Genomic DNA, 576716 nt, shown 5'->3' on the forward strand with positions numbered 1-576716 from the left:
AAATGCCTTCTGTGACTACCGAAAGCCTTAAAATTAGGATTTTTCTCAATTTAGTAGTCCTAAGTTTATGACTCCTAACTTTAGGACTCCTAAATGCCTTCTGTGACTACCGAAAGCCTTAAAATTAGGATTTTTCTCAGTTTAGTAGTAGTATAGTTAGGACTCCTAACTTTAGGACTCCTAAATGCCTTCTGTGAATACCGAAAGTCTTAAAATTAGGATTTTTCTCAATTTAGTAGTCCTAAGTCTAAACTTAGGACTACTAAATTGAGAAAAATCCTAATTTTAAGACTTTCGGTATTCACAGGAGGCATTTAGGAGTCCTAAAGTTAGGAGTCCTAACTATACTACTACTAAACTGCGAAAAATTCTAATTTTAAGACTTTCGGTATTCACAGAAGACATTTAGGAGTCCTAAAGTTAGGACTCCTAACTTCTGTGAATACCGAAATGAGTAAGTGCCTTCTGTGAATACCAAAATGAGTAAGTGCCTTCTGTGAATACCAAAATGGTAGTAAGTTTAGGATTTTGTCTTAAGTTAGTTCTGTGAATCGGGCCCTTAATCTCCCCGTGCCTAACAAAAATTAATGTGTGTCCTCATGTAATGTAACTGGTGCTATGTAAAGCACTCTGATACCCGATTCGGGTCAAGTTCGCGCTATTTAAAACTCTGCAAAAAATAAGGCCGGGACTGGAGAAACATTGATGCTACCTCCTTACAAGCAAACCTCGCTAGAACTCAGGTTGCCCTCACCACTGATGCCAATTCAGGTGCGCACAGGTTCCCTACCTGGATTAAATCTGCAGTAGAAACCCTGGCCCCGGTTAAGACTTTTTCTAATAAGCGGAATAATCCATCAGAACCCTGGTTGTCTGACAAATTAAGAACCCAGAAGCAAATTTGTAGAAGGAAGGAGAGGCGGTGGAGATTGAATTATGACCCAATATATAAAACACGCAATTTCTGGCAGTTTACAAGAAATTAATTCTGGAAGAAAAAAGCAAATATTTTACAAACAAAATTTTGTAGGCAAAGAACTCGATTAAGGAACTGTTTTTAACAGTTAAAAGCCTAGCTAAACTGCCAGAGCCCCCTAGGACGGAAAGCAGTGATGAGTTCTGTAACATACTGACACAGTTCTTTAGGAAAAAGTGGAGGCTGTTTTCAAATCATTTAGTAACTATGGCAGTACCACGACAGTGGAGCCTCCAGTAGGTACTATACCCCCTCCTCCAATTTTGCTCACATCATTTCTCCCCCCCACACTGAGCAGATCACCCAAGCAGTTAAGACCTCCAAATATGGTCCACCACTCGACCCATGTCCTCCGAAAACACTGCACCTGGTTCCTGAAATTGTCAGTGAAGAACTGGGGGTCGTTTTTAATGAAATTATCCACTCAGGCATCTTTCCTGATGCCTGGAAAAAAGCCTCTATTCTTCCACTTCTGTAGCAGCTAGACTGTTGCTGGATATCCCAAAATGTCAGCCAGTTTCTCACAAACTGAGAACTTTGCACTGACTACTAGTGGCCAAGAGGATTAAGTTCAAATCTCAATGCCTAGCGTTTAAGGCACCGCATGGTCTTGGTCCTCACTACCTGAGGAATCATTTGAAGTGGTATATACCATCCAGAAACTTAAGATACGCTCACTGCTAGCTCTTACAAACTCCCAGATATAAAAGAGTGAACTGGGGTGGAAGAAGTGTCCTGGTAGGTACTGTTAAAACTTGGAACATGCTTCCATTTGGCACACAAAACAGCTCAAATCTGCAAGCCTTCAGAAAGGCATTAGAAACCGGGCTCTTTAGCAATTAACTTCGGAGTCACATGTCGTGGACCTTGCCGAACCGCCTGTTACTTACTCCTAGATGCCCATGGGCAGTTGTGCGCTTTATAAATGTACAAATCAAATCAAATTACAGCCGCTAGAGGAACAAGTACAGAAAGGATGCTGTTGGTGTTAGTACGAGGCTAAGCTAAAGATAGACATCCTGCAGGCTCACGAAATAAACTTTGTTGAAGTTTTTCTATAAAGTAGACAGAAACGTTAGGATGCAAGCAACAAAGTTTTAATCACAGTTGCGTGGTGTCAGGGTATCCGGGTACGGCTGACCTGAGACACTCTGAGATGAAATATGGCAGGGTTTTAATACACTTCTCCAGCAACAGTCCAACAGCCTTCTAAACATATTTTGATAACAAGAACATTCCCAAGGGCCATGACCCTTGTCATAAAAATGTTCCCTTGGTCACGTAGTGATCACGCACATCACGCGCTGCTCAAGTATCACATAAGTTGGAAACAGCCAATAGGGGCATTCGCTGGAGTACCTTCAGGGGCGTAACAAACACCCCTACAGCCCCCGCGGTGCGGGGGGGCCCCCCAGTCTTCGGTAGGTGAAGGGGGCCCCCTCAGCTCTTCAGTAAAGAGCTGTGAGTGAAATGCTTGCTCTAGATAGCAGGTGCAGTCTGCAGCCTGCTCTGAGCTCCTCGCGCTGACCCAGGGCAGGACTGAACTGAAGAGAAACAAAGTAACAAGTTACATTGTTTCTCTTCAGTCAGAGCCCGGACGGAAAAAGGATGGGGGCCCTGTACTCTTCAGAAACACGCTTTCAGAGAGAGAGGTTAGACATGTAAAGAGCAGGACAGATAACATTCTGCAGCTTTGTCGGTAAGTCTAGCAGTTTTAATTGTGAGTTTTAATTGTGTGCTCCTTCAAAAAACATGCTATGTTGTGGGTTGATAACAAATGCCCAATATGTTTTACAATGCAGCATTTATATTTCTACAGATAGTTAGGTTATCTGGGACTTTAATTAGTCCCAGATGTAAATATCCTCCTGTCGCTGACACTTTTCTCTGTCTCACAACACTAACAAGTGCACGATATGTTACCTCCTGCCCCCAATTTTACCATTCCCCGTCCCACCCTTCGTGTTAGTTGGCACTAGCTTGGTTTTATTTTACCTTTGCCAATGCTTGATTACTTGCTTCACAAGCATTGGCTGCCGTTGTATGGCTCCCACGTGCTGGCCTCGCACTTCGGAGCTGAGGAGACCCTTCCCCTGTTGCTGTAGACGCCTCGGTGCTGTTGCTCCACCCTGGTATAGGCTGCCATCTCCTCACTCTGCTCTGCCCCTAAACCTCTTACTCATCAGCTCACAGCTTCACATCTACCGGGGCACATGAGCTGAGCTACCGGGAGCTGTTTGTGTTGGTTTTGGCACTGTTCTGTGGTATTGCTTGCTGTGCTGGAAGGTGAGCGGGCTCGTTCCTGTCCACCTCTAAACAGGTGCCAGGGACTACAGAGAAAGGGGGGCATGTGACAATAAATTACCTAGTATTACATTCTCTCTTTAATGGTGAGTTCAAGTCAGAACATGCCAAATGTGGCCTTCGGGCTAAACGCACTGCTACTGGGCACCAGAGACACATAAAAATCACTATTCGGCTCCCGGGAATCAGCTAAGCTTTATCCAAACTGTTCTGAAGTGCTGCTCACGTGGTATTAAGAAGTCTTTTTCTGCACTTTTTCGTCGAACAGTCCATCACAGAGGCCGGTCTGTGTGCAACCCATTAATAAAACAAATGGTACCTCTGCCAGTGGCATAGCGATAACTTTTGTTGAAATAGTGCCAAGAAACACGCTTATGCTGTTTGTGAGCACTATAAAACACATAAATTGTACCTATTTCAGCTGCACGCAAGTTACCAACTGAAGCGTGTTACAATAGTGCTTAATGAAAGGTCCTTGCTCTTCATCTGATGTGTGCATAAAATGAAAAGCATGTCATGCTTTGTGAGCACTGGAGTCCTAGAAGAATATGGAAGGATTTGCTGTCTTCGTCTTTCTTTTCTCATCTTGGTCTCTTTCAATCTTACTTTCATTAATCTTGCACTTAATTTACTAGCACCAACTTTTCCTACTTATGCCTACTGCTGATTTTTGATCTACTTCCTCTTACTGTGCTACATAACCTCTTAATTTTACCTTTCTCTTACACCTCATATTTGTTCCCATTCTTACATTTTATTATTCCAACATACTCTTGCTTCCACTTACAACTTATTATGCCTATTTCCTCCTGCTCTTACTCATTTCTCCTCTTACTCCCTATTGCTATTCTCACTTTTGCTACCGTATTTGCCAATGCCCTTATTACCATTAACTTAGTCCTACCTACTCCTACCTGCATACTCCTACTTGAACCTACCTTCCACTACTTTTACATCTACATACTTCAGCTCTTCTGCTTAGCCCTTCGTATGCCTATTCTTACTCATACATATGGAGAAGTGTGGCTCAATGATTAGAGCGGCAGACCCTGATGCAGAGGTCTAGCCAGGGACCAGGGTTCAATTCCCCGCCTCGGCGGGTCTTGGGCTCAAAAATTCCACGGACCTGATAATTATCGCCTCGGTGCCATTCCAATCATGGAGTCCCACTCTGCAACTCTGGGCAATAGCTTGCTTAATCTCCACAACGGCCCCCACAACGCTAAGGATACTTGCTCTCCACCTTGGGGGTGCCCAGGAGTGGTCGCCTCACAGGGAAAGCCAGGATGGGTTCCACAGCGGTATTCGTACAAGCGCCTTGTGACCCTTGCGGGTGAGTAGTGCGCTATACAAGTATCAATTTACAATTTATACTTGGTAGAGGAGTTGGCCTAACGGCTAGGGCGGTCGACCTCGAATCTGGGGAACTGGGTTCGAGTCTCAGCAATGACACTGAACATCCTGTGATTCTGGGCAAATCACTTAATCTCCCCGTGCCTAACAAATATGAATGTGTCCTCATGTAACGTAACTGGTGCTCATGTAAAGCGCTATGATACCCGATACGGGTCAAGTTCGCGCTATATAAAACTCCATAAAATAAATAAAAAAATAAAAAATGAACAGGATCTGTTCGGTCGCATTGGAAGGTAAACAAGCATTTGCAATGCAATTGGTCTCACATTTGTGAGAGTTAGAGCTATTGACATTGTAAAGGACAGTGTATTTTACCTATGTGTTTTCTGCTGGGATTGGAGTGAATGTGTGTGGTGTCAAGTGGACATATGTGGTTTGGATTGGAATTGTTAGTTGTGGAATTGTGTTGTGTGGATTGGATCTGTGTAGCGAAATAATGTAATTATGTGGATAGTAATTATGTGGTATTGAGTGTACTGGAATTATGTGGAGTGGGATTGTGTGTCATGGAGTGGGATTGTGTGTCTTGGAGTGAGATTATCTGGAATTGTATTTTGGGTTGTGGAGTGGTATGTAGTGGAGTTTACTTATTTGATGTGCTGTTAAATATTATAGCATGATGTGGAATTTTGTGGTGTAGATTGGATGTATGTGGTGTGTTATGTAATTCTGTTGTTGGTTTGAATTATGTAGTTTGTTGTTGAATTATGTGGTGTGGAATGGAAATGTGTAGCGTTGAAATGTGTGACGTGGAAGTGTGCGCTGCTGTGTGAAAATTATGTTGAGTGGTATTATGAGGCATGGTGTGAAGTGTAGTTATGTGGAATGTTGCTACGTGGCATAGACTGGATTTATGTGGAGTGTATTTATGCAATATGAATGAGAGCATAATTATGTGGAGGTTAATTATGTGGTGCTGAGTGGGATTATGTGGAGTAATTATGTCTGATGAATTGTGTGGGGATGAATTGTGGAATTGTGTGACGTGTGGAATTATGTGGCATGGTGTGGTGTATAATTGTGCGGAGTGGAATTATGTAACATGTTGCAGAGTTGTATTTTGTGGAGGGTAATTCTGTGTTTTGGAGTTGAGTGTAAATATGTTGTGTGACGTATAATTATATAGGTTGAAGTGGAATTATGTGTACTTGAATTGTGTTGTGTGGAGGGTAAATTATGTGGTTTGGAGTGCTATTAAGTTGTGTGGAATGTTATGTGATGTGTAATTATGTGGTATGGAGTGAAGTAGAAATATATGTTTTTTCATTTTTAGGATTGTAATTATGTGGTATGGAATGTAGGGTTAAATTATTTATAGTTGAATAGTGTGACATGGAATTATGAGATGTTCAAATGTGAGTTTGGTAGAAATAGGTAGCGTGGATTTGAGCAAGCTGTGCACGCTAAGGCTTTTATGTCATGGGGTATAAAGTTGACGATTGTCTATTTTACTTTGTAAAAATAATTTGGGCTGTTTCTTTACCTTCCGGTACATTTCTGAACAATTTGTTAAGATAAATTGTAATGTTGCTTTGTGTGCGCATGCAGGGAAGAACGAGTGTATGCAAAAAATCATCCTATAACTCAGTATTAACTTCCACACCTCTAAACAGTAATCCCAATCCTAGAATGAGTTACCCGTTTGCTTTACAACAACAGTTAGTAAAACAAGTAAGTGCTTTGCATGCCTGTGTAAGTAGCAAAGGTTTTAAAGGGACTTGTTTTTGTGCAAAGTATTGCTTTTCCCAGTTCAAGGAAGGGATAAAAAATACCTCCAGATAATAATAGGGGTGACAGGATGGTGCGATAGCAGAATATTGATTTGTGTGGATCTGGTGAGGACTGCGGGCAGCAAGTGCTTGATACGCTATTTGCATAAGAAAATACTATATATTTTTTTCGTTATCCTCCATTAGTTATTAGTAAGGAAGGGGGAAGAGAAGCGTTCACCGACAGCATTCGGTTAGTTTTAGGGAGACAAAGAATGCTGTGGTCTGTGGTAGATGGCGCCCAGAAGGCATAAGTATATGTATCAGGAGCTGCCAATGAAAGGAAGTGGAAATGCGCTTTAGACGTTGCTGGTATTGATGGCTACTGTGCGGTTACAGACTTTGCTGGGCTGACAGTTGGTGGGGAAATGCTACGTTGTCATTGTAGGTTTAATTCATGAAACGCATATTCTCTCTGGTGTTTGTCCTTGGGGTACTTGTTGACTGGTGCTACATATGGGACCTGGTTTGCTTTTGACAGCAGGTATGGTTTAGTGGGGTACATAATGTAAATTAATGTTGGCGTGAGGAAACAAAAAACTGACCCTTTGTACATTTGATATTATTGTGTGCATCATGCAGAGGATGAAAAGTAGCAGGAACGGCTTTGATGCCGTATAGGCTAGCAGGAAGAAGTGTGTTGAGATGGTCAGTTGAAGAGATTGTTTAACATTTTTTAAACTTCCATAGTGGCATTGGGGAGGCCAGCAGCTGAAAGGCTCTGTCTTTACTGGTAGGCAGTGGTTAGATGGTGACCGGTCATCAGTCTTTCTGTGGGTGATGGACAGGGGAGCAGTAGGCGGCGGTCACAGGTTTGCAGTGACATCCGAGGGGTGGTTTTAAAGGCGGGCAGAAAAGCATTATTGCGGGTTTCATAGGGGTGAGGGTAGAGTGTAATGGATGCGTTAGTAGCAGGCACGACGGAAGTGATCTGCGTTTGGAGGTGGTTAACTGAGCGGGCTTCGCTTGAAGGTGGGTCATCAAGTAGAAGGATGTGGTTGGTGGGCCGGCTGGAGACAGTGTTATGTAACTTTGCTGGAGGGCGCAGCAGCAGTATTTACTGATGTATGTAAATCGCCCGATGAGAGGGCGGATGTGACCAATAGAGGAACCAGAATCCTTTTTGTATGGCTGGGGTGAGCCCCGGCAGTATGGCGGGTCGCTGTCCTGAGAGCTTTTGACTGGCAAGGAGAATGGGGAGCCCCCTCCATGTACTTTGCAGGGGGGCCCCCTCAAGTTTCGTTACGCCACTGAGTACCTTGGTAACCAATAACAAAACATTCTTTTTTTATCCATTTTTATTAGCTTGGCACAGCATCCACAAAGACTGTCTTGTTTACACAATGAAAAGGCAGTTAGTATTACAGCATTTGTCGCAAGTCTCTAAAGCGTCAATAAGCACACAGGTTAGCCTTTCTGTATTTTTCATTTAAAAAACGAAACACCGACTTTTCTAAAAACTCTCCCCCTCCTACCGCCTTTTCTAATGAGAACAGTAAATCAACCAGTCTGTTCTTGGTATGTCATGCAGTGGCATATGATACATAATTATAACAGTATTATCACATACACCCCAAATGACAAATTGACTCATAAATGGTATATTGAATCATTTCAAGAAATGTGCAGAAGCTAGTATATGATAACAAGTCAAATTAGTCAATGTGTATGTTGGGAAGTCTATGAAAGGCACCAGTCATCTTAAGAGAGCGCCTTCAAGGTTTCAAGCTTTCATTCCATCTATGTGCACTATATATATGTTTTAATCCTGCCCATTCTTCTCTATGTAAGTGCTTACTTTCTGCCTCCAGCCAATTGATGGATACATTAAATCATTTCCTAAATGAGAAATTCATTTTTTTCCAGATCATTGTGACAATGTGTTTTGCAAATATCTACAAATCTCCCTGCTGCTCTATCCGTTTTGGGCATGGGAAAAGACCCAGTATACAGGCCTCAAGAGAGCTGAGATCCCTGCAGTAGGTGACTTGTATCAATACAGCAGTAACCCCATCCCAATAGGCTGCCAGAATACTGCAAGCTCATATCATGTGAACAAAGTCAACATCGCAGCAGCTAGGACAATGTGAGGGGGCCTCAAGGTAAATTCATCTGACGTTGCTTGGGGCCAGGTAGGCTCTATTAAGAATATTATATTGTACATATTTAAATCACGCATTGCACAATACATTGCTGTGGTAGATGAGGATCTTCCCCCATATAGAGTCATTCAGCACTCTAGTTATGTCAGTTTTCCATTGTGTGCGACGCTTGACCCTTAGAAGAGTTCTGTGGAGCCATCTAACTTATCTCCTACTGCTACTCATAGTGTGCAGTGTTTCTCTGACTTTGTATACAGGTGGTTCCCATGCTCCAGTCTGCAACAGCTTACAAAGATATGTCACAGGTATGAAACTGCCCCCTAGGAATGTTGATGTTGGGACAGAATGTCCTATGCATGGTAATGGATGTGTATCCCTGCCCTAAGTGCCCAACTGTACCGATGTCTAGATCCCTAATTTTGGTTTTTGTTGTCATATGCAAACACTGATCATGCGCCATAAAATAGGCCTGTTTCACGGATCATGGTCCTGTTTGACAACGAGGGGCACCCTAAGAGCTAACCTCATAGTGGTGGGATGTTGCTGCCTTCACCAGGAATTAAGCAGCACGAGTGTGGTGGGGGCAGCATAGCGTGTAGTGATCAGTAGGACTGAACAGGTATTTTTTTTAGGTCGAGTGTAGGCAGCTTATGCGCTATCTCTCAACATGCTAAATTCAGTCAGGGGGCTTAAAGGCCGCCTCCATCTTCTGACAGTATTTTGTCAGTGTGCTTCAAAAAAACGTTGCTTCTAATTAAATAAGGGTTCCTGCTTGTCCCAGCTCTTTTCTCAATTGTTGATTCCGATGGATTACCCCAGGACTTGTCCTCTTTCACTTGTTTCTGTTTACTTTCTGCTCAGGGGCTTATTTAAAAAATCTGAACAGCTCTTCAGAGCTCTTCACGCATGAACGTTTCTATTCATCAGCTTGGCCCCCGCTTCACAGCTGCCTGCAACATCTTTAACCATGGTGGCTGCCGGCCTTTCTTTTTTACTGCAAGAGCCCGCATAATACCGAAAAGAGCATGCCATCCAATGCACTAAATTTCCAGACACCTAAGACAATGTTTAGCAGCAGAGTGGACGCTTTCCCTGGCTGGTGAGCGTTGGTGCCCCCGGGGGCAGGCAGTGGCTCGGGCAGTGCAGGCTGGGGGTGCTGGGGCAAGGGGCAGGGGCTGCTCCTGTGTCAGGCGCTGTCGCTGCTGTTGTCTTGGTGCTAAGGCTGTGTTGCTGTTGCCATCTGTCCCTCTACAAAGCCTGGCATCGGCTGCCCTCCATGCCCACTCTCAGAGGGTACTGCAGGTGAGCATACCTCGGGAGCAGCTCTGGTGTCATCTGCGCAGGCTGCGCCTAGATCGCCAGATGCCTTAAGAACTCAAGGTCGGGTTCACTGCAGGGATAGGCGATAACATGCCAGGGAACAGGCAGTGGAGGAGGAGGCGAGCAGCATGTGAATAGGGAGAGCTTCCTAAAGGTCTTTGTGGTTTTACGCAGAGCTATTTGTTATTTTAGACGAGGTCCCAGTTTCACTTTCTCGTACTTATGCAGCACACACGCTACTACCCTTGTGGTCATACTGTTACACAGTGCCTATTTCTTTGCAGCTACATCATCACCCTGCTTCTCTGCAGTGAACACTAATGCTTCACCAACTATTGCCCCTTTAAAGGCAGCCTGATGTACCCAGTGCTTAACCTCCTCATGTACACATCTCCCCTATGAACAGCCCTAATCTACCATGGCATCTCTGGTCCCCATGTTCACTCTCTTCCCGCCCTCATGCCCTCTCTTCTTGTTTTAAATTCATTTTGCCTCAGCCGCTTGTTCACTCTGCTTAGCTGACTTTTGTACTTCGCAGCTCATGACAGATCATCTTACTCCTGGACCTATTCTGTCTAGCCGACTCTGGTGTCCCTATGTCCAGTTTCACCTGGCCCCAGCCTGCCCACCCTGCTTCTATATTTCACTACCTCTCCTGCAGTTACATTGTCCCCCAATCTTGAGTTCCTCAATGTTAAACTGACACTTGTATCTATCTACCTATATGACATCTGTCCATTCAAATCATGTTCTCCTGTGCCCAGCTGATTCCCGTTCCTCTTGGATTACAAACTACATGCCAGACCAATATCCCCAGCCCTTCTGCTGATCGCAGCACAGCCACATATCGCCAGTCATCTCACATTTCTGTACTAAGCCACTTCACAGCCCTCTGCATTTCTGTTCTGTCTCTTTCAACACACTTTCGGATTTGCTCTACCACACTACCTTCTCATGTCCCCCTCTGCCCAGTCTCCTGCCTGTCCCACATTGCTCAGCCTAGGCGCTGCCCATTCGTCTGTTCTTCAACACCGTCTATCCTTCGAAAATAATCTGGTTGGCTCCAACTCCTAGCCCAGAAGTTCGACCACTTCCCAAGAACTGATTGTTGTTACCTGTGGGTTGAACTAATCATTGAGGATTGCCCTCGACTTGCCCTATGGACTGAGGAGGACACCGTTAATGCATCGCCAAATAACTGGGACCAGATCAGGAGTGTCAAGATCTACCCCCCTTCCCTGTTGGTGAGCGCTCAACTTACTGTGCAGGAGGAAGCACCAGAGCACCACCGATTGCTGCTGAAACTGTCCACGTAAGCTCACAGAGCGCCTGCACCTGTCAGGTGCTGCCACGCCTCCTTTGTGCAGACTGTGACTTATACAAACAGGACTGTAGTATCTGGTGTGCCCGCAGTCGGGGCAACCGCTGAGACGCTGAAAGCTTCCTTGCTGCTGGAATGGGCAAAAGTTCTTACAGGCCTACTGGACCACTGCGGACTCACTGCTAAAGGTGCTATGGGACCATCAACAATTTTGACTATTTTTAAATAAGGCCTACTAGTGAGCATTCCCTGGATGCGACCACTAGTGAATGGTAAATAACCTCAACTACATTAGGAGGAGCGGCGTGGGGCAGAGATTTGCCAGTGAAACACTCAAGCCTTCATATCAATAGGATTGGGTTATTGCTTATGAATTTCGCAATACGTCTTTGAATGTGTAGAGTTAGAAATAAAGTAATTACTTTATATGAAAAGTATTTGACTGAACATTGATTTTTTTTACATTGCTGTGCCCTCTTTGAGTTATGAGTCGTGTTCATTAGCATGTGTCTATACCCCCCTGAAGGAGCCTTAGACTGCTCGTCCACCACAGCTCCCACTAAGAGTCAAGTACAGAAGGGCTGTTTGCCCCAGCTGCTCAGAATCCATGATAATGCAAACAACAAAAGAGTGTGCCTTCTTTCAGGAATAGCGAGCATGAAGAATCTTACTAGATTCTTTAGAAAGCCCTCACTCACCAACCTAGTTGGTGACATGCTTCACCATCGGGCCCCACCAGGAGAGGCCGAGTGCCTCCCCGGTGTGCTTCAACGCCAGAATTACTGCGGAGCAGGTTTTGTTTGTGGTGACAAGTGAAAGTGTGAATGTGGTGGTTAAAAATGTCTAGAATGTCTCCCAAGAAAATTGTATTAAATGGCCAATCAGACACTCTAAAAACAGGGTGTGGGATGGAAGGGCTGGATCGATTGTTCAGCTAAATACCATTATGTGGGGTCGACATGTTTCTGCCCAGGTGGTATTATTTACCGGGCATTCGTCAGGACCAAAGCTCTGTACCTCGGCGGTATGGGCACTCTAAGGCCCACCCTAACCAGAGGACGTGAAATCTGAAAAAGTGAATAAAAAATGCAATCAGAAAAATAGTTGGTGGTTGCTCTATTTAGAGAAACCAGATTGCACCTGTAAATGGAAAAAGGACAGTAACAAACATATAAAGAAAAGACATATAATTATTCACTATGTTGCGCGTTTGTTTGTCAGAGAATTATCATGCTCTGGTGCTCTATATAGTGTGTTTACACTCAGGGTACTCTAGTTTCCTGAGGTGATTGGTAACATGCACTAAGATTCAAGGTTATCAATATAGCCAGCTCGAATTTACAAGGTACCTCCATAATAGCGCTATTTCACCTGCATGCCTACTAGGGCGTTTAGCGGTATCAGTCATATAGTGAGAAGAGCTATACGAGATATAGCAAGTGAGCCTCCACGGCTTGGTAAGTGTCCCGCACAGCACATGCAGAAATAAAACAAAATATACAAAATGTCTCACGTAAAGTGTGAAAATTTATCACACCATGGGTCTCGGGAGGGGGGTGGTGATGAATATGGCACACCCTGTGGGTAAAGAAAGGACAGGGGAGTGAGTATTGGACCCACATGGTGCTCAAGTTACTTATCTCATTTGGGCTCGAGCAAGACTCACGCCGTCGTCGCCAGGCACCCGCTCGGTACCTGTGTCTTCCCTCGTATACCGGACCCTGTCGATGGTTGGTCCGGGTCCCTCACGGTCTTTTAAATGAGTGTGTGAGCAGACTAGTCAGACGCGGTCCTGGGGAGGCCGTGGGCGTGTCTGTTACTGCGTGGGTCATCGCGCTAGATGTTGCAGCAGACGTGGCCAATCCCGGGACCCGTATGGGGAAATCAGTGTCTTCGACCCGGGTCCAAGCTCTGCAAGTACTAAAGAAGACTAGACTGTTAACCTCCTCGGTCTGAATTGAAGGAAACTTTATTGGTGCTAGTTGTCAAGCAGACAACGATGGTTATATTGAATCCCCCATGAAATAGTATTTTCCCAAGTGAAGGAGTCTCTGTCCTTCTGCTTCAGTAGGCAGCTTTAGGGTCAAGATAGCAACTTTGGGGGATATTCACAAGGATCCATTGCCGAGTTAATGGCACTCTATCGCAGCCAAAGTTGCGATAAACTTATTGTCCCAATCACAAGCTGGTGTTAACAGCCCACAGCACCAGTTTACCTGCGATAGCAGTCGCAAAAAACAGCGCCACAGTTGACCCCCGCAACTATCGCTAATGAGATGCAGAGTAGGCGTTCCCGTGCCAAAAGCAACGACAATACCATAACATTCACAACTACCAGCCAGATCAGCGATAAGAACTCAAAACATGCGATAAGGCACGTTAGCAGCATGAAAATAACACCTGCTCAGACCTGGTGCAAAGTCAGACCACAGCCTGCACCACAAAAGGGAGCACAGCCCACAGCCACATCGGAAGGGCAACAGATGCCATGGAGCCACTGGTCATGCGGCCCGGACACCCAAGAGGGCCACAACACCCACCGCCACCACCCCAGGATCCCAACACCCACCCGGAACCCCCCCCCCCCCCCGGACCACCACAGAGGCTGCGCAGACAAAGACACTACCCTCACAAACCCAACACCTGACAATGTCATTGCCGACTACAGGCACAAAAGTACAACCATTCTATGCATCCTGATCAACATCGCCCAACAGGCCGACGGCAACAACACAGCGGACAACCAACATCCCACCCCACACAAAGCTGCTGGCTGTGATGCACCTCTCGGCCCCTGGTACCCCCAACCAACATCCGCCAGAGTCGGCGGAGTCTCACAGCCAGCCACATCCAAGTCTCTCACACCTGTCCTGGACATCACCATCAGACTGGGACCCCAGTCCCAATACGTCCAACAAAATGCACAGGATCCACTGGAGACCAAGCAAGGACCATATGCCATAGCTGAATGCACGCACATGTTGGGGACAATCCACAGCACACATGTCATACCTGTGCCCCTTGGTGACACAATCACTGCAACAGAAAGCACACATCTCACATCAATGTGCAGGCAACATCCGAACACCGTGGAAACTCCACCAATTTTGCCTCCAAATACCCAGCCAGTGTGTATGGTCCCTTCATCCTCCGACAGTCCAGCAGCAATCAGCGCTCCCAGGATGGCACCAAGGGAAATGCACAGCCGCTTGGCAAGTTCCAAATGAACACCCCACTCACCTCAACTCCACAACCATGCAACTCACAACCCTGGCAATGCACACATCACAAAATCACAAACAACATGCAAAACAACATGACCACCCACCAGACACGACAGAACAACTCACAATGGTAACCTGTGCAAGCTGTGAACATGAGCCATCAACGGCATGGTACCTCAGCCACACACTAGCCAAATGTGGGGAGAGGTGGCAACCAGGCATGTGTGAAGGATGCAGGAGAACCCTGATTGGGAAAGTACACAATGCCAAGAGTGGCAGAGATGTGCTGGACAGACCGCAGTATGCCGAACACACCCATATCCATGGCAACATACACCGATGGTGTATGCAGTGTAGTGGACAGTGGACGCAACCATGTCACCCCAGCCAGTGGGGGAGTTTGTGGCAATGTTGCCTGTTACGTCGGCCCCCGTAAGCATGAGCGGAGTGGGATGGGCCGGCATACGCCAAGCCAACATAGGGGTGTGACTATAAAGCACGTAGCCCTGGGCGTGGTCCTCTTCCGGAAAGCCCAACATCTCTTCCAGGGCTGCCCCTCTCACAACGCCATGAGGCCGACGCCATATATGTGAGCGGAGTTACCTGCGATCCTGTGCACCTGCCTTACCCCGGCCCGCTGGACCCCGAACCCATCAGGCCTGCCCCTTCGCAGCCAGGTCACACTGATCACCTTCCGACACCGGCGTGTGTCAAGGAGGGCCCACCACGTGCCGGCGCAAGCTCCAAGCCCGAGGGCCGCAAGCTTTGGAAGCCACTCACTGCCTCCACGACACAGGCCCGCTTTAGTCCTTTCTCGTTGACGTACTCTACTGCCGCCTCCGGTCTACACTACAGTCAAGTAGGTCACACATTTGGAACTGAGTCTTGATTATACAATGGCAGAGTACATATGTTCATTGCAGAGTTGACATCAGTGTACTCCCGTTCGTCTTGAGTCTTGATTACACCATGCCAGTGAACATTATTTAAGGCAGAATTCATGTCACTACACTCCCTTCTCTGTGGTGCCACCAGGTCTGTGCATAGCATCACAACCACACGTGTCTGTTGGTCTACGCGGACTACTGCCCTCGGCCTACGCTGCGCACGAGTAGGTCACAGAACTGGAACTGGAACTGAACATCGATCATTCAAAGGCATAATACATTTCATCGCACGCAAGGAGAGGCTTAAGAGGATGACGAGAAGCAGTCTGGAGTGAATAGGATCATCGTTGCGGAGGTGATCGAACACTACCGACAACTGCCCTGGTGTCACTAACTCTGTGCATCGCGAGCCAACAACAGGTGGGTATTGTCGGTCGCTGACTACTGCCTTCGGCCCACACTACAGACAAGTAGGTCTCACATTTGGAACTGAGTCTTGATCATACATTGTCCGTGTACGCATAAAAATGAAGATTCTACTTCACTGTACTCCCTTTGGTCAGGTTGCAGCAACCACATGCATAGCATCCCAATGACACGTGGCTGTGGGCCCTTGCTGACCGCTGCCCTGGCCTACACTGCGGTCGAATAGGTCACACACACTTTCAAATTCAGCCTGGATTTATTTATGGCAGACTTGATATCATTGTACAGGCCTCATCGCAGACTGCATCCCCTTTTAGCCCCGGTGCCACTATGTCTATTCCCTGCTGTGGAGACTTAGCGCTTCAATGTCACCTCAAGCAGTGTGGGAGACCTTGTACGTTGATGAGGAAGATGATGCAGGTCTGACACACCCCACTGCATCTGCATCAGGAATGTCTTGAAGGGACACGATCCAAGATTTTTTCTTCACATGGGAGCGCTCAGCTGTAGTGCCCCAACCTCAGTGCACTGCAACTCACGGACGCTTCTGTTTGCTCATTGTGTGCCCTCTGGACTTGCTCAGGCTACCTCCATGATGCTCCGCAGTTGTCCCCATGATCAGGTGTTGTCTGTTTACATATTCATTGTGTTAACTGTTGTATTTGTTGCCAGCACCAACAACTCCCTGAGGGCTGGCTTACACCTACCCCACACACATCCAGCACAGGCGTCACTGTACATGTGACCCTGCCAATAAATGGGCCGGGCGCACGTCCCTGTAGCCAGTTCAACATAATATCTGCATGTGTCCCTGTGGTCTTGTTGTATGCATGAGCGCCCAGGGCCCTACGACATTACATTGTGCTGTGTACAGCGGATGTAGGCGCAGGCATCGGGTTTGAGCGTGGACATGTAGCTTTGTCATCACCCACTCAATTCATAAGGGGAGTGGCCTGGGCCATCGTACGCAGGGCCACCGTTGGTGTGTGACTGATATGTGCGAGCCTCTGGGGGTGGTTGTGTACTGTGAATGTGCATCTGCATGTGTCTCTATGGCAGTGTGGGTCTCCTTTGTGGGGTGGAGGTGGTCCCTGAAGGGCAATAGACACCAACATATGTGATCTAGTTCACCTTCCATGGGTTGGGACCCCACCCACACCTGTTCGGTCACCTCCTTCTGGCGTGCTGACACATGGCGTTGGGGTGCCATGTGCGGGTGGGTGAAGTGTCATGAGCCAGCTGTGCTTGTAGCTGCTTCCTGCTGTGTGGTCTGTTGCAGGCTCTGTGTTCTCCTCTAAGTGGCTTGGCTGGCCAGGTCCTGGTGGTGGGTTGCGTGGGATGTCCATGGGCCATGGTAGGGAGTCGGTGTGGAAGGTGTGGTGGTCCTCTCCGGCATCACCGATGTGTTGTCTTTTGTGCTCTGCTGGAGGTGTTGTGTGCCCCTCTGCAGTGGGAAGGGGAGATGCATGCTGACATTGTGTTGACATGTATGCTGGCACATTGTTCTGGTCTACATGCAGACTGTATGACAATGTACAATGTGACTGTTTGGGAGGTGCTGAGTACTGCTGCGGGACAGTGTACATTTGGACTACATGACGGATGTGAGGTCGTACGTGCATATTTCCATTTCACAGTTTGCTGCTCTGTCAGATGTAGTAGGCATGTTTCTGTGCATGTGCGGAGCCAGTTGTGTCCTCTGTTCTGCAGTGTCGGCTTTGCACATTGTACCACGTTGTCATCAATGCAGGTGTGCTGTTCTTGCTATTGTGTGTGTGCTGCAGTGTGCCAAGGGGGTGAGGGACACGATCCAGGGTAATTGTGGATGTGCAGTGTGCTACAACTCATTGTGCATGTGTGCCATTGTGCCCATCTCCCCCCGTCCCCGCAGTCCCTGGTCGTTACTCACCCTGTTGATGTTGTGTTAGGTCCTCTCGAGCTGTGTCTGTAGTCCCTACTCCATGCACTCTCTCCACAATGATGACTGTGGCCTTGGTTTCCTCCAGCTCCTCCTGTGGCGCAGGACTGCCACCTCCTGTCGCCGTTGCAGCCTTCCTGTTGGCAGCGGGTTTGTGCCTGGTTTAGGTTGTCACATCATTTCAGCGCCTCTTGGCCACCTCGATTGGCCTCCTTGGCACTCCGACTGTATTCCAGGTGGTCTACTTGTGGGTCAGTTGCTGATAGTGTTCTGTCACCTCCGTGACGCTGATCTGGTTTTGCTGCGGACTGCACCCCGTCTTCCTCTCCCTCTTCTCCTCGGCCGTCCCCATTGTTCGTTGCTGGTGGTCTGTGGGGGTTGTTGGGTTCGCGTTGGCCTCTGCACTGGGTCAGGGTGCATCCATGTTGCTACGTGCTTTGGCTTGTTTCTGGTGTGTTGTTTCTGTGGTTTTAATGGTGCATTTTCCCGCTAGACGCGTGGGATTTGCAAGCCTGTGGCTGGTTTTCACTTCTTTTTGTACCGTGATTGGCCTCATCGCATGATTTTTTGCGTTCGCATTTCACATTTTTGCGGCAAGGCGTTCATATTTGTGCGGCCATTTGACTTGTTATCTGGTGACTATCACATACTACCGCCGCATTGTGAATACTTTGTTGGCACGGCGTAATTTTCCCGCGATAGGCTGCGATGTTGAGAGTTGCGTTAAGCTACTCTTGCGGTAGTTATCACACGTTCTTGTGAATGTACCCCTTTGTGTCAACCTCCCACCCACACCAATCCACCAAGTTTTTGATTTAGATTATTGAAAAAGTATCAGGCTGCAGAAGGTTCCATTTTATTGAGCGCAACGCGACTCATGAGAACAAAGTCCAAAACAGAATCTGTGACCTAAGATTTCACAGATTTGGCCAAATTAGCTTTGCAGATATCATCCGTAGTATGGTAAGTGTTAATTCAGAAATAACAAAATGGAAATGACTCCCAGGCTAACCTGCTATCCAGCACAGTTCAATCTGATGGGAGAAATCCTGCGTTCCAGCACAATCTGACCTGATGGATTATACCCTGGGTTTAAATGAAAAATATAGGATTTTATCCAGCTGACGTGAAGGCCAGAAATGGCCCAAAGTTCATCAAGGGTCTGCCTTATGACAGTGAGAACAGCTGCTGCATCCTTAACGTAAATCAAGATATTATCAGTGTCAGACCTGTCTTCACCCACACGTTTTGCCTTCACTCCTCACGTTTTGTTGAATTAATTATTTTTGGCCTTAGGACTCTCCCCATTTTACCACTGCTAACCAGTGCTAAAGTGTTTGATTGGCCTACATCAAATTGGCACATTTAATTTAATTGTAAGCCTCTAGTAAGGAGGTACAACTTGTACCCAGGGAATGTTCATTAAATGTTACTAGTGGGCCTGCAGCACTTATTGTGCCACCCACTTAAGGAGCCCCTTAAAAACACGTCTCAGGCCTGCCATTGCAGCCTGTGTGTGCTGCTTTAAACTGTCATTTTGACCTGGCAAAATAAACCTTTTGCCAGGCCCAAAATTCCAATTTAATATATGTTACCCCAAGGGTAGGCCCCAAAAAGCTCATAGGCCCAGGGTGCTAGTATTTAAAAGGTTGTAAATATACTTTTACGTGTTACAAGTCCTGGTAGTGAAAAACTCTCACAATTGTTTTTCACTACAGCAAGGCCTACCTCACCCATTGGATAACATTGGGTTACTTTGTTACATTTATGAAGTGATAACTTTTGATTGGGAACAGGTCGAAAAGTTATGTTTGGTGTCTAAAGAATTGTAATAAAAAAATATAGTTCATGGTAAAGTCAGATTTTAAGTCAAAATTTTAAAAATGCCACTTTTAGAAAGTTGACATTTTCTTGTCCTAATCATTTGGTGCCTGCAGCCGGTTCCTGGGTTGCATGACTAGGTGTAGTTCACAGTATCACAATAGAGGGTCTGGGAGTTGGCAGGATGGGCCATTCAAAGGCACTGGCCCAAATTACACAGAAAGGACTGCACACTAGCCCATTTATTGTGCCCCAAGACAGACTAGGGGGAAAACCTCCAGAAGCTCCTACCACTTCAAAGTGGGCACCAGGAATATAAACGAGACCCTCATGCCTACACTTCAGCGCAGTCCTGGACCTGTGGATACTACAGAAGGATGCCCTGCTGCTAGAAGTAGGCCCTGCCGGCTGAGGAGGAAGACTGGACCTGCACCCTTCATCCCACGCTGACATGACTCCAAGGTTCGGCTGACTGGCATCCTGTTCAAAACTACAGGGACACAACAAGCTCCAGAGACCTCTCTGCAACAGCCCCACTGATCTGCGGCAACTGGACCTGCCTCAACCTGCTTGAGCCCTGCTGGCCTCTGCTGGAGTGAGTTTCTGATCCCCAAGGGGTGCCTCCCAGGTCCTGGACCCTTAATGTGGCATCAGTTGAGCTTCTCTTCAAAGAAAATAAGAAACCCTGAAACATAAGATCTGCACTTCATGCTGCAGAATCGACAGTTCACGGTGACCACCAATGGGAATCTCCAGCAATGAATATCCATGTTGCCCGACATGACCTTCACGCTACAACAATGATAGTCTGCAAAGCTCAGCCTACTCTTAATGCTACAGCGACAATCATCAGCAATGCACGCGGATTCCTCTACTCTGAACGTAACTCTTTGCGCTGGACTTAACCCTGTCCCTGTACCCAGCCAGCACTATATCACAATCTGCATGTATTTGCGGCTTTCACCCTGGTTATGTACAACTAGGAAACAACGAAAGACGCTTTGTGCTTTTAGGGGCTATACTTACATAAAATTGAATATCCCTGGTTCTACAGATTGGATTTTTGTTGTTCTGGTGTTAAATAAATGATTAATATGTATGCTTCTTTTCTATAATTGGTGTGTGATTTTTCTTGCATTGTATTTTCAGTTTGTTGCTGTTTGTATGCTGCATTAATACTTTACACAGTCCCTTCAAGTTAAGCACAGGTTAATTTAGTGACTTTTTATTGTTCACCCAAAGAAGGATTGTTGGTGCTGCTTTGGTAGGGAATAACCTCCCTTGACCAACAACTATGGATGGGAGATAAATTCCGCTCTGTCAGCGGAGTTTGTAGAGTTTTCCCACTCAGTATTGTGCTTGTAACTCAGAGTTCTTGCAAAACTCCACCAACTGCCATGGTGAATAGTTTTTTCTCATGCGCAACTCGCCAACATTAAGTTGGTGAGAACGAATTGGCATCCCCGGTTTTTGGGTACTAGGACAGCACACAGCGAGATTTTCTCAACAAGGGCAGTCGCAACCATTCGCGGTGAGAAAGCTGACATTCGAGTAGAAAATCTACTCGAGCTGCAGCAAAGAAGCAGCACCCTCTGGAGCACTACGTTTCGCCATTAGTGTTGATTTTGCTGCACTGAACAAGTTCCAAGCACTAAAATTCAGTGCGATGTGCCGATTCTGCTAGCGTGCAGAATCTCTGGAAGTTTATATGTAACTCCGCAAGTTCCTCCCGCCCCTACCAACAAACCAATTCTTCACAATCAGCATATAGGGCAGGGGCAGTCTTATACAGTACACCTGCCAATGGTGTAAAATTCTGAGATACGCTTTCTAGTTTTAATTCTAGCAGCTGGGCAGTTATAGATAAAGTGTATCCAATGGTGCTTGTATGAGCCTATACCAAATATTTCAGGTACTCTGTGCATATTTACTCATGTTAAGGAATCAAATGCCTTCTCCAAGGCCAAGGGCTAAGCAAACTGCTCGTGGCTATGCATTGCAGAACTCCTCATTATGTCCCATGCCTTATTGTGGCTTGGCACAAGGCCGGTCTGTACAGGGTGAATTAAGTTGGGAAGCTCAGGCGCAAAAAGCAGGCAAACATCTTAGCTAATATTTTATAGTCTGAGTTTAAATAGATAGCAGCCGTTAAGAGGCCATATCTCGAGAGTCCTGCATGCTTTAAGGAACAGAGATAACCAATACTTCTCTGGTGGAGGGAGGCAGCTTGACAGCCTCAAAACCGCCTTCTAGACTTTTGCCAGTTTTGGGGCAAGTTGGACAGGGAATATGGTGTAAAACTCAAATGGAAGGCCATCCAAGAACCTAACATGAAGTGGATAATGCAGGGCCACTTTTATTTCCTATTCTACAATGAGGCAGGCCAAAAGGTGACTAAACTTTCATGTTATATTCTAGTTTGAAAAATAATCCTGGCAGGGTATGATTTCAAGGTTATCATAGTATTTGGTCTTCTGTTGACAAAGTTCTTCACAGTGCTTCAAGTGAAGTATGCTCTTCTTCTCCAAAGCATAGTATTTTCCAGGTTTAGAATTAGCCTAGTAGCTGTCTGATTTACCTCAGCTGTGGGGTCTGGTAGTGACCTTTTTTTTTTTATATAGCACGAAAGTGACCCGAAACAGGTATCAGAGCGCATTACATGAGCATCAGTTTCATTACATGAGGACACATTCATTTTTGTTAGGCACGGGGAGATTAAGTGATCTGCCCACAATCACAGATTGTTCAGTGTCATTGCCGAGATGCGAACCCAGTACCCCAGATTCGAGGTCGACCGCCCTAGACGCTAGGGCAACTCCTCTCCTCCTTCAAAGTGTTCATTCAATTAATGGCAAAGACGCTGTCTATTCCTTTTCTTTGAAGAAATTGGTGATATGTTCTGTTAGTGTATTTTTCGAAATACTGCAACCTCAAGCATTGTGACCAGCATATGTAATCTTGGGTTATGTGTTACACCTTACCCCAGACTATTACTGCCTGGAAGTGATTGTAGTCAGAATACATTTTTAGGGGATATATGTTATGGAGGAAATAGGCGTGTTCGGCCCTTGTGTGCAGTCCTTTCTGTCTAGGTGGGAGAGTATATCATGTACAACAGAATAAACAAGCATCTGCAACCTGAGCTACTGGCATTGTAAATGACAATGCCTTTTATTTATGTTTTGTTTTTTAAAACATAAACAAAAGGCATTGTCATTTACAATGGCAATAGCTCAGACTCTGTGAATGCGAGACCTATTGCATTCCAAATGCTTGAAGGCATCGCCGAGTTGCCCTCTTCTGTCTCCCGTCGCCTCTAAAGAGCTTCCCATTTGCTAACAGTTAAATAAACAAGCTTCCCAGACTCAACCTAAAAACAAGCATTTGCAATGCAATAGGTCTCGCATTTGCGAGAGTTTGAGCTGTTGGCATTGTAAATGACAATGCCTTTTATTTACGTGTTGGTTTTTAATACATAAATGAAAGGAATTGCCATTTACAATGCCAATAGCTTAAACTCTCGCAAATGCGAGACCTATTGCATTGCAAATGCTTGTTTAGAAAGGTGATATGGTGTTGGCTGAGTGTAAGTGTACAAATGCTCTGGCCTCAGATTGATTATTTATGTATTGTTTATTTATTTTGCAGTTTTAGCGCAAACACAACCCAAAGGTTTGAGCGCTTTACATGAGCATCAGGCACATTACAGAAGTACACATTGATTTTTGTGTGTGTGTGGGGGTGGGTTAGGCATCGGGGAGAATAAGTGATTTGCCCAGAATCACAGGATGTTGAGCCAAGTCGGCAAAGTCGGCAGCTCTGGCCGCTTGAGGCGTGGAGCACTTTCACTGAAAACATGTTGCCATTCCATCAGTGGCGCGCACCTCGGCATCGTCTTACACCTTTCTGGACACATATGTTAAAAGAAAATGCAGTTCAACCGAATTAAACACCATTATTATTACCTCTTTGTGTTCTCGACCCGGGGCACGCTATTATCTTGGAAAAAAAAGCTTGAGTTCCGGTTCTGCTGCAATAACTGCCAAAGCCGACCGTTCCCTCTAGTACATTAAAATACCACCACTACGGCCAGTCTGTCGGAAGCATTCCACCTTTAATCTGGATGCGCGCGTGCACAGAAAGGTTAAGAGCAGAGGCACGGCCGTCCACTTCACTGAAAGATCATTCCTTGATAACTCCGGCACACCCGCTTGTAACATAACACGTCTCCACCGAACAATTTAAAAGACGAGAGCGGTCTATGTCTGTTTTCCATGCAGGGAAATATAAACACCAGCAAATGAAAATGAAAGACAAGTGGTGTAAAAAAATCCGTCTCTGGTGTTTCCAAATAACAATTTAGGAAGCTAAATTAAACCTCTTTAAAATAAGAATAAAACAAGAGGCGACGCTAGGACCGAAAGGCTCTGCGCATGCTCACATCGCACAAGCGCTCGCCATGACGTACTTGTTCGGCTTCTGCCTAAAGGTTTCTTGTCTTTATGGGGCCATGTGTTTGGCCCAATGAAGATAAGAAACCTTTTGCGACCAACACAAAGCAAGCGAGTCCGTCCAAATGGGACAGCTCGAAAAGCCAAGCAAAAACGTCATCCGACACCTCTGTTCCAATGGCTAGCCACTGTTTAGCATAAACGATGAGGCCAGCCAATGGAACAGAGGGGGGGGGGCTTAAAGCCCCTTACAGAAAATACCGTTAACACTAAATCTCGCCAGCGAGACTGCACATGCGCGCAGCCTACGCCAGGCGAGACCTAATGAAACCCCTTCACCTCAATACAATCCCCAGACGATTTGAAGTGCCAAGCAGCAGCAAGCTTAAAAGCAGCTTTACGACAGCAAACGGCTTTACAAACAGTATAGCATGTGTGATTTAAAAGAAAAAAAAGTTGTGCAGCGTGAGAAGCACTTTTACCTGCTTTGCTTGTTTTATTTATTTTATTTTTTTTATTTTAAAAGTATTATTTAGCGCTAGATTTACCCGTAAGTATCAGAGCGCTTTACATAGATACTGTAAAGAAAAACAGACGGAAATTGCATTACGTAGTAGGCAGGCAGTAAGGAAGCAAAACCAGGGATAAAAAAAATACAGCATGGAAGATAAGGTGGTTAACACAGTCCGGTCACCAACTATCCTTGAATGTCAAGAGAGAGGAGTAAACTCGAATATTGAAGTCTAGGTTAGTTGACGTTGGTCAGGAAAGTATTTCTTAAGGAGATGGATTTTCAGGTCCCTTTTGAAACAGGAGAAGGAGGGGTTGCATCTGAGGACTCTAGGGAGAGCATTCCACATCCTGGGAGCGTTGCCAAAGAACGATCGGTATTGTGTGGTTGTCTTTTTCAGTTTCAGAGGAACAAGAAGGAGTGAGTTGGAGCTTCTCAGCGTTCTGGATTGACCTGCTCTTACCAGTTTTATGTTCAGGTAGTTAGGGGCCAGAGAGTGAAGGGTTTTGTGTGTGATGCAGGCCAGTTTGTAACTACACCTCCCTTCCATGGGAAGCCAGTTGAGGGAGTTGAGAGGTGGAGTGATGTGATCAAATCTTTTTACTCCAGATACGAGTCGAACGGCCATGTTCAACACTGCCCTTAGAGGGGCTTGGTGAGCTTTTGGAGTCCCTGTTAGGATGGCGTTCCCGTGGTCGATTTTAGAGAGCTTGTTGTATGCAGCTCGGGAGGAAGCGCTATTGCGCTGACTTCCAAAATAGATGTTCAACCAGAAAGTGGGGCAGAATAAAGCAAAACCTTTCCCTTTCTGCTCAAACAGCTCCACTAGAGCTACAGAAGACCGAACGGTAGGTAAGGAGCAGTAGATATAAAACATGTGTGTGGCACTCCGTGTTCTCACATAACAATAGAGCATGGAAAATTATAACTCGGACACATTAATCAGTGATACACGTACACTGAAATAAATAAATTAACGGCGAGAAAGCTTCCTGAAAAGCGCACAGATAAACACCATCATCCAATTAAAAGATAACTGCACAATGATTAAGCAACCATGGGACATGTTAACTGCTGCGAGTTTTCAGTTCTAATATGATAATTCACTACAAACAGGGCAACAAGTAAAACAAATATGTTGCGGGCAGTAGCACAAACATATGTATGTACACACATGCCTATAACTTTAGCCATATGGCTATGAAGCATAGCAACCCGTATACAGATACATTGAAGGACTGCAATATGGTGCTACCAAGTAAAATTAATGAGTGCTTCTGGTATACTGCATTAATATTGTGTACTAAATGTTCAGCGAAATTATGTACGAAAGTTTTACACCTTCAACTTACCTTTTCTGGTGAAGGTTCTTAAAAATCCGGTTGCTTGTCTGCCTTGTTTTCAACTCGTTTACTCCTTCATCAAGCATTAAAAAAGAAACCGCGTGTCTGCCGCTTGTTTATATATGCATCGCGCTTTCACCTTAAGTGTAAGCGCGATGCATATATAAACATGCGTGTCTGGAAGAGATGATGTGCACGAGCGCGCGCGAGCGAAATCTCCAGTCCGGGTGGGTGGGGCCTAATGCCGACAGGGCGGACACCAACCCCGCTTCCAGAAAAGCCAGACACAAAAGCGGCAACAATACATCTCGCCATGGTGAATCAGCGCTTGCTCGCTGCAACGCAGGCGAGACCTAAAAATTAGAACTCTTGTTAGCTTGGGTTGTGAAGTCACTAAGTGTCCCGGATTTTCCAACCACCCAGCCGGTGTTGCAGCCCTTTAGCATTGTGTACTGGTGGAGACAGGTGTAGAGGCAGTACAGAATGATCTAACACTGTGTTAACAAGCATTTGCAATGCAACAGGTCTCGCATTAGGTTGAGTTAGAGTTATTGGATGGGCTATTTTAAAACATTTGTCAGTACTGCAACTAGTGTAAAGATGGCTGTATGTTTAGTGACAGGACAGCCGGTATAAATGTGAGCATTGTTGTAGTAAGGACTTTAAATTGGTACAGTGCATGCGTATAGTTATGATCACTATTGACTAGTGAGATGTGATATTAGGAGGAAGGCTGGAGGGGGGAGGGTGAGGCAAGCGAGGAAGCGATGGGCGGCCTTTATTTTGAGTAGTATGTGTTACAAATGTTCCTAGGAATTAGTGTGGAAAGTGATGAAAAACACGTTTGTAACTTGTGCAAAGGGTGGAAGAAATAATTAGTATTTAAAGGCAAAATGAAAGGTGCATTACCGTATTAGCATAAGGCTAGTGCTGCCGTGCAGGGTAATGTCCGGTGACAAGATTGTCATTGTAGCTTTGTGACTAGTTTAAGATGGCTGTTGCTACAGTAATAGAATGCATTTTAAGATTATTTATTGTATTGTTTTGCCACTGATGTAAACGTTTCAAAAGATTTGTGGAAATGTAAAACAGGAAATGTAACTGGTAGATGCGCCAAAGGCACCTTTTAGTCTGGCTATTTGCTGTTTGTAATTGTCATGGAAGCTTTAAGGGAGGGGTAAAGGCGCAGCTTAAGGTATAGGAACCAAAACAAGTGTGATTTAGTGGCTAATTGAGAACACACAATAGATGGTGTGACAGATTAGGAAAAAGAATGTTTCTCACAGACAGTAAACAGTGCTGTAGGGCATGAGTTTGCTATATAACAACCAGAGGCAGAGCGTGTGCATATGTTTTGTCCTGTGTGTGCGCAGACACGGAAAAAGAGAGATTAGTGTGAACATGAGGATAGGTGGCAGGACAGAGTGCGGAGCAGAGGGAAAGGCACGGTGAGGCAATAACATGAGGATAGGTGGCCGGACAGAGTGCGGGGCAAAGGGAAAGGCACGGCGAGGCAAGAACATGAGGATAGGTGGCAGGACAGAGTGGGGGCAGAAGGACAGGTACGGCGAGTCAAAAAGATGAGGATAGGTGGCAGGACAGAGTGTAAGGCAGAGGGACAGGCATAGTGAGTTAAAAACATGAGGATAGGTGGCAGGACAGAGTGTGGGGCAGAGGGTCAGGCACGTGGAGGCAAGAACATGAGGATATGTGGTAGGACAAAGTATGGGATTGAGTGAAAGGCACAGGGAGGCAAGAACATGAGGATAGGTGCCAGGATAGAGTGCAAGGCAGAGTGAAAGGCACGGTGAGGTCAGAATATAAGGATAGGTGGCAAGACAGAGTGCAGGGCAGAGGGGCAGGTAGGCCGAGTGAAAAAACATGAGGATAGATGGCGGGAGAGAGTGCGGGGCACAGAGACAGGCACGGTGATTTAAGAACATGAGGATAAGTGGCAAGTCAGAGTGTGGGAGGAGAAAGTGCGGGATAGAGTGAAAGGCACGGGGAGGCAAGAACATGAGGATAGGTGCCAGGATAGAGTGCAAGGCAGAGTGAAAGGCACAGTGAGGCCAGAATATAAGGATAGGTGGCAGGACAGAGTGCAGGCCAGAGGGACAGGTAGGGCGAGTGAAAAAAACATGAGGATAGGTGGCAGGAGAGAGTGCGGGGCACTGAGACAGGCATGGTGATTGAAGAACATGAGGATAAGTGGCAAGCCAGAGTGCGGGGCAGAGGGAACAGAATACGGCACTGTTGTGTGTTGAGGCCAGAAAAGCAAAGAAAAGCAAAGTAAATACCATGTGGCACAAAATAAAACACGAGGGACTTAATAAAGCCAAAAAGGGAGCGAGCAACCAGGTGCAAGCAAAGGTAGAGCGCGTGCATATGTTTAGGTGGCAGGACAGAGTGCGGGGCAGAGGGATAAGCACGGCGAGTTTTGAACATGAGGATAAGTGTTAGGACAGAGTGCGGGTCATAGGGACAAGCACGGTGACTGAAGAACATGAGGATAAGTGTTAGGACAGAGTGCGGGGCAGAGGGACAAGCACGGTGAGTTAAAAGTATGAGGATAAGTGGCAGGACAGAGTGCGGGAGCAGAGGGACAAGCACGGTGACTGAAGAACATGAGGATAAGTGTTAGGACAGAGTGCCGGGCAGAGGGACAGGCATGGTGAGTTAAAAATATGAGGAAGAGTGGCAGGACAGAGTGCGTGGGCAGAGGGAACAGAATACGCCACTGTTGCGTGTTCAGGCAACATAAGCAAAGTAAATACCATGTGGCACACAATAAGACACAAGGGACTTAATAAAGACAAAAACAAAGGGAGCAACCAGGCGCAAGCAAAGGTAAAGCGTGTGCATATGTTTCAGAGGCAGGAGAGAGTGCGGGGCAGAGTGAAAGGCAGGGCCTGGGAATAACATGAGGATAGGTGGCAGGACAGAGTGCGGGGTACACGAACAGCACGGGGAGGCAAAAATATAAGGATAAGTGGCAGGACAGAGTGCGGGGTAGAGGGAACAGAATATGGCACTGTTGTGTGTTGAGGCAACAAAAGCAAAGAAAAGCAAAGTAAATACTATGCGGCACATAATAAAACATGGGGGAGTTAATAAAGACAAAAAGGGAGTGAGCAACCAGGTGCAAGCAAAGGTAGAGCGCGTGCATATGTTTAAGTGGGAGGACAGAGTGCGGGACAGAGGGACAGGGATGGTGAGTGAAGAACATGAGGATAAGTGTCAGGACATAGTGCAGGGCAGAGGGAGAAGCACGGCGAGTCAAAAACACAAGCAAAGAAAGCATGTCTACAGAAAAAAGATCTTGATATGCTTAAGCTCTGAAATGTATATGTCTGCCTTGTATAGTTGCAGCGTGCAGTTAAACTAAAAGCTAAATCAAGCGCGCGAATCTACAGAAAAAAGATGTTGATATGCTTGAGCTCTTAAATGTTTGTGTCTGCCTTGTATAGTTGCAGCGCGCAGTGAAACTGAAAGCTAAATCAAGCGCTCGGTGGGAGGGTGTGAAAGCTAACATCGCTAGAGGGGAGAAGCCATGCGCGTGCACATCGCCTGTCCAGGCACGCACATGTCCTGTCTCCCTTCAGCCAATAAACCAACAACAATAGATCTCGCCAAGGAGAGCAGCACATGCGATGCGTCGCTAGGCGAGACCTAAAATCACAATTGAAGTCTGCCCCAATTATGCAGGGTAGATTCGGCTAGTCGTCTATCTAAGTCAATTATCTGGGCCAGACAGTGAAGTGATCAGTTGAAGGAGCATAAATACATCCTATTGCCCACGGTATCCCATGAAACCTGCCCTATATACAGCGATCCTCATCATCAATACATGGTATCTCCACTTCAAATGGGATATCTGCTTAAGCCAAATCAAGGCCCCCTTTACAAATGCGAAGTACTTTGTATGGAAAATTTGCTCTCACTGCTGCAATCTGGGTACCTCATCACTCACAAGTTGGGTGTCTTGCAGCAAGGCAATCTAGAATTTTCCTCATCACTACTGCAAAACGGGACAGATTCCCAAACTAATGCATCCAAAAACGACTTTGCATGAAAACTCTCGCATATCCCTGGCGTTGTACAGTGCGAGGAATGGGGTGAAGTGTGGCGATGGCAAATCACCAATTTTGCTGGGGTCCAACTTGTGTTCACATATAATGAAAGCTAAAAAAGCTTTTGTTATTGATATTTGATTCAGCTACAATCAAGGTAGGTTAAAAAAGAATTCATAAATAAAAGATTCACTACACACCACATGACCAACCATCTTGTTACAACAGTCAAGAAAAGTTTGTAATTGGATGATTTGAGACCAGTTCTCTGAATTAGGGATTGGGGTGGCTGTTCCCTTTAACTCCTGCACATGTACCAGCACACTTTATAGTTTTGATTACTGTTGGTGATAGTAGTATGTGTGGTTTCTCTTAGCGTCACTTCTGCATTGTATTCAGAGGCTTTTTGTGCTGACCCATCTGATTTTTTCTAAATAAAAATAAAACAAATCTCCACTAAATAACATTCTCCTCCCCATGGTATCTATAGTAAACTAGATAGATGTCAGACCCTGATAGAACAATTTGACAAACATAAACTAAAATACATCACATCGGGTTCTCCTCTGGATACATGCAACATGCATGCCATAACATTCAACCCTACTGTTCTTGCGTCTAACCACACCCAGACTGAGGATGGCTGGGATTTCTCAAAGTTGAAAAAAAGAAAAACAGTAATTACATTTTTAAGTAACCTGGTGCAGATCCCTCAAAGAAGGTTAACTGTAATTCCATCTTCCTCCTCTAATTTGCCATCAAAGCTTCATGATGTTCTCTACATCTTTTGATGCTGGACAATTGATGTAATGGGCTTTTTTCAACGTATTCACCGTCTAATATTTTTCTAATTTAATACGTATTCATACATTACAGGATGTTGAGCAGAAGAGCAGTCAGTAAAGTGGTTTGCTGTATTCTTGAAGGAGCACTACCAGTCACTTGCCGGTGGTTCTTATGGTTTCTAGATTAAATACCTGAACTGTATGGTCCCTCAGGGTTCATCACTTAGTTCCACTTTATTTGAAATATATAGAAAACCACTTGCAAGATCAATTTGTTACTTGAGCTTCGCCTCATAAGGATATTTAGTATCTGGGGGATCATTTGGAAACTTTACCAGAACACTAAATGAAGATGACTGAGAGTTGTTTTTACAGAAGAGGTTTCAGAAGTAAGGGCCTCATAAACAAAGCAATTTTGCTATCACAAAGGCTTTCATTATCAAAATCAGAGCATTTGCGGTAGCCAAATAGCTTTGGGATATGTATGAAACCTAAACAGTAATTCGTTCGATTGGAGGTTTCAAATTACATAACAAACTTTAAATTTGGAGAGGGTGTGTTTAGGGCATCTCTTCCAATTTGCAATTCTTGAAGGTATGCATCATTGGTTTGCAGTGGCAAACCATTGACAAGATATTGACAGCTCAAAGGAGGTGGTAACCCATTTGCAAATGGGAAAGGGTCCCTAATGGATCCCTTCCTCTTCGTGAATGATTAGGCAGTAGTCTATTGGACCACTGCTTACTCCCCAAAAAAAGTTTGTGAATCTTTTCCTTTTGTTTCTAAACACATCACGTTTTCCTCTAAGGAAAATGGGCTTCATTTGAAACAAGCACTGGCAATGCCAATAGGTCTGACTTTCAAGGAATGTTGTATGGTAATGCAAAGCATTACAAGTAAATTTCATGGGAATGGATGTGTATTTGTATGGAAACAAAGAACTGTAGAATGATATTGGTGCAGGTTAACCCCTTCAGTGCCCGCCCCTTTCCCCGCCCAGTGCCGGCCGTTGCATTAGCGGGCGGGGTCTATGACGAGCTGGACTCGTCATGGGCACAGCGCCACCGCGGCCCATGACGAGTCCAGCTCGTCATGGGCACTGAAGGGGTTAAACCTTGAGGTGACAGTTCCAATGTCAAGCCAGACCTAAAAATCCATGTCGGTTAATGACTGACCTCTTCCCATCTGTGCTGCTGCCAGAAAAAACTCTATACTTTATCTTGTCATCTAAGGCACTTCATTAGCATTACAAACTCATGTGTGTGCCCCTGAAAGTTCCAAGCTCAAGCAGCTGGATAAATAAATAAATAGGGTGACTAGATTTTGAGAAGCAAAAACAGGGACAGGTCAGACATAAAAGTAGGACTAAAGCCTTTAGTCTTACTTCTATATCTGGCCTGTCACGTTTCTTGCATAACCCTGTAAATATGTGCACACACATACATATACAAGTGTTTGTGTGTGTGTATATACAGGTGCTGGGCTTGTAACTGTGTGTGTATAGATTAACATTTACCTATGATAAGACCCCTCCGCCCTGAGCTCCCCTGGCCCTCCTCCCCACCTGTCTCTGCTGGTGAAGGCAGCCACCCCTCTCCTGTGCTGCCTTACAGAAACAGATACATTGCTTAAAACATTTCAGTCTTCAGAGGCAGCTGTAAATGGAGAGTGCAAAATGACCTGCCCTTTGTCCCAAAAACTGCGACATTTACCTAAAATTATGAAAAGTGTCAAGACACCAAGACAGTCCTCTCCAAACCGGGACTGTCCGGGAAAATCCAGGACGTCTGCTCACACTATAAATAACCCAAAATATCAGAGTAGTGAGGCTGTCAAGCCGTTAGGTCTGGTGGCTTAGTGGACTAATGCGTCCACTTGGGTCCTGTGTTCGATCTCATTGTCACAGATTCAAATTCCATCGGGTCCACTCAGACTTTCATCCTTCTGAGGTCAATAAAATGAGTACCATAGAGTTGGGTAACAATAAACTTCTGGTATTCAGTGCCCAGATACCCTTAGGTGTGCGTTACAAATGCACATGTTTTGTGGTGCTAAATCAAAGAATGTACTCCTATGTCCCAACATGGGGGCGGAGCCAAAGTTCCTCTCTAATTATCTGGCGGCAGCTGCACTGTCAAGCCAGACCATATGTTTGCTCCATTTAACAGCATTCCCAGAACCTTGGTTCTACCTGCAGCGTCCGGTTGCCCTTTGGGGTTGCCCTGCCCCATACATACCTGTAAATCAAACACGCGCCAGTAGCCGGGAGGATGGCTCGGTGAATCGAATGTTGACTACCGAAATACTTTGTGATCTTTAGGTCACGAGCTTGAATCCCGGCTCCCCTTCCAATGGAGGGGAATGTAATTGCCACTAAATTTAGTAATTGTAACATCTGTTTTGGAAAGTGCTAATGAACTGCAGACGTGTTGTATGAGGCACTAAATAAAACAAGCTATCAATATGCACACAATTAGTTCGAAAATATTGCCTAGCTGCTAGGTTGCATTCTTCCGAACCAGTTACTTTGGGGTATAGAGCCCGTCATCGCCATTTGGCAAACTGTGTGATCCTTCGCAAATCCATTCGTCTGCATGTAACTCGGGCCCATTGCTTTTTTTTTGTAAAAACGTGTAAGCGACTGGAGTGATGTGATTTGGAGGTTTGCACGGAACATTCTCTTTCCTACCACCCGCTTGATTCCTTTTCAACACCTGACCCACCCAGGCAGCTGGGATGAAAGAGAGCGCCAGCTGTTGGGGATCATAATACTGCTTGCATTAAATAGATGCATGTTACCAGCACAGAGGCACGACTCAGCTCCTTAACTGCAAGTCCACCTGGTGCATAACAACAAAGAGACCCCACACGACCCAACAAACTGATGTGGGAGTGACTAGGCTGACACTGTAATGAGACGCGTGGGGCGTGACATGGGTGAATGTCATTCACACGTGGGCAAAAAATGCATTTGTATTTCTCAGTGGAAAGAAAAGCAATTACTGAGGAACCTTTCCATGCAGGCTTCCGACTGCTGACTCACTCTGTGCAGATCTTCAAACTCCACCCAGCAGGAAGGTCTGGTCGTTTCCTGAGTCATTTCTCACTTGTCTCACAAGAAGCGTTTTAGTGAGGATGTCAGCCATCGTCCAGCCATCACAAACGACTCATTGTATCTTAAGTGCAAAAGCTGTACAAGTCACATTTCCCATATTTAAGCTGGGCTGCGGCTGCTGGCGGACGAACAGTTGTGAAGACAAATTACTTTAAACTGACATCTATTCCTCCGAAGCAACACGCATTAGCTACATCTTCACGAAGGCCACAAACTGAAATGGAGTAGGAACAGTGCTTTAAGTGGGAAAAAAAAACTGGGGGTGCTCTAAAAGGGGCGTGGTTAATGTCTTGAAGGGGCGTGGCCTATCCGACTAGGGGCGTGGTCTAAATCAAAATAACTAGCACTGTGTGCTTAAGAAAATCATGAAGTCGCATCCAGCAAAGGATAATAAAATAGGCAAAAAGGTATATTTATTAAGTATAACCCATAAAAATACCAAACACTTTAAAAAACATGTAAAGAATATTTATATTACTTAGAAATCTATTGCAGGATTCCCCAAAACCCTCGAAGATATTCAGTGTGTTTGTTCCCTAATAGTATAGAAAGGCTGTATTATTTTGTTTTTGTTTTTTAGAGTTTTATATAGCGCGAACTTGAACCGAATAGGTTATCAGAGCGCTTTACATAGCACCGGTTACGTTACATAAGGACACACATTCATTTTTGTTACGCACGGGGAGATTAAGTGATTTGCCCAGAATCACAGGATGTTTTAGCGACATTACCGAGACTCGAACCCAGTTCCCCAGGTCCGAGGTCGAGCGCCCTAGCCGTTAGGCCAACACCTCTCCCCTTAAATCCTCCATCTGCATATCTCACATCATCCAACTATTCCCATAGGCATATATGAGACTGTCACTCCGTGTGGCCTACAAAGAGGCCACGGATAGGATGTGCATGCAGTCTGCACGCCTCTATGACCTACTGACCTCGCTTTTCGCCAGATCTCTTAAAGGCCTGATTTGTGCTCGAATGCTCTGTGAAGTGCTGCTGTACAGTCGCAGAGGCTGATATTTTTAACCATAGCAAATATCTGACAAAGTTCACATGGAAAGCAAAGGACTTCAGGATCAATAAGGCTGGGGAACCACCATAGCCGAAAAGTGTATTTGAATATAATAAACAGGAATCCACAATATTGTTATAAATAAAAGACATGACAAAATCTATACTGCGTTTGCTGCATTCAGAATATAATCAATTAAAGAGCATGCATATAAATATTTTCTAATAATCCAGGGAGTAGTAGTATGAGAGCTCAGTGGGTAGAACAGTGCTAAGGGGAGCAGGAGGCCTCCAGATAAACTGCAAGCAAACCATGAAACTGGGGCGCCACGCACCCCTCCTAGTTTTCATGAATTTGACACATTGCTAGACTATGCCACAGGTGTCTAGTTGACCTTTATGGACGTGTCCCACTTGGCTGAGCCAAGTATCAATAAGTATTGCACGCTTACACTATTTCTAACACTATCACCAGTAGATGGCATAGACTAGAATGTGCATCAGGTTGCTGAATTCCAGAAGGTGAACGACTTTAGAGTACACTTCGGAGGTAGCATGCAATAATTCTATAACTTAACCCATATATACCTTGCCTGGCTCCCCTGGCAAGAAAAGTCTGTACTAAAGCCACTGGAAAGACCAAAATACCCTTGAAGATGCCCTCTCCGTGCCTCAAAGGCTGGATGGTAAGGTGGGGGGGCTCATAGTGGTGGGGTTAAAGACATAAATTGTTAATTCTACAGGATCTGCTCGCAGCTAAATGGAAACGCTTGACAAAGGAGTCAAAGGGATTGGTGGTCAGGTTTCATCTTTGCTTCTTCCATCCTTCCTCCCTACAACTGATAACTCTCTTTGGGCTATCCATTAATCAATTTTCATTTTCCATACTAAGGATTTTAAATTAAAATAATTTGCCTACAGAGGTTGTGTATTTGCAGCCTCTAGATTTTCAGCTGAGTGATGTGGTGTAATGGTAGCAAAATCCTTCTACGAAAACCTATAACAAAAATAACCCGTAAGTATTCCTCGGAGGGTGATTTCAGACCCTAATCTGAATACCCAGCTCTCCAATAGATCAAAGAAACTAAGCAATGTCACGTAAATGTAGAGACGGTAAATGACTCGAAGTAAAAATCTGAGTCGTTCCTGACACTACAATCTCAAGCTGGAATGAGAAAATCATCAGCTTTCAATAAAATCTAAAAACCACGCTGCAGAAGACACCCCCACCTAAATCTTTAGTCTACATTACTCCACGCAATCCAAGCACTAAATGAGCAGAAGAAATCTACGAAATTACTGAATTTAAAGTGACCTAAATGTAGAACCTGCATGAGACCTACTGGAAGATCGCCAGTTAAGACCTTCGTGATCAGGCGGGCAACTAGAGCCAAATTTCGGGGCGGGGCTGAAAAAGATTTCGGGGGGGGCTAAGTCTTCCAGCCATAGGCGGAGTGGCTGTAAGAAGGGGTGAAAACACAACAAAAGCCTCATTAACGAGTAAATGGTCTTTAAAGACCTGTGAAGTACTCGGGTGCGGCTTCAATGAGACGGACGCCAGCCCGCGAGGCTGTCTCAGCCGGGCTGACAAACATGACGGGGGGGGGGGGGGCTGAAGCCCGGTGAGCCCAATGGGTGTTGCACGCCTGCTCGTGATTGTTGGTCAATTTACAATTGTTAATCTCTTCACTGGTTGCTCCAAAAGCCGGAACAGTAAGGCGCTGCCGGAAGCATGCCCAGATTCTCGAGCTGAGCTATTCTGCATAGTCCCGAGGGAACACACAAAGCTGGTGATTTGATCGCAGTTTGTGATCGCTGGTTATAAAATCCAATCCTATGCGTTGGGCAGAGTCTGAGCACCGGCAGTTTTTTTTTGGGCCCTCAAAACGGGTCCGAAAAAAAAAAAAATAAAGAACGGACTACCTTTAGTAGCCACGAAAATAGAGCCCGATAGAGACCCGTTTCGAGGGCCCCAAAAAAAAACTGCCGGTGCTCAGACCCGGACAGACCCGGCCCACTTAAAGCCCTGAGTAGGAACACACTAATCATTTGCGGGGCTATTGCAAAGGTAGGATATGCACATGCAAGTTTATTCTTACAGTTTTGAGTAACTTTACTTCTTTTGGCTAATCACAAAATCATAGTGTAAAGTTACTCTAAAGTGTAGATTAACATGTTTCATCCCTTAAAAAGAGGGTGGAGCCTAGCGTACAAGAGTAAATTACTCCTAAAACAACAGTAGTAGTCTAGTACCACACATGGCCAACAGCCGCCATTAGAAAAGAATGGAGGCATGGACTTGAAAGTAAACCCCACAGAAAATCATGAAAACTTAAACTAAATTATTTCAAACAGTTAAAAATATAAATAGTTATATATAATTTAATGCTGAAAATATATACAAAGTACATATTTTTATTTATAAAATATTTAATATTTTTTGCATTTAAAAATGAATGTAACCATACATTTTATCATATAGCATTTAACTACTTTAAATTAATTAATTAATTGTATACATCACTTCTAATCATTAATGCATTATAAAAAAATATGTTATATATATTATTTAACCTTGAGAAAAGTAATTTTATTGTAATTTGATATACGTTAAATAAATACATTTTTAAGAACAAATGTAGTTAATAGTGCTGTAGCATTGTTTCTCCTTTAGTTCTACAATTAAGCCAACCACAGGGGCCAGAACATTGACTTCCTAGGCATATGATCACTTCAAATAGTTTTATTATTGATGGCTAATATCTATTGCACCTTACTCATAGGCCTCTTGCACCTTACTCATACATAGCGTGGGCTGTTGCACTGCTACCTTTTCAAATTTGCTATAAATGTGAAGTAATTATTGAAATGATGGTATGTTATAGTTAGGATTGAGAACAACAAAGAGAGAGCAAGGAAAAACAAGAGGTACGTCCTTCTCCCCAAATTCAATAGATAAACAACAAAGTGGACAGACCCGGTAAGGAATCCAAATACAAGGATGACTCAATATCAAACACAGGTACGGAGAAAAACCATTAGATTTTTAAGAAGAACCCTCACCCACCAACCTAGTTGGTGGCATGCTTCATCATCGGGTTCCCAGCTGGGCTGCTGAATGCAACCCACCTACGCTGCGATGCCTGAATTGCAGCAGAGCGGGTTGGTTTTTTTGTGTGAGAGGAGTGTTTTAAATGTGGTTTAAAAGTACCTCTAGGATCCTCAATCGCTATTTTTATTCCAGAGGTCCTCGGGCAGGGTTAAAAACAGAACAGGGATATTGCAAAAATAAAATTGGTCTTCATTGTCCTCATAAAATCGTTGACATGTTTCTGCCTCATCAGATGTACTGAGGCTTTCTTCAGGACCAAGGCAAGTGAAGTGTGTCAAGAAAATAAGTGGCCGAGTGAATTTTTCAGCACACTTGCTAAGGTATGGTGTAAGTGTAGTGGTGTGGCCGTACTTATGGTTCCCACCGTCAGGATTAAATTCTGGAAAAAGAAAGCACAACATAAAAGACATACAAAACAAATGCATTTACAATGGAAATGACTGCAGCTGTGCAGCCACCTCATTCGATTTGTGAAAAAGTGCTTGCAATTCTATGTCAGGACCGGAGGCTCCGATTATGCTTCTCATTTTCTATACTGAAAATCTCAGCAGCCAATCAGAAAGTAGAAAAAACACAATATGTACTACAATACCCATAAACCTAGTGGGTATCACGTAACAACCATAGAGTAGTCCCCTATAAATAGAGCACAAGAGAATACTACACCCTATAGTTTTTGCTGCTCCGCAGCCAGTTAAGTACTTTCACCTTTTTCCTATTATGGATGTTTAAAGTTGTTTGCTTACTTATGATTGCTTTGTAGTTGCGGCACGCGCTGCTCGCATTGCTGTCTTTTCTGTATATGTTTCTTCGGCGGTGACGCCTGCCTGACGCCGCGCACTTTCGCGCTTTCTGCCGGCAAGTGTGGGAGCTTTCCGCTTTGCTGCACGTTGAGGCCGCTTCGTTTTTCGTTGCCCTGGGAGCGCGTTTCGCCTCCCGCTTACGGGCGCTTCACGCCCGTTTAGCTCACAGTGGAGCGGGAGCAGGGGGAGTGAGGACGCGCGCGCTTAGAGAGCGTTGTCCTTTTTCTGGCTTGTTAGCATACCGGCATTTCTCCTCAACTGGTACCGGTGTATTTGAACGCAGGAGCAGCGTTTTTCTTTTTGCTCTATACCCACAAGCTTGCCAGTCTCCCCAGTGACGTCCAAGTCTACCAGAGGGCTTGGGCTGTATAATTAGCATAGGCTCTGCCTAGAGTGGCATTGTTTGGCAAGCCCTCCCTCCACATTTAAATATTTGCATATTTTCTCATTTGGAATTACCACATTCCTTTGTTGTTTGGCTTGCCTGGGGTTTGGCCACTCCCCTTATTTATCACTGTCATTATCTTTTCAGCTTGATACATCTCTGACAGTGCATTTTGATATTGTCACTTTTAAGTGCCTATAATGTCTGAATTCTATTATGATGAGGCAGACTATTTTGAGGAGGAACCCTCTGGGTCTTTGGAGTATGAGCTCGTCGAAGCTCTTGATGTGGGAGTTCAGCACTCCGTTAACAAAGCTATGGTCAGGGCTATTGAACCCTTGAAGCGCCATTTATGTAACTATGCCTTACAGTAGGGCTGGCTTCCAGCCTCAACGTCCCGGACTTCTTCTGGGGTGAAACGCAAAAACCCACACTCTTCAGATTTTGTGAAACTCGCAAAAACCATGGCTTCGGACCATTCTTATGGATCTACGTCCAAGGATACTCCTTCTAGCTCTCCTCCCGGAGATGATGGTAATACCTCCTCTGGTACTTAGTCGGAGTCGGAGCCTTCTCCTCCTCCTGCAAAGAAATCACGTAAGGAGCGGTTTGTGGACGCCCCCTCACATCCCTCTTTATTGACCTTTGAGCCTTCTACAATTGTCCATCCTAATTCTTCTTTATGGCTCCCCTCAACTGAAGTTACGACCTACGTCCATTCCCACTTATGTCAACCTTTTGACAAGGATGTTAGAGCGCGTTTGCGTTCTGAATGCCCACACCCAGACCTAGCGGACAAGGTGGCGGATACTCCTGATGTGGATCCTTCCATGTTTACATATCTTAAAAAATATACGAAGGAACCCGAAGAAGGGTCTCCACATCCGTTGATATCATCAGGTCAACTATGGCTGGTCGCTTGGCGAATTTCGGGGATCGTTGGAAAGTCCCTGGCCTTTCGGGAGACGCTACCAGATTTATCAATGAGGCTTGGTCGCCCAACACACACAAACGTTATGCTACAGCATGGAAACGATGGTGTTATTGGTGCTCTTCACGGGATGTGGATCCCTCTGCATCAGATGTCTCCTTGGTAGTGAACTTCTTAGCGTCCTTAGCCGCTTCAGGTCTTGCTTATCGTACTGTTAATAATTTTCGATCAGCCATCTCGGCAGGTCACGTGGCCCTTGAGGGCAAACCACTTGGTGACCATCCTTTAGTGTGTAAATTACTTAGGGGTATCCGGTTGGTAAAACCTCCGTGTCCTAAATATTCCGAGCTCTGGGATGTCTCCATTATCCTACGCTTCTTGGATTCCTGGCCTGTCAATCAGGGTTTGTCCCGCAAACAGCTTTCTGCCAAACTAGCGATGCTACTTTGTTTGGTATCATGTAAACGCGTATCTGATATTCGCGCCCTCGATCTAGCGGGTCGCAGATTTTCTCCTGAGGGTGTTACTTTTTTGGTCACCAGACGCAGTAAAAGTAACACCACATCTGTCACATATCCTGCGTTTCCTGACAATCCAAAACTGTGTGTGGTACAATGTATCCAGGATTATGAGGTAAGTACTGCAGGTTTTCGCCAAGATATGGCAGGTCAATTGTTGATTGCTCTACAGAAACCTTTTCGTCCAGTGACCCCAGCTACACTGGCACGATGGGTACGTTGGCTCATGAGCGAAGCTGGTATTGATGTTTCCAAATTTGGTGCTCATTCTGCTCGTGGTGCTATGGAATCCAAGGCTTTTTCTATGGGAGTCAGTTTATTGGACATTATGAATGCAGCTGATTGGTCCTCTGCATCTACATTTAAAACTTTTTATTATAAACCTATTGTAAATGTTGCATCTGTTGTGGTGGCACAGCTTTGAACAAGCATAATCGGAGCCTCCAGTCCTGACATAGAATTAAAATTTGCAAACATTCGTGACAAGAATTTTCAATTCTATTAAGGACACGGAGGCGAGGATTATCCCACCCATAATCAGTACTGTACTGTCTGATTTGAAATGTTTTATAATGAAATGTATATTTATGCTCATGTTTTTTCCCCTCCCTTTTGCTTAATCTCTCCCTGGGAGTGTGGTATTACGGCTTTATATTTCTATTTCAGGTTCTGATCTCAAGTGAGCTTTGCTGCCTTTTCACCTTTAAGGAAGGATCTTTCGTTGTCCTCCAGGACATGCTGTTCCTTTGAAGCTGACTTCAAGTTCTCTTGTTGCTGCCGTTGGCCTTTGGATTCCTTTGGTTGAATGGACTCTTCCAGTTGTTTCTCGGATTCCAGACTGTGACTATATTTTGACTTAACTTTTTCACACAAAGAAAGAGGATGTAGTATTCTCTTGTGCTCCATTTATAGGGGACTACTCTATGGTTGTTACGTGATACCCACTAGGTTTATGGGTATTGTAGTACATATTGTGTTTTTTCTACTTTCGGATTGGCTGCTGAGATTTTCAGTAAAGAAAATGAGAAGCATAATCCTCGCCTCTGTGTCCTTAATAGAATTGAAAATTCTTGTCACGAATGTTTGCAAATTTTTAATTACACTCGAGTGCAGCCATTGAGTCGGACCGTGGATTCTCTAGTAAACCGCTTCACACTAGGGCATGCACAATACGCGTGTGTATAAGAAAATCACGCATAGTGAGAAGTGCACGTAAACATGCCTTAAAGTGAAAGGAGCACACGTGATGGCATCTAAACCACAAATTAGGGTGAGGCCATAATGCCATTGAACAGCCTGTTGCTAAATTTAGGTGGTGTGTAGGTGTGGATGGTCAAATTAGGCGAGCCTGCAGAACCGAAGTATAGAGGTAGAAGCAATCAGAGCCCTATATCATTAAGAACTCGTGGCTAGTGCCAAAGTTGGTATATGCAAATAAAATGGCAGAAGGGAAAGGAGAAACGGTCAACAGAAGCCATGTGGAATAGGCTGCTAATGATGATCTCAGAGGGGGCGGACTCCTGTAGTCACACACTCTGATATGGGAGAAAATGAGTCCTGGAGATCGTTTAACCAAAAAACAAAGCAGGTAAGGGATCCGAGTGAATCTCAACCTGTCCCGCCCCCCCAAAAAAATTGCCTTCGTCAAGGAGGTCCGTCCGCCATCGATACCTACTGTGATCCTGCACGAGATCCCGATGGTATCGAGGCGAGGCAGCGTCCCTGTTTATGAACAGCTCGAAAGAGGCTGGGGGCATGGTGACGCCACCAGCCGTTGCAGATGACACAGTTGCGTCAGAGGCGTGGTTCGGCTATGAACCACTAGAGCGAGTGGAGATTCCTTACAAAGGAAGGCAGAAGTGAGTCAGGATTGACTCATTTCGAGTGAAAGGTGCTGGCTACTATGGAGATGATGAACCCGATAGCAGCACGGAGCAGAAGGGAGAAAAAAATAAATTATTCCAACACTTGTAGGTTACATTGGAGACAGTGCATTAAAAGGGGGGGTTAATTTATTGGAACCTAAGCACAGAAAATGAAAAAAGGGGAGAAAACTTACAAAAGACGGGTATCGAATAAGAACCCCCAAAATGCGGAAGGTGTGGCAAGGTTACCTGAAACACCAATCTATGGTCACATAAAGGGTATCCATTAAGAGAGGCCGTGACTGACGGCTAATGTATGAAAATCCGATGTAGAGGAAAATACAATGGCTCTTTCACATAATAAACAGTGGGATGGATTAGCCCTAAGAGGGAGCAGACTTATTCACGGAATTGCGGGTATGGTTGTGATACTCAAAAGATCTAAAAGCCAGCAACCAACGTAAGGGAAGTGAGGTGGATCACGTTCAGTGTCGCCTTATCATAGGAACAAATCAATGAGTACATGATTTACAATGAGGGCTGGGGCCAAATAAATCAGACAGATGTGTAGTCTCAATGCATAATTAGGAGGATGTTAAGCTTATGTTTGGATGTGTAAGCTATGGTCTAAGTGGATCAGATAGAAGTGCCAGAGAGGGGAGCCATTTAAGGAACGTCAATGGCCTACTTTCATGGATTATTCAGTGAGTTCCAAGGAATGTTGTCATTTAGGCCATTTTTATTGGTTGACAGGTGGTAAATCCACCGTTGCTCTTTCTCAAAGAGGCAGCTCTGGCGGTTAGTGAAATTTGTGTCCAATTGATCAATGACCTTTGGTCGTTGGTTGTGTGTCCCGTCTCCAGATAGTGATCCGTCATCCTGGTGGTGTTCCGTTTGCATCTGATATTGCTTCAGTGTTCGCAAATGTGAACTTTGATTTTCCGACTGGTCTTTCGGAGATAGCGGAGGCCACAGGGGCAAGTGATCAGAAAGATCACATTGCAAGAATTGCAATTGGTATCTTTTGTGATCTGCCATGCTAGGATTGACATACCAGTGGAACTTCACATCAGAGGCATCAGTATACTGCCTTCTCCATGATAAAGACAAAACGTTCTTGTGAAATTAATGATCTACAAAAACTCAATACGTTGCCACCACATCTTTCTGTGTTTCACCCATGGCATGGACATTAGTCTTATACTCTCTGTGAGGGCTCAATTTGGGTGCCCCTTTGGGCATCCCTAGAGGTTACACAACAGGTTCAGGAGCTCTTCTTACCAGGGACAGGCCTATGCCTTTGTGTACACTTAGTTAGCAGGATGCCAGGACTAAATAAAAAGTGAGGATACCAGATTCACAAACAGTCAGGTACCCAAGGTTGGGTGAAAGAAGCATTCACCATACATGGGACATTCCGTCTCAACAGACTGTCTTCTAGAAACATTGTTACTAAAACTTTTTTTTCTCCAGAAGATTACAGATCTTTGGAATTTAACAAGTTCACTTCTTTGTAGGTAAATCATTTTACTACTTTATATAGTTATCAAACTGATCAGTATGTCTCCAATGTCAGTTCTAATGATCACTTAGTTTTCACTCTCAATCAGTTGAAGAAATACATGGAAGGCCATCAAATAAAGCTCTGGTTCCGGATACGGTACCCTACTTATGAATATTCTCAAGTGCAAATTCAAACTGTAGCACCCCTTTCTAAGAGTCGTGTTAAATACAGCTGTATGGCCATCATTAAACTCTTAGTGGCAGCCCTTTATAGGAGGATTTTTTTCATAAGGTGACAGAGGAGCTCCAAACTTCTTTTGTTCAAAAACTCTTGGCAAATTTTTTGTCAAGCTGTTAGGATAAATATTATTACATTGGACAACATGGAATTGTGAGGTGCAGGCTTTACGCGTGGATGAAGGTGAGGGGAGTTTTAACTGGAACAATAGTTAACACTTTGGATGATTGGCATGGTATACTTTCTATACCTTCTATATTGGGGATCTTACAATTAGTCTTTTGCATTTGTAATTTTAGGGATCTTACCTCAAAATTTGTGATTGTTACGGAAATTTGAACACTGAGGGAAGTTAAATGAGAATATTTCGAGGTAAGCTCTACAAGGACGTTAGCGGTTAAATAATTAAGTGACTGATTAGCGTATGCCTCATGTGTTCTGCAGTTGCTAACACCTGTATAATTTTTTGCAATATTTTAGAAAATACATTTTGGACCAAAGATTAAGGTACTGATTTATTAATACCTATGGATTTCACTAAGCATGCCTCTCACTAGATCAGATGATATCATTTTACACTATGAATGGACACTGTATTTAGTGGGATTTAATAGGACCTATGGGTTATATTTACCAATAATTCAATTCAATTAGCTTTATTCGGCAATTAAGTCATAAAAGCACATTTACAAACATTACATATAAATACATATAAATTATCTAAAATGTTAAAATTACAATTAAATATGTAAATAGCCGTCAAGCTTGATTACTTTTTTAAAAAAAAAAAGGTAAATAAAAAGCAAGACGTGAAAATGAGGCCAACCCATATCAACTTATAATATACAGGCGGCTGCTAGACATAACTTTATTGGCCCGGTACTTTAGCTGTATACGTGAGGTAGTTACTGCAAGAAGTATTTACAATGCTATTCCACGGGGGGGGAAATTGGCGATTTACCTCAGAGCTTTTGTTCTTATACTCCAAGCCCACCCCAGAAACTTAGCCACTGCTATACATATTGGGGGAGCAGGATCTGTGCACAGAATGCGAAGGGCAATAGCATATCTTCTGATGCCCAAAGGATTACAAATAGGTTGTAGCCATTTTTTCCGGGGTACCACGTACATTGGGCAAAAGAATAATACGTGTCCGATGTTCTCACATACTTCAACACATCTATATTTACCAATAATATAAAAATATGTTTTTTATGGACCACTGCATGCTATAAAACACTATAGAAATGAGTTAATAGTGAGTTTAAAAACTAAGCACTCTTAAAAGGGGCAGCTTTGTTTATTTTGTACGTTTTTGATTTTTACTTCACTCTACACCAGTTTGTACTTTGGGCTTTTTACGTTTATTTGGCATACAGACATTGTAGATTCTATTTTGTTATTTGTATTACTTCCAGCCCTGAGGAAGTCGTCTGGGTTAATCCCTACAGCGATGAAACGCGTTGGGAGTGGAAGATCTTATTGAAAATTTAAGAAGATTTGAAGCCCGAATTAATATTGTTCTTCTCTAACTACTGTTATATTGTCTTTAAAAATAGCGTGTGCATCGACAACAGTAATAAGTAGCCCTGTACACCTGTCTCAGCCCTGACATTGCAATGTCTGTGAGTGCAGTTTTAAACTGCCATGTCGACATGGCAAGTGCACATACTTGCCAGGCACTAACCTTCCCTTTTACTACATGTTAGGTACCCCTAAGGTAGGCCCAAGGTACTCCAATGCGCAGGGTGCAGTGTATTTTAAAGTGAGAACATATACTGTTGTGTTTTACATGTCCTGATAGTGAAATACTGCCAATTTCATGTTTCACTATTGCAAGGACTAGCTCTCCCATAGGAGCTACCTTGTAACATTTAGCAAGTGCAACTTTCAATTGGGAACTACTAGAGATTTGGAGTTTGGGCGCTATGAGCTCAGAATTTAAAAACACATCTTTTAGTAAAGGTGGTTTTAAAATTGTGTGTTTGAAAATGCCCACTTTTAGAAAGTGGGCATTTTTTTGTTCAGCCATCCTGTGCCTCTCCCTGCCTGTTGAATCAACGTCTGGTTTATACTGACAGGGGCCTGATTGTGCATGCCCTCGAGACAGTCACACAAAGGGAGTTCAGGTGTGCCCTTCATATGCTGATGGCCCATCACCAGGCTGATGGGCCTTCCTGAGCTGGAGTGGTGGGCTGAATAGGGCTGTGCCTGTCCTCTCACAATGCTGTCTTCACCTCTCTGGAATGTGCTAGAACCAAGGCCAGGTAAGGCAGGAACTTGTCAAACTACATAGACTTCAAAGGCCAAAAGGGATATAAGTATTGGACTTTTAGAATACTTCTGGGTCAATGGGACACTGTCAAAAAGAAGAGCTGAAGAGCTGTCAGGAGGAGTAGTGTCCCTTTGCTGTGTGAGCTTTCCTGGGTTGGCCTTCAGTTGATTCTTCTGTCTGTGGGCAGTGGAAAGGGCTGGACTTGTACTTTGGCATATAGCTTGATGCCTGTTAAAAAGTCTCAGGGACACAAATACTTCATCTGCAGCATCCCTGAATTCCACTGCTGGGAGTTCTGCCCTGCCTTTGAGGTTCCGTGCGAGACGGAACGACACTTTTTGGGTGTTGTCGAATATGGATGAGTTTGGTATCTACGAACCGCAAATGACGAGTTTAGTGGGTGTACGCGTTTTCGCTACGCAACCACGCATGGTTCGTCTCATTTTTGGGTTTGTCCATCCGAACCCTCGGGTTCCATTTTAGATGCGGCATCCATCTTGTCTCTTGCCCTTAAGTAGCCAGCGAACGGACTTTGTCCGCTCTGTGACCCTGGGACTCCCAAGCTTACACGAAGGACACGTGTTTCTTTGAGGGTGACTTTTATGATAGGGGAAATGACACGGCAAAGGCAGATGGCCCCGCTCGAGGCTCATCTTACCGTGCTGGTCTATTGTTTCAGTCGTGCATGCATTGAGCACGAGGTCTTTGATCCTGTAATCAAGTTCCCGTTATTACTCCCAACACTCTTTTCCAATCTGTCGTGCATCCTTGTTCTTTCTTTGCATCTGTTTCTGTCCTTTCTCTTAATGTGTTTACAGTCAGAATGGAATGTGTTTAACTGTGGGGATGATATGTTTTTACAGTTGGGAACCGGCAATGCTGCTGTAATTATGTTCCGGCCTCCTGAAACATGAATGCGACTCTTTTGAAGTTTATTGTGGGAACTGAGTTGTAACCTTTGTTTGCCATGTTGTGCAATGGCAAAAACGTGTATAAAAGGAGCGATCCACTTTTGCAATTTGAAGCAGTCTCCGAGAACCTACATGTTGTGTACTTCTTGCGATTTCTGTATCCCTGCAGTAAATAAACGCTGATCTTTGACGTCGCTGGAAGTGTCCCGTGTCTCTGTGTTTTGTACGCCAGAACAGGTAACCCACGAAGGTTTCAGGTGTTGTCCCCTGGCACCGCTGGGTCTTAGAATAACCCAGTCCTTCAGTTGGCGCCCAACGTAGGGCGACATCAGCGGTACCGGTCCAAAGCCCGACGATCGTGAGGAACTTCGTGTGAAATCTCCGAGGGAAGGTGCACCCCGCTTCATCGATCCAGTTGTCGAAATAAGTGGCACGAAGTCTTTTCCCGCGAAGAGTCCCGCTTCCGGATGGCTGCGACGGACTGATGCCCTGACTGTCGACCTGTTTTGGCGCCTGGCGTAGTCCTTTGTACGGCGAGACGATAGACAGGCCTTCCTGGTGACGCCATTGCTCTTTCAGTTAAGTATTGTTGGTCGCTCCCAGAGTTACCTTGTTGTTTGCATGGTTCCATTGCATTTGTGGTTCTTAGTCGTTGGTTCTTAGTTGTTGGGTTTTATTTGACGATTGCAATTGCCAAAAACTGAGGGTCTTGCATTTTTTGTGCGAGGACATCGTAATTCGATAGCCCTCGAAGTTTGTAAACTCGGTTAGTGTGCACGATGCCTGGCCGTAGTACTTTGTTTGGTTTCCTTAAATGTTGCAGCACGGATTCCCGGCTGGAGGATTCATGTCCGATACCTCCGGTTGGAACTCCAATTTATGAGCTCTATAGTCGCCATGGCGTAGGTCCTATCGTATATAATGAATATTGGGTTTGTTACACTAAAAATGATGGTGTTCTTAGTTGGCCATCACATGGTAGTTTCGAAACTGCCGTCTTAGATAATCTTGAAGCTAAATTGTTTAAAAAGAAGGCTAGGCCGGCCATGTTTGATTCCTTCCGGTTATGGCGCAAAGAGGCCAAGCAGAAAGCAATCAAACAGATTAAGAAAATTAAGAGAGATGGTGTTATTACGGTGATGCGAAATGCAGAACAGTATCAGCGAGACAAAGATGAGAAGGAGCAGGAAGTCAGTGCTCGACTTCATCACATGGCGGTGGATAAGTGTTATCCGGCGTTACCGTCTAATTCTGATAAGACGGGGGAGGAAGTGATAGAAGATTAGTTATTGTCTTATCTCTTGAAATCACCACTTCCCTATGCTCCAGATACCGTGGGTCCTATGATTCTCCCTATTCCTCAACCTGCTGTTCTGGCGGCTGCTGGTCAGCCCGTCGTTCCTCCTGCTCTCCCGAATCCTCTTGTGCCGCAGATTGTTCATCCTCCTTTACCAGTTCTTCTTCCTACTGCTCCTTTGCCAGTCCCTTATCAGCCTACTGTTACCACTACTCCTGTTATCCCATCCACTGCTACCGTCTCTACTCCCACTGTTGTTGCTCCTGTACCTCCTTCTTCTTCTCCTTCTGTTCGTAGCCGTCTCTTTAACGCTGTTGCTACTCTCTATTCTCCGCTTTTTGGGCCAATACTCGGATCGACTCTTTCTGATGTTGCTCAGAGGCGCAGTCAGATTCCTGATGGTAGGGAACGTGAGTCGTTGGTAAAAATGGCGCGTAGATGGATTCGCCATCCTGTGAAGTACACCTCGCGTATAGTGTTTGAGACATTTTCCCAGTTTAATGCGCCCACACAGCGATTCGTGTTCGAGGAAATGTGTAAATCTCTGAGAGAAAAGTGGGATAATGATGCGGTTGATGATGTACCGCCCGAGGTCTCTGAGCTCCAGAATCAATTTACGACTGGTGTGATTGTAGGTGATAATGTTCGATGTGCTCTAGAGCGTCTGCTATCTTTTCGATGTACAGTGCAACCTCGAGCATTGTTTAAGGACGAGACTGAAGAGTGGATGGCAAAACCTGGTCAGTATCCTATGCGGGAAGTTCCCCCAGTATGGATGCCAGGTGATCCTAATGCTAATCCCGCTATTCCAGCACGTTTTCAGAGAGTTTGGATACACCTCCCTTGGAAGCGATCGGAAGTTTTGCAGGTAAAGCAAACCTTGCCCGACCCCCGTAAAAATCCTGCAGGTTATTATAAGGAGTTGTCCCAACTAGTGGATGCTACCGTTATGAACCTTGCCGATATTGACATGTTGTTTGGCAATATAGTGCCTCAGCCGATTTGGGCGAAAATCCGTCATGAGAATCACGCGGCCGAGTTAGGCGGCGACTGGGCTGCTCTAGCGGCGGCAGACGCCCAGCAAGTTGGTGTGGCTAAACCTGAACAGCTTATTGCGGATTTGCCCCAGAGGATAATTACCCTTATGAAGACACTTATGCCAGCAATACGCGTTAATTGGGACAAGTTGTCTGCGTGCAAACAAAAGAGGGATGAAAGTGTCTCCGATTTCTTTACGAGATTTGAGGAGGCATTTATTGATCATAGTGGTCAGGACATGAGCTCTGAGGGTGGTCAGCGGTTGTTCGTTGATAAATTCGTATCGAATTTGTTGCCTGAACTCAGCAACAAGCTGAAGAATTCTGAAAGTTCGTGGGCTGTTTCTACCACCGCTCAGATATTAGCCACGGCCCAGTACTATGAAAACAGAGAGAAGGAAGAAAGCGAACGCGCAGACAAGAAAACGAAGGATCTTAAAACTAAGGTCTTATTGCAGCAAGCGTATCCTCCGCGCTCGAATTACAATGACTCGCAACAGCCAAATCGATCGCAATCGCAGTTTTCTAGATCACAGTTGCGTAATGACTCTTCTGCACCTCGTTTTGTGTTGGGGTATAATCAATGCGCGTATTGTCGGGGTGAGGGCCATTTGAAGTTTAATTGTCCAGTTTTACGTGACAGGAACAATGGTGTTTCGGCTCGAGGAGGTCGTAGTGGTCCTCAACAAGCTTCACGTGGTAGAGGTCGCGGTGTTACTCAGAATCAGACCGAGCGTCTTGCCACTTCCTCAGACTCGCAAAATTGTTTCGAATGACGCGATCTCTCATCTGGTAGATCTGCACAGTATCATGTGGATGACTATTATGTCGAGCATGATGTTGATGCGGATGGTATCTACTAGGACAGCCGTAGACAGAGGAAGGGAGAAGTATCAGTTCCGGTTGATCAGAGAGGGCCTTATGTTGCAGTTGCCACATTGGGCGTAGTCGAGCCTTTTCTGTTGGACACTGGTGCATCATGCATTCGAAACTCCCTGGCGCGCCTTTGTCTGGCTTAACAAATGTTTCCGTTGGATTCTCTGGCGCCCCCGTTAGCAATCCAGTTTCTAGCCCTTTGCCCCTTACAATTGGGTCTTCTGAGTTAGAAGCTCTGTTGATTTTGACTACTGGTTGTGGTGAGAATCTTTTGGGCTTGGATTTGTTGAAACGGTTACATGCGACTTTGTATTGCTCTCCCGCGGGAGTGGAGCTTACATTGGGTCAGAGAGTGATCTCCCCTATGTATTTGTCGATTGATAAGCTCCCACCGGAATTGAGTTCTCTTCCGGCTTCTTTGTGGGCGACAGGTCCCAATGATGTGGGCCTGCTGGATATACCACCTTATGTTGTTCAATTGAAATTCAACGCGCGACTGCCGCGCATACCTCAGTATCGTATCTCCCTTGATGGTGAACGAGCACTATTAGCGATCATTTACGATTTGATCGATAAAGATGTCATTGAGGAAACACGAGGTAACGTGTGTAATAGTCCTGTGTTGCCTATTTTGAAGCGAACTGATCCCTCCAAGTCTCCTGTGTACCGTCTAGTTATTGATTTAAGGGAGGTCAATAAAATTGTTGTTCCACAGTTTCCTGTGGTACCTGACATTACAGCTTTGCTGACTCTGATTCCAGCCTCTGCATCATGGTTCTCGGTAATTGATCTGAAGAATGCATTCTTTAGCATTCCGATTGCTGAGGAAAGCAGAGATTTATTCGGTTTCTCATTAGGTGGTCGTAGCTTCAGGTTCAAACGTGCACCTCAGGGCTACTGTGAAAGTCCATCGATCTACAGCCAAGCTCTTAAGAGTCAACTTGATGCGTTCGTGCTGCCAACTGGCGCGGCCTTGATTCAGTACGTTGACGATCTGTTGGTAGCTGCAGACACTGAACAGATTTGCAAGACTGCTACAGTGTCACTGTTACAGCATCTTTGTGACTTACATCACAAAGTGTCACCTTCTAAACTGCAATATTGTTGTCAAGAAGTAACCTATCTAGGTCACTTATTGTCAACGGCGGGAAGAAGGTTGACCCCTGAAAGAATTGCAGCAATTGCTCGAATGACTGTGCCAACAACTCAGAGAGATGTGCGTGCCTTTCAAGGTATCACGTCATACTGCAGACAGTGGATTCCAAATTTTTCACTGTTAGCGAAGCCATTGATAGCTCTCACATGCAAGGATGTTTCGACTCCTTTGCCATGGACGGAAGAATGTCAGAAAAGTTTTTCTGAACTGCGTGATGCGTTGTGTTCGGCTCCTGTGTTAGGTACTCCTGATTACAGTAAGCCATTTACACTATATGTCCACGAGAGGGAAGGTTGTGCGTTGAGCGTTTTAACGCAACAATTTGGTGGCAAGCAGCGTCCGTGTGCATATTTTTCCTCGACCTTAGACCCGGTAGCTAGAGCGTTGCCGAGTTGCTTGAGGGCGACGGCGGCAGCTGCGGCGTCTATTCGACAATCCGCAGGTTTGGTCATGGATAATATGCTCATTGTGATGGTTCCGCATGCAGTTGACACTCTCTTGAATCGGACAAAAACTCAACATCTGACGAGTGCAAGATTGTCTGGGTATGAGCTGACCCTTTTGGCAAGTCATATACAGATCAAGCGTTGTAATGTATTGAATCCGGCGACATTGTTGCCGACTAATATGGAATCAGATGATGTACCACCACATGATTGTTATTTACGAACTGAGGAAGAAACAAAGGGTCGTGTGGACCTGAAAAACACTCCATTGACAGATCCCGATGGTACTTTGTATGTTGATGGTTCCTGTTTTAAATTGCCGAATGGCGATGTGACGACTGCGTACGCTGTAGTGACGTTGAGCACGGTTGTGGAGACCGCGAGATTGAGTCAGAATTCAGCGCAAGCGGCAGAGTTGATTGCATTGACAAGAGCATGTGTTTTGTCTAAGGGAAAGCGAGTGAATGTGTTTACCGACAGTCAGTATGCATTCGGCGTTTCGCACAGTTTTGGACGATTGTGGAGAGAAAGAGGATTTCTGACATCGCATGGCACGAAGATCCAATACGGGCAGCTCGTGAATGATCTTTTGGATGCACTTACACTGCCTAAACAGGTGGCGATCGTTAAATGTAGTGCACATCGGAAAGTGACGGATGATGTAGGTCGTGGGAATGCATTTGCGGATGAGATTGCTAAGAAAACGGCTAAGAATCTTGCTACCCGAATGTATGTGACAAGGTTCAGCGAGATGGTCGACGGAAACTGGTATGTGTGAAGACACTGTTGAGAGTGTAAAGGCAATTCAGAACGAGGCCACTGAAGCTGAAAAGACCAAGTGGAAAGAAAGTACGGGAAAGTTGGATATGCATGGATGTTGGGTTGACTTGTCGGAACGTCAGAGGTGGATGTTACCGGATGCGTATGTATTAGCTGTCGTGACGATGGCTCATGGATTGTCACATATTAGTGCGAAAGGGATATGCAAGTTCTTGTCCCCTGTATGGAAGAATGATGGTATTACTAAATGTGCTGAGAGAGTGGTTAAGAATTGCATGGTGTGTTTGATGCATAATCCTGGCAAGGGCACCCCCACTCCACCTGGTCATTTTGCTCCTCCTGTTTGTCCCTTTGAGGTTATCCAACTGGACTTCATCCATATGGAGAGATGCAATAATCTAAAATATGTTTTGGTTGTGGTTTGTGCGTTCTCCAGATGGATTGAGGCCTATCCTCTTAAGGATAACACTGCCCTGTCCACAGCGAAAATCCTACTGAAGGAATACTTTCCTCGGTATGGAATGCCACGGATCGTGTGGTCAGATAATGGAAGTGAGTTCGTGGGAAGTGTGATGCAGAGTGTATGTAAGGGCCTTGGAATTCGGCAGAAATTCCATAGCGCTAATCATCCTCAGGCAGCGGGTTTAGTTGAAGGGTACAATGGTACCCTGAAGCTGAAACTTGCAAAGATACAAGCTACGACTGGTCTATCATGGCCTGATGCCTTGCCTCTGGCTCTCCCATCAACCAGAGCGACTGTACACTCTCGAGTAGGGCTCAGCCCATATGATTTTGTGTTCGGCCGCCCTGCGAACATTTGGGGAGTCCCGAGACCTAAGGCCTTTGATAGTCTTGAGTATCCAATGCTAATTGATTATCTTCATGATTTGACCACTAAACTGAGGTTAATTCACCAACAGGTCTATGAAGCTCTACCGGCGCAGACAGAGGGTCCTGGACATCAGCTCCGACCAGGCGATTGGGTCGTTACCCGAAATTTTGGCCGAAAACGTAACTTGGAGCCAAGATTCGTGGGACCCTTTCAAGTCTTATTGACAACGAGGACTGCAGTTCGATTGGAAGGCAGAAAGAACTGGGTTCACGCCGGCCACACGAAAAAAGTACCGATCCCCTCACCAACAGATGGTTGGGTGAGAACTGGGATTGCGGCAACGGAAACTGAGACCCCTTTAAGCTTTGTGCCGTTTAGTGATGCTCAACCTGTAGGAGACAATTTGTCGCTGCTAGACACACCTGTGGAGTCATCAGTCGTAGAGAACTCAAGGTCTGAATTGTCGTCCACTCCACCGAACACTGTTTCACCAGCTGAACAATTGTTTGTAGAGCAGACTCGACCTGGAAGAAATCGATACTTTCTTCGTTCACGTAGCAAGGACTAATAAAGTTTAGTTTTATATTTTTTTTCTTTACTGGTGCTACGGACATTATGAACGATTACATCCTTTCCTTTTGAGTTTTTATGTGCTTTTCACTGCTAAGAGATTTGTATTAAAACTGAACGTTTTGAGAAAACCTATCATCCGGGTTACCGTAGGGCCGTGCGGGTACTCCTTTCTGTTTAGCAGGTTTCTGACACTAGGTCGGTTACTTTTGTCGACTCCTGGGAACTCCTGGGAATTGATAATCGCTACTCAGAACGAAGTGCGTCAAGTACGTCACGGACGGTTTGTAGAGGATGGCATTCTCTAAGCTGTTGGAAGTAGAAAGGATGTCGGCGCAAAGATCAAAATTGCATAAGATTGTACGAACAAAATGTTTTCTGTTTCAGATGTTCCTACTGTTTCTGACTGTGTCTATGTTATTGGTGGGCAGAGTGTATTTTGGAATACAGTTGTTATTACCTTCTGTTTCACCTACTCTTTCTCCTAAACCAAGCTCCATTACCACTGTTTCTCCACATTCTTTTCATCCCCTGCCTCAACACGAACAGGTTAGACGTGCAGAATTCATGAATAACTCCTTCGTTCAACTCCTACATCAGCATCAGTTGGTGATGAATACTACCAACTGTTGGGTGTGTGGGTTAATGCCACATACCATGGATAGGGGTATTCCGTATCTGGTTCTTCCTTATAGCTCCGAAGGGTCAGCTCGAGCATTCCAAATTATGTTTCTTAGTGCACTAGATTCCTACCCCAGTCGAGAGCCACGCTCTGCAAACTTTGGTCCTGGTCCGTACCACAAGCCTTTGGCGATAGCGATTGCTGATCTAGATAGAGATGTTTTTGATGCATCGCTTATTCCAGATGAAGAGGTGCAAGCCTATAAGGATCTGAGTGAGGCTGAGTATAGTACGTCAGTGGGTGATAGACAGCTCAAGAGTTCGTCCCCAATATGGATTGTACCCCACCTCGGTAATTTCTGCTTGAAGGGTTTGGGTCGAAATCCGAGAGCACAACTTGGGAACAGTGCTTGTACTGACACGTATGTCCTACCGATGCTCTCTTCCCCTGTTTTTCTGACTGCTAAGGGCACTTATTTCGTATGTTATGAACGAGCATATACATGGTTACCCCGTGATTTCTCGGGTACCTGTTATATTGCGAATCTTTTACCACCGACTTTTACTGTTGCCTCAGACTATCACAAGACTAGAATTGTGAGAGGTGTCATTAGCAAAGAGGACACTGCCGGTCAAGAAGCAGGAGACTTCTTTAAGGGTTTCTTGCCGTTTTGGGGACCTATGGTTAATAGTAGGAACCTAAGACAGTTGACCCGTGTAGTCGAGTCGACTGCTAATATAACTGCGAGTGCCTTTGGTAATTTAACAGCTGAACTTCAGGCGGATAGACTCATGACGTTGCAGAACCGTATGGTTCTAGACGTTGTTCTCGCAGATAGAGGTGGTGTGTGTAAAGTTATCCATTCGAGCTGTTGCATTTTCATTCCTGACAACGCTCCAACTGTCTACCAAGCCATCTCGAAGTTGCACAAGATCTCCGAGTCCATACACGTGGACGAAGGTAATTGGACACTTCTAGGATGGTTTTGGAGCTTGATATCCACTTGGGGTTGGAAAATTCTGATGATCGTAGGGGTTGTTGTAACGTTTCTATTCACGTGTTGTCTTTGTGTACAGTGTGGTCCTGCCTTATGTGGCCTTTGTGCTACAACGTGTATAAGACGGCCATCTGTTACCAAGGAGACATTGATGGATAGAATGATGTTTCAGCAACAGCTGAACGATCTGATGAATATCGAAATTGATTCTGATATTGACTAGTGCTTGCCTACATGAGGGCAAAAGGAGCGTCTGAGGTTCTGTGCGAGACGGAACGACACTTTTTGGGTGTTGTCGAATATGGATGAGTTTGGTATCTACGAACCGCAAATGACGAGTTTAGTGGGTGTACGCGTTTTCGCTACGCAACCACGCATGGTTTGTCTCATTTTTGGGTTTGTCCATCCGAACCCTCGGGTTCCATTTTAGATGCGGCATCCATCTTGTCTCTTGCCCTCAAGTAGCCAGCGAACGGACTTTGTCCGCTCTGTTACCCTGGGACTCCCAAGCTTACACGAAGGACACGTGTTTCTTTGAGGGTGACTTTTATGATAGGGGAAATAACACGGCAAAGGCAGATGGCCCCGCTCGAGGCTCATCTTACCGTGCTGGTCTATTGTTTCAGTCGTGCATGCATTGAGCACGAGGTCTTTGATCCTGTAATCAAATTCCCGTTATTACTCCCAACACTCTTTTCCAATCTGTCGTGCATCCTTGTTCTTTCTTTGCATCTGTTTCTGTCCTTTCTCTTAATGTGTTTACAGTCAGAATGGAATGTGTTTAACTGTGGGGATGATATGTTTTTAGAGTTGGGAACCGGCAATGCTGCTGTAATTATGTTCCGGCCTCCTGAAACATGAACGCGACTCTTTTGAAGTTTATTGTGGGAACTGAGTTGTAACCTTTGTTTGCCATGTTGTGCAATGGCAAAAACGTGTATAAAAGGAGCGATCCACTTTTGCAATTTGAAGCAGTCTCCGAGAACCTACACGTTGTGTACTTCTTGCGATTTCTGTATCCCTGCAGTAAATAAACGCTGATCTTTGACGTCGCTGGAAGTGTCCCATGTCTCTGTGTTTTGTACGCCAGAACAGGTAACCCACGAAGGTTTCAGGTGTTGTCCCCTGGCACCGCTGGGTCTTAGAATAACCCAGTCCTTCACCTTGTGGTGGCAATTCCAGTCTGGTGCCTTGGAGGTTGCTCAGCTGCTTGAAACCATCAAAACTGATGCATCGTCCTTGCAGCACCTGTTTTTCCGATGCAACACTGCAGTGCTGGAGAAATTATCATGCACCACCGCCATGGGGCCGAAGAAATCAACACTGTGCCTGTTAGCGGGCAAATAAACCACCATAGCTCAAGTTCAGTGCACTGTGTCTCCAAAGTCCAAGACACCTGAACTGGCTCCAACACTGGCCCTGCTGTGTGGCTGAAAGAATTGATGCATCGTGGGACCGCTGCTGAAGAAACCGATGCAGCACCTGCTTGCCACCGCATCAATCTCCAGAGCATCCAAATTTCCATGCATCGCACCTGTGCAACAGTTTTTCCGACTTATCTCTTGCAGACCAGAACAGTCTCAGATTTTGATGCATCACTTCCTCCTACAGTCCGGATTCGGACCAGAACCGTCTCGGATTTTGACGCATCACTTCCTCCTACAGTCCTGATTCGACGCAACACTTCTCCTGCATGCAGAAGAACTGATTCATCGTCTACCCGTGGACTCAGGAACTGAGGCATCACTATGTTTTTCAACACTTCCCTTCTCTGTAGTTGTTTTGATTTGTGAATTTTGATGCATCTGAAGGAAGTCTGTGTTGGATCACCGTATCAATAGTTTCCTATGGACAAAATTGCTTAAACCCTTAATAAGTTATCTTTTGAGTTGTGTATGCTGGATTTTTGTTGTTTTGGTCTTGTTTTGTTTAGATAAATATTGGCTGTTTTTCTAAACTGGGGTAGTGCCCATTTTGTAGTGTTTTCACTGTATTGTGTGGGTTTTGTACAAATAAATTACACATTGCCTCTGAGATAAGCCTGACTGCTTATGCCAAGCTACCAAGGAGGTGAGCAGGGATTATTTTAGGTTTGTAATCCCCTTATCCTGACTAGAAGGAAGGGTCCCTATTTGGACAGAGTGCAAGCAACGGCAACTAGACCCCCACTAACAGGCACCTCATAAAAACACACTGAGCCTCATGACACACACTTTTTCATTTGCTTTCTGGTACTGATAAACCTGTTTTCTCATTATAATAAGGAACTACGTTTCCCCCAGAATGCAAAGGAAACTGGAATGAATCACCATGAGATGCCAATGTTGTCCTTAGATAGTCAAAACATTTTGAAATGGGACAATGTCCAGATCCCCTGACCTGCTAATATTCTTTTGTCTTTCTGAGTATTCCTTTTATAGGTCTGTGGGATGTGGTAGTCTAGTCCTATATTGGTTGGTGCTGTATTGTTACCCCCCCCCCTCAGCGCCTATGAGCAGTGCCAGCGTTTAATCCTACTATATCTGTGGCCTTCCCGCCTTTTGGTTCCAAAACTATTGTCACTCTATGTAGAGCTAACCTCTATTCCATCCAAAACCCATATTATGGCTGTGTAGCAAGAAAGCGTAAAATCTAAAAAAAGATATGTCAATGACACTCCACTTTAATATGTGAAGGCCTTTCAGTATTTAGGTGTCACCTTCCAGTTACTATTAAATTGTAAGTTTCTCCTTTCTACTTGAACACCACATTTCATGCAGACTCAAGGTTGGTATTCAGTTTTGTCTCTTGGCTCGGGCTAAAGTTCTTGTCCTATATGCAGACAGTTCTTAAAGCCAAATGGGTCTGGCATGTGAACATGATTAGCATGACCTCAGTGATTTCTTGTGTTGACCTCAAGCAATGCTCTCTTTTTTGGTCCATGAGAAGTTGGGCTTGAATTTCTTAGGGGATCATTTGACACTTGCACCTATGCTGCTATGGTGCAACCTAAAGGTGTTCTTGACCAGGGAAATTTTCAATGACACAACTTCAATAGGATATATCAATGACAAATGCATCGAATTTGGTCATCCTAAATTATTTTGTTATAAAAATAAGTTTAAGAAGAATGGCTGTTTAAATTATTTTCAGCGAGGCATATCATTAGGAGAGAATCGGCTGTGTTAAGCAAAGAGCTTACTTTTCCATTACACCAGTGGTCCGAATGGAGAGATGCCTAACTCATAATGAAGTTATAGTAGTATAATCGGTTCATAAAATTCAATTTTTGCACTATTTGTAATATGCTATCTCTCACGAAGATCTGGGACCAGCAGATTTGAGTGAACCCTGTCCTTTTGACAAAGTATCTAGTCAGACTAATATGCACTTTACAAGTTGATTTCTGATCTGCAAAATAAGCATATTGGACATGTTTTAAGGCACAACCAATTTGGGGCTGTTGTCCAACCTTCTTATAAATGTCGTTATGGTCACCTTTTGTTTGGTTTGCTGTGGTGAGGAGTTGCATCTAGCCAAAAAACTGAGAAAGAAGTTACCACATCAAGACTGTAGTATTACTTTAGTCAAATTACCAATGCAATAATGTGCCAGGCTAGATTTTGTTATACATTGATACGCCTATATTGTAAAACATCCCTATATAATTTTAAAACTATTACATTGTATTTTATGTATGAGAGTGGTTATATATGTACAACAAATGCTTTTATATCTGATTGATTTATGGTTTCTTATCATGAAATGAACTATATTATATATGATGATCACGTGAGAAAGGTGGCACTACACTTCTCAGAATACAAAGTAACGGACAAAAAATATGGGATTGATCAGATGCATCATATACGACTTGGCACATTATAGCAGCATTTTAGGAAAGAAAAAGTGAAACAGGTTAAGAAACACCTACTGCACAGGGACATTTTACTCTACAAATAAATCCAGATCTGAAACCCTGGAGCTCTGGTTCAGCTGAAGTAACACTCTGTGGTGTAACTACAGGCCTTGGAAAGTTGGGATTATACTTATAATGAGAGCTGATTGAATACTATCCATTTCTTGAATATGTATGTAAGAAAATTAGTTACTGGTGAAGGGGGTGAAGACCTACTCAAGCAGGAACCACAGTCCTTGTGAGGGTGAAGTCGCAAGCAAACGCTTAATTAACGTGTGCTCAACCCTTGGGTAGCCCGGCACAGAGCAGTTAGACTTAACTCAGAGGCAATGTGTAAAGTATTTGTGCAACACTTCAAACAGAAACACAGTAAAAACACACCACAAAAGGATCCCACACCAGTTTAGAAAAACAGAGTAATTTTTAATAAGTAGAACAAAACCAAAAACGACAAAAATCCAATCAGTAGAACCGGAGATATGCAGAATTTAAGATGTCAGTAAAAATAGTGCCAAAAACCACAAAGTGCCAACTGTGACCACGATGCAGTATGGGCCAGCTACAGGGACCCAGTTAGGCCTGCGGAAAAAAGTACCTTAGATCCTAGTTGCAAAATGTTGCGAGGTCCTGTTGAGGATGCAACGCACAGTCGGGGAGATGCTTTGGTTCCAAGGAACTGTGGGCTGCAAAGCAGGGTCCTGCGTCATAGTCGAGGATCCAGTAGATGGGGGTTTGCAATGCGAAGTTCGTGTTGGGTATGCATCATGTAGTCGAGGAGATGCGTCCATTCTGAGAACCGGTAAGGTTGCGATGAGAAAACCTTTGTTGACAATGAGGTGGCCATCGAAAAGAGATGCGATGGCCTGCGTTGGGAAAGCTTCACACATGCAGCAGCTCTGATGTGGGCTTAAGAGGTCAATGTGGAGTCCTTTGAGTTGAGAGAACCCTCTCAGAGGAGGAGATGTGTTGGTTCTGCTGGCAAAGCACCTGCAGGCCCACTTCCAAGGGTCCAGAACTGGGGTGGCACTATTCTGCAGGGTAGGACTCACAGATGGCAGAGACCAGGTGCTGGGTTCAAGGTTGTTGGAGTCTTATGTCCCTGAGGTTCTAGTCAGGAAGTCATCCAACTAGCCCTAGTAGTCACTTTTGAGTCCTGGATTCAATAGACGCAGGTCCAGCTCTTCTCACCCAGGCAAGAGGGCAGCAGGCAGCCAGTCAGCACAGCAAGGTAGCAGTTCAGCAGGACAGTAATCCAGCAGAGTGGTAGTCCTGTCACTAGCACAGAAGTCTTTCTGTCTGGCAGAGTAGTGTACTGAAGAGGTGGTAACTGAGATCCAATATTTATACATTGTGCCCTTCTACTGGAAGGTGGGAGAAGCTTCTAGAGGTTTCCCTTGGAAGTTCCCAGGCCTCCTGCATTCTCTTTCCTGGCTACAGACTAACTACAGGGGGTATGCAGCTCTTTGTATGGAGGTAGGGCACAGCTTATTCAAGTATAAGTACGGCTGTACCCAGCTCTACCTTCCCATCCTGCCAGTGATGGCCCGTTCAGGCACACCTAAGCTCTCTATTGAGTGTGGCTGTCTAGGAGGAATACACAAAGCCCAATTGTCAGCTACACCCTGTCATTTGACCTAGAGACAGGCTACAGGCACTAAATGGCTAAGACAGCAGAATGCCAACTTTATAAATCCATCCATCATCCCCTTTGGTATCGCTTTGCTTGCCCTAAATTGGCAGGGTATGCCCAGACGTGGGTCCCTTGCTCACTTTGCCACTTGATTCAAGATAGCCTGGCTGATGAGGGTTATGAACCCAAAACCGGTCCCAGGATGCTTGTTTCTGGTCCAGGGAAGACATGGCTTGGCAGTTCGGGCTGGACTGTTCCCATGAGGCACAGGGTCAGACTGATTTGCATATGGCCATGTCTGAACTGGGGTGGTGGAGTGAGCTAAAGAATGATGATGGATTAAACCCAGATCAGTTGACTGGGGGTGAGTGTTTGATTTGCTCAAACGCTCTGTCCATCATCCCCTTTGGTATCGCTTTGTTCGCCCTAAGTTGGCAGGGTATGCCCAGACTTGGGTCCCTTGCTCACTTTGCCACTGGATTCAAGATAGCCTGGCTGATGAGGGTTATGAGCCCGAAACCGGTCCCAGGATGCTTATTTCCGGTCCAGGCAAGACATGGCTTGGTAGTTCGGGCTGGACTGTTCCCATGAGGCACAGGGTCAGACTTATTTGCATATGGCCATGTCTGAACTGGGGTGGTGGAGTGAGCTAAAGAATGATGATGGATTAAACCCAGATCAGTTGACTGGGGGTGAGTGTTTGATTTGCTCAAACTCTCCGTCCATCATCCCCTTTGGTATAACTTTATAAATGTGGCATTTTCAAAATTGTAATTTAAAATCCGACTTTATCTTGAGAGAGAATTTTTCATTATAATTCCAAAGATACCAAACCTTAACTGGTTTCCTACTCCTATTTGGAAATTACAACTTGCTAAATGTAATAAGATAACTGCAAGGATTTCTTACTGGAGAGGTAGGCCTTGCACTAGTGAAAAACAAACGTGAGAGTTTTTCATTACCAAGAGATGTAAAACTTGAAATTACATGTCCTACTTTTTAAATAGATTGCACCCTGCCCTATATGTATTAAAAAGGAAGCTTTGGGTCTGGCCAGAGGTTTATTTTGTCAGGTCAAAATGGCAGTTTAAACCTGAATGCACAGGCTGCATTGGCAAGCCTGAGACATGTTTAAAGGGCTACTTAAGTAAGAGGCACAATCAGTGCTATAGACCTCCTAGTAGTATTTAAATTACAAGCCCCGGGCACAGGTAAAGCTACTTTAATAGGGACTTACAAGGAAATTAAATATGCCAATTGGGTACAAGACAATGTTACCATGTTTTAAGGGGTGAGCACATGCACTTTAGCACTGATTAGTAGTGGGAAAGTGCATAGAAACCTATGGCCAGCAATAACCAAATCAGAAAAAATAGAGAAGGAAGGCAAATGGTTAGGGGGAAGACCACCCTAAGGCTGTGAAGTAGAAAATGCACTACCTCTAGAGCTAGAAGGCTTAGCTATCTCATCAAAATTAACATCTGTTCCAACAAGGCTATGTAACCTGCTGTGCTCTGGTTGTTGATGTAGGCCTGTTTTACTATCTATCCTGAAGTGAAACAATCACCACTCCACCTGGGGTATAGGAGAAACACAGGCCTTAGATCCATAACCTTGGTTGGAGTAGGAATCCAAGTAGATATCCACCCCCATTTCTCAGATTGAAAGTCACATGTGAAGGAGGAATCAAGGGAATACCTTCAGCCAGGTTGCTATGTATCAACCACAGTTCCAGGTTTGCATTCACTACCTTTCCAAACAAAATAAAGATTTTGAAATCATATGAGTTTAACACTGAGAGAGCGTGGAGATGTATGACTAGTGGTTAGTGACATAGCCTCGCCCACAGCATCTTGAAAATACATGATGCCTTGAGTAATCATGGTGTAGGAGTCTCCAGGAGAAGCTTTGGCAAAAGGGCTCAAATAGCTGTTGTCCTGCTCCCTGGTAGAATAATGGGTCCTATATATGGACACAGTGTAGGTGCAGTCTTGTAATTCTTTCAAACGAGGTGTTTCTGAAGTGATCAGAACCCTAAAACTTGGTCCTGAATATACAGCCTTTACTGTTTGGATTCTCTTAGTCAATAATGGATTATGAAGATATCAAGCTTTGCTATATGGGAAAATGGAGATCTTCTCCTAATAAAAAAGGTAAACAACTAATTGTGTAAATTGAGCCAAAATAGGAGGCACCTGGACTGATATGGTGTCCTAAACTGCAAATAAAAGTTACAGATTGAGACATTTACTGACCTGCACTTGAAGTGTCTATTCAGCACGTTCACTTCAAGAGTTTCTATTTTGAAGTGGGTGATTCTGATCAATTTCGTTGGTTTTCAGATCAAGCACTTATCTTTTGTGGTCTTATATTCTAGGAAAGTATTTGAGTGAGCTCTTTTGTCTTATTGTTCCACTGGGAGTAGGAAGTTGGCATCTTCAATGACATTCTTTGACATTCCTATAAAAATTCTTACCCAAATGCTTTCATAAGTGTATCCTGAGGAAGAAAGGATCTCTTATAAACCGCGATGTTGCTAGTTCAGCATGTAGTTTTTGCATGTATTTCTGTAAGGTCTTTTAGACTAATTGATGTTTGGAGATCGTCTTACGTCTATATATATTTTTAAATATACATATATATTTTTTCATAATGTGTATTCTCCTTTTTCCAACTGAGATGACTGTGATCGGTGCACAATAGGCAATTGAAAGAAATATCACTTCTCATCTGGAACGCACATTTCCTTTTTGGTGAAGTTTTCTTATGATGGTTGGCGGTCCTGTCCAGTCATACACATTGAGAATTGTCCCTCATGATATGAGGTAAATTATACAACATTTACAGATATTTAATTTTCATAGTAAATCCATATATTTGTTTATATTCAATTCAATTCAATTATCTTTATTCGGATATAGTATATATCCATAAAAGTACAACATCATTGCTAATGTACATGTGACATACAGTCTTCTCTCAGACATAAAAATAATTAAAAATAAGATCAAATGATGAACTTGTCAAATTGAATATCATAAAAACCTGTACAAACAACTTGTGAATACAGTTTAACAATAAATAAATTAACCAATGATTCATACAGAGACCAGCAGCCTTACTGTGCAAAAAAAAAACGCAGGATGTAAACTTTAAGCACTGTGCAAAATAGGCAATTTGTAAACATCCGACTATGTGGAAAACAGGTTTATCACATATGTTGCAGTCTGTTGGGTACCAAAAGACCCTATAGGTACCAATGTTGATAAAGTGCAAATAAGCAATAATTTTGCCTAGTATAGTCCCTACAAGTGACGCCAGCATTACTGTGCAAAAGTCGCAAGAATGTAAACATTAATCATAATACAAATAAACAATTTATGACAACCGACTTTGTGCAAAATAGGCATATCATGAATGGACATGATCAGATATTTGTTTATAGATACTCCTGATGAACGGCTACTGTTATAGCCCGAAATGCATTGAGATATACCACACAGCTAATCTCAAAAGAATGTCAAGACTAGCCTCCATGAAAAAAACTATTCTGACAAGAATCATATCTTAAATTAAATCAATTAAATCAACTTGATTAAAGACAGCGTCCATGCGTGTTATAATGTACAGAATTTCTGTTTGTTGTACAATAATGTTGATGCATGATTGATATTCTGTTTAATTGTTGAAGTTCACCTATTTATGTTATAATCATTGTTTACCCCTATCATGCGAAACAGTAGTGCACAGTGTCTAGAGCATTTGTTATAGGTATTTTCCACTTTTTTTTTTTTTTTTAGTCCTCATTCTGCCAATTTACTTGTTGGCAATACTCCCTTTCTGTTGCCGGGGGCCAGCCAGGAACGGAGTCATTCCACTCAAGAAATCTAGCTGCTTCCACTCCCACCCTTCTCTGGTATGCCGTACAGAAGAAGAGGAACAGGACCGACAGCTATTTATTGGCTTAATCATTGGACCCTAGTTTATTTACTCCAATCGACCAACATAGCCCATATCTTTTCCCGATTACTGGGGTCACATGCCATATCCTGTTGACTTATAGATATAATGATTCAGAGAAAGGGGGTAGAACACCTGATTTCCAAGCTCTACAAATCTCATGTCTCCCCAGTAAGATCACATAGAAGATAAGTCTTGCAGCCTTTTTGTTTGTAGCGTAGATACTATCTTGGCATCTTCCGAAAAATATAAGTAGAGGACTTACCCTCACCTGTACTCCTGTAACATCCAACGAAAATTTACAGAGATCCGTCCAAAATTTGGTAATCTCTGGGCAAGTTAAAAACATATGACAGTCGTCTGCTCAGGGATCTCGACATCTTGGACAGACATACTGTGCTCCGGAAAGGTTTGCTAATTTTGCTGGGGTCCAATATACCCTGTAGAGAGTAAAAAGGTGGTTGTGTTTAAGAAAGGCAGGTTTAACTATCTCCTGGAGCAATGCAAATGAAGCCATCCAGGCCTCACTCGGATTCATGTTAGCTAATTCATCACCCCAGAGCTTTTGAATATCCTGCTCCGGATCATCCTCTACTTCCACCAAAATTCGATACCACTGAGCAACCTCTTTCTTAATGATACCAACTTTCATTGCTTGGTTTAACCAGGAATCATCCCTCTGCTCCTCCCAATCTTGACTAGCCCACCAGGTATAAAGTTGATAAAATTTGAATCTGGTTAATTGACCCCGTGTACATAGGGTCAAAATTTCCCAACTGACCAAGTCAGTACCCATCCTCAAATCGCCCCAACGTGAAATTCCTGCATGCTTCAATGGTAGGCTGAGCTGATCATTTAAACAATCTGGGGTTCCTGAAGAGCCCCAAATTGGTGCGTTAGCAGAATGATAAGATACTCCTAGTTTTTTCCATATATGGACCCTAGTTTTCACTGCCTGCAACAAGATCTTCAGTCTTACTTTCTTAAAAAAATTTGGATCACCAAACTTAAAAAGGAAATGCTCTTGTCCATCCCTCAGTTCGCTGAGCATTGCCCCATAAAGGGTACCTATTGCAGAGTCGTCCGGTTTATTTAACAACTTCCGAGAATTCTTGAAGTGGAAAGCATGACCATATGCCAACCCCCCCTTCTCCAGCCTTCTCCATAGTCTTTTCCACGATATACGGGGGCCCTTCGAGGCCCAAATAAAACTACCAATCTTACCCTATAGTTTTGCTTCCTCACCTTTATCAAATGATAGGGGTATAGTATGAAAGAGAAAAGTGACATTTGGCAGAACGACCATCTTAATCAGATTGACCCTACCATACAGATTAAGGGGACGATGTGCCCACCACACCAACAGTCTCCCTACCTCCTGGCTAGTCTTCCTCCAATTAACGGTGGTCACATCTGCTAGTTTCTGCATGATTGTGATACCCAGATAGCGCATTTGATGTTTTGCCCCTAGAGTCCAAGGGGCATATTAACAAGGCCCACATAGCGGTAGAAATATTATCGCCGGCTAGCGCTAAAATTTATTATTGCCATGATAACGCTGCATTAACAATACATAGCGCTATGGCGATAATATTTCAGCGATAGCTGTGTTTACCATGGAACATCGCTGGTTTTCCAGCGATGTTCCATGGAAAACAGCGATAACATTGCTAATACGACCCTGTGATCGTATCAGCATAATCCACCTTCCATTATTAGTATGCCTTAGTCTGGAATTTAACAGACGTTAAATTCCAGCGTTCAGGCCGAGGTAGTGCGATTTTTCTATCGCTGCACCTCCTTGTTAATATCGCGAAGCTACCTTTGCGATATTTTCATGTGTTGTTTTCACAGCCACGCCTTCTTTGCATCTCATTAGTGATGCGAGGCGAGCCTGTGAAAAAACAGGCTCTATATCAAAGAAACACGCGCTAGCATGTCCTTGATGATATTGCGATATAATTATCGCCGCTTATCGCCCGAAAACCAACGCTAAAGCGGCGATAATTATATCGCCAGCCCTTGCTAATATGCCCCTAAGTTGGTTGGTTCCACTCCATGATTTCAGTTTTATCTCTATTTACTCTATACCCTGATACCTTTCCAAAAAGCTCTGCTTTAGCCATCAATATGGGAATAGCCTTTTCGGGGTTCAGGGTGTACAAAATAAGGTCATCTGTGTAGAGGACTAATTTAACCTTGAAATCTCCATATCTAAATGGGGCGAGAAAAACTGTCTTGTCTGATTGATGCTGCAAACGGTTCGATATAGACATTAAATAGAATGGGGACAGGGGACACCCCTGTCTTGTTCCTCGCATAATACTGAACCAGTCCGTTAACTCCCCATTTACTAAGACCCTAGCTCCAGGTAAGCGATATAGAAGTTGAACAGCTTTTGTTAACTTGTTGGGGAATCTGAAGATCCTTAGTATTTCCTCTTCTGACGTTAGACAGGACTAGAAGAAGGAGCGGTGGGCTAGCACTGGGATTCAAACAATATCAACATCTTAAGCGCACTAGCTCAAAGGTCTGCTCATCCAAGGATCTTGAGGCCATGTTGTTTAAGTGTCTCTACAAGGATCATTGTTCCTTTAATGGACTGTTAATATATCGCCCCCCAGGACCGAGAGCTTATTTTACAGAAATTATAGGACATGCTTTGGAAATTAAGGTTAATTTCAGGGACTTTACATAAATTGGAGCCTTTAATTTCCACTTGGAAAATATTGAAGACAGAGACACTGTTAAATTGGCTGATATGATGAATAGCCTTGGTCTGGCCCAAAAGGCCAGACCAAGGCTATTCATCATATCAGCCAATTTAACAGTGTCTCTGTCTTCCTCTCATACGGCTGGCCACACATTAGACGGGATATTCACCAATAACCCTGTTATAATCTTTGCAGAATCAGTACCAGTGACATGGTCTGACCATGCTGTTGTATTTTTGCATCTGAATATCGATGCAAAGCCAGTTAATAGTTCCAACTCTAGGGCGGCCTATGTCCATCATCAGTGGCCTAAACTCGATACCACTCAGTTAAAAAGTATTTTGAAAGATTCTGCCCCAAAATGTATGAGTGAGTTAGACCAGGATTCAATGCCTGGCTTACTTTAGCTGCAGACCAACTAGCCCTCCCTAAAGTTTTCATAATAATAAATCATCCCCTTCACAACATTGGTTTCACTGATTTCAAGGGAGTTGAAGCAGTCCTGCAGACTTAAAGACAGTGACGGCCCGTGTAGGGCGTTTTACCGGGGCGGTGACGTGGCGCAGAGGAGGGGCAGGGTGGGGGGTTGTAAAATGCGGCATACGGCCGAGTTCAGGTAAGTTTCGAAAAAAATTAATAAAACGAATTTCGTTGCGCGGGCTGCATCGCCAAATGCGATGCAGCGCGCGCAACGAAATTTGGTTTATTAATTTTTTTCGTAACTTACCTCAAATCGTCCGTTTGCCGCATTTTGCAACCCTCCACCCTGCCCATCCTCTGCGCCACGTCACCGCCCCGGTAAAACGCCCTACACGGGCCGTCACTGCTTAAAGAGCGTCTTTGGAGACTTAATTATGAATCACCGGAAAAAGAAAAATACAAACTAAAAATCGCAGAATATAAGGCTCAGACCTTGAAGGAAAAATCTGTTTATTTTTCTCTGTGATAATATTGCATTAGCTTTCTAGACAAAAGTTCTTGATATTTTTAATACCTTCTCCAGCTCACGGAATGGATCTTTGATTCCTGCTCACGCGATTAGGACAGTAGCTTTAGAGCAGGAGCTTCCTCAGAACATACTGCAAAATATTTCTAAGGCCTTTCTTCCATCCCTCTCTTCATTTTCACCACTATCAACACATCAAGTGCAAGAATTAATCCTCACAATGCGTTCTGGGTCTCTCTTCGATCCTTGCCCCCCAGAAATTCTTCATTCGGTATCCGGAACTATAGCCAGTGTATTAACGCCAATCATGAATGAATCTTTGAGCTTAATAGTGTCAATGTATTTTGTGGTCTCTACGCCTCACTCATATTGAGGTTAAAGCTGTCACCCTCCAAGTCGACTTGGTCATTTATGGCAGCGGGGATTGAAGGGTAATCAGGGGGATCAGCCCCACCTGTCTCTTGAAGATAGGATACCAGGGGAGCCCAAATGCCATGTGGTCTGCTCGCTAGGGACATTAAGTTCCAGTACTCACCCAAGTGTGATTGGCAGTGTGCCGCGTCCGCCAGCCAGGCCTTTCAGGATGGTGCCAGTTTACAGCCCCAGTGGATCGCCACCCTACGCCTAGCCAGCACCAGCAGCACCACAACCAATCTGCGACTAGCGTCTGAATGTCCTTGACATATCCCAGGAGGTATGTGAGGGGGTCGGGTGAAAGGGTGTCAGCTGTGATGTCACCTATAATGTGGCATATATCTTGCTAAGAGGTAGCAATCCTTGGGCATCCCCAGGTAAGATGCACGAATGATGCGTTGGGAGCCAAGTATCTTACGCAGTTGGCATCTTCTGCCAGGCCCATTTTGAAGAGTGCCGCAGGCGTGTGATACAACCTATTTAAGTATTTGAAATGTATCAGGCTTAGTCAATAATTGGGGGAGAGTTTTGGGGATTGATAACAGCAATATTGCCACTGCTCTGGCATGGGCTTGTCTGCTAAGTCCATGATCCATGAGAGGCTTGCCCGTCCTGTGTCAACCGGGGATGCTGCAAGGGGCAGCGCATACATCCTGGTTACCAGTTTACGGGGGTAGGTCGTTGTATGAATGAATTCAAGTGCAGCGTTTAGTGGTGGAGGGCTGGGAAATGTGTTGTTTGTGTTTTTGCAAGTTGATCTTTTCTGATAAAACAGCAACTTATCTAACAGAGTTGCGTTTTCTGGGGTAGGTAGAATTTGGCCGTTGGGGTATAGGTCGGCATTGGTGCGTATGCCCAGTGCTGCGGTGTGTCATGCCATGCCACTAGTCTGCAATGGGGGGAAAGAGAGATTATTCGCCAACTGCATCGCCTGGGTGTTTAAAGTCTTGGCACCTGTGTGTCTATGAATCCCCTCCCAGGCCCAGCGTATCCATTCTACGACATTTATTTTGCCCCTCGAAGCTGTGTATGTTAAGAAACGTGCCGTTTGAAGTGACCACAGTGAAGTGTGGTCTGTTTCGACTGCAGTGTGCGGCTGGAACGGAGTGAGATGTAGCCAAAAATGAAGGAAACTGGCCTGGGCAGAGTATGCATAAAGCTTAAAGGTAGGGGCGCCCATCGCGCCGTGCGCGAAAGGTAGCGTGAGTGTTTCATATGCAATGCGCGGTTGGCGGCCTGCCCATAGTAGCGTAATCATATTGGAGCGCAGTCTCTTGAAGACATGAGATGTGAGAGGCAGCGGAATATTTAAAAACAAATAGAGGAACTTAGGCAGGATCACCATTTGGTGATTGCGATGCGTCCTGCAAGGGAGAGTGGAAGATTTTTCCAGGTGAGGATTTTGGATTCAAGCCAGTCCATGGCCTTGCCATAGTTCACTCTCCACAGCTCTTCCGTATCCTTAGTTAAACAGATGCCCAGGTATTGGGTCGGGCTAGTTGCCCAATTTATCGGGTACCCTGTAATAAAGGGACGGGCCACGTCTGTTAAAGGAAATAGGATAGATTTAGCCCAATTGACTTGTATGCCAGAATAGCCTCCAAACCTAATGACCTCTCGGCTCATGAGTCAGGTTTTCTTGAGGTTCACGGATGTAGAGCGCCACATCGTCTGCGTACATGGAAGTCACCAAGCCTCGGGGCAAGAAGCCAATATCGCGCTGCGTATGATGTTGTCGCAGCCGCACAGCCAGGGGCTCCATTGCTATGGCAAAAAACATTGGTGATAAGGTACAGCCCTGCCTAGTGCCTTTAGTGATGCGTATTGGCTCGTGATTTGTCCATTTATACGGATACGTGCAGCGGGTAATGTGTATAGCAACTTGACTTTGCTAATGTAGGCTGGGCTGAAACCCAAGCGGTTGAGCAAGGCAAAGAGAAAAGGGCATTCTAAAGAATCAAATGCTGTGGTGGCGTCCAGCAGGGCCACCACCGCCGGCAGGTCGGGGCTTATCTGACGCATGATGGAGAAAATGGTGCGTAAATTATGAGATGTGGCACAGCCTGGGATAAAACCAGATTGGTCCAGTCAAGCAATAAGAGACATGACGGGAATAAGTTGGGTGGCTAATAATTTGGCAAAAATGTTGTTATCAGTATTAATTAATGATAATGGGCGATACGAGTCGCACAACTCTGGTGGTTTATCAGGTTTGAAGAGAAGAGTGATCACTGCCTCGCGGAGAGTGGCATGGAATTGACCGATCGTGACAGACTCATTGTACATTTCAGGCAGATGGAGAATGAGGATAGACGTATATTCTTTATAGAAGGCGGCCGTCAACCCATCTGGCATGGGTGCCTTATCACCGGGGAGGCCCGAAATCACCTGCACGATCTCCTCAGGAGTGAAGGGTTCATCTAAATATTCACGAAGGGCATTGATGAGCCATAAGAGCTTAATAGTGTCAAAGTATTTTTCGAAGACCTCACAAGGCGTCTCAACCTCGGCAGTGTATAAGTTAGCATAGAATGTGGAGATTCTGTCTGATATCACAGGGGAAAGTGATTCTGCCCGCAGTTTCATTATGTAATTCTGTTATATAGGAGGAGGCGTGTGGCTTCCTCAGTAGATTTGCCAAGATCCTGCCAGGGCGGTCTCCCTCACCATAGCGGCACACTTGCGCTTCACGGGCTAGGTGTGTGACCTCGCGCTCAGCTTCTGTCTGGTACTCAGTCATCTTTAAACGTATATCTGCTAGAGTAGCAGGGGAGGGATTATTAAGTAGCTATGGTCAAGATGCTTGAGTTATGTTTCCAGTCCCTCCAGGGTGCCCTAAATACATTTAAGTGCGCCTGCCTTTCTCGCGATGCATTCTCCCAACTACCACTTTAAAAGTCTCCCAGAGGGTGGATGGAGAGTCCACCAAGCCAGTGTTCAGTTCAAAGGATTCCACAATGGCTCTGCGGAGCTCCTCCCTAAACGCAGTGTCCTGAAGCACTTGGGGGGGAGGTGCCAGGAAAACATGCGTTGAGGGGTCCAAGGGAGTCAGATGGCCAGGCCCACTGGTGAATGATTTGATAAGGTGTGTGCTAGGTGTGTAATGGAGGTGGTCCAACCAAATATGTCCCGAATGACTATCCACAGGTCAATGCGGGACCAAGAACTGTGCGTATTAGAAATGCAGGTGCACTCGCCCTTGTCAAGGTGGAAGTGCCTCCAGCCATCCACCAAGCAGTTGTCCTGCATGATGGTATGAAATGTGGCTGTAGCCTGTGGATGCAGTACGCGCGTGCTTGAGCAGCCCAAGGTGTTTTGTGGGGCGATATTGAAATCGTCACCCCATATCAATGGAAGTGGGACGAGGGAAGAGATGAGTTTCCAGATTTGAGCATAAAAATCTGGGTTGTCCGTGTTCGGACCATAAACTGCTGTTAAGATCACGGGTTGAACATAGAGGGTGCCCGTGAGGATCACGTACCTCCCTTCAGTGTCTATAGGGTGTTAATGGAGCACCATGGCAAGCCTTTTTGAAATAGAATTGTGACTTCACTCACGTAATTTGAATAAAAGGAAGAGTAAGTGTCTCCCCAGGGTTTTGAGCAGAGTCTGGTGGTAGTGTGAGCTGTCAGGTGAGTCTCTTGGAGAAAACAAACATCAGTCTTGTGTCTAGCCAGATATGCGTGTATGATGCGGGCTTAGCGAAAGTCGTTCATGCCTCTAATATTTCACATCATAAATGATGTCTCAGTCATGGGGTCATTTCAGGTGTGAGCTGAGTTCCTGTCTGTGGTTATCCATCCTGTTATCGAACCTTGGTGCAACATAAAACACAGAAACAGTGCAATTAAATGCTGTCTCATTTGGATTTGTCTTTAAACGTGCAATTCTGAAACATAGCCATGGGATGCGAATCTGCAGCAATGCCCATTTCAGGAACAACCTCCACCTCCCCCCCTCCCCCTCCAACCACCCAACATGGTTGAGAATCAAATCTCCGCTCCCCCCAGGGAACCCTAACTTGGCAGGTGTCAACAAATTATAGGGTTTATCCCAATGGGGTACGTGGGCTCAACCAGGCATCCACGTGCAGTGAGGCAGGGTGGGCGAGCGCGGCAGGTCGCAGCAAGGAGAAACAATGAGAATAGTAAATCACAACAATTAGAGAGAGTTGTAATGTAATGAGGAGACTGGCAATTGAACTCGAGCCATGGCGGCCTATTGCCAAAAGGGTCATGTCTTGATACAAGCTACAGACTCCTGACTGTTAAACTGTATTTTAAAATGACCCACATGACTCCATTTTGTGTTGCCATGCTCTCGGCAACCTGATGAAGAATTGCTTTCCACGTCCCTGTTGAAACTTGCCCAACCCTCCCTGCTCCTTGTGGTCGAGCCGATTCAGAGAAGCTGCATGTGTGCCTCACCTCCCAGTTGTACCAGAGACTCAGCCACATCCTGTCCATTGTTGGTAACTCAACCTGTCACGACCAGCTGCCCTGTGACCACACCAACTGATAGAGGAAGCACAAGGCTGTGCCCTGTGAACACACCAACTGATAGAGGAAGCACGAGGCTGTGCACTGTGACCACACCAACTAATAAAGGAAGCACGAAGCTGTGCCCCATGACCACACCAGTTGGGCAAGGAAGCACGGGGCTGTGGACATTGTGCAATCAGAGAACAGATGTCTCTTGACCATGATTGCACCACAAGACTGACGAAGAACTTGTCAGAATGAGGAACTTATCAAAATGTGGAACTGTGTATTGTACAAATGGGCGTGGCTAGCGCTATAAATATGTGTAAGCTGTGGGGTAAAACAGCAGTCTCCGTAGAATTGTCTTTGTACCATTCTGGGACCTCTGTCCTTAGCTCGAGCTAATAAATAACTTACTTCCCTCCATGGCTGGTTGTCCTGGTCTCTTTGGTAATGTATGATTTGGGCAAGAAGAACCCATAGATTTTAAGGTTTCCCCTGCACCACTGGCTTTGACTCTCCTAGTGGGGGGGGTCTCCAAAAAGCCGGTTCTTTAATCTGGCGCCCAACGTGGGGCGTCTTCAGTGGTCGTCATCAAGCCTGGTGGTCGTGAGGGGTCCGTGATCGAATTCCAAGGGAGGCTCGCCACTACATTGGCTGAAAATTGTCTTTGTGGGCCCGAGGTCTCCGATTGCGTGATTCCTCCCTTCAGTGGGCTACCTGACTGCGGCCCCGACTGACGCCCCAGTTCCGGTGCCTAGTCTTTGGAGATCAAGACCTTTGTGACTATTGCCGTGTGACTGAAGATTTACGGTCAGGTAAGAGTGGGAGTGGCCCACTTCTTTGGTGAATTGTATTTTGGTTTTGGTATTTGAATCGACTTTTGCAAAAGCCGAAGCCAAGGGGTAAGCACAGTTATAGGCTGTAATTATTCGATTGTACCCTTTGACGTTTGGATCCAGGATTCACATCTAGAGATGCCTGGAAATGGTGTTGTTGTTATTGTACACAAGACTCCGCATTGGAGGAACCTTGTCCGATTCCTCCTTTGGGGACCCCTAATCAGGAAGTCTATGCTAAACATGGTGTTGGCCCGATTATGTTTTCTTCACTTTGGCACAAGTATACAAAGGGTAATACTGAATTGCAATGGCCAATATATGGTAGTTTTGAAGCCTCCTGTATTAGATAATTTAGAGGAGAAATTGTTTCAGAGAAAGGTTAGGCCTGCAATGCTAGATTCCTTTCGGGTTTGGCGCAAGGAGTCCAAACAGAAAGAAATCAAACTCAAAAAGAACGAAGCTAAAATAATGCGTATGGGTGTGATTCAGAAAGCCCAGAATCATGATAATCAGAGAGTAGAAGAGGGTATAGTAATACATGAAAGATTAAATAGAATGCAGATAGATGGATGTTACGTTACAAAAAAGGTTCCGGAAAAGGCCCAAGACAAGGCCTCCATGTTGAACAACCCTCCCCCTTATACTCCCGCCATGTATCCGGCCCTTGATCCCGCCCAATTGACCCCCACTACTGCTCCAGTTGTTGCCCCTGCCCATGCCTCGGTCCATCCGATACCTCAGCCACTCGTTCCCAACACCCGACTGTTCAGGCCACCGCACCAATGCAAGTCCACCCTTCCTTTCCCCTTGTTGCACCTTCCACTAGTCCCGTACCTGTCCAACCTAATGTGTCTTTAACTCCCGTTGCAACCAACCCATTTCTTGTTGACAGTCATCTGACGCCTTCCCCCAGTGCAGGGCTATTAACGAATGCATGGTCAGTGATCCGTGATTATATCCCTTATGTAACTCCGCATAGACCACCCACTCCCAGACGACGCACCTTGCGCAGACTGATAGGTAGTACACAGGAACAACTCGCAATGAGTCAACAAGCTCATGTATGGATGGAAAATAACACTATGTACACTGCTCAGGATATATGGATGACAATGGATCAGTGGACACGCATTCAACAGATTTACATTTTTTGTGAAATGTGTGACATACTGATCCAAATGTGGGAGGATTTTGTAGAATCAGGTCCATCCCCAGGTCTCTCTGACCTTCGCCATAAGGTTGAAAAAGGGGACATACAGGGCCCAGCACTATTATGCGATCTAATCACGTTAGTAGCCTACAGAGACTCCTTATCTGGTGTTTTGTTAAATAAGGGTTTCCCAATGAGGGAGGTACAGCCTGTTTGGAGAGACCGCGTTGCTGGCGCAGATGGCAACCCTGAAATACCGGCAGGTTTTAGGCAGATGTGGGTCCATGTCCCTTGGAAAAGGTCTGAAGTCCTCCAACTTAAAAAATCAATTGCCTGACTCGCGTAAAAATCCAGCAGGTTATTATAAGGAATTGACTCAGACACTCCAATCTTGTGTAATGACTTTAGCAGATATAGATATGTTAATGGGACAAGTAGTACTGACTGAAGTATGGTCCAAAATACGCCATAGTGATCAAACATTATTTGGCCATACGTGGAAGGAATTTGAGGAAGCTGACAGAGCTCGAACTGGCGGTGAGAAACCCGATCCCATGATCTTGGCCCTTCCGGCCCAAATACTTACTGCCATGAAAAAGATGTTGACACCCCACTGTATTAATTGGGACAGATTAGCTGCTTACAAACAAAAGAAAGATGAAAGTGTCTCTGACTTTTTCACACGATTCGAAAGCACATTCAATGACTATAGTGGACAGGTCATGACTACAGAAGGGGGACAGCGACTGTTTGTGGATAAATTTGTGTCTAATCTGTTGCCAGAACTTGGGACTAAGCTCAAAATGTCAGAAAGTACATGGCCCATTTCCACCCCGTCTGGTATTTTGACAATGACCCAGTACTATGAGAATAGGGAGAATGAAGAGCGAGATGGAACGGATAAAAAGACTAAAGACTTAAAGACAAAGGTCTTACTCCAACAAGCATACCCGACCCAGACCCAAAACAGAGGTGCCCCTAAGTTTCAATGAATAGCTCAGAGACCTGCCCCGTGACTCCTCGCCCGCCGCTGGGACCCAACCAGTGCACTTATTGTCGCCAAGAGGGTCATTGGCGCGACGAGTGTCCCTTGTTGGCCCAGAACAACTCTGCCCCCGCTGACCGCCTCACAGGACAACGTACCCAGAGAGGACGAGGCCGAGGCGGACCTAGAACACAGTTACAGGACAGGCGCTCCCTTATGCAAGAGAATAGATTTGATACCGCTAATTATGAGGACTGCAATTACTTTACTGAGGATTATGAGCCTGAAGAAGGGACTGGGTTTTTGTCCCACTAGGATTGCCAAGGACAAGAGAAGGGACCCGTGTCTATTCCTGTTGACCAGAAGGGACCGTATGTTCATGTTACAACTCTGGGCTCTATGGAAAAATTCTTGGTCGACACTGGTGCAACCAAAAGTTCTATTGCTAGGTCCAAAGTCCCTGGGGCCCCCTTGTCTGGCGCGAATAACATTTCTGTAGGGTTTTCTGGCACCCCAGTATCTAGCCCCATTTCACAACCACTGAAACTAACGATAGGACCCTACACAGTTGATTCCCCTTTGGTTTTGACTTCTACATGTGGCGAAAATTTGTTGGGTTTAGATCTATTAAAAAGATTACATGCAACAATATACTGTTCTCCTGATGGGGTTTACATCACTATGGGTACCCCCACCACACACCCAGTATATTTAGCCTCCTCAGATCCAATTCCCCAGGAACTTCAGAATGTCCCTCCTGATCTTTGGGTCCAAGGTGATACTGATGTCGGCCTTTTGTCCATACCCCCTTTTCTGTTACCCTGAAGGAAAATGCTCGCCCTCCCCGACTTCCCCAATACAAAATACCCAAAGAAGGGGAAAGGGCATTACTCCAGATCATTTCTGAAATTGTTGACAAGGGTGTAGTTGAAGAGACAAGAGGAGATGTGTGCAATAGCCCAATTTTGCCTGCCCTAAAACGCACCGATCCTTCCAAGCCCCCTGTTTATCGTTTTGTCATTGATTTGCGCGAGATAAACAAAATAGTAGTTCCCCAGTTTCCTGCGGTCCCAGATATCACCACCCTACTGACTATGGTTCCCCCGTCTGCATGTTTTTTCTCTGTCATTGACTTAAAAAACACCTTCTTTAGTATACCCGTTGATGAACAGAGTAGGGACCTTTTTGGATTCTCATTGGCAGGACGGAGTTTCCGGTTCTGCAGAGCTCCACAAGGATATACAGAGAGCCCTTCAATTTATAGTCAGGCCCTCAAGGGCCAACTTGATTCCCTGACCCTACCCCAAGGTACAGCATTACTCCAGTACGTTGATGATTTGCTTATAGCAGCAGACACCGAGGCGTTGTGTAAAGAAGCTACAATGAAATTGCTCCTACATCTGGCCCAGTTCAATCACAAAGTTTCTTTATCCAAACTCCAATATTGTCGACATGAGGTGACCTAATTAGGTCATCTCCTGTCGAAGGAGGGACGCCGCCTCACCCCTGAACGAATACAAACAATCAATAAAATGCCCCCACCAAAGACGCAGAAGGAGGTCCATGCTTTCATTGGTATCACCTCCTACTGCCGCCAGTGGATACCCAATTTTTCTTTACTCATTAAACCTTTATTGACCCTCACACTTAAAGATGTTCCTCACCGACTCCCTTGGACAAATGAGTGCCAGCATGCATTTGAAGAACTGAAAATAGCTTTGTGTTCGGCCCCGGTGTTAGGCAACCCTAGTTATCAGAAGCCCTTCACTCTTTTTGTACACGAGCATGATGGTTGCGCATTGTCAGTGCTAACACAGCGTTTTGGTGACAGACAACGCCCCTGTGCATATTTTTCTGCAGTCTTAGATCCCGTGGCCCGTGCACTACCCAGTTGCTTGAGGGCAGCAGTTGCTGCTACCATATCCATTCGCCAATCTGCTGGTCTGGTCCTTGATACTGCACTTACAGTTATGGTCCCTCATGCAGTTGACACTTTATTAAATAGGACAAAAACCCAACACCTTACTAGTGCACGTTTGTCCGGATATGAATTGACTCTCTTAGCCAGTCATATCACCATCTGCCGCTGCACTACGCTCAATCCAGCCACATGTTAATGATGACACTAATTCTGATCTGCGCAATTGTGTCCTCCGCACGGAGGAAGAGACTAAAGGCCATGTGGATTTGACTGACACACCCCTAAGTGACCCTGATGGTACCCTGTATGTGGATGGTTCTTGCTTCAAACTCCCTGATGGTAGCACAACTGCTGCCTACGCCATCACCACGTTACAGACAGTAGTGGAGATTGAGAGAATACCTTATCAATCAGTGCAGGCTGCTGAGTTAGTAGCACTGATCAGAGCTTGTGAACTAAGTACAGGGATGGCCGTCAACATCTACACTGACAGCCAGTACGCCTTTGGCGTGGCCCATAATTTTGGGCAACTATGGGCTGAGAGGTGATTTTTTACCCCTCACGGTACTAAGATACAACATGGTCATCTGGCCAGCAGGCTGTTAGAAGCATTGACTCTTCCTTCAAAGATAGCTGTGATCAAATGTAGCGCCCACAAGAAAGTAACTGATGACATAGGAAGGGGTAATGCATTTGCTGACCAGACTGCAAAGATGACAGCTAAAGATGTCTTTGCTCGTATGTAAGTAGCTGGGCCCTCAAACTGGGTACCGGAGAAAGGGATGCACGAGGACACTATTGAGAATGTGAAGGAAATACAGGCAGAGGCGACTAGAGAGGAAAAGGCTCTCTGAGAAGAGCAAACAGACCTATTGAATGAGAATGGCTGTTGGACTGATCTGTCTGAACAACAGCGATGGTTGTTACCCGATGGCTATGTTTTGCCAGTGGTCACTATGGCTCATGGCCCAGCTCACAATAGTGCAAAAGGTATTTCCAAATTGCTAGCTCCGGTATGGCAAAACAAACACATCCCAAAATATGCTGTGAGGTTAGTCATATTTAAATTGAGGGGTAACACCCAATATACCCTTGAGGGCTTGGGCAGATAGAATGTAATAGTAGAAGGCCAACAAGGGATTTTGTTTTAGCAAAATTCAATTCAATTATACTGTACAGAGTAACCATTACATAAGTACTAGATGGAAATTCGACCAAACGTAATTCAATTGAATACAGTAAATGATATAAAACAGCACACACGGGGTATTTTTTTAAGTGAAAGAATCACTGATTTTTATCTAGAAACAATTCATAAAAAGGAGTACACAAAACAAATAAATGTATAATGTAACATGAAGGGAAAGACAGCTCAATATTATCCACAAATCATGACATTACAAAAAATCCAATCCAATAACTTTAACAGAGATCTATCTCGTGTTTAGAGAACAATCAGCTGTGCAGCTATGCTGTGGAAATGGAAAATATAGTCGACGTTTCGGTCTGTTGAGGCGTCAGTCGGTCAGACCATCTTCAGGACAGATGAACAATCGAGTTCCTATCGACGGATGGTACTCTGACCTTTCCTCGGCTCTGTGAGATCAAAATCATTTCCTTGAATGAAAAATCTATCAACGAAGGACCATCTGGCCTTCTGAATCATACGATACCAGAATAGTCAACATTCTGAAGCCCATTGTTGTCCTGCTGCAGGCCTCGCATGGTATACACCTATTCAAATAAAATCGGATGAAGCACAATCTATTCCTAATGAGGAAGTGATTACTCCTCTAAAATACTACAACAAACTACGAGAGTCTTTTTGTATTGTTCATCTGTCCTGAAGATGGTCTGACCGACTGACGCCTCAACAGACCGAAACGTCGACTATATTTTCCATTTCCACAGCATAGCTGCACAGCTGATTGTTCTCTAAACACGAGATAGATCTCTGTTAAAGTTATTGGATTGGATTTTTTGTAATGTCATGATTTGTGGATAATATTGAGCTGTCTTTCCCTTCATGTTACATTATACATTTATTTGTTTTGTGTACTCCTTTTTATGAATTGTTTCTAGATAAAAATCAGTGATTCTTTCACTTAAAAAAATACCCCGTGTGTGCTGTTTTATATCATTTACTGTATTCAATTGAATTACGTTTGGTCGAATTTCCATCTAGTACTTATGTAATGGTTACTCTGTACAGTATAATTGAATTGAATTTTGCTAAAACAAAATCCCTTGTGAGGTTAGTCAGGCATTGCATGATTTGTTTGATGCATAACCCCGGAAAAGGCACACCGACACCTGCTGGGAATTTTGCACCCCCATCTTACCCCTTCGAAGTGCTCCAAATAGATTACATACAGATGGAAAGATGCAACAATCTTCGATATGTCCTGGTAGTTGTGTGTGCCTTTAGTAAGTGGATCGAAGACTACCCCCTTAAAGACAACACTGCTATAAGCACTGCCAAAATACTGTTTAAAGAATTTTTTCCCAGATTTGGGATGCCCAGAATTATCTGGAGCGACAACGGAAGCCACTTTACAGGGGAAATAATGAAGAAAGTGTGTGTAGGGATGGGGATCAGACAGAAATTCCATGCCGCCAATTACCCCCAGTCAGCAGGTTTGGTTGAGCGCCACAATGGAACACTAAAATGAAAAATGGCAAAGATCCAGGCTGACACAGGACTGTCTTGGCCGGACGTCCTGCCCCTTGCCCTCCTATCAACTAGAGCCACGGCACATTCTCGTACCGGACTTTCTCCGTACAAAATAGTGTTTGGTTGGCCAGCAAATGTTTGGGGAGTACCCCGCCCCAAGAAGTACTCTGACATTGAATACCCATTGTTGATTGATTATTTACATGAATTGACCACTATCCTACATCTCATTCATCGTCAGGTACAAGATATCCTGCCACCCAAACCAGAGGGCCCTGGTCACACCATCCAGCCCGGTGACTGGGTCTGCATCCGGAACTTCCAGAGAACAAAGAACTTGGAGCCGAGGTGGGAGCCGCCCCAGCAAGTGTTGCTGGCTACCAGGTCTGCAGTGAAGGTGGCAGGAAGAAAAAACTGGGTCCACAGAGTGCATTGCAAGAAGGTGCCTCTACCACTACCATACGACTGGTGGGTCAAGGAAGGCCTGGGAGACGATGAATGTGAAAGAGTCCCGCACTTTGTACCCTTCAGTGACGCCAACATTGCCTGGGCTTCATCTGAACGAGAGGACGACGACATCCTGCAATCTGCCGTTCCTCCGCATCTGAGGTTGCGGCACACTCAACAGCCAGAGCCTTTGTTTCCTGATCAGACAACGCCCAGGTCCACCCTGTACAACCTCCGACCAAGAAAAAAGGACTGAAGAGACAAGGGTCTCTGCCCTCTGCTTGAAATGGTCCGACAAACCGCTGCAGGGCTGTGATACACCGACGCATTTTTATTTTATTTTTCTCTTTTGGCCGGAGCCGGTACAGCGGACCGGAACGTGCCAATAGGGCCACCGGAATCACTGATCGGTGATGCAACCACCAATCACAGGCAGCAACTAGGGAAGACCAAGTGAAGCAGACGATGAACAAAATGAACACTGAAAGCTTGAAGAGCAAACAAATAAAGAAACAAGAGTACATGAAGACAATACGTGGCCGGTACTCGATCTGTCTAATCGTATTAATGACTATTTCACTTGGACTGGCCTGCCTCGGATGGGTAATACACGCTACCCTTGCAGCATCTGAGCCTCCTACCACTACAGAATCGCCTCATCAACATGTGTCATTACCCACCCATGAGAGAAACAGAAGGAAAGGTTTCTTTAACAACACTTTCATTCAAATGCTACACCAGCACCAGCTTGTGGTGAACACGACAAACTGTTGGGTATGTGGGTTGCTGCCCCATACTGCAAGTACTGGGATGTCCCAGATTCCTGCTCCTTTTTCTCGAGCTGGCTCGGCCTACGGCTGGTACACTGTGTTCTTTGATGCATTCTATTCAGGTGACACATCTACACGATCCCTGGGAAAGATCAGTAGCAGACAAGCATTCCGCCACATCATGGCTGCGGAGTGGCCAAGCATGAATAAAGATTCAGCAGAAAAGAATGAATATGAGGACAATCATGGGTCTTTCTATCCATCGAACATCTACAATGATGGGGGAAAGAAAAGACTGCCACCTATCAGAGATCTCCCTGTCTACCCACATCCTGGGAAATACTGCACGAAGAGCAGTGGAACAGTATGGGTTGGAGAAAGTGACTGTGCCTACACACTCCAGCTCAATGGTTCGACTCTCCCAGCTCTGGTGTCCTCACTGAAAACGTACTTTGTGTGTGGGAACAAGGCATACACCTGGATGCCCAAGTCTTGGGCAGGCACCTGTTACATTGCTTGGTTGCTCCCCCCCACCTACACAGCCGATGCAAAACACCACATCCAGAAGAGAGGTGTGGTTGATACTGAAGACACAGCTGGCCAAGAGTTTGGTGACTTTGCTAAAGGGTTCCTCCCTTTTGGGGCCCTATGGTCAATAGTCGCAATCTCCGACATCTCACCAGGGTGGTAGAAGCCACCATCAATGCAACTGCCGGTGCCCTCAGTAACATCACGGCTGAACTTCAAGCGGACCGCCTCATGCTTTTACAGAACAGAATGGCGCTTGACATAGTACTGGCAGACCGTGGAGGAGTCTACACATTGATCGAAACAAGTTGCTGCATTTACATCCCCGACAATGCACCATCAGTTTATCAAGCAATCCAGAAGCTCCACAAGATTGCTTCTGACATTCATCAGGATGAGGGATCATGGTCCCTAACAGGCTGGTTTTGGAGCATTGTATCTCGGTGGGGATGGAAGATAATGATTTTCATTGCAATCCTTGCAGCCGCATTGTTCTCTTGCTGCCTCTGCGTTCAATGCGTGCCCGCGCTGTGTGGGCTCTGTGCCACCTCTTTGGCACACAAACAAGTAAATTCACACCATCACAATGCCATGATGATGATCGAGATAGAGGTCCAGGAGATGATGGACATTGACCTGCATGACGACTGATTGTTGCCTCGGCATGGCAAAAGGAGGGACTGTTGAACAGTATTTTAAAATGACCCACATAACTCCATTTTGTGGTGCCATGCTCTCGGCAACCTGATGAAGAATTGCTTTCCACGTCCCTGTTGAAACTTGCCCAACCCTCCCTGCTCCTTGTGGTCGAGCCGATTCCGAGAAGCTGCCTGTGTGCCTCACCCCCCAGTTGTGCCAGAGACTCAGCCACATCCTGTCCATTGTTGATAACTCAACCTGTCACGACCAGCTGCCCTGTGACCACACCAACTGATAGAGGAAGTACTAGGCTGTGCCCTGTAACCACACCAACTGATAGAGGAAGCACGAGTCTGTGCACTGTGACCACACCAACTAATAGAGGAAGCACAAGGCTGTGCCCCATGACCACACCAGTTGGGCAAGGAAGCACGGGGCTGTGGACATTGTGCAATCAGAGAACTTGTCAGAATGAGGAACTTATCAAAATGTGGAACTGTGTATTGTACAAATGGGCGTGGCTAGCGCTATAAATATGTGTAAGCTGTGGAGTAAAACAGCAGTCTCCGTAGAATTGTCTTTGTACCATTCTGGGACCTCTGTCCTTAGCTCGAGCTAATAAATAACTTACTTCCCTCCACGGCTGTTTGTCCTGGTCTCTTTGGTAATGTATGATTTGAGCAAGAAGAACCCGTAGATTTGAAGGTGTCCCCTGCACCACTGGCTTTGACTCTCTTAGTGGGGGGGTCTCCAAAAAGCCAGTTCTACATGTCTTTCCCTCTTTGATCATCTCTTCCACTCCCTTCGTCCAAACCTTACAACTATGATTTCCCCGGATTCTCCTTAGAGCTCATCTCCTTTCTCCCTTTCTCCCCCCCTGACTCGATCAGTTCGCGTTCTTGGGAGTCACAGGCCTACCCTTTGTTCCCCCCACCTTTGCTCCCTCCCCTCCCACCCCTCCCCCTTCCCAATTGGTTCCTCCCCCTAGCTCTTCTAACATGCCTCCGGCATCCACTCCCCCTCCCCACCCTGCACCTGCCCGATTCTCCTACGCTTTCTCTTCCCCCCTAATCCAACCAACCTCCCCCCTTATTATTCCACCTGTCTTACAACCTGGTCTACCGATCAACTTTCCTTACCTTCCCCCTTCCCTCCCCCTGTCACCTCATCCCTTTCCGCTCTTCCCCGTCCCTCGCCCCCTTAATTCTTCTCTTCCACCTCCCTTCTCTCTTCAACCTCCCCTCCCTCTTCCCGTGCTTCCTAACCATGTCTCCTTCCTTGACAATTCCTTCCTCGTCTCCCCTCACTCCACCTGTTGCCTGTGCCCCTTCAATCACCGTTCATAACTTACAGTACTTGTCCAGCTCCTTCCTCTCTTTTCTCCCCATACTTCTGGCCTTCCTTGGATTCCCCTCCCCCCTTGTACAGCACCCTCTCCTCTCTTTTCCACGTACCTTTGGCATTCATCTAACCCCCTGTCCTTCCCTCCCTGTTCAGCCTCTTCTCCTCTCTTCTCCCCTTACCTTTGGCCTTCATTTGACCCCCCTCCGACTCCTCAACCTTCTCCTCCTATTTATGATCTCTACTCTTCCCCTCTGTTTAACACCAGTAAAAATATTTCTCTTCCCACCTCTGTTTTATCATCCTCTCCTATCGCCCACCATTCTTCCCCACCTTCTACTCTTGCTCCCCAACTCCCCACCCATTCCACCACCCCTCCCCTCCATACTTCTCCCACTGTGCTTCCTCCCTTTTCCCCCTCCCCCTCCTTTCCCCGTCCCTCCTCACTCCCTCCCATTTCCCGCTCATCCATATCTCCCCGTATTCAATCACCCTCTGCTCCACCTCCTTTATCCCGTTCCCCCACCCGTCCCCCCTCACCCTCCACACTCCCACCCTTTTCCATCAAACCACCCAACACTCCGTGCTCAGCTCTCCTCTCCCTAGAAAATAAACTTGATTCTCTCATCTCTTCCATTTCCCAGCTTGTAGCGGCCATCTCACTTTTAAGCGCTAAGATGTCCCCCTTCCCTAATACCCGCCCGAGGTGTTCCGAGCTCCCGCACCCCAATAAAGCAAACCACAGTCTGTCCTCTACAGACATCTCCAACTTACTAGCCAGCTACAAGACCACCAGTGTCACTCCCCCTCTACCTTCATCTCCCATTAACTCTACGCAGTGCACTATTCAGACCATCTCCTCTGTCAGAACCTACCAGCCTCCCTCTTACCGGGCACCCTCATTCAAGAATCTTATCCCTATCTCCCTTAACAGCCCTAACATCCCCATCACTAAAACAGTTGTGTCAGAGCTGCACTGCTTGCTACACAACTGCAGATCTGCAATCAAACACAAATTGGAAATTTCTGACATTATCACCCTCCAGAATCTTGACATGTTCTTCCTCACTGAGACCTGGTTTAATGACTCCTCTCATACTTTGTTTGATCTTCTGGTATCCACTGACTACTCTATCCTCAGAAATGACAGATCAGACAAAATTGGGGGTGGTGTCGCTATCATCTTCAGGAATTCTCTTCAAATGAAAGCACTCCAAAGCAAAAGGAAAAGACACACCTCCTCAGCACCTTGGTTCAATAAAGCTCTCTACAATGAAAGGAAAAACCTTAGAATCCTGGAGAAACATTGGAGAAAATCTCCTTCTACCTTCAATCTCTCTCTGCTACGTTCAGAAAGATCCAAATACCACAACCACATCTTCCATGAAAAAGCATCCCATTTCAGATCCCTCCTTGACTCAGCCAAAATCAGACCCAAAAAACTATTTGACCTCATCAAAAACCCAAACTGTTCTCCCCTAACTACTAAGCCAGAGGTCTCCACAAAGAAAGCAGCCGACTTCGCCATTTTCTTTGATGAAAAGGTCAAAGCACCGCCCACCCCACCCCCTTTGAGGAGCGGAAATCCTTAGTCACCTGGCAATACTTTGAGGTCATCTCGGAAGATGACCTCCTCAAATGCATCCTTGAAACCAAACCATCCAACCACTCCTCTGACCCCATCCCTAGCATCATCGCCATCGATTTCTACACCCATACTCTCTCTTACTGGACCGGGCTAGTTAATCTCTTCCTCAGTCAAGGCTCCCTCCCTGTTGCCCTTAAATGAGGACAGGTTACCCCTCTTCTAAAAAAAAACCTCCGCTGATGTAACCGACCTCAACAACTTCCGCCCTATCACCAACCTCCCTTTTCTTTCGAAAATCACTGAAAAATGTGTTGCGAAACAACTTTCCCTACATATTATGGACAATAATCTCCTCGATGTTTTCCAATCTGGCTTCATCCAAAATTGCAGCACTGAAACAGCCCTGCTGCAAGTGATTGATGATGCATTGCATATACTCGACTCCGGGGAATCCTGTCTTCTGATTCTTCTTGACCTCTCTGCAGCCTTTGACACTGTTAATCACAGCACCCTCCTCAACACTCTACAACAGAGAATGGGATTGGATGGCACAGTGCTTAAATGGTTTGCCTCTTTCCTCTCAGACAGATCCCAAATGATCAAGATAGCGAACAGTCTTTCATCTCCATTGGCTGTAGGTCAAGGTGTCCCTCAAGGCTCTATCCTGGCACCCACTCTGTTTAATCTCCACCTGGAACCATTAGGGAACCTCCTAAGCAAATCTGGGATCCTTTACCATCTTTATGCGGATGACACTCAAATCTACCTCAAGGTGTCTTCCGCACACGATCTCTCTTTACTCGACTCTACTCTCAACTCCATCCACAACTGGATGTTAGCTCACCAACTCATTCTAAATCCCGCCAAAACTGAATTCCTCCTCCTTTCGACCTCTCTCTCACCTCCTCCTGTTCAATCGTGGATGGATCAGCTGAACCTGCTCAACAACAAACCCATCATTGTCGACAGCGCTAAATCTCTAGGTGTCATTCTTGACAAAAGACTCAACTTAATCTCCCACATCAACTCTATTGCCAAGAACGCACGGTACCAGTTGCGCCTTCTATGGGGGATCCATCGGTTCTTCCCGGAGAATGACTTAAAAACCTTGGTACAATCGCTGGTTCTCTCAAGACTGGATTATTGCAATTCTCTTCTGACGGGCCTACCCAAATCCCACCTCTCCCCTCTCAAATCCATCCTCCATTCAGCAGCTCGCTTCATTTCAGGGTCTAAACGAAGCGACCACATCCCTCCTATCCTGTCCTCTCTTCAATGACTTCCGATTGAGGCAAGATCTATTTACAAAACTGCCTGCATCACACACAAAGCCTTGCACATGTCCTCCCCTCGTTACCTGGCAAATAAATTGAAATTTTCCGGAGGCTCTCGACCCTCTCGTAATGCGGAAAAGCTTCTGCTTGAGCCCCCCGTCTTCAAAAGGGAAAGATCGATGGCGCAATCCTTCTCAGGCAATGCGGTGAGAATATAGAACTCACTTCCCCCATTGCTCTGTGCCACCTCCTCTACCCAGATCTTCAAAGCTGAACTCAAAACTCTTCTCTTCCAAAGACACTTTCAGAACTAATACTTTCATTCTCCGGCCCCTCTTGGAAATTCGCTCTTCATTGTAAATTTGTATTTATTCCTGTACATCCCTCACCCCTGCGTGCTGTGTTGGATTTTGTGTTTGTGTACCCTTTATTCTCAGGCCCCTCTTGGAAGTTCGCTCTTCGTTGTAAATTTGTATTTTTTCCTGTACATTCCTCACCCCTTTGTGCTGTGTTGGATTTTGTGTTTGTGTACCCTTCATTTTTAGTCTGTGTAATGTTATATTCTGTACCACTTTTCTCTTGTAACGTAACTAGCTCTATTGTACAGCGCTCTGACACCTTTGGGTAATGTCCGCGCTTTATAAAAATGCACTAAATAAAATAAATAAATAAATAAAAAATGTCAAAGCCGCTAACTATTCTGAACAGGTTCAATCATTGTTGATTGCATGGCTTTCCTCGGTGGGCAACTGGCGATCTCGGGGAGTGATTTCTGCAAATGCTTTGCGAAAGACTGGGCAGCCTTGGGGTCGGTGAAGGAACCAGGTTTGTTTCCAGAGTCTATGCGCAGCTTAGCAGTGTACATGAGCGCATATGTGATGTGGGGTTGCTGGAGTATACGCTTAATTAGGAGAAAGTCTTTAAGGGCAGCTTGTACAGTTATTGTAAAGTCAGTGTAGAAGGACAAGGTGTTACCTTTATGCCTGACCTCCCCCATCTCTCTTGCCTTCCGAAGTATTGCATCGCGGTTGCAGTATTGAATAGGCGAGCTATTATTGGCCTTGCGGGGATCCTGGGGGGGACGCGGGCCCAGTGATCTGTGTGCCCGCTCAACGATGAAAAGGTCTGACAGGGCCTCATCGAACAGTTCGCGCAGCAATGATTGTAGGTAGGGTTCCATTTTATAAATGGCAGTAGGCTCCAGAAGTGCCACAATACGTATATTATTCCTGCGGGAGCGGGATTCAAGGTCCTCATTTTTTGCACTGATAATTTCCAGCACCTTGTTCATTTTTAGGAGTCTCTGCCTGTTCTCCACTCGGGTGTCGCCTGCGTCCGAAACCCTTGCCTCTAATTGCGTGATACAGGCATTATGAGTGTCGACCCGTTGATTGAGCTGGTCGAGGCGTGAAGTGAAAATTTTCAAGCTAGATTTCACTTCAAGGAGCAAAGAGCGTAAGCTGTTGTCCTGAACTTCTGAGGCCTCTGTCTGTATGGCCCGCTCACCAGCCTCCTGAGGCATCTCCTCGACCCTACCTGCCCTGCGGTTCTCAAATGTAAGCCTGGATTGTTTTACATCGGCCTTACCCATCTCCAGCGGCCCACAGGGGGTCAAACCCCCCCAGAAGCAGCGAAGAAGACGGGTGCGCGTCTGCACCAGGCAAGCGTCAGATATGAGTGTCCGCTTGACCCGGTTGCCAACATGATCTGCAAACGCTGAGTTAGTAGTGAAGGGGTGGGCCAGAGCAGCACATGTTCAGTCCTATGTTCTTAGGGGGGCAGCGGGTGCAACCAGGTATGTCACCAAGCAGAGGGGGTCACCACAATCACAACACCATGGATAAATCCCGGTCAAGGCATGAACCAAGGGCAGCTCCTGCAAGGGCCCTACAAAGCCCGGTTGTCAGCGACTATAAACACCAAGTGTCCGATGGCTGAATCAGTCAGATTCAAGGGGTGCCAACCCGGCAGGAGGACCGATAAACCGCTGCCACACCAGCGGAAGGCAACTATGGAGACAGTGGATTGCGGGGGGCAGGTCTAAAGAGTCTAAGATACATGGCCACGCATGTGCAGGTGTTGGCCTCCCCCCGCCTTAGCTCCTTACCCCACACTCGGTGAACCGCACCGCAACTTCAGATGGACTCCCACACAGCACTGCCAAATCCTCCTGCAGCAGACTGATCTCTCAGGGCGGGGCCGGGGCCAGGTCCAGGACTGCTCACACCGCTCAAGCCCCTCTGTCATGGGAGCCGGGATCCAGCCGAGCCCCGATCCGCATGCAGCTGTGTCCTCGTGGCGGCGGTGCCTCCAGCCAGGCAGCGATATCCCCCACCGAGGAGATGGGTCAAAGGAACCGAGGATCACGCCAGCCGCCTCCCAGCTGAGAGGCAAAGTCTGCCAATGCCAGGTAGGCCGCCGTGCAGTCGCGGGTAAAATGGCATTTCACACGGCTCCAGCGGGTGTATTTTCTGGCGACACCAGCAACCTGGCTTAAAAAACGGCAGCGATTTCGATGCCTGTACTGTTGAGCCTGCATGCTGTGCGAGTCAGCCACTTCGCAGGTGTCGGATGATGAAGGATTCTTTCGCTCAGCCGACAGAGCTCACCTAAAGCGCAGCCATCTTGCCGCTGGCGAAACCACACCCCTCACAGTTATGTTACCCTTATCTAAGAAGTCAGTGGTCAGGCTGAACCTATCAGCAAGTGAGTGTAATGCATAACCCAATGACTTTGCTCTCAGCATTTGAAACTGTCCACTTACATAGCTGTCAACTAGAAATAAGGTGACCTTCGGCCAGCCCTGGATTTTCAGCCATCCACACTAGACATGATGGAAGATATTGTGTGAATGTCTCCCCTTGTACCTATGATTTCCTGATTGCTTAGTGCCACTGCCTTTAAAAACAGCAATAGATTTTTAAAAAATCACCTTTATGACATAAAGCTAGTTGACTGGGAAGCTTGCCTTCCTGTACTCCACTCCAGTTTCCACTCAGCTAGAAAATTGGCCAGTGACCTCTGCCATAGTAGGAAACTCCTACAGCTTCTCCCCTTTACCACCCTTGACTTCAGGATACCAATGGGTGCATGGTCTCATATTGATCTTATCCCACTAACCAATATAATAAGCCTGCTGATCGCTGGCATCAACTCCCTGCATGGATCTATTAACAGCTATGTGGTTCGAAGTAGAACACACCAGCATATAACGGAAGTAAATGTCGGAGCCTCCCAAGGTTTCCCGCTCCATGCTTATTTACGTTTTCATCCCAGGATTTTGCTTTGCATTATGGGACTTGTAGTCATGGTTTTCTATTGGTACAGAGCGCTACTGATCCTACACTGCAAAATTAAAATCTGAACGCAGCGAGCCACTCACGCATGGACCTAGGAAACTTGAGAACTCTGCATAGAGAAATGTACTGGAAATTGTATTTTTCAATAGAATGACTTACATGCCAATACAGAAAACACATATTTTCTTGTATAGACAAACTAAAGCTGAGGGTGCACTGTTGGCCCAGGGCTGCTGTTGTAAAAGGTGCACCAAAACTCTGTCCCAGTTGTTCTCTTTCTTAGGTCGAGCCTAGAGCAGCGCATGCGCTGCACTAGTAAAACGACCTCTTGGAATCGCTCTGGACTTTTTACACGCTCGTGCGTGTGAAAAGGCCTAGGGCTTGCGGTTACCAGCAGCAGGGCGCAGTGAGCAGTCTGCCCAATTTCACACGCGCGTGCAGCTGCTTTCACTTCACGGTCACTTTAACTTTTCTCCCGCTGACTCTGATTTATAGGATTTGTTTGGCTAAACTAATCTGCCCCGGGTCACTGCTTTTTGCACTCACAGACATTTAAGGGTTTGTGCCAAGCATACAAGGGTGTCTTGCCATTTTGGCAGGTAAACCTATTTATCCTCCTGTTTGGAGTTCTTGTTCAATCTGTACACTCAATCTACGTTTGTTTTTAAAATCCCAATGCCTATTATTTTACCCATGTATTGGACGATTTTAAATGTATTTATTTTCCAGAGTAATTGACTTTAAATATGCTCTGTTTTAACTGTAGAAGATACCCGGGGTACTTGTCTTTCTAGGCTTCCCCAAAAACCATACACGCATAAATGAAATAAGGACGGGATAACTTGGGAATGTCCTCAAATCTTGGGGGGCAGAGATTAATGGCAACCGGAAAGGGCATACAATCATGTTTCTGCCTGTCTGTGCCCTGGATGTCTGCCCCTTTGTCTAACGCTCCCCGTCCCATAAAACAATATTTCAAACTCAGTTTGCCCCTCAAACTCATTTTCTCTGTCTCATGCGCAGTCCCCTTAAACCCCGCATCCTTCCGTGCACCCCAAAACTCTCTGTCTCTCTTCTTTAAACTCCCTCTCCCTCACATGCACGCTTCCCTCACCTATATTCCCACCCAAAACTATGTCCGTCTCTTTCTTCTAGTTTCTCGTCTCCCTCACTCATCTCTGCTTATCTCTTTTAAACTAACTGCTATCCTCCAAACTCTCTGTTGGTCTCTATCTATGTTATCCCAGTGTCCCCCACTTTCCGTCCTTCTGCAAAACTCTCTCTCTCTGTGACACTGCCCCAAACACTGTCCACTGTCCACCTGTCTCTCTCTGCGACCACCTCTTCCCTTTCCTACTTTCCTCCCCTGCGACTGGGTTCTCCCCTGACTCTTCTTCTATCTCCACCCATTACTCCCTAGCTCCTCCCCTGACACCCCTACACTCCGATAGGTTGCACTCTCGGGAGGCACAGGTCAACCCTCTTCCCCGTCCCCTGTTCCCTTCTCTCCCATTCTTCATCCTCCACAGTGTACCCCCCTCATCACATCAGCCTCTCCTTTAGCTAATATGCTCCGCGTCCAATCTGCACTGTCCTGGTACTACAATTTTACCTCCTACCCCCCAACCTTACCTGCCACCCCCTACTTAGTCCACCTCTCCTCCAACCTACTCCCCAAGTTAACTTCCTTACGTTCCCCCTATTCCCTTCTCTTCTCCTCTTTTCTACCCCCTCCTCCCCTTGCCGTGTACCCTGAATTCTTCGTAAACCCCTTGCATCTCTCTTCTTCCCCCACTCCTCCAGTAATGTTGTGCTACCCCCTAGCCCCCCTAACCCCCCTTGGTAACCCCTTCCCTTTCCCTCCCTTGGACCTAGCAGAACCCCTCTCTTTCTTCAACCACCCTATCTCCCAACACCCGTCACTTTAACAGGTGCCCGTACCCTCACATCCACCTCACCTAGCTTACAGGACCTCTCCAACCCCCACCCCTCTCTTCCTCCCAAACCTCCTCCGTTTCTACGACTCCACATATTCCCCTCCTCTCTCTCTCTACCCCACCGCCTCGTCCCTCTCCTATCTCCCCCTAATGATGTCCTCAATTCCTATCCTCCTTGTAACTTCAACAAAGACAACTCTCCTTGCACCTCTGATGCACCAACACCCGCTCTCTACCACCACCTTTCCCCACCCCTGAACCTTGTACCCCAACTCCCCACCCATACCTCCACCACTGGGGCCTACTCCCTCTGCACCTTGGTTCAACAAACCCCTTTATGAAGAAAGGAAGTACCTAAGAATCCTGGAGAAACAATGGAGACAAGCGCCCTCCACCAATAATCTTGCTACACTTCGCTCAGCAAGATCCAAGTACCACAAGCACATCTTTCTTGAAAAAGCATCACACTTCAGAACCCTCCTCGACTCAGCCAAAAATAGATCCAAAAAACGATTCGACCTCATCAACAATCCAAACTGCTCTTCCCCAACCCCCAAGTTGGAGGACTCTACAAAGAAAGCAGCGGAATTCGCTATATTCTTTGACGGAAAAGTGAAATCCCTTGTGGAGCAGGTCATTCATCCTACCCCTCCAGAGGAGCGCAAATCCTTAGCCATTTGGCAGAACTTTGACACCATCTCTAAAGATGCCCTCCTCAAATGCATCCTTGAAACAAAGCCCTCCAACCATTCTCTTAACCCCATCCCTAGTGACATTGTCATTGACTTCTACACCCATTCTCTTTCCTATTGGACCACTCTGGTTAACCTCTCCCTCAGCCAAGGCTCCCTTCCTGTGTCCTTCAAAACTGGGCAGGTTACCCCTCTTCTTAAAAAACCCACCGCTGATGCGAACGACCTCAACAACTTCCGCCCCATCACTAACCTACCTTTTCTGGCGAAAATCACAGAAAGATGTGTAGCGAAACAACTCTCCCGTCATATCAAGGATAATGATCTTCTTGAGAATTTCCAGTCTGGCTTCATGCAAAACTGCAGCACTGAAACAGCCCTGCTGCAAGTGATTGATGACGCGCTGCGGATACTCGATGCAGGGGAGTCTTGTCTTCTGATTCTCATTGACCTTTCTGCAGCCTTTGATACTGTCAATCACAACACTCTCCTTAACACTCTTCAACAGAGAATGGGCGTGGAAGGCACAGTGCTTAAATGGGTTGCTTCCTTCCTCTCTGATAGATCCCAAATGATCAAAATAGCGAACAGTCTTTCATCTCCTTTGGCGGTAGGTCAAGGTGTCCCTCAAGGCACTATACTTGCACCCACTTTGTTCAATCTCTATTTGCAACCATTGGGAAATCTCCTAAGTAAATCTGGGATCCTCTATCATCTTCATGCGGACAACACCCAAATCTACCTTAAGGTGTCCTCCACACACGATCTCTCCATCCTAAATTCTACTCTCAACTCCATTCAAAACTGGATGTCAACTCATCAACTCATTCTGAATCTCTCCAAAACTGAATTCCTCCTCCTCTCCTCCTCACTCTCTCCTCCTCCGGTTCAATCATGGATGGATCAGATGAATCTACTTAACAATAAACCTATCATTGTCGACAGCGCAAAATCCCTTGGTGTCATACTCGACAAAAGACTCAATGTACTCTCCCACATCAATTCCATTGCAAAGTCTGCTCGATACCAACTGCGCCTTCTTTGGGGGATCCTACGCTTCATCCCGGCACAAGACCTAAAAACCCTGGTCCAATCGCTGGTTCTCTCTAGATTGGACTACTGCAATTCTCTTCTTACTGGCCTCCCCAAATCTCACTTGTCCCCTCTTAAATTTGTTCTCCCTTCTGCAGCTTGTTTCATATATGGGGCCAAAAAAAGAGACCACATCACACCCATTTTATCTTCCCTCTGTTGGCTTCCCATCGTGGCAAGATCTATCTACAAGACTGCCCGTATCACCTACAATATTCTAAGTAGCAAGAGCAACCCTTATGTCCCTGTGAACCGGGTAAGTACAAAGTACAAAAAACAATATTCACAAGTAACTCATTTATAAACATTGATCTGTCATTTTCAACATCAGTCATTGCTTTGAATCAATCACAAACATAAATATCAGAAATGACCTAGTAAGAAATGCAATATCAATCAAATAATAATATTCACAATAAGCCCACACAAAACCTTTTTCCTTCCGGAATATACCAAACCTCAGCCGAGGTAGGTTTATTTAATATACAATGTCTATGTCGCAGACTTCTTATCCAAATACATATACAAAAAGATATATTTATTCCTAACATTAACAGTGATTTGTGACTCCAAGTGAAAGAACCATAACCTCTTATTATGTGACAAAGTGAAAAAAGACTTAAAAAGGTTATTGGAAAATTATAAGGACATATTTTATACAATTTACAATAATTCAGTCAAAGCTGTCTCTTTATTTATTGTCGACGGCGTTTCGACCCGCTCTAGATACCGGGTCTCATCAGGACTGTATTTCTGGGGACTGAAAAGAATAAGGAAGTATAACTATACAATTATGGACTTAATAATGTAATATTAATGAAGGAAAATAGGGCTTGAGGGGCAAGGATCATAGCTTACTAGTATAACTCATACATGCGTCCATGTAGGATCCAGTATGTGGTTGATATGCTGGATGAAGGAATCTATCCAGACCTGAAAGCAGGGAGTATAATGTTTCAGTTCTTGTACTACATTCAGTTAAGAAAGGTGATCACCCAGGTGCAATTTAGGGTCACACTTACTTTGGTTTATCTTCATCCAAATTTATCAGTTTGGGATATGAATCTTCTTATTGTGAAGGAATCTTACATAATATAGATTCCCTAAGATTTAAATCACTCATGCGTCAGAATTCTGAAATATATTAGAGGCTTAAATTATTAGCGAATAGCCATATTCAGTGTGATTCATAGTTGTTCAAGGCAAATTATACCGTATTTAAATGAAGCCAGACTTACTTAATCTCGCTTGTCTGATTTCTGTTAAGAGAGAGAGGATCTTCTTATTTTAGTTGTTTCTTCGATGGTTGCCCTCTATGAGGCGCTGACCCACTGAAATTAATTAAAAGTAAATTTAGCGCGAGTTCTACGATATAGTATTATCAATTACTAGATCTCCATAAGAATATAGGGCGCTCACTTACATGATAACAGTCGCCCAGTCCACAATCAAATTGTTTCCGTGTTGGTTCTAGCTGATTAAATGCCGCTATATGACCCAGAAATGGACAATCTCTATATATGCGAGACTACGTGTATATCGCAAGTAAAAAGACGGCGAGATTGGCGGCCATCTTTTAGTGGTGATAAAGATCATAGTGGCCCTACAGGGTATCAAAGAGTGTTCTATTCTAGACCATATGGTAGGTGGTTTAACTACTTACTACTTAAGTTAATTTTCTTCCTATCAGGACTAAGGTTAGCGCGAGTTCTACAGTATATAATTTTGGAGTTTACTAGATCTCCATAGACATATTGGGCGCCAACTTACTTAATTACAGTTGCCCAGTCCGCAATCAAGTGCTACTACATGGACACATTCCGCTGTGTGACTGAGAAATGGACAATCCCTATATATGTGAAACTATTTATTTGTCGCAAATAACGAGACGGCGAGATTGGCGGCCATCTTTTAATGGTAATACTGCTTATAGTAGCCCTATAGGATATCAGATTGAGTGTTCTACACTGGGTCATATGGTAGATCATTTTACTATTTCTTACTACGTTTATCTTCTTCTCAATGTCAGTTGTATTATCACCTATATATTATGGCAATTAAATAGAAGGGCAATTTAATAGACTGCAAGAATGATGACCATCTAATAGTAGTAATATAAATCCTTATACCGCATATACGGTATGTTATACGATGGGTCATACTGTTTATACTAGCGCGGGTCTTCTTCTTAATAACAACATAATGTCTGACCCTTTCTGGTACATATAGACATGATGGCTCAATGTATAACAATAATGATAGCAGCAGCCATCTTAAAGTAATGGATGGGTTCATTGCAGTATATTCCTTCATTGAGCAACATTAGTTTATACATCTTCATCTGCAACTATAGATAATATTTCACATCACAACTCTGTAACGATCATCTATACAGTGACATATTGAATTACACAATACAACCATATTGTCATATACAGGCAGGTATGACTGACAAACACTTTTCAAGTATCTACAGTCGTTGTTATTCCTGACATTCCATAGATTTGCAAAACATTCTTCCGAGCAGACACTGTGTACAGTATTTTCTCATAGCATTATCATTGTGTATACCCATTGTGTATACCATTTTTTCTAATCTATGACAGAGCCCTGTCTAATACATGAGAGATAGCGCATAGAAGAGTTATCAGTGTAGACTTATAAATCTCCGCCACTCTTCAAGACTGTTCAAACCATCCCGAATGGATCCACACTTATCGATCCATTTACATTCCAGTGCTTGTAAAATAAGCGAGATATCAACTCCTCTGGGTGGCAATTTGGCCTTCTCTACCACCTGCCATCGCACATCATTGGCAGAGTGGCCTTTCTCGATATAATGATCCACCAATGGTGCATGTGTCACTTGACGACGAATACGGCTCCTATGTTGGCCGATCCGTGCTTTTACAGGTTGTGTAGTCTGTCCTATGTAAATCAAATCACATGGGCACCAGATACAATAGATAACGTTAGTTGTGGCACAATTGGTCAGGTCATACAGTTTCACATTAACATTTCCATGTGTGAAAAATGTGGTTTCCTTAGTAAAACTACAGGCTACACAATTACCACATTTGTAATGCCCTGTTGGAGCTGGTAATGACCATAATTCTTGTATGGTCCCGTTGTTCTGGTACATACTGGTATCCGAGTGGACCAGATGATCTCTGATGTTTTTACCTTTTTTAAAAGAAAACATAGACATTTCCCGACAGGAATCAAGGGTATTTAATGTGGACCAATGTCTTTTAATGGTCTTCTGTATTTGTGTGCTCAACGGGCAAAAAGTGGTAACACACATTGTTTTTTTCATGGTTTCTCTAGTTGTTTTCTCTAACAACACCTCCCGGGGGCTGAACCAGGCTCTATATCAGAATGAGGAGGGTACCATACCAGTTTTCAATTTGTCCGCTCATATAATGAACAATCATGAACTATCACTCTTGAGTAAGGGTCTATTGTTTGTCCTAACTGAAACAACAGATTTTTTTAAGTTGCAAACAGAACCACACACATTTTTCAGGTCCTTACGACTTAGAGTTTTCTTCAGTGATCGTGAAGAAACTCTACCTTCTTCCAGACCACAGATGCGCCCCAAATCTACCTTTATACCCACCAACAGCATGATGCCACCTGAAATGTTGGCATTCGAAAAAGGAGTACAATTAAAAGATTATTTTGAAACCAGCGGATAAAGGGTGTGGGATTGTAATCCAAGAAAGAACTAAATATGAGGCAGAAATAATGAGACAAATCAGTAACATGGACCATTATAAACAACTGCCTCGAGATCCCCTCAAGGATGTTCAGAGGTCAATACAATTAGTCACCACAAAAGGTCTAGATGAAGGCTTTCTAACAAAATTGGAATTTGACTTCTTAAATAAAAGCTGCCTGTAAGGATGGTCGATGGCAGACTAGGGGTAGGGAAGAAACCAGTCAATTTATTCTTTGCATACGGGGTACTGTTTATTCGCCACAGCAATAGGCAAGAAGTCTATGTGACCAAGTGTTTTTCAAAGGAATACGATAACAGTCTCCAAGAAATCAGGCTTCTGAATTCTGGTGATTGCGAGGAGTAGCTGTCCCGCTACCACTTTCTACTCCTGGTTATCCTGGTCCGCCCTCTTCTGGGGTCTTGGGATTCTCTCCAGGGTTCCTCACCAGGCCACCAAAAGAAAAAAAAAGAACAGAAATGCTCCGGTTAGGAATTGTCCTGATCTAGTCTTGGTTGTGCCACCTCCACCATAACGACGTGAGGGAAGGGTATGGGGTTATCAGGCAAGGAACTTTGTACAGGGGTGTGAGGGAGTAGGGGTTCCGGTAGTGTATACTTCCTAACGAATGTCCCAGCTACCCCACCAAAAAGACCCTCTGAGTGGCACTTGCCTGAGGCCCCGACCCGTGTACCGGGCCATGGCAGTCGTACCCGGGGCGTCCTCTCCTCCTCGTGAGCCGCCGGGCTTGAGCGCAGTGTATCCCTCCTCTGGGGTTGTTGTGGCCTCTGGGACTCCTACGCCTGGGTTTCCGACCTCCGTCTCTCCTCCTCCAGCGCCTTCGGTCCTCCTATCCGGTGTCTCCGCTGTCCGTTCTCCTCCGCTCCTCTCGTTCTCCGTCCTGCTCCTCTCGTCCTCCGTCCTGCTCCTCTCGTCCTCCGTCCTGCTCCTCCCGTCCTCCGTCCTGCTCCTCTCGTCCTTGTTCCGGGTTCCGCCCCTTTTGTCCGCTGCAGGCGTCCTGACGTCACCTGTTCCCAGGGTGACTAGAACGAGTCCAGTTTCCGGCGTTTCCCGCACGGCTCCGTCCGGATCTTCATACTTCCGCCGTGCCGAGTCGTCCTCCGTCCTACAGTCGTCCCCCCTTAGGAATGGACGATGGGGCCATTCACCACTCGGATGTCTGGACAGATAATCTGCACTCAGTTGCTTCATTCCCGGCATGTGGAGGGTCTGAAATGAGAAGGGTTGCAAAGCAAGAAACCATCGTAGAATGCGGGAATTGGTGTCTTTATTCCGCGCGAGCCAGGTCAAGGGAGCGTGATCAGTAAGGACCAAGAAGTGTCGGCCTAACAGATAGTACTGTAATGATTCTATAGCCCACTTAATAGCCAGACATTCCTTTTCCACTGTTGAGTAGTTCTTCTCGCGGGGAAACAGTTTTCTGCTGAGATACAACAGGGGCCTCAGTTCTCCACTTGAATCTGGTTGGGATAAGACTGCCCCTAACCCACAGTCCGAGGCGTCTGTTTGAAGGACAAAGGTACGACCAAAGTTAGGGCAGCGCAAGACTGGGGCGGTGCAAATAGCGTGTTTAAGGGCCTCAAAGCTGGCTTCCTGTGCTGCATGCCATGTCTGAATGCGTGTGGGATGTGTTTTGGACAGTAACTCGGTGAGTGGGCTGGCTACGGATGCAAAGTGGGGAATAAACCGCCTGTAATAACCTATAAATCCCAAGAAGGATCGAATGTCCTTCTTGGTTACTGGTTTGGGAAGGGTGCGAATGGCTTCAATCTTGTCAACTTGGGGCCTGATGTGTCCTTCTTGTATGGAATATCCCAAATACTGTATTTGATTAGTCCCTAAGAGGGATTTCTTTGGGTTGATTGTAAGGCCGGCGTCCTGTAAGGCTAAAAATATGGAATTGAGGTGTACTAGGTGTTCCTCCCAGGTGTGGCTGAAAACCACAATATCATCAAGATATGCGGCTGCATACTTTTGGTGTGTTTTCAGTACCTGGTCCATTAGTCTCTGAAATGTGGCTGGGGCCCCATGCAACCCAAACGGGAGTACTTTGAAGTGGTATAGGCCTGATGGTATGGAGAACGCAGTTAGTTCCTTGGAGGCATGCTCCAATGGGATCTGCCAATACCCCTTTGTTAGGTCAAGGGTTGACATATACCGGGCAGATCCCAGGCGTTCTACCATCTCGTCTATTTGGGGCATTGGATATGTGTCAAACTTTGTGATCGCATTCACCTGTCTAAAATCAATACAAAAGCGCAGACTGCCGTCTGGCTTTGGTACGAGAACGATTGGAGAGCACCAATTGCTCTGGGACGGTTCTATGATCCCTGCCTGGAGCATGTCCTCTACTTCTTTTTCCACTGCCTCCCTGCGGGCTTCTGGAATACGGTATGGTTTCTGCTTTATGACTGTCGGGTTCAGTGGTACTATTTTATGGTGGACCAGGGATGTTAAACCGGGTTTTGTGGAAAACAAGTGGGGGAAGGAGTGTGTCAAAGTGCCTATCTCCGCTTTCTGTTCAGTATTTAGTATTTCTCTGAAGGGAACGGAGGGACTCGAGGGGTTGTGCACCGATGGTAGAGGTATATCTAGCTGCGGGGAGCTGCAGGCCATCAAGGCGGGGTTCGGCCCTCCCTGTGGCTGCGGTTCCTCCCACTTTTTTAGGAGGTTTATGTGGTATATTTATTTCCCCCCTGTTCTATGCGGCAGTAGTATACTGTAGGTGACAGGGGTGATACGTTTTTCCACCACATACGGCCCTTGCCACTTCATTAACAACTTATCTTCTGTGGTCGGGAGTAGTAAAAGGACCTTATCCCCGGGTTGAAATACCCTGAGTCGACTGTTACGGTCGTAATACCTCTTTTGTGCCCCCTGTGCTTCCTGCAGATTTTCATGTACGAGTCCCCATATGTGGTTCAATGATGTCTTTAGGTCAGTAACATATTTCAGTAGGGGCTTCCCTTCCTCTTCTTCCCCCTCCCACTGTTCACTGGCCATATCCAATAAGGTTCGTGGCTGTCTCCCAAACAGCAGTTCAAACGGGGAAAACCCTGTGGATCGTTGCTCATGCGTCCGTAAGGCGAAGAGAACCAGGGGAAGCTTCAGGTCCCAGTCTCTCCCAGTGTCAGAGACGACCTTGCGGAGCAGGTTTTTGATAGTTTTGTTGTACCGCTCCACAAGGCCGTCTGTTTGGGGGTGATACACTGAAGTTCTTATTTTCTTGATTCCGAGTAGGCCACAAATCTGGCACATCATTCGTGACACAAACGGGGTGCCCTGGTCGGTCAGGATCTCAGAGGGAAAACCGACTCTGGAAAACAATGTTATCATGGCTTGTGCCACAGCTGGGGTAGTCATACCTGACAAAGGGAAAGCCTCGGGGTATCGACTGGCGTAATCGACAATAACGAGTATGTACCTGTGGCCCCGGGATGAGGGAGTTAAAGGCCCGACTAAGTCCATTCCTACCCGTTTAAAGGGGATGTCTATGACGGGGAGTGGTTGTAGGGGTGCTTTAGCAACGGGCCCTGAGCTCGTGTATTGGCAGCGCACGCAGGCAGCGCAGTGTCTGGCAACGTCCCTGTAGACCCCTGGCCAATAGAACTTTTCTAACAGATACTTCAGGGTATTCTCCTTGGCGTAGTGCCCACCCCCCATTTTGTTATGGGCTAACTGGAGCACGTGTTCCCGAAAGGATAGGGGAACAAGCAGTTGTGTCTTTTCGCCTGTGTCCTTTTGCTCAGCTCTGTATAACAATCCCCTTTTTACGAGAAAATAGGGTCCTACCTGGTTTGGAGGCTCTTCTTGGACCTGCTCCCAGGCATGTATGAGCGTGGGGTCATCCCGTTGGGCTGCCCGGTAGCTATAAGGAGGTGTCCCATCGGTATCTGCAAGGGAAAGGGGAAAGGCACTCCTTGATATTTGCGAACAATAAAACTGTTTTTTCTCATTACGCTTTTCCCTTTTACTTTTCTTTTCTCGAGTTTCTAGGGCTTTTATCTCTGCAGTATGAAAAGGAGCTTCGTCTAGCCATGTGTGGGTATTTTTCTTTGTTCCCTCTATATAGATCTCAAACTTTGGGTGGTCGGTCCCTATGATAACGGGTTCTGGTAGAGAGGGGATCACCCCCACTCTTTTAAGATGTGGGTCGTTATCGACGTCCAGGACGACTTCTGCCGTGGGATACGACTTTGTATCCCCATGAACGCAAGTTACCTTTACTTGCTCAGTGGTCTGCAACTGCTGTTCCCCAACCAGGGATCCGTCAACTACTGTGACGTGACACCCTGTATCTAACAGGGCCTGTCTTTTCTTCCCGTTTAAATAAACTTCTGTTCTGTAGCGTTGAGAGCCCCCCTGTGCTAACAAAATCCTGCCTCTGGTGTACCCTACGTCCATGGGCTCAGTGGGTGATACCCGTTGGGGGCATAGTCTGGCTATATGGCCCCATTCACCACAGCTGAAACACTGAGGGCCTTGTCCACTAGTACCCGTAGAAGTAGGGGAGGGCTTTGGACTAACTCGCAGGGGTGAAAAGGGCTTTAGCTCGGGTTTTAGGGGCGGTCTGGTAGAGGTCTGTAACTGGGGTCGTGAGATAGGAAATGGAGACTGTGTTCGTATGGTGCCTGCTCTAAAATCAGGGGCCCTATGGAAGGCGCACGCTATTTCCACTGCTGAGGCTGCAGTGAGGTGCGGGTGTTGTTTCACCCATGACTTCGTGGTGGGTGGTAGGGCATCCAGAAACTGTTCTAGGAATACTTTTTCGACGACTTCTTCCATGGTGGAAATATGCGGGGTCAGCCACCGGTTCCCTAAGTCTCTTATTCGGTAATACAAAGCCCGAGGATTATCCCCCACAGTCCATTTCTCTTTCCTGAACTTGTTCCGATAGTGATCTTGATCGAACCCTAATCTCTCTAAGATTGCCTTTTTTACGTCCACATAGGCAGTAGTCCCATCGGGATTAGCGGCTTGATAGGCGGCTTGTAACTCTCCAGAAAGGAGCGGGGCAATGTATTGGCCCCACCTTTCTTGTGGCCAGGCTGCTGTGGACGCCACTCGTTCGAAATTCAGGAAGAAGTAGTCAGGGTCTTCGCCTTCCTTATACTTCTGTAGGACCGTGCTTGGTACCGTGGGGTGGACCCGAGTATGGACTAAAGCGTCCGTGAGACGTAGGATCGTCGTGTCCTGTACTTGTTGGTTTGAGGCAGCCACTGTTGCCTGCTCCTTCAGAGCTCCCTGTAACGCCTCTCTCTCAATTCTAGCAGCCTGTAGCTGTTGTTCAAACACCAACTGTAGGTGTCTTTGTCCTTCAGCCAATTGTGTCAGCACATCCTCAATAGGCACGGGTTGTGTCATGGCGTCGACACACCGGGACGGGGACTAACTATCCCACTTCTGACACCACTTTGTAAGGATGGTCGATGGCAGACTAGGGGTAGGGAAGAAACCAGTCAATTTATTCTTTGCATACGGGGTACTGTTTATTCGCCACAGCAATAGGCAAGAAGTCTATGTGACCAAGTGTTTTTCAAAGGAATACGATAACAGTCTCCAAGAAATCAGGCTTCTGAATTCTGGTGATTGCGAGGAGTAGCTGTCCCGCTACCACTTTCTACTCCTGGTTATCCTGGTCCGCCCTCTTCTGGGGTCTTGGGATTCTCTCCAGGGTTCCTCACCAGGCCACCAAAAGAAAATAAAAGAACAGAAATGCTCCGGTTAGGAATTGTCCTGATCTAGTCTTGGTTGTGCCACCTCCACCATAACGACGTGAGGGAAGGGTATGGGGTTATCAGGCAAGGAACTTTGTACAGGGGTGTGAGGGAGTAGGGGTTCCGGTAGTGTATACTTCCTAACGAATGTCCCAGCTACCCCACCAAAAAGACCCTCTGAGTGGCACTTGCCTGAGGCCACGACCCGTGTACCGGGCCGTGGCAGTCGTACCCGGGGCGTCCTCTCCTCCTCGTGAGCCGCCGGGCTTGAGCGCAGTGTATCCCTCCTCTGGGGTTGTTGTGGCCTCTGGGACTCCTACGCCTGGGTTTCCGACCTCCGTCTCTCCTCCTCCAGCGCCTTCGGTCCTCCTATCCGGTGTCTCCGCTGTCCGTTCTCCTCCGCTCCTCTCGTTCTCCGTCCTGCTCCTCTCGTCCTCCGTCCTGCTCCTCTCGTCCTCCGTCCTGCTCCTCTCGTCCTCCGTCCTGCTCCTCTCGTCCTTGTTCCGGGTTCCGCCCCTTTTGTCCGCTGCAGGCGTCCTGACGTCACCTGTTCCCAGGGTGACTAGAACGAGTCCAGTTTCCGGCGTTTCCCGCACGGCTCCGTCCGGATCTTCATACTTCCGCCGTGCCGAGTCGTCCTCCGTCCTACACTGCCCAAGGACTCCTGTCCTATATACTTTACCGAAAGTACATAAGGACATTGATAATCCTCCAGGAAGACCAATCCTTTCAGGATGTGGGTCAGTTATGGAACCATTGGGTTACTATATCGATAGTTTCATCAAGGAATATGTCCCTGCCTTACCTACTTATGTCAGGGATAGTACCTATATGATCAACTTGGTTGAGGGTATGGAATATAATCCCATTATAGAAACTTTGGTCACTATGGATATTAATTCGTTGTATACGAATATTCCCCAACAACAAAGTATTGAGGTCATAAAATATATTCTAGATAAGCGACCGGCACCGGTTGAGGTTCCTACTGAATTTATCATTGACCTGCTGAAAATTGCATTGACAAAAAACTATTTTAAGTTTAATTCAGACTATTATCAACAATGTTCAGGAACATCTATGGGTGCAATTTTTGCCCCAAATCTGGCAAATCTTTTTGTCGGGGACCTAGAAGATTAGTACATCAACAATGCCAACAATCCCTTCCACGCAAATATAAAGTGTTGGAAGCGATATATTGATGATATTTTCTTTATCTGGGTTGGAACTGAGGAAGATTTGGATTTATTTGTCACGTACTTACATACATGTCAAACAGCACTGACTTTCACATACTGTAAACACAAAGAAATGGTACCATTTCTGGACCTGAAAATAAGATGTTGGGAAAACCGTCTGAATTTAACATTGTATCGGAAACCCACAGACAGAAACACTTTACTGCAGTATACCAGTTTTCATCCAAGGTCCCTCAAAGATGGCCTGCCATATGGCCAATTCATGAGGTTAAGGTGAAATTGCACAGACAAAGAAGATTTTTTCATGGAAGCCAATATATTGAGCTCCAGGTTACGTGAGAGAGGCAATCCGAAAAGATTAGTGAAAACCTCAATGAAGAGAGCCTGGTTCAGCCCCCGGGAGGTGTTGTTAGAGAAAACAACTAGAGAAACCATGAAAATAACAGTGTGTGTTACCACTTTTTGTCCGTTGAGCACACAAATACAGAAGACCTTTAAAAGACATTGGTCCACATTAAATACCCTTGATTCCTGTCGGGAAATGCCTATGTTTTCTTTTTATAAAGGTAAAAACATCAGAGATCATCTGGTCCACTCGGATATCAGTATGTACCAGAACAACAGGACCATACAAGAATTATGGTCATTACCAGCTCCAACAGGGCATTACAAATGTGGTAATTGTGTAGCCTGTAGTTTTACTAAGAAAACCAAATTTTTCACATATGGAAATGTTAATGTGAAACTGTATGATCTGACCAATTGTGCCACAACTAACGTTATCTATTGTATCTGGTGCCCATGTGATTTGATTTACATAGGGCAGACTACACAACCGATAAAAGCACGGATTGGCCAACATAGGAGCCGTATTCGTCGTCAAGTGACAAATGCACCCTTGGTGGATCATTATATCGAGAAAGGCCACTCTGCCAATGATGTGCAATGGCAGGTGGTAGAGAAGGCCAAATTGCCACCCAGAGGAGGTGATATCTCGCTTATTTTACAAGCACTGGAATGTAAATGGATCGATAAGTGTGGATCCATTCGGGATGGTTTGAACAGTCTTGAAGAGTGGCGGAGATTTATAAGTCTACACTCATAACTCTTCTATGCGCTATCTCTCATGTATTAGACAGGGCTCTGTCATAGATTAGGAAAAATGGTATACACAATGGGTATACACTATAATAATAATAATAATACTTTATTGCGTGATTTGAAAAAAACCATTGCAAGTACAAAGTTAAAATGTCAAGAAAAATTCATTTAAAATAAGACTAGTTTAGTCCTGTAAGCTAAAAGATGTCAAGTTGTGCCTGCCAAGACGTTATGCCGACAGAGGGTTGCTGACTGGGGATCCCTCACAAAGTTTTTTTTCAGCGTAGGCCATGAACCTTACCAGGGCACAGTTTAGTTTGGTGTTCTTGGGGTCAAAGCAAGCCGATCACTGCTTCTCTACAAGTTCTGAACTTTCTTGTGTTCCAGTGATGTTTGAGAAGGGCCCGTCTGTTGGTCAGTAGTTTTGGGCATAGACATATGATGTGTATGATGTCTTCTTTTTGGTCCCCACAGAGTCAGCAGAGAACTCGTCCACGTTCTTTTTTCCATTTAGGCAAATGAGCCAGCAAGTTAATGACTCCCAGTCTCAATTTTAGGAAACTTAGTTTTGTTCGTACAGAAAAGGGTACGATTAGGTACTGTTGTGAGGTCGACAAGGCGTATGATTGCAGCGTCAGCCACCCGTGACTTCTTTTAGCTAGACGAGCCTTGTCTTCCACTATTGAAAGATATTTTGTACTTTTTTTCGCTAGCCGTTTGAATTCCTTCTGGCTTATGTGCATATTCCAGAGATCGTTTAGACCTAAAATGGTTAGGCCTTTTGCCAAGTAGTTGTGTCCTGCTCGCCATTTGTTTGTGTCAAGACTGGCCCACAAATGGATGCCTAGACTTCCCTCCTTAGATGACCGTAGCTTGTGGCAGCACACGAAGAAAGTCATAGCTCTTGCAAGTATTTGCTGGCAGATTCCAAATTCCAGCCTGATTTGTGCCGGAGATGTTTGAGGAGGTAGCTTGAACACTGATCTGTAGATTTTTGAGATTATTTTTTCCAATTGGCAGCAGTCTAGTCCTTTGAGGTCTTCACTGCCATAGGTTAGGGTAGGAATGATTTTCGCCTGGGCGACCTGTAGTGTGGGTGCAAGAGTTTGACCTTGTAGTTTCTTTTGAATTGAGCCAATTGCGAAGGCAAGTGCAGCACCCTTCCTTTTTTGTTCTTCTAATTGAGATTTATATTTGTCATTGTTGTTGTATGTGACTCCAAGGTACTTATGGCAGTTGGATTCGACAATGCTTTCCTTATTCAGGGTCCAGGACAATTTCTTGGCTTTCCCTGGACGAACCACCAGAATTTTGGTCTTTTTGTTGTTGATCACAAGTTCGTTCTTGTTTGAGTATTCAAGAGTGGCGTCCAGCAGCCTTTGCATTCCGATCTTTGTTTTACTCAGCAGAACCACGTCGTCGGTGTATAAAAGGTTTGACAACAAGAGGCCAGTTACTTTGGGAGCGTGGGAATTGACCTTATTTAGGGCTTCTGGAAGATCGGATAAAAATAAGTTGAAGAGTGTCGGGCCAGGACACAGCCCTGTTTTAATCCTTTTCCCGTTGGAATTGGGCGGGATAATTTTGAGCCGTCCCCGACCTTGATCCTGACCCATGTATCCTGATGTAAAAGTTGTAAAGCTCTTAGGAGGTTGGCTGGAATGTTGAGACTGGACAACTTCTTCCAGAGCTTTGATCTGTTCACATTGTCGAAGGCCGCTTGTAAGTCAATGAATCCCATGTAAAGTGGGCAGGAGCTGGACTTGGCTTGGTCAATCAGACAGGAGAGGGTCATAAGGTTGACAGATGTACCTGTGTTTTTTGTGAACCCAGTCTGATTCGGTGGAATAACAAAATTGTCATCCGCCCATTCCCTAAGTGAGTTAAGCAAAACTCCCACAAAGTACTTAGCTTCATTATCGATGAGGGCAATGAGGCGATAATTCCTCGGTGATTGTTTGTCCCCACCCTTAAAGATTGGTACAAGAATGGATCCCCGCCAAGAAGGCGGTATGATGTTATTCTGCCAAATTGAATTGAATGAAGTGCTTAGCTTCCCAGCCCAAAAGGATACATCGTCCTTGAACAGGGCTTGAGGGATTCCTCCTGGACCTGGAGCCCCGTCCTTCCGTCCCTTTTTTATCAGTTTTTCAATCACTGCCTTCTGGATTGTTATAGTTTCTGTACCGCTTTGAGGCGGAAGGCTCTCTTTTATTGTTTTCATTTTGGATTCATCGTTCCGGCATACTCTCATTTGCGAATTAGTGATGTTCGAAACAAGTGCCCAATCGGCTTCTTCGTTTGCCACTTTGTGTTTGACTTGGGGCCTCTGATTTAGGATGATAGCATCCTGATTGTTGAAGTGGAGATGGAGAAACGCTGCCCATTCGGATTCCAAGATGCCTGATGAAGCAACTTTCGATGCACGCCCAGAAGCGTTATTGATTGTCCTCCAAAACCTTGCGGAGGTATTCGTTTTAATGTCATGCTGCAATTTCACCCAGAACGAGTTCCATTGATTTCTGCGTAGCTCTCTTTTAGCTTTCTTTAAGTAGCTGCAGGCCACTCTCAATTTTGTTAGTTTTGTGAGGTCCATTGGATCACTTTTTAGCGCCCGCCAGATTTGGTTCATGGATCTTGTTGCAGCTTGTATTTCCTGATTCGAGTTGGGCGTCTGCTTCAGCCCAGCCTGGATCGCGTGTTTCACTGGTTGAGCATATTTTTCGGAGAGATCAGTTGCAAATGTTGACCAGTTGGAGATTGTGTCATCCGGGCGTCTATAGTGGTGCTCGATAAGTCCTTTGGCCTCTGTTGCTACTTGTTGCAGATTATTGAAGGAACATTTGATTCGTTTTAGGTTGATTGTAAAACTCTCAGATGGCAATGCCCTTCCTTCTTCAAGTTGCATGACCCTGGTCTTCAACGATATTACTTGGGGGCAGTGGTCACTTTCAGTTCTGCTCCCTAGACTGAAATCTGTTATTTGTTGGAAAAGAGAGAGGGTAGCGAATGTATAATCTATTAATGAGGTGCTTTTTTTCGATATGTAGGAGAAGCGAGGAGGCTTGTCTTAGGGAAAACGACCATTAAGTGTTCTGAGGCCCAAATTTTCGAGATACCCTTGGAGGGATCGTCCCTTTGGATCGTTCTTGTGTCTTCCTGGATGGACCAACAGTGGTATCTCCCAAATGCTGTTGTGTGATTTGGTGACCTCATTTTTCTCTAAATCTGACATTAGCCACATATTAAAATCACCTGTTAATAAGATTTCTGGATCAGAGGGTCCTGTTTTCACTCTAACTATTGTCGCAATCACTTCATCTATGAAGGAGTGCCTTGATGCTGTAGTTGGATGGACGTAGGCGTTCATTAAGATCAAGATCCGGCGTTGGCCATTTCTAGGGATATAAGAAATTCCCACGCATTGGAGACCATGTGATGAGCCCGGAAGATCCCAAGAGGTAACTGTATTTTTTATTGATATGTAGATTGCAAGGCCGCCGCTTCCTCTTCCCAACCGATTCAGTTTTTGGGCTGCAATGTGGTGAGTTTTGAAACCCTCTATGTGCTGCGGTTCGAAAAGCCATGTCTCTTGTAATAATAGTATGTCAAATTCCTGAAAATAGGAAATTGTGGCGTTGTCCTCAAGTTTGCTTGTTAGACCATTGATGTTCCATGAACAAATTCTTAGGGAGGGCGTTTCGTGGCGGTATTCCCTGTTGGTTTGTCATCGTAAAAGATGAGTTGTGTTCAGTGTACCAGCCAACCATGACCATGTTGCGGCCTCTTCTGGATCCCTGAGTGGTGTGGAGCCGTCATCTCTTTGTTCCCTCTGTTTGTGAGCAAGGGTGGGAGTTTTGTTACGGGCACCCCTGAGGACCGAATATACTGCGCCCCTCCCTGGGCGTGTGTGTTCCTCGCCGTGGCTTGCCTGCAGGATGTGTGGGTAACCCGTTACCCTGCCCGGTTTTATCTGTATGCCCCATTGCTTGAAGGTGTCAATTTGCCCTAGGATGTTATTCGTTACCTCTGCTGAGCTCCAGGTGACCTTTGTTGTTTCATTTGTTTGGCCCGGACTCGGTGCAATGAATTCTATCGATGTTATGTCGTGAGTGGTTGTTTGTTTTGACAGACCTGATGCTTGGATCAGCTTCATGATGTTGCCACGATTTAAAACGTCATGGCTACCTTTTGACTGGTATTCAGGATAGAAATAAGTAAAGCAGGCATCCCCCCTCGCTGCTGTCGTTAGCGTCCTTGGGGTTGCCTCTATGCTTTGTGCACTAGACGTGTAATCTACTTTTCGCAGAGGGCCCATGGCTTGGTCTTCATATGGTGCTCCTGCGACCTTTTCTTTTAGCCGTTGACCATCAGCCCCTTTGTTGCTAGCTGGAAATGCGCCCTGTTGGTGGTTGGCGTGGCTGATTGTAGATACTTGGTATGAGGACATGGTATAACCGGGAGAATTTGTCGTAGGGCAGGCTGTTTGGCTACGGTTCGAGGTGTTCTGCTTAATAGGTATGTTTGGGGAAGCCGGGTGGATGTTTGTGGATTGCTCTTCTGTCCCACTGTGCGCCCTTTTACCTGCGGGTACCATTACTGGGTCCTTTTCCATTGATGGTGGACCGGTGCCCCTCTTCCTTTTTTTACTGTCTGGCGAAATTGGTTGTTCTTCCCTTATAATTGATGACATGGCAGGGTGTTTTGGAATGTCAACCCCTGTGGCAACCGGCCGTCTAAGAGAATTGAACATAGGGTAGAGGCTTAGCTCTTGTTTCCCCCTACTCATTTTATTTCGTCCTTTCCGCTTCCTTTGTTTTTTCCCCTTCCCCAATAGTTCTCCCTGCTCTTGTTCTGTTGAAGTAAGGCAGGAAGAATTTGCTTTGGTATTAACCGGAGATGATTGTTGTGCCCTCTTACGGCTCACAAGCCCAGGGGAATCTTGGGGTTGGGGGAAATTGGTCCGTTCAGCCCCACTTAGTCTTGAGTTGGGAGCTGTTGTTACTTGTGGATCTTCGCAAGGGTCTCCTAAGTCAGCGTCACTGCCTATTCCGGGTATGGATTTGGCTTTTGTTATTTCTTTAAGATCTTCCACTAGCTTTTCCATTATCCCTGAGAGTGAGCTGAGTTTCTCTACTATTGGTATACAGTCACATCCTTGTTGCGGGCGGTCTGCCGCTTCTTGGGCGCGTCTTATCAGGCTGTTTAAGTTTGAGATCCTATCGTCAATTTTGACTAGGTACACGGCTAGAGTGTTTAGAAGGCTGATTTGGATGTCCATTTTGTTCGCCTGATATGTCATGGCATCGGCTGACTTTTGAAGAATTTCAAGGGCGGTGGCCCATGCCTTTTCTTGTGAGGGGCCCGCGCATTTGTAATGCCTTGGTGATACTGGTAGCGGCGGGTGCCCGAAGGTGGTGTTCCCATATGAATGCAGCATATTTTCCCATTCTTTTGACTCGAAGTAGGAGAGTTCTTTGGTGCTGCCATCTACCTCGAATACATCCTCTATAATTCCAGTGGGATCTGGTTTCCTCTCTCTGTATTGATCCTGGTTGGCTGAGTCTGTTGCCCCGTCCCCGGGGGTGGTAAGTACTCCCTCCGACCTCAAAGCCGTGGGACTCGCCATTTTAAGGTGGTTTGAAGATTCGTCGTTTTTGCTACGCGAAATACTGAACTTAACTTTGTTTTGCGAATAGCTAAGTTTGTTTGAATCATCCAAATTACTTTTTTTTCATCCATTTGTTCTACTTGTCGGTCCAGTGACTTGTATGCAACGTTAGACTTGGTAGCGTGAGAAGGTGCTGAATTTTGTTGACACACTTGCTTAATTGGAGAGGATTTGTTTGCTTCCTCTTCATCTTCTCGTTCTTCAGTTGGTTCTATTTGTAAGTCCGGTGACTTATGTGCAGCGTTGGGTTTGGCGACGTTAAAAGGTGCTAAGTTATATTGACACACTTGCTCAATTGGGGAGGACTTAAGTGCTTCCTCTGGTGGATTAGTAGTGACGCTAGGTGACGTATAACTGCTTCGCAAAATCCTAGACCCCACATTTGCCACTGAGCTTCCCTTGATGACTGTCACTAAGGGACTTAGGGGGGTTGGGAGGCCAGCGATGTCTATGTTACTTGAAAAGATCGCTGAACCAGCATCTTTTAAGAAAGTAAATTTTGACGTTATCTTGGGCTGTTTGCTGAAGGTTTTACAGGCCATCCTATCAGGGTCCTTACAGGTGGATTGGGGGGTGCTGTCAGTTGTGGGTTCTGGATCACACAACAACAGATTAGATACAGGCTCAAGGTCTGTGTTAACAGTGGTTTGTTTTCCTCTGCTTTTCTTTTTCTTTTGTGGGTCCAGAGCCCTCACTTTGCCAGATCTCATCTTGGGTGGGCCAGGTGTGGCAGGAAAGTGTAGCAGGAGGGTGGGCGAAGCGCAGGGCCCCCTACCCACACTGCAGATCGACTTCAACTTCAACTTCCTTTTTACTGCCTTTCTGCCACTTCCTGCTTGTTACAGGTCACTGGTCACAGGTCAAAGGTCGCAGGTGCCTGCTAAGCCGGCAACACACAGGGCAACAGGGCTGTGGGGAGCAGTACTGGTAGATAAAACACCCCTCGCCCTGTTCGTTTCCCTCGCCTTTTCCAGTCTTTTCCAGTCTCGTCTCTCCTCTCCACTCTCCGCTCTCCACCTGCTAATGGTAGAGAGCACCAGGGTTGCTGCTCAGCCTTGTGCAATCGAGTGCAGACACAATGGGTATACACAATGATAATGCTATGAGAAAATACTGTACACAGTGTCTCCTCGGAAGAATGTTTTGCAAATCTATGGAATGTCAGGAATAACAACGACTGTAGATACTTGAAAAGTGTTTGTCAGTCATACTTGCTTGTATATGACAATATGGTTGTATTGTGTAATTCAATATGTCACTGTATAGATGATCGTTACAGAGTTGTGATGTGAAATATTGTCTATAGTTGCAGATGAAGATGTATAAACTAATGTTGCTCAATGAAGGAATAGACTGCAATGAACCCATCCATTACTTTAAGATGGCTGCTGCTATCATTATTGTTATACATGGAGCCATCGTGTCTATATGTACCTGAAAGGGTCAGAAATTATGTTGTTATTAAGAAGAAGACCAGCGCTAGCATAAACAGTAATACCCATCGTATAACATACCGTATATGCGGTATAAGGATTTATATTACTACTATTAGATGGTCGTCATTCTTGCAGTCAATTTAATTGCCATTCTATTTAATTGCCATAATATATAGGTGATAATACAACTGACATTGAGAAGAAGATAAACGTAGTAAGAAATAGTAAAATGATCTACCATATGACCCAGTGTAGAACACTTCATCTGATATCCTGTAGGGCTACTATAAGCAGTATTACTAAGATGGCCGCCAATCTCGCCGTCTCGTTATTTGCGACAAATAAATAGTTTCACATATATAGGGATTGTCCATTTCTCAGTCACACAGCGGAATGTGTCCATGTAGTAGCACTTGATTGCGGACTGGGCAACTGTAATTAAGTAAGTTGGCACCCAATATGTCTATGGAGATCTAGTAAACTCCAAAATTATATACTGTAGAACTCGCGCTAACCTTAGTCCTGATAGGAAGAAAATTAACTTAAGTAGTAAATAGTTAAACCATCTACCATACGGTCTAGAATAGAACACTCTTTGATACCCTGTAGGGCCACTATGATCTTTATCACCACTAAAAGATGGCCGCCAATCTCGCCGTCTTTTTACTTGCGATATACACGTAGTCTCGCATATATAGAGATTGTCAAATTCCGGGTTATATAGCGGGATTTAGTCAGCTAGAACCAACACGGAAACAATTTGATTGTGGACTGGGCGACTGTTATCAAGTAAGTGAGCGCCCTATATTCTTATAGAGATCTAGTAATTGATAATACTATATCGTAGAACTCGCGCTAAATTTACTTTTAATTAATTTCAGTGGGTCAGCGCCTCATAGAGGGCAACCATCGAAGAAACAACTAAAATAAGAAGATCCTCTCTCTTAACAGAGGTCAGACAAGCGAGATTAAGTAAGTCTGGCTTCATTTAAATACGGTATAATTTGCCTTGAACAACTATGAATCACACTGAATATGGCTATTCGCTAATAATTTAAGCCTCTAATATATTTCAGAATTCCGACGCATGAGTGATTTAAATCTTAGGGAATCTATATTATGTAAGATTCCTTCACAATAAGAAGATTCATATCCCAAACTGATAAATTTGGATGAAGATAAACCAAAGTAAGTGTGACCCTCAATTGCACCAGGGTGATCACCTTTCTTAACTGAATGTAGTACAAGAACTGAAACATTATACTCCCTGCTTTCAGGTCTGGATAGATTCCTTCATCCAGCATATCAACCACATACTGGATCCTACATGGACGCATGTATGAGTTACACTAGTAAGCTATGATCCTTGCCCCTCAAGCCCTATTTTCCTTCATTAATATTACATTATTAAGTCCATAATTGTATAGTTATACTTCCTTATTCTTTTTAGTCCCCAGAAATACAGTCCTGATGAGACCCGGTATCTAGAGCGGGTCGAAACGCCGTCGACAATAAATAAAGAGACAGCTTTGACTGAATTATTGTAAATTGTATAAAATCTGTCCGTATAATTTTCCAATAACCTTTTTAAGTCTTTTTTCACTTTGTCACATAATAAGAGGTTATGGTTCTTTCACTTGGGGTCACAAATCACTGTTAATGTTAGGAATAAATGTATCTTTTTGTATATGTATTTGGATAAGAAGTCTGCGACATAGACATTGTATATTAAATAAACCTACCTCGGCTGAGGTTTGGTATATTCCGGAAGGAAAAAGGTTTTGTGTGGGCTTATTGTGAATATTATTATTTGATTGATATTGCATTTCTTACGAGGTCAATTCTGATATTTATGTTTGTGATTGATTCAAAGCAACGACTGATGTTGCAAATGATAGATCAATGTTTATAAATGAGTTCCTTGTGAATATTGTTTTTTGTACTTTGTATCACCTACAAAGCCTTGCACTCCTCCTCTCCTTGCTACTTGGCGAATAAACTGAAACTCTCTGGAGGCTCTAGACCATCACGCAATGCGAAAAATGTATTGCTTGAACCTCCCACTTTCAAAAGGGAAAGATCGATGGCCCAATCCTTTACAGGCAACGCGGTGAAAATCTGGAACTCACTTCCGCCTCAGCTCCGGACCACCACCTCCCCCCGGTCCTTCAAAACTGACCTCAAACTTCTCCTCCTTCAAAGACACTTCCAAACCTAATTCACGCCATAGCTATTCCCTCAAGGAAGTTCTATCACTATAGGAAATTCTGTACTCTGTGCCTATAGAAGTGCCTTCCCAGTGTGTTCTTGTGTTTGGAGTGACTGACACTTATTGCAGTATTATACCTCTATTTGTATCTAGTATGCTTATGTAACATGCACACTTGTCACTCTTTCCTCTTGAATCGTATCCTTTGCTACCTCATCTTGTATCTTGTTTACTGTTGTTACTTGCACAATTGTCTCTTTTTCCACATGTGACGTAACGTTTGCTCTTGTACTATGCACACTTGTAATTTTCTCATGTAACGTTGCTGTTCCTATTGTGAATCGCTCTGACACCTTCGGGTAAAGTCCGCGCTATATAAAAACGCATAAATAAATAAATACATTTGTCTAGCCAAATTGTGTTAGATTTTTATTCAACACAGCTGGTCTCCCCATTTCATGCCCATACCCTAAATATGCTGAATCGCTAAATACGTATAAGGTCCCAAAGGCGAGACCGATTTGCATTGCAAATGCTTGTTTTCCTATAGATTTTATTTCACCGCTGACCGGTTTGTTGCTGGCATGTTTTAATGTTATTTCTTTACTCGCTGCACTAAGAAAACATTTTCCTTTGCACCTTAGGAGGCGTCCGGAACAGATGGCCTCGCGGAGAATACATTACAGCAACGCTCGGGTCTGCTGGAGGTACAGCATGAATGTGCTTAACACAAAACATCTGGTTGTAAATTGAGAAGGTCTGTAAACCCAGCTTTGTTCTGAGAGCTCTCAGAACGATATGCGCTGCTTCACAGACGCGCCGGTGCTCTGCTCTCCGAGCCTTTTTGGCTGCTGGCGTTTTTTTTTAGACTGACAAAGAAACCTTGTGTGTTTTCCAGAACGATTCATTCCCAAAGAAGACGTAACTTCCGTAAAACGTCCCGTGCGTGTTTCCCATTACGTCTTTCTCAAGGGGTCAGGGGGTTAACCACTAATTGGAGGAAACTCGCTTTTCAAAAACGTAGTAAACATATTGGACTTCGTAAGCAATAAGACATCAATGTTTGTGTTGGAGAACTTAAAAAAAAGTCCATACACGTGTTAAAATTTGACATCGCTTAGGAAATCACGGTGCATAGATCTTATAGAAAAGTGTATATGTATATTTTAAAGCAGGGTAATTCATTACATGATTATTAACACACATTTGAGATGTTTTCGTTGTTTTTGTGCCATGTTGCATGCCCACAGACTGTCCTCTTTCTGAGTGCTGGCATTCATTTCCACTAAAAAATACTCTTATTGTGTTAACCGCAGTCCTGTTTTATCATACAGGCTCAGTCGGGTTTATCAGTTGAACTCCATCTCTTGACAGCTGGACCCTGTGATCCTTTGCAGAGCCCACATTAAACGCAGCTGTTGGAGGTCAGAGGTGGGAGTGCTCGCTCTGCTGCCTCGTGCTGGGTCAGGAAGTTTCCAGACACGGAGGAACAGTAATAAATTCAAGACAACCAGTCCCTCCAAACCTCTACTCCTGCTAAATCTCACTCCTGATTTGGCAACGGGGCAGCAGTTATTGAAAACGTGGACTGAATGTTTGTTTGCTTCCTGTCAGACCGAGCTGCAACCTTGTGCACTTGAATGTCCATTTCAGTTTTCAATCCTCGATTATTTATTTACATGTAACAGTTTGCAACTTTGCAAAAATAAATCATTCTCGAATTGTGTACTCTCACAATTGTAAACTGCACTCTCAGCTCATAAATTTAGGGATGGGGTGTTTCCAGGTGGGTCACCAGAAATAAGTGGACACCCACATGTCTGACAAATTGGTGGTAGGTGGTCACATAACCACTGAAAGTCATTGACTACCACAAAGCTTGGATTTGTCGTACTTAAACTCAATTCCAAGTTGACATGATTTACATGTGGCGTGTGGCCGGTATCCATCAAAATGAGGCCAGCTATTATGAGTATTGGTCCCCAGACATGGGGAACACATGCAGATTTGGGGTTAGTGGCTCCATATCTGCATGATGTGTCCCCATTCTGAGGTCAAATCAGCTTCCTTTTACCAACTACAGTGGCCTGGTAATAAAAGGGAGGGGGTATGTAGGAGGTGGGGGAACTGAAAGCCCCTCGGGGGACAGTCGTGGTTATAGTAAGGCAGGGGCGAGTTTTTGGTACAATCCCTGTTTCCTGAGAAGTGAGCAGGCGTGGCCAGGGGCTAAGGCCAGGCTGAATTTACAGCCCGAGCCTCGTCTGGTTTTACCAGTCCAATAACATTACATTGGACCAGTGTTCCCCTCAGTTGGAAAATCAGGGTGACCGAACCCCGGTCCGGTTCTAGTTGAGCAGAGCAGAACTCCACACTGGAAGGAATTTCACTGAATAGCTTATAATCAGGACCCTACTGCGTAAGGCAGGAGTAAGTGCCTTTCCATTGCTGAAATGGGATGCAACACTCATGTTCAATTAGCCTGTCACAAGGAATATGCTTTATTTGTAAGCAAAGTTAAGTTAAAAAATACACAATTCTGCATGACTTACACTTGCACATTGTCCATCTAGAAGAGATTTCAAAGGTATCAGAAATTCAATAGTGTTTGGCACATATGTAGACCCTCCTGGGGCAACAGGGAACTGATGCTATTCAAGGGATTCTCCCACTCCTTCAGAGTCTTGTGGTCTGCCTTATTCTGGTAAGGAGTTACACACTCTTTTTGAAGATGCTGTCTCTGCTTCCAAGTCCAAAGACCATCATCACAGGGTTTCATGCACTTTGACCATTTCAGAGGCTGCAGAGAGAGATGCAGCGCCTGCTTCCAGATTCAAGTCCAAATATTGTGTGAAGTATGTCTTGGCTCTTGTTTGCACCAATGCTGGCTTTCCTCCTGTGCCTTGCCTTCTGTTGGAGGTGAACAATGTTTTGGCAAATATAATGTATCCTGTGCCTCACAGTGTTTGGTGCATTGAGCCACTAAGATGCTGAGTTGAGGGAATGGAAAGTTATGGAAAGGATGTCCCTTCCCAAAATCATGTCAAAGTTGTATTCTGAGCTTGATTATGATCGGGGTCACTCTGAGTTGGTCCCTGAGGATACTGAGGCCATACTCTTGTGGGGGGCTGCCCTTATCTTTAGGTGATATCACTCAACATCCTGTTAACTCTAAGGAGGCAGTGACATCTTAAGGATTTGTGAGGCCCCGGGGAAAAACCTAATTTGGGTCCCCCTGTCCGAAATAACTTTCAATCTATTACACATTGTGAACTGATTCAAGCCCTTGTGATGCCAAACAACATTGAGTAATATATCAAACTTTGAGAAGTGGGGGCCTAAAATCCCAGCCTAAAGCTGACTCTGCCCCATGTCCAGCAGACAGATAGCGCCAAAAGACAGCATAAAAAGCATCCATTCGGCCTAGACTTTTAGGTCATGCAAAAACATTGTACATGTAATGTAGTATCTTAGCAACCTGTTGCTCGCATTGTAGAAATCATACCCTAGGGGTGGCTTGGGGGATGTTTAATTTATTCACGCATATTGTTGAAATACAACATATACACAATGTGCTTAAAGTTGTAAATTCAATCACTGGAAACTCCAAATCACAAATGAATCTCCCTTCACAACAACTCCATGGATCTTCACAATTCCGTTACATGAAATCTTTTCATGTTCCTATTAATTCTATTCAGTGCTTAATTTGAGCCACGCTGGTTGCCAGTGGGGGAGCCTGCACTTATTTTTCCCATCAGATATTTACCAAGAGCAAAAGAAGGAAAAATACACAAAAAAGACGGAGGAAGATAAAGGCGGTAACCCTGTCATAAATGGAGAAAGCAGAAACCTGCAAGAGTGAAATAAAATGCGCAGGGATCTACTGGTAGCGAATTAAAGAGGCATGAGGTGGATTTAAGACCACAAGACTTGGCATTCCATGTATCAACACTTAATGGCACCGGCTGTGGCTTCTGAGCAGACCTTCGGCACCAGCACTCTTTTCTTGACAAATTAAGCACTAGTTATCTTTTTGCAGTTTTATGCACTTCCGCTAGCAGGACATTGCGACTGCGCGCGTTAGAAGACTGTTTCTCATGCCTTGCTGCAGTGGTTGAGTTGCTCGTGTGTGGCTCTGCAGCGACATATGTCAGATTTATATCCGTAATTACCCTAAGTGTGCTTAACGCAGAAGGTAACACAATGAACAGTCAAAATGTTAAAGGAGCAGCGACCTGGGACTATTGCAAAATGTCAACTGTCCCCTGGTTTTAGGCTCGAGGGCAGGAAAGGTGACAGGAGGAGCCATCAAAATTCAAGAGTAGAGTTCAAGCAAACTCGTCTTTCAGGGAGTAGCAGAGAGTTATGTGTGACAAAGTCCAACCTTAGATGTTGTGTGGGCGTCCATCATCTGCAGTCTTTCAAACCCTAGATGTTGTGTGGGCGTCCATCATCTGCAGTCTTTCAAACCTTAGATGCTGTGTGGGCGTCCACCATCTGCAGTCTTTCAAACCTTAGATGCTGTGTGGGCGTCCATCATCTGCAGTCTTTCAAACCTTAGATGCTGTGTGGGCGTCCATCATCTGCAGTCTTTCAAACCTTAGATGTTGTGTGGGGGTCCATCATCTGCAGTCTTTCAAACCTTAGATGTTGTGTGGGCGCCCATCATCTGCAGTCTTGCAAACCTTAGATGCTGTGTGGGCGTCCACCATCTGCAGTCTTTCAAACCTTAGATGCTGTGTGGGCGTCCATCATCTGCAGTCTTTCAAACCTTAGATGCTGTGTGGGCGTCCATCATCTGCAGTCTTTCAAACTTTAGATGTTGTGTGGGGGTCCATCATCTGCAGTCTTTCAAACCTTAGATGTTGTGTGGGCGTCCATCATCTGCAGTCTTTCAAACCTTACATGTTGTGTTGGCGTCCATCATCTGCAGTCTTTCAAACCTTACATGTTGTGTTGGCGTCCATCATCTGCAGGCTTTCAAACCTTACATGTTGTGTGGACACCCATCATCTGCAGTCTTGCAAACCTGACATGTTGTGTGGGCGCCCATCATCTGCAGTCTTGCAAACATTACATGTTGTGTGGGTGCCCATCATGTACAGTCTTCTCCATCCAGGTTAGAGGTGGGGAGTGAAACATTCCCAATAACAGCTCCAGCATCACTGCTATATTTTGTGTGCATTTTCTGACCTTACAGTTTGGGACTTTAGATATTTTTTAAAAAGGCGAAAGAGTAATATGGATGACTCTGCCTTAAACAATTCTCCTCAAATTCAGAAGAAATTACAAATGCAAGACAAAAGAAATCTTCAGAATTCATAGCTCAAGGTGGAAAATTCCCAAGAATTTTGCATGGCATAAAATGATGCTGAGAGACATATGTACACTGCCAAAAACGGAGAGAAGTGTGTGACATGTCACAAAAACGGAGAAGAGAAGTAAAAGAGAACTCTAATCCCATGATACAGGGAGATTCCACAGAAAAGGCCTACAGCCAGCTACTGGGAAATACATACAGCACAAAACTAGCGAAAATCATCCATAAGTAGCACACAGCCAAACACTGTTAATCCTGAGTGATCTGACCAGCCCTATAACATCCAAGCTATACTGCAAAATGTGACTCCAGACATGAAAACATCCCTGAAGTCAAATTAAATAGCCATTCTTCTTAGCTCCATCGCTCTGGAGCAATTGCAATCCAAAACAAATGCCAGGGTCAGAATTCTTAAAATTCCCAAATGATCAAATAATGATATCTTGCTCACCAGGATTTTTCTGTATCTTTTATGCTATTACATGTTTTCAGATGATAAAATACCTAACTCTCATTTTAAATACTAGTGTTTAGCCAGTTTTCTGCATAAAACACAGATGTATTAACTCCACCTTGATTTTTTAAATGGGAGATATTTCTCTGTTTTTTTTAGCAAGTTGTAAATTATACATTTAATTTGTATTTCAGCCCGAATATCCAAGCATAGAGAACGCATGCAGACGCATCAAAATTGTATGTAAAATGACTGGGCTGATATACTGTTACATAAGGCACAGATCAACATAGGCTAACAACACTATTTACACTGAATGAGGTACTGAATGCTTGTGATATTCTTTTTCACTGTAAGATTTTTAAGGTTTCCTCACAGATTTTACTTATTTTCATGCAAGAAAGGTAAACATATGCCTGTAGGATTACATATTTTCCTGAGGTTTTGACTGTGTCTACCTATATATTTTTTAAGTTCAAAAAAGATTTTATTGAGAAAAATATGAGTCATATAATAAAATACAGTAGAATAAAAGAAAAAGAGTCACATGAATAAACAATAAACCAAGGAACAAAAATAAATAAAAATTTAAATACATAAGCAGCTTATCTTGCCTGACAAGGGAAAGCAAGAAGGAAATACAAATTAATCCTAATAAATAGAGAAGGGTTACAAATTGTATCTGGAAGTGAAGCAGATCACAAAATTCAGAATGATCATGCACTGGTAATAACAACAAAAAGGAAAGTCAAGGAGGTTTGGAAACCCCTTGTTGTACAGGAGTCAAAGCAAAGGAACATCTGGCACTGGCATCGAGAAATAATGTAACAGGTAGCCATAAATTCAAGCGTTTCGTTGCCATATTGACAGGGTATACAAAAGTCGTGTCCAATCGGTGATTGTAACATACAGCATACCACCAAGCTTGATATGATAATTTAGTAAAATCCTTCCAGTTTTTGGTGATTTGCTGAAAAGCTACTGCTAGCAATGTTAATTATTGTTGTATTAGAGTCACAATGTGTCCATATAGGAGACAGGCTATCTAAAAATATACAAGGAATGGAAAAGGGATGGGTAGAAACAAAAATGTAATTGATTTGAGACCATACCCGTTTCCAAAAGGTAAGAACAAGGGGGCATGTGAAAAGTAAATGGTGAAGGTCAGCATGCAGTGAAGAGCAGGACCAGCAAACATTGGACAGATTGGCGTGTCGTGTATGTAAAGCAACTGGAGTCAGTAATAATCAATTGTAAACAAAAATTAATGTTTGCGTAGTGCTCGCCGATCTGGAGGACTTCCTGATCTTATTCCAAAGTTCAGTCCATGTAGCTGTAGGCCAGTTAACATTTAAATCAGTTTCCCAAGAGAGTTCCACCTTGGTTTTTCCATGAAGAGTGCAGGAGCCTCTACCTTTATATGATTTTAAAATATGCTATTCCATGACTACGTAAGCACACTATCATTATGGGGTTATTGTTTTCAATTAATATCTTAAAAGTTGTTGACATGTTTTTTTTCAACATCTGTCTAGATGTATTCTTTGTAATGAGTATGGCATTAGGCCACTGTGGCTATCCCTATTTGGCTGAAGAAATGCATGGCTTTCCAAATATCAAGATGTCTTGTGTGAAAGATCAAACGGTATTCAATTGCATTGCACAGAAACATTCTGACGGCATTTTAAATGTTTTAAAACAAATATTTTTACTCAATTTTTAGATTTTCCACCTGTTCCTTAATGAATTTTTTCAAAAATGTGATTCTTATTTTCCCATAACTTATTAAGAAAAATTCATGAACATTTGCAGGTTTTAAAAATAATTTCTTTCTTCCCCCGAAAACAACAGTGCTACTAATTTGTGAAGCCTGAGGGGAACTTTATGGTGTTTCAAAGCAGTTGTGGGAGGTTCGAAGATTCAAATAAAAGTTAAAAGGGAGGAAAACCACCAGAATGGAGAAGGACACAGTGTGAAGGGATAGGCGGCGAGAGGGGCTTGGCAAGTGGAAAATAGTATTATACAGGTTAGCCAAATAAGAAAGCATATTAAATTCTCCAGTAAGATTTCTCAGTGGCTTTGTACACATGATTCAGTGAGCTATCATAGGACTGGATGTAGTAAAAGGCAGTTCAACATTTCCAAATTTGGAAGTCAAGAAAATAAGTTAGGTACCACTAAAGTAGTTAATTGAACGCTATCATGTGGATTATGACGGGACTGTACATTAATGGCAGAGGTTTATTTGCAAACCATGTATTTATGATACACTCTGTCATTCGTCTTAGATTGCTAAATGAGTGCCACTGAGATGTTAATATCACAGTAGAGGTGAATGTTGGTCTGAAACAGGATACATGACAGTGATGAGCTGCTGGACATTTAAAAACCCAATACCCCCTCAAAAATATTAATTGAATTGATAAAATGTTGTGATGCAAATGGTACAGGCTCAGGCCTCTCAGAGAAGGGCAATCTCTCGGTTTAGATGGATCTTGTAGGAGTTTACGGTTAGGTGGCATAGCAATATGTCAAGTTTCACAAATCTTACAGTCTAATGAACCACATGACAGAGCCCCCTCTGTCCCCACAGAACTATCTGTCATATGCCAGAAATGACAAGCTCAGGTCCCAGATGTGGTGCTATCTTTCAGGTAACACAGCTCTGTCATTTTCTACCTTATGCAGTGCAGCTACAGCTCAGGCTTTACTGCTTCTATTACATGATCACATCAAGCTTGAGCAACAAGCAAGATCGCATCACTTAAGGCCCAACCTCTGTATTTCTTACTCACTCTTTATGCTGCCCATTTATTGATGGAATTGCACTTTGTCTTTTTTGATTTCTTATATTTCCCAGCTCATATGTATTTTCTAGATTGTATGCATGCTAAGCCTTTAAGTTATGCAGACAATTGCTAGTCATGCTTTTCCTTTACTTTGTGTTAACCCATTAACACTCTCAGTTTCAAGCCATGGAATTTACCCTCAGAAGTGCAGGTCTTGACCGCATATGTTGAATGATTTCTTGCCATATATAAGTTTCTGTTTATATTCTATTGGGGTGAGTCAGGTGCATACCAGGCATGCACGTCTGCATCTGTGCACAGCCAGCAGTAACAAAGGGGGACCTGTCCAGCTTCTTATTGAATCAGTATTAGAAAAAGAAGAGTTGAGCAATGCATATCTTTCACTTAGAAAAACTGTTTGCATATCATCTTCAAGCATATGGGGAACCCACTGTTCACTCAAGGGTTAAAATGCCATACCTATTTATGCACAGGCACTAAAACACAATACTAGTAAGTCTGCTGCAGACACACTAGGCAATCAAGAAGATGGTACTCAGTCTCAAGTGGAGATGATCACTCCATCTCCACGCTCCTGTACAACTTTGCTGATAAATGCATACTCAGAGGACAAAGACCTATCTGCTATGTATAGAATTTTTAAACAAAGGTCACACTATCACTAAAATGGCTAACCAAGGTCACGCTCCCTTGTGGACAATGCTATACCACCAGGATATGTTACACTTCATCTTGATAGATCAGGCCCCACCTGGGCCGTGGAGTAGCCTTGGCAATTAAACAATTCCATTATGATAAAATATCTCATGAATGAGCACATCTACAGTTTGAAAGTTGTAATTTTGGTGGCCCATTCTATCTGTCTCTCCAGAACTCATCTACTGTGCTACCATCATACGCGCTATAATGACATGCTCCGTAGCTGAGTGATGGATCAAACCATACAATCGTCCTCAAATTATCAAAACATAGTAGTTATGGCTGCCTTCATTCTGTAGGTTAAGAAGACAACTTTTTGCATCTTCTCTGATTGAAGGTCCTTACGCTGCATCCTCACCTGAGCTATGTGGAAGACTGAATGGATTAATTGACCTTGAACTGTAAAACATTATAAGTCTTGCTGGTATATCGAAGACATCAGATCCCTCAACTTAACTCTACAGGAACCCCAAAATTGGCTGGCATGCCATCACCTCAAACTAAATACTCGAAAAAAAAAATTCTCCGGATCGCCCCACCCACCCAGTCATCTGTCATTGAAGAACGGTTGAAACAACTAACAGTCCTCAACTTCTCGCCACAAGGTATTGACTCAGTGAGATCACTAGGATTTACTCTTGACATGAACCTTAACATGCAGAAGCACACCTGGGCTGCTACCAAAGGAGCAAATCTCCAAAGGAACGTTTTAAGAAAACTACCCCCCCTCACCCCCCATGACTGCAAGTTTGCAGTGTAAGCGCCAGTGATTCCCAGGTTGGACTAAAGAAGGGCAACACTCTGCAGCTTTCCCATATCCAAGTTGGCTCTTCTATGGGCCTCTCTCAACTCTGCTGCTAAGCACATCACAGGATCAAAAAGAAACAACCAAATCACCCTCAATTTGAAATCCTTCACCTGGCTCCCTTACGAAGCAAGAATTCAGCAAAAGATGCTGAGCTTTCTGGTGGCGGCAGATCGTCCAGAAGCTCTAACACCTTACTGCTGAAACTTCAGAGATTCCTCAAAAAGAAAACCTACAACTAAGCTTTCTCTGGGATTGACCCAAGAATTTGGATGGCCCTGCCCCCTATCTGAATCCCTTAACTGCATCTTTCAAGAAAGAAGTCAAAGTACTCCTTATGAACACATTTTTGCCCTAAATCCTATAATTTTCTCTCTTCTTACTTGTTCTAATACTCAATCACACTCATCACTACTGCCCTCCTGCTATTTTATTGTTTTTGAATTATCAGTCCTGAATCTGTGTCGTACCCTCCCTTATCTGTGTACTGCCCTATTCTGTATTTTTGTTGAATATGATAATATTGTTTTATTTGTCTCTGCTCTCGACACAATTGTAAATCGCTCTGATACCCACAAGGGTCATGTTCGCACTATATAAAACGTTCCGATAAATAAATAAATATCTGTCCGTTCAGCTAGACCTGCCTAATCCTGCTATGGTCTCCTTATTCCTGATTCTTTTATTCATTTAAACTGTGTCAGCACAGAGATTAATAATTTGGCAAAACCCTTACCAGAGTAATAAATATACCCCTGTTAGATTTCAACAGAGTTCACAGTGACACTCTGGTCTGTGGCACAGGCAACAGCTAATTCCCCAGAGAAACTCATGTTAAGTTCAAGCAATACAATCCATTTGGAAGTCAAGAAAACAACACACAATTCCTAAATCCATTTAGTAAAATAGAGAGAAATGTGAAAAGTAAGAAAACACCAAAACATTCAAATCAGATAAAGGGAACCATAGGTATGATTTTAAAAAAAAAGTAATTTCGGACAAAAAGTTCTACAAAAATTAAAGCACAAATGAAAAATATCAGTTCATGGTTGGCCAGGATCTAGGTGTGAATTCAGGCTGAACGCAATGGAACAGGGTGTGGCCCAGTCAAAGTTATCACCTAGAAATGTTATACTTTTAGAGCTCAAAGTGAAGGTACAAGGCTGAAACCAGTAAGGGTCCTTCAAAATCAGATACGTTATTGACAAGGTACCACTGAAGATATTGGTTTTGCTGCCAAAAGCTGTAAGTGGGACAAAGATGGATTTTGTAGGCATTGAGTTTGCATTGCTGCTGGAATAGATTTGCTGCCTCACCCTGTCTAAGGGGTTACCTTTGAAATCAGTTACTTTGGTTCTCAATATCCACAAGCTACAAAACGCTGATATCTGTAGCTAGGAAGGACTCCCCAAGGCCCTAATTTCAAAGCAGCAAAAAGACACAAGTAGGATGAGCCTTGTTGTCTATCTGTGGAAGGCTTATCAGCATGTGCCAGTTGCCTGGAGGTGAAAAAATTATTCAGTCTAACCTTTCTCCATCTGCTGTGTTCCTCCTGGACATTTGTGCATGCCTCAGAGCCTCAGGACAGGGTTATTGACACCAGGTCTCTCTCCAGTCACGGTGCAGGAAAGGTTTAGGCTGCAACGGTCAGCTGGGCCTTGTTGGATTCAGGGGTGATTTTGATTTTTGTGTTCCTTGAGTAGTTAAATTGGAGGCCAACTACCTGAACTCAGGAGTCTTTGGTCTTGTTCCTTCCACCTTTCAACTTTAAGACTTCTTTCTTCTTGGGTCCCAGAGTGTTCTCAGAAGGTGGAGAGAGGTGCCACTATTATCCTGTGCACTAGCCAGTGACTGGAGAATTTCCTGCACCCAAGCCTGACTATTCGCTCACACATTCCTCACCTCCTTTTTAAGCACATCTACTTTAGTTTATTGCAAACATTTCCAGAAGCCCTAAATCCAAAATGGTGCTTTTACTCCCTTATTTGTAGAAGCTTTAGTCCATCTATGGCCACTCCGCTATCTACATTAGGTGGCATTCCCTATGACATGAGACATGAGCACTGGTTCTCGATTCTGCTGGGATTGAGCTGGAAGGCTCTGAGAAGGCTCGGGGAATGAATTGGAGCAGATCTTGTCAACCCCATTGGGATCAGCAAAGCAAAAGAAGGAGTATTATGGTTGTCATATGTTCTGCCAACTGTCCTGTTCACCTCCCAGTTGGCTACTTCCTGTTAAATGGCCAGCTGATGACAAAACTCTTTCTGTGCCCAGAGGACAAGCCATCATCCCCTGGGAGCGGGGCTTTAATTCTCAGCCAATAATGTGCATTAGGCCTCTGGAGTAGGGCAGAGAGGCCAATTAACAATTTACATGCTGATATATGAGGTTCTGTAGAAATAGTGTCAGTGTTGGCACTGCAGCAGATCAATCATTCAATCAATTAGGTGTTTGTTAAGCGCGACTACTCACCCGTAAGCGTCTCAAGGCGCTGGGGGGAGGGGGAGGGTTAACCGGCTCCAGTCCATCAAAGGGGGGGTCTGTCAAAGAGCCAGGTTTTGAGGTTTCTTGCAAAGATGGGGAGCGATGTTGTCTGTCTGAGGTGGAGCGGCAGGGCGTTCCAGGCTCGGGCTGCAAGGAAGGAGAAGGAGCGGCCTCAAAATCTGGTCTTTCTGGTGTGGGGGACCACAGCGTAGGAGAGCTGGGCAGATCGTAGTGTCCTCTAGGGTGCGTGGAATTTGAGTAGGCTGTTCAGGTATGCTGGTCTGGTGTTGTGGAGGGCCTTGTGGGTGTGGGTGAGCATCTTGAAGGTGACTCTTGCTTCGATGTGGAGCCAGTGGAGTGTGTGCAGGTGCTGGGGTATGTGGCAGTGTCTTGGCAGGTCAAGGACCAGTCTTGCGGTGGCGTTCTGGATGTTCTGTAGCTTGCGGGTGAGGTTTTTGTTTATTTCAGCGTAGAGTGCGTTGCCGTAGTCGAGTCTGCTGGTGACCAGGGCGTGAGTGACAGTCTTTCTGTGTTTGAGGGGGATCCATTTGAAGGTCTTACATAGGAGGCGGAGGGTGTGGAAGCAGGAGGACGAGATGGAGTTGATCTGGTGGTCCATTTTGAGCTCAGAGTCCAGGATGATTTGCAGGTTGCGTGCGTGGTCCGTGGGGGTGGGTGGGCTTCCGAGGGCCGGGGGCCACCAGGTGCTGTTCTATGCATCGAGGTTTGGGCCCATGATGAGTATTTCTGTTTTGTTGGTATTTAGTTGTAGGCAGCTGTTTTTCATCCATTTGGCGACAGCTTCCATGCCTTCTCGAAAATTGTGTCTGGCGGTATTGGGTTCGTTGGATAGGGAGAGGATGAGTTGGGTGTCGTCTGCGTATGACACAATGTTGAGACCGTAGGTTCTGACGATGGGGGTGAGCGGAGCCATGTAGACGTTGAAGAGTGTAGGGCTGAGCGAGGACCCCTGGGGGACTCCGCAGGTGGTAGGTGTAGGGTCAGAGAGGAAAGAGGGGAGTCTGACCATTGTGTTCGCTGGAGAGGAAGGAGTCGATCCAGTTGAGGGCCTTGTCTTGGATCCCTGTGTCGTGGAGTCTGCGTATTAGGGTGCGGTGAGACTGTGTCGAACGTCGCTGAGAGGTCGAGGAGGATGAGGGCTGCTGTTTCTCCTTTGTCCAGTAGGGTGCGAATGTTGTCTGTTGCAGCGAGGAGGGCGGTTTCCGTACTGTGTTTTTTTCTGAAGCCGTATTGGGAGGAGTTGAGGATGTTGTGCTCTTCGATGAATGTGGCGAGTTGGGTGTTGATGGCTTTCTTGATGACTTTCGCTGGGAATGGGAGCAGGGAGATGGGTCTGTAGTTTCTGAGGTCAGTGGGGTCAGACGAGGGTTTCTTTAGGAGGGGGTTGACCTCGGCGTATTTACAGTCGTCGGGGAACGTGGCGGTTGCCAGGGAGCGGTTGATGGTGTGGCAGAGCATGGGTACGATGGTGTCGGCGGCTCTGTTGAAAATTTGGTGGGGGCAGGGGTCCGTGGGGACCCCGGAGTGGATTGACTTCATCGTCTTCAGTGTGTCTTCGGTGGTGAGGGCTGTCCAGTTGTCGATCGCTGGCTGCAGGGTGTCGGGGTGGTTGGTGAGGGTTCAGTGTGTTGGTTGTCTTCGTCGAAGTTGTCATAGATGCTCTTGATTTTGTGCTGGAAAAAGGTGAGTTTGTCGCAGAGGTCTTGTGAGGGATGTATGTCTGTGGACTCGCTGGTGGGTTGGGCGAACTCCTTGATGATGTTGAAGAGTTCTTTGCTGTTGTGTGCGTGAGTGGAGACTCTGTCTTCAATAGCTTTTTTCCTAATTTTTTTGATGAGTTGGTGGTGGTCTCTGAAGTTGTTGTAGGCTTCTGTGAATTTGGTGTTCCTCCAGGCCTTTTCGAGGTGGCGGCAAGTGCGTCTGGACTCTCGAAGTTCGGTGGTAAACCATCTGGCTTTCTTGGAGTGGGTTTTGTTGTTTTTCTTGAGGAGGGCTATGGTGTTGGCGCTGTCGGAGATCCATCTGTGCAGGGTTTGGGCTGCGGTGCAGGGGTCGTCGTTTTCCGCGATGGTTGGGGTGGAGTTGCTGATTGATGAGGTTAGCTGGTCTTCGGTGATTCTGGCCCAGTTTCTTTGTGGGAGCAGGTACAGGTGTCTGTGGATGGTGGGTGTTCTGAGGGTGGAGTGGACGCATCTATGGTCAGTCCATGGGAGTTCGGTGGTGTGGCTGAAGGTGATGGAGTTACCTGTTGTGAAGAGGGGGTCGAGGGTGTGACATGCTGAGTGCGTGGGTTCGGTCACGATCTGGCAGAGTCCAATGTTGTGGAGGTTGTCCAGGAGGGATGTGGTGCTGGGGTCCAGTTGGTTGTCGAGGTGGAAGTTGAGGTCTCCCAGTAGTGGGTGTGGGCAGTGTTTGTCTGCCAGGTCCCATGAGATGCCAACTCTTTTTTATGTTGATGTATTCTTTTTTCTTTTCTGTTTTTGTCTTTTCCTTCCTTTATTCTAGTTTTCTATTCCCTTTGCTACATATATGGTTGTAGAATGCCATTTCGTACACACTTAAATAACCCTATATTCACTAGTACACCAAGGCCCTTATAGACACATTCAAACAATCACATATCACATAAACAGAAGCAGTAATTTAGTAAAACATTTACATACACATGGAATCACAATCCCAGATAGGAACTGAAACACTCATTGAGATGTCTGCTAAACAACTGATACTTTCAAGTTTACTTTGCTGAGAAATAGTCCTTGCTTTATGCCTGACGCCTGGAATACATGAGATTGGGCATGTAGTTTTCTTGGTAGAGGTGTCTTTTCACTTATAAGTGGCATACTATGCGTAAACTGTTTATGTACCAGATATAAGTAAACACTGAACTAGTCTGCAGCTAGGCCATAGCGCAGGGAGCTACTCGCTTAACAATGAAAAGATGCAGTTTGATGTTTCAGATGTCTTTATGCACTCATAGAAACCTATGTGCACAATTATGCATCCAGCCTACACCCAGACTTAAACCCGAGATTGCTAAGTAGAAAAGCAAACAGATGCTGAAACACCTAGTGAGGTAGTTAGAGAAGCATGCAAAGATTCACTCACACAGACAGGCACAACTTATATGTATATTGTGCTGATAAAGGCAGTTCACACACTTAAGCAACCCAATATTTTACGGACATATTTAGAGAACAATAGATATCACATAGACACACAATCATTTACAAACAAAGTTACATACTCATAGAATATCTGGTCCTGATAGGTACACACACAGTTATTCACATATAAGTGAAAAAAATCTAAAATGTAATGCTCATGTCAAGTTTTAAGCTGCTCTTCTACAACATATGCCTATTCCCTGAGGTAGGTTGTAGTTAGTGAAGAGGGTATGCTCCTTTAAGTTGATGTCGGTGTAAGTAGGTATACAGGTGAGTGACAGGGTGTGTGAATAACTCTATGGGTGAGTAAGTGTGTCTGTGAGCAGCTGTATGAGCAAACTCTCAGTCACCCATACATATAATTGAGTGATAAATCTGGGTGTCTGTTTTTAATAGGCTGGGTGCTACGTACTTAAAAGTGAACACATGTAGTCTGAAGATTGCCTAAGTTATATATCCACATGTAAACTATATGTTTAAATAGTTAAAATATATAATGTGACACTATATAATCATGTGATGAATGTACTTTTTTATTTTTGTTTTCAGACATCAATATCTAATTATCTACATAGAATTACCATGCCAATAAAAATTCAGTGAATAAAGAAGCGGGCAGCAAATAGAGCGTCTACTTAGAACAAAAAGGAGCATGAGAAAAGATGGCGAAAGAGAAAAGGCTTTTTGGTATGAGGACCAAGACGTTTCTTAAAATTATTTGCATACAACTGGAAAAAGTAAAAAAGAATTAAAGAAAAATAAAACTTTTACACCGAGTACTAAAACACAAAAAGTCTCTGATGTAAAAAGTAAGAAGTAATTTAAAAAAGCGAAGACTTTAAGCAGAAAGCAGAGGCAGTTTAAAGAAGGTAGGATGTTCCGCACTAGAGTAATTCGCAACTTGTTAGCATCTATGAAGAAGTATAAAAGAAGAACACAGGCAATCAGACAAAAGGAATATGTTGAAGGTGTAGTTGATAAGGCAGGTGCTCTGAAGAGGAAACTTAGTTTTAAACCAAATGAAAACACTGGACAAAATAGAGTTATCTATGAGGAGACAGAGCCAAAAGAAAAGACTTGTTAATACAAGTAACTCTTGCAAAGGTTTTAGCGGTGAATGGATACAAGAACTGACCTTTCTTTAATGAAGAAGGTTATTTCCAAGACAACAAATTAGTGCATGCAGTTGATGAATCTGGACGATGTTATTAGATGAAAAATGGCATTCCTGTTCCAAAAGAAGTAATGGTACCTAGAAATGTTAAGGAAGAGATTGCTGAAGAGATGTATGGAAGGCCTAGACTGACCCCTGTGTACAAACTGTGTTGTATTAGTGTTTGCAGTATTCTTCAACAATCAATTGATATATTGAGAAATTTCCTCTGTGTGTTTGCTATCAGAAGTTTAAAACAGAAAATACGTACTCTGCAAGGATTAGATCCATGCAAAGTAAGAAAGTGTACTAATTTACAAGGCTACTCAGTAGCTTGTCTGTCAAAAAAAGAGTGTGAAAGCAGCTTTCATCATTTTAGAATGTTTGATGTTCACCATTCAAAAATGAGAACTTTTTAGAAGGTTTTATTATGCAACAACTTCTGCTCTTTGTTTAGGAGAAATTAATAGAGCTCTTTTGCATGGTACTATAGTAGAAGCACAAAAGGATTGTGATGATTTTGAAGTTCGTTTTTTGGGACCAGAACAGCAGTGTAGGGAAAATGAAGAGTTGGTAACAACAGGAGTTGTGGAACAGAACAGATGTATTAGTGTTAGTAATTTTGTAAAAAAGATGAGAAAGTTTAACGCAGTTTCTTCAGAACAACCAAACTGTGTTTGTATGTGTTGTTGATGCACTCACTACAAAAATCAAACTCGTAATGTTGATTTGTACATTAAAATTGAAAAGAAGAATAATATTAAGTGGCAAGAACTTGCTTTTTATTTTTTGGTATAGGGACAATTTAACTTGTTTACCTGACAAGTTATATGTAAGTACTTCTATAGTAAGTTAGAGGAAAACAAAATTACTGCTAGAGCAGCACACAACAATTTAGAAATAGTACCTGTACAGAAGTACTTAAAGATTTGAAAGTTTATGAATCTATATTAATACAGTCTATACATTCATTTCAAGCTGTAGTTCGCATGGAACCAAAGACAGGGAAATTACCTCCAACTGAGCTCCAGAAAGGTCTCAAAGGTAGCATTGTTTACTTAAGAACAAATATCAAGTTGGAGAGAGAGGAAAAGAACTGAGGCCAGTTCACTTCCCTGCGTATGTATGTATATATCAAGGAGAACTAGCTATAAGGTAAATGCTCCTAGTGTATGTTTGTACAGGGGAAACACATTTCTGTTTTTATAGAAGACCCTCACTAACCTGGTTGGTGAAATGCTTCATCATCGGGTTCCACTCAAGGTGCCGAGTGCACCTTGAGTGTGCTTCTATGCCTGAATACAGCGGAGCTGGTTTTTTGGAATGAGTGTGCAGTGAAAGTGATTGAGTGAGAATTAAAAAACTGTCTGAAGGGTCCCAGGTAAATAAGGGACTATTTTAATGCTTTTGGGCCCCTGACTAATTTTTAGACCACCACGTTAATATTCACTCACATAAGGTCCTGATGAAAGCCAGCCCAATATAGAGAGCCTGGCTGAAACATGTTGACCGATAAGGATATCAGAGTTACTAAAGACCTCCACTGATCACCCAGGCACTACCTTTGCACTCACCCAACCAACCAGGCAGTGCACTCGCTCGTAACCATTAATATAGGTACTGCACTTGCACTCATGCAATCACTCAGGCATTACCCATGCAGTCATGCAATCACCCAGGCACTGTACCTGAAATCATCCATTCAATCACACATTGCAGTTGCACTCATGCAATCACTCAGGCACTACCAATGCACTCATTCTGTCACTCAGGCACTACCCATGCACTCATTCAATCTCACCGGCACTACCCTTGCACTCATCCATTTACTCAGGCACTACCCATGCACTCATGCAATCACACAGGCACTACCCATACAGAAATGAAATCACTCAGGCACTACTCTTACACTCTTATAATCTTATAATCTCCCAGTCACTACTCATGCACTCATACAAGAACCCAGGCACTACTCATATACTCATGCAACCAGCCAGGCACTATTCATATACTTATCCAATCACCCTGGCACTACCCACACACTCATCAAATCACCCAGACAGTACTTATGCATTCATACAATTACCCAGGCACTATCCATCCAGTCATACAATCATCCTGACAATACCCTTGCACTCATCCAACTAACCAGGCAGTGCACTTGCATGTATCCATTCATCCAGGCACTGCACTTGCACTCATGCAGTCACTTAGGCATTACCCATGCAGTCATACAATCACCCAGGCACTCTACTTGAACTCATCCATTCAACCAAACATTGCAGTTGCACTCATCCATTCACTCAGGCACTACCATGTACTCATTCACTCACTCAGGCACTACCCATGCACTCATGAAATCAAGCAGGCACTACCCATACACACACTCAATCACCCAGGCACTACCTATGCACTTATGGGATCACCCAGACACTACCCATGCATTCACCCAATCACGCACACACTACCCATGCACTCATCCAGTCATGCAGGCACTAACCATACACACATCCAATCACTCAGGCACTATGATGTACTTGTCCAGTCAACCTGGCACTCCCCATGCACTCATCCATTCACCCAGGTCCAATCTATGCACTCATCCAGACACCCATGCACTCATTCATTCACCCAGCCACTATCCATGCACTCATGGAATCACCCAGACACTACCCATGCATTCATCCTATCACACAGGCAGTTCCCATGCACCCAATCAGTCATGCAGGCACTATCCATTCACTCATCTAGTCACCCAGGTATAACTCATCCAATCACCCAGGCACTACCCATGGACTCATCCAATCTCCTAGGCACTACCCTTGCACTCATCCATTCACCCAGCCACTATCCATGCACTCATGGAATCACCCAGGCACTACCCATGCACTCATTCAATTAACCAGGCAATACCCATTCACTTATCCAATCACCCAGGCACTACCCTTGCACTCATCAATTCACTCAGGCACTACGCATACACACATGCAATCACCTGGCACTACCCTTGCAGCCAGCCATTCTCTCAGCCGTGACCCATGAACTCACGCAATCAAGCAGGCACAACCCCTACAGAAATCAAATCACTCAGGCATTATCCATGCAGTCATGCAATCAACCAGGCACTAATCATGCACTCATCCAATCACCCAGGCACTACTCTTACACTCTTACAATCACCCAGGCACTACTCATACACTCATACATTCATCCTGGCACTATTCATGCACTCATCCAATCAACCTGGCACTACCCATATGCTCATCCAATTACTCAGGCACTACACCTGCACTCATCTATTCACCCAGGCAGTGTACTTGCACTTACCTATTTATATAGACCCTGCACTTGGACTCATGCAATCACTCAGGTATTACCCATGCAGTCATGCAATCAACCAGGCACTAAACTTGTACTCATCCATTCACCCAGACAGTGCAGTTGCAGTTGCACTCACCCAATCACCCAGGCAGTACACTTGCAGTCATTCATTCATCCAGCTACTATACTTGCACTCATCCATTCACTCAGGCACTACTCATGCACTTATCCAACCACCCAGGCACAGCCCATGCACTCATCCAAATACCCAGGCACTACCCATGTACTCATTCAATCACCCAGCCACTATTGTTATGTTTCATATAGTTACCCCAATATAGGCTCAGGCAGTCACCTACCTTTTCACCTATATTCTCTCCTACCCTTACACTACATAACGGTTCTTGAGACTGACCGAGTTACGGTACTGCTTACAAGACATGGGGTTTTCCCTGAAAACTAGCTTCATCCATTATGCAAGAGGATTCTTGGAAACTCAGCAGGAATACCACCTCCTGCAGAATAACTATGTATAAGGGCCATTCCTTCCGTCATCCTAAGTCTGACATGACATGACACAGCAAGGTAGAACCCTTGAGGGTACCACCATATGTTTGCTGAGGCTGGGAGAGGAGAAAAGGACTTCCATGCTGACACACTGACACAAGACTCTGAGGTTCCTGCACGCAGTGGTCTGACATCTTTTGCGGGGTGTCCATCTCGAGACCAAGACGGGGTCCCACAGTCTCTAACTTCAGTTAATGGGGTTAACTTTATCCTAGAGAGATTCTTGGCCTTACACCCACATACATGCTAGGTACACTTAGGTACATCTACATTATACCTGCCTGTATTCATTGTTTTAGCACTATGGTAGAAATCTACCATCCTTTTACTCTGTTGGTGCTTATAATCATTTATATCTGTTTCTGTCTAATGGTTGTTTCAGCACACCTACTTTACGCTAGAGTGACGCTGGTTAAATAAATGCTTATTGAAAACGTCCCCACCGTTTATTCTGTGTATCTCTCTGAGACAAAGTGAGCATGAGTGACTGAGCAAAAAGTATCGTACTGTTTCCACGATCCCTGATGGGACAGAGTTGTCATGTTTGATAGTTGCGGAGAACTATTCTCTCTTTGGTAAGAGGGGTTTCTAGTGGCACTGTGAGCTAGCTGGTATACAGGTGAACATACATGGTAGGGGTGTCTAGAATCAGTCTGATCACCAATCCTACAGTCTATGTTGTCTAAACATGCAGATCCTATATAGGTTTATAGGAACTACACAACACTATCCATGCACTCATGGATTCACCCAGGCACTAACCAAGCATTCATACAATCAATTAGCCGCTACCCATATACACATCCAATCACCCCGGCACTACCCTTGCCCTTATCCATTCACTCAAGCACTACTCATGCACTCATCCAATCTCCCAGGCACTACCCATGCACTCATTCAATCACCCAAGCACTACGCTGTCCTCATCCAGTCGCGCAGGTGCTACACATGCACACATCCAATCACCCAGGCACTACCTATGTACTCATTGAATCACCCTGGCACTACCCATGCACTCATGCAATCAACCAGGCACTACCTATACACACATCCAATCACTAAGGTACTACCCTTGTACTCATCCAATCACCCAGGCACTCCCCAAGCACTCATCTAGTCACCCAGGCACTACCCATGCGCTCATCCAATCACCCAGGCACTGTCCATGCACGCATCCATATACCCAGCCACTATATATGCACTCATGAATTCACCCAGGCACTACCCATGCACTCATCAAATCACACAGGCACTACCCATGCACTCATCCAATCAAACAGGTACTACCAATGCACTCATCCAATGACCCAGGCACTATCCATGCACTCATCCAGTCACCCAGGCACCACCCATACACACATCCAATCACCCAAGCATGACCCATACACTCTTCCATTCACTCAGCCGCTACCCATGCACTCATGCATTCACCCAGCCACTATTGATGCACTCATGGAATGACCCAGGCACTACCCATGTACTCATGCTATTAACCAGGAAGTACCCATGCACACATTTAATCACCCAGCCAATACCCTTGCACTCATCCATTCACTGAGACACTACCCATGCACTCATGCAATCACCCAGACACTACCCATGCACTCATCTAATCACTCAGGCAGTCATCCAATCACCTGGTACTACTCGTGCACTCATACAATCACCTAGGCACGACCCATACACTCAAACAGTCAACCAGGCACTAAATATGCACTCATCCAATCACCCAGATACTACCAATGCACTCATTTAATCACCCACACACTACTGATGCTCTCATCCAATCACCAAGGCACTACCCTTGCACTTATCTATTCACTCAGGCACTACTCATGCACTCATCCAATCACCCAGGCACTACCCATGCACTCATCCAATCACCCACACACTACTGTTGCACTCATACAATCACCCAGACACTCAACATGCAGTTACCCAACCACTCATGCACTCATTTAATCATTCATGCCACACAATGAAACATGCACCGGTCATACACTCATTCAATCAACAATGCACTACTCATGCACGCATTCAGTCACCATATACATGTTCATACACTGATTCATTCAGCTTATCTATTTTTAAATGAATAGATGTTATTTTTACTAAGTGTTTTTTTTACTAAGTGTTTTGTGAATTTTAAAGTTTTACATTTTTACTTTCTTTTATTTCTTGAGGGAAACAAAAATGGCAACTGGGAGTGCAGTAACTTCAATACACATTCAAAAATGTAGAAAATGTATGAAGGGCCAAAAGAAAAATCAACATTTGTGATTCTTTGCAGCATTGCAAAGGGCTACTATGGACTGCTCTTCAACATTCACTACAACTCCACAATCCATGCAGTATGATACAATGCGGGAAAACTCTGGAGCCAAATCTTGAACATGTGATTGGGCCTCTGAAGGGACTCTCTGCCCTGGTGTTTTTGCAGCTGCTACCGACGTTGAGGGTCCTTCAGCCTCGCGTTGTCTTCTTTCAGACGTTTGTCGTGGTATGTTTTTAAATGGTAAACGATTGACATTGTCCCGCAAGAATATTTCTTATTTGTACCCCTTGACAATGTCTTCTCACATATTGTGCATTGCACAAATTTGGTGACTTTTTGATTCTCCTAATGGAATTCTGAAGAAATCCCAGGAAATGCTTGATTTCTTCTGGGGAGTCCCCTCATCTCCAGAGTCACCAGAATACACTTCTTGGACTTCCTGGTCCACCTGCTGTTGCACCTGATCTCCCTTTTCTGGCTGAGTTGCCATTTTTTGCAAAAATATGCAATCAAATACTCCCAAAAATGTAAGTGAGCTGCTTACAATGAACTTCTCTTAAAGAATGTTCAAGATTGATAAACGGGTGGGTTCTTCCTATTTTTATAGTTGAAAAGTGTATCATCCAATCTTATTCCTTTTTTTCCCGGTCACATGAAATTGAACCGAATAATATTTTATTTGAAAATAAGTACTCAAATATAAATGTTAATCGACTGTTTTTAAACCACAAATGTGTATCATACAATGTAATATGTATAAATATGTGTCATACACTTTACCAAAAACGTGCGTTTAACGTGGTTACCGACACCATCGCGACTTCCGGCATCACCGCAATCCCCCAAAACCCAAATAATAAGCTTTTAATTGAAAAAAATTCTTCCAAAAGTTTGTTTTAGTGAGTATATCAATGAACAACTTGTGTCAAATAATAATTAAAACGTCTAAATATGTGTCCCCGAGTTTTAAAAAAACACGCAATGTGTGCGACTACCGACGATGCCCCGGTCTACAGAGTCATTGCAAATATATAAAACACCACATTGAAGAGGTTTTTTCACAAAACTATCACACAAACTCAAATATAAACTCTACATTAGTAAACAACTAGTGTCTGCTATTAAGTAAAATCTGTCTATATATATATAAGACTTCCTTAAAAACATGCGCCTTTCATGACATCACCGCAGGCATTGTCACGAATATAAAAAAAGTAAAGAAAAAAAAACAACGCTCATTAATCCACTGAAGAAACTACAAGCTTATAAAAATACTCCTTATAGAGCCATTCCAGAAAGAAAATACAATTTAAAAACCTTAAAAATATTATTAAAAAATTATAGGTTACATTAACATTATAGTTGATAGAATTTGAAAACCCTTAAAAAATCACCAAAAAAAAGCAAAGGTTACAGGAACATTATAGTTAGGAAATAGACTTTAAAAAATCCTATAAATTCACTGACAAAAATAAAGGTTGCAGGAGCAAGGTTCTAGTTAGGAAATAAAATTACTAAAAATCAAAGGTCACCGAAAAGTTATAGTTAGGCTCAAGTTTCCTCGTACAAAACCAGAGAAATTCATCAGTTATAGTTAGCTAAGCTATCTATAACTTGCACACCCATAATGTACTGCTTAAGACCTCACAAATTACATCACTCGTGATATGGCCAGTGACATCACTGATGACATCACTGATGGCATCTCAAATGGCATCACTGATGACATCACTGATTACATCATCCACAGAATGTCAGACACACCCACTCACACCCCAATATAACCTTTCATACACCAACCTCCAGCTTCCACACTACCATTCTCAAAGTCCTTGACACACCCATACCAGTACTTACACACCCACTTACTAATTCATAGGTCTACACACACATCCACTCATACACACATGAAGCTACTCATACACCAACTCATTCACTAATACAGTCACTGACATATATACCCATACAGCCACTCACACTATTAGTCACCCATAGAGCTACTCACACACTTACTCACCATAGAGTCCATCACACAGCCACTTACTCACCTATGCAGTTATACACACACCCACTCACTTATTCATACAGATACTAACACGTACTTACCCACCTATACAGTCACTGACACAAGCACACACTCACCCATATAGCCACTCTCACACTCACTCACCTACACATAACACCACTCATATACCCCAACTCTCACCTATGCTGCTTTTCACATATGGAGTTACTCACCAATATACCACTGACATATCCATTCACTCACAGACACAGCCATACTCACACTCAGTCACCCATACAGCATCTCACAGTTGCAGTCACTAACCCATACAGGCACTGACTCACCCACTCACTCATCCATGCACGCAGTCACACACACACTCACCCACCCACACAGGTACTCAGACAACCAATCAATCACCATTACAGCCACTCACGTACCCACTCACCAACCCATACAGACACTTAGATACCAACTGACAGACTGATTAACTCAGTAAAAGGGCTACTCCTACAGTGGATGCACCCTAAACACCCTAAATGTAATTATGTAAACATATGTACATTTTTAATATATCATTGGAATACATTAAAGAGAGTGTAAGAGATCTCAGGTAATGATCACAATAAATAGTCAATTTTAAACTATTATGTTGACCCTATTAACTCTTTGTGTTTTTTTAACTCTGAATTTAATCACTTCTCAAATAACCATTCCAGAAAATTGTCACTTCATCAGAGCAGTTCTTATTGTCTATGAAAGAGTGAGCGAACCTATGCAGGAAGTGTGTTCCGGATTTCAATTTTGTAAACTGGTATCTGTCCTATGTGGCCGGATGAGACGAGAAGATTTATTTTTAGTTTATGTTGTAAATTATATTACGCGAGATACTGAACTATGTATATACACAAGTATATACATATATTAACATATATATGCTGCTTCTAATAATTATGTTTCTAATTTTATTTGCGTAATTCTTTTATAGTTTTAATTTAATTAGAATTGGTACGTTTCCATTGCTCAATTGAAGGTAATGTCTGTTACAATTGTTTTGTTTTTACAATTATTAAAATGATTGACATACTTCACTTTAACTTAAACGAGAATTTCAGATGTGAGCTGCACTGCTAGGGCCAATTATGGACTGCCTGCATTTTTGTGACGGATTGTGCTTATGGTCTGTTCATGTAGGAGTTGTATTTGGTGACTATGACTGCCTTACGTTGTATATTTGTCATAGTTGTGTTTGTAGCTCGTTTCAGGAATCCATCAGCGCAGGTTTCCGGGCTTCTTTATTTGCTTTCAAAAAACCCAGGTGGCATTCATACAATATACGTTTCCTTCAAATAGATTCGGTACTAGATTACATATGTTAATCAGACAAAGAATGATATGCAAATTGTCTTAAATCGAATCGAGGCAGCTTGTATACATATTCCTTTGGAGCAGAAAAAAGATGTCAAACACATTTACTAGCAATTAAACACGTGCTCTAACATTATGTTCAAAATATCCTTTTTTGGAGAGCAAAGCCAACACGTATTGCCTTCCACACATCTCAACAAACCCATCGATACATTGCTACAGATAGTAGGTAGTTTTGTGGTTGATTTCTTTTCTACGCTTACTGTGCTCCACTGAGTTTTTCAGGACATTCAGTTCTTAAACTTTAAAACACATGCCTTCTAAATATCTGTCAGGGGCCAGACACAACAGTATCCACGGCTTGCAATATGCACTCAAAAGAAGCTACAAACAGTTGTATGTGGAATGGGGAACAGTTCACCAGTGCAGCTTGCAGGCAGGGAAGCAATTCAACAAGCAGTGAGTGATTTATTGAAAACACTGTCATAAAATGATTGACACTGACAGCTGCATCCGTGTTAAGCAGGAAGTCAGGGAACGAGCAGCAGGCTCGACATGCATATACTAAGAAGGGTACATAAACTAAAGTATGACACCTAAAACCCCAACCTAAATTAAAATACTAACTCCACATTAGTGGCAGAATCTGAAACTGCAGTCCATCGGTTACTGGCTAGAACACAACAAAGGGTGCACGAATCCATGTGAGGGAGAGTGAGTGGATCAGCCTCACCTTCAACAAATACAAGTGAATTGCTGACTTTAATGTTGGAAAGTCAGAGAGAATGAGAACATAATGCCAGGTATGGCTGTGCATGCATATACTAGATAGACATGCTGTGGACTGTTGAGGGTGGATGCAGTGAGAATGTGATAATGTGGGGAGTTTTGTTGTGTGTCTGCTGGGCAATTAATTACAAGTGGAGAAGTATGGAGCCCTGCTTAGAGCTACGATGATGGTTCTGCAGCGAGAACTAGGCCCTAACATAAAGTAAATGTCTTATAACCTTCTCCCTAAATGACTCCAGACTCTTCTTTGAAGACCATGCCTCTCCTACTACATAAGAAAACCTAGCCAGAATTAAAGGCCATAGAGAACTGTTTTTATAAAATACATACCAATCATTAATAACAGAAATGAAAGAAATGTCAAAGAACCAAGCTCCAAATTACTCAGTAGGTACAGCTACTAACAGAAATCCTGTCCATGCTAGCAGATATCCTGGTTGCCAGAAAATGAGTTATTAATTTAGGAGAGTGGAACCCATACCAACTCAATAAACACAGGCTAGGTAGGTTCAAACACAGTTTAGAGAGCATCTCTGCGCAGTCCCTGGTGTCTGTGGCACAAGCAGTAGGTAATGCCCAGAGAAATGTGTATTGAGTTCAAACAGTACCAATAATTTCTAAGTTAAGAACACAACACAATAACATTTAGAAAAATTGAGAAAAAGTTAACGAGTAAAAAAACACCAAGCTTTTCAAAATAGAATAAGGATAACCTATTGAAAAATAAAATTTCATGTTTGATTGGAACAAAGGTTTGATTTCAGGCTGACCATGATCAACAGGAGGCCAGATATATCAAGCGGGTCATCCCATTCAATGTTTTTACCTTCTGACTCTGAAATCAAAGTCAAAATCTTCCTCGGGGTCAAGATACAAAGCTGTAAACAGTGGCGGTTCCTTGGAATTGTATACATTACTGTTGAGCTCTTGTTGAAGATGTTGGTTTCGGTGCCAAAAGATCAGAGAGGGACAGTGTTGGACTTTATGTCCACCAAGAGTGCTTTGTTGGTCGGATATATTTTCCACCTTGACCCAGTCAAGGTTTTACCTTCAAACCTAGTAAACATGTTTGACAGTCTAAAACCTCCAGGAGGACATGGCTGGAAATTGCATTCGGACGGCTATCCACAAAGCTGGACACCTTTATGGTGAAGTATCGATGGACCGGTTTTCAGCATGGCAAAAAGCTCCAAGTAGGACAACCTGCTTTCCTGGTCAAGTCTTAGTCTTTTTTACCACTTCTAGAGGACATGGATAAGGTGCTAAGTGCCACTTTTCTTCAACTGCTGGGAAAGTGCCTTCTGAACAGTCCTGTAGTCTCTAGCTATTCAGAGCAGGGGTGTAAGCACCAGGTATCTCCTGAAGGTTGAGTCATCTGTGATCATGTAGGCCCTCTTGGAGTTCGAAATCATTCTGGTTATTGTGCCCATAAAGAAGGTAAACAGGAGGTCAACCACTTGAACCTTGGAGAGCAATTCTAGTTCATGGATACCAGCACCTGTCAGAAGCCATTCCTTAAGTTAGTACTCTTTTTCTCAAGAGTGTTCTGCTATCAGGGCCTTCTTGTTCAAATGGAGGCTTCTGGGGTCATGGAATGTTCGAGGAGGTAGTGGTCAAAATGCCAGACCTATCCTGTGCACTAGCCAAGGACTGGGAAAAAAAAGTTGACACTCAATCCTAACTATCTACATAGTCACACAGCTACACATAGCTTTTAGACCTTCAGTCACTATGAGAGCACACTTTATTTAAAATAGAGTGTCCCACTTTTTATGTATGAGACACCCTGCCTTGTGATCATATAAGGCAGACTTTAGAGGTGACCTATTAATATATAAAAATAGTTTCCTACATTGTGAAGCTCTTTTGCTTGCCATGTGTTACTAGAAAGCATTTAAACCGCAGGCCAGCCAGAGCACAGGGGTGGTTCTGTCTGACATATATTTTTCTCAATGAAAATGACTTGACCTGCACACTTGTTGCTTGTATAATGAACACATTAAAAATGTTTTAATCAAAAGCATAATCAATGTGTGCTGCTTTGAGCAAGGACCTGCTCACGTCCAAGTAACTACAATGCAAAACCTGTGTGCATCAACATACACACTTTCACAAAGCGCACTACTCAAAGACCCCTAGGGTTCTGATGCAACTTGTATATTTTATCTAGACACAATGAAAGAATGTATTTAAACATAAGCCATTTCATTTAATCATTCATTTATATATTTATTTATTTGAAAAGTTTTATATAGCGCTGCAAGACCCTGGGGTAGCAGTGCGCTTTACATAAGCATTAAGATTCCAGTCGGTACAGTAGATTCCGCGGGATCAAAAAAATATACAGACATTACACATTAAAAGCACTTCTTAAATAAGCAAAAAGGCTAACCATTATGGCCCTGAGTAGAACGAGAAAGTCACAGCAGACAGTTAGCAAAGAAACATAAAAAAAGCAAGGGAGCTAAAGAAGGGCTGTTTACCCGGGACAAGGCTTTCGTTTATGCAGTTAAATGGGATATGGCTGATCATATATCCTTTTTCCGAAACATGCAGCACAGCTCACATTAGGAAAGGGTGAAAGGGAGAAATAGGGGCTGTTAAGTGAGGAAGCGAAGAAAAATCGAGTGAAATAGGGTGGGAGGGAGCAAAAGAGATGAGAAGGGAGCAATGAGTTTGGGGGAGATTGAGGAGGAGCTAGAGGTAAGGGTTAAAAAGAGGGAGGGTAGCATTAGAGTGGAGAAAAAGTGTAGGAGAGAGAGAGAGAGAGAGGGGAAGAGTCGAACAGAAAAAACTGTCAGGGGGAATAAATAACTGTGGATGAATAAAGGGTTGAATGTATATTGAATGAATATATAATATGTGTATAATCTTTACAACACAGTACATGAACTATCTGAAGTTACATCACATCATTCCACCATGTGTGTATATACATGATTCATAATCGCAAAAGAAAACATCCTTCAATGCTTCTTGAGCATTCCCAATGCATTTCCGGCTTACACAAGCCCTTCATTAGGGGAACTGTGAAATACTGATGTATAGTGCTTTTAGCGTACACCTACGGGGACAGATACAAAATGCTGAGTGAATTGGGGAGAGGAGTTGGCCTAACGGCTAGGGCGCCCGACCTCGGAACTGGGAAACTGGGTTCGAGTCTCGGTAATGAGGCTGAACATCCTGTGATTCTTGGCAAATCACTTAATCTCCCCGTGTCTAACAAAAAATGAATGTGTGTCCTCATGTAACGTAACTGGTGCTATGTAAAGCGCTCTGATACCCGATTTGGATTCGGGTCAAGTTCGCGCTAAATAAAACTCTGCAAAATAAATAAACCATAAATACACACAGGAAAAACATCTAGGGGTCGATTAGGATGTAGGGCGGATCGCCACCACCCGCATGGCGGTGGCGATCCGCCCTACATCCTTCCCTGCCCGTCACCCATTTCCCCAGCCATATTAGTATGGCGGGGGGACTCCGGCGGATGGAAAGACTGTCTGACGGTTTTCTGCCGGTCACACAGGTGACCGGGCGGAAAAGGGGCTATATATGGTGGCTGTGTCTGCTAGACACCGCCATCCATATTAGCATGGGCAGCGGCCTATGGCTTTCCATGGCGGAGACCCCCCCCCATGGAAAGCCATGCGGAGGCTGCTTTCAGGGGCCCGTTGCGGGCCCCCACGGTATTGAAGGGGTGGGGGGTACCTATGGTACCCCCTGCATTGTCATGGACATGGTGGAAAGCTCCTTGCGGTGCCTGTCACCTTGTGCATGACAATGCACACAGTGCATTCCCAGCATTTTGGCGGGCGGTGCTGTGAGCACTGCCCACCACAATGCTGGAAATAGAGGATGCCACCACCACCGTGGCATCCTAATTGCAGGTGCGGGACCGCCGCACCACTGGCGGCCGGTCCCTGGACCGCTAAGGTGAAGGGCGGACTTCCTAATCAGCCCCCTAGTATCCATTAATCTGCAAACATGGCCATCAGTGATGTGGTGTTTTAAAAAAAAAACGTGTTTCAAGGCTCCGTGTTGCCCCCATGCACTAACTGGAAAAGTGTGCCACACCTAGCTTATTACCTATCATGCATGGTGCTACGTATATTGAGTGCCCTCTACCAATAGATCGCAAAATCTATCGTGTTTATAGGTATTGTGCATACCTAAAATGTCTCAGCTTCGCTCCAATGAGTGGGGAAATGATCGAATGATACTATATATACACGCTCTACAAAAAGCCAGAAGCAACCAGTTAACCATCAATTTCCCATGAAGCGAAAAAAGCCACATGCGTAAGACTTCTTACTTAGAACAACGAGAGCTGTTGTATCCATTACACGCTCAACAATACTCCCACGTTTCTGTACCAAGAGAGTTACAATGCAATGTTATAATTGCAAAATTATAAGCCGGAAAAGATACTGCACGTATACTGCCCAGGTGCGAGCGAACACTTACTGGCAAACACAAGTACTCTGTGAAATCTGTGAGAGTTAGTCTGCCTACTCCCTAACCCGCCTATTCGAAGTCCGGTGTTAAAAGCGTAGTGATGTATGCGTATACTGAAAAGTAAAAAAAAACTTGCGTGTGGGCTAGTCCGCCCGTCAACAGTTTGTTGAAAAAACTTTATACATGATTCCGAAGGAATCAAAAATACCCATGTTAACTGAGATGTGAAAAAAATGAAAGAAATAAAGTTGCATGCGATACTAATTGTATATCATAAAACCCGAGATTCAATGCTAAACATGATAGATTCAAAATATGGTTGAAGACCTCAAAGGGGGCTATTTAATGCGTATCCACGACAGAATCAAAAGTGCATGTATCACGAGAATTGATCAAAGTTATGTGCCTAAAACCATCGTAAGTAAGGTGAATTAAAATACGACTCAAATAGCAATAGATGTTTGCACATAATGGATTAATAAATATCTAAAAATGTATTACAATGTGATATACATGGCAACGAAGGTGAACTCATGCATATCAATCTGTATCTCAAAGACGTGCTGAATAAGCTAACTGTATTGACAATTGACAGAAATCGGAAGCAAGAGCATAAAATTGTATATTTAGCTTTATAAGAAACATAATATTTCTAATTTATCATTAAGTCCCTTTGGCACTAACGTTTCAAGAAATGTAATCCAGAATTTCTCTCTACGAGCCAAAGGTTTATGTATGTCTCTATCTGCTGCCTGTGCTACTTTTTCCAAAACTGTGAAACGAAGTTGAAGTATGGTATGTTGTGTGTCTAGCCAATGTGCTGCCAGACATGAATTCCTATTATTTGTCCGAATCATACTCTTATGTTCTGTTACTCTCACTTTAATCTTACGTGATGTTCGTCCAACATATGTTAAACCACAAGGACACTTGATTTCATAGATTATCGACTCTGAATTGCAATCAGATGAATGTTTCAGACTGATGGTTTTACCTGTCTCTTGATGTGTGAATGTATGTCCTCATATGACCTTACTGCAATGAGTGCGGTTCCAACATTTCTTCATGCCTGTCTGTGTCTTTTTCTCTGATATTGGTGATGCCTTAAGCATTTCTCGGAAATTCTTAAACGAGAGTGCGCAAATATGGGTTTGGCTAGAAGTAAGGTGTTGAAGTCTGGTTCCTGTTCAAGAACTTCCCACCTATGGGAAATAATCCTTTTGATGGATGCAGCTTTAGTTGAAAATTTCAACACACAAACTTCTCTTTTGGTAGATGATTTGTTTGTCGATGCGAGTAAAGTCTCTCTTGGCAGGAGTGATGCTTTTCTTTTGGCGAACTGTAGGAGGGTAACCTCTATTGATATAAAATCCCTATTCTTCTCAAAAGGCTGCATGAGAATATTCTTGACCTGACGAAGTGCGTTTAATCCTGATGAATTGTGAAAAGGGTAGGTGTTTTTCGAGTGACGGTAGATGAAAACTCGAATAATGTAACGCATTATTCTTATCTGTATTTTTTTTGTAAACTACTGTCTGTAAACCCTCTTCAGTGATCATGATCTGGATGTCCAAGGAATGTATAGTTTGTTGATGCATCTGGTGAGTGAACTGAATCCTTGGGTTGTGGTGGTTAAGCCCCGCCCTTTTCCCGCCCTGTGCCGGCCCTTTCATTAGCGGGCGGGGTTCATGACGAGATAGTCTCATCATGGGCACAGCGCAACCGCGGCCCATGACGAGACCATCTCGTCATGGGCACTCAAGAGGTTAAGAATCTGAATGTTTGTTTCTAATTCTTTTCAAGTACCTTTCCATAGGATCCAGATGTCGTCAAAGTATCCCATGAAAATGATGATGTTCCTTGTCAAAGACTCATTATGTAAGATGTCAGTGTCTTCAAATTTAGCTATGAAGATAATGACGTAAGATGGTGCCCCATTGAAGTGCCTGTTCTTTGTAGAAAGAAGTCATTATTCCAAACAAAATAACTGTGAAAGAGACTGAAGCGTAATAATTCCACAATAAAATGTTATTGATTCCTCCTTGATCATTGTTTAACAGCACCCATTCAACGGCTTCTAACCCTTCACTATGAGGGATTGATGTATATAATGCCACTACATCTATGGTACATAACCATGTATCCTGTGTAATCTGCTGTTGAATGCTGTTCAGTTTGTGAAGACAATCAGTTGTGTCTTTAACATATGTGGCCCAAGATTGCACTAGAGGTTGCAGATAGTACTCTATGAGTCTACCTATTGGTTCGTGAATTGAACCACATTCTTCCACGATGGGTTGAAAAGGGGGGGTCTTTGGCATATTTATGCATTTTAGGAAGCATGTAGGTATGAGGTCTTTGTGGAAATTCCAGACTCAATTATTTCTTGGTGTTCTCCGTGATCCATCCCATCTCCTGCGCTTTATTCAATAAGGTGGACAGAACAGCAATAAAACCTTTAGTAACATCTGCTTCCAAACGGATATAGGTGTCCTCATTAAAAACATGTGAATTTACTTTTTGTTCATAAAATGATCTGTCCATCACAAGCAGCGCTCCTCCTTTATCCGCTGGTTGAAACATAAGTTTCCTGTCTTGTTGCTGCAGTATCCTTTGTTCTCTAATGGATAGATTTGGGTGTCTGGAGGTCTGATATTTTAGTTGTTGAAGATCTTTTTTAACTAACATCTCATACGTATCCAAGGATTGTGGGAAAAGGGTGCCATAAACGTACTCTTTGGTTTGAATACTTCAGGGTCATTCTCATTGGGTGCTTTTCCACATCAACTTGAAAAAAGCAACCACAGGTGCCAGTGCATTCTAATTATATGTCGGTACAAATGACATTCCCCTGTTTAAGACTACCAGTTCTTCATGATTGAGTTGCCTCTGTGATATATTCATCACTTGGTTCTTTTGGGATTCCTGAGGTTCCGTGAGTGCTCTGCAATTTTTCTTTTGCCCCTCATTGTTCATTTCTTTTTGCCATTTCCCCTTCTTCTGGTGGATGATTGGACGTATGGCCCTGGGCTAAAAAAGAATCCTTAACTGTAGTTGTCGATGTAGATGTTCTTGCCTCTGATGGTTTATCTGAATTGACACGAGTAGGTTGAATCGGACCTCTAGATGTTGTCAATTCTTGCTCTGTAACAATGTTTTCCTCAGACGATGAGGTACTTGGTTTATGAAAGGCACGTATTCGGGCATAAGCCTCTGCCCACATGTAGACCTCGTCCAATTTGTAGTCTATAGTGTCTCTTTTACATTTCTGGAGCTTGCGCTCGTGGACCTCTTTAGCAAGGTTGTCTAATTTTTCATTTATGTCATTTAATGTTTTTGTCCAGTTCTCATCATCCATTCTTTTATTTATTTCAGTTTTGAGAACTGCTATCACTGTTAATAAATCTTTCAAGATGCTGGATAATTCTTCAATGATCAAAAGGATAAGATCAAGAGAACACTTATTCAAAATGGCGTACCATTTTGTCATAAATTGTTGAATTTGAACAGCATAGGTTTCAAGGCAATTTGTAGGCCTCTCGGGATGCGTTTTACTTTATGATATTGTAGAAGAGTGGTGGCGTGCAGCCTTTTGTTAATTTCTTTTTGCGTGGTATACTCTAACTGTTTAATCATTTGATTGACCGTTCCTGGGGTGACGTTAAAAGTTCTGACTTCCTGAATGAGGGAATATATAGATTCTGCTTCCTCTGTCGTATATACCTTGGTGTCAGCTTGATTTAATGTAAGGTGTGCAATGTCCTCGAACGACATATTGAGTGGGTGCAGGTTGGGAATTTGAGAAGATACAAAGTTATCTCAATGAAAATGACTTGACCTGCACTCCAGTTGCTTGTATAATAAAACAATCAAAAGTGTTATCAATGTGTGCTGCTTTGAGCAAGGACCTGCTCACGTCTAAGTAACTACCATGCAAAACCTGTGTGCATCAACATACACAGTTTCACAAAGCGCACTCGCCAGGATACTCACACTGTGGTGCTGATTAGCAGTGCCACATGACACTGAGCCTTAATGCCATCAAAAATAGGGGAATTTACTTCACTAGATGTCTAGCATTCACGTAGATTGCTTATTGTAATAAGAGGGCTGATGTTCTTCTACCTTTAGCTATGCTCTGTCAGTTGCTGGTTGTGTATCCATCCCAATTCATACCTGGGCATCTATCTTTCAGTCTGTATCAGAGCCAAATATTTTGTTCTCCCAGTCTCATTCACATAGTCTATCTTGTCTTAGGTTGGGTGGGTGGAGTTTAAATGGATAATGTAGTTCAAGCCCCTATAAAGCATATCCACCAGGATTTTTGTTTTTCTTAAAATTAAATAGGAACCTTGAGCTACTGTGCAAGTTCAATTCCACACCACTTCCTATCTTTTGTGTAGCAGCCCATGAAGGGGCGTGCCTTTCAAAACCCTGAAGCATTATGCAAGGAATGTGGGGAATGTTAAGTATGTCTATCCCATTTGAAGGGTTAGTATAGACCTTTAGGCATCATACCTTTATTGCAGTTGTCACTGAAAATCTGGTCCTCCAGGAAGCTGAACGTTCTTGCACCTTCTCTGTACCACATTTTCAGTCTTTAATTGAGTGGGGTGTTATTCATACATACCCTATCTGAGAGGATTTCCATGGCTGTATGAAATGTAATGGGTTCAATTCCTATGCACAAGGTTATTCTGCCTTTTACCAAAATGCACTGTTTAAAAATACCTTGTCCTTTATACCTCTTGAAAGCCACCCATGGTCACTGGAAAACTAGTCAACTCATGCATGCACTGTGCCATCGACCTATATGCTGATCTGCCTGCATTTGAAATAAAAGACAGCTAAAAGCTGAAAATGCATCAGGTCCAGTCGTATTTGGAAAGAACCAGGACATCAGGCCATTGTATTTTGACAAAGCAAAACAGTTATGGGTCTGTCGGAGCCATTTCATTTGGCGAGTTCAGCAGTACTAAACCCACCTACACAGTGTTCCATTTATGTTTAACAATTAATATCTCTCTGGCAGGTAATGCAAATATGAACATGCCTGTCTAACTGGATGTGCAAAAAGTCATTGTCACAGTACCCAAAGTCACCAAAGAAGTATTTTATTTAATCAGTATGCCTGTTTCTAACTGTGTTTCTTTTTCTTTCTTTTTTTAAAGCATACATTGTAGCCCATACCACTTGTCCATTTATGACAAAAAAAGAGTTTCATGTAATCCTTCTCACCTGCCAAGAACATCTAGAACTAGTTGTTACGCAGTGTGCAGTACACAAACAAAAGAAATATAATACTAATTGCATAAACATAGCCACTCCCTAACTGCAGTCTGCAAAATAAGAAATATATGTTTTTATTCATATGTTTGTTAATGCCTTTAATTTATCATGTGTGTTCCTTTCATGGAAGGGTAAGGTGATCCTTCAATTTAGAAATTTCATAAAAATTGAAATAATTTTCCAAAGAGTAAAACAAGAACTTAATCTAAAAAGTGTAAACGATTTAGTATAATGGAGGAAAAGGAAATCTAATAAATAGATGCAAGTTACACTAAAATAAAAAATTGTGATTAAAAAAAACTTATTTGGAAAATGTGTTTGATAGTTAGAGAAAGGCAGCTGAAATCCTTGTTTTGAGATTGGAACATGACAAGTAACCCTGGGCAAACCACTGCGCTACGCTCGCGTAGCGTAGCGTAGTGCAGCGGTCATTTTTTGCTTGCCCGCGGTCCTCAACGTCAAGTTGGCAACCACGAGCAAGCAAAATGACATCCCGGCGAGACTTCTTCCTTGTTCGCGGTCAGCAACATCAAGTTGCCAATCGCGAGCGTGGAAAATAAACCTCCTGGCAAGATTCTCAACGCGAGGAGGTCAGGTTTCTCATTGCGAATGGGCACGCATGCTCGCAACCGCTCGCGATAAGAAACTACCAGTCCGCGTTGAGAAAGCTGTCGCTCGAGTAAAAATCTACTCGAGCGGCAGAACGCTACAGCTTGCACTGTGCAAGACGCAGTTTTCAATGATTGCACAGTGCCAGATGCTTGTCCGCACTGTGCAATCATTGAAAACGGCATCTTGCACAGTGCGAACAGGGTACTACGCAGTTCGCGAAGTGCTACGCGTAGCTACGTGTAGCGCTACTTCGCTAACTACGCCCAGGGTTAATGACAAGTCAAAGATTGTCCTTGCTGTTAGTGACCCTCCAGAAAAAGACAGTTTGGGTTACAGGTAGCCTGACTATTTCAAAGTAAGTGCTTACTAGGTTTCATGGCAAGCCTCAACATTAATGTAGTATTGAAGACGTGGCAACGCAGCTCAAAGAAACTGGATTAATATAGAACAGTAACCAATCATGCATTAATGAAAAGGATGTATTTGCGTGGTAAATATGAACATAAGTACCTGTAAAAAAATGAATATAAAACTGGACAGTGGCCCTTAAATTGGTGGGAAAATAAGTAAGTCTTTTCAGGGCACCTTGGTTATCAGAAGCACCCCCAGTAATTGAGATATCCATTTGTTGGGTTATCCTTGTGTATGGTATTCAAAGCTTGAATCTCAAGATATTCTGAGCTAAGTGTCATATAAGACTGGAAGCCTCATTCCTGATGCCTTTTGACTTGCCCATTTGCACTTCTCAGGTACATCATTTGTGAGAATAACTGGCAAGTGAAAGGAAGGAATTATCAGTGGGATGGGATCCAATCCCAGGAAAATATGTGTATGCACATAAACTCTGGCATTGCTGCCTTTTTGTCATGAGAGCTGTTTCTTTCTGGTCCTTTGTAGTTTTCATCAAAACAAAAAAGAAAAAAGTGGAAAAAAGAAAATTACGACAGCAGACATTCATTCTGTATTATGTAGTCAATTTTGCAGCCAATAGCCTTATTTCTTTAGCACCTAAATAGGATACCACACCCTTGCCCACTTTGCTCCAAGGGTGACTTTGCACCTAAAATTGATTTCTGCTCTGTAAGATATTGGGTTTTAGGAGCGAATTATGTGAATCCTTCATGAGTACTAAGTCTGAAAGTTTCTTTTTACTGGGAACAGATTATTGCCTAGTCATTGCTTTTTCTTGTAAAACTACTTTTATTACACTCCTACATACTAAGCATTCAAATTACTAATGTGAACAATCAGGTAGATGGAAATACCTTTGATGACCCTGATAACAGGTGACACGCCTAGCTTGGTCCAAGGTCCATGGAAGAAGATTTTAGGAAGGAGTCCCCATGCACATCCCCTCCCCATAAAAGTGAAAAAAGAAATAGGATGTGGCAACCCTGTTAGGAAGGAGTCCCCATGCATGTCCCCTCCCGATAAAAGTGAAAAAAGAAATAGGATGTGGCAACCCCCAGGGGCTTGGCCCTCCCTGGCGGTAGCACTATTTGCTTTATTTCACCCTCTTCCCACTCAAACTTCAAATGATGATATCCCCAGCCCAAAAGGCTGATTCTGCTGATTTTGGACTTGTTGTGCTCTTGGTGGCTATACCTTCAGACCTTCTGGCCTCTAAAGGGCACTTTTTATTGGAAGCTTGATTTTCTGTCTCACTGCTCCAGACCTATCCACTTCCTGCTCTAGTGATGATCTCTCCACCATGGGTGGTGTCTTTCACAGCCCCACCACAGATGTATGACATTATAATGCAAACTATTACAAAGCATACTTTTACAATTCGTTTTTTGCAACGCAACTTCCATTACAATGCATGCTATTACAATCCCCATTGCCGACTGTCTTGGACTCCCCATTGTGGCTGCGAGACTCGGACAAGAACGCGGACAGCCATTGCAGCTGCCGGTTGAACACCGGATCCAGACGTGCCTCATCTGTCTTCCCTGGAAACACGCGTGCCGTTAATATCAATTTAACCACGCCCATAATACTTCGGACAGCACAAGTAGCTGCCACCCTGATTCAACACCCAGACGCGCTCCTTCATTCCCTGAAATTAAAGCGTGTCTATTTTAAATACGATATCACAACGCGGCTGATCACTCTAACTGCATCGTCTTTCAACCAGAAGGAAATCACCTCTTTGAAGTCGCGAATACCACGAACCGCGAACTTCTTCTATTCCACCCAAGCCCCCTCCCCTAGGCGTTATAATCTAACCAGGCATTACTTTTGACAAATCCTTTAGTCCTGATGATGATCCCTGTATACTAGGAGCTAGGAATCGAAACGTCACGTCGACTTGTTCTAATAGTTCCACATTATGGCGATTGTTTAAATGTACCGTGGATACTATTGGCTAGAGCTTACTTGAAGTTGCTCATTGTATTGTAAGCCCCCATGATCGCTCCAAAATGTATTTGCCTGTTACTAATTTGTAATTGCCTCTTACTTCTTGATCTTTCTTTGCCTCTCTCTGTTGAAAACTCGGTACAGGACTGTGCCCTTGTTTCATCAGTATTCTCCACTTTTACTTACATCGCTTTGATAATTTAAGATTAAATGCTCCTCTGTCCGGCTGGACACAGGAGGAACTCACATAGGTCTCATTGAAGTCTATGTAGAATCCTTTTTTCCTTACTAAAATTAAGCTAGGGACTATTGTTAACAAAAATATTACAATACAAGCCATCACAATGCATGCACCATTACAATGTCATTTACTATTCTAACTCCACCCGGTGCTTACCTCAGGGAATGTGCTGGTCAGGGTTGTAATGGCATGCGTTGTAATAGTATGCGTTGTAATGCAACTTGTGTGTATTGGCTGCATTGCATTGTAATGACTGTTTCCCCCCCACCACAGTAAGCAAACAGAACTTCCTCCATGCTGCACTAACCAGGTTCCACACCCTCCCGGCTCCTGTGTGTCAGCGTAGTCAAGGGTCATTTCACAGATGTCCCTAGAGAAACATCTATGGTCCTCCAGATGGTCCATTTCCCCACCTGTTCATCAGGTAGCTTAAGAAGGCCAGTACCACTATCCCTGGAGACACTCATCCTAGTCCTGGGGGTCAGCTAGAGGTAAAGACTTTCAATCCAACTTTCCATTTGCATCAAGTGGATTCTCCTTTCAGCTGTGCATCCTTTCAGGGGCATTGAACCCTGGTTCCCATGTATTGTGCAGGTGGTTTTAAGTGGGAGTGAAACATCCTAGCAGCCAAGAACAAGTGACCAATCTTAGAGTGCAACATCATCACACCACCTCTGTCCCAAACCTCCTGTACAGCACTCTGGGCCATTTAAAGATGGTGACTTTAAGTGGTCATTGAAGAGATGTTCCCTGTTGTCTCAACTCTACCCCTAATTGACACAGTTGCCTAATCCCTTCCTCAAAAAAATTCAAAGGGAAACCCCTCCTGTTTTTTGTTCCAGGGGTTTGGCTTTCCTCCTTTGTTTCAGTGGGCTTTGGCTTTCCAAGCCTAGGTACAGAGTAAGGAGTTATTGTAAATCCAGGTTTCCTCTCCACCCCTTCCTTTCTCAGGAACTGGGCCAACATGTGTAATTGCTATATTGTGTGGTGAGCTATTATAGCCAATTTCTGATTGGAATTATATTTGTCTATTAAGAAGAACCTCTTGCAATTGAAACAATAATTCTGTGATGTGTAGAACTATGTTTTGCTGGTATAGGTCAAACTCTGCCTCAAATTGGCCTTGACTCCACCTTGTATTAATATGTCTGAATCCATGATATTCATTGTGTGTTTATATTTCTCATTGACAATCCACGTAGAAAAATGTGCACTGTTGTTTTGTGAGGACGTGCTTTTCTCTCTACGAACTCCAGAGCAAGCCTCGAGGTACTTTTCAAGGCTCTTCTTGTTTGCTCACTGTCGGCTATTCATTTACGAGTCTTTCCATTGTTTATGTAAGAAGATTTATTCTGACATCTCTGATGACATAAGGTTAGAAGGAACTTACTAAAATTCATTTGGGAGGATAGTACAATGTTGGTGGTAATATATGACGTTTAATAGTGCGGAATTGTGATTTGGCATTGTATTGTTGCAGTTGAACACCTCATGCTGACTGTGCGCTTTCCATTGCTTTCCATTGTAATATTTATTATAACAAACCTTAATTTTGGCTGATGAACCAGCTTTGTTTGGGTTTCTACAAGGAATGCTGCCTGTTTATCTTTATTGATTTGCTGCACACTCTGGACTAGGTTTCATTTCCAGACTTGCTAAGAGTCTATATGGCAACGGATTTTTAAGTCCTAAGAGTGATTTATTGAGACTAACTATATTTTTGCCTTCTGTATTGCACTGTATGACACTTTAATATTTTAATAAACTTTCAAGGTTTTCCAAATTACTGTGCTCAAGATCGCCTTTTTGAGTCAGTGCTGATTTATTCACTGGTATTCAATTGCTGTTCTGAATCTTTTCTTTTGGGACACATTTCCTCATCTATTCTTGATGACAACACCGTCCCGACACCACATCAGTGTTATGTCCAGTTTGTAGATTATCAGAGAGTTAGGGTCAACAGTACCTTTGATCCTCCTATTGGTCAGAAGAATAGTTAACTTGGCTGAGTAGAGGGTGGGGGGAGCCCCGGAATATGATTATGAGTTGAGCAAGGGAAAGTTCTTTAAGTGCCATAAGGAGTGTAGATATGATGAAAGGGACCACCGATTTACATTTAGGAGGCATATTCACCCTTGGATTGATACTTCACTGGACCCTGTAGGTCTAAATAGGGCGAAACTGTACTTTGATACAGGGATCACTGACAGAATATCGACGACAGGAATATCGAGGTACACAAATATTGTGTACAGAATATTGATGTCAAGTATATCGACATCCTATCTCTACAAAGGTAAGTACAAAAATATCGAAACCAAAATATTGTTTAAAATATCATTGTCCAAAATATCGTTTTTTTAAATGTCTGAAAATAATATAAAATAAATTAAATAATAAATGTAATGAATAAAAAACATGGAATTATTAAGGAATGTTAAAAATTATAAATAATAAATGTAGTATAAACAACAATTAAACATACATATATAAAAATTATTATAGATATATTTACTTAATAATATTGATAAAAAATTATTTTCTTAGATTATAAAATGTTAGAAACATAATAAAAATTATAAATACACACACACACACACACATATATATGTATATATATATATACATACACCTGTAACATAAATATAAAGTTAAAATATATATTAAAAAAATTAGAATATTAAAATAATTATTTAATTTTAAAACAACATTTTACACTACATTAACTAAAACAGTAGGGAAAATGTTGGATAGCGTGGAGGATAAAATTACTATTCCCACCAGTGGCTTCCCTCCCAATATAGGGGTCGATTCCGATCCTGTATGTTTTTTTTTCCATAGACTCGTATCCGTAATTTTTTCCGTATGAATCCTACAAGTCCCGTCCGACCCGTGAAGTACAATTCGTATGGGAAAAATACATACGGATCGGCACGATCCGTACGAATCGGATCTGGAAAAGTTGTAAGAGACGGACCTGAACACTTTTCCGTACGAATTCTAAAAATACAGTCCGACCGTACAAGTATGATCCGGACCGGCTTTCCGATTTACGAATCGTACGGCAAACGTCCCGTACACGGGGAATAACTTCACCCGCTACAAAGCAAACTTTGTACCACTGTATCCTGGGAAAAGTTGTTCCCGGGTTGCGAGTCATACAGGGGTACGAGTCGTACAGGCACCCCCATGCATATGTACGCACCTTACAACAACATCGCGTATGTATGCACCGTACATGCGCAATGTTGGTGTACGCACCGTACATACGCAATGTTGGTGTACGCACCATACATACGCAATGTTGGTGTACGCACCGCACATACGCAATGTTGGGGTACCACCGTACACACGCAATGTTGGGGTTCGCACCGTACATACACAACGCATGGGGGTGTATGCCTGTACGACTCGTACCCCTGTACGACTTGCACCCCTGGGAATGTGTCTGAGTACGACTCGTACCGCGGAGAATGTTGCGTATGACTGAGTCGGACACACCAAAAAACAGAAGCAAATACAACGAAACGAGTCGTACTGAACCATGGACACTGTAAAACAGCACAAGGAGGGTCTATTCGACTCGCACAACACCACAAAACACGTCTACAGTGCACAAAACATGACTGACCTGGCCACATCCAAACAGGCAAACAGAGGGGCAAACTCACAACCACCCCTTATAACACACCCACCAAAAATTCAAACTGAGGCCCACCCACAAATGGACCAATAAAAAGGGCCCACACACACAAACCATGAGCCTTTGCAACAGACTCACTGCAGCTAGAGAGCACACACCAACAACTGCACCCATCCACCTTAACATATACACCTTCACACAACCTCCTTCACAAATACCCCCTCTTCACATTCAGACCCACACCTTCACATTCAGACCCACACACCCACAACCATCCACACCCTCACCCCACACCATGCCCACAGACAAGAATCCAAAGTTCACAAGGGAGGAGCTGGAGATCCTTGTCAATGAAGTCATCAGAGTCGAGCCACAGCTGTTTGGAACATTGGTCAGACAGACCATCATAGGGGAAAAATCACGCCTGTGGCAGAGGATCGTCGATAGGGTGAATGCTGTTGCACCCATCAGAAGGACCAGGACTGAATGCCAAGCCAGGTGGTACGATCTGCGGACGTCAGTCAAGCGAAAAATGAATGCCGACTACGCCCAGAGCAACATCACTGGAAGTGGTGGGCCCCGCAGACCAGTACATTTCCATCCCGCCGGTGGGAATGCATGGACTTCAAGGAGTTCCAGAGCCTGGTGAGTACACAAACAACTTATGTAACATGGGGTAATGGCATCCACACCCCAACTACACAAAATGCACGCAACTACCCCCAAGCCCTCACCGGCCAGAACCACAGTCAAAAACAACGCTAATGCCACTAACATGTGTATGCCCCATTGAGAAAGCAAGGCCATGCTATGTCCCATGCTACACGAAGCACTAACCCAAGAATGGATGTCCGGTATGCTGGGAGGGTGGGTGTCACAAAACGCATTGTTGAACTCCAAATCAGACACAATTGCCCTCATCCCATATGGCCCAGGTACATACCCATGCACCATGCGCAATGCACAGGGACTGGGAAAGTACTGACAAGATAGCTGACACTTGGCTCTGGTGTAGGCAGCACAAGGCCGTCCTGTGACCAGTGCAAACACAAACACCAAGACAACGAGGTCCGATATCTAGGACAGGAACTCACACTCACTGTCATGGCAGCATGCTCCATGGGGAGACAGCTACATCACCTGGGAGCCCCAGTGCCAAATCACACTACACCCACCAGCAGGCCCTGTCACACACACCCCTTACACAAGCAGACACCCCCGGGACAGGCAATGGATTTACCCACTGTCACAATGGACATGAAACACAACAAGACCAATACAAAGCCGAAGAAGCATCCAAGCCAAAAATCTACATGTCAAAGACTCAGGAGAACATATCAATCTGTCCCCCGCAACATACCCATCCACAAGTGAACATTGAGGAGAATGCTAGGCACATACAACTACCTGGAGGAACAGTGCCAACTTGAATGTGTATGAAACATGGATGTTGCATGAAACAGCATTAACACTGTCTGCCTCTCACACACAGGGCAACGTGATGAATCTCCCCCCTACAATGGGGGTGAAGAATCACAGTCCCAGGCTCGAGAGGAATCTGATCCCACAGGCAGTGACGCCTCTCAACACTCCGCAGATGACCCCGACCGACCTGGACCCTCTGCTGTCCAAGCCCCTGCAGCACCTGGTTCAGGAACATCTGTGCCAACCACCACCCCCATTCCTGCCACATCCCAGGAGACACCGAGGAGCCGTGCCCGCAGTGAACAACTGAGCCAGTCTGACCAGGAGGGAGAAGGTGCTCCGGGCACCCAGGAGGAGGCAGACAACACCGCCACTGCCATCCCTCAGGGGTCCTGTAGACCCGATGTGCCCACAATGGCAGCCCAGGCTCGTGTGGGCAGGGGTGGTGGGAGTGTAAAGCAGGCGGAGGCGAGAACCTGACCAGCCAGCTGAAGGGACCGGTATGTCACACATACACAACATCATGGACGCATACCGGCGTGACACCAGGGAGTTCAGCCAGGTAGTGGGGACCCTCACAGAGATAAAGGGGACCATCACAGAGATGAAGAACCAGCAGGCCGAGCAACACGCCAGTCAACAAGAACACCAAGGACGGATGGAGGCAAGACTGGTTGAGCTCCTGGCGGTGCAAAGGGACATAAGCCATTCACTCCGTCGGATCGCCGACAACATGGGCAACCCTCCCTGTGCCACCAGGCGAAGACCACCACCAGCCACAGGAAGGGAGGAGGAGGAGGCATTGTCCGACGGAGCGTCCCAAGCATCGTCAAGGCCTGCATCTAAGGGTCCCCCGAGGAAGGTGGGTCGTCCATGGAAGTGAGAGGCAGTGGCCCATCCACATCTCCCAGGTCACCTGGCCTGGGACCTGGCCTTCATGTGCGACAGCATCACCTCATTGACTGACATTATCTGCCACATGGACTTGCTGGTCACAGTCTGCCCAATGATGCCAAACACTGTGGTCTGCTGACTTCAAATGCCAAGGATCCCATCTCCCCCTGTGAACTTTGGATTCTATGGTCCCTGTACTGCACCTTTTTCTTTGCACAAATCATGCATCAGACCTATAATACAAAAAAGAATAAATGAAATTTTATGTTGCAGTCATTTAGCATGAGTCCACAACATACGTGTGGGGATATGTCAAAGTATGCCATACACTGGGATCTGAGTCCGGTCGAGGCCACACATGGGTCACAATGTATCATCAAATACAGACATGGAGCCCAATACTCACCCGTGATGGCGTCAAGCTGCTGAGGGGGGGGGGTGGCTGGCAATACTGCTCGGACAGACCAATTTGGAAGAGTATCATGAAGGCGTAGAGGTCATGGGTCATGTGGAGGTGCCCGGGGAGGGAGTCCCAGGTCTGTTTGGCGAGGTGGGAGATCTATCTCCTGCATGCAGTTGTTCTGTGGATGTGATGAATGGTGGCTAGGGTGGGGTTGGCTGCATGGAGTTGGGCCATCGGGGTGTTGGATGACAGACGTCCAAGGTCGGTTTTGGGTCTGGGGTTGTGGACTGCCTCCTGAGTGTGGTTGAGGAGTCTGAAGGTGATCCTGCAGCAGACAGTGAGCCATTGTAGCTATCTCAGGTGGATGGTGATGTGGCTGGGGCGGGGGATGTTGAAGGTGAGGTGTGCGGAGGCACCCTGGATGTTGACAACTTCTCCTGCAGTTTTGCTGTTGTTTCTACATAGAGGGCGGTGCTGTAGTTGACCCGGCTGGTGTCGTGGACCTGGGGGATGGTCTGTCTTGCCTTGGAGTGGAATCATCTGTGGATCATTTGCAGCATGCGGAGGGTGTTGCAGCATGAGGTACAGATGGTGTTGAGTTGCATGGTAATTGTGAGCGATGAGTCCATGATGAACACCAGCTTGCATGCATGGCCACTGGGTGCTGGTGCGGTCCCCAGGCCGGTGGGACACAAGGAGTTGACCCAGCCATAAGGGGACAATCCTCAGATGATGACCTCAGTCCTGTCCAAGTCCAGCCTCAGGTGGCTGATGTTCAGCCATTCGTCAACGGATCTCATGCCTTCTTGAAGGTTGGATCTGGCAATGACTGGGTCTTTGGTGAGGTTGAGGAGCAGCTGGGTGTCAATGGCATACGAGATGATGATGAGGTCGTGTGCGCATGTGATGGTGGAGAGGGGGGTCATGGAGACATTGAAGATTGTCACGCTGAGAGATGAGCCCTGGGGCATGGGCCAGATGACCCCAGTGTACTACATGCACTGCACATGCACTCGCCGTCGAATCCCTGGTTTTTATCTGATTTGCACTTGCTCAAACAGGAATGTAAAAAGCTTGAGCGGATTTGGCGGTGCTGCGGCTATTGTCCTCTGGCTAAGGCTGTCTTGAGGGGTAGACAAAAAATCTATTATTCAGCCATTTTTCAGGCCAAAAAACAATATTTTACAGACCGTATCGAGCAGGCCCGCAACAATACCAAGGAGATTTTCCATTTAGTGCAGAGTTTTATGTCTCCTGTTGCTCAAACCTGTATCTGCCCGGCCACGGTTGGCTGGTGTAATACCCTTTCCAGTTTTTTCCTTGACAAAATCCATCTGATTCAGCAGACTTTTACTCTATGTGCGGACTCTCTTGTGGGTGATGGGCCCACTGTGCCACCACAGGGTACTCCTAAACACGTAAGGTCAGCTTTTTCCCCTGTGGATCTTGCCAGCTCTTTGAAATTACTTAAGGGCCTAAAGTCCGGTTCTCCCTTGGATCCCTGCTCAGCTAGATTGCTGGCAGCAGTAGCGGAGATCATCAACCCTGAGGTTAACGCTATTATTAATGACTCCCTTGGTGAGGCTCGGGTTCCGCTGCAGTGGAAACAGGTGAAAATTCTTCCTTTATTGAAGAAACCCACTCTTGACCCCTCGATTCCTGGGAACTATCGCCCAATTTCTCTTCTTCCTAGCTAAGCCAAAGTCTGTGAGAAGGTGGTGACCAGACAACTCTCTGAGTTTGTTGAAAAATCTGATGCTTTGCATCCAGTTCAGTCTGGGTTTCGGGCTTCCTACAGCACGGAGACAGCACTAGTTGAGATCTCTGAAGCAATCCGGGATTGCTTAGACGCTGGTGGCAGAGCAGCTTTGATTATGCTTGATCTTTCAGCAGCTTTTGACATGGTGCCACACTCCAGGCGGCTTACCCGCCTCTCAGAGATTGGGGTCTCCTGGTTGGCCTTGGCCTGGCTGAGGTCTTTTCTGGAGGGGCGAGTCCTGCAGGTTTGGCTGCCACCTTGCAGGAGGTCTCTACAGATGTTCCTAAGGGCTCTTCCCTTTGCCCCCTTCTCTTTAACATCTATGTCACTCCTTTGGTCTTTTTGGCTGAGGAGTTGGGGGCTAAGGTGATAGCGTATGCTGATGACACCCAGCTCCTTTTTACATGGGGCAAGGGTGAAGACTCAGTTCTGCCTGTGCAGAAGTGCTTATCTTCGGTATTTGGGTGGCTTGCTAGACCTCAACTCAAGTGCAACGAAGACAAATCTGAGATCCTTCTGTATGGCAACTTTCCCTCGGATTTTGGAAGTAGGATCTGGCCCCCTGATTTTCCACCTCCTTCATCTAATGGGAAATCCGCAAAAGACCTTGGAGTTTGGTTTGAGGCTAATCTCTCATTCTCTGTCCAGGTGAATAGGATCTCAGGGTGTTGTTTTGGTCTTCTTAAGACACTTAGGAGCTTTCTCCCTCTACTCCCAAGGTCTGCCAAAGAAACGGTTATTCAGGCGCTAGTTTTGCCTCAATTGGACTATGCTAATGCCCTTTATGCTGGCTTACCTGGCTACTCTATGAATAAACTGCAAGTTATCCAGAATGCGGCCGCAAGGCTGCTTCTTGGAATGGCCAGAAGTAGTAGTGTACGTGTTCATCTTCGCACCCTCCATTGGTTGCCCATGGTAGAGAGGGTCAAATTTAAAGCTTTGGTAATTGCCCACAGGGCCCTTTACAATCTGGGTCCCATTTATTTGCAGAGGCGGTTCTCCTTCTATGCTCCTCAGCTCTTCTGTTGGCTATAGTGCCACGCTTCTCCCGGTCTAAGTTGGGGGGCGGTTCGCTTGCTGTTAAAGCTTCCCAGGCTTGGAATGCTCTTCCATTTTTTCTGCGTAACACTCAAGACCCGCTTTGCTTCAAGAAACTACTAAAAACACATCTGTTTCCGGAGTCACTCACTTTTGTTGACTCTCCTCATGGTTCTGCGCTGGGACACTCTTTTTGAGTAGCTATTGCGCTTTATAAAATTATTTAACATAACAACATAACAGGGTGGAGGCCGACTCCCTGGGCCTTGCTGGTGAGCTACTTGTTGATTTAATCCTGGGCCCTCCTCTAGATACCAGTGTTGGAGATGTGTGAGCTGACAGTGTGGTAGCACATGGTGTAGTATGCCGTTGAGAGCTCAAGGGGGGTGGTCTCACCATTGTTGAGCAGGGCAAACTTGTCGTTGGTGGTGGCAATGATGACGGTTGCAGTGTTGTGATTACTGTGGAAGATGGTCTGGTGCCAGTTGTCTGGAGCTGTTTGCGTGGAGGAAGTTTGTCAGTTGCTCGTTGAGTGTCTTCCTGATGACATTTGCTGGGTAGGGAAGCAGGGTGATGTTCCAGGAGATCCTGCGGTACTGCCGTCTGTTGTTTAAGAAGGGCCTGGGTCTCTGCATGCCTCCAGCTCCCATGGAATGTGGCAAACTCAAAGGAGAAATTCATGACGTGGTGGACGTTGGCTTCAAGGATGGGGAATGATGTGGTTGAGAAGGGGCCTGATGGAGAGCCAGAGTGGATGGGGCACATGAGCCAGGTGGTGTATTTGCTGCTGACGGGAGTCCAGAACCTGAGGGGGGTTTGTCCCGCGGATAATAGTGCTGTTTGCCTCTGTGTGCCAAGGCTGTCGTGTATGTCCATGAGCTTGCAGTGGTAGAAAGTTGCAAGGGATTTGATCTGCCTTGCAAAGGTGGGGTGGCTTTTGGATGGAGAGCTGCTGTCAGTTCACTCACAATGCTGATGAGCTCCTTGATGTCGTGTGTGGGGTGCCTCGGCCCTATCTGAAGGATCTCCACTTGTCCTTGCTGATGATATGGTGATGGTTGAGTTTCAATGGGGGAGACCACATGAAACTACCCGACCTGGGTATTCCCATGCCGTATGAGATTCAATCTTCACATACTGCCAACCCAAGTGAATGTGTTACTACACGCCCCCCTTGCTTCAACTCAAGACAACGCTTTGGGAACTGTAACCAAATTGTCCTTTGTCTCTTCCCTCTGACTTCAGCCACATTCCTGCGCATGAGCGACTCGCCCTTTCAAAACGCACAGCAGTCATATTGCTGTTAATCCCAAGTAAGTATTAGGTACCCTTCTTTTCTAGCGTTAATCCTGCCCCCAGCTGCCTCTAATATCCACATTCTTGATTATTCGCAGGTGCTCATGATAATTTTGTCCTGATGAAGACCCTGCTGTGAGGACTGACTTACCCTCTGTGATAGGGGTCAAAACGTAGACTACTCTACTTCTACACAGACTCTAAGTCCACAATTGATAAATACACATGTACATTAGAGTGATGTGTTTACCCAGGAACTATTGACCAATGTTAGGCCGGAAAGGTCTTACTCCATGTATAAATGATGTATATATGTCACGATACCCTTTCCTTGTCCTCCACCCACTTATCCACCACTCCCTACCCATTTCACTTTTCCCAAACACCAAGAGCACTGTATTTTCTAACATACTGGAGCAACTGTGTTGCCAGAATATATAATGTTTTGAATTTGAATCGCATTCTGAATACCTGTTTGAAAATAGTATTAAACTTGACTAAGGTAGCCAAAAAATCACACATTGTGGATTGCGCTATTTTGTAAACAAATCATTCTCTTGTTCATGTTTTTACTAAATGATTGCTACTACGACCATCTTTATTCTGTACTGGATGATATGGTGATGACTGTGTGTGGCGTTTTCTAGGGCTGTAAGGTAACTGATGGTTCTTTGTGTTGCAAGGTTTGCACAAGAGTCCGGCTAGATCTGTATGAGTCCAGTAGGTCTGCCTTGTCCCAGGTGGCTTAACTGTTGTTGTGCTTCACAGGAAAGTCCGTCAATGTGGCAAGATTGTTGGATCAGTTGCTGATCCAGTGTGTGAGGTTGCAGGGTGTGGCGGTGGTGTTGGTTCGAGTGTCCCACACAGCTTGTCTGTGGTGACTTACATCAAGCATCTTTGGGGGATCGTTAGCGGGGTGTGTGGGAGTGTGTTGCTTGTCGGAGACGTGGATGCAAATGTTGATGGCCCAATGATGGATGGTGGTGTGGTTCTCCTCCAGCAAGAAGTTACTGGCCCCCAGCCACATGTAGCCTGTGGAGGTGAGGGCGTGCGTGCAGATGTACGTGTTGATGGCTTTGCGGAATTGTGGATGTAGGCCTGGAGATCTGTAGATGAGTGTTACTCTGAGGGTTGCCAGGGGGTTGGTGCGAAACCGGATTTGTGACTCTGAGGGTGTACTTGTGAATAAATTGCAATTCATCCTCCGGGATTGTTGGTGCCGTCCCTGCGGGTGATCTTGTATCCGTCAGAGATGGCAATGAATAAGTTGTGTGCTGAATATGCTTTTATCCAGGTTACTGTCATGAAGGTGATGTGTGGGGCTGTTGTGTTGAGGATGTAACAGAGTCTAATGGCGTGCTGGTGGACAGAGTGGGTGTGGAGTCGGAGGCACATGACCTTTTTTGTTCTGACAGGGTCTGGTAGGCGGGGCAGCGCTGTGTAGGCAGTTGTAGTTGCACACTCAGCATGCGAAGGTGTGTGTGCGCTTAGGGCTTGCCTGATAGCAGGCGGTTGATTGTCTGGAGGACATTGCTTGGAGGGTGGCTGCAGCATGAGCCTGTTGTGTGACGTGGGTCATGCAAGGACCAGAGGGTCGTGCATTGTGCACGTTGCAGGCGCAGACAGTCCTGCCTTTGGCACGGCGTTGGCGCAACAGTGGCACAGACAAGCTGCTGGCTGCATTAAGAATGGGTGGAGGGGGAAGGAAGGAGCATTTTGGAGGTGTGTGGGTTGCAGAATCAGGGCACTCGGTGGGGCGGTGCCGCAGGTGAGGCAGCAGCAGGCGCAAGGGGTGAGAAACTAGGCAAAAAGTAGCACACAAAGACAAGGAGGTCAGAAAGGCACAGTGTAACAGGTGTATGTAAAGGAAGGAGTGTCAGGTTACTCATGGGTCACTCCGAGAAAATGTATGAACTTTCACCAAAAATGACGGCCACAGGATCAGGCAACAAAATGCGGTGCTGCGCATAGGAGACACACCATCAGCAGGCGTTGACGTCCCATTGTGGGGAGCAACCTGCACAAATACAACCACAATCTTGTACTTCATGCACAATAGAGATTATTAGCCATGAAGAACTGCATGCATGTTACCGAAGTACACGTACACTCATATTCTCAAGCTTTGACAATTATGCCATAGATGACGCATGCAAACTGGCAAGAGATCTGCAGTGACAGAGATGAGGCACTTTGGATTGTGCTGTACACCTTTATTACACAAACTCACACAAAGGAAAATGCATCCATACGAACAGACTCACAGGTCAGTTGACAGAACATGTGGGACATACGCTGGACCCCCCTTCACAACACGGATGTTGTAAATCCCAATGAACTGGCACACAAGTTAAGGGGATGAGCCAAACACATCCTGCTGCACACGGAGAGGCTGCAATTCACCATAGAGCCTGTTGTTGTGATGTCCCACACTATGTCCACCCGTAGCATCCGCAATGTTTCACACGCAAGGTTTACGCACATTGATGCCTTCATCAGACTCCACACTCCACTACAGATGACTATCAAGAAGGGTGACTATCATGCCATGGGAGTGATGCTACATGTTATATGCTCCATGGTGAGAAGACATGTATGCATGGTACCACAACATGCACAGAAGCAGTCCCCACACAGTCCCAACCCGTACCACCACCAAAAAGCCTTGCTGCAATCCTTACCCAAACTGACATTTCCACATGTCAGTGCATGGAACGCTGATTCAGCAGACGTTGCAATCCTCATGAGGAATAGCAGGAGGACAAAGATGACACGAGCAGACAACAGGCGCAAAAACCTGGGAATGACAGACACACAAGAAGTCACCTTAAACAATTCTCACCGCACACATGGTCAGTTACGAAACATGAACAATGTTGGACACATGCAAATTTCAAAGAAAGTCTCTCCGCAAAACTGTGTGGCATGACATCATCACTCGAGTGACACATCAGTACACCCATCAAAGTCACTTTGCATTCAGTCAGCTGGACACACACATTGCAACACATGCCACTCAATGCTACAAGCTTGCACACTCATACCCAGTGACTCACCATTATGAGAAGAAGTTGCGTATGAGCTGACTCTGGATATCATCCTCCTTCTCCTCATCACTTGCCTCGTGACCAAGCCCTGGATCCTCCACGGGTGGATGTTGCTGCTCATCAGGATCAAGGATGAGTGACACTGCCTTCTCAATGGCCATGTTGTGCAGCATGCAGCACACAATGAAGATTTTGCAGACCTTCTCCAGTGCATATGGGAGGGACCCGCCTGTCTTGTCAAGGCACCGGAATCGGCTCTTCAGGAAGCCAAACGTCCTCTCAATCACTCGCCTGGTCTGCCCGTGTGCATTGTTGTACCGGTGATCTGCAGCTGTTCTTGGGTTGCGGAGAGGTGTCATTAGCCATGGCATGTTGAAATATCAGCAAATTATCCCCCGTACTGGCTGCTGCTGTGTGAAGCACAGGGGCTCACTTGGGACTTGTAGCCAAACAAACACCAGGATTTCACTGTCAGCCATCTTGCCATTGCTGTCACAACCCCTCAAAGGGAAGCAGAGTCAAGAGGAAGGAAGCATGGGCATGCTGGGAAGGGGGTGTAGCTAAGAGTATGATGGGACTCGCAGTCACACACAACCTACACCCACCCACATGGCCCAGCAAGATCAACCTGAACCATACTCACCTCACCGGGAGTGGGAAGGGACCGACAAGATGTCTGACACTGGGCTCTGTTGTGGGGAGCACAAGGCCATGCTGGGACTGCTAGCCAAACAAACACCAGGATTCCACAGTCAGCCATCTTGCCATTGCTGTCACACACCCTCACAGGGAAGCAGAGTCAAGAGGGAGGAAGCATGGGCATGCTGGGTAGGGGGTTGTAGCCAAGAGTATGATGGGACTCGCAGTCACACACAACCTACACCCACCCACATGGCCCAGCAAGATCAACCTGAACCATACTCGCCTCACAGGGAGTGGGAAGGGACCGACAAGATGTCTGACACTGGGCTCTGTTGTGGGGAGCACAAGGCCATGCTGGCAAATGGCCAACAACAAGATCAAACTCTGTCCGTGACAAGCTGGGAAAAAGCTGTGTACAGGCAGGCATCTGTTATAAAAGTACAAAATGTCATGTTTGTGAACCAACGATGCATGTAGAAACATAAATCACATTGTGTGTCTCTCCCAAACACAGGTCGTGCTGGGCACCCACTGACAAATGGACACTGAGCTCTCTGGTCTGACTCTCTCACTGTCCTCTTTGGATGACGACAACCAACCTGGCCCCTCCGGTGTGAGCCATCATGCAGCAGCAGCAACATCTGCTCCCCCTGTACCCACGCCTCCACCATCTGGACACCGACAGGGCACCCCCGCCAACACGGACAGACCAAGGACAATCAACACCCACAGCACTGGGACACAGGACCCCCCGGAAGCTACAGCCAACACCACCAGCAACACCACCCAAGGGGTCCCAGGGTCACCTGTGCGTACCGCCGCTGGTCCTGCCCGTGTGGAGAGGGGTGCTGGGAGGGGTGGGAGGCACAGGGCATGCCTTGCAGAGGGGTCTGGACTGCATGATGAACCCCAACTGGCACGCATCATAGATGCGTACCAGGATAGCACCGGAGGAGTTGGCCAGGTAGTGGGGAACCTCAAGGACATGCAACAGGAGCAGGTCTCCCACCATGCCCGCATGGGGCAAAGTGGGATGCCCTTACTGCGGTGCATCGGGACATACTACAATGCCTCCACCAGATCAACACCAACCTGTCCCCACCACCCTGTGTGCCCACAACATCTGTCGCAACACCATCTGCCAGCGCCACAGGGAGGGAGGAGGACTCTGGCGAAGAGTCCCCTGCATCGCAGAGGCCTGCACATGAGGATCCCCCCCGGAAGAAGAGGAGTCGTCCGAAGAAGGACATGTGAGAGGCAGATGTCCCAGCACATCCCCCAGGGCCTCTAAACCTGTTCTGGACAATGTTCTTTGTGCGCAACCCGTTCACCTTGTCCAATCTCACACAACTCGCCCACATGACATGGAGGGTTCATATTGGGCCAATGTATCAGATGACTGTGGACTTTACTCTGGACATTTAATCTACCAGCACGTCCAACTCAAATGTGAACTTTGGATTCCCAAACCCCTGTACAGCACCCAATATCCTGTGAACCTCACTCACACATGTTTGTAAATAAACTCACCAGTACACCATACTTGCCTCTGTTGTGATTCAAACTTGTCATGTTCAGGGCGAAGTCGATCTGCTACACAACACAGTGCATGCCAAATACTGCAACAATGTGACCAACGTAAGGTCAGTCATGGGGATGTGACACATGTGAGGGAGACACACCACTATGGCAACACAAAACATACTCACCATGGCCATGTGACTCATCACACACAATGATGTTGACCTGAAACACAATGGCATGCACAGACACAACACCAAGCACAGTCAGTGGTAACAAGTCCACAGGTGAGGTAAGCAGATATTACTCAGATGTGGGAAGACAGACAACGCACATAACAAAGCGTAGCACAGGTTCATTACACACCAGCAACACATTTATTCCACAATAGTTGCACGGTAATTCTACGGAACAGTGGACACACGCTCACAATTTTTGGAGAATGGAAGTCCAGGGATGTGTGGTACATTAGTTGATGGGAATTCTCAACTTCCACACTGGTGTTGGCTTCTGGGTGTTGGGGGTCAGTGTTGACCACACAACAGGCAAAGGACCCTGGGAAGGACAGACAAGATACAGTCAAAAGCACAGACGAACAGGAGAGAAATGCAATACACATGCACAAAACATGTTGCAAAACACCTACACAAACACTAGTTAGCAGTACTACCCTATTGTGGAGTACACACTACCTGAATGGACACATCACAGCACGCATCCAGTCAAGTGGCACACAGACACACTCAGACAGCAACAGAGCTGGCTCAACACATTCCTGGAAACTCACTTTCAGGTGAAGAAGTTGTTGATGAGCTGGGAGCGGACGTCACCATCATCTTCATCATCACTGGCATCCTGGCCCAGGCCGGGATCCTCCACAGGTGCCGGATGTTGGTCGTCGTCATCCTCATCCAGGATGAGAGGCACCTCCTGCCGCCCCGCCATGTTGTGTAGCATGCAGCAGACCAGTATTATTTTGCACACCTTTGCAGGCTCATATGGGAGGGCCCCTCCGGTCTTGTCCAGGCAGCGAAAGCGGCTTTTCAGGAGGCCGAATGTCCGCTCAATCACCCTCCTGCTCCGACCATGTGCCTCACTGTAGCGCAGCTCGGCTGGTGTCACAGGGTTCCTGAGGGGTGTCAGCAACCATGGCATGTTGGGGTATCCGGAGTCACCTACACATACAAAAATGAACAAGTAGATGAGTTTGGTAGGAGTGTGGAATACAACAATGACAAACACACACAATGAGAAACAGTCAGTACACACCGACAAGCCAGGCACGCTGAGCTGGCATCTGTGACATCAGCGTTGCAATGTAACTACTCCTCATTATGTTGGCATCGTGCGCCGAACCAGGGAACCGTGCACACACATGTGTGATCAACATGTCAGCAAGACAGACCACCAGAGCATTGATCGAATGGTAGTGCTTCCTGTTACGGTATGCCTGCTCATTTTCCTGTGGTGGTATCAGGGCAACATGTGTCCCGTCAATGGATCAAATGACGTTTGGCATCCTCCCCATTGTATAAAAGGCATCCTTAATTTCAGGGAGTTCATCTTGGCACGGGAACTTGATATACAGGTCGAGGAATTGCAACATCCCCTCCAAGACATCGCGTAGCACCCGACTAAACATCGTTTGCGACATACCACCAGCAGTAGCCACAGTGTACTGGAAGGTACCAGTAGCAAAGAAGTGCAGGGCTGCCATCACCTTCACCTCTGGAGTCTGTGCTGTAGGGTATGTCCGGCCAGGTAGCAGATGTGGCACCAACTGCTCCGCCAACTCCTCAATCAGTGGCCTGGTGAAAAGGTACCGTCTGATGCTATCGCGTTCCTGCATGGTTGCAAGGTCTGGGAACGGACGATGCACAGCTGGTGCCCTGCAGTACAGAGATGCACAAAGGAAGATTGTCAGTACATCCCCCATGTGGCCATGACCACAATCACTCTCACATGCTAGTTCATGACATTACACAATGTACTGAGGTGTGTGCTGTTGGTCATGGACACATATGTCACCTACAAGACCACCACCTCATATCTCAATTCCACATGTCCACATGAGTCCTATGTAGTGCAATGGGCTAATCATCTGGCTGTGTCACCCAACCTATGTGCTGCTGCAACGTTCAAAAAGACCCACCCCAGTGACTAATGAGGACTCATGTCTCCCAGGCATCACAGATCTTTGCCATGCAGAAACCCAGGCTCCCTGTATTGCCACATCAACACAGCAATGGACATGGCGTAGCACGTACACACCACAAGGCATGCGTAAGTCCCACAGGTAGTGGCCACTTTTGTCCATGCCTGCCCTACATGTACGTCTCTTAGACACACACCCCATCAAGGTTGATGTATATACCACATGGATGTGGAGACTGTCACCCATTGGTAACATGTGATCAGACACATCTGAGACACAACATGCACACAGACTGTGGGTGCACATCACTTTTGGGGCTACAGGTCTCACTGTGACATACATGCCATCACCCCCAGGACTCAGGGTGTATGTGACATGCCCCAAACATATCCAACCTGACACTGTGGCCTTCACTCATGCCAATTACTGTCCAATTGCACATCACAGTGCAAATGTGCACAACACACAAAGGACTCTCCCCCCATGTACAAGATAACAGCCTGGGAGTGGCGGCACAAAGTGCCAGACAAAAAAACTGCTGTGGCCCCCTCAAACACCCAGGGAATGCAGCCTCACATGCCATGGGACACTGTGTGGCCAATGCTATAGTGTGGCAGGTGTGTGCAGGTGTCCATGGCCAGTATATGTGTGTTGCATCCGTCTAATAGTCACACTAATGCGGTCCGACGCGGGTGACAATGCGTACGCATTGCACGGGTCATGTCTGAGCCGTGCGTATGCCTTGTCATTGAATGCAATGAGGTCCGACGCGGGTGACAATGCGTACGCATTGCACGGGTCATGTCCGAGCCATGCGTACGCATTGTCATTGAATGCAATGAGGTCCGACGCAGGTGACTATGCGTACGCATTGATCGGGTCATGTCCATGCCGTGCGTACGCCTTGGCCATTGAATCGTATGGAGACGGGTGCATGTGTACATTGAAAATACGTGTTGTAAAATCAGTTGAACAAGCCGGGCGCACCCATTGGCTCAGGACTGTCATGGAGACGGATGCGGATTCAAAACTTGTACGAGTTGTGCACTGGAAATTCAGTTGGATGCCTGCAACAATGTTGCAATTTCAAGTGTTCCATGAATGTGAAGATTTGATCGATGCGGAAGGCGTGTACGAGTTGTACTTTTAAATGGATTGGCCAGATTCATAGAATGCAACCGTGTTGGACCTATCACTTTGGACACATGGCACAGAGTCTGCCTCTGCAGTACAGATATAAGGCTGGCTGGACCCCAGGGAGCTCACTTACCTGCACTACATGCTACTGGATCACATCCCTGCTACCACTGCTGCAGTCTCTGCATCCTCTGGCTCCTGCTATGGCACATACACTGGAGAGGGCCCCAGCCTTCACTGAGGAGGAGAACCAGGCCCTGCTGGATGGGCTCCTTCCAGAGTACAGAAAGCTCTATGGAACACCAGGGGAGCAGGTGAGTGTGCTGTCCACTGCCTTTCTAATTAAGCATGTTGTCTGAATAGCAGTACTAGCAGTGTGTACAGCAGTGGCAAGCATTATCACTGACTACTTTCATCCCCCAAAGTGTGTAGGGACATGTACTGAATATTTTTCCTGCTGCTAAAGTGCATTTTTGCCAGCTTAAACTATCCATGCATTGTTAACATGTCAGACATGCATGTGAATTTTCATTCCCCAGGGTTGCACTACCTGTGTAATTATTTTTCCTTTGTGATGATGACATGTATATCTAATTGTGTGCTGCACAAATCTGGGGCATGTGTGTTAATGTACTTTTCACTTTGTCCTCCTCACAGGTTGATGCCCACCAGAAGCAGGAGATCTGGCTGACCATCGCCCGGGCTGTTTGTTCTGTGGGAGTCTACAAGAGCCGGATCCGCAACTGCCAGAAGAGGTGGCAGGACCTTCGGGGCTGGACCCGGAGGATAGCTAGAGTCCAGCTGAAGCTGTCACCTCCACGCAGGAGGGGCGGACACTGGACCCTGACTCCCCAAATGCTCCAGATACTGGCGGTGGTCTTCCCGGACCTAGATAGGCAGCTGAAGGCCAGATAGCAGCAGGAAGGGGGTAAGTCCATGCCTAATCTGTGTACTATGTCTGACATGCAAATAGCAGTCTTTTGTCCGGGTCACACTTCCACATTACGTAGGTCTTGTAGTCCCCAAATCAGGTCCCTCATCTGTTTGATGCACCCTCCTCATCTGCTCCACAGGTGTGGCCCCTACAGTCTTTGGATTGTGTCACTAGGGCACTGTGTCCCTGCAGTCAGCTATGTATCAGGTACCAGTCAGCATCAGTTCCTGTGACTCTGTTGTGGGTGTCATGGGTGGGTCAATTGTTTACACAATGCCTGAGATCTGACATGTGAACTGTGTGTGCCCTTGAGATGTGTACCAATTGCTGGTATGACTCGCAACATGTTTCTGAGGTATTCAATACAAAACCATGCAGCAGGGTACTCCAATTTTTGGGCATCAGGAGTAGGTATGGCAAGTATGCCACAATTGCTTAGCCACCTGACTACTGTCCGGGGCAAAACACTGTTTCACTTAGTCCTGCCCAGTCCTGCCCCCTCAAGGGCATTCAGAAACACTCTGTAATTCCACTCCTGTGTGTGAAATTGCAGGTTGTGCTTCGTGACATGTGCCCTCAGGTGTGTGCCTCTGTGTCATTAGGGTGTGGCTTGTTGCTATGTACAACTGGGGTGTCCATGATTCCGAGGGTCAGCATAACATCTGCAATGTGACTGTGGGAGACAAGACCCGTGTAACATATAGGTGTGTGAGCATCTGACAGCGCACAATGGTGTATGCAACTCTGTCCCTCATGCAGCTGGGTTATATGCATGGCAGACTGTGATGTGTTAATGTACATGGATTTGTGTTTGCTGAGACTCATATGTCTGATTTTCATGATGTGGGGTCTTCTGGATCCTGGATATGTTGTTTGCATGGGATTGGCAAGTGCGCCGGTCATCTGCAGAGTCAGATTTGCCCCTGAGCTAGGATTGTGAGTCAGTGCATATTGTTGCTGTCTGGATGCCTTGCCCCTGTGACAGGAGACAGTGTTGACTGACTTACAGGGCATCCAAGTGCCATGGCATTGAACTTGCTATGAGCGAGCCAGCGTTGTGTTCAAGTGTGCACCATGCACCCCATTGTGGCCTTGCCCATCAGGACATGAGTATATCATAGTGTGTGTTGCTGGCATGCATCCCAAGCATGTGAAATGAGTCTCTGCCCATCCCTTCATCCGGACACCTGTGCTGAGTCAGTCGCAAGAGATGTGCTGTGGGTCTAGTGACATACTCCTACATGTTCACTTGCATGTACAACTAATGTGTGGGTGGTGCATGTTGGCACATTGGGGTATTAGCATCCAACATGCAACAGACATATGTGTGCAAATCAAGGAGGGATATGTGTCCCATGGTTGATGTTGGAAATGACAATTGTCTTATTCTAAACAGTGTTGGCACTTTGAGCTGTGTTCAGCTGATGATGCCAGGGCTTGCCCTGTTATGTGATGTGCTCACTGTGGTGTGTGCAGTCGGTGCAGGTGACTGATGTTGTTCTGTTACTTCCTATTCCTATCCAGATACATCCACGGCCACAGGAGGGGACAGCTCCACGGAACAGGAGGAGCCACAGAGCCTTACAGGGAGAGGTGGAGAGGAGTCAGGTGGACCCAGTGGCACGGAGGGCTATTTCAGCCACACAGAGGAGTCGTCAGCACCATCCCCCCCAGCTGAAGGCCACAGCAGCTCTGAGGATGACCCCCCTGTGGAGGCGGGTGTCAGCAGCCACCAAAGCCCAGCTAGTGAGGCTGTCTCCACCACCACCCCCCTCCCATCGGCTCCCATCCCAGAGGTCCCTGTGGGCTCCCGTATTCGTGAGCATGTCTCCTTTGTGCCCGGCACCGCACCCCCTGCCCCTGTGTTCCCTGCTGCCCTGAGTGAGCAGTCAGTGGACTTACTTGGACAGATGCATGTGGGGCAGACGTCGATGCTGAAGGTCCTCCATGCACACACAGGTCTGTTGACACAACTGGTGTCATTCATGGAGGGCATTTCCTCTGGCATGTCTGCCCTACAGATGAACAACCAGTCCGTGGCCTCCTCCCTGATGGCATCAGTGTCCCCCCTCCAACAGTCCCACACCCCTCCTACCCCTGCAGCACCCACAATTCCTAGCACACTACCTGTCCAAAGCACAGAAACCCCAAACCAAGGGCTAGACGTGCACACAAGCAAGCGTAGGGGACTGATTCCACACTCACAGGGGCTGGTTTGCTGACACACACACAGTCATCCACAACCACTCCACAGTCCTCCGAGACCTCTCCCTCCCAGCCCCCTTCCCTTGCCTCACCTGCAACCCCATCCCCCAGAAGCTCTTCCTCTGTAACCTTGGCCTCTTCCCCACCGACCCAGCAGATCCTGATTACAAGGGGAAGAAGAAGTCCCCACACACAGAAGGGAGTGCCCCTCATACTCGGACACCCTCCCCCAGGCGCACTCAGACCGAGACGCCCACCCGCAAGTCCCCCTGGCGCAAGAAGAGCAAGGCCCCCCCACCAGCACGCAGCTCCAAGGCAACGTCTCCGTCCTGCATCCCCCAGGCTACCACTCCAGAGGTTCCCACGCCACTCCCTGTACCGGGTTCCCCCACACACAGATACACCATTCCCAAAATGCTAAGGCCATCCCCCCTAGCACTTGCTCCTCCACACCTGGTCAGAAAGTTGCTGCCACTGATGTGGGGACCATGTCACCACCCCCTGCCCTGCAGACCTCACCTGTCCCCCATTGCGCTCCCATGGATGTAGGCACTGCTTTGGAGTCCACGCCCACCCCGTCTGACTTGGGCACTGCAGTGGTGAGCCAATCCACTCCATCTGACCTGCCCACTGGAGTTGTGCCGGCACCCACCCCATCTGACTTGTGCCACACAGTTGTGACAACACCCACCACTTCAGTCATCTCCACTGCAGTTGCAAGTGTCTCGCCTGCATCCCCCACCTCTTCACTGCCTCCTTCTGCTGCACCCTGATCCTGTCCCTGCGGTGCCTGGCCTGCCCCCATGTATGCCCCTCGGAGGGGATGACACTGGTCCGTAGCAGTGCAGGCAAGCAAGGTGTGACAGTTGTCACTCTAGTTCACTCCTTGGCAATTTGACATGGACTGGCCATTGGCCTTTTGGTTGCAGAGACGTTTCGAATTTCATATACTGAATTTGTGACTCTAGTTCACTCCTTGCCCTTTGGACATGGACTGGCCATTGGCCTTTTGTTGGAACAGACGTTTCACTTTTCATATGCTGAATAAAGCTTTTTACTTTGTCCCTGTGAACTTGATTTAGCTGTACATCATGTTGAGGTTGTTTTAGATTCCCTTGCACCTGTAATGCTTGGTTTACAATGTTGCATACTGATGTGTTGATGTGAGGTACTCCCTGTGGTCTATGAGATATGTATCCTATTCTGGTGGATATCCATGTCATCCTTTGCAGCTACCTGGGTGTGTCTGGATCAACCATTTGTGTACATCTCTCTGTGAGCATTTAATTGCCGTGGTCACATCTGTGGCTTGCACCCCTGCACATATGATGTGCTTCCCAGTGTCCAAATTGTCACTTCCACATACTTCGTGCTCATCACTACTGGCCCTACAGGTGTGGGCATCATTGGTATAGGAGCAACTGGGTCCTCTGTGCAACTTGCTGTACATATGTATTGAGTATGTGCAGATGACTTAAGGGAGACTCACGTACCCAGGCTGTTGTGACCAGAGCCTTCATTGTGCGGTAACTGATGGCTGACTGACCAAGTGTTCTGCAGACATGAGTGGGACTTGCGGTGAATATGTTTGGCACAGCTGGGCTCCCACAGGAGTTATGTCCCCTCAAGTTAGTGTGTTATTGAGTGACATGGCCTGGGTCCATGGTGTGTATTATTTGTGCATGTGTGTGTGTCCACATCCCTGTTCATACACAGACAGTGTTCCCTTGATATGTTTGTGTTGTTGATGCTTGATGAGTGGTACTGGGTTAATCCCACTACTTTTCCAATGGGCTACCAGATGTGTGGGTGCATGACTCACTCCTGTTAATTGATGTGTCATCATTGTGATTTGTCAGTTCTGAGTGTTGATGATGTTGTCAGACACAGATGGGATACAGTGAGGGTTCCTCAAGGCACTTTTTTGTTTGCAATATCATGAAGTTGTCCTTAGGTGGTGGTTTTCAGTGATTGAGACATTTGTATGTGTGTGTGACTGCTCCCACTTGTCGGGTTCACGGCAGCGATGCTGGCAGGTGTCAGCATGGGTGCCTTTTGTTCCTCCTTAGCATCTGCATAGTCCTGGGACAGTGGCAGGGATTGTGAAGGTCACATGAGCTTTGAGGTCATGGCCATGTACCGCATACTGTGCAGTGTGTCTGTCATTCCCCAGGGTTGTAAACAGTCCTTGTGTGATGTGTGTGTGCACCTTAGTTCCTGCCAACATTCCTGTGTTTGTCATGTGGGCATGTGCAATGTCACCTGTCCATGTGGGCTTCACAGATACACATTGTTGCAGTTCAGGTGTGTGGTGTTGATGGTGGACTGATGTGAATGTTTGCATGGATGGTCCCTTAGCTCCCGTTTGTCCATGGATGAGGGGCCATGCTGAGTGATTTGTGTTTGTGTATGTGTGATGTACGTTTGTAGCACAGGACACATGTCTGGGTTTCCCAGTTTGTACGACATCTGCCTTTGTCATCACAGTAGAGGTGTCATGCATGCTTGTGTCACACCAATGTCTTGTCCCTGGGGATTGTGCTGTTGTGTGTCAGTCTCTTGCTGTGTTAGTTGGTGTTCATTCCAGCTAGTGTAACATGTGTCTGTTGTGCTCCCTCTCATCTCCCAATGCCTAATTGCCCACTGAGGGTGTCCCAATGATGGTTTACTTTTGTATGGCACTGTGTCCACCTCTGTGTCACTGTGGTTCAGCCCCTCTCATGTGTTGTGTAGTTGCCTGTGGATACTGTGACACATACACACACATGTTGTGTCCGATTTGCAGTGTAGGTTTGCCTGTTTGCGTTTGTGCATCGGCACCAGTGCATTGGTATTGCTGTTGTGGGCCTTTGTCTGGATGCTGTTTCTGTGATTGTGCATGCTGTCCCTGTGAGTCATTTCACATCATTGTGCACATTCATCCTGGTTGTTGGGTGCCATTGCTGGCATGGAATGTGAGTTAGTGAGCTGACACCTACAGTCTACACATGTTGTTTTGGTTGGTGTGTCTATTTTCGAGATGTGTGCATGCTTGGTGATGGTCACTTCTGCTGTTGTGTCATTGTACGCTGTGTGCATTGTCAGCCCCCATGTGTGGTGCTTGTCTGCACATGGCCGAGAGTGTTATGTTTTCACAGCACTGTTTGCCTCAAGACATCTCTGTGTGTATGGGACACAACCACTATTTTCCCCCAGAAGGGTTTGATGTGTTGGGAGCAGGGATCATACATGCTGTTAGTTATTTGCAGCTTTGACCATGAGGACACTTACCTTTTGGTCACTGTGTTGAGGGGGGTTTGGTCCCCATCACCACAATGCTCCACATCTGCTGCATTTTGTGAGCCCCCACTTGACTTCTGTTCTACACAGTGAGGGGGTGTTCTTTTTACATTGCCACAGTGCTATGGTGATGCTTGCCTTGTGTATGTCACACTCATGTGTTGGTCACACATGTGCTGTTACTTACATTGTATGCTCGTAGCCATATTCACTGTTGTGGGCATTTGTCACAGACTACACACTGTTGTCATGATGTCGTGGGGGATGTATTTTGCGGACATACCTAAAGTTTGCGTATGCTGGATGTGTTGCGCATCACCCATCCTATGGCTGGGGGTGGCAGGGGTAATGGCCAACAGGTCACCTGTGAGTGGGGGTGGCAGGGGTGATGGGAAACATAAGCCCTGTAAGTGGGGGTGGCAGGGGTGATGGGCAACAGGTCCCCTATGGCTGGGGGTGGCAGGGGTGATGGGCAACAGGTCCCCTATGGTTGGGGGTGGCAGGGGTGATGGGCAACAGGTCCCCAATGAGTGGGGGTGGCAGGGGTGATGGGCAACATAAGCCCTGTGAGTGGGGTTGGCAGGGGTGATGGGCAACATAAGCCCTGTGAGTGGGGTGGCAGGGGTGATGGGAAACAGGTCCCCTGTGAGTGGGGGTGGCAGGGGTGATGGGAAACATAAGCCCTGTGAGTGGGGGTGGCAGGGGTGATGGGCAACATAAGCCCTGTGAGTGGGGGTGGCAGGGGTGATGGGCAACAGGTCCCCTATGGCTGGGGGTGGCAGGGGTGATGGGCAACAGGTCCCCTATGAGTGGGGGTGGCAGGGGTGATGGGCAACATAAGCCCTGTGAGTGGGGGTGGCAGGGGTGATGGGCAACAGGCCCCCTATGGGTGCGGGTGTTAGTGGTGCTGGCCATGCAACCCGTATGGTGGGCTGTTGTTAGTGGCCAGGATATGTATCCCCTGTGTGTGTGTGCCATTTTGCGGGTACGTGTCGTTTGTTTATGTGGTAGGTGTCTGACTTACCGTCTGCGCCGGTCCCTGATCCGGTCATAGATGTAGAGTACTGGTATGACCTGCACGATGGGATTCATGATGTGTTCATGTCGTATACGCTGCTTGTTGGTCCGTCTCGTACCCACTGCAAGCTGTTCCGTCTCGTAGCTGTGTATTGAATTGTGGCGCGAATCGTAGCTGATATGCTTGTTTTCCGGATGCTGTGACGTGCCGTACTTGACGACCCGTCCGGCGTGTAGGAAGTACGCATCGTACTTGTCATACCGGAAACTGCTATGGATATTGCTTCCGTGCGACACGGTTCCTCTTTGGGAGTTACACCTCGGACGCAGAATGGGTCTTGATTCACAGCCTACGTGTCGGTCGTGTTTTTGGCAGTTATGCGCATCGTACTTCCTATACAGGACGGACCGGCTCCGGGTACGTGTTGGTCGCAGGGTAAGGCTACGGACAGCTGTCCGACTGGCCATCGGACTCGGCCCCTAAATGTATTTCCTTCAGCCTGTAGGTGTACCTAATTCTGATGTTATATATGATTTTGCTTCCACATTGGTTGGTGCTCCTAAATGTGATGTATCCTCCTGAAAGTGTTTATGCAAACCTGCTTTCCTTGTATGGAGCATAAGTGTGCACCTAAAAGTGATCCTACCCATAAATAATATTTCTGTTACTAAACATTTTCCACAGTAATGCTGATGTTGTGTGGGATTAATTTGGCCTTTCCATATGTGGTAAAATGTGATGTCATTGTGATGTTCTCCTTGTAGTGCTAATTAGGCATATTACTGTTGCATTTTACATATGTAATGGTTAATTTCGCTCTAAAACGAGATATCACACACCTTCTGACTTTGATATTTGCTCCTAATGTATTTTTGCACTGAAACGTGTCTGTATACTCTCTATGATGTAATGCACAAGGGGTCAGTTTGCACCAAAGGTACTTTTGCACCTGCATGGGATTATTGATTCTACGGTTGATTCTACAGCCATGTTGATGATGCACCATGGACATTTTGCACTTAAGTGTGTTCTTGTTCCCAAACGTGGCTTGTTCTCCTAAATGTTTCCACACAAAATGTGTTTATGCTATTGTAAGCACAACCAATAACCAGACATAAGAAACACGAAAATAACATTGCATAATATCTACAAACTGGGGTCTTTTCTCTGCCTTCTTCATCCTTTGACCAGTATGTACTGCTTTTGCAACATCCCACAGTGGAGTTGTCAGGTGTTGAAAACGTATGTATTTTTGCCCGTTCACCGCAGCGGATATTCGCCTGCAGTTCACCCAGACGCCTTAGTTTTTGAGACTGAAAGGCCTTATTATTACAGCAACAGTTGATTGGGGGATTTTAAGAAATATGCTAGGCACGTGCATGCAGGAAATGTGTTATGTATCATTGCATTTATGTGAAAAAGATTTCTCTATGTAGTACAGTTATTTGCGTGTATACATATTTCTCTTAGACATTGAAATATTCCAAATAAGTTGTTGGAGTTCATTGTTATGTATAACTACACATTTGTTGTATTGGAACTCTTGCGGCAGTCAATAAGCTGTATTTAACAGTTCCACTTTTACTGAGAATTGCCTACCATGTCGAGCATTATACACCGCAAGGCCTCTGTAGGACTTCATATAGCGCCAGGACACCCTTGGGTAACAGTTGCGCTCTATAAATTGCACTAACATAACATAACATAACATAACCGCTAACGTTAATGAGTTCACAAGAATTTAGGCTCAACAGTGATCATTTCTCTTTTCCCACCCTTTTGTTAATTTAGGTGTCTAAAATGAATATATATACACTGTGTCTCCAACAGTGCACTCAAGAAGCTGAACTCGGATGAGTTAACCCACATTATACTCTCAGGAAGAGCCCCACCCCCATGTTAGTGCGAAGTGATAGACCGCACCTAACACACACATGGCCCAAAAGGGTGGCTGTGATTATGACCTGCGGCAAGAATTACATTACCTCCTTATGCATCTTCCCCACTACAGTCCTTACCTGTGAGAGTTCATCTCCGACATGCAAAACCTGTTACCTAGCTGATGTCCAAAAATATCACGGCTGCCAATCCCTTGCTTGTTATGCCACTGGATTCAAGTTAGCCAGGCTGATGAATGAATGAGATTTTCTAAAGTGCACAGTTACCTCTACAAAGGGGTCCCAGCACTGAGGGTGAACTAACGCGAGGGTCAGGCAGGCAGGCAGTTATGTCTGCTTGAGGAGCCAGGCTTTTAATGCTCTCTGAAATACTATTTTTCAAATTCCAACAGGCAAGGTGAGGTGGGAGAGAGTTCCAGAGTTTTGTAGATTGTACCACGAAAGATCTGCCGCCCAATCAAGTTTTGCAGAAGAGTGGAACTTTTAAAAGTCGCAGATGGTTGGATCTCAAGACCCGATGCAACCTCTTCCGGAGGTACATAGGTCCCAAGTCTCTAGTCACTCTAAAAACAAAGATCAGTGACTTGAACTCTATCCTCCTCATTACTGGGAGCCAGTGAAGCTGTATCAGATGAGGAGAGATGTGGTGACGCAAAGGTACCCGCCTAATCAATCTTGCTGCGGCGTTTTGTATAATTTGTAGCCTACGGATCAGGTAAGCAGGTAGCCCCAAATATGGGCTGTTAGCATAATCAAGTGAGAAGTGACCATGGCATGGACCACTGTATTCCGGTGTTTCTCTGGCAGGAAATGTATGAATTTCCTTATTGCTCTCATCTTTCAAAAACACGTAGAGGAGATATGTCGTACCTGAGCTGCGAAAGAAAGATCTTTATCCAGCCTAATTCCCAAATTTCTGGCTGAATCTGCCAGGATTGGGGGCGGATTAATTTCTGACGGCCACTGGCTAAAGAACAAGACTTTCTTTATTCTGCATTCAATTTCAGGCAATTCATATTCATCCATGCCAAGATGTTTTTTAGGCATTCCTTGAAATTGTGAAAAGCAGCCACTGAGTGTTCTTTAAAAGAGAACACCAGCGGTGTACCGTCCGCATAGGAGACCACTTTCACACAGCAGGATTCAATCAATGTAGCCAATGGGGCGAGGTAGATGTTAAAAAGCAACAGGCTAAGTGCATAGCCCTACGGTACCCCGCACCTCAAAGATTTCTGCGATGAGAGAAAAGGGCTCAGAAACACCTCTTGAGAGCGATTCTCCAAGATTGAGCATAGCCAGGACAGTGCTGTGCCACACACTCCAGCCTAATTTAATCTCCTAAGCAAGATAGGGTGTGCGACTGTGTCAAAAGCTGCTGATAAAGCCAGGAGCACCAGCATGGCAGAAGCACCTTGGTCCACGGGGTCCGGTACAGAGACAGAGACTTCTAGAAGAGCTGTCTCTATGCTATGTCCAGCTCTGCAGCCTGATTTGAAAGAATGTAGGAGACCATTAGTTTCTATGAAACTTGCCAATTGCTTGTGCACCGTCCTCTCTAAAATGTTAGCGAGGGCTTGTAGCAAAGAAATAGGTGTGAAGTTACTGAGAACCCAAGGGTCAGCCTCAGGTTTCTTCAATAAAGGGAGTAGGAATGTATATTTCCATGCCTCAGGGTAAATACCTGATTTCAAGGAGGCATTCCAGATCTGATTAAGTATGGGGTTTATCCAGTGCACCAGCATACTAAAAAAGCGGGCAGGGCAGGGGTCTCCGGGGGAGCCTGATTTACATTTCAGCACCTCAGACAATGATTCCTCAATAGGAAAAGGGACACAATTTGACAATGAGGTATGGGAGTTTGGGAATGGCAGTAGAGAAGTAGATTCCACCACTGGTTGGAACATAAAATAGATATCATGAATGTTTGCTTCAAAAAAGTCGGAGCAGAGCGTCGGAGAAGGATGGAATGGGTGGTTTAAAGCAGTAGGATTCGTAAAAGATTTTGCAATCTTAAAAATGTCTTTGGCTGAGCTGTTTGCATTCTTAATGCAATTGGTAAAATAATCAATCATCTTGTGTTAATTCAGCCTATGACATCTTTTCGAGCCCTATTTATATAAGCCTTTGTCTGCCGGATTATAGGACTTTCTCCAAGTACCTTCCAACTTCTTGCAGCAACTCTCCTCCATTCTTAGTTCCTCCGAGAACCAAGGGTCAGAAAGTCTGATGAGAGGTGATACCCTGAAACCGGTCCAAGGATGCTTGTTTTCCAGTCCAGTGAGAACCTGGCCTGGCAGTTCGGGCTGAACTCTTCCATGGGAAACAGGGTCAAGACTGATTTCCACATGGCTGGGCCCAAATAAGCATGGCATGGTGAGCAATAAATGATAGATTTAGACCCAGATCTCTGTACTGGGTATGAATATTTGAGATTTTTCAATATTCCGTCCACCAATAGTTTTTTGGGAATTGTCGCCTTAAGTGGGACAAGTATGCCCAGACGTGGGTCCCGTGCTCTTAAAACATTGCATCCATCAATTATTCTTTTTGCATTTGTCGCCCTAAGCAGGATGGGTATGCCCAGATGTGGGTCCCGTTCTCTCCATGCCACTGGAGTCAAGCTAGTCTGGCTGATGAGAGATGATATCCTGAAACTGGTCCAAGGATTCTGTTTTCCAGTCCAGGGAGGTCCTGGCCTTGCAGTTCACGCTGGACTGTTCCTATAGGGAGCAGGGTCAAAACTGATTTGCATATGACTGGGTCCAAACAGGCATGGCAAGCAAAAAAGGATGGATTTAGACCCAGATGTCTGTACTGGGGGTGAATGTTTGACATTTTTTTCAATATTTCGTTCATCAATTATTCTTTTTGCATTTGTTGCCCTAAGTGGGATGCGTATGCTCAGACATGTGTCCCATGCTATCCATAGCACTTGCTGATGAGGGGTGCTACGCCAAAACCAGTGCTAGAAAGCTTGTTTCCGGATTAGGGTGGACCAAGCCTGGCAATTCGGGCAGGACTGTTCCCATGGGAAGCAGGGTCTAGACTGATTTGCATATGACTGGGTCTAAACGGGCATGGCAGGGTGAGCAAAAAACAATGGATTTAGGACCATTTTTTTAGGACAAAAGAAGAAGTGCAATTGTAGAAGTTAATGCCATTGTGATAGTTGAGGTAGTCAGTCATGTCTTTTGTTAATTTAACAAAAATACTGCTGTCTTGGTTGCATCATAAAACAGCAATTACCATGTCATAGTCAACATTTTATAGTTAAAGTCATATTTGCTTAGCAAAGATGTTACTTAAGCAAGAATTATGAGCAGGCATGTATAAAGAGTTTGGTGCTTTTTAGGTCTCGCCTAGGCAGCGCGCATGCGCTACTCTAAGTGAGGGCATTTAGCAATCGGTCTTCACTTTTCAAGCACTGCACTCGTGCTTGTGGTGGCATCCACCTTGCGGGAGCGAGCAGCGGCGCGGCTACGTTAATTACAAATATATGGCCCCTGCGCGCCGCTGCTCACTCCGGATGCCGCCACAAGCACGAGTGCTTGAAAACTGAGGACCGCTTGTTTGCAATGTAATCGCATTTATGTAGAGCTGCATGCCACTGATTAGGCGCTGAATAGATTTGATGACGGATGCATGTGATAACTGTAATACAAAAATATGTGGAAAAAATACAGTTGAATGTTTCTACTACATCGTACTTAGGCATATTTCTTTTCTCACTTGTTTTCCCGACATGACTTTAAAGATTCGAAAACTGCATTTTAGAAAGTGAAATTGGCACGCAACACTTTTTATGCAATATAATTCTCAGTATCATATTCCAGAGCCCTTGTGCTAGGCTTCCTCCACGGCTTTGGCATTTGCTTCTGAGCAACAAGAGATATGTCGGCTCAAAAAAAAACAAGCATTCTCCCTCTGCTTGCCTGAAGAGCGAGTGCTCTGCATTTTTTCTCCACGGCCGGCACTGGGGACCGGCACGCACGCACCCGGCTCAATGTGCCTTGGTGTGCACGGCTGGTAGAGAACAACTGTGCATGTACCGGCCTGTTATGTTTCGCGCCACTTCCATTTTGTTCATAAGAAAAATAACAGTGACAGACCCACAAGCACAGGGAATTGCGGTGGACACCCGAAAAGGCAGTGGCCATTGCCCGCTGTGTTTTTGTGCTTCGTCGATAAGAGCTAACTCTTTACGCAGTAGCATCTGACAACTGTAGTTTGAAGAAAACACAATTCTCTGATGGTAAAATGAAGCTAAAGATACCCCCCCCCCCTGAGTGTTTCAAGCTCGTGCAATACCTTAACCCTCTAAATTGCTGCTGCACTATGTAAGATCTCAACACAAACATAAACCTTGAGGATTTATTTGACTTATATTTTTCAATAAAATAGTCACCGTAGTGAACATCATTTTCAAGGAACTCAGACAAGACCACAATTAATTCTTTTGTGTTCTTTTTATATCTAAAATAATTATTTTTAGAATGTTTCAACACATTTCATTGATTAAGTAAAGATGTCATTCGGTGTCGCCTGCAAAGAAAGCGCCCTGGGCAGACCTAATGTTTGCCCTTTCTCATCTTTGTTCCCTCTGCTCTCTTAATGTCATCTAAGCGCTATAAATATAAGGAGCTACTTGAAAGGGAGCAACATCAATTATGCGGAGCATTGAGATAAAAAACAGGCAGCAGCGTCTGGAACAAAATAAATTATTAAAAGAACATTTGTAGGTTAGGTCAGTGTGCTCCTATGAAATTAGCTGCGCAACTCGCCCCGTGCCTCGCTCCGTAAAAAACACAAAAATACATTACTTATTGAAAGTAATGTTATCATGCATTCGAAAGATCTCTGCAGGCATGTTTCTCTCCCTGCCTACCCCTGCAGCCTGTGGGGCAGCAAGACTGTCCCAGTCCCACATGCAGCTGAGGAAAATGCCCTCATACCCATTGCTGATCAGTAAAAGGCAGTCATAATTGGATTGCATTTCACACTTCCATAGGCAACCCATTGTTGTTTTTCTGTCTTTAATGGATGGCAGGTGGGAAGAAAGCAGGTAACTGTATTGAACAGTTTAGAAGAAAGCTTGACACTGCCTTGGGTGGGATAAAGTGGCTTTTGACTGTAATCTTTTTTTGGTGCACATCCTTCAGGAGCCATTCATTCAGGGAGAACAGATCTGTACTTCTTGCAAGGAGCAACTCACAAAGTTAACTCCTTTGGGAAAGTGCTGATGTCGGCAAGCGAAAATAGCTGCTTTTTGCCGTACTGAACTCGTCTCACTCCATGAACTTTTGTCATTAGACCTGATTCAGGCCTCAGCTTGCTAGCTTCTTTTTACACAGTGAGAAAGTCTATATTAAAACTGTTTGCCATGAAGCCCAGTGCCTTTTCTACAGCAAGCATTAGTAATATTTAAGACACTTTCAGAAGTTTTCTTCTAAACTGGTCCAAACTGGTCTTCCTTGATCTATAGGTCATCCATAAGGGATGCAGCTCACAGGTCTTGAATGAAAAGATGCGCTCTTTGACTATGATTTCCAGGAAGGCCTTCTTGCGTCGAGACGCAGTTCTCCATCTCCATCTCTATCTAGGCTCTCCACTCACATTTCTGTGCACCTAAAATTTTTTGTCTCACCTACTCCCTGCCTTTCACTGTTCTCTTATAGCGAATACTGCCTATGAAACCGTTTTGTGGCTGGTGGCATTGCCCTATATTAATGCACATCATAAAAGGGTTTCAGAGGCACCGGCAGAGCAATCTCGACAGGCTGATGGAATCTTTCTAGACAAGATACCTATTGTCAAAATAACATCCAGCAGTGCTAGACCCAAGCCTCGTTTTCAAGATATTCATCAGATACATTTGCATACGATTCGCAGATGAACTCCCATATTCAGTGATTAATGTAAAAACCAGGCTTGAATTAAGACCTCCTGGATCTACTTTGTACACAACTGAGTTCATGGAACATTCAAAAACCTTTAGGGGGCATCTAACAAGAAACTCAAAGTGACAAATGCCTTTACATGGTTGAGAAGGCTGCAATCCCTGGTAGCAGTGGAATCCACTAGGTCAAAGTCAGTCACTGACCAGCTTTGAGGACTGCAGTCGACTGCAGCTACTTGTCTCAAACCTGCCTTCTCCTCATGCATGTTTTCTCTACCCCTGACAAAGTAAAAACAAGCATTGGCATAGCCAATAGGTCTCGCCTTTGGGACCTTATAAGTGTTTAGCCACGTAACAGTTGATGTTGTTGCACCAAGGATATTGTGCTGGATAACTAAACACTTATAAGGTCCCAAAGGCGAGGCCTATTGGCTATGTCAATGCTTGTTTCTTTGGGAACAGAAATTTGAATGATTCCCCGTGCACTAAGGGTTATGCAAAGACCACAAGGAACGCATTGATGTAAACAGTAACTTGTTAATTTAATCACCCTTTGACTCGCATAATAGCCTTACGTTTAGCTTGATTGTCATTTAGAATACCTTTTGAAATGTGATTTTGAAAGGAGAACTCTACAATTAGTGCAATTGTATTAAAGTAACTTGCATGTGCACAATTTGCATCATATTTGTGAAAGTTCAATAAATGACAAAAGTGAGTGAAAGACAAGAGTGTAATATACGCATGCATGTATAACATACACTCTCTCTCATTCTTTCCCACTTAAGTTTCACTTAGGTAAATTTCCAAGGGTGCGAAAAAGGAGAGATAAAAAAAAAATGCAAATACGGTGAATTTCAAACTCAGAGATATTTACGAACATTTGTAAATGCATTTCTCACACTTATTGACACAAGAAATTTGCACCTGAAATGTCCAAATGTATCCACCGAAGACAGTGTGCTCCAGGGGTTAGTCAGCCTGGTGGTTTCGGGACAGTGTCTGCACCCAATGGTTTGATGCAGTATATGAATAAGAAACCACTACAATCAAATCGAAAATCCAAGCTTAAAGGAAAGTTAATGTTTGCTTTGGTTATAACACCTTAACATGTGTTTCAAGAAAATTCAGAATTTTATTTAACTAAACTCACTTAAAGAACAGTTATGATTATGTGTTAAAACTGAAAAGCCACTGAAATTTACCAGTTATGTTTTACGTACTGACCCATAGGATAATTTTTGATGATAAATGGCATTCACCTGCCAAGCCTTCAACCTTCGTTATATGCACCTGTTGGCTGTGTGGATCAGTGCTTATCAATGGCAACCAAGAGGGGGCGTGGCCAGCAGCCACCCAAGATGGTCCCATCTTGTTGGGGCTCCATCCAACTGTCATGAAAATCCTTGCTCATGCGCACAATAATCTGGCTTCCGCACTTACAAGCTAATTGGGAAAGATATGCAATGTCTTTCTCTGACCGACGGAATCTTCACTGACCAATTGGTGAGACAAAAGTGCTGAGGCCAAAACAACACAATGTGGCCTGAGCTTGGCGTGAGTCCGTCGATGTGGAGGATTGGAGCGCCCGAGGAGCGGCCCTGAGACACCCCACCTGAAGCGAGAGACAGCTGTCATCAATGAGTGCCCAGGAGGAGGTTGAGGTGCTGCTGACCACGCATCCGGTCATGGCTGGCTGAAGTGAGGAGATTGGACCGGAGGCCGCCATGGCAGTGAGATTGGCTGGCCGACTGATGGAGCCACGTGAGTCTGGGCCGTGGCAGAGCCGTGATGGTAAGTGAGTCATGGAGGCGGGGACTGCCAGATTACGCGGCCCAATGGCGACTGCGATGCGAGGAGCTGCCTGGCTGCCCGGAGTGTCCCTCTGGGCTTGAGCAGCACCCGTGAGGTTGGGGGCTCAGAAGACATTTAGAGATGATCCAGGGGAGGCGGGCCCAGCCTTTGGCCGTGCAATGGGTTAGACGCAACCAGTCTGGCCCTGGGCCTGAACTGCAGAGAGGCGCATGTGAGGGTTAATTGAACCGGCGGGTACCTGTGAGCTCCCCGCCATACAGAATACTGCGCAGTCCACCTTGCCCCTGTGACATGGCCTACGTCATGACCAAGAGAAGATATCTGGTATTCCATCCTTAGGGTTGGCGCCAATGCAGTGGAGACTGGAAGAAAGGGAGCCCTACTTTTGGCTCTGCAATAAATAAATACGTCTGATACTGTCCCAGGCTGGGACTACAAAAAGGTGGCAAGAGGGGCCCAATTTGCCTAGTGGTGATGCAAGAGCTCCTCACGATACAGTTTGCTGCACGGTCCCGTTTGGCCCTTGGACCACGACCTCTGCTACAACCTGGTAAGAACACCTTGTCCTCTACCTATTGAATTGTTCTTCTGACTCCACCAAGGAGATCCATCGACTGCCCAGTGAAAGATAGATGGACTGGGGCTCAGCAGGCCATTGGGGGGGTCCCTGCTACTCCGGGCTGCTTTCGCTAGTGCTACGACCGCAGCAACACTCTGGGAGAGACTAGTGGTGAGCAATGTCTGGGGAAAGGGGTCCCATGTGACACACCAAACTAAGCTGGATAAATTCGCACAGCCTAAGCCAGATGTGCCAGCCATGATGGAAGAGGGAAAAAAACAGCAGCCAACAACGGTGGATGGTGACCTAACACTGCAAGATATCATGGCAGCAATTCAGGGTGTTCATGGAGCCATAGAGAGTAAATTAGACACGGTTACTTCAGAAGTTACCTTAATGCATGCAGACCTCCGAAACCGAGGCTCTCACATCAAGGTAACCGAATATTCCATAGCCACACTGCAAGTCAGCACAAAAGAGCTGAAATAGCATCTGTATTCTAGGGGTGCCAGAGTGTGCAGAAGGCCTGACAACAGATCTCCTTGTAGAGGAACTGGTCCTAAAACAGCTGCAGCCTAGTGGCCTCTCCAACTACTTCTTGGTGAAACAAACTCACTGAGTCCTAGGTGGACCACCACCCCTGGGATGTCCCCACACCCCATCGTGGCACACATGTTCAATTTTGGAGACAGTGATGTCATACTACAAATGACATGGAATGCCCACCTTTTAAACTAGAGAATGCCATTGTCAAATTTTTCCCAGAGCAGAAATTGAGGTGCTCCTTCCTCGAAGTCAAAAAATCTCTACGTGACTGGGAACTGAGACATGCAATGCTGTTCCCAGGTAAAGTCCAAGTGACAGCGGAGGGCAAGACATGGTTTTTTGAGACCTCGGAGGAAGCCGGGGATTGGCTGGATGGCTGGTGAATGACTAAAGATCAGAGGTCCCGCACATTGGGGACAGCAGCAGAACCAGGCTGCAGACGATGATGCAAGGGAATCATCCGGAACTATGACACCTTAGAAGGCCCTAGCACAGATTAGACGTGACTGACAGACAACAAGAGGAACTTCCTTGATTTATAATTAGCTCCGAAATCCACAGATGGGATGGGTGGGCCTGCTGTGAGATGTCTCCTATGCGACCAGTGGACACTCTGCTGCCAGAGTGGACTGCAACTGTGCGGTAAAGAACCAGCTCTACTATGTGGGGAGGGCACCCTGGTTAGCTTATGTGCCCCTACAATGGGTTGCAAGGGATGGGGTAAGCAGGAGCTCTGCAATGTTGGAAGGGTGGGCAGTTTTGAGTCCACTGTGCAGGGAGGCAGGGGGAAGAAGGGTTCTAACATAGGTTTCTTGTATATGTTTGTTTTAAGTATGAGTGTTGATGGCAGTGATGTCGAGATATGGCATTCGCAAAGTACAGTTGGGCAGCGTGGATCAATCCAGACCTTGCTTAGACCTACAGGTAGGCACAGATTTCCCCTGCCATCTTATGTGGTCAGAGGGTTATGGCTCCCCCGTGGGGTTTGGACCCCCGGCCCAGTTTCCCAGGTACCCCGTGACGATCCCTTATTGACACAATCACCATTTAATTTTGTAATTCTCTCCTGGAATTTGAATGGCTTAGGGGCCAAAATTTAAAGAGGAGTGGTGGTACAATATTTGAAACAACATTTGCCCAATGTGGTCCTCCTCCAGGAAACACATTTACAGGGGACAACTTATTGTTAATTGAATAGTTGGGGTCACAAACTGTTGGCCAAAGCGGGCTACTCATAAGGCTCCAGGGGAGTGGGCATCCTTCTCCACAACTCCTTTCCATTCACTATACAGCAAATTACCCATGACTCTCATGGGAGCTTTGTGGCACTCTCAAGACACTGGGAGGGCCACTTGTTTAATATTGTTTCACGTTATGTTTTCCTGAGACTTTGGGCCTCGGCTCTTGCAGACTTTGGCTCTCTCGATGTTCACCTCCCAGCAGGAGAGTGGTTGCTTGGAGGTGACTGTATTGCAGCTCTGTGCAAGGAGATGGACCGTTGGCCTTTGCATCAATGAAAATCCTCTGGTAGATCCGTGACTGACTTCCTGTTGGCACTGGGCCCGGTAGATATGTGGCGGGTCCTCAATCCTATCGCCCGTTAATATACCTTCCACTCAGGTGCGCATGGGAGTTTATCCCACATAGATTACATATTAGGTCAGGCCAATCAACTGCCAGCTTTTAAAAATATACAGCACATAGCAAGAGGGATCTCCAACCATTCCCCAATTTGTGCAACATATGGTCGACAAGCTCAACATGAGTGACGCGTGATGATGCTTAATCCTTGATATTTTAGAGTGCTGCAAATTCGGGCTGGCTTCCATTTGGCCCCTGACCATTACTTCGAAGAAAATTAAAGTACAATAGATTGGTCCCGAGGATTATGGGAGGCCTTTAAGGAGGTTGTTGGACTTGACCCTTTTTGCAGGGTTATCCCCAAATGTTTTGCTTCTTCCTTCTATTTTTTTCTGACCTGTTGTTGTTGTTTTTGGGACTCTGGGCACTTTACCACTGCTAATCAGTGTCAAAGTGCAAGTGCTCCCTGTGTAAATTGTTATTATGATTGGTACTCCCTGATTGGCATATTTTGATTTACTGGTCAGTCCCTAGTAAAGTGCACTGGGTGTGCCGGGCTGGTAAATCAAATACTACTAGTGGGCCTGCAGCACTGATTGTGCCACCCACATGAGTAGCCCTAAAAAGATGTCTCAGGCCTGCCACTGTGGGGCCTGTGCACAGTTTGCTAACTGCCATGTCGACTTGGCAAGTGCACCCACTTGCCAGACCCTAACCTTGCCTTTTCTTACATATAGGACACCCTTATGGTAGGCCCAAGGTACCCCTCTGGGCAGAGTGCAGTGTATGTGAAAGGTAGGACATGTACTGATGTGTATAACATGCCCTGATAATGAAATACTGCCAATTTCATTTTTCAGTATTGAAAGGCTATCTTGCCCCATAGGACAGAATGGGGAAGGCTTTGTAACATTTTACAAGCATGTCTTCCCATAGGGATAAGATGAAAAACTAAAGTTTAGGCTCGCTACACTCAGAATGTAATAACGCATTTTTTATTAAAGATGGTTTTGAAATTGTGTGTTTGAAAATGCCTCTTTTAGAAAGTAGACATTTTCTTGTTCAACCATTCTGTGTACCTCTGCCTGTTAGTGTATTGACTGTCTGGTTTTTCAGTGACAGGGGCTGGGGAGGTGCATTCTCTCAGACAGCCACGGGGGGTTGTGTGTCCTGCCTTTCCTGAATGAGTCAGTGCTGGGCTGAATAGACCTGGGCTGCATTCAGAGTAGGGGGAGGAGTTCTCACTAGCACCTGAATATGCCCGGTCTGCATTTAGAGTGGTGAGAAGAGATTTCCCTTGCACCTGAATAGGGCCTGTCTGCCTTAAACAATGCTGTCTCCACCTCCTGCCGGGCAGCTGCACCGAAGAGGACAGAACTGGTTTGGACTGGGCTCAGAGACCCTTGCACAAAGAGAACAAAGACATTTTGGGGTATAAGTATTAGACCTACAACCCCTGAACTTTAGACGACTTCTGGAATCAAGAGGAACCTTTGCTGAGGAAAAGAGCTGGAGAAACTGAGGAGAAGTACTTCCCTTGCTGTGTGTCTGGGGTTGGCCTGCAGTTGCTGTTTCTGAAAAAGAAAGGAGAAGGACTTTGCAGTGTGCTGTGTCCCCTGCGTGAGGAAAGTCTCCAAGGGCTCCAGTAGAGCTTGCCTACTGCAAGACTTTATGTAACTTGTCTGTGAAAACCACGGTAGACAAGGCGCAGAAATTGTTAGCCCCCCTCAGTATACCACCACCTTGAACAGGTGGACAGGGATCAACTTGAACAAAATCTCACTGACAGTGAGGTTGCGCAGGCCATTCAGTCATTAAATGCTGGGAAAGCAATGGGCCCAAACGGCCTCCTCATTGAACTGTACAAGCTGGCGGCAGCTAAAATTTCACCCTACCTGGTGAAGATGTTTCAGGAGAGTCGTGATATTGGGAGATTACCAGCGGACCAGAGACTCACTAAAATTGGAGTGATACACAGAGCCTGGAAACTGCCAGAACTCTGTACATCCTATAGGCCAATCTCGCTGCTAAATGTGGAGGTCAAAATCATAGCCAAATTATTAGTTACTCGGCTGGCACAGGTAATAGGCACATAAATCCACTTCGACCAGTCTGGCTTTATGCCTGGCAGGAATACTGCAATTAATTTGAGACGCCTACACTGAGTATTGGGATGGGTGGCCTACATTCAAGAGGACGCCATGGTGGTGTCATTAGATGCTCGAATGGCCTTCAGCATGATAGAGTGGTCTTTTAAGCATGCAGTCTTATAGAAGCTGGGGTTTTGGGCCAAAGTTTTTATTGTGGGTTCGGATTTTATATGCAGAGCCCTTGGCACAGGTGACAGAAAACGGATGTAGATCAGCAGTCTTCCAGTTACAATGAGGGATGAGACAGGGCTACTTCCTTTCCCCGCTGATTTTTGTCCTAGTGCTGGAACCATTGTCGGTTTGGATAAGGGGAGACCCGTTAACTAGAGAGCTGAGATGGTCCAAACACTGGGAGGATAGAATCTTCCTTTATGTGGATGACATCCTCATTAATGTGGCGAGCCTGTATCCCACATCACATAGAATTCTCCATATATTCAACCTGTATTGTAATTATTCGAGATACACCATAAACTGGGATAAGTCACTGGTATATCTACTCCTTGGAAAGATTCTGCAACTCCATTGGTCTTGCACAGCCCGGGCCGTGACCGAGGGGTTTCGATATTTGGGTATTTATGTCACCAGAGACCCGACTGTCTTTCATGAACATCATTTAGATCTCCCACTGAGACGCCTTCAGGAAGACATGCAGCACTGGAGAGCCTTGTCCCTATCCCTGTTAGGGAAAGCATCCTTGTACAAAATGATGGCAATGCCTCACTTTCTATATATCCTCCACAACACATCATATCTGGTTCCACTCTCATATTTTCGGGCATTCAATGCTGCTGTGCGAACACTCCTCTGGGATGAGGAACCCCCTAGAATATCTTTACAAAAATTGACAAGGAGATGGCACGAGGGAGGACTAGCACTCCTGGTCCTTCAATACGAATACTGGGCAGCCCAGTTCATAGTAATGAATCACTGGATCCATATCCCACAGGATGAATCAGCACACAGAATAGAGAGGTGAAATATACATCAAGGGGGCTTTCTCAGAGCCATCTATGAGGGGAAACACAGCACGCTGTCACTGGCTCCAACCTCATCGATAGTCATAATCTGGCATACTAAAATGGCGGCACTGGAATGGTGAGACAAGATCATCCAGGCTACACCGTTGTGGGACACAGCACAGTTGGGCCTCCCAGCTGAACACCAGGGATTTGATAAATGGGACTTAATAGGCCTATCACACATGGAGGAACTGTGAGCAAATGGGGAGGTAAAGTCCTTCGGTGACCTACAAAGGGAATATCCATTGGCACGCTCAGAGCCATTCCTCTACCTTCAGATAAGACATGCACTGAGGGGGGCAATACCAAGAGGGGAGGACCTCCCTGAGTACTCTCCGTTAGAAGAAAGGCTGCCAGACATCCACTAGTCCATGGGTACTTTTAAGTGTATTTATAGCCCTATTAACCTTTGCTTTCCTCCCCGTGTAGCTTATGTCTGCCCCGGATAGGATCCCTGTGTGAATATTAAAATCTCCGCAGAGGATTAATGGGGCCGGCCATGTAGCTAACTCTATCTCAAGTTCTTCCCAGATTTCTGGGTCATCTTGATTTGAGGCATAAATAGTCCCAATTGTTAAAACCACACTTAATGAAACAGTTGCCCATCGACCCCATTTATCTGCTAAGGTGCATTTCCCAACCCCAAGATGTTGTTTGATAAATATCACCACTCCTCTTGTCAAGGATGTCTGTGAAGAGCAGACCGCCAGATCATACCCCCGAATCTGTAAGACTGCCCGGTTATTCCATGAAATATGGGTTTCCTGTAAACAGATTACTCCTGGGCTAATATATCGCAATATTTCATAGATCTTATCTCTCTTAGCCCTGTCATTTAACCCAGCCTAATTAACTGTACATATTGTTAACTTATCCATACCCGACTACTTGGAGTAACCGACTGTATTGTTCTATGATCCTAAATCTATCTCTCTTTTTTTTACCTATTACGTGCTTTATACATCTTATCTGGCTTTTTCTCCCCCCGCCTCCGCCACCCCCCTCCATGTCCTCCCTCTCTCCTCCCTACCCCCAGTGCCCTGCATCTCCCCCTCCATCTCCCCTGTCCCCCTTCCCTTGAAAGCAGCTAGACCCAAGGTCTAGAAGGTGATGAAGCAGCGTAGCACCGTGATCCCGAACACCCCCCCATGCACCAAAATATCCCCAAGTTCAAATACAATTAAATCATTGCCTCATAATATTAAGTTTACCCCCTTGCTTCTAGTCTTGTACTTTAATAACCGCTCCTACTTCCTCCCCCTCAGTTCCTCCAAGAATTCTTTGGCCTTGAGTTACGATGAGAAAAAGCGAATACTCTCCCCATATATAATTTTCAGTTTTGCCGGATACAAGAGGTATGCTTGTGCCCCTATTGCCTGGAAGGGGTTGATCATCTGTCTGAGTCGCCAGCGGCGTTCAACCGTGACATGACAGAAGTCAGGGCGTGTAAAGAACTCAACTTCCTCAAATTTACGTTTACGATCAGGTCTAGCCTTCTCCGCAATGATCTGTCGAAGGAGAAAGTTCCCAAAATATACAAGCACTGCTCAGGGTCTACTATCTCCTCTGCTATCTCCTCCTGATGACTGTTTGATTGTCATGGGCACCCGATGTGCTCTTTGGACTTCATGAGCCCAGTTCCAGCCAACTACTTCGGGAAAAGACTTTGGCAGAAGATCGATCATATACAAACGAACATCGGTACCCCCCTTGTCTTCCGGTATACCAAGAAATCGCAGGCTGTTCCTCCACTGACGATTTTCCTGCTCCTCCAATTTCCATTGCACATCAGAGAGTCTAGCCTCATGGGCTGTCGTCTGCTCCTGCATTAAGGTCACATCCGTTTCCATATTCACAGTTCGGGTCTCAAGTTCTGTTATACGATCGGCAATCTCTGTACAAACTTTTGTGATCTTACGGACCGAACCCTGCACCTTTTGTATAGCTGCTTGAGAGTGCCTACTGTCCTGGCGGGCCTCTTCTCGGTGAGCCATAACTGATTGCAGTATAGCACCCAATGTGGAGGAGGGAGCTTCTCCTGAGCCCATGGTCACATGGACTTTATCGCCAATTAATTGATTTACTGGTAAGTAATCCCAGTTGAGTTCTTGCTCTAATGGTTTGGAATGAGTCGGTACATTGGTGGCTTTCTTGACCCTATGTAATGTTGCAATGAATTCCCACCCGTTGTGTCCTGCAGACCCTCATTTTCAGTTTCACTTATACTAGTCATGGAGAAAGAGCCTTCCACTGATTCAGTATCATCCGATAAAGAATAAAAATACTCCAACATCTCGGTGTCAAACTCCTTATCTCTATGGTTCTTGCATGCAAAGTGCTTATCCCTGGAGGGAAGAGGGCCCCGTTTCTTTATACCAGCATTTTTTATACCTATACAGAGGTCACTGTCGTGTTGTTGAGGGTCCAGCAAACCATGTCCCCCGCTACCAGGCAGTACCGTTTCAAGTTCAAGGCTAGCCGTATGATTAATCGAGGTACTGTCATTCGGCCCGCCACAGTTCTGAGTGCCTGGCTTTGATCCTGTCTTCCCACATTCACTGCCGCGGTATCATCGGAAGCCACGGGGAGATTTTCAGCGACAGTGCTTACGTGCCCGGCTGGATCTTGGCTCTCTAGTGCCATATGAACGGTGGGGTACATCAAAACGCCCTCTGAGCTCTCCTCATTTATGTCTTTTCCAGCTTCGTTGACTTCATTGTCTCCCTCCATTGATGCAATTATAGCTGGCACGCTATCACCTCTTGGACCCACCTTTACTCGACTGCCTTTACTTTTATCCGATCCCTTGGCCCCCGCAAACAGCTCGATGATCGTCGAGCCAGGTAACCGCTTCAGGCTCTGGCTAGTTGATTCACCAGGAATATTCTTCCGAGTCAGGTTCTGGCCGAGGCGGCCGGCCGGAGCTGCTGAATGATTTACTGCTGTTACTCTGGCCCCCGTTCCTCCCCCAGCTGCACCGGTCTCCATGGCGGCTGCTGCCTCCTGTGGAACCACGTCTACTACCTCGCTCGCGTGAGCCGGACCGGGAGCCGTGCCTCTCGTAGTCTTCCCCCGCACTGCTGGCAGGACTTTTGGAGCCATTTCCTCAGCGTTTCTGCCGGCCTTCCCCCGGCAGACTGCTCACTCATGTTTCGGAAGATCTCCCCGCAGCAACTGGAATAGCTGACAGCAGGTAAGGAGCACTTTGATCTGTTCCTCCAATGTATCCACCACTGTTGCGAGGATGCACGCGCTGCAATTTATCCTTGTCTGCAAATCTCCGTGTAGTGGGTATGGCGGGGAAGAAGTCATACTCCATCAGATCTGGTACATGTCAGGGAGTATGTCGACCCACGGTGCTGCTGCTGCACGACAAGCCTAGCCTGCCGCCATCTTGCTTCCGCCTCTTGCCTCCCTCAGAAGGGGAAGGAACCAGGCTATACATATTTTTCATACCCCCACCAGAAGTGTGTGCGCCTGGATTACTTTTTGGCTTCGACTCATATTCTCGGGGAGGCAGAGATTGCTAAACTGCCAAGAATGTTTTCGGATCCTAATCCGTTAATGTTGGGAATTGTATATCATGGCAGCAAGCAGAGACCCTGCTCATGGACGTTTGAGAAGAAGTTAACTGTTAACGAGGATTTTTTGAAATTTCTTAAGCACTGGGCTCAGGAATACTGGGACGCTAACCGTTTTAGTGCCTCATGCGCAGTTGTGTGGGATGCATTTAAAGCTACTCTCCGGGGCCAAGTGATAGGTTATGTAGGTCACTGCGGGAAAAACGCAAAGAGCATATTGAGGCTCTTCTGATGAAACTATCACAGCAAGAGATCGAACAGACGGAAAGGTTAGGGCAGGGGGAGCCGGATAAGAGTAAAGAAGATCAGTGAGGAGATAGCCATAACTAAAGCTGAAGTTAATAGTATATTTCAGATACAAGCTGTCCAGGCTTATCAGGCTCATTTAAAGGAGAGGTATTAATATGGGGAATGATCTGGCAGACTCCTAGCCCACAGGATTAGGTAGCGGGACTCACAGAAACTTAAAGTGGAAATAAAGAATCCCGAAGGGCAATTGGTTAACACCACGGCAGAGATTATGGGGGTATTTGAGCAGTTTTATAGGAATCTTTATCAGATGGATGATAGTGGAACAACAAACAGGGGAAATATGTGGAATTATTTAGGACCTAATAGGTTGGAACCAGAAATTTGCTTAGAATTGGAAAAGGAAATCTCAATTGAAGAAACTGTGACTGCTCTAAATGGCCTGGCTTCGGGGAAAGCACCTGGCCCCGATATGATCCCAGTAGAAATCTATAAGGCACTCCAATCCATCCTAGGCCCAATATTGCAAGATCTATTCCTCGATGTACAATATCATGGGATTCCGCCAAAATCGTGGCAAGATACTGAGATAGTAATATTCCCCAAAAAAGGGAAACCTCCGGAGTTAATCTCATTAATAAATTTGGACGCAAAAATGTATTCAAAGATTCTTTCGAATCGTCTCCAGGGGACCATAGCCAGATTAGTCTCTCCGTGGCAACATGGCTTTATACCCGGTAGAGGTACTACGGATCATATCCGGCATGTGATTTCTTTGATTGATATAGCAGAAGTCAGGGGAGACGATCTGGCTGTGATCCTCTTGGATGCCGAAAAGGCATTTGATCGATTGGTATGGCAGTCCTTATGGGAAATTCTGGCGGCACGAGGGTTTGGCCTACTGCTAATCACGGCAATACAGGCAATGTACTGCAATCCAACTGCAAGGGTTCGAGTGATGGGGAATACATCCGGGATAATACAGGTAGCACGGGGGACCAGGCATGGCTGCCCTTGTTCCCCAATCCTCTTTGCGTTATATATTGATACTCTGGTTGCCCAGCTAATTGTAAACCCGGCAATAGAACCATATCGAATTAATGGCCATGAGACAAAGGTTTTGACCTACGTGGACGATATCGCGGTGATTACATCTAAACCAGAACTGGCAATTAGAGAGCTCGAGGAGGTGGCAGAGAGGTTTGGGAGCTGGTCAGGATATCGTTTAAATAAGGGTAAGACCCAGATAATCTGCTCAGGACAATGTTCATTTCACGATCAGCAGAATACGGACATTGCCATCTATCTGGGGGTTAAAATCAGCTTTAATCTGGCTCAACTATGGGCCATTAATCTTGATCCTATGTTGACAGATATTAGTATGGAGCTTCGGCGGATTGATAAGTTACAACTGACTATTGTGGGCAGGGTTAATGTTCTAAAAATGAAGTTTTTCCCCAGAATTTTGTATCTATTTCGCTCAGTCCCCTTAGAGCTCACGTATGATATAATCCAGAGGATGGATACTATGTTTTCAAACTTTATTTGGAACTATCATAAAGTGAGACGTGCTTTGAAAACATTAACCCTCCCACGGGAGAGGGGAGTCTGGGCTGCTCCAAACCTGCTTTTTTATTATTGGGCAGCCTCCTTACAACAGATGGGCACCTTGCTGGCAGAGGACAGGGTGGGACGTGAGGACTCTCTGCCTTCTATATATCAGCTGTCTATGGGGAGGGAAGCAATAGGACTCTTCCTTAGGCAGTGGGAGTCTAGGTGTTATAAGAACATATGATTCCTTAGCATTAAACCAGCAAGATCAGTTTGGTTCAAGGCAAACAAGATTTTGAAAATCCCCAAACTTAATAGATATTCTCCACTATGGGGGTCATCACTGTTTCCTGTCGAAATAATGGATGGTATGGCCAGGGACTGGGAACAGACAGGAATATTACATGCTGCCTGTCTGTACAACAAGGGAGGTCAGATAGTTACTTTCCCGGACTTGGTTGAGAAATTTGAAATCGCAGAAAGGACCTATTTTAAATATATACAGGTTAAAGGTTGCCTTAAACATTTGGAAAGGGGGTCATTTAATCTAGGACCTATAACAATGTTGGATAAAATATATCATGGACGAGCCTTAATCAGGGATATTTATAATATATTAATGGAGACTTTAGCGAATGATCTCGGTAAAGTAGAGACTAGATGGGCGGAAAAAATAGGTGATACAGAGGTCGATCTAGATATGTCTTTGGAACTGGGGGTAAACATATTTTTGGCAGCCAATTTAAAGGCGCAGCATTATAAAACCCTGTTTAATTTGTATTTCACCCCAGCTAAGCTGTTCAAATGGGGGAAAAGAGAGTCGGATGAATGTCCAAGGTGCCGTTTGGATCCGGCTGACAGCACACATATGTTCTTCTCATTTAATTCTCTCAGTTTGTTAAAAAGGGGGATTGAGGAATTTTGGCAAGAAGTAACTAATCAAGTGATTATTATTACCGCACCCATGATGTTATTTGGATATGATAATCGGGCTAAGCTGTCAAGACGCCATCTGGATTTTATATTTATTACAACAGCAGTCACCAGGCTTTTAATAGCGTCAAGGTGGAAGGATAATGAACCTCCGTCATATATGGCCTGGCTCCATAGGCTATTATCCATCCATATGCAGGAGCTGGCTTTATATAAGTGTAAGGGGTGGCAGGCGAAAGAGAAAGGTCATCAGATCTGGGGGCTAATGACCAGTTGGATTAAAAAGGATCGCAGGGTTACCGCCAACAGGCTGGGAATCGGTTAATAATCCTTTTGATTTCAGCTACGTAGGACATCTCGCTGTTTCCTCCCATGCTTTAACCTATTAGCACAAAGGGGCCCACGACATCAGCTCAGCCGCTGCGGTAACCACAACTATAATAATTGTTGTCAAGTTGAAGGGGGGTTGGAAGAAGTTGAATAACAGATTTTTTTTGTATGCTCCTAATGTATCTTGTTTTGCTTTTCTGGCTGAAAAAGAAAAAAGAAATAAAAAAAAGAAGAAGAAAGGCTGATAGATGACTTCATGCAGACAAAGGCAATCTCTTTAACCTAGCGTAAAATTCTGTATAACTCCCATGATACCCTAGCGAGGTTGTTTGAAAAATGGATGGAAGACCTGGGACAACTGGAGGATGATGTGTGACAAGAGGCAATGGCACCTCCCAGATAAGTAGCTATCCGTTCGCATTTTAGATTAGTACAACTTAAGATTCGACACAGACCTACTACACATGAACAACACTGGTTAAGATGGGCAGGCTTGAGTCATCACACTGCCCCAGGGGCTATGGTCAAGAGGGCACATTTTTCCACATGTTGTGGGACTTCCCAGTAATCCAGGTGTACAGGACGGCAGTCATATCCTGTATGATGGCATTGTGGGCCTCCCTGCAGAGGTGCCTCTTGAATGTATGGGAGGCAACAGACTTGACCGCAGGGGATAAACTCTGGGTTACACGCAGCCTCATTGTGGCCAAATGCAATATCGCCAGAAAATGGAGAAGTGAGTCCGTCCCCAACATTGAGAGACTGGAAGGAGGATATAGACTGGTGTATGCAGGCAGAAAGGGTGGTATACTAGGGCAGGGGTTGCCCACAAAAATGGACAAAGATCTGGCGGAGATGCAATGAAAGCAGGGGAATGCTGTGCGCACCTGTTAAAAGAATTGATCCAATGGAATTGGAAAGAATGCGGCCGCATGACAAATCCTACTACTGTGAAACTATTATATATGCTGAATGCAACCGCAATATAAAGAGTTATAAAAAAATCAATGGCAACCCATCCATACGTCCCAACAGATTCTGCAGCCAACCACAGCGATGATAACTTACCCCTGATTTTTCTTTTATTTAAATTTGCTTATTTTTTTCCAAGAATGACCATCAGTTTGGCAAAATGATGGCTTATGCACTTGATTTTTTAACTATTTTTTTGGACAATTTTTCACACCTTTGTGTTTGTATCTACTTTTCAAACAATAATCATGCCTCTTCTTCTCTCTGTGACTTTTTTCTACGACTCAGAATTTGCAAATTTGCCAATGCTCACATTCCAAGATGGCGGGAAACAATTAAAATTCAGCTCTTCATCAGTTCTTCTTTCTCAACAAACTCCCTCTATCTTTATGGTATCACTTTTGGAAGATGGTTACATGAGCCAAAAGTAGAATAGGCAATGTGTCACAGAAAACGTACAGTTAATCATCTTATGGATAATTATTTCTATCAACTTATGAGGATGGGGCAAAAATGTGGAGAAAATTAGTTTCAATGTGGAACATAGATTTGGGTGAATGGAAAAAAGAGCATTTCCTTCGAAGAAAATGTCAAGGCTAAATAGTAGCAGACCCTGGGGCCAACCCCCCATGCTACGCATGGCCAAAAGCGGTGCACAGTGGGTGGTTTGGCTACCCATGGGGGTGAGGTTGGCACGGGCCTAGGCAACCCTTAATGAAATAAATGCAGTTAGAAATGTGGTAATTTATTTTACAGATAACATTGTATATCAAATTACACTTGCCACTTTGATAGATTGTAACATCAGCTCTGTCCCTATCCTAATATAGAACAGATCTGGTTTCTGCATTGCTGCTGAACCCACATTTGAGGTTGCAGCATTCTCTGAAAGAACTGTTTTTATTAACACGAGGGTCTTATTTGCATTTTGTCATCTTCCCTTAACTTTACCACTGCATCTTAATCACATTCTAAAAGAAAGCACTGCTTTCAGTAAGGTTTATATAGAAAGGTTTGGGGAAAACATCCAGTATGTTTGACGGTAAAAAGGAAACATCGAGTGGACCCCGTCAGTATCAGTGGGGGTCGAGGAGCACTGCAGCTGCGATTAATATTTGGCAGGGCTGTCATCACACAAAAATTGTGCCTAAAATTAGTTTTTGTCTTTCATGTGGTAAGTTGTTCTCTGAAGTATTGATAAGGTGCAGTCAGTAGTGGGGGCGCTGCAATTTGTGGTGTGCACGATTTATGCACAATTCCAAATTACAGATCCAAGAATTAGTGGGGAGCTGTAGGAGGTTGTGGGGGTGTGGCCTAGTGAGCACAAGCTTAGTGCTGACTGTCCTGGCCCTAAGTGTTGCCTCAGCTCCATAGAACAGTGGAGCGGTTCACAGGAAAGATTTTCTTATTGTAGTAATGTGAGATGCTGCATAGAAGAGCATGCTTGTGCAGGAGTCTGAATCACCCTCTTACAAACCAAGATGAGATGAGGACGGGGTTATGCACAGGTTGTAAAACTATGCACATTGCAGTGCATAGTATTTAAGAAGGAAGCAGTGTCTCTCTGATCCTTCGGCTGTAACCCGGACTGTCATGTAGGTGGGGTGGTGGGCCCTTCATCCTGCTTTGTGTGGGGAGGGGGGTCTCTGGTTTCGTTGCAGCACTGCCAGGAATGCATTCCTTTTCAGACTTGGAAGGGGAAGAGAACACCCCCATGTTTTATGAGGTGGTAGAAGAATATTTTTCTGTGGAGAACGAAAATATTACACATGCAAATGAATATTTCCTTATGATTTACCCATGTGCAGTTCCCACCTGGTGCATAAAAAACATTGTTAAATTATGAGCCGTAGGATTATTCCTGACCACCTTTGACTGTTATTTATACCAAAGGGCGCTCCTGGAAGTTTTGTGAATCCCCCAAAATCCCAAATGCAGTCAAAATTTAAGAAGGAAACGTGCAAACCTTGTTCAATGACATGAACCTTGAATGCTTCGAACCCCAACTTTCACCGAATATCAAGTCACTAGGATTCACCCTGGACCTCACCCGCAAGGAACACATTGCCATAATAAACAAAGACGACCTGGCACAAGCTCTCTCTTCTATCGAAAGTGAAGCCATTCATCCATAAAGTGGCTTCAGAACGACTGTTCAAGCCTTCATGCTCTCGCATCTGGATGATGGTAACACCCTGCTCAGAGGCCTCCCAGACTTGGCACTAGCGACCCTTAAAAGAATCCTACATGCTGCTGTATGTTACATCCATGGCCTGAAGAAATATGATTACATCACCCCCATTCTCACGGAATCCATTTGGGTCCCCTTGCCGGTCCAGACCATGTCTAAAACCAGCGGCATCATTTACAAAGATACAACAACAATCAGCCTATCCTCTAGACAAGTTCACTAGCTGGTTTTAGGCACACCAGCAGCAGGACATCATCACACTGCAGACTAAGAAGTGGGGGAAAAAACCAAGACAGCACGCCGTTTCTATCTATGCATGTTGCATCTGGAACAACATGCCGTATCCTAAGCGGTCCCACCACGACGCTGCTCCGAATTTGAAAAATAAAGCTGCAGTAACGCTGCTTTAAAGAACACAGCATCACAATTCATTAACCAGTCACAGCCCCTCCCCCTTCTATTCTTCCTTTTCTGCTTGAATTTGACGCTGTACAACTCTCCATTGCCTTTTGGCTAGTTTTGCCATATAGAAATATTGCAAACATACATACATACATAATTGTGTATTTTTACAGTACCTGAATAGGTAACATAAATGTGATATGAAGATTAAATTGGCAAACAGATTATCGGTAATATTTCAATAATCTTACTAAGCGTAGTAGATTACCTGCTAAATTTGAACTATTACTGCCAAACAAGGGGGTTTGAAAGCAGGGGACTCACATTAATGACGCATGATCTTTAATCAACGGGATACTTTCAACATTCACAAGGAAATTATGATTAAATTGGGGATAAGTGGCTGTACATTAAACAAGCTTTTTTGCCTCATCAGGATGTTTATTTCATAATATTGTGCTTGGCAGGTGTGGTAGTAATTTGGCCATATATGATAGGACAGATGGAACAGCTGGTCAGGCTCTGGTTTCACACACTTTATGACTTTAAGATAAATGCATTGCCTACCATCTGTTCCACACTTTTCTGCTATAGTACTCAGCAATAAAAAATCATTCCTCTGATAATCCCAGGGCGAGGTTCCTAAACTGTAACTCTCTGAATCTGACATAGTTTGTTTCAAATAACCATTTATTAAGTTGGGTGAAAACCTTTTCAATGCATATTCATACTGAAAACTTCAAATAGGAGGCTTAAAATAAGAGTTAAGCATTACTTTCAAGGAGAATAATGAGACTGTAGAAGCACCATACTGCAGAACATAAAAGTATTGTCTACAACTAGTTAGAAAAATGTTGAACATTTAAATACTTTTCTAAGCCAGCAATAGTTTGTATCAAAAGAAAAAAACATGGCACACTACATAACAGCACAAAATTGGACTCCATCTATAGCAAACGAAGAGGAGAGAATGAATGAGGGGGAAACATTCCTGTCTACTCAACTTTCACCTTATAATTCCTTAACATGTTATGATATCTCTCCCCATTTCTATCCCATGTCCATAAAACAGATTTTCTCATTTGACATCAAGAGAAATGTATAAAATCCATTTCCATCGCAGAATTTTCTTTTTACTCACAAACAGGGCAAGAATGACCCGAAAAGCTGATCACTGATTAATGTGGTTTGAATAGTGAAACAGAGATATAGGACCAACAGAGGCAAACTCCATAGTAAGCACTACCTCCATATGTTACAATACCTCACTCCAATGGGAATCACTTTCAGATAACTCTACAATGTACTTGCATAAGTACCAGAAGCTACATTTCTATTTCAGCAATTACTGCAAACTGAACCCACCTTTATCATTTAATTGGTGACCTGTATGTCCTAAAGAAAATTCTCTGTTGTAAGTTTAATTTTAGCAGTGTCTTTAAATAGGTTCTTCCACATCGCAATACTAGTTGGTAACCCAATATCTTGAATCCACCACTTCTTTAATTTCGAAACATATTCACAAAGTGCATATGGAAAGGATTTGGCAATCATATAGAATGTCAGTGCCTTTTTACATAAAAAAGTGATAATTACAGCCTTAGGCCAAATTGCAATGCTGTGCAAGAAATATGTAACCTCGAGGTAGGTAGTTAGTTTCCATTTTGTTTTTTTCTTTAAGGGACAGATGGTATGTACCTTAAAGTCTGTGTGTGTGTGTGTGTTTATATATTATACAAAATATATATATTTTGGATTGGATTTGTGCAGTAAATTATTGCCGGCAGTTTTTTTACGGATCACTCCGCTCTCAAGTTTGCTACCCGTCACCTTCACTTAAACATCCAGAAATTCAGTAACAGTCTTATCCAATGTACATGTGAATTTTAGATTAAAATTTTTATCGTTGAAGGTTTCCACAACACTTATAGCTTCAATTTCAGTAATTGTAATTACCAAACATCTGACGTGCAAATCTGAGTTTTGCGTATACGCATTGATCTGTCCGTGCTCATTAGTTTGCATTGGGAGCACAATTCACCCAGTGAAAAAACGAGTTTTAGAGCACATGAGGGCTATCACAAATGAGGATAGACAATATCCGATTGCGAGGCACTTCAAAGAATTCCACAATGCTAGGCTGTTGTAATATTGTGCCCTTGATAGAATCCTAATTTCGGAAAGAGGAGGAAATAGGATTCGTGAATTAAGACGTTTGGAATCCAGAATGATCATTAAATATGAAACCATGCATCCAGTAGGCATGAATAAAGATGAGCAATTATCTGTACACTTGGATTAATGCCATATAATTGTTCAGTTTTTGAAGTAGTTTGTCCCATCGCTATAAAATGCATGTATGCCTCTCTTGTACAATGTTTGTAATTTTAATGGTTATACGTTGATCAATACAGATCTTTGCACTTGTTTTTATTTTGTAGGAGACGGAGATATCACCTTGGAATATAGAGGAACACAAAAGAGCTACAATATGGGGTGCTAGAGAACCAATTGTAGATATAGGTTGCATATGTATGCCCACTTGGGCTGTATAGATCAGAGGTTATTGCATTTGTCCCACAGGCCAACAGTTAAAAATATATTGAGGCATCTTAATGTTTGCTTATGCACACTGGGGCAGAATTGATGAGAGACATGAGATATGATGATTTTTGAATATTAAGTTTATTCAGATATAAATGACATTTGATCATGCGCAATGAATTATGAATAACAGTTCTGGTGTAAAGTGTACACATTGAATTGTATGGTTTCAATCATGTGATGATCACCCCTTCAAAATGGATGTTTTGCAGGATATTTGAGGTGATACAGTAGTCCTACCTTTATGTTTTATATTTATGTGCACTATATGTGAATGGTGAATGCAAACAGTTTTGACCCGTGACCAAGGAGCGGCTGCTCCGAAACGCGGCGGGCGGTTTTGCTACATGATTTAATTAATAAACCACGCTGACTAAAGTAATTGGGCTAGGCAGCTTTGTTTAACTTCACAAAGGATTGTGCATATTTTGGAGGTACACGACCTCGCCGGAAGCGTGCCCGGCACACTCCCATTCTCAAGCCAGAGCCATATACAAATAAAAGTTCAGAGAAATTTGTGACCATATAACAGGTTCTTCAATGTCTCATAGTGGTACTCTCAAATGATACGTCACACATTCGTTGTAGGCTTCAACATAAGTTATCTTCTTTATTTGTGTGGCTGTAAACATTTGGATTTTTTTAAATAAAGAAGATAATGGCCCTCCTATGTGGTCCTGTGTTAGTGCTGTGAATATCTTGGGACAGTGCAATAATGAAGCCTGCTATGTCCTGCAGTACCTTGGAATGTTGGGTGTGGGACAATCCCATGGGAGTAACGCAGTACCGTTTTTTTTATTTCTTATTGAAAATATGGGGTGGATGTTTGTTGAGGGAGGAGGGAGTTGGCCAGCAACTGGACATTGGCTGGCAGTGGGGGGTTGGACACAGGTCCGGTTTATGCCCTTGAGATGTCAACAGTGATGTCATAAACAATGTAATTTGATATGCCATGAGTCAGGGGTCATGTAATATGTGAGGATAAGGTTTCTAGCTGACTTATCAAACTCCTAATAGGCATCAACAGCCCAATGAGTTTCTTTGCTAATTGGCTAAAATGAGCTAGGGTCCTGACTGACAATAGTTCATGGAAGCTATCACTGAGATACAGTGAGAGGAATCTTGTTGTGGGACTAACTCTTGTACTACCTCCCTGGATATTTCAAAGGTGGGCCTATAACTGGCAAAACATTTGCAAAATATGCATGTATTTATTTTTCTAATTGTAAATTGTATTTATAAAGAGCTTACCCCTGAGGAGTCATTGAAGTGCTTTGTAGCAAGTAGCTCGCTACTATGGAACCCAAGGTTATAGTTAAATATGCAGTAGCATTAGTAATGTGTGCATCTTTTTTACTTTTTTTGGACTAGTTGGACTTTTTGCTCTTGAGATCTCGAAGATGTGAGATGTTACTGGGTGTGGGGGACATGTGTGTTAGTTGGATGTTTTGGGGAAAGGAGGGAGGTGCTTGAAAGGATGTTTGAGGGTCCATAGTAGTCAGAAAGGTTTGGGATGAATCAGAAAGTGGACAAATGGGCAGAGGCTAAAGGTGAAAAAACTTTTTTTCCAGTAACTAAAAATTTAAATATACATGTACTGGCAGATACACCCACATCTAAATCGAGTATATCCATGTATACACACATATACATATTATGCTGATTGCATTTTCTGTATAAGGCACAAACCCTTTTATATACACCCATATATACATACATGTAGTAATATTTACATGGTCAGATATTCCCATGTGAGTTTTGCCTAAATATTCATAGAGTTTAAAAAAGTCATTGTTTTCTATATTTATGTAACTCCTTATGTTATGTGTATTTGTAAAGTGTACTATCATCCACAAGGGTATCCTGGCACTGAGCAGGTGTTTGTGCCTAGCCCTGACTATGGTGGCTTGTTTAATTGAAAAGCCAGGTCTCCAGCTTCTTGTGGAATTCACAAAGAGAGGAACAGACCATTCCACATATTCGGAGGGATGTGAGAGAACTCCTGTCCTCCTGATCCGTTTCTATTTATACCAGGGATGTCTGTGAGTAAAGATTCTGTGAAGTGGAGGTGTCTTGGTGGTTGATGGACAGAGATGCAACTGTTCAGGTAGGTGGGATCTAAGTTGTGTAGTTCCTTCATTGTGTGTTAAGAGTTTTAAATAAGCATTTGTATGTGTGCATCAGGAGCAAGTGGAGCTCCCTGAGCTGTGGCATGATGTTTGTACTGTGTGGAAGGTCGAGAATGAGTTTGGCTGCTGAGTTCTAGCTGGTGTGTAGTCTTCTAGGGAGTTGCTTGGTAATCCTGGCCTAAAGGGTGTTCCCATAGTCCGACTTGATGTGACTGGGGCATGAGTGATTGTTTTTATAGTGTTGCTTGGGAGCCATTTGAAGATCCTTCTCAGCATCTTCAGGGTCTAGAAGCAGGGTGCACTGATGGAGTTGACTTGTGTGGTCATGTCCAGTTTGTTGTTGATGTTTATTACGAGGTTCCTTGTGTGGGTATAGGATGTGAGTGTAGGGTCGAGTTCGTCTGGCCATCAGTTGGAGTCCCATGGTGAGGTGTTCTTCCTGAAGATCAAATCTTCTGTCTTGTCGGTGTTGAGCTTGAGACAGTTGACTTTCATCATAGCAACTTCGGTCATGCAGGCGATGCACTTGTTTCCTGTATTAGGGGTCTTGTCCAAAAGGGACAGTATGAGTTACAACTCAATGGCATAGGAGATGTTGATGTCATGTGCACAGATCACAATTGCCAGAGGTATAATGTGTGCGTTGAAGGGGGTGAGGCTGAGCGATGAACCTCAAGGTACTCCACAGATGAGTTTTTGGGCTTCCGAGGAGTATCTGCCAGGATGACTGCTTGGGTTCTCTTTGTGGTCCTTTGGAAAAGGTGTGGCAGGGGCAAGGGTCAGATGGCGCCCCTGAGTGGATGACCTTAATGGTAGTAGCAATTTCAACAGTGGTGACGTGGAACACAAGGTTAGGGCTAGTTCTTCGGCTGTGATGGGAAGTTGAGTTGCGAGAGTGATGAGGTCTGGTTGAGGCTCAAAGTTGGTGTATATATGGAGGTGATTTTGTTCCAGAAGAATCCTGACATATGCCCTCCCAAATAACATAACTCATGATACCTTCTGTACCACCATTGATAACATCAATGCAGTATGTGAAACAATAAAACCAATGACAACACTATGTATGGCAGTGGCGCAAGTTATAATTACTTTAGGGCATGACTTATAGTTATTTGGGATAACCAGAACTGCTGAATGTCAGTGGTTTTGTTAGTTTAAAAACAGTAACTGACATTTTCACCTAACTATAACCTCCCTTGACCTCTGTTTTTTTACGGAATTTTTAATATATGCATATATTTTTTATATATTTTTTAACAACTAAAAAGTATTTTTATATTAAAGTGGACCCACCTCCACTTTACCTTGCACCCGTCAGAAGAGTGCAGTATACGCTAAGGTGGACATTGGAGCGAAGTATATACAGCGTCTTGCACCGCCACTGGGCGCAGTAGCATCAGCGTCGTGGAAGCGCCAGCCATACAGACTGGAGGAGTATCGGGTCTATGCCGACCCCTGCACTGAGTATTCTGAAACCTGGTGGCTGACGAGGGGTGCCTTTGGATGTTTACATAATGTGGAGAGTTGCCACAGTCAGCGGTAATGGGAGATGTACCAACTGAAGGGGTACAAGGCACTGGACATTGATCGACCTATCCCGATAAATACAGGATAAATACAAAGGGACTCATTTCTCAGTGCAATACGTAAGGTCAATTACGATGTCGAGTGGAATTGCTTCTGCCTGACACTGTCTCGTAAACGGGACCGACCTACTGACCTCCGACCGCCTGATTTGGATGCGACCGAACACTTTCCAGTGGCATTCCAACTCTACATGCTAGTTCTTATTGTCTAATTGGTAAAACCTGGAAAGAGCATCTGAAATAGCATGGTCAGTCCCAAATCTGTGTTCCTCTGTAAAATCCATACTCTGTGGGGACACCTTCCTGCACAAAAACAATCACAAGAGGTGTTCTCCTCTTTCTATGTGTGCTGCAGAATACACCTCCCTAACGCCACACCTGGGTGGCCTTAGAATCTGACACCATCCTAGGTTTACGGTTCCTTGTAAATCTGGGAATACTTCAGATTCCATTGGTGTTGCGTGGGAACAACCAAAGCAACACCCATGGAACAGCCCTTTTGTGCAGTGTCCTGTGTGAAAGGGGCACATATTAAAGACCATAAAAAGCCATGTAAAGTGGCTTTGCGTGGTCTTGTAAATATGCTGCGGCACATTGCGCCACCGGAGCATCAAAAAAGTGATGCTCCGGCAGCACAAGGGTGCTGCTAGGGGCCTCGTAAATGAGGCCCAGAGTGCGTAAGTGCAATATATTCAGCTGAGTCCAGATCTCTGGCTAGGAAGGTGCTAGAGGGTTCTCATAAAGCATTCATTCATTAAAATATTCTACACGTTTTTACTGAGTTCTAAATTTCTAGTCCACAGTGCCTCCTTGAGTAAGTCTTGTACAGTTCTGCCCCCTATCCTGAAAGTGCAGTGCTTACAGTTATCACTTGATAATCCAGTTTTGCGTCCAGTGGCAAGGGGCTCCAAACGTCACAACTGGAGCTGAATAACATTTGATTGTCCTGGGATCACCAGAATTACTTATGCAGTGCAAACTATTATTCATATTGCCTATAAGTGGTACTGATAGAAACTGGACAATTTCGAATGTGCACACCAAAGTTGCAAGTATATGTCAGAAAGACCTGACCTGGTAGAATAGATCCAAGGGACCAACGCACTCTTCTGTCTCTCACCGCTCCCCTAGTGTTCACATAACAACAGGATATGATGGCCAGCAGCAGGAGTGGCAAAAGGAGAATAGGATAGGAGAGAAAACAGAGACACCACATACCACCAATCTGACTCATGTCTCTGCAGCTCACTGATGTATGCTGTATGAAGTGGTCAGCATAATGCAATAAGAGATATCATACTAATCTGCCTTGAAGTTTGCATCCATCCTCAACAGTGAAAAGGATATATCCAGGAAACCATTTCTCCATGTTCCTGGTATGAAGCTGATATTCCTGAAACTGAAACATAACGAGATATGAGTTTCCTTATACATTTTATCAACACTTCTTCTCTACTGGTAAGATAACCTCCGCAAGCTGTGTAACTATGCATTATAACTTGGATCAAGATGAGCTTTGTTTTCTACTTGATTCTTGTGCCCCTGAAATAATTAAAATGCATTCATATCCTGTGATTTTTATTGTTAGCATCCATATTGCACATGCTAAGAACTCCTGGCACTTTACACATATACATGTATATATTCACTGAAGAAACCATAGGTTTCAGGGGCGTTATAGTTAGCTGGACTTTTCACTCGTACAAAACCATTGAAATTCCCCCGTTATAGTTAGTTTAGCTAACTATAATTCGCGCGCCCGCAATGCACTGCTGATGACATCACATATTACATCACTCATGACATGGTCAGTGACATCACTGATGACATCTCAAATGACATCACTGATGACATCATCCAGTGAATGTGTGTTTTTCTGAAAATTACATATGTTTTATATATGTATATCTCAAGGTTGATGGAAGAATAAATGGGTATATAAGTGTCTAAATGGATGATTTTTTGTGTGAAAAATTGATTGTATAACTGACTGATTAAGTGTATCTTAGTGAATACATGGCTTAGTGAGTAATGTTTAAATATGTAAATATCTGTATCAGTCTCTCACTTTGTGTATAAGTGGCTGCATGGGTTAGTGAGTAGCTACATGAGTGTCTATAAAGGTTATTAGTTGGTTTTTTGAGTATCAGTATGAGTGTCTGAGTGTCTGTATGGTTCGGTGGGGGGTATTACATAGTGCATAGGTGCATGAATGAGTGACTCACTGTTTGTATGTGTTGAAGACAGCATATGTGCAGGACTGTATGGGTGGATGAGTGTGTGCATGGGTGTGTTAGTGAGTGAATGACTGTCTCAATAGTGTCTTTATGAGTAACTACATATGTTTAAACTAGTATATGTGACTATTGGTGTATATAAGTGAGTATATGTGAGAGTGAGAGATTTGAAGAGTTCCTGTATGAATAAGTATGTGTTTCTATAAGTGATTGTTTAAAAGACTAAGTATTTGTAAGTTTCTGTAGAAGTAAGTGTGGTGGTGTGTGTATAACTGTATATGCAAGTAAATGGATGTTTAATTCTTTATTAGCATGAGTGACTAAGTGTGTGAGTAACTCTATGGATGAGTGGCGTTGTGTACCAGGATGTATAGGTGTATGAGTACATATGATGAGTGAGTACATGTATGAGTGACTGTATAGGACTGTTGGTGAATGAGTGGATGTGTATGTGGATCTTAGAATTACTGAATAGGTTGTGTAACTGGTATTGGTATGTCCATTGTTTTGAAAAATTTTGAATGTGTATATCAAAGGTTATATTAGGGGGAGAGGAGGTCTGCCACTCTATCACAAGGATGATGTCATCAGTGATGTCATTTGAGATGTCATCAGTGATGTCATGAGTGATGTCACTGATCATATCATGAGTGATGTAATATGTGACGTCATCAGCAGTGCATTGCGGGCGCGCGAGTTATAATTAGCTGAACTAACTATAACGGGGGAATTTCAATGGTTTTGTACGAGTGAAAAGTCCAGCTAACTATAACGCCCCTGAAACCTATGGTTTCTTCAGTGAATTTCAAAGGTTTCTTAAATGCTAATTTCTAACTATGCCTACAGAGATAGGACATGTGAAGAAAGAAGAAAAAACGCACAGAAAGAAAAAAAAAGAAATGCAGAAAGAAGCAACGGAAGTCCTCAAAGAAGAAGAAAAGTGCAGGAAGAAGGATAACGTGCAGAAAGAACAAACAGAAGAGCAGAAAGAAGCCTTGCTGCAAAATCATCCTGTACCCTCAACTTTTTCAGACGGATACTGTTCGTAACTGAGTCTGACTAACCAGTCCTAGAGCCAGTGCTATGTTAAAAGACACTCAGAATACAGTGAAAACACCTACATACACTAGGGAACACTATGCATTGGGGTCCCCCTGTGATTAGCATGACCTCCTCTGTAAGCCCCTAGTATATAATAGGGCAGGTGATTAAAACAACCTCTTAAAACGCGCCACAGGGCGTGTTTGCACACGTCACCTCAGGCCCCGTCCCCTCCCTTCACCACTGTGTAAACGCGCCCTGTGGCCATTCTAAGTTGAGAGATTAAGTCCCCTTGAATCCTAAGGGTCCCTAGGGTCAAACTAGCCCACTAGGTACCTCCAGTAAGGGCCACAGAGCTGCGTTGCATAGAGGTGTAAAAAGGGGCGTGGCCTCAGAACACCTGTCTGCAACGCAGCTCCCTGGCGCATACTGGAGATACCTGTTGGCTAGTTAGCCCACAGGGACCCTCAGTATTGAAGGGGAATTAATTCCCCAACGTACAACTGGCCAGGGGGCGCGTTTGCAGAGTGCTGCAAGGAGGGGGCGTGGCCTCTGGCGCGATGCCGGTCTTTTATTTATTTTATTTTGTTAAAAAGGAGGGCTGTGTGGCCCCCCCTTCTTTTTCTAATTTATTGGCCCTGGGGACCCCATCCCCCAGGGCCTGCACCCTAATTCTTTAGTAGGGGTCTGCGTTGCCCCCCTCCTCAGGCCACTTATGGCCCCGGGGACCCCATCCCCCAGGGCCGGCCTTTGTTTTTTATTATTTAAAAAAAAATATATATTTATAGAAACACCTGGGACATGCTGGACAAACCGTATGTACCTATCACCATGACGATTTGCGTGATATTCATTAAAAGGCGACTATGCATACAATGAATCCACGTGGAAGGTATTTACACCGCTAGTGAAGCTCTGACGTGTCTGATGCCCTACCGTGCCTAATCCCGGTGCCCCCGCCGGTGGGTACTCTCCAAGTAGACACCCTTGTCATTTATTTATACAAACATGGGTAGCCATTGACGGGCACATTTAATACACATGCACACCAAGCCATTCAAAGGGGATTCGACAAAAATTCGACCAAACTATGCAAGAAACCCCCCTCACGGTTCATAAAACACACATCCACCGCCGGATGTGTAATACTTTTTATTTTACTCTCTGGAAAGGAGACGAACCTCACTTGAGAGTCACAGCGTGCTCCTGGCTGAGCCCAATGCTGTGTTACACCCACCAGTGCCCGCCGAGTGCCACACACTTCTGTGTTGTATTCCACCAGCTAGTGCGTATGCTATGACACTCTCTAGCCCATGTGCACTGTAACACCACCCCGTGAATATGTCATGCCACACTTGCCTTCGCACGGGTTATATTGCCCCATCTAACGTGCCTTACTCGATGCCTATGTTATAACGCACAGCGCTATGCCATACATAATACAATCTGGGATCCATATCTTTGTCACAGTGCATATGCAATGTTACACTCCCCAGCACATATTTTATATTACAACTTTAGAGACTAGTTAGGTTACACAACACTGCCCTGTGCATATTACACTCCAAGGCGCATATCGCATAGCACGAGCTAGTGCCTGTGCTATCTCGAGCTCTCCAATGAATCTGTCATTGCACACAATGTATTGCATATTATATTTCACGCCCGGTTCATCTTATATCACACTTTTTGGTGCATAGTTTACACCATATACTATATCTAGTTTTCATTTTCAATCGTGCTTTCAGGACTATGTTCTATATAACACTGCGTCCACCTACCCTTTTCACGGGCATTGCATTTTGTGATGGGGTGGAGGGTCAGGAGGTGTTTCTGCCAAGTGAGCCCGGAGTCACAGTCACAAACGTCCTCTTCTTCCTGAATAAAAGTGAGATTATGCTGCATACTTGTTCATATTTTAAGTAGTTCGCACAGACACACATTTTAAAAGCAATAAAGTTCCTACTACCCACCTTCTCTGAACAGTTAGCTTGCTGCCCCATCCACCTCCTCCCTATCCTTTGTTGTCTGAATCCATGGACTAGCCTCCTCCCTCCTGCCATGCATGGTCTGATGTGCTGCCACTGCCCTCCATTTAGCATGATGTACCAGTCCACTCCTCCTGCCCTCCATTGCCTAATTCTATGCCCCATCATTGACCTCCTGCATAGCCTCTGTGCTTAGCTTGCTGCCCCTATTCTCCTTCCCCCTGCCCTCTGATGTCTTTGTGCATGCCCCTGCTCCATCCTTTTTGCCCAACATGTTCCATGGACCTGCCACTCCTATCTACTCTTGAGTGTTCTGTTGAGCTGCCACTCCCCTCCAACCTACCTAGCATTGTCAGATGACTGTAACCTGTCCCTGCCACCTCCACCTTGCCTGTCCACATGCCATGCCCCTATCCCCTTCCTCCTGTCCTCCATGGTCCATTTTACTGCCACACCCTTCTGCCCTCCCTGGTCTGTTGTGCTGCAACTGCTCCTCCTGCCTGCCCTGCACGGTCTGTTGTGAGGCCCCTTCCCCTGAACTCTCTTGTCTGTGCCCAGGTCCTGACCCTCTCTTCTATCCTCCATGGTCCTTTGTGCATGCCCCTGCACCATCCTTCTTGCCCATCATAGCCATTGTGCTGTCACTAACCCTCCCGCTTGCCATGCATGGTCTTCTGTGCTGCCACAGCTCCTCCCACCTTCCCTGTGTGGTCAGCTAGCTGCCTCTGACCCCCTCCCACCTTCCCTTCATGGTCTGTGTGTATGCCATCATAGTCTTCCTATTGCTCTCCATGGTGTGTCTTGCTTCTAGTGCACATCCTGCCTGACCTCCATAGTCATCTTGCTGCTTCTGCCCTGCCCCCTTACCCCCAGCCCTCTGTTTCCATGTGCAGACCCCTATTCCCTCCCTCCTGGCTTGTCTGTTCCATTGTAATGCCCCTGATCCGTCCCTCCTGCCCTTTATGGTCTGTTATGCTGCAGCTTTCTCTCCTGTCTGTCCATTATGGTCAGCTAGCTACCATTGCCTCTTTCTCCTCAGTTCTCTGTTGTCCATGTGCATGGTCCTGTCCCCTCCCTATTGCTTTCTATGGATTGTTGTGCACCTCTCCATGTCCCTCCTGTCTTCTGTTATCCAAGTCCATGTCCCTACCCCAATTCCTCCTGCCTTCCATGATCCAATGTACCATACTTGCGAACATTTTGAACTTGGTAAGAGGGAGATTTTGAAAACAAACTGGGGTATTGATTTTCCCCTTTGAGTTACATTGAAAAAGAGGAGATTGTAAACAGGAGACACATCAAATAAAGCCCATTTGAGCTTAAAAACATTGGACGTTTCCTGGCTGAATCAGGTCTGTTGACATGTATGGTTGTACTACCACTGCCTCTTCCTTCTGCCCACAATGGTATATTATATTGCCAGAGCCTCTCTTGACAGTCCTGTATTGTTGGTTTGTTGCCCTTGCCCCCCTTTCCACTGCCCTCCATAGTCTGTTGTGCTGCCACAGCCCTTCCTGCCTGCCCAGTGTGGTCAAATTGTTGCCTCTGCACCATCCTACCTGCCTTCAATTTTCAGAGTCCGTGCCCTGGCCTCTGCCTCTCAACAGTATCCTAATGAACAACTAGATTGTTAACATTCTATATTTATTACAAAAGTGTAGAACGCCTGACGTCATCTTGATGTAATTAAAACTGTAATACCTAGAGCATTTCCTTTAGAAATTACATATATGAGAGGGTCTTATTTGCTTCAAAATTATGGTGCTCTAAAAAACTAAAATGAGGACATATTTTCTGAGTTTTCAAATAGCGACAAAGCACATTTAAATTATTTCTTATCTTTATGTTTTTTTATCCAGTTGACCACTTGATTAAATGTTGCACTTAGGGGAGAGGACGTGGTGTTACTTCCAGAGCTGCAGACTTTGCAACTGGGGAACCAGGTTGGAGTTTCTGCTTCAGCTGGACATTCTGTGATTCTGGTCAAATCACCTAATCTCCCCATGTCTACAATCAAAATGAATTTGTTCGTGTGTGATGTAACCAATGCTCATGTAAAGCACTCCAATACCTGACAAGTCTGCACTATATCAAACTGCAAAAACACAAAAAATAAGTGTTTTGCACACTTCTGTCATTGGGCTATACTTGGGCTACATCTGGGTGATATTTGGGCTACATTTGGGCTCTTTTGTCTCTGGTGGCCATCTTGGGAGATTTATTTGTTATGAAGTTTCCTAATTACCTCATTTACTGCAGTCTCCTCAGTAGGAAATGCTTTCAGTTTTTTACTTTGATTCCATCAAGAAGGTATTCAGATATGTCACACATTTGCCATACATTCTGAATGTTAGCACTCTAGTTGCTCATTAGATCACTACCACAGAAGTCTGCTGCTGGTATTAAAAGTGCATGTTTCAGTCTGCATGTCAGAATCTTTTAATGAAATAGAAGAGGATTTGAGAAGTCACTCAAAAATGTGCCCTACTTTTTCTTTCTTCAGCACTAATCATAATTTCTATGTCAAAATGAACCACCTCATTGTGTTCCTATTTAAATTAAATGTTTTAAGTGTTACCAGTTTATTCCAATCAAGATGGCTTCAGGTGTGCCATACCTTTGTCATAAGTAATACAGTAAGCACTCTAGTTGTTCTTAAGAACACTCTAGGACATTCTGTCACTGGGCTGTACTTGGGCTACATTTGGGTGATATTTGGGCTACATTTGGGTTCTTTTGTCTCTGGTGGCCATCTTGGGAGATTTATTTGTTATGAAGTTTCCTAATTTCCTCATTTACTGCAGTCTCCTCAGTAGGAAATGCTTCAGTTTTTTACTTTGATTCCATCAAGAAGGTATTCAGATATGTCATACATTTGCCATACATTCTGAATGTTAGCACTCTAGTTGCTCATTAGATCACTGTAGTAAAGCTACTGCTCACCAGGGAAGTCTGCTGCTGGTATCGAAAGTGCATGTTTCAGTCTGCATGTCAGAATTTTTTAATGAAATAGAAGAGGATTTGAGACGTCACTCAAAATGTGCCCTAATTTTTCTTTCCGCAGCACTAATCATACTTTCTATGGCAAAGTGAACCCCCCTCATTTTGTTCCTTTTTAAATTAAATGTTTAAAGAGTTACCACTTTATTCCAATCAAGATGGCTTCAGGTGTGCAATACGTTTGTCATAAGTAGGACTGTTAGCGCTCTAGTTGTTCTTTAGAACACTCTAGGAAGCTGCAGTAGAACACAAAGGAATCAACTGACAGTCTCTGCCCTTGTTGGATGTACATGTTTTACTGAGAATGTCAGACTTCATTCTCACATGACTGAGAAAGATAATGTGAATTTACAGAAAATATGCTCTCAGTTTAGCTTATAGATCACCTTCCAAACCTCTGTGGGAAAAGCATGAGAAAATAGTTTTCTCGCAAACATGATTCATGATATCACAGCAGAAGGCTTTTTCACATGGTAAAATCACCTTAGAACACACCACAATTCCTAAAATGAGTATGGTACCATCAACAAATGATTTATAATGTAACTAAAGTCTTAAAACCTTCTATTAACTGCAATGCTTTTTAATGAGGTGCTATCATGTATATTGGTCCCAAGATGGCTGTCAACACTTCTTAGATGAAGTACTGACAGCCAATCAGATCTCACGATGAGATGTGTGGTTAGGCTCCGCCCAGATATATCTATCTTTTTAACTCTAATTTTCTCAGGAACTACTGAACGGATTTACACCATTTAAGCAAAAGGCATGAGTCTGAACTGAGGACTACCTCTTTGCCAAATTTGGTGTAATTCCGTTCAGCAGTTCGGGCTGTAGCTGCGTCAACAGGTCCTATAGGAAAATGCATGGGGAAAATGCGTTTTGGGACCCCCCTTTTTTCTCGGCCCCCGCTTGACGAATCACGGTGAAATTTTCAGGATAGGAGCGGACCGGAGCTGGCCAAAAGTTTCGAAAATTTTGCGAAGATTCGTCAATCGGCACCAACGTTATTCCAAATAGAATGTTGCGGATTTCCTATGGAAAATAGGTCCTAACTATAACTACCTACTGGTGACTGCCAGTAGGTAATGTCATGTGTAACTCTTATCCTTCGTAGGATCAACCCCAAGATTAAAGGCAACAATTATTAAGAGCCTGTTTTAGAGTTTGATGGCTGAGTTAGTCTGTCACAAATGTGGTGGAGTTCCTGCCGTGCCACATGAGATAACATACTTGTAATAAGGTGAACAGGATATGCGCCACGTTTGTGATGGAGCAGCCCATCCTCCAAACTATAAATCAGGCCCAAAGTCTCTAGGAATACTTAAAGTCAAATAGTCAAAACAGTACAACGTTCCTTTCTCAGCATGACTTGAATAGCAGAATGCCTTTTTGTTTATCTTCCATATAGCAATGCCCTGCCTGCAACCATATTTCAGCATGATTGCATACCAAAGCTTCCTTGAGACACAAGGAAAGTTATACCCACTGCCAAACACAAAGTGAGAGTTAAAGGACTGCTAGAAAATGTAGTTCATCATCCGGGTGCAGTTGCGTAGTGCGTTCTCCACACAAATCAAGCCTCACACAAGGCAGTGATGACACTCTATGAGCACCACCAGATTTTCCAACTCTCAAAATCAGAAATAGGTTTGGGGTATTGTGCCACTATGCCCGCCAAGCCACAAACCGTAAACCATGCCTCCAGACATGCATATTGGCAGTAGGCTACTAAAAGATACAAATATATAATTTTCAAAATGCATAAAAAGGAAATACAAAAGATGACAATTATAGATTTAACAATATTTACAAAGAAATGTTAATCATGTAAAATACAGTATAAAAACATCAAGAAAAATCACTGATGTTACTCGGTGAAGATAAATGAGAAGCAAAGGAAGTTTACTGAAAGTAGCTTTTAAAAAAAGTCCGAAGAAAAAGAGAGATTTAAAAGAATTTTGATATTTAAGAATATACATGGCAGAAATTGTGGCAGCTATTAATTAAAACGACACAAAAAAATGCAGGCTTTATTGGATACATTTCATTAAATACCAAAAGGGTACTGAGATACATATTTGGAGTTTGGGAAGTTCAGATTGAAATGTTTATATGCAGACCCGAGTGCTTGAATGGAATTAGGATTGCTAGGGTTTGTGCAAAGTCTTGCTGTTACTTGTTTGGATACTTACTCTAGTGTTTGTGATCACATGCGATCATGTTGGAGGAGCCGAGTAGCCAAGTCGTGCAGGAGCAGAACGGTGTTTAGAGCACTCGTGGAGCTGCTACGCCACAGGCTGAGCGGAGCCTACCCCCTCTGAACCCAGGAGCTCAGGAGCCAGTAGCCGGAGGACAGGTGAGGTCAGGCAGGTCAATGGGCTGAGCAGCCGCAGCCACTGGCGTAACACAACTTGAGGAGGCCACCCTGCAAGGTACGTGGAGGGGCCCCCTAGGGACACAATCAGAAGCTCTCTGGCCAGAGTACTGAGCTGAGGAGGCCCCCTGAAGCTTGGCCACCTGCACTGTGTCATGCCACTGCCATACGCTGCTGTCATTCCTTACCTTGGACCTGCTGCTGCCATCACTCACTACCACCACCTGCTGCCGCCCACTACCGAGGCAGTCCTTGAGGCCCACGCCACACATTCATGCAGAGACAGGCGGATGCCCTGATTCCCGAGGCCAGAAGGAGGCCTGAAGGCAGCCGAAAGGATGCAGAGGATGCAGACGACTCCAAAGACGGCCCAAGTGAGTGTGTTTGTGTGTGGGTGGGCAGATGCTATCAGTGCGGAGTCAGGTCGTGGATCTGGCTGGCTTATCAGATGGTGCGGCTTGTATCCACCTCACTCCCCTATTTTGCCCCTCTCTCCTCCCTTTGTTCCTGTTCTGCAATCTGCAAACTGCAAACTTTTATTTGGTTAAAGCCTTCAAATTCTCCATCAGCAAGCCCATCAGGTCTCAAGTTAATTGCCGGCGAGGTAATTCAATGTCAGTTCAGTTACCTTGTCTAAATTAGGCTAAGGGCAAGTGGAAAAGGATCATTCAAAGAAAACAAAAGAAAAGATATGAATTTCAACTGTAACTGCAACTCTCTCTAGTACTTTCATTGTTTAAACCGCTCTTTGATTGCCTTTGTAATCTCTCTGGAACCAGTTCAAATATAGCCATGAATATAGTCGCAAATTATAGACTACTTTCTAGTAGTAAACTCTTAACATCTAAGAGGTCGGTTGACTGATCTCAATAAATCTCACAATGCTAGAGGATTTGCACCCTGGTAAATTGGTGCATTCCTGGCATTTCATTGCTATATTAGTAAGATCCTCACCCACAGGTACCACCAGTGGAATGCTTCATTATCAGATCCTCACCCACTACACCTAGTGCAAATGGGCGGGCTCAACGCAGTTTGTAAGCTCGTATCTTTCTAAGGAATAACAGGTGCAAATTAAAATCACCTTCAGGATCCTAAATCCAGTTTAGTAGCACGGTCCTTTGGCAAGAACAAAAACAGTTGGATGTTTAGTGGGTATGATGACCCCTAACAATAATGGATCAATAGGTCAACATGTCTCAGCCTGTATTTAGTGCCACCAAGGGTCAGCAGTCTTTCCTCAGGACAGACTGTGTACGTATAATCCCTACAAAATATAGTTGGTGGGTACCAACATACAGACCATATTGTACTTTTTCCTTTAATGGTCTCTGAAAAAAAAAAGCACACAATTGCATGTTTGTTAGGGGTAATTCTGACTTCTCTATAAGGTATTGTCTCATGCCTAGGCACGCTTAGGTTGACATGTGACAGCGCCTGCAGACACGTGAGTTTCCCTCTCCTAGGTGTCAGACATGACATATATATATATATATATATATATATATATATATATATATATATATATATATATATATATATATATATATATATATATATATATATATATATATATATATATATATATAAAGCATTTTTAAAGAACACACATAAAGTTAAACGAATGTAAAATATATTTGCAGATAGTGTCACGCATTTACACACAAGTGTTTGCATGTACACACAAGTGTTTATCAAAAGTAGAGTAACCTTAACACCTACATACCCTCTATTTAATAAGGCTTTATGAGTTAGTGGGGGTGGGCAATCCCTGTTATCTCACACTATGAGAATTAAAAAGAATCCAGGGCAGATGGTCTCCGGTTGCAGATTTAAAAAAAGAAACTCCCGGCACCCACTTTGCCCTCTCTATCACCTACTTGGCACCCCGCAGTCCTTCGATGTTGGCCGTGTCTGGGCCATGCCGCTCTTATGTAGGAATCAGGAGGAAAATGCCAGGTGAAATGTGACAGGTGTCACATGATCAGAAAGCAAAACGCATTGATGTTGATGCTTTTCATAGCCATAAAATCTTATTTGTGGATGATCTGGTCCGAAATGGTAATCCTGTTGTCCATTAGTATACAGAAAGTGAAAATTAAACTGATTACAACAATGGCTATTCTAAGGATGTGCCTGGGGGCAAGGAGAATGGGAAATGTAGTCCTGTCTCTTGCTCATACTCGCACTCTATGAAGAATGAGGCATCAGAAGTCCTCCAAGCTCTGCTATTGGTTGCAGGAGAGTCACATGCTCTTGAGAGGTTGGGAAACGTAGTCCTGTCTCCCATGTGAGAGCAGGAAAGTAATGAAACAAGTACTGTGAAAGCCAGAGACGCTCTTTGCTGGTAAGTTATTATTAAGCAAACTGGGTGCCTCAATTAAGTGCTCCTAACTACTAAAGAAGTAAAATCTTTTCTGTGGTTCTGGCAGTAAGGACTATAAAAACAGACGCAGTGAGGTAGTGATAATAGTAAAAAGATGGTTTTATGTTGTTTGTACAAAAAAAATACAACATATACAATAATACTCTATGGTGCCACCTAAAAAGGGAGGGTAATAAATGGAGAGTGCTGGTGATAAACTTGGTTTTTTGTCAATTACAGCACGTTCAACCAGGGTATGTCATCATTCCGTCCTTTTTTGTGCATGGTTAATTAACAGATCCATTGCTGTTCCTTCTCAAAAATACTTTTCTCCAGACTTCTTGTTTCTGCAATGACATGTTCCGGGATGACCAATTTAAGATCTTTCACAGAGTAACCAGTGCTTATATTATGTTCCGCCATTTTAGTGGTGTTGCGTCTGCACCGGGTGTTACAAAAAATGTGTGCTACAGTGGACAATACAAATAGCAATAACATTCATGGCATCTGAAACGAACCATTAGAAGAGAAATTTCTATTCATACTTCAGAGAATATACTGCTTTAGTTGAGTGTATGAGGGACTTTGCTTAAAGTTGAAGGGAAAGTTAAACAAACGTCTTTCCACTAAATTCAGAATATCTAATGAGTGGAAGCACAGCTGCATCCAAAAGGGTCCAGCTAACATCAGAGGACTGGAGCCTGCAGCAGACTTGGCTCGGGAGAGACATGCGGCCAGATGTATGAAGCACGGCTCACAAAATACTGTTCACAATTTGCGACCAGTATTTTTGCAACCAGTTTGGTATATTGCGAATTGACCTATGTACTGCTAGGTCGGTTAGTGAAATACCAAATCATAGTCAATAACTATTTGACCTACCTCATGAACATTAATGAAGTAATTTTTAAATTGCGGCACATATCCTTCACAGCCATCATAGGGATGGTGGCCTGCTGGGGTCAGCAGACACCCATCTATGATGGCTTTAAAATAAAGCAATACTTTTTTAATGCAGCCCTTTTTCCTTAAAGGAAAACAGGATGTGTTTAAAAACAAAATGGAAAGTTCAGGTAACATTTTTTTAGGAGTAGGCTGTTGTCATTGGGACCACAGCCTACTCTTAAAAAAATGTTGTCAACATTCACAAAGAGTAAGGAATTCCTGAAGGACTCCTTCCCTTTACTAAATGGGTTACCAGTACATTAGTCAGTAAAATATGAATGTTTTGCGGATGGATTTGGGTCAAAAACATTAATACATCCCATTACAAATCAGTATTTCGAAGTGAAGCCCTAAACATGCCCCTTCCAAATACTGATTGGGTATTTTGTCAAAAACCCAAACTGTGATTCAGTAATGTGTTGGTGTGGAGTGTGGTGGAGTGGGTTAGATCGAAGCAGAGTGGATTGGGGTAGATTGAAGGAGTAGACTGGAGTGGATTGTAGTGGAGGGGAGTAGACTAGGGTAGATTGGAGTGGAGTGGAGTGGAGTGGAGTAGATTGGAGTGTAGTGGGATAAATTGGGGTGGATTGGAGTGGAGTGAGGTAGATTGGAGTGGGCTAGATTGGAGTGGAGCAGATTGAAGTAGATTGGGTTGGAGTGGGGTAGATTGGTGTGGAGAGGTGTGGAGCGGGGTTGCTTGGGATAGATTGGAGTGGAGTGGGTAGATTGGAAGGCAGTGGGGTGGATTGGTGTAGTATGGAGTGGTGTGGGGTAGATGGGGTGGATTGAAGTGGAGTAGATTGGAGTGGAGCAGATTGGAGTGGTGTGAATGGAATTGGGGTAGATTGTAGGAGTGGTGTGGCTTAGCTTGGGGTAGATTGGAGTGGAGTGGGTGGATAGAAGTGTTTTGGAGTGGGTGAAATTAATTGGGTAAGATTGGAGTAGAGTGGATTGTGGTAGAATGGAGCATAGCAGTGGCCTCTAGGCTACATCTCATGAACCTATGTGCATATGAATATAGGGCAGCTGAAAGAGCTTTCAGTGGAATACATATGAGAATGAAAACTTAGGCACAGGTTCTATGGAGAAATGAAACACTTAAACAGACACATACTTTGTATGCGCAGAGGAGAGGTGAAATAAATATATGATTGAGGACACAGGTTTTAAGGAGAAATTGAATAGCTGTTTCACTTTAAAATGCCACTATTCCATACCATTTCTTAGGAATTATGAAAGGAAGCACTGCACACACTGCTTTGATAATCGGTGCCATTTCTTTGGTGGTGTAAAGGTAAGCGCTGTCTTCCAAAACAAATTATGGCAACAACAAACAAACCTGTAAGAGGGAGGTTAAAAGCAACTTAAAGGTGTAGTATGTAAATGCAATGATGGATAGAAAAATAAAAAAAGTACCCTGAATTACAGCATGAGCAGCAGAAGGACACTAATCAAATGAAATCAATTAGTACATTGTCCATGCTCCAGAGAGATAAAAAGAAGTGACGTAAGGCATATTGATGCCAATTAGGAGGCAGCTAAAAAGAATGACAAGCCAGAACAAGCATTTGCAATGCAATAGGTCTCGCATTTATAAGAGTTTGAGCTATTGGCATTGTAAAATTACAATGCCTTTTATTTATGTTTTGGTTTTAAAACAAATAAAAGGCATTGTCATTTACAATGTCAGTAGCATAAACTCGCATAAAAGCAGTGTGTGGAGTGCAGCAGTGTGCGGCGTGCAGCAGTGTGAGGCGTGCAGCAGTGTGCGGCGTGCAGCAGTGTGCGGCGTGCAGCAGTGTGTGGCATGCAGCAGTGTGCGGCTTGCAGCAGTGTGCGGCGTGCAGAAGTGTGTGGCATGCAGCAGTGTTTCGTGTAGCAGTGTGAGGCATGCAGCACTGTGTGGCGTGCAGCGGCGTGCAGCAGTGTGCGGCATGCAGCAGTGTGCGGCGTGCAGCAGTGTCGTGCAATGCAGCAGTGAGTAATGCAGCAGCGTGCAGCAGTGTGAGGCATGCAGCAGTGCGAGGCGTGCAGCAGTGTGAGGCGTGCAGCAGTGTGTGGCGTGTGGCATGCAGCAGTGTGTGGCGTGCAGCAGTGTGAGGCGTGCAGCAGTGTGAGGCATGCAGCAGTGTTTCGTGTAGCAGTGTGAGGTGTGCAGCAGTGTGTGGCGTGCAGCAGTGTGTAATGCAGCAGTGTGTAATGCAGCAGTGTGCGCAGCAGTGTGTGGCGTGCGGTAGTGTGCAGCGTGCAGCAGTGTGCGGCATGCAGCAGTGTGTGGCGTGCAGCAGTGTGTGGCGTGCAGCAGTGTGTGGCGTGGTTTGTAAACAACAAGAAAAACGGACATCAATGGAAGGGTGGGGGGAACGAGCATATGGGGTGTGAGTTATTACTAAAGTTAATTGTTGTAAGAGGGGATGCAGGAAGTGAGGCCAAGCGCGTGCTGGCGAAAGCAGTCTGCTGCTTTCAAGTCCGATGCCAGATGCCAGCTTCGCGCTTGAATGCCTCACATGCACTGGCCATAAACCGCATTCCTAAGGTCTTGTGCCCCTTACTAAATCTCTCTGAATGCGTGAGGCGGCGCACGCGCAGGAAGTAGCTGGTGGCAAATGGAATGCGCGTGGTTGTGCGAGTAACCGCCACCTGATCCGCCTGGGAAGCCTTTGAGAGCATTTTCTGAAGCCCCTACATAAGTCTCGCTGAGCGATCGCTTACGCGATAGCCAGTCGAGACCTAAAAAGCACGTTCTCTGAGTAAATTGCATGGGAAATTGCATTTTGGGACCCCTCCTTTTGCTCGGTCTCTGCCTGCCAGATCACCTCGAAAATTTCCAAGAAGGAGCGGAAGTGGATGTGTTTTTTCTCCAAAGTTATTATCCAATCAAAAAAAAGCTCTTCCTATGGTAACTAGGTCCTAACTATAACTACACCACTGTGTAATTATCAGGAATAGGGTTGTCATGAGGAAAACCAAGCATTTGCAATGCAACAGGTCTCACATTTGCGAGAGTTTAAACTATTGGCATTGTAAATGACAATGCCTTGTAATGATCTGTTTTAAAAATAAAAGGCATTGTCATTTACAATGCCACTTGCACAAATTCTGGTAAATGCGGGACCTATTGCATTGCAAATGCTTGTTTTCATTGCTGGGGAAGTCGAAGGATGATGGGGGAGAGGGGGAAAGAGCTTTTTACTTCACTTGAGGGACGCTTTTTCCTGCACCTTACATGGTGCTGTATGTAGGCGGACGGGCTGGGGCAAGGCATGTCAACTGCATTAGACTCCGTGTCTGGTTTATCAGATCCAGAGTGGATAATTCAGGGACCAGAGAAACCCCAAACATTGGGTGTATTTCTTTCTTGGCAACTCGTTACAAGGGCCAGAGTAAGCTGCTGTACGCAAGACATCACAGGGAGTGAAACAGTCCTAGCACACGACTCAAGAATGGTTAATGCACCCACTGTGCAGAAACTGAAAATCCCCAACTTATATAGTGCAGCTGCCAGCGCAATGTTTTTGTTTCTGACAAAAAAGAAACACTCGGGATACAAATATCTCATGAATGGGAAACAAAAAAAACTGGTGAGCAAAATCTTGAGGAGTAAATGGTTTAACAATGCTGGAGGTAACTATAGAGTAATGAAAGGGTTCAATTTAAAAGGTAAATGGAGAGCGTTGGTTTATATGAAAAGGGTTGTTGGAATCCTCCTGGGTAAATTTAAGAACAAATACTCACTTTGCATTTTAAATAACAAGCATTTGTAACACAGGGACAACGGAGAGAGGACGTGAGAGCAACCCAAATGAGTAGCCTGATAAGATTTATGGCCCGATGAGGGAGATAAACTATGCGGCCTAGGGATATTGTGAGTTCTGGCAGGGAGGGGCCCAGAAGAGAGACTCCGGAGGCGAAGCTCTGCATAATTTAAGTGAGAAAAACTACAAACAGATGATCTAAGCTAAGATTGCCCCGTTATAACCCTTGGATGGCTGTACCGAGTATTTGTAGTTTGCGGGGGGGCCGCTGCGCCTATGCATTTACTGCCAAATAAAACGACTTTCATTCTTGATGCTGATTTATGTGTGGTTGGTTGATTAAAAGATGTACCTTTTCGAAACATAGCAGCTTTTGTCTTTTGGGGACTCTCCTTATGCCATACTCTATGAAATCGGTCATAGCCCCCATGCCGTGCTGCCAGACCTCGAATCAGATTCATGGGGAAACCCAAATTAGCGTACACCTTGTGTGTCCTGCATGCAGATGAGCACGGCTTTATGTGGAACCGCGCAGAAGCGTCAGATGGCACTTAAATGTGCTTTTATTGTTGGTGCTTTGCAACGCATCTTCAGTTGAAATTGCGTGTGGGGTTTAAACAAAACGGCAACGAAGAACCTACAAAAACACTTGGGAGGAAGAAAAGCACTGCCAACAATGACTATACACTGGCGCACAGGCGGTGCTCGTGATGGGCTATTTTACAAGGGAGGGGTGGGTGGCTGGGGTCTCCTACTCTACAGAGGTCCAGTGTGTGTACGGTATGGGAAGGAAGGGCAGCTACTCGGACAAAGTGACGCAAATTGTCTAACTCTTTAATAACCCGTGTGCCTCGAAGAGTGCGCACATTCCAAGAGAAACCCCTAGTGATAGAGGCTCCGTTTACAGTCTCTTTGCAGCTGCTGAACTCGAATTAAGAGAAGGGAACTGCCCTTTTGGCGTGACAAACAGATAGGGTATGCTGCCGGTGGATTATAGTTAGGTGCACATCATACACAAACAGCCTCGATCCCCATACCGGAACCTACACAAAGTGCACTGAGGAAAAGAGACTGGCGCGCCATTGCTACAGTGCGCAGGTCCGATCACAGGGCTTGCTTTCATTTCAGGGCTGGCGGAGAAGCTGGTGTTAAGCTAGATCCCAAGCTAGCTGTGGGATTCACAAAGGGTAAAACACACATCACCGATCCCTGTCCCACTGCCACGTGTAGCCGTAGTAATGCAGAGTGCGGGAGGTGCTCTACCGACCGTCTTGCGGATTTTCTTTCCATGTGAAGCAACAAAGGAGAAGGGGGAACAGCCTCAATTAACGGTAAAGCGCGGAATGGGGCGCTCGTGGAAACAAGAAATGGGTGTTGTGTGTGATTTGCCCAATCAGAGGAGACCTACGCTAAGACAAGCATCCGTGCGGCCGCGAAAGTGAAAGTGAAAGTGATCGCGATCAAACATCAAAGCGAAAATGAAACCAAATGGTGTGCAGGCTGCCAAATGGTGTGTGCGCCCGGAGCACATGCACTGTATTTGGAGGCCTGAAAGCACTCGTTTGCACTTCCAGATCCCCCATTTACAAAAGCTCTCGCGAGAGCAGCGCTAAAGCGCTGGCTCAGGCGAGACCTAAAAAGGTAAGAAGAGGGCGGGCTTCAACCACTTTACTGTATACAATACCCCTTGCAGCAACAGTGCACACGCGCTGTTAGATGAGACCTAAAACTTGGCACCTTATAAGGTAAAATTAAAAGTGTTCCTTTTACCACACTGCACTAGTGTTTAAAAAACAAATATTTTCGATTACTCAAGCTTGAATGTTTCTGGTTGAATATTAACATAAAGCTATCATGACCAAATACAGGGACATATTATCAAGGACGGCGTTAAAATTATCGCCGCTTTGGGGGCAGGAAACTGCCGCTAAAAGTGGCAATCATGGGCTTGATAATATGCCGCAGAAAATTCCAATAGAAGCTCATGTTGACACCAGAACATGGGCTTCTATTGGAATTCTCAAGGGCATATTATCAAGCCCCTTATCGCCGCTTTTAGAGGCAGTTTCCTGCCGCCAAAGCGGCGATAATTTTAACGCCGTCCTTGATAATATACCCCACAATTTGTTGATATAAACAGTGAGACAGGAAGTTAGAAATATCTCACGTTTGGCTTCAAACCTCTGTATTTCGCCTTTGAACGCAGGTGGTATATTTAGGGCTGTTTGTTTACTATACTCATGCTGGCTGCCAATCATCCCCTGTTTTCATTAAATAAAACTCCAGAGCCGCACTGCAGGCATCTCCTTTTCATTTCGAGCATAAACTATCTTCACCATAGCAGTCGTTTTCTTGTTCTGGAGAAGAAGCCAATTACACCCATCAAACATTCTTTTTTCCTTACCTGAGCATTCTCGCGAATTATAAATGTAAGTTACTTGTTAAACTAATCTCTTCATGGCCAATGCCCTTTACAGCAATAATACATGTACTGATGGACAGGAAACTTTAGCCAGTCTGCAAGATACTATAAAAGTCATGTTGTTTGGAAAAGCCAGCCTGGCGTGCGCGCGATCGCCTTACCTGAATCCCTGCGTTCGCCGACAAGTTTTCTTGATCCGGTCGCGTTCTCCATGAGATGTTGTATTGTTTTTAGCCATTTGCGCTGTCTCGCGACAGTTCGCGCCCGCAGTGACGTCATGCGTCGCGCGATCACGTCTTTCTTCTCGCGATCATGCACCGCGAGAACAACTCAAAACAAGATGGCCGCGCCCGCAAGCAACCACATGGGTAAGTTGGCGACCCGCAACCATGCAGAAAATCTCGCGAACATGCCGGAAAAAAACTTCCGCATCTTCGCGATATTTCTGCTTGTTTGCGATAATTTTAAACATTCTCGCGATAATTTGCGAAGGTTAATTACGCAAATTCCGCCCACCCCTAATGAACACTGGGCTCAATTAGAGTAAGTGGCGTAACGGTCAGAGCTGCAGACTTTGGCCCAAATGAACTAGGGGCAGATTTACAAACCCCTTGCGTGACTTTTGCGCTGCAGTCGCGTCACTTTTTTGACACAACAGCAGCGCAAACAATACGGCCTATTTACAACGTGACGCATCTAGGGAGACACGTCACATTGTAAAGTCCTGCGTCATATTATACCTGCGTCAGGTATAATGTATGCAGGGTGGGCTTTCCCATGCAGGAAGGCCTCGTAATAGTGACTCAGTGAAATCTACAAGATTTCACTGCGCCACTTTTAGGACGCCACGGTAGTGACAGTGTAGTGGGAATAGGCCTCAACACGCATTGCTGGAGTTGCATCGTGCTTGCGACACGACTCCAGCAATGCGTGACTTTTCCACCAACAGATGCGTCAGAATTTCTGACGCATCTGTCAATCCTTGCGCCATAGTGGGCCGTATTGCAAATACGGCGCATCTATGGTGGCGCAAGGGTTTCTAAGAGTGGCGCAGGGAAACTGACGCATCTGTACAGATGCGTCACTTTCTTGTAAATCTGCCCCTAGGACTAGGCTCGAGTCTTGGCGCCAGCTCAACATCCTGTGATTCTGGGCACATCAAAACAAATGAATGCCTAATGTAACTCATGTAAAGCGCTTGAATACCTTCCTGTCGAGTTCGCACTAAAGAAAACTGCTAAAAAACAGAGTTCTAATGGTATTGAAACAGGAATTATTGTTTCAGTTAAATTCCTTTTTATTACACGAAGCTAACTGTGAGCATCTTGAAGTGTGTTATTATTTATTTCCTTCATATTTTACACGCAGAAATAAATTGCCAGTAAACCTTCATGCGTAGAAAGGAAGATATGAAAAGCCCTAAAACTAGTTTAAGATGCAAAGAGAAAAAAGTAACTATTCAGATGCAGTCTGTGCTGGGATATTAGTACGACCACTTTGACATTCACCGATTCCTGTTATTTAGCTATTTGAAGTGTATTAGGCCATAAGCAGTTCTTTCTCCATTAGTACTCTATGGACTCCCTTCACAGATTTACAAATGCGTGTCACACACATTTAGCGATTCCGAATGGGTCAATAGACTTACCTCATTAATATTCATGAGGTAGGTCGCAAGTTGCACCCAACTGGGAATCACTAAGAACATAGGGATGGTGGCCTGCTGGGGTCAGCAGACCACAATTTCTGTGACTGCTTTACAATAAAGCATTTTTTTTCATTTTAAATGTCCGTTTTCCTTAAAGGACAACGCGCTACGTTTCAAAAACAAAAATGAAAGGTTTTATTTTCATTTTTTAAGAATATCTAGTGCTCCGTTGTACCACTGCCAGCTCTGAAAAAATATTTGTACTCCCATTCACAGAGGGGAAGGGTCCCTTGGGTACCCCTTCCCGTTTGCAAAGGGTTACCACCAACTTTAAGTTGGTGGTAAAATGCGAATGTTTTGCAACCGCATTGCGGTCGCAAAACATTCTTACATACCTCTGCGATTGTGTAATAGGAAGGGATGCCCTAAAGACGCACCTTCCTAATACCGAATCGCAAACCCTATTTGTGATTCAGTAATAAGTTACCTAATCGCAAATAGGGTTTGGTACATTAGAAAATGAAAAATGCTTCCTACATCTGGCCCTATGCTCCATGTCAGACATTTTTTATGAGGTGGATGATGAAGATATTTGTGATTTTAAAGGAAATTAATCCTCATTTCAACTTTCAGTATCACTAGTTGCAATGTCCATAAAAATAATGAAAAGCAATTTTTCGAAGTGTATGCATTACATTCCATGAAGGATTCTATTATTTTGACAAGCTATATAAGCCTTAAAGGTCTTTTTATGAAGGAAAGCATGCATTGCTTTTAGACATTTTAAACAGCATGGCTTAATTCCAAGGCAAAGTGGTTTCAGTCATGAATAGCTTCCTTCATTCTCTCCATCGAGACCTCTCACTGACAGAAGAGGGACAGCAAACACAGAAACTTCATCCTAAGGGTGCAGTGGCAGGATCTAATGAGGACCTCAGCCTCTGGAAAGGCGAATTGTCAGGAAGAACAAGCAGAAACCATAGCTGGGATGAAGAGCAGTAGAAGATGCTCAGACTTCTGTAAGGTGGAGCAGTAACACCCAACACTGAAACTTTAGCCCTGGGCAGCCGCGGTCCCTGCAGGCAACAGCGGTGGAGTGGTGGGGCCAGGTAAGGGGGTATTTCGATGGACGATGCAGAAGCAAAATAAATTATTTATTTAATTTTCCTAAGGCATCGTCACTTGAAATCCCCCTTTAAGTGGCCCCACTGCTGTTACCTGCACGGACGGCAGCTGGCCCTGGATCTGCAGGGAGGGTATATGCAAAGACCCCAATCCTAGAAGAGCAGAGAGAGCAGATACAGAGACAGCCCAGTGGAAAAGTAGGGGCAGTCACTGGCAAAAACACTTCAGAATTCAGCTGCCTTAAACAAGAGCAGCGGACATAGGTGATTCCATCTCATGAAGTCTTAATGAATTCTTAAGGCAGACACTTCTAGAAGCTACTGAAACAATTATGTCTTCTGAAAACACCCAACAGAGTAAATTATTATTTTCCGTGTGTCTAACACTTTTTAGGTTAGGGTTGATGGCTCAACTGCCTGCCTTCCTATTGTTATCAGTTCTTTCAAATCTGCATAAAGTGGGCTTTGGCTGCGCTTGGAGGAGTATATGTCTCTCACTTCCTGCTCTTGGCTGGCTGTTGTATCATTCCGCCTGCTGAAGATTTCTCACATTGTAAGGCATGAGGTACTATTTTCAATTTGAGAGGTAAACAGAGTCATCACATATTACCTTCATTGTGTCAATTCCAATTCAAAACCGTTATTCGGCGCAAGGCCACATAGGAATACAAATAATACATACATGTTGGAGAGGAGTTGGCCTAACGGCTAGGGCGGTCGACCTCGAATCTGGGGAACTGGGTTCCAGTCTCGGCAATGACGCTGAACATCCTGTGATTCTGGGCACATCACTTAATCTCCCCGTGCCTAACAAAAACAAGCATTGGCATAGCCAATAGGTCTCGCATTCGGGACCTTATAAGTGTTTAGCTATGCAACAGTTGCATAACTAAATACTTATAAGGTCCCAAAAGCGAGACCTATTGGCTATGCAAAGCGGGCATGCGGCCCCGAAAGTGAAAGTGATCGGGATCATGATCACGATCAAACATCAAAGCGGCCCTGCGGCTGCGAAAGTGAAAGTAATCGCGGTAAAGCGCAGCGCGCGCGCCCGCGCACATGCACTGTAGCTCTAGGCTGGCCTGGTAGCACTTTTTGAAGCCCTCTCAATAAGTCTCGCCAGACCAGCGCATGCGCTGGGTCAGGCGAGACCTAAAAAAAAATGAATGTGTCCTCGTGTAATGCAACTGGTGCTATGTAAAGCGTTCTGATACCCGATTCGGGTCAAGTTCACGCTAAATAAAATGAATAGGACTTTATACTGAAATCTCAAGCCATTCGCAATACCATTATCAAATTCCATCAACAATATAAAGTGATAAAACATAGCATTAGTCTATAAAAGAGGTCACAGTCTTCCTGATTTAAGTGCTTGACAAATATAACCTAATTCTGACGCACAACAACGTTTAGACTCTAGCAGTTGGAGACGGAGCAAACAGACAGAAAAAGAATGAGAGCGAAAAGAGCGCAGTAATGGGCATATAAAAACGCCCTTGGCATAGAGTAAAAACTGCACTCTTTGTGTCATAGGTCCATTGAATATAGAAAAACAATCCTTTTTTATTTGCATTTGCACTGCCACAGGCTTTCTAAAACATGTTTTATTACACTTACCTCCAGGAGAATACGTTCATAAACAACAATTAGCAAACCCAATAGTTGCGCTTTAATATGCCAGAACAATTATGCACACATGCTGTTGGTATGCTGTGCAAATGCTTGTGTGCATTGTTTATCATTAATTACTTTCTTCACAAAGGTGGCACGTTGTGCTTTTAAACAAGACCTGATCTCACCTTTCCAGACTCTGGAATAAGAACACAATTCCCACCTTTTTATACAGGGCACGTGGGGGATAGTATGATGATAAAAGTGCTTTATGAAATGCACCTTTCGTATTGTGCCCTGCTAATTCTAGTCCATACGGAATGGAAATAATATACCAGAATTATGTATACAAATCCTCTGCACACGTTCAAAAGTAAATACATAAAGTTCATAAAATATCACAATGATGCTTATCTTTATATTTTCAGATGTCTTTAATTCAAGTTCTTTAAGCCTTCTTCGTCGCTGTTACAGGGCTTCAGACTGCTGATTTGCACGGCAAACACGCCACGGCCTGGAGAGCTGAAGGGTTCTACCTAATACTGCCGGATGGGGCAGCTCTTCCAAAAGAAACTCCCCTCCATTTAGAGTTATATTTAGCTTTCCGGACACAAGACTTATTAGTCTACCTCTCCAGGAGCAGAACTTATAGGAACCTCTTCTGGGTTGGAATTATCACCAGAACTAAGAGACTACTTGAAACTGACCTCAGCCCTGAAGAAGTCGCGGGGTAATCCCCTGTAACACAGACGAAACAGGTGTTATGATATTATATGTAACTTTATGTTTTTACTTTTGAACGTGTGCAGAGGATTTGTATATATAGCATAAGTGGTTTGCTGGTCACACACGTTGGGATCTGATGGTTTTTCCCTACCTTATGCACCGTGCCAGATTACCTGCCATAACTGATTTGTACTTGTGATAGACCTTAGAGCTCCATTTACCTATTGCTGACCACCGACTGCATAACTAATATACCAGATTTGTCACCAGGGATAATAGCAGTTAAGGCTACAAATAAAGCCCCACATGTTCTCATCTACAGGCTTTTATTGTTTGCATTATGACCTTGGGTACTGTCTAGTGTTGTCCCCACATGGACTTTCCTGCATGTAAAGCAGTCACGTTTGCCTGCCTGCCTGATTTCTGATTTTGGGCTCCGGTGCATACCAGTAACCATTTGCAAGCACATCAGTGCACAGTACGGAGTAAGGAGTCTCGGCTCCTGTGCAGCTGAGTGTTCCCTTTGAAAGAAGCAACATGGCCAGGGGTTGGTTCATCCTTTCGTCCTATCACCCTTCAGGTAAGCGGGTTAGGCTGTCTCTCTGGCCTCACAACCCCATGCAAAGTCTCACAGTTTCAGAGAAGTGCTGGGGGAAGTTTGGGTGTACGAAGGAGACTCCTCTGCCTGTGTTATGATTCTTTGTGTGGAGTCATACATCTCTACCAAACTGAGTAGATAAATGTTGTAAAGAGGCAAAATGCCATTGATGAATCTTCCAACATCAAATGGCTCCTTTCTGGGTTTTTCAAATATGTGTATGATACGGACAAATAAGCAATAGTTGGAGGAGGCTAACCGATAACCACTGTCTGTATATATATCTTAGTTTATATAGCATATTTGCAGAGTGCAATATGCTACCTATTACCATTATTGAGTGCCGGAAGGAGACATGACTCATCAGAGCTGAAGCCTCGATTGGGCCATGATTCGCTTCTCCCCTCAATAGCGGTGATGAATAACTTATTAGACACTGCTTATCTTCATATATGGTTTACACCTCTGCACTATTTCATGTGTATTTGTTTTAGCACAAGATATTTATACAAAAACAGGATGGAAGGCGTTATATATTTGGGAAAACCTGCATCGAAGTGGCCTTGTAAAATAAGGAGAGTTGTTTTCATGTTTTAGCTAATTGTAACATGCAATAACTGCGGAAGTAAATAACGATTTTCTCATGTGAAATTCAAATTATTGTGGTAATACATTGGAAGTTGATCTTTGAACTGTAGTAAAAATTGTTATGATTAATAATGTTTGAATGTAAGTTTATTGGTACAGTAGCTCTAGTTTCTATCTATATACTATATTTAAAGATTTCCACAAATGTTGACAAAATGCAGCCTCACCCACCTGCTTTGCATCAGTTCCTAAGAGGGGTGTACCTCTACCCCCACACCCCCACCTCCCATTCCTCCCATGCCCCCAACATATCCGAAAAATAGCAATACAATCCACAGAACAGCTCTCCATTGCAGCATAAACAGAGTTTATTTAGTGCAGAACATGATGTGTTCCAGCTCAAAATAAGCCTTTGTAAAGCAGTATGCCCCATTTCCCACAAAAACAAATAGGTAACACATTATGAACAGAAAAGACTAGTACTAGTCAGTCTCCCAGATGTGAAGGGACATCACCTGAAAAATTTTCTCCTGGAAGAGCTGAGGATCTGCTTAAGTGCCTAGATCACTGCCTGACTGCTTAAGGAGATAAGGAGTGTGCCTGGCCCTGAAGAAGAGGCTGTCCAGGAGGAGATGACCAGTATCCCAACACAGAGGCAGCTGATGAACAAAGAGAGTGAGTCAGGAGTGTCCTGAGCTACAAAGGGCCTCCACCAGTCTCTCTGTGCTGTTCCAGTGTGAATCGTGTCATGTTTGCCTCAGAGAGAAAATTCCTTTCTCGCTGAGCAGTCCACTGCTAGCTTGAAATTTTGGTATTGCCACTGACGGTGTAGCAAATAAGTCGCACTGTTGCTGAAGCGGGAAGCCAGGATTGGCCTGAAGGTTGCCACAACTGTTGAAGATTGGTGTGCCACCCAGACCTCCCCAGAGAAATGCTCTGTCAACTCTGACACAAATAAGGCTTCCACAGTGGCTCCCACAAAAAAACGGTCAGAGCGTATCAGACAGCCACCATACAGCCTGAACTGGAACACATCCAAGATCAATCAATCAATCAGGTGTCTTGCAAAGTGCAACTAGTCACTTGGAAGGGTCTCAAGGCACTGGAGGGGGGACTGCTGATCCGTCAAAGGCACTGTGGTTCAGTTGAAGAGCCAGGTCTTGAAGTCCATCTTGAATTGTGGCAGTGACGGTGATTGCCTGAGGTGGAGAGGGAGGGTGTTCCAGGTCTTTGCTGTGAGGTAGGACAAGGATCTTCCTCCAGCTGTGGTCTTGCAGATGCGTGGTATGGTGGCCAGGACCAGTTGGATGGAGCAGAGGTCTCTGGTGGGTGAGTGGAATGCAGGGAGGTGGTTGAGGTATGCAGGTCCCGTATCATGTAGGGCTTTGTAGGCGTGTGTGAGGAGCTTGAATGTGATTCTTTCGTTGACTGGGAGCCAGTGGAGGTCTTGCAGGTGGCTCATTATGTGGCTGTGGTGGGGGATGTTGAGGATGAGTCTTGCGGAGGTGTTCTGAATGTTTTGCAGTTTCTTTAGGCGTTTCTGGGTGATGCCGGCGTAGAGTGCGTTGCCGTAGTCGAGTCTGCTGATGATGAGTGTGTGGGTGACCGTCTTTCTGGAATTGGTGGAGATCCAAGAAGAGCAGGTAGATGTAGGACTTCACCTACATATGGGGACAAATGTTGTAGTTTGATGGATGAGCATTAAAATATAAGATCCAGGTTGTGAAGCACACAGAGGTAAAATACAGCTTAGGTCACAGAAGGAAAACTGGGACACAAAGGCAAGTCTTTCCTTGCTACAGAAGTACATTGATCCCTTCCACATGCCTGTACGAAAACTGACTTTGAGTGACTAGCCTTATGCAGGGAGTTCCTGGTATCTGATCTGGAAAATATTGCAGAAGATCCATTGTGACTTCACTTCAGTGTTCTCTACTGAGAAAAAATACTTTTTGAACAGCATTGAATCACTAAACTCCGTTACACCATCTATAGCTCTCCTAAACATCAGGGGGCAGATTTATGTTAGATTTGCGCCACTTTTACGCCGCCGTTGCGTCACTTTTGTGACGCAGCGGCGGCGTAAACCCTGCGCCACGTTGTGCCCTATTTACATTGTGACGCATCTATGGAGATGTGTCACGGTGTAAAGCCCTGCGCCACATCAAACCTGCATCAGGTTTAATGTATGCAGGGTGGGCGTTCCATCGGAAAAAGCCTCGGACAAGTGATGCAGTGAAATCTACAAGATTTCAATCAGTCACTTTTCCGACGCTGCTGTGTCAAAACCTTGCGCCTGCTTGAAGCAGGCGTAAGGCATGACGCAGCATGTTAGGTATGGGCAGCCCCTAAACATTGCTGGAGTTGCGTCGTGCTTGCGACACGACTCCAGCAATGCGCCGCCCTTACGCCATCAGATGCGTCACACATCTGTTTATCCTTGCGCCACGATGCGCTGCATTGTAAATGCGGCGCATCTTTGGTGGCGCAAGGGTAAACTTGCATAACGCATCTTTCCTGGCGCATCCCTGCTGATTTGCAGGGATGCGCCAGGAAACATAAATCTGCCCCCAGGTATTTATGATCCATCTGCCCCTGAATGCAATTTATGTCCCAGACAATGACAAAGGACTCCTTTCAATCACAGCCCAATTCTTCAAACTTTGCAAAAGTTTATGACTCATAATATTCACCTGAGCCTCCTGCCTTCTTAATGAATGGGAGCTGACCAGAACAGGCCATTAGTTTTATAACTTTCGCGAAGATTCGTCAACCGGCGCCAAAGTTATTGGGAATAGAATGTTATAATTTTCCTATGGATAGTAGGTCCTAACTATAACTACCTACTTGCGACCGCCAGTAGGTTTTATATATATATATACGACTCCAGCATTAAACAAAAACTATGCATGCTTCCTTACCTGATTCAAAAGAATGATTTGAAACCTTTGAAGCTGGCAGGCAGCGTTTTGCAATAACCTGCTTTGTATTCTATATGTTTGCGGCTACTTTCACAGGAGAGCACTTCTTAACAAAAACTCAAATTCAAAGGCATATGATAAAAATGTATCATGTTAAACCTTTTAAATATATAATATTCTTGGTGGATCCCTTTGTCTGATGCCAAAATAGAATAAGCATTGGAAAAGGCAAGAGGTCTGGGCTACTATAGATGAATTCATTCGTTGCTGCAATGCCTGTACATTGAATGTAATAATGAATATTGTAATGCAGATTGCACAAGACACCAGAACCTTTTCTGGTGTATGTGGTGTGCAATAGAGAAACATAATTCACAAAATTGTGTTAGTAACATCAAACAGTAAAATTAGAGAGGGCATGGCAAACTGAACGACCGAGCAAGGGAATCTAGGTGCTGCTCCTCTAAGTATGTTTAAAAAAATGCAATGTGTGCTCAATCAGGTCATTGCAGCAATTTCCAATGTCTTATTTCTGTTAGCTTTTAAAGTGGACATACTTTATTTTTCCAGTTCACTATATGTTTTTTGTACACAGTGTTTCATAACACTCACCTGTTTTTTATTCCTAATATAAATAACAGGTGTTAAAATGTGCTAATTTCATGGCCATAATTTTAACGATCTCCGAAGTATGAAAGGCAAAGCTGAATGTGTCCAAGTCAGATCTACTGAGTTATAATTAACATCAGGTGTCAGTGGCAAGCATTGTCATTGGGCTACCCTGCGAGCTGAAGCAGTGACACTTCACGTGCACCCTCAGACAGTCATGGGGAATTATTGGCTGGCTGTGTGTATGCCACATATTTCAATTAATCATGGCCACCTACAAATGCCAAAAGTGCAGTTTAATGCATGAATTATTATTAATAAAACTAGCACCTGTCTCTACTTCCACATCTTTCAAATGCACTGTGGATAGTATTTCTATTTTTGCAGATTTATATAGCGCGAACTCGACCCGGAGGTATTGGAGCGTTTTACATGAGCACTAGTTACGTTACACAAGGACACATTAATTTCTTGGTAGGTGCAGGGCGATTAAGTGATTTGCCCAGAATCACAGAAAGCTGAGCCAATGCCGAGGCTCGAACCAGGTTCCCCAACTCCACAGTTTGCAGCTCTGGCTGTAAGACTACAACCTCTCCCTACTATTGCCTGCTTCCACACAAAGCTATCCACAAGCACAGATAGGCAGAATCACTGCAGCCAGAGGCACATGCCGCTTGTATTCTACGGCACTTCCCTACCCCTTGCTGGGTCGAACGTGCTTTCCAAGTGGTGAATGCACAAGCTACTCCATTCCTTATGTATGGTAGGTAAAGTCTTTTGAGTGCTGGTTTTGGGAGGAAATGTGGTGGTGAACTTGAGGCGTGGAGGTGCAGTGTAGCTGTTCATACATGGTCCACACATGATCTAAGAAAGTCTTCAACAAGATCTGCTTGAATATAGGTCATCCTCCTAAAGAGCTTGACCCTGATTAAAGGTGCATTGCTAGAAGTCACACTAGGTGCTACAGAGCACTGAATAAAATAAATGAATAAACAAAAGAGGCCATAATTTATGGCTTCTCCATAGATTCTAGACTGTAGCCGGAGAAAGTGCTTGGCAACCTTGGCTAGAGTGATCCATGGCAATAGGATCCATTACTGTGAACTTAAGCTTTTAAGTTTTCCCAAGAAACCTTTGAACAGATTGTAGAAACTACATCGCACTGCTCTAATTAGGATCGCCATGAACATTTGACGCAATCATCTGAGTCCTACATTTCGATCAGCATTCCAGTTTGAAGCAGCAAATGAAAACTTCTAATGTGTGTGGTACCTACAGACTAAACTTGTGTACAGAAACTTTGCAACTGAACGTGAGCATAGATTATAGCACTGTTCAACTTTTAATGAAAATCCCAAATTGTAACAGTGTCGTAAGAAGCCAGAGACTACTTGCAGCAGAGCAGCAAAGCTGTATAGTGGCCTAACAATTTCAGATGGAACACAACTTTGTGGCTTACAGATAAAATACTAATATAACAAAGCTGAAAAAATCAGTCAATCAAACTTATTCAGAAAAATGACATGCACATTCTCTAAACAGAAGATTAAGGGGCGTGGTCTGGCAACAAGTAGAGATGGTCGCCTGATCCGTGAGCCCCAATCTGAGACGGGCTCCGGACGGGAGTAGCAGCCTTCCTAGTGCAATCGGGGTTGTGTCGGGCATGGCCTCCAATCCGCCTCACCTTCCCACTCCCAGCGACCCAAGACTGGATGCCGCCGGAGATCAAAGGAGGGGAGAGAGTACAGACGAGGATGTGGGGCGTAGGCACAAGCCAAATGCCCTAGCACTCACGTAGACGTCCATCACCGCCTCCCCAGCACAGATCTGCTGCGTCCTCCACCAGCAGGCAGACAATGCGCTAACTGCGTCACCGGGGGCCGAAACCCCCCATAATAAGTCAGTGTATATGAAGGGAGCCTGGATGTGTTCCCCCCGCCCTGTAACTTCGGCAGACAGGCCACACTGGGACATCACGATACTGATGAGGGTGCAGGCAGCCCTGTAAAGCGCGACCTGCGCCATCAGGCAATAGACTTTCAGGCGGAGGCCCCTCGACGGTGGGGGGGTCTGTGCACACCCACTCCACCCAGAAGCATCGGACGGGAGGTTGCAGTGGGACACCACGGCGTGAGGCACTGGCAGCCCTGTGACATGTCACCGCATCAGCTGGCAAGGAGCCCCCAAGCAAGAGCCCAACAGTAACAAGAGGGGATTGTGTGTGACACCCCCCCCCCCCCGGCTCTGAGACACCAGCCGGGCGGCTACATTGTGTCACTGCACCATTGCCTGTGATAGCGGAAGCCCGACAACATGTCAATCACGCCAGCGGATGTCCAACCTCCCCCCAACAAGAGCCTACCAACGCGGGGGAACATGAGAATGACCCCCCTGCCCTAAAGTATCAGCCGTCCAGCATCACCAGGGCACAATAGGAGGCATTTGATACACCAGTGGCCTCGCACTGCAACATGAGTGACAACGAGTGGGGGGGCAACACGTAAGACGGAGCTGGAACGTAACACGTCACTTCCACACTGGTATCCCCGTAGCACAACACAAGCCACCCCCCTCCTCCTCCCTCTGAGGCGGAATGCCCTGGGGCCCCACCGCAACTGGGCAGTGGAACTTGGACTTCATGGTAAGGCCTGCACCCGTCGACAACCGGCAATGCCCCAAAGGACCAGTTAGAGCCCCACCCGAGCGACCGAGGCAGGCTGGACCCCACGACTCCAAAGAAGCAGACCTGGGGGCATCCCTGAGCTGGCAGAGGAAGAAGAGAGTGGAAGGCTCAACCAACCAGAAGCGGAGGAGATCCACTGAACACCAACCAACCACCTCCCCGGGGAAGGAGATACCTGGAGTCTGGCTCCAGACAGATGCCCAGATGCATAGGTCTTGCAGGGTGGTCTACGGCTAAAGGCCCGAGGCACCTCCGTCACGAATAGACCGACCTCCGCCTGAAGCCGCAGCACTGAATGGGGGATACAGAGAGACCCAGGATCCCTCCCTCCTCTGCTCTGGACCCCCCACAGACCATATCTGCGGACTGGCATCTGGCAGTACACTACATACTGCCAAGACCTGGGGCCATCAGCCAGGGAGAGGGGACCCAGCGCAAACCTTACGCCACCTACATTGGACCCACCTATGGCACATACCAGCTGTGGCCCATTCCCCAGAGCTTCCCCGGCCTGGAGCTATACTTACGTGCTGGACCTTGGCGCAGCCTCCGCCATAGGAGCCTCGACTGGAGATCGAAAGTGAATGTTCACCGACAAACAAGGCAACGAGCCCACCAGGCAACTCCTTTTCACAGAAGCACTCAAACAGCAACGCAACATGTCTACAAAGGACTCCACCCCTCCCGCAGGTGACCCCCCTCAGATCACCCCACTTTCTACACAGGGGGATACTATGGACCGCATCCTATTGGAAATCTCAGCCATTAGCCGGCGTCTCGAGGGGATGGACATGAATATCTCCTCTCTGGCGGTGGAAGCCAAGTTGATAAGTGCGGACATCGCAGGGATCCACACCCGAGTGGAGGGTCTTGACAAAAGGTTGCAGGCGGTGGAGGGCCGTCTTTGATCCGTCCACAGCAGGGATCAGGAATTCTTATTTCTCTGCAGCAAGCTAGTGGACATGGAGGACCGTAGCAGGAGGGACAACGTCCACTTCTTCGGATTCCCAGAGAAAAGCGAGGGCTCAGACATAAGGGAATTCCTCATTGACACCCTTCGAACTCTGGTCGGTATTCCCTTTGACCCACCACTGGAACTGCAATGCACACATTGCATTGCCCCCTGCAAAGACTCTGCTACATGCCCACGTCCTGTCATTGCTTGTTTCCTCTGACACGAGCAGGCAAGACAGCTAATGACCGCTGCGCACACCCAAGGCACATTCATATACGATGGACACGACATACGCATGGCGGCGGACTTCTCTTTGGAAACCAACGACCAGTGCAAGGTAGTCCTCTCGATGAGGCTCCAATTTCAACAAAGGAACATCAAATACAGCCTTTTTGACCCGCCTGATTCCGAATCACCAAGGACGGAGTTTTCAAGGACTTCTACCAACTAGAAGATCTGTGCCTGTTCCTGGATCAAATGGAACCACAGAACATGAACACCCAGCACTACGATCTGGAGCAGGCAAGGTCTGACTCCTCCATGACAGCCCCGGACAATAGAAGATGCAATACCAGCTGCTCAAGGCGTGGGGGCAGAGACCTGGAATGATCTGCCCGCACCCAGGAGGACAAGGCTTCGGCCCTCCAAGCAGCAGCCGTTTTCATGCATGAACACCACAGATATAGTCCTGCTCCCCCCTGAAACCCACCTCGAACGCAGACTGAGACAGAGGAGGTCTGTTCTGGACCACCGCCTTCCACCCGTCACTGCAGAGCCAGCGCGAAAAGCGGATGCAGGACAGGGGCGAGCGTAAGCTTTCCAGACGTCGGACAGCTGAGTATCGCCTTACAAGTGTTTATGTTTGAATAGTCGAATAGTTTTATAAGCAATGCATGGCGCCTGTAGGCATGAATTCAATGCTTCTTATCTTTTGCAATTGATAGTGCTGTTATTTGCCACTGTTTTATTCAATGCCATGAATGTTATTGCTATTGACCCTGTTTGGATCCCATCAGACAGCAACACACGCTCCCCCATTTCCAGAGAGTCTGGCGACCGAAGCTCTGCCTGGGAACGTTCTTCCCCCCTTCCCCTTTCCCTTCCCCTTCCCTTTTTTATTAACATTACGAATGACCTGATCCGCCTAGCGCATTTATCACCATGTTTGACCCTAGCTCTGCCAAGCCTCCCCATGGAGCCCCCACTACGGAGGGATGCTCTAACAAGCTTTCAGGGATCCCTCTCTAGGACTGCACTCCAGCTAAAGACCGGCCTAGACAGCTCCGCTGGACTCTACCAACTTCACTGCGTGTCAGGGACCCCTCGGTTACCCGTGCCTGCCCTCCCCCCGATCTTTGTCCCCCCTCTTCTCTTCTTCTCCTCCTCTTCTCTTCCTTTCCCCTTCTCCCTCTCCCTCTCCTTCCCTGACAGCACGGGTGAGGCCCTGGGAAAATTCTCCACCCTACCTACTCCTCTCCTGCTCCAGCACCCCCTCCCCCCTTACCCCTTCTTCTTCTATCCTGGCCATACCCACCCCGCCCTAGTCTCCCACCCCCATATCTTGACCCACCGGACTAGCCCCCCCCTTATATATACACATTCGACAGGACCCTCCCCTATTGCCTTACAGCAAGTTTCCCAAACCAACAACGACACATCCGTACGCTATTTTACCGCCATCCATCACAACCAACATCCACAGTATGGCCACTGCGCACCCGCTCTGTGCAATAACGTGGAATGTCCACGGATTGACGCACTATATCAAGTGGAAGAAAATGCTTTCCTAACTCCAATCCAAATGGGTGGACATAGCGTTGCTGCAGGAAACCCCCTTGACTCCCCCAGAGCTCGATAAGCTGGGCAGAGACTGGGTGGGGAAGGCGATCCACAGCAGTGTACCGGGTAGCACTGATCAGGACTTGGGACCTATCTGCAAATGTGGGTTGGCAATCCTCATACGTAAATCCCTTCTATCCACGGTAGTGAGGACATGGACTGATCAGGAGGGGCAATATGCGTTCGACAAGCTGCGGATAGGAAACACCCACATCTGTGTGGGATCGGTTTATCTCCTGACTGACGCGAAAAGAGTGCTCCTTCTCCACTTGAACCGCCTTTTGGTGGAGATAGGCACATCATAGTACCTTATAGGTGGAGACTGGAACCTGGTGAGTGACCCAGTTCTGGATAGAATGGGGCCCGTAGACAAGGGCAATGCTGCAGATAGGCCTTTGATGGATGACGTCTTGGCAGACAATGGTTTGGTGGATCAGTGGCACCTCTGCCACCCATCCGAAACATAATTTACTTTCACGTACTTGACTCAATGGAATGACCGGGCCGTAAACCCTAGTGCAAGAATATACAGTGCCACCGGACACCTAAGGGCAAATCCCAACTATAATCACACATACAAGGATATCTCTCCGACAAACGGGGATCCGCAGAGTCGGGCAGGACTCTCTGGGCCACTGCTAAAGCCACAATTCGGGGCCAACTCATGCGGGATGCAGCGTAGGCCAACAAGCAGGTGGTTGCACGGCAACTAGACCTAGAAAAGGAGATTGCGGCTATACCCGTCTTTACACGATGCGCCCTACCCTACAGCACCGCAGAGCCCTGGAGCAGGCCTGCATGGCACAGAAAGGGCTTTTCACTTCAAAGTTAGAATATGCCCTACAGAGGATGAAAGGGAGGCATTACGAACAGGGGGAGAAGGCGGGGAGGCTGCTGGGGGCTCAGCTCCGCCAGCGGAAGGCGGGCATGGCTTTACCGGCTATTCAGACAGCCAGAGGGGAAACCCTTATGCGCTCCCAGGATATCGTGAATGAATTTGCTACATTCTATAGGTCCCTCTACACCCCAGGAACGCCGGCCGTGGGAGACATAATTGACAACTTTCTCACAGAAGCTGCTATCCCCCACCTTGCAGACAAGGGCAGAGAACTTCTTGAAGGAGAAATAAGGAAGGAGGAGATTGCAAATGCAATAGTCAACCTACCCTATCGTAAGGCCCCAGGGGAAGATGGCTTCCCAGTGGAATTCTACCGATGGGCAGGGGAGGACATGGTCGACATGTTACAGGCGGCATTCCAGGACGCGGAGCACAACTCCTCCTTAAGCCTCCTTTCTAACAGAGCAGTGATAGCCGTGCTACCCAAACCCAGAAAAGATGCCTTCCTGTGTGGCAGCTACCGCCCTATTTCCTTATTGAATTGTGTTATCAAATTCCTGGCTAGCATCCTTGCATCCTGCTTCCGCAAAGTCATCCCATCCCAGATTCACCACACCCAAGTGGGATTCATACCCGACGCTCCTTCGGAAATCACATGCGCACTCTGGCCCACATGCTCTAGGCCGCTAGAGCTCTTCAGACGGATGCACTTGCGCTCTCCCTGGATGCGGAAAAAGCATTTCATTGAATCGAGTGGAGCTACCTGTTTAAAGTAGAGCGACTGCTAAACGACAACCCTAAAGCTCAGGTAAACTGCGGAGGCTTTGTATTGGACCTGTTTTCGATCCATAGGGGAACACGTCAGGGATACCCCCTCTCCCCACTCCTTTTTAGGTCGAGCCTAGAACAGCGCATGCGCTGTTGCTCGACATTTAGTATACGGGTTTCCAAAGTGCTACCTACCAAACCTTGCTGACCTAGCGCTTGCGTTCACGCGAGCGTGCACGCCCACTGCCGCCAATCACTGCTGCGCGCACACCACTCGCGTGCTTGACACACAGCGCGTCCCATCCTCGCGATTGCGAACACTTTCGCTGTGATCGCGATTACTTTTGATTTCACGGCCGCGCGTTACTTTTACGGCCGCGCGGCCAGTGCTTGTTACAAATGTAAACACTTTCTGGGCAAAGGAGTCATCTTATTAGTAGCACTTTGACACCCAATACAGAAATAAGCAACAGAAAGGTGACCAGCCACCCTCTGCGAGGGCTGCCATCGAGCGACAACAATGTTGCCACGATATTAGTGACTTTTGATCTGTTTGAGAAAGAAACAAAATGTTTTATTGCTGAAATCTACAGACTATGTAGCAGATGATGGGTTATGTGCCAGCTGCGTCAAATCTATAATTTTGCAGAAAACCAGTCAGCAAAATCACATCATCTTGATGGTCCTGGCCAACCTGCACAAGACTTCAATACAGACTAAACAATATTTCTAGTTGGTACGCAATGCATGCATTCAAAAACATAAGCTCGTGGTTCACGCTTTCCCTTTATGCATATATTAAATACAACTTAACTCTCCTAATACAATCTATTTCACAAAGAGGTGATTGCCCCCTCTTCCATAGTTTTATAGCCTAAGAGAGGTTGTTTCGTCATAATATTTTATTTCTACGTCAGGCGGGAGCAATACTAGAAGTTGCCCACCTCGAATCAAAGACTCCCCCTAACACTGAGCCAGATCCATTTTTTTTGGGCCTTCAGTGTATTAAACAAATAAGAGGCCTTACCTTTGTCAATGCTTGTTTCGATCTGTGAGGTAAATGATGCTACATCATGATGAGAGGATTAGATCAGACAGTGGTCTGTAGGATGCAAGCTAGCCCGGTACCCTACGTCCTCCTTGTGATTTCTAGTAAGCAAAGCACTCCCTTCCTAGAGAGGATGGAACATTTCATAAATCACTCCGTTTGTGTGAACAAAAGCCATTTAATTTTTATCCTTGCTAAAAACACAATGAAGGCTTAACATAGCTGCACATTTGCACATATTTGAAATTCACTGCCATTTTGTTCTTCCGTGGTGTACATTCAACGTTTAAGTCTCGCTGTTCTATTATGAGAGGGGCCTCATTGGAACAAAGTGGGAACTGCACAAACTAGTGACGTCAGCACACAGGAGCAGCACTAGGGTCGTCTTGGTTTCTTCCCACAGAAGAGCCCGGCGTCTGTTCATCAGGGTCTAACTATAGCTTGCTTCCTCCATTCATTTGCATTGAGAGAAGATGTATAAATGTAGTGCTGAAAAATATGGATTTTAGCATTACATGTTCCAGCTGACCGGGTGGCGAAACTCTGATTGTTCAAATTACGATTTGAGCTCAGTTTATTTTCGATAGTCACTGGCTATTTCACATTAAATGTGCTATCTCGAGTGTCTGCTTTTCCTTTACACCTTTCAGTACTGATAAACATGCCAAGTACTCTGCATCCTCCCCAGTGACTACCAGTTAGCATGCCAGGCAAACTGCATCCTTCCCATTGATTACCGGTAAGCATGCCAAGCACCCTGCGCCCTCCCCGGTGATTATCACTAGGCATGCCAGGCACCCTGCATCCTCCCCAGAGATTACCAGTAAACGTACGAAGCACCCTGCGACCTCCCCGGTGATTACCAGTTAGCATGCCACGCAAACTGCATCCTTCCCATTGATTACCGGTAAGCATGCCAGGCATCCTGCGCCATCCCCGGTGATTACCAGTAAATGTGCCAATCACCCTGGGTCCTCCCTGGTGATTACGGTAAGCATACCACCAAACTGCGTCCTTCCCATTGTTTACCGGTAAGCATGCCAGGCATCCTGCGCCATCCCCGGTGATTACCAGTAAATGTGCCAAGCACCCTGGGTCCTCCCTGGTGATTACCGGTAAGCATACCACCAAACTGCGTCCTTCCCAGTGATTACTGGTAAACATACCAAACAAACTCTGTCTTTCACAGTGATTACCGGTAAGCATGCCAGGCAAACTGCGTCCTTCCCAGTGATTAGCAGTTAGCGTGGCAAGCAAACTGGTTCCTTCCCAGTGATTACTAGTAAGCAATCCTGGCATCTGCCTGCTTAATTTCCGATAAGAAATCTGGTGCCCTGCTTCCTTACTTGTGATTACTGTTAAGCAACCTAATTACCCTGCATCCTTTCCACTAATTACCGGCAAGCAATCCAGGCACACATTGTCCTTCCCACTGATGACTGGTAACCATTCCAGGTATTTTACTGGCAAGCTAGACCCCCTGTGTCTCTTCCCAGTGATCACAAGAAACAAAACTGGGATTTTGTGTCTTTCCCCAGTGAATATTGGGAAGCAGACTAGACACCCTGCATCTGTACCACTGATTTCCGGCAAGCAAGTAATTACCCTCCACCCTTTCCAGTGATTACTAGTAAGATAGCCAGACACTCTGTGACCATCCTGATTTATACCTGATAAGCAAACCAGGCATTGTACATTTTTCCCAGTGATTTACAGGAAGACACCAGCCAACTTCCATCCTTCCAATTGATTACTGGGAAGCTATCCACTTTCCCTTAGTAATTCTAAGTGATTACCTGTAACCAAGCCAGGCACCCTAAATCCTCCACTAGATTATCCAGTAACTAACTGTAAGCCCTCTAGAAATTCTGTATCCCTCCAAATGATCCCCAGGGAGCAATTCACGAAAACTGCAGCAGGGCTCGGGGTGTGTTTATTAGCCTTAATTTTTAGCTGTCTGCTCAGCAGTTTATTTCACATCAGGACTGTGAAATTTTGTTTTTTTCTCTTGCAACTGTTTAGCATTGTTATGTATTATTTGGTAAGAAGGGAATGCTGACATACAGGGTGTTGAAATGTGCTATCAGTTGAAAGTACAAATAACAGTTCATTATTAAGGGACTTATTACGAGTTTGGTGGTCCTCCTGCTTCACTAATGACATGCATATAGCTATCCAATCAATAAAAGGATAGCTTCGTGAAATCCATAAACAGCCTATGAGGAAGAGATAAGAATCTCGAAACGCGTCAGGCAAATGAAATAAAACGTGAGAAATGGAGCGGGCTGTCACTTATTAAGCCGAATGGCAGGCCAAACGTCGAGTGCAACTTTGAAGCTGAAAGGCACTTTGATGGACAACATATATATATATATATATATATATATATATAGAGAGAGAGAGAGAGAGAGAGAGAGAGAGAGAGAGAGAGATCTATATATATATATACATATGCACAAAGGAATCCTGCGATTGCTGCAGAAAGGATGAGCCACTCCAGTTTGAATTCTTCAATATTGCGGGTTTATTTGGCAGACAAACGACGCGTTTCGATCTCAGCCTAGATCTTGTTCACATATATATATATATATATATATATAACACTTTATTCTAAAAGAGAAGATACAGGAAGATGCCCTCATTAAAAGTGAACTGATGCCCTGAGCACATGCAACATTAAAGTCCAAAGAAGGAAGTACTACAGTTGTCTTCCACTTTTCAGCAAATCTTCCTTTTAATCGAGTATATACTTCAGCCTCACACAAGCCAACACGTGTTTCGTGTCCGGGTATAATCACCCTATGACTTCTTCAGGGCTGTAATTTCACGTCATTTTCTTAGGCAGTGTAGTGTGGTACCCATGTTATCCAATTCCTGTTATCAAAATTGACGACAAATTAGGTGTAAAAGTATGTAAAATCCAGCTATCCAAGATTAGAGTACCACCTCCAGAGTACGGTCAGGGGTCCATTGACACAGCGTCTGTGTGTCCAATGCTTCTTCTCATGAAAAGTGTGCACCTGCATTATTTTCGAAGTACAATCTCTTCTCATACCTTAATGTCCACAACATAGAGCATCGCAGGATGTATTCCTCATTGATGCAGTCTATAAATTTCGAAAATAGGCTTCTCTCAAACAAGGCAAAAAATCAACTTCCTATCCTAATAATATGTTCTCTGCTAGTGGAGTTTAGAGCACTTCATACTAAACATGCATGCCAAACGTTGTTCTATTTTTTTTTCATCTCCACATCAACAGTTTTCAACTGGACATTGAAACACTCACAGACATATGTGTGCAACGCGAGGGTCTCAGATTTGAATCAATGTGGCCCAACCAGTATTTTTGTCTTCTGTGCTTGAGGACATGAGCACCAGTGAGTTGGGTGGTCTGTGCGATTGTACAATTCAGCATGGATTGTGTGCTATTGAGACGTCCACAGACTAACATTTTCGAGGCTGTGGAAGACAAAATGTGAAAAAAAGAAAAGTAATACCATTGACCTAGAAATTAAACATACAAGAGTGGAGTCTAGACTATTCTTATTTCTCTAAAGAGTACTTTGATGTCAAACAGTCTTCATAAACGTTTCTTTTCTCACACCACAGCACTCCGCTGATAGCTTGATTGTTTGGAATCATCTACAGGACTTTTAGAGAAGGATGGGGTGAGGGCACTTTGTGTGGGTTTGCTGTTGTGACCAGTTAACAATAACTACTTCTTCTGGGGCAGAACAATGTCTGAGGAAGCAATACTGTACAACTGCGGCCATTAATCAGGCAATTTAGGACAAGAGCTGGACTCCTACCACTGCTTTGGGACCTCAGCGACCATCGTGCACAGCCAGGGCTCCAGTAGGCAGTCCCTGCAACTCCCTGCTCCTGTCCATAGCGCTATAAAGCGCTTCATTTCATCCCACTGTGTGGGACGCTCCCGGGCAAAGGGTAAGCCCTTTCTGAGCCCGTCAGCAGCAGGAAGAGGCAGGGCCATCCCCTTTAACCCTACCCCAGGACATTGTTTGGCCAGTAAGATTCCAATAGCACTATATTTATTAACTGTATCATTTTGCGTATATCTCCAAAGCTCAAGTCTGAAAACTATTGAAGTCCCTGAAAGGAGCTCTCTGGCCAAAGAGGTACATGTTCTGTGGCTGCCCGCGGTGCACCCCGTGGGCCCTATAAGAGGACGGCCCTCTTAGTGCCGCATTCGGCACCTCCTCATGCCCTGTTACAGGGACACCCTACCCCGGGAGTCCCTCCTATGTCCGGCACCTCCTGGTGTCATTTACAGTGTCCCATCCACTTAACCTGCGTGCAGGCGAGAGGGCTGGCTAACGAATTGAACGCATTAATTTATACATTTGTGTTGAAGGGCGATCTGGAGGCTGATTGGTATGAGGGGTACCCTTTCAGGAGCACAATAGAGGTGCATTATGCCAAAATCCCAGAAGTCTTTACGGCAGCAGCCTGGTTGGAAACAATATCTCCCCGCTAGTCCTTTGGGCGATTGTAGTCCTGAGCAACCAGGGGCTTGCCTGGAAACGTTACGCCCCTAAAAAGGCATGAGTAAAAGTGATGGACTAGGGGACCATGGTATGTAAGGGGGATAACCCACACATAAATGGTTGCACCGATTGGGTTGGCCATGGTGGGGTTTGGCTCCACAGGCAGGCAGGGCTGATTAGGTTAGTTACCGCTGCCTGCCCTTGGATCGCCCATAAGTTAACCCACCAATTTGGCATACTCCTTGTATGTAATAAACCTGCAAAAAACTGTTTTCCCAACAAATCTTCTGGGGACTGTTTATTTTGGCAGCGTCCCTATTATTTCTGAGTGAGGGGGGGTTGCTGATATCGGCACTAAGCACCCTGAATGTTTCTATAGGCAACAGCCCTTCAATGCCTGTTTTCCGATTGAGTCTGGGGAAAGGTGACCCAGCTTTAGCTTAACCGGTAGCATATGAGACATCTCATTTGAAGCAGCCCTTGTTTCTAGAATAGGTCCTTGGCATTTAACAGCTGGCAACTTTGTACCCTCGGTCAGCAGGTGACACAATACCGTTGCGTGATTTTATCAAGCGGGTCCCTTTTTAGGTCTCGCCTGACCCAGCGCATGCGCTGGTCTGGCGAGACTTATTGAGAGGGCTCCAAAAAGTGCTAACAGGCCAGCCTAGAGCTACAGTGCATGTGCGCTTTGATGTTTGATCGCGATCGCTTGTTTTTTTCTGAGACCATTCAGTATAATCTATTGTCTGCCTTCAGCGTCTTTTGAAAATGCTCTGTTTATATGAACTCTGATGTCACGCTGAACACTACCAGCAAATACGGACTGCCTAAAATCCACATAGGCCAGGGCCCTGTGCTTGCATGGTAGCTCGAGAATGTGCTTTCAGGAGGCAAGATTTAAACTTGTGCAGAAGAAGGGACAGCTAAGAACAGGTTGACTCAGCCCTTTTTGCATGTGAGCTTCCATAGCTAGTGTCTTCACCGCTCCTGTTGCCAGGCAGATCCAGGCATTCACCACATAACCTACATGCTTTTGCACCCCGTGTTGTATGCTGTTTCTTGTCCATGTTCAGTATGGGAAGCAAGCATGGCTTTCGAGAGGCGGAGTCTCTTGTGATTCATAAGGCCCTCCTTTCCCACAGCTTTGGCAGTGGATGCTATTTTCACATGGAACAGATGCATGTGTGCTTTCTGGGCAGGCAATGGTCAAAGGAAGCATAAGATTTGTACAGTCAGAACACAGAGTAAAATACATGTTCGCCACGGTAGCCTATAGGTGTCAATTGTCAGTTTATGAATTTAAAAAAAAATTGCTGGATCAGTGTTTGCTTCTCTCTTGTTTTACACGTAGCCACACTAAGGATTGATTTGGTTCACTTATAGAATATCTTTAGAAGATAAATGACTTAGGGATGTCTGAGTAAAATGTTGATGTTGATGCACTGACCGGCTATCATTTTGAATGATGGATATGCCACTTGGTATTTAATAGAATTAGATTGTTGTCTGGCAAAGACGTGCAATTTCTCAGGTTTGTGAGGCTCAACTCTGCTAACAAGGTAACTCTATGATCATTAGGCCTACGATCTATCAAGACGTTGTGGCAAACATTTAGAACAATATCCAAAAAACAACAGTGTGTTCTAAAACTGGGGAATCAAAAAAGAAAATGAACATATAAATTAAAGGAACTAACAAAAATAAAAAAGCAAAAATAGCTACTTAGAAGAAAAAGAACTCTACCTTATTAGGAATCAACAATAACAGGTGAATGCACGTGACATTTTCCTTAGCTTTAGAGCAACAATTGATTACATCAAATAAACAAGCATGTGGGGTGCCTCCTGAAACCAATAAAAATAGAAAGCGTATCTAATTCATAAAAACTATTAAGACATCCTTTAAGTCCATACTCCTTTTCGATCTATTCACACATGATGCCCTGCACAGGTCGCCGTCACAGAGTGCTCGCGCGCATCACATGCTTGGGGCTGCATGGATTCAACAAGAAGCGCCCCTGCCAATGACCCACAGCGTTCTCAGCTCTGAGGGTCTGCTGAGTGCTCGCAGCGACGCTTACTTCCGCAAGCACAGTGATGCCCTTCTGCTGAACCTTATCACGTGGACTAGGCGCCTGTAATCACGTGGACTTGGAGTTCCATGTTATTAAATTACTTTACCTGCTTTTTCATGGCCCTTGTTTGTATTTGCAGAGCCCTTTCTCATTCCTGTTGGTGTGAGGCATTAAAGTTCACAGTAAATAAATGTCAGCTAGGAGAGAGTTGGCATAGACTGCACATTCCTCCAAAATTTTTATTTTCAAGAAGCATCAAATTAAACAAGACGAACCTCCACAACTATTACTGAATATATATTCACTTTAAAAAATACAGTGAAAATGAAATTATTTTTCAGTACAAAAAGTACCGAACTTCTGTTATGGTAAGCTGCATGAACTTTTAACTCAGGCCTTCCCTACACTGCTCATGCCGTCACACCTGACAGTGCTTATGACATCTCAAATGACATCATCAATGGCAGTTTGTGAAAAAAGAACAATTTTTGATGTTGATTGTAGAATACAACAAGCATTGGCATAGCCAATAGGTCTCGCTTTTGGGACCTTTATAAGTATTTAGTTATGCAACTGTTGCAATGCCAATGCTTGTTAGAATCCTGGGACTCGTAGTCCTGGATTTATGCTGGGTTAAACTAGACTACAAGTCCCAGAATTGTAATTAAAAAAAAGATTAGCCTAACATGCCACGCATTGATATGAAAAATTTGGCAGCTAAATTACCATGCGGTTTGGTTGGTGGCATCTACTTAACAAACACACGATTTGATACTAAATCATTAAACTACATGTTCGCAGAGGACCCAGATCCCCCAAATACTCCTTCAAAATTGGCTTTGAAGCCTATCTTGCTTGGAAAAATATGTAAGGTCATTAGTGCTTTCAACGCCGCAGGCTTTTAAGAGATACATTGTCGCAGCAGTGCACAATACTTATATCAGAGGAAGGTCGGCAGAGGTTGGCTGTTCTGTTCTCAAGCACCACTAGAGGGCGTGCCTCGCAAATATTCTCGACTTATGATCTACCTACAGGGGGGTTCAAACCAAATTCAAAAGGGACAACTTTTTTCGGTAGATTTAAATGAAACAAAACACAAATAAATTGTTTTCACTTGAACGGTGATTTTCTCACGCAAGAATTCACAGAACCTTCCACGTTGAACTCTGCATAGATCAGGCAGCTTGTGCTGCGTGTTAGGGGCAGGCCCGTGGCTTATCAGCTCTTCTTAAAGTGAAAATAGTTTAATAGTTAGCTGGCCACGTTGTGTATTCTGGGGGTGCGGCCAGGGCCGTTTCTACCATTAGGCAAGACTAGGCGGCCGCCTAGGGCGGCAAAAGGGGGGATTTTTTAAAATTTGAAATCAAACGGAGAAACAATTTAGCAAATTAGGAGAAAAAGGGAGGAGGCGGCATTTTTCAATACTCGCCTAGAGCGGCAAAACACCTAGAAACGGCCCTGGGTGCGGCCGCTTCCGCATCATGAGTTCTGTCAGAAACTTAAATTCACTCTAATCGAACCTGCTCTGTGTTGACGTGTTCTACGTTTCCCAGTGTAACTTTAATTGACGAGAACTTTCCTTGAAGCAATTAACTCACACAATGTCGTTTTCTGCAAACACACGTCATGATTACACAGAGCGTCCACAGACGGTTGCACACTTCTTTTGTTCTGAATGCACAACGTTTTAAAATTGAGCGCCACATCACATTATTATTTAATACAAGTATGTAACTTTTATTGGAGAGTGTGTTGCAGTAACGCATTATACATTCGAATGGGTATAAATCACACATATTATACTACTGAGAATATAAGGTCGAAAAAAAAGCCTTATCGGCAGGGGTGTGGATGATTTTTATTCTTACGTAAAGGTGTTTGTGGGATGTCACGGATGTGTGATACCAAGGTGAACCTCGTCTGCACGAGTACAGTGTTCATTTCTAAGTGTAGACTGCGCGCGCGCACACGGTGTGAAAGTCTCATTTCTGGTTTTGCATGCCCAATAGGGGACTAGACGTCCCGGATTTGGCCGGACAGTCCCGGTTTTCCGAATACTGTTCCGGGTGTCTCGGCGGTTTTCTTAATTTTAAATGTATATCCTGGTTTTTGGGACAAGATCAACTCAACCTGTGAAACAATCCACTTAGATAATTTTTTGGATTTCAACATTGAAATTATGCCCATTTCTCTGCTCTACGGCTCAAAGCAAAAACAAACGAGGGTAAAGAGAATGTCTCTGTGAGCCTTGTGCTCGGCTGGCGCCTCGGGCATGTTTACTACGGAACACATGGGAATGCAAAGCCATTAATCAAGCAGGATGGCTCTGTCTGCCTTCACGCCCAGGGAGGAGGGAGATGGAGCAGAGCATCAAAGGGCTGGGTGAGAAGGGAGGGGGGGAATGCAAGGGTCAAAGCAGCGAAAGTGAAAGTAATGGAGCAGAGCATCAAAGGGCTGGGTGAGAAGGGAGGGGGGCATGCAATGAGCAGAGGAGCAGCTGTGCACGTGCATGTGATCTCGTGCACTCAAGGTTTAGGCCAGCCAAAAGACTGTGGGTAGCACTTTGAAAAACCCACATATAAAATGTCTCTTTGAGCCTTTGGCTCACGAGACCTAAAAAGTGATGGATGGTATGGGTGAATCAATCTCAGCCAGTGGTAGTTACTCAGATGGCATTCCAATCCATTGTTGTTTTGCACACCATGCCCCCTCAGTTGGCACCCATCATTATGCCAATGAGCCTTGTTCCTGCTCCAGTGGAAAAAGTCCTGCCTGAGCTGCTAGGACAGGTCCCCGCCCTAAACGGGAACACAGGCAACCCTGGACCGATTTCGCTCTTATTAGAGCTTATCAACGAGGTATAGCTTGGTACTAGTGGCAAAATGGGCACGGGACCCACATCTGGGCATAACAGTTTTACCCAGGCCAGTAGACTGAAATATATAAAGGTGATGGATGAAATACTTCAATTAATCTCAGCCACTGGCAAATAATAAAGTGGCATCCCAGTCCATTGTTATTTTACACACCATGCCACCTCAGTTTGGAGCCATCCATATGCAAATCATTTTTGACCCTGCTTTATTGAGAACAGTTCAGCCCAGACTGCCAGGCCAGGTCCTCTCTTAGGCTTGTTAGGGCGCGCGCAGCAAGAGCCCTTTTGTGTGGGGTTAAAAAACGGAGCCGGGAATCGCACACGCTCGTGCATGTGCTTTTCCTTTTGGCTTCCGTGATTGGCCTTTGCATGCGTGTGTTTCTGAAAAACGGCATGCAATAGGCCAAAGGCGGGCACATTGCTTCACCCATGGCCTATTGGTGTCTGTAACGCGCACCAAAGGCCATATGGTTTCAATTATCGTGCCCAGCCATAATTGCACGTGTGTTTTCGCGATAATTGAAAACGCATGCGCGCGCACCACTCGCGGGCGTTTTTTTTTTTATTTTACATTAGCCCACATGTCCACTTGTTTTATGTGCAGCTTGGTCACTTTTACTTCAGCGGCTGTGATTGTTGTTCCTGTTTCAGACCATGTTTCTAGAAACATTTGAACGGTTTAAGCTGAAGATGTTTTTGTGAAATTCTTCAAAGATGCAGCAGTGAAACCGATCTGTGAACACAGTGGCATAAAGTAAGAAGTTGATGTCACAGAATGACCTGGTCACACTCTTACAACTCCAGGAGATGATCTGGTTAGGAACTCCAGGGTCGAGTCCCAGCTCAATCCCTTGTAGTACATGATCTTGCCTAAGCCACTTTATCTCCTTCCCCTCCGGTATTTCTCAGTTCAGCTAAAAAGAAGCACAGGATGCGCTCGGATTTCAGGCCTGGATTAGAGAGAGGTTTTCTACATAGCCAATTACTTTTGATGAGTAGAAGTGACAGCACTTTTTGTCAGAGGCTGCACCCCTCCCGGAGAAACCTTTATACATCGTTAACACAAAAGACATGCAGGTCTTCCGACGTGAAACCCTCCCGCAGCCGCGAGGCGCTACACAGAATTTAGGCAGGCACTTTTAATGCGCGCTCCCTTCATCCAGAGGACCTGGGGGTGACTAGGCTGGTGCCCTCGATCCATTTAGGAGATCCATGCATGTTTTTTGTAAAAATCTTTCTGTTGAATTTCAAGTCAGGTCATTTAAACACAAATGAATCATACAGTTGTTGCCAGTATAAACACAAGATCATTTTATAGTAAGTTATAAAAATAATTCTACACAGTTATTAATATAATTCAGCCCACATGTACATAATTTTGCTCCGTGTTTTAACTAATGCTGCTGATCTATTTAAAGAATGATGTACTTTTTAAATACAACTGCAATAAAAAAAAAATGTGAGTTAATAGCATGGCAATTAGTCAGCTTGGAATGGTATTTTGCACTTGAGAGTGCTGCACCATTCCAAAATGGCCTCACATTGTATATAAACGAGGCGTCTAGATGCAGCGTAATGTGATGGCCATCAGGGAACGGTTGAATAATGAAATACATGGTGATTTCAAGGTGGCCGCCACCCACCAACATTGCCTTTCCCAATGCCTGGCTGGTAGTTATGCAAGCATTGGCAAACCCAATACTCTAAAGTGGCGGGCAGCCAGCTTTGTCGTGTTCAGGCTCCAATGGATGGTGGATCGTAAGGGAATAGACAGTGACACAACAGATAGCAACACAGTGCTAGGAAGTGTTCAAGTGACTGCAGTGAGCAACTGGAAGTGATCAGCAACGAGTTGGGAATAGGTGATGGAGACTAACAGGGCCAACTCTAGGGCGTTGCGACTGGTGCCACTGCACTGGGTACAGACTTCGGTGTGGGGGTCAATGGGGCACCATGGTTGCAAGTTTATTATGGTTTTAAAGCACCTGCTGCCACGTTCCTTGCCTCCAGCAATTTTCAGGCAACAATAAAACTGTCAAGATAACTCCTGTAATAAATGTTCTTCCTGGAGAGAGATCAGAGTTTTGTCTAGTTGAGGTTTTGACTCACTATAAGGTAGCACAGAGGGTTAATATGTCTGCTGCAGACAAAGTGTGTCATGCACAACACAAACTGCATATAATGTAAATAGCTCAGTGGTTACTGCTTTTAAAAAAAGACTTCCTTTAGTTACTTGTGATTTAGAAGTTAAAATCCGAATATAGAACAGTAAGCTATTAACTTTGATCAAAGAACTGCATGCACACTGCAAAGCATAGATTAGTGCATAGCTTAATGTCGCAAAAAAGGTTAATTTGGGTAGAACTCGGTACTTATTATCAAACAGAAACCCCACTATGGTGTTCCTTTTTAAATTCTTAGTTTGTGCTTCTCTAGACCAAGCACTCTTAAACTATACTGCTTATCAGTATGGATGACGTCACTCCCACACCTTGTAGTCCACCGACGTATGTAACATTTCCTATACACTCATCTGCAAACATATGATTGATTGTCTCTGTGTAACATATGTGGGATGCAAAGTGCTCAGACACCCTACACTGGTATGGGTGGTGCTATATAACTAATTAAATGCGTCAGAGAGAGTGTGGTTATGGAGGCTTGAGGGGCACTGTTAAAGAGTGGTGGTGAGGGAATCCGCGGTGGTGGTCCTGGGGGGTGCAAACAAACATTGTCACACCGGGCATCACTAGCACTAAATAGAGTAAAAAAACAAGCATTTGCAATAAGCCTCGCTGTTGTGAGAGTTTGGCATTGTGAATGGTAATGCCTTTTATTTACATGTTGGTTTTTTTTTATGTTTGAAAGCTTTATTAAAGAATTGATAACAAAAGGTAGATATCAGCTTACATTGCAATAATACAGAATCCAGTGAAAAAACTTAACACTGCTAATATCAATGTTAGAAACCCACAAAGCATTTTTTAAGAGAATTTTAACATTGAAGGAAACAAGAGAAGGGATAGGATAAGGGAGGAAAAGAGGGGGAAGGGGAGGGGAAGATATAAGGATAATAATACAGACCATGCATTATCTAATAATTACGGCATATATTCAAACTATATAAATCAGCGATGCAAAATTACCATCATAAACAAGCAATAGTATTAAATAAACCTATAAGGGATAACAAAAGGAGAGAGTTCAAGACATTCAAGGTGGTTTAAAATTTTCTGCATTGAGACGGATAGGTTTCTTCAGGGCCAAGCAGTCCAGATACGTGGTGAGAGGCAACCAGAAAAGATCAACATTAGGAGCAGGTTTACAAGTGGAGGCAAAGGAGACGTCCAGTCTGTGAAAATGGCATAAAGAATTCCACCAGCCTTGTAAGGAAATAGAAGCTAGAGATTTCCAGTTGGAAGAAATGTGTTGGAAGGCAAGAGCAAGCGTCAGGTCAAAGAGACCGTGTAGATGAACGGGTAGGTTCAAAGGTTCAGAAAGACTACCCAAAAAGAGAAAGGAGTTTGTGAAAGAGGAAGGGAGAGGGAAGATACGAGAGAGGCATGACCACACTTTCCCCCAGAAGGTAGAAACAACCGGGCATAGAAAAAACATGTGAAAAAGGTCAGCATCAGAAGAGCCACAAGTCCAGCATTTAGAGTCAGAGGAGGGGGTAAAACGAGATAAAGAAAGGGGAGAGAGGTAGAGTCTGTGATACAGATAAAATAAGGATTGAGTAAGAGAAGCAGAGCGAGAAATTTTTAAAGATCTGGACCACAGCTTATCCCAAAGAGCAATCGGCCAAGTACAACAAAAATCTGTTTCCCAAGAAAGCTCCACTTTAGTTTTGACACGATTAGGATTAGGAGATAGAAAAGATTTATAGATGAGAGATGCTTTGGGGAGTGTAGCAAGAATACTGAGAAGAGGAGGAGGAGGTGACGATGATGTTGTAGAGGGGAGGGAATAATAACGATCAAGGATAATTGCCATGAGGGTTGTAAATTTCCGCAGAAAGGAACGAGGGCATCGAAATAAAAGTTGAAATTGGGGAAAAGAGCAAGGGGATATGCCGTCAAAAAGTTGGTTGACCCACATTACGCCCTTTACCCTCCACGATCTCCAAAAAATGGGTCTATTTTTTAGAAGAATAAGAGAATTATACCAGATAGGGGAATTTAAAAAGGACGTACGTGTGACCATGGAGGGAAGAACCAAAGGATTTAAAAGAGAAGAGGTATATTTGAATAGGGGACAGAGAGAATAGGGATTCCTGACAGAGAATCGTACCACCTCAGCAAAGGAGAAGGGTAATAGTTAAGAGTGTTCAATGAGAAGCCAAAGGGGCGTGAAAGGAGAAAGAGTTGATGAGATCCATCTCAAGGCCTGACGTAAAGAAAAGGATCTATGATAAAGACGGAAATCAGGGAAGTTAACCCCACCATTAGATTTGGGCTTACGAAGGGTGGCAAGAGAAATTCTGGATTTCTTATCTTTCCAAAGAAATCGAGAAAGAAGAGAATCGATTTTTTTAAAGTAAAATGTAGGAATATGAACCGGCAACATAGAGAAGGTATAAATCAGAATAGGAGCAATCATCATTCTAATTGAATCCAATCGACCCCACCAGGAAAGAAAGAGAGGATTCCAGGCTGAGAGCAACTGATCAATCCTGGAAATAACTGCCGACATATTTAATTTAACCGAGGATGAGATGGAGTTGGAAAAAAAAATGCCAAGGTATTTAATCTTGGAGCTACTCCAGGCAAAACCAGTAGCAGAGAAAAGATGGGGGAGACAGGATGAGGTGAGAGGGAGAATTTCGGTTTTGTCCGAGTTGATCTTATAACCTGAAACCAAAGAGAAGGAGTTAAACTCGGATAACAAGGGGGGTATGGAGGATTCAGGATCAGAAATAATCAATAAGATATCGTCCGCATAGGCAGAAAGTTTCAATTGATTAGAACCATATGGGAAACCAGAAATGGAAGTGTTATTGCGGATGGAAACTAAAAAGGGTTCAACATATAAGACAAAAAGAAGTGGGGAGAGAGGACAACCTTGGCGAACACCCCTCTGAAGATTAAAAGATGGAGAAATTTGTCCATTCACAAGTACCGAGGCCTTGGGAGCAGAATATAGGAGAGAGATAAGGGATATAAATTTGGGACCAAAGCCATGCCACCGCAATGAAGCAAACAAAAAAGACCAGTCAACCCTATCAAAGGCCTTCTCTGCGTCAACAGAGATAGCAGCAAGAGGGGTTGAGAGTGAGGGAGCTTTATTTAGGACGTTAAGAAAAAGGCGAGAGTTGTCCGAAGTAAGTCTACCCTTAATGAAGCCACATTGCTCCTTGCCAATGAGATGAGGCATAAGGGGGTCTAGGCGCATTGCAAGTAATTTGGCAAAAATTTTGTAGTCTACATTGACTAACGAAATCGGGCGATAATTTTTACAAAATTGGTGATCGCGACCTTCTTTGGGGATCAGACAAATGGTAGCATCTTGAAAAGTGCCTTCTGTCTTGCCGGAGGATGAAAATGAATGAAAGAGGGTTAAAAGTTTAGGCAGTAAAATGTCTGAAAAGTGCAAATAAAATTCCACAGGAAAGCTGTCAGGACCAGGGGTTTTGCCTTTAGTAAGGGATGTCAAGGCTGCAGAGAGTTCATGTAGTGAGAGATCGAGGTCAAGATCCGGAAAATTAAGGTGAGAATTAGACGGTTTAGGGAGATTCTCAAAATAGCTCTGAATAAGAGAAGGAGTGGGAGGACATTCTGGGGTGTAAAGATTCTGGTAAAACAATTGAAACTGCTCAAGGATTTCTTTGTCTTTGTGAAGAAGAGTGCCAGCAGAAGAATATATAGAGTCTATAAGAGTGCGCTCCTTACGGGATTTAAGATAGTTGGCCAAGAGCTTACCAGATTTATTGCGACCTCCGTAATACCTTGCACTACTGCGAAGAAGAACCGAAGAAGCATTGCCCGTAGTTAATTTGTTGAATTCCAACTTAGCTCGCAGGAGATCTGGTGACATAAATTTATCAGAAGATGTGTAAAACTGATGCTCCAAACATTTTATATGGGCCAGGGAGGATTTCCGCTTTTGAGTAAACTGTTTCTTCTTCCGAGAAACAAAGTCAATGATGAATCCCCTCGCAGAGGCTTTAAAGGAATCCCAAAGAGTGTGGGAAGAAATATTAGGATCCGAATTAAGAGAAAAGAATTCTTCAACAAAAGAGCGAAAAGAGGAAGAAAAGTTGGGATCAGTAAGAAGTGCACTATTAAAGCGCCACCGGGAGGGTTTAGGATGTGGTGGGAGTAGGTCAAAATCTGTCACGATGGGAGCGTGGTCCGAAATGACAATAGGTTCAATGGAAGAAGACAGAACATTCTGAGATAAAGATTTAGAGAGGAAAATATAGTCAAGGCGAGAAAAAGATGAGTGAGGAGGAGAGAAAAAGGAATAGTCCAACGTGTCAGGGTGTGCAAGACGCCAAGAGTCAATAAGGTGTGATTGTGAAATAGTATTAAGAAATTGTTTGTGGGGTTTGTGCGGTGTGAAACGGACTGTGGATTTACGGTCAAGGAACGGGTCAACAATCTGGTTGCAATCACCACCAAAAATAAATGATACATCCTTATATTGAATACATTTCTTTGTAATTAAAGGCCAAAAAGAACAATCTGCTTGTACAGGCCCATAGACATTGAAAACAGTCAAAGGAATAGAGTTCAACAGTAATTTGGCTAGTATCCAACGACCTTCAGAGTCCGTCTCCTGGGACAGAACCGCACATTTAAGCCTTTTGTGACAAAGGATAGCGACTCCATTCTTTTTGTTGTCAGAGGGTGAAAATAAAACTGTACCCACCCAACTTCTTTTTAACTTCAGGGATTCAACATCATTAAGGTGGGTTTCTTGCAAGAGAGCTATATCTGGGTTATAGGAAGCCAAATGGGACAGAACTCTCTGCCGCTTAATAGGGTTAATGAAACCTTTTACATTCCAGGTAACAACTTTGAATTAACAAATAACATAGAATCAAATAGGACAGAAAAAGTGAAAAAGAGGGGGCATGCGCAAAAGACAAGCCGAAAAAGAGAAAACTTTGAGAAATATCGATAAAGTAAATTGAAAAAGGAAGGTGAGGGGTAAAGAGAAATAAAGGAGAATCGGAATTGATCAACCAGTAAAGGGGAGAGAAAAGGAGAAAGGAAGCGGGAAAAGAAAGCAAATACAAGGAGAGACAGCACATATCCCAAAGGGATGACTGAAGAAAAAATACCTGAGGGGAGTACGAAATAGGACAACGAGGAAATGGCGACACTCAACGAGACAGATCCCCCAAGACGGGAGACCAGGCCGGATCGCACCGGAACAAAGAACAAAACCGAAGAGCCAGGTGGAGAGGAAGTCGGTCCATCTAGATAAATGAATAAAGAATGGGTAACACTTGAGAATAGGAAAAGACACTATGACGATCAAAGGGTGAAAATCCAAGAGCGACACATAGAGGAAAGAACTGAGGAAGCAAGGAGCAGAGAAGTCAAAAAGGATTGTTGAAGGACAAAAACAAGATACAATTATGAAACAAAGGATAGAGGGAGATGAAAATTAGATACAAGGGAGTAAGAAAGTATATTTATAATCTAATACGAAAAGACTAATAAACGGAAACAAAGACAGGGACAAAAATGGATGACCTGTAAGGGAAGCAAAAGTTAGACATTTTCAAGTAATCTGGAAGTGTAAAACAATTAAACAATCAGCCACAAGAAGAGGAAGAGGTCTCCATAGCAGAATTAGAACGGATATGAATGAAATTTTTGAGTTCAGCAGGATCCTGGAAGGACCAAGTCTGATTCTGGTGCGTAACTTTGAAAGTGCATGGGTGGAATAAACCATATCTAGCACCAAGAGACCTCAAAGGAGCTCGTAGAGACAAAAATTCCTTCCGACGAGAGGCAGTAGCATTTGAAACATCTTGGGAAAGATACACTCTCTGACCCAACCAGGAGACTTGACGCTTGGCCCTGGACGCTGAGAGAACAGAGAGAAGATCTGTGAACTTCAAAAAAAGAATAATGACTCCCCTTGGCTTGGTTGACGTGGACGAGCGAGGACCAAGTCTATGTGCTCTCTGAATATTGAGGGAAGTAGTGGACGGCATATCCAAAAGCTTCGGGAGAAAGGAGGAGAAAAAGAGCACAGGGTCGTCCCCTTCCAAAGATTCCGGCAAACCATAAATACGAAGGTTGTTCCTCCTATTTCTGTTTTCCAATTCCTCCGTATGCTGTTGAAGCGCCAAAACAGATTTTTCCAAGGAGGAGACCCTCTGGGAAGTAGATTGAAGATCCGAAATCTGTTCTCAACAGAAGTAACTCTGTTGTCCATGGACAACCATTTCTCCTCAAGAAACTGCATCTTACTGTTGGTCTCTTCCACAAATGGCCGAAGGGCACGAATTTCCTCAAAAAGCATCTCCATGGAAATAGGGGATGGTGACTTCTCTGATGAAGAGGAATCTTGTTTGAGACGCTTAGAAGATGTTGCTAACGGAGGCGAAGATTTGTTTAAAGGCGGCTGTGCTGAGGAGGAGCGAGGAAGAGCTACTCCCACCATTGGCGCTGCCTTGGGAGGAGAGTCCGCTGTTGAATGAGGTAAAGAAGTTACCACAGGAGAGTTCCCCGAAGGAGTAAAGACAAATTTTGGGTTTCGTAACTTGCCCATAGAAGCCAATCAGAAATGACAAGCAGCAAGCAAGAGGACGGCTATAAAGTAAGACCAAAAGTTGAAGGCACTCAGTCACATATAAGGTGAAGCAGTAACCAAAGGAGATCTTGTGGAGTAAATAAAGAAATGTTCCCGAAGACAGTCCAGAATAATCACATAGAGACAAGCAAGTGCCGGACTATGCAAAAATGAAGAGCGCAGGGTCAGTGACCAACCAGGCCATGGACGCTCCCGTCAGAGGCGATGGTGAATGTAATCAAAGAGGAGGCAGAAACATAATATGGAAGCCATCATCAGAAGTTACCTCATTCCAGTAGCGTGAAGCAGCACAAGTAATAAGATATTCATGTGGCAAGGCAGTGTCCCAAAAAGAGGATGAATCAGCATTCAGGAAGCGCAGGACCCTAAAAAAGGGCAGTGTGGAGCAAATGCAGGCAAGCCAGCAGTAAGCACGAGCATCGTGCCTCAAACAAAATGGCGGCCGCTCTCTGAGGAGAGAACGAACGGGGAGAAAAAAGAGGCAGCCCGGTCCTAAAAATGAGTCAAAAAGCGCTCACCAGAAGCGCGCTGCATTCCCACATCGAAAAACGATGTCCGTGATGTTTAAATCCTCTCCGGAGGAGAACCGGCATAAAAGAAAAACTCCGGTGCGCCGGAGGTCCCGCGTCAGGCGGCCATCTTGCTCGGCGTCGTGGCCACGCCCCCCTACATGTTGGTTTTTAAAACATATATATAAGGCATTGTCATTTACAATGCCAATAGCTTAAACTCTCACAAATGCGAGACTTATTGCATTGCAAATGCTTGTTGTTTATACCTTAGATCTCAGGCTGGTTGCTTATTTAAATATTAAAAGGAACTCAAGGGACTAAATAGCACCAGCATTGTGTCCCATTAAAAAAAATAAAAAAATAAAAATAAAAAAAATGCTTGTTGTTTATACCTTAGATCTCAGGCTGGTTGCTTATTTAAATATTAAAAGGAACTCAAGGGACTAAATAGCACCAGCATTGTGTCCCATTAAAAAATTACGCCTGATCTTTGGTTCAAGGACTTATTCATTTCACCACTCTTGTGGACTTTTCTGCAGCTCCTGTGATTTAATGTTGTATATTTAAATGCACTGGACATTTAATTTACTGTTGAACTTCTTTTGATAATTGTATTTGTAATATGGGGGATACTCTTGTGTTAAGTTTGCTGCGCTTTTAGGATTTCTGTGGACATGCTTCTTCATTAAGGTGTGTGTGGATGGAAGAAAGCTGGTTGTTTTTTATGTAGAGGGTTTCGGCCTGCTTTCTTAAATATCTCCTCCCCAAGCTCTCTCACACTCCCCGAGTGCCTCCTGTTCGCCTGTTTCTTTCACTGCCTGTATAGCAGGGATCTCCAACATTTTCTGTAACAAGAGATACTTATGTTCAGCAAACATTATCCTTATCAGAGCCAGTGCTGCGCTTGGGCAGTGTGGGCCGCTGCCCAGGGCCCCATAGTCAGCCCTCCAACTTGGGCTACGCACCAATGTGACACAGTCAGGACACTGCATTGCAAAGGTGCCACCTTGCAAGAGTGCCAGACCACTTAGGGTCCCCCTCCCCTGGCCTCACTGCTATGGTGTAGCGAGTGGGGGGCATCCCTGGTTGCAAAAAGGCACATTCCTCAGTTTTGTCCTGCAATTAGGCCTCCTTCCCCCATCCACCCAGAGGCACAGCGGGAGATCTATTGCCCGGCTGTTCAGCTCAGTGGCAGTCTTAACCATCTCTGGAGATAAGTAACCCTCACACCTTCAGCCCTTGATGAGCAGTTAAGATGTGCTTGTAGGTGACTGAGAGGGAGGGGCTGTAGCTTCAGGAGCAGGGGGTATCTATTGCGATGCAGATAGCCCTGAATGGGTCAAGTTTATGCAAATTAGAGGGGCCTCGACCATTCCCCTTCTGCACAGGACTCCAAAAATCCTAGAACCGGCTCTGATCCTTAGCTACTAGTATTATTAGTGTTATAATAGTAAACACACCAGACAAGATTACATTAGTGGCCAGGCTATGCTAAGTTACCAGCAGTGATCACCTCAGTGCATCAGGAAGGGTTGTCAGTAGCACTAGGAAAAAAAGGTTTTGTATATCTTAAGCTGTAGCTGCTATTCTCGTGGCATCAAGGTAATGATATTCATAATAAGTCTCTCCATAGCTACATGATTTAGCATTCAAATTTTGGCTTTAAAAATGTTTTGGAAATCCAAGCATTATCCTCCAATTATCATATGAGTTCTGACAATGTACACATTTGCTTCTTGAATAAACACTTTTCAATTCTGTTATAAATATATTCAGCCAAGTTAAAGCTTTTTTTCGAAACATCAGCTTATGAGTTCTGAAAAATAAACGCTTTTTAGTTTTCATATGCATTTATTAACTAAGGCAAACAAAAGCTTCTCATTTAGTAGGCTGAGCAGCACACAGGAGAGCTACTCACAGGTAGCTGGAGAGCTACCATTAGCTACCATTCGTTGGAGCAGCCTGCTGTGTAGTTTATTCAAGCCCACACTTGCCGTGAACGACTGGAACCTTGCATCTTGCCCAGCGTGGGGCCCCTATCTAAAGCACATTGAGACCCATTTAAATCTGTAGCTCGACCCTGCTTAGAGTATGGGCAAGAGAAAGGCAGGTGCTGCCACGAATAGTTCACCACAGACTAATGTAAATGTCTGCATTATTGAGGAGTTTTTGTCTCAGGCAGTCACTGTGGTATCAAAAGAGACTGGCCAAGAGAAGTCTCTTCTCATCAAGGGAGGACTTCCCCCGTTTTAGTCCCTTGCCCTCAGTACAACGGAGGACCCTATCGTAGCTTTAGCCAGGCAATCCTCACGCGCAGCGAGTGAAAGTGATGCCATTTATGACAAGGCCCAGGGGGTTTTGACTCCATTATTGAGGTTTAAAACTCAAGAGGGAGGTAGCAGGATGGTCAGCCAAGCCCCTCTCTAGCCCCAGCAGTAAGCAGAGGCGACACATGGCCTCCCCAAACAGAAGGCAATTCAGTGACTATGGGGGTGCAGACAGAGCCCACTACCCAGAATATATTCCCCTTCAGGGAACAAATGGTGATGCAAACTCTAAATTGATTATTTCAAGATTAGATCAGATTGAGAACGTATCGCGCAATTAACAGCACAGCTAAAAAGTATAGGTGTGTTACAGAAGGATAAGAATCGTACAGCTGGTGCTGGGCTAACCAATGCAGCTATTAACCCTAATGTTAACACTTATACGAATCCACCCCAGACTCAGAGCCCACCAGTTTACCCTGCTGAGACAGGCCCATCACCCACAGAGCCACCCAGGAATTCTACTACTGCCCTGCATGCAACCACAACATGCCTAGCACACTTAAATGCTTCCCGCCCCAAACACTCCTCCTTGGCTTCACATCCCGTAGCCCCCATGGGCAAGTAATGTGATCCACCTAGTATAAACTGCCGCCTCAACTTCAGACCATCTCGGTTCCCTCCGTGTTCAGAAAGAAATAAAGACATGGCTTTTCAATCTCGCTTAAATATGCTTTGGTCCCCTGTGTAGTTATTACAGAAGTGCGGAACACCAGGACACTCTCCAGGGTAACAGTGTGCTACACAAATGCCCCTTCATTTATTCATTTAGACCCCCCCGCGTCAACCCAATATGTGATAGTTCTAGGGAACGTACCCCCCCCTTAACAATTCTGCGCCAGAAACATTTGAGGAATTAGAACAAGGTGGTTCACTGGTTTAAGTCAAATTCCAGCACTGGCACATAAATCTATAACTCAATTGTTATGGTGAGGAAAGTTGATTGGCTTGGCCCAGACATTAAGAGGTGGTTGGGGGATTGTGTAATAGCCAATTCTAATACCTCGATCACTGCTGCACCCCTCTCACCACTCTGCGCCCACCTAACACTTTGAGATGAACCTGCATCCAGGCATAGCCATTAGGGTATTTCTATGACCAGAGAATGTGTGCCACCCCCGTGGATTCCAGTAGGCGTTAGATTGACTCCTAGCGCCCACCTCTCTATGGCCTCACCAGCATACTCATCATTGCCTCTGGGGGAAAAAGATTCACTCCCTTGAACGACCTGGAGTCGTGTGATTCATTTATTGTCTCAGAACCCAACACCCCTTCGGCTACATTACCAACATCCTCCCGCTGCGCCCCCACCTCATAACATAACAACTGGCCTCTAGAAATCCTCAGGAAGACCCCATCATTTTTTCAACATCTCCCCACCAAATCCACCTTCCAAGCCCTACAAGTAGAGACAGGGGCATACCATGAAAGTTTTGAACTGGAATATTGCAGGTTTACAATCTAAAATGTTCCTTCCAGAGTGGCAATCATTAACACATGGCTACAAATCATGCTACAGGAAACCTGGGCCATCGGCCCGAAAATGCTTGATAGATATTCCTGCTTCAACACAGCAGCCATTCCACTTTGCTCATGTCAAGCCTTGGGGGGTTAATCACCTGGATAAATCTTTATTTAGGTGGCAATTCCGAAGCCTTAGACACCAAAGGAAGTCATTTCCAGGTCGTGCTCTATGAGGGGAATCCTTTGTTGCATTTTATCAACTTTTAAAACAACCATTTTTCAAACAGCCCAAATCACAGATTCCCAGAACTGTTTAGTTTTATCCATTCAATTGTGGAGTCTGTAACAGGTGAGGAGTGACTAGTTTACCTGTGTTTAGCTGGGGACTTTAATTCTTATCTGGCACGCCCCGATCACAGCGGCCAGTTTCTGTTTGTTGATGGGCCTGAGCAGAGGAGTGAAGAACTAGAACCATTTTTAGCATCACTTGAGTTACATAATGCTCTCAATGTGGCGGGAGTGGGAGAAGCTGGTCTGCCAATGTTTAGGGGCAGGAAGTGTCACACATTAATTGATTATATCTTTGTATCTGATAATTTATCAGATAGATTGGTGTCAGGGTCTTTTGTTCTAGCAGAATTTGGTGAAGAAAAATCTTTAGAATCTTTAGATTCTATTGGCCTTCCTCAGGCATTTACCAACACTGAATCATCTGTTACAATGAGCAGGAAGCATGTTAAAATGTGACTTAACTCTTCCCAAGCAAAAAGGTTAAGTTCTGAAACTTTAAAAATTTCCATCTCAACTTATCTGTTAGTGAACCATGATAATACTCTCAGCAATTATTTATGTACAGGAGAGGAAGGCTTCTTAATGTCCTTAAACACATCACTCACTGTACAACAAAAAACATTAAAATAAAGCACTTAGCTGCTTTCTGCCTTCTGGAGGTCTCCTAATGCAGCAGTGATGTAAGTATGGGCAGGATGGCAAGAGGGGGGGAAAGACCAAAAATGCTGGTCCGTTGCCGAGCACCACCAATGAGATTGTTGCAGCCATCCTTGTGGGGAGGTGCTGCTCTCTCAAGCAGCGCTGCGACTACTGAGCAGAAGTACTCCCTGTCAGTTCCCTGTGTCTTTCACAGTTGTGGTTGTTAATCATGGGCTCCTTTGCCTTCTCTACCTCTTGGTGCCTCCTCTTCTTAGTGCCGAATAATGTGGTAAAAGAGTGAAATTCTGTCACTTAACATGACAAATTTCCCAGTTATTGAATGGCGCATCTGAGGGTTGGACTAAAATGTGAATGACACTGTCAGCAAAGCAATGAGTGAATGGACCCTCCCCCTATACCCTGTAGCTGAATTACTTTTCAAATGGGATAGAGTCACACACCTCCTGCCCATGCTGATATTGGCCCAAGGACCCCATACCCAGGGGCCCGATACTTCATAGTGTCCCAGGGACTTACCCCCGGGACACTGTGGATCCATGCCTGGAGAGTGTGGGCATATCCTGCAAGCACTCTCCAGGATAGGGATCTTAACTGTGCTCCTGCCAGATCACAGCAGTTAAAAAAAATGCTACTCCTAGGCTGGATGGAAGCAAAGGAAAGGTGCTAGCTCCTGTTACCACCTTGTATGGTGCCGGCTGGGAAGCCGGCTGGGGTTGTGGGGTCCTTGTGGCCCCTCGCCCACAGCCCAAGTGACTTCTGGAGTGTGAGTGTTCTGTGTAGGCAATTGGGCACCCGTCAACAAATAAGGTGGCTGGCTCACACAATTGGAGCTTGCTGCTTCTCCAGGGGACCTGGGTCTCCTACTGCAGCCCTGAACACAGTACCATAGTGGGTGCCTCGGGTTGGCACTGGCAGTCCCACCAATAACAACAAAGTGTCCGGCACCTGCAAAGGGAGCCAGCTGGGGCATATGGGGCCCTGCAGCTAACCCAGCTGCCCCGAACAAAGTGCTCTTGTGGGTATTCCGGGTGGGTATCAATCAACCAAGTAAAGTGCCCAGATCCCACAAGGGGAGCCAGCTGGGGCTGCAGGGACCTTGGGGATCCACCAACAGCCCCCAAAGACTCCTGGATTGTGGGTGTCCTCAGGTGGGCACCGGAGGACCCATCAACAAAAAGAAGTGGCTGGCACAAGTTATAGTTATTTCAGGGCAGAAATTATATTTACTTGAGATAACTATAACATGCATTTCTGTGTTTTTCTTTTTTTTAGATTAAAACGTAACATTATTACTGACATTTTCACCTAATTTTAACATAACTTTAACCTTTGATTTTTTTTCTCAGTGAATATATATATATCTTCACTGAAATATTTGTGCATACATATTTGTGTGCTAAGGCTATGTATAATTATGATTTTTTTTATTATATTACAAGTTAATCATAAATGTATGTTTAATCAATAAATGTATATTTTAAATGTTTATTCAAAAATAACATTTATTTCAAAATAAATATTTGAAAGATACATTAAAGGAATACTAAATACAAAAAAGATATTGGCACATGCATCAAGCAAAATACCCCTCGCAAAAATTGCGATTCAGTAAAATAGCCGGTAACCAACCGCAAAACAACGCTTTCCAATGCATCAACCCCAATAGCGAAAATCCCAGAAAATCGCAAAAACTGCTCCAGCAAAATTAGCGATTAGCAAAATAGCGATTATATAATAGCGAAAACCAAAACTGCTCCTGCTAATAATGATTAGCTAATAATGAATCGCAAACCAATGCATCAAAACTCGCTAATAGCGATTTTCAGCAAAATCCCAATCTAGCAAGAGCAGAATAAGGGGAATCTCAACCAGGAGGTAAAGTTGAGGAATACAAAAAAAACCACAAAAAAAAACAACCATTGCATCACAGATGCAACAAATCTGAAACCCTTTCAAAATGCACCAGGAGACCCCTTAAGCCATTCACAATGGCAGCCCTCTACGTGCTTGCAAGGAGGATGAGGATAAATGCAGCATCCCAGCGCAGGTGGAGGATACAGGAGAGGGTATTCCGAGTGCGCATAACATTGCTAGGCCAAAATGAGGAAGAAATATATGATTAGTATCATCTGAATCGTGCAATGATAATGTGCCTCATAGCAGATTTGGAACCCCTACTGCAGCACCAGACCTGTACCCACGCTCTTCAGGCCTGAGTACGGGCCGTACCCCCATTGTTGGGGTGCCGTAAGGGTACGCATGGTGCGACCCGTGCCCACGCTCGGAAGGCCTGGGTACGGGCCGTACCCCTACGTCACCCCAACAATGGTGGTACGGCCCGTACCCAGGCATGAAGAGTGTGGGTACGGGTCGCACCACACGTACCCCTACGTCACCCCAACAATGGTGGTGCGACCCGTACCCATGCTCTTCACGCCATTGTTGGGGTGCCGTAGGGGTACGCGTGGTGCAACCGTACCCACGCTCTGAAGGCCTGGGTACGGTCCGTACCCCTATGACACCCCAACATTTGGGGTACGGCCCGTACCCAGGCCTGAAGAGCGTGTGGGCGGGTGGGTGGGTGTCGTGCTACGATCCACATCAGTGGACAGAGACATAGGGATGGGTGCCTATCACTCCCAGCAGGGCCCAGACATATGAGGGGTGGGTGCCTATCACTCCCAGCAGTGCCCAGACATATGAGGGGTGGGTGCCTATCACTCCCAGCAGTGCCCAGACATATGAGGGGTGGGTGCAGAGGACTCCCAGCAGTGCCCAGATATATGAGGGGTTGGTGCCTATCAATCCCAGCAGTGCCCAGACATATGAGGGGTGGGTGCCTATCACTCCCAACAGTGCCCAGACATATGAGGGGTGGGTGCAGAGGACTCCCAGCAGTGCCCAGACATATGAGGGGTGGGTGCCTATCACTCCCAGCAGTGCCCAGACATCTGAGGGGTGGGTGCAGAGGACTCCCAGCAGTGCCCAGACATCTGAGGGGTGGGTGCCTATCACTCCCAGCAGTGCCCAGACATATGAGGGGTGGGTGCAGAGGACTCCCAGCAGTGCCCAGACATCTGAGGGGTGGGTGCAGAGGACTCCCAGCAGTGCCCAGACATATGAGGGGTGGGTGCAGAGGACTTCCAGCAGTGCCCAGACATCTGAGGGGTGGGTGCAGAGGACTCCCAGCAGTGCCCAGACATATGAGGGGTGGGTTCAGAGGACTCCCAGCAGTGCCCAGACATATGAGGGGAGGGTGCAGAGGACTCCCAGCAGTGCCCAGACATATGAGGGGTGGGTGCAGAGGACTCCCAGCAGTGGACAGAGACATGGGGGTGTGTACATCATCCTCCCATGAGCAAAACTCCATGGGTGCATGAAGGCATCCACAATGTGCGACTATGTTGAGAGTGCCATGACAACACATCACTGACAGCAGTGTCCCACTCCCATGAGGATGGATGTCCTTCCCCCACTGCATGACACACCACATGTGGGTGTGATGACAAATTACACATGCATAACCACCCCTGGTGGTGGCAGCACAATACACACACTGAGATCATGCACCAAGACTGTATCCTCATGTCAAACCCCACTAAACTAAGAGAGCCTAAGGGAACACACACGGTCACCCACATTCCAGGACTGATAGGAATGTACAGGTGCTGGGGCAGCCAACAAGTTGTTGCCTCCCATGGAGGGAAAAGGGTGGAGTACCCACAGATACAATGCCCACAATTGTCAGTCAGGTGCCCACATACCCTGCAGAACAAGTAACACATGTGTGCTAGGCTGGGAGTACACACATGCATAGTGCGGAAAAGGGACCATGTCCACATGAAGCCATGGCAACATACTCCATACACAAGTACAATCACTACCAAGGATGGCACAGACGATGCAGGCGGAGACATTACTGAGCAGGCATGGGCAAAGTTGAAGGGATCCCTCACACAGTAAGGAAATGTAGACACAGGTCAGCACAACAATTGGGAAACACCCTGCAGTGCCCAGACATATGAGGGGTGGGTTCAGAGGACTCCCAGCAGTGCCCAGACATATGAGGGGTGGGTGCAGAGGACTCCCAGCAGTGCCCAGACATATGAGGGGTGGGTGCAGAGGACTCCCAGCAGTGGACAGAGACATGGGGGTGTGTACATCATCCTCCCATGAGCAAAACTCCATGGGTGCATGAAGGCATCCACAATGTGCGACTATGTTGAGAGTGCCATGACAACACATCACTGACAGCAGTGTCCCACTCCCATGAGGATGGATGTCCTTCCCCCACTGCATGACACACCACATGTGGGTGTGATGACAAATTACACATGCATAACCACCCCTGGTGGTGGCAGCACAATACACACACTGAGATCATGCACCAAGACTGTATCCTCATGTCAAACCCCACTAAACTAAGAGAGCCTAAGGGAACACACACGGTCACCCACATTCCAGGACTGATAGGAATGTACAGGTGCTGGGGCAGCCAACAAGTTGTTGCCTCCCATGGAGGGAAAAGGGTGGAGTAACCACAGATATAATGCCCACAATTGTCAGTCAGGTGCCTACATACCCTGCAGAACAAGTAACACATGTGTGCTAGGCTGGGAGTACACACATGCATAGTGCGGAAAAGGGACCATGTCCACATGAAGCCATGGCAACATGCTCCATACACAAGTACAGTCACTACCAAGGATGGCACAGACGATGCAGGCGGAGACATTGCTGAGCAGGCATGGGCAAAGTTAAAGGGATCCCTCACACAGCAAGGAAATGTAGACACAGGTCAGCACAACAATTGGGAAACACCCTGCAGGGAAGCAGTCAGGTGCCACAGAGGAAGGAACACTCCTTGGGACAATGTCACCATACAGTAAGAGCTTATATGACCAAAGATTATTTGCAGAGACCTTGTGATGGCACGCAGATACCAGGGTCCTCCCCATGAGCAGCACACTACAACATTTCCCAGACACCTAACACATTATCACCACCCCAACTCAGGGAGCAGCAGCACCAACAGCAATACCAGAAAAGCATTTGTGTGAAAATGAAAAACAAAATGCTTTATTCAGCATAAAAAATGATTGGATTTGAAATGTACACTATATACAAGGCCCATTGGCCAGTCCATATGCCAATTCCTGTGGGGGTACACATTGGGACGCGTCTCCCCTAGCTTGCCTGCACAGTTCAGAGTTCCTTTTCATCCACAGGGGGGGGCATCATGTGGGGGGGAAGGACCAGGCACCGCAGGGACAGGAGGGGCAAGGGTAGGTGTTGTGGGTGCAGGGACGGACGACTCCACCACAGGGGGTGGGGCAGCGCCAAAGGTGGTGGTTAGGATGGCGCTGCACATGGTTGCAAGGTCTCCCAGCGTCTCCCCTGCACCAGAAGGAACCACAGGCCACAAGGAGGGGGGGGGGGGGTCGGAGGGATGGGTTGCAGCGCTAATGGGGGAGGGTGTGGACAGGGGGGGGACTCAACTCCCCTGCCTGGGGACTTCCTCGACCGCTTGCGGGGTGGTGTCACACTGGGGTTGAGTGACTGACTGGCCATGAAGTACTCTCTGTCCGACTGTTGGGCAGGGGAGCTAAGGGGAGTGGTTTTGGAGGAAGTGGGTCGTGAGGACTGCGGACTCCCACTGTGGCTGCGTGGCTGCCGTTTGCCCCCCGACCCAGTGGGTGTGCCTACTTTCCCCTGTGTGTGCATGACAGGAGGTGTGTGCTTGGCCTTCCCTGTTGGTGTGCTGCCTGTGTCTGGTGGGGTGCGTGCATGGGGATGTCTGGGTGTGCTTGGGACAGGCATGGGAGTGGGAAGTGTGGATGGTGCAGGGGTAGGGGGGGACGGAGCACTGCAGGAGACCCACTGCTGCCGTCAGTGATGAGTCCATAGACCTCAGCAACATCCGTTGGTCAGACATCACTGCTGACATGCCCTCCATGTATGACACCATCTGTGTCAGCAGTCTGGTGTGGCCATGGAGGACATTAAGCAGCGATGTCTGACCAACCTGCAACTGCCGCAGGATGTCCACAGACTCAGCATTGACGGCAGCAGGGGAGACAGGGGCAGGGGGTGCGGTGCCTGGCACGAAGGAGACATGTTGTCGCCTAGCACGGACAGAAGGGACCCGAGCAAGTGGGAGGGCGGTGATGGGAATGGAGGGGGCGGCGAGAGATGTACTGCTGCTTTTAGCTGTGGGAGCAGCCTCCGCCCCCTCTGGGAGCTCAGCCTCGGACCCGTCAGCGTCATAGTCGGTGTTGGGACTGGACAAGTCGTTCCGCCTGACTCCCCTCGCCCTCCGTGCCACTTTCTGCGCCAGACTCCCCAGCACTGGTGGCACCGGTGCTGGATCCCTCCTCCACGTCCGTGCCAGTGTCTCCCACGGTGTCCCCCGACGATGCTGTGGGCAAGGTGAAGAGACAGGAAATAATCAGACACCTGTAAACATGGGACACATGAGTCCAAACTACATAGGTCACAGTGCATAGCATGAAAAGCATCATTAGTAGCATCTACAATACTACGCACATATGTAGGCCCTGCACTACACAATTGGTTGACCCACCATGCCACTTTGAAACAATGGAGAGCATGACACAACAGCAAAGAACTTGATATCGAATTATACAGAGAAGCTAGTGTCTGTGGACAGTCGAGCACAGCATCTGGACCACACACCGTTGCCAAAAATGGATGAGCAGGAACCATGTCTTTTAACTTTTGACACATGCTGCAAAGCACAAACATTAAACCCTGCACAACATGACTGGGTCAATACTTGTTGAGTGTCTGTTCCGACTATCATCACACACAGGCCAGACCTGGCAAGGAGACATAAGCTTTGGACATGTAGGCCTTGCCCTCACAAACCCCCCCCCCACCTGAGACAATGTGATTGAGACAGAGGAAGGACTTACACCTCTTAATCAGGGATCACAACAATGGGCTCCATTAAATCCTAATTGCACTCTAACTACCCCTCGTGGGGCTGACCACACATATTATTGACAAACAACCATCATCAGATAGTTGTACACAGACACACAGGCACTGGCCAGTGTGAGGATGCACAAGCCACATTGGGTCACCCTGTACAGTGTACACATGTAGCACACTTTACGTAAATACAAATGAGGCCAGGGTACAATGCCACAGAGGCCAACCTATGCTGAAGACACTGAGAATGTCCACAGTGTTGGATGACACACATGATTCCTAGGAAAAGGTGTCTCAGGGGACTGTAGTGGCCACACTGCTCCATGGTCCTGGATAGATCTGACTGCAACAGGAGCAACCGTTCCCGCACTATGCATATCTCCCCTCATGCACATCATGTCTGAGGCCACAACATCGGTCATGCATGCTGCAAGGCAGTTAATTTTAAGCCTCACACTCCTATGTTGAGACTCTGCATCAGTGCCAACATTCATGGACCCCCAAATGACTGAACTGGACAGGGCACAGGCAAGGTCCCAACACATGTCACAGACCACCCCCACACATGATGCTGCAAGCATTGGGCACTTAGATTAACTGCCAGCCTAGATTACCTTGTGCAAGAGTGACTACACACAGACCAGGGAACACATGTCAAGGAGGGGAAGGGAGGAAGAACAGGGCCGGTTGACTTTGGGGAACAGGATATGCACTGCACATATAAACCCTGGCAGTGTATCCAGGCGAATGAGCACTTCCAAAAGCTGGTGACACACAACAAACACACATGTACCTACCCCCTTCCTGCTGCTGCTTCTCCTGTAACCGCCTATCCATGTCAGGGAAGACCACCGCCAGGACACGCTTCATTTGGTGGGTCAGGCGCCGGCGCCCGCCATGTTTGCGTGGAGGTGAGTCCCCCAGCAGGACCCGGGCGATCCTCCTGGTCCAGCACCGGATATCCTGCCAGCGTTTCCTCACCTGGGCCAGGTGCCGACTGCGACCCTCTACCAACCTCACGGCCCTGACGGCCCGCTTCCATATCTCCCCCTTGGCATAGGCGGCTACCTGTGAGGATGACAAAGTGAGACGACATCAATACACCTGCTCCATGTCACAGAGACACACATTGGAACAATTGGGCTTGTTTGAACAGGGCATAGTATGCAGCCAACTCATTGCACCTTTGTCATAGGGACATTATCTTCTGGGGAAGGCCAAATGCACTACGTGGCATTTAAAGTACACAGGTGGCATGAGGGGTGTGACAGAATCAATGATCATGGCTCACACTGTGCATCACAAGCAACACCAGGATTATGGACAGCACCTCAAAGCAGTCACATGCCCCAGGCCACTGACGCAACCTCAGCGGAGTACACAGACACACACAGGCACAGGACAATCACCTGCCATTGGCAACTGCGGGAACAAACATCACTCTGAACATGTGCCACTTGACTGGGGGGAATCACAGGTGTGGGGCTAGCTCAGCACATCAGACACACAGCACGGCTCCCTGCTCACATCAGATGGGTAGGGCATATGCATCCTCCATGCAGCTGGGGTGCAACACTCCACATAGACACTCACCCACATGACAAGGAACATTCACACACATCAATGTCCAGGGGGCGTACACATCATTTGGACACTCTCACCACAGCTACACTCAACTCACACACATCTGTGGGTACAGTCACCTGTCACACCGGGGGGACCACTGAATCACATCAGGACTATAGAACAAAAATGCCCAAGAGGATTAGCCAGGCTGAATGTGCCATGCACCATGCAGTGATTGTCACAGTAAGCACAATGCAAGTGAGGAGTGCAGACATGAACTACATCATGCTCTGCATGAGAGACATAAGGCATTCTCCCCCTGGGACCCACTCTAAACAACATTGCATTTCTGTCACACCTGGACACAATGCCAGAAGTGACAGTCACAAAAAAGGTGCACAGTCAAAGCTAGTGGAGTCAGCACTCACCTGCTCCCCTGGTCTCCCATACAGGCTGGGGTACTGTGGGAGGATGACGTCCAGCAACGCCTCATTCTCCTCCTGGGTGAATGGCTGGGCCCTCTCCACAGACCTGGACAAGGTGCCAGAGGAATCACAAGCAGCAGCAGTGGTGTGGAATGAAAGGTTATGCAGGCAAGTGCTCTCTCATGGGTCCTGGCTGCCTTGTATCTACCTTGCTGGGCTGTTTCATTTACAGGAGTACAGAGTGATTGGTCAATCTCATTTGCATCCTACGTTTCCTCCAATCCCTTTACACCTACCCCAGTGAGGGCCTTTGCATGGTTCAAAATTTGAGCATGATGTCAAGTCAACAACCACTTTGCAACATAGTATATTGTCTCCAACCGACTTTTGCTGGCCACCTGATGCAAAATTTTGAACAGGAAACTCGGTCTCCATGACAACCAGCATGCATTTAGGCACTTCTACTTGTCCCTCATGTGTCCCCTATGTAATTTCACTATCCACACACAGGTACGTTGCGTTCCACACGTACCCCTAGGGCACCACTACTCCAGTGATACTGTCCGTACACGCGTGTGTAGGGCCCGTATCACTTTCGTAGTGTTGACGTAGGCGTATGCTATTGTGATACGGGCCGTACACGCATGTGTAGGGCCCGTAGCACTATGGCGTACGCCTACGGCAACACTACCCTAGTGCTACGGGCCGTACCCGCATGTGTAGGGCCCGTAGCACTAGGGTAGTGTTGCCGTAGGCGTACGCCATAGTGCTACGGGCTGTACATACGCGGGTACGGACCGTATCTCTATGGCGTACGCCTACGCCAACACTACCCTAGTGCTACGGGCCGTACCCGCGTGTGTAGGGCCCATAGCACTATGGTAGTGTTGCCGTAGGCATACGCCATAGTGCTACGGGCCATACATACGCGATGCTGGGTGAGGGTGCTGGGGTACGGTGTTGGGGTACAGTGCGTACAGGTGCGGGGCTGTGCTACGGTGTTGGGGTGCGGCGCGTACAGGTGCGGGCTGTGCTATGGTGTTGGGGTGCGGCGCGTACAGGTGCGGGCTGTGCTACGGTGTTGGGGTGCGGCGTGTACAGGTGCAGGCTGTGCTACGGTGTTGGGGTACTGTGCGTACAGGTACGGGGCTGGGGTAAGGTGTTGGGGTACGGTGCGTACAGGTGCGGGGCTGTGCTACGGTGTTGGGGTGCGGCACGTACAGGTGCGGGCTGTGCTATGGTGTTGGGGTGCGGCGCGTACAGGTGCGGGCTGTGCTACGGTGTTGGGGTACGGTGCGTACAGGTACGGGCCTGGGCTACGGTGTTGGGGTACGGTGCATACAGGTACGGGGCTGGGCTACGATGTTGGGGTATGGTGCGTACAGGTACGGGGCTGGGAGACGGGCCTGGGGTGCGGCGCGTACAGTTGGGGGGCTGGGGTACGGTCCTGGGGTACGGGGCATACATGTACGGGGCTGGGCTATGGTGTTGGGGTACGGTGCATACGGGGTTGGGCTACGGTGTTGGGGTACGGTGCGTACAGGTGCGGGGCTGGGAGACGGGCCTGGGGTGCGGCGTGTACAGGTGGGGGGCTGGGGTACGGTCCTGGGGTATGGGGCATACAGGTGCGGGGCTGGGAGACGGGCCTGGGGTGCGGCCCGTACAGGTGCGGGGCTGTGCTACGGTGTTGGGGTACGGTGCGGAGGGGGGTACGGTGCTGACATACGGGGGTACGGTGCTGACATGTGCGGGGTGAGGGGGGCTGTATGACTCGTATTCGGGCACAAGTTTACCCATGTACATGTAGGCTGCAGCGTTCGCTCCGTACGGGGCCTTTTACATGCGGTTGTGTATTCGGACGGGCGGTACGGATCGTACTTGCGCGCTCGGACTTCTGTTTTACGATTTGCACGTAAAAATGTCCGGCTCCCTATCGGACACTTTTCCCGACGCTATTCGGACGTAAATATTTACGGCTCCCTCTCGGACCATTTTCCCGACGCCATTCGTATGTATTTTTCACGTACGAATCGTACTTCGCCATTTGTACGGTACTTGTACGATTCGTACGTAAAAAAATACGGATACGAGTCGGACGGGAAATTTTTTTAATGGATCGGAATCGGCACCTCAATGTAACTTTCAGGCATGTATCCTAGACATATTTGACTGGATGAATGCAAATTCACTCAAGATGAATGGAAGCGAAACTGAGCTCCTTTGTTGCTCGTCTAATAAAATTCCGGTATCTCTATGCCCTAACTTCTGGCCACTACCCACGGAAATGCCGTCGGGCACTTCAGCTGCGGTACGAAATGTAGGTGTGATTATAGATGAAGGTCTGTCTATGGAAAAGCAAGTGAATGGACTTACCGGAACTTGGTTCACACTGATTTGGGTCCTTAGGAAGATATACCCTCTGCTCGACCTTCCAGCCAGATCTCTGATCTCTAGAGGTGTAATACTAAGTAGGCTGGACCACTGCAATGCCCTTTTATTAGGAGCTCTCAACTATCTATTAAAGAAGCTGAAACGCAGCCAGATAATTACAGCAAAGTTATCTTTAAACAGACCTCGATACTCTTCTGCCACAAAGGCTCTGAAAGACCTCCACTGGCTGCCCATCAATCAGCGGATTATATTTAAATCTCTCTGTATTGTACATAAGGCACTACACAATAAAGGACCAGAGCCCTTACTAGCCAAACTAATAACATATACTCTCGGCAGACACCTCCGATCGGTCACAGGCAACGATGACCAAAAACTCAGATTCAAAAAAGTTCGACAAGGAGGACATGCTTTTACCACAAATGCAGCTCTGATGTCGAACAAACTACCAGCTCCATTAAGATCTCACTCTGACCTATAACAACTCAGAAGATCACTGAAAACCTGGCTCTGTCCTCATTAACCCCTTTGACGCGCATGACGGAACGGTTCCGTCATGCACGTCGGTTGCGCTGTGCGCATGACGGAACCGTTCCGTCATGGCCCCGCCCGCGCACGGAACCTTCAGCGTGGCGCGGAAATCCGCACCGCGCTGAAGGGGTTAATAGCCAGTCTTAGCTTCAGACCTCCATCAGCTGATTTTCTTACATAGTGGTAATAGCTAGTGCCAGGATACCATTTTTTGTCACAGTGCGCTTTCAAAGTACTATATACAATACAATACAAGTAGCAGAGTTAATGTGCTGTCACATTTCAACTGATTAGTTCAAGATATGAAAACAAACCTTTAATCCAATCTGTATAATATTCGTATACTCCTAAGTAATGCAATGTTAATAATTGCGTATGTAACCCTGAATGTATCAATCATTTTAATCAAAAATGGATATTGTTTTACATTGGTTTAAAACTTCCTATGACACTGAATATGTTTGCAAATTTTCAGTGTCACTAGTGGGCTCAGGGTTGTAATTTGCACATTTTGAGCAGCATAACTTCATTTTCAAACCTAGCAAGGGGACGCAGGATTTTGTGAGAATACTAAGCCTAGCATTGTGCGCAACAAGTTTCTATCATTTAACAATGCTACACTTTCTTCAATTAACCCCTTCAGTGCCCCGCCCTTTCCCCCTCCTGTGCCGGGCATTGTATTAGCGGGCGGTGTCCATGACGAGATAGTCTCGTCATGGGCACAGCGCAACCGCGCTCCATGACGAGACTATCTCGTCATGGGCATAGAAGAGGTTAAGTGAAAACCCTATATATACTGGTTTACATTTCATGCATTTTACCATAAGGCTCCATCTGACTATGTTATAGTGAGATCCCTGGTTAGTTGAAATGACAGTTGCCCTTTGATTATTTGCTTTGCTGTCTGGTATTTTCTAATAAATGTAGTTGGACTGTAGGCTTTCTAACCTGTTTTGTTTTATTTTTAAAATAGGTTCATTATCATGATTGATGCCATCAGTGATATCCCTGAGCATGTCATGAGTGATGTAGCATGTGAGGCATTGCAGGAGCATAAGTTATAGTTAGCTCTGGTGACTATTACTTCTGAATTTCTATGGTTCTGTACGAGTGAAATCTGATCCCAACTATAACGTCGCTATAACCTTTTGATATTTAGGTAAAGTTTCATGGTTTTATAACTAGTAGTCGCATTTGCAGAGTGGTGGAGAAAGGGGGCAGGGCCTATGACCAGCTATCAGCATTCCTGCTGTATGGGACTTACGGGGGGTCGCAGTAGGGGTTCCTGACACCAAATGACCCTCAGCATCCAACTAGTAGTGCACCAGGAAGTGCATTTGCAGAGTAGTGGAGAAAGGGGCTGAGGCCTCCGACCAGCTCTCAGCAATGTCGCTGTGTGGGACTTACTGGAGGCAGGAGAGGTTCTTGGCCCCCAAGGACCCTCACCAGCCAAAGAGACTTCATCCCCCAACATGTTGAGCGATAAGAGGCCTCTTTGCAGAGTAGTTGAGAAAGGGGGCAAGACCTCGGGGAACTTCCCCGGGGCCGGCCTTTTTAAAATGTATTTGGGGAGAGGAGCCACATGGCCCCCCCTTTCCTGGGGGGATTTTGGTTCCGGGGACCCCAACCTCCGGGCCAGGCCTTTTTTGAATTGGGGTAGGAGAGATGCGTTGCACCCCCTCCCAGGGCCAATTTCGGCCCTTAGAACCCCTTTCCCAGGGCTCGGCCTTTTCATTAGGTTTTGCCTGCACAGCGTGAAATCTTTTGTATTAAATATATCTTAAAAGGGGCATACACCTCGCCCCCTTGCTTTCATTGCTTTTCATTGCTTTTCAGTGGTTCCTATGCTTGTCACTTACATTTCCTCCATTTCTATTGACTGTAGCACACTGTTTCCTTTATCCTCATGTGCTTCTTTTATCAGTTTCCTTCCTCTTTTGGGGCCCTATGCTTTTAATGTTTTCCCTGCACAGCACTTGCGTTGTGCTTGTTTACCTAATCTCCCCTGCACTGCTCATTTACACAATCATTTTCTCCTTGGCTTCATGCATTTCAAACGTGCATGCCGGCTCTACCCTCCACAAAGCCTCAAAGTTTATTTATTTAAGCAGGACTTAGGAAACATGGCTGCACCCTTGGTTAGCGGAGTGCTGCGGGTTGCACAGGCACCAATGGAACCTGTTTATTGCCTCCGCCTGCTGAGAATTTCTGGTAAGAGTATTGGGCTGGATGCAAGACCAATACTCTTTTCTCTAGAGAACTGCAGGCACTCTTATTCATCCTCAGAGCCCGCTTAATGGAGAATTCTTTCCCCTTTTCTGTCCCTCTGGATGGCAATCAAAGAATATATGAGCTGCCACTCACAGACAGTACGTTTCCACGAGAAGCCAGTCCTATTACAACACACCCAATCCATCAGAAAAGCATGCACAACTGAAGAGCAGCCCATCATAAAGATCCGCCCCACTCTCAAAATACCGGCTTCTTCCTCTAAGCAACTTCAAAGAAATCAGAGCAGCCTTAGAAGGACAAAACCTCAATTCCCCATATCTTAATCACTATGCCCATCATCCCGAAACATTGATGCACAAGCACATAATTCTGATTATTTCTCTACCCTGTTCCTTTTATGTACTGCACTAGCCCTCTTTCCAGGAGCGCTCTATGCCCCTGTTGAGCACCTCTCCCCTCATGCTTGTAATTTCTCAACGGGGTCATCCAACTACTATTGCTACATCAAGATGCAGGTGCCTCTGATGGCTGTTCGAGTAGAAAGAGCCAAGCTTTCATGTGGTTTCTGCTAGGCCTGGGCAGAAAATTCCGCTCCGCTCGTGGAATTTGCGGAATTTGGGTAATTTCGCGTTCTGCGGAGATCGCGGAATTTCCCAAAAATTCCGCATTCCATGGCTTCACAGAATTTTTTACTTGTTTGCGCTTTCAAAATGCGTGTTCGTGAGATATTTCTCCCCAAGCATGCAAACAGCGTTCGCAAACAGGAAAAAAGCCTCATGAACGGGTGGAACAAGCAATTCCGCTTGTTCGCAGAACTTTTGCGTGAGATTTGTTACCGTTTTGCAGAGCTTTGCGTAGCGCGACTACGCAAATTCTGCCCACCCCTAGATTCTGCCCACTGCTTCCAGCAAATACTTCACAAAATGTTGCCTTTCTAAAATAAGAAAAAGTCATAACACTTTTATGGAGTTTCTTAAACTTACATTGTGCTACTGCTCACCAGCTTACAGCTCACCAAAAAATAGGCGAAACCTAATGCCTTTTTAGTGCTTGTTTTTTATTCTTATTTTGTAATTGGGAGTGGTGCCTCATGGCCCTCCTCCCCAGACCGATTTCAGCCCCGGGTACCCCAACCCCCAGGGCCTGGCCCATTTGTAATAGAGGACAGGGACGAAGTGGCCCTGGCCAAATCGGCCCTGAGTTTCACATCCCCTGGGGCTCAGCCACTTAGAAATGGGGGAGAAGGGCTGCACGACCCCCCTCCGCAGGCCATGGCCACTAGTCCTGGGTTCCCCCAGGCCACCCAGTTGCATTGGGACCACAGGAGGAGACTGAAGGCCCTGGCTGTCCCTGCTGGCTCCCTGCCTCCTGCGAGAGCTGAAATTGCTTTCATTCATAGAGAGCTGCAAAATATGCAGCTCCCTGTGTCTGAAAGCAATACATCATTTCTCTGCTCATTTGACAGCGAGCAGGGAAACAGACGAATGCTCCACTCCCAGCAAGCAAGAGCATTAGTTAGCTCTCGCTTGCTGAAAGCACAGTGTTTGCTGTGACTTGACGGAGGCGGTATAGCTCCCACCAAGCCACAGCAAACAGCTATGTCATGGGGGTTGGCCCCCGGGACTTAGAAGGAGCAGGCCCTGGTGGGTGGTGGTCCCCAGGGCCATCTAGGGCTCCAGGAGGGGAGCCGCGGGCCCACCCTCTTTTCTTGTTGTAGGGCCTTCCACAGGGAGGTGGTGGTCCCAGGGTCAATAATGGCCAGGCAGGGCTGGGCATCCCTCCCATTACAAATGTAATAGCCCACAGGAGGATGTGGTCCCCAGGGCACAGGGAGGCAATAAAGGCCTCTCTTGCATTCATTTGATAATTAGCCCTTAGAAGGCTGCGTTCCCTGGGGCACAGAGATGTCCATGAGACCCCCATTACTTATTAATATGCCCTGGGAGGTGGTGGGCACCGGGGCACGGGGGTCTGTAAGACCTTCCCATTTGTTAAGAACATTAATGGTCACATACTTCGGGACCTAGCACACCTGAGGACTAAACAATAGAAATGCATGGGAGCAAGTGCTTCTCTTTTTTTAAAGTCTTTTTAGCCCTGGGGGGTCGAGCCCTAGAGGGTCAGGATATTTTTATCCTCCCCTTTCTCTTTTTGTTTTAGCATTTTTGGTAGGACTTGGCTTAAGCCGAGTCGCAAGATGGCTGCCAACACTTCTTGGTTTGAAGTGTTGGCAGCCAATCAGATCTCAGCACGAGAGCTGGAGGGGTCACGGATCCTTCGCATCCCTATAGCTACATATTTGAATTTCAGTTAATATCTCTAAAAGTACAGAACGGATTTACACCAAATTACAAAAAGGCACTTCCCTGGATGAATATCTAGCTCTCTGACAAAGTTCGGGCTGTAGCCGTGCCGAAAGTTCCTATGGGAATTAACATTGGAAGTGCATGATTTCTGACCCGCCCTTTTCTCAACCACCTCTTGACGGACCACCCCAAAACGTTCCTTGTGCAACAAGAATCATCAGGGCACTTTTTTAGAACATTTGTCAAACAACGCCATAGAGATAGGCAAATCAATATATATATATATATATATATATATATATATATATATATATATATATATATATATATATATATATATATGTGTGTAAACCAATGGTAACTCACTTGAGATGCACTCGAAACAAACAACAGGTTACCAGCCTTTAATTTCAGGTACAGTTGTGCAATGGATGCCGGTTCAATAAAGCAGCTTGCCAGTCAGCCTGACGCGTTTCAGGTTTCCCCTTTCTCAAAGGCTTGTGGTAAGCTCGTGCTGTGGCGTGCAGCAACTCCCAAATATATCCAATAATGTCACGCCCTCTAATTCGGCAATTTTGAGGCTTCTGGGAATTGTAGTGCACTAATATTCACTCCGTTCTTCGGCGCACTAATAACTGCATCGATAAGGCTCCCACTGAGCCCCCGCAATCCTGCACAGCTTCAATCCTTTGATGTTGCTCCATAGACGAGGATAGTGTATCCAAACCTCATGGCCTCCGTGAATAAGGAGTGGTGCTATCTCAGCGGATGAGCGTCCGCTTAAATTTGTAAACCAATGGTAACTCACTTGAGATGCACTCGAAACAAACAACAGGTTACCAGCCTTTAATTTCAGGTACAGTTGTGCAATGGATGCCGGTTCAATAAAGCAGCTTGCCAGTCAGCCTGACGCGTTTCAGGTTTCCCCTTTCTCAAAGGCTTGTGGTAAGTTCGCGCTGTGGCGTGCAGCAACTCCCAAATATATCCAATAATGTCACGCCCTCTAATTCGGCAATTTTGGGGCTTCTGGGAATTGTAGTGCACTAATATTCACTCCGTTCTTCGGCGCACTAATAACTGCATCGATAAGGCTCCCACTGAGCCCCCGCAATCCTGCACAGCTTCAATCCTTTGATGTTGCTCCATAGACGAGGATGGTGTATCCAAACCTCATGGCCTCCGTGAATAAGGAGTGGTGCTATCTCAGCGGATGAGCGTCCGCTTAAATTTGTAAACCAATGGTAACTCACTTGAGATGCACTCGAAACAAACAACAGGTTACCAGCCTTTAATTTCAGGTACAGTTGTGCAATGGATGCCGGTTCAATAAAGCAGCTTGCCAGTCAGCCTGACGCGTTTCAGGTTTCCCCTTTCTCAAAGGCTTGTGGTAAGTTCGTGCTGTGGCGTGCAGCAACTCCCAAATATATCCAATAATGTCACGCCCTCTAATTCGGCAATTTTGAGGCTTCTGGGAATTGTAGTGCACTAATATTCACTCCGTTCTTCGGCGCACTAATAACTGCATCGATAAGGCTCCCACTGAGCCCCCGCAATCCTGCACAGCTTCAATCCTTTGATGTTGCTCCATAGACGAGGATGGTGTATCCAAACCTCATGGCCTCCGTGAATAAGGAGTGGTGCTATCTCAGCGGATGAGCGTCCGCTTAAATTTGTAAACCAATGGTAACTCACTTGAGATGCACTCGAAACAAACAACAGGTTACCAGCCTTTAATTTTAGGTACAGTTGTGCAATGGATGCCGGTTCAATAAAGCAGCTTGCCAGTCAGCCTGACGCGTTTCAGGTTTCCCCTTTCTCAAAGGCTTGTGGTAAGTTCATGCTGTGGCGTGCAGCAACTCCCAAATATATCCAATAATGTCACGCCCTCTAATTCGGCAATTTTGAGGCTTCTGGGAATTGTAGTGCACTAATATTCACTCCGTTCTTCGGCGCACTAATAACTGCATCGATAAGGCTCCCACTGAGCCCCCGCAATCCTGCACAGCTTCAATCCTTTGATGTTGCTCCATAGACGAGGATGGTGTATCCAAACCTCATGTCCTCCGGGAATAAGGAGTGGTGCTATCTCAGCGGATGAGCGTCCGCTTAAATTTGTAAACCAATGGTAACTCACTTGAGATGCACTCGAAACAAACAACAGGTTACCAGCCTTTAATTTCAGGTACAGTTGTGCAATGGATGCCGGTTCAATAAAGCAGCTTGACAGTCAGCCTGACGCGTTTCAGGTTTCCCCTTTCTCAAAGGCTTGTGGTAAGTTCGTGCTGTGGCGTGCAGCAACTCCCAAATATATCCAATAATGTCACGCCCTCTAATTCGGCAATTTTGAGGCTTCTGGGAATTGTAGTGCACTAATATTCACTCCGTTCTTCGGCGCACTAATAACTGCATCGATAAGGCTCCCACTGAGCCCCCGCAATCCTGCACAGCTTCAATCCTTTGATGTTGCTCCATAGACGAGGATGGTGTATCCAAACCACATGGCCTCCGTGAATAAGGAGTGGTGCTATCTCAGCGGATGAGCGTCCGCTTAAATTTGTAAACCAATGGTAACTCACTTGAGATGCACTCGAAACAAACAACAGGTTACCAGCCTTTAATTTCAGGTACAGTTGTGCAATGGATCCCGGTTCAATAAAGCAGCTTGCCAGTCAGCCTGACGCGTTTCAGGTTTTCCCTTTCTCAAAGGCTTGTGGTAAGTTCGTGCTGTGGCGTGCAGCAACTCCCAAATATATCCAATAATGTCACGCCCTCTCATTCGGCAATTTTGAGGCTTCTGGGAATTGTAGTGCACTAATATTCACTCCGTTCTTCGGCGCACTAATAACTGCATCGATAAGGCTCCCACTGAGCCCCCGCAATCCTGCACAGCTTCAATCCTTTGATGTTGCTCCATAGACGAGGATGGTGTATCCAAACCTCATGGCCTCCGTGAATAAGGAGTGGTGCTATCTCAGCGGATGAGCGTCCGCTTAAATTTGTAAACCAATGGTAACTCACTTGAGATGCACTCGAAACAAACAACAGGTTACCAGCCTTTAATTTCAGGTACAGTTGTGCAATGGATGCCGGTTCAATAAAGCAGCTTGCCAGTCAGCCTGACGCGTTTCAGGTTTCCCCTTTCTCAAAGGCTTGTGGTAAGTTCGTGCTGTGGCGTGCAGCAACTCCCAAATATATCCAATAATGTCACGCCCTCTAATTCGGCAATTTTGAGGCTTCTGGGAATTGTAGTGCACTAATATTCACTCCGTTATTCGGCGCACTAATAACTGCATCGATAAGGCTCCCACTGAGCCCCCGCAATCCTGCACAGCTTCAATCCTTTGATGTTGCTCCATAGACGAGGATGGTGTATCCAAACCTCATGGCCTCCGTGAATAAGGAGTGGTGCTATCTCAGCGGATGAGCGTCCGCTTAAATTTGTCCATCCATTGCACAACTGTACCTGAAATTAAAGGCTGGTAACCTGTTGTTTGTTTCGAGTGCATCTCAAGTGAGTTACCATTGGTTTACATATATATATATGTATATATAATCTACTGGCGGTCGCCAGTCGATAGTTATAGTTAGGACCGTGTTTCCATAGGAAATCTGAAAATTCTATTTTGAATAACTTTGGCGCCAGTTGACGAATCCTCGCGAAATTTTCAAAACTAATGGGGCGCTCCGCTCAACTCCTACTGTGAAAGTCTCGGGGTGATTCGTCAAGCGGGGGCCGAGAAAAAAGGGGGGTCCCAAAACACGTTGTCCCCATGCTTTTTCCCATAGGACATTTAGTCGAAGGTACAGCCCGAACGGCTGAACAGAATTACTTGAAATTTGGCAGAGAGGTAGTCCTCAGGTCAGGCATGTGCCTTTTGCATGTATGGAGTCAATCTGTTCAGTATTTCCTGAGAAAATTGCAGATAAAAGAACATAAATATCTATAGCCACGCACCGTGAAGATTTAAGCACATTGAGCCCAGTCGTGGGAAGGTCGCACCGCCCTTCAGGAATATCGGAGGGGATCGTCTTGCCTGAATTGCGGGTGAAATCGACGGCGCAGCTGGTTCCTAATTAATGGGCACAGGATTCTTCTCTGAGGCCCACTGGAGGGTGAAAATGAGTCCTGAAAACATTTGTAATGCACACGAAGCCACCGGAGGCTAAAAGACTAACTGATCAAACTATATGTTCCAGTGTGCACTGCGCAAGGGAATTAACGGAAAGGCACACCTGAGGCTGGTCAAAAAAGGCTTTAAAAACGCAAGGAACTGTGGTTGCAAAGTAATGGTGGTGCAGGCAAACTTGCCTCTGAAGAAAGAGCTCGTAAGCTCTGAAATGCGTCAGGCAGCAGGACAGGAGAGATCAGAGAAGCAATGCCTGTGCTTTTGAATTAAAGGATTCTGTTGAATCACCAGCTGGAGGAGTGCGTGTCCATATGCAGGGGCATATTTTGGTGAAGATTTAAGCACGGTGAGCCCAGCCGTGGGAAGGTCGCACCGCCCTTCAGGAATATCGGAGGGGATCGTCTTGCCTGAATTGCGGGTGAAATCGACGGCGCAGCTGGTTCCTAATTAATGGGCACAGGATTCTTCTCTGAGGCCCACTGGAGGGTGAAAATGAGTCCTGAAAACATTTGTAATGCACACGAAGCAACCGGAGGCTAGAAGACTAACTGATCAAACTACATGTTCCAGTGTGCACTGCGCAAGGGAATTAACGGAAAGGCACACCTGAGGCTGGTCAAAAAAGGCTTTAAAAACGCAAGGAACTGTGGTTGCAAAGTAATGGTGGTGAAGGCAAACTTGCCTCTGAAGAAAGAGCTCGTAAGCTCTGAAACGGGTCAGGCAGCAGGACAGGAGAGATCAGAGAAGCAATGCCTGTGCTTTTGAATTAAAGGATTCTGTTGAATCACCAGCTGGAGGAGTGCGTGTCCATATGCAGGGGCATATTTTGGTGAAGATTTAAGCACGGTGAGCCCAGCCGTGGGAAGGTCGCACCACCCTTCAGGAATATCGGAGGGGATCGTCTTGCCTGAATTGCGGGTGAAATCGACGGCGCAGCTGGTTCCTAATTAATGGGCACAGGATTCTTCTCTGAGGCCCACTGGAGGGTGAAAATGAGTCCTGAAAACATTTGTAATGCACACGAAGCCACCGGAGGCTAAAAGACTAACTGATCAAACTACATGTTCCAGTGTGCACTGCGCAAGGGAATTAACGGAAAGGCACACCTGAGGCTGGTCAAAAAAGGCTTTAAAAACGCAAGGAACTGTGGTTGCAAAGTAATGGTGGTGCAGGCAAACTTGCCTCTGAAGAAAGAGCTCGTAAGCTCTGAAACGCGTCAGGCAGCAGGACAGGAGAGATCAGAGAAGCAATGCCTGTGCTTTTGAATTAAAGGATTCTGTTGAATCACCAGCTGGAGGAGTGCGTGTCCATATGCAGGGGCATATTTCGGTGAAGATTTAAGCACGGTGAGCCCAGCCGTGGGAAGGTCGCACCGCCCTTCAGGAATATCGGAGGGGATCGTCTTGCCTGAATTGCGGGTGAAATCGACGGCGCAGCTGGTTCCTAATTAATGGGCACAGGATTCTTCTCTGAGGCCCACTGGAGGGTGAAAATGAGTCCTGAAAACATTTGTAATGCACACGAAGCCACCGGAGGCTAAAAGACTAACTGATCAAACTACATGTTCCAGTGTGCACTGCGCAAGGGAATTAACGGAAAGGCACACCTGAGGCTGGTCAAAAAAGGCTTTAAAAACGCAAGGAACTGTGGTTGCAAAGTAATGGTGGTGCAGGCAAACTTGCCTCTGAAGAAAGAGCTCGTAAGCTCTGAAACGCGTCAGGCAGCAGGACAGGAGAGATCAGAGAAGCAATGCCTGTGCTTTTGAATTAAAGGATTCTGTTGAATCACCAGCTGGAGGAGTGCGTGTCCATATGCAGGGGCATATTTTGGTGAAGATTTAAGCACGGTGAGCCCAGCCGTGGGAAGGTCGCACCGCCCTTCAGGAATATCGGAGGGGATCGTCTTGCCTGAATTGCGGGTGAAATCGACGGCGCAGCTGGTTCCTAATTAATGGGCACAGGATTCTTCTCTGAGGCCCACTGGAGGGTGAAAATGAGTCCTGAAAACATTTGTAATGCACACGAAGCCACCGGAGGCTAAAAGACTAACTGATCAAACTACATGTTCCAGTGTGCACTGCGCAAGGGAATTAACGGAAAGGCACACCTGAGGCTGGTCAAAAAAGGCTTTAAAAACGCAAGGAACTGTGGTTGCAAAGTAATGGTGGTGCAGGCAAACTTGCCTCTGAAGAAAGAGCTCGTAAGCTCTGAAACGCGTCAGGCAGCAGGACAGGAGAGATCAGAGAAGCAATGCCTGTGCTTTTGAATTAAAGGATTCTGTTGAATCACCAGCTGGAGGAGTGCGTGTCCATATGCAGGGGCATATTTTGGTGAAGATTTAAGCATGGTGAGCCCAGCCGTGGGAAGGTCGCACCGCCCTTCAGGAATATCGGAGGGGATCGTCTTGCCTGAATTGCGGGTGAAATCGACGGCGCAGCTGGTTCCTAATTAATGGGCACAGGATTCTTCTCTGAGGCCCACTGGAGGGTGAAAATGAGTCCTGAAAACATTTGTAATGCACACGAAGCCACCGGAGGCTAAAAGACTAACTGATCAAACTACATGTTCCAGTGTGCACTGCGCAAGGGAATTAACGGAAAGGCACACCTGAGGCTGGTCAAAAAAGGCTTTAAAAACGCAAGGAACTGTGGTTGCAAAGTAATGGTGGTGCAGGCAAACTTGCCTCTGAAGAAAGAGCTCGTAAGCTCTGAAACGCGTCAGGCAGCAGGACAGGAGAGATCAGAGAAGCAATGCCTGTGCTTTTGAATTAAAGGATTCTGTTGAGTCACCAGCTGGAGGAGTGCGTGTCCATATGCAGGGGCATATTTTGGTGAATATATATATATATATATATATATATATATATATATATATATATATATATATATATATATATATACACTGAAAAAACCATAGGTTTCACACATGTTATAGTTAGGTGGACATTTCTCTCATACAAAACCAATGAAATTCCCCCGTTATAGTTAGTTCAGCTAACTATAACTCGCGCGCCCGCAATGCACTGCTGATGACGTCACATATTACATCACTCATGACATGGTCAGTGACATTAATCATGACATCACTGATGACATCTCAAATGGCATCACTCATGACATCACTGATGACATCATCCAGTGGATGTGTGTTTTTCTGAAAATTAAATATGTTTTATATATGTATATCTCAAGGTTGATGGAAGAATAAATGGGTATATAAGTATCTAAATGGATGATTTGTTTTTGAAAAATTGATTGTGTAACTGACTGATTAAGTGTATCATAGTGAATACATGGCTTAGTGAGTAATGTTTAAATATTTATATATCTGTATCAGTCTCTCACTTTGTGTATAAGTGGCTGCATGGGTTGGTGAGTAGCTACATGGGTGTCTATATAGGTTATTATTTGTTTTTTTGAGTATCAGTCTGAGTGTCAGCATGGTTCGGTGGGGGGTATTACGTAGTGCATAGGTGCATGAATGAGTGACTCACTGTTTGTATGTGTTGAAGACAGCATGTGTGCAGGACTGTATGGGTGGATGAGTGTGTGCATGGGTGTGTTAGTGAGTGATAGACTGTCTCAATAGTGTCTTTATGAGTAACTACATATGTTTTAGACTAGTATATGTGACTATCGGTGTATATAAGTGAGTATATGTGAGAGTGAGAGATTGAAAGAGTTCCTGTATGAATAAGTATGTGTTTCTATAAGTGATTGTTTAAAAGACTAAGTATGTGTAAGTTTCCGTAGAAGTAAGTGTGGTGGTGTGTGTATAACTGTATATGCAAGTAAATGTATGTTTGATTCTTTATTAGCATGAGTGACTATGTGTGTGAGTAACTCTATGGATGAGTGGCATTGTGTAACAGGATGTATAGGTGTATGAGTACATATGATGAGTGAGTACATGTATGAGTGACTGTATAGGACTGTTGGTGAATGAGTGGATGTGTATGTGGATCTTAGAATTACTGAATAGGTTGTTGTAACTGGTATTGGTATGTCCATTGTTTTTTAAATTTTAGTCTCTATTTTTGAATGTGTGTATCAAAGGTTATATTAGAGTGAGAGGAGGTGTCCCACTCTATCACAAGGATGATGTCATCAGTTATGTCATGAGTGATGTCATTTGAGATGTCATCAGTGATGTCATGAGTGATGTCACTGACCATGTCATGAGTGATGTAATATGTGACGTCATTAGCAGTGCATTGCGGGCGCGTGAGTTATAGTTAGCTGAACTAACTATAACGGGGGAATTTCATTGGTTTTGTATGAGAGAAATGTCCAGCTAACTATAACATGTGTGAAACCTATGGTTTTTTCAGTGAATTTGCAAGGTTTTTTAAATGCTAATTCCTAACTATAACGTGTGTGAAACCTTTGGTTTTTTCAGTGAATTTGTACGGTTTTTTAAATGCTAATTTTTGAATTATTAAATTAATTTTTTTTTTATAATAAAAATAAAATTACTATGTATTCATTTATATATTATCTGTATCCTTTTATTTGTTTTTGCTCTTTTTTTGAAATTTCAATTAGGATAAAGTTGAACAGTTTATTTAATTTTTGCAATTAATTTTTCTCCACTTTTTTTTTTATATAAATTCTTGGGGTGCGCGCTCTGAGCGCGCTCCTAGTACATTTTCATACGTTTTTTATGAATACCGTCGTACGTTATTTACGTACGCATACATACGTTATAGTGCGCGCTGGGAGCGCGCACCCAGTACGTATGCGTACGTACGTACGCATGCGTGCGTGCGTCGTACGCGCTCCCCGCGGTTCACTTCCGCATACGCTTAAATTACGCGCAATAATGTTTGCGTATACGCATGTTCAACGTATGCGCGTTACGTACGCGCATATGACGTATGTACATTCGCTCCTACGCGTTCGCGCATGCGTAATCACTAGGTGCGCGCTCGGAACTTGCACAGTGCGCGCACCTCGGGTTATATGCTTAATAAAACAACACTTCTTATTGGTTATCATTACTTTCAGTTTCTGATTGTTTCAACACCACACCCAATCCCCTCATGGCAAGTCATGTGATCATGAATCATCACTTTTGATTGGTTTGAAGTACTTTCAGTTCCAGATTCTTCCCAAACCACACCTACTCCCCTCATTATTAGTTCTGATTCCTTTGGAGAAGGAGCTATTCTGTTGTTGAGAGACAATGGCTGAACAGCAACCATCTTCAGACAGTGACCAGGACACTCTTGAGAGGCAGAGGAGCAGGAAGCAGAAAGACAGCTTTATATGGCAGTTTTTCACTTTTCCAGAGGGACAAAAAAAGGTAAATGCACCTAAAGTTACTTGTGTACTTTGTCAAAAAGTCTTGTCACGTGGGAATCCTAACAAGAAGTATTCTTTTAGCATTCACACTATGTTGAGGCATGTTGACAAAATGCATCCAGTGACTTTTCGTCGAGCTTCTGGAGCAAACCCTCCACCTGCTCAACCGACGACATCTGCAGCTGCTCAGCCGAGCACATCTTCGGCAGCTCAGGTGAGCACTTCTTCTGCAGTGGTGCCTTTGCCTTCTTCCACACCTCTTTTTGGAACACCTTGTTTTGCGAGTTTGTCCATACGCTGCACTGTTTGCGGTCGACTTATTTCTGTGGGTGAGACCAGTCTTGATCTCATTCAGAGAAAATTTGATGCGCATGAGTGCAGTAGGCCATAGATGTTTTTTCTTTTTTTTCGTTTTTCTCTTCCTGTTTCCCTCCATTAACTCAAGGGCTCTTTTAAGAATGTTTGGGGGATTTTTTTTTTTAATTTTTTTTTTGGGGTGCGCGCACCCTGCGCGCACCCAAGGATGTTTTTTAAAAAATTTAAAAAAAAAAAAAAAAATTAAATGTACAAAAAGAGGAGAAGAAATGGAAGCATGAAAAGGGAGGATTGAGAAATACAAATATATTTCACTTTTTTTAAAAAAAAAAATATTTAAAAAAAATTTTTTTTTAGTATTTTGCAAGGGAACAGAATTTCTTTTTTTTTTTTTTCTTTCTAGTTCTGCAAAAAAAGGAAAAAAGTATTAATATTCAATCATACATTACAAAAAGCATTACTTGTTTTTACATATTTTACAAAGCAATTTTTTGCCCTTTTTTTGCTGTTTTCAGAATTTTTTAATTTTCACTTAAAATAGTGAAAACAATTGTATTCATCATTTAACAGCGGGCAAAAAAAAAACAATCTGAAAGATTGTTTTAAAAAAGCCCAAAAACTATCCTCACTAAAATATACCTTGTTAGAAATATTACATATATATTACAAGTACTTTTCTAGATGAATAAACATTTTCTAGATAAACCATCTTTAAACCTTGTCGCAAAAGCACACATGCCAAAATAATTTCTGTCAAAGGACTCCACAATTGTTTTTATTACTTTTCCTTTAGGCCAAATAGTAATTTCAAAATCCTTTTAAAGTGATATCTTCAATTAAAATCCTTTAAAATTACAAAAAATGCTTTCTTCAGATGCAGTTTTTATTTTTCAAAATTTAGGTTTCAGAAAAATTAAGTAAGAATTGGGTAAATCATAAGGCAAACGTTGCTTGAAAATCAATTGGGAATCATTAGACAGTGTCCAGCCTTTTTCACATTTAAGATAAACTGTGTAATGTCCAGAAGTTACAGTAGGTCCTTCATGAAAAATTATTGCAACTGTAACAAAAGTTTTTCCAGAAATTGATAATTGTTGTCCTGTAAACTTCTTTATTAAAGTATCCAATTTTGAACCATCAGCTCTACAACGTTGCATCATTAAAATTACATACTGACCATATTTCTGTAAAAATAACGTGGAAAACATGTCAGATTTACATTCAGAACATTCCATGTTGTGATTGGCATCTTTAACTAATTTACTAAAAGTCACTGATTTACTTTGTGGTAATGGTAAAAATATGAACCTTTCTGAATCAACATTACTACTACATGTGTTCATACAGTTTTCACAGCAATGTTCCCATTTGTAACAGACACCAAATAAGTTTTCTACTTCTACTCCTTCATCTTCAAGTACACTCAAAATATATATTAAGAATTCCTGTGCATCTTGCTGGACATTTTCTTTAAACTGTGTAGAACCACAACATACATCTAAAAGATTTCTAACATCAGAAGCACTTTCTATTTCAGTTTTATCAGTACTCAGCTTCTCAAAAAGGAGACTCAGCAGAGAACACAATCTTTTTCCATGATTTACTATTATCTGTTCTAGCAACTTTTCAAGATAAAATACAACATTCAGCACTACATTTGCATAGCAGTTGACACCAGAGCTATTTTCAAAATGGCAACCAACAACCTCTTCAACACTGTCCTTTTTCTTTTTCCTTGCTATCACATCACTGTCCTTTTTTTTTTGTTCTGTTCATCCACATTACAGATATTTTCAAAATTCCTTTTCCGAGAAACAACATGTTTTTCAATCACAGCATACTGTCCTAAATGAGGAGCATAGGTTCTTCTTAATCTATTATAATCCTTTACACAGTTTGTATCAGCACTAACTTTTGAGTCATCAAAGTCTATCATAAATAAACCAGATAATGTTTTTACTCGTGACAGAGCAACATATGCCATACCTTCTTTGAACACAGTAGAACCAATGTTTACAAAAGCACTATCTACAGTCAATCCTTGAGACTTGTGAATAGTTACAGCATATGCTAGAGAAAATGGAAACTGCTTTCTACGCACATATAAGTCTTTCACAAGCATGAAACGAACTGAACAACGACAAATGTCTTTAACTTCTTCTATCTGATCAAATTTTATTTTTAAACATTCAATTCCTTCTTTTTTCTGATAATTAATGAAACCCACAACTCTTCCCATAGCTCCATTCACTAAACCTTTTTCTACATCCAAATTTCTCCTTAAAATCACTCGACAATTCATGCAAACCTATAGATTTTTTTCTAATCCAGCTGTTTTGGAAATGTTCTTCTCTAGTGAATCCAATTTATTTTTCAGTTTGCCTGTTAATGTAAAAGTAATTCTTTCATGCTGAATTTTGTCCTCTGCTTCCATTTTCTTAATCTCTTCCTTTTCCAATTTCAAAAGTTCCTCATTGAATATTGAGCACTCACGTAGTGTTGGCATTAAGCAGATTACAGTATTTTTTTCAGCAATGTTCTTGTATATTTTCTCTGCAACTATTTCTTCATTTGGAAATAAATTATGTAGCATCCTACTCTGTAATGCTTTTTTGCCAACTTCTGTGAGTAGTCCAATTCTGATATCTTTCAGCATACTTGCATAATCTTCGTCGTTTGCTTGTCTCATATTGGTAGTGAGTTCTTTGTACTCAAAGAAAGACCAAATATTCGCATTACCAATGCTTCCTAATGACTTCTTCGTGTCTTCATGTGTCACAGTATTAAACACTGGTTGTCCTTTAACTGGAGTGAGCTGTAAAAGATCTCCAAAAACTGTGACGTGTTTACCTCCAAATAACACGTCATAGTCTCTCTTAAGAATTTGTTGCATTCTTAAATGCACAAAGGCAAGCATTAAGTTTGAAACCATGCTCACCTCATCAATAATGAGTACTTGCATCTTCTTCAACACTCTTGAAACTTCGAAGCATGCTTCTCCAGTTAGTTTGTGGTATTCTATTTTGTTCTCATGCTCCACTGGTAACATTAGCAAGCGATGTAAGGTATTTCCTTTTATGTTATAGGCTGCTAACCCAGTTGGAGCAGTTACCACACAAGACAAATTTGAAGCTGTTTTTTGCTGTAGGTAGCTTCTGATGACTTTTATTAAGAAACTTTTACCAGTTCCAGCTTGTCCACTCACATACATCCTGATTGATTCAAATGATGTGCATGAGCACTGTTTTTTTTCATGTAGTAATCCATGATCAATTTTTTTGGTGACTTCTTCATAAATTTGTTTTTGTTCTTCATTCAGTTGTTGTTCCAGATTTAGTAAGTCGATTGAATCTTCCTGTGCTTGATTCATAGCCGTTTCTACTTCAGTCATGGCTACTGCAGCTTCATTTTCTACAATTGGTTGTCCTAGGGGATCTTGACTAAGTGTTCCTGAACTTTGGCTGTCTTGAGAACTGTCTCTAGCTACTTCAGCTGCAATTTTTGCTTCCTGTTCATTTTCTTCATTTAACATTTGGACATAAGTTGTGAAAGTACTGCATTCTATGCTGTCTTTGCTAGCATTAAAAGAATATTCATAGCTTTGAAATTCTCCCAGTAGTTCGTCCTCTGAACGCCATGGTTTAAACAGCTGTAAAAGAGCCAAGTAGTAAAATTCCTTTTTGTCAGTAGTGTCGCAACTCAGCTTCCTGTGATTTATCAAACTTCCTTTTGTTTGCTTCACCAAACATCCTTCCTCACCAATGACTTTATATTTTCCATTGTTGATGTCTTCTGTGGCTTTCTGTGAAAAAATGTAGTTCTGCAGCACTTCATAGAGACACATGTTCTCAAGATGATGACTTCTTTTTGGGTAATATGTGTCCAACATGTTTGTTTTCAAAATATCTGTACTTTCTGGGTCATTCTCGGCCAAATATTCAATTTCTCCAACAGATTTCAGTACCCGATTTCGCATTCCTGCAAGGCCTAAACTGACCCAAATTATTCTTCTAGATTTCGAGTAAAGACTTGCAGATGATAACCTATCTGAGCATTTGTAGGATCCAATTTCTCGATGCGATAACATCTTTAAACTAAAACTGTACAGCTTCTTACTGACAGTCTTCTTGTGAGAAATCTCTTCCCACATTTCCTTCAATTCTGTTTTCTCAGATTTAGTGATGTAAGATGTGACATACCGAGCAACAGCAATAGAATTGTCTGCCACATACTGAATATCCATGTTAGCATTCCACATGGTTAAAATGACTGGGTTGTAGTCATTTATAAATTTTGACTCTTCTTTTCTTCTTAGGTTGTATGTATTTTTGGGAGATTTTCTGGTTATAGTATGTCGCACAGCTGACATAAAACTGTTGACTCTTCCTTTTGAAAGAACAGGTCTAGGAAATCCAAATCGACACTTTGTGTAGAATTTATCTTTGGTCTTGTACTTCCGTCGACAGTATTTTCCACACCCATGACTTTGGAAACGTAAAACTTGCTCTTTTAACTTTTTCTCTTCTGTGCTTTTAGGTATAGCACATGTTGCATATTCTTCAATGAAAGATAACACTGCTTCATCAGCATCTGTTCCAAATTTTGGGGCATCCTTGATCCACAACAGCATATGAATATGAGGAGCACCTCTTGCTTGGTACTCTTTTCTCCAAAAGAAATCCACTACTTCTCCAAGAGGTGGATTTTTTTTATTGCAGATGAAGGACATCATAGCCTCAAATCTATGATTGAAATATCTGCAAACATTAACCAGATCCAATGAGCACAGTTCTCCTGCTGTCTTGTATTCAATGTTTTTAATGTTTGAATTTGCCTCTCGTAGAAAATCCAATAAATCATCCCAAGCGTACTCGGCACAGCTTAGGGTTACAAACCATGTAGGAGTTCCTAAATTCCGTAACATGCATTTCAATTCTCCATGGCGTCGGTACCAATATTCATTTGTCCCACGCTGACAAGCCATCAGATTGATCAGTTGTGTTTCCAAATGATCATCTCGGTGCTGCACTTTCTCCATAAAATCCTTAGCAGACACATTATGTAGATGTACTCCACTTTTTAAAATGTGATTTACTGCATAAGATAATGCAGACAAGTGGCTTTCAAATAAAAGATGAAACAAATAAGGAATACTTTGACGAAATCTTGAATCTTCAGCATATAGTCTTGTAGTCCGATACTCAGAAGCTGGAATCTGTTCTGGGCGTTCATCGTATCGTCCACCTTTTCCTGTAGGAAACAGCTGAGGAAAACATCGAGCTTCCAAGCTCTTCTCCCATACACTCACGGGAGTTCCTTTTGCTTTCTTCATCTGAAACAGATCAATAGTGTCTCCCATAACTTCTTTTGAATGAAGAGGATGTATGCTAAAATGTTCATAAATTTCTTCTTCCTTTGACTTGTCCACTTTTTCAATTTGTCCATTTGGTGTTTCTGTGTCTTCTTGTAAATCTTCTTCTTCTTCATCTATATAAATTGATTCATACCATTTATTATTCCTTTTCAAATATAAATTTGCTCTTTGTACTTTCCGTACATTTACCAGCTCCTGCCAAATCTTCTTATTCTTTGTAGGTACACCATTAACCAGAATAACTAATGGTTCAGTTTCCAAAGTATCTGCATCAATAGTTTCCATATTTTTTTTCAAATCCAAGGGCAAATACACCACTCTTTCTTTTAAACCTCTCAGTAAATCTGAAGGAGGTAATTTACCAGTTTTGGGCTCCATACGTACTATGGTCTGGAATGGATGAACACATTGAATGAGTATAGACTCATATGTATTTAAATCAGAAAGTTCGGCAGGAATAGCATCCAATTCTAAATTATTATGTACAGCTCTGGTCGGCATTCTATTTTCTTCTAACTTGTTATAACAGTATTTACAAATACGCTGATCTTCACCCAATTCAAAACAATTTTCCAGAAATATATATGTTGCAAAATCCTTCCACTTATAATTATCTTCATTATCACTTTTTTTATACAGATCAACATTCCTTGTTTGAATTTTATAATGGCTTCTGCGGCAACAAATACAAGTAATATTTGGTCTTTCATTAGAGATGATAGTAAATTTTGTCATTTCTTCCTCAAAATTTTTAGTAATAATGAGTTCTACATTCTGTTCCTCATTTTCCTCATTAACTGTGTCCTTTTCTGCACTTTCTTGTTCTGGACCAAAGTAACAAAACTGAATCTCATCAGTAACCTTCACTACATCTGATACAGATCCACGGAACAGAGCATTATTCAACTCATTCAACTTTACTGCTGGACTTTTAGCAAAATACAATGTTCTCACAAACTTTCTCATTTCAGTATGATGAACAGCCAGCATCCTAAAATGATGAAAAACACTTTTACACACTTTTCTAGATAGACAAGCCAGAGAATGTCCTTGCAAACCAGTATTCTCTCTCACTCTGCATGGATCTAGTGTTTGAAGCACCTTCATCTTCTGTTTTACACTCTTTTTACTATATTCTCTTAGAAAGTCATGTAATTTATCAATAGATTCCTAACGCACAGTACAAATACTACTACAGTTCCAAGTGTACACTGGGGCTTTTGGACGTCTCCCCATAGCCTCAGCAGCCATTACTTCTTCCTCATTTCTTGGGACCATTTTCTCTTTTTCCATCACACAACCATCCTTAACTTCATATGCTCTACCATTGGTGTCAACTGCATGTATAAACTATTACTTTGAAGATAACTCTCTTCATTAAAAAATGGTTCAGTACTTGAACTGTGCTTCCATTCTCCCAAGAACACTTTACAAAAGTTACTTTTTTTCACTTCTCTTTTCCTTTTGCTTTGTGACTTCATTGCATTGACTAATTTATCTAATCTACACATCCTATTCAAAATTAGAATAAAAAGTTTTCTTTTTATTTCCAAAGCCTTACTTACAATATTTTCTATCAAATTTTTTTTCTTAATACATTTTGTTTTTTTCTTATATTTTTTCACATCTTTTAGCAAATTTAACATCACTCTTCTCTGAAACATTTTTCGACGAATGTTTTTAAAATCTAATTTTCGTGTTAAATCATTTTTACATACTTCTGATTGTACATTAGCTTTTGTTTTTTGCTGTTGACTCTGTTGTTGCTTTGTACATAAAGCACTGTTTGTTTTACATTTATTTTTGGCATTTTTTTGTTTTTTGAAGATCTTTTTTAAGAAATCTCTACTCTGCTTACCAGTAGACTTTTTCTTTTTGCCATCACCAGCTTCTCCTCCTATTTTTTTTTCCCAGTTTTGTCCAGATATACTTGTTGTTGCTTTTCTTTCCTCTTTCTTGTCCTTAAAGGCATTTTTTTATTTTTTCACTGTTGCTCAGCAATACCTGCAAGAAACTTAAAAAAAAATCTTTTTTGTAATTATAATTCATTAAAATATTTTTTAAGCTTTTCATTAATTTCAAATGTTTTACCATTTGCCTCTAATTTGTGATTTACTAATTTGTGCAGAGTGCTAACCACCACAGTTGAAAAAAAACAAGCTGTCCCTTTCCTGCAAGTGCATGTTTTACAGAACAACTGCAACACAAATTACATCTCTGGCCACAATTCCTGTGCGCACACAGCCTCATGGTGTGCTTCTAAGCAGAAAACAGAATTTGATTTGCAAATTCAAAGCACATTTACTACTATGGTAGAGCAAGTGATAATTACTGTTACAGCCTGACACATTTTCCTTGTAGATCACAGAGGCAGAAAAGAGCACGTGTCCTATCAGCTACTTCATACCATGAGCATCTGCAACCTGGGTGAGTGATTAGACTAGAGCAAAGAAAATGAGGCCTTGATGATGTTTTTATGTGTTTACGTTACACACTGCTATCTGAAACATCACACAGAACTGAGTACTACACATGGGAGTGTTGGAGAAGCTGCTGCGTGTGTGTCAAGAGCGTGTTTCTTGAGACTGTGTATTCTCTGGTGCAAGAGAGATGAACAAGGAGACTTCCAGAACTGCATGAAGACTGCAGGGATGTATGTAACAGTGCATGTGTGCTAAGGGATAATTTGTGTAAAGACAACAGGCTGCCCCTTTCCTGGGACTGCAATTCTTATTGAACAACAACTTCACAAATTTAATCTCTGCCCACAATTCCTGTGCACACACAGACTCATGCCATCATTTTAGGAACATAACACAGGCTGCCCCTTTCCTGGGACTGCAATTCTTACTGAACAACAACTTCACAAATTAAATCTCTGCCCACAATTCCTGTGCGCACACAGACTCATGCCATCATTTTAGGCACTTAACACAGGCTGCCCCTTTCCTGGGACTGCAATTCTTACTGAACAACAACTTCATAAATTAAATCTCTGCCCACAATTACTGTGTGCACACAAACTCATATTGTCATTTTAGGCACATAACACAGGCTGCCCCTTTCATGGGACTGCATTTCCTTCAGAACAACAACTTCACAAATTAAATCTCTGCCCACATTTCCTGTATACACACAGACTCATGCTATGTTTTTTGGAACAAAACAGTGTTCCTGAATAGTACCAAATTACTGTTACAGCCTGACACATTTTCCTTATCATTTACAGAGGCAGAAAACAGCACATGTCCTAACAGCTCCTTGAGACCATGACCATGTGTTACAGGATGAGTGATTAGACTAGATCAATGAAAATGAGGCCTTGGTGACGTTGAATGTGTTTGCATTACACAGTGCTATCTGAAACATCACACAGAGCTGAGTACTACACATGAGAGTGTTGGAGAAGGTGCTGCGTGTGTGCCAAGAGTGTGTTTCTGGAGACTGTGTATTGTCTGGTGCAAGACAGATGAGCAAAGAGACTTCAAAACTGCATGAAGACTGCTAGGATGTAGGTAACAGTGCATGTGTGCGAAAGGTTACTTTCAGTTTTCTACATACGGCAACTACCTGTGCCTTTGCTATTTAGAAAGAGAAATCTACCCTGTTGGTTTCAAATGTTTTAGCTTTTGCCTCTCATTTGCGATTAAGTGATTTCTGCTGAGTGCTAACCACCACATTTGAAGAAAACAAGCTGTCCCTTTCCTGCAAGTGCATGTTTTACAGAACAACTGCAACACAAATTACATCTCTGGCCACAATTCCTTTATGCACACAGCCTCATAGAGTGCTTCTAAGCAGAAAACAGAATTTGATTTGCAATTTCAAAGCACATTTACTACTATGGTAGAGCAAGTGATAATTAGTGTTACAGCCTGACACATTTTCCTTGTAGATTACAGAGGCAGAAAAGAGCACATGTCCTAACAGCTACTTCATACCATGAGCATGTGCAACCTGGGTGAGTGACTACACTAGAGCAAAGGAAATGAGCCTTGGTGACGTTGAATGTGTTTGCGTTACACAGTGCTATCTGAAACAGCACACAGAGCTGAGTACTACGCATGGGAGTGTTGGAGAAGCTGCTGCGTGTGTGCCAAGAGTGTGTTTCTGGAGACTGTGTATTGTCTGGTGCAAGACAGATGAGCAAAGAGACTTCAAAACTGCATGAAGACTGCTGGGATGTATGTAACAGTGCATGTGTGCGAAAGGTTAGTTTCAGTTTTCTACATATGGCAACTACCTGTGCCTTTGCTATTTAGAAAGAGAAATCTACCCTGTTGGTTTCAAATGTTTTAGCTTTTGCCTCTCATTTGCGATTTAGTGTTTTCTGCTGAGTGCTAACCCCCACATTTGAAGAAAACAAGCTGTCCCTTTCCTGCAAGTGCATGTTTTACAGAACAACTGCAACACAAATTACATCTCTGGCCACAATTCCTATATGCACACAGCCTCATAGAGTGCTTCTAAGCAGAAAACAGAATTTGATTTGCAATTTCAAAGCACATTTACTACTATGGTAGAGCAAATGATAATTAGTGTTACAGCCTGACACATTTTCCTTGTAGATCACAGAGGCAGAAAAGAGCACATGTCCTAACAGCTCCTTGAGACCATGAGCATGTGCATTCTGGGTGAGTGACTACACTAGAGCAAAGGAAATGAGCCTTATTGACGTTGAATGTGTTTGCGTTACACAGTGCTATCTGAAACACCACACAGACCTGAGTACTACACTTGGGAGTGTGGGAGAAGCTGCTGCGTGTGTGCCAAGAGTGTGTTTCTGGAGACTGTGTATTGTCTGGTGCAAGACAGATGAGCAAAGAGACTTCCAAAACTGCATGAAGACTGCTGGGATGTATGTAACAGTGCATGTGTGCTAATGGTTATTTTCAGTTTTGACATATGGCAACTACCTGTGCCTTTGCTATTTTGAAAGGGAAATCTACCCTGTTGGTTTCAAATGTTTTAGCTTTTGCCTCTCATTTGCAATTAAGTGATTTCTGCTGACTGCTAACCACCACATTTGAAGAAAACAAGCTGTCCCTTTCCTGAAAGTGCATGTTTTATAAAACAACTGCAACACAAAATACATCTCTGGCCACAATTCCTATATTCACACAGACTCATGCTGTGTTGGTAGGCACAAAACACAGGCTGCCCCTTTCCTGGGTCTGCAATCCTTACAGAACAACAACTTCACAAATTAAATCTCAGACAACAATTCCTATATGCACACAGACTCATGCTGTGTTGGTAGGCACAAAACACAGGCTGCCCCTTTCCTGGGTCACCAATTCTTACAGAACTAATGCTAATTTCAAATGTGCTGCCATTTTCCTCTCTTTTCTTTCAAAGTGATTTCTGCTAAATCCTAACCATCACAATTAAAAACAAGCTGTCCTTTCCTTTCAACTTCAAGTTTTACTTTTCAACAGCAACGCAAATTAAATCTCTGTCAACAATTCTTCTCTGCACACAGACTCATGGTTTGATGGTAGGCACAAAACAGTATTCCTCATTCTTACCAGTACACATAAACTTGTTGTGAAAACATACTCCATAATATCTTACAAGTTCAAAACAGTTAAATATCTCGCAAACCTCAAAATGTAAAACATAACTTTTGAAGAAGATTCACAATTCTAATTTTTATCTCAAAAATCACCACATACATCCCCTCTCAAACTCATAACTCACCTTTTAAAATAGTTAGTTGAGAAAGAAATGTGCCACTCAAACAGCAGACTATCAGAGTCAGAATATCAGAGCTCCACACCTCTCTCCTCTCTCCAGAACCAGTAAATGGCAATATTTCCCTCTCTTTTTTCACACATATACATGTTAATTTCAAATCTCAGTGCTTCCCACTTTTTTTCAAATGAAATCACACATTTCTATTGGTTGAAAACTTCAACCCCTTTCCAAATGTACCCTTCCCCCAACTTATCTCCTGCCTGCTACCATAGAAACAGGTCATGGAACACTGCTGTGAGGAGAGAGGTCAGAAGTTCAGCAGACAATGTTTCATATCCAAAGAGCAAGAGTGCTTGACTTTTCAAACCTAACAGCAAATCCATAGTAATGCTCTTTGGTAACACATTTTTCTGAACCAATACAAAACATGCTTTTTAAAATTTAAACATACAGCCTAGTTTTTAGTGTAGAATGGTTTGAAACAGCCAATGAGTTCTTTTTAAAAAAAATACTATGTGTGTCTCCATTTTTCAACTGTCTTTCATTTCATATTGCCTTTCTACTGAAAGACACCTCCTGAGTGCATCCAGATCTCCTTGGAAGATGTTCACAGTGTGGATTGTAGGTCACAGCTATGTCTTCTGGAGTGAAAATATGCAGAAAAATTGAGGTATGGTGAGAGACCTTGCTTTGCCAAATGTAGACATTAAATGGATTGGTCAGAGAGGGTTAAAGTGGCACCAATTAATGCCTTTGGTGAAAACCTTTCTATATCTCCCACAGCCTAACCTTATTATTGTGCACTGTGGTGGAAATGACCTAGGCACTTTAACTGGGGTAGGTCTGGAAATGCTTATTAAGGACACCTTTGTGCAATTGATGTCGCTTTTTCCACAAACTGCCTTTGTATATTCTAACATATGCCAAAGGCAAAAGTGGAACTGGTCCAACCAATTTTGTCCGCAGATTGACAAAGCAAGGAAGCACGTCAACAAATCTATTTCTGCTTTCCTCAGAGACTATGGTATGGGTTCTATATACCACAACAACTTGCGTTACAACATGCAAGACATTTATAGAGGAGATGGTGTACACTTCACTGATGAAGGCAACAGAGTCTTCCTCTTGAACTTTAGACTCTGCATCGGTACTTACCTGTAGGTACCGAAAAACACACAATAAACACAAGGGCTCTTTTTAGAGCCACCTTATATCTTTTCACTTAATTGCGAATTTTTATTATTTTTATGTTTTAAAAAAAATTTCGGGTGCGCTCTGGGTGCGCGCACTCGGCGATATTTTTTTTCAAAATATAAATCTTTTTTCTTGCCCTACAAGGTCCTACTGTCACCCCCCTACAATGCCTAGTGGGTCAATATCTCCCCACTCTGCCCCCTTTTCACGTTCTCCCCCTTTGTTTATCACCCCCTCTTTATGCGAGAGACAAAATGGCGGCCGCCGATTCCTGATTTCCACCGATTCAAATGTTTACTGACATCTAACAACCAATCAGAAGTGCGCCTGCGCACGCCAAGGTGCACGCACAGGACTTGCTCAGTGCGCGCACGCTGCGCGCTTACAGATATATATATTGATTTAAATGCTAATTTCTCAGGAAATACTGAACAGATTTACACCAAACCTGCAAAAGGCACTTCATGGACCTTATGGCTACCTCTCTGCCAAATTTCACATAATTCTGTTCAGCCGTTCGGGCTGTAGCTGCGACTAAAGTCCCTATGGAAAAATGCATGGGGAAAATGCGTTTTGAGACCCCCCTTTTTTCTCGGCCCCCACTTGACGAATCACCCCGAAACTATCAGGGTAGGAGCTGAGCGGAGCGCCCCATTAGTTTTGAAAATTTCGCGAGGATTCGTCAACCGGCGCCAAAGTTATTCAAAATAGAATTTTGAGATTTCCTATGGAAACACGGTCCTAACTATAACTACCTACTGGCGACCGCCAGTAGGTAATATATATATATATATATATATATATATATATATATATATATATACGCTCCACACAATCTCGTCGTGACGGGAAAGAAGCTCGGACTCCAAAGTTGTATGCAGTTACGTTTATTCGCACAAGTGCAAAACGACGCGTTTCGCCATTACGGCTTGGTCACGCTTGAATACACCGGAAATCATTATGGTACATATACAAATTCATTAAAAGACGGACTACCACAACTGAAGGAACTTGATTTAACAGTCGCGGCCATCTTGTAACGATGTAATGCGTGAAATACATTAGTCTAGAACCAGTGCAGATATCTACAGTGCAGTAGGTCAATAATAATGTAAGTGCAAAAAAATTGACATCATGTTGGTACACGTTACTAATCATGAATAAATAAAATTCAAAAACAAAAAAACAACTTTTTCATTTTCAATGACACCATTTACAAGCAGTCACAGGGCACAGCCATGGGAACCTGCTTTGCCCCCAGCTACGCGAACTTGTTCATGGGCTGGTGGGAGGAGCAGGTGGTGGCTACCATGCAAGAATTTAACAACGTTGCCCTGTGGCTGCGATACATTGACGACATCTTTTTCATCTGGTGTGGGGATGAAGATTCAGTACGGATCTTTATCAATAAATTGAATATCAATATATGCAACTTACAGTTTACGGAGAATATCAGCAAGAACTCAATGGAGTTCTTAGATGTCCGCTTGGAAGTCATTGACAACCAACTTACGTCGAGATTATTCCGTAAGGAAACTGCGGGCAATAGCATCCTCAATGCCAATAGCAGTCACCCACACAATTTGGTGCGGAGTATCCCTTACGGAGAACTGCTACGGGCCAAGAGGAATTGTAGTACTGTTGCTGCATATAAGAGTGAAGAAATAACTATGTGCCAAAGATTCATTGAGAGGGGTTACAGTGTTAAAACTGTGAAAGATGCAATCTCCAGAGTAGAAACTAAAACTCGCAATGAACTCATTTACCCTAAACCCAAAGTAATCAAGGAAGAAAAAGTACGATTCATTACCACCTTCTCGGGACAAGCAACTGAGGTACGGAATATATTCCGCAAACACTGGCATGTGCTACTCACTGACGAACACCTCAAGAAAGATCTTGGCAGTAATCCCCAGATCACGTTTAGAAAGGGACGGTCTCTGGGAGATGTATTAAGCCATAATTACATCACAGATATGGCTAGTAACAGCAATTCAGATAAAGTGGGTTTCAAATGTTGCCGTAGGTGCAAGGCATGTAGGAACAGTGTGGATTGCAACAAGCTGCAGGTACCGAATTCAAGAAGGGAATTTACCATCAGGAGACAGCTGACATGCAACACGACACACTGTGTATATGTTCTTATCTGCCCATGCGCAAAATGGTATGTTGGGAGTACCAAACATACAGCCAAGAAACGTGTGTTAGAACACTTACGGGCTATACGTAATAACAACAAATTGTATCCCATAGCGAGACATTTTTCGGAACAACACTTTCAAGATGAAACAAAGGTACGCATGGTGGTAATAGACTCTGTGGATTTGGGGATAAGAGGGGGCAACAGAGAATTGTCATTAAGGAAATTAGAATCCCGTTACATTGTGGATTTTGAAAGCCTCGCCCCAAAAGGGCTTAATATGAGCGAGGAATTAGCTATTCATTTACAAGAATAATGTAAGAATATTGTCCAGTCAGTTAATTTCAAGGTTTTTATGAATTTTATATCTGTTTGTATTTCAGACGGTGTCACAACTTTATTCAACATGAATACTTTGTTTGAAGGATGATGCATTCATTACAGGGATTCTATACTCAACAAAGTATTTAGCGGGATCTGTTTATCGAGGCTGTCTTTTGTGTTTTGAACCACTATTGGGTTGTTGACCCTCAGACGTTTACCAGTAAGCCCGTAAGCCCACTTGGGCGGTATTGTAAAATGCAACTTTATGCAACTTTATTGAATTTACAAAAACACGATGGTTTCCATTCTGTGGCAGGGCCCACTTGGGCAAGTGACAATTTAACCTGCGATACACTAGTTGTATTTAATGACTGATCTAAGTACATGAATTTTATCTGTTCATGAGTATTAATGTGCACCAACATGATGTCATTTATTTGCATTATTGACCCTCAGACGTTTACCAGTTAGCTCGTAAGCCCACTTGGGCGGCATTATGTGATACAACTTTATTGAATTAACACGGTGGTTTTCACTCTGTGGCAGGGCCCACTTGGGCAAGTGACAATCTCACCTACGACACACAAGTTGTATTTAATGACTGATTTATTTTCATGAATTTTATTTGTTCATGATTAGTAACGTGTACCAACATGATGTCAATTTTTTTGCACTTACATTATTATTGACTTACTGCACTGTAGATATCTGCACTGGTTCTAGACTAATGTATTTCACGCATTACATCGTTACAAGATGGCCGCGACTGTTAAATCAAGTTCCTTCAGTTGTGGTAGTCCGTCTTTTAATGAATTTGTATATGTACCATAATGATTTCCGGTGTATTCGAGCGTGACCAAGCCGTAATGGCGAAACGCGTCGTTTTGCACTTGTGCGAATAAACGTAACTGCATACAACTTTGGAGTCCGAGCTTCTTTCCCGTCACGACGAGATTGTGTGGAGCGTGTTAATTAGGAGTTCCGGTTTCCTTGCTCGGACCGCCCGCTGACAGACCGATCTTTTACCGGAACTGGTGGTTTATATATATATATATATATATATATATATATTTTATTTATTATTTTATTTTTTTTTTTTGGAAAGAAAAACCAAAATATCTCATTGGAACAACGGCAAGCTATAAAATCTCTACAGGAAGATCTGACAATTGTGATAAAACCGTCAGATAAAGGCGGGAACATTGTTATTCAAGATAGTGTATTGTATGAACGTGAAGCCTTAAGACAATTAAATGACAATATCTGTTATGAGAAAATTACAACTAAAGACTATAACCAAAGTATCTTGGAATTTTATGGAATGATAGACTTTTGGAAAAACAAGGGGATTCTTGGTCAAGATAATTATGATTTCATCAAAACGGAACATCCAGTTACCCCCACCTTTTATCACATTCCAAAACTCCACAAAGATGATAAAAGGCCCCCAGGGAGACCAATAGTCTCATCTATGGGCAGCCTACTGGAAAACACCTCAATCCTGGTAAACAATATATTGTGCCCATTTGTATTTGATCTGGTATCCTATATAAAAGATAGTACAGATTTCATTAAGATAATTGACAATACAAATTGGGAAGACTCTTTCCTTCTTGTCACATTGGACATTACAAGTTTGTACACAAGTATCCACCATGGCCAGGGAGAAATAGCTGTAAAATCTTTTCTAAAAACAAGACCACTGAAATACACTGAACACAGTGAAATGATCTTGCAGTTTCTGTCATTTTGTCTGAATAATAACATCTTTACCTTTGGTGAACAATTATATATTCAAAAACAAGGTACTGCGATGGGCACGTGCTTCGCCCCCAGCTACGCGAATCTTTTCGTGGGCTGGTGGGAGAAGCACGTTGCCTGGGCAGGAACCAATGAGGCGTGGGCCCAGAAAATAGGAATCTGGACCCGCTTCATTGACGATATATTTTTCACATGGACAGGTAACAGACAAGAATTAGAAGAATACCTTGAAAGTCTGAATAAAAATGATATTAACCTCCAATTCACAGGAACCATCAGTGAAAGGGAAGTACCTTATTTAGATCTTTTGGTATATGCTGACAATGGTACACTTAAGACAAGATTATTCCGCAAACCAACTGCAGGAAATGCAACTCTGCACTTCACCAGCCAGCATCCACGCTGTCTGGTGAATAGTATACCATATGGTGAATGTCTTCGTCTAAAAAGGAACAACACCACTAAAGAAAACTATAAAATAGCTACTAGAGAAGCGATGGAACGCTTCAAACAGAGAGGATACCCTCAGCATATTCTCAAGGTAGCAACAAATAGGGCAGACACACGAAAACGAGAAGATCTCTTACACAAGTCCCCAAAGGCGAATAATGATGGCACCACCAGACTCATTTTCACCTTCTCCTCAGATTCTGGAGAAATTTATAAAATTCTCAAGAAACATTGTGGTATGCTCCAGGCAGATATAACCATCGGCCAAAAAATAACAAAACAACCTAGCATAACTTATAGGAAAAATGTTTCTTTAAAGGACATGCTAGTGCACAGTTATTTTTCTAAAAAGGATACGGGCCATCATAACATCAAAGGCTACTACCTTTGCCTAAAATGTAAGGCATGTAAAAACAGTGCAGTTACAAAAACTTATAAGACCCCCGGCAATGACCAACCGAAAAACATCAGCAAAATATTGAACTGCAATTCAGACTTCACAGTTTACTGTTTGGTGTGTCCGTGCAACCTTCAATATGTGGGGAGCACGATACATCAAACAAAGAAAAGAATTTTAGAGCACATGCGTGCAATGACTAAAATTGATACCAATTATCCTGTGGCCAGACATTTTGCCGAAAAACATAAAAGCAATAGCAATCTTTTAAAATTCTTCTGCCTAGATCGAGTCCCACCCCCTAAAAGAGGTGGTGACAGGATAAGAACTCTTAGACAGTTGGAATCAAAATACATCTTAGAACTTCGTACTCTGGCACCAAATGGATTAAACTGTGAGGAAGAAATGTGGATGCATGTTGGTTAAAACATTAGCCACAAGGGGAAATCTTTTCATAAACTGCTATAAATAACTGTATAGAATATCTGATGAAGAGAATTGAATATTAACAAGGTAAAAAAACATATGATGAAAAAGTGAGAAAGGATGGAACTATCATTTGAAAAGAGGTATAATGGTATTTAATGTGGTGAAACTAGAGGATCTCAATGAATTATGGGAATAGTGTTGAGAAAAACTTGATATACTTGCATATAGGTTGAAGAAAGCTTTTCCCTCCTAAAAGAAATGTTATATTTTGTAAAGGATTTGATTGACTTTAACTGTAAATATGTTCAAACCCACAAAATGATTGATAGGAAGTGTGACCCGGTCAAGACAATTGCCCATTCAGGGCCAGATCCAACATGTATGAAATATTTTAGGATGTCTGTTTGTGTAAATATATATTTTTGCCCATTCAGGGCTTAATCATGAAGAAAGGATATTCCGATAAATTCTGGAATTACCTTATCATAAGATTGTAATATGTGCTATATAAATATGTATATATTGATTTACCTTCAGAACCTATAGAAATATGAACATTTCCTTACTAGTTCAAAATGGCTGCCAATTAGATCTGCCTTTTGAAGAGTCCTTGAATGTGACAGTCCTCTTTCTATCTTAACCTGAAATGACGTAGGTTGAACAATGATTATTTATACTGTGCAAACATTGTGTGCTTTGACATTGACAAAGGCCAGCATGGCCGAAACGCGTTTGTCTGCCCTTGGAGCGGAATAAAAGAAATTTGTAAAGATAAAAAAAAAAAAAAAAAAAAGTCTGCCCTTGGAGCAGAATAAAAGAAATTTGTAAAGATTGTCGAGAGTGTGCGCCACGTTTTTGTGTCCTTGACGGGAAAACGTTTGGAAAAATATATATATATATATATATATATATATATATATTGACTTGTATATAAATTATCTACTGGTGGTGGCCAGTAGGTAGTTATAGTTAGGACCTAGTTTCCATACGAAAAGCATTTTTTGATTTGCCAATATCTTTGGCGCCGTTTGACGAATCTTCGCAACATTTTCAAAATCAATGGGGCGTTCCGGTCATCTCCTGTCTTGAAAGGTTCGGGGTGATTCGTCAAGCAGGAAAGGGAAAAAAGGGGGTCCCAAAACGCATTTTCTCCATGTTAATTTCAATAGGAAATTTTGAAAATGGCTACAGCCTGAACTGCTGAAAGGAATTACACCAAATTTGGCAAAAAGGGAGCTCTTGGTCCAAAAAGCGACCTTTTTTAAATGGTATAAATCCATTCAGTAGTTCCTGAAATATTCATATTTAAAAGTATTTATATATCTGGTGACCGAGGTGGATTCACAAACACTCCCGAGCACGAGCTTGATTCTAATTGACTGCCTACAGTCCAAACCAAAGTGTTGGCAGCCATCTTGTGACTCGGTAGAACCGAGTTACAAGAAAAAAGTAAAACACAAGATAAGGGGGCAGGGTAGAAACACCCTAGCCCTCTAGGCCTGCCCAGGGGGTCCCACAGGGACCCCTAAGGCCAAAAAAATCTTTATATATTTTTACTTTCGGTGTGATTCATATAGGGTCCGCTAATTTGGCTGAATTAATTTTTTTAAATGAAGTGCGGCCTCCCGCACTTCATTTGTTTTAAGCCCCTGGGTGGGCCAGGTCCCGGGGGCAATGCTTTATTATGTAGTGGGGGCCCGCAACCTCCCCGGGGCTTTGTTAATCATGCGCAGGGGGCTCCTTCCCCCCATGCTGCGCCGGGGACTGCCACCTCCCCGGGGCTTCAGTTTATTACCAGTGGGGAGGGACCGCCACCTCCCTGGGACTTGCGGTCCCCGGGGCATTGTTAATTATACATAGGGACATGTAGCCCCGGGGACCACCAACTCCCTGGGGCTCACTTCATTTAAACATGGAGGTCCGTTGCAGATCCCCGGGGACTACCACCTCCCTGGTGCTATGTAAAAGATGGGAGGGGGCAGAGTGGCCCCCTTCCTGGAGCCCTCCATGGCACTGGGGACCGCCACCCCCATTGGTCGGCTCCAGAAATGTCCTGGGGTGCCCACCTCCAGGACAGTACGGTTTTCAATTCCTCCAAACTTTAACATTGTAAGGCTTGACAGACAAATAAAAAAAGGGGGAGGTATTGCTTGCATCCATCGCTCTGACCTCTCCGTTACCCAGTTCTGCTCCGACCCTGTTGACTACTGTAAATATCTCCTACTCTCCTTAAGTAACGACTGTAACCAATTGTGCAAACTGCACAACTTCTACCACCCCTCAGGTAAGAATGACCCATTCATCGACTACCTCATTGAAATCATAATAGCAAATGCCTCCTCCACTCCAATGATATATTCCTAGGAGACTTTAATCTTCATGTTATGTTATGTTATGTTATCGTATTTTGTATAGCGCGCGATTACCAAATAGGTGTCCTGGCGCTGTCCATTACTCCATAAACCAAGATCCAAATTATTTAACAAACAACCAAGTCTTCAGCGCTTTCCTAAATTGAAATAAGTTTTCCATGCGATGCAGGTAAAGTGGCAAACCGTTCCACAGCTTGGCTGCGCCGTGTGAGAACCTACGGCCACCCCAATTAGCTTTCCTTATAAGAGGGACCTTAATCAAACTGGCCTCTGATGAACGGAGATGTCGGGCAGGAACATACCTTCTAAAACTGTTGGTGAGGAAGTCTGGGCCTTCTCCGTGTAGGGCCTTAAAGACCAAGCAGAGGGAATTTAACTGGACCCTATGCTTAATAGGAAGCCAGTGAAGGTTTCGAATGGCTTTTGATATAGGCGAGAATTTGGGGAGGCCGGTTAGTTGTCTGGCAGCGGCATTCTGCAAAAGCTGCAGTCTATGCAGCAGGCCTTCCTGAATGTTGAGGTATAGACTGTTGCAATAGTCCAGTCTAGATGTTATCAGGGCCACTACAACAGTCTGTCGATGCTCCTGAGGAAGCAGGAACGAAATCTTCCTCAACATTCTCAGGATGTAGCCGGTCTTTGAAGCTACAGCCTTTACCTGTAATGCCATGGACAGCTTGGCATCCACTACCATTCCAAGATTCTTGACTTTATTTACCGGAGTGGGAAGGGTCCCCAGTTCCTGCGGCCACCATGCTGGGGTCCAGAAACTAGGTTTGTTACCAAATAACATAACCTCGGTTTTGTTGGAATTCAACCGAAGGCAGTTACTAGCCATCCATTGCGCCACCTCAGACATACAGGACTGAAAGTTCTGGTCCAACCCTAGTTCATGGCCGGGTAAGAGAGACACAACAATTTGCGTATCGTCCGCATAAGAGGTAACGCTAAAACCGTGGTTTCTGATAATGGGCGCTAGGGAGGAGACGTAAATATTGAAAAGTGTGGGACTCAGAGAGGATCCCTGTGGGACCCCGCAAGGCAGCGAGAAGGGTTGAGAAGCAAAGTTTTCCAAAGAAACTATTTGGCTCCGACCGGAAAGAAAGGAGTTTAGTAGGTCCCATGCCTTATGCTGCATTCCACTTTTCCTAAGTTGGTCCATCAACAGACCATGGTGGACGGTGTCGAACGCAGCGGATAGATCTAAAAGGATCAAGGCTGCTCTTCCTCCCCGATCCACCGTGGACCTGATCTGATCTGTAGCCGCGATCAGCGCGGATTTGGTGCTGTGTCCTTCCCGGAAACCGTGCTGCGAGGGATCCAGTAGTAAGGTATTCCTCACAAAGACTGTGAGTTGGTAATTTAGCGCCCTTTCCACTAGTTTAGCCAGAAATGGGATACGAGAGATAGGCCTGAAATTATTAGGATCGGAGGGATCCAAACTAGGTTTTTTCAACAGGGGGAGGATAGATGCCTTCTTCCAGACTACTGGAAATATCCCTCCATCAAACATACCGTTAAAGATTGCTGTGAGATGGGTGGCAATCGGTACTGGCGCCAATTTGATGATTTTCAGAGGGCAGGGGTCCAATGGGGACCCGGAGTTGACCTTAGCTATTAGCTCCAAGGAGTACTGAAGGGTAAGATGTCTAAACTCCTTGAGGATGACAGGTGGTAGAGTTTCATTAGACTTTGTTTCGCACTCCTGATTCCTCTCAGTTGGGTCGTTAAGACTAGTAAAAATAGTGTTAACTTTGTTCAAAAAGAATGAAGCTATTTTTTCACAAAGCTCAGTGCTGGCCGGTACAGAAGCCGGTTTTACTGAGGACAGTTTATTGATAGTGGAAAAAATCTCTTTTGTAGGATTTTTTGCCGCTACAATCTGAGAGGCAAAGTACTTTTGTTTGGCTTCCCTTACCATACGTTTATATTTGGTCAAGCATGCCAGATATACCAGTTTATCTCCATCCGTATATGCCTTCCTCCAATTACGTTCTAATCTCTTACATACGCATTTTTGAAATTTTAATTCATGCGTATACCATGGGGCTGCCGGCATAGCTCTATTGAAAACCGACGACTTGGGTGGAGCCAGCTTTACACAAGCCTGGGTAAGCCAGTTCGTATATAACAATGCAGCCTCCTCCATATTGCTGGAAATGGGTGTGAGCGAGGTGGAAAGTACTCTGGATAAGGTCTCAGCTTCCACCCTATTCCAAGCTCTGACTACTTTGGCCACTGTAAGGGGGCGCCCGTTGGATAACTGGGGAGTGGGTGTGATATTAAACCGAACTCCCACGTAATCTGACCAGGCCAGAGGTAACAGAGCTGCAAAAGCTAATTCCGATGTATTGGAAAAGATCCCGTCAAGGGTATGACCAGCCTGGTGGGATGGACCCGTTACCCGTTGTAACAATTCTGCGGTTTCCATTATATTGAAGAGACGCGCTGTATCTGGGTCCTCTGGCCGTTCAAGGTAAAAGTTAAAGTCCCCTAATATGGTATACGAGTTCCCCAGCAAGGCATCCTCCAAAAGGGTACCCAAGGAGCGAAACAAAGGCAATTTTGTTCCCGGGGGTCTATAAATGAGGGTGCCTTTGAAGGAAAAATGACTCGTTAGTCTTAAGTTGAAGGCAAGTGCTTTGCACGCTGGCAATGCTAGTGCTTTAAACATTCCCTGCACTGAACTATGATATAAAATGGCTACCCCACCTCCCCTCTTGTTAGCTCTATGAAGAACCTCACAATAGTACCCCGGGGGAGTTGCTTGAACTAGATCTGGACCTGAAGCCTCGTCCGTCCAGGTCTCTGTAATAAATGCAATTTTAATATCTAGCTCCGACAGCAATTGAGAGCATTCCATGCTGTGTTTTACCAGAGATCTAGCATTAATTAGAACACAAGAAAAAGTCTCAGAAGCCCCATTAGTGGAGGGACCGGCATTAGTCCTGGCTTTAATGTATTCGGGGCAAATCCAAGGAAGAGGCAAAGAGCAGTTGGGGCAGGGGCCAGGGGACCAAGCCTGTCGAAGCTCTGCCGATACACGAAAGCAATCAGCGTTGCTCCCCCTCGAATTTAGCTCCATCAAGGAGGTTCTAGAGTAAACAAGACGTTTATGTTCGCCTGATTGAAATTGGACAGGGGGTAGTGCGCTGAGCGCGGCATGGGCGCGGACGGGCGCGCCAGTGCCCCTGATATAGGTGTGCTGAAAAACAACTAGACTGCCTAGACCGCCCCTGCCTCTCTAAGATGGCCACCGTTTCCTGAATCCCGATCCACAGGTGGAGCCTGCTCGGGTCTGGTGCACGCCGGAAAGGCAGAGGGAACCAAGGTAAGCGAAGGTTTCAGTCACTGCTGAATTACGATTAAAAAAGATAATTTTAAAAGTAATGTGCAAATATGCGAGCAGCCGAAACGTGCAAAGTACAAGAATTAAGAGCAGGATTAAAACAGTGTAATAACTCGCCTCCAGCAGCGAAAGTCTATTCAGCTTGCCAAGTAAAGAAAAGCGCTGAGTCTCTTACTCCCAGCTCAAGCCTCAGGAGTGATGGACAGTGCGCGGTCGCGCTAGTGCCCCTGATATAGGTGTGCTGAAAAACAACTAGACCGCCTAGACCGCCCCTGCCTCTCTAAGATGGCTGCCGTTTCCTTGGAATGACCTCAATGACGTTCTGGTCAACATCCTTAAAGGCTTCCTGGCTGACCAATCACTTACTCAAGCCTGCACTCCACCTACACATTCAAAAGGTGCCATGCTGCACTGGATCATCTCAAAGGGAATGGCGTTCAGGCAACCTCAATTGCTCCTTGTGGCTGGTCAGACCACAACGCTATTTCCTTCCAAATTCTGGGCGTACCTAAGAAAATATCAGTGCAATTAGGGAAACTGAAACCATAGATCTGGGACACTAAAAGCCTAGACTACGAGAAGCTGGCAGCACGATGCGAGATGGATCTCCCCCCAAACTATTAACTGTCAGAGAACTTACAGACTACTACAACTCAATAATGTCTGATATAATTGACTCACTAACCCCGTTAAAACTAAAAAGAACTCAGGGCAAAGACAAAAATCCTTGGTTCAATGGGTCCCTAAACACGAAAAGGAAAATCTTCGGCAACAGAAAGGAATTGGAGACAACACCCCACATTCCCCCAGTTAAAACTTCTTAGAAAAAACAGAAATGCATGCAATAAGAGCATTCTCAAATCAAAAAAAGAATTCTTTAGAGTAGAACTTGAAAACACTAAGAACAGACCTCGTAAACTCTTTCAATTGGTAAAACAACAATTGAAAAAACTGGCAAAAACCTCTAAAGAAACAACTAATTCCCTAATAAGTTGCGATGAGTTCTCCTCCTTCTTCTCCCCTAAAATCAACTCCCTGGGAAATGAGCTGAATTTCGCCGCTATCGTTTTCTCACAGCCCTCGGTGACACCTCCAAACATCGCTACACACTCCCTACAGGCGGTACCCAAAAACCAAGCCCACTGGAACACTTTCAACTTATACGAGGAACATAGCATATCGAAACTTCTATCGTCCATTAAACCGAACAACCACTTCAATGACCCACTCCCATCCAACTGCTTATCCGCAGCCAACCAATTTATCATACCCATCTAGACCGCAACAATCAATGCTTCCCAAATGCAAGGGGCCATACCGTACTCTCTAAAAGCTAGTCAAGTCATCCTCATTCTAAAAAACCCTCACCGAATCCTGCTGAATCAGACAATTTCAGACCGATATCTAATATTCATCTACTAGCCAAATTACTTGAGAAGTGTGTGCAACAACAGCTTGACCTATATATCGCCACTTTCAACCTACTAGATGAATGCTAATCTGGATTCAGGTCAAATCACAGTACTGAAACTACTATTCTCCATATAGTAGATGATGCCCTCCAAGCTCTAGACCAAGGCAAAACATGTCTCTTAATTCTTTTGGATTTATCATCGACAATCGACACAGTTAACCATGAAAAGTTACTAGAATGTCTGGAAAATAGGATGGGACTAGGGAAAGCAGTTTTCCAGCGGTTCAAATCCTTCCTACAGAACCACTCCCAGAGATTCTTAGTTAATCGTAATCTATCCTCCGCTTCCCCGATTATGATTGGTGTCCCTCAAGGTTCAACTCTCTCCCCAACTCTTTTTAAGCTCTATTTGGAACTATTAGCTGAAATTCTATGTATTGCCAACATCTCTTACCACATATACGCAGACGACACTCAGATCTACATCAAAATATCATCCCTAGAGGAGATCAAAACGATGAATGAAGCTCTGAAACTGACTATTCAATGGCTTGCTAGCAACCAGTTCAAACATAATGCGCAAAAAAATGAATTCTTATTAATTTCCCCTCCGAAAAGCTCCCCTGACATACTTGAATGGACCAAGTCGATCACTGCGCTGAACTGCACTACGACGATAGTGGATTCAGTCAAATCACTAGGAATCACACTGGACAAAAACCTGAATATGTGAGCCCACATCAACACACTGGCCAGAAATGCCAGGTTTCACCTTAGCTACCTGAGAAATCCCAAACCATTCCTAGATACATCAGACCTAAAAAAGGCAGTTCAGGCTTTAGTTATCTCTAGGATCGAATACGGATGCTCAACCTTATTTGGCCTACCCAAGATCTCAACGTCTCCCCTAAAAGCCTGTCTTAACGCAGCCGCATGACTCCTAACATGCTCAAAGAAATTCAACCACATTTCACATTTCCGTACAAAGCCAGAATCCAACTCAAACTGGCCTGTTTCACTCACAAAGGGGTACACCCTTAGTCTCCTGTGTATTTTCCTCAGAAAATTGTGGTTTCTGGAGGAAGCATGCACTCCCGGTGTGTCAAGGATTTTGTGTTGAAACCAGCCCTCTCCCAAAAGAAGATAACATACAACAGAGCTTTCTCAGTGGCTGCACTCAGAATATGGAACTCGCTGCCGCCCTACATCAAAAGAATAGCAGGTCTATCAAGATTCCAAAAGGACGCGAAGACTTTCCTACTGGGCAAATTCCTACCCTAAACTCTCTCAGTGATTCTACAGTTTCAGCAGTCCAGAGATTTACTATTGTTCTGTATTTGAACTTTACCAGCGTTGCCGACTTTGTTCGCATATATGTAAACCACATGATTCCATTCTCATTGACGTTGCTTACCACTCTGCATCTTTTTTTCCTCACTGTCATTTTAGGGACAAAGGCTGGTGTTGTGCAGTCTTCCTCTGCTCCTGCCAACGTCTTCTTGCTATCTCCCCAACTGTACTCTTGATCACCACTTCTACTCCCTGTAAAGAACCTGTTATCTCTGCACTGTTTTCTCATGACAGCCTGCTCCAATCTTGTATTTAACTTGTTAGTACTGAATCTTGTAAGTAACTTGCTATTGCTGTAAGGCACTCTGATGCCCTAACGGGTCACGTTTGCGCTATACAAAACACTAAATAAATTAATACCTATCTAACACCCCTTAAATTACCCCTATACCTATATCCCAATGCCACCACAGCTTTACATATTTCAAACACAGCATGACTGTGTCAAAATTTTGAAGCTATACTGTGTAGTGTAAGACACTCTTCTCTCATCCCGATGCCAATTATATTCTAACTACGTTAATGAACATCTCCTAAAACCATAAATCAAAAAAAGAGAAAATTAATAAATAAATCAAAGGAAGGCTAAAAAATGTGTCCGGGGATGATTTTTCAGGAGAAACCCCATGAATCTGAGGTAATTCAGTTTTCGTATTTAGCCACCATTTTGTGTCTTTCCGCCATTTTGTGTTGCCCTCACTCAGGCGGCACGGTGAACGAGGTGTTGTTTTCCCTCATCCTACTGCAACGTGTCAAATAACCTCCTGCCTCTGTTTATAGCTGGTGTCAGGGTCTGGCCGACTCCACTAATCCTCGTCTGGTTTGACTGATCCCTGTTTCAACTATCTGTTGGGTCGCACCATTCTTTCCTGACTTTATCTTATCCTCTGGCCTTCGCTATTCTTTACTCGTATTCTCTCATTTCACAACTGTCCTGCGGGGCATACAAATGTGTCCTGTCACCTGCAAGTCGACTTCTAAACACTACCACTGATTAACTTGTGGGGAAGGGTGACAAACACAGTTGGAAGGGAGGCTTATTTGAGTTACTTAATATCTTGTTTTCACATTCTTCTCATTGGTTGACCCTGTATGCATTGGGAGTGTTCTTTGTGAATATGTGTGTTATAAAAGATTGTGTGCTACGAAGTAAAGTGGTAGTCTCCTAAGAACATACCGAGTGTACTTCTGGGACAACTGTACTTAGCTGCAGCTAATAAACCAAACCTTCTACGCCTAACGGAGTGTCCCGTGTCTCTGTTCGACAAAGCAGGTGAACTCAGGAGATTAAGGCGTACCCTGCGCCGCCAGACCCATAAGGTCTAGGTTCTTCAATTTGGCGCCCAATGTGGGGCGGCTTCAGAGGTAGCAGTTCTGCCCGAGGATCGTGAGGAGCCCTGCAAGAAAATTCTGGAGGAATCGCGAACCACGTCAAGCGACCCCTGTATGTCGAAGTGGTTTGAAGGTCTTTTGCAGCGAGGTTTCTCCTTTCTGACGGCTGCTGACGACTGCTGCCCTGACTGCTGCGCTGCTTTGGTCCCTTTGATGTTTGGTATCGCGAGACATTAGACGGGCCTCTGTTGGCGTAAGAAGACACTTAAGTATTGGTGGGTAGCTCCCACTATTTCGTTTTGTTTTGATTTGGGTCTTTGATTCGGCTATTGCAAAAGCCGAAGCCGAGGGGTGAGTACGTTTGTGCTGTATTATTTGATTTAACCCCTTGATGTTTGTGAACAGTCCAGTGAAATAACGATGCCTGGTCTGAGTAAGTTTAGGAAGTTCTGTTGCCTTGGTTGTAATAGGGATTCCCGGCTGGAGGACTCTTGTCCGATTCCTCCGGTTGGAACTTCCACCTATGAGCTTTATTCAAAACATGGTGTCGGCCCCATTACCTTTATTAAGGCATGGATCCGATACACGAAGACCGATGGCGTTCTACAGTGGCCACAAAATGGTAGTTTTGAGCCTGACATATTAGACAATTTAGAAGCGATATTGTTCAAAAGACAAGCCCGGCCGGCAATGTTTGACTCTTTCCGCCTCTGGCGTAAGGAAGCCAAACAGAAAGAAATTAAGCAGGCAAAACGAGATAAGAAAGCACAAAATATGACGATTATACAGGCTGCACAGCAGTTTAAAGATAATGAGATTGATAATGCAATGGAAATTTCCGAGAGACAGCATCGTATGTCAATAGATAGATGCTATCCGGTGTTGCCTAATTCCCCTTCTGATAAAAGTAAGGATCTGGAGGAAGACCCTTTGATGTCTCACCTATTGAGATTGCCTCCACCCTATGTACAAGGTGCTAATGCACCCCCGTTGTTACAACCTGTTCAGTTGCCTGTTGTTCCCCCACCTGTTCTGGTTCTTCCACATTTGCCCCTTCCGGTATTGCCACTCCCACTTCTCGTGCCACTGATTCCTTTATCTCCATCTCCTGAACATCAATCTTCTTTGCCTTCGGCTCCCCTTATAACTGCCAGTTCCTATCCTGTATCGCCTAATACCTTGTCCCCTGTCCTTATGTCTAATTCTCCTACTGTGCGCAAACGAATAACAGATACTGTCTCTGGCTTTTTGTTCCCTTTCTTTGGGACTCTGAACATGTCTCCGGCTTTCTCTCAAAGACAGTCTCGTAGTCAACTTCCAGGTTCCGACGAACGGGTGGTATTGGACTCTCTCACTCGCAAATGGATCGAGAATGGTCCCCAGTATAGTGTGAAAGATATCATGATCACCTTTCATCAGTGGGATGCGCCCACGCAGAGATATGTATTTAATGTTATGTGTGACATTCTTGCTAAAGGATGGGAGGATATCGATTTGGGTTTACTTCCCCAGGGTCTGTTGGATGTTCAGGCTAATTTCGATAAAGGACTCATTGTGGGTTCTAAGGTTGAGGACGCCGTAAGGACGCTTGTTACTTTTAGGTCGTTATTTTCTTCACAAACTTTTCTTGATTCTGATCCTGCTGTTCGGCAGACATTGAAACATTACACAATGAGAGAGGTTCCTCCGATATGGAGGGAAGAGGTTGCGCAAGCAGGTAATAATCCAGCTATTCCCGCTCACTTCCAGCGTATATGGGTACATGTCCCCTGGAAGAGATCTGATGTTTTGGCCCTCAAACAATCTTTACCGGATCCCCGTAAAAACCCTGCTGGTTACTATAATGAATTGTTCCAGACTGTTGATGCCTGTATTGTGAATTTAGCCGATATTGACATGTTGATGGGAAATGTAGTCCCACAAGCGTTATGGGCTCGGATTCGTAGAGAGGATCACGCTCAGGAATTGGGTGGTACATGGAATGCTATAACTGCCTTGGATAGAGCACAAGTGGGTGGTGCTAAGCCTGATGTTTTGATCACAGAACTCCCTGGTAGGATTATTACTTTAATGAAAACAATGATGCCCGCCTTACGAGTTAATTGGGATAAATTAGCTGCGTGTAGACAGAAGAAAGATGAGAGTGTCTCCGACTTCTTCACTCGTTTAGAGGAGACGTTTATTGATCACAGTGGTCAGGATATGACTAAGGAGGGTGGACAGCGATTATTTGTAGATAAATTTGTATTTAGTTTGCTCCCCGAGTTGTCACATAAATTAAAAGACTCTGAAAGTTCATGGGCTGTTTCTTCTTCTGCTCAGATATTGGCTACTGCTCAATATTACGAAAACAGGGACAAAGAGGAAAAAGACAAGCAAGAGAAAAAGACTGAAGAATTAAAAACGAAGGTTCTTCTGCAACAAGCTTATCCTCCTCACTCTGCTCAGCGCCAGTTTCAACAGCCTCCCCAGTTTCAGAGGGTGTTTCAAAACCTGAGCCCTATATTCCGCGGCCTTTGTTAGGTCCTAACCAATGCGCCTATTGTAGGGAGGAAGGTCATTTTAAGAATGGCTGCCCGGTTTTATTACAGCGTAATGGAGGGCTATCTACTCCACGAGGTCGTGGTGGTTCCCAGTTAGCGCCCAGGGGTAGAGGTCGAGGTATGTCGCCCCAGACACAGCGTTCCCCTCCACCTCCACATTCCCTGAACTACTTTGATCACCAAAATACTCAGTCTACACAGTATTACAATGATGATTACTATGTTGAAGGTGAGAATGACGGTCTTCACGCTAACTAGGACAGCCATAGACAAAGTGAGGGAGCTTTATCGATTCCAGTAGATCTGAATGGGCCTTATGTTAATGTCACTACAATGGGTGTTTCAGAGCCATTTCATTTAGATACTGGTAAGATGAGAAGTTCTATTATTCACTCCAAACTCCCTGGGGCACCTTTGTCTGGCTTAACAAACGTATCCGTAGGATTTTCTGGCGCCCCAGTTCATAGCCCGGTCTCTTGTCCTCTGCCTATTTCAATTGGTTCTTATGATTTGGAAGCTCCGCTCCTTTTAACGACTGGTTACGACGAAAATCTATTGGGTTTGGATTTATTGAAAAGATTGCATGCAACGATATATTGTTCTCCTTCTGGTGCACATCTCGTTTTGGGTCGAAAACTGACTTCTCCAATGTATTTGTCTAAACATCAATTTCCACCTGAATTGCTCTCTCTCCCTGCGACACTTTGGGCTACGGGTCCAAATGATGTTGGTTGTCTTGAGATCCCACCCTATGTCGTTACCCTCAAGCCCAATGCTAAATTGCCACGCATCCCTCAATACAAAATTCCCAATGATGGTGAAAGAGCACTTTTTGCTATTATTTATGATTTGGTTCAGAAGGGTGTGGTTGAGGAGACGAGGGGAAATGTGTGCAATAGTCCTGTTCTCCCGGTTCTTAAACACACTGATCCTTCTCAGCCTCCTGTTTATCGTTTTGTTATTGATCTCCGGGAGGTTAATAAAATTGTTGTACCACAGTTTCCTGTTGGTCCAGATATCACTTCCCTATTAACTATGATACCTGCCTCGGCAGCTTGGTTTTCTGTTATTGATCTGAAAAATGCTTTCTTCAGCATCCCCATTGCTGAAGAGAGTAGGGATAGTTTTGGCTTCTCTTTAGGAGGCCGAAGTTTCCGGTTCAAGCGCGCACCCCAAGGCTATTGTGAAAGTCCCTCCATCTATAGCCAAGCTCTGAAATGCCAGCTTGATGCTTTTCCTTTGCCGCCAGGTGCTACCCTTATTCAGTATGTGGATGATTTATTGATTGCTGCTGATTCAGAGGATATTTGCAAGAACGTGACTATTGCACTATTGCGTCACTTGTCTGACCTTCACCATAACGTTTCACCTTCTAAATTACAATATGCCCGCCAAGAGGTTACCTATTTAGGTCATCTCTTGTCGAAGGAGGGAAGGCGACTGACCCCAGAACGTATTCAAGCAATTGCACAAATGTCTGTGCCATCCACACAAAGAGAAGTGCGTGCCTTTCTGGGCATTACCTCTTATTGTAGACAGTGGATTCCAAATTTTTCTTTGTTGGCTAAACCTTTGTTGGCACTCACTTTGAAAGACATACCCCAACCCCTTCCTTGGACCGACAAACGTCAGAAGAGTTTTTCTGATTTACGTGCTGCTCTGTGCTCTGCTCCTGTGTTGGGTACTCCGGATTACAGTAAACCCTTCACGCTCTATGTCCACGAAAGAGAGGGTTGTGCGTTGTCAGTCTTAACACAATGATTTGGAGACAAGCAGCGGCCATGTGCCTACTTTTCGGCTACATTAGATCCAGTAGCCAAGGCATTGCCTAGTTGTCTTAAAGCTACAGCAGCAGCAGCAATTTCTATTCGTCAATCTGCTGGAGTGGTGCTAGATAACACTCTTATTGTTATGGTACCACATGCAGTGGATACCTTGCTAAATAGGACAAAAACGCAGCATCTTACAAGTGCTCGCTTGTCTGGGTATGAGCTGACGCTCTTGGCTAGTCATGTGCACATCAAACGATGTAACACTTTAAATCCAGCCACATTGTTACCTCTTCCAGAAGAGAAAAGTATTCAGGAACAACCTGATTGTTTTCTCCGTACTGAGGAGGAGACAAAAGGTAGGATTGATTTGAAAGATACACCACTAATGGACCCGGATGGGATCCTATGGGTGGATGGTTCTTGTTTTAAACTCCCTAATGGTGAAACAACTTCAGCTTATGCTGTTACCACCTTGCATACAATCGTGGAGACAGCACGCATCAGACATAATTCAGCTCAGGCGGCTGAACTGATAGCTTTGACCAGAGCGTGTGTGTTATCTAAGGGGAAGAGAGTGAATGTATATACCGACAGACTGTATGCGTTTGGTGTGGCACATAGTTTTGGTCGTTTGTGGAAGGTAAGAGGATTCTTTACCTCCCACGGTACTAAAATACAGCATGGTCAGTTGGTAGCTGATCTTCTAGAGTCACTTGTTTTGCCTACCCAGATAGCAATCATAAAGTGCAGTGCGCATAAGAGGATTACTGATGATGTTGGTCGCGGGAATGCTTTTGCGAATGAGATAGCAAAAGAAACAGCCAGAGATGCTATGACCCGCATGTATGTTGCGGGCCCTGAAAATTGGGTCAAGGAAAAAGGAATATGTGAGGATACAATAGAAAGTGTGAGATCGATTCAAGGAGAGGCTACAGAGAAAGAGTTGAGTAAGTGGAAAGAGAGTACAGGAATGTTAGACGCGATGGGATGTTGGATAGAATTGTCAGAACATCAGTGTTGGCTGTTACCAGATGCCTATGTACTGCCTGTAATTGCTATGGCACATGGTCCACCCCACATCAGTGCGAAAGGAATATGTAAGCTTCTGGCTCCAGTGTGGATGAACAAAGGGATTCCAAAATGTGCAGATAATTTAGTGAAGCATTGTATCGTTTGCTTGATGCATAATCCAGGAAAGGGAACCCCAACTCCAGCAGGTAATTTTGCTCCCCCAACATATCCTTTTGAGGTGTTGCAAATTGATTATATCCACATGGAACGATGCAACAATCTCAAATATGTTTTGGGGGTGGTGTGTGCCTTCTCCAGATGGATAGAGGCCTACCCCCTGAAAGACAACACTGCTTTGTCCACTGCCAAAGTTCTTCTAAAAGAGTTCTTCCCTAGGTTTGGTTTGCCACGCATTGTCTGGAGTGACAATGGAAGTGAATTTGTGGGCCAAATTATGAAAAAGTGCGTGCCGGTCTTGATATTCGGCAGAAATTCCTTGCGGCAAACCATCCCCAATCAGTGGGTTTGGTAGAGTGCTATACCGGCACTCTCAAACTCAAGCTTGCAAAGGTACAGGCTAGCACGGGACTTGCCTGGCCCGATGCTTTACCTTTGGCTCTCCTATCCACTAGAACAGCTGTGCATTCTCGCTTGGGACTCAGCCCATACGAGGTTGTTTTTGGGCGCCCGGCTAATGTTTGGGGAGTCCCTCACCCTAAAAAGTATTCTGACATACAGTATCCAATGCTGATTGACTACTTACATGACCTCACCACTAAATTACGTGTTCTCCACTAACAGGTTCAAAACACTTTACCAGAGGCCTCCACAGACCCAGGTCATTCTATCCAACCGGGAGACTGGGTCTGTTTGAAAAATTTTCAGAGGACAAGGAATTTGAAACCTCGTTGGAAGGCGCCTCGACAGGTTCTTCTGGTGACACGTACAGCAGTAAAAGTCGAAGGGAAAAATAACTGGATCCATGGCGTGCACTGCAAAAAGGTGCCCTTGCCCTTGCCTTTTGACCAGTGGGTCCGTAATGGTGTAGGTGATTTTGAAGGCGAAAGGGTCCCCGGGTTTGTACCTTTCAGTAGTGCACACCTATATGGAGCTCGGTCAGAGAAAGAAGATGACGACGTTTTACAAGAAGCAGTACCACCACATCTCCGATTGAACACTACAGATCCACAGACACTATTTCAGGACCAAACTGTACTGAACAGAACTCGATATAATCTAAGGCCTAGACTGGTCAAGGACACCTGACATTCTCATCTCTTTCGTGACATGTATCATCTGTCCAGGTTGCAGGGTCATGGTAGGAGTCTTGGTTCATGACCTGTATAGTGGCTAGGCCCCCAGGACTTTCAGTGTCATAGGACGGCTAATAATCACAGCCAAGTGAGTAAGGAAGATTGCCGTGAGCAACAATTTTAGAGGATGGATGTCAAATTGGGAAAGAATAAAAAGAAGGAAGAGATGAGAAAGAAATATTGTAAATTAGTGTACAGTCAATGTGGCATAACATTGTGTGTTCTTATGTTTTTTAGTATCTTATTTGCTTGTATAGGTTGGATTGTTCATGCTATGCAGCACAAATCTGTCCCTACTTCTATTTCCTTGCCTTTTCATTCTACTATCTCCCCACATCAATTACATACGCTTCCCCAACATGAACTAATCAGGAGAACAGAATACTTGAACAATTCATTTGTCCAGTTGTTGTATCAACACCAATTGGTAGTCAACACAACCGACTGTTGGGTGTGTGGACTTATGCCTCATACTACAGACAAAGGGATGCCATATTTAGCCCTTCCATTTTCTTATGAAGGTTCCGCTTGGGCCTATTTTGTGATGTTATCAAATGCATATCAGAACCGATTTAGACGTCCAGTTGGTTCATATGGTAGTGGGCAAGATTTTAGTCATAGTTCTCTGATAAAAGGAATAGTGGCTATGGCTAGAATTGTGGAGAATAGTAGGGTTCCGGTTGATGAGAAACGGGCATACGATGGTTGGAACGTGACTCGTTACGCTACTAGCCTTACAGATAGAGTTAAACAGGGAAAATCTCCACCAATTTGGACTGTGCCTCATCGAGGTAACTTTTGTTTACAGATGAATGGCCAGACTACTGACACTGGACAAGGAAAGAATGTTTGTTCCCATACATACATTCACACATATCAGAATTCACCACCGTTAGTGCCATCTCAGGGCACGTATTTGGTCTGCCACGATAGAGCGTACTCGTGGCTACCGACGGATTTTTCAGGAACATGCTATATAGCCTTTCTTCTCCCCCCTACATACACTGCTCCTTCGGGACAGCACAGAAACAGATATGGCAGAGGGATTATTGATTCTAAAGACACGGCAGGACAAAAGGGAGGTGATTTCCTTAAAGGATTTCTTCCTTTTTGGGGCCCAATGGCCAACAGTAGAAACATGAGACAATTGGTTTGTGTTGTTGAGACTACCATAGATGTCACTGTGGGAGCCTTGAGTAATCTCACAGCTGAACTTCAAGCGGATCGTCTCATGACATTGCAGAACCCGATTGCTCTGGATGTTATTCTTGCGGATCGTGGTGGAGTCTGTAAATTGATCGGATCTAGCTGTTGCATTTATATACCTGACGATGCCCCTACGGTATACCAAGCCATCTCCAAATTACATGTGATCTCCGAGTCGATTCATCTGGATGAAGGAGATTGGTCTTTATTGGAATGTTTTTGGGGATTACTGTCCAAATGGGGATGGAAGGTATTAACATTCCTTGGAGTGATTTTGCCCATCATTTTTTCCTGTTGTCTCTCTATGCAGTGTGGCCCCGCCATCTGTGGTCTTTGTGCCACTATGTGTGTCCCAAGGCCTGTGCCACGGAAGACGGAGAGCATTAAAATAATGTTGCAGCAACAGCTTGATGACCTCATGGCCATTGACGTCGGCTCAGATTAAAATGAGTCTGTGTGTCTTGCCTGAGTAATGGCAAAAAGAGGGTCTGAGGTAATTCAGTTTTCGTATTTAGCCACCATTTTGTGTCTTTCCGCCATTTTGTGTTGCCCTCTGGCGGCATGGTGAAGGAGGTGTTGTTTTCCCTCATCCTACTGCAACGTGTCAAATAACCTCCTGCCTCTGTTTATAGCTGGTGTCAGGGTCTGGCCGACTCCACTAATCCTCGTCTGGTTTGACTGATCCCTGTTTCAACTATCTGTTGGTTCGCACCATTCTTTCTTGACTTTATCTTATCCTCTGGCCTTCGTTATTCTTTACTCGTATTCTCTCATTTCACAACTGTCCTGCGGGGCATACAAATGTGTCCTGTCACCTGCAAAGTCGACTTCTAAACACTACCACTGATTAACTTGTGGGGAAGGGTGACAAACACAGTTGGAAGGGAGGCTTATTTGAGTTACTTAATATCTTGTTTTCACATTCTTCTTATTGGTTGACCCTGTATGCATTGGGAGTGTTCTTTGTGAATATGTGTGTTATAAAAGATTGTGCGCCACGAAGTAAAGTGGCAGTCTCCTAAGAACATACCGAGTGTACTTATGGGACAACTGTACTTAGCTGCAGCTAATAAACCAAAACTTCTACGCCTAACGGAGTGTCCCGTGTCTCTGTTCAACAAAGCAGGTGAACTCAGGAGATTAAGGCGTACCCTGCGACGCCAGACCCATAAGGTCTAGGTTCTTCAATTCCCCCTACCTTTAAAATAATGTGGCTCCTCTGCTGCATTAAATTTAGGAATCCTTGTCACAACCATTCAAAAACTGAAATGGGCAGACTGCAAAAAAAAATATATATATATATATTATCTACTGGCGGTCGCCAGTAGATAGTTATAGTTAGGACCGAGTTTCCATAGGAAATCTCAAAATTCTATTTTGAATAACTCTGGCGCCAATTGACGAATCCTCGCGAAATTTTCAAAACTAATGAAGCGCTCTGCTCCGCTCCTACCCTGAAAGCCTCGGGGTGATTCATCAAGCGGGGGCCGAGAAAAAGGGGGGGTCCCAAAACGCGTTTTCCCCATGGATTTTTCCATAGGGACTTTAGTCGCATCTACAGCCCGAACGGCTGAACAGAATTACGTGAAATTTGGCAGAGAGGTAGCCATAAGGTCCATGAAGTGCCTTTTGCAGGTTTGGTGTAAATCTGTTCCATATTTCCAGAGAAAATAGCATTTAAATCAATATATATATCTGTACGCGCACAGCGTGCGCGCTGGGTGCGCGCACCTTGCCGTGCGCGAGCGCAATTCTGATTGGTTGTTAGATCTTAGTAAACATTCGAATCGGTCAAAACCAGGAAGTGTCGGCCGCCATTTTGTCTCTCGCACTATGAGGGGGTGAAAAACAAATGTGGAGAACGTGAAAAGGGGGCAGGCTGGACAGTTCCTGACCCCCTAGCCGTGGTCAGGGGGTCCCAGAAGGACCCCAAGGGCCAAAAATCATTTATTTTTTTTCGAAAAATCGCCGAGTGCGCGCACCCTGCGCGCACCACCCAAACGGAAAAAAATCTGAGAATTTCGCGCAGCGTGCGCGCACTCCGCGATTTATCAAAAAAAAAAAATGTATTTGGCCCTTTGTAAAGTGGCCGGGCGGTGCGGTGCACGGTGCGCGAAGCGCTCCGTGCGTACACGGCACGAACTGCGTAAAGTGGGCGCGCGGTGCGCGAAGTGCCCCGTGTGCCCACCGAGCTTCGCGCACCGTGCGCGCACCGTGAAAAAGTTTTGTTTAAAAAAATATATGAATAAATACATAACTTAGCATTTTAAAAAACGTACAAATTCACTGAAAAAACCATAGGTTTCACACACGTTATAGTTAGGAATTAGCTTTTAAAAAACCTTGCAAATTCACTTAAAAAACCATAGGTTTCACACATGTTATAGTTAGCTGGGCATTTCCCTCGTAAAAAACCAATGAAATTCCCCCGTTATAGTTAGTGCAGGCAACTATAACTCACGCGACCACAATCCTCTGCTGATGACGTCAGATATTACATCACTGATGACATATGTGTCTTTCTGAAAAAAAAAAAAATGTAATATATGTATAGCTAAAGATGAATGGAAGAAGACATGGGTAAATAAGTGTCTAAATACAGTGATGTAATATCTGACGTCATCAGCAGAGGATTGCGGTCGCGTGAGTTATAGTTGCCTGCACTAACTATAACGGGGGAATTTCATTGGTTTTTTACGAGGGAAATGCCCAGCTAACTATAACATGTGTGAAACCTATGGGTTTTTAAGTGAATTTGCAAGGTTTTTTAAAAGCTAATTCCTAACTATAACGTGTGTGAAACCTATAGTTTTTTCAGTGAATATATATATAAATGGAAGCAGAGATGACATTTACGGTGTTAACCATTGCGCTTCTGCATTCAGGGAGATAAAAGGGCTGTGAGTAGAATGTTGTAACAACAACTAATTTGTTCCACCAATGGGATTATCCAGAAATTGCACATGCTCCAAAATCCAACAGCCAGTGCAATTACTAGCAAGACGACAAGAAGATGGGGACAAGTCATACAACTACATTATAAACATTACGGGCTATCTGCATGTCAGAGTGAGGTTTTTCACTAATAATCATACATAAAGACCATTCATGGCCTGGCTAATAAATACCAAATATTTAATATATATAAATACATAATATACAGCCTCATGCATCAAGCCAAAATCCAGTCGGTAAAATACCGATTCGCTAATAGCTCCTGGTATTGAGTTAAAAATACCCAATCCCAATGCATCAACCCAAAAGCAAAAATCGCTATTTAAGGAATCCTTAAATAGCGATTCCTTAAATAGCGATAGCTTTTAAGGAATCCCAAATTGAGATTCCTTAATTTAAGGAATCTCAATTTGGGATTCCTTAAATGCAATGCATGAAAGTAAAAAAATTAGCGAATTCGCTAATAGGGGGAGCAAATTACCATGAAGATGAACTGCATGGTAATTTGCTAAAAGTTTGAAAAATGCACTTTTGTGCATTTTTCAAAGTTTCATGTTGCGCACACACATGCCCTTAGAGCATGTGTGTGTGCAACATATGTGCACATATCAATTTCAGGGGTGCAATAGGGTGTCATTTTGACACCCTTGCACCCTTGAAATTGCATGAGCAATTTGCGAGAACCTACTGGTACTCGCTATTTGCTCATGCAATCTCCAATTCATTCCTATGGGCCTGGAGGCCCATAGGAATAATTGGGATGGCATTCCTTAATTGCTATTCGCAATTTGCTAGTAGCAATTAAGGAAAGTTAAGGAACCGCTTTTTGAATAGCGATTCCTACATGCATAGCCTTTTGCTATTCCTTATTAGCGAATCCTTATTTTTCGCTAATAAGGAATCGCAAATGCCAATGTTGATGCAAAGTCCCTAATTTGAAAATATTCTAGAATAACAACTCCTAACTAGCAGTGGCAAAGCCAATGGGTCTGTCTTGAATTTTCAGTTATTTGTATCACCTACTTCCTTTGCCATTGCTTGTTTCATTACTGATCTCAGACTCACAAGGGTGGTGGGGGTGGTAATATTAGTGGTGGTAATAATGATGGTAGTGGTGCTGGGCATCATGGTGGTGGCGAAAGTTGTGATTGTGATGGTTCTGTTAGTGTTAATATAAATGGTAGTGTTAGTAATGGAGGTTTTGGAATGTTTTTTTTTTTTTTAAACCGTTTATTGCAATCTCAAGTATATACAAGTATGGGCCTACAACCTTCCGGCCGGCCGCTAGAGTGATAGGAGCACCTGACAAACTTACAAAAGGGCACTTGGCGTTGCAGAGAAGTAAATCAGGAGGCATCAACGGCGTGGGCCACATGACTCCAAGCCCACAATACGGTTTCATTTTATACACACACTACAACATAGAAAAACCACACCCGCAAGGCAACCCGCGATCGAAGGTAACCACACGTGCTCCTCAACTGAGGGACCCCGACCATCCACAGGAATCTGAAGAGGGGGAAGGGAAACAAGTCCAGGACTGGGGGAACTCTGTGCCCGGGGCTGGGGGAGGGGGTCAACTAGGGGGACGGGGCCGGCGAGGCAGCAGGCAGCAGTGGTGGCTCGCAGATACCCCCGCGATAGGCGTTCCAGGGGCCCCATACTTTCACCCACGCCCCAGGCTTGCCCCTCGCCACATACACCACCTTTTCTCGGAACATGCACCAGTCCATATGCTCTTTCCAGGCCGACACCGCCGGGGGCCGCTGGGATCCCCACAATTGAGCAATGTCCCGCTTAGCTATCATATATCCCAGAGTCACCCATCGCGTCTGCGGAACCGAGTAATCAGTTGGTTCCCACACATTCAGCAAGCATCTCCTCGCTTCAGGCATCAGTGCGACATGCGTAACCAGACGCAGGACCTCGTGCACACCACGCCAGAATCGCTCCACCTTCGGGCATTCCCACAAAATATGCAAAAAAGTCGCCAAAGCACCACACCCACGCTTACACAACCCATCCTCAGCATAACCCATACGCAGAAGCCTTGGCCCCGTCATGTAAACCCGGTGGAGTATCTTAAGCTGGACGAAGCGAAGGCGAGCCGGTATGGCCACCTCCTTCGGAGAGGCCACCGCGGAAATCCAATCTTCGTCGTCCAACTCCAGCCCCTCGGCAACCCAAGCCTCACGGAGGCCGGTCAGCAGGCCCGAGCGGTCATTGATCAATTTTTTGTAAATGAGGGAGATCGTGCTATCCGGAACGTGGCCATCCAGCACTCTATCCTCCAGGGGGGAAGACTCCGGGATGGAGGCGACGTCTGGGAAGACGGAGCCCAGCGCATGACGGACCTGCAAGTACCGAAAGTATTCACTGCCTTGCAGCTGAAACTCCGTCTGCAGCGTCTCAAATGTTTTAAATCCCCCTCTCGTCCAGAGGTCCCCCACTTTACTGATGCCAATCGTGTCCCACTTCTCGAAGCCCTTCGAGGTCCACAGGGAACCCAACCGCTGAGGCGCATACAACGGCAACGCCCGGGTCAAACGGTCCTTCCACCCCATAGCTGCATTGGCCGCGTGCCACACCCGCACCATGACACGCGTGGGCCCCGTCAAGCGGGGATCCGGCGCGCCGGAGTAGAGTGCTCGATTGTAGTCGCCACCGGGCAGGAGCATCTTGTCCATTTCAAATGCCGGGTTCAAGGCGGGCCCATAGAGGCCGTGATTAATTGCAGCTAGCTGGGAGGCCCAGTAATACCGCTTAATGTCCGGGAGGGCAATCCCCCCGTCATACCACGGGAGCGTCAACTTCGCCAGGGCTATACGCGGCCGCCCGTCCCAGAACAGGCGGCGCTGTAGACTCTCCACCTCACGGAAGTAGCGCGCCGGGACTAGGTCCATAGTATTCCGGAGAGCGTACAGGAAGCGCGGCAACGACATCATCTTAAACAATGCCGCCCGGCCGAGCCGCGAAAGCGGCAGGCGCCGCCAGCGCGCGACGTCCTCCTTCAAGCGCTGGAGGGGGGGAAGCAAGTTTTGCTCGTAGCGGGCCTCCGGGTCCAGCGTGATATAGACACCCAGGTACCGAAACCCCTGCGAGGCAATCTGGATCGGACATCCCCGCGGGAGGACGGGAGCCTCCCCGGAAAGCACATAGACACATGATTTAGCCCAGTTGATGACAAGGCCTGAGTTACGGCCAAAGGAGCGCAGGACATCAACCAGGACAATCAGTGATTTGCGCGGGGAGGCTAGATACAAAAGGATATCGTCAGCGTAGAGGGACACGCGGTCCTCATACTCGGGGGTCCAACGGAGACCACGGATGGAAGGGTGCCACCGCAGCCACTCCGCCAGGGGTTCCAAGGCCAATGCAAACAGGAGCGGCGACAAGGGGCAACCCTGTCGCGTGCCCCGTCCCAGCGCGAACGGGGCCGAGACTCGCCCATTCACTACCACCTGCGCTAACGGGCCCGAGTACAACAATTTGACCCAGCTGATGAATCCCGGTCCAAATCCAAATTTCGCCAGCATCGCCCAAATGTATGGCCATTCGAGCGTGTCAAACGCCATGGTGGCGTCTAAGGACGCCAAGATGGCCGGCTCCCGCACAAACGGAACACGCGCGAGCACCCCGTGCAAGCGCCGCAGATTGAGGGCCGTGTTGCGGTGGGGGATAAAGCCAGACTGGTCTTGGTGGACCAAATCGCCCACCACGCCGACCAGCCGGTTGGCGAGCACCTTGGCAAGGATTTTGGGCTCCGCATTCAAGAGCGAGATAGGCCGATAGGAGGTAACCCGGTCTCGGGGTTTCCCCTCCTTGTGGATCACCACGATTGTAGCCAGACGTTGGTCCGGCGGGAGGGAGCCCCGCGAGTGGGCCGCCAGGAACATCGCGCGGAGGTGGGGTGCCAGCATGTCCGGTCGCAGCTTATACAACTCGATAGGGATGCCGTTCGGGCCCATGGCCTTGCCAGATGCGACCGAGCGTATAGCGAGGGCAATTTCGTCCGAGGTAGGAGCAGCATCCAACGACTCCCTGTCCTCCACCGAAAGGGAGGGCAGCGCGATATCTCGAAGCAGGGCATGAGAATCCGCCTCCGAGCAGGGAGAGACCGGGGAATACACCTCGCGGAAATAATCCGCGAAGCAAGAGACAATGTCTTCTGGCTCGGTGACACGTACACCATCCGTCCTCTCAATCAGCGGAACCACACGACTCGCTCTCTCCTTTTTATCCAACCACGCAATCAATTTACCAGCCTTATCACCCACATCATACAGTCGCCCCTGCTGCTCTCTACTGAGGCCCCTGGCTGCCTCCGTGACAAGGGCCCTATAGGCCGCTTGCTTAAGGTGTAGAACATGCAGTGCAGCATCCGTCACCCCACTCCCCAAATCCCCCTCTAGTTCAGTAATTTCGGCCTCCACTCGGGTCACCTCCTCCTGCTCGCGCCTCCGGGCATGGGATATGAAAGAGAGGGCCTCCCCCCTAATAACTGTCTTGAAGGCCTCCCAAAGGGAGATAGCCGAAGGGACAGACCCCACATTCTCCTCAAAATACCGCTGCAAGGATTTAATCAGGTCAGCACGAATAGTGGGGTCGCGCAGGTACCAGGCATTGATTGGAGCTACCCTGCCCTCCCCCCTCGGGAAGACACCAAAATGCAACAGGAGCGGGGAGTGATCTGAAATACCCCGCGCCAGATGGCGCACCTCTCCCACCCTCCCAGCATAGGCCGCAGGGACAAGGATATGATCAAGCCGCGAGAGGCTACCATGGGCACCCGAATGGAAGGTGTATTGCAGCTGCGTGGGATGTTTTAAGCGCCAGCAGTCCACCAATCCCAATGTATCTAAGAGGCCGGACAGCCACGCCTGCGCCCGGGGGAGGTCCCTAGGGGGGTGACGATCCAGAGTCCCAGAAACCACCGCATTGAAATCCCCCCCAACCACCAGAAGCCCCCCCGGAAAGTCAAGGAGGAGGCGCCCCAGGTCCGCAAAAGTGGTAGACTGTAGCCCCGGTGGGACATACACTGAAACAAATACAACCACTTTGCCCTCCATTCTCCCCACCAAGGCCGTGTAGCGTCCCCTCTCATCATGGCGCACCTCATCTATTTCCAGCGGGAGCGAATTCTTAACCATGATGCACACCCCCCGCGAGCCAGACGTGAAGCCCGAGTGGGCCACCAAACGATAGCCACGCCGATTCATGGCACAAAAGGAATTACCAATAAGGTGTGTCTCCTGCAGAAAGACCACATCTGGCGAAATTCGTTTCAGATACTGCAGGACCACACCTCGCTTAATCCTATCCCCCAGTCCATTAACGTTCCAAGACAACAAAGACAAGTCCCTACCCCCCATCACATACAGAAGCCATCATTCGTCCCCCCGGGAGCACCTCAAAAACACCAATACAGTAAAGGGTTTGCCTTGCGGTAAAAACAAACAACACCCCACCCCAACCCACCCGTCCCAACAGAACTCCCCCCTCCCTGCACCCCTGCATGAGCCCAAACAGCCCCCCCAAAGTGCAGTGTGCCTGTCGCCCCATAGATGAAAACACTAACTAGTCCCCCAGAGGAGGAGGGAAAGCCCCCAAGGGACCCCGTACGACCTCCACGGGAGGGGAACTTACACAATCAGTCAGTAATGACAATAATGTTGTCCAGAGCAAGGCCTACTATTAGTCCCTCAGTCCTGATCCGGCAAGCCCTCCCCACCAACCGCGCCCCCCCCACCCCCCCGGCCCCGATCCCCGGGCAAAGTGTCCAACCAGTCCCCGGCCGCCTCGGGACGATCAAAAAAGTGCGTGCGGCCATCCACCTCTACCCTCAACTTCGCTGGAAAAAGCATCGCATACTTGAGGTTCAGGTCTCGTAGGCGACGTTTGACTCCGAGAAAACTCAGTCTCTGCTTCTGGACCGCCGGAGTAAAATCAGGATAAAAGTTTACGTCCATATTGTCGAGTCTGACCGGTCCTTGTTGCCTAGAAGTCTGCAGGATAGCGTCTCTGTCCCGAAAGTTGAAGATCCGGGCAATGAGAGGCCTCGGAGGGGCTCCGATCTTAGGTCTCCCTCCGGGGACCCTGTGGGCACGCTCCACTGCGAAGAGTTTACTCAGCCCCCGGGGCTGGAGACGGGTGAGGATCAGGTCCTCCACAAACAGATCCGCCGCCTCCTCCTCACGTCCCTCCGGCACCCCGACAATGCGAACATTGTTCCTCCGGGCCCGACCCTCGGAATCCTCCAGTCGACGATCCATCAGGGCGCTCGCCTGGCCCAGTCGGCGCACCTCCTTTTGGAGGGCCGCCACGTCCGTTGTGAGGCCCGAGGTGGTGTGGGCCAAAGAGTCGACCCGGTCATTCGTCTTGGACAGATCGGCCCTCACCAGGCCCACATCCACGAGGACCGAGTCAATCTTTTGCGCCAGAGTGTCAAAGCGCTGGTCCACTGAGGCCTTCATCTCGGCGATGGCGCCCATGACGTCCCGGAGGGTCAGATCCGCGGGCAGGGCAGGAGCATCAGTCGGGCCAACAGGGGACCTACGCGGCGCCTCTGGAGATCCCTTCTGGAGGGTGTAGCGATCCATGCTGTTAGACTGAGGGGCTGCGCCACGGCGGGTCGATTTCACCTTTGCCCGGTCGCCATCTTGTTTCGTGGACATGGCTCCAGTCCCCAAATCGTGCCAATCTCCTTGAAAGGGGCTGACAGACCAGTTCACGGGCTCCGGGGGAGGGCGACCACAGCTCCGAAGGGCGGATCACAGCTGGCGGGCCGGCAGGGCACCCCGATGAAGCCACACCACCGCACGCCGCCTCGCGACCCTACCTCGCTTGGCAGCAAGGAGGGCGCAAAAGCGAAAGTGAAAGTGCGGGGTACGCGAATCGCCCAGCCTCGCCCGCCGCTGTTGTTCACTTTGTCTCCGGATCGCCCCACAACTCCAATCCGGGGGGCCGGCGTGGAGAAGGCCGCAAACCTCAATCGATGCTCCCGCCGGTGTCCGAGGTCCGATTTGGAAACGGAAAACGGGTGGCACCTCAGCTCGGTCTCACGAACACAGTCCCCTCGTCTAGGACAGGATTTGGTCAGGATTTATGCAGGAGGTCGCGGAGGTCCTCGGGAGCCTCGCACCTACGCGGCCATCTTGGTTGCGCGCTAGGCTCCTCCCCCAGGTTTTGGAATGTTGATGCTGTTAAAGGTGGTGCTGCCAGAGGAAGTGCTGGAGATAGTAAGGGAATCGTGGACATGAGTTGGCATTAATGTTAATGGCAGATGGTAATAGTGGTGTAGTACTGGTGGTGGTAATTTTGATAAATTGGGTTGTCAATTTTAGTGGTGGTAAAGATTGTGATGGTAATGGTAATATTGCTGGTAACAGTGGTGATTAATGGTAGTCTTAAAGACGGTGGTTATGACTTTAAGGGTGGTGGTGGTGGTGGTAGTTAAGGAGTGTGCTGATAATGGTTGTGGTGGTAATGGTAAGAGTATAGATTACATGTATGAAACTAAGAATTCAATGTGTGATGACAGGGTTCTATTCACATGTAAAATAGGCCTAACTGCATGGCAATAGGAGGTGGAATCATACACCAAAAAGCTAATAGCATGTGGTGTGAGAGAAATGCTCACCTGAGACACCATCAACGCCTACTCCTTCTATACTTTAAGGAATTAACAAATGGTCAGTTTTACAGCTAAATGTGCCTGGTAGTTAAGGAGGGTGCTGATAATGATTGTGGTGGTAATGGCAAGAGTATAGATTGCATGTATGAAACTAAGAATTCAATGTGTGATGACAGGGTTGTCAAGAAAGACAACCGGGGTTGTAGGGCTGGTCTCACAACTCATACGTAGATTACTCCATGTACTTCTCTGCTTATAAAAAACCCACCCCTTTCACGTGCTCCAGCACTTCCTTACAGTGTATAGCATTGTGTTTGATGTTTGGTGTAACTTATTTGTGAATCATGCACTATGCCAAATGTTATTAGGAAAGAACTGTTGTAGTCCGTGAGTTTTTCTTTGACAATATTTGGGTGAGTAGATATTTTGCTTCATGATAACTTGAGAATGAATACAAGGTATTTAGAATTTCATTGCCTTATAGTATAACCTTTTGTTAGTTGATCTGTGCGTTTCTGTAGGACGAAACGAAAGGTTTGTCAAGCCTGATTATGCTCGCACAGTCCGTGAAGCTGTGAAGCCTGATTGAGCTCGCACCACCCGTAAAACGTAACGGAGCGTGCGAGCGTCTGAGCATATGAGCGCTTGGGTGCGGTTGACTATTTAAACCACACCCAGCATTCTGGAAGGTGCTTTGCCTTCTGTTTGTTCCCCGAGAAGGATCGCGTCTGAGAGTCCCCTGCAGGAAGATCGCAAACACTTACCTGGACATCTTCCAAGGCAGATTTCAGCAGCTCCGGTCTTCCGCTTTTGAAGTCTTCTTTTTCCTCGACGGCAGGACTTACAAAGGAAACAAAGAGAAGGAGATAAGTGTATTTTAGTATTTAAAGGCGCCCTACGCAAGAAAGGCCATTTAAATGAACAAACTAAAACAATTTTTGGAACTTTCAAAATAGAAAGGATATTTACCGCAAACAAGAAACCGGCAAATAAAACTAAAGACAATATATGTTATCAATGTAAATTGTAGTATAGCATGTTATTTGTGTTTAGTGCAGAAATCTACAAGACAGAAATAAGCGTGTGTTTATTGAAATATTTGTGAATATTATCTTTGAGATTTATAAAGAAGGGTACATACAGGGGCAGAAGTTATTAAGAGAACATTGAATCTTGCAACGCCAGATAACAATTGAGTAAGTAGAAAAAGAGGCTAAAAAAAAATTCCAGGACTATTCATTATGTTTTAGATTTAATTTAGTGCTTGTTTCTTTTAGCTCCAGCAAGACACGGTCAAGACACTATTGCAAGAGAAAATCTAACATCTCAAAAACCGCCTGATTACTATCTACTACATCATCAACGCAAAACAAGAAAATACTAGGACGTAGACCTGACAAGAGTTGTTCGCATGTAGGCTTTGTAGTTACATTAGTGTACTGGATTCTATTAAGAAAGTTTCATGACAAGTCAGTTAAAAACTCTAGCATAGCAGATTTTAGAAATTGTTGTCATTATTTTCGCAGGTCGACAACTGAACACGTCATCACGTCCAGTATCCAGCCCTCCTCCCGGATTTCTAACTTTTATCTTGTAATAAGTTAAAAAAATTACAAGTTTTAAATTAGTTATTAGGGAAGTTGGTCCCTTGCGTCTCTGCGAAATTTTCTACGTCTTCGAAAACACCTAAAGGTAAGAGACGACGTAGTGTCCCGACAAGGGTTCTATTTACAAGTAAAATAGGCCTAACTGCATGGCAATAGGAGGTGGAATCATACACCAAAAAGCTAATAGCATGTGGTGTGAGAGAAATGCTCACCTGAGACACCATCAAAGCCTACTCCTTCTATACTTTAAGGAATTACCAAATGGTCAGTTTTACAGCTAAAGGTGCCTGTAGCCAAAACAAACAAGCATTGTCAAAGCCAATAGAGCTCACCTATGCAAGAACTATTGTCTTTGAGAAATGCTTTTATCCATTTTACATAGCAATGCGGCTGCTGCAGAGCTTAATTTGAGACCTTGGTTTCACCGGCACTTAATTATCAACACCGGCACCTATGACAGTCTGACACATAGTGGTGCTGTTTGTCTAATTTAGACAAGAGCAGAACAACAGTTGTTTAATAATTCTATATCTATAAAAAATGACTAATACCTGCTGACCCAGCTATTCTCAGATTTGGGGACCTAGAAAGGTCTGGATTGTCACAATTTTAGGGGTGTGATGGATTGTAATTCTATTGGTGCTGTCTTTACCAGTGCTGTTAGGGGTAGTGGGTGGTGTAAGCTCCAATGGCCTCTAGGCAAGGGACCTGGCGCTTATATTATTACAAACTAAACACTGGACTGCTGCGCAGACAGGTAAAAGTTCGAAAAAAGCCCTATAACGTTGCCAGCGATGGGCGCATCATAGTGCTTTTTTTCTTATGGCATGTGGGCGTGTTCAACATGGACAATGAGAGGGAGAGTGGAAGGGAATGGGCAAACTGAGCAATGGGGGAAAGGAGCAAGCAACATGGACAACAGGAGTGTAAAAAAAAGCACAATGATATAACCAGTATTGGGTGCATCATAACGTTTTTTTATATTTCTTGTGGGTTAAGGGGAGCAACACAGACAACTGGAGGTTGGGAGTTGAGAGAGAAGATGCAACATGGACAATGACAGGATGGGAGGTGGGAGGGAAAGAAGCAACAGATAACGGAGTGGAAGAAAAGAAGGAACATGGGATAACAAGGGTGTGGGAGGGAAGAATAAACATGAACAACTGAGGTGTGGGAGAGAAGAAGCAACACAGGAGAAGAAAGACGGGCACAATAAACAAAAAGGGAAGAAAAAGATAGTAACTCAATCACAGTCCCCCGTGTGAGCAGTTGAAGGACACTAGCTAAAATGAAGCAATCAGTACTTGGCCCATGCTCCACCTGAAAGAAGAGGAAGTGAAACTGGCATGCGCTAGCCAATCAAAAGGCAGCAAATAAGAATGATGATGAAGCCAACAAGGTAAGCAGTGAGGGCTCCAACCCCCTTTTAGTAAACACAATCTCTCGCAATCGACAGCACATACTTGTTGTTTTGGGCTCTGCAACAGGCAGGCCTGACTATAAAGGCAAGTAAGAGTCAGATTGGGCAGGGGGTTGTGGTGTACTTGGGACACCTGGAGTGCAGTGGAAAGGTGCAACCCCTTCAGGCCAAACCATCATGGCCTGGCTACACCCTAAATACCAGACTGTGGTCAGAGCATTGTTGGGCCTCACTGGGTACTATAGGAGGTTTGACAAGGGGTATTGCATGATTGTCTTCCCTTGACTGAGCTGACGTCCAAGAAGCAGCCCATAAATGTGATTTGGACAAAGGCATGCCAAACTGCAGTTGACTCCTTTACGCAGACCATGTGCACAGCTCCTGTACTCAGAGCTCCTGACTTCTCCAAGGAGTTTATCAACAGACAGATGCCTCAGAGGAGCAGTACTATCCCAAATGACTGAGGCGGGCCTAGACCAACCTATAGCCTTCATCTCCAGAAGGTTACTCCCCAGGGAACAAAGGTGTAGTGCTTTTGAGAGAGAAGCTTTTGCTATGGTCTGAGGACAGAAGAAGTTGAGGCCATACCCACTTGGCACTCACTTCCTGATTAAGACTGACGACAAGCCCCTCAGGTTGCTCATGCAAATGAAGGGTGAGAACACAAAATGTTCGAGGTGGTACATTTCTCTACATGATATGGACTTCAGGGTGGAACGCAGACCTGGGGTAAACCACACCAATACTGATGGTCTATCTAGGTTTTTCTGCATTAGTGATGAGACCTCCCCAGAGGTTGGATAGATCTCCCCACTTACAGCTGGTGGGGACACGTGTTAGACCTGACATCCTTAGGGTGGTCTTCACCCAGACTTTTTGTGTTCACCTCCTGGTTTTTTGATGATTCTATTTGTTGGCCTTAGGACTCTGAGCACTTTACCACTGCTAACCAGTGCTAACGTGTAGGTGCTTCTCCCCTAAACATGATGACATTGCTGTATACCTGACTGGCATATTTGATATACTGGTAAGTCCTTTGCAAAGTGGTACTACCCAGGGCCTGTACTTCAAATGCTACTAGTGGGCCTGCAGCACCATGCCACCCACATAAGTAGCCTTTCAAGCCTTTCTCAGGCCTGCCACTGCAGTGCCGGTTCGTGCAGTTTACTGCCTCTTTGACTTGTCCTTTAAAACCACTTGCATGCATTAAGGTAGGCATTAACGTAGGCCATACATAACCCTAAGGGCAGGTTGCCATGTAAGTAAAAGTAAAAGGTAGGACATGTGTGTTTAACCATTACATGTCCTGGTAGCGACAAAGCCTACAGAATTATGTTCACTACTGTGAGGCCTACCCCACTCATAGGCTACCATTGGGAATTCCTTAATACACCTTTAAGCTGCAATTCCTGGTCAGAGAGGAGTAGCTTCTTCATGTTTCATGTTTCATATATTTGGAATGATAATGATAAATCCTCCTCACTGGGGAATTTGAATTTAAAATTACTGTTTTAGAAATCCCACTTTTTGAAAGTGGACATTTTGTTTGCACTTACCGCTCTGTGTGCCTAACAGCCTGTCTCCAATACACTTCTGGGGTGGTTGACAGCTACACTGTGTGCATTCCTTCTAGACAGCCACAACACAGGAAGGATAGATGTGTCTGAGTACCCATCTACAATCATCAGCATTTAGATGGCCTTGCCTCAGCAGTATGGAAGGGAGGGGCTAACTCTTCACTTGAATATGCAGTGTCCTGTCCCCACACAAAGGACTGATTACCCTGCACAGATAGTGTGGCGTGAAGGTCTGGGATGAAAGGGATACTTGTGCACTTCAGATAGCTGTTTGAAGTCAACCCCACATCAAAGACACTTTTGGGTTAAAATACTGGGTCTCTGACCCCCTAAAATCAGACAGTACTGGACTTGTAACTAAGCTCTGCCTGTGTTGCTTAAAGGACTCAACTTGACTGCTGATCTGGAAGTCCTGCTTTTCTGCGTGTTGCCCTGCTGCTTGCTGCTCTCTGACTCTGCTGAAGGAGAGCTGGACTCTGACTTCATTCCAAATGATCTCCAAAGGTTTGTTGGCCTGACTCCTGTTGCTTGAGACTCAGGGATATCAAAGTCTCCATCCTTGCTCCTGTGCCCTTCTCACTGGAAGCAGGTCAGATACTTGCAACACGGAATTTCGGCGCATCTCCTGTCTGTTGGCAGCAGAACTGGGGAATCGACCCAGTTGCAGGAGTAAAAATTGGCGCATCACCTCAGAACCTGTGCTCTGCCTTCAGAGATCGACTCATCAGAGTGTCGTTGTCGCTGAAGCTTGGTAAGAGTGACTTATCCCCTCTACTGTGTGGCAGAAACCGGCACGCCTCTCTATGCCTCTCGACTCCATCACCCATCTTAAGAACTAATGTCTCGCCTTCGCTGAGTGCAGAAGATAGACACATCTCACTGTTTGCGACCAGGAAAAGTACTTTATTCACTGGGGCCTGCATGGGTCATGTAGCCGGACGGCGCTCCACCACAGTCGGCCCAAACTCTGACTTCGCCCTGGTCCACCGTCACCTTAAGTAACCTTTTTAGTGCTGCTTGCTTCTAAGCGCTTTCCTGCATAAATTCCTTAATTCAATATCTCAACTTCTATACATTTGATTTTATCAGTTTTGGTCTTGTTTTGTTCAGAATATAATAATCTATTTTTCTAAACCTGTGTGATTTGTTTGTGGTGTATTCATTGTATTACTGTGTGTGAGTGTGTTGCACAAATAATTTACACTGTCTCCTTAAATAAGCCTGACTGATCTGTGCCAAGCTGCCAGAGGATTACCACAAGTTTTTATCTTGGAGTGTTTACTTAGCTTATACTGAGTAGAGTGGTGACTTCTGTTTGGCATAGGTGCATACCTCAACCAATCAGGAATCTCAATTCTAACAGAAGAGGGTGTGAAACTGGCATGCCCTTGCCAATTAGACACACCAAATAAGAATGATAACGAAGATAACAAATGGTAAGCAATGAGGGCTTCAACCCCCTTTTAGTAAACAGAGGGGTATAGTCACAAGAACGTGTAATAACTACCACAAGAGTAGTGTAACACAACTCCAATATCGCATCCCATCATGGGAAAATTACCCCGTGTCAACGTGGAATTCACAACAAGGCGGTACCATGCAATAGTCCGCCAATACTGCGGACAATGTCGCAATACAACCACCACCACGGAGATAACACCACAAACACCAAAAAACACGCGATGGGCCAAAGCGCGATGAGGAAATCAGCGATAAACAGCGCCAGTACTGCAACACACACCTGGTAGGCCGAATAAATCATCATAAAAGTAGAGAAAACACCCATACCCAAACTGACCCAGACCCAAGCACCATGGAGGCAACCGGAGCAGACGCAGAGGATGAGCGCTACCCCACAAGCACCCCGGACGACCATCCCGAGACATCGGGGACAGGGAAGGGCAAGGACAGGAAGACAAGGAAGACAAAGTTCAGTCCGCAGGCGAACAGGATCATAGTCACGGAGGTAATGGAACACCATTGACAACTCTTCATCACCTCCAACGTGTCATTGGGCACCAAAACTGGAATATGGCAGGACATCATTGACAAGGTGAATGCCGTCAGAGAGCACAAGCGGACAATGGACAAGGTCAAGAGGCGATAGAATGACATCAAGCGGAAGACCAAGGAGAAACTCTCCGCCAACCAGATGGCAGCAATGCAGACCGGAGGTGGGGGCCCAGCGCTACAGCTCGTGCTGGATGACATGGAGGAGCTGGTGTCGACAGTCAACAATGTGGATACTGTGGCCGGACTCGGAGGACCGGACACTCCTTGACAAGACACAACACAACCGCAACAGGGTGAGTGACCACCAGGTACTGGGGGGACGGGTGGAGATGGCTATGATTGCACACATGCACAATCAAGCAGGGCACAGTACACACCCACAATGACCATGGCGCCTCGCCCAGACCCACAGACTGTCACAATGTACAATGCCATGCTGTAAGAATGTCAACCTGTACCATGCGGCTACCTATATGTGGACACATTGTAATACATCATCTCCCCTTCACATCGCAAGGGCATCGTCAACACCTCCTGCAGAGCAGTCCCAGCCACTCTTCAATGATGACGAGGAGGACAACACCAGCATCGATGCAGAAGCCCTCCTAGACATCATTGACATCATATGTGACTCACCTCCAGGATCAGGGCAGCCTAGCTACATCGAGGAGACCCCACCCACCACCCACACCACCCAACAGGAGGCACCCACAGCCCGGCACCCTCCCAAGTATCCCCAGGAACAACAAATGGCCTTCCAACGCCGTGTGCTGGAGGGCCAGATGCAGATGGCTGAGCAGGTGCGGGTGGGGTTCAAACTCATGGCTGCAAAACTGAACACCATACTTGGGTGTCTATGTCCGCCATATGGTCTCCAACGAGCCCTGACTGACATCACTGGAGTCATTATTTGGAGAGTAGAACAGCTGTCCGCTCAGAGTGGCTCCAGCGATACCAGTCGTGAGCTGGCACACATGCAGAGGCTCATGGAGGACATGATGCGTATGGAGGCGGAAAGACTGTCAGCCACCGCTGCACATCATCGAAATGTAGCTGGGATCTATCACGCCCTTCAGACCTCCATCATGGCATTGCACCCACAAGGCGTGGCGCTGATGAATGCTGCTGCCCCCACACCATCCACATCCCGGCCCCCTGGTGTGTCAGTTCCTCGCAGTGCGGCAGACGTATTCACTCAGGCACCTGATGTGTCAGTGGCACACATCCGGGGGAGGAGGACGTGGATGGGTTTGTGATCAGGAGGCACTAGCATTCATTTCCGCCACCTGGCCTGTTTCTGCTTGGTGCCACACATGGCCTCATGACCTTCCACTGACCCCCGATACACTCTGATGCACTCACCTTGGACAGCGACATGGACTGCCACATCCTGTTTGACGACCAAAGACACGGCGGACAGACTGTGGACTGTACCCTTCCTCTTTCGCAGTACATGGACTCTGGGTGGCCCTCCACGGGCCCATATTGTGTAGTGTGCTCGGCATTGCCCTGTACCGCTCCAGCTTCAGAACTGCACTGGATGTGCAAATAAACATCCAGTGACGCACTGCTGTGTCATGTCTTACTTCATTCAGGTATGGATGTGTGGATGAATGTGGGGACAGTGCCTTCCCTTGTGTCAATGATCTTCATCCTGTGGGATGCGAGTCAGAGGGTGCGACATTGCATTTTGTGTACCTGGTCCTGTGAACACTACAACAGGGACACATGCATCCGTCACTTCCTTGTCTGGACATGGACTGGACCACGTCCAAGCCCACGAGTCATTGTGGCAAGCCCTGCGCTGGTCCGGACTATGGCAGGCCAGACCACTCTGATGACGCACCGAGGGGGGTCTATCATTGCTACCCGTCACAGGTGTACTCGCTGGTGGTGTGCAGGTCACTGGTCTAGTTGTCAGCATGTCACAGCGACTCCCTGAGGGCAGGTTTGCAAACACACCATACCCATCCGGCACAGGCATCACTGGCCATGTGACTCCGCCAACATAAGGGGCCGACGACGTCACATTCCCCTCTTCTGTGGTGGCTGGATGACGGCCGCTCCACGCTTCTCATTCATAAAGGGCCCATGAGTTGTTGCACACAGGGTTGGTGGCATCTGAGGCCTGGCGCATGGTACAGGCCTACCGCCTCGTGGAGCAGACTGGGGTTGCACAGGGTTAGTGGCATCCGAGGCCTGCGGCATGGCATGGGCCTACCACCACGTGGCACAGACTAGAGTTGCACAGGGTTAGTGGCTTCCGAGGCCTTGCAGACGGCACAGGCGCCCTGCCACAGGACGGTGACTTTGGGCGCACCTAGTCAGTGGCACCTTAAGCTGCTGAGCGGGTGTGAGGCGTGCGATGATGCCCCGTCCCGGCGGTCTGGACAGCTCAGGTTTAGTGTGTCCTGCTGGACCGCAGTGTAGGCCAGAGCCAGTGGGCAGCGGGCCTACCGCCACGTGGCATCGCTTCCGGGATCCCAGAGTTAGTGGGACCCATTGGGCTGAGCGGGTGTGCAGCCTGCGATGGTGCCGGGTGCAATGGTATGTCCTCTGCCATGGAGTAATCAAGACCCAGCACCAAACGTGAGACCTGTTGGCCTGCGGAGCGTGGCTGTATGGTGTGGAGGGTGCCATGTCTGCGGGCCCCAGGCTTGTGGCTTGCAGCGGCACATGGTGGGACCTCCTGTCTACGCGCTGGTGACGGAAGGTGAGCAGTGAGGCCTGGGTGTGCATGGGCGGGCAGGTGATCTTGTCTTGTGCAGGTGTGTGTACTGTGCCAGTCATGTATCTGGACTCTGTTTCAGCTGACGGCTCTGACTCAGATGTGTGACCTGGTGAACTGCGATACATACCGGCACGAGGCTGGAGGCACACCGGTGGCAGCAGGTGAGCAGTGTGGCCTGGGTGCGCAGGGGCGGCACTCTCTCTCTCTCACCCTCTCTTCTTCTCTCTCTCTCCCGCTCTTCTTCTCTCTCTCACTCTCTCTTCTTCTTCTCTCTCTCTCTCTCTCTCTTTCCCCCTCTCTTCTTCTCTCTCTCGCCCTCTCTTCTTCTCTCTATCTCTCTCACCCTCTCTTCCTCTCTCTCCCCTTCACTCTCTCTCTGTCCTTTGAAGTGCGCAGAACACACCTTCTCATCATGTTTTTTGTCTTGCAGGCTGGGATCTACGGATTGTCCCGAGGGGAGCGGCCATGTGTCTTCATTTCATTTCAGTGTTCATTTTAATAAGTTTCATTTGTTGCTTCGAAAGTGAATGTGTGCTGCCCATTTCTGTGTCGACACATGCATGTCACCAGTTGTGATTGTGCGACGTCAGGCGGAATATTTTGTGCATGTTTAGGTGTAGCTGATGTGGCATGTCTTTGGTCAGGGGGTGCCAGGGAGGCGTGGTCCTGGGGGTGGTGTTGGTGGGTGTTGTGGCCCTCTTGGGTGTCCGGGCCGCATGATGGGTAGCTCCACGGCATCTGTTGCCCTTTCGATGTGGCCCTGGGTTGTGCTCCCTTTTGTTGTGCAGGCTGCCGTCCGACTTTACACCAGGTCAGAGCAGGTGTAGATTTCCTGGTGCCAACACTCCTTATCGCATGTTTTGTGTTTTTATCGCAGTTTTGTCTGGTCGTTGAGAATGTTGAGGTGTGATTTTGTCGCAGCTTTTATTGGTCTCCTCTAATCTATCATAGTACTTGACACCATTATCGGGTTAGTTTTATTTTACTACTATATAATTATATGATGTTGGCTCAAAGAAATGCGTTAACCAATATCAAAGCTTGAACAGGCAGGCACAGTTCTAATACCTAATGGCACAAAAACTACATTGGCACAAACAAGCAGTGAAAACAAATTTGATCAACTTTAATATACAGACTACACTGTCAATGTAGACCATCATGGTTCATAGCTAGGCAAACAGCACCTTTACATCAACATATCAAAAAGTTGGAAACTACATCCTTCCAATCTTTTAACATGTCCCGGATTTCTCAAAAAGGCCTTTACTTGTTTTTGGTTTCTTTTCATTCCAAATGAAAACCTTCACAGGTACGTACAGCTCTATAGATAAGGCCATCTGCTTACATTCTTTCTTTGTCAGTAAACCTACGCTCCAGGATGACACCTGTAATATGAATTACATATATATCTTATTACTCCAGAAAAACAGAGGACTTATTCCAGGCTTTATTATTCCTGGGAACTTTATCAGCAGGACCTTATCTGTTTCCTCAGTGCTAATCTAAGTTTAGAAAGTGTTGTCGTCTAAAGCACTATCACTGTCTAAATTAGCAGACATAAACTTTAAAGGAGTCTTCAACGATAAGATATTGCCATGTACATCACGGTGCGTAACTGACTCTATAAGTGAGTCATTAAATGTATCTTACTGCAGACTAGTGACTAAACTGTGTGAATGTCTGTATGTGTCTGTGTGTTGGTGTATAAGTGGCTGCATGGTTTTGTGAATAGATATATGAGTGTCTATATGGGTTATTGATTGGTTGTCTGAGTATCTGTATGGGTGCCTGAGTGTTTGTGTGGGTAGGGTGTGTGTGACTCTGTGACTAGATGTGTGAGTGGGTGATTCACTGGGTGCATGGTTTTAAAAGTGCATCTGTGATGGACTGTATGGTTGGGTGAGTGTATGTATGGGTGTGTTAGTGATTGAATGTATATCTCAGTTATACATGTGTCACTAACTACATATGTGAAACGCAGTGTATATATGTGTAAGAGTATATAACTATCTATATGTGAGAGTGTGTGATTTTGGGAGTGGCTGTATGCGCCATAGTGCAAGGATATCTGTGTCATGTGCTGTTTGTTTTTTCTGCAGGAAGACACAGAATTTGTTAGTATTTTTATGAGTAAGTGAACTTGAGTGTGTTTAACTGTATAGGTGAGTAAATTGGACTGTGATTAATTATTTGCATGACTGACTAGATGGATGATTGGCGGTGTGTGAGTGTCTATATAGGTGTATAAATGCACAGAGTGACTGTAAGTATGAGTGACTGTAGAGGTGAGTGAGTGGACATGTATGTAGACCTAAAAGTCAATGAGTGGGTGAGTAGTTATTGGTATTGGAGTATCTATGGTTGTCAAAATGGCCGTCTGAAATTTTGAGTCGGTGTATCAAAGGTTATATTAGGGTGTGAGAAGATGCACTAATTTATCACATGGATGACGTCATCAGTGATGTCATCAGTGATGTCATTTGAGATGTCATCAGTGATGTCATGAGTGATGTCACTGACCATGTCATGAGTGATGTAATATGTGACGTCATCAGCAGTGCATTGCGGGGGCGCGAGTTATAGTTAGCTGAACTAACTATAACAGGGGAATTTCTAGGGTTTTGTACGAGGGAAATGTCCAGCTAACAATAATGCCCCTGAAACCTATGGTTTTTTCAGTGAATTTCTAAGGTTTTTTAAATGCCAATTCCTAACTATAACGTGCCTGAAACCTATGGTTTTTTCAGTGAATTTCAAAGGTTTTTTAAATGCCAATTCCTAACTATAACGTGCATGAAACCTATGGTTTTTCAGTGAATTTCAAAGGTTTTTTAAATGCTAATTCCTATCTATAACTTATCTCTGAAGATATCATGTTTAATGATTTTGATTGGACTTCTATATTTTTAAAATTCAGTGTGTCATTTCATTAATTACATTTTTTTTAAATACTTTTTTATCACCATTTTTAAATGTATTTTTTCAATTTATTCTTTTAAAAATTAAAAAATATTATTTGAACTTAATGGGTTTTTCAAACATATTTTTTTATATTTTTCAAAATATTTTTTTAACTATATGTGCAAAACTTTATTTTATATATATTTTTTCCATGTTTTTGGATCCGTGCACCCTAAGCGCACCGTTCTCGATCCCAATGCTATAGCATCCGCACATAGTATGCGTCGGGTACGTGGTTAGTGCACGATTCCAATGCGACCGGTACGCGACTCCCAGCCTATACGCGACACGTTCGATGTACGTAATGTGACGTTTACGCGCTTCCGCGATGCGTCATCTGCGTCTATGACGCGGTGGGTGCGCGGATCTCGCGAAGTATTTAACATTTAAAAAAACATATTTATGTATTTCATGTGAATATTAATTGAAGACAAACTCTAAACTAGTCTTAAAAGTAATATATTTTGACATCTAATCCTATATTTCTTTTTAATTCAATTTCGCGGATGCGCGCTGGGTGCGTGCTGCGTACGCGCAGGGTGCGAGGATCCCATGTGACCTGCAAAAAAAGAGATTTGATTGGTTCATTACACTTCCTGTTCTAACTACTGAAAGACCCCACCCATTTCAATCATTCTTCTTTGAGCTTCTTGGAGAACCACCTCTTTGGAGAGAAGAAGATTTTTTGGACTAAGTTTACACTTAGCTCTAACTTTTTTGGCTTTAAAAATATTAGGTAGGAATTTTGTAATTCCCTAGGCAAACGTTGTTTGACAACCAACTGGGCATCATTACAAAGTGTCCAGCCTTTGTCACATTTTAGATAGGCAGTGTAATGTCCAGATGTGGTGGAAGGACCATCATGGAAAATTATTGCAATTGCTAAAAAAGTCCTTCCTGATATTGATAGTTGAGCTGCTACAAATTGTTTTATTAAAGTATCCAATTTTCTTCCGTCAGCTGTACAACGTTGCGTCATTAAAATTATGTATTTTCCATATTTTGTTAAGAATAATGTGGATAACATTTCTGATTTACATTGGCTACACTCCATGTTTTGAATTGCACCTTTCACTAATTTATTGAAAGACACTGATTTACAGTCTGGTAATGTTAAATACAGAAATCTCTCAGTGACTTCATTGGTGCTACATGTATACATGCAATTTTCACAATAATGTTCCCATTTGTAAGAAAGGCCAAAAATATTTTCTATTTCTACACCTTCATTTTCAAAAATTGTAAGCATATACATTAAAAATTCCTGAGCATCTTGTTGGATATTTTGTGTGAATTGTGTAGAACCAGAACACACATCCAAAAGATTACGAACATCTGAAACAGATTGTATTTTACTTCTATCTGTTGTCAATTTTTCATAAACAGAATGCAACAGAGAAAAAAATCTTTTTTCCCGATTCTGCATAATTTGTGATTGCAAACCTTCCAGATAAAAAACAACATTGACCACTACATTAGCATAGCAGTTGACACCAGAACTATTTTCAAACTGATAACCAACAATCTCTTCAACAGTGTCCAATTTCTTTTTACCTGCAATCGCAACATTATCTTGTTCTTTTCCCTTCTTGACATCTTCAGTACAGATATTCTCTAACCTTCTTTTTCGACCAACCACACGCTTTTCAAATACAGGATATTGACCTAAATTTGGAGCATACACCCTTCTTAACATATTATACTCTTTTACACAGTTTGCATCTGCAGTAATCTTTGTCTCATCAAAATCAATCAAAAACAAACCAGATAATGTTCTGACTCGCGACAAGGCAACATATGCCATACACTCTTTAAATACAGTAGATCCAATGTTCACCAATGCACTGTCTACACTTAATCCTTGAGATTTATGAATAGTCACTACATATGCCAGAGAAAATGGAAATTGTTTCCTATGGACATATAAATCTTTAACAAGCAAAAAACGAACTGAACAACGACCAATTTCTTTAACTTCCTCAATCTGATCAAATTTAATTTTTAAAAATTCAATTTCTTCTTTTTTCTGATAATTCAAAAAATCCACCACTTTACCCATTGCACCATTAACTAAACCTTTCTCTACATCCAAATTACGCCTTAAAATTACCCGACAGTTTACACACACATTCAGTGTCTTTTCCAAACCAGCAGTTTTAGATATTTTTTATTCTAAACAATGTAGTTTTGATCTCAACTTACCCGTCAAAATAATAGTGATTCCTTCATGTAGTATTTTATCGATGGCTTCCATTTTAACAATTTCTTCATTTTCCAATTTTAATAATTCTTCGTTGAATATTGAACACTCACGCATTGTCGGCATTAAGCAAATCACTGACTTATTTTCAGCAATTTCCACTTACACTTTTGCAGCAACTGCATTTTCATTTGGAAAGACATTGCAAAGTAATCGACTCTCCAAAGCTTCTTTTCCTTTTTTTGAAAGAATTCCAATTCTTATATCTTGAAGAATACTTCCATATTCAACATCATTTGCCTGTCGCATATTTGTTGTCAGTTCTTTGTATTCAAAATTACTCCAAATGTTCACATTACCAACACTGCCAAGAGACTTTCTGGTATCTTCATGGGCAAGTGTTTTAAATACCGGTTGTCCTTTTACCGGTGTCAGTTGCAGTAGAGCTCCCAAAACTATGACGTGTTTTCCTCCAAACAACATGTCATACTCTGTTTTAAGAATTTGCTGCATTCTTAAATGCACAAAGGCAAGCATCAAGTTTGAAACCATGCTCACCTCATCAATAATGAGAAGTTTCATTTTCTTCAGCACTCTTGAAACTTCACAACAAGCTTCTCCAGATAGCTTGTGGTATTCCAATTTGTTCTCATGCTCTACTGGCAGCATTAGTAAATGATGTAAAGTAATTCCTTTAATGTTATGTGCTGCCAACCCAGTTGGAGCAGTGACAACACAAGACAAATGCGACTCAGTTGTTTTTTGCAGATAACTTGTAATTACTTTAATTAAGAAACTCTTTCCTGTTCCAGCTTGACCACTCACATACATTCGGATAGGTTGAAATGATGTACATGAGCACACTCTCTTTTCATGAAGTAATCCATGGTCAATCTGCTCTTTCACTTGCTGATATACTTGTTTCTGTTCAACATATAGGGGCCGATTCCGATCCTGGAAAAATATTCCCCGTACGAATCGTATCTGGATTTTTTACCGTACGAATCGTACAAGTCCCGTACAAACTGGCAAGTACGATTCGTATGTGAAAAAGTCCATACGAATCGCATTGGGTAAATTCCCCGACGCGTCCTCAGGTCGGAAAAGGTGTCCGACACGTCCCCGGACAGTTTTACGTACGAATCTGAAAACTGAAGTCCGAGCGCGCAAGTACGATTCGTACCGTCCGTCCGATTGTACAACCGTATGGTAAAAAGACCGTCCGGAGCAAACTCCTATAGCAACCATGGCGACGTCCAAACAGGTGCCCGGTACGTGCCGAACACCCACCCCAGCCCCGCGGATGTACGCACCGTACCCTCAGCCCCCCTACAGATGTACGCGCCGTACCCCCAGCCCCCCCGCGGATGGACACGCCGTACCCCCACCTCGGTGTGTATGGCGCGGACCCCCACCCGTGTATGTACGGCGCGTATCCCCACCCCCGTAGGTACGGTGCGGACCCCCAGCGCATAGCGCTGGGGGTCCGTACAGTACCTACGGGGTGGGGGTATGCGCTGTACATACACGGGTGGGGGTCCGCCCCGTACATACACGGGTGGGGGTCCGCGCCATACATACACGGGTGGGGGTCCGCACCGTACATACATGGGTGGGGGTCCACACCGTACATACACGGGTGGGGGTACGCGCCGTACATACACGGGTGGGGGTCCGCGCCGTACATACACGGGTGGGGGTCCGCACCGTACATACACGGGTGGGGGTCCACGCCGTACATACACGGGTGGGGGTACGCGCCGCACATACACGGGTGGGGGTCCGCACCGTACCTACGGGGGAGGGGGTATGCGCCGTACATACACGGGTGGGGGTCCGTGCCGTACATACACGGGTGGGGGTCCGTGCCGTACATACATGGGTGGGGGTCCGCACCATACATACACGGGTGGGGGTACGCGGCGTACATACACAGGTGGGGGTTCACCCCGTACATACACGGGTGGGGGTCCGCACCATACATACACGGGTGGGGGTCCACGCCGTACATACACGGGTGGGGGTCCGCGCCGTACATACATGGGTGGGGGTCCGCACCATACATACACGGGTGGGGGTCCGCGCCGTACATACACGGGTGGGGGTACGCACCGTACATACACGGGTGGGGGTCCATGCCGTACATACACGGGTGGGGGTCCGCGCCGTACATACACGGGTGGGGGTCCGCACCGTTCACACGGGGGTGGGGGTCCGTGCTGTACATACATGGGTGGGGGTCCGCGCCGTACCTACGTGGTGGGGGTCCACGCCGTACATACACGGGTGGGGGTCCGCACCGTACACACTGGGGTGGGGGTACGGCGCGTCCATCCACGGGGGGGCTGGGGGTACGGCGCGTAAATCCGCGGGGCTGGGGGGGGACGGCACGTACATCCGCGGGGCTGGGGGGGACGGCGCGTACATACAGGGGGCTGAGGGGGGGACGGCGCGTACCGGACCCCTATGCCGCTCGCATCGCGGCTTACTTCGCTTTTCCGGCACTTTTTGGGTGCCGTAAAAATATTTCTGTCCGGACTGCTGTCGGTACGAATCGTACTTGCTGGGACGTAAAAACATGCCTAACTCCGTCCGGACGTCACGTCCGCGGTGTCCCGGATCACATTCGTATGTATTTTGCTCTAGGTCGGTGTTTTTTCCGTCCCGTACGGAAATGATGTTGACGTACGAATCGTACTTGCAAGTTTTTATGGTGTTTTTACCGGGTACGAGTCGGACGGAGAAAACGCTCCGACTGACGGTTCGTTCCCGGTTTTTCCAGGATCGGAATCGGCCCCTTAGTTGTTCTTCCACGTTTCCTAACTGTATTGCATCTTCTTGTGCTTGATACATTGCTGTTTCCACCTCATTCATTGCAATCGCTGCTTCATTTTGAACAATTGGTTATCCTAGTGGATCTTGACTCAGTGCAGCAGAACTTTGACTGTCTTGAGAACTGTCTCTAGCAATCTCAGCTGCAATTGTAGCTTCTTGATCAATTTCATCATTCAACATTTTCACATAATTTGCGAAAGCACTGCATTGTATGCTATCTTTACAAGCATTAAATGAATCTTCATAGCTGGGAAAATCTCCATGTAATTCCAGTTCAGAACGCCATGGTTTGAACATTTGCAAAAGGGCTAAATAGTAAAATTCCCTTTTGTCAGCAGTGTCGCAACTCAGTTTTCTGTGATTAATTAAATTTCCTTTCCTTTGTTTCACCAGACATCCTTCAGAACCAATCACTCCATATTTTCCATTGTTGATGTTCTCTGTAATATTCCGTTTGAAAGTGTAGTTTTGCAGCACTTCATAGAGACACATGTTCTCAAGATGATGACTTATCTTTGGAAAGTATGTGTCCAACATATTGGTTTTCAAAATATCTGTACTTTCAGGGTCATTTTCTGCTAAATATTCAATTTTTTTAACAGATTTCAGTACCCAATTTCGCATTCCTGCAAGACCTAGACTCACCCAAATGATTCTTCTACTTTTGGAATATAGACTTGCAGATGATAACCGATCTGAACATTCATATGCTCCAATTTCACGATGCGATAACATCTTCAAACTGAAACTGTATAATTTCTTACTTAGAGTCTTCTCGTGAGAAATCTCTTCCCACATTTCTTTCAATTCAGTCTTTTCTGATTTAGTAATGTAAGACGTTACATATCGAGCAACAGCAATGGAATTGTCCGCAACATACTGAATATCCATGTTAGCGTTCCACATGGATAAAATAACTGAATTGCAGTCATTTATGTATTTTGACTCTTCGCTTCTTCTTAAGTTGTAGGTGTTTTTCGGAGACTTTCTTGTGATGGTATGTCGTACAGCTGACATAAAACTGTTCACTCTTCCTTTGGCTAATACAGGACGTGGAAATCCAAAACGACATTTGGTATAGAACTTATCCTTTGACTTGTACTTTCGTCGACAGTATTTTCCACACCTATGGCTTTGAAATCGTAAGACTTGTTGTTTTAAGTTTTTCTCTTCTCTGCTATTTGGAAGAGCACATGTAGCATAATCTTCAATGAAAGACAAAACAGTTTCATCTGAATCTGTTTCAAATTTGGGGGCGTCCTTGACCCATAACAACATAAGTATGTGAGGCGCACCTCTTGCTTGATGCTCCTTTCTCCAAAAGAAATCCACAACTTCTCCAAGAGGAGGATTCTTTTTATTGCAGATGAAAGACATCATAGCTTCAAATCTATGATTGAAATATCTGCATACATTGACAGGATCCAAAGAGCACAATTCTCCAGGTGTCTTGTATTCAATATTTTTTATATTGGAATTTGCCTCTCGAAGAAATTCAAGTAAATCATCCCAAGCATACTCAGCACAGCTTAGTGTAACAAACCATGTAGGATTTCCCAAGTTCCGTAGCATGCATTTCAGTTCTCCATGTCGACGGTACCAATATTCATTAGTCCCACGCTGACATGCCATCAGATTAATCAACTGAGATTCTAAATGATCATCTCTCTGATGCACTTTATCCATAAAATCCTTTGCAGTTACATTTTGAAGATGCATTCCAGTTTTTAAAATGTGATTTACAGCACATGAAAGTCCAGACAAGTCACTTTCAAACAGAAGATGAAACATATAAGGGATACATTGTCGAAATCTTGGATCTTCTGCATATAATCTTGTTGTCCGATATTCAGATGCAGGAATCTGCACAGGACGTTCCTCATATCGTCCACCTTTTCCTGTTGGAAACAACTGCGGGAAATAACGAGCTTCCAAGCTCTCTTCCCATACACTCATGGGACTTCCTGTTGCTTTTTTCATTTGAAACAACTCAATTATATTCCCCATCACCTCTTTGGAATGAAGTGGATGTACACTGTAATGTTCATAGATCTCTTCACATCTGGACATGTCCACTTTTTCAATTTGTCCACTTAATGTTTCACTATCTTCTGCTAAATCTATTTCTTCTTCTCCAACAAACACATTTCTATAGTACTCATTATTTTTTAACAGATACAATGATGTATTTTGCACTTTTCTAACATCCACTAACTCTTGCTAGATTTTCTTATTCTTAGTAGGAACACCATTAACTAGAATGACTAGTGGCTCATTTTCTGCATGATCTACACCAATAGTTTCCAAAAAAATTCTTAAATCTAATGGTAAATACATAACTCTTCCTTTCAATCCTCTTTGCAACTCTGATGGAGGTAATTTACTTGTTTTGGGCTCCATACGAACAATAGCCTGAAACGGGTGAACACATTGTATCAGAATAGACTCATACGTCTTTAAATCTATCAGCTCTGGAGGAATAGCAACCAACTCTAGATTATTATGAACAGCTCTAGCAGGCATTTTATTCTCATCTAATTTATTATAACAATATTTGCAAATACACTGCTCACATCCCAAATCAAAACAATCCTCTACCAACAAATAAGTTGCAAATTCCATCCACTTATCATTATCTTCTATTTCACTTTTTAAATACAGATTGACACCCCTAGTCTGATTTTTATAGTGACTTCGCCGACAACAAATACAAGAAACATTTGGTCTTTCACCTGAAATTACCTTAAACTTTGTGATTTCATCCTCAAATTTTTCTGTAATTACAGGTTCTACATTGTCTTCAACATTTTGTTCTACTAATGTGTCAGTTTCTTCACTCTCTTGCTGAGGCCCAAAGTAACAAAACTCAATATCCTCACAGACCTGCTTCACATCTGAAACTGACCCACATAAAAGAGCACTATTCAACTCACTTAACTTTAGTGCTGGACTTTTTGCATAATACAACCTTGTCACTAACTTCCGCAATTGAGTATGATGTACTGCCAGCATTCTGAAATGGTGAAAAACACTTTCACAAACTTTCCTAGAAAGACAAGCCAGAGAATGACCTTGCAAACCAGTATGTTTTCTCACTCTGCAAGGGTCTAGTCCTTGCAACAGCTTAATCTTTTGTTTTACACTTTTTTTAGTAGAGACTCGTAAAAAACTACATAATTTTTCAATAGATTCCTGTCGTACACTACAAACACTACTGCAATCCCAATTGTATACAGGGTTTTTAGCACGTCTCCCTAAAACTTCATCAGCTATCACTTCTTCTGCATTTCTTTCAACCATTTTCTCTTTCTCCATTGGACAACCATCACAAACCTCATAACCTCTACCACTGGTGTCAACTGCATACAATAATTTATTACTTAGTGAATAACTCGCTTCATTAAAAAAAGGCTCTGAACTAGAACTGTGTTTCCATTCTCCCCCAAAAAAATCACAACATTTTTTTTTTATTAATAACTCTTTTCCTCCTACTTTTGGCCTTCATTACATATATTGGTTTATCTAGTGATCGAATTCTGTTTAACAGTAAAATAAACAGTTTCCTTTTTACTTCAAAAGCCTTTTCCACAATGCTTTCAATATGCTTCTTCTTTTTATAAACTAAAGCTCTCTTTTTATATTTCTTCACATCTTTCAGCAAAATATGCACTGCTCTCTTGTAAAATATTTTTTTGCATAATTCCTTATACTGATTTTGTCTTCTTTTACCATACTTTATCTCCTTTGACTGAACATTTGCTTTTTTACTTTTCCTCTTATTTTAATTTTTTTTCTTACTTAAAATTTTTCTGAAGTTGCAGCAGTCTCTACATTCCGTTTGCTCCTACAAACATTTTTAATAAATTGCTTCGTGATCTTACCAGAATTTTTTTTCCTTTTAGCCACATTATCTTGTTCATTCAATACTTGTTGTTGATGTTTCTTCAAATAATCCTCCTGTCTCTGTTCTTTTTTTTTCTGGCATAATTTCTCGATTTTAACGTTGAAAAACAGTATCTGCAAAAAAGAATCACAAATAAATGTATATTAATAACTTTCAAATTTACAGTATTCCATTACTGTACAAACACATTTTATTTAAAAACAGACTAAGAAACTATAGCCCTGAACCACAAGTGTGTCGATGATTAAAACACTACATACATAGTAAATACTACTTTGAAGCAGTTCATGCCCTAAAGCCTACCTCACTAAAAGACTACATGCTAAGTGACTGAATGATTATAGTACTAAAAGGAGACACACTGGGTGAGTAACAGGATGTTTGCTAGAAGTATATGAATACTAACTGGGGAATTGAAGGTGCGAAAGACAACTGTGCAGCTGATTAGAGAACTGAATGCATACTGGATAGGCATTTAAAGCAGTCCATGTGCTAAGGCCCGGCTCACTGCATGAGTACTTGGGTACTGACTGAATGATTAGACTACAGCAAGGAGACTGCCTGGATGAATTTATAAGTGGTAGGCTTTTCGCACAGGGAATGGATTAGTACTTGGTACTAAATGGGTCACTAGAAGAGTGCAAAGGGAGTGACAGGATGTTTGCTGGACTATATGGATACTGACTAGGGAATTGAAAGTGTAAAAGACAAGTCTGTAGGTGGTTAGAAGACTGCATGCATAGAGCATAGGGGTTTGAAGCAGTCCATGTGCTAACGCCTGGCTCAGTGCATGAATACTTAGACAGTGACTGAATCATTAGAGTACTGTAAAGAGAGTGTCTTAGTGAATTTATAAGTGTTTGGGTTTTGGCACAGTGAATGGATTACTACATGGTGCTGAATGGGTCACTAGAATACTGCAAAGGGACTGACAGGGTGTTTCCTAGAAGTGTATGGATAATGACTAGGGAATTGAAGGTGTGAAAACAACTGTGTAAGTGGTTAGAGAACTACATGCATACTGCATAGACATTTTTTTTGTATAACTCTTTATTTATTCAGTATTCAACAAAAAGCATTGCAATCACACACTTGGTCATATGCAAATTAGACTCAATATCACCATTATCTTCGACATTTTACATCGGGTAGTACCACACACTCATATTAGCCCATCCCTGCGCTAGGCCCCAGGGCGGCAGTCCAGCTACACGAGGGTGCCATCGGATCAATCAATCCCCCGCGGTGTCCCAATCAGGAGGCGAAGGGTCCCCCGCCGCACCCAGTAGCGCAGTTCTCCAAAGTCCATGGTTGATCAAATCCATCCCCACTCCCCGCCCCCCCCAGCACCATCCCCTCAAGGGAGATCGTAATCCAACCCTCCCCAACAGTGACAGAGCTGCAGTGTTATGTTCGTACAGGGGAAACGGGGCAGAAAGGGGGACATCGCAGGCCGTGGCAGGGGACCCGCAATTGACAGGATCCAAGGGCGAGCAGCCAGTACGTCAACTATCCATGAAGGGTGCCCGTGGGACACTCTCCCCCAGTGGAACCGGCCAGTGGGGAGCTATCCCTCAGTGACAGCAGGGGGGGATATCTGATCGCCGTGTGCAGCGAGGTACCGCGTTAGGGGTCCCCATATGTCAGAGGGTCGAGAGGCGGATGGGAGCAGCTCCGAGTATAGAAGAACATTTTCCTGACAAGTGAGCATATCTCGCAGCCACTCCTTAAATTTGGGACTTCTCCCCCTTCCCCACCTACACGCTATACGATGCTTGGCAAGCAGCAGAGCGCTAGTGACAAAGTGGCGATCAGGCCTAGGTATGTCGCGAGTGTAGCCCAATAGTGCCTGCAAAGGAGAGGGTTGTATTGGGGAACCCAGCATTTCCCCCAGGGCCGTTTAGACCTGGCTCCAGTACTCGTCCACACTCTGGCACGTCCAGGCCAGATGTAGGAAGTTCGACCGGGGGGAGCAGCACCTGTCACAGCGATCATCATCACGGAGATTAAATCTATGCATCCCTACCGGGGTACAGTATAAGCGATGCAGAAACTTATAATGGATGACTCGGAACCTACTGCTAGAGGAAATCATTTCAGTTTGTAAACAACAATATTCCCATTGGTCGTCTGTGAGGGCAGTACCCATCTCAGCCTCCCAGCAACCCCACCACCCCCCTCTCAATATGATTGTATAGTCGCCGATAAAGAGAGGAAACAATGTGCGATGGGGAGGGGGAGCCAAGCATGTAGTGGAAAGGGTCCAGAACAGTAGGTTCATGCAGATATGCCGGCAGTATTTTTTGTAGCCCACAACGGAGCCGTACAAACGCGAAGACCTCCAGGGGGGTGGGGACATTGTCTCCGTAGAGGAGCGGTAGGTCGCGGAATCTGCCCTCATGAAATAGATCGCACCAGCTAGTAATTCCCATTTTTAGTTTTAGTTTCTGAAACATCCTCTCTCCTAAGAGTGGGAGAATCGGATGATGCACCAGAGGCATCAGTGGGGAGTAAAGTAGCTTTATACCCATGTGATCAGCAATGTAATTCCAGGCCTGTGTTGTAGTATGGACAGGGTTGTGTTCCGCGTGGGACGAGGGCACCCCAGCCAGGACCACCCCCTCCAGCGGGATCGGGTCTGCCAGCCAGTGTTCAACCGCAGTCTGTGGCATGAAAGGGGAAGCTCTATACCAATAATACGCAAAATGTGACTGTGCGCAGTTGTAGTAGAGTTCGAAGTCAGGAATATCAAATCCACCTTGTATGTACGGGCGCGTGAGCGCACTCCATTTTAGCTGTGGCCTTTACCCCCCCCCACACCAAACGGATAAGTTCGGACCGTAATGTCCGAAAAAAATAGCCACCCGGATGAAATGGGATATTTAGGAAGAAGTAGAGCAGTTTGGGAAGTATAGTCATCTTTATAAGTGAAGTCCGGCCTGCCATGGTCAACAGCAGGGTCAACCACCTGGTCACATTCGACCGTATAGTTTCGAGGGCCCTGCCATAATTCATACGCATCACCTCCTGTCGATCTCTGGACACCCACACTCCCAAGTACTTCACGTCAGTCTCACGCCACTCCAGCGGAAAGTCAAGAGAGACTCTGTCAATACCATCCGTCAGAGGGAAGACAGCGGACTTACCCCAATTTATGTGTATTCCGGAGTACAGTGCAAACCTCATGAATTCCCTAAGTATGGGGTTTAAATTGTCCCGGGGATGTTTGATGTATATAACGTGAGATCATCCGCGTACAGTGACAGCAAGACTTGCCGTCGCTGATACCTCAAGGACGCTACCAAATAATTCTGCCGGAGACGGGACGCCAACGGTTCTATCACCAAGGCGAAGAGGAGTGGCGACAGTGGGCACCCCTGTCTGGTGCCCCTGGTGACTAGAAAAGGATCAGACACCCGACCGTTAATGAGAACTCTCGCCAGTGGGCGATGATACAGAATGTGGATCCATCTGGAGAATGCCAACGGCATACCCATGTTCTTCAGAATCAAGTGGAGGTAATCCCACTCTACCGAGTCAAATGCCTTAGTGGCATCCAGGAACACCGCCACCAGGGCAAGGGAGGGATCGGCGTTCTGTAGGATCAAGAAAAGCGTCCGACATACTGGGTGGCAAGAAACCCGTCTCATTCGCCTCATCGAATACCTCTTTTAGAACCGCCGCTACTGGATCTATGAAAGTTTTAAAAGTACTCAACAGGAAAACCATCCAAGCCCGGCGCCTTGCCCGACGCCGTTTGCATTATGGCGTCCTTGATTTCGGCTAGTCCGATGGGAGCCGCGAGGAATTCTCGCTGGGCGTCAGAAAGCCATCCCAGCGTGAGGTCCGACAGGTATTCAGACATCTCTAACGGCGACTCTCGCCTAGACGTATATAGGGTGGAATAATGAGATATGAAGGTAGAAAGTATGGAGTATGTGTCACGAAGCAGCGTGCCATCTGGAGCTTTAACCCCCAGTATGTGGTTAGCGCAGCGCGGGGGACGAACCACTCCCGCCAAAAATATTCCGGGTCTCTCACCCTCCCCATACCCTCGTGCAGTAAAGTACTTACCGCGAAAGTGGACCTCCCTGTCTTCAGTAGCCCTATACTCTGAGTTTTGTGCTGTAGTCTAATTGTGCCTTGGGGTCATTCAGAAAATATGGGGCAGTCTCTAATACATGTAGCTCACGTTCCAGGGAGCCCGGTGTGATGCGGAGCGAGCGCAGGACCCCGAGCCTTTGGAAATGCATACTCCTCGCATAGTGACCTTAAAGGCCTCCCATACCGTCGCCACGCAATCCACCGATCCCCTATTCCGATCCAGAAATTCTGTGATCTCATCAGACATCTCAGCCTTGAAAAGCTCATCTAAAAGAATATTAGTCTGCATGCGCCAGGGGAGCGGGGCCCCGACCAGTCCAGTCCTAGCCAGAGTGATCAAAACGGGAGCATGATCCGAATGAGTTCGGGACAGGTGCCGGGCACACAGCAAAGAGGACCCCAAACTTCTGGATATCAAGATATAATCTAATCTAGCTCAAGTAGAGCGCGGCGCCGACCAGTGTGTGCCATCTTTCACACCCGGGTGAACATGGCACCAGGCGTCGAGCAGCGCGTGTTGAGTCATTAGATCAGACAGGTACGTCTGAGTGTGTATGCGGTGTGTGGTGCCTGCATTAGACCGGTCCAATGCAGGATTCAAAGTGGCATTAAAATCCCCCCCCAGATCACATGTGTGGATCCTATGTCTAGTATGACCTCCCACAGGGAGATGAAGTGTGCAGGCTCGTCTAAGTTAGGTCCAAAGGATGATGCAATGGTAATGGTAGTAGCTCCCATCCGCCCCCACACCACACAGAACCTCCCCCCCACATCCAGTCGGCTGGACCTACCCTCCCCGATCCCGATATTTCACCCACTGCACCGTCACCATGCTTGGCGAGGGTCCGAAGTGGATACTGCATAGACATTTGAAGCAGTCTATTTGGTAATGAATGGTTCACAACATAAGTACTTAGAAACTGACTAAATCATCAGAGTACTTCTAGGACAGTGCCTGGGTAAAAATTTTAAATTTTCAGTTCTGGTGCACTGAAGACAATACTACATGGTACTGCACTTTAGTGTCAAAGCATGACTCATTTTAACAATGCATAAGCAAACACTGGCTTCTAATGCTACTAAAACTTGACAACATGACAGGTTTTATAACAGTTATCTGTCAGCAAATACACGATGTTACCAAACGCTTCTCTCACAGTGGTTCCCAAATGCACACAGACTCACAGTGTGATTCTAGACAAGCACCACTATCCCTAGGAATTTACCAAAACTCATTCACTACACTGGAAGTGGTAAGGGAACTGCACACAATCTACATATTTCACGACTACACTTTACTGTCAATACCTGACTCATTTAATGAAAGCATAAGCCATAACTGTCTTCTAATGCTACTAAAACTTGACAACATGACAAGTTTTAAAACAGTTATCTGTCAGCAAATACACAATGTTACCGAACGCTTCTCTCACAGTGGTTCCCAAATGCACACAGACTCACAGTGTGATTCTAGACAATCACCACTATCCCTAGGAGTTTACCAAAACTCATTCACTACACTGGAAGTGGTAAGGGAACTGCACACAATCTACATATTTCACGACTACACTTTACTGTCAATACCTAACTCATTTAATGAAAGCATAAGCCATAACTGTCTTCTAATGCTACTAAAACTTCACAACATGACATGTTTTAAAACAGTTATCTGTCAGCAAATATACGATGTTACCAAACGCTTCTCTCACAGTGGTTCCCAAATGTACACAGACTCACAGTGTGATTCTAGACAAGCACCACTATCCCTAGGAGTTTACCAAAACTCATTCACTACAGTGGAAGAGGTAAGGGAACTGCACACAATGTAAATATTTCATGACTGCACTTTAGTGTCAATGCCTGACTCTTTTAATCAACGCATAAGCAATGACTGGCTTCTAATGCTACTAAAACTTGACAACGTGACAGGATTTAAAATAGTAATCTGTCAGCAAATAAACAATGTTACCATATGCTTCTCTCACATTGGTTCCCAAATGCACACAGACTCACAGTGTGATTCTAGACAACAACCATTATCCCTACGAGTTTACCAAACCTTATTTACTACTATGGAAGTGGTAAGAGAACTGCACACAATGTGCATATTTCAAAAGTGCACTTTTGTATCATTGCCTGACTCATTTAATCAACGCATAAGCAAACACTGGCTTCTAATGCTACTAAAACTTGACAACATGACAGGTTTTAAAAGAGTTATCAGTCAGCAAAAACAAGATATTACTAAATGCTTCTCTAACAGTGGTTTCCAAATGCACACAGGCTCTCTGTGTGATTCTAGACAAACAACACTATCCCTTGCACTATACCAAAACACATTTCTTCATCTATACAAGGAGTACTACATTTTACTGCAGAAACATAACTCATTTCACACATTCATAAACAATGACTGGTTTCTAATTCTACCAAAATATAAAAACTGCATAGTTATCTGTCTACAAACACTTAAAAAAAACAAATCCTTATCACAAAATTGTTTCTACATACACACACACAGTCAATAAGATTGTAGAGAAAAAAAAGTACTCCCTACACTTTAGCAGAAGAAATACATTAGTCTGATTAAAGTAAAAATAGTCTACATACATCCCCTCACAATTAAATAACTCACCTTTCAAGATGTTTTGTAGATTAAGAAGTATACCAGTCACACACCAGATATCAGTCACACACCAGAATCTCTGCACTGTGCACCTGTCAGCAGAACCAAAGAATGGCAAAGTTTCCCTCTCACTTTCCACACATATACATGTAAACATCAAATCACATTCCTTCCCACATAAATTCAAAAGCAAACACACATTTCTATTGGTTAAACATTTCAACCCTTTCCAAATGACATAAACTTCAACCCTTCCCCCAATCTGCCTTCTGCCTGTTACCATAGAAACAGGTCATGGAACACTGTCCTGAGCACACAGGTCACAAGTTCAGCACACACAATGTTGCTAATCAAAACAGCAAGTTTGCTTGACTTCTCAACATATCAGCTTATCATATATAATGTTCCTTTCACACAGTTTTTGTTAACCAATAAGAATCATGCGTTTAAAAAACAGAAACATGCACCCTACCTTTCAGTGTAGAAGGTTGTTAAACAACCAATGATTTCTTGTCTTTTTTCAAAATTGCATCTTAGCCACCATTTTAGAAACATCTTACTTTCCAAACTGCCATTTCATTTACAGAGACCATCTGAGTGCATCCGGACCTCCTTACAAGATGCTTACAGTGTGGATTGTGGGACACAGCTACATTTTCTGGAGCCAAAGGTATGCAGAAAACAAAGGCATTCACAAAGACCTAGGTTTGCCAAATGTAGACATTAAATGGATTGGACAGAGAGGGTTAAAGTGGCACCAATTGATGCCATTGGTGAAATCCTTCATGCAAATCCAACACCCTGACCTCATAATAGTGCACTGTGGTGGCAATGACCTATGCACTTTGACTGGGGTAGGTCTGGAAATGCTCATGAAGGACACCTTTGCAGAACTGATTTCACTTTTTCCTAAAACTGCCTTTGTGTACTCTAAAATATGCCAAAGGCAGAAATGGAACTGGTCCGATCATTTTTGTCCACAGATTGAGAAAGCTAGGAAACATGTGAATGAATCTGTTTCTGCTTTTCTCCGAGACTACAGAATGGGGTCCATTTACAATAACAATCTGCGCTTTCATATGCAAGAGATGTATAGGAGAGATGGATTACACTTTGCTGATGAAGGAAACAGAGTCTTCCTCAACAACTTTAGACTCTGTATAGGTACTTACTTATAAGTACCAAAAACTCTCAGTGAACACAACGGCTCTTTTTAGAGCCACTCAAGAACAAAACACTTAAGCTTAATCTTTATCTCCCAACAATTTAATTTTTTTTTCCCTTGGATCCGCGAACCCACCGCGAGAGGATCCGTGCATGATGCAGCACGCATAGAAAGAAGAACAAGCATAGCACTGGAAACACCATTGGTCTCGCATTTGTTTGAGTTAGAGCTTTTGCTGTTGTAGTTAGCTGTGGAGCAGCATGAAGCATGAGGAAGGAGAGTGAGGAGAAGAACAGCAGGAAGTACAAGGGTGGAGAGTGAGAAGAACATTAGGTGGTATAAGTAAGGAGAGTGAGGAGAAGAGAAGCCTGGGTCACAAGGAAGGAGAGTGAGAAGAAGAGCAGGAGGAGATCCATGGACAGAGAGTAAGGAGAAGAGCAGCCTGAGGCACAAGCACAGAGTGTGAGGGGAAGAGACGCAGGAGGTATAGGGGATGGAGAGTGAGGAGAAGAGCACTGTAAGGCACAGTGAAGGAGAGTGAGGAGAAGAGAAGCAGCAGGTATAAGAAAGGAGAGTGAGGAGAAGAGCAGCAGGATGTACAAGGACAGAGATTGAGGAGAAGAGCAGCTGGGGGTACAAGGACAGAGAGTGAAGAAAAGAGCAGCATGAGGTCACAAGGAAGGAGAGTGAGGAGAAGAGCAGTAGGAGGTACATGGACAGAAAGTGAGGAGAAGAGCAGCAGGAAGTACAAGGATGTAGAGTGAGGAGAAGAGCAGCATGAGGCACAAGGAAGGAGAGTGAGAAGAAGAGCAGGAGGCAGGAGGAGGTACATGGACAGAGAGTATGGAGAAGAGCAGCCTGAGGTACAAGCACGGAGAGTGAAGAGAAGAGCAGCAGGAGGTGTAAGGAAGGTGAGTGAGGAGAAGAGCAGCAGGAGGTACAAGGACGGAGAGTGAGGAGAAGAGAAGCGTGAGGCACAAGGAAGGAGAGTGAGTAGAAGAGCAGCAGGAAGTATAAAAAAGGAGAGTGAGGAGGAGGACAGCAGGAGATCTAAGGAAGAAGAATGAGGAGAAGAGTAGTGTGAGGTACAACGAAGGAGAGTAAGGCGAAGAGCATCGTGAGGCACAAGCATGGAGAGTGAGGAGAAGAGAAGCAGGAGACAGAAGGGCAGAGAGTGACAAGAGCAGTGTGAGGTACAAGGCAGGCAAGAGAGGAGAAGAGGGCCGTGAAATTCAAGGAAGGTGAGTGATGAGAAGAGCAATAGGAGGTACAAGCAGGAAAGTGAGGAAAAGAGCAGAATGAGGCACAAGTAAGGAAAGTTGTAGCAATGTCAGAAAAATACAAACAGGATCAGATTGGGCAGAAAACTCGGAAGGGCACCAAAATAAAAGTGCTTCCTATTAGTGGATCAGATAGTGAAAACATTAGCAAAGTTATTTTAGAAACCCACAGATCTACTAAAGAATAAGGGTGTTTGACTACATCAACAGAATCCTGTGTCAAGGGGTCTGGAGAGTGGCATGGTTATTAAAGCAAAAAATAAACTTATTAAGGCACAAAAAAACTTTAAAGGCAGAAATACAAACAGGATGGTCTACAAATGGAAGAACAAATAAACCAAAGTTATTAATAAATTTGCATGATTGTGATGCGCTGGAAAACGTTCCCGTTTGTTTTTGGGCTTGCTGTAGCGCCAAGGATTTTGTTGTAGTTATTTAGTGGCTCCCTGAGCCCCGACAGCCGACGGGCTGTAGGTTACGCACCTGCATTGCTACGAGAGGTACCAGACCTGATATGATTTTAGCAGCCTACACATGCAACCCCACACTCTTCCTACTCCCTGCTGACGAGCGGCAACTACCGCGAAACACGTGTCCAGGGATGGCTAACGCTACTCTGACTTGCACGCACCACTGAGCATAGGCGTACCCGCCGACGCTGACTACAGGGACCACAGTTCTTTGGGGTAACACGCTAGTGGGTGGAGCAGTGTGCGACCATTTTGTTGTAGTTATTTAGTGGCTCCCTGAGCCCCGACAGCCGACGGGCTGTAGGTTACGCACCTGCGTTGCTACGAGAGGTACCAGACCTGATATGATTTTAGCAGCCTACACATGCAACCCCACACTCTTCCTACTCCCTGCTGACGAGCGGCAACTACCGCGAAACACGTGTCCAGGGATGGCTAACGCTACTCTGACTTGCACGGACCACTGAGCATAGGCGTACCCGCCGACGCTGACTACAGGGACCACAGTTCTTTGGGGTAACACGCTAGTGGGTGGAGCAGTGTGCGACCATTTTGTTGTAGTTATTTAGTGGCTCCCTGAGCCCCGACAGCCGACGGGCTGTAGGTTACGCACCTGCGTTGCTACGAGAGGTACCAGACCTGATATGATTTTAGCAGCCTACACATGCAACCCCACACTCTTCCTACTCCCTGCTGACGAGCGGCAACTACCGCGAAACACGTGTCCAGGGATGGCTAACGCTACTCTGACTTGCACGCACCACTGAGCATAGGCGTACCCGCTGACGCTGACTACAGGGACCACAGTTCTTTGGGGTAACACGCTAGTGGGTGGAGCAGTGTGCGACCATTTTGTTGTAAGGATAAGGGTGTAGACTGCCACCTCCCAGCTGATATTTGGCCCACAACCCAAACTCCGCTATTACCCATACCATCTCCCACATCAGTGTGGGGGGCTTGTGGGGGAAGTCAGTAAATAGTGTGTTAATACCTTTAATTGCAGATGCTTAGTGGTGAAAGCACTAGCAGGGCTGAACATTTTCTTTGCATTAAGTGCCACCTAGACCCATTAAACAAACGCTTAATCCCTGTGAAATGTCCGAATTGGGTGGACCTGGGAATGTATTACTAAAGCCTTGGCTTCTATTATTAATGGAGCTAGTGTGGAGAAGTATACAGGCCGAACTGATTAATTTTTCCATTAAATAAAGTAAAACAGCTTTCCCAGCCTCCATCAATTGACTCACCTTATGAAATCTCACAACTTATCCAAGGCTCTTTGATGATGTATGACATGTATGACATGGAAGCATGTTGGCGGGACGTGGTGGGGGAAATGAAGGCATTCGTTCCAGCAAGATGTGGTGACAATGGATTGGGAAACACAATGGAGCCTCTATTTTAAACATGAGGGGACGGTATGGATGGGCGGGAGCCTTAAAATAAGGGGGGATTTTGGTAACTGTTACCATGCAAGGCAAGTGGCCTTAATGTCTTCATGTCCCTGGAACAGAGCTATCTCGCTACAGGAGGCAGGAGCCATCGAAAAAAGATGCCAAGCCCTACACTAAAAAATACGCCTCGTACTGAAAAGAAGCAGAGTGGCGCTCGTAAAACAGGCGCCGCAAGAGCCTTGCAAGTGCAGTGTGTCACGCTGGAAGTGCTTGGCGACACATAAAAATAATAAAAACTGGAGTCTAGAAAGAAGTGCTTGGTGACACATAAAAAACAAGCATTTGCAATGCAATAGGTCTCTCATTTACGCAAGTTTAAGCTAATGGCATTGTAAAATGGCTTTATATTTCATAAGAAAAACGTTTAGACACACAAGTTACAGATTTTATGTGGTTGTAAATAATTACCATGGCATCCAACAATTGATAAATACACAAGGTTCCACGCTTCTCGCTCTGCCTCCCACCAAAGAAACACCTACTGCTCACTCACACTGAAGGTGTGGAAGGCTCATTCGACGCTGGTCACCAGTTAGAACTTACGATGTCTACAGTGGTAGTGCAGCACATGTGGCATGTGATTTGAGTACAGCCCAAGAGCACGGAATCCCTACAAGATAGAGCTGGCATGGCTTGTGGTCTTTTCGTGCTGGACAGGTGTACCTTCGTCAGACTCTGCCATTCCAGCAGAGAAGCTTAACTAGCCGCTTAGGGAGAAGACCGGCAAATGCAAGATGCTCCTTCTTGCACTGAAGGGAAGCAACACACGTTTAGAAAGAGGACTCAATGCTTGAAGCAGCTGGACATGCCGCAATAGCATCTATTCATCCTTTTGATAGACTGCTCTAAACAAGCATGTCAGTGAATTGGGAAAAAAACTATATATAGAAAGTGTATATTCAGCGGATATATGCGTAATGGGACAAACTAAGCACACTTGTTTAATATAATGTTCAGATCGAAATATAAATATTTTATCCATTGCTATACTTAGAAAGAGAAACAGTAAAGAATCATCTCCTTTTGCGACACTATTCTGTGCTAAAATGTAAAAGATGAGCGAAGAGGGGGTGCGAGGGAAACAGAGAGCAGGAGCAGACAGCGGAAGACTGGGGAGGAAAGAGAAGAAGCCAAATAAATAAATGGAAAAATACCTTCTGTCAGCCTGTGGCGAGCGTTTTAAAAAACAAGTTCTCCCACAAAACAGATAAGTAGGGTGACCAACTGGCATTGGTGCAAATTCAGGACGGTGAGTGTAAAAATTCAGGACAAAGGGTCAAAATTCAGGACACAAATTCAGGACAGGAGGTCAAAATTCAGGACAAAACTTCAGGACAATAGGTAAGTTTTACAGACACATCAGAAGAGGTTGTGCAATAGTATATAAGTAAGCCCAGCCATATCCAAACATATTCAACCATTTGCAAACCTATCCATCATGTATCTTTCCATCTATCAATTTACTCAACCATCCCTTCATCTATTCTTTCACTCATCAATCCATTATCCATCCATCCACCCTTTCACCCTATCCATTGGTACACTCATCCATCCACTCTTCTACCCATCCATCCAGCCATTTACCCTTTCACCCATTCAGCCATCATTTCACTTACTCCTCCATCCACCCAGTCACTCATCCTTCCACCCATCCACCCTTTCAGACATCCATCCATCCTCCCTTTATCTCTCTATCGACCCTTTCACTTAGCCATCCTTCCTTCCATCCATCCACCCACCCATCCATCTACTCATCCACTCATGAATCCATCCATTGACCCTATCACTCATCCATCCTTTCTCATCCATCTATCCTTTCACTCCTTCACTCATCTATTCATCCTTTTGTCCATCTACCCTCCCTTTCACTCACTCATCCATCCTTACACCCACCTTTTCACTCATCCGTCCATCCATTCACCCTTGCACTTATCAATTCATCAATCCATCCATCATTTCACTCATCCATCCACCCACTCACTCACTCATCATCCACCTTTTCACTCATCCATCCTTTCACTCATCTATCCACCCTTTTACCCATCCAGCTACCCTTCCACCCATACATTCAGCTATTTACCTTTTCTCTCATCCATCCCTCCACTCACTCATCAATCCATCCTCTCTCATTATCCATCTATTCAATCTTTCATTTGTCCATTCACCCTTTCACTAATTCATCCAGCCATCCACCCATCCCTTCACTTACTCACTCGTCCAACTTTTCATATTAATTTTGAGCTGAGCCTTTTTGAGAAGAGGCCCATCAAGAACTTCACCCTCGCTGAAGGAGCCATTCCAGGACTGGGACAGAAGCCACCCAGGGCGGAGACGTGATCCACCACAGGGGGGGACAGGAGCCATCACAGGCAGTGGGGGGGACAGGAGCCACCACACGGGGGACAGGAGCCATCACTGGGGGTGGGCATGCAGTATTCTAGTATCATCTTGGTCTCTTCCAGGGTGGGGTAGGGATCCTCACCCCCGCCTGGACAGGACAACGAGAAGACAGGCTCTCTTTCCAAAATGTTAGTTTTGCCATCCCCCACTGTGATGTACAGTACTTAAAGGAGATACTCCAAGAGAACTGATTTAACTGATTGCCCTCCATACTTTGTTAATCAGTGCGGGTGCGATTGCGCCATTTCTTTTTTATTTATTTATTACATTATAGACTGCATGTTTGAAGAACCGAGGTTTGCTACAATTTAGTGACAGTAATTAAGCTCTGTGAAGAGAACCATGTGCTGCCTTGGTGTAATCAGGGCCCGGTTCTAGGATGATTGGGGCCCTGGGCAGAAATGGAATGTGCGAGGCCCCTCTAAATTGCAGAGACATGATACATTCAGGGCTTTGCATCTGAATAGATGCCCCTGATCCTGAAGCTGCAGCCCCTCCCTCTCAGTCACCTTCAAGCACCTCTTAACAACTCATCACGGGTGGAAGGTGTGAGGGTTGCCATCCCGCTGTGCCTCTCCAATGCTGCAGGGTATCTGTGCTTTGGTACTGCGTCGGAGTCTATTACACCCGACCTCAACAGCATGGAGTCAAGAAGAGAGGTGGGTGGAAGCCGTGCCGGCTTAGGGTGGTGCGACCGGTGCCTGGTTAAAATTACGGACAAATGGCGTCCATTAAAGAATCCTTCGCGGACAACGGACAGACGGCCGAAATTACAGACTGTCCGTGAAATTTACGGACGGTTGGTCACCCTACAGATAAGGAAGAAAAACGCAATGAAACTGTACTTTACCGGTGCGCCTCAGCCTTAAAAGGAAGTGACGTATCGGCGAACGAGTTAGGAAGCATCAAAGAAGACTGACACTGGAGATAACCAATGTTAAGTAGCAGGTAGGAAAAGAGTGGGGTTTTTTGTTACAAAAGGTCTTTCACATGCACACTGAAGCTCGACATAAAAACAGTGTGAGGAGGCGGGCAGATGGGCCTTTAGCGGGACTGTAAAGCTAGCACACTAATTTTGCCCACTCTGAGGCCAGGGGTCACAAAGGCAGTAATGGGAGTGGCAAGGAGCAAGACGGGGGTCGCAGCTGTGTTTCACATTTGTTTTACTAATGAAAAGGCAGATTTAGTTTGCTAGTTTTGAACAGAAGACTGTTGCAAAAATAAAAAAATAAAAAATTTCAGTTTGTAGTTTTAAAATAGAAATCTGCACAGGCCTATCTTACAAATTATACACAGGCAAAGAATAACAGGTCTGGTAACCTAGGATCTCACACATATTAGAGTGCAGGTGTCGCCCTGGACAGAGACTGTGTTTTACTCTAAACACACACGTTGTTGGTAAATGCTGTGAAGCGCCAAAACTTCAGATTATGTAAAAATGGGTAACACTCATGTAAGAAGGTCTGTAATGCAGCAGACAGCAATCTAATCCTTTTAGTCAAAATACATTGAGGGATATTCTCAAGAACGTGTGTTAATTATCGCAAAATTTGCCTAACGCAATGTTGCATATCACAGTCTATCGTGGGAAAATAACACCGTCTTCACGATGTATTCTCAACACGGCGGCACCATGCGATAGTCTCACAATAACGGACCAAATGACCACGTTAAAACGAACGCGAAGCAGGAAAAAAGCAAAACACGAACGCGGAAAAAGTTGCGATGTGGCCAGTCGCGTTACAAAAATCAGCGATAACCAGTGACAGGCCTGCAAATCCCATGCGTCATGCGGGAAAATGCGCTATAAAAACAACTAAAAACACAAACAAAATAATACAAACTGCGTAGCACCATGGAGGAAGCAGGAGCAAGTACAGAGGACGACCAGAATCCCACAAGCCCCGAGGAGGACCCGCCTGGGACCTCGGGATCATGGAAGGGCAAAGAGAAGAAGACGAGAAAGACGAGGTTCAATCCGCAGGAAAACAGGATCATCATCACGGAGGTGATAGAACAGCACCAACAACTGTTCGTCACCTCCAACGTGCTATTGGCAAACAAAAATGCAATATGACAGGATATCCTGGACAAGGTGAATGCAGTCGGAGGGAGGAAGAGGACAAGTGGAGAGGTCACGAGGCACTGGAATGATTCGAAGCGCAAAACCAAGATGAAACTTGCTGACAACCATCAGGCAGCAAAGCAGACTGGAGCTGGTAATCTAGCGGAACACCAGGAGCTGGATGAGATGGAGGAAATGGTCTCCACAGTCGTCAGTGGTGAGACGGTGGCAGGAGTCGGGGGTCCGGACACTGCTTGACATGGCCTGACACTACAGCACCCGGGTGAGGCCCGAACAGGGACTGGGGGATGGGGGGAGATGGGGAGATGGGCACAATGGGACACATGCACAATTAAGTAGAGCACACTGCACACCCACAATGACTCTGGACCATGTTCCTGATCCCCTTGGCACACTGCAGCACACATACAAACAGCAAGTAGGCCCACGCCCAATATGGGCATAAAGGTGTCCCCCCCACCACTGATCCCACAACCAACCCATGCACACGTGTGAAAAGCAGCAAATGTGCGTGTCTGTGGGCCACACTGACACTGCATGACAAATAGCATGGCTGCAGTCCAATTATCATGACATGCTGCATGCCACGACACTAGGGGTGGGCGGAAGTTGCGAAAGCGACTTCCGAAAATTATCGCGAAAATGTTAAAAATCTCCGCAAACAAGCGGAAATATCGCGAAGATGCGGAAGTTTTTTTCCGGCATGTTCGCGAGATTTTCTGCATGGTTGCGGGTCGCCAACTTACCCATGTGGTTGCTTGCGGGCGCGGCCATCTTGTTTTCAGTTGTCTCGCGGTGCATGATCGCGAGAAAAAAGACGTGATCGCGCGACGCATGACGTCACTGTGGACGCGAACTGTCGCGAGACAGCGCAAATGGCTAAAACAATACAACATCTCATGGAGAACGCGACCGGATCGGGAAAACTTGTCGGCGAACGTGGGGATTCAGGTAAGGCGATCGCGCGCGCGCGAGAATGTATTATTTTACAGCGCGAGCAAGAACCAAATTATCGCAAAGCTGCGGAATGCGGAAATTTTGACATTTCCGCGCTCTCCGCGGAACGCGGAAATGCCAAATTATCGCAAATTCCGCGAACGGAACGGAAATTTTGCCCAGGCCTACACGACACTGAGGTGGCCGAGTGTGGAACACACCCGGAAAGGAGCAGGTCACACCCTGACACATCCACGTGCCCACACAACCCCTGACGGCAACAACACATCTGCGGATAAACCATGCCCAAGAGCCCAAATCAGCCAAGTCTGCAACATCTCAGCACTGTAGGAGCACAGAAGTCAAAGGCACACCGCCCCAAAGGGGTATGGGGCTGCAAAATTACAGCTGCAGGGGCGACTCACTGACAATGCAGAACACACACATAGCAAGAACAGCACATCAACATTGACGACAATGTGGTACGTAGTGCAACATTTCCACTGCAGAACAGAGGACACAACTGATTCCGCATGTGCATAGAAACTGGTCAATCACATCTGTCAGAGAAGGAAACTGTGAGATGATAATGTACGTGTACAACCTCACATCCCTGATGTAGTCAAAATGTCCACTGTCCAGCATGAAATAGTCAGCTGCTCCCAAACATTCACAATGCACATTGTCATGCAGTCTGTATGTAAACATGTACAATGCGTCAACATACATGGAACACACTGTCAACCAGCATCTCCCCTTTACATTTCAGTGGGACAATCAACACCTCCTGCAGAGCAGAGCAGACATCTCTTCAGCGATGATGAAGAAGACCCCCTGGACATTTGCCCCGACACCCTCCAACAGCTCGTGGACAGCCTCTGCACCCCACCCCCAGAAGCAGGGCAGCCCAGCTGCATCCAGGAGACCACACCCCCTGCACAGACCACACAGCTGGAAGCACACACCACCACAGATGGCTCCCAGCACCTCACTCAAGAACACATGGCATTCCAAGGCCAGGTGTGAGACTGCCAGAAGGAGGTGGCTAAAGAGGTGCGGGTGGGGTCTGAACTCATGGCAGCCGAACTCGATTACATACGTGGGTGTCCAATTCCCATCAGGGACCACTTACACTCACCAACAGACACACACACTGCGACATAGCCACACGCATTTGCACATTTCCAGTACAGAACCACGCCCAGAGCCCCGACACAATCAATCACACTGCTACGTTGGACTTGCCTATGCCGGCCCAGTCCACTCCTCTTACGTATGAAGGGGAGACGACAGAGCTGCATGTACAAGGCCTTACCCACTCCACTGCCTGGGGTGACATGTTTGCATCTGCTGTACAACGCACAATGTAATGTGGTAGGGCCCAGGGCCATTATGCATATGTAATGAGCACACGGACACACTTTGATAGTGAGTTGAACTGGCTACGGGCACGTACGCCCGGCCACTCTTTCTTACCAGGGTCACCTGACCAGTGATGCCTATGCTGGACGGGTGTGGGTTGAGTGTGAACCAGCCCTCAGGGAGTGGTTGGTGCTGGCAATAACTTGAACAGTGTTCACCATTAAAGCGGAAACAGAAAATACCAACATAACCCAAACAACTGCGAGGCATCATGTTGGTAGCAGGAGCAAGTACAGAGGTCACCCAAGAATCAATTAGAAGGGTGAGCGAGTCGCAGTGCACTGAGGTAGGGGCACAATAGCTGATCATGCTCATGTGAAGAAATTCACTAAGATTGTGTCCCTTTGGGATATTCCTGCTGCAGCTGCAGTAGGGTGTGTTACACCTGCCACATCATTCCCACTATCGTCCCAGCTCTTCCCCACTGCCTGAGGCGACATAGTTGTGTGAGCTGTCCACATCAAAAAAGATCTATTGGAAAGGGTCCATGAGTTGTGGTGTACTGAGTTTGTGGCACCTGAAGAGCTCAGCAGGGCACCAAGCTGATGATGGCATCCTAGACAGGTGTGAGGAACTTTGATAGGGCTGGCTGTGAGACTCGTCCGACTCTGGCAGTTGTTGGTTGGAAGGTCCCAGAGGCCAAAAGGTGCAGCACAGCCAGCAGCTTTGTCTGTGGAGGGATGTTGGTTTTCCGCTGTGTTGGTACGGTCAGCCTGTGGGCAATGATGTTAAGGATGCATAGGATGGTTGTCCTTTTGAGCCTGTAGTGGGCAATGACATCCTCTGGTGTTGGGTGTGTGTGGTCGGTGCATTTTCTGAAGGTCCGCTGTCTTTGTCTGCACTGCCTCTGTGGTGGTCCGGGAGGAGGGGGTGGGGGGGGGTCCTGGTGGTGATTGCGGTGGGTGTTGTGGCCCTCTTGGGGCTCGGAGCTGCATGATGAGTGGCTCCATGGCATCTGTCGTTCTGCAGGTGTGGCTCTGGGATGGGCTCCGTTTATATTGCAGGGTGTCGCCTGACTTAACACCAGGTAAGAGCAGGTATTAAATCCCTGCTCTAACGCGCCTTATCGCATGTTTTGTGAACTTATCGCCGATCTGGCTGGTCGTTGAGAATGTTGCGAAGTGGTGTTGTCGCTGCTTTTTACACGGAAACGCCTACTCTGCATCTCATTAGCGTTAGTTGCCGGTGTCATCTGTGGCAATGTTTTTTGCAGCTGCTATTGCAGGAAATGTGGTGATGTCGGCTGTTAGCACCAGCGTGAGAGTGCGAAGAATTTATCGCCACTTTGGCTGCGATAAAGTGCCGCTAACTCGGCGACAGGTCCTTGAGAATATACCACATTTTTCCTCAAATAGCTGTCTTCATCTAGGTACCAAAGATATAGTGCAAAATCAACATTGAAACGGCTCCTACAGCTCGGAAATAAATTGAAGAAACACATTTTCAGTCTGCACTATCAGCCCACTCAACAGCAACGTAAGCATTACTTGCCTCTTATAAAACAAAAATATAAATTATATCCCAGGGCTTAAGCCCAGTGCCCGGGTGTCCAGTTATGGTTTTACTACATCTGGCCTTTTATCGCTTTGCGCATTTTTCCGGTGGGCCGGAGCCAGTGGAGTGGGCTAGTTTTGAAAGTCAAGGGCTCCGGCTCTTTCCCCAGTTCCTCGAATTAACTGCAACCGCTGCAGGGGACATCGAGACAGATACAAAAAGAGAAGAGAGGTATGGTGGGCGAGACCGTAGCGATCAGAGAGGGACAGAGAGACTAAAGGAGAGAGAATGGGAAAAAAATTAAAGACCAAGGAGAAGAATTTTTGCCACGTATGCTTTTGGTTTCCTGACCCTGATAAAAATAACAACTACGAACTTACACGCATACACAGGAACGGAGAATCTGCCATAATGTCAGTGAGTGGGCTGGTGTGATTGAGAAGTGGCTAGCTTCAGGTACTGCTTCAACGTGCTTAGCCCGTAACTAACGTGCAAGGTTGACCTTATAGCCACCTGTTTTTCCTGTCAGAATAGTTGCTATGGCGACTTCAGACTTTTACCATACCACCAGGGCATTACGAGTTCAGCAACGCTTTAGAGTTCTTTAATATTTCTGTCCTATCATTAACCATCGAATGCTGTGTCAGCTGAAGCAAATTGCAAAATCCGTTATTGTAATACAGTCAAGAACGAAAAGACGGTCAGCAGTCTCTGGGCGCATCCCCTTCAGCAGTATTTGTGTCACTTCTTAAAACCTGCACAAGGGAACTGTGCTTCGTCACCAAAGCTGCGGGAGTGAAATTATGTGTTTTTATAGAGTTACGGTGTATTCTGAAAGCGTCTAACTGCATTACAGAAATTAAAGTTACAAAGAAGGCCTTGCAGCCCAATGCTAAAACATTGCAGCTCTCGTAATCCAATTTCCTTATGTATATAAATGTAGCTAAACCTGCAGTGTGTTTGCTAAAAGGGGCTTAGCTTCACGTTGAAACTAAAGGCTAATTACATAAAGAAGTTCCACCGTGTTTGCACGTTTTGGGGTAACATGAAAGCGTGCGCTGTGCTGAAGTATAAACTTTATGAAACTCGATGCTGTTGCACGGCGCCTTCTTTCATATTATCAACACGGGCGCGCGCTTTATTAAAGTGTGGCGAAAAAAATTTACCCGGCACTGACATAGTTTTTAAAAAAAGAGAAAAGAGTTCTCCCACACAACTGAAGACCCAAAGCGTAACTAAACTGTACTTTACCAGTGCGTCTCAACCATGAATGGAAGTGACGTATCGGTTAAGACAAGGAATTAGGAGACGAAAAGAAGGACAGCGGCGTGAACCAATGGTAAGTAGCAGGTGGGAATTAAGTAGTTTTTTTGGTTACAAAAGATCTTGCACACAGCGCATGTGCGCTGAAGCTCAACCTAAACAAGCATTGGCATAGCCAATAGGTCTCGCCTATGGGACATTATAAGTGTTTAGCCATGCAACAGTTGCATAACTAAATACTTATAAGGTCCCAAAAGCGAGACCTACTGGCTATGCAAAGCGGCCATGCAGCCGCGAAACTAAAAGTGATCGCCATCACGATCAAACATCAAAGCGGCCGTGCGGCCGCTAAAGTGAAAGTAGCCGCGCACATGCACTGTAGCTCCTGTCTGGCCTAGTAGCCCTTTTTGGAGCCCTCTCAATAAGTCTCGCCAGACCAGCGCATGCGCTGGGTCAGGCGAGACCTAAAAATGGAGCCTCAAAAAGCACAGTGTTCTGTGCTGGTAGTGTTTAGCAGCACATGAAAAAAATAAATGAAAAATGGAGAGCAAGGGGAATGGGAGCGAGGTAGAAGAAACAGTACCTGATAAAAGCGGATGCCCACTAATAAATAGAAATCCTTCTGCAGTTTAGTGGTGCTCCTGAGCAACAAAACAGAAGTGATGTATCAGGTTGTGAACCAATTAGCAGGCTGCAAAGAAGGTCAGTGCTGGAATCAATCAATGGTAAGCAGCAGGCGGGATTACAGTCCATATAATGAATATAAAATTCCATATAATGAATATAAAATTTCTTGCACACAGCGCATGCACGACCTAAAAAACGAGGAGAAAAAAAATAGTATTCCTCCTGGTTGCGCTACTCGTACTCCTTCCATGGGGGGGCATTGGATTCTGACACATTCACAGCTTTACAAAACATTGTAACTCTGGGAATGTGTCAGGTTCAATGGATGTTGCTTGGGAGCATCCTAAGCAACACCCATGGAACTCCCCTGTCACTCAGAACAATGCGTGAAAAGCGCCCATATTTGCAAGGCCACGAAAAGTCACGCAGGGTGACTTTATGTGGCCTTGTAAAGATAGGCAGGCCCATTGCACCTCGAGTGCATCAAAAAATGTGACGCATTGGGCTTGTAAATGATGCCCTTGGAGTGGAGTCCGACATACGACGGCAATGGTGAAAGTAAATAAATAATTAAATATCTGCCATTGTATGTCGGACTCCACTACCCCCTCACCCAGCCCTGCCTCACCGCCCCACAGCGTTACCTCTGCGAGCCGCCACTGGACCTTTATCTCTCAAGGTTATTGTTCTTTAACTTTTAGAAGCACCCTAAGACAATGCCCTGAGAAAGAACAGATATCCTTGATCAAAATTAAAATCTCTGTCGGCAGGACATTTTTATTGGGATATTAATGACAGAATTGAAATCTTAATGTCTTGGGGGGTCTGGGCACTACGTAGTTTGAGGGCAGTATGGAAAAAAATCAATTGTACTGATCATTTCTTGATCATTCATGACCTCTGCAATATCAAACAATACTAAATTATATGCCAAACTATAACAGGGTCACACAACAACTGAAATATGTCTTGCCCCAAACATAGTTAAGAAGACACAGAGTAGAAAGACTGAGTGGGGCAGTGGCAGACAGAGGGGGAGAGGTTTAGTGAGAGAGAGAAATACAATAGCCAGAGGTCAAATAGAGAGAAAGTTCACTTTCAGAGGGAGCCACTTGGAGGATGGGGGCCCTGGGCAATTGCCCACTTTGCCCATGCGTTAAAACGTCTCTGATGACGTGTAATACTCTATCTAATGTCAACATTAAGACCACATGCCAGTAAGTATGACTTGATTTCTCCATCAAGCCATCCCAGAGTGTCAAATAAGTTTTAGCGCCACATTTTGTGTCTCAGGTTGAGTGCTCATCATCCTAATCATTCGGAAGTCATGAGGTTTCCCTTTTGGTAATGCTAGGCGATCACTTCTTTTTCGAGGACTTACAAGGAAACCCTTTTATACTAGCTTAAAATTCGAGATTTAATACATTTTTATTTGCTGTCTGACAAATGCCCTGCTACAATATTTTTTTCAAGTTTTTTTGATCCTATGCAAAGTTTACTTTTGTATCGATTCACATAGTGCTCAAAGTTGTGTGCAGACAGAGATAGAATTTCAAAAACGTGCATCCTGTCAATCACTCCCATATATTCCCAAAACGTGCTGCTTAATCGCAATAGGTGCAGAAAGCCCTCTCATGGTATCAGGCGATGTTCTGAATTGTTGATGACGTATAGTTACAGAACAGAAAAGCTGACCGAGAACCTTGACAGTAAAATTCAGTTGCTAGTTTTAGGAAATGTTGCTCAAAGTCATTACTGAAATATTGTGAGAGTGGTTGCTGACGTATAGTATACCCACGTGGATCAAAATAAATAATTGGATATATTGGGCGAGACCACAAGTTATAACAGAAATATATGGCTCATTTTAGAAGTCTGCAGTTTATGAAACTCATCATGATTTTCTCCATCTCTGGTCTGTAATCTTTCTCAGCGCCTTGAGCTGGCATTCGGTTAATGTGACCTACTGTATCAAATATATTTTGATATTAAAGTGATTAAGTCTTGACCTCTCCACCTCATGGACAACTAGACGCGCTCTTCATGTTGCTGCATTTTATTTAACCTCGGTTATAACTTCCTTAGGTACACTGATGACTTTTATGACAACCTGTGCAGAAGAAGTTCCCGGCTTCTTTTCAGGGTGTCATTATACCGGGCTGTGCGTGAAATGGCATGATGATGTGTGAATGCGTTGACAAACAAGCGCAGATAATCATGTTCTTGAAGATAACACCATTGTCCAGAATGCCTGTGGGGTTAGTGCTCGGAATGTGGAGTTTCCACTGTTATGTTGCTTGTTGTGTAGCTATGACAAAACATAAAATGAGGGAGGGATGCCTGTGAGAAACTGCACTTCGGTGGGGCAAGGTGAGTATTTTTGGCCAATGAATTGCACCGTGTAAAAAATAGAAAGAAAAACATTGGTTTTTGCATCTAAAAACCCACAAAAAATTAGTACTTTTCCAGGGGGAACAAGTGCGGATAATTAGCTGGTAAACTGCTTTCTACGCAGAACCCCTAGAGTAAGCACAGCTGCTGGAGTTTGAAATATTTTAAATTGAGCATCAAAAATGTGGGCAGGTCAAGGAAAAGATCATTGAAATTTACATTTAGGATCAGAGTTAAGGTTACTTATTGAGGTTAATTGCAAGTATTTTATTATTATTTTATTTAACAATATTCCATTTTTTTTGTCAGGCTTAGTGCTATCTTAGGAGTTAGGGAAAAGTTACCAATTTAATTTAATCACGCTTAATTACATTTAACTATTTAGGTTTATGATTAAGAGAATAGCTAGTCTAAAACTAGAACCGTGCTTTGCTTTGAACTACCAGTTGATTAAGGTCTGTGCAAATGGACTTTATACTATAAGAAAGATAATTGCAACATAATTGGCTCTTAGTTTATGCAAAAGTAATCTCCACATTTAACCCTCCAAAGGGTTCACAGCCAGTTATTTAATGTGCTCCAACGTAAAGCACCATACGCAAGGGTGACAGCAAACGTGGCCTAAGAGACCACCTTTAAATGGGGACAAAAGATCCCCCAAATTTCCCGTTAAAAGAGAATGAGATGTTTTTATAGATAGGTGCCCTACAATTTTTGTAGAAATTATATAAATGATAATTTTTCTGTCCAACATACTGACCAACTAGAGATATTTCTAAGCTAACTTCATCCCACTAGATTTTACAGATGCCACAAACAATGCACGTTATTTTGTTAACGTTGAATCACAAAAGAATTGCCGCACAATAATTCCACACAGCATTAGGTGTTTGTTGGAGACCTATTAAGTTATGATGAAAATTAAGTGTCTTTTCTATCCATGAAAAAAATGCAGGGATGTGTCTGTTGCTCATCTTAGCTGAATACATCCTAGTTTGATCATGTACCAGAGGAACATTTAAATATATTAATTAAACAATAGATGAGCAGAGATATGTCTTCTGATCCCTCCTCTGCAGCATATCCACCTAGTCACTACGCTCACTGAATACTCACTAAGGTGAGTTGAATGCAATAAGGCCGTCATTGACACTAATGGAGGAAGGGATCATTTTTGATACTGTTTCTGCAATAGCTCGCCAGTTCATTTCTGACAATCATATCCAATATTGCCTCAATGAATTAGAGGGGCGGATCTCTTGAAGGAACAGCCTGCCAAGGAAACCCAAGTTAGTGCATTTGAGTGGATCATGAACAACTTTAAATACCTGTTCAAGTTTTCAAATGATCCTTTCAACATCTTCCATCCCTAAAGTATATTTTAGCTATCGCACAGTAAGCATTTGTCTGTTGAGTATAAAAACGCAGTAGCTAGTTTGGTCATATAACTACACTTATTTATGACTGTGAACTAAAAACTCCTACACTGGGTGAGATGTTTATTCATCCATTCTAGTTTATCAAACCAGGACAGAGAACAAAGGAGTATGCAGACTTTGTACCGTGTTTGTTTTGCAAAAGGAACAAGCATTTGCAATGCAATAGGGCTCGCATTTATAAGAGTTTGAGCTATTGGCATTGTAAAATTACAATGCCTTTTATTTATGTTTTGGTTTTATAACAAATAAAAGGCATTGTTATTTACAATGTCAGTAGCATAAACTCGCATAAAAGCAGTGTGTGGAGTGCAGCAGTGTGCGGCGTGCAGCAGTGTGCGGCGTGCAGCAGTGTGTGGCAGTGTGTGGTGTGCAGCAGTGTGAGGCGTGCAGCAGTGTGTGGTGTGCAGCAGTGTGAGGCATGCAGCAGTGTGAGGCATGCAGCAGTGTGAGGCGTGCAGCAGTGTGAGGCGTGCAGCAGTGTGAGGCGTGCAGCAGTGTGTGGCGTGCAACAGTGTGAGGCGTGCAGCAGAGACGCGTGGAGGGTGAGGAGAGACACGTGGAGGGTGAGGAGAGACACGTGTAGGGTGAGGAGAGACACGTGTGGAGGGTGAGGAGAGACACGTGTGGAGGGTGAGGAGAGACACATGTGGAGCGTGAGGAGGAGACACCTGTGGAGGGTGAGGAGGAGACACATGTGGAGGGTGAGGAAGAGACACATGTGGAGGGTGAGGCGGAGGGTGAGGAGACACGTGTGGAGGGTGAAGAGAGACACGTGTGAAGGGTGAGGAGAGACACGTGTGGAGGGTGAGGAGAGACATGGAGGGTGAGGAGAGACACGTGTGGAGGGTGAGGAAAGACACATGTGGAGGGTGAGGAGAGACATGTGTGGAGGGTGAGGAGAGACACGTGTGGAGGGTGAGGAGAGACGTGTGGAGGGTGAGGAGAGACACGTGGAGGGTGAGGAGAGACACGTGGAGGGTGAGGAGAGACATGGAGGGTGAGGAGAGACACGTGGAGGGTGAGGAGAGACATGTGGAGGGTGAGGAGAGACACGTGGAGGGTGAGGAGAGACACGGAGGGTGAGGAGAGACACGTGTGGAGGGTGAGGTGGAGGGTGAGGAGAGAGACGTGTGGAGGGTGAGGAGAGACGTGTGGAGGGTGAGGAGAGACATGTGGAGGGTGAGGAGAGACTTGTGGAGGGTGAGGAGAGACACGTGGAGGGTGAGCAGAGACACGTGTGGAGGGTGAGGAGAGACACGTGTGGAGGGTGAGGAGAGACACGTGTGGAGGGTGAGGAGAGACACATGTGGAGGGTGAGGAGAGACACATGTGGAGGGTGAGGAGAGACGTGTGAAGGGTGAGGAGAGACGCGTGGAGGGTGAGGAGAGAAACGTGGAGGGTGAGGAGAGACACGTGGAGGGTGAGGTGGAGGGTGAGGAGAGACACGTGGAGGGTGAGGTGGAGGGTGAGGAGAAACAGAGTTGGAGGGTGAGGAGAGACGGAGGTGGAGGGTGAGGAGAGACGGAGGTGGAGGGTGAGGAGAGACGGAGGTGGAGGGTGAGGAGAGACGGAGGTGGACGGTGAGGAGAGACGGAGGTGGAGGGTGAGGAGAGACTGAGGTGGAGAGTGAGGAGAGACAGAGGGTGAGGAGAGACCGAGGTGGAGGGTAAGGTGAGACCGAGGTGGAGGGTAAGGAGAGACCGAGGTGCAGGGTAAGGAGAGACCGAGTTGGAAGGGAATCAGAAGTGGAGGAGAGAGAGAGGTGGAGGGTGAGGAGAGACAGTGGTGGAGTGGGGGGAGGGGAGGATATCACTTTTACTTCCTCTCCTAGTGTAAGGTAATGCCCCCACCCCACAGGCCCTGCCGGGGCCGAGAGCAGATCACTGTTTGCATCAGCCGTCACCCGAGACCGCTCCGTACTTGTTGGTAAATAGATGTTCACTATCTGTTGATAATGGGATTCACTTGGGGGGCTGACTTACCTCCTCCACCCCCAGGGCCAACACTGAGAAGGCATCAGAGACCTGGTGCTGCCTATGCTGCAGTACTGCAAGAGAGAGGGATGGGGGGGCAGGCAGAGGAAGAGGAGTGGGGTTAGAGAAGGGACAGGTGGGGAGAGAAAGAGGAGAGAAGGAGCAGAGACAGAAAAGGAGCAAAAAAAGAATTATAGAGAATAAAGAGGAGAGTTGGGGAAAATAAAAACATTACGAGAGAACATGTAGCAAAGAGGTGGAGGGAGAAGATGGGAGAGAGTAAGGACGCAGCCAAGAGATAGGGCAGAGACAAAAAGAATCGAAACAATACAAAAGTATTTTCCAAACTCGTAAATAACCACGGGCCAAACAACTGATCTGCAATGAAGCATCCGAATCCGGTATATCATGACGTTAACCATGCAATAAAAAATACATTTAAAAAAAATAAAAAAACACCCAAAAACACGTATACACCATGTTGACCCTTTTCCATGCAACGTATTATAAAACGCCATTCTCATTCATTCATTCACAGCAAACATGTTCACAAGAGTGACAGAAAATGTGGTGTTAGTGTTACATTTTTGTTTACATCCATACCCGCTCACTTATGCAATTAAAGGATCCATGACCACACGGTTAAACAAAACGTACTGATTGGCCTTGCCGTGAAGGAGAAACACGTGTTGACACACACTCCCGATCTGTGAAATGTTCACCCCACTTTCTCGAAATTGAAACGAGTGCATGTGTCCGGCGAACTTCCTGACGCTTATCTGAATGCACCAGGGGCAGAAGATAGTCACCATCTTGCAACAACACAATTAAAGGGAGGCATGTCTGTCTCTCCCCACCGCCACATGTCTCTGAGTCTTACTGTCTCATGCGAGATCTCCCTCTAGGAGACAGCTGACACCGACTCTTCCCCTGAGACAGTACGGGAGATGCGTGTGTGTGCATAGTGTGTGTGTCTATATGTATATATCTGTGTGTGTATGCATGTGTGTGTTTGTATGTGTATATGGTTGTGTATGCATGTGTGTGTTGGTGTGCAAGTATGGGTGTGTCATTGTGTTCATTTGTCTTCATGGATGTGTACACATATGTTTGTGTGTATACCTATGTCTGTGTATGCATGTTTGTGTGTATGTATATGTGTTTGAGTATGTTGGTGTGCGTGCTTGTTTATATGTGTATGTGGGGTTGGTGTGTTGGTGTGCATGTACATGCATATGTTTATGCATGTCTGTGTGTGTTTGTATATGTTCATATGTGTGTGTAAATGCATGTGTGTGTTTGTATGTGTGCATAGTTGTGAATGCATGTGATCAGAGTTAAGAGTGCACTTGAGGGCAAAGAGGAAAACATACAGGGAAGAGTATGTGAGGGCAGAGAGAAAAATACAGAGGGAAAAGCACGTGAGGGCAGAGAGAAAAATACAGAGGGAAGAGTCCATGTGAGGGAGGAGAGAAAAATAGAGAGGGAAGAGCACATGTGAGAGCAAAGCAAAAAATACAGAGGGTAGAGCACATGTTAGACCAGAGATAAAAACATAGAGGGAAGAGAGCATGTGAGAGCAGAGAGAAAAATATAGAGAGAAGAACACATGCGAGGGCAGCGAAAAAAATACAGAGCGAAGAGCACATGTGAGAGCATAGAGAAAAAATGCAGAGGGAAGAGTACATGTGTGGGAAGAGAGACAAATACAGAGGGAATAGCATGTGTGAGGAAAGAGAGAAAAATGGAGAGGGAAAAGCACATGTGAGGGCAGAGTGAAAATACAGAGGGAATAGCACATGTGAGACCAGAGAGAAAAACATAAAGGGAAGAGCATATGTGAGGACAAAGAGAACAAGTACAGGCTATGCCAAGCGGAAGTGATCGCGTTTGCGATCAAACATCAAAGTGGCGAAAGTGAAAGTAATCGAGCAGAGCATCAAAGGGCTGGGTGAGAAGGGAGGGGGGAATGCAAGGGTCAAAGCGGCTAAAGTGAAAGTAATCAAGCAGAGCATCAAAGGGCTGGGTGAGAAGGGAGGGGGGAATGCAAGGAGCAGAGGAGCAGCTGTGCACGTGCACACCATCGTGCACTCAAGCCCTAGGCCAGCAAAACCATGTGGGTAGCACTTTTGAAAGCCCACTTACAAAATGTCTCAAAGAGACAGCTTTTGCTGTCTCAGCGAGACCTAAAAAGGGTGGAGGTTGGGGAAAGAAGGAGTAACTAGGGAATAGTAAGGAGGTTCCCCCCGAGGTCCTAACCTTTGAACAAGCAGTCTTGAAGGAGGTGGGCAATTATCCATGGAAAAATCTGTTCTTCAGCATGTCTAAAGCAGAAACTACAGCTATTCGAACCCTGGGTACTGACACCTCCATCACCATAAAATCAGCAGATAAGGGAGGAGCCGTTGTCATCTAGACCACTGAAGACTACTACCGAAAATGCAGACGCCAGTTATCCAACAACGACCACTATACCCCCATTAAAAAGGGTGCATATGCATAGCATCAATGGTGTTTGTGGCGGAAACACAAGGGTGGATTAGCAAAAAGGAGGCAGCTTTTTTGGTCAGTGATCACCCCAGGATACCTTACTTCTAAACACTCCACAAAATTCATAAGGAAATCAGACCACCCCCAGAGAGGCCCATTGTTTTAGGAATAGAGTCCATACTAGCACCCCTGTCACAATTTTGTGATCATTTTTTGCAACCATTGGTAATGAGGACTCCATCATTCCTCAAAGACACCATTGCAGTCCTTAACCTCCTTGAGGTGCTGAGCAAGGAATCCTCTGTTGATTTACCTATCACTCTGGACGTAGAGGTCCTCTACACCAATATACCCCAGGATGCAACTTTGGAGATGGTTGAGGCCATCCTAAGAGACAAGGAGTGGACCTTACCCACCCCTGTCAGTTTCATCATAGAGTGTGCCACCCTAGCCTTAAAAGAGAACTACTTTAAATTTGAGGACCAGTTATACAACCAGACTCATGGCACCTCAATGTGTAGTACTTTCGCCCCCAGTCTAGCATGTCTCTACATGGCCAACTTTGAGAAACAACACATCGAGGGCGAAAATAATCTTAATAGAAATAGCATATTCATCTGGCGGAGGTATATCGATGATATACTGATCCTGTGGCAAGGAATCATGGATACCTGTACAGAGTTCTGCACGTGGATCAATATCCTTGACCAGTTTCTGAGCTTCAGCAAGATGGTCTCTACCATTGCAATACCCTTTCGAGACCTATCAATCTCACTCAATGAAGGCAAACTTTCAACCAAGACATGCAAAAACCCCACTGACTGTAACAGTCTACTAAGGTATGACAGCCACCATCCTAAGCACCTGCCAGACAACTTACCCTTTTGACAGTTCTTGCGTCTATGCTGCAACTATAGCGACGTTGATGACTATAAACAACAGGCCAAGTTCCTCAGCACAGACCTGGTAGCAAGAAACTATCCAAGGGAGGTGGTGCCTAGTACCACCCGATTCGCCTTCAAAAGAACATCCAACATAAAAGACCAAGCTGTGCACACTAAACCCCTACCCCAAACAGCCACACAGCAACTGCAACTTTGGGGTCTCCCACCTGTTAAAGGCCACTACCCATTTGGCACACGACCTTCGACACAGATCGATCTGGGTCCCACAGATACTTTGCTCCAGAAGACCCACACTAACTGTAACACTAAACTTGTGTGTACATGATCACATGCCCCTGCCAGAAACAGCATATAGGGATGACCACACGGGCAGTGAAAATAAGAATCACAGAACATCGCAGCAATATAAGATGCAGGAAGACTATGACGAAAATGCTGACCCACAACATGGAATTTGGTCACCCACCTGATGAGATTGACTGGACTATGCCTAAATCATATGCCAACATAACCCCTCAAGTTCTCCTGATGAGGGAACAACTGTGGGTGTTCCGCCTTGCTACACACAAATCAGGTCTAAACGATGACATACCTTGGGGTGAACTGGCAGTTAACACACCTCTGACTGCGCCTCCCCCGGCACTGGACTATCAGTCACATTGACGAAACAGCAAATGTCCATGATCTTCTTCCATGATGACAACCCGCATGTGTCCCTACACCATCCACCCTTCAGTGCTATGTCCAATTTTGGACTCATTATATTCAACACTTGCTTTCTATTCTCTGATTTTGTTTGGGGCTGAGTATCTCACCACCCCACAACTCAGAATTCTCACTCACATTTTATGAGGGTTTAAAATCCCTACTAACCCTTGTTCTCCCGATCAGCATACACAAATTGTGTCTTATTCACTTATCCTTAATAACAGCTTGACTATGTCTCCTTAGATTACACGCTAGTGGCCCAGCGATGCCCCATCTAGCAACCAGCAATTCTCCGGGACTACGTTCCAACATTTCTCCCATTTTTTAGCATAGGCCTCACAATCCAAGATGGCCGCCATACTGTCCATCTTATGACACTCGGGTTAGGTCACTAAGCACCTTCCCTGCACTCATGACCCTCTCGCCAACATGGCCCACAAGTTTGGGCTGCAGCCTTGAAATCCGAGATAGCCGCCGATTAGTCCATCTCGCAACACACAGGTCAGTCCTCTGAGCGCCAATGCTCTACCTGCACTTAAAACTGTTCTGACACGTACACAACACATCCTGTGATGGCCAGACACGGGTAGGTCCCGTACCAAGGAGATACGTAACTCAAGTAAGTACCTTTATGCTTGCTTCCCGGGCCCCGGTTTCTGTAAGCACCAGACTTTATACACTACTGGGAGGTTTTTGTAACTTGCTCTGGACACACCCGCCCACCCTACCCTCCATCTTGGGTCACATTACATTGATTTGGGGTTACACTGATGTGGATGAGAATTTGCTAATCCAACCCACTACCGGGCCAAATACAAATCCACTGCCCTTTACCGCTACCATTAAGGACCATAAGTCCAACCGCCAGCCCTCCACCGACACAAGTCACTCCACCGCCATGAGGAGACTCCTTAAGTCGGCAGCACCAGTTGACTGCTTCCCATGAGTCCCACACACACGGACCGCATCAAGGGCTAATCTACCAGCACGTGCCCCAGGGGGCCCCCTCCATCTCCCCCGCGGGCCACACTATGGGCTATTCTACCTGTACATGCCCCTGCTCCCCACCCCTCTCCTCCCCTCCCAGTCCCTTTCCCCTCCCCCCTCCCATCTGCAATCGATGGTTAGAACCAATTCATGTTGGGCCACTACCTTTCGTAAACGTCCTCCTAAGCCGCCTTGGGCTATTCTTTTTGGCTAAATTCTACCTGTAATCTTTGAGTGTTAACTTCCAGCCGCACCATGGATTCCGAACCACCTCCTCAGCACTCCAATTTACGTTGCAGGTTTTTCTCAATTGGTAAATTAGCCAGTACCCTGGCCTGACACGGGGAAAATCAATTCCTCTTCAGAGATGAGTTTTCTGATGGGGAGAATTGTATGGGACACATGCGGTGGTACACTAATGAGGGGGAACACCACCACTCCCCCGTCCTGGCAACACAGCCTACCACCACCAGATGTACCACATGATCATCGAATAAATGCATGATGTTTTGGAATATGTTATTGTACACACATGGACCCTATGTCCTATTTCTAATCTACACCAAATATGTTCATATTTTGTCCAATGCAAATGATCCCTCCTTGGCTTCCCCCACCCTCCACGGCCTCATGGTTCCTCTAACTTTGTAACTGTGGTTACTTAACCATTGTATATTTGTTTTATTCCTTCCAGGTGCCTTTTCCCAGAAGATATTTTAACCTCTTGTTTTCACCCCTAAACAGGACTACAATTCGAGTCCAGACTTTAGGGGACATGACTTCCTTTTGTTTTACATAGTCAAAGCCGTCCCTTATGAGTAGAAGAGGATATTTAGGTCTTGAAGAAATGCCTAGATCAGCTTGGACTGTATAGGGCATGAAACATGTCAACCCCCTGCACACCTTACATATATCTTTGAACTGAAGAGGGTATCATTCCTCCTCTCCAGTCCATGACTTACCAGTTGGTGTTTTGACTCATGGCACAAGAAGCCAGTGAATAAACTACCCTTGGAGATCCTTGTAGCTATTTTTAAATCACACTCACACTATCCCACTTCTACTCACTACACATAAGCCCCCTCCAATAACTCTTAGCTTCACAACGGCACCAGACAAGAGAGCCAACTGGTTCACCCCGGGACTCCTATCGTCAAAACGCACCTGCCGGAAGTTGGAGAACATATTGCACAGCGAGAAGTCGTCGGGCAGCCGCGCAGCCCACAAAGATGCCATCTGCAACCACCACCACCTCATCAGGACCGCCAAGAGGACCTCCTTCAAAGACCGCCTCGACAACAACGCACACAACAGCAAGGAGCTCTTCAACGTCTTGAAGGAACTCTCCAACCCCAGCTCCAACGCCAAAGACATCCCGCCGTCGCAAGCCCTGTGCGACTCCCTCGCTACCTTCTTCCACCGCAAGATCGCCGACATCCACGACAGCTTCAACCCACGGACGACCCTAACAGGCCCCAACACGCCGGACCCACCACACCCCACCGACCACGACCCCCTGACAACCTGGGCCAACGTGAGCATTGAAGACACAATCAAGACCATGGGCACAATCCATTCCAGCTCGCCGTCTGACCCTTTTCCTCACCACATCTTCAACAAAGCCGGCAGCTCCATCGCACCCCAGCTGCGCAACATCATCAACCTCTCCTTCAAGACCGCGACCTTCCCTGAGAGCTGGAAACACACCGAGATCAACGCCCTACTGAAGAAACCCAAGGCGGACCCGAGCAAACTCAAAAACTTACGGCCCATCTCCCTGCTTCCGTTCCCAGCTAAGGTCATCGAGAAGATATGGAGAAATGGAGGAAGGGATATTTGGACAGGGATAAGCTTGTATTAAAGTCAGCACAGAGCAGGTATAAGCTGCTTATTCTGGAAAGTAAGGCCATTTTATATGCCAAATCCATTGTGCAAGCATCAAATGGGGTTAAGGAACTTTTTAAAATCGTAAGAACTATCTCGGCTCCGAACTGCCAGGAGAACAAAGTAGTAGCCTCACAAAAGCTGTGCGACGAGATCGCCACTCACTTCAAAGATAAAGTGGCAAAGATCGTCGACCTCTTCAAGGGCAACGAAGTGGCTGCTCAGGATTCCGATAAAGAGGCGACCAGGGAGACGTCGGGCCGGCACTGTTCCCTGGCTACCTTTCCCATTCTCACGGATTTTACTTTTGATACAATGGCTTATAGTATTTCCTCTGGCTCACCCCTTGACCCCCTGCCTCAGAAAGTGTGGAAGTCATACGGCCACCAAACCTTTCCTTGGCTGCGTCAGATCTGCAACCAATCTCTGGAAGTGGGCTCAGTCCCAGAGGGTTGGAAACAGGCGGTGGTGTCCCCCCTTATTAAAAAGCCCACCCTGGATCCAACTAATCCGGCTAGTTTCCGGCCTATTTCTCTCCTCCCTTTTCCCATTGAAATCCTGGAAAAGGCCGTGAGCAGATCCCTCTCAGATTATTTAGAGGAACATCACTTGCTGGATAGGGACCAGTTCGGCTTCCGTCCCGTGGCCGGGACGGAGTCAGCCCTGGTCACCATGATGGACAACATGCGAATGCGGCCTAACAACGGGAGCACTGCCGTTTTGGTGCCCCTGGATATGTCAGCCGCATTCGACACAGTAAGTCATCCAATTCTGCTGGAGCGTTTGGAGGAAATAGAGGTAAAGGGTCGGGCACTGCAGTGGCTCCGCTCCTATTTGGCGGAAAGATATCAAGTGGTGACCCTGGGGTCGTTCTCTTCTGAAAACCCCCCCGTAGCTTTTGGAGTACCGCAGGGCTCCAGCATCAGCCCCATTCTCTTTAACATATACTTACAGCCACTATTTTCGATCATCAAGGCATTCGAGGTTGATCTAGTCAACTACGCAGACGATACGCAACTGGCTTTCTCACTGGAAGGAAAACAGGCGGTCCCCCTAGAACAATTTCAGAACTGTATGAGTCTGACCATAGACTGGCTACGGAGAAACTGTCTGCAGTTCAATGGAGAAAAAACTGAGCTACTGTATTACTCGCCGCTAAGGCAGATTTAACACCTGCCGGTGGATTTCAGGCTCGCTCCGGATGAGGTTCCACTGGCTCCAGCTAATACAATACGTAATCTCGGTTTTCTGTTTGACAGTAATCTCCAATTGGACTCGCAGGCAAGTAAGACAGCCAGCACATGTTTTGGGCTATTACTGCTTTTACGCCGAATCCTTCTGCTTCAGCCCGAAGACATGCAAGCCACGATTGTAAGGAGCACGGTACTAAGCAGAATGGATTACTGCAACTCCCTGTATTTAGGAGCCCCCCAATACATACTGCAAGGGCTACAGAGAGTTCAGTCAGCTGCAGCGAAGCTGGCGTTAAATCGTAGGCGCGACTCTTCCTCCATTCAGGCGCTGCGAGAACTTCACTGGCTGCCAGTCAGAGAAAGGGTTCTTTTTAAATCCCTCTGTCTGGTTCATAAAGCAATACATGGGATGGGACCGGTCCCTCTTCAGGAAAGATTTACACGGTATCTTCCCCCGAGACAGTTGCGTTCCTCCAACGCTAACTTGCTGGCAGAACCTAGATTCAAACGGACTAGGATGGGTGGGAGGGCTTTCAGTGTGGTGGGTGCTCGGATGTGGAACGAGCTCCCACTGAGGATTAGACAGATGGATTCTTTAATGGAATTCAGAAAGAGCCTTAAGACCTGGCTCTTTCCAGCAGCTTGATGGCCCCGATCTGCCTCCTCCCTCAGCATTAGTTATATCTGTTTTGTCAGAGCGCCAGGATACCCGTAGGGTGATAGTGCGCTATACAAATACCAATAGAATACAATACAATACAAGATAGTCAACATCTAGCTCACCTGCTACCTCGAAGACAACAGCATCCTGGACACCTTCCAGTCAGGATTCCGCAGCAACCACAGCACCAAGACTGCCCTCATCGCCGCCACAGACGACATCAGGATCCTACTGGACAACGGCGAGATGCCGGCCCTCATCCTTCTGGACCTCTCCACTGCCTTCGACACCGTCTGCCACTGCACACTACGCACACGACTCCATGACGCAGGGATCCGAGACAAGGCCCTGGACTGGACCTCCTCCTTCCTCTCCGGCAGAACCCAGAGAGTCCGCCTCCCCTCGTTCCGATCCGAAGCCTCCAAGCCTCCAAGCTGTTCAACGTCTACATGGCGCCTCTCGCACGCATCGCCCAACATTACAACCTCAACATAATCTCCTATGCCGACGACACGCAACTGATCCTCTCCCTCACCAAGGACCCCCTCACCGCCAAATCCAACCTCCATCAGGGAATGAAGGCCGTCGCCGAGTGGATGGAGGATAGCCGCCTTAAGCTGGACACAGACAAGACGGAGATCCTCATCCTCGGGCCCAACCTCTCAGCATGGGACGACTCCTGGTCGCCCGCATCGCTGAGGACAGCCCCCGCACCTACAAACCACGCACGCAACGTGGGAGTCATCCTCGACTCGAAACTCACCATGACCAAATAAGTCAACGCTGTCTCCTCCACCTGCTTCAACACCCTCCGCAACATCTACAGATAGATCCTGACAGACACAAGGAAAACAGTCACCCAGGCCCTAGTCAGCAGTAGACTCGACTACGGAAACGCCCTCTGCGCCGGAGCCCCGACCAAGCTCATCAACAGACTGCAAAGAATCCAGAATGCCTCTGCACGCCTGATCCTCGACGTCCTGCGCCGTGACCACATCACCCCTCACCAGAGGAACCTGCACTGGCTCACCATCGACAAAAGAATCTCCTTCAAGCTCCTGATCCACGCACACAAGGCACTCCACAAGACCGGCCCAGCCTATCTCAACAGTCGACTCTCCTTCTACGTACCCAACAGGAAACTCTGCTCCACAGACCTCTCCTTGGCTACCGTCCCACGCATCCATAGAACCACAGCTGGAGGCAGATCCTTCTTCTACCGCGCCTCCAAGACCTGGAACACCCTCCCCCTCAACCTACGACAAACCAAAGTCCTTCTAACCTTCAGGAGATGACTCAAGACCTGGCTGTTAAACCAGTAGCAACAGCACCCCACCCACTCCCCACCCTCAGCGCCTTGAAACCCTTGCGGGTAAGTATTGAACTTTACAAATTATTTGATTGATTGAACGGCACCCAGAGAAGACCTCCGGCAAAGAGCCCCCTGGCAGGACCCGCTGGGCATTGCAGCACTGGCCCAACGAGGAGCTGCCCTATGATGAAGCATGACAGCCTTCGGGGTCTGTGAGGGCCCTTGCTCCTTATTGGAACTAACACATTGCAATCATGCATTCTCTCTTTCTAGCACCTGGTTGTAACCTCCTTGCTATTCCCTATTTACTCCTTCTTTCCCCAACCCCACCCTTTTCCTTCTCCCGACTCCCACATAGGAACAGCACACTCTTTTTGTTTTTCCACAATTGCACGGGGCCTGTGTGCTGGACCTCCCAAGCCCTTGTCCCTCCTTGTGAGATTAGCATTTGTTTTGCAGACAGAGATTTCACTGCCTGCACTGCAGCATCTAATTAAACTGTGCCTCAGTTGCAGGTAGCGAAATGCCCATTGGCAGGATAAGGAAAGGAGTGGGGACACTAGTGGGGCACCGCCATAAAAAAAAAAGCTAGGAAAACCCCTGCTGTCAACAGTGTGCTGGTGTTTGCCCCATGGTGAAATATCTGTAAAACGACTCAGGGCCCACTTAAGTGCATTGAGACTTGTGCGGCCGCACTGGGTGCAGACCTGTGTAGGGGTTGCTGACCTCTAGTGGGGGGCACTGTGCTTAGGGTAAACATTCATTCCAATGGAGTCATTACAATGCACCTGCCTTTACATTGCATGCCATTATAACACATGCCATTACAATGCATGTCACTACAACGCATGCCATTACAACACATACCATTACAACGCATACCATTACAACGCATTATAAGGTAAGTCATGGAGATTTCTTTAGTATGAGAGTGGGTATGTGTTTTTGGGTACAAGGGAATAGTAATTCTTACCCCTACACTATCCAACACTTTCCCTACTGTTGCACTCACTGAAGTGGGAATAGTAATTTTTACCCCTACACTATCCAGCACTTAGTCATTTTGACCCCTACACTATCCAACACTTACCCTACTGTTGCACTCACTGGAGTGGGAATAGTAATGTTTACCCCTACACTTTCCAACCCTTACCCTACTGTTGCCCTAAAAGTATTATGCATTGTAATGGTATGCGTTGTAATGGAATGTATTTTGATGGTATTTTTTTAAAATGCGTTGTAATGGTATACGTTGGAAAAATAATGCAATGTAATGGTAGGTGTGTTGTAATTGCATGCGTTGTAAAGTCATATATTCATGCTTAGCAGTAACTTATGATTGGAGAGATGAGGGGCACTTTTGCCCGTGATCATGATGGAATCTGAAGAGGAGGTCATGGGGGGGGCAAAATGATTGTCGCACTGGGTGCCACCAGCGGCCTAAAACCGGCCCGAATCGACTGGAACAGATTCTGATCACCAGCTTCAAAAGACCCCTCCAGCATAACAAAGTGGGCTGAATTAGGTAAATCATCTCACATTTTGTATGTGTTTATATACGCTCTTGTAAATGATAGACACATGCACCAATCATTCTGACCACAGGTTGAATATAATCTGGTCCAAACATTCTCCTTTCTCCATTATCTAGTGTCACAATCTTTCAGACTAAATGAAATCTTTGCTATGAATATTGCCCATCAAAGTTCATATGTTTCTAGACACAAATGTGCAATTGGGAATGTGTCTTTTTTTGGCATGTATAATGACCTGCATAAGGGTTCAGGCCACTGATAAAATATGTTTAGGGCAAACCTACAGTACATTTCTGAGTTTTACTTGGTCAAATATAGAATTGCATCATATATGACATCCCTTTACACATTCTCAGATTTTTCCAATATTGTATTATAGGTGGATCAGAATATAAAAGATCTCATTGTAATTTTCTCTAATTTACAGTGTGCCACACCTAACCAAATCATTCAACCTATCAGGCCAGGTTCAAAGTATTGTTCTGTACTAATTAATAACTATTTACTACAACAATTTTCTTCCTCCATCACTAATATTCTTAGAGACACTTAGGGACTAATGACTAATTTAGAGCTTGGCGGACAAGTTTATCTATCTCTATATCAAATGTGACAGATATCCCGTCCACCTTGGTACAAATGCATTATATCCTATGGCACTTTGTTGCACTGAGTTCTGCCACTGGACTTTTTACTGTGGCTGAGCCTCAGTACCGGTGGCTCACCCCCGGAAATCACATGGCAAATAGACTGCATGAGTTTAACGCTAGTTTCTGCCTTTTAAGATAAGGCCACTCTGATGTGGTAAGGGTAAGGTGCACTTGGCTGGTTACACGTGAACACGTGTGCACACGTGTACAGGCTACATGTGGGAGACTACTGCAGTGCACAGTCTGGCAACAGCCATAGGCACCCTGGTGCAATAGGGACTCTGCAGGATTGGGTATTCACCTGGGATAGGACTCATGAGGGTAGTGTACACTATTAGGGAAACTCAGTGTGCTATACTGTTATAACTATAGTAGCACCCTTGTGTATGGTAAAATCCAAAGAGACCTAGAATGTATAAATGCAATGTTTATGTGCTTACACCCTCTAGGGGCTGCCTATAAGGTTGCAATGAGATCATTTTTTAGGTCTCCCCTGAGCCAGAGCTTTAGCGCTGCTCTGGCGAGAGCTTTAGAAAGCAGGATTTGGGAGGTCGCGCGAGCGCGCGAAACAAGATGGCCGCCGTTTAGAGAGCTCCGGCGCTTTTTCGCCCGTTTTTTGATTAAAAACGACGAATCCTGTCAGTTTTGCGGCGCAAATGAGGTCGCTTGGCTTTTGAAAGTCTTACCTGCCGATTGCTGTGATTTATTCTGGATTTGGACGGTGTTGGAGGCGTTTTTCGGTGTCCAGCCTCTGCTTCCAGTTCTACCTTCAGGTATTCCCAGCCTGGTCTGTCAGGGGGCGGAGCAAGCCTTCAGGAAAGGGCCTGGCTTGGGCTTAGCCACTCCCATAGCCAGTTATAGCTGCTGCACCAGCTTTAATAAGGATTTTCTCACTGCTGCAATATTTTTTCCTTCATCTTCTTGCTTTGTGGATATTATTTTCGCAATTTTGTTATTTTATTTTATAGTTATTATTACTATACTACATCAACATGGATAATAAAAATATTAATCCTAAAAGGAAGCAACAGGTTTCGCCTCCGCCAATTAAATCAAAGGCGGTAGAGTCTACAGAACCCTCATTAGCCTTAATTTTAGAGGAAATTCAAGCGCTTCGTGTCAACACAGATTCCATTGCCTCAGAGATTAAAAATGTTCGAAAGGAAATGGCGAGTCTGTCAATGAAAATCTCTGATAACACAATTAAAATACACGATAATAAGGCTAAGCTTGAGACTTTCGCTCCACTGATAGCTAAAATATCTCCTTTGTCTACCCGACTTCTAGAAATGGAAAATCGTAACAGACAATACAATTTACGCATTTTTAATTTACCAGCGGATGTGGAGGGTGGTAACTGTAGATTGTATCTGGAAAATTTGATTCCTGGGCTTCTACAAATTAAATTTCCAGAAAAATTTGACATTGACAAGGCCCACAGAATTCCTTCACACCGCAATCCTAAACATACAAAACCTCGTCAAATGATTTTCAAAGTCCTCAGGCATCATCATTTGGTTTTGATTCGCAAGGCAGCACGAGAGATTCCTTCTTTGATGGTTAATGGGAATAAAATTTTTATTCACCAAGACTTTGCCAAGGAAACAGTCTCAATCCGCAAGAAATTTTCTGCTCTTCGGCCTCAGCTAAGAAGTCTTGGGTTCAAATATGGTCTTTTTGACCCTTCAACAATGCGTATCTGGAAAGACAATCTGTCAAAATCTTTTCAACATCCTGATGACTTACGTCAGTTTTTGGATCAGCGTTCACAGCAGTCCATGGATACTCATGACTCTAATACTTGATTATAGCTAATTTACGTATTTTCTGACAGGTTAATGGGACAATGCTACATTGGGCTCCAACGGTTCGGTCATGCTTGTTGAGCGTATGTGCGTCTCATCTTTGATATGTTTGTACCCTGTTTTTTGTTCTCTCTTTTTTAAAAAAATTTCCACCTCTTTTTATTTGTTCTGGAGCTACTATCTTCTCTTATTATTGTTCTCCTTTTTCTCTTTTTCTCCTCTTCTTGATCCTTTTTATTCCTTCTTTCTTCATTATGGCTGATAATCACAATATTAAAGTTGTTTCACTAAATGTTAAAGGTTTACGTCATCCAGTTAAGCGTACAAAAATCTTAGACTATTTAGGCAATTGTAAGGCAGATATTTGTTTTCTTCAAGAGACTCATATAGATGACAAAACCTTAACTTATATGACGAAAAAATGGGTAGATACTATTGTTTCATCACCTGCTATTGGTAAAAAAAATGGGGTGGCTATTTTTGTTGCAAAAAAGTTACATTGCCAAGTCTTAAACAAAATTTCTGACACAGATGGAAGATATATTATAGCCAAAATTAAAATTCATGATTCAGTCATATTTTTACTCAATGTTTATGGTCCTACTGCGGATGACCCTCTTTTTTGGTCTAATATTACCACTGAGGTTCTAAAACTGGGAAAAGTTCCTTTAATTGTTGGAGGTGACTTTAATGTTATTACTGACCCATTATTGGATAGAATGTCCAGTACTAAATTTCGCCCTCCTAAGGTTTTTCATGCTTTTAAATCATTTATTCATACCACCAAGTTAGTTGACATTTGGCGTTTGCACTTCCCTACGGAAAAATGTTTTACATTTTTCTCTAATCCACATAATTCACATTCTAGAATTGAATATTTTTTAATTTCCACACAACTAGTTCAATCTGTTAAGACTCCTAAGATTGGTAATATTGACATCTCAGATCATGCCTTGATTTCGTTTGTTCTGAACTTAACTTCAACTTTTGCAAACCAAACTAGGTGGCGTATGAATACTGGAATTATTCTTAATGAACATAATAAGCCTAAAATCTTAAATGCTATTCAAGACTATTTTTTACTCAATCCTGAAGGATCCACTTCTATGGTCAATAGATGGGACGCCTTTAAAGCTTATATTAGGGGTGTAACTATCTCAATTATGGCCTATGAAAATAAAACATTCAACGCTCGTATTAGATGTTTGGAAAAACAAATTGCGAAATTTGAAAGGCTTTTTATTTCATCAAATGATCCTCAATGTAAAGTCAAGCTACAAAAACTTCGATATGAATTTAACTCAATCCTTAGTACAAGAGCTGGCATCCAAATTTCTAACTCAAAGGCTAAATTCTGTTTTAATGCCAACAGGTCTGGGAAGCTTTTAGCTAATTACTTAAGCATAAAAAAAGATAAAACGCAAATTACCTCAATTCACGGCCCTAATGGTAATATTGCAATATCTCATAATGATATTGTTAAGGAATTTTTGGATTTTTATTCTACTTTATATAATAAGCCTGATCCTCATGATCCCTCCATACTGGACTCTTTTTTAAATACATGTAATTTGCCCAAAATTTCACACTCGGACAGGCTTGGGCTAGATTTACCCATTACTACAGATGAAATTTTAGCTGCTATTAAATCTATTAAAAAAAATAAATCCCCTGGCCCAGATGGTATTCCAGCTGAGTTTGATAAAGAGTTCCAATCCCAACTTTTGCCTTATTTATTTCAACTTTTTACTTTTTTTGGTTCTTCGGGAACGGTCTCCGGTTCTTTTACTGATGCTTTAATTATTGTACTTCCAAAGCCAGATAAAGACCCCACTCTTGTTTCAAATTACCGCCCTATTTCTTTAATTAATCAAGATTGTAAATTGTATGCTAAAATACTTGCTTCCAGACTGGCTCCTGTATTGGATTCTATTATACATCTTGATCAATCCGGTTTTATGAAGAATAGATATTCTACAAATAACACAAGAACCTTATTACATGTTATTGAACAGAGTTCCACTTTAAGTTCCCCTGCAGGAATTTTGGCTTTGGATGCAGAGAAAGCTTTCGACAAAATTCACTGGCAATTTTTATTTCAAACCTTACTATCATTTAATTTTGGTACTTCGTTTATACGCATGATTTCTGCTCTGTATTATGCCCCTACTGCTCGTTTATTTATCAATGGCCAAGTATCTAGTCAGTTTTCTCTTTTTAGAGGCACGAGACAAGGCTGTCCCCTCTCTCCACTTTTATTTCTCATTGGAATTGAACCTTTCCTTACTCATATACGACAATGTGTTAATATTAAAGGTATTAAGATTAAGGAGATTAATATCAAAACTTTAGCATATGCTGATGATGTGCTGTTATTTATTAGTGAACCTATATCCTCAATGCCTGCCTTATTAGACATTATTGCTAAATATTCCATGGTTTTGGCTATAAACTTAATTTTAATAAAACTGAATTCTTCCCTTTAAACATTTTTTGTACTCCTGATATGTTACCCATGGCTGATATTGTGTGGCAAAAAGATAAATTAAAATATCTTGGGATTCTATTTGCGTCCTCCGTAAAAGCAACATTAACATTAAATAGTAACTTTATTCTGAATTATATCAAAGATAAAACATCTAAATGGTCTTCACTGCACCTCTCTTGGTGGGGTAGAATGGACTCCATTAAAATGACTATTGCTCCTAAAATTTTCTATACACTTGCTATGATTCCTATTCAATTTCCATTACAATTCTATAAAGACATTGATAGACTTCTTTCCAAATTTCTCTGGAACAATAAACCAGCTCATATTGGTTATAAGAAATTAAAAATACCTAAATGCAATGCTGGATTTGGCGTGCCTGACTTTTTTCTATATCACAAGGCCTTTATACTGAAACAAAGTTCCATATGGTTTCCTCCTTCCTCTTTAAATAACCAACCTACATGGCTTCATATAGAGCAGTCTCTTGTGGCTCCTTTTCCATTGACCGCCTTACTAACAATGTCTAATAGGTCAACATATGTGCATAAGTCGGTTATTATTAAATCCGCTAAACTCATTTTTAATGACCTGGATTCAATTTTTTTGACCCCTATGAATCATACTGAAGATCTGTCATTGTGGCATAGTAATGTGATTAAATTGAATAGAAATGTAAATTTTTGGAATGCTTGGATTAAAGCTGGTGTCTTGTATCTTAAAGATATCTATTTTGACAATGTTTTTATTTCTTTTGAAGCTTTACAAATGAAATTTAGTTTACCTCATTCTGATTTGATTAAATATGAAACTTTATGTAATTCAATTTTAGACTCTTTCCCTCATGGTATTCCGTTTAATGTTAAAGCAGATTTAGCACTATATATTCGAACTATCTCTATGTCATCGCATACTGTCTCTATTTTATATAAGAAATTATCTAATTCTATAGGAAACAATTTAAATATTATTTCAACATTCTGGAATGCTGAGCTTTCACTTTCTTTGTCCAACGATACTTGGACGGCTGTTTGGCTTAATAGTATTTCAGGATGGCTGCCTGTTTCACTTTACCAAACCAATTCTTATATTTTATTTAATTGTTTATGGACCCCAGTGCGTTTATTTCGTGCTAAATTGATGCAAGACGACCTATGTTGGCATTGTAAATTACTTCCTGGATCATTACGACATATGCTTTTGAATGTCCATTAATTTTTAAATTTTGGTCTGATGTTTGGGATATTATTCAACAAATATTTCATATTCATGATGTTATTTCTTACGAAATATTAATATGTAAATCTGTTGGCCTTTTGCATAACTTATCTGAATTAGAAGGTAAACTGTTTAATTTCCTACTGTCAGCTGCTTTAAAGTCCATTACTTTTTGCTGGAAGGATATTTCGTCTTTATCGGTTCATGCTTGGTGGTCATGGGTCATTTTTACAAGAAGAGGTGCTCAATTATCCCTGCAAGGGATCAATCATAATTCTAAGTTGCTTCACTCTTTCTGGTTACCTATAGATATATACTTATCTATATAATTGTTTATTTATACTTGATCCACCGTTTTACAGTCATTCTACTTCAAGATTTCTATGATGATTATAGCTCTTTTTTCTAAATAATTTGACATCGCAATTTTTCATGGCTCCTTCCCTTCTTTTTAGTTTGTCATCCCTCCTTTACTTGATTATTTATACTTCTTTACCTATTGTATTTAGAATTGTTTTTTGAAATTTCTTATTTTACATAGGTATTTTCGCTTATGATCAATTTTCTTTTTTCTGTATTGTCTGTATTTGTTTAATATTATGGAAAAATTTAATAAAATATTTTGAACTCAAAAAAAAAAAAGAAAGCGGGATTTGGAAGTACAAACTAGTGCTTTGTAGGCTGCCAACTACAGTGCATGTGCGCCTGGCGCGCACCATTTGTCAGCCTGCTGATCACTTTCGCGGCCGCTTTGATGTTCTCAATGAGCCGCGCGGCCTTCCCTGTGTTGCTTTAGCACTTACCGCCCCCCCCCTTCCTTGTTACCTGTGTGGCTAACTTTCTCTTTCATGGCCGTGCGGCGTTAATTTCACGGCCGCGCGGCCAATGCTTGTTATCTGATGCCATACAGGACGCAATATGAATGATGTATAGAAAGTATTTTTGGAAATATGCAGCGTTTCTCAACATCCTAAAAGTTGAAGTTCCAGCACACCTGGATTTGGAGAGAAACCCCATATCACCCACCGAACACCCGAGTTTCTTATGACTGAGGTACATGCCCCATTTTGGGGCGGGCGCTCTACTTGCAACATGAAGTCACCTCAAAGTGTGGATTATTAGCCTGTCTGTGACCGGATAGGACAGAGGTGATGTAACCTGGTGCTTTTTTTTTTTTTCCAGTTTTATATAACGCAAACAGGTATCAGCGCGCTTTACATAGCACCAGTTACATGAAGACACATGAAGACTGGTGCTTCAGCAGTTTTGAAAGTCTACGGGCCCGATTCACAGAACTAACTTAAGACAAAATCCTAAACTTACTACCATTTTGGTATTCACAGAAGGCACTTACTCATTTTGGTATTCACAGAAGGCACTTACTCATTTCGGTATTCACAGAAGTTAGGACTCCTAACTTCAGGACTCCTAAATGCCTTCGGTGAATACCGAAAGTCTTAAAATTAGGATTTTTCTCAATTTAGTAGTCCTAAATCTAAATTTAGGACTACTAAATTGAGAAAAATCCTAATTTTAAGACTTTCGGTATTCACAGAAGGCATTTAGGAGTCCTAAAGTTAGGAGTCCTAACTATACTACTACTAAACTGAGAAAAATCCTAATTTTAAGACTTTCGGTATTCACAGAAGGCATTTAAGAGTCCTAAAGTTAGGAGTCCTAAATTTAGGACTACTAAATTGAGAAAAATCCTAATTTTAAGACTTTCGGTATTCACAGAAGGCATTTAGGAGTCCTAAAGTTAGGAGTCCTAACTATACTACTACTAAACTGAGAAAAATCCTAATTTTAAGACTTTCGGTATTCACAGAAGGCATTTAGGAGTCCTAAAGTTAGGACTCCTAACTTCTGTGAATACCGAAATGAGTAAGTGCCTTCTGTGAATACCAAAATGAGTAAGTGCCTTCTGTGAATACCAAAATGGTAGTAAGTTTAGGATTTTGTCTTAAGTTAGTTCTGTGAATCGGGCCCATTGGGACTGTTGTTTTTTCTGTTTTTTTAATGAGATGCTATTATTCGTATTACCTCCGTTCATAAGTAAAACACTGCCCATTTTTAAAGCACCTTGAGGGTGGTTTTGAAACCATGGCCGTTTGGACCCGGGCCGGGGAAGGCATAGCCGGACCCAATAAAGGCAGAACGCCGGCCGGCCGGACCGTCCACATGTCGCGTTTTGCGTACAGCTTTCACGCTGTTTGTTTCAGGAGCGTCTTTCCGGTGGGTGCCAAACTGCTCTGACTGCACCAAGGCACCTGAAAGTGCTGACTTGGGACAGTTTCCAGAGATACACTTCATGGCACTTAAGCAGTTTATTCTTCGTGAATCGGGCCTGCTAATTTTTCTGTTGCTTCGGGAAACGCACATTTTTTACTTCAAAACGGGGGGGGGGGGAGAGGGGGTGTGATGGCCCAATTCTTTCTCTTGCCTTAAGGCCCGGGCACCCTTTCCCTCTAATAGGTCTCGCCTTTGGGACCTTATAAGTGTTTAGCCATGCAACAGTTAATGTTGTTGCACAAAGGATATTGTGCTGCATAACTAAATACTTATAAGGTCCCAAAAGCGAGACCTATTGGCTATGCCAATGCTTGTTTTCATTGTGATGCCCTCTCTTGGGGCTGTTTTTGCCTTTACAGTTTGATGCCTAATATATAAAACACATATACAAACACAAGGTTTATTTCTGATAAATGTTTTATTAGGTTATCATAAATATTGCACATGATTTATTAGTTCATCATTATCACACTAACGGCAATGACTCATGCAAAAGTAATATGTTTATTACAAAATGACTGTTGAAACACACATGGTGTGTTTGGGTGAGGGGGTCACCAGTGATTACACAATGTCATATATGGTACTTTCCAACTGCCATTTTACATACTTGGAAATCATTGTGTAGTATTTAGTAGTGTGCGTGTAATAAATGCACTTCTTCTTTTCTAAAGAAAAAGTACAGCCTGGACAATCATTTATTGAGTGTTATTATTGCGTGCCAGCAAATGGTGATTACTAGCCAAAACCACCTCCTTTGAATAGGCCTTGTACTTCTTCGCTTCTCTACCCTGTGAGAGTCAAGTGCTACAATAGGGTGTTTGGTTCCCACTGTGGACCTGTTACTTATGATGGCCACACAACTAATGGCTCAATTTTGAACACATTTGTAATTAGAATTTCATTCACGTTTATGACAAGATAAACTGTCCACTAAACCCAAATCAGGCCCTTAATTCACCCCAAATTCCCTGATCTAGTTTCTATATTAAAGACTTATACGTCAGTGCTCAATATGTATTGGCTCTGTTACTTATATCTATGTTTCCCAAAGCTACCTAGGAATTATTAAAACAGCATGAGAAGTTTTAATAAATGTATTTATACCTCAGGACATTTGAGATTAAAATCCCTTGATAACTGCTAGTCTATTTGTGATTATGATAAAAACAAGGGCACAATTAATGGTGGGTTTAACTCGTGTAATTCAGTGTAACATAATCACTCACGATTACCTAAAAATTCCATAAGATTACGTATAATTACACCTGAATAGCAACTCTGTGTTTAGTGCTATTTCTTAACGCAAACATGTCCCCTCTTGTCTAAAATGGGCACTAGAAAGCATTTTGTTTAATGCAACAGAGTATGTATATCAAGCAGCTCGCGCTCGCTAAATGTGATCATGGGATAGGATTATCATCCAACCTACTTCCAGGATTTACAGCTATTATCTTATTACTATATGCCTCCCTTGCATCCAAAATGGACATGGGGATGCATTTTGTGTAAGGAAATAGTGCTAAATGCAGTCAAACACAAATAGCTAGCACAAATGGCCACTCATTATGAATAAATGTGCTCTTGTGGTAGGATGGTTTCCCCCCAAATTAGTCTTAATTACACAAGCAGGAGTAGTTGTGTTATTATCGGTAATTCCATCTCAAAGTGTAACACGGAATTACTGAAATTACTCCAGTTTCTCCAGCTTAATTAAATGTATGCCCAGGCCTAATCTCAACCTGACAAGACAGACGCATAAAATCCACCTAAACTTTTGTGATTGACATGTTTAATATCAATGGCATTTAACATGGTGATGACTCCAACCTAACACGCGCTTTTGTAAGAAACTGGGTTAGTGGTTGAGGGTGATGGAAGCCCCAGTCAGGCAACAATCACAGTCCTTGTCAGGGTGAGCCACAAAAGTCATTGTGCTTAACCTTCTCATAGCTTGGCACAAAGCAGTCAGGCTTAACTTGCAATGTATGTATGTGTAATGTATTTATGCAGCACACAAACAGTAATAAAGAGAAAACACTACACAAGCAAAATCCCAAACTAATTTAGAAAAATGGAGTAAAATGTAATAAATAAAATGATACCAGAGCAATACAAATCCAATTAGTAGAACAGATGATATGCAATTTAAAGTTTTCGTGAAAATAGCGCCTCATGGCACAAAGTGCTACTTGCCGTTATCCGGTCGCTCTAGACTGGGGGAAATTCACAAGTTAAGGCCGACCACAACGGAATGTGTGTCAGATCTAGGGACCAGGTTAATCCCACTGAAAAGTTAACCTTCAAAGTCCAATGTGAAGAGCCCTGTTCACCAAGGAGGAGGCCGCGAGTTTCAGGTTGAGCGATGTGGATAGTCGTCGCTGTTGCACAAAGAGCAGGTCCTGCGTCTCGGCCAGTCACAGTAGTAGCACAAAGAGCCTGTCAAGGGTTGCGGATGTTCGTTGCTGTAGCTTCATGTTGGAGGTCGTCATAGACTGTCGCTGCTGTAGCGCAGAGTGCAGGTCTTGCATTGCTGGTCGTTGCTGATGGTCAAAGTTGACGCGAAGAGCTGGAGAGCTGGTCTCACCATAGCTTCACCTTAGTGCTCGTTGCAGTTGGCAGAGTCTTGGCACTAAAAGACCTGTGTACAGTCACAAGGTGCCCACGCTTTAGGATTTTCACCTTTTCTTGAGGAGGAGTACACTCTGATGCCCGCCAAGGTGGACTCATTGTCAGTGAAATTGCTCCCATTCCCTCGCAGCTCCACCATTAAGTGAGGCCTTCCCCTGGGCCCCTGCACTCTTGAGTGTTGTTGTTCGAGGCCCTCCTCCACCCGCAGGTTTCAACTGCACCTCATCCCTGGTGGTCCAGTGGACCTCTGTCTCTATTCTCTCGCTCCGCTTTTTCTCTCCTTTTCACTTGTTTTTTCCCTCACTCCTATCTCCCCCCTCACTCTCCTTCTGGGTCTTTCCTCCATTTTCTGTTGTTTCCCCCTCATTTCAAGCTCCCCCTTCACTCTCCTTCTGTGTCTTTCCTCCGTTTTTCACTCGTTTTTTACCCTCATCTCAATCTCCCCCTTTCACTCTCCTTCTGTGTCCTCTGTGTCTTTCCTCCACTCTTTCTTGCACTTTTGCTGCCTTATTTGCACTTTTCTCTCTCTTTTTGCCTTTTTCCTTTTGCCTTTTTCAGCCCGTTTTTCCCCGCCGCTGCTGCCCCCACAGCCCCTCCCCCCAGTACAAACAGTGCGACCGGACCAATCCAGCTCCCCTCCCGCCTCCCGCCTCCCAGCTGTCCGGCCCTCCCCAACCCCTACTTAATGGTGGCCGCTGCGAGGACAGGCGAGCAAGACGACTGACTCATTGTCAGTGAAATTGCTCTCCCTCCCTCGCAGCTTCACCATTAAGTGAGGTCTTCCCCGAGCCCTTGCACTCTCGAGTGTTGGTGTTCGAGGCCCTCCTCCACCCGCAGGTTTCATCCGCGCCTCATCCCTGGTGGTCCAGTGGACCTCTGTCTCCATTCTCTCACTCCGCTTTTTCTCTCCTTTTGAACTCATTTTTTTCCCTCACTTCTATCTCCCACTTCACTCTCCTTCTGGGTCTTTCCTCCGTTTTCTGTCATTTTCCCCTAATTTCAAGCTCCCCCTTTCACTCTCCTTCTATGTCTTTCCTCCGTTTGCACTTTTCTTTCTCTTTTTGCCTTTTTCCTTTTGCCTTTTTCAGCCCGTTTTTGCCCGCCGCTCCTGCCCCCGCAGCCCTTCCCCCACAGCACAACCAGTGCGACGGCCCCACTCCTGCTCCCCTCCCCACTCCCGCCTCCCAGCTGTCCAGCCCTCCCTGACCCCTGCTTAATGGTGCGCCAAAGATTTTACGTCACATGTGCATACTGCTGTGCATCTCCTTCGTGACACGGACATGCCGTGCCACACACAGGACTCATGCGCCAAAAAAAGCCCATCTGCGCCCGTCCGCGACCTGACTGCGACCAGTGCCAGGAACCCTGGATCTCTGCACCGCCAATGCTACGACCCAGTGGCACTCCACGCTCTCAACCCAGGCTGCAACAACAACTGCAAGCTAGCATCACCAGCCGACACCCACGGACCCTTCAGCTGTCACCACTGCTGGCACACATGCAGCACCGCGAAGACCACGGACCCAACGCAACCAGCCCGCAAGAACACAACTGAACCGAAGACCCTGCAATGCATCCTCCTCAATGTCCGATCCCTCCACAAACACGCCACCGAAATCTGGGACCTCCTCGACAGCACCACCCCGGACGTAGCATTCTTTGCCGAAACCTGGACCAACACCATCTAGGGACCGGACATCGCCATCGCCATTCCCCAAGGATACAAGATCTCCAGGAAGGACCGCCCCACTCGCCCAGGAGGAGGAATCGCCATCGTCCACAAATCCACCCTCTGCCTGAGCACACTCCCCGACGGGCCTACAGACCTGATGGAACGCCTTCACTTCAAGATACTGGCCAGCCCTACCTCCACCCTCCGAGGAACCCTCATCTACCGACCCCTGGACCCCGTGGACTTTTCGCCAACTCCATCACGGACATCATCTCCCCGCATGCCATTGTGTCCAACAGCTACTCCCTACTGGGAGACCACAACTTCTACCTCAACAACCAACTGGACCCAAGCACCACATCCCTCCTGGACAACCTCCACAACATTGGACTCCGTCAGATCGTGACTGAACCCACACACTCAGCAGGACACACCCTCGACCCCCTCTTCACAACAGGAAACTCCATCACCTTCAGCCACACCACCGAACTCCCATGGACTGACCATCAATGCGTCCACTTCACCTTCAGAACACCCACCATCCACAGACACCAGCACCTGCTCCCACAAAGAAACTGGACCAGAATCACCGACAACCAGCTAACCTCGTCACTCAGCAACTCCACCTCAACCATCGCAGAAAATGACGACCCCAACACCGCAGCCCGAACCCTGCACAGATAGATCTCTGACAGCGCCAACACCATAGCTCCCCTCAAGAAAAACAACAACACCCATGCCAAGAAAGCTAGATGGTTCACCACCGAACTTCGAGAGTCCAGACGCACTTGCTGCCGCCTCGAAAAGGCCTGGAGGAACACCAGATTCACAGAAGCACACAACAACTTCAGAGCTGCCACCAACGCCCACCACCAACTCATCAGAAAAATGAGAAAAAAAGCAATTGAAGACAGAATCTCCACACATGCACACAACAGCAAAGAACTCTTCAACATCATCAAGGAGTTCGCCCAACCCACCAGCGAGTCCACCGACATACCTCACTCACAAGACCTCTGAGACAAACTCAGCACCTTTTTCCACCACAAAATCAAGAGCATCTACGACAACTTCGACGAAGACAACCAACACACTGAACTCTCACCAACCACCCCCAACATCCTGAAGCCAGCGATCGACAACTGGACAGCCGTCACCACCGAAGACACACTGAAGACGATGAAGTCAATCCACTCCGGGGCCCCCACGGACCCCTGCCCCCACCACATTTTCAACAGAACCGCCGACACCATCGCACCCATGCTCTGCCACACCATCAACCGTTCCCTGGCAACTGCCTCATTCCCCAATGACTGGAAACAAGCTGAGATCAACCCCCTCCTGAAGAAACCCTCGGCGGACCCCACCAACCCCAAAAACTACAGACCCATCTCCCTGCTCCCGTTCCCAGCTAAAGTCATCGAGAAAGCCATCAACAACCAACTCGCCCCATTCATCGAAGAGCACAACATCCTCCACAACTCCCAATCCGGCTTCAGAAAAAAACACAGTATGGCAACCGCCCTCCTTGCCGCAACAGACTACATCCGCACCCTACTGGACAAAGGAGAAATAGCAGCCCTCATACTCCTCAACCTCTCAGCGGCGTTCGACACAGTCTCTCACGCACCCTAATACGCAGACTCCACGACGCAGGGATCCAAGACAAGGCCCTTGACTGGATCCGCTCCTTCCTCTCCTGCAGATCGCAGCGGGTCAGACTCCCCCCTTTCCTCTCGGACCCTACACTTACCTCCTGCTGAATACCCAGGGGTCCTACCTCAGCCCTACGCTCTTCAATTTCTAAATGGCTCCGCTCGCCCCCATCGTCAGAACCTACGGACTCAACATTGTGTCATACGCAGACGACGCTCAACTCAGCCTCTCCCTATCCAACGAACCCAACACTGCCAGTCACAGCTTTCGAGAAGGCATGGAAGCCGTCGCCAAATGGATGAAAAACAGCTGCCTACAACTAAACACCAACAAAACAGAAGTACTCATCATGGGCCCAAACCCCGATGCTTGGTATGACACCTGGTGGCCCCCCACCCTCGGAAGCCCACCCACCCCCAAGGACCATGCACACAACCTGGGAATCATCCTTGACTCAGAGCTCAAAATGGACCGCCAGATCAACTCCATCTCGTCCTCCTGCTTCCACACCCTCCCCTTCCTACATAAGACCATCAAATGGATCCCCCTCGAAACACAGAAAGATAATCACTCACGCCTTTGTCACCAGCAGGCTGGACGACGGTAACAAACTCTATGCCGGAATATACAAAAACCTCCCCCTAAAGCTACAGAACATGCAAAACGCCGCAAGACTGGTCCTCAACCTGCCAAGACACCGCCACACTCCACTGGCTCCCCATCGAAGCTAGAGTCACCTTCAAGATGCTAACCCACGCTCACAAGGCCCTCCACGACACCGGACCAGCTTACCTGAACAGCCGACTCAAATTCCACGCACCCCAAAGGACCCTGCGATCAGCCCAGCTCTCCTACGCTGTGGTCCCCCGCACCAGAAAGACCAGATCGGGAGGCCGCTTCTTCTCCCGCGCGGCCAGAGCCTGGAACGACCTTCCGCCCCACCTCAGACAGACAACATCGCTCCCTATCTTTGCAAGAAACCTCAAAACATGGCTCTTCGACAGACACCCTCCTTGATGGACTGCAACCTGTGACACCCCCCAGCGCCTTGAGACCCTTATGGGTGAGTAGTCACGCTTAATAAACAAACACCTGATCTAGGGAGGCACGTTTGAAGCTCAGAGACTCACTCCAGTAGAGGAAAATAGGGTTTAGGCAAGTCCAGTTGCAGGTCCAGGCAGGTCTAGTTGTAGCAGGTCAGCTGGGCAGTTGCAAGGAGGCCTTTGAAGCTTGTTGTTATGTTATGTTATACGTTTTATAAAACGCACAGCTGCCCCGGCAAAGGGGCATCCCTGTAGCTCACACAGAAGGTCATCCAACTGACCCTTGGAGTCACTCTTGTTAGCTCGGGATGAATGCAAGCAGGTCCAGTCTTCCTTTTCAGATAGCAAGGAAGTCCTTTAAGCAGCAAGGAAGTTCTTCCTCTGTAACTTCCACAGGTCAAGGAGTGTTCCTATGGGTGTGGAATGTAATTATCCTGGTGCCTCCTTTGTGCGGGGGTCTCCCTGTCGCATCCCCATATCTTGGTCTAGAAATGCCTTCCCTCTTAACCTGTGAAGACACCAAATCATCTGGGGATGACAAAAGACAGTGTAGGCTTAGTGTTAGATTCCTTTGTGTGTGTGCAGGAGTCAAAGCCCTTTGAAGTGTAAGTGTGGCTAGATACAGCTTCTCCCAATCATCAGGTCAGGGTGGATTAGCCTGTCCACACCTAACCCCCCCTTTGTTTTACTGTCTAGAAGCAGTACACAAATCAGAGTCATGTGACCCAGGACACTGGTAGAAGGCACAAATAGTTGGGACAAGGAAATTAAAACTTTCTAAAAATTTTGTTTTCAGAATTGTGACTTAAAATCTGGCATTGTTATTAAAGAGGATTTTAACCCCTTAACTGCTGGGACTTTCCTCCCAGTGCCCCAGTGTTGGGCGCTTTTTGGGCTATTTGGGGAAGTTCACGCTTAGGACTCCAGAAGTGATTTTTCCACATAAGGTATCCATACCAAATTTCTGCTTTTTTTTTTACCATCCTGGGGATTCCAAAGGTACCCAGAGTTTGTGGAATCAGCTTAAAGGACCCAAGTAAATGGCCACAATATAGCTACATTTTGTTTTTTTGGGGGAAAAATAATAAAAAAGTGCTCCGCAAAAAAGTTTCAGTTTTTTTTCCTACAAATGGCATCAACAATAGGTGTGCTGGGCTAAAGTCACCATCTTTCCAGCTTTCAGGAACATGCAGAACTGAATTAAAAAACTAATATTCTACCACAGTGTTGCGATTTTTTAAAGAGGTAGCCCATTTTTCCTATCTTTTTCTGCTTTCAACCTACTTCAAGTTTGTTGTGGAAACCAGTGTGACACCCATCGATGATCCAGAAAACCGGGACATTTTTGAAAATTATGCAAAATTCTAAATTTAGCAAAGCGTCATATGTTTAGATCCCTCGAGGATTTCCTGAGGAAACTAACTGTTGAAATAAAGAGATATTGACAATAATTTGGAAAAAACTTTCATTTTTGATGATGTTATCTTCTGTAACTTTTTGTCATGATGGCCTATTTACATTCACAATATACCACTACACAAGCTAGGCACTTCTGGTTGTGGGGATATATAGGGTTTGTATATTGTCTGAGCTACCCAGAGCCAAGAACTGATGGGCACTTTACAATGGTTTTTCATTGAGTACCGAGTATAGACCAATTCATATGGTGAAATATGTAGTGTAAAAAATGGGTATCAAGGAAAGCTATTTGTTTCTGAAATGGGCACAAAATGTGGAGTTTAGAAGCAATGATTATTTGTACATCTCAGAACTTGTGGGTACCCATACTCGCATGTGATTGAGAGGGTATTTTTAAAAATGTCATCTGTCTTACACATTCACTTACATTTGGAAGGCACTAATACAGCAAAATCAAATTGGTAATAACAAATGTTCTACTATTCTATATTCCCACATGTCTTCGAATAAAAATGGTACCTAACTTGTGTGGGTAGGTCTAGTGGTGCAACAGCAAACAGGCCTAAATACAACATGGATGCATCACATTTTTCCACTGAAAGCTACCCTTTTTTAGGTCGAGCCTAGTGCAGCGCATGCGCTGCTTGCTCGACTTTTACTAAGGGGGTTTTCAAAGTGCTACCAGAGGCTTTTTGCTGGCCTCAAGCTTACGTGCATGTGCGCATGAACGCGCACAGCCGCCATCTGTCTTTTTTCCGCCAGGTAATTAAGTGCATACCAATCGCAATCACTTTAACTTTCGGCGCCCGTGCGGCCAATGCTTTTCGCGTGCACTTGTTTGTTTGTTGAAATCAAAATCCGTCTAAACAAGTCGGCGCACATTGGGACAAATGCTGCTTACAGCCTGGTGTTTTTGCATCCTGTGTTTTTCATATGTACCATTTTATAACCCTCTGTCCAAACACACACAATGCCGTGAGTTAGAAGTACTCAGTTCAATGGTCCTCAGCTTCTAGGCACAAGAGGCTGGAAAGTTGAATGAGCATTGCTGGGTTTTTAACATGCTCATGTGAAGCACGGCTCGTGGCAGTCATTCGATTAACTATGCATTCCAAGAGTAAATTACTGTGCATTTAGCTGACCTCACCACTGCATTCTTTGGTTTGATGAGCTGTGTAACAGACACAACGTTGCTTAGTAACAGATTGACCAGGATCTGAACTGCTGGTGAAGTTTCGTGTAAATATAATGTTTCAGGTTCACTTCAAATAGCTCGAACTTAAGCTGACAGTGGTAGAAAACGGAGATGGCAAATGGTACAAAGAACAGCTTTCAAAGCTGAATATTAAATTTTTTCTCTATATCAATGTTTATACAGTGCCTTTAAGTCACAAATCTAAGTATTCTGCCTACTGCTTCATCTCAGACGTAGCTCCTCGGTCTGAACTCAATGCACCTTCCTGCGTCAAGAGCTACATGTTGGTAGAGGGTGGACAGGAAGGCACCAATTTTTCAGTCTTGGGTGTTCGTTTAAGAAATTGATGCATTTTGGGAGTTGTAGTCTTCAGTTTTGCTAACACAACTGATGGCAAAGTTTTATAAAAGCAACGCTCTGTTATTTTTGGTCAAACTTTCTATTTCTGTGATAATGTGAGTGTGCATAATTGGCCTTGATGCATGCTGTTGTATTCCATGTTTGTGTATCGAATGAACTTGAGTGGATTGTTCACTTAGCAGGAGTGTGCTAAGCCTGAATGTTAGGCCTCGGTTATCAATAGGGGTTATGCGTCATTCTGTGTCAACAGGCAGAGTGTTTGTACGTGCAAAATGATCACATATTTTTCTGATCACTTTGCTTCAGTTAGAAAAATATTTTTTTTTCTCTACTGAATATTTGCGTGAGCTTTAAGAGGGTTCTTTAGATTTAATTTGTGCAGAATCACTGCTGGCGCAATTGAAATGTGCATTACAATTGACACATACTTTCAAAATAAAAATGTGCCTCGAGCGCATGGTTGGAGTTTCAGCCAGTGCTAGAGTCGAGATTATTTTACAACCAGCACCTCGCAAATAGACAACGTATGCTGCGACACGTCCATACATTGCTGCTGCGCCCTCTGTTGGCGGGTCAGTGACTGCTTTACAGACGATAAAACTAAACTGAATAATCGGGCCATTAATCTAGCATATCGGACTGGCAATCCTTGCGTTTACAGTCCATAAACGGCCTTTTAGGAGTATCGGTATATAAGAATTTTTCTGGGGCCACATCTAGAGCCATCGCGTGCTGGAGTAGGTAAATCTTTTGGGTAAATTATCCTGTAGATACGGAATGTATATTTGATCACCATCAAATTCTGTTTTTTTTTTAAAATGTTTTTTTTTTTTACATCGGTCACTATGTTTATTATTATGCAGTTTGGCCAGACGGCAGTCTGAAATAAATAACACGCTACTACTACTCATTGCACTAGCACTTTGTGAGATAGTTTCCCCACCCTGAAGTTCGGCTTTACTTCCCAACCCCAGTGTGTTTTTAAATTGTGTTAAATGGCCCATGTGGCAGGTATTTCTGCCGTACTGTACCCATTATCCAATTAATAGATGCTCTTAACCGATTTCACATCAGCAGCTGTTTTACTGTACTTGCGTGACTTTCTGTGTTTGCTTGCCTATGTGGCTAAATGCGTTCATGTATGTGTGGGAACATATGCATGGCAGAACACTTTTGTGTGTTCATGTGGGGGTATGTGTATGCGTTTCCTTTGCTGCATGCTTGTGACTGTCTGCGGTTATCTAGCCTGCGAATGCTAACTGCAGTGTTCAGGATCTCCAAGGGAGTTTTGATCATCATCTCCATCTTTCCCTATTTCACACGCTATATCTGTGTGCTTTTCTGTATGATCTGTGTATCTATGCATGTTTTATGCACGTTTGTGTGTGCGTTCATGGGAAGCTCTCCTTGCTCTTGTGGGTTTATTTCCTTGAGTGGATTTTAGTCTGCTTCTGTGTTTGCCTGTATGTGTGCCCCTTTGTGTGTTTTTATATGTGCTCCTTTGTGTTCATGTGTATGTGTCCTCTTTCCTGTGCATCAGCCTATCTATATTTGCAGTGCTTTCAGTGGGCCAGTCCCATCCAGGGCTAAGTCTTGGCCAAGCAAACAAGCATTGGCATAGCCAATAGGTTTTGCTTTTGGGACCTTATAGGTATTTAGTTATGCAGCACAATATCCTTGGTGCAACAACAACTGTTGCATGGCTAAACACTTATAAGGTCCCAAAGGCGAGACCTATTGGCTATGCCAATGCTTGTTTGAAATGTGGGTAGTTGGAAATTTTGGGACCTATCTCAGGCAGCATGTGAAGAAATCTAGCAAATCTGTACATTTTTTAAAACTACCCACCTAGAGAAATCCAGAGTGGGGTGCCTTATGTGACTCTCACCAGCCTTTCTTAATCGAAATCCCTTACAAACATCCAACTTTGACTAAAAACAAATTCTGTGATGGAAAGTTCTGGAATCTGCATCAACTCATGAACCTACCATCTAGCATTTCCCCAAGTCTCCCAATACAAATGGTACCTTACTTTTGTACATAGGCATAATGCCGACAATAGGAAACAGGCCAAAATGCAACATAGAAACATCACATTTTTCCACAGAAAACAGACCCTGTTTTTGCAATGTAGGTAGCTGTAGGTTTTGAGCCATAACTTAGTCATTATCCAAAAGGTGTTTGCTAAGGCACTTTCTCACTGCTTTTGATTTATTTTAACTTCGGGTGTTTCTTTCTCTTTCTTGTCAGCGTCTTTAAACTTTTTCAGGTTCATTGCATTAGACCCTTCTGGACTGGTTGATTGCTTCCCTATGTCTTTACATATACTGGTTTCATAGTTCAGTGAGGATGACTCTCAATTAGAATCAATGTTGCTTTGTTTTCCTTTTTCTTAGCCGTTTGTTGTGCTTAATGACAGACTGGGAGCTTTCGGGAACTTCCAAAGAGGCGTAGTCATACTTTTTTGCCTGTTATGTAGGGTTCTCGTTTGTCTGTTCCGTGACTTTCTTGTTTGCATTTGAGTGGAAGAGGGTGCTATCTCTGAGATGTTTTTGAAATGTTATTTTCTTCAGTTTGCTTTTCTATGCATTTTGTAGGTTGAATCTGATCCAAAAGCTGGGTCTGTGGGGTGATGGTGAATGATGTGGCATAAAGACCAGAGCTGATGAATTTGGAGCTGGGGAAACAGGTTCGAGTCTTGGCATCGGCTCAACATGGGTGCACAGGAAATGAGCGGGGGGCGCTCTTTTAGGTCCCTGGCCCCAGCCCTATGGAACTCTGGGACATATCAACTAGCAACTTATCAACAACAGGGTGCTAACATGCAAATTTGCATGTTAGCACCCTTTTACTCTATGCTTCCCCTTGCATCTCTAATGAGATGCAAAGGGGGCGTTCCAGAGTAAAATAATAGGAGAAATGTCGCTAAGCGACATTTCTCCTATTATCAAGAATGTCGCTAACCCTGTTAGAGTCAAAAAAAGCAGCGCTAACCGCGGTTAACGCTGCTTTTTTACGTCTGGTATTTTTCTGACTTAGCCATGATATCCTATGGAAGGAGGATATCATGGCTAAGTTTGTCTGTCCCTATCAACAAGCTAACGTGAGATTATCGCTGGGTTTCCAGCGATAATCTCACGTTAGCCACTTAGCGTGAGGATTTTTATCGCTATTGAGATAAGCGTTGCTAATAGCACGCTATCTCAGCGATAAAAATCAACGCTAGCCGGCGATAATTATCCTAGCGCTAAGTGCGCTTAGCGATAATAATCGCCGGTTGTTGTTGATATGCCCCTCTATTCCAATCACGGCGCGCAGCACACACAAGATCATTGGGCATTCAGAAAATTGACTAAAACCTGTCTGTTTTCTTCCATCGAGCTTAGGATGCACCCGCACACTGCGCCTTGGCTTCCCGGGTCCTTAGAATCAGACTTCTCTAGGCTGTCTTTCTATCTGGCTAGCTGTCACCATCTATGGCTATCCGTCCGCACGAGCTGGGACGCCATGCACTATACCAGCAATCCTAACATAACAACATAGCATAACATCCTGTGATTCTGGAAAATCACTTCATCTCCCCGCGCCTACCAAAAATAAATATGTGCTTGTGTAATGTAACTGGTGCCTATGTAAAGCCGCCCAATACCTTCGGATCGAGTTCGTGCTATATAAAATTGCAACAAATAGGTTGACGGTATGCTGGTCATTGCATAGTCTATGACATGGGAGGAAAATATGAATTATCCCAGTACATTTTCTCGAGTAATGCCATTTTAAACCTAAGGTCCCAATGCTTTCCATAAATGTAGCAGTTTCCCTGTGATTGTATGTGGCCGCAGCCAGGGCTGATTGTTTGTTTTGAGATGTTTTGGTTGGGTTTATTCATCAGGAGGTGAGTTAATTTAAACTAAGTGAGAATGCAGTCTGTTTCTGTGCATCAAATCCAGGCTATTTTCCACCTGGTTTGGGAGAGAAAAGTCTCAGATACTGTGAAAACTCTTAATGTATTAGGGGCTGTTGACTGATGGGATGCACAATGCACGCAGATAAATGCCTGTTAACTGAAATTGCACGCCAATATTTATTTGTAGTTAGTTATTTTCTTTAAAATATATATAACATGAAATCTCTACATACGAGAAGGGATTGTCAGATATAAACATCCTGGGATTCTCTAATGCTTACTGACTAAGCACGTGGTTGTTGCTGATATTTGGCATTGATTGGAATAACACACAGCTGTGGCATGCATTGATTTACTCCATTAGGGAAGATACAAGCCATAGGAGCATAATGGTCATTACAAGAGGTCATGCAATAGTGAAATGTTTGCTTATAAACAGATCTGGTCCCAGGAGTGGACTCCTGCTGAACTTACCTCCAATAGTTCACTAATGCAGGGGCATGCAGAGAATGTGGGCCAGGAAAAACAATCTTTTGACTGTTGCTATGGTCTAACTTCCTTTTACCACTGTGTTATGAAAACAGAATTATGGAGCTGGTAATGTGTGACAAGGGCATTTTTGCACATATGCTGTGCGGTATTGTGTTGTGTTCGTAATGTCTTCTGTTGGTTTTTGTAATGCTATCTTTTCGTGCTGCATTATTGCAGTGTGATTTTTGCTTTTTGTACAGCTGTTTTTCTGTTGCTTTTGTTTTGACTTTTTTTTATTGTGATGTGCAGTGATTTGTTTTAACTGTGAAGTTATTTTGCTTTGTTTATATTGCATTAAGTTTAGTTGTTTACTTTAGATATGTGCAATATTTCCAGCCAAAGGCAGCACATTCCTGCAGTGGATTCTTGTGACAAGCAACCATTTATCACTTTCTAAGCACATACCTTAAAGATTTCTGTGAGAAGCAACGATTTACCACTTTCTATGGTGGAAGAATACCTCTGCCCCAGCTCTTCAGCCACTAAAGGCACCAGTGAGCACTGGCACCATCCAAAGCTGTTGCTCACTTTATGTGAAACAGCCCTATTTCGTATGTTGCTTGGAGAACATGGACCCATCAATATTTGCTGGATCCCCTTTAAGCAGTCGCTGTGGCTATCTTTGCGCTCCTTAGTGAGTCAATGGTGTACTTGTGCACCCATATGTCCATTCGGCTAGGATTTTGGCTCTACCAATGCCTTATTCTAGAGATTCCATTCAAGACCTGGCTCTGCCAGCAGCCGTTAACCTAGTTCAGATGCATGGCATGCTTAGCAATCGATATAAGACTATTGCTCCCTATCATGAGACTTTTGCATATCTTAAGTCTGAGATGGGCTTTCTGCAGCCATGAATGTCGACTCACCAAAACACTAAGGGTAGCGGAAGTGACCTCACACCTCACTGACAACACTGGAAGTGAAATCATTTAAATGAACTTTTACTCTGAATCCAAGGAAATAATGCCACAAGACCTTAATCCTGATGACACCAGCAAATCTAACATCACAGAAGCCTACTGCATACCTCACCAGGAAAAGTATTTCCAAATCACCTCTGAGGCCACAGGTCGCAAAAGCAGTGCTCGAGGCGGCATGGAGCAAGCTACAATCCCTGGCAACCCCTAAATCATGTTTATAACTGAGAGCCTCCATGCTAAATGTGTGGTGCTGTAACAAACACTTATTCAAGGACTGCAACCTTTGACTTGATAGCTAAGTTTATTGATGACCAAACATTGGACATATTCTTTTGACAAGAAACCTATTTAAAAAACTACTTCAATTCCTCATATTCAGCAAGCGTTTCCTTCATCCTCCAAACCTTGCTTGGTGATCCAGTAGGCATGATGGTGGTGGAGTAGCAATCAGCTATCAGGAGTGGCTGAAGGTTAAGATTATTCCACTGGGGGGGTCTTTCTCCTGGGATACACTGGCCTTTTCTCTTTCCCACTCTGCCTCTTCCACATTTTCAAGCAGTCCAGTAGATTTTGGACCCAATTTGTCTAATTATATTTTGGCCCAAGTCTTCAATTTACTGTCCTTGGTGATGTTACTCTCTGGATGGATGTGCCTTCCTCCACTCTTTCACAAAATGTACTTTCTTCTTGTGCCTGGGTTGGCCTTAAGGAGTTCATCCCTGAGCCCACCCACTCGGTGGGTCATTTATTTTTTTTAAACAAAGATATAGCCAAATTTCCGTTCAGATCATACAGCTTTAATAATTTACTTGCTGACACTTCTTTCAAACTCAGGTGTACAGGATGGTGCACCAGTAAACAGAGGTTATCGAAATTTCCGCTCACAATTTTAGCACCGTTTTAGAAAGACTGCCTTGCGGCTTTCATGACAATGTCCAGGATAATAATGCTCGTTTTAATTCCTGGATTGGTTCTGTATTGGATTAAATTGCTCTAACATTAGTTATTACTCACCAAAAGTCACCATTTGCTCCTTGGAATAAGCCGGCTTTAACAAAATCCAAAATGCTTGTAAACTACTGGAAATAGTTTGGCACAGAGAATATTATGTAAAAACCAAAGTGAAATATAAGGCTGCACTTAAGTGTAGATATCAACTCAGGCAAGTTTGCTCATAGATTTACTTCGACTGTCTTCTCTCCAAAAACAAAGCGTCTCAAGAAATGTTTAATAGTCTGAAAGAATTCACCAGTCTTGTTTCTATTTGACACGTGGTTTGACCATCACCTGGAGCAGTGTGAATCTCTATCTGTGATTTTATTGGCAGAAATTCAGACAATTTGTCAGTCTTTTTCTGCCGGCCAGCCTGGAACCCTGACTTCCTCAGTTAGGTCATTACAACCTGCACGTACTTTGAATGCAGTCCTGTATCTCAAGGGTTGACCTTAACTATTTTAAACACCATTGAATCAGAGTACCAAATGATCTCTTTCCAGCCCATATATTTCTTCCTATTACCTCACCATTGGTAGATCAGTATATCTCAAGCAACAGACACAATCCTTGTCAGGGTGAACGAAAAAAGTAACTAAATTAAATTGTGCCTAAACCTCTGGTAGCTTGGCACAAAAGCAGCCAGGCTTAATTGAGAGGTAATATAAAAAGTGTTTATGTAGCACTCAAACACAATAATGTGAAAACACAAAACAAAATAAATCTCACACCAATTTGGAAAAAAAGATTACATTTTAATAAATAAAAATTCAACACCAAAACAACAAAAATGCAATCAGTAGAACCGGAGTTATACATGTTTAAAGTTTAAAGTGAAAAATAGCACCTAAAAGATCATAACATCAACCACCGACATCTAGTCGAGCAGGACCAGGGCAGAGTCGCATGTAATAGCCGACCATGATGGAGCGCAGTTCAGATACACAAAGCAGATTGGACCTGGGCTCAGTGAAGATTTCTATGTTCAGACTTAGTCCTATTTGTTTACATCGGAAATTTCCAGTGGAATGAAGCTGCAAGCTGTAGCCAACCAGGGCTACATGAGGCCAGTTACTCCTGTTGCGAGGAGCCGCTGAACAGGATTTGCTGCTGAGGAGAAGAATATAGCAGGAGCTAAAACATAGTCAAGCTAACCAGCGATGCACCTTGGGCAGATTGGCAAGCAGGTATGTCCTTGGTCCCCTCTTGGTTCTCAGGGAACTTTCTGGCTGAACATTTTGTAGATCCCATGCTTTGGAACTGGGCTGCCTGGGCACGTTTAGCACCACTTTCAAAAGGTACAGGACTGGAGGGGCAACACTTGGAGGGTCACAGCTCACTCATGCTGGGTCCAAGTGCGGGTTCAAAATGGTTGGAGCCTTTTCTGTCCCTGAGGATCTGATCATAAGTCACTCTGGTAGTCGTTGTTTCAAGAAGAAAAGCAGGTCTCAAGTAGCAGGGCAGGCCTCTGAGGTCATAGGGCAGGCCACAGGCAGCAAGGAGTCCTATTAGAGTCCTCCCAAGGGCCAGAAGTGACCTGGAGGGTGGGTATAAATGTCCTAATTTGATACCTGGTGCCAGCTTTGAAGTGGAAGAAGCTTCTTGATTGTTTTTCCCACAGATGGTGTTGGAATTTCTTTCCTCTCTGCCCTGGTCCAAGGATGTCTAAAGTCACAAAAGGCTAGTGTGAATTTGTTTGTGGGCTGAGGCTGCTCCTTTAAAGTATAAGTGGGGATTTCCACAGCTGTGCCCGCTATCCTGCCAGGATGGCCTATCCTGCCAACACCCAGTACCCCATTGCGTGACTGTCTGGGAGGCATACACAAAGACCAACTACATGTGAGCTAGGAACAAACTGCAGGCACAAATGTTTTGGACAAGAAAATACCAACTTTTCTAAATGTGAAAAAACAAGGAGGTTGGATGGAGTGCTTTAATTATTCTCACCCACTGGCGATCGCTCGGGCCTCATCCCAAGCCATTGGTATTTTGCCCAAAATGCCACCTCAGTTTGGTCACCGCCATATGCAAATCAGTCTTGACCCTGCTCCAGTGGGAACAGCCCAGCCCGAACTGGCAGGCCAAGTTCTTTCTGAACCAGAAAACAAGCAACCGAGCACTAGTTTTGCCCTAGTTAGGGCCCATCAACCAGGTATAGCTTGGTGACAGTGGCACAGCGAGCATAGTACCCACGTCTGGGTATATCCAAGGCACTTAGGGTATCAAAAAACAAAGTGATGGATAAAATGCTTGAATTTATCTCAAGGCCGCATCCCAATCCATCGTTTGTAAATTCCCTTTTTTCCACACAGAGCATGAATTTGGAGTCATATATCATACCATAAAGCGAACGTAATTTAAAAAATAACTACGTCAAACAGCACCAATACAGATAGGTCTGGATGAGCTCTCAATTTACGCTTTAAGGTCCTGCATTATAATTTTCATAATTTTCTTGTCCAATAGCAATGAAATTTAATTTTGTGAATATGGACATTTTAATGGTCTCAGCTTCTCACATATTGATATTTGTGTACTATTTCATCTTGAAATCAAGCAACTTTCCAACACACACAGTCTGGTTGCTGTTTTAAATATCATTTAGAGACCTCCGTAGAACATTATATCTAAGTATTTCATTCCTTTTTGATACCAAGGAAATTTGGAAATGCATTCCTAATTTCCTTATGAGCCATGAAATTTGTAAGTGAAGAAACAGGTCTGCGGAACAAGATTTTTGGTACACCTCTGTGGCACTCGTGCACTTTATAAACTCATTAAATGAGTAAAATAAATTATTAAAGTAAGCATTTCACTTGGGGATCAATGCCAAAAAATGTATAACTTCAAAATACATGGATTTTAGTATTGATTCGTCATTTCGTTATTTATTTATTTCGTTCTGATTTCTTCATTTTGTTCTGCACCCTGGCTCATCGGTTATCTCTAAACACAAGTTCAAGTGTTAGCTAGTTCTATAAAAGATGAGTAGAGAGAAGTGATTAATCCCATTAAATTATCCAAATGTACCCAGTGTAATATGGTTCAATCAATCAATCAATCAGTGACACTTGTAAAGCGCGCTACATACCCGTAGGGTCTCAAGGCGCTGGGGGGGGGGAGGGGGGGGGTGCCGCTACTGCTCGAACAGCCAGGTCTTCAGCTTCTTCCTGAAGGAGAGGTGGTCTTGGGTCAGGCGCAGGTCGGTAGGGAGGGAGTTCCAGGTCTTGGCGGCCAGGTAGGAGAAGGACCTTCCTCCTGTAGTCGCTCTTCGGATGCGGGGGACGGCGGCGAGGGCGTGGTTGGCTGATCGGAGGTGGCGTTTGGGCGTTGGTTGGCAATCATTAAAGCACTCTTGCATTTGTTTATTGCCTGGCTTGAGCTGGTTTCCGAGGTGATACCTGTGTATATTTTCCAAAATTCTGATTGAAGTGCTCGGAGGTTTGAAGAGGACCAGCTTTCTATCAAGTGATACATTTCCAATATTCATAATTATCTTCAATTTCTGTATGGTTCTCATATCTAAATAGCTTTGCTTTTATACAGAATTAAAAACTGGGCCCTTCATCCAACTCTATGTAAATGTAGAGAAACGAGAACAATAGTTAGTTTCTTCTCAGCCAACATTAAAAGATAGTTATAAATAGTTGTTGTTGATGTGACACTTATCCCCTTGCCGCATTGTGGACCAGGTCCAAATTTTTGCTCATTCTTGCACCTGTTTTTTGTAGTAGCCATGTGTTGCATTTTGTTGATTGGTGGATCTAAATTGATAAATGATAGCGTTTATGTAAGGTAAACCTTTCCACAGTTACAGTAGTTTAGGACCCCATTCTTTAGAGGAAATATACTTAAATATAATCATTTATGTGTATACCTATGTTTCTTTAAATTCTCAAGAGATCAAGGAGGAATTCTGGACAACTGTGACTGTTGCACCTTTCCAGCACTGCTCACATGTAAAAGCAGTTATGCATGCTTAAATGTACATGGTGTGCATTTTAGCAATGACAATTCGTGCCAACTGTGTGTCCTGGAGTAAATCTCAGACACTATGAGGAGGAGGAATAGACTTGAGAATGTTTGCTAATACACACAGTCATGTTGGCGTTCTCATGCCTTCCATGGCAATCACTCTTTAGAATTCCCATTGTCCACCTGTGGAAGCAGATATCCTCCTAGATAGTAACAATCCATACTGTAGCATGAAATTAAATTGAGAAATGTAAATTCCATTTTTCACACACACACAACTTGAATTTGTATTCATATATCATGCCAAAAAGAGAGCATAGGTTCACAAATGGCTATGTGAAACAGGACCGACACATATGGGCCTGGATTAGTACCAAATTTACTCTATAAAGTACTTCATCATAATTTTCATAACCTTCTTGTCCAATGACAATGATAGAATTAAAAGAAATTATAATTTAATTTTGGAAATAGGGCATTTTAATGATCTCAGTTACCCACATATGGATAATTGTTTACTATTTCATCTTCAAATCAAGCAACACTCTAGCACACACAGTCTAGCTGTTGTTTTGAATATGATATAGAGATCTTTGCAGAACATCATACCTATGTATTTAATTCCTTTTTAAAACCAAATACATCTGTAAATGTATTCCTAATTTCCTTACTAGTCATAAAATGTGTAAGTGAAGAAGCTCACCTTTTCCTCTGTGAAACTTGAAGATGGAGTAGTCTAAAAAGGATTGTTTTATAGGATCCAAGATGTAATGAATAGAGGCTCTGTACATCATTAAGATATCGTCTGCCTATAAGATGACTTCAAATCTCCTATTTCAAATTTAACATTTCGTAGGGCAATAGATAGCAGTCAATGATAAGAGCAACAAGAAAGTCAGACAATAATATCTGTGGTTCATTTCTATAATAGAGGCACATGTCTAGCTAATTCCTTTTGTACCACATTTTCCATCAGTCAATTGGTTACATAACTTTAATTTCTGGTTGTATAGGAGAAATACCTCTATTTTTGGCACCCCTTTAATCTTCAAGACTTTGCTGGTGCACAGTGCCATGTTTCAGGTAGGATGAGAGTATGATGATTAATTTCAGTCTTTGTATGTTCTGTTTACCGAATGTAAAGGATGACACTTGGATATGATTCCCTCAAACAAGAGCTGTTGTTGTGAAAGTGTTATGTTATTTTATGCCTATTTGTATGAACCAAATGGTTATTTTAATCATAACTTATAATAAATCATATATAAAGAACTTTTATTAAAAAAAGTTAACTTTGTGATGGCGCAGTGGGTGTGTAATGAGAAATGTGCTCGGTGCTTTCATCAAAGTGATACAGACATGTGAACAAATACTGTGATCAAAGTTGCTTATCTTAAAAACAAGAACAACATGGCCTATTTATATATAAATGGAAATGATCTAGGGTCCACGATGTTTTGATCCCTCAAGAAGATGGGGGACCATCATCAGGACTCATAAAATAAAGAGGAGCCCAAAACAAGGAGAATGGGAGAAAATGAAGATTGAAAGCTTCTGGGGGAAAGAAAGGCAGCCGTCCCTGAATCCTGGTAGGATAAATGAGCAGGTAATAATATTATGGTGTCTGTCCCACTGGAGCATAGTTTTCAGATTGTCCAGCCTTTTTTTTATAAAAGGTGGGAATTACCACCAATTCTTTGATATCAGAGGTAATGTGGGGTTCCGAAAGCCCCCACTGTATTCTCCAGGAAGAGAGAAAGATAGCCAGCACACAGAAATTGTGCACACGGTGTCGCAGCATGCGCTTCGCTGTACTCAGAAAAATAAAAGGGAATGCTCAAAGAATGATTTGCACTCCTGACCAGATCCTCACGGACAGAAGGCTCTAACCACCTTGAATCCAGCACCAGGACTTTGCCAGCTGTGAGTCATGCCCTCCAAAGTGGTGCCATTCTAGCCCTGGAACTTTAGAAGTGGGCCTGAAAGGTGCTCTGCCAGTACAAATGTGGTCCCAACAGAACTGATGCAGTGCAGCGCATCCCCTCCAAAAATTCTGCATTCAAGCCACTGTGCGACGTATCAGTTCTAAGAACTTGCATCATAACATCTGTGGGATGCATCCCTGACTCAGGACTTTGCATTGCCACCCGCAGCCTCATTGGAATAGCAACTGTGCGACGTTTCCTCAATGCAGGACTTCACATTGCAAGCCCGTTGTCGACAGCATTCTTGACCACAATGCAGGACTTGGCATCGCAAGTTCCGCAGTTACTTCGGAATCAGCTGGTGCACGACACATCCTCGATACAGACCTTCACATCGCAAGCTCCTTGTTGATGTCCTTGATGATTCAGGGCCTCACATTGAAGCCTCATAGTCCCTCTGAACCGACTGTGTGATGCATCTCCAACCCAGGACCTCGCATCATCTCAGCTGCCCGAAGCATGCTCCATGCAAGAACTCGCAATGCTCCACAACCAGGATTTAAGGTACTTTGCTCAGCAGGCCTAACTGGATCACCTGTAGCTGGACCACGATCCTTCACATTCAGCCTGAACCTGTGACTTTGTCACAGTCTGGTGATAGCTACACGCTGTGCTTTTTTGCGCTATTTTCTCTAAACTCTTTTAAGTTGAATATTTCCGGTTCTACTGATTGGATGTTTGTCATGTTGGTCTTGCTTTATTTATTAAAGTATACTGTATTATTCTAATCTGGTGTTGAATCCTTTTTGTCTAGTGCTTTCATTTTTTTCTGTTTGAGGTATTGCACAAATACTGTACACATTGCCTTCAATTCAAGCCTGACTGCTCTGTGCCAAGCTACCAGGGGGTCAAGGCCGAGCACAGGTTAATTTAGGTTTAGCATGTACCTCACAGTGACAAGGACTGTGGTTGCTGCATGACCACGGCTCACACCCCTGTCATCCAACAAACCAATTTCTTGTAAATACATGTGTCACCCCTATGGTAGGTCCTGAACAGCCCATAGAGCACGGTGCAGTGAGGTTTAAACAGTTTTAAGTTTTACTTGTCCTGGCAGTGAAGAACTCCTAAATTTGTTTTTCAGTACTGTGAGACTTGCTTATCCCATAGGATAACATTGGGTTACCTTATTACAATTTATACGTGATAACTTTCAATTGGTCAAATAACAATAGAACCCTTGAGGATTTATTCAATTTAAATTAATTAATTAAACAGTCACAATAGTGATCTTAATTTCCAAGACCTCAAGAAAAAACTCAGAAAGTGAACTTTCAAAAAAGACCCAAATTCATCTTTTATACTTTTTATATCACAAATAATTTTATATATTTTTGATATTTTCATTCAATAAAGTAGTGAAACAATCCACTTGACATTTCATGAAAGGCAACATAAAACTACTGTCTTATTTAGAATCACATCAGCAGTTGTCAATGACACTTTTTACAAACAAATACAAGCCATCCACAAATTTGGCCATGTGTTGAACTCAATCCATACAAACAGATGAATTTTCTAACAGCATCAAATGCCTATTAGATATGTAAAAGAAGTGTCGTAGCGTCGACGTTTCGGTCTCACTATTGAAGATTAATCACAGAGACCATCCTCAGGACAAAAGTTGCACCATGAATCTATTAAAAAAATGTACATATATTTAAAAAGTATTAATACAATTATAATTAATCAATTGAGTTCACAAATTTGTATTGACTATACTCTAAAGGAAAACAGGTGTGATCTAATTTAGCCACCCGAAATCAAGTGACAGTCCAAAGACCCCACAACACCAACCAATAGTGTAGAACACCAACAAGCACTCTCCAGTGAGTAGCACACCTCACATCCAACAAATATATGTTAACTTGGGACTCACTTCATTGTGAAGTCGAAAATTTCAGCCTGTTATATGATTTAACAGCGTTCTTCAATGAGGGAAGCACTGGATTCAAAATCCAAGAAAGACCACAATTACTAATCATAAATTCAAAAACTCCATGAAATCCTCTTCAATCTACGTGTTATTCAAACACTCATACTCAACAAACCAGCCGCTACTTACAGAAAAAACGGCAATACTCGTCTCTCCCGTTTTAATCTGTGAAAGAATCACAATATAAATACTTCAGCCTCAAGCTCTAATTCGCCCGTACAGTATTGTCAGAAGGAAGGAACCGTATCACCAATAACTCACTTCTTTACGTATTATTCTGGCAGCTTCAATTTCCCGTGTCTCACTCGTCAAGTCGATCGAGCAAGAAACGCGCGCTGGCTCCGAGATTATAAACCCAGCGCCATGCCGATCTCCCAGTGGGAAACGTGTCGGCCATCTTAACACTATATTTAGACTATACAACCAGCAACATCCTGTTCGTAATTCAGATGAAAACAAGGAATGAAGTAACCTGTGTGGGATACAAATATTGTTTTATACACACTAAGTCTCAGTCCTAAATAACGAAACAAAATACGGGACTATAAAATGTGTCGGTCATCTTAAGACTGTATCGACATATATCGCAGTTAAATAGTAGGGGGAAAAAATATACCACCTCTACAGTCTCTGTTGGGCATATATGCTGCAGATTGTAGTCTCAACATTTTCAATACCATGTGTAGCCTGGAAAATAACAAAGGACAAATGTGGTTCCAATTAGACAAAAAACATCCGAATATGTCATATCTATCGTGTGTATGTCATCCACGACAGTCTAATTCTACTGTCAATACTTAGTCAGTCAAATCTTTTACTTAGTCAGATCTATTCTTTTCACATTACAGGCACAATGTACATCGTGACTTGAATATGGTGTACAGACTCCTAATATTACCTCTTGTTTAAATGTCTCACTGATTCTTTTCAGAAGACCAATATTACCGGCCAAGATTCCTTAGTGGGCCCCTCAAAGGAACCCTAAAAGTATTAGATGGCTCTAGTTCAAGTAACCTCCATCCTCCTTTTAACAATAGACCAATTGTGCACTTACACAGGGAACAATCAAATGGTTACAAATTATCTGAAGCAGAACCCACAATTATAAAGTTGACAAAGTTTGCCATTCAACAAAGGAATTTAATCCCTTTTCTACTGTTTTGGCTGACCAAATCCACCTGTTTTCCTTTAGTGCAAGTAAACGATCTATATTCTGCCTACGTTTATTCATTTTCACAATCTCCAGTACAAACCATTTCATGTCAGAGGGCATATGTTCCTTTGTTAGATAATGTTCACCCATTGGTGCAGTTGCAATCTTGCATCTAATCCGTGATTGGTGTTGGATTATTCGTTTTTTTATTTCCTGTGTGGTTTTACCAATATAAAATAATCCACATGGGCACTCTATACAATAGATGACATTTCTGGTGAGACAGTTTGAATGTTGTCGTAATGTCCACTCTTTCCCATTAAGTACACATGATTTTACTACTGATGTGGTTGGACAGGCAATACAATGTCCACACGGATAATGACCAATTATTGGTGGCAAACCCCATAAGTTTGTTAGTGTGCTAGGGGTTGGTTCTTTGTATGCCTTCACAAGGTAATCCCTTAGATTTCTAGCCCTCTTGAATGCAAAACGGGGTAGTGCCATTTGTGGTTCGGCCTTCTGAATTAAATGCCAATTTTTTGTCACTATCTTTTTGATAGAATTGGACTCAGTTCCAAATGTCGTAACACACGTGATTAACTCTTGTTTGGGTGTTGGCTCATCTTTGTTCTGTAACAGTGCCTCACGGTCATAATACCAAGCCCTTTTTAAAGAGCGTTTGACCAACCTATATGGATAGCCTCTCATGACCAATTTAGTCTGTAAGGTTTTTGCCTCTTTAAAATAATCTTCCCGTCTGGTATAGTTTCGTTTGATGCGTAAAAAATGACCAAACGGGAGATTGTCACGTAGATTACGTGGATGATGGCTTGTATACTTGAGTAGTGTGTTCCTTGCAGTAGATTTTGTAAAGAGGCTTAGCGAAAGCTGGCCACCATCATTCCAGATCCGAAGGTCTAGAAAATTAATTGATTGTACATCATACTCCATAGTGAATTGTAAATGGCTATTCTGTTGATTTAACCAAAGATGAAATTCTTTTAATCTTGTGATCGATCCCTCCCAAATAAGGAATACATCATCTATGTATCGAAGGTACTTTTTTATCTGATCTTGAAAGGGATTGTTGTTATAAATCACCTCTTCCTCAAACGCTGCCACGTAAAGGTTCGCTATATCTGGGGCAAAAATTGCTCCCATTGCGACTCCCTTTATTTGGCCATAAAAATCCCCATTGAAAAGGAAGTAATTCTGTTCAAGTGCAATTCTCGCGCACTTTGTGATAAAATCAGATGGTACCTGGTGGGGGCGTAGACTTTGTTCTAATGTATCATTGATCACTGCTAGGGCCTCCCCTTGGGGTATGCTTGTATACAAGCTTTCTATATCCATTGTAACAAGGATATTTTGTTCTTTATTGAATATTTGTCCCTCCAGTCCCACAATCACATGAGTACTATCTCTGGTATAGGATTTAGTTAACGGTACAAAAGGTTTTATGAAAAAATCAACATATTCTGCCAATGGTTGTAAAATGGATTGACAGCCTGCCACAATGGGTCTACCGGGAGGTTTTTTGTCATCTTTATGGATTTTCGGTAGCGTATAAAACGCTGGTATTGAATAGTCACTCTTGTTCAGATATTCGAATTCCTTTTAATTGAGCCATAAGCCATCACGTCCACAACTGGTAAGATCGAGGATCTCTCTTCTAATCCTATCAGTGGGATCTCTCACTAGCTTCACATAGTGGGTGGTGTTGCTCAACTGTCTTAAGGCCTCAGTATCGTAATCAATCCTATCTTGTATGATGATACTTCCACCCTTGTCAGCAGGTTTGATAACAATATCATCCCTACTGCCACCCGCAGCCTCATTGGAATAGCAACTGTGCGACGTTTCCTCGATGCAGGACTTCACATTGCAAGCCCGTTGTCGACAGCATTCTTGACCACAATGCAGGACTTGGCATCGCAAGTTCCGCAGTTACTTCGGAATCAGCTGGTGCACGACACATCCTCGATACAGACCTTCACATCGCAAGCTCCTTGTTGATGTCCTTGATGATTCAGGGCCTCACATTGAAGCCTCATAGTCCCTCTGAACCGACTGTGTGATGCATCTCCAACCCAGGACCTCGCATCATCTCGGCTGCCCGAAGCATGCTCTATGCAAGAACTCGCAATGCTCCACAACCAGGATTTAAGGTACTTTGTTCAGCAGGCCTAACTGGATCACCTGTAGCTGGACCACGATCCTTCACATTCAGCCTGAACCTGTGACTTTGTCCCAGTCTGGTGATAGCTACACGCTGTGCTTTTTAGCGCTATTTTCTTTAAACTCTTTTAAGTTGAATATTTCCGGTTCTACTGATTGGATGTTTGTCATGTTGGTCTTGCTTTATTTATTAAAGTATACTGTATTATTCTAATCTGGTGTTGAATCCTTTTTGTCTAGTGCTTTCATTTTTTTCTGTTTGAGGTATTGCACAAATACTGTACACATTGCCTTCAAGTCAAGCCTGACTGCTCTGTGCCAAGCTACCAGGGGGTCAAGGTCGAGCACAGGTTAATTTAGGTTTAGCATGTACCTCACAGTGACAAGGACTGTGGTTGCTGCATGACCAGGGCTCACACCCCTGTCATCCAACAAACCAATTTCTTGTAAATACATATGTCACCCCCATGGTAGGTCCTGAACAGCCCATAGAGCACGGTGCAGTGAGGTTTAAACAGTTTTAAGTTTTACTTGTCCTGGCAGTGAAGAACTCCTAAATTTGTTTTTCAGTACTAGAATTATTGATGCCAATCACATTCAGATGTGGAACGGAATAGGTCAGATTCTCAATCAAGCTTTAAAATCGTTGTAAATAGGCATTGATTAAATGTTTATAGATGGTGGAACGGGTCGATTATTTCGGGTGAACGGTTCACATCCAGACATATTTCTCTTGATATCAAATTATTTGCTGCACTTGTTGCAATTATGTAATCTTTAACATTACATAGGATTTGTTTATGTAAGAATACAGTTCCACAAATTCACTTTTGGTTGTCCATACCTATTTACTAGTTTTTAAAACGGAGCAAAATGTTTTGTCTTATTTTACTTTATGTAACGAGATCACTGTGGTCTAGGCGTTTATTCCAGTAAAAGGGGCTGCCCTATATAATTATATTTGACTCTTTCTAGAAGCTAGATTATGGTAACTTTAACTAGCCACTGCTATTTTCCCCTCATAAACAGTGTAATGGATGACCTAGTAAGGATCACGGGGACAAAAATCAAAGGTTAGTAAAAGATGTGACAAAAGAAGACCCTTCATTGTTTGTTTCTCGATCTCCGCCCAATTGATGGTTTCAGGAGTCGAATACTTACTAGGGGTGGGCGGAATTTGCGAAAGTGACTTTCGCAAATGATCGCGAAAATGTTACAAATCTCCGCAAACACGCGGAAATATCGCGAAGATGCAGAAGTTTTTTTCCCGCCCGTTCGCGGTATTTTCTGCATGGTCGTGGCTCGCCAACTTACCCATGCGGTTGCTTGCGGGCGCGGCCATCTTGTTTTCACTCTTCTCGCGGTGCATGATCGCGAGAAGAAAGACGTGATCGCGCGACCAATGACATTACTGCGGGCGCGAACTGTCGCGAGACAGCGCAAATGGCTACCAACAATCCAAAATCTTGTGGAGAACGCGACCGGATCGGGAAAACTTGTCGGCGAACGCGGGGATTCAGGTAAGGCGATCGCGCGCGAGAATGTATTATTTTACAGCGCGAGCAAGAAACAAATTATCGCTAAGCTGCGGAACGGAAAATGTCATATTATCGCAATTTCCGCGAGCGGAACGGAAATTTAGCCCAGGCCTAATACTTACCCAATTGCCCGTCTGCATAAACGTGAAGGCCATGCTATATCCTTGTAAGTCGAGAATCCAAATCCACTCGCTTTGAATTTAATTTTTATTTGCACAAGTGGTATTGAGAAGTGTTTTTTGGGATACCATTCACATTGTGTCACCAGAGTCTCGAGTTGCATTAAATAGTATTAATAATGGAAGTATAAACATTTTAAAGAAGTATAAACATTTTAAAGAACATACATAATCCTGGAAACAAGATAAATCGGTGGCGATTCTGGCTCCAAATTAAGACTGTCCAATGTGCAATAGACATCACTGACTTTTGGTCATTTGGCAGAAGGAGAACATATATTCTTTGTTCACTAACTGTATAGTTCCTTGCAATTTGTTTCCTTTTAGGATTTGTATGTTTGCATCCATCTCTTCAGAAGTGACAATGGCCTGACCATAAACTAAAACACCTATGGCGAGAGGCTGGACTGCTTTTCAATTACAAAGCAGATCTGTTGAGAAGTGGCAGTAATGCCCTGATAAATGCATAGTAGATTTACTGAAACGTGCTAGTCTTTTCCCTCTAACAGTTGGGGCTTCCGTTCAAAATGTAACCGCACTGCCTGGGTCATCTATTTCTGTCCCATTATCGATACAGCATCCATGCTGAGAAATGCCAGTACTCTCCCCATAGCACAGTACAATCCTACTACTTATGTTGCAACCATACTAAACATAATTTTAAACTATGAAACCTTTAGTAGTTATTCTATAAATGTGGACACTGTTCCTTTTAAAAGTGCATAAACTCTTCTGGCATGTGGAGCTGTTAAGTCATTAAATATAGAACAGGCCAATTGAGAACTGTCCATTAAAAAAGAGCTAGCTGCCAGTTCTTATAATGTAGCAACTTTGCTGGGCTGAACCTGGCCAATCCTGTTGAAAGTGAAGCAGGAGTGGTATAAATTCTAAATAAAAGAATGAGATTAGTTGAAAAAATCGAGTGCATAAATAATCGCTCACCTATACGTATAAACATGCATACGAAAGTAAGTAAAGTAGTCATAATATTTACATCTGTCCAGTAGTACTGTGTCTAGCTCTAATAGATTACTGAGTTTTCTTCATTAATTTCTTTATATTTATACCTGTATGTGCTCGGTTCAAGGTGATTGATTCTCAAACGTTAGATGTTTGACCTTATCCTCTAACATTGTCCCTCACATGTTTTACTTCAGCTCATTCATAAACATTCTTGATATCTCATCGTTCACGCACTCAGCCTTTTAGGGACGCATGTCTGGATAGTGCAGAATGCCCCGGTTACTTACCGGTAATCATCATTACTCTGAGTACAGGTCTTCCTCGCCACAGTATTTACTCAATGAGTTTTAGCCTCCCTCACAGAAAATTCCAACGTCAAAAGTTAGGATCCCATCCCTCCAATATTGCGACTTTCCTTTCCCTCATGATTATATAACAAGCATTGACATAGCCAATAGGTCTCGCCTTTGGGACATTATAAGTGTTTAGCCATGCAACAGTTGCATAACTAAATACTTATAAGGTCCCAAAAGCGAGACCTATTGGCTATGCCAAGCGGCCATGCGGCCGCGAAAGTGAAAAAAATCGCGGTAAAGCGCAGCGTGCGCACCCGCGCACATGCACTGTAGCTCTAGGCTGGCCTGGTAGCACTTTTTGGAGCCCTCTCAATAGGTCTCGCCAGACGAGCGCATGCGCTGGGTCAAGCGAGACCTAAAAAGCAGTTAACCCCACCCACATCTTGATTCCAAAAGGCTCCAACAAAACAATTAAGCTATTCACAACAGGGCAGGGAGGGATGGGAAACCATACTGTGGTGAGGAAGAACTGGACTCGAAGTAGTGAAGATTACCGGTAAGTAACTGGGACATTACCTCTGTGTCCGTTTTTCTCACCCCAGTATTTACTCAATGAGCTGATACCAAAGCTAGAATCGGCTTCACTATTAATGCAATGAAAACAGATACTGCATCATACATGTTATGATCCAAAATATCCCAATATGTTCCATCACATATACATCAAACTATACTTTAACTCAGTACAGAAGAAGAAAAATACATAAAAGCTCCTCTTCCTACTTCCAACCTATGGTGTTCCATAAAAATAAGAAGAGTCGCCCATGTGGCTGCATTTCAGATTTCATCCATTGACACACCTTTAAATGCAGCCCAGGAAGTGGATATGGACCTAGTTGATCTCCCCTGAATCTGACTCTCCGCCCCCTGATCCTGAGACTCATGAGCCAACAGAATTGCTTGCTCAATCTACTGACTCAGCGTAGCATTTTAGGGTTTCAAACTATTTCTCATCGGCCCAAAAGTCACAAAAAGACTGTCTACCTTCCTGTTCTGGAAAGGTAAACCAACGAAGCCCTTTTCACATCTAACAGGTGCAACTAATCCTCAGGCGTGGGATCGGGAAAAAATATAGGCAGCAACACCTCTGCAGACCTGTGGAAATACGAGGACACTTCAGGTATGAAAGTTGGGTGAGCTTTTAAAATCACCTTATCTGTCAAAATCCTCAAAGAAGGTTCCAACCTTAAGAAAGATCCCAACTCACCAAATCTCCTGGCTGAAGAGATTGCCATCAAAAATACCACCTTAAGGGTCAAGAATTTTAAGTCTACTGAGTCTAGAGGTTCAAAAGGCTTCCCATGTAGGACTTTAAACACCAAAGGCAAATCCCACGATGGCACTGCCACCATAGGTCTAGGCCTTTTCAAAGCAAGGCACTTCAATAATCGTGAAACCAGAATCTCGAGATGATCAAACAGAGGACTTTTAAGTGCCCTCAGTGACACCCATTGAGATGTAATAGTCGAAGGAGCCAATCCCAAAGCTAACCCATCTAATAAGAAATCAAGAACTGTAATGGTTCCTCATCATCAGAATCAAAACCCTTGCTCACCATTTCACAGAATTTGCCCAGTGCTTGGTATGTGCGTTTAACGTAAAGGGGCGTCTAGATTGCTGTATCAAATCTGCCACTACAGTTGAACAACCTCTAGCTATCAATTTCGACCTTTCAACAACCAGGCCTGACGCTGCATTGATGGTTGGATGGTGGCTGGGAGACGGGGACTCACCGGTGGATATGGGTGACACGGACTCTCCCGCTGTGGCTGAACTACTAATTCTAACAACACGGTAAACCATGCGTGCCTCTACCACCCTGGAACAACCAGGACTACATAAACCTTGTCCATTCTGATTTTCTGTAACACTTAGGGGATCAAAGGAATTAGGAGAAATGCACACAAGAGCCTGCCGGCCATGAGAACGACATTGCGTCCAATTTCCAGGCCTCCTGGCAAGGAATAATTGAGCAAAATCGTGCCAGCCTGGCATTCTACTTCGAGGCAAACAAGTCTATCCTTGGGAACCCAAACTTCTGCTGAAACTGCAGGAATATATTTTTCGTCAAAGACAATGAGCTCATTCAAGGAAAAACTCTACTGAGTTTGTCTTCCACCCAGTTCTTCTTCTCGGGTAAGTAAATCACTGTCAGAGACCAGAGCTCCTGTTCTGCCCTGCTGCACATATCCTCACTCAGTCGACTGAGGGACTGTACCATGCAACCCCCCTGGTGATTCACCTATCCCATGACTACCAATCCGGACCTGTACATGTTGATTCACCAACTGAGGGGCAAACACCAGGATACCCAACTGTACTGCATCCAATTCCCTGTAATTGGATGAGCAAGCAGATTGGACTTCGGACCATCTCTCCTGTGCTACTTCTTCCTGGGTTGTGTCCCAGCAATGCTTGCTGGTATCTGTGGTGACAAACTTGGAGGCTACTACATGGAAAAGATGCTCCTTTGACAGATTTGCATTGTCCACCTATTAGCTCAAACTCTCCTTTAACTGTGCAGTTCCCGGATTACCCTGAGTGTAAACCTGAGATTTCGGCAACCAGTGGGACTTTAAGTGATTGATCATCGGGTACGTATGTAGGCGTGCCCAAGGAAGTACCATAAGGGAAGCTGACATCAGGCCCTGGAGTCTTAACTATTATTTCACTGAGGACAATGCTGTGCTAATATCCCCTGGACTTCTGCCACCAGAGTCCAATTTCATTCCATTGGCAGTAACACTTTCCTCACCAATATCCTGAAATGTGCACCAATGAAAGTAAGTCTTGAGTTTGTGTTAGACATGATTTCTTTGGATTTACTAAGAGCCCATGATCCTGCAAAATGCTGTAGACCTCATTGATCTGATGTTCCGCCTTAGAGAAAGAAGAGTTACAACAAACAAATGATGGACGGCATGCTGACAATGCAGACATTCTCCCCCAGTCAAGAGATCTGGGTTAAATCCATCGTTCTTTTGCCCACTACACCACCCCAGTTTAGACATGGCCATATGCAAATCAGTCTTGACCCTGTGCCTCATGGGAACAGTCCAGCCCGAACTGCCAAGCCATGTCTTCCCTGGACCGGAATCAAGCATCCTAGGACCGGTTTCTGGCTATCAGCCGTCATCAGCCAGGATAGCTTGACTCCAGTGGCGTAGTGAGCACAGGTCCCACGTCTGGGAATACCCATCCCACTTAGGGCGAAAAGCGTTACAACAAACAAATGATGGACGGAATGCTGACAATGCAGACATTCGGGCAAGACTGATTTGCATATGGCCATGTCTGAACTGGGGTGGTGTGGTGAGCAAAATAACGATGGATTAAACCCAGATCTGTGACTGGGGGTGAATGTTTTGCCATTGTGCAACATTCCGTCCATCATCTTGTGTGTTTTGCTGTTCACCCTATGTGGGAAGGGTATTCCCAGACGTGGGTCCCTTGCTCACTACGCCACTGGAATTAAGCTATCCTGGCTGATGACGGCTGATAGCCAGAAACCGGTCCTAGGATGCTTGATTCCGGTCCAAGGAAGGCATGGCTTGGCAGTTCGGGCTGGACTGTTCCCATGAGGCTCAGGGTCAAGACTGATTTGCATATGGCCATGTCTGAACTGGGGTGGTGTGGTGAGCAAAATAGCGATGGATTAAACCCAGATCTGTGACTGGGGGTAAATGTTTTGCCATTGTGCAACATTCCGTCCATCATCTTGTGTGTTTTGCTGTTCACCCTATGTGGGAAGGGTATGCCCAGACGTGGGTCCCTTACTCACTACGCCACTGGAATTAAGCTATCCTTACTGATGACGGCTGATAGCCAGAAACCGGTCCTAGGATGCTTGATTCCGGTCCAAGGAAGGCATGGCTTGGCAGTTCGGGCTGGACTGTTCCCATGAGGCTCAGGGTCAAGACTGATTTGCATATGGCCATGTCTGAACTGGGGTGGTGTGGTGAGCAAAATAACGATGGATTAAACCCAGATCTGTGACTGGGGGTGAATGTTTTGCCATTGTGCAACATTCCGTCCATCATCTTGTGTGTTTTGCTGTTCACCCTATGTGGGAAGGGTATGCCCAGACGTGGGTCCCTTGCTCACTACGCCACTGGAATTAAGCTATCCTGGCTGATGACGGCTGATAGCCAGAAACCGGTCCTAGGATGCTTGATTCCGGTCCAAGGAAGGCATGGCTTGGCAGTTCGGGCTGGACTGTTCCCATGAGGCTCAGGGTCAAGACTGATTTGCATATGGCCATGTCTGAACTGGGGTGGTGTGGTGAGCAAAATAACGATGGATTAAACCCAGATCTGTGACTGGGGGTGAATGTTTTGCTATTGTGCAACATTCCGTCCATCATCTTGTGTGTTTTAGAGAAAGAAGAAGCTGAAATCAGCAAGGCATCTAGATCAGGAAAAAACGTAATCCCCTTCACATGCAGGATACTTATCAAGGGAGTCAATACTTTAGTAAAACCCCTAGGTGAAGAACTTAAACCAAATGGCATTACCTAGAACTGATAGTGCTGACCCTGCACACAGAAACAGAGAAATCTCTGAAAACTCTGATAAACTGAGACTTGCAGATATGCATCCTGTAAGTCCAAAGTTGCTAGAAAGCCCACCTTGTTGATAAAGGGGAGAATATTTTGAAGCACCATCATTTTGAACTTCACATGGAGTATGAACTGGTTCAACCATTTCAGTTCTACAATTGGTCTGAATTTGCCTGAATGTTTTCCCCAGAAAGAGAATAGAATACAAGCCCTTTCCTCTGAGAATTTGGCACAGGTACGATTGCTCCTTTTTCCAGGAGCTTTTAAATTCCTTCTTGCAGGGCCTGCCTCTTTACTCCATTCAGTAGACATGGTGGTCCCTGAAAAACATCTAGTGGAAAAGTCCAGAAACCAATCCGGAATCCTGCCTTTACCACCCATAGAACCCAATGATCTGACACTGTCCTTTCCCAAACATTGCAGAACAGAGAAATCCATCCTTCATCCAGGCTGTGTATATCAGTCATATAGTAAGGGTTTGCTGGTGGACTGAGAGGATGCAGCTCCGGCTTGAAACCAGGATGTATATGTGGAAGGGGTACCCTGGCCTCACCCTTTACCCTGAAAGGGCTGGTTGGATGGGCTTCTCCTGCCTGGCTGCACCAAACACCATTTTATTACTAAAAACATCTACTTTACCACTTTCTCCTGGGTCATCAGCTTGTGGTCCTCAGCTGATTTCTTAATCATCTTCTCCAAGGGAGGCCCTAAGAGTTTCACATGAGAAGAAGTAATTTTCATCAATTTTATTTATGTATTTATTTATTTATTTATAAAGTGCAACATTCATCCGATAGGTTATCACGGCGCAGCAAGAGCGAGATCCATGGTAGGGGTGAGGTAATGATTGATGCCACTGTATCCGGATCTAGTCCTTAGGGAACAAATGCGTTTTCAGCTTCTTTCTAAATGACATATAGTCATAAGTAGGCCATATTTCTAGTGGTAAATCATTCCATTGAGTTGCAGCCAGGTGAGAGAAGGTGCTGCTCTGGCATTCTTGATACTTTTTGTCTTGGTTCGCGCCTCGTAGCATGACCTTAGACTCCGTGTAGAGGCATAAAATTGAACTTTGTCTTGGAGAATTCTGGGACCGCAATGATGTAGGGTTTTGTGTGCATGGCTCAGGTGTTTGAATCTTAGACGCACAGTTAGCTAATGGAGCTGTCTCATGCATTCTGATGCCAAGCCATACCTACTTTTACTGCATACCAGTTTAGAGGCTGTATTCTGGATTACCTGCAGGCATGTGAAAAGATAGTCAGCCATACCCACAAACAGCGCATTCCCTTAATCCAGTTTGCTTATATGCAATAATGCCTTCTGTGCAGCATCCGCCTTCCAAGATCTCAACCATAGCTGATGTCTGGCTGCTATGGATGAACCTGCTGTAGAGGCAGCCACACCCAGGGAATCAAAGGAAATGTCTGATAACAGCCTACCTGCTGTTCCATCAAGGTCAGTGTAGGAGTAATGTCCTCCCATTGAACCATCAACTGAAAATCTTTCATCAGGAACTGAATGACATAGGATGAATATGCTGCTGCCCTAATAGCAAAATTTGCAAAAGTGTGTTTCACAGCCACAGCCCCCCTTTATCCACCTGCCATTAAAGAATTGACCTTGATGGATGCAGGAAACGTCTTAGTGAACTCTGCAATGGATACCTCTTTTGCCGAAAAATCTAGGAAAGGCATGCTTGTCTACCGGTTTCCATTCATTCTCCATCACCTTTTTAACTGAGGAATGCAGTGACAGAGATTCAGGCTTTTTTCTCTGATGTTGGGAGAGAAAAACTTCACTCTCTTCTTGTGAAACCAATTCTGGAAACTCCAGGTTTTGCCTAATGTATTACAGGGGTTCTTTCAATTCTTGTCCTTGCACATATCTCCCTTTGATTTCATCCTCCTCTGTTTCAGACTCTGTTGGGGCCACATTCCCCACACAAGGTCTCTTAGGGGAAGGAACTAGATCTCTTTCTGGTAAAAGTAGCAGCTACTGCTGCATAGATCATTTGCTAGATTACAGCCAAAAAGGGAGCCGCGTCTTGAGCTCCAGGCTCCTCCACAATGCGGGTCTTCTTAGTAGCTTTGCCTCCAGTCTCCATACTGTGACTTTCACAAGCCAGCATAAGCAGAAAAACTTTCCGCTTTCATGGTTGCTAGGAGATTCTCATGATGACTGCAGAAAGTGACATAATCTCCTAGCAATCACACAAAGATACCCCCCAAAATAGATTGTGTCCCTCTGCGAGGCGTCTGAAGCAATAAACAGTGTGCACGCTGATACGCGATTATTCTAAAATGCGTCGTTTTTTTCTGAGCGCCTTACCAGCGCAGACCGAACAACGCACTCTTACCAAGCACCCTCCTGCTGCCATGGCAACTGTTGGAATATGCTCGCTCATGCAGAGCCCTTCTCCGGGGAAGCCAGTCAGCATGCTCACTGCCAGACACTGGACAATTAATCATCGGACTTATATCTGCTCTTCAAAAGCGGTGCCAGAGAGATGCCAGCGACCCATACCTACCGTGTCCTCTCAGGATGATCTCAATTCAGCTAATGGGAGAGCCTGGAGCAAAGAATTTTGCTATGGAGGAGGTGGAACGGCTTTTGCACAGCCCCGCTAAAAAGAAATATTACTGTGTTTTCAATGATTAGTGCTGGGTCTGATAGTGCTAGACCTCAATTTGCTGGGCATAATGAATCTGTTAAAGTCAGATCTCTGCCCGAATACACTAACTTTCTACCTTGATTGAGGAACAACTTGATTCAAAGTTTCAGGGCGTAGGTGAGATTGACTTCCTTTTTGTAAAATGAAGAGGGAAGGGGAAGTCGGCCATATTGGAGGGATGCGAAGCTAGTATCCTAACTTTTGAGTTTGGAGTTTTCTGTCATGGAGGCCAAAGCTCATTGAGTAAATACTGGGTCGGACGAGGAGGTAATGCACAGTATCGTCTGATTGTTGCCATGGTGAGGACTTGAAAAAAAATAGTCTGTGCTGTCTGACAAACTGATTGACACCTTTCAAAATGTATGCAAAATGCATGACTGCTAAAAGCAAAAAAGTAACCTCTTCTCACAGCATCTGGCAATCAAAAGCCCTAATTAAAGGAAGCTGTTGCACTCATGCTATGTTAACAAATCTGATCTTGAGCGAATTTTAAAAGGTCAGCTCACCATGCTTTGTAACAAAGTTACAGCACTTTTTGCTCTCAGAATGCACATGCGTTCCTCATGTAACTCTCCTGTTTAGGGCTGTGGCAGGAGGGTGCTGCAGTGAAATGAGTAAGCCACCTCAGTGTGGTAGGCATTGAGAGTGTCAGGCAACACCATCTATGCAGACTTCACACAGCAGCTCCATGGAGTACTTCACCACCTATGCCGGCTTCACACATTGCAGCTCCGTGGAGGGCCGCACAACCTACGCAGGTGTAGTATGGTATCTTAGTCAGAGATTTTCTTCTCTATATCAGCAGGGATGTTCTAGTATAGAACTATATGTCCAGTTGGAATGTTACTTGTTGCTAGGGGAATTTAGAATGTGCTAAGAAAGTTCACAGTTGGAGTTGAGTTGTGCTTGGTGGAGCCACTGCTGTTGCTCGCTCCACAACCACGTAGCTACCGAATAACCCAGCTTAACCACACCTTGCCAGCAGCGTCTGTACTACAGCAGGCTTCACACAACAGCTCTGTGGAGGACCACACCACCTATGCAGGCTTCCCACAGCAGCTCTGTCGAGGGCTACACCATCTATGCCGGATTCATACAGCAGCTCCGTGGTTGGCCACACCACCAATGCAAGCTTCACACATCAGCTCCATGGAGGGCAGTAAGGCGAAAGACAAAACTGCTTTCCTCTCGGTGCTTCCCTTGTCATCGCCCACGCTGCCTGACAACCCACACAACTAATGGTTGCTCAGGCCAATGGCAGAAGTGGAATATCCCACTACCAGAGTGTATGTATGTATGTATGGTATCTGGACACAGAGCTAGCCAGCGAATGACACTACTACAAAGAAATGGCTACAAGGGACAGTTTTGTGTCATGTGTATATATATATATATATATACATACATACATAAACACACACACACACACACATGTGAGGACGTCATAGCCCACTAGGGCAGAATTGTTTAAATTTGCACTTTTGCACAGGTATTGGAGAATAAGGCAATTAAATTCTCCAGTAGTGGACTTGATCACTGAGATGTATTCAGGCTATAAGAGCTAATTAGACTGTTTTAGGACATGGTTTTAAAAAAATGTGCACTTTGCTTAATTATTTACCAGACTTGATCCAGTATTTATTAATGAGCTCTTTATTTTAGCATAATGTTTTATTAACTTATTTATGCATTGCTGTTTTTAAATATTTATGAAAATATTAATATTTATTGAACTTTTGCTCTTCTGCTCTGAACGTTTGAATCTATTATGGACTCAACCTACCTAATGGCTCGTGCATAATCTGTACTACTATGTATAGTATTGTTTCCATGTCTATGGTGATGTAATGCTGCCATCACGAGTTAATGAGTACTAGCACTTTAGAAAGATAAAAGTACTCCATTTGCGCATCATGTGATCAAGGCCTTTGGAAGGCCAAAATGCGTCATGGCGGAGGTGCAAGGCAATTGAATAAACATTTTGCACCAATTGTTGGGTCGGCATTCGTCGATTTTCTGTTTGGATGGTGTGGCGAAGGATGCAGAAATATATATATATATGGTACCGCGATGGGATCTTGTTTCGCTCCTAGCTTCGCTAACCTGTTCATGGGAAGCTGGGAGGAGAACATTTTCTCTGACTCCGTGTTCCAGAAAGACCTTACACATGTATCGATGCGGCTACGCTACATCGATGACCTGTTTATCATCTGGGTAGGTCAGCGACATGAGGCTCAGGCGTTTATTGACAAACTTAACATCAATGATCAGAACAATAAACTGAGTGGTAACATTAGCGATAAAGGAACAGAGTATCTGGATTTTAAGCTAGAAATCAAGCACCATCAAGTTCATACATCTCTCTATAGGAAATCGACAGCGAGCAACAGTGTGCTCCACACCCTCAGTAGCCATCCCGTAGCTCTTAAATGGAGCATTCCCTATGGGGAGCTGCTGAGGGCCAAAAGAAATTGTAACACCGAAGAGGCATACCAGCTTGAGAGTAACCTGATGTGTGAGAGATTCAGGGAGAGAGGGTACCCTAACTGGGTGCTCAAGAAAGCCAATGATAGAGCTGATGGCATGGCTAGTTCTCTGACGATTAGGGACAGAGATCTTGACACGAGTGACGAAAAAGAAAACATTAGAATGATTATGACCTACAGTTCAGATTCGAAGGGCATCAAACGCATTTTAACACAGAAGTGGAACATACTCAAAACTGACAACATCATTGGCAACATTCTGCCTGATAGACCAAACATAACCTACAGGAGAGGTAGAAGTATGAGGGACCAATTAGTACGTAGTGACATCACTATTTACCCTGACAGAAATCTACATGGTCTGCAAGGCTTTTTCCCTTGAGGACATTGCAAGGCCTGTAGAAATAGTAAATTCTGCAACCACATAGAATACAATAGTATGAGAAGGGAGATAACACAATTCCTTACCTGCAGTTCCGTCTACATCATTTATGCGATTGTATGTACCTGCAACCTCTGGTACATCGGATCTACCACTCTGATGGCCAATAAACTTATTTTAGAACACTACAGAGCTATTATACACTGTGACCAGAAATATCCTGTAGCAAGGCACTTTCAGGACAGGCATTTTTCCAATGCAACGAGTCTATGTTTCCTTATTTTGGAATAGGTGAACAAGGGGCCTCGTTGGGGAAATAGGGTCCTTATACTTAGACAAAAGGAGTCTAAACAGATCATTAATTTCCAAACGAAGGCTCCTGGAGGACTCAATCAGGATGAAGAACTAGCCATACACCTGAAGCAATGGCATTATGCCATAATGGACATCACGTTCCCACTCCCGCCCTCCGCCCCCCCCCCACTTTTCTCCCCCCTCTTCTCCTGTTACAGCGTTACATTAGTGTGTATTGATAGGCTGCTTCTTTTCCTTTTGAAGTGATTCCCTCACAACATTTGGTCATATTTATTTTATGTTCTATGAATGTAAGCTTAGTTTGAGGAGTTGGAAACGAGTATCCACCCTCTTTTTAATTGTGTGTTTTTGTTCCTTCGCAAGGGAGGAAGGAAGGGGCCCACTCACTGGTATCACCTGCACGGGCTGCCTACCCTTTCTACCCTCTGATCTCCAGCTGGGCACTTCAACACATAAGAGAGACTCTATCTGACATGAGTGAAATGGATGAGGTATAGACAGGGATCTGTCTCCATCACTGAGCACAGTAGGACCTTTGTAATGAATGGACTATCTAATTGGGGTTGCACTCTTTCCTCATGAATATTTGGGCACTGGCCCGTTATAAGATACATTTGAGCACCAGTCTCTATATTTTTGGGTAACGATTTGTGGTAACGTAAGTATTTCACCTGTGGGAACATTATTCCTGTTTCTAATGCACTTATGGTATGGCACTGCTCCATTTGGAGACGCTTAAGTGAGCCACTCATTCATTCCCATTCGCATTGATTAGTGACATCGTTCATTTGCACGCTCTGTGTCCTTTATTAGAAACTGTGACACTGATAAAGTTTTGTTGCTATTGACGAAAAACTACAAGCTGTGATTATGTACTCGTGTGATCTATCATATTATGTTTTAATTTGAGGTATGGCAGTGCATAAGGATTTACATACATGTTTCTGTTTTGTTTATATTCGGGTATTATACATTAATTGAATCAACAAATGTGCCACTACAAAATGTCTGCAATGAGTTTTCCGTTGGTCCTTTCCTGCTCTCTAGACTAGAGGATATCAGTCTCTCTGAGTGGGTGTAAATTTCACGCGATCAAGATTCTCCGGAATCGAAACGCGTTGTGAAATAAATGGTGGACTGAGAAATTCTCACAGAGTTGTGCATTTCTGAGAGCGTGCTGATTCAGGCTGGATTTAAAGAATATATATCGTGATCGAAACGCATCTGGGGCGGACACTTGTCTGCATTATTATGGTGAAAATGCATTAAAATTGGAAAACGCACGGGCCCCTGAAAAAAGGATAAAACCCTAACAGGAAAATCAACTGCTTTGGAAGAGCTATAGCACCGGGCTCAGTGCTGATTGACAATAGAGTAGCGCGCAAACTCTAGACACAAAACCACGATACACACTATAACAACCAACTTAGAAAAATATTTTTAATTTTATTAATCTTTTTGTATCTTTTTGTAGATAGAAGAAATATTTATATAAATAGATTCAATTTATACATGATTCGCTTCAAAGCATAAATAAATATACATCACAACCTATATTGCACTGATTAGAACCGCATGTTAATATCCATTATAATGTCATTTGAAAAAAGTTTGTATTTATGTACAAATCGAACCACAAACTTGTATGAGGTCGACGGTTGAACAGCATATTGTGTTTATAACATTCTATGTTGTCAGAACACAATTTACAATAAAATTGAAGTCATATATACAAAACACTGGTAGTGATTTGAAGAATACCACCAACGCGTTTCGGCAAATGCCTTCTTCAGGATTTTATTTACCAGTGGATACTAAAAATAAAAGAATATACAAATAATAATTGTCATCTAGAGTTTGAATGCACTAATTCAATATACTTTTGATATACAAACATTGAGTACATAACTGATGGTTCTGGCATGTGGTCTAAGAGGAATGAAATTGAACAGTACTGTGAATTACAAAAGTGAAGTGAATAACAATACACTCTCTCTTGAAAAAGTGATTTGTGTTGCACATTCTATTACAAAACTTTTTAGTGAAACTGTGAAACAGAGAAGGATATGGACAGGAGTTAAAAAGCTTGCTAAAATCACGCAAGTGTTACCTACCATTTGATCCTAAGAGTTTTTTCTAACTTCATTTACTCTGCATCATCATTTTATCCCAATATTATCTAATTTGTTAAAGCTCTCTCTATCTTTGAGATTTCAGGAAAACATTTATTCCTGCTTTACAAGGTTACAGTATAAGTATGGATTGCCTGTACTGGATTCTTCAATGGTATTATCAGTAACCGCCCTTCATCATTTATTAGGTTATGGACTAAAACTGGCAGCTCTGTTCGGCACTAAACCAAAAAATCTTCTCATTTATGTTGCCAGTATATCAATACTGTCTAGTATCTTGCTAGATATAAGTTTCTGTATTTCCACATGAGTTGGTCTATGGGGTACATTTATCTTAACGAAGACGTTTCTTCTGTATTGGAAATAGTATTCAGGATGCAAGGGTGAGTTCGACGTATGCGTCCTGTCTAAAAATACAAGATATAGTCTATAAGAATTCGCTGTCTAAAGCAGTTCGATAACTATACAATTTACAGGTACTACTAACCCTATTCGCTGTTACTAACTTTATATCGTCTTTTTATCCCTTTATCATCCCTTGATTGTATATCTTGACTATTTCTAATGGTCGCAGGTCTGTTGAATAAATGTATGTCTCTTATGAAACAGTGATAGATTGAAAATTAGTCTTCTAATGTTGTCTTTGCAATTAGTTTCAATCATTCTATATCTATTATACAGATTCTTGTATACCAACCTAACATTGATAGGAGCATGTTCAAAATGGCATATTCCTATTTTTATTACCCCACAGATAAATAAAACTATATGATAAAAGTTTAAGGATCCTATACATAAAAAAGAGAGAAAATAAGAAACAACCTTTGGTCATACCTGATTATTTTAAGTCTGACTCAAAGCTATTTACACTAGAATGAAAAAGAGTAAAATATAAATTCACCTAGATTTTCATGTACCGCCGTTTCCTACTTCTTTAGTTGCTCTAATGATGATATTTAATCAGTTTTCGGATCCTCCACTCAATAAAGAAAGCGTCATCTATGAATCGCGGATTCATAGAACGGGGCTATCTCATTAAAGACATATTTCTTCTCAAATTGTGACATATAGATGTTAGCTACTGTCGGTGCACATGATGCCCCCATGCTGACACACTGTTTTTGTTTGTATAACTGGTTGTTAAACTCAAAGATGTTATAACACATAGCACTATTTTAAGGCACTCTAAAATAAACAAGGATGGGCACATAATGTTATAAGTTTGGATAAAACAGTGCACCGCTGCTATGGCTCCATCAATGGGGATATTACTATAGAGAGCCTCTATCTCCATTGTGACCAGAAATTGAGTATCTGGGCAAAATGCTATGTTTTCCACAAGATTGATGATATGTCTTGTGTCTTGCACAAAGGCTGGTGACCGAGATACGTGGGCACATAAAATGGCGTCAATATATTTGGCTAAAGGCTCTGTAGCCGAGCCTATTGTGGTTACTATGGGTCTTAGTGGTGGATCCATTACATTCTTGTGCACCTTTGGTGTGCCATATATACTGGCCATCCGAGATTTCTCTACATTTAAAAAGGCCCATTCCTTTTCACAAATCTCTCCATCTTTTAATGCTCTGATAGTGTGCTTCCGTATCTTGTTAACTGTGTGCATCGTGGGATCTCTGGTAATTGGTACATAAAAGTGCGTGTCACTCAACATATTCTCCATTTTTGTCACATAAGTGGGTGTGTCATATACAACGATTCCTCCCCACTTATCACATGCTTTAATAGTCTTATCTGTACTGCCTTTTAGATCCTCCAAAGCTTTATATTCATCTCTATTCAGGTTAAATGGGGTCTTCTGAACATATTTAGTAATGTTGATAAATTTGTTATACAACACTTGTTCAAATATAGCTACCTCTGGTAACAGCGAATAGGATCAGTAGTACCTGTAAATTGTATAGTTACCGAACTGCTTTAGACAGTGAATTCTTATAGACTATATCTTGTATTTTTAGAACTCACCCTTGCATCCTGACTACTATTTCCAATACAGAAGAAACGTCTTCGTTAAGATAAAGGTACCCCATTGACCAACTCATGTGGAAATACAGAAACTTATATCTAGCAAGATACTAGACAGTTTTGAAATACTGGCAACATAAATGAGAAGCTTTTTTGGTTTAGTGCCGAACAGAGCTGCCAGTTTTAGTCCATAACCTAATAAATGATGAAGGGCGGTTACTGGTAATACCATTGAAGAATCCAGTACAGGTAATCCATACTTATACTGTAACCTTGTAAAGCAGGAATAAATGTTTTCCTGAAATATCAAAGATAGAGAGAGCTTTAACAAATTAGATAATATTGGGAAAAAATGATGATGCAGAGTAAATGAAGTTAGAAAAAACTCTTAAGATCAAATGGTAGGTAACACTTGCGTGATTTTAGCAAGCTTTTTAACTCCTGTCCATATCCTTCTCTGTTTCACAGTTTCACTAAAAAGTTTTGTGATAGAATGTGCATCACAAATCACTTTTTCAAGAGAGAGTGTATTGTTATTCACTTCACTTTTGTAATTCACAGTACTGTTCAATTCCATTCCTTTTTGCATAATTTATTTGTCACTCTATGCCTCAAAGGGTATTTCTTTTACTTATACTGGGTGCTCCCTTGTGTCTGAACAAAGCTATACCACTCTGAAGAGCTCTAATTAGAGCGAAACGCTGTGTCTGGGGTTGCTTTGCTGCAACACAAAGAACTGCATATACATGATCAGATGTTCCTGCGAGTTGGTATACATAGGCATGACTACCCGTATGGTTAAGACCAGGATAATGGAACACAAGAGCAACATACGATGTCAGAAAGTGACCACCAAACTCTACACCCATTTCAAAACAATGCAACACCAGACAGACTCTATCAGCTGGGTGGTCTTAGAAGCACATCCTCAGATCTCTCAAAACGCATTGTTCAAACTAGAACAAAGATGGGTCCTTAGGTTGTCTTCACATTTGACTGGTTTGAATGACGACATCCCATGGTCCACACTCATTGGTTAAATATGCTTCCTGGGTAGGGCTTGAGCCCCCTCTAATACACTATGTGTGTTGTACATCCCACGCGATTTCTCTGTTAGGACTTGGTATCCTTACCTACGACTACTCTTTCTGGACATTGAGGTAATTGTTGCATCCACTATAAGTAGACCAGATGCCATATAGATCTCTCTGGTATTACTTTCCATCTGTACTGCATAGATATAACAACTGTATTTTATTTTATCTTTACCTGCCACCCTCCCTTTTCTTGTTGTTTGTCTGTTTTTCCCTTGCGGATTGTTACCGCTTTGATTTTATACTCCAATTTACGGGCAACATCCCCTGAGATTCCATGTTAACTTGACACTGCATCATGGCCCCCGCGACTGCCCTCGCTATTCCAATTCCTTGGGGCGTAGGCTTGTCCACCACTTCCTTTACCCTTTGCACTTCATTACCCTGCATCGCTATGGCAACCCGTTCCTTACTAACCTCAACCTATGGGGAACCATTTCCTGTGGTCACGGGTGCATACCGGATACCAATAGTCAAATACGCTACCCGTTCCAACATGGCCGCACTTCAGGCCATTTCTCCACCAATGGGGTTGAGACACCCGGGGTCACGTGACGCCATTTGCGTCTCCCGGGTTGCTTATCTAGCTCAGACTCAGACTCTCCGGTACCCATCCCAGGTCCGGCGGCAGGGGTAGGTCTTCTAGTACGAGCGTCGCACGACGCAGGTGAGTGTATCGGGCTTTCCGCCTCTCCGACATCCGCAAGGTGAGTCTTTCTACACGGAGGGGTTGGTTGGCGCCTCTTTGACTTCAATGACACCATGGGCGACACCGTCCTGCACTGACCCATCCGCTACCAGGGGCTACGGCGGTTCCCACTATGTCTACGAGTTTTTCCATGACATTATGGATATTCAATCCTCTCACCATTTGTGCGGTGACACGCCTGAGCCCCTGAGTATGAGGGCCACCATGGCTGCACACCATACCGCCCATGGGAGTACATTATGAAATGTAAGGCTGCCTTTACCCTCCTGCACTTCACTCACCCCCTTGGATTGTTGGGATGATCGCGCCATACACGGGTTTTGATCTTTGCAGGTTTTAACATTCCCCTTCCCGGTTTTTACCCCAGGACCCACGTTGGAGTCCTTTTTACCCGCCGGAGACTGCTGCAAGATTGTCTTGCAAGTACATGAGGTGAGTTTTGCACCTCCCCCTCGTGTCTCCGCCCTTAGTCCTGTCTTTGGTTCTGTTTCGTCATTAGTGACCTTGCATTACCCTTCTGGGAGCAATTCCCCAGGAGTCTCTTGATTATCACAGATTATTTTTGTTGTATGTGTGTAATTTATCATGTGGTATACTGTCATGTGTCTTCTCTGTTTCCCATCTCTCCCTAGGTTACTACTGAGCACCTCTTTGGTATGTAGGATCCACATACCTTCGTTGTAGATAGTTTATGTTTTTTGATCCTGATGAATTGCCGTGACCAATTGCTGGCTGTATAGGCAAGAAACATGTTGATCTTCCTGAGTGTAGGGAATACACAACTAGCGTCATAATCACTAGTAGCTATACCCACCTCATTTTTTCATTTCTTTTAATTAGGCTGTTTACCACTTCATTAAATACATTTTTTCGTGGACAAACAGTACCTATTTTATCCTTTCACCACATCTACACATTCTAGGGCCCCTTACCCCCACAGCACCCTTCGGCAGGAACAGAAGATCCCCGCCAAAGAGCCCCATTAGTGGGAGCCCGTCAGGAATTGCAGCGCCGACCTGACGAGGGGCAGGCTCAAATGATGAAGCATGACACCTAGCTTGCTGGGTGTGTGAGAGCCCTAGTTCCAACAAAGGGTTTCCCCCTTCCGTGACACACGACAATCCCGCTGATACTATTACCTTTCATTCTCTGACCTGAGGAACTTTGTACTCTTTTTGTATTATTAGTCGTTAGGGTATGTACACTGGACCTCGTTAAACTTACCCATTTGTCCCTCTTTTTGTTGACATATTTGCACGGGCTTATACCCGTGGGACTTTGAGGTTACCAGCTGATTACCACTATTTGTGTTCATTGCTGGCCCACACCCTATTAGGGTTTCTTTCCCTCCCCTCCATTACACCATATCATACGCGAGACCATACTGACCCATCATGGATTTCCATCAGGGTTTGAGTTTCGGCGATGATGCAGTAACGGATATTTTAGACAGGACGCCTTCTTTACTAGGGGCCGATGGCAGTGCAGCAACAGGTTCACAGTCGGATGACTGGACAGCATTAACACACCTGAAGAGGGAATGGCTTAAGATTACCTTGCATGGGGCACTGATGACAGAATACCTGCGGGCTAACATCGCACCCGCAGGTCTTATTGTCAACAACTTTCCTAGATTATTTCTAGAGGATGCCACTTTTAAGAAGGAATGGTCCCAAGTTGCGTGGAAATGCACTAGGGACTGGTTAGTCTTGATTATCAATACCGCGAGGAGATTGGCTGACGCCATCCTCGTGAGAATTCAAATTGCTGAAGGGGCGTTAAAAACAACTCTACAGATAACGGCTTACAAAACCAGACTGGCCGAGATCAATGCCGAAATTTCTGATAACAAAGACTATCTAATGAAACAGAAAATAACCAAATTGCAAAAAGACATACAGAAATTCGACAAGGAGAGGGTTTACCCATATTTGAAAGCTGACTACACCTCGGATAAAACGAGCTACTCCTCTGACGATACTTCAGATAGGAGAGACTCCAGCGATAGCAACTCCAGCACCAATAGCTGGGGGAGTAATAACTCGAGGAAAAACCAACGGAACAATAGGTTCTACAATGGTCCTCCCTTTCAGGGCCCCCCTATGTTCCAAGGCCCACCACCACCCCTACCATTCTGGCAATTTCCCCAATACCAACATTGCCCCCCCCAGTTCTTCAATGGTAATAACCAGCCTTTTTTAGGCAGAGGCTGGGGCAGAGGAAGAGGGCGCAACAGAAGAGGCGCACAGAAACAGGTCCACTGGCAAGAACCACCAACCAGTGGCATGGACACCAGGAGCAGAACGAAAGACAAGAGGAACTAGTAGTGAATCTTTCACATAGGGTCCTCACAGCTCCCGAAAAATCACTACTACCAAAAGGCCTTGGTTTTGTCCCCACTCCAAGGGTTGACAAGTTCAGGGATCACTGTGAAATCCACAATCTATTTCGTAAGATACGCCTTAAAGCCTTCTTCCAGGACCAACCTCACAATGAGGGGAGTGATTCTGGATTGAGAAACCCTTCCACATTCACTCCACATAATAACATGGTTCCTGTGGAGATTCTCACTTTTGAAAAAGCGGTTTTGAAAGAACTGGATTCACCCCCCAGGGAGGCACCTTTCCATAATCTGACTAAATACGAAACCCTGCTCTTGAGAAACCTCTCTGAGGATACCTCTATCACCATCAAACAGGCAGACAAGGGCGGGGCTATCGTGATCCAGTCCACCACGGATTATGAGATTGAATGCAGACGCCAACTTACCAATGAGAGATATTACACTCCCATAACGTCTGACCCGACCCCCCGTCTTAAGACTACCATTTCCACCATGGTTTATGAAGCTGAAGCCAATGGTTGGATTACCCATAAAGAGGCAGAGTTTCTGGTAACTCGGGAACCGAGGACCCCCTTTTTCTATACCCTTCCAAAGATCCACAAGGGCACGACCCCGGTCCCAGGACGACCGATTGTGTCCGGCATTGGTTCGCTCCTCGAACCATTGTCCAAATTCTGCGATCACTTTTTGCAACCTTTGGTACGAGACACACCCTCTTTCATTAAAGACACCACTGACGTCCTCAAAATAATTGATGACTTTCCAGACACTGGTGTTATTGACTATCTTGTGACCTTGGACGTGGAGGCCCTCTACACTAACATCCCCCAGAGGGCTACTTTGGCAGTCATTGAGTCAACACTACGGGCACTGGACTGGTCATCACCTACACCAGTCACATTTATTATTGACTGTGCTACCTTGGCTCTAACCGAGATTTTTTTTGAATTCAATAGACAACTGTACCATCAGAGCCAAGGCACATCTATGGGTAGTACCTTTGCTCCCAGTGTAGCGTGTCTTTATATGGCTGACTTTGAGAAAAATGTGATCTTAAGTACATCAAATCCTTTCCATGACAACATCTCCCTTTGGAAACGATTTATAGACGATATACTCGTCTTTTGGCACGGTACACACACTGATTGTGTGAATTTCATACAATGGATCAATGAGCAGAACGAGTTCCTCAGATTCTCTCACACTATTTCAGAGCACTCGGTACCGTTCCTGGACCTGAATATCACTCTACTCAATGGTACCCTCACCACCACACTGTACAAGAAACCCACTGACCGCAATAGTCTACTGCGTTACGACAGCCACCATCCCAAAACACTGAGGGATAACTTGCCTTTCGGGCAATTCCTACGCATTAGACGTAATTGCACTAGGGTATCTGACTACAACACAGAAGCTAAAATACTATCAACCAACCTGATGGCCAGGGGCTACCCCTCTAGGTGTGTCCACAACTCTATGAAAAGGGCTAAGAATAACCCACGTGAGACATTATTAGAAACACATACCAAACCTGAAACTGACATCTTGACCTGTGTCACGTCCTTCACATCTGATTCAAGTAGGATTAGAAAGATCATCTTGAATAACTGGGGGATTCTAGACACGGGTAATCTCACCATACCCAAACCTAGGTTTGCCTACAGACGCACACAAAACATCAAAGACCTATTGGTTCACACTAGACCTAGATTGAGTACCATTGGCTCACAAAGGACAATGTGGGAGTTACCACCAGTCAAGGGTCATTTCCCTTGTGGCTCCTGTGTAGTGTGTAAATTGACCAGTACCTGTAAGGACATCACTTTTAAGAATGATTTCCACTGGATATTGAACAGACATACTAACTGCAACACAAAGAACTGCATATACATGATCAGATGTCCCTGCGAGTTGGTATACATAGGCATGACTACCCGTATGGTTAAGACCAGGATAATGGAACACAAGAGCAACATACGATGTCAGAAAGTGACCACCAAACTCTACACCCATTTCAAAACAATGCAACACCAGACAGACTCTATCAGCTGGGTGGTCTTAGAAGCACATCCTCAGATCTCTCAAAACGCATTGTTCAAACTAGAACAAAGATGGGTCCTTAGGTTGTCTTCACATTTGACTGGTTTGAATGACGACATCCCATGGTCCACACTCATTGGTTAAATATGCTTCCTGGGTAGGGCTTGAGCCCCCTCTAATACACTATGTGTGTTGTACATCCCACGCGATTTCTCTGTTAGGACTTGGTATCCTTACCTACGACTACTCTTTCTTGACATTGAGGTAATTGTTGCATCCACTATTAGTAGACCAGATGCCATATAGATCTCTCTGGTATTACTTTCCATCTGTACTGCATAGATATAACAACTGTATTTTATTTTATCTTTACCTGCCACCCTCCCTTTTCTTGTTGTTTGTCTGTTTTTCCCTTGCGGATTGTTACCGCTTTGGTTTTATACTCCAATTTACGGGCAACATCCCCTGAGATTCCATGTTAACTTGACACTGCATCATGGCCCCCGCGACTGCCCTCGCTATTCCAATTCCTTGGGGCGTAGGCTTGTCCACCACTTCCTTTACCCTTTGCACTTCATTACCCTGCATCGCTATGGCAACCCGTTCCTTACTAACCTCAACCTATGGGGAACCATTTCCTGTGGTCACGGGTGCATACCGGATACCAATAGTCAAATACGCTACCCGTTCCAACATGGCCGCACTTCAGGCCATTTCTCCACCAATGGGGTTGAGACACCCGGGGTCACGTGACGCCATTTGCGTCTCCCGGGTTGCTTATCTAGCTCAGACTCAGACTCTCCGGTACCCATCCCAGGTCCGGCGTCAGGGGTAGGTCTTCTAGTACGAGCGTCGCACGACGCAGGTGAGTGTATCGGGCTTTCCGCCTCTCCGACATCCGCAAGGTGAGTCTTTCTACACGGAGGGGTTGGTTGGCGCCTCTTTGACTTCAATGACACCATGGGCGACACCGTCCTGCACTGACCCATCCGCTACCAGGGGCTACGGCGGTTCCCACTATGTCTACGAGTTTTTCCATGACATTATGGATATTCAATCCTCTCACCATTTGTGCGGTGACACGCCTGAGCCCCTGAGTATGAGGGCCACCATGGCTGCACACCATACCGCCCATGGGAGTACATTAGGAAATGTAAGGCTGTCTTTACCCTCCTGCACTTCACTCACCCCCTTGGATTGTTGGGATGATCGCGCCATACACGGGTTTTGATCTTTGCAGGTTTTAACATTCCCCTTCCCGGTTTTTACCCCAGGACCCACGTTGGAGTCCTTTTTACCCGCCGGAGACTGCTGCAAGATTGTCTTGCAAGTACATGAGGTGAGTTTTGCACCTCCCCCTCGTGTCTCCGCCCTTAGTCCTGTCTTTGGTTCTGTTTCGTCATTAGTGACCTTGCATTACCCTTCTGGGAGCAATTCCCCAGGAGTCTCTTGATTATCACAGATTATTTTTGTTGTATGTGTGTAATTTATCATGTGGTATACTGTCATGTGTCTTCTCTGTTTCCCATCTCTCCCTAGGTTACTACTGAGCACCTCTTTGGTATGTAGGATCCACATACCTTCGTTGTAGATAGTTTATGTTTTTTGATCCTGATGAATTGCCGTGACCAATTGCTGGCTGTATAGGCAAGAAACATGTTGATCTTCCTGAGTGTAGGGAATACACAACTAGCGTCATAATCACTAGTAGCTATACCCACCTCATTTTTTCATTTCTTTTAATTAGGCTGTTTACCACTTCATTAAATAAATTTTTTCGTGGACAAACAGTACCTATTTTATCCTTTCACCACATCTACACATTCTAGGGCCCCTTACCCCCACAGCACCCTTCGGCAGGAACAGATGATCCCCGCCAAAGAGCCCCATTAGTGGGAGCCCGTCAGGAATTGCAGCGCTGACCTGACGAGGGGCAGGCTCAAATGATGAAGCATGACACCTAGCTTGCTGGGTGTGTGAGAGCCCTAGTTCCCTAGTGACACACGACAATACCGCTGATACTATTACCTTTCATTCTCTGACCTGAGGAACTTTGTACTCTTTTTGTATTATTAGTTGTTAGGGTATGTACACTGGACCTCGTTAAACTTACCCATTTGTCCCTCTTTTTGTTGACACCCCATTGAGCAACTCATGTGGAAATACAGAAACTTATATCTAGCAAGATACTAGACAGTTTTGAAATACTGGCAACATAAATGAGAAGCTTTTTTGGTTTAGTCCCGAACAGAGCTGCCAGTTTTAGTCCATAACCTAATAAATGATGAAGGGCGGTTACTGGTAATACCATTGAAGAATCCAGTACAGGTAATCCATACTTATACTGTAACCTTGTAAAGCAGGAATAAATGTTTTCCTGAAATATCAAAGATAGAGAGAGCTTTAACAAATTAGATAATATTGGGAAAAAATGATGATGCAGAGTAAATGAAGTTAGAAAAAACTCTTAAGATCAAATGGTAGGTAACACTTGCGTGATTTTAGCAAGCTTTTTAACTCCTGTCCATATCCTTCTCTGTTTCACAGTTTCACTAAAAAGTTTTGTGATAGAATGTGCATCACAAATCACTTTTTCAAGAGAGAGTGTATTGTTATTCACTTCACTTTTGTAATTCACAGTACTGTTCAATTCCATTCCTTTTTGCATAATTTATTTGTCACTCTATGCCTCAAAGGGTATTTCTTTTACTTATACTGGGTGCTCCCTTGTGTCTGAACAAAGCTATACCACTCTGAAGAGCTCTAATTAGAGCGAAACGCTGTGTCTGGGGTTGCTTTGCTGCAACACAAAGAACTGCATATACATGATCAGATGTTCCTGCGAGTTGGTATACATAGGCATGACTACCCGTATGGTTAAGACCAGGATAATGGAACACAAGAGCAACATACGATGTCAGAAAGTGACCACCAAACTCTACACCCATTTCAAAACAATGCAACACCAGACAGACTCTATCAGCTGGGTGGTCTTAGAAGCACATCCTCAGATCTCTCAAAACGCATTGTTCAAACTAGAACAAAGATGGGTCCTTAGGTTGTCTTCACATTTGACTGGTTTGAATGACGACATCCCATGGTCCACACTCATTGGTTAAATATGCTTCCTGGGTAGGGCTTGAGCCCCCTCTAATACACTATGTGTGTTGTACATCCCACGCGATTTCTCTGTTAGGACTTGGTATCCTTACCTACGACTACTCTTTCTGGACATTGAGGTAATTGTTGCATCCACTATTAGTAGACCAGATGCCATATAGATCTCTCTGGTATTACTTTCCATCTGTACTGCATAGATATAACAACTGTATTTTATTTTATCTTTACCTGCCACCCTCCCTTTTCTTGTTGTTTGTCTGTTTTTCCCTTGCGGATTGTTACCGCTTTGATTTTATACTCCAATTTACGGGCAACATCCCCTGAGATTCCATGTTAACTTGACACTGCATCATGGCCCCCGCGACTGCCCTCGCTATTCCAATTCCTTGGGGCGTAGGCTTGTCCACCACTTCCTTTACCCTTTGCACTTCATTACCCTGCATCGCTATGGCAACCCGTTCCTTACTAACCTCAACCTATGGGGAACCATTTCCTGTGGTCACGGGTGCATACCGTGTCTGAACAAAGCTATACCACTCTGAAGAGCTCTAATTAGAGCGAAACGCTGTGTCTGGGGTTGCTTTTACTCATTTCAGGTTGGCTTGGTTGGTATTTTACCAATTCAAAGCTGTAATGCTGTAATACTGTGCCTGGAGTGGTAAATGGCATTTGTCATTTTACAGCTCGGCAAGGACAGCACTGTGCTAGTCCTATGCTTAAAGACTTTGCTGTAGAAATGGCAAAAGACTTTGTCCATTTCTATCTGGGCGTGAATAGCACTGTGCTAATCCTATGCTTTAAGACTTTGATGGAAAAGCAGACATTTGAGGTGAGCAGATCTAGAGTGTCGCTGGTGTTGACAGTGCTCTATACAGGAGCTGCTTTCCACCTAAACTTGAGAACTACCCAGAGTCCTCTGTTTTTTTTTGCATAATTTATTCGTCACTCTATGCCTGAAAGGGTATTTTTTTTACTTATACTGGGTGCTCCCTTGTGTCTGGACAAAGCTATACCTCTCTGAAGAGCTCTAATTAGAGCAAAACACTGTGTCAGAGGTTGCATTTACTAATTTCAGGTTGGCTTGGTTGGTATTTTACCAATTCAAAGCTGTAATACTGTGCCTGGAGTGGTAAATGGCTTTTGTCATTTTACAGCTCAGCAAGGACAGCACTGTGCTAGTCCTATGCTTAAAGACTTTGCTATAGAAATGGCAAAAGAATTTGTCCATTTCTATCTCGGTGTGGATAGCACTGTGCTAATCCTATGCTTAAAGACTTTGATGGAAAAGCAGACATTTTAGGAGGGGCGTGGCTAGCAGCCAGCAAGAATGGCGGCCACCTAAGGGAGCTCCGAGACCCCGCATGTATTCCTGACTGATCCTGTGCCATCCAAGCTCCCATAGTCGCAGTAATTAGGTGGAGCTAAGTTCTAAACCAGACCTGCGGGCAGCCTCACCTGTGTGGGAGCTGAGGATCGCGATCCAGCACCCCCGAGCAATCACCCGAAGCGGCGGTGGTGGCGGCCCGGGGACCGGAGGCGGACGCCAGCGAGAAGAGGTGCTCACTGCGGCGCTGGCGAGGTTCTGTGATAATCGCGGGACTCTGCGGATGCCTCGAAGTGGAGGGGGAGACTTGGCGGCGGCATGCGTGCTGGCCGCTCAAGGCACACCAGTGGCTGTAAGGTGAGCACCGGGAGGCCTGCGCTCCCAATCGAGGTCCCGGCTTTTGGGCCTGTACGTAATGGCCTACCCCTGGCCTGCCCCCGATCGGCGCCAGAATACAAGGCGCTACAACAACTGTGTGCCCCCTCAAGGTGTGGATGCGAGGAGAGATGGGACTGAGCAATGGGCGTCCCTGCGGAGGCGAGGACACCCACGGCCGTGAATAGTGAACCTGAGGCAAGGAGGACGATCTGCGACACACTAGGGGTCTCGGCCTGAAACATCGAGTGAATCGGAGTGATCGGTCTCCTGCGGGAGGTACAGGCTAATAGTGTGCTGGACAGAGAGATGCGCCGGGAACAGATACATGTTTGATTGCTGGAGATGGAGCCTCGTGGCTGATTTGGGTCTTGCACACCATACCTTGAGCGTCTGTCGGAGAGTGGAACTTGGGAGGTTAACCAAGGCATCCCAGAGCCCGAAGCCAACAGACCACAACCTACCAAATTGACTTTGGGGATTGGCTGATCGCCCATGCGCCTCAGACGTGCGCTGACTCTGAGTCGATAGAGCTGCCTCCTGCTGTGAGTGGGGACTGTGCTTGGCGCTGAGACCCAGGAAACACCTCATACAGAGGGCTGAAGGCTGACCTGGCTATCCAAACCTGGAGCTCTGCCAGAGGGGAGATTGTATTAAAAGGCAGTGCTGCAAAGACGGGGAGATCGCCGTGGGCCCCACTTGTCAATAGGCCACGGGAGCAGGGAGGGGTGCACTGGACAGCACGGGCTGGCGGAAGCTGCCGTTGCGGTTTGAACCCTACCCCGGTTGAGGAAAGCGAAGCAGGCAAGTCCCTACTGAAACCTTCTCTGATCACCTAAAGGGACCTAGACGCCCCTGGATGGGCCTTGACTGCGGGTTACTGGACTTGGTAACATGGCAGGAGACGGCAGGTTCCCGCGGGGGGTTCTCCGAGTCCACAAGTTAGATACTACCCTACGTAAAATTGGTCTCTCTCTCGGCCCAGGAAGGGAAGCTCAGCACCAATGGCGACGGGAGGCAGAGGGACCAAGGCTAACGCACAGAAACAACTGGCTAAGTTTGCTTGGTCTAAAGCAGGCGACATGACTGAACCACTGCCAACGGAGAAAGATCTGTCACAAACCGCTCCCAAACAGGGGACAGAGCCGACACTACATGATGTTATGGCGGCGATAAATGGAGTACATGTGTCACATTAGACTCTGCAACAGTGGAAGTATCCCTAATAAGGGCGGACCTTCGGAAGATGGATGAGAAGGTTCAAGAACTTAAAATAGTGACTGGCGCTCTACGGACGGACACATCTGAGCTGCAAGCACAAATGGCCGAAATGCAAAAGAAACAGGAACGGATGGCACAGCAGCTTGATGATCATGAACGACGCACGCGCCGCAACAATGTACGCATTTTGGGAGTTCCGGAGTGAGAGGAGGGGCCAGCGGCGGACCTCTATGTTGAGGGACTAATCACTCAGCAACTTAAACCTAAGGCCTTGTCCAATTACTTCTCAATTGAGAGAGCACACAGAGTGCCATGGGGCCGGCCTAAACCTGGGGCTCCTCCGAGACCGATCATCGCTAGGGTATTTAACTACCGAGATCGAGACATCATCCTACCCCCTCTAAAAGTAGGAAACAGTGATGTGGCCTTTTTCCCGGACTTCACGGCTAAGGTACAGGCCCAGCGCCGCAGCTTTCAGGCAGTAAAACAGGAACTTCGGGACCGGAAAATCAAATATGCGATGCTATTTCCTGCAAAACTGAGAGTGGAATCAGGCGGGAAGACTTGGTTCTTTGAGTCCCCGGAGGAAGCATGGGATTGGATGGAGGGTAGGGCCAGAGCTGGGAACCAGAGACGAGATCGCAATGGTAAATCGAACCGACCAATTGGCGGCTGCCTGAAACCGCCTACAAACAACCAAGCCAGACGACGGAACAGAAGTGACTAAAGCTGGAGGGACATGAGGAGCAGGGAACCCGGCGGTCCCACAAGTGAAGTGGGGGGAAGGTAACCAGAGAACATTACCCGCCACGAGACACTGTATGTGGACACAGGTATTATGGGTTGAGTGCGGGGCCCTATGGAGGGGGACCAACTAGAGACTTGATAGTTATCATTAACGGATGGCAGAACGTATACTATTGTGATATGACCATGGGGGGGTTGGAACTGACTGACCACGCAAATTTTTCGCAACCTGGGGGGGTGAGAGGCACTGTTGGGGAGTGGGTAGTTCTAAATCCACTGGCAGGTAGGCAGGAAGGGGGGAGGGTAGGGGAGGGAGGAAACAAGGGGGGTGTCCACAGGGTTTTGGTTTTATTGATTTGCAATGTGACAATTTTTTGATCATAAGTAGTTCTGGACAGAGGAAATAGCTGTTATGCATTACCTACCAGCTTGACCCCCTCAACGGGGGGGTAACATACCTACACATGGGCAGCCGCTGTGTTTGGGGGGCTCTTGCTGGATCGACCGAGGAGGGGTACATACTGAGTCCTTCCTACACAGAGGGCTGAGAGAGAGCGCAAAAGTATTGAAGTACCAAGGCACCCGGTGCCAACCATATTATATGCACTGCTGTTGATCCGTTGTACACTGCTTTTCCACCTTTTCGACGATGGGGGGTGACAGGGATGTATCGCTTTCCATCCTTACCTGGAATGTAAATGGGATGGGTGACAAAATAAAGCGGGGAGTAGTTCAGTAGTACTTGAAACGCCAGTCTCCAGACGAGGTTGTTACTACAAGAGACACACTTAGTGGGGAATAAAAGTAAAGCTCTCACACGATGAGGATATAAACTCTTAGTGCACGCAGACTACACCATTGGCTCACGAGGAACGGGTATTCTAATCAAGAAAAACGTGGCCCTGATTGCACACATGGGCTGACCCTCAAGGTAGATTTGCTGTTTTGGAGGCTCAATGGGAGGAAAGAGCGCTGAATATTATTTCGCTATACCTGCCACCGGCACTGGGTAAAGAAGCCTTGGACGACTGTAGGAAGATACTGACTGACCTTCCTACAGGCACACTGATCCTGGGAGGGGACTATAACCTGACTCTTGACGACGCAATTAACAGACACCCACAGAGACCCGGGGTTAAACCAAATGGGCTCATGGCAGAATTTACAAAGGCAATGGGCCTCATAGATATAGGACGCAAAAGACACCTAGCCACGCCGCAGTTTACCTACTACTCTAATACACATAGGAGTTCATCACGTATTGACTACTTCTTGACCTATGCGGCCACAATAGGTGGTTTCAAACATCCTCGTGTTTTGCCGAGGGGGATCTCAGATCACTCCCCGGTATGGATCGAGTACACACACTGGGAACGACAGCCTCGAACTACGATTGTAATAGACCCATGGTTGCTGAAAATACCAGATATTAAAGAAGACCTGTGCGCACACACCAAGAATTACTTTGAAGATAATTTAGGGTCGGTTGATTCTGCCCTCACTCTCTGGGAGGCGTTTAAGGTGGTATTGAAGGGACGGGCCTTGGCATTAAAAACGGGCTATATACAAAACAAACGCCAGGTGCTACTCCAGTTGGATGCTGAGCTTAAGCACTGGGAAGATGAATATGGCAGCAGACCCGCAGATGACACACTACATCGTCTCACACTCAAACAAGAGGAGTACAAACTAAAGGCGAGGGAGCATATGATGACTAAACACTTAAATATGCAGCATAGACTATACGAGTTGGGAAATAAGGTGGGGAAGACGTTAGCGTGGTTAGAGAAAAGGGATCACGGGGATAGATAGGTGCAGAGACTAGTATTGCCTAGCGGAGAGAAGGTTACACATCCCAAAGTTATAGCAGAAGCATTTGCAAATCACTTCGAGAAAATCTATTCTCCCTCTACCACTTACAATGCAGAGGACTCCCGCCAACTCCTCACTGATAGTGACCTATCCACCCTTTCCAAACTGGAGAGAGACACCCTTGATAGAGACCTCTCTGACAGGGCCGGACTGGGAACCACAACCAGCCGTGGCAAAGTGCTCGGCCGGCCCCCTCCCTCCAGGGGGGTGGTGCCGCCGAGCTCTTTGCCAGGGCTGGTTTTCGGCCGATTTTGTTACAGGGCCGATTTTGCAGCTTTGCTGCAACAATGGCCCTGTAACAAAAATGGCCCCAAGGGGCCCGAAACCGGCCCCCACCCATGCGGCACACCGGGGGATTGCCCGGTGCCCGCTAAGGCCAGTCCGGCCCTGCTCTCTGATGAGGAAATACAGAAAGCCATTGCCCAAATCCGCTCAGGTAAGGCGATTGGACCTAACAGTACCCCAATTGAGTTTCTAAAAGTGACGGGCTCTCAGATAACCCCACATCTCCGGGCCATGTACAATGAGAGCTGTGAAACCGGCCGACTCCCACCTGATCAATGATTAGCTACCATAGTAGTAATCCGAAAACCGGGAAAACCCGGGGACCAGTGTGGGTCATATAGACCAATTTCCTTGATTAGTGTGGAAGCTAAGATATTGGCAAAAGCACTGGCTACAAGGTTGGTTACAGTTATTTCCTCCCTGGTCCACCCGGACCAATCCGGATTCATGCCAGGTAGGAACACGACACTAAATATTCGTCACCTCCATAACGTACTGGCAGGTAGGGAGTACTTAGAGGAAGACGCGGTGATCCTGTCATTAGAGGCCTCTATGGCTTTTGACTCTATAGAATGGCCATACTTATTTGAGGTCCTCGCGCGATTCGGATTTGGTCTTAAGTTTTTGAAGTGGATACAGTTTCTTTATAATTAATAATCACACGTCCCGGGTTTTCGGGCTAAGAAGGGGTACCCGACAGGGTTGCCCGCTGTCGCCACAGATATTTTCCCTCATGCTAGAGCCACTGGCGGCATGGATACGGCGGGATGTAATGTTACAGGGGTTGAAATGGACACTGGACCAGGAGGATAGAATATCACTATACGCAGATGATATCCTACTCTATCTTGCCTCCCCCTATAGGTCCATCTGGGCTGTCTTGGATATTTTCACAAACTTTGGAAAATATTCCGGTTATGCCATCAACTGGAACAAGTCTATACTGTATATGCTTCGTGGACAGGTCCCTCCCCTTCGAGCAAACTGCAAGCTGGAGGTGGTCGGAGATGGTTTTCTGTGTCTGGGGGTATACGTCACGGCAAATGTGTTCTACAGCCATAATCTGCCCCCCCACTGACCCGACTGAGATCAGATGTTGAGCACTGGAGGTCCCTGCCACTCTCCCTGGTGGGCCGGGCCGCCCTCTTTAAGATGCTTGCTTTCCAGCAGTTTTTATACATTCTCCAGAACTGCCCGAACCGAGTTCCGGATACCTATTTTGCAGCGGTGGAGGGCGAGGTTCGTACATTACTATGGGATGGCGGGGCCCCTCGGGTATTACTGAAAAAACTTACCAAGGCATGGTACGATGGAGGCATAGCCCTGCCAGACCTGAAACTATATTACTGGGCCTCGCAGTTGGTGGTGGTAAATCACTGGATTTATGGACCCCGTACTGGCCCGGCGTATGTGCTAGATAACTACCAAACGGGTCGAGCAGGGTACCTGGGTGCGCTTTACTCTAGAGTCAAAAAACATAAATTTATTGGTCCCATGCCTCACTCGATTGACATGTGGCGCCGAGCGAATTCCCAATTGGGGTGGGCAAACACCCTCACAAAAGTGACACCATTGTGGCAGACCCAGAGACTAGGTACCCTATGTTATCAACCGGGGTTTGACAAGTGGGACTTGATTGGAATTTCAAAGGTCGGCGATTTGATCAAAAAAGGTTCCATTCTTAGCTTTGGGGAACTGACAGAAACCTATCACAAGGCGCAAGGGGAACTGTTTCGCTACCTGCAGATTCGGCACGCCATTCTGAAGGCATTTACTAACTTTCAGGACATTGCAGATTCGTCGTCTCTAGAGGACCGGCTATTAGATGGACCACTACACTCGAAGGCCATTTCCCTGACATATAAGAAGTTATGTAACAACCTCCCCGATACTTTCGAGACGCTTTGATAGAAGTGGCAACGCGACATAGGACCCATAGAGGAAGAGGACTTGAGGGAGGCACTGATGTCTCCTAGCGGGGCGGCGATCACCCTCCGATACCGGCTGATCCAACTCAGGATCCTACACCGGTCCTATATTACGGGGGTCGTCCTTGCAAAGATAGGGGCTAGGAAGGATGCGCTCTGTCTTAGGGGATGCCAACATGAGGCCACTTTCTACCAGATGGTATGGGACTGCCCTGCTGTCAAATCGATATGGGAGGGGCCAAGCTTCAAACCGCATTGGGGAAAACGCTGGCCCTTACGCCTCGGATGGGCCTACTTAACATATGGGCGGATACGGACCTCATGGAGATCGAGCAACAGATGACAACGCTGGGCTTTACCTTAGTTTAACGTGAAATAGCAAGCCACTGGGGGACTGCAGATGCACCATCTATACGGGTATGGGTACAGGAGATGGATAGATGCATGATAGCAGAAAAGGAAGTGTTCATAATTCGAGAATGCCCCAAAAAGTGGGATAGGAAATGGAAAGCGTGGAATGGGTACCGGGGGAATCTATGTACATCCCCAGTGGTGGACTTGGCACTTAGGAAAAACGAACTCAGAGAAGTATTAAAATTGTAAACGCAATGCATTATACTTTACCTATGGAAAAAGTGGTTTATGATAATGCTGACACGCATCTTACTCTGTATGTGATTATTGCAAAATTAATAAAAATGTTAATTTAAAAAAAAAAGAAAGCAAAGCAGACATTTGAGGTGAGCAGATCTAGAGTGTCGCTGGTGTTGAGAGTGCTCTATACAGGAGTTGCTTTCCACCTAAACTTGAGAACTACCTGGAGTTCTCTGCTTCTTTTTTGCATATATATATATATATATATTCACTGAAAAAAACCATATGTTTTAGGGACGTTATAGTTAGTTGGACATTTGACTCATATAAAACCAGAGAAATTCACCAGTTATAGTTAGTTGAGCTAACTATAACTTGTGCACCCGCAATGCACTGCTGATGACGTTACATATTACATCACTCATGACATGGTCAGTGACATCACTGATGACATCACTGATGACATCTCAAATGACATCACTGATGACATCACTGATGACATCAGCCAGAGAATGTGTGTTTCTCTAAACTTTAAATATTTCTCGTATATGTCTATGCCAAGGTGTATTGAAGAATGAGTGGATTTACAAGTGCCTGAAGGGATTATTTAGTAGGCACATGACTGACTGTATAAGTGAGTGATTGAACGTGTCTTACTGAATGCATGGGTTAGTGACTAAACTGTGTGAAAGTCTGTATTAGTCTCTCAGCTGGTATGTAAGCGGCTGCATGCGTTGGTAAGTATCTACATAGGTGTCTATATGGGTTATTGATTTCTTGTCTGAGTATCTGTATGAGTGCCTGAGTGTCTGTGTGGGTCAGTGGAGGGGGGTGTGACTCTGTGCACAGATGTCTGAGTGGGTAATTCACTGGTTGTATGGATTCAAAAGTGCATCTGGGAAGGGCTGTATGGGTGACTTAGTGTGTGTATGGGTGTGTGGTGAGTGAATGAATGTCTCAGTGGTATATGTGTGAGTAACTACATATGTTTTAAGGCAGTATATGTGAGTGTTGGAGTATATAAATAACTATATGTCAGAGTAAGTTATTTGAAGAGTGGGTGTATAAATGAGTGTCTGCTTGTATCACTGATTGTATAAGACAATAAGTATGTCTTAGTATCTGCATAAATAAGTGTGGTGTGTGTATAAATAACTCAGTTGGTGTATATAACTGTATACATGAGTAAATGAGTATGTAATTCATTCTTTGCATGACTAACTAGGTGTGTGACTAACTCTTTGGATGAGTCGTAGAGTGTGACAATGTATAGGTGTATCAGTACATATTATAGTACTGTTTTGTTGAGTAACTGTATGTGTAAGACACTGGATGTGTGTATAGACCTAGGAAATAGTCGGTGCTATGTAGTATCTGGCATTCTTGTGTGTATGGTTTCAAAAATAGTAGTCTGTATTTTAGAGTGCGAGTATCATAGTTTATATTAGGGCATCAGTATGTTCACCAGATTATCACGTGGATGATGTCATCAGTGATGTCATCAGTGATGTCACTGACCATGTCATGAGTGATGTAATATGTGACGTCATCAGCAGTGCATTGCGGGCGTGCGAGTTCTAGTTAGCTCAACTAACTATAACTGGAGAATTTCTCTGGTTGGAGTCAAACGTCCCTGAAACCTATGTTTTTTTCAGTGAATTTCTAAGATTTTTTAAATGCTAATTCCTAACTATAACGTCTGTAAAACCTATGGTTTTTTTCAATGAATTTCAAAGGTTTTTTTAAATATTAATTTCATATTTTAATATTAACTAAACCTATAGTTTTTCTAATTGTTTTTTAATATTTTGCAACTCTATTATCCTTTTTTTAACTTTAAAAATTATATAATGTTTTATATCTTCCCCCAAAAATATGCATATCAAACTTTTTTTGTTGAGAAAACTACAGTCCCCTACTCTACCAACCTCGATCAGCACGTGAATCCTATCCACCACATTTAAATGATGCGCATTTTGTATCCAACAGGTTTGTGACACCACGTCCTGCGTAACAACATGTACGTCGTATATGAAAACTGCTTGCTTGCCTTTTCTTCACATGAGAACGGTCTGTTGTTCACATCCCTAGACGTGCACCGCGACCTTGGTCTGAACATTGTGTGCAGAAGCAGTCAGGGCCAACAAACAATGTATGCTTTTGAAACGAGGTTGATCGGCCCACGCTCTAGCCATAAAAAATATCTGAAACTCGAGCGTCTTTAATATTGCAGTTTGCATGCATGAGACAGACACTTTGGAGATGACTTTTTCCAGACACAGAGCAAAGCTGATCCAGTGATGTCATTCACCTAAGCTGATATTTACGGTATGGGGTTCCCCATTCAAACCTAGAGACCTTCTATTAGTTTAATAATACTAGCTTACTAGTGAAGGGAGGGTGGTTGTATTCCACTATCATTTGTAATATGATTTCTCCCTTCATTTTCTATGGTATTGTAACAATGCAGATGGTTTTATTCTTAATCATTTGTCTGCTTATGTTAGCCAAAGTACTGCATCTTAGGACAAGTAGTTTATAAAATAAACATTTTAAACTTTACTGTGTCTCTGATTACTCTTGTTGTGGACTGATATGAGAATAATAACGAACAGGTATTTCTAATTCCTACCATTCCTGAGAGTACTCTAAGTCGCTTGTTCTGGGTTGTCTAATCATTGGTAGCTTCGAGATGATACGGAGAACGAATGAGACACTGATGCTAGTCGGATAGGGGTTCTGGGTACTGAAGTGAGTTTTTGGTGCACCGCAATTCACTGAGGTCCTGGTTTCCTGCGCATAGTTCTGTGCATGAGCAGAATCCCTGCAACAGCGGGGTTTTTGTATTCTCCGGGGGTATTTTATGATGGCTTCTCTCTGTCTTATTTGTCGAGGGTCGAGATGGTTTTTCTGGCTCCGAAAGCGGGATACGTGGTTGTGCCCTGGAAAAGGTCACTGCCATGTCTACCGCCTGTGTGGTGGTTAGGTGTGAGTGTTATCTGAGCCACCTCTGGGTGTTATAAGGAAGTGCCTCCAAGATCTGCTCTAAGTATATGCGATCCATTATTTCTTCTTTATAGCTTTCGTGAGGATTCAGCCATTTATCCGCCGCTGCATTCAGCCTAAAAAAGAAGGTCTTCTGATTTTCTCCCGGATGACCCCTCTCTTTCCGAATCCTAAATCGGAATGCTTCCGCATCTAGGCCAAAATGGTCAAGAATGATTGCTTTTATTTCTTTGTAGGGGGTATTTCCGTCACTATTGGCGACTTGGTAGGCCACCTGGGCCTCTCCACTCAACAATGGAGCTAAGAAGAAAGGCGATTTCTCCACAGGCCATGCGCATGCCTTGGCCACCCTCTCAAAATTAAGCATGAATGCATCCGGGTCTTCCCCCGGTACATACTTCTGTAGGGCAACTCTGCTTGGATTGGGGTTAATCACAGGTCTCAACTCCTGATCCCTCTGTATGGAGTGTCCTGCTGCTAATTTCTGTATCTCTTCTAATTGGGCGGCCATGTTCTCATTAAAGATGTCCCCGTCGGCCTGAGCCGACTTCATCTGACGTTCTACGGCCCATCCCAATTTCTCCTGTCCCGTTATTAGGTGCTGGATTAGATTCCCCATTCTGCCTGTCAATGGATTGTTGCCCGCATTCTCCACCAAAAATGTAATTACGGGTAATAAGAGGAGCAGACAGAGGGTTCTAGGGGGATATATTTTATTTAATTTGTTGGTATCAGGATTTCTTTTAGTCAAATCAAATCAGCACGGGATAATTCTTCTGATCACCAATCTACTTTTAGGGATCATGGAAGGTAAGTTCTGCGACTCCTTCTTGGCTTGTAGCGTCTGTACCGGGGAAACAGGTTTTCAACACGTCCTTTGTCTTGGGAAGCCTCGCTCGAAGTAGGTTGTTGAGAGAGAAAAAAGAAAGAATAGGGTGCCGGTGAGACGCTGTCTTTATCTTTATAAATCAGGGAAGGGAGTGAGGGAGCACCAGTGCAGAGCCACACGCACTTCTAAGGGAGGTGAATGTGCAGGGAGTCCGGGGTGCTTGCGGGAAATCGGGAAGAGCGCTAAATAGCAGGCTTTCTCCCCACCCACCCCGCAACGTTCTCTCGTAGCTTGTGAAGCCACGCTCCTCCTGGAGCGTGGCCCGGCACAGCACCTTCCTGGAGGCCTCCTGGCACTCTCGGCGGTACCACTTCTGCATAGAGTGAGGGTAATGAGGTTCGGTTCCTCTCCTTCAGACCTCGGGCTGTATTTGGCTCCTCTGTGCTCCAACTCCAACTCGCTCCGATGCTTCCGGGATCTGCCTCTTCCTCCTCAGGGTCTCCCTCTAATGTCCGGCTCTCGATGATGTCATCCTGATGCACTTCCTTTCCCGCTTCCTGCTTCCAGTTAAAGGGGCCGGGTTCCAAATATTTGGTTTCTTCCTCCGGCAAGCCCCTCCTGAAACGCCGACATCTTTCGGGCAGGGGAGACATAAAGGACCCTGTCCGGTGAGTCTTTTCCCCCTCCTGTTCTCTTAGTGGGTCTCGCTTGTAGATGGCCCCGCACCAGTGCCATTTGCTTGGAATTCCTCCTGCTGTTTATTGAGAGCTTCATCAGGGGGGACGCTCAGTTGCACCAGGGTGCTGACTCTGTTGTCAGAGTCCACAGCCTGTGAATACGTTTTTGGCTGAAAGTTATGCACCATGTAACATGAGGTCTGAGTGTAATTCTCTCTTTTTGGGTCTTGCCTACGCAGCGCACATGCGTTGCATAGGGAGACCTTTAGTAATCGATTCCCTTTTTCTGCCAAAAACGTGCACACTTTGCATTGCTTTCAATGGCAACGCATACACATTTGGCGATTCCCTTGCGGGGGCGAGCTTTGAAAATATCTGTCTGTAATTAACAGATGGTTCCTGCTCGCTCCCGCAAGGGAAACAGGCACAGGCCCCCTCCTCTCTCCCCTCCCCCTGCTGCCTCCTCCTTTCCTCGCGCACTTGTTTTACTTCTAAGGCAATCTCTACGGCGTTTCCAGGCACCCCCCTCTAAATCTTTGACAACAAAAATCACATTCATCACAATCTATCAACTAGGGCTGCAGCGCCCGATTTATTACCCCCGTTAGAATCTGAGATTGATACAAATCTTTACAGCGTGACACCATTATTTCTGGATAGTTAATAGCACATTCCACGCGTGAACGCGCGATCACTCAACTTGAATTCTTTCCAGGCCAACGGAGAACACCAGCTCGATCTTGCCGTAGTCCGGGAAGCGGTCATCTGGAAGGGCAACGAGACGTGTCATGAACGTCTTAATGTGTCAGAAATCTAGCACAAACCTGGATTTTTCAAACGGATACGACCCCAGCTCACCGCCTCCCTCTGGAGTTTCAACAAAGTGCTTTTGAGAACAAGCAAGTTTGCAGTCGGCCAATTAAGGGGCCCTGTGAGCAAGGGCTTGAATGGAGCAAGCCTTGTTAGTATCCCGGGGGCGTAAGGACGCGGCTCCGTCCGGACAGGCTGCACGTTACTATCTCCAGGCAGCCGTGTTTCTGGGGGTGTATGTGAGTGCTTTTGTGGGAGGAGCAGTCCTGCATGGAGGCCTCAGCGAGAGACATGGCCAGGTCTTAAACTGGTGGGCACTGCAGCACTGGGGAGGGAGGTAGCAAGCACCTTTATTCACAAAGTGTATTTCTTTCAATTGACAATTTGCAGAAGAAGAGACGCATATGAAATTGCAATAAATAATATACCTCATAGCCATATATGTGTGGCATTTTGCTCAAGGAATGTGCAAAATTGTGGGCACGCATGTCTTCACCGTAAACTGGCCTCATCGGGTCCTGCAGGACCTAGTGCCCAATGTCTTTTGTCAATACTGTAGTTGGGCATTTCCTACTTAGCAACCCCTGCAGCAGAGCCGGGTGTGGATTTATTTGGTGCTGTTTTGGTTGGAAGGTTGCCTTTCTGTTGATGTGGTGCTCTGACTCCCATCAGGTTTTTTGCTTCCTTGGCATGTACTGTAAGCACAATCATCTGCTTGCAAAACAAGAGGTGCGTGCTGATGTGACGCCAATTGCTACTTAATCAGCCACACAGGCTTTGTTTTCTTCCTATAGAGAGGGTGGTGTAGAGCTGTCCAAAATCTGCAATATGGGTTTTCTGCTGCGGGTAGTCTGCACACACTTCAAAAGTGTAGTCTTGTAGTATTTCAAACATAATTCTGTCGGAAGTGCGAACATATTCTCTGCAAAGTATGGAAATAATCTTAGTTTGCCCTGGAAAATGAAACCATGAAAAATGAATACCGAAAGTCTTAAAGTTAGGATTTTTCTCAGTTTAGGAGTCCTAAAGTTAGGAGTCCTAACTTTACTACTCCTAAACTGAGAAAAAACTTACTTTAACACTTTCGGTATTCACATAAGGCATTTAGGAGTCCCAAAGTTAGGAGTCCTAACTTTACTACTCCTCAACTGAGAAAACCCTAATTTTAAGACTTTCATTATTCACAGAAGGCATTTAGGAGTCCTAAAGTTTGGAGTCCTAACTTTACTACTCCTAAACTGAGAAAAATCCTAACTTTAAGACTTTCGATATTCACAGAAGGTATTTAGGAGTCCTAAAGTTAGGACTCCTAACTTCTGTGAATACCGAAATGAGTCAGTGCCTTCTGTGAATACCAAAATGAGTAAGTGCCTTCTGTGAATACCAAAATGGTAGTAAGTTTAGGATTTTGTCTTAGGTTAGTTCTGTGAATCGGGCCCACACTCACTGACTGACTGAATCTCTTACTGACTGACTCTCATACCCTCTCTCTCACTGACTGACTGACTCTCTTGCTCTCTCACTGACTGACTGACTCTCTCTCTCACTACCTGACTGACTCTCTCAATTTCCCTCACTGACTGACTCTCTCACTGACTGACTGACTCTCAGACTGACTGACTGCTTCTCACTGACTCTCAGACTGACTGACACTCTCTCACTGACTGACTGACTCTCTCACTAACTGACTCACTGACTGACTCTCTCTCAATCTCTCTCTCACTGACTGACTCTCTCACTCCCTCGCTCACTGACTGACTCTCTCTCAATCTCTCTCTCACTGACTGACTCTCTCAATCTCTCTCTCACTGACTGACTCCTTCACTGACTGACTCACTAACTGACTGACTCTCACTGACTGACTCTCTCTCTCACTGACTGACTCTCTCACTGACTCTCTCAATCTCTCTCTCACTAACTGACTGACTCTCTCACTCTCTCACTGACTGACTCTCACTGACTCTGACTGACTCTCTCTCTCACTCACTGACTGACTCTCTCTCACTCTCTCACTGACTGACCGACTCTCTCACTGACCGACTCTCACTGACTGACTGACTCTCTCAGTCTCTCTCACTGACTGACTCTGACTAACTGACTCTCTCACTGACTGACTGACTCACTAACTAACTGGCTCTCTCACTAACTGACTGACTGACTCTCTCACTAACTGACTGACTGACTCTCTCACTGACTGACTGACTCTTACTCTCACTGAGTGACTCTCTCACTGTCTGACTCGCTGACTCTCTCTCTCTCACTAACTGACTCTGACTCTCTCACTGACTGACTCTCTCACTGACTGACTGACTGACTCACTCAATCTCTCTCACTGACTCACTGACTAACTGACTGACTCTCTCACTGACTGTTATACAGGTACTATTTCCCAACCTTCACCCTCCTGTTATTTATACTCCCATAACAAAAAAAACCATGACAAGCAACCATTGGGACAGGCAGATAGAAGTTGCCAGCATTGAAAGGACAGAAAAACTCAAGACATTATTTATTGTTAATACTTTTTTAATATGGTCGTTCAGTTGTACATAATGCTTTCTTGGTCATATATAAGGTAACAATAATGCTTCTGACACTTCTTTATTATAACTTTTCAGCATGCTGCAGACTTCGGTACAGCACAGCTTAAAGACATAGGCAAAGTCGATATCTCTGGCTAAACACTTATAAGGTCCCAAAGGCAAGACCTATTTGCTATGCCAATGCTTGTTTGTTGTGCCTCAGAGAGCAGGGTCAGACCAATGCTTGATGGCGTGGGAATGCTTTCGAAGAGTTTATGTTTTAATTGTCTTGTAGAGTCTGTTTGGATGGCTTGTTTGCCATGGACTTGGATGGAAGATAAAATGAATCTCCAATAGCTGCATCCCTCTATTGTTACCCTGTACCCTGCCCCTCCCATTCACGAAGATGTTTAGGTCTTGTGGTACCTCTTGGGCGCAAGAACCTGTTATCTGCAAGTTATAAATAGTCTTTGAATAGTTGTCTCTAAAACGGAAATTTGGAATGACTCCATATTACGGAACAGTGCATGAATTTGCATGATTGGGTTGAATTTCAGAGGATTTATTGAAAAGAATATTCATATGAAAATCGATACATTAACACAGCAGTCTCCGAAATACTCCTGGAAACCAATCACAGACTTTAAGCCGTACTCCTGGAAATCCTTTGTGAACTCTATTTCCATGACACATCCATTCCTGCTTTATTTACATTAAAATCCGTATGTGAGCATGTACTTTTTTGAATTAGAAATATGCTTTGCCATTCATAACTAAGGGCATTTGCACATGCATACGTCTGATTTATTTATGTCAATTGTTTCACGAGAACCTCATAGTGTAGGTGATCTCTAGTGAAGCCCATATTTTTTTTTACTCTTTCTTCACTTGACCTGTAATAATTCTAGGCATCAATACTGTTTAATATATGTTTACTTAAGGTAAGGTAAAATTTATTGTGCAGTTAATTAAAACCATTACAAACAATCTACGTTTTACACAGTTTCAAGCTAAAAAAATAGAGAGGACAACAAATTGCAATTATAGTTCAACACTAAAAGACTATTTGCTCAGAATTCGAGATAAAAACTATAAAACATGCGGTTAATAATGTATAAGCCTCAAGTATACGTGAAGGCTAGCCCAAAAAATTCCCTTATCAGAGCCTTTTCTACTGCAGGGGATGTTGGGAGGGGAATAAAGTGCTATGCGTGCAAATTATTAAGAGCCTTAGTAAGGCGACCAGGGGACAGTTGGACCAGTTTCATTATTCAGTGCCCATATGGAATTATACTGGTTTTAAGAGCAGTTAGCCAGATCCATATATACAAGGTTGCCTTGCAGATATATTAGACAAAAAAAATCAGGGCATAATTTAAGTTTGTGCTTAGATGCTTGATTTACCTATATTTCTGGGGTTGGTCGTCTTGACAATCTCGGCCCGGCGTGGGTTAAGGGATAAAGAGTGCTTGATTCCAAAATGATCCTTGATGGTGGGTGCAGTGCATCAAATATCGGAGCTTAGAGCTTGACTCGAATAGCGAAATGTACTTAAATTATGGATATTTCTAAAAACAGAGCTCCTTGCCAGAATAAGCCTGGCGAGGACTAAGAGCTGAGGAAGACTTATCACGAAGAAAGGCATAGACAGTTGTTACCAGGCAGCAAGGGTTAGGCCCCCCGGGGTGAATTAAACTTGCTGGGTCTCCCTTTCAACCTAGCCAGTTATTTGAACCTTTGGTACAAGGGGGCGGCATGAGATAACCCGCCGCGTGATCTTAAACTATCCTTCTTTCGGTCCATCAAAAGTTTGAAACAAGTGATACCAAGAAACATTCATTAAAACAGAGTAATTTTAAGGTTGTGGCCGTTGTCCCTTCAGATGAAGTGTCTTAGATCAAAAAGCTCCAATTGCCGAAGCTGTACTTCCTGTTTCTTCACTGGGGTAATCAGGAGCTTTTCTCCATGTGGGTCAAGTAGGTATGTTCTCCTCTGCATCCATACTCCTATCTCCTTAAAGTTCTTTTTGTTTTTTGAGGCGAGCTTCGGCGGCTGCTAGCAATTTTACCATTCGGAAGCTCAGTTAGATGTCGTCGCCGCAAAAGCATGCCAGCACCGCTTGCCTGCAAGACCGTATCCATTTTCTGTTGAAGAACGGTCTCAGGAGGACCCGTCGTTCTTGTAGTAGTTCCCTACATATAGTTATCAGATGCACTATATTTTCTTCACCTTCACCACAAAGACAACACTTTGCTGGTGTTGGAGCCCGTAGCCAAGGGGGTAGATGATTTGCTGACAGCAGCAGCCCTGTGCGCAATTTCAGAAATTTCTCTAGTTTTTTTTGAGAAGCCAGTCTGGAGGTATCCTTGGGGCAAGGGTTTAGTGTAGGATTGTACCGTAAGCCAGCCATGTGCACGCTCTACCAGGGACGCTTTATCCTGCCAGAGTGATTCTTTCTTGACAGTCTTGTTTACTACTTTTTTTAAGCCTGCCAGGGCCCCTGGGAGTTCCCAACGCTGTTGCAGCCCCAGCTGCTTGAGGGCGGCCTCCAAGTAAAGCCTTGCAGGGCAAGTTTCTTTGGTTTGTAGCTCCTTCCACAGGAGAGCATTTAGCGTTTTTGGTTCTCCCCTGCTTATTTTGTGCCAGCTTTTTATATATGATCCTTTGCGTGCCAGCTCTTCTCTTTGGGAGCCTGAATTCAAGTCTCATCTGTGCGGGAGATGCGTAACTTGGCAAGCCAAAGATCATGCGCAGAGCTCTTGTTACTGTGCCATCAACTGTAGCAGCGTGCCTCACTGCCATAAGTAATGGCTGGAATTAGTTTTGCTTGGATCACCTTAATAAGAGGAAGGAAGTTTGGACCATTGATCTTGTTTTTTAAGTTTCTTAAAGCTACCGCAGTCATTAGACCTCTCTTTTTTTATGGCATCGCATACATGTTTACGTAAAATGATTAAAAATGATGCATTTGTATACAGCGCTATTTCAGTAGTAGGCAGCCAGAAATAAGGCACCATCCTAAAACTCACCTGGGGCCGTCACTCCATTGTTCTAATGTCAGATGTTGATGCTGCCCCGATTGGGGTTTTGGAATGGAGAATACCTCCATTTGGAGACCCGTTAAAGTTTCCTTCTCATGAACTATGAGCCCACATTGTAAAGTTCTTTAAATTGAATCCAGTTCCTACTAATGTTATGGGTATAATGTACTTTAAAATTAGGGTGACCAACCGTCCGTAAATTTCAAGTGCTCTCTGTAATTTGGATCTCACGTCCGTTGTCCGTGACGATCCCTTTTACGGACGCCTTTTGTTCATAATTTTGGGCATTGGGGAACATCACTGTTCTCCTGCCAGAAGCCTCAGCTCCCAGATGGGGCCACCTCGCACTCCTCTGAGCACAAGAGCAGCCTCACCCCACCCATTGTCATTCTGCCTGTGGCTGATTGCCACATACAGAATGATAATGGGCCAGTCTGTGCTCTTACTGGGCCTCATCCTGCCTCTGTCTAGGGCATGATATTCAGGCAGGTGAAAGAAATGAACAAAAACGCCCATGCTGCTAGATGAGAATCCAGTTCATGAAAAGGTGGTAAAACAAGTTTTAAAAAAAGGGTTATGGGTATTTCACTGTCTCATCATTTTAAAACGGACGCATTTTTAATGTTATATTCAACAAAGCCACGGTTGCTGCTTTTTTTATTTTAAGCAACTAGTGAACATTGACAAAGCCAATATTTCTGGCTTATAGGTATAACACTACTTGTTGTGGTATATATCTGGATGTAATGACAGAAGCAGCAAATTACCAGTCGGGTGGCACACTATGCTAAGCACAGATTTTTAGCTTAGGTGTTTTAAGCCATGCCCTTTAAGTACATCGAACACTGCCTTTGGAGAGACCCCCCAGTTTTTTCATTCCACTTAAAGCCCTGATAACAACACCATGTCACAGTGGCACTGTGCATCAAACATGACTCATGACTTCCACTTTTTCGGATTGTCTATGTACAGGGGCATTTTGAGCCCTCCCCCACCCCACCCCTTGCTTTAGGAAATACAGCAGGGGTGAAGTCCTCGATGGGCCTCTTCTGTCTGCAACTCAGCAGACAAAGGCTCAGCTCAAAATTAATGTGAAAAGGTGTGTAAGTGAAGGGATGGGTGGATGGCTGGATGGATTAGTGAAAGGGTGAATGGATGAATGAAAGAGTGAATGAGAGAAAGGAAGGATGGATGAGTGAGTGAGTGAAAGGATGGATGAGAGAAAAGGTAAATAGAGGAATGTATGGGTGGAAGGGTAGATGGACAGGTAAAAGGATGGATGGATGAGTGAAAGGATGGATGGATGAGTAAAAGGGTGGTTGACAGGCGAGTGAATGGGTGATGGATGAGTGAACTGATGGATGGATTGATGAATTGATAAGTTAAAGGGTGGTTGGATGGATGGATGGATGTATAGATGAGTGAAAGGGTGGGTGTAAGGCTGGATGAGTGAGTGAAAGGGAGGGTGGATGGAAAGAAGGGGGATAGATGAGTGAAGGAGTGAAAGGGTGAATGGATGAGAGAAACGATGAATGGGTGAGTGAAGGAGTGAAAGGGTGGATGGATGAGAGAAAGGATGGATGGATGAGTGAAAGGATGGATGAGTGATAGGGTCAATGGATGGATTCATGCGCGAAAGGGTGGATGGTTGGATGGATGAGTGAATGGATGGATGAGTGGAAGAGTGGATGGATGAGTGTACGGATGGATAAGGTGAAAGGATGAATGGAGGGATGGATGAGTGAAAAGGTGGATGAAGGGATGGATGAGTGGAATGATGGAAGGATAGATTATGCATAGGTTTGCAAATGGTTGAATATTGACATGGATGGGCACACAGATGGAAGGAGAGATTGAATGGTGAAAGACTGAATGATGGATGAAAGAATCATTACACCTTGTAACCCCCATTATCTTAAGTACATTTCATAGATTGACTTTCACATTTATATGAGTCATTGTCTCTATATAATATGTGTGTGATGTATCGCACTCCGACACCCTGTCCTACTTACTTGGGATGGGTAGCACTATAAAAGAAATTAAATACACATGAGAGAGGGTCTATGGGAAAATGAGGGTCCCCATTGGAGGGTGGTAGCAAGGCCAGACTGGGCATCAGAAGTTTATCTGGGAGGCTGGAAAGGTGGGGGGCGGCAGTTTTGTTACCACAAAAAGACCTGCACATTTGCTCAAAGCTGCACGCATACAGAAAAACCATGAAGTGCACAATTATCTCAACCTAATATAAACGTCTTTTCACTTAAGTGTTTGTCTATTTACTTACTGATATACTATTGCATGACCTCTTCTGACGTGTCTGTAAAACCTACCTTTTGTCTTGAATTTTGACCTTCTGTCCTGAATTTTTATCCTGAATTTTGACCCTTTGTCCTGAATTTTTACACTCGCCATCCTGAATTTGCAACCATGCCAGTTGGTCACCCTATTTAAAATGCACATTCCCCATCACCATAATAGGCTGGGCTTGTTTTGGATTTAATTCTTTGACCGTTCGTGCTTATTTTACAGATTGTGCCCACAGTTACAGCTGTGTGGGTCACGACGAGTGAGCATAACGTCAATTATTATGCAACTTTTCCACTAGTAGATGTGAGAAAGCAGCAAATTAAGTGTCTTCTTTTGTGACCTGTCTCCAGGTAATGAAGTCAGAGAAAGAAAACAGCGTCTGGCATTTTACCTTGGTTTTTGAATGCTGACAAAAATTGATCTAGGAGTGAGCGCACACACGCACTAAAGACAGTCAAACCGTAACACAAGCAAGAAAGAAAACAATAGTCCCCCAAGCGACTGATAAACAACAAAAGCATAAAGATACAGTACTTGTCTCTGCAATGCATTTGAATTCAGTTTGATCTTTCAGCTGCCACATACAAGCCATCTGGATTAAGGGAAAGCCATGCATGTCATGAGCAATGTGTTGGTGAAAATAAAAACAGCAACATAATACCTGATTCATCCCTCAAGAAAACATCTAGTCAGATGCAAATAAGAACATGTCAAACAATTTTAAGATATGAATAGAAAACAATAACCCCAAAAATGACATTGTGCTTCCTTAATTAAGGAATAACATATTTTACAATTACCATTAGTTAAAGCCAATCAAAATCTTAGGTAAAAATGTCATATTATACAGTGATATGTTTACCTTTCTTCTAAGGAAAATATGTAGAATCTGAGGGGAGACTTAAAAAATATTACAGTGAAAATTAATATCAGAAATAATCTGTACCTCATTTAGTGTAAATAGTGTTGTTACTTCTTATCCTATGTTGATCTGTGCCAGTTTATCAGCCCAGTCATTCTATATTCTTTTCAATGTATCTTCATGCTCTCTGAATGCTTGGATATTCAGGAGGAGATACAAATTATATATTATATTTAAAAACTGCTAAAATCACTGTGAAATATCCATTATTTACAAAATACGGATGGAGTTAATACATTTGTATGTTATGCAGAAAACTGGCCAAACACTAGTATTTGAAATGAGAGTTATCAGAACCCCTTTCAAGGGCCACAGGCCAAGTAGAGGTTATTGGGCCTAACCCTGGGGGTTGAGACCTTTTACTCCTATTGTCCCGGGGCCCACCCTGCTAGGGATAATGAGCAACTGAGCAAAGTGCTACTTTTGCACTTCAATAGTAATGTGGTTAAGCAGTCCAAGGCACCCTCGGGGAAGGTGGATACAGGTGCAGGTCCCCATACAAGCTCCCCCTTGCTGCTTGGACAAGTGCCCCTTATCAAGTCTCCTCCCTCCGTGAGCCATTCAACCCTTTCTAGTGCTCGCATAGCCATTGCTAGTATTGCCCAGTATTGTTCAGCCTTTGCTAGTGCTGCAGTCTCCTGACTGCCTGGTGCTTTACTTTACTTATTTTATTTTACTTTATTATCACTATTGTTTACTTTAATTCATTTGTTTTCTCTTGCCACTTTTTTATAGCAATTTAGTTAACTCGTTTCTCTTTGGCTGCCTTGTTATGGCCATTTTTACCATCCCCTCTTCCTGCCACCTGCTTCCTGCCACCTGCTTTCCGCCACCCACTTTCCACCGCCCACCTCCTCAGTACCCCTCCCAGAGCCTACTTAACAGAGGTCGCAGCGAGGTCATGCCGCCAGCGTGCCAAATGCAAGCCCATCTGCTCCTGTTCATGCCTGGACCATGCCCAGCGCCAGGAATCCAGGATCTCCCACCATCTGCCGCTATTCCAGAGCCAAGCTCACTGCCCTGAACCCCAGACCCCACAACAAGAACTTCTGCCACACCTCCCCTCGCTCGACTGCAGGACCAAAATCTGCCTTCCGGGTGTGAAGCAGAGTTTTTTCAGTTTGCAGGCTTAAGATTTGTTTTGGCGGTTGATCGCGGGGATCATGATCCTCTCGGGCCACTAGCGCACGGGCGAGACTTCACGCTCAATTGCATGGCTACCGGCCTCAACGGCGCCAGTGTAGAGCCGATCGTGAAAACACCACATAAGTAGCTTTCGTGCTCGAGCGCCAGCTAAAGAGGTTTTCAAGTGGAATTTCTTCTCCATCAGACCGTTGGAGTTGTTTTTTGAGCAAGAAGCCTTTTTTTTTATACTGTTTTTTTGTGCCCCAGAGACTCTAACTTCATGTTCTTGTCCAGCAGGCTAATCCCAGTGCTTTGTCAATCTCCTGGTCACTTTTCATTTGGATTTGGAGATGGAAGATTCACTCTCCTTGTTTGCTGCATATATACTATTGGATTTAAGGACTTTGTATTTGAGATTTCACAAATTAGTTCAAAAGCTCTTCTATAAGCATGTTGTTTGTTTGATAGAGGTCATTCACCAGTATTTTTTTGTACTTCTATTTGATTTTTCAAAGCTATTGAGGTGGGTGGCCTGCATTTTCAGTAGGGGCCCAGTTATATTTAGCATTTTTTTTTTTCTTTGGGAAGGAACAATGTTGAACATTTCAGAACATTTTCTCCATATTTGTTACATTTGCAATATTTATTTATTTTACTATGTGGCCTAGTTTGCCAAGGGGCCACCCAGTAGGTCCAGGCCTGTACTAGTCATGGGTGCATGAAAAAACTGTTTCTGTGGTATATGTTGTTTGAAAACATCATTTAGGGCTGGGGTGGCATTAGATTAAATAAAAAATGTGCTTTTTTGTATTTCACGTTATGTTTTGTGTATAAAAAGTGTATATGTAGGCAATATTTGATGCCTTTGGAGGATGTGTGTTGTCGTAATATTTTTATAGCTCAGCTGATTTTTGTTTTTGGCATTGCTGAATTAATGGGAGTTTTTTCTTCAGTGTTACTATGCCTCCTTTGTCTGTCCAGTGTGTGTGTGTGTGTTTGCCATAGGCCACCACTGATTTGTCTTTGTTCTCCATGCCATGTGGCAGGGAGCCATTTTGTGGAGTTTGTGTCCATAGGCCTGAATGTGTTCCCTGTGTTCCCCATACCACCTTGCTTGCTGCTGTAGTTAGGTCATGTGGCTGGTGGCCGGTGGCTGGTGGCCATTTTGTGCATCCAGCCCGTGTGTATTTGCCATAGGCCTGCATGTGTTCATTGTTCCCCATGCCTCCATGCTTGCCACTGTTGTTTGGCCATGTGGCAATGGCTGGCAGCCATTTTGTGCACCCATATAGTGTACCTTTGCCATAGACATGCATGTGTTCTTTGTTCCCCATATCTCCTTGCTTGCTGCTGTTGTTTGACCATGTGGCTGGCAGGCATTTTGTGCATCCAGCCAGTGTGCATTTGTCATAGGCTTGCATGTGTTCTTTGTTCCCCATGCCTCGGTGCTTGCTGCTGTTGTTTGGCCATGTGGCTGGCAGCCATTTTGTGCATTCTTTGCTATAGGCATGCATATGTGCTTTGTTCCCCATGCTCCTTGCTTGCTGTTGTTGCTTGGCCATGTGGCTGGCAGCCATATTGTGCATCCAGCCGGTGTACCTTTGCCGTAGATTTGCATGTGTTCTTTGTTCCTCATGCCTCCTTGCTTGCGGCTGTTGTTTGACCATGTGGCTGGGTAGCCATTTTGTGCATCCAGCCAGTGTGCCTTTGTCATGCGCTTGCATGCGTTCTTTGTTCCCCATGCCTCCTTGCTTGCTGTAGTTGTTTGGCCATGTGGCACTGGCTGGTAGCCATTTTGTGCATCTAGCCAGTGTACCTTTGCCTTTGCTCATGGCAACGCAGCACTAACAGTGCTGTCTCCATTCCGAATTGAACTGGAACATCCATTGCGGAGCAGATAAAATAAAATCAGTATTCCCGCCACAATTAGCAGGACAAGCGGGAGCCCTAAAAAATGCTTCCCATCACGGAGTGTATGAAAAATGGTACAACTCCTGAAAGGTGAGCCAAACCAGAACCAATATATTTTAAAAAGTGCAGTATTCCTTTCCTATAAGACATGGTAAAGATACGATGGACAAGCTCCCCAAAATGCAGCAGGAAGTTAGTGTGGAGTAGTGTCTGTATCTCAGACGAGGATCTTGCAACCTGAAGATCATACACCTCTTTGGCTGAAGTTAAGGCCATATCTTTCTGTAAAAGCACATCTTTCAGTTTGCTCAGCAAATCAAATTTTATGTTGGAAACATTTATCGAAGGTCATTGCACTGGCTCCCTAATTGTGCGGACAGTTGGAAAAAGTACTTGTGTACAACAAGTGACTATGGAATTAACTGTCACTACATGCCCAGTTCCATTCCGCAGCAACCTTGATCATTCAGCATCAAATAGCTCACATTCGAGAGCAGCCTGAACACAGGATGAATTACGGCAGTTAGGGAACCCTTCAGATAACAAGACAAGTTCGCCATTGAAGCATTGCATGCTCCATGGAGAGAATATCCTTGCAACCCAAGGAACCGCTTAAGTCGTCTTCACAGTCGGAGCCACTAAGAAAAACTTCTATGTCCCCATCATGTAGTTCCTAAAACTCTATATAGGATCTGCCCGTTTAGACAACATAAACTAAGGGATTGATGTCCAGACTGATTCCAGACACCCCCCAAAAGATATGTTAGTCTGTAGACGAGCTAGCTCACAGTGCCACTATAAGCCCCACAACCTTACCAAGGAGCAAATAGTTTCTGGCAACTGTCGAACATGACAACTGTGACCCTTCAGGGATCGTGGACACAGTGTACTACTTTTCGCTCAGTCACTTGTGCTCTCAGAGAGATATACAGGATAAATGGAGGGGATGTTTTTTAATAAACATTTATTGAACCAGCGTCATTCTAGTATTAAATTTGTGTGCTGCAAGAACCATTAGACAGAAACAGATATATATGGTTATAAGCACCAAGAGAGTAAAAAAAAGGTAAAATTCTACCAAGGTGCTAAAACAATGAAAATATGCAGGCATATAGATACATGGCAGTAATCATGAGTAAGCCTAAGATGCAAACCCTAACTAAATGTACCTAAATGTACCTAGCATGTATGTAGGTGCATAGTGAAGAATCACCCTAGGAAAGAGCCAACCCCATTACCTGATGGGAGAGAAAGAGGGACCCAGTCTTGGTCTCGAGTTGGACACCCCGCAAGGGATGTCTGAGCACTGCATGCTGGAGTGGCTGCGTGCAGGGACCTCAGCATCTTGTATCAGCATGGAAGCTTCTCCTCTGGGCTGCCAGTAAAGATGTGGTACTTATATACCTGAAAGGTACCCTCAGAGGTTCTACCTAGAAGTGTCATGGTACTGTGGGCCTGTCATCCAAAGAGGATGATGGCAGTGACATTTGTACAGAGTTTTTATGCAGAAGGTGGTAATTCTGCTGTGATACTAAGAATTCTAATGCATAACAAATAATCTAGTATTAGAAGAAAACCACACAACAGTTATTCGGCACATTAACTAGGTAAAAGTCAGCGTCTAAGCCATTATGTAGAGCAAGGCAGGACAAATGTAGGTAAAAGGTTGTACAGCTACCTAGGCCTCAATTGGGGTACATTGCGGATCATAACTACCAAGGGCTAAGAACTAAGAGCCATTAAGAAAAACGTCTATGTCCCCATTCCTGCATCTATACCTGAACGAGAATTCCCATTAGTCATGCACATATCCTTCCCCTAGCGCTTCATATCTGCCTACCTGTTGGTGCTGGAGACAATATTTGAAATGAAAGGTCGTGACCGGTAGGGTGATGTAACCATAGATTATCCAGTCAGTGGGTGGTGTCTCAGCCAAGGTGAAAGGTAATTAGTGTAATTTTTCAATGTGCAACATGGTATAATTTGCATCTCTATGTGCCATTGTCATCTGTCTTTCTGTTAGATCGTATCCTGAAAACAGATTTGTACTGTTTATGTAACGCCAACTCACGTGGCCATAACGTAACATCTGTAACGTCCAGCTCAATATTGCTACTGACCGTAATTGTGACTGGCCATGTTGTAATATAGACATGTCTTGTTGTATTATGTCAATTGCAGAAGGCACTATGTTGCCCAGTGAATAAATTCTAGATGATCAGTGGTCATACCATTGTCATCTGCAGCCAAAGTCTTTTTGAAAGTAACCCTATCAGTCTCACACAATCTTTCAGCAGCTTCCTGTTGAGAAATCTTCCACAGTTCATTGTATATTCCGTACAAAAAGCACTTTTGACGTGGGTTCCGGGGACCTAGTAAAATCCCAGAGTTCCCTGTCATCAGAAAGAAGGGACAAGTGATGTTTCACCTGGGAGAGTGTCGAGGTCTTTAGACAATCTAGGTATAACTTCCCATCACTATATGACGTCACTACCCGAGTGTTCTGTCTGTACATATCGTTGATCAGGCCTATTAAACCTAAATCCTTCGTTGTTCCCCGGGAATTTAGATTGACACCAGTTTGTGTTTACAGGCCAAACCAACCAACCCTTCCAATTGGGGTCTGATGAATTGAAAGAACCATTACGTATCATGGTGTCTATTGTATCCTCACTAAAGAGTGTAAAGAGCTTCTAGTTCTCAAAACGTGAGAAGGAAGGAATATACGTTGTGTTCAAATCCTTTGTTTTTGCTATACCTAGACATGAAGTTTGTTGCACTGTCTTGTTCAGGAAAATTCATTTGATGTGGTTTGAGGCATGCTCTAAATAAGGCCTCAGTCCCCTGAACCTGTCAATATTTTGTCTCCCAGATAGACTTTGTGTCTATTGTGTCTTTCCAAAAGTCAAAACTTTGTTTCAGTTCGGAAATAAAGGAAGCAGAGTATATCAGTTTGGTGGCTGGGTCTGATAATTCAAAACCAGAAAAATAAGCAAACTTCTGTGCAAAAGTCTTTGAACTACCTTTTGGCGGTGTTGGGCAGTATTCCCATTGTGTGTAATTAGAAACAGCACGTGGATTACTGGCTTTATGTAAAAAATGGTGACTTTAATGCTGGTAACAGAACATGTCTCCAAAACTACTTGTACCATCATACAATTCATCATCTCAAAATGCAGCTCATTGCTCTAAATCTGAAAGCAAATTATGCACAGTTGCAATGTCCCAATCATCAGAGGAAGTACTAGAGATGATAATGTCATTTAAAGAAATTTTGGTGCGTCAGGAAGGCAAGATGGCGGCTGTGTGACTGCTGTGAGAGCCGCTCACCTCACCACTGAGAAGACAACATGAAATGAACCGAAAGATTAAAGCACCCAAGAGAGACAAGATACCGGATGAGGCTGGATCAAGGGACAGGAGCATTGCTAGCTCGCACAGTAAAATAAATTCTTCTTGGCATTTCTAGGAAGAGGAAAGTTTACCTGTGGACCTGGGGTACTTTGCGGTTACTGGCGCCAGCGTGGATGGATGCAATGGTCTTGAGGCTCACCAGAATGCCCCCCAAACTGAACTCATCGATGAAGTAAGGTGGAGTGGCTGGAGGAGCGAAGGGGATGCCCCCAGCCCGGAAAACGACTACTAAGGGGAAGAGCGTGGACGCTAATCACTCTGCCAGCCGGGAAGAGTAGACGATCAGCAGCAGGACGCTCAGTGATGAGCATCGTCCTATCGACCTGGCAAGCAAGCCCAAACAGCAGACTATGACTGGGATGTTTGCCAGCTGCGGATTCGGCGGCAACCAGACAAAAATCAACAAACAAAGACAAAATCAATCCTAAAGCTCCCAAACTGGCTAAAGAACTGGAGAGCGCTGAAGGGAAGGCAGCTGGAAAAGCACAATCGAAGGTAGGCTGCCCCTTGAGGCACTACAAAAAGAAAATATTGATGTTAAAATGACTAAATTGATTGACATGAATAACGAGATTTTTGGGCCAGATACTGAGGCTGAGATTGGAGAGGAACCAAGTCGGGGGACTCAAGTAAATGCCCCTCTGCAAGGAGAACAGGGTACTCTGAACTCCCAAGAACCAAATACCTCAGATATCACCCACGTACCTGGCAAGATTATAAGGACACCTATACACACACATAGAAGTGGGGCTTCGCAAGTTAAGTCGCTGTGATATAGAAGTGAAAAAAACACAGGTTTTTAATACTGCCCTCACCCACACTGACAAGTCGTCTCTCCCAGCGCCGTGTAGATGACTTGTTAGTGATAGCTCACCTTGACAAATGTGTGACTATATGGAGCTGTACTCGCTCACGCGCCAGTTCAAGCATTGTTGTTAATGAAACTCGGATTCCCTCTGGGAGTAAGTTACTCTACCACTATACCTGAGCATTCACTCAGATTCACTATGCTCTACTCCATGAGTAAGGTGGTATGAGTAGTATCTCATGGCTCTAGCTTTCTTAGTCCTGATGAAAGCTGGGGATATTGCATAAGCCAGCTGAAACATGTCAACAGTTTGCAGATTGGAGGGGCAGGTGGTTCATTAAAGCCCACAATACCACCATCCACTGGTCCTTAAATGACCTTTTATTCTGACCAGGGAGTCCATCATTAAAGGGTTCGCTTGGAGATCCCTGGGTCAGTTTTAATTACTTCTCAGCACTTTTCACTTGATCCCGCACTGTTTCTTTATTTGTTGTTATGTCTTCCCCTCCCTAATGCTTCACCTCCAGCGTTGGTTTGCACGGAGGTGTGTTAGCAGCCCTATCAAGAAGCATGCCACAGATTTCTGTGGGAGAGGGCAGTATTAAAAATGTGTGTGTTTTTTTCACCTCTATATCGCAGCGACTAAACTTGCGAAGCCCCACTTCTATGTGTGTGTGTATGTAGGTATCTCTAGGAGGTCGGAGTGGGGCGTTTTCCTCCTACCCCTTAACTACTGTGTGTGTTAAAAAAGATTACAGGGACTCCAGAGGGAGATACATTTTATTCTCTTACAGACGAGTCTGAACTCACCAATACAAGTGAAATTGAGGGTACAGATGAGGAAGTCACAGGAGAGGATAGTGGCAGCCCTCCTGTAAGACGTGATACACAGAGGCGCGTACCCAACCGTACAAAAAGGAGAAGCACCAGGTGCAAAGGCAAGGGCTCAGAATCTGATCACAGCCAGACAAGTCAGTTAAAGTGGGATTATTCCACCACTCACTTTGGGATCGAGACCGATGAGACAGAGGAGAATGGAGTACAACTCGATGCCTCAAAACTGTTTGCGGAACCCAAAACTAATACAGAATCCCCTCCATCCATGAGACTAATTTACTCAACACTTGAGCAGATGCAAACCGAAGCTCGTCAAGAACACAAGAGGGCTCATATGGTGATGAAGAAACTCCAAGGGGCCATCCGCAAAGTTAACAAAACTTGCTCAGAAATTGCTGAACGTACTACAGCACTAGAGGAACGAATTGTGGCGCGTGAGGATGGGGCTGAGGATACGGGACAGCAAACTGCAGCAAATTAAGCCAGAATGACGGACGTAGTATGGAAAATGGAATATTTTGAAAATCGACAATGGTGGAACAATTTGAGGCTACTGGGCATTGAAGAGAACCCAGAAGGGGATGATATACGCGGATTTGTTCTCTGACTATTTAAGGGGGCATTCCCAGAACTTGCACACTGGAATTGGGAGACAGAGGTGCAGAGGGTACAATGATTCCCTCTGATGATGAAAAAGAGAGCGGGGCAAAAATGAAAAACCTAGGGCTACCCTCATATTTTTAAAAAGCCAGACCCGGTGCTAGGCGGTCAGCTGAAGGACACTCCTTCTTTGTAAGACCGGATTTTTGGTCACACTACGGTGGAAAGGAGATGGAGGCTCCGCCAGTTAATCACCCCTTTTCGGAAATTTGGCTCTGAGGTTTTCTTAATGAACCCCACCCGACTCAAGGTCATTTTTAAAGGCACAACCAGGGTGTTTACCTCAGAGATACAAGCCCAGGAGTATATAAAGGAAATCTCACATAGATAGGATAACAATACAATGGCAACACTCTGCTCTTACTTTCTGTAGGGTGTTTGGGGTGGACATAAGGATGATATTTTTGGATATTGGTAGGGAATTTCTCTGTTCCTTTTTCTTTTTTTTTGGTGGGTTCTTTTCTTCTCTATGACCTAAATTTAGAGGGAGAGCGGCTAGTGGCACAGCAGGATACTGGAGGCATCACAAGGATTCATGGACCTTTCTTGCCTTTTTGAGTGGGTGTGGGAGGGTGGGGGGGTGATCCAAAAGAAGAGTTTTGTGGCTATCATGGTAATTATGGCAAGTGTGTGTAAAGCGATTTGGGTGCGCGATTTGGGTATGCCGTACTTCGAAAATCCAACCTTCTTAATTAATGGGCAAACTTAGAATAGCATCTATTAACATATGTGGCTTAAATAATCCCCCCAATAAACGTAGGGTTAGTGTGGATGTCCAATTCTTGAAGGCTGGCATCATCTGCTTTCAGGAGCCTCACATCAAAGCAAGTAGGAGGGAGGTCTCAGAGCTGGCAGGCTATCAATTGATTTCCAGCACTATACAAGGAACAAAGACAAGAGTGGTGGCAGTTATGGCACGGAAAGGAATAGCTAGGTTCCCACTGACTAGTTCGGATAAACTGGGAAGATGGGTAATCATTCAATGTTGCCTAGAAAATTACATGTTTACATTGTGTTCAGTTTATGGCTCGGTTCTCAATGATACGGCATTGTTCAAATGGCTTAGTGTGGAGCTAGTGGGCTGGCCACTTGCTCTCATTATTTGTGGGGACTTTTATATCAATATGAATTGTCAAACAGTTAAACAGGTGGGGTCGGTATATCAAGGTCGTAAACCCAAAGTGTTTAGGTCTCTGTCAAAACTAAGCCTTCTCCATGAGTTGTCTGATGTTTGGGCAATGCAAGAACCTAATGTCCCAGGATATACGTATTTTCCGGTACCACATCAAATACATGCTAGACTGGATTACTTTTTTGTATTGCAGGAGCTGGTGCCGTGCGGCAAAATATACAAATACCCTAGAGTCAATTCCGATCACAACCCCCTGGTGTTGGAAGTGAGCATTCACACTAAATCCTCCCCGGCTGCACACTGGACATTTTATAGGGCTTTACTTAGTGAGGAGTGTTTTGTACAGCACATGAAAGTGTGGATTGCTAGGTTTATCGAAGAGAATCTGGGGATTGCTAACATTCATGTAGTCTGGGACACCCTTAAAGCTGGTATTAGGGGGGAAACGTCTAAGTACGGCTGGGTGAGTCACAAAAGGAGAAGAAACTTCTACAAGCGCAATATGCGGAATTGGTAACGGCTGAAACACATTTGATAGAAACTATCGCCAATGGGGGAGACTTCGAGACAGCACAATCAGGGGTACTGGTCACAAAATCAGCAATTACAGAGATCTCAACCAAGAAATCCGCAGGAAGATTTATGGCCTGGCGTAGCAAGGTATATGAGAGCAATGAAAGGGTAGGCCATATCCTGGCAGTCTGCACTAGGAAAAAGGTAGTCCAGGCTCGAATTGCCGAAAGTAGGGACCCTAGCAGTGGTATAGTCACCGAACCAGCAGCAGTTTGTGCTGCGTTACAAAAAGTTTATCAGAAACTATATACAGAGGATATCCAAGTTGAGGATATAGCAGTAGAAGAATATATGAAGGGTCTGTTTGTGGAGCAGCTTTCCCCTGAGCAGAAATAAAGCCTAGAAGCACCGATAAAGGAAGAGGAAGGAAGAAAGGCGATCAAATCCACACCATCAGATAAAGCAGACGGCATGGACCTAATCCCGGGGGAATTCTATAAAAATTCACTCCATATCTATTGAAACTCATGGAAGAGATATTTTTAAGGGCGCAATCAGGGGAGGAGGCTCTCAAATCTTGGAAGTCGGCTAACATATTTGTGTTTCCAAAAAAGGGCAAACCCATCCGTGAATTGGAATCATACCGACCAATTACACTGGTCAACAGTGATACTAAGAAATATGCTAAAATCTTAGCTAGTCAACTAGCTATTGTCATTAAGAATCTGGTTTCTCCTCTCCAACATGGATTTGTCTTGGGATGGGGTACAACTGATCATGTACGCAGGACTATCGCCCTATTCGACTCTTCCAAGGTCACCCGAGACCCTATGGGCCCGATTCACAGAACTAACTTAAGACAAAATCCTAAACTTACTACCATTTTGGTATTCACAGAAGGCACTTACTCATTTTGGTATTCACAGAAGGCACTTACTCATTTCGGTATTCACAGAAGTTAGGAGTCCTAACTTTAGGACTCCTAAATGCCTTCTGTGAATACCGAAAGCCTTAAAATTAGGATTTTTCTCAGTTTAGTAGTAGTATAGTTAGGACTCCTAACTTTAGGACTCCTAAATGCCTTCTGTGAATACCGAAAGTCTTAAAATAAGGATTTTTCTCAATTTAGTAGTCCTAAAGTTGGGACTCCTAACTTTAGGACTCCTGAATGCCTTCTGTGACTCCCGAAAGCCTTAAAATTAGGATTTTCCTCAGTTTAGAAGTAGTATAGTTAGGACTACTAACTTTAGGACTCCTAAATGCCTTCTGTGAATACCGAAAGTCTTAAAATAAGGATTTTTCTCAATTTAGTAGTCCTAAAGTTAGGACTCCTAACTTTAGGACTCCTAAATGCCTTCTGTGACTCCCGAAAGCCTTAAAATTAGGATTTTTCTCAGTTTAGTAGTAGTAAAGTTAGGAGTCCTAACTTTAGGACTCCTAAACTGAGAAAAATCCTAATTTTAAGACTTTTGTTATTCACAGAAGGCATTTAGGAGTCCTAAAGCTAGGATTCCTAACTTCTGTGAATACCGAAGTGAGTAAGTGTCTTCTGTGAATACCAAAATGAGTAAGTGCCTTCTGTGAATACGAAAATGGTAGTAAGTTTAGGATTTTGTCTTAAGTTAGTTCTGTGAATCGGGCCCAAAGGCTTTACTATTATTAGATGCAGAAAAAGCTTTCGATACGGTCTCCTGGCCTTTTCTGTGGGCAATTATGGAGAGGAGAGGCTTGAGTAAAGGGTTCATTAGTGCTATTCAGATCATGTACCGGGAACCTACTGCTAGAATAGCCATGAAGGGTTGCATTTCTGATATAATTAAAGATCTCGCGTGGCACGTGACAGGGCTGTCCCTGCTCCCCCTTATTATTCGCTCCCTGCTCCCCCTTATTATTCGCCCTATACATCGATCCATTAATTAGGAAGATAGAAGGCAATGAAGGGATTCAGACTATACACACCAAAGGAGGGAACTCTAAGATCTTAGCATATGCAGATGACCTGGCCATAATTACTCCTAGCCCTGGGGATGCTCTTTTGGAAATAGAAAGGGAGGCAAGCTACTTTGGCGATATTTCTGGGTAACAGCTTAACCATAGTAAAACACAAATTGTAATGAATGATAAGGTAGATCTGGATGATGAAGGGGTAAACCCAAATGCTAGGTATCTGGGGGTTCAGATTACATCCAATGTAGAGAAAATTGTTGAACTTAATTTGGGACCATTACTGCAGAAATTCAAAACAGATGTTGCTAGAATAAATAATCTACAACTCACACTATTAGGCAGGAGCAACATTATCAAAATGGTGTTCTTACCAAACTTTTTATATTTATTAAGAGCTATCCCTGTCGAAATTGAATAATCTTGGTTTCAAGATTTAAACCAGCTGATTTCTAGACTTTTATGAGCTGGTCAACGCCCTCGATAAGTCTTAAAATATATGAATCTTCCAAGAGACCGGAGGGGTGGGCGGTTCCAGACTTTCAACTGTATTACTGGGCCGCAACTATCCAGCAGATGGCCGGACTGCTGGAAAGGGATAAGAGTGAGTTGATGGAGGAGCAAACTGTCTTTATATATGAGTTACTATATGGGGCTGATATTCGAGGCTGTCTTATGCGCCATATTGATTTCATTTATTTCAAGAGGGTTACATTTAAGATCTTGTTGGGTGCTTTTAGGGTTTGGACTGCACTTCAAAAGAAACTGAGTCTTAAAAGAGTCCACGGATACTCCCCCTTGGCTAACAACAGTCTACTCCCTGCTATATTTCAAGACGGCTATATGAAATACTGGGATGAGAGGGGAGTGAGGAAAATAGGGGATTTAATGGAGGATAGGATGATGTATTCGTTTGATACAATCAAGAAAAAATACGGGCTGGGGATCAATCACTTTTTAAAATATTTACAAATAAGGGACTTCCTGGTTAAAAAATCAGGGGGAACAGTTGGCTTTTCTAAGGTCCCTCTGCTGGAAACTTTGTTGGGAGGCCAACCAACATTGGCTAAAGAAATGGGAGATGATCGTATAAAACACACAAATCGCTGGCAGGACCTCTTGCAAGCGGGGACTGGGGAATACGAGGACTCGCTCCTCTTAGGCCAGTCAGCATTTATTTCGGCTAACCTTCAGGTACAATGTTTTAAAACCTAGCTCAATTTATATATTACACCTGCACGAATATCCAGGTGGGTGGGTCCTCTGGCCTGCACTGTCCACAGTGCGGATATTTAGCTACTGACTGTGTACATATGTTTGCCACATGTCCTAAACTCGACTCTTTCAAAGCTGAGATCGCTAAACGGCTAAGAAACATGCTGGGATTTGGGCTGGATCTAACCCCCAGGTGATAATCCTGGGGGTGAGTAATCAGGATATGGCCGGGCCGATCCAGACATTTGTGTTTACAGCTATGACTGTACTTAGACTTTGTCTCGCTGCTATTTGGTTTGACCACGAACCTCCTTCCGTACATTATTAGCTTGGTGAACTCCTCGCAGTATATCGCTGCGAGATGGCAGTGTACAAACGGAGGGGGCATAGGGCTCTAAAAAAAGGATCCGAAATCTGGGCCCCATTAAGCAGATGGATTAACGGAGATGAGGGATCTAAGGAATACAGTTTGGGGTAGGGGAGTAATGCACTGTATATATAAACATATTGCCCTAGTATTTTGCTGACATTTTTTATGTCTTGTGGATTTACCTAAATGCAGTTGGTCTATAAAAACTGCCAAGTTTAATTGTCTTTTGGATCAGAGGGGTGGTGGGAGTGATCCTGCAAGTAAAGATGGGATGGATGTAACTAATGTATTTTCTTTTGCTGAATTTATGTCTAAAACGGCTGAATAAAGATTATATTTTTTTTTAAATGACATTTTGAACAAATAAGAAATTTTCAAGAGTTCAGTAGGACCATATACATCATACGATACCCTGTCCCATACAATTTCTTCAGAAACTGGAACTACTGTAATATTCACCAGGGACAAGTCTCTTAGTTCACGGTGTGATGATTAGGCCTGGGCAGTGAACTTCGCTCCGTTCGCAGAGTTTGCGGAGTTTTCTGCACTCCTCACTCCTCGGAGCTCACGGAGTGCAGAAAACTCCACTTTGCGATGTGCAGCAGTGTTTTTTACCCGCTTACCATTTTGCAAACAGTAAGTTCGCGATCGCAAAATGGTAAGTTTGCAAACGTGAGCTGCCGCTCGGGTAGAAATTCTACCCGAGCAGCAAGAATACCAGCACAAACTGCAGTTCGCACTGCACTCCGTCACTCGCAGAACTTTGCGGAGTGTTTTTGTAACTTCGCGGAGATCCACATAGCCAAACTCTGCATACTATGCCCAGGCCTGCTGATGATGCATGTGGTTTAAGAACCAAGTTCACAAGTTGTACTGCAGAGCGTTCTGGCAGAAAGCGTCTATTCAGATGTAGGAAACAGACAGTTACTATACCAATCCAAAGTACCAGGAAAAGTATGTCAATTGTAAACCATAGATGTATCTAGGGGTGGGCGGAATTTGCATTTTCGCGTTACGCAAATCTTTGCAAAAACATCAAAAATCTCCGCAAACACATGGAAATATCGCGAAGACGCGGAAGTGCTTGTCCCGCCTTTTCACGATGTTTTTTGCGTGATCACGTTGGAAATGTGTCACCAACTTTCCCATGCGGACGCTAATGGACACGGCCATCTTGTTTTCACTTGTCCCGCCCGCTCGCGATGCTGTTTCCTGTTCCGGGTCGCACATTGCATGCCCGCGCCCATTCGCGATAAGTATTTCCTGTTCGGGAACGCGTATAACGTGTTCGCGATGCTTTTTGCGTGCTCGGGGGGAAAATATCTCGCGAACTTGCCCATGCGGGCGCAACCAACAATTTGGTGTATGCAAAAATGTAGGCATGTGTCCTCCATTTATGCATTTTTGAGGACTAAAAGAAGTGGAAATGCTTACTTAATGTACAATTGGCAGCAGCTGCAGCCTCCTCCAATGCCCCGGGCCCCAACAACCGCCTTACAGTGGTACGGCACCACTGTCTGGCAACTGCCCGCCGCCGCCCCTCCATCAGTGCTGCCCCCCCTGTGGATGCAACTGCCATGCATTGAAGCGCCGTGTTGCCCGCCTAGAGGAGCAAGTACATGTCCTCCAGAGTCAAGACCACCGAACATAAGACCCTGTTCATTGCTCCTTTTTTATTTATTCTTTTGGTGGGTGAGAATTGGGCGTTGGGTTTTCTCTTTTCATTGGACAATTGGACATTATGTTGGACTTTTTCTTTACGGACATTGGTTGGGGTCAGGGAGAGGGGTGGGTCAGGTGTTGTGGGATATTTTTACAGTTTATTTTTGTTAGGGTATTAAATAATATATTTCTACTTTACATATGATGTTGTTAATGTTTTCTGGGTGGGGTTACTGTTTTACATCACACTGTTTCCTTGCTGGTGCAGGGCCGCCCACAGCCAGTGTTTGATTTTGATAATTGACTAGTCACTGAAAACAATTTTATTAGGCAGCTGGCAGCCCTTCCAACAAGTACACCTCTTTTGCCGTTGAGGCTGGACCTGGGATTAAGACTCATTAGTGAAGAGCTGGCACTCAAACCGCTGATTTTCTGGCGTCGATTGTGGGCTAGCCAGAACTTGCAACATATAGGTCTGAACTACAAGAGATTTTAACTCTGCCAACAGCCGCTCTTATCCCATGGTTATCCTATGTGAAAAAGACATGTGAGAATCTGGGACGGCCGGAGCTTTGGCGAAACCCAGGGAGTGCGTGCTGTAGGATCCCTAGGAAACTCCTGGTAAAGGAATTTTATGAATTTCAATTATCAAAACTTATAGGGGCTACAAAGGAGGGGTCTCTTACTAACTTATTTATTAAAATGAAAGATGTGTACCACCAAGAGAGTGTTCTTGACAATATCAGCCCGGTCTTCACCAGAAAATTGTTCCTTCAGTGGAGACATAGCTCACTCCCACTTGGGTCATTTACGAAGCAGTGGTCCAATCCCCCCTCATCAGAGCAATGCTCACTATGCACCCAAACCCGGGAGGATGACCTACATATGATCTTTTTCTGTAAAGCATACCGTAGACCCAGAAATTATTGGCTTGTTCCCCTTCTTAAGAACCTGGGTCTTATGCATTATCTACATGCATACAGAGTGTTAAAAACAGATCTTTCGCCCCCAGTTGTGTTTGCGGTAGCTAAATTTTTAAGAGCAATGTGGCACATTCGAGCAAGACATATAAAGCAGGTCGAGGCTGGGGATAATAGAACTATTGAATGAATTGTATTTTGCACCATGTTGTTATTTATGCTCCTTCTCAAAATGTCATGTGCTTTTTATTCGAATGTTAACTCTATTTTAAATGTTTTTATTGTTGTATATCTTTTATGATCTAAAACGGTCGAAATAAAGATTATAAAGAAAGAAAAGATAATTGACTGACTTTGTAAGACACAAACAGATAGATGCAGCACCCCTCACTGAGTGACTTGTCCTACTAGTGCTGTCAGTCTCTTCTACTCTAGGCATTCTGCAACTGGACTCAAAGGGGTGTGTGAAATTGAATTAATGAAAACATGTCCATTATTAATTATGCCTCTCCCAAACTTCTCTTACCTTTGCTTGAAGTTTAACTTAGGCACAGCGATGGCTGCATGGTGATGATGGTTTTCTTTCCTAACATGCCATGGTTGTGGTGGTAGTAGTAGACACTGGCAGCAGCATTTGCAAAAAAAGAAAATGAGACAGTCAGTAGCCTGAGAGAGACTCTTCGAGGAGTAGTAGAATGAAGTACAGTACAGAACTTACTGCCAAACTATAATATGCAAAAATACAACAAAACATAATGGTGGTGGGGATAGCTTAGTAGTACACAGAGTTATAAACTCAAGTTGTGTCGAGTCACTTGACTAGGCCTACAGTACACTGGACACAAGCGTAACTGTTAGTGCTGTGTAGGAGGATGACAACAAAGCCATTAATCCAATCAATGCCATCAATTAATGCTGATGTATTAGGTTCCTTTGGTAAAAAAGTTACCTCACAAATTAACTGCTCATGGGTGGGCAAGCATAAGAAGATTCCCGCCCTGCCTTGAAATTGAAGTACTGTTGCTTTTGCCACATCCGCCCCAGCAAGCGTGTGATAAATTATTGGTGTACATTTAATTTAGTCATACCTCAATAAGTCACACAGCCCGGGGGAAGAGGGTTAGGGTTTGTTGAATGGTTGGGAAGGGAGGTTTGGGGAAAGGTTTGAGAAAGAAAAACAGTACCCATGGACAAACAACAAACGACAGAATCTTTGTAGACTACCATATCAATATGTTAAGGGAGAAAAAGGAAATGCATGCATGATGATGATAAGGAGACCCGGATTACATACAGTTTGTGTTCAGTGTTACCGGGCTTACTTTTACAGATAGCAAAGAACATTTTAAAATATCTGTAGTGATGAATTATAAACAGAGAGCAAACCTAATGATAATAATACCAACATGAACACACTGTTGTAATGATTGTAGACAAAAAAATGTATCAAATTATTTAAAAGATGATGAAAGTTGATACTGTTACTGTGTTTTCCTGGTCAAATGGGGAGTTGAATCTCGGCATTCCTCTTGGTCCTCCCTTCCATGGATGCTCCGTCCATCAATGTTGGGTGACGCCAATGCCTGCCTGGCAGATGTAGATTTATTGGTAAGGTAAGTGTGCATTGTTTTCCCAAGTATAGCACAGGGTAAGGCCCGGACTGTAATTGTAGATGGAAAAATAAATGGGATATTGAGAAACCAAGTTGAAAAAAATGCACAAATTATGGTGTAGTTCAACAAGAACACTTTCCGAGGCGGCATGGATGCATCATCTCTACTCTAGTCTGTTTCATAGCATTAACCTACAACACCAACAGAACAGAGAAGGCCCACGGTGACGGCACCCTTTGCACATCCTCCATTTAGCGTACATTTTTTGAAAGAGTTGGACAAAGCACATATCAAGCAATATAGCATTTTACAATTTAAGTGACTAAATCAATGCACCGCAGTCATACCACCGCTACACTTGACTCCACCACTACAAAGACATTTAGGTCTGCTGTGGTTGTTGTTTACTTGTTTACCTTTTATGCCACTCATGAAACGCCCTGACTTATTCCATCAATCATCTCTGATCCTTGTACTGAGTGACTGTGAAGATACTATGTCACAGTGGTCATCATGATAATGTTGTTCAACTCAGTCTGCAGTGTACCGAGTGAGTCCAGATTCCATATTCAAAAATGCAATGGATTGGCCTGCAGTAGAAGTACAATTTTTTTATTAAACAATAAGAGGGGAAATATTGACTTGAGTCACTGTTAGTGTGTAGAGTAAATACTAGTACACTTTGACTTCACTTCATGCACAACAAACAACAAAAACACAAACAACAATCAGTCAGAGTCGGTGTCCAATGCATGCCATTCATTACCTGTTCCTTCTCATCTTAAGTGAAGGGGCCGTCTCTCTCGCCATCATCATCATGGTGTTGTCCTACTCAGTGTGCACTGTACAGATTAAGTCCCCTTCCTATATTCAAAATGCAATGTATCGGCCTGCAGTAGAAGTACAAATTTGTTATTAAAAATACAAGAAGGGAAAAAGTGACTTGAGTTACTTTTAGTGTGTAGATTATTACATAAAGTACACAATGAAGTAACTTCATGCACAACAAACAACAAAATCACTCAGTCAGCGTCCAATGCATGGCATCATTCATTACCTGTTCCTTCTCATCTTCAGTTAAAGGGCAGTCCCTCTCGGATCAGATATGAGGATAGCTATAGTAGTCATCATCAATCATGTTCCACTTCTTTTGGAGGGACTAGGAAATATTTTCTTTTTTCTTCTATTTTGCATCATCCAATCATCATCTATCTTCTTGAGGGCAATGGATTTAAGGAGATTCAGGAGGATGGAGGAGCAGGATTCGGAGAAGTGTACTGTGAAATGCAGACAGCTGAAACTTGTATATGGCAGTAAAACGAGTAGAAAATGGTGATGATGGATTTGTTGTGATTCGAAGTTTCTAACCAGAAAGACAGACACACAAGTAAAAGAAAATAAGGGAGGAAGACAGTAAGAAGTGCAAGCCAAATTTTCAGGGAAGTATAGCTCGTCCTCAAGCTCTGGGGGTTCAACCAGAAGTAAGTAATCATCAACTAACACACCACTTCCGTCACCTGAGCTGCTGTCCTCATCTTCCTCCCTTGATTCATGTACTGTGTAATTCATTGGTATAAAGTGCTGATTCATTTTGATCATGGTTAACCTCTCCACGTTTTTGGGCGAGAGACTGGTCCTTCTCACTGTTACAATGGAACCAGCAGCGCTGAAAACACGTTCAGAAGAGACACTTGCAATAGGGCAAGCCAGATAGTTTATCACCAGCCTGCTGAGCAGTGGCCATTGGCCCCTTTTCCCATACCAATACCGCAATGGGTTTTGATCAATGTAGACCTCTGTTGGGTCGTCCAGATAGGCCTGGACCATCCGCTAAATGTTTAGGGGCGCTAAACTATTTTCGGGCTCTTTTCTCGTTGCATCAGCATTGGACTTACCAATGCCTTGCTGTAAATACCAATCGTGTAACGATTTTACTGGGCCTAATGATCCAGTTCTTGCTGTTGTCGATAGTGTTGGTGAGTGTTCTGAGCCAAACGCACTGCCCTCAGGCTCCGAAGTTGAACTTGACGCCGGATGCCCTGCTGCAGCACTTGTTGTGGGTTTATCTAGCAGGCTTTTAATTAGCAGCCGTTCATTTTTCAACTTACTCGCTGACTCAGCTATTCAAGTTTTGTACCGGGCAACATCCATTTCTGAAAAAGGAATGAATGTCTTCAGTTCCCATTTTGTCCGTGGATCCAGAATGGTGGATCCAGAATTGTGGCACAAATGTAATGTTTTTGTGCACCCTTGTATTGTCAGCTAAGCGACGGGCTAAGCTCTCCACCAACTCATATGCTTCTTTTTTTTCCTCTACACCTTTGTATGCTTCAGACACCTCCTTCAGCTGATGCTCTAGCATTTGCAGCAATGGGATAGCTTGGCCCATAGTACAGTCCTCCTTGCTGACTTCACCTGTGAAGACCTCGAAAGGAAGAAGCATCTCAGTCAGGCATTTAACTAGGCACCATTGGTCCATCTGAAGGGTCATGCCTTTCACAGTAGCATCCCCTCTTCGAATGACATATTCATTGATTGGCCTGTACTTCTCAAACAGACGGTCAAGCTAAATAAGTTGAGTTCCAACGTGTTGCCACCTCCTGGATGAGTGCTTTGACTGGCAATCTATAGTCACGTTGAATGATCCTCAGCTGCTTCCGAGCTTTAAAAGAATGGCTGAAATGAGTGCATATTCTTCGGGAGGTGGTAAGTAAGTTGCTGACTATGGCTTCTTTTTTCAGAAAGTCTTGAACTATAATATTAATGTAGTGCGCCAAACACGGAACCCTGAAATAGTAACCAAGCTCCATGGCCTTAAGTACATTACTGCTATTATCTGTGGAAACAAAACCAATCTTAAGCCCTCTTGGGCACAGCCATTCAAAAACCTTGCTGTGGAACTCTTCCAATATGTTTACAGCGGTATGAGATTTCTCCATGGCGAACATGGATACAGTTGCATGTTTCCGAGTAGCGTTAAAAATCTCAGCTGTGTTAACAGCACCTACTTCAGATAGCTTATCTCTAACCCCGACAAAAAAGACCCAGTGTGCAGTGATACACATGTAAACAGTGGCTTAGCAACTGGTCCACATGTCTGTTGTCAGGTGGATATTGTGAACAGCACTCTGCTGCAAAACTTGTCCAACCAATTCCAGCACATGATGATGTAGTGCTGGAACAGCAACTCTTGTGAAATAGGACCGGCTGGGAACCTTCCATTTAGGGCAGATGGTCGACACAAATTCAAGGAAACCCACACCTTCCACAAATGAAAAAGGGAGAAGGTCCAGCGCTAACATTTTAGCCAGCGTCGCATTGTACAAACGTGCCGTTGAGTGGTTGCGTTATTAATGCCCCTCCAACCTAAGCATGCTGTCAATGGTAGGCTGGATTATTTTCCTTTGTGGTGCAGTTGTTTTCTTTAACCCAGTTAGGCTCAACGACGCACTTTGTTTCATTGCAGTACTGCTCGGTCGCCTTGGTGTCTCAGCCTGACTCTGACTCTTACTGCGGTGCCACTGAGATGTTGCTGAGGATGTGGGCGGTACCACTACACTACCGGGGACAGGGCTAAAAATGTCTCCCTCTTGTTCACCTTCCACTGTGATATCTTCCGCTGATTCTTCATGCCCAACAACAATGGGTTGAGTTTCACTTTGTTCTAAGCGAAGTAGGTGAGCCTCCCACACGATAGTGTGGTGTATTTTTAGATGACTTGTTTGGCCTCCGGTACCATAGTTTGTACCAAGCTTACCCCGCCTAACAGCATGTCGACAAATTGAGCATATAGCAATGTTCTCCTCCTTACTGCTAACCGAAAAAAGTCCCAAACTGGGGAGGAGAACTTTCTGGTGCTGCTGGATGTGCCACTTTCAATACCAGATGAACTGGAGGGTGTGCTTGGAATGTGACTCTGTGCAGCTACACTGTGACTTCTACCACTACCTACTGAGGTGGTGGTTGAGCTGGATGTAGCTCCCTGCCTTTCCTTTGCAAATGAAAATATGGAAGCTGGAGGTCGTGGTGGTGTTACCTGTGTTGGTGGTATCCGTGCTGCATCCCTTGCAGCCATTTTGGATAGGGTAATAATGTTGGTCTCCATATCCTTTGGTCCGGGAGTGATGTCCCTGATGACTGGCTCGTCCTCATCCTCCTCCCCCTCTTGTACATCTACTCCATAACTCTAAGGCTTTCTGGAACCTTCCTTTTCACTATCCTTGTCTTGTGGCGTGCATCACTCTTTGACTGAGCTGGTGGCTTCCAAGTGGCATCAAGATCATCAGAAGCGGGGCTTGAAGAAGAAGATGATGGACTAACCCTCCTTTTCCTTGCTGGGGGTCTGGAAGACAATGGATCTTCTGGAACAGTGGTTTGCTCCACTTTGTCTGCAGGAAGCTCGATTTCCTGAAATGCCCCTACTTCAGGAGAAACAACTACTATTGTGGGCTGTTCTTGTGGCTGTTCTTGTGGCTGCTGCTGTTCTTGTGGGGGCTGCTGTTCTTGCGGCTGCTGCTGTTCTTGCGGCTGTTCTTGCGGCTGCTGCTGTTCTTGCGGCTGCTGCTGTCTTTGCGGCTGCTGCTGTTCTTGCGGCTGCGCCTGCTGCTGCACACTTATCTGCTGAGTTTCCCCCTGCGTTGATTGTGTACTACCTTGCGATAATGACATTTCAACTGCTCATTAGTAGACTGGCTACCTCTGCGACACTCATGGGCTTGGGCCTAGGTTGGTGGGGTTTGCCCGCTGGTGCGGAGGTGCTGCTCCCAGCTTGGTTCCCAGACAACGCTTCTGCAGGCATAATTTTTATGGTCCCAAAAACACATTTGCTGGCACACCAGTCGTGGTTAGTGCTTCTTCCTTTTTCTGTTCCTTCTTCTCACCGGCAACTTTCTTGGTACTGGAGGACCTCGTACCATCTTCTTCAGATGTCAGACAGGACGCAGGTGCACAAGTTGCAGAGATGTCTGTGGTCAAATGTGGACGTGATGTGGTGCGCAGCAGGACTTCTGTCTGGCAGTACAATGGATGATGTTGATAGTTACCTCCTCCTCTGTCTTTTTGTGCACCTAAAAGCAAATAAGCCAGGAGAAGAACATCAGTGAAATGTTGCATTTGTTGTTGTGGTTCAATTACTACTAGTACAAACAAACAAATAAAAGATATAGTGTAGCCATTTGTGAGACTTTGGCAACAAGGGTATGGTATACTACTTACTGTGTACAGTGTACACACTACACTCTCAGGAGGGATAGGAAAGAATAAGAACAACAACCAAAATACAAATGTAATGGAAGGGAGCTGCTGCTGGCAAATGGGATGGATGGAAGCACTAAGCCAATAGGAAAACCATGCAGGCCTATATGGCAAAAGCAGCACACTAATAATAACTCCCACCAGAAAAGGCCACCAGCCACATGGACACTCACAAATCACAAGCAACAAGCAGGAGGCCTGGGAAACAATGAACTGACAAAAGGCCTATAAAAGAAGCCAGGCAAAAGAAGCATGCTAAACCACACTGCTTTGCCTTTTTAATGCAATAAAATGCAAAAACGAAAATCCACAGGGCAAAACAAGGTCTGAAGGGTGCACACCAACACACCAGGCACACAGAACAAAGGCATTTCTTTAACACACACCCAAAAACAGAAATACCCCCCAAAAAACACATTTTCCAGCTCAATCCAATGCCATCCATGCCCTAAATGATGTTTAAATTCAACAGAACACACAGAAACACTTGTTTAATGCACCTGTGGTTACCTGCTCTGAGCCTACTGGATGAAAGCAGGCCCTTGGGCAGACAAGGCCACACAAGCTTGCTGGCCTAGGCTTCAAAATGGTCACCAGCCACATGGCCAGGCCCACCCAACTACAAGGAACAGAAGACAGACAATGCAGGCCTGCTGCAAAAAACACACTGCCTGCCTTCAAAATGGCCGCCAGCCCCACAACAAGAAGCCTAGGCCACAAAGGAAAACCATGCAGGCCTATATGGCAAAAGCAGCCCACTAATAACTCACACCAGAAAAGGCCACCAGCCTGCAGGGTGCACACCAACACACCAGGCACACACAACAAAGGCATTTCTTTAACACACACCCAAAAACAGAAATACCCCCCAAAAACACATTTTCCAACTCAATACAATGACATCCATGCCCTAAATGATGTTTGAAAAACATTCAACACACACCAAAGGAACAGTTGCTTCATCATGCACCCACCCACGACTAGCTCTGGGCCTACTGGCTACCCCCAACAATTAAAAAAAAAAGAATGATAAGTACAAAAATTGTAGTTGCCCCAATCAAACAGACACAACACCAACTTACATATAAAATATCAAATTCAAAAGTCCTCAAATCCAATGATAATGATGCAGCAGACACAAAGAGTGATCCTTCCAGCTCGAAATCCAAAGGCTCCTTGCACAAAAAAGGACAGCTAAATGTCAATCTGAGGAGTTTATTTCATCCAAATCATCATTTACATAGGGTTTTATGCTGCTAGAGATAATATTCTTCTCCAGATTGAAAATTTGCTACACCACACTTCCGCCGGATGTTGATGGCGCGTCCAAAATGATGTGTTCGCGATCTCATGCTCTCTGTCGCGGTGGAGATTGACGTGTTCGCGACCTCATGCTCTCTATCCCGGTGTAAAATGACGTGTTCCTGATCTCAGACTCTCGCGGTGTCTGATGGCGAGGCGAATGACGTGATCGCGAACTCTCGCGGGATAGCACGACCGGCTATCAACATCTCGTGGAGCACGCGAACGGATTGGAAAACTCGCCGGCGAACGCGGGGATCCCGGTAAGGCGATCACACACGCAAGAACGCATTTCCAAAGCACGAACATGAAAAAAATCTTCGCAACGCTGCAAATCGCAGAAATTTTTGCATTTTCGCCCTCTCCGCGGAACGCGAAAATGTTGAAATATCGCAAATTCCGCGAGCGGAACGGAATTTGATGCCCGCCCTTAGATGTATCCAGGCAACAATGAAGTAAGTCTTTTTCAGCCAAAGATAGAAAGCATAAGCACACAGCTTGAAAGGGAGAGGCGGTGTCGGCAGCTCAGGTTCACATGGATCCGATGAATATTTGTCACAATGCACGAAGTAGCAAGACACCACCCGGTCTATTCTTAGTGGCTCAGCAGGTTTTGGAGAACTGGGAGATGACTCAATATGTGGCATGTGGACATAGACGTCAATTTTTTATATTAAAATTTCTGTACTTGTTCATCGTACAGTTGTAGTTGTTTCAATAGTGAGAAGCATTATCTCATTTTCGTTAACTGCTGTTCTTTGAAAAGGTGGAGTCTTCAGTCATCATTAAAGCTTCCATTGGAACTTCCTGTACAGTAGTGAGATGAGAGCGGTGGCCACCTAGGAGCCCACTTGGCCTACTGTTGAGAATCGGCCACATAGTTTGGTTTGATCAGATCAATTGAGACAAACCTTTTGTCTCGACGGCCAGTAAGAGGCGAAAGAAGGACAGTTCTGGTTCATTCTACAGCCAGGACAGGTACAGGTGCTCTGTAAGATGGCTCAAATTATTTCATGGCCACAATTTTCTCTCTGACCCTGTCCCCAATGCCCCGGACCCAGGCAGGTCTTGCTGTTACCGTTTTTACTTTCCCAGTGGTGGTGCGTTTTACTTGGACATTGCTTTGTAAAGCTCAGTATTCTTTTAGGTTCTGTAAAACATCCAAATGATTAATGAGGTCAAATGGTGTTTCAGCAGCCACTGTGCTGACACTGTCGAGGTCAGGTACCCACATTCTTACCCCAAACAAGAGCTCATAAGGTATACGAGCCCCCAGGCATTTATTTGGCATGTTGTTAAGTGCCCTCTGGACCCCATATAGGTTACTGACCCAACTGCCACCCAAGCCGAATACCCTTGCTGTTAAGGACTGCTTTAACTTCCCATGGCATCTTTGTAAGCCTGAGAGCAAAACGCTGGGCCCTGGTCGAAATGTAGTGTGCCAATTGCGTATGTTCCGATAAAGACTCGCAATTCCTTTATAACAGTTTGATCGTCAGTCGAGCACTGGGGCCAAACCCACAGGAATGTAGAGAATGAATCCCCTGCTACCAAAATGTACTTGTAAGCCCTACCAGAGTGTGAGGGGCCACAGTGATCCAAATAGACACATGCAAGAGGTTTGTCTGAGATCAATAAAGGTGTTTGTGGTGGACGTGCTAAGGTGGCACCTTTCATCTGATGACAGATATCTCATTTGTAGACAAAGTCCTTGGTATGCTTCGTTGGACCTGGCCTCCAATAGAGTTGCTTTAGTAATGAAACTGTAGCAGTGATCACTGCCTGTGCTAAACCCAGACCCTCGTGCACAGCTAGAATTCATCTCCATATGCGATTGGTGTTTGGTATTACTTTATCCCCCACTCCTGGAATTTGAGCATATGATATGCTTTGTACATCTAACTTGTAGGAGTCCTTGAGTGAAAAGCCTTTCTGCAGGGCTGAGCTGTTGTGCGCCGCATTGACAGCTTTCATAGTTGTTTAGTCTATTCTTGTGCTAGAACGAGTTATTGCAGCAACAGCAGCAGTGCGCACTGTTGCCTTGCCGGTTTCATCCACCATTGAATTCCCTTTAACGTGAATGCCAACACGTTGATGACTTAATGTATGAGTAACATGAGCCCATGGCAGGCATCCTTTTAGCTTCTCCACTTGTTCCCAAAACATCTTGTGCTTCACTGTGCAATCTTTGGAATCCCTCAATCCATTCTGGCCCTAATAATGTAAATATCGTTATAGGACTGGACAAAGTAAAATTAATCACACAAAATTAGTGCCAGTATCAGGGCTTTTAGTTCCACCAGCTGCACCGTACAGTCTCCTAGAGACTGTGTGTATGTTTTACCAGGAAGAAACTTTCCATCCTGCCTGCGCCCTTTTACAATTGTGCATGCCGCTGAATATTTCTGTTTTGATCCTACAGCCGGCTGGGCAGACCCGCCAGTACAGTTGATACATTCAATTGATTAGAGGCATTATTTCATTCGGTAGAGGATATTCTTGTACGTACTGCAGTAATACTTGTGCTTGTAACCTACATCTGTTGCAGTGAGAGAGTTAGCCCATTGTATCGATTGTGGATTCAGTGCTTTAGCATTTGGAATGCTAGCCTTTGTAATGGTCACCTAGGTTGGTACCGGGGTTACGACAATTATATATTTCCCATGTGCTAGTGCTATCTCTCTCACTACAGCAGTCTGTACTGCTGTATTTTCAGAGTTCGTGATTTGTGTGCAATAGGTACTTTATCACCTTCATCAAAATTAATGTAGGTGTACCCTATTGGTCCAGCGACTTCGCAGCTCACCAGGTTAGTCATGTTGACACGTATGTGTAAATGTTTGGAAGCTATCATGTCAGATTGTTCAGAACATAGAATATCAGTATATTCTGTGTACAACGGTGCACTGAAAAATCAGGTCTAACTTAGTCATAGAAAGGTTTTACCCTCACTGCATAATCCAAAAGAGGCTGGATCAGTGAACATTTTTCTAGAAACTGTTCCGCCAGGCTTTTGCCTTCACTTGACAACTCGTACCCTAGAAATAGGACCCTGAGGTAGCAATTTTAGATTTTGTCAAACTGAATTTGTAACCCAGGTGAACAAACTCAAGGATTATGTGGTTCACTCTGACCAAGTGCTCCATGAATTCATCATCCATCAGATATATGTATAATCTACATGGGACAATGCCTCTTTATCAAAATTTTGAAGTAACTCTATTACCCTGGCTGAAACCAACCCTGGGCTGTTCTATACCCCTGGGGTAATCGACAAAAATTGACGTTGAGAGCCTAGCACCGATAATGTGGTCAAATACCTGCTTCCAGGCGATATATTCTGGAAGAAAAATCAATTTGAGATTTCTGGTGTTGTTTTGTATTTCTTCCGCACTATTTAATTATTAGTGCAGCACTGTGTGCATTCTGTGCGTGTGGATGCATTTAAATGTCTTTAATCCAAGACTAGAAGATATGAATTATCGGGTTTTATTACTGGAAACAAGGGATTATTAATAGGGGAGGTGCAATTTTCTATCACACCCTGATATTCAAGTTGATCTAAGAAATCCCTGACATGTTTCTTTGCCTCATGTTTAATCGGTGGTGTCTCTGAGGTTGAGGAATTGTTTTCAATGGGATTTCTTGCTGAGGTGACTCATCATCCCACCCAACATGATTGCGGTAAACTGCAGGAGCTAACGCCGAACGCCCACTCCTATGCATATGAATTTTTAACTGGTTGCGGTACGAGGTCAGAAAAAGCAGGTAAAATAACTCCTTCTCCCATTGGGCAATCCATTACGAACTCAGGTGGCCAATCCTTTTTGGCCAAAATAATGTCGTAACCATAGGCCAGGTTCTCCTAAAAGAGACAGTTCACTTTCCTGGGTATGTCCCCCTCCATCTGGAGCATTTTTTCGTATAAACGATGTGGGACACTTACCCTTGTATCAGGTGTTTCCACATTGATAGGTTCACTCAGCGCTACTACCACTAGAAAGTCCATCAGGTTCTGGTGAGCTATGGTGACTTCTGTCATGCAGTCCAGCATCGTCACTGCCCATTCCTCATTCAGAAGCAGAGTGCTCAGTAGCCTGGGCATTTCCAATTTCAATCCCGGCTATCTTCTTTTTAAATTGAGGTTTTGAATTCTTTTGTTTATCTTCCTGTTTAATGATGTAGTCCGAAGTGCGATGTGTCTCCCTTTTTGGCTTGACTTGCTCTTCCGATCTGTACTCTAATCGTCCATCTCTGTTTTAACACTTTTTGGATGTCTCCTGAAAGGAACGAGATGAATGTGTATCAGTATCCTGTTACCTGTCAGGCTTCTAATGTTGTCATGGTTTCCCAAATTATATCTCTGGTCGGTGTGTTCCTGTTGAGGAGACCCACCCCGTGACTGTGTTTTGTTTTGTTTATTTCTTTGTTTATTATCTATTTCTTCGTTGAAGAATCGGGTGCAAGCTTAGAGTTATCTCTTTCAGAGCTACTCTTTACTATTGGTTTCCCAGGTTTGCCTCCCAGATTATCTCTGCCTAGAGAGGCATATGTATCTTCGATAATCTTAGGTAATTCACGCTTCTGCTGTGCGGGAGTGAATTCCCTCAGGTGCTGAAATATAACCACCCCTGATGCCTCCCCTTTTATGTTACTCAATATAATGGTAGATACCTGGGCAAAAATGCCCATCAGTTCTATTCCCAGATCTAAGACAGGCTCTGCCCCGTACTCATCCTGAATCTGTTTCAGTATATCTGAATGACTGCTAGTGAAGGGGTACCATGTGTTCTGGTATGTACGGAAGCGAAGACTGCACCCCAAATGGTACAACCTTCTAACTGGGGAGCCATCCCCATCGGCAAGCAAACTGTCAGTATTCTGTGTTTTTCCTGTGGCCCCATAGGGGGAAAGACTGTTTCAAGCTGTGCTCGAGGGAAACTTTCCCATAATTGCATTTAGTGTTTGCGGGCTAATACCTGAGGTAGCAATGTGTGGTTGTGTAGCCTGAGCAACCCCCACAGGTTGGACTGTTAATGTTCTCATCACATATTGTGTTAGATTCCTGTAAATTTTAACTAAATCTCTTTAATGTTTGAGTATTCCCACTGGTGTTAGAGCAGCAATGTCTGGATGTGGTGTGTATGATGCTAAAACTGGCCAAGTTGCTCCTTCTCTACTGAGCGGACCTAGTCTCACATGTTCTGTTGTATGCTGAAGGGTGCCTTTAAACCAATGAATGTGCTCTTGGTATGTTAAGAGACTTCTAAGTCCATCTATGGAAAATACTTATCAAGTGGTTTATCTTCAAAGTATTCATAAAATAACCCTGTGTGTGCATCTGCAGGCGGGAATTTAACCCAAGAAGAGAAAACCACTGTTCTGAATGCTTCATCTGCCTCAACCACGTTAGCATCTCCACTCATTGCCGGGAGGCCATGTTGTAGTAATTTCATGGTAACTGTCTGTCTGCAATTTTCTGAAATATTTAATCCTTCTATTTGTTCTCCAATGTTTTCATCCTGTTCGGTCATTGTTAGAGAAGCAGTACTTAGCCTATTTGTTATAGAGATATGGTGTGCACACAGGGGCGGCTGGTGCTAAGGGGCGAGATGAGCGTCGCCCTGCCACCCTGGGGGGATTAAAAAATGCAAGATGGAACACCGAGCAGCTAACAATAAATTGTGCTAGCTGCTCGGTGAATAAACATGTGTAAATTTGGGTATTTACTTTAAGGGGGCGGGGGAGAATGGCCCTTGGCTCTGCTGGGTATGCTTTTCTGGATGGGCGAAGATTTCTTCAACCTTCAAACAGAAAGCAGGGCAGTGACGACACACAGGTGGGCACAGTCTATTTTTCACTGCTAGAATAGGGTTTGATTTTGGACGTTATTCACAGGGCCCAGGGAGGAGTCAGAAATCCTCCATTCATTTCAGTGGCTGGGGCAGGGCAGTCCGGTTAAAACAATGTAGGCGTGGGGGAATGTCAGTCACTTCTGTATCTTCCTTCCAGTTGCTTATTTTTTAAATGATTGGTGGGCTGGGGGAGGAGTCAAAATCCAGCATTTTCCAGTTCCAGCTTCTACCTTTGCCACGCTGTCTGCAGACACGAGGAGCCCGGACGCGAGAATGTTCCATAGGTGAGTTGGTTATAATACTCATAAAAATTAAAAAAGACAATTCTCAATCAAAGCCTTCGAGAGTATGACTGAGCACTCTCTTAGGCTTCTATTCTTCAACTGCTCTTTATCTGTTTTCGGAACGGAGGTAAAGGTAATTTCTATTTCGTGAAGACAAGTGTGTGTGTATGTATGTTGTATGCGCAGCCTTTTGTTTCTACCATGTGACCTTTGTGGCTTCTGGCATGTAATCGTTTTCTCTGCATCACCTCATTTAAATGCTAAGTGATGTTGATGGCATTGACTACACGTTTGTCCTCGCTCGACCGTTTGAAAAAGGTAGTTCCGTTTGTTATTAGAACTTTCATATGAAGGGAACAAAGGTCTCGATAATCCGTTCTTGATCGTAAGGATATGCATTTATTCGGATAAGTATCCTGAGAGTGGCCCTGGGTCAACTCTGATGAGACTCTTGTGCAGTGGCGGCTGGTAGATTTGAAAAGTGGTGTGGCACATATTTAACATCGAAATTGTAACCCCTGACGAGCCCCCCCAGACCATCCATTTAATTGCCCAGTGGCTGTGCCCTGATGCATTGCATTGATTTTGGGAGCTTGAAGGCTTTCATCCCTATCAGAGTTAGTGCCCAGAGGGTTCAAGGCCATGCCTGCCCATCTCTCCTGTACTAATCATACGGAAAATGCCCCCGTCAGCCGCTTCATGTTACCATAATCTTGCTCAGGAAGGGGAATGCAGGCAAGGGAAAGGGAGCAGACTCGCGATCTACACACACAAGTACTGATACAAACACACTCTTAACTCATACACCCACTCACCTCGGGCACACGCTCAAACATAAATATGTGCCCTCACACGCAGACATACGCGCATATATACTTATACACACAAGCAGTCATGCTCAAGCATACTCATATGGACTCTCATACAGGCAAACTCACTCACACAAATTATTCATGCACCACAACGTTTTTGCAAACAAAACCAAAAGTCAGGTAACTTGTGAACTAATTGAATCATGATAATATACACAACCTGGCTTGTAGGTTTTCTCGTGTATGCATTTTTTTAAACATGACGTGTTCGGGTGCTTTCCTCCCTCAGTTTTTCCGAGGTCCCAGCCTTCTCCCCACAATCACAAATGCGCTCAAATAAAAGTTATTTTACCCCGGGGATCGCATTCGAACTGTGATTCTTTCTCCATGTTTTTGCCTCCCACTTATTACGGCAGTCTGAACTTTAAACAAGTCGAAGCTATTTGCTTTCCAAATCGCTGCCAGCATGACGGGTGGGTGGAGGGGAAGGGGGTGGAAATGGGGTTGCGGTCGTCACGGTGGGGGGATGGGGGAGGCGGAAGGGGTTTGTTTAATTAAAAATATATATAAAATAAAATGGAGTTAACTTACCATCCTACGCCGCTGCCACCTCAGCTGCCTTCTGGATGGGTCCGACAGTCTGACTCCCGCCGTCCTGCCTTTTTGAATTCTGAATCCTGTATCGTCATTAGGAAATAAGGCAGCCTCCCTCTCTCCCCTCCGCCAATCACAACGCTGCAATGGCAGCGTTGTGGTTTGGGAAGCGAATCGGAGCGCGCCCCACCCGGGCCATTTTCTCTATGTAGGCTGCTGCATGCAGCAGCCTACATAGAGAAAAAGGGAGTGTGGGCGGTCCTGCTCGAGGGCAGGGGGAGTGGCCTGGGGGCCGACCAAACAGTCATTATGCACAATAGTGGGCAAGCCACTCCCCCTGCCCTCTAGCAGTACTGCCCACCCCCAACCAAGCACTTCTGCAGTTCTGCTTTCTCGCCGTGCGAGAAGGCAGAAACATAAAATGGTAGTTATTACCATTTATGTTTCTGCCTTCTCGCACTGCGAGAAAGCAGTGGAGCAACGCCCCCACGCCCCAATGTGGGAGCCGCCACTGCTCTTGTGTAAGATGGACGGGATTCACTAGCTACTTAAATTTACGTCCTAAAGTTAAAGTAAAGTGACTTTTTGCAAAATGAAGCCAGTGCAGAAGACGAACACCTAGAAAGGAGAGCTGTGAAGGGAATTTAGATACCAATGCAAACTGCATTAGATCGAAACACACAACCTTTTTAAGGTAAAATAAAATGGCAGGTTAATTCAATAGCAGAGCGCACTTCAAGGCTAGGCTTTGCACAGAGTTTTGATGGTGTTGAAACAAGTTATCCTTATGCAGTGAAGTGTGGGCTCAGTTAACACTCCGTATACATGGTCCGCAATCAGAATTCCCTATTCTCCTCCTCACTAGGTCATATTTTAGCATGCCCTTCACATTACAGCTCAGATTTCTAACAGCAAATACCATGAAGCTAAAATTTAATGTGACGAAAAACAGAGGCAGAAGAGTCAAATATAAAACGACTCATTGTTTATAATACCCCTCTTGCTTGCTCAGGATGCACCAGGCCCTTTCCAGAAGCACTCGACCCCCCCTGGGCACAGCCTTGTTTGATAAACTGTTTTAAAAGTAGCACAATCACTCTTGCTACCAAAACAGGATTGTGCTTCTTTGAAAACAGTTTATGTTGTTCACCAAATTTGGCACTGCCACTGCGGATCATATTACTAGAAAAACAAAATTTGGTGAACATAATAAACTGTTTTAAAAGCAGCACAATCACTCTTGCTTCCAATACGGGTTGTAATTACTTTACATTCTTTTTTGGAAGCAAGAGTGGCATGCTTCTTTTAAAACAGTTTATCATGTTCACTAAAATTGTTTTTCTAGTAATATGATACACAGCGCCTGCCTCGCGCATGAAAGTTGGCTTCTGCCTCAGTCGGGTTACATCCAGTTCGTACCTATCTAGTTGGACAGTTTACATTTGGTATAATTTGAGAGCCTTCACTACTATTACATTATGTATTTGCGGTGAACGATCAGCAAAGTAGTAAGAAGAGGAATAAACAAGAAAAGGAGTAAGAAGTGTAGGACTAATTAGAAGTATGATTTGGTGTAAATAGGACTGAGTAGGTGCAAATTTGTGTAAGTATGAGTAAGTAGAAGTAACTGTAGGACTAAGGGTAAATAGAGATGTGAAATATGATTATGCGTAAGTAGGATTAAGTGCAGGGTTAAGGGTAGGAGTAAGAGTGATGACAGAAAGAATGAAAGATAATCAGGGAGAAGATGAAAGGTGCGAATATATAGAATGGTTTATTAACATTCTTGCTTTCTGAAATGTGCTTGAAAATACACCATTTGCCCGCTCTTTTTTCAAAATATTCTCAGGGGGAGTACCCCCCTAAACCCTCCTTCGTAGGGTAGAGCTAGCACGCTACGCTCGCTCGCCACATTGCACTGCCCGTGACTTTAACGCCTCACCTCTTTCAAGTGTGACCAGCCGTCGCTGTGCGCAGAGTGTGGGAACCTTTAATTCTCCAAGCTTGCATAACCTATAACATATAGCCAATACATAGGGTATGCCTACTCAGCGAAAGTGGATTTGTTTCCCTTCCCACTAGGGATGTCTCCAGTTAAAATGTGAGTAGGGGCTCTGAGAAAGCACAACTAAACTACTCAGAATTGACCATTAAATAAGTGCCTAACCAACATTGGCTGCGCCATGCCGTGTAGTTCCTACCAATCCGTAAGACCTGTGCATTGTTTGCACAACATAAAGTAAGGGTTTGGTGTCGAGACTGATTCCAGACACCCCCACAGGATATGTTGTCTATAGACCAGCTAGCTCACAGTGCCACTGTAAGCCCCCCTAACCTACTAGGGAGGGAATGGTTTTTGGCAACACTGAACATGACAAACCTGATTCCTCAGGAATCATAGAAACAGTACAAGACTTTTCGCTCAGTCGCTTGTGCTTCCTTATTCTCAGAGAAATATACAGAGAATACACAGTGGTATGTTTTCAATAATATTTATTGAACCAAAGTTATTTGTGCATAAAATACGTGTGCTGCAATTATTAGGAAACAGAAGCAGATAAACGTGATTACAAGCACCAACAGCGTAAATAGTACATATAGTTCTACCATGGTGCTAAACAATTGTATATATGCAGGCATATAAACAAGGCAGTAACCTAGCATACTCCTACTATGCGAACCCTACTCTAAGTTTACCTAGAATGTGTGTAGTTGTAGAGCTACGAATCCCCCCAAGAGATGATCCAACCCCATTACCTGATGGGATAGAATGAAGGACCACGCCATCGTCTAGAACTGGACAACCCTCACGAGATGTCAGGTTGCTGCATGGTGATTACTGAGCATGGAAGGACACTCTGTGTCAGCGGAAGTATCCCCTCTTCTAATCTATTGGGATGCTCATCTTTTATAATAGAAAGCAGCTTTGCGATGTACGCATAGATTAGTGATGACAAGGATACGTAGATAGACCTGTCACCCCGTGGATGAAGATAGTGATGACATTTGTACGAAGTATGGAACGAGACCTTGTACATGATGTTCAGGGCATTGTGATAATGTTGTGCGAAGCTAGATGTAAAACAAGTTTAATTTCATAGAAACTAATCCAACATTGGCATGCGTGCAAATCTATGCAAAAGATCACAGCTTGGAAATGTTATTTGTGAGGGCAATGAAATAAATAAGCTGCTTCGCTACATGGGCCTAACCCAGGAATATAACAACTTGCACGTGTTCTTTGTTCCTCATGCAACCTTGCTTGCTGCTTTTGTTTGGCCACGTGGCTGGCAGACATTTTGTGCATCCAGCTAGTGTACCATTGCCATAGGCTTGCATGTGTTCTTTGTTCCCCATGCCTCACTGCTTGCTGTGGTTGTTTGGCCATGTGGCCGGCAGCCATGTTGTGCATCCAGCCAGTATGCCTTTGCAATAGGCTTGCATGTGTTCCATGCCTCCTTGTTTGCAGTTGTTGTTTTACCATTTGGCATGGCTAGAAGCCATTTTGTGCATCCAGCCAGTATGCCTTTGCCATAGGCCTGCATGGATGGATGTGATATCAGTTTAATAATATGCCTTAGGATCATTGTATTATGTATATCAAGAATACAATTTTGATGAACAGTGCTTATATATTACATGCATTTTTTTATTTTTTTATTTATCTCCTCCTTGACTCACAATCGGTTTCTCTCATCCTCCCAAACATTGCAAATTAATGATTTTTTTTTCCATTTTATCTTTTTCATTTTTTTATTTTAATTTATTTTTTATTTAAACTTTTTGTATTTTTGTATTTCTTTAAGTTTTAATTTTAATTTTTCATGTAATTAAATTTTTTATGTACTTTTTTTAATGTTTTATCTTTAAAAAAAATATATTTTTTCTATTTTGCCTTCATTGATTATTCCATCCATCTATCTGTCCATCCACCATAGGCACAGAAGTTACTCAACAATGTTCTGTTTTTTTAGGCATAATTCCATTTCATCCTGGACACCCTGGCTACAGTGAACTGCAGACACATCAGCATCATTCAATTTTTAATGATTATTTCAATTCCCCGTGGACCACATTGCCTGCTATAGATGTACAATGCCCTTCATTTTTGTAAAGATTATTATTCCATTTACCCATGCAATTTCTTGAGTGCCAAGGGTGTCTCCTTTAGAAGATATGGACATAAAGGAAAGAATAGCCCAAGTCGCGCTACATGAAATTCCGCGAAGCCGCAAAAAAACTCAGTGAGCTACGCGAATTTGCGCAAGCGCGCAGAGATGCTTGTTCCGCCCGTTCGCGATGCGTTTTTCCTGTTCGGGAACACATATTGCATGTTCGGAGACGGTTTTTAGTGTGCTCGGGGGGGAAATATTGCACAAACTTCACCATGTGGTCGCCAATGGGCGCAGCCATTTTGTTTATCAATTTTTGCTATGGTTCTGGGCCTGTTTTTCTATCCTCCCTATATCTTTTCAATTCTTTGTTTCTAGAAACTTTTTTTTAATCTTTTTTATTTATAATCTATCCCTCTCTATTTCTGATTGTATATTTTGTGTTTTTTTCCACTTTTTGTGTGTTTTTACTGCGTTTTTCACTCTTTTTCTATTATTTGCTTTTGTATTTCTTTTACTTACTTTCCTAGTTCCTACCTTTTCTTTTCCGCCCCCCGCCTACCCAGAACCATGGCAAAGGGCCACGGGAAGACTAGGAGGGCTCGGAGTGAGAGCCGTAACCACCTTCCTTGCTGAAGGCGGCGCCCACAAGGGGTGCAGACACGGGCCTTATTCAGTGAGGCGGAGGTGGCCGCACATTTTTTTTTATCCAGTGCCACCTCTCCTTAACCCTGGCAGCAGGCGGTAGGCCTTGGTACGGGTACGGGCTCCGGGAGCATCACCGGCAGTGGGCAAGGGTGCGCCGGGCAGTGTTTCGCTACTCTGGGGTCAGGCACACCAATAACCAATTGATGCACCGGTGGGCCGATATCCTGGACCCGGAGCATGACCTGCTGGACCTGCTAGGTGTTGAGGTCCCGGTGCTTGATGAGTAGCTATTTATATTACTATTTTGTGTTCTGACTGTTACTGCAAGTATTATTTTTTTCGCAAATAGCTAACATGCTGCTGCTGCTTGCTTAAATGCAGGTAACCTATGTTTAAAAATCTTATATTATGCGATTTTACTTCCAGACAGGTGGTCACTGCTACTAACTAATTGTACTTGTTTGCAACTTTGAGCTAACTTGGACTGGTTATGTAAGAAAGGGTAGAGAATTTAAGTTAGGTAGGTAATATATAATATAGAATTGTGTAGTGCAGCTGCCCCACATGCAGACAGTAGTAAAGAACATGAGTCTGGGACACAAGTATGTCAGTCTAGGGCACACACTGACTGAGCTGGCATGCCTGCAAGATTAATTGTGCTAAACAAGAGAGAGAAAAAGAATACTTCTACTCTACTCCATACTTAGTGCCTGAAAGTATAATCATCAAATCCAAATCTTAGGGGCAGAGGAAGGGAAGTGAGGAGGAGAGGCGGATACAACAGCTGCTAGTGCTACTGCTACTACGGTGCCACTATAATTTTTATGTGTGTAATTTAATGTTGTGTACTGTTTTGATAAGAGTATTAGTTACAATTCTCTTTTTTTTCCTTTCTTAATATAGTTACTCGTTCCCAAACCACTAGGCAGGAGTTGGTGGCCAGGGCCCAGCAAAGGAAGCTGGAGGCCATCCGGGATGAATATCGCCAGCTGGTTGTCCTGGCGGAGGAGGAGGGGCCGGCAGCTGCAGCTTCTTCCTCCAATGCCCTGGGGTCCAGCCAGCCCCCGTGCCTTCAGTGGTATGGTGCCATGTCCTGGCAGCTGCCGACCACCCATCACCAACATCTACTGCTGCCCACCCCTGTTGTTCCTGCAGGAACTTTCGGTGCTGCGTGCTCCTAGGGGTGGCGCGCCTGGAGTCTCTCCTCCTAGTCTATGCATTTAGAGCAGAAGAAGATCCTCGCCCTGCCTTGAATTAGTGTTGCTTACTTGCTTTCACCACATCCGCTCCAGCAAGTGTGTGATCAAAAATTGGTGTAAACTTAATTTAGTCACACCTCAATAAATCACACAGCCCGGGGGGAGAGAGTTAGGGTTTGATGAATGGTTGGAAAGGGGTATTTGAGTGAAAGGTTTGACAAAGACAAACACTACACATGAACAACACACAATCTTGGCAGATGACCATCATATTCATAAATCTGTTAAGGGAGAAAAAGGGATTGCATGTATGATGCGGTTATTGATAAGTAGTACTAAGTAGACTAGTAGACAGTACAGGGCAGCAGTATATTATTAATTATTATTATTATGCAATTGCCCTGCCTGTCTGCCCTCTGAAAGACCCAAATTGCATACATTTTATTTATCTTCTGTTATACCAGGCTTCCTTTTAAATCTAGCAAAGAAAATTAAAAAATAGCTGTAGGGATATAAGCAAAGACTAAGAGCAAACATAATAAACAACAACAAACAGTCGTAATGATTGAAGAGAAAAAATTAATCAAATTAATTAAAAGATGGTCCTCCCTCCCATGCATGCTCCATCTGTCAATCTTGGCTGCCACTGCCTGCCTGCCGGATGTGGATTGGTAAGATACGTGTGAGTTGTTTTACCCTGTATAGCGCAGGGTAAAGGACGTCCTGTAAGTGTAGATGGAAAAACAAAAGGGATATTGAAAAATCAAGGAGGAAAAAAATTCATCAATTACGGAGGAGTGCAACAAGAACACTTTCAGAGGAGGCATGGCTAAATCATGTCTACTCTGTTTCCAGCATTAACCAGGCTACAACAACAACGGGACAGAGCAGGACCACAGCACCCACCCAACCTCCACTTAGCTTAGATTTTGACTGAGCCAGACAGAGCACACATATACAGCAACATAGCATTTTCCAAATTAAGTAACTAAATCAACGCACCGCTGTCAGTCATACAACTACACTCGACTCCACTACTACACAGACATGTAGGTCTGCTGTGGTCGTTGTTGACTTGTTTACCTTTTATGCCAATTCATGAAATGCCCCGAGTTATTCCATCAATCATCTCCGATCCTACTGACTGACTGCGACGCGTATAGTATGTGGTCATCATCATCATGGTGTTCAACTCAGTCTGTAGTGTACTAAGTGAGACCAGATTCCATATTCAAAAATGCAATGGATCGCCCTGCAGTAGAAGTACAATTTTGTTATTAAACAACAAGAAGGGAAATATTGACTTGAGTCACTTTTAGTGTGTAGATTAAATAGAAGTACACTTCATGTACAACAACAACAACACAAACACCAATCACTCAAAGTCAGCGTCCGATGCATGCCATCATTACCTGTTCTCATCTTAAGGGGCAGTCCCTCTCGGCTCGGAAAGGAGGAAAGCTAAAGTCATGTTCTTTTGGAGGGACTCAACGAGACAGGCACCTATTTCTTGTACTATTCTCCATCCAATGTCTGGCTTGAGGGAAATGGATTAGGGCGAGTCAGGATGGATGGAGCAGGACTCGGAGGAGTGCATTTCTTTAATAGATGCACATAGTTGCAACTCCAATACGGCAATAAAAAGAAACAACGGTGGTGATGGATTTGTTGTGATTTGAACCAGAGAGACAGAGACACACACAAATAATAAAAGTAAATAAGGAAGAAAGTAATACATTGAAAGCCTAGTTGTCAGGGAAGTAGAGCTCATCCTCAAACTCTGGTGGTTCACCCGGAAGTAGGTCATCTACCACACTACTTCCGTCACCTAAATCACTGTCCTCCTCTTCCTGCTGTGCTTCGGGTATGATGTAATCCGGTGGTGTAAAGTGCTGACTGATTTTGATCATGGTTAACCTCTCCACGTTTTAGGGTGAGAGACTGGTCCTTTTCACTGTTACAATGGCACCAGCAGCACTGAAAACACGCTCAGAAGAGAGATTTGCGACAGGGCAAGCCAGATAGTGTATTGCCAACATGCTGAGCACTGGCCAATGGCGACTTTTCCCATACCAATACAGCAATGGGTTTTGATCAATGTAGACATCTGTTGGGTCATGCAGATTGGCCTGGCCCATCTGCTCAATGCTCAGGGATGCTCTGCTTTGCCCGGCCTCTTTTGCCTTTGCATTTGCATCCGCACTGGACCTAATAAGCCCTTGCTGCAGAAGCCATTCCTGTGCCGATTTTACTGGGGCTGATGATCCTGCTGCTGTTGATGGTTTTGACTGCTGTGAGCCAACCGCCCTGCCCTCAGGCTCCGAAGTTGAACTTGATGCTGTCTGCCCTGCAGTATTTGTTGTGGACTCGAGTAGAGTGGCTCTAATTTCCAGCTGGTCTTTTTCAAAGCGACTGGCTACCTCAGCGATCCAAATTTTGTACTTCGCAACAACCACTTGTGAAAAAGGAATTCATGTGTTAGTGTTCAGTACTGCTTTGTACCGTGGATCCAGAATTGTGGCAGAAATGTAAAGGTTGGATGACACAATCTCAGTTTGCACCCTTGTGTTTTCATCTAAGCGAAGGGATAAGCTCTCCACCAACTCATATGCTTCTTTTTTTCATCCACACCTGTGTACATTGCAGGAACCCCCTTCAGCTGTTCCTGTAGCATGTGCAACAATGGAATAGCTTGGCCCATAGTACAGTCCTCCTTGCTGACTTCACGTATGAAGAGCTTGAAAGGAAGTAGCATCTATGTCAGGCATTTAACTAGGCCACATTGGTCCATCTCAACAGTCATGCCTTTCACACTAGCATCCCTTAGTCTTCGCATGACATATGCATTGATTGGTCTGTACTGCTCAAACAGACGTTCAAGCATGTAATAAGTTGAGTTCCAACGTGTTGGCCCCTCCTGGATGAGTGCTTTAACTGGCACTGTATACTCACATTTAATGATCCTCAGCTGCTTCTGTGGCTTTAAAAGAATGGCTGAAATATGTGCATATTCTTCTGCAGGTGGTCAGTAAGTTGCTGACTCGATATTATTTTTTCAGAAAGTCTTGAACAATGATGTTAATGCAGTGCGCCAAACCCTGGACCCTGAAATAGCCACCATTGCACATGGCCTTAACTATATTACTGCGATTGTCCGTGGCAACAAAACCAATGTTAAGCCCTCTTGGGTTCAGCCATTCAAAGGCCTTGCTGTTAAACTCTTCCAAAATGTTTGCAGCAATATAAGATTTCTCCATGGCGAACATGGCAACAGTTGCATGTTTCCGAGTGGCATTAAAAATCTCAGCAGTGTCAACACCTGCAGATATAATTTCCCTAACCCCCACAAAAGAGATCCAGTGTGCAGTGATGCACATGTAATCAGTGGCTTGGGAACTGGTCCACATGTCTGTTGTCATCTGGATACTGAGAACAGCACTCGGCCGCAAAGCTTGTCCAAGCAATTCCAGCATGTTGTGATGTAGTGCTGGAACAGCAACTCTGGCAAAATAGGACCAGCTGGGAACCTTCCATTTTGGGCAGATGGCTTTCACAAATTCAAGAAAACCCACCCCTTCCACAAAAGAAAAAGGGAGAAGGTCCAGCGCTAACATTTTAGTCAGCTTCGCATTGTACAAACGTGCTGTTGGGTGGTTGCATTCGTACTGCCCCTCCAACCTAAACATGCTGATAATGATAGGCTGGATTTTTTTCCTTTCTGATGCCACTGATGAAGGTGACTTCTTGACGCCAGATGTTGTTAGGCTCAACGCCGCACCTTTTTTGTTGTGGTACTCTGTTGCCTTGGTGTCTCACTCTCAGCTTGACTCTTACTCTTGTGCCACTGAGATGTTGCTAAGGCTGATGAGGATGTGGGCGGTACCACTGCACTGCTGGGGACAGGGCTACTTTGTGTTCCAGAGAAAATGTCTCCCTCTTGTTCACCTTCCACCGTGATTGTGTCTTCTACTTCTTCATCACCACCAACAGCAATGGGTGCAGTTTTACTTTTTGGGCCGTTAAGGTGTTCCTCCCACTGGATCAAGTGGTGTGTTTTCAGATGGGTTGTTTGGCCTCCGGTACCATAGTTTGTACCAAGCTTACCCCGACTAACACCTTGTTTACAAATGGAGCATATAGCAACGTTCTCCTCCTTACTGCTAACTGAAAAGAAGTCCCGAACTGCGGAGGTGAACTTTCTGGAGTTGCTGGAAGTGTCACTTGCAATACCGGATAAACTGAAGGGTGGGTGTGGAATTTGACTACCACTATCTACTTCTACTGAGGTGGTTGTGCTGGATGTAGGTCACTGCCGGGCCTTTGCAAATGCAAATATGGAAGCTGGATGTGGTGTTGGTGGTATCCGTGCCACATCACTCACAGCAATTTGGGATAGGTTAATGTCGGTCTCCACTGGGGCAGGACTGATGTCTATGATGACTGGCTCGTTATCATCCTCCTCTTCTACATCTACCTCCATAACTCTAAGGCTTTCTGAAACCTTCCTTTTCCCTAGCCTTGTCTCGTGGCGTCTCTCACTCTCAGACTGAGGTGGTGGCTTCCAAATGGCATCTAGATCATCAGAAGGGGGGCTTGCAGAAGAACTCGATGGGCTAACCCTCCTTTTCCTTGCTGAGGATCTGGAAGACAATGGATCTTCTGAAAGAGTGGATTGCTCTTCTTCCTCTGCAGGAAGCTCGATTTCCTGAACTGCCCCTACTTCAGGAGGAACAACTACTATTGTGGGCGGTGGTTGCAGCTGTTGTTGTCCACTTATCTGAGTTTCCTGCGTTGATTGGGTACTACTTTGCGATAATGATAAGTCAGTTTCAACATCTCTGTTCGTTGGCGTTGTCATGATAAGACTGGCTGCCTCTGCAACCGACATGGGCTTGGGCCTAGGTTGGGGGGGGGGGGGGTTCACTGATGCTGGGATGCTGCTCCCAGCTTGATCCCCAAAGACCGCTGCTACAGGCGCAATTTTTGGTTTCCCAAAAAAGATCTTGGTCGGCACCCCAGAAGTGGTAAGTGGCACTTCCTTCTTCTTCTCACTGGCAATTTTCTTGGTACTGGAGGACCTGGTACCTTTCTTTGGGGTCATCTTCTTCAGATGTCAGCAGCACTCAGTGGCACAAGTTGAAGAGATGTCTGTGGTCACACGTCACGTCACGTCGTACGCAGCAGGACTTCTTTCTGGCAGTACAATGGGTGATGACGACTCCTCTTTTGTGCACCTAAATGCAAAGAAGCAAGAAGAACATCAGTGAAACGTTGCATTTATTGTTATGGTTCAATTTACTACTTGTACAAACAAACAAATATAATATATAACTTAGTGTGTGGTCACACTTGTTAGTGTTAATATTAATATTATTAAATTGTATTAACTCAGTTACTAAAAACACATAACAACAGTGTAGCCATTTGTGAGACTTTGACAACAAGGGCTTTCATGGTGTACTGTGTACACTCAGGAAGTATAGGAACGAAGAAGAACAAAAACAAAAATACAAATGTAATAGAACCTGTTTGGCATTGTGAATGTGATTGTGCATCATGTGGAATGCAGGACCATTCAGGAAGCTGCAGCGGGCAAAGGGGATGGAAGCAGTAAGCCAAGAGGAACAAAGAAAAGACATGCAGGCCTATGGCAAAAGCAGCACACTCACTACCACCACAAAATGGCCACCAGCCACATGGTCACTTACACAACAACAAGCAGGAGTCCTGTAAAACAATTAACTCAAGCATGCCTATATGGCCAGACAAAGGACACATGCTAAACAACACAGCTTTAATGCAACAATGCAAAATCAAAAATCCACAGGGCTAAAAAAGGTTTGCAAGTTACACAACAACCACACCACACATATCCAACAAAGGCATGTATTTAACACACAGGAAAAAAGTGAAATCAACCACACACAAAAAAAGGGCAATTCAATCCAATACCATCCATTCCCTAAATGATGTTTACATTCAACAGACAACACAGTAACAATTGTTTCATGCACCCATGAGTAGCTCTGGGCCTGCTGGCTGAAAAAGTCCTATTGGCAGACTAGGCTACATAGTGAAGTGAATCAATTCAAATTAACAATATTGCAAATGTATTAGAAAATGTAGTGAACTGTCCTGCATTCTTTTGCTGGGTAGAAAGAAAAACATTGCATGCAAAATAATAACAAGGGCAAGGCATGGCCACCACAAAGAAAGCTTGCAGGCCCATGGCAAAAGAACACTGGCTAACTGTACAAAATGGCAGCCAGCCACAGGGCCAGGCCACTACAACAACAAAAAAGAGAACGCAGACAATGCAGGCCTATGGCAAAAGCACACTGGCTGGCTACACGAAATGTTCTCCAGCCACATGGCCAGGCCACCACAACAAGAAAGGGAAGACAGACAATGCATGCCTTTGGGAAAAGCACACTGGCTGGCTTCACAAAATGGAAAGACATGCAGGCCTATGGCAAAAGCAGCACACTAACTACCACCACAAAATGGCCACCAGCCACATGGTCACTCACACAACAACAACCAGGAGGCCTGTAAAACAATAAACTCAAGCAGGCCTATATGGCCAGACAAAGGAGGCATGCTAAGACACAGCTTTAATGCAACAATGCTAAAACGAAAATCCACAGGGCTAAAAAAGGTTTGCAAGTTACACAACAACCACACCCCACACATCCAACAAAGGCATTTATTTAACGCACACAAAAAAGTGAAATACCACAAAAAAACCACATTTTGCAATTCAATCCAATGCCATCCATGCCCTAAATGATGTTTAAATTCAACAGACAACACAGAAACAGTTGTTTCATGCACACAATTGTAGCTCTGGGCCTACTGGCTGAAAGGCCAATCGGCAGACTACTGGGCTGGTGAATTAAAGAAACGTTGCAAATTAATTGCAAAAGTTGGAGAAAATCTAGTGAGCTTTGCAACATGTTTCCTTTATAAAAGAAAACTAGTAGAAAAATTACATACAAAAAACACCAACTAGGCCCTTACTGAAACTACAGGCCACCCACAACAATACATTTTCAAAAACTATGAAAAGTACAAAACAATGTAGGTGCAATGCCCCAATCAAACAAACAACACCAATTTCTAACTTATTTGTAAAATCTCAAATCCAAAAGTCCTCAAATCCAATATGATATATGATGCAGCAGACACAAAGAGTGATCCTTCCATCTCCAAATCCAAATGAAAAGTGAACAGGACATGGACAAAGCACCGGGAGGAGCCTGCTGGACAGGAACAAGAATTTGGAGACTCTGGGGCACTTCCATCCTCTTAAAAAAAGTACAAAAGCAAAAAGGACTCCGTGCACAAACAAAGAACAGTTAAATGTCAATCTGAGGAGTTTTTTTCATCCAAATCATAATTTCGTGAAGGTTTTATGCTGCTCGAGAGATATTCTTCTCCAGCTTGCAAATTCTGCATGTTTGGCATTGCGATCTTCACGGAACTTCCGCCGGAAGTCCGATGGCGTGTCTGAATGACGTGTTCGCGATCACACACTCCCGCGGGACCGTGCGGTCCTCTATCAAATCTCGTGGCGCATGTGAGCGGATAGGAAATCTCGTCGGCGAACACAACCATCCCGGCAAGTCACTCCCACGCTTGCGAAAACGTATTTTGAACACGCGACCAAAAAAAACGTAGCTCCGTTGCGAAGCGCTGAGTTTTTGGTAACTCCACATTCTACGTGGAATGCGGAGTTGCCAAAAATTTACAAACTCCGCAAGCAGAGCGGAGTTTTCCACCCAGGGTTAGGAAAGAACTCTATCTGCATATTGTGCGTTATCCTGATGGGGAATTACATTTATGGTATGGTGGTGGGATTTGACTTTAAAGTGATAAATTTCCTAAGTAACCAACTACATTAATATTGCATTTCTCTGCACTAAAACTGCAGCAATGCTGCGTTTCACTAAATGTTCTTCTTGCTGGTTTGCTTTTAGGTGCACAAGAGAAGTGACCTCACCAGCAGTATTGCCAAACAGAAGGCTTGTACAATGTGGGCACACATCAGTCCTCCAATCTCTTCTGCTTGTGTAGCTTAGTGCCATTGCCATCTGAGAGCTTTAAGATGGCCCCAAAGAAAGTTGCTCATAAGAAAGGGGTCAGTGAGAAGAAGCAGCTTTCCACCAGTGGCGTGTCAGCTGAAACCTTTATTGGACTTCGTGTGCCTCTGAGGAGAAACCTGGGAGCAGCACTCCTGCATCAACAGTACCACCCCAACATAATCCCATGACCATGTCTATCAGTGAGGCAGCCACTGCAATCATAGCGATGCCGATGAGTAGTGACGTTGAATTTGATTTGTTCCTTTCACAAAGTAGTGCCCAATCATTTCAGGGAGCATAGCAAAGTGGACAGTACCCGCAGCCAGCAACAGTACATCTTTCTGATGTTGTAGCAGAACTGGAGGTCGAGCTACCTATCGACCAAGAACATCGTTGAGAATCATTGGCTCCCAGACCTCCAGCATAGAATAGGGATGGTACTACTCCACCATATTCTTCCCATACCACATCAGAAGATGATGAAGGGGATGTAGATTGGAGCTCACCAGAGTCCAGGAGATGGCAGGAAAGGCAAGGGAAAAGAAAAGTTCCTGAAAGCCTTAGAATTAGGGAAGGATAGGCTGGAGAAGATGGTGATGACAAGCTAGAAATTGTGGAAGGTGACATAGAGGAGTTCGACATTGCTATTTAACCTGCTCCGATATATGTGGCACAGGTAGCACTGCTAGCTCCCATATTTGCAAAACACCAGCTGAGACCTGCACTAAACACTCCCTCAGTAGAAGTATGCACTGCAGAGAAGCAATCAACAACACCCCCACCCACCTCATGTCCACCTAACTCCAGTTCTTCAGGCTTTGGCAGCGGCACAGTAAATAATTACTTCTCCCCAGTTTGGGACTTTTTACTGTTAGCAAACAGGTGGAGCACATTGTAGTATGCAGCATTTGCAACACCCATGTTATTCAAGATCAGCCTGGTTCACATTATGGCACTGGAGGCCAAATGATCAATATGAGAAAGCACCAGGCAATCTGGTGGGAGGAGCACCTTAAAAAATTGCTGAACCTGGTGATGGTGGTGAGGGTGAAATTAACCGGGGAACATCAGCTACAAGTCAAATGATGGTGGGAGGTGATGGTAAAGAAGAAGAGGGTGACATCCTCACACAAATCAGTCCTGTCCCCAGCAGTGTGCCGGCAGAATCACCCACCTCAGTGACTTAAAAATGACACAAGACTCAGAGTGAGATGAGACACCACATTATACAGTGACTGCTCCACCACAATGCACACTGAGTCTACCACCACCTACTTCTCAAAAGTCACCTGAGTCAGTGGCCCAAGAAAAGAAGAACAAACTACAGGCTATTATTATAGGCATGTTTAGGCAGGAGGGGCCCTATGACAGCAACCATCCAACAGCATGTGTGTACAATGGGAAGCTCGCAAAAATGTTAGCGCTGGACCTCCTTGTTTTTCCTTTTGTGGAAGTAGTGTGAATTTGCGGCAGTCATCTGCCTGAAATGGAAGGTTCAAAGTCATATATATTTTGCCAGAGTTGCTGTTCCAGCGTTACATCCTGATTTGCTGCATTTGGTTGAACAAGCTTTGCGCAAAGTGTTGTTCACACTATCCACGGTATGACAGATGTGTGAACCAGTTGTCAGGTGACTGATTACATGTGCATCACTGCACACTGGATCCCTTTTGCAGGGCTAAAGCAAAAGCTATCTTCATGTCGTGGCCTGAAGACAGTTTTAAGAGTGTTCGACAGCATGCAACAATGGCTATGTTCACCATGGAGAAATCACATACAGCTGTAAAAATCTTGGACAAATTTAAAAGCAAGGTGTCTGAATGGTTGTGACCCAGAGGTCTCAGAATTGGAATTGTTGTTTTAGACAATGGCAGTAACATAGTCAAGGCCACGGAAGATGGTGGCTATTTCACAGTCCTGTGTTTGGCCCATTGCATCAACCTGGTGGTACAAGACTTTTAAAAAAGAAGACATAATCAGCAACAAACTGTTCACCTACAGTAGAATCTGCACTCATTTCAGCCATTCTTTTAAAGCCCCAAAGCAGTTGTGGATTATTCAGTGTGGTAGTAGAGTATCAGCCCTGATACAGGAGTTGCCAACATGTTGTAACTCGACCTATTAAATGTTGCAACATCTGTTTGAGCAATGCAAACAGATCAATGACTGTGTCCTCCAAAGATGGTGGGATACACTTGGGAAAGCTATGACCATGGATGCTGAGAAATGGGGCATAGTCAAACAACATAATCTCATCCAAACAGTACATCTGTGCCACACTACTTGATCCAAGCTACAAAACAATTGTGCCCACTTTCATTCCTTTTTCTGAACTGGATGTTTCAAACTAAAAGAGATGGGTTGTTGAGGAAGCCGGGGACCTGGAAGAACAGCTTAGAGTCCCACCTTACAGCTCTAGGGTGCCACCTTCAACTACCAGAGAGCGCAGTCTTGTCTCACAGCAGCCAATAACTCCATCAACCAGAACAGAGGCAATAAGAGCAACAGACGGACTGAACTCAACCTCTGCATTGTATTGGTAGCCAGGCAGGGCTTAAGTCCAGTGGAGAGGTGATGGCAAAAGAAGTTGGGCAATCGGCAGCACCAATGACCATCCAGAGAATGTTCCATGAGTATCTGGATGATCCAAAAGAGGTCTATGTGGATCAGAACCCATTGATGTATTGGTATGGGAAAATGATCCAATGTACTATATCACACAGGAGGATGGATCAAGGACATTAGTGGGCTCATGCCTGCCCTTATTCACATAATATGCCACAAAATGGCATGACACCCTTGGATTTTGCTATGAGCCCAGTTGGTTTTTCAGCCAAACAAGCAAAGAAACGTAGAAAAATCCTTGCTGTTGCTACCTACTGCAATCCCAGTGTCTAGGCAATTCCAAGAATTTGATGGGGATGGCTCACTCACATAATGTGAAATGCTTCATGTAGTAGTAGTAAAGCTTTATTTCGATATAGAAACATATCATAAAAGCAAAACATGACAGCATAAAAACAATGGTCGAAACAAAGCAATTTACAATTCATATTACCATTAAAAACATTTCATATTTACACGAGATAATCTTAAAATTTATGAAAAATGAAAAAGGGACACTTTACTGTATCGTCAGTTGTTTAGCAGATCTTATGCGCCAAGCCCAGCCTAGGAATTTAGCCAAACAAATGGCAAAAAAGGGTCTTGTATCTGAGAGCAGTATTCTTATAGCTTCCAGATGTGAGCGAGTTCCCAGGCTCCTACAAAGAGGCTTCAACCACCTCCGTCTAGGGGCCATATAGACTCGACACTCAAATAGAAAGTGTGCGACAGATTCGATTTTTAGCTCGCAGAATGGGCAATAGGGTACAGTTTGCAGTGGTGGTTTCCAGGTAGAGGTAAACTGACATAAAGGTAAGACCCCAACCCTGAATTTAAAATATAATGCCCTATCATGTGAACTGTGAATCAAGTCCAAATATGGTTCTCTGGAGGGGATATCTTTAACCATCAAGAAGTTGGCAACAGATCTTGGGTGATTTGATTTACCAAGTCTCTCGTTATCCACCCAAGACCAGTAAGCCTTCTTCAGTTCTTGTTTAGGAGGTGCTGTTTTATTTTCCCACGCAGCTCCCAGACCGAGCTTGTATAATGCCCTCTTGACCTCTCTGAGCCAGGCGATCTTATGCCAGCCAGGTAAGGACAGTACATCTTTTAGGGCATCTGCATAGCTGTGGAGTTCGGGGACGTTCCAAATTCTAGACCATAGTAGTAAGGGGCGTAATTTAGCTTGCTCGCAGATTGGACGAGTACCTGCGTCCAGCAAGAGGGGGATTGTGGGGGTGCTCTGGGGTAGCCTCATCAGATCTTTGTGAAATTTATTTTCTAGGTGGGCCAAAGTATCCACTCTCTGGGTACCCCAAAGTTCTGCGCCATACAGTGCTGCACTCACAACCCTACCCCTATAAATATCAAGAAGTGCCCCAATAGGTTTTATGGAGGAAGCACGCTGCTCTTTAAGTAAAGCACCAACAACCCTCTTATGGGTTAGAAACACTTTTTGGTGATGGGCCTTCCAGCTCATACTATCACAAAGACGTATGCCTAGATAGTCAAATTCTTTGACCCGTTCTAATGTGACAGAGTCTAGAGTGGGGGGTTTAACAGATTTCTTAGGGGGGTTGAGGACAAGAAATTTAGTCTTGCCAATATTTATGGCCAGTCCCTTGGTGTCACAGAAGGCCTTGAAGCTGGAAAGTAGTAACTGTATGCCTGCAGGTGATTTCGAAATCGGGAGGGTGTCGTCCGCAAACAGGAGCGTCGGGATTTTCCTTCCAGCCAGGGATGGTGCATCTGCAGGATGTTGAAGAAGGTGCTCCACCACTCCATTGACGTAAAGCGAAAACAGAGTGGGGGCAAGCACACACCCCTGGCGGACGCCCCTGTCTACTGGAATACACGGGGTTTTTTCTCCCTGGGCACCCCATCTGATTTGGGCAAAGTTGTTTTCATGGAATTTTATCAGCAAGGCCAACAAATAGGGAGGTAGACCTAACTCGTCAAGGACCTTCCACAATAATGCTCTTGGAACCAGGTCGAAGGCTGTTTTTAAGTCTATGAAGACTAAGTATAAGCTGCCCCCTCCTAGCACCACTACCTTCCAATAGAGCATTAAAAGGCGGAATGTCTGCTCGAGGGTGCCTGTCCCTGATCTAAAACCCGCTTGGAAATCAGACAATATCTGATTTTCATCCACCCACTCCAGAATCCTGCCCAATACCACTTTCCCCGCTACCTTTTGCGTCGAATCCAGCAAACTGATGGGGCGGTAATTGGCTGGGTCTTCCCTGCTACCCTTCTTGAAAATGGGGACTACTTCAGCGCCCCTCCAAGAGTCAGGGAAAGACCCCCCCAACATAACCTCATTAAGAAGAGCAGCAATTAATCTGCTCCAAAATGGGGGATTATTTTTTATCAAGTCGCCCGGGATCCCATCAGGTCCTGCCGCTTTGTTAGAAACAATACACCTGATTGCCTTCTCTACTTCCAAGGTGGTAAATAGGACTTCATTTGGTGGGAGATCTGTGGAACTGAGCCTTGGGAGCGGGTCTGGTTGCGGAGGCCCTGTCTGAGCCGAATACAATTTCGAAAAGTGGGCAAACCAGGCAACACCAGGGATATTACAAGTCAGTTGTTGATCAATGGGCTTGTCTCTTGATCTTAGCAAGTCCCAGAACCCCTTAGCATCTTTCCTTGTGCTCGCCTCCGTTAGGTCACGCCAAAAGTTGAAATCATATGTCCGCTTGGCCTCAGTCACAGTTTTCCTATAAAGTTTCCTTGCAGACCTGATGGTAGCTTGGTCTTTTCCTTTTACTGCAGCAACAAGATCACCCTTAGCAAGTCGACACTTGGCTGTGAACCACTTTTCACTTGTTCTCAGGGCCCCCTTTGAAGCAGTTCTGGAGCTGGGTTTGGGAATGATGAACAGCCCACTTAGTGCCGTTACAGTCTCCGTAAATAACGATAAAAACATCTTGCTATCCCTATTCGTGCTATCAAGCCTAGATTCAGCCTCTAGTAAGATGGTTTCAGCTTGTGACATCCTAGCCTCATCCGCTGAGACTCTTGCCCATTTAAGACGTCTGCCACAGTTTGAGGGAAGAATCTCATGTGAAGCTTTCCATAACTGATTAGTGGTTTCTTGAGACCCAGTTTGCCAGGGGACAGAAATGGTTAAAGCGAGAGGGTTGTGGTCGCTGTCACAGGTCTCTATAACCTCCATGTCTTGATGATATGGCCAGAGGTTATAGTTGAGCATAACAAAGTCAATTCTGGATGAGTGGCCCGTCCTATTGTATGTATGGGCACCCATGGGATCTGATTTAGAACGCCCATTCGTTGCTCTCAAGTTATGCTCCATGCAAAGAGCATTTATATCGATCGCCTTTTGTGTCCATTTAGGGATCGGTTCGAGGTTCAAAATAGGGATGCCCCTCCTGTTATCCTCCTCGTTGGTATCCAGAATATCTTCTTTGGCTAAAGGCTCAAAACAGCAATTAAAATCGCCTGCCAGCAGGACGAGAGAGTCGGCGTCACAGGCAGACAGGTAGTTACTTAAGCCTAAAGAGTTTAGAGATCCTCCGTTCCTATTGCCCCTTAAGTAGAGATTAAATAGTTCTAGTTTACTTCCCCCTTTGTAGTGCACTGTTAGCCATTGAAGGTCAGGTGTTTCGGTGGTCCTTTGAGAAACACTGAGGTCTAGTGCTATGTTGATCCAGATGAGAAGACCACCGGATGGGCGTCCTTTAGAACCTTGGTGACATACAGCCGGAACATAGAAGGTCAAAAACCCCACTCTATGTCTAGGTTCCTGGCACCATGTTTCCTGTAGCAAGCAAATGTCATAGGGTGCCAGGAAGGTGTTCCATTCCGGGTTATCAAAGTTACGTGCAAGGCCAGCCACATTCCAGCTTAAGACCCTCAGTAAAGAATCGCCTGGGGAGGCAACTCTAACAGGCAGGTCGATCTCCATTGGATTAGATTGTACTGGAGGAGGGGGGATCGAACAGGGGCTGTCTGGCCTCGTTTCCACTCTTTTGCAATCTAAAATGGCCATTTTGATCGGTTCCATGGCCCGGGGCAAGAGAGTCAGAAGCCCGGCTTGGCTAGTTGGAGGGCCGTTGGTTGGATTTCCAATTATGTCTATAACATGTGGAGACAATGCTTTTTCTAGTTGTGGGCATGCTGGGAACATAGAAAGTCAATCGACCTCCTCCAGGCCTCCAAATCTATTGTAGGTTGAAAGGCCATTCCAGTGTAAAAGAGTATTCTTTTGCCTCATGGGATGGGTGTTCCATGGGTGGTGCTGCACCAAGGACCAGTTATCCGCTTGGGTATGCAATTGGCGTGGGGGGTAAAAATAGGATAGCGGCCTTGGTATGACTAAAGAATCTTCACTAGTTGGCCAGGAACAGATATGGTGCGCCGTATGTGGGTCTTCAAAAGTTACAACTACACAGTCCCCTTGCTTAGATTTCTTGGTTGGGCCCACCCAGGGTATTCTACGGACCATCATTACTCGGCTTCTTTTGCCATTGGGAATCGGTCTGTTGACGTTAAGCCAGTGCATAGTTTTATTTTTCAATGACCAGTGGTTTTCGTGTTGGTCAGTGCCAATCACAGGGACGCCTGTCAACACGACCACATAGTCATTGGCCTCTGGTGGAAGGTCTATATTGCCTCCTCTAAAATTTTCTTTTGGACGAGGACCCTGGGTTTCGGCAGGCTGGGGTCTGGCGGATGCTACCAGGTTTGGATTTACTTTTCCAGGCTTAGAGTTCCGTGTGGGAATCTGCGGTTTGGTAGCCTGAGGTTTAGCGGTTATGGAAACTTGATCCACAGCCACAGTCCTCGGCTTAGGAACAGGCCTTACAGCAACAGGTACTGGTGGGGGGTGCTGCTCAGCTTGCAAAACAGGGGCTGGCGAAAGTGGGTCAGATAAGGACACGCCCTGGTTTTCGAGACTTCTCAGGCCAAGAGTGGCCAGAGCAATAATGCTCTTCTCCATCTCGAGTAGATTGTTTTCTATCCTAGACAATCTTAAGTCGAGTGGTGAGAGAAGTTTTTTTAATGTTTCCTAGACTTGATCTATAAATTCCTTATCATTCCTTCCCTGGTCTTGTACCTGCGCCCCCTCGTCTACTGGGGTGGTGTTGGCTGGACCCTCTCCCATACTTTGGCATACTGACTGTGTGCTCGAGGAACCCTCAGGTAAAGCATTACATGCCTGAATGTTGGTCATTGTGAGCTGGCGGGAGACTGCGACCTTTGCCTTTATACGAGAGTAGGCTGAGCGTGATTGGCGTTTTCTTTTGGGTTGTGCACCACTAACACGGGAAGTAGTTGGGAATACTTGGGAAAGGGGATTAAGGGTGGGGGTCTGGGCGTGAGAAGGTGCAGCGAAACTTAGCTCTTCTGTAATGCGTGATTGTTCTAAGGGCGGAGTGAGGGTGGAAGTAATCGGGGGCTGGTGTAAATCAACCTGGGTGGTAATACTATTTGGGCGGGCAGGGCGTGCTGGAGTGACAGCAGAGGCTATATGTCCTAGGGATGATTTTTTCGAGAGGGCAATTACCTCGGACAGCCTACGTGCAGCTACCAATTCTAGGGATACCCGGGTTTGAAGTTTAGATATTTCTTCATCGATGGCTATATTTGTGCGGGTGATGAAGTCGTCCATAGGGCCACAGATTTGTGAACCACCTTTGGAGGCTTTGCTACGTGTCATCCTAGTACTCATGGTGCTTATGATGAGATCAGGGTCGTCACTCGACTTACTAACTAGGGAGCTTCAGTTTAAGCTAACCTGTCTCAGCACGATGTTACAATAACGAGCAGGTTAGGAGCAATAAGGGGGGTGGGCCAGGGCCGTCCTCTGCCGTCCTCGAATGGCCTCAAACGGCCCGCTCTTAGCCCGGTCTTTGCCCCGGCCGTTGCCCCGCGCGCGTCCCGCGTGCGCGTTGTCCACACAAGCTATGAAGGAAAAACAAGAGGAAGAGGAAGGGGCGGGAAGAGGACCAGCTGCGGCCGATCCACGCCGCTAGGAATGCTGGTCCTCGCAGTCCCGCCTCTACCCCTGTTAACCAGATGACAGCTTGCAAGGGGCGCGTTGGTGCTCAAAGCACGTGAAGGGAGGCAGAAAGGATGTTCCCCAGAGAGAGTCTAAGCCTACGAGCGGCTCCCGCGAAGCGGGGGCCGCGAGGCGTGGCGAAGTGGCCAGACAGCAACAACACAGGAACAGCGCTTCTTTGCAGGAAGGGTCCCAAGGCTCACTCACTCCACACAGATTTTAAAGAGGAGGAGGAGGGGGCGGGAAGAGGACCAGCTGCGGCCGATCCACGCCGCTAGGAATGCTGGTCCTCGCAGTCCCGCCTCTACCCCTGTTAACCAGATGACAGCTTGCAAGGGGCGCGTTGGTGCTCAAAGCACGTGAAGGGAGGCAGAAAGGATTTTCCCCAGAGAGAGTCTAAGCCTACGAGCGGCGCCCGCGAAGCGGGGGCCGCGAGGCGTGGCGAAGTGGCCAGACAGCAACAACACAGGAACAGCGCTTCTTTGCAGGAAGGGTCCCCAGGCTCACTCACTCCACACAGATTTTAAAGAGGAGGAGGAGGGGGCGGGAAGAGGACCAGCTGCGGCCGATCCACGCCGCTAGGAATGCTGGTCCTCGCAGTCCCGCCTCTACCCCTGTTAACCAGATGACAGCTTGCAAGGGGCGCGTTGGTGCTCAAAGCACGTGAAGGGAGGCAGAAAGGATGTTCCCCAGAGAGAGTCTAAGCCTACAAGCTGCACCCGCGAAGCGGGGGCTGCGAGGCGTGGCGAAGTGGCCAGACAGCAACAACACAGGAACAGCGCTTCTTTGCAGGAAGGGTCCCAAGGCTCACTCACTCCACACAGATTTTAAAGAGGAGGAGGAGGGGGCGGGAAGAGGACCAGCTGCGGCCGATCCACGCCGCTAGGAATGCTGGTCCTCGCAGTCCCGCCTCTACCCCTGTTAACCAGATGACAGCTTGCAAGGGGCGCGTTGGTGCTCAAAGCACGTGAAGGGAGGCAGAAAGGATGTTCCCCAGAGAGAGTCTAAGCCTACGAGCGGCGCCCGCGAAGCGGGGGCCGCGAGGCGTGGCGAAGTGGCCAGACAGCAACAACACAGGAACAGCGCTTCTTTGCAGGAAGGGTCCCAAGGCTCACTCACTCCACACATATTTTAAAGAGGAGGAGGAGGGGGCGGGAAGAGGACCAGCTGCGGCCGATCCACGCCGCTAGGAATGCTGGTCCTCGCAGTCCCGCCTCTACCCCTGTTAACCAGATGACAGCTTGCAAGGGGCGCGTTGGTGCTCAAAGCACGTGAAGGGAGGCAGAAAGGATGTTCCCTAGAGAGAGTCTAAGCCTACGAGCGGCTCCCGCGAAGCGGGGGCCGCGAGGCGTGGCGAAGTGGCCAGACAGCAACAACACAGGAACAGCGCTTCTTTGCAGGAAGGGTCCCAAGGCTCACTCACTCCACACAGATTTTAAAGAGGAGGAGGAGGGGGCGGGAAGAGGACCAGCTGCGGCCGATCCACGCCGCTAGGAATGCTGGTCCTCGCAGTCCCGCCTCTACCCCTGTTAACCAGATGACAGCTTGCAAGGGGCGCGTTGGTGCTCAAAGCACGTGAAGGGAGGCAGAAAGGATGTTCCCCAGAGAGAGTCTAAGCCTACGAGCGGCTCCCGCGAAGCGGGGGCCGCGAGGCGTGGCGAAGTGGCCAGACAGCAACAACACAGGAACAGCGCTTCTTTGCAGGAAGGGTCCCAAGGCTCACTCACTCCACACACATTTTAAAGAGGAGGAGGAGGGGGCGGGAAGAGGACCAGCTGCGGCCGATCCACGCCGCTAGGAATGCTGGTCCTCGCAGTCCCGCCTCTACCCCTGTTAACCAGATGACAGCTTGCAAGGGGCGCGTTGGTGCTCAAAGCACGTGAAGGGAGGCAGAAAGGATGTTCCCCAGAGAGAGTCTAAGCCTACGAGCGGCTCCGGCGAAGCGGGGGCCGCGAGGCGTGGCGAAGTGGCCAGACAGCAACAACACAGGAACAGCGCTTCTTTGCAGGAAGGGTCCCAAGGCTCACTCACTCCACACAGATTTTAAAGAGGAGGAGGAGGGGGCGGGAAGAGGACCAGCTGCGGCCGATCCACGCCGCTAGGAATGCTGGTCCTCGCAGTCCCGCCTCTACCCCTGTTAACCAGATGACAGCTTGCAAGGGGCGCGTTGGTGCTCAAAGCACGTGAAGGGAGGCAGAAAGGATGCTCCCCAGAGAGAGTCTAAGCCTACGAGCGGCACCCGCGAAGCGGGGGCCGCGAGGCGTGGCGAAGTGGCCAGACAGCAACAACACAGGAACAGCGCTTCTTTGCAGGAAGGGTCATAATTTGCCACCTTGTCCAACCCTGGTAAGATGGTACTACCTGGACGGACTCAACCTCAGGCAGGGGCTGACCTGTGGGAATTCTTAGATATTTCTTATCTTTTCTGGATAATGCTATAATTCAGTTTGATTAAAAAATCTTAAGATAAACCACAAAAGTGTCCTTTATTAAGGTGGTATCCTAGGTTTATTAAAAAAAAATGTAAAAACAGGAAGCATATATTGGTATAAAGACATATATGCATCACTGCATGGAGATACAATTCATGCCAACATGTTTCTGCCTATTGTTAGCATAAAGATGTAAGGCATTCATCAGGGCTATGTCTATTTGTCCCTATACAACAAAAAGGTGGTGCAGAGTGCCCATAGATGAGATAGATAGAGCGGACCTACCTCTCAATTTAAATCCTTTCGTAGAAGTAACCTAGTTCTACTGCACTAATTGCTGCATGGTGTGTTCGGGGTGTGCCTCTCCTGTTGTCACTTTCATCAAGGTAGAGAGCCCCCTGTGATCCTACTGTGCACCTTCAAACAGCCGAATGGCACCATTTTGTTCTATGTAAAGATGCTCCAATGGCCAAAGCTCAGAAGGCTGGTAAAAAAATATCTGGCTTGTCCGGTAGCCACAGTATCTGCTGAGCATGTTTTCAGTGCAGCTGGTGCAGTTGTCACAGTGAGAAGGACCAGTCTCTTGAACCCATAACATCAAGAGATTAACTATGATCAAAATGAATCAGCACTATATACCATTGAATTACACCATACCTGAAGTACGACAGGAGCCGGGTGAGGGTGATTGGTCAGACTTAGGCCATGTTAGTGTATTAGCTGACCAACTTCTGGAAAAAACACCTGAGTTTGAGGATGAACTTTACTTCCCTGACTACTTAGTAGGCCTGGGCCACCATAGAACTTTCTATCGCTGAATTGCTTTGACAAAAAAAAATAGCTAGGGGAACATATATATTATTTTGTTTGTTTGTGTCTGACTGACTGATGCAGCTCTACCGTTTTAAACTCATGTATAGACAGACTGGAGTTTGACCAGTGAAGAAGCCTACCCCCATTCTCTTCAAAAGCAATGGAGAGCCAATGCCAGCCTCCATCCCTTGCCTAGCCTTTTTTCATCCCATAGCAGGACTGCCCCAGAATATTTGATTTACAAGACTGGCCAATGTAAGTTGCGTGAATCCAACAGCAACTGCAATGTACCACTGTCCTTGAATTGGAACAGATAAGTAATGCACCAATGAGTGATAGTGAGTACAGAAATCAAACACCAACGGCAGATATGTAAACCGCACTTAACACTTAGTTCCAAAAAATGATGATAGGTTGGTGCACTTACACTCCAATATCATCCATTGTGTGATATTACTGCATGGCAGAGTAAGATTCAAAAGAGACGGAGCGGTGTACCCAGAAGAGTATTCAATAGGTCTTCAAGTATATTCTTTAGAAAAAAAGTCCTTTTTATTTCCATTCACTTCAAAAAAATATATATATGGTCCAGCAACCAGAGCATACAGCCAACACGTTTCACACAGTATACACTGAACTTCATCAGTATTGTGGACAACATATACAAGGCAAATATAAACATACATGCATATACATACAATATATAATAATAACTAATAGACACAAACAGAATGAACTATCATCACTAATAAATCTTAAGAAAAACAATACACAATATTGCATTGGCACATTACAATCATAACTGATAAACAACATCAAACATATAAAAATCTCCTTCAGACCCTATCTCACCCATGGGAGAGTCTACACAATTTCATCTTTTACAAAGAGAGAGAAAAGGCACTTCAGATCTTTCATCTACATATAATAATGCGTATTCCCCACATTTCGTACTCATTGTGTCAATGTTTAAGATAAATATGCCTAATAAACATGTTTAAACTATCATGCCTTGTTATGTGGGCAATTGTATGAAAACCAGTGGTTTGTTTGTACAAGATATAGATACCTCGAATGGCCCATTAAATTCGGAGGCCCCTATGAGTCCACTGTGTCAATCTATGTGATCATTATGTGTATATGTCAATCGAGGGGCTCATGAATATTACAATCTTTTAGTATTTAAAATCTTTCACTCATCACTATTTCCATCAATTTTATCCGCTTAGTGGACCCACCACTTTACGACACCATGCTGCAAAAACCAAACATATTTTCCAATTGCCCCATCTCTTATATATATATGGGGAACATACCTTTTATAATCTTTATTTTATGATGGTAAATAATTATTCTGTTAATGTTAGTATTTATGTGTCCAATGACGTATGATTTCTCATTCCTCAATTGTCCAGGATATTTTTTTTTTTAATTAAGCCAGTAAACCATTACAAGGAAAAAGACAAGGCAAAAAAAAAAAGAAACACACGGTATGTTCAGCCCGACAGGAAATGAAGGCATATAAAACCATATAAAACCAAAGAAAAAAAAGCAGTGCGGGAGAGATGTACATAATGCTCTATATAACATAATAAAACAAAATACTACTGGATACAGTGTTATAACCCAAATATATATCTGTTTGATGTCCCCTCCGGGAGGCCCGACCTCCTGTGCATTATTTACATCCAGATTCCATCTGCACATACTAATTATCCGGCACACTTCCCATAAAACTATAAAAACAGCTATTTACGAATTAGAAAGAGAGGATAGGATCTTTACCGGACGGACAGGGCTTAACTAAGATCTTATGTTACCAGTGACAGAAATTCCGTTAGAGCCCCCCAGATCTCCCCACCAAGTTTGCATTTCCGTGGGCTTTTAATGGCGTATAAACTAGTCTCGAGTTTACAAATAGCAAATAGTCTGCCTCTCCACATCTCAAATGTAGGTGGCTCTTTCTGGCGCCACAATGAGGCTATACACAACCTTGTTACTGCAACTGCAATATATATTAAGTATCTATATATATACATTCCATGTGTGGGCGTTTCCTACTCTATAACCCCCAATAACATAACTAATGGGGTTATCCCAATATGTTCCCCTGTTACTTCAGTTAAAAATGTCTGCATCCTATCTATCAATGATTTCAAATCTGGACATGTAGCAAACATGTGAACTATATCTGCCTGTCCCCCCCACATCGAGTGCATTTGTCCTCGTTTACACCACCCCACCATGAAATTTTAGCCGGTGTATAATATAAATTAAACATGGTTGCGTTTTCAAATTTGAGGATATTAAAAGTTTTTCGGCTAGGTAGATGGATTGTTGTAAAATATTCCCTTCTGCCAACACTCTCAATTTCCATTTATCATTCTGTGCCTCAACATCATCTTTTTGTAGATCGATAAGTGCCTGATATATGTTCCCAATTTTACCCCGAGCCATCACAATTTCTAAAAGATTATTTTTCTCAGCTAAACATAAGATATCCCTCCTTCTGCACAGGAAGTCCCGGATCTGCAGGTATTTGAAAAAATCCGATTTTGGAAGGTCATATTTAATCATCAATGAAGCATATGTTTTAACACCACTACTGTCTACCAGCAGGCCCAAGGTTGTAATACCTTTGCTTCTTCATCTATTCATGATACCATCTAAAAAAATAGAAGGAAGTAATGCTGCTGCATCCGTGGGTGTGTAGTAATTTATTTTACCAATATTTAGCTGTCTCTTTATTTGGCCTTAAAAGCTGCCTGGAGCACCTTGAAACGAGTCTTATTGTAGTAACTTGGCTCTAGAATTTAAAAAAGGTTATTTCTGTCCTTGCACCTAATAGTAGCTGATATATATGAGGCACACCCCCTAGAATTTCACCATTAGTTCCCACCAATAGAATTCCAATGTGCTGTAATAAACAAGCCCAATAATAAAATTGAAAGATTGGTACTGCCCATCCCCCTCTATCCCGTGGCAGGGTCATAAATTTTAGTGTTCGCCGGGGCTTCCCCTGTGCCCATAGAAAACTGTTGCAGATAGATTGTAGTCTCTGCATTTGTTTTCTAGTAATTTCAAGTGGTACTGCCCTAAAAAAATAGAGGACCTTTGGGAGCACATTCATTTTGAGGACATTGCATCTTCCCAGCAGCGACAAGTGTAAATTTTCCATCCTATCCAAATCTCTTTTGATCTTGCTAAGAAGAGGTTCTCAATTGATTTTAACCATCATGTCTAGACAAGCATTCAAGCGTATACCCAAATATAAGGCCTCCTTTAGAACTCTCTGGTCCCTAAATTGTGTTTGTTCAGTACAGATTATCTGTGTCTTGGCTAAATGGAATTTATAACCTGCACTCCTCCCAAATGTTGCTGCCAATTGTTCCCTCTGCTCCAATGTAATTGCAGGGTCCGGTGAAACTATTGCAATATCATCTGCATAAGCAAATATATCAACCCGCTCCAACCTAGGGCCTAGTAGTTGTTCGTTTAATCTATGCTCTAATAGGTTTAGGAACGGGTTGATATATATCGCAAATAACAGGGGGGAGCAGGGGCATCCGTGGTGGGTATCTCTTGATATAATTAACGGATTTGATTCTAACCCTAATGTACATATTCGTGCCTTTGGGGATCTGTACATTGTCCTAATTGCCCGAATAAACCCTGCACCAACACCATGCCACCTAAGTGTAGCCCATAAAAATTCCCATGAGACACGGTCAAACGCTTTTTCCGCGTCTAATAATATCACCCAACATGACGTTTTACGTGTATTGGCGATATCTAGCAATGTTGTTACTCTGCTTATATGATTGACCGTGTCTCTACCTGGTATAAACCCGTGCTGTTGAACTGAAACCAGGGCCTTAATAACCTGCGATAGACATGTCGCTAACATTTTTGCGTAGATTTTACAATAGCAGTTTATAAGGGATATTGGTAGAAATGACCCTGGGAGTGTAGGAGGTTTTTCTTTTTTTTTAAACACAATAATGCTTGCTCATCCCAAGATAACGGAGCAGCAACTTTTTGTGACTCCCGACACACCGCAAGCATATCTGCCTGAATTTTCCAGGATCTTTTGTGCCAACTCATATAGGCCCAACAAGTAAGATTCAATTCAAACAAGGGGGCACTGGTATGCTCTTACAGATACCTGAAAAAAGGGGAGAATGGGGAAAGGTTTAGGTGCATGAAGCAAGTGATCCGGTAAGTGATTTAAAGTGGTAGTGATACTATACATAAAACAATCATCATCAGTTTGTGCCTTAAAAGTTCTTAAAATCGCTTGCAATAATTATATATTTGGTTTCATAGCACACATAATTTGTGAGCCCTAATCCGCAACCACTGCCCGATCCCAGGACCCTTATCCATACCCATTTATTTTTTGAAAACGCAATTGCTAAGCCCTCTGCTACAAGAGGCTGGATCCCATAAAGGTCCAAACCTCGACCTTGATAATGCCTGGTCCATGGGGTATACCGAGCTAACCTCCTATGAATATGTGCAAGAAAATTCAAAAGGGCCGAACTTAACGGGATCCGTATCGCGACTCTCCTGTAGCTTCACGTCATTTAATCAGGGTCGCTAGTCATCAACCGCCTTTTAAAGGTCCTTAGACCATGGATATCTGCATTCACTATAACCTGGTCCATAATGACAACGATTTCCACCCAAGGTTCGACATTGACCATTTCTGATCCATGGTTAAGGGAAAACTATACTTTGCGCAACTGCCATTTTGGAGATGGAAGATTATCCCATCGGCCTCCTGCACTTGCCCTCAACAATATGTACATCAATAACGATTCTCAACTTATTGACACAAAATCTTTTTTTTTTATATCTAACGTATTGAAACCAGCAATTCCAATCAAAGTGATTCGGGCAAAGTGTTTGGGGATTTCCCAAAGTATCCTTATTAAAGTGAAGGAAGAAACATAGTGACCATATAGGCCAATGTATTCCAAATGGAAGTTCACACCATGGTCACTAATGTAAATTATTTTAAAAGTCATGAGCAACCTATAGTAATGAACAAATCCATGCATCCTTCCATGATCAGATGTTACTTACGCAATCAATACCATATTCAATCAATCATAAATGCACGTACAGAAAAGTTGACCACAGGGAAAATCAGACTAAATCATAACCAGCAAGTTCTCGTCATGGCCTGTAGCCCAATCGGTTTCAAAGGTCATAAATAACCTCTGTTGCTGAGTTAAGCTATACTCACCATGGTCAATAATACAATCTATCTAAAAAATAGTTAGGAGCTTATGTTGACAAACTGTTTTATACATCCTTCCATCATCAGATGCTACTTCAAACAATCAATGCCATCCATAATATATCACAGATTCATAGTAACAATATATATTCTTCCAGTCAAGCATCCCTTCAGCAATTACTACTTCAGCCCACAAAATGATGGAACTCATTATCAGTATTGTGTCCCTGTTGCGTGGTCTTAGAAGCCAAATCTATTTGGCATCAGTGTGTCTCAAGAGTAAATCTCTATTGCCACCTTGCACATTTTCTGTTATGTGGTCAATGCCAAAGAGCCAAAAACCAGAGTCATTAGGATGAGCAACTCTATAGTGCTCAGTCATAGGATATCTGCTGTCTCCATTTCGCAAGGTCCTACAGTGTTCTTGTATCTGCATCTTCAGGCTGCGTACAGTGCTACCTACATAAATCATATCACAACTGCAGCCTATTACATAAATTACAAATTGTGTGTTGCAATTAGTGAAGTGTCTTATGACGTGAACCTGACTCGTATTGAATTTGAAATCCTTTTGATTATTTTTCCTGTACCGATGCACACAACAGTCATTGCAAGTATAAAAACCAAATGGTTTCGGATGTAAAAATATGTTTAAGCTGTGTGTGGATGATACATAACTAGGACATAATGCATTCCTTAATGTGTGAACCCTTCTGTATACCACCCTGGGATTACCATCAATCTCATTGCGTAACGCAGGAATGTCAAGAAGGAGATGCCAATGTCTGCGATAGAAACTATAAATCTTCTCACTGTGTGTAGAATATGTGGTAATAAAAGCTGGTCTGCGTAGTCTCTTTTGCTTGCTATTCTTTTTGTTAGTGGTCTTAGTTTACAATGTGGACTCTCTTAATGCAGAGAGTTTTTTTCTCAGCCAATGCCAGAACTTCCACCTCATACCCTCTGTTCACAAAGCGTTTTTTGGTTTCCACCATATTGTTAATAAAGAAAACATTCTTGGTACAATTTCACCTAACATGGATCATTTCGCATGTGTACTTGTAGCATGGAGAATACTGTTGGATGTTGTTTCTTTGCAAAACATTGTGCTATTGATTACACCACCCCTCACATAAAAATGTAAGTCCAAGAAATCAATTTTCTCTTTATGACAGTTTAATGTTCGTTTTACATTACATGGGTTGTCATTCAAGAATTAAAAATATTCATGAAGTGCCTCAGTGGATCCTGTCCAGAGGCAAATGATGTCATCGATGTACCTTCCCCAAAAGTCTATGTGTTCAGTCTAGGGGAGGCACTTTTGCCCCAGGGATGCTCCCTCTCCTACCAGCCCATAAAGAGACCAGCATAAGAGGGAGCAAACTGGGAAACCATTGTAGTTCCTTGGAGCTGATGGTACCAACATCTTTCGTGGATAAATTAATTCCTTGACAATATAATCTCAATCATCTCCAATATCATGTGATTCCATTCAAAATCCAATATCATGTGATTCCATTCAAAATCCAATCTCATGTGATTCCATTCAAAATGATCTGCTCTAACTTGATCTAAATAATGTCTGACTGCCCGTAGTCCAAAATCTTTGCGTATGCACGTGTATAAACTAATAACATCAAATGAGTGATTATGAGTGTTCAGATGATTCATGTGATGGCAGACAGTGAGGATGGGTGTTCAACTATAATTTGTAAGCTTGATTGTGTTTGTGATGATTTCCAATGTTGGTGGCCTAATGAGTGATCATTTTTTGTTTCCTAAAGGTAATTTGTTTCTTACTCCTTGATACTTAGTGAGATTTGTTTTTTGGGTCCACACTTTCTTTCTGGTTCACACTCCTTATAGACCCGACCAATCCATTTAGCTAACAAACACCAATCTACACAAAAAATGACTCAATGTTTCTCTTGTTGTTCTTCAACAGAATTTCACTACTGGTCGATCCCTCTCATTTGGGTCTGGAGCCAGAACGGAGTTGGACATATTTGTTACTCTGAGTCAGTAGGATGATGCAAGGACTCAGGATGGGACTACCTCAACAACTGATGAGGGAAGTTATCAACTTGGTGATGACTCTAAGAGGCCTACTCAACTCTGGACTGGTGAGAGGTGTGCTGATTACTTGATTTGGGAAATGCAATGCTGCTGAGTGTGTGTACTGGCTGGCTCAAATTTGAAACTGTGTGGTTGTTAACTGGAGACAGATATATGATGATGTCACATCATCACATTATGCACTCACTGGGCTAAATGTTATGATGATGATCATGGCAGTTGAGCGTTTGATCAGCCTGGTATATACTGCCACTTGTCTGTGATTGTTGGTTGCTGTAATTGCTCTCACTTAATTGATCGCACATGAGTTATAAAATGAATGATTGCAAAGGACTGTGTTCTTGTTCTGCCTCTGAGTCTTCTTGGTAGAATCCTCATGAAGCTTACCTTCTGTCCTTCTCCTTGACTATACAGTATTGTTTCTGTTTTACAATCCGCAGGCCTTCTCTTCTCCTGCCCAAAAGTCAAACGCACCATAACACTCATGCTTATCTTACCGGACTGCTTTAGCCAGGCACCTAGGATTGACAGACAATCCAAGAACAATGGAGATGCACCACCCAATTTGGCAATACAGTATCATTTTCCTTTAAAGAATCATTTTTGGGAACTCTGTGTGTTCACTTCAGTCCTTCATAATTCGTATTTACTATTTTTCAAACCTAGATGACAGAATTTTATATATATATAATAATATAATAACTTGGGTCTCTGATGCTGATGGACTGTTTGTAATGCGTTTAACTTAACTGTGTCATACCCGTTCCTTCAGTTCCTTCCACAACAGATTAATGATGGTTGGCTGCTCATCACCCAGATGAATATTATCTTTGTGTAGGGTTTGTGTTTGTCACACCTTTCCCCAAATCCCCTTTCCCATCCATTCATCAAACCCATAACCCTCTTGGTAGGGCGGATGTGGTGAAAGCAACACCAACTCAGTGCAGGATCGTCAGTTTTGTTATCTAAATATTAGCCCACACTGGCCCCATTTACCCACCCATGAATTAAAAAAGTGATCAATATTTTAAATGTAGAAGAACACAATTCATGAGCATCATCCTTCAGGCATTGTGTTGCTTAAATGCTTAACCTTGTCCACTCTAGACTTTGAGTCCACTTCACCCGACTCGAGGATTTCGTAACTTTAGTTTTAATTAAAATACTATTTTGCGATTGCTCAGAAGAAGTTACTATTGCTATTTTTTTATATATATTTTCATTATGAGGTATTCTACTGATCTTAATTGTGTAGTAGTCTGGTCTCAATTCTTTGTAAAGCTATGATATAATATAAAACCCACAAAATCAGTTTTTGTATTTCAATTTAGTTGCCTGTGATTAATAATCCTTCCAATTAATCCTACAGTTGGAGTTCACCTAGGAAGAAGTGGAACCTCGCTTCTGTTCTGATTCCTTCACTGTTAGTGTGTTAGCCTGCTACTACTACCACCGCCATAAGATGGTACCTTGGGAAACCATGCAGCCCTCACTTCATCTATTTAGGTTAGAGAACTATGGAGCATTGTTGTAGACTATATAGGCAATGGCAACTTCCTCCTAAGTCTTCAATATAGATTCAGACTGCAGAGACTAGGGGAGTAGTAGGACAAGGCCCAGGGTAGCGCATAACTAATTGTTATACACTAAGCAGATTTTAAAAACAGTCTACTCTAAAAGGCAGCAGTGCAAAGTAAAAAACCCCAAAATGATTTGTGGCAAAAATGGCATAAAATAAATATTTGTTTTCCTTTTTTAACAATATAAAACCCACCCCTTCCACCCACAACTCACCCACCCCTCTCCCCCCAAAAATCTCCCCATCCCAAACCAATGTCCAAAATATCCAACAACAAAAAACTAAAGTCCAAACCAAAAGTCCTGATTCCAAATCCCATCATTCCACTCCTATGTACCCAAAACAAGTCCCACGCACCAAAATAATATTTTTAAAGGGGCAAAGAAGAGGGTACTACTAGACACTGCGGGCCAGAATCTTCTTAAGGTGCCCCTCCATTTGTGCCTGCCTGACTTCAATGCGCTCCAGTCTCAGTAGGATGCGGCATTGCAAAATGCGGTCTGATATTGAGCGGGTCAGCAGTAGTGGTACGACAGGTGGATGACAGCTGACTGCGGTGCCACCATTGTTGCTGAAAGGCTAGAGTCACGGGCGGCTGGCTGAGGCCTTGGGCAGCTGCCTCCTCCTCCTGGGCCACCAGCCACTGGTATTCTGCCCATATGGACTCTAGCTTCTGCTGCCACAGCCAAGCTGATATATCCTGCAAAGATGGATCAGCAGGAGTAGCTATATCAAGAAATAAGTAAGACAAATTGTAACCAATGCTCTGTGCAAAACACTTGTTTACAATTATGTAGTGGCACAGTAGCAGTGCATTGCTGGTACCCTAGGGCCATTTGATTTTGATGTGATTAGAGTCATTACCCACACATGGCTCATATAAGACTAAAGAAAGGCAAATTGTAAATGCACTAACTGTCTGAAAGGAATTAAGGTGGGATGCAGAGAGCTGGCAGGCTGTCTTTGGACTAGGGATTACAGTCATCTTTCTCACCTGATTCGTGAACAACTCGGAGGTGGAGTAGCGACCTCTCGCTTGGGAGGGAGTGCAAGGGAGAAACCTCTAGGTCCTGGGCACAGCTCGCTGGTAGAAGTTAGGGTGGGGCAGCGTCAATGAGCCTTCAAGGCTTCTGCCTGTCGGCCCGTCTTGCAGCCAGTGATTAGGCTATATGGGTAGGTTACAGTTAGTGGCTCGCGCCGAGGCACTGTATAAGAGATTCTGCCCAGTGGCCTCCTGTTTTCTTGCTTCTCCCTTTCTGAATTCATTCTTGGTAGGTGGCTTTCTTGTTCCTATTCTGTTTCCATGAATGGGGGGCTTTTGATGAATGATGATGTGCAGAATGAACAAAATAGGTTGCTGAGGGATTTATTTCTAAGTACAGTTTTTGCCCTACCCCATGAACCAATATCCTATTTGCAGGGGGTCCAGTTCTATATAATACAGTACCCTACAATACCAGCAACCCTGAATTTGCTCACCTCAAATGTCTGCTTTCAATCAAACTTTTTAAGCATACGATTAGCACAGTGCCATCCACGCCGAGATAGAAAGGGACCCACTGACAGACCTAGTCAAAAACTCATACACCCACTCACAGACCCACTCGGCTACTTATAAACCCATTCACATACCCCCTTAGACACTTATACCCCCACTCACATACCCCCTAAAACACTCTTCCACCTACTGACAGACTCACTCAAAGACTCATGAGTCTACTCACATGTCCACACACAGACTTATATACCCACTCACACACCCACTCAGAGACTTATGCACCACTCACATAACCCAGTGAATCATTAATGCACACTGTTATAGAGATATTGATTGACTGATAAATGTTTTTATAGAGTTATGTAGATAGTGATTTATCTAGTGCTTTTGCTTTGCATGTTCGCGACGTATGTGCGATGGTCTCAGGTTTCGGTGTCATTGCGACTCTCGGCTTTACTGTGAAAATGGAAAATAGGTTTCAGAGATGGTTTTTATAGAACCTCACTAGAAAAACATGACTTTAGAGAATACAGTAATAAACCCTTAGGGGTCGATTCCGATCCGTTAAAAAAATTCCCCGTACCAATCGTATCCGGATTTTTTTACACACGAATCGTACAAGTCCCGTACAAACTGGCAAGTACGATTCGTTTGTGAAAAAATCCATACGAATCGCATTGGGAAAAGTCCCCGACACGTCCTCGGGTTGGAAAAAGTGTCCGACACGTCCCCGGACAGTTTTACGTACGAATCGGGAAACTGAAGTCCGAGCACGCAAGTACGATCCGTCCCGTCCGTCCGAATGCACAACCGTATGGAAAAAACACCGTACGGAGCGAACTCCCATAGCAACCTAGGAGACGTCCAAACATGTGCCCGCATACGCGCCGAACACCCCCCCAGCCCACCCCCCCAGTACGCGCTGTACCCCCAGCCCCCCATGTATGCGCCGTACCCCCACCCCACCCCCGTAGGCACATAGCGTACCCCCACCGCATAGGTACGGAGCGTACCCCCACCCCATGTAGGTACGAAGTGTACCCCCACCCCATAGGTACGGAGCGTACCCCCACCCCCATAGCACTGGGGGTCCGCACTGTACCTACGGGGGTGGGGGTACGCTCTATACCTACGGGGTGGGGGTACGCACCATCCATATGGGGGCTGGGGGTACGGCGTGTACATACGGGGGGAGGCTGGGGGTACTCTCCAGACCTATGGGGTGGGGGTCAGCACCGTACCTATGGGGGCGGGGGTACGCTCCATACCTATGGGGTGGGGGTACGTACCATCCATAGGGGGGGCTGGGGGTATGGCGCGTACATACGGGGGGCTGGGGGTACGCTCCAGACCTACGGGGGGTGGGGGTCCGCACCGTACCTACGGGGGCGGGGGTATGCTCCATACCTACGGGGTGGGGTTACGTACCGTCCATAGGGGGGGCTGGGGGTACGGCGCGTACATACGGGGGGCTGGGGGTACGGCGCGTACATACGAGGGGGTGGGGCTGGGGGTACGGCGCATACATACAGGGGGCTGGTGGTATGTGCTGGGGACGGTGCTTACATATGGGGGCTGGGGGTACACACCGTCCATACGGGGGTGGGGGCACACACCGTACCCCCAGCACCCTGTATGTACGTGCCGCACCCCCAGCCCCCCCTTATGTACGCGCCGTACCCTCGGTTTCCGTATGTACAGCATGTACCCCCAGGCCCCTACACCCTGCCCGTGCCTGTACGCACCCCTACACCAGCACCCTCACCCAGCATTGCGCATGTACGAGTCGTACCAAGCCATAGCAAATGTGAGCACTGTACAACAACATGGCCGATGTACGCACCGTACAGACGCGAAAAACACACGTACAGAACCAGGACACTGCAAAACACCACAAGGAGAGTCAATTCGAATCGCACAACACCACTAAACACGTCCAACAAGCCCAAATACATCCACTATATTGACCTGCAACAGCCAAACCGGTAAACAGAGGCCCAAAACACAACCACTCCTTATAACACACCCACCCAAAGTTCAAACAGAGCCACACCCACAAATGGACCAATAAAAAGGGCCCACACACACAAACCATGAGCCTTTGCAACAGACCCACTGCTGCCAGACCCCACAGACAACCCACAGCACCATACTTGAACCTTCACTACACCTTATACTTGCACACCTTCACACAACCACCTTCACAAACACCCCCTCATCACATTCACACACACACCTTCACAACCACACACACACACCCACAACCATCCACACCCACACCCCACACCATGCCCACAGACAAGAATCCAAAGTTCACAACAGCGGAGCTGGAGATCCTTGTCAACGAAATCATCAGAGTCGAGCCACAGCTCTTTGGAACATTGGTCAGGCAGACCAGCATAGCCGAAAAATCAGCCATGTGGCAGAGGATCGTTGACAGGGTGAATGCTGTTGCGGCCATCAGAAGGACCAGGCATGAATGCCAAGCCAGGTGGTACGATCTGCGGAGGAAGGTCCACCGCAAAATGTCTGATGAACACAACCAGGGGAACATCACTGGAGGTGGCCCGCCCCGCAGACCGGTACACTACCATCCCTGGGAGGAGAAGGTGATGCGCACGCTGCCGCCGGTGGGAGTACACGGAGTAGAAGGAGTCGCCGAGCCTGGTGAGTACACAAACAACCCACCTCACATGGGGGGAACCACATCAACAACCCAACTCCCAATTATGCATGCAACTACCCCAAAGCCATCACCGGACACAACCACACTCCAAAAACACGCACATGCCACTAGCGGCTACATGCCCCATGCACCAAGCAAGGCCATGCCAAGTCACAGGCCACACAAAACACCAACACAAGACAGGATGTCCATGATGCCGGGAGGGTGGGCCACCAAAAAAACATTGTGCAACTCAGAAGCAGACACCAATGCCCTCAACCCATATGGCCTAGGGCAGAGCTATACAATCAGTGTGTCCCGACACTGTACTGTGTCGCCTGCAAATGGTGGCCGCGTCGCAGGATGACATGGGTATGAAGGGCCAATTTGCACATAACAGCAGCTAATGAAGACGCATCACTGTGAAAGAGTGTCAGCATACACTGCCGCAGCAGCGCAGACTCAGACACTCTGCCCAATGGGGGCCAGGAGATTCCAAACAAATCCACATGAACAAGCCAATGGCCTGTGAAAGACCTGCAAAGTGTGTGTGCCCAGGAAGCTGGGCTGAGGTGACAGAGGGTGACAGACAGACAGAGGGAGAGGGAGAGAGAGGGAGGGAGACAGAGGGTGACAGAGGCCGACAGAGGGAGGCAGACAGAGGGAGGCGGGTGACAGAGGGAGGGAGAGAGGGAGACAGAGGGAGACTAAATCACCCTTGGGTGGTGTGGGCATGTCCGCTCGTCAGCAGGTGGACTGTGTGCATGTTGACAAGGTCTGGCAGTGCGTGAAACACCCCGTTTTTGTTAGGAAATCACTGGGCTATGTGTCAAACTGTGCACGAGAAGATCCTTGCTGCAGGCACAAACCTAACCTTACACCCAGTATACCCACTCACTGTGTTTGTTAGAACCCAGTCACAAATGCATAAGTTTCCTACCTGCATTCTCCAATAGATATGAAAAAGCACCATTTGCCCACGTACAGTGCAACACGTCAGCCGGTTCTGCATCGCTTGCTAAGCACGCTCGCTACACTGCTCACTGCGTTCAAAAATGATGCAACAACAAAGAGTGTGTCACACATAGGACAAGTGTTGAAAGCTGTGGCCAAGGGACATACCCATGCACCATGCACAATGCACAGGGACTTGCCAAGTACAGACAAGGTAGATGACACTTGGCCCCGCTGTAGATAGCACAAGGCAATCCTGTGACCACTGTACACTCAAACACCAACTCCACATGCCACCTACCTACCACAGGAATTCACATTCACTGTCATGCCAGCATGCACCATGAGGGGATAGACACATCACCTGGTAGACCCAATGACAAATCACACCACACCCAACAGCATGCCCGGTCACACACCCCCCCTTACACAAGCACACACCCCCGGGGCAGGCAACGCAAATTGGCACTCCCACAATGGATATGTGACAAAACAAGACCAATCCATAGCCAAATAAGCATCCCAACACTCATGAGACAGGCCAAATAACCAGGAGTACATACCAATCTGTCCCCCGCAACATACCCATCCACAAGTGCACTGTGAGAGGAATGCTAGACATATCCAACTACCCAGAGGAACTGTGCCAACTTGAGTATGTATGAAACATGGATGTCGCATGAAACACCATTAACATTGTCTCTCTCTCACACACAGGGCAACGTCGTAAATCTCCCCCCAACACTGGGGGGAAGAATCACAGGACCAGGCTCGGCATGACGGTGATCCCACCGGCAGCGACGACTCTCACCACACCGTGGATGACCCCGACCAACCTGGCCCCTCTGGTGCCCAAGCACCTGCAGCACCTGCGTCAGGTACAACTGTGCCAACCACCACCTCCATTCCTGCCACATCCCAGGATACACACAGGAGCCCTGCTCGCACACAACGCAGCCAGTCTGACCAGGAGGGACAAGGTACCCCGGGCACCCAAGAGGAGGCAGGCGACCCCGCAAATGCCATCCCTCAGGGGTCCCGGAGATCCAATGTGCCCACAATGGCAGGCCAGGCTCAAGTGGGCAGGGGTGGTGGGAGTGGAGGACGGCGGAGGCGCGAACCTGACCAGACAGCTGAGGAACCGGTTATGTCACATGTCCGCAACATCCTGGACACATACCGGCGTGACACCAGGGGCATCAGCCAGGCCGTGGAGGCCCTCAATGAGATTAAGAACCTGCAGGCTGAGCAATATGCCAGTCAACAGCAACACCAAGGACGGATGGAGGCAAGACTGGCTGAGCTTGTGGCGGTGCAAACGGACATGACCCGTGTACTCCGTCGGATTGCCGAAAACATGGGCAACCCTCTCTGTGCCACCAGGCGTAGATCACCACCAGCCACAGGGAGGGATCAGGAGGAGGAGGATTCGTCTGACGGAGCATCACAGACATCGTCACGGCCTGCTTCTGAGGGTCCCCGGAGGAAGGTGGGTCGTCCACGCAAAAGACCGTGAGAGTCAGTGGACCATCACCATCTCCCAGGACACCTGGCCTGGCACCTGGCCCTCTGGCGCAACAGCAGCACCTCATCCAATGACATTCTCTGCCACATGAACTTGCTGGTCACTGTCTGACCAATGTTGACAAAGACTGTGGCATGGACTCTGATGACTTCCAATGGCAAGGTTCCCAACTCCCCCTGTGAACTTTGGATTACAGACACCCAGAGAGCACCACTATACATCCCCCCCAGCACGTACCCCACCACTAATAAAAATCATAGAAATCACGAGATGATGCCGTCATTTTGCATTATTCCATTACATGTGTGTGTTGGAAAGTCAAACCATGTCTGAGTTTTGAAGTAACTCCAACCATGCATACGCTGGGGTCTGAGTCTGTCACAGGACACACATGGGTCACAATGTATCATCCAATACAGACATGGAGCACCATACTCACCCGTGATGGGCCCAACCAGCTGAGGGGGTGCCTGCACAACTGTGCGGATAGACCTATTTCGAAGAGCAACAGTCATGCGCAGAGGTCAGGGATCATCTGGAGTGTCCTGGGGTGGGAGTCCCAGGTATGTGTAGCCAGGTGGGAGAACTATGTCCTGCATGCAGGAGTCAGGTGGATGTGGAGAATGGTGGCCAGGCCAAGGTTGGATGCATTGAGATGGCACAATGGGGTCTTGGATGACAGTGCCACAAGGTTGTGTTGGGGCGTGGTCGTGGGCTGCATCCTGAGTGTGGGCGTGGATTGTGAAGGTCATCCTGGAGCTGACAGTGATCCATTGCAGCTATCTCTGTTGGACGGTGATGTGGCTGGGTCGCCGGATGTTGAAGCAGAGCTGTGCAGCTGCACCCTGGATATGAACAAGTCTCATGGGAGTTGTAACGTACTTCTCCGTAGAGTGCAGGGTAGGATTAGACATGGATGTTCTAGTTGACCTGGTCTGGCTTGCCTTGAGGTGGATCGAACTGTGGATCTTGTGCATAATGCAGAGTGTGCTGAAGCCTGAGGTACAGATGCTGGTGATCAGCATAGCACATGTGAGCAAGCAATCCATGATGCACACCAGCACGTGTGCGTGGACACTGTGTGCCTGTGCAGGGCCCTTGCGGGTGTGACACAAGCAGTTGACCCAGCTGTAAGGGGACAATCCGCAGATGAACACCTCAGTCGTGTAGAAGTCCAGCATCAGGTGGCCAACGTTCAGCCATCTGCCAATGGATACCATGCATTATTCAATATGAGAACTGGCAAGGACTGCGTCTTTGGGGAGGTTGAGGAGCACCTGCCTGTCAATGGGACACCAGATGATGATGAGATGCACTGCGCATGTCATGGTGTGGAGGGGCATCCTGGACACATTGTAGACTGACACGCTGAGACATGATATCTGTGCCCTGTGTCCCACAACGACACCATACTACATGCAGAGGCCTGGAGTAACACTCACATGGCCATGTTGGGGTACAGAGCCGGTAGGGAGTAGGAGGGACATGACCTGGTTGGTGTGACAGGGCCTGGAAGGCGTGCCAGCGCTGTGTAGGCAGTTGGAGTTGCATACTCATTATGCAAAGGTGTTGTGTGGGCGGTGAGTGCATGCAACAGATGTATTGGATGGACATTGCTTGGTGGGTGGCCTCAACATCATGGTGTAGCGTGATGTGGCACATGCAAGGACATGAGGCACGTGCAATGTGCACGTAGCATGTGCAGGCGGTCCAGCCTTTGCCACCGCAACTGTGTCACACACAAGCAGATTGCACCAAAATGAATGGGTGAAGGGAGGAAGGGGGGTGTGTCTTAGAGGCGTGTGTGTGAGGCCAAATATAGAAACTCTGTGTGCCCTTGCGGCAGGGCCTGCAGCAGCATGCGCCATGTCATGAAAACAATGCCACAAGTTGCACACAAACACAAGCATGTCAGAAAGGACTACTGCAAAAGGTGTATGATAAGGAAGGAGCGTCTGGTTCAACATGGCACACACACAGACAATGGATGCACATGCAGCAGAGTGACCGTTGTGGGGACTGAGATGCCAAAATACCTACACAGCCATGTACATCATGCACAATACATATCATAATCCCTGACAAACAGCTTGCATCTTGCTTCTCTACACATAGACTCATATGCACAATCTGTGATAACTATGCCAGACATGGCGCATGCACAGTGGCAAGAGACCTGCATTGACAGAGATGAGGCACCTTGGAGGCTGAGGGACACCTTTATTAGTCATGTTTGCTGGAAGGCAAATGCATCTATCTTAACAGATGCACAGGTCATGTGGATGAACATGTGGGACCTACACTGGCACCCCCTCTGCACCACAGATGCAGGAAATCCATAGAACTGGCACACAAGTGATGGGTTTGAGGCAAACACCCCGTGCTGCTCACGGAGGGGCTGCTATTCACCATTGAGCCTCTAATGGGGATGTCCCACACTATGCCAACCGGGTGCATCCCGTATGTTTCCGAGGGCAGTGTTACACACATTGATGCCTTCATCACAATCCACAATCACATTACAGATGACTGTCACCAAGTGTGACTATCAATTCAGGTGAATCCAGCTCCATGTCATGTGCTCCATGGTGATTCTACATGTATGCAAAGTAACCAAACATGAACAGGAGCAGTGCACACACATTCAAAACAAATAGCACACCCAAAATGCCGTGCTGCATCCCTTACCCTAAGGTGAATTCTCGACATGTCCGTGCATGTTACGCTGATTCAGCACACGTTGCTGTATTCATGAGGAATAGCAGGAGCACAACAATGCCACCAGCAGACAGCATGCGCAAATACCTGGGGATGAGAGACACACAAAAAGTGAGCCAAAAGGAGCACATCTGCATGCATGGGCATGTACTCGACACGTATTAGGTTGTCAACATGCTAGGTGAAAATAGTGTCTCAGGAAAGACATTCTCTTATTACACCATCACTCGAGTGAGACATCCAAACACACCTCTGACTCACTTGCCATACATGCAGATGGACCCACACATTGCAACACATGCCACACAAGGCTCAATGCGTGCACACTCAGACACTGCAACTCACCACTAAGCAAAGAAGTTGCGTATGAGCCGACTCCGGATGTCCTCTTCCTCCTCCTCCTCAACATCACTTGCCTCGTCACCAAGCCCCTCATCCTCCACGGGTGGATGTTCCTGCTCATCCGGATCCAGGATGAGTGGCACAGCTTTCTCCACTGCCATGTTGTGCAGCATGCAGCACACGATGAAGATTTTGCAGACCTTCACCGGTGCATATGGGAGTGCGCCGCCGGTCTTGTGGAGGCACCGGAATCGGCTCTTCAGGAGGCCAAAGGTCCTCTCTATCACTCGCCTGGTCTACCCATGGGCGTTGTTGTACCGGTGATCGGCAGCCATTCTGGAGTTGCGGAGAGGCGTGATCAGCCATGGAATGTTGGAATAGCCAGCGTCCCCTACATGGAAACATCATGGACAGAAGTGGGTCAGGAGAAGCAGTAAGACACAAAGATGACGCAAAATGCAGGACTAACAGAGTATACCCACCAACAAGACATGCTCGTTCGTTGCGCAGCTGCAGCATCATTTCAGGCACCGTGCTATGCCTCATGATGTAGGCATCGTGTGCTGATCCTGGAAAACGAGCACAGACATGGGAAATCACCATGTTAGCAAGACACACCACAAGGGCATTAATGGAGTGGTAAAGTTTGCGATTACGAAAGGCTACCTCCTGTGCCTGTGGTGGTACCAAAGCCACATGTGTCCCATCAATAGACCCAATGACATGGGGCATCCCTCCCAGGGCATAGAACTCACCCTTGACACCTGTCAACTGCTCAGGAGTTGGGAAATGAATAAACTCATCCAGGTGAACCAACATGGCCTCTAAAAAATCATGCAGGACACGGCTGAACATGGTCTGGGACATGCCACTAACATGAGCTATGGTATATTGAAACGTACCCGTGGCAAAGAAATGTAGGGCTGCCATCACCTTCATCATGGGTGTCAGTGCAGTACGATACCTGTGTAGCGGTTGGAGGTGTGGTGCTAGCCTTGTGGTCAAGTTCGCTATCAACCAATGGGTGAAGCGGTAGCGGCGTATGCAGTCACGTTCCCTCAGGGCAGCCAAGTCTGGCATTGGTCGGGGGAGAGGCGGAGCCCTGCAGTAATTTGGAAGGGACAACGAAGAGTGAGTACAGTACAACACCAATATCAATGTACTGAGCACATGTTAAACAGCCAATACACATATGCTACATACAGAGTCAGGTCTGTGCAATATATCCTGGACACGTATGCCAGGCAGGTGACACTCCTACCAAGAGCCAGCTACAAACGTGGATTCTCAAGCTCAACATGACATGGCATGAAACTAGCTGTGGGCCAGTGTAAGTGAACAGGCAGACGCATTACAGGAGTGACAGACATCCACATATGAGCAGAAGAAGGATGTTTGTCATACAGACAGGTTGCGGAACACTAGAGGCACAGGTCACATGTCCCTGAGAAAAGGACAGACCACACACCTTGCCATGAAGGGGTACATGTCAAGACTGATCACACATACATTGATACTACGCAGATATGTCCTTGTCTCGCAAGTCCATGTTCGATGCATACATACACATGTTACGTCTGATTCGACATGTGTCCTGGTGTGCACAATAGTGTGCCATGCCCATCTACACACAGGCACATGTTGCATGCAGCAACTGCAAATGCATTTGACGGCACACCAACAGGAAGCTTATGGGAACACATGACACACACATGACATACTCACATCGTGCAACGCCGGTAGTCACATGTCAGGTGCAATAATTCGTGTACCTGGCATCAGGGGACAGTTGCGGGTGTTGGCGACTGTGCCATGCCAGTGACGCATTGCTCAACAAGTCTGTACTACATGCACACATGTCAAAGGTGTGAAGGGGATGTGTGGCACATAGTGCACCATCACACATGACATGTGTACACAGCTCATCACACATCTATTGGGTTCAAACATGAGGAGATATGTGCCACATCACAGCTGGACACACCTAGGCCCGAGACATGTAGGACTGCACTGACAATGACTTGATGTCCAGCCTTGGCCAAGTATGACACCTCAATTCCATTCTGTGTGCTGCCTGTCACCAGTGTAAGGTGTGAATCGCACCGTACACACGCTCTGAGGGCGTGTGTAGGGTCCGTATCACTATGGTAGTGTAGGCGTAGGCGTACGCCATGGTGATATGGTCCGTACACGCGTGTGTAAGGTCCGTATCACTATGGTAGTGTAGCCGTAGGCGTACGCCATGGTGATACGGTCCGTATAGGGTGTGTAGTGTCTGTATCACTATGGTAGTGTTGCCGTAGGCGTACGCCATGGTGATACGGTCCGTACACGCATGTGTAGGGTCTGTATCACTATGGTAGTGTTGCCGTAGGTGTACGCCATGGTGATACGGTCCGCACACGCGTGTGTAGGGGCCTATCACTATGGTAGTGTTGCTGTAGGCGTACGCCATGGTGATACGCTCTGTACACGCATGTGTAGGGTCCGTATCACTATGGTAGTGTTGCTGTAGGCGTACGCCATAGGGATACGGTCCGTACACGTGTGTGTAGGGTCCGTATCACTATGGTAGTGTTGCCGTAGGCGTACGCCATAGGGATACGGTCCATACACGCGTGTGTAGGGTCTGTATCACTATGGTAGTGTAGCCGTAGGCATACGCCATGGTGATACGGTCCATACACGCGAGTGTGTAGGGTACGTGTCACTATGGTAGTGTTGCCGTAGGCGTACTCCATGGTGATACGGTCCGTACACGCATGTGTAGGGTCCGTATCACTATGGTAGTGTAGCCGTACGCATACGCCATAGTGGTACGGCCCCTACACACGCGTGTAAGGACCGTATACCTATGGCGTACGCCTACGGCAACACTACCATAGTGATACGGACCCTACACACGCGTGTACGGACCGTATCCCTATGGTAGTGTAGCTGTACGCGTATGCCATAGTGGTACGGCCCCTACACACGCGTGTACGGACCGTATCCCTATGGCGTACGCCTACGGCAACACTACCATAGTGATACGGACCCTACACACACGTGTACGGACCGTATCCCTATGGCGTACGCCTACGGCAACACTACCATAGTGGTACGGCCCCTACACACACGTGTATGGACCGTATCCCTATGGCGTACGCCTACGGCAACACTACCATAGTGATACGGACCCTACACACGCGTGTACGGACCGTATCCCTGGAGTAGTGGTGCCCTAGGGTCGTGGAACGCACCGTACCTGTGTGTGTATAGTGAAATTACATAGGGGACACATGAGGGACAAGTATAAAGGCCTAAATGCATGCTGGTTGTCATGGAGACCGAGTTTCCAGTTCAAATTATTCATCAGGTGGGCAGCAAAAGTCGGTTGAAGACAATATACAATGTTGCCAAGTGGTTGTTGACTTGACATCATGCTCAATTTTTGAATCATGCAAAGGCCCTCACTGGGGAAGGTTTAAAGGGATTGGAGGAAACGTAGGATGCAAATGAGACTGACCAATCACTCTGTACTCCTGTATCTGAAACAGGCCAGCAAGGCCAATATAAGGCAGCCAGGTCCCATGAGAGAGCACTTGCTGCACAACCTTTCATTCCACATCACTGCTGCTGCTTGTGATTCCTCTGGCACCATGTCCAGTTCTGCAGAGAGGGCCCAGCCATTCACCCTGGAGGAGAATGTGGCATTTCTGGATGTCATCCTCCCACAGTACCCCAGCCTGTATGGGAGCAGGTGAGTGCTGACTCCACTAGCTTAGACTGTGCCCCTTTTTTGTGACTGTCACTTCTGGCATTGTGTCCAGGTGTGACAGACATGCAATGTTCTTTAGAGTGGGTCCCAGGGGGGGGGGATGGCTCATGTCTCCCATGCAGAGCATGCTGTAGTGCATGTCTGCACTCCTCACTTGCATAGTGCTTACTGTGACAATCACTGCATGGTGCATGCCACATTCAGCCTGGCTAATCCTCTTGGGAATGTTGTTTCTCCAGTCCTGATGTGATTCTGTGTCCCCCCCAGTGTGACAGGTGACTGTACCCACAGATGTGTGTGAGTTGAGTGTACCTGTCGTGAGAGTGTCCAAATGATGTGTTCGTCCCCTGGACATTGGTGTGTGTGTCAGTCCCCTGTCATGTGGGTGAGTGTCTATGTGGAGTGTTGCAGCCCAGATGCATGAGGGATGCATATACCCTACCCATCTGATGTGAGCAGGGAGCAGTGCTGTGTGTCTGACGTGCTGGGCTAGCCCAACACCTGTGACACCCCCAGTCAAGTGGCACATGTGCAGAGTGAGGTTTGTGCCCGCAGTTGCCAATGGCAGGTGATTGTTCTGTGCCTGTGTGTGTCTGTGTACTCTGCTGAGGTTGCGTCAGTGACCTGGGGCATGTGACTGCTTTGAGGTGCTGCACATAATCCTGGTGTAGCTTGTGATGCACAGTGTGAGCCATGATAATTGATTGTGTCGCACCCCTCATTCCACCTGTGTACTTTCAATGCCACGTAGTGCATTTGGCCTTCCCCAGAGGATAATGTCCCTATGACAAAGGTGCAATGAGTTGGCTGCATACTATGCCCTGTTCACACCAGCCAAATTGTTCAAATGTGTGTCTCTCTGATATGTAGCAGGTGTATTGATGTTGTCTCACTTTGTCATCCTCACAGGCTGGCGCCTATGCCAAGGGGGAGATCTGGAAGGAGGCCGTCAGGGCCGTGAGGACGGTGGAGGGACGAAAGCGGCGCCTTGCCCAGGTGAGGAAACGCTGGCAGGATATTCGGTGCTGGGCCAGGAGGATTGCCCGGGTCCTGCTGGGGGACTCACCAGAGGGTCATAAGAACCGTGGTCGCCGCCGCCTCACCCACATAATGAAGCGTGTCCTGGCGGTGGTCTTCCCAGAGATGGATAGGCGCTTACAGGAGAAGCAGCAGCAGGGGGTAGGTACATGTGTGTTTGTTGTGTGTCACCAGCTGTTGGAAGTGCCCAGTCGCATGGATACACAGCCAGGATTCATATGTGCAGTGCATATCCTGTTCCCCCAAGTCTACCCGTGCTGTTCTTCCCCCTTCCCCTCCTTGACATGTGTACCCTGGTCTGAGTGTAGTCACTCTTGCACAAGGTTATCTAGGCTGCCAGTTAATCCATGTGCCCAATGCTTGCAGCATCATGTGTGGGGGTGGTGTGTGACATGTGTTGGGACCTTGCCTGTGCCCTGGCCAGTTCAGTCATTGTGGGGTCCATGTTAGTTGCCACTGATGCTGAGTCCCGACATAGGAGTGTGTCTTACAAGTGTACTGCCTTACAGCATGCAGGACCAATGTTGTGCCCTCAGACATGATGTGCATGAGTTGGAGATGTGCATAGCGCAGGTGCATAGTGCAGGGACTTCTGTTGCTGTCATATCCATACAGGACCATGGAGGAGTGTGGCCACTACAGTCCCCTGGGGCACCTTTTCCTAGGTATCATGTGTGTCATCCAACAATGTGGACATTCTCAGTGTCTTTGGCATCGGTTGGGCTCTGTGGCATTGTACCCTGGCCTAATTTGTCTTTCCGTAAAGTGTGCTACATGTGTCCACTGTACAGGGTGACCCAATTTGGCTTGTGCATACTCACAGTGGCCAGTGCCTGTGTGTCTTGGTACAACTATCTGATGATGGTTGTTTGTCAATTATATGTGTGGACAGGCTCACGAGGAGTACTTTGTGTACACTCAGGATTTATTGAAGGGCATGTTTGTAATCCCCGAGTAGGAGGTGTAAGTACTTCCTCGGTCTCAATCACATTGTCTCAGGTAGGGGGGGGGTTAGTGCGGGAAAGGCCTACATGTCCAAACCTTATGTCTCCTTGCCAGGTCTGGCCTGTGTGTGATGCTTGTCTGAACCTACACTCAACATGCAGTGACCCAGTCATATTGGGCATGGTTTAATGTATTTGCTAAGCAGCATGTGCCACAAGTTAACAGACATGGTTCCTGCTCATCCCTTTTTTGGCAACGGTGTGTGGTCCAGATGCTGT

The sequence above is a fragment of the Triturus cristatus genome, chromosome 5_1, assembly GCF_964204655.1.
Source record: "Triturus cristatus chromosome 5_1, aTriCri1.1, whole genome shotgun sequence".
Lineage (NCBI taxonomy): Eukaryota > Metazoa > Chordata > Amphibia > Caudata > Salamandridae > Triturus > Triturus cristatus.